The 576,716-nt window shown below is 40.8% G+C and overlaps 2 protein-coding genes across 3 annotated transcripts; both read left to right on the top strand.

The window, feature by feature from the left end:
- Positions 1–220,546: 220,546 nt before the first annotated feature.
- On the top strand, positions 220,547–485,965 carry L3MBTL4 (L3MBTL histone methyl-lysine binding protein 4; the record flags this gene model as incomplete). Of its 2 annotated transcripts, none has more annotated exons than XM_079784360.1 (17): positions 220,547–220,618; positions 236,489–236,540; positions 256,553–256,644; positions 271,204–271,308; positions 272,363–272,498; positions 275,673–275,764; positions 277,254–277,408; positions 278,445–278,521; positions 289,694–289,779; positions 292,673–292,783; positions 328,371–328,485; positions 348,791–348,893; positions 385,333–385,506; positions 398,405–398,475; positions 473,839–474,008; positions 482,971–483,033; positions 485,798–485,965. In XM_079784360.1, 17 exons carry the CDS (start codon positions 220,547–220,549, stop codon positions 485,963–485,965), a joined length of 1,842 nt encoding a protein of 613 aa, XP_079640486.1. The 2 variants fall into 2 exon arrangements, with proteins under 2 accessions (XP_079640486.1, XP_079640485.1); XM_079784359.1 differs by having other exon boundaries at positions 473,797–474,008.
- Positions 485,966–536,485: 50,520 nt separating this feature from the next.
- On the top strand, positions 536,486–542,415 carry TMEM200C (transmembrane protein 200C). The gene is made up of 2 exons (XM_079784951.1): positions 536,486–537,022; positions 539,786–542,415. The coding sequence occupies exon 2, from the start codon at positions 539,880–539,882 to the stop codon at positions 541,680–541,682; it is 1,803 nt and encodes a 600-aa protein (XP_079641077.1). The 5' UTR covers positions 536,486–537,022; positions 539,786–539,879; the 3' UTR covers positions 541,683–542,415.
- The last annotated feature ends 34,301 nt before the right edge of the window (positions 542,416–576,716 follow it).

Here is a 576,716-nt window from a genome sequence, read left to right as displayed (position 1 = left end):
AACTTCAATAAGAACGTTAAACATGTTGATTTCCAGCACATATCCACCAAGTATATTTCAGACCCATTGGCTCAAGTTTGAGGAGACAGAACAGAGAACAACAAAAGGAGGTCACTGCAAAGGCCTGGCCTATTAAACAGCTCACTGAATACCAGGGTGAAGTTTAATGATCTGTGACTCCACCAGGCACAGACCACCTAGTTAGTAGCATTGACTGCCTTTGATTAGCTCCGCCAGGGAAATAACCCACAGGACCCTGAGTAGATGTGGCAGACAGAAATCTAAACATCACCCAAAGCAGCAAAGTCACAGGCATTAACCTTCCACAAATATTTATTGAATAGTTGGCAGCCTAGATGCTCTTATCCCAAGAGGATCGGACACACCAAAGGAGGGAGAGAGGCATGCATGTGACCAACCGCAATTTATTTTTACAAGTGGTGCGCTGAGGAACAAAGGAGGAGAACACATAAGAAAGGCAATATATTCTAACTGGGGACCTGGAGTCTTGTGGTGGGACTCACAGAAGTGGTGATGGTCAAGGAAGTCCTTAGGAAGTAAAGAAATTCACCAGACAGAGCAAGTGGGGAAAGACATTTTATACAGGGATGGGAACAGCATGTGGAAATTATGGTGGCAAATAACACATGGCATTTTAATGGATGGAGTATAAAATGTGGAGGTAGGAAGGTGGTAAAGGGGATTAAAAAGTGATATTGCAGTAAAAAATGAAGGAGTCTGAATGCCATGTTAAAAAATTTGGGCTTTGCCCTGGTTGGGTGGCTCAATTCATTGGAAAGTCATCCTGTACACCAGAAAGCTTACAGGTTCCATTTTGGTCAGGGCACATACCTAGGTTGCAAGCTCAATACCCTGCCTGAGCTCAAAGGGAGGCAATTGATAGATGTTTCACTCTCACATCTATGTCCCCTCTCTCTCTCTCCCCCCTTCCCCTTTCTCTCCTTTCTCTAAAAAACAAATAAAGATATCATCAGGTAAGGATTAAAGAAATTGGGACTTTATATGTATTATGAAATCATTGAAGCATTCATTCATTTTTTCATTTGTCCTTTCCTTTTCTCCCTCTCCTTCCCTTTTTCCTCTCCTTTCCTCTAAATCCCAAACTAGATTCCTCCAAATCTCAGGATTCTTAGGGGTGTATGTGTGTGTGTATGTGTTTGTGTGTATATAAGTGTGTGTGTGTGTGTGTGTGTGTGTGTGTGTGTGTGTGTGTGTTTAAGGGGAGGACCAAGGCAGCTGGGGAGCCACAGAGCCCAGGAAAGTCACTTCTGCTCTTTGATCCTCGCTTCCTGGTTTATAAAATCAGGATGGAGAGAGGATCAAAAGATGACCTCTAAGAATCCTTATGCAATTCTCTGATCAGAACACATACTCCATAATGAAATAAAGCTGCTTCCAAGTAATGATGAGGGAACACTAAGCTCTCAAAGAACAAAAATAAATGGTCATCTGCGGAATGTGAGACTCGGAGGCAGTGATTAGTAATCAGCAGAGCCTTCCAAAGAACAGCTCTGAAGTACAAAATGGGAGGACCCAAACACACGGTGAAATACACAAAATGGCACCATCTGCCTCTCTCAAGATCCATCCTACGTCCTACTCTTAAAGGGTTTCTCCTGACTAGCTCTCAGCTAATCCCTGATCATGTGCTAAGTTATAATAGCAGGGAGATTTACTCTAATGAGGAACTCTTAAACATTAAAAAAAATCCTTGAAGATCAGAAGAAATAATGTGCTAATGAAGTGAATCCAGGCATGGTGACAGCATGAGAGAGGAGTTTTCATAGCACCATTAAATTTACCTCCTGTAGAGGCCTCCTAATCTGTCTACTTGTAATAAGCCCTCCACAGCCACTGTCAGTTCTCGGCATGATGAGGTGAGATATCAGAAAACAAATAATTTAATGAGCCTATACCTGCACTTACCCACAAAAACCTCCAGAATTTCATGGAAGACAAACAGATTTCAAAATCCAACTTTGAAGCTTAAAAATAAAAGCAGTCTGAGGTTTTTCTACATTGGGAGTGAGCCCACAACTGAGCCCACGGCAGTTAAAGGGGCGGCTGGAGATAATCAGTTTCCAGAGGGTGGTGATGGGGGATAATGAATGATTTACTCGGAGGCCTCATAGCCGAGGTGCCTAAAGCACTGGCAGTTCACTTCAGATTAGTGTGCTCATGGCAGAGCCTACCATGGCATTAAAAAACAATAAAACTTCAATTATAAAGAGAAGAGAAATATAGTGATAGTCAGGCATTTGCTTCAGCACAATAAAATAAAAATGCCATTAGTCTGATGGCCTTAAGGTGAAGACAGAAGACACCCTTCATCCCTACCACTGTTTTGTTGCCCCAGACATGATACTTTAGTGGGAAGAAATTTTGTACTGCAAAGACTCCTTCTTATTTTTTTTTCTTTCCTATTTAGGGAAGGAAAAAGGGCACATAGGAAATTTGATTTCAAATATTCACAGGAATAAGTATCAGTTAGCTTTGCTGAATAACAACCCCAATATTAGTGGCTTAAAACAATCATCATTTATGTAGATGAAGATTCTGTAAATCCGCAATTTGGGCTCATCTGGATGGTTCTTCTGGTCTTGACTGGGTTCACTTGTGTGTCTGAAGTCAGCTGCAGGGTAGCAGCTAGCTTCCAGAGGCCGGCTGGCTGCCAGTGGGACCACAGAGGCAACAACAGGATAGCCAGGCATGCATGCAAGGAGAGGTGAAGAGTTGCGCCTATTTTTACAGTCTAATGCAGGTAGAAGGCTATGTCCACATAAGACACAAAAAATAGTGAAGGTAGAAAAGAAGACAGAAAGCTTGGCTACTCACCACTCTTGTATTAGAACAGAATCAATTCCAAAATAAGCTTATTTGTATTTTCTTTCACTAGCCTCTAGTTATCTTAACAAATAATACTATATCAAATTGTATATGATAGGCATAGGATATTATATAAAACTAGTAGCCCTGCACACGAATCCGTGCGCCAGTAGGTCACTGCCACCCTCCTGTAGCTCCCCCACCCCTCCTAATAGCTTGCTGCCCTGCCCCTTCCTGTAGCTCTCTGCTGCTCACTTGTAGCTCGCTGCCCCACCCTCCTGCAGATCCGTGATCCGATTGGTTGTTATGCAGTCGGTCTTTATGCCTCTCGGCATAATGGATAATTAGCATATTCCTCTCTTATTATATAGGATAGTACTTTTAACTTGTTTTTCCATCTTCCTGTGATTTGACCTTACTTTACCTCACCACTATATTTCCATTCACCTGCACCTACAGTGACAATTAGATTATCACTAGAGAAAAAAGAAGGATCCAATCAAGACTAAGATGTCAAATTCCTCCTAGCAGTGGAATGATTCACTTAACGTCAGAAAACATATACAATTTTCCCAAAGTTAGTTATATATGGAAACAGTACTAGAACCCTCATTTCTCGATATTTGGTTCAATACTCTATACCACACTGATTGCATGGCATAATTTTTATGAAATAAGTCTATGATTTATTTTTTTTTCAGATGACCAGAATGCTCATGAACATGTTGCCTGAAAAGGAGCTCTCTGCTAGAATAAATTAGATCCGCCAATAGGTCAGGACCCACTTACTATGCTCCAAGTGGATATTGCTACTTGCTGCTTTCAGCTGCTCTGTCTGGCTTTCGTCCCTCCCCCTTTACCACTGGCTATACTTCTTGGGGAGGTATAGGGACATTGTAGCTTGCAGCAGTGCTTATGCCTCTACTCTGCTGGCAGTAGCACTTAGGATTAGTTCAGGCTGAAGAAAAGAGGAAATCCTAAATAGTAGCATATAAGCATTATTCTATCACAAAAATCTGTCCTCACATCATGGATGTTGAGTTAGGCAAATTGGGTCAGGAAGGCAGCTCCACAGGTTTCTTCTTGCTGCTTCTATCGGCATCTTTACCTTATCACTTCTGTCCTCAAGAGCATCACGAGGCTTCTGAAGCTTAGCCATCATCTCCACCAGCCACGCATCATGAGGCTTCTGAAGCTTAGCCATCACCTCCACCAGACATACATGAGAAGGTGGAAGGCAGAAAGGCAAAAAGAGGAACAGCTTCCTTTCGGCAGCCTTCTGGACATCCCATTCAACATTTCATCTTACTTCTGTGGGCCAGAGCCAACCACAAGACTACCCCTTGCCACAAGGAAGTTAGCTCTTCATTGGACACATCCCCACACTGAATAAAAGCAGAATTCTCTTATAAAGTAAGAAGAGACTGAATATTGGGCAGGCAGTTGTCAATCTCCCAGACTTGTTCACTGGAGACAGCCAGGCTTTGGTAAAATTAAATATTATCTCTCCTCAAAACAGCACTTCTCTCCTCCTCATTGGGGAGGGGCCCTGCACTTCAGAACAAGAGGCTAGAAATCTATCTGGTGACAAGGCCAAAATATCTGACAAAAGATGACAGTTGAGTTTTAATATAATTCTATATATTTAAGGGGGGCTTACTTTTTAAACTAAAATACTTTGAGGTCATGAGATTTGCCTCCATAAAAATTCTTTAGTACTGAACATTTAAAAGTAAATTTTGGTCATCAACATAAAATAAAAGTAATGTTAAAACAATGAAAAATGCTAAATTAGCCATCCGGAAATACAGACTTAAATAAAAAATATTGACAATAGCAAGTATTAGTAAAGGTTATTTATTAATACTTATTAATAAAGATTATTTATTAATACTTGCTCCAGAGGAGCAATATATATTTGCTAATGGGAATATAAAGAGGTATGGTCATCTTGGAAAAATGGCAATTGTTTTAAAAGGTTAAATTCACTCTTAACCATACAATCCTATAATTCCGCCATTGCTATACATTCATTCCAAAGAAGTGAAAACACAGGGCAACACAAAGATTTGAACTCTATTGTTCATAGCAGCATCTATATATATAAAAGGCTAATATGCTAAGTGTCCGACCATCCGGGTAATGACATCACATAGCAACACCCAGTTTCCTTTCTCTAGCGACTAGCCTCCTTGCAGTTTCTTCAGCCCAGGAACATGACTTGCTTTATAGCCAGGTGCAAACACTTTACACTGTAACCAAATGTCTGTGAAGAGTTTTCCCATGCCTCATCTCATCTGATCCTCACAGAAGTCCTAGAGTAGGTAGATAGGAGACTCAATGGAATCCTATTTTCTTTTCATTAGCCAGAAAATGGAGATTTAGAGAGCTTAGAAACTTGACCCAACTGAAAAGAAGTAAGAAATGGTGGACCTTGAAAATGACTTCAGGTTTTCTCACTGCGCAGAATATAGTCAAACACTGCTGCAGTTAAATATTTTACCTTTTGTTCTCCCTGTGTGATCTACAATAATAATCTGCTTCATGTTGCTATTTACTGCTGTGTTGCTGACAATTACCTGAAAGAGAAGTTGGGGTGCTTCACTGGGCTGGAAAAAGTTTTGCTAAATCAGAAAGCAGGTCTAATTAAGCAAGTTTATTCTATATCTATAAAAGGCTAAGTTGAATCACACATGTGCAATACATAGAAAGATTATAATCTGTTGTGCACAGAGGTGGCTTGAATCAAGGTATGTAAATGGGTTCAACTCCGTAGCCATGGTGGCTCCATGAGGCCCACCTCATAAAACCTGATCACTCCTAGATCCTGAGGGGTGTGTCCAAATCGGGGTCATATCAACTTTCAGACAAGTCTCTGGAAAGTTAGCTGTCTGGGATAACCAGAGACTGTCTTTGCATATATACTTAGGAGATAAGTAAAATCTGTATCCCTATTGGAATGCAGGCAAGCTGTGGTAAAAGTTAAAAGTAATAATTATGATAACATGGAGATGGGAATGAAAGTTATCTAAATAAATGTGTAGTTTGATACACAAATCAGCATTTTTTGTAGGTCCTACATGGCCAAATACATTTGGGAAATTACGTACTTTGATGCCCTCTTGGAAATTCACGAAGAATATTGACCCATCAAATGAATTAAAAACCACTGTATTTTAAAACTCCAAGACAATATTTCCCAACTTTCATGGCCAGGTCCTCCTTTCTCCCTTACCTTTTGTTTTCTACGTAGGGTATTTTAAAATCCCATGAAACACACTTCAGGAAATGTAACATAAAATGAAAAGTTGATTTAATTGCTACAGATGCACCCTTCAAAGGCCACTGGTATATTGGTGTCAATCTGTGTGAAATTATGGTATGTTGAGATAGGATTTATGTACACATTTTGTCTTAATTCAGTAATTTTATATCCAAGAAAGTAAAATATGGATGCACTTCCAAATAAAAAATGTAGTTTTACAGTTAGGGTTATTTTTACACAGTATAATTTTCTAATTTATATTCATAATTTGTCCATTGGCAAATGCAAAATTTGGTAGCAAAATGTGTAGAAAAGCAGTCTGATGCTGACACAATAAACTACTGTGGGTACAATTAGCCACCTGGCATTCAATAGATACAGTGGGCTAACTGGCATGCGTACAAGTGGAGGCTGGAATTAGTTTACTGTTTTTTTTTCCTGATAACATTTTAGAGGAAATTTTTTAGGCATAATTTTAAGAGAAAAATTAGGAAGAGTAGAAGGACATCTAAACCCTACTAAAGGTTACTTACTATTTTAGAATAATTTCTTAATGACTGCAGAAACTTGTTTTGACATAAACCATTTTAAAAACTTACAAAAGTACAAATAACACATTCAGTGTACATGCTTACTCTATAATTTTCCACTCTTCTCAATCAGAAGAATATACAATTTCTCCTTATTTATGTGAAAGGGCTAGATACTTAATCTTGTTAAGAGATACTCAAATCTAACTTCATGATTTCTTTTTATCTGGGTGTTTTTAATTTGAGGATCAGTTCATTACAATTATCAGTTGACTCATACCAGTGGCTTTGTAACGTACATGTATATCAAGTCAATAAAGGAACTGTGTTGTGATCACCTGAATTGAGTATTTAATATAAGTGCAAGAGTAATAAACCTTAGTGCCTTTTCCTTTATTATATCTAGATACATTGATATTTATATAACCAAAATAAAAATGGTTAAACTTTGCTTTCCAGAGTTACGGGCAATTGGATATGTGCCCTGGTGTCACATGGGACTCCCAGCTGTCCTGAGACTGAGCTAGGTATAAACTGGTATTTGATAGAGTTTATTAACTAGTAATTACAAACATTAATATTGAAAAAATTATGAAATACTATGTGATTGTGATAACACAAGACATTACCACAGACCACTGTAATCAGAAAGAGTCAATTTAAACCCAGCCAGTATGGGTCAGGTTGAGCGTCGACCTATGAACCAGGAGGTTGTGGTTCGATTCCTGGTCAGGGCATATGCCTGGGGGGTTGCAGGCTCAATCCCCAGTGTGGGGAACGCAGGAGGCATTCTCTCTCATCATTGATGTTTCTATCTCTCTCTCCATTTCCCTTCCTCTCTGAAATCAATAAAATTTATATATCTATATATATAAACGCCTAGTGACCAGAACAATGGAACGACCAAAATGACTGGTGGCTATGACTCACACTGTGGCTGCCAACCAGCCTGATCCAGCCCTGATTGCCTCCCCCGCAGCCGTCCCAGCCCATGATTGACCCCCAACACCCTTATTGGGGGTGTGGCCTGCCAGACCCCACCCATGCACGAATTTATGTACCGGGCCTCTAGTATATATATAAAAGGCTAAGCGACCATTGCATCCAAAACAACTGAACCGATGACCAAACAGGCTGTGTGGGGTGACCAGGCTGGCAGGGGGGTTAGTGAGGGACGACCAAATGACTGAGCAGCAGGCTGCATGGGGCTACAGGCCCACAGGGTGGGTAGTTGGAGGTGACCAGACTGGTAGGGGAGGCAGTGAGGGGCTACCAGGCCAGCAGAGGGGGGCAGTAAGGGGCAACCAGGTTGGCAGGGGGGGCAGTTGGGGGTGACCACACTAGCAGGGGGTGCAGTAAGGGACGACCAGGCTGGCAGGGGGCACTAAGGGGTGACCAGGCCAGTGGGGGGGGGGAGTTGGGGGTAACTACACCTGCAGGAGGGACAGTTGGGGGCAACCAGGCCAGCGGGGGGGGGGGGGGGCAGTTAGGTGCAATCAAGCAGGCAGGCAGATGAGCAGTTAGGAGCCAGTGGTCCTGGATTGTGAGAGGGATGTCCGACTGGTAGTCAGACATCCCATGAGGGGTCCTGGCTGGGCTCAGGCTGGGCTGAAGGGACCCTCCCATGCATGAATTTTGTGCACCAGTCCTCTAGTATTATATATAAAAGAGTCAATTTAATGAGAAAAATGATGAAAAGACACAAATTTAGAAATATTTTAGCATTCCAGGGTTTGCTAAACACTAAGCTTGACACTAAGGATTATACACTTTATGCTCTGTGTATAGAAATAACATTGCACCCATTTAATATAAGTGAAACTGTAGAAGGATTTACTTAGACTTTGCAAAAAGACATAACAGATATAAAAACAATATTAACAATTATGAACATTTCTTCTTAATCACCTAGGATAGCTAGGAATACTACATCATTTTGAATGCTACCAAAAGATGACAGAAAGGAAGAGAGGGAGGGAAGAAGATTAATTTTGGATTTCATCTTAGTTATAATAAGGATTTTCCAAGGGGATCATTAATTTTAAAGAAAAATTACAATATTTCCCTGGCTGAAATTTATTTATAATAATTCACTTACTATTTTGTAGTTGCATGGTTTCTGAAATGTGGTATGTGCCACATCAGTGCCCTATTATTGAGTCCACCTAATGGCACAGTGGATTGATGCAGGAGGCTTTGAAAGAACTCCCCACTCTAAAACAACTAAACCCTAAGGTTGGAGGGCAGGCCCAGGCCTCTGTGTTTCCTAAAGATTCCGGTGATTCTCTGCCCAGACAAATGTAAAACCACTGGACTACAATTCTCATTGTTAAATAATTATTCCATGTAGTCTCATGAGTGCTAAATAACAGTATTTATGTCTTTCTGAGATACTTCTCATTAGAACAAGTGTATATACACATTTTGAAAATAAATGATACGCTTGGATTGATCACAAGAGAAAAATTCTAAAATACCCCAATAATTACCCTCATCAGTTTGCACTAGATCAAGTTTCAAGAAATTGAAATGCCTATGTAAATCTATGTAAATTATATAACCTTATAATTAGCACCTTGAGGTGCTTCTGCTAAATTTCTCCTAAGCCACAGCTATGAAACTATAAATTCTAAAATTGGCTGCAGAAAGAACATGCTTTCCAATTAGGGAGTTTTCTCTTAACTAAATAATGAAGTAGCTGGGTTGATTTTAGCAACCTTTAGGAAAGAAAAGAGAAAAATGGTAATGTCCTTATTAGAAAATAAAACGTTGATGCAAAAAAAGAATTCACAAAGATGAAAGAGAATTGGAAACGACTTCTTAAGTCTGATAACTCTGCAGTGGAATTCTGTCCTCTGCTGTCACTTAGTTACGAAGCAGTTTTGGCGTCTCCACATATTTAATAGTAATCCAAAGTGGTTCATTCTAACTCAGAATGTACCATCTCATTAAGGCCTATAGAGATTTAAACAACAACACAAAATCAACAAACATATGCATTAGAAATAAAATGTATTCTTTAACATTTATTCTTTAAATAACTGTCTAAATATATTCAGAGAGTGAGTTCATTTAACATTGCCTTTGAATCACTTAACAGAGTATAGAGTTATTCCTAATATTGTTTCTCAAGCTTGAGGCTTTTCTCCAGTTGCTGCCTTCCTTTTGGATTGTATTTGGGAGACTATAAAGGCTCAGATAACCAACTGCAGATTTAACTATTTTGGAATGTTATTTATCAACTGAAAATAGTTTTAGGCAAAAAAATCCCAATACCAAAAATCTATTTTAATTTGACATGTTAACTCTGGGATGATTTATTCATTCAAAATGTTCTATACAGGATTGTGGGTTAATTAAATAGCTCATCTGGTAGAAATCCCAAAGTTCAGAGGACACAGTTAATCCAGCTTCAAAGAACATCAAAATAAGATAAATACAAGGAAATCGAAAATAAATGAACATAAAATGATGCTATACATTCCTCCTATGAACTGGTCATGGTTTTCTTCACGTGTCACTTGGTGTTTTTCTCATATTAAGGATGAAAAGATGAGACAAAAGCAGAAAACACACTCAAGTAGTTAAAATTAAAAAGTTTTGACTATGTTTAAAAGTGCAAGATGCACTCACAGAATGCTGATGTGACAGTTTAAAAACGTGCTTTAAGACACAAAGACAAATGTTCAATTAACAAAAGTTTTTTCTTTGTTGTTTGTTTTTGATGGTTCTGGTTCATTCTGAAATCTCAGGAAAGGAGACATGAATACTTATGAAGAGAAGCAGATTCTATTAACAACATTTATTACATTAAGGTATTCTTAAATAGAGAGCCAAGTGGACAAATCAGAGGCACTGAAAATAAAGTATCAACTTTGAGAATGACAGCAGAGGCTTCCCATTACAGACAGCAGACACAGTGCTTATACCTATGCCCACCCAATGTCCCTCTGAAATTACTAATAAGATATTTTTAAAACTGTGCAACCATAAATTTACCAACAGTGGCCCAAAAATATTAAGGAATATGTGGAAGATATAAATGAATGGGATAAAATTAAATAGAGAAGGAAGAAGAGGAAAATGTAGCTGAAGAAGAACACACTATGAAGAAAAATCAGAACTCTGAGTACAACTGAGAACAGGTAATAGACTAAAGTGAAGAATGTTAGTAACTGATCTCAGAGAAAATAGAGTTGGATTAATTAACAGAATAGAATCTTAAAATTGTCATCATGTCTCAGAGAAGTTTAAATCTAGAGGATATTAGGGTAAAAATGTGAGAAGAGGTTATTCACTAATTTATTTGCTTATTTGACAAATACGTATTAGTGTCTACCGTGTTCCACACATTCTTCTAAGTGCTGGGGATAAAGCAGTATTCACAACAGACAAAATACCCTGCCCTCGTGCAAATTATACAAGTGTACACAGCAAATCAATCAATCAATCAAAAAAAAAAATAGCCCTAGGTGGTGATTAGGCTCAGTGGATAGAGCCTCAGCCTTCGGACTGAAAGGTCCTGAGTTCAGTTTTGATCAAGGGCATGTACCTTGGTTGCAGGCTCCTTCCCGGCCCGGGGCCCTGGTCTGGGCTCGTGCAGGAGGTAACCAATTGATCTGTCTCACATCGATGCTTCTCTCTGCCTTTCCCTCTCTCTTCTACGCTCCCTAAAAATCAATGGAAAAAATATCCTCGGGTGAGGATTAACAACAATAACAACAACAACAGAAAGTGTCATAAGTAAATGACATAATATAGAGAAACAGCAGAGAATTGAGTAAGGGAGTGAACTCTACAGTTGGGATTTTAAATAGAAGGCACCTTAGTTTGTTCAAGTTGTTATAACAAAATACCTTAGACTGGGTAGCTTATCAACAACAAATATTTCTCATAGTTCTGGAAGCTGAGAAGGCCAAGATCAAGGCTCTGGAAGATGTAGTTATATTTTAAAGAAATCATTCTGACTTGAGGGGAGAACCTAATCTGGAGAGAGGGAGAGCAGGGAATACAAGTTAGGAGGTTATTTTAATAGTCTATAGTTAAGGGATGATAGTAGCTTCAATCTGGACATTACAAATAAAGTTGATCCGAAGTAATTAGATTCTGATTAAGTGGAAGTTTGAATAAAGTGTGATTGGAAATAAAAAAAATACGATTGCCTAAAATACATACATATGAGGATGTGCTGGATTTTTAAATTGGACAAAACTGAAGATTAAATTATTAATCTGAAAGGCAAAGTTAAGGAGATATTTTATAATATTGACCAAAAAACAAAGAGATTAAAAAATTAAAGTTGAAAGCCAGGAGATATATATGGAATCCAAAATGTATCCAATAAGAGTTCCAGCTAGGAAGACTAAAGAAAATTGAGAAGAAATTTTAAAAAGTAGCAGAAGGAATAAAAGGACAAGAATCTTCAGACTGGCATCACCACATACCAAGCAAGGCTAATGAAAGCAATAACTAAAAGCTTTGTGGATAGAGAACTCCAAGAGAGAAAGTCAATTCTCCAAAAAGAAATGAGAACAATCTATCTTTTAATTAGAAACACTATGTTAGACATAAATGAAACAATCCACTCAAACTTCTGACAAAAAAAATATTTTGATTCCAGAATTCTTCACTCAACCAAAATAACAATCAAATGTGAAGACAAAACAAAATCTGTTCATGCATGAATCTTATCATCTTCATACTTGAAGAGAAAATTACTCAAAAGTACTTGTCAAGAACCCGGAAGAATCTAGGATCTTACTCTGCTTGCAAGCTAACAAGTTAGCCTGCCAGTTTCACAGATGCTCACAAAAGACACAAGAGTCCCAAGTGAAAGTGAGAGACAAATGACTTTATCACTCATGGCATAGCAGGTATATGTGCATTGGTACCTTTTGTCCCCACAGTCCTGAGGGAGTGATGTGGAGCCGCCCAGGTAGATGCTGTTTATACACTGTGTTTGCATCACAGTCAAGGGGCCCTGGTCTTAGGAAACCTCCAGTTGGATAAGGGGTTGCTAGTAAACCTGACCAAATTTCCCTTGAAAGAAGACCTCATGTTTAGCCCTGGTGGGTATAGCTCAGTGGTTAGAGTGCACAGAAGGATGGCAGGTTTGATTCCCAGTCAGAGCACATACCTAGTTTTCGGGTTCCATCCCTGAACAGGTGCATACAGGAGGCAACTGATCAATGTTTATCTCTCACATCGATGTTTCTCTTTCTCTCTCCCTCTCCCTCTCACTCTCCCTTCCTCTCTCTCTAGAGTCAATGAAAAAACAAACCAAAAAAACACATCCTCAGGTGAGGATTAAAAAGTAAATAAAGACATCATGTTTATTATCCAGTCAGGAAACACATCTGCCCTCTGCCTAAGAGGAAGGCACTAATGTTGCTTTATAAATGTATTTGAAAAGATAGTCTTGGTCAAAGGTTGTAACAAGGCATGCACAAATGTCAGGGAAGGCAGTCCCGCAATAGTATTCAAGCAAGATAAAGGATGAATCCAAGAAAGAGGACAATATAGGATATATTCCTATAAAAATTGTCATAGATGACTATGACCAGGAGAAATGTATAATGCCAGAAATAAATTCAAATGTAACTTCTATGAGGTGCTTGGAAGATTCTCCTTTGTCTTTCTGAGTTTAAGTTGCATAGCATTGCATTTATATTTCATTCTATATGACATGTAATAGGACCACATTTTAATTCTATAGTGAATGAAGTTTATATAACTTTTTAATATGATAAATAATATGTATTTGGTTTATTTGCTTCTTAGATTCAATCTTAAGACAAAGTGTGAAAGACCTAATTATGACTACAAATTGAAATCTCAACATTATAAAGATATCTTAAACTTTCACAGTCAGGCAAGACAAAATAACAAGGACCAAATATAATTTCCCTCCACTAACAATTAAAAGCTGCACAAAGTATGCGAAATAATTGTTTTCAGGCATTGGGCAACAGCCAGCTCAGGACTATGATCCCTAAGGGTAGGAAAACAAACAAAGTAAGCCCTACAATTGCCCCATATTTCTGCCTAGAATCAATTTCCCAGACACAGGTGTAAGTAGGGGAACTCTAAACACGGTCCACAATGCCTACTGAGATGATGAAATGGAAGTCAGAGTCATGGGAGGCTGAGACAGGTGGAGATTGAAGGGCAGAGCCCCCTAAAAGGATGGAATTACACAGAAACAATTGCACAAATCTACACAGATGTGCTCCAGAGTCTGCTGAATACTGGTCCGTGCCTGCATAGAGTGATTCTCTACAACAGCGGGCAAGAAAGACTAGGTAAATTGAACAATTTCAGATCTCAATCTGAATAGCCAGAGTGGAGAATATGCAGTGATCACTCAAGACATTCAAGAAAGACTCCCAAAGGGGTCACCCCTTGTTAGTAATATTAAGGCTGAACCATTTTGGAGAGAATGTAGAGAAAAAAGAACGCTTATAAATTCTTGGTGGGAATGTCAATGGTGCAGTCACTATGGAAAACAGTATGGAGGTGCCTCAAAAAATTAAAAATAAAACCACCATATGATCCAGCACTTCACTTATGGGCATTTATATTAAAAATAATAAATAAGAACACAAATTCAAAAATATTTATCACCCTCATGTTCATTGCAGCATTATTTACAGTAGCCAAGACAAAGAAACAATCTAAGTAAATATCAATAAAGACATGGTGGTATACGTATACACAATGGAACATTATTCTGCCATAAGAAAAAAGAATGAAATCTTGCCATTCGCAACAACTTGGATGGGCCTCCAGGGCACTATGCTAAGTGAAACCTCAGACAGAGAAAGGAAAATAACATTCGATCTCACATATATGTGAAATCTAACACACGCACAATACCAAGCTCACTGATACAGAGAACAGGTTGTGGTTGCCAAAGGCAGGGGTTAGGGGGTGGGGAGAACTAGTGAAGGAAGTCAAAAGGTATAAACTTCCAGTTATAAAATAAATGTCATGGAGATAAAATGTATATCATGATGACTATAGTAAATAATGCTATGTGGCACATTTGAAAGTTGCTAAGAGAGTAAACCTTAAAAGTTTTCACACACACAAAAATTTTGTAACTGAGTAATGTGACATATTTAAACAGACTTATCCTGGTGATCATTTCACAATGTACACAAATATCAAGTCATTATACTGCACACCTGAAACTAATATGATGTCATATGTCAATTATATCGCAATTTAAAAAAAAGGAATTTCCAATGAAGCATCCATCTGTAGCATTTTCAACATTGTCACATAGTGGTTCAATTCTTTGGAAGTCTCTGAACTAGTGTTTGTATTTGTGATAGAAACCTTGCCACATCACGATGCCAGACTGAATGGGAATCCTGCATGCTTTTATCCTGTCTGAGCCTGCAGAACACACATCTTCTTTTTATAATATATAATTAAATCAAATTTTATCTTAAAATATGTATGATTCTACATTCAAATGGATTCACGTAAATAATGGTAATCACCAAAATACCATATTTCACCACGTAAAAAGGATAATATGCCAGAAAACAGGATTACAAAGAGCTCGCATGTAACTTTTTCTCATTTTCAAAATGCGTACATCATAGTCTTTGTGGGAAGATTACAGAGATGATGAAAATAAATTTGGTGCATAGAAAGCACTCAAATGTATTTCTATTTTTTTTTAAGGAAGATGAAGACATTTTACAGGGAAAAACTGAAGGTTCTGTAAAACAAAACTGGGATTTTGGTCTCACTGGATGAATACCTTGACTGAGTGTTCAGAGTTCCTGTTGGAAAGGATGCTCTTTAGCAGGGCCTTGTCAGCTCCTTTAGGGGAATTTCTTCAGCCATGAGCAGTATCAGAACTCCCCAAACAGAGAAAATGAAAGCAACTTAGGTGGGAATTCAGTGGCCCTAAAGATAGAAGGAGCTCACTTTTCATCATGGCTTTACATAATCAGAGTGATTTTAAAAAATGTATCTTTATTAATTTCAGAGAGGAAGGGAGATGGAGAGAGAGATAGAAACATCAATAATGAGAGAGAATCATTGATTGGCTGCCTCCTGCACACCCCATGCTGGGGACCCATCCTGCAACCCAGGCATGTGCCCTGACCAGGAATCAAACTGTGACCTTCTGGTTCATAGGCTGATGCTCAACTACTGAGCCATACCGGTTGGGCAATCAGAGTAATTTTGATGACAGGGGCCATCCTACTAAAGCAAAGTCTAAGTAGGCTAACTTTTTTGAAGGATTTTGAGAACATTTGATGTATGAGCACTATTCTTAGTATCTTATTTATTAGGAATCCCAACGTTTAAGACAACTTTAATGCACAGCTCACAGTCTGCTGCAGGACAGAGTTTCAAGCATTTTATTGAAAGAAACAATACAGCCCATGGAATTAGACTGTAAGACCCAAGAAGTTTCCAAAATTAGCTCACTTGAATTACCATAGCTAGAAGCCTGCTCTCACATGGAGACCCCTCAGCCCTATTTTACATTCCACAACAGGACAGAACAGCCAAGCCGGCCAGATGACAACACTTCCTGTGTTCTTCCCAGCACGCGAGGGATGAACACTCTTCTCAAGGTCAGTTCTCAATGCTAATTAAATATGTAAAAAATGTTTTAAAGAAAGGATTTTCTTCACACAAATTTTACTAAAATGGCACTCCAGCAATCAAACCAGAGCATCCTAACCACCGAGAAAGCCATAGGGCACAGCCTAGAATCCCCAAAAGGACCGACTTCATCAGGGCACTTGGATGGAATGTTCACAGCTCAAGGATGTTTCCCTTCAAACTGCTGCACTGAGGCAGATGGAGTTCAGAATAGACACTATGGAAGACCCTGGTCACAGAGCAGCTCTAACAGGGTTTCAAATGTCTTACCCTGATACCTTCCGATTTACTCTTGTCCAGCTGCATTCATGTTAACTATGATTCTAAAAACACCTGATATCCTCAGCCAGCTCTGTCATGAATTTCTCCTGGCAGTTGGAAGCTTCCAGAAAGGATATGTTGAGATCGGATGGAATATCTGCTGACAATATGTCTCTTGTTACTAGTTTCCCAACCCTCCAATCAATGAGTCAGGCAGAAATCTTAGGGCAGTGTGCCTCTAAATCCTCATGTCATTACTTAGCCCACCTAATGCTCCACATGGAGCTCTACATGAATTGGGGGGACTAATAGAAGATATGTCCCTGAAGCTATGAATAAATTAAGTCCTCATTTACATCATAGATAGATTCTGCAATTCTAAGTGAAACAACATAGAATAAAAGCAATTTTACCATAATAAGCTAAGTGTAACTGATATAAAAAGAGTTAAGTTCTTGCACAATTCATCAACTTGATAACAAAACAACATTGAACGAAACGGCATTATTCGAGGACCTGCTGTATTTGATATTTTGGCAAGGGGGATCTGTAAATAAATCCCACTTGATTACAAATTTATTTTCCCTTTCTTTTCAAAATTTTCTTCTTCTTTTCTTTCATTTGTCTGCTTGTCTGGTTGGTTGGTGAAGACTGCTTATCTCTTTTGTGCTACAGAGTTTCAGGGCAAAGTCATAATAGTTTTCTTTTCTTTTTCAGGTAGAAAATTATAATAGAAGCTCTGGCTGGGTAACTCAGTTGATTAGAGCATTGCCCCAATATGCCAAGATTGTGGGTTCGATCCCTGGTCATGGCACATACAAGAATCAACCAATGAATGCATAAATCAGTGGAACAACAAACTGATGTTTCTCTCTCTCTCAAATCAATCAACAACAAAAAAGAGAAAGTTATAATATTGCATTTGCTTTACATTGAATATATATTTTTTTCTTTTTTGGTGTTGGATGCAAATTTGATGTTATAGTATTTATTATATTATCATACCTAATAAAATGGTAATATGCAAATTACCATCACTCCGCTACGCCCACGATTGGGCCGGCTGGAGGCGCGGGGGGCGGTCGATTGGCTGGTGGTAGGAGCGGGGGGCGGGGACTCGCTGCTTAGGCCGGCACTGCGGAAGACGCTGATGGCGGAACTCGGGGTGGCTGATTGCGTGGCTGCTGGCACCAGTTTTCCGCCAGCAGCAGTTTTCCTCTGGCCACCCGCCCGATCGGAGCGCCTCCCGATCGGAGTTCCTCTCGGGGTGGCCGATCCTGCTGGCAGGAGGTGCTCTGATTGGCGGGTGACCAGAGGAAAACTGCTGCTGGCGGATAACTGGTGCCGGCAGCCAGGTGAAGGAAAAGTCTATTGCACGAAACTTCGTGCAATGGGCTCCTAGTTTTCATATAAATGTCAGAAAATGTAGCTTAACAAATTTTCTTGATAAATAAATGGGAGATATGTTGAAGATAGTGAAATTTTTACATTAAAAAAGTTTTTTACAAATGAAAACCTTGATGTAATTCACGTCCTTGAAGTAGTCCATATCCTCACAGAGCATGTTACCTGAGAGGCAGGGTTCCCAGGGCCCAGCATTGACTTGGGAAACGAACTGGAATTTGGACCCCACAATGATGGTGCCTGTTTACAGAGTTATTTGGGAGTGCTAACTGAGACGGCAGCTGTGAAAATGCCCTGTGCACGGCCTGGCATCTGTGGGTAAATAGAGGTGAGCAAGAATTAAAACCAGTACCAACATAGAAGACCTGGAAGATGACCTGAATGTTTTCCAAGCCTGAGAAGTGAACTACAAATAGTCTTTTGAGTAAAATATCAAATTCTTGTGTTTTCTTGCCCTTGGCTTTTCACTCTGTACACAGAAAAATGTTCAGCTATTTGCACTTACTTAGACTCTAGATAATTAAAGTTTTATGTACCTGTCTATCCGTCTGGAAAGACAGACATAAGGTCCACTGTTGCATGATTTTTTTGTTTGATGGCTACATGTTTAGGAACTTCAAAAGCATGTTTTGGAAGCATGCTACAGACTGGATGGATGTTGTGGTCAGACAAAGCTGTTCCTAGCTCTTCGGAAGGGTGTGGTAGTCTCGAGCTCAGAAAATCACTGGAATTTGGAGACTCCTCAAATTAAAATAATAAGCATGTTGGGATTCAGGTTTAAACTAGAGAGAGAGATTTGTCTGAGGATATTTACCACCCTATGATATCTTTAATCCTGTTCCTTGGTATCATTTCATTTTTCAGTTTAATGAGGAATGGATGAACATTCAGTCTCAAGTCAAATAAAAAGATATTAAAAACAAGACTATATCCTGAAACTGTCTGTGAACTTTACCAGAACTGCTGGTTCCAGTTCCGTCAGTTTCTGTCATTAACTTCCATTGTTAGATTTACGATTTTATTCTAGAAACTAGCTGTGGCCAAAACCTGACAAACAGGTTCTGACTTCTGTGCAAATGGAAAATTTGAAGGGGAAACAGCCAGCTGTGATTTTGTACACACTTTGCAGCTTCTTTGATTATATCTAGGAATACTGGCATATATGTATTTGCATATAGGCAAGCAGACAGGTGACTCATAGATTTTCACTCCCCACCTCCATACAGAGAAATTGTGAAGATTATCCCATAAACCAGACATTAAGGAATTTAGGCTGATGTGCCTCTCAGAGCCCTTTGCTGACTTAGATATTGGTACGTCTTCTATTCTTCAGTTCAGAATTCAGACAGATGAGGTTTTTGATATCATCCCAGTACTCAGTATCCTGTTCACTCTATTGCTAAGGATGGTGTCTCCATAGCATGAAGCCCTCCCACAATCCCTCTGATTAACATCCATAGGGCTTTTGATTTAAAACAGATAATTTCTGATCAAATTATTTTTCATTTTTCTTTGCTTGCTCCTTCCCACTTGGTTAAAATGAAAAAGGAAATGTGCTTGGAATGCGTATTATTTTTTATTTCAGTCTCTGCCCCACTTATGCAAACTGGCCCTTCTCAACCTTTTCTTTTTTTCTAATTTTTCCCTAAGAAAAATGAAGTGCATGATGCCAAGAAAAATATTATCTTTACCAAGCTTCTTCCAAGAAAATGAGTTTTTGCTCCAAGTTTCTAAATTATGCTTCAAATTCTCAAAAAGTCTTCATATTTTATCTCAATCTTACATTTGAGAAACCTTAATACCTTTATTTTTTGCCAGAGCAGCAGTTTCCAAATGTCATGTATGATTTATTCCATTTTAAGTAAAGGATTTGAAGCTAATACACTTTTTCAAATCTTTCTATCTTTTGGCCAAAACCATAGCTCTCTCTTGAATGATTCCTAGATGCGAGCAAGGCTCTTAGGCTTATCATGTAATTATTGACCCAAAAACTCTTCCTAACTCGAACTTCCCCCACTTTTTAACTGATTTAGTTGAAATATCACAATCAATAGAATTCCATTTAGTTGTTAACATTCGATAGTGGTGTGCATTTACCACATGACAATCAAATATTATGTTTGCCAATAGAAAACTTCACAATCTTGGAAAGATTTGCAAGTCCAGCTGCAGTTTTTAAAATGCAAAAGGAGGTTAAATTCATGGATGCTTCTAGAGGAACATAACCCTTTCCACCTCCACCTCCTGTAGCCATGTGTATGGCTGGTCAAGGCATGAACTCCCCACAGAGAAGGGGCAGATTAGGGAGAAAAGATTGAAAAACAATCCAAAATAAGAGATGGAGGCCAAACAGGCAACTATCCAAGAAATGAGATAACTGTTAGAAAAAGGCAGAACTCTAACTTTTAAAATTAATCATTCCTTGTCCTCATTTATATAGTGCTCCTTTTTTTCATTTTGAGCACTGGGAAGGTTAAAACAGAGATGAAACGAAATAGCTTCTTCAGCAATTCTATACTCCTAATGACAATCGCCAGTGTTCTCTCAGGGGACACGGACCCTGCTCTCTCCCTCTGCCATCACTGTCACAGAACACCTAGGCAATATTCAGGACCTTTACGTCTATACCAATGTCATGGCAGGGCCCATATCTACAGGACGTGATTTTAAATGTATCCCTTTTAAAACAAGTTTGCACATTTAAATCATCTGCTACATAGCAGCAGAAGGGCAGACTTCTCTGATGGTTGACATTCCTGGGGCTGAGATCACTGCCTATTGTCTTGTTTTGGTTTCCTTTAGTGTGTGCTTCTCAAATGGAGTTACATGCACCCATGGGATATGAAGCAATCCACAGGATAAATGGCATCAATTTTCCTCAAAAAATGTGAGAGGGCGGAGGAGAAATTAAGGCAATATAACTTAAAGTGTTTTTATAATTAAAAACACAATAGTTATATTTTCAAGTGGAATGCAAAATCTCCACTTTAATAGAACACAAGGCTACAACATTTTTAACATTTAGAGGGCTTGCAAACCTCAGAAGCATTGATTCTCTTCTGTTTGATAGCTGGCTTCAATAAAAATATGCCCAGTAGTGTAGAAGGAGCTGCTTGGATCATATGCTCATCTTTAGACAGGAAGGGAAAGACCTGTTCTATGCAAACCACAATCGACTGTGGGACATGCGAGTGTGTATGGGTGGGGGCATAGGGGAGGTCATGATGGGTTTAGAAAAAGTGGGAATAGATGCTATCAGGCAAAAATCTGTTAGTCCACTAAGATTATTTTTCAAAAGCATGTTTCCCCTAAGAGCTCTGAGTACCTCCCATGTGATGAAAGTAATTCCTTGGCTTGACAACACAGGGCTTATTGCAGAATGGAACTAACATTTATCTACCGCCTACTCTGGTAGACAATGTTAAACTTCATTTTACAGATGAAGAAACTAAAGCTCAGGGAGATGACAGGTGCTGTTTACAAAACAATGGCCATAATAGCAACTGTACCCATGGCCACTTACCAGCAGAAACAGGTTGGGAACAACCTGGAGTTGGGGAAGAAACTGCAGACTCAACAGTGGAGGCAGGAAGAAAGAACACCGAACAGGTCGGAGGTATTTCCGGTCGGAGCAGGCCTGCCGTCCAGTTAGCTTCCTGGTGACACTTTTCCTCTCTCCCTCCATACCAAAAAGGTTTCAGGGCTCAGTAATCAAACCGTCCAAAAAATGCATGTAGTCTTTGAAGAGTAAAGTAGCTGTCAATCATTCTTATATTTGGATAGACTGAGTTAACCCACTGGTTTTCTTCAAACACCTGGATGAAATTAGTGGACTCAAGGGAGGGGGTAGCACAGCCCATCCTGGGGCAGCGTGGTTCTGGGGGAGGGGCTGTTCTGTGGGACTCAGACTCTGCAGACCGTGGGCAAAAATGGAGGCAGGTGAAAATCAACTCAGAAATAGAGGCGGATGGATCCCAGTGAGGAACTTCAGTATTTTTCACATTTTTATCAGAGTTGGCCCTGATTCAGGAAACTGCACATGAGTGGAAGGGTTTGAATATTCTGTGATGTCCCATGTACTGAAATTTCTTTTCCTATCCTTTATTCACAGGTCCACAAATTTGAGTATTAAGATCTAGTTCCCAGAACTAAGGGTTAAATGGTGCAGCCAGGCCTTAACTACCATTTATAGCAAAATGCTTGGAAATCACATTGAAGTTTTGGAATGCAACCTCTTCATTCAATACCACCTTCTAGGTTCCTTAACTCTCCCCCTTCTCAGAAAGCATTACCCTCTCCAGCATGACCTGTCCAAATTGGTGGACACAGGCTCTATCTAATGTGAGGTACCATTCAAGGTGAGAGGACAGGTGGGGGAGAAACAGAAGGCCTCAGGCTCGGTTCCACTGCCCCCCAGCTGACCTCCCCGTCGTTAAATACCTCTTACTAGTAGATGCCATACTGAGCAGAAAAGCTCCATCCTGTCTACCTATTTTACTAAAACATATAACTACCAAAGGCTTACTTTTCTGTGCTCATGTTTACTAGGTCTGAGCCCCAGGGAGCATCCGGGAGGCTGGGATGGAGCTCCAGGCTGGAGGAGATGTGTGTTTTCAAAGAGGCCAGTAAGTGAAAGGACCACCGAGAACCCCCAGGGGAGAAGAGTTGTTGGAAGAATAGACCTTTGAGGGTCATTCTGGTGTAAGAAGAAAAAATATACACCGGCAAATCCCAAGTGCTGTTCCAATGAAGTGAGTCTTTTTCCTCTTTATACAGGGTCTGGTGACCTCTGCTCTATTTTTATCACGTTATTTTACCGAATTGGATGTGTTAAACATTTTATAATACTTTTCGTCTAAATGACGATTGTAAATGGTTACTGTATTCTTTCGTGGTCTTAGGACTGATTTCTTTTCTCTTTGTGGAACAAGTTGCTGAAATTAAATGGAAAATAGAATACAATTCACAATGATTTATAGTCAGTTTCTTAATAAATTTCCTTTGCAGAAGAGCCAGAGAGGACTCTCTGCCCCCATCCTGCTCTCACACAGGAAGTGTGGGTGCTCCTTGCCCCAGGAGGTGTGGAGCTGCACGGAGGACAAAGGACAAGGAGCCTCTGCCCTGGGCAGCCGCAGAGGTCTCTCAGGTGGTGACTGACTGAGAGGCACTGGGGTTCAGGGGCAGCTGGTGTGACTCTCAGCCCTCCCTTACTGAAACCCAATTCATTCTTTGGCACATCCGTCAATCCGCTTAAAAAAAAAAGGAAAGAGAAAATAAATATATATGTTTGAGATATATTGGACTTGGGTTTGTTGAACAGTATGGTTTGTCTTTCAGACCCACCACTTGTTGCAGAGATTTGGGCAGGTTGCCTAGTTCCCCTGGGTCTCACAGGATGGAAATGGAGACTAGAGCTTAGATGGGACCCAATGGTGGCTCTCCTGAGGCTCTGTGGGTAGGTGGCTGTGCCCTTCTCTAGGTATGCAAGTACTGAAGTTTACCAGGCCCTCTTTTTCCTGACTTTATAGAAGAATGTCTAGTGGAAGTGGCGGGAAAGAGAGAGGTGGGAGGGGAGGAAGGGCTGCAACTGGCTTAAGGCTAAAAAGGGGATTCAGAAAAGGGTTACTGAGGCCAGTATCTCAGGAGTAGAACTGGAGGTGAAACTTTCATTGAAAAGTAGTAATTGTAGCTCATTTTCATTGAGTACTGACCACAACACTTTCTATAGTCGTCTGTTGGTTCCTCACAGGAAGGCGCTAAGACAGATGTCATTATCTCCCCAGCTTTCCAGACAGGAAGCTGAGTTTTAATGAGTTGAACGGACATGCCTAAATCAACCAGAAGCTGTGAATTCAAATGAGACAACCAGATGCCAGAGCTCCTGCATGACCGCCATGCTGGACAACGCCTGGCCACCACCAAACGCCTTGTTTCTCTGTGCCTGGTTGGCCCAGCAATAGCAGTAGATATTTTTGCCAGTTTCCAGTAACAACCATAAACGGACCCACTAATGTCAGGAAAGGGGAGAAGGGAGAGAAGGAGAAGGGAGGGGAGAAGAGGTTAAGGCAAGAGCTGTAGAAGTGAGTGCCTGCCCAGATCTTGGAACCAGCTGGGGCACAGCTGAAGTACAAGGGACACATACAGACAGAGGGACCCCACTATGGGGAAAGAGTGGGGTGAGGAGTCACATGAACACAGTGGCTCCTACAGGCTTGAAAGGGGGAAGGAGAGGAAGCCTCCATCTGTCAGAAATACTTCCTGAGTGGAAATGCAAGCAGCCTCAGATTTCCTCCTGGCTCCTCTAGTGTTTTCTTAGCACAGACAGGCAATTTGAGCCATTAAGGACAATTTTTAATTTTTTTCTATGAAAGACTTAGATTCCTATTCTTCTAAAAGGTTTTGTTCATTTATGTGATGTTCCTAAACATGCTTGATTTTTTTTTATTTCATACAAAACTCACCTTTTCAAGTACATGTGAAATTAAAATTATTATAGCAGGTTATACATGGATGTTTTTTATAGTTTTTATGTATATTTTGGAAAGCATTGGAATGGTGCATTATTTTTTTACAATGTATAAAGTAATCAAATTATATGACAAAAATGTAAGAAAAAAGAGAAAAAACACTTAAATTCAGGTAAATAATATAGAGACTGTTATATTGTTGGTCTCTTCCTTCCTGTCTGTTTTTTTCTTAGGCATGTCATCATAATTTGCATAATTTTCTACTCCTCCTTTTTTCACTTTTTATTTTAAAGGCATGTCTTTATTTGGGTATGTAGTCCTTTTTTAAAATATATTTTTCATTGATTTCAGAGAGGAAAGGAGAGGGAGATAGAAACATCAGTGATGATAGAGTATCATTGATTGACTGCCTCCACACACCTCCCACTGGGGATCAAGCCAGCAATCTGGGCATGTGCCCTGACCAGGAATCAAACCATGATCTCCTGGTTCATAGGTCGATGCCCAACCACTGAGCCACACTGGTCGTGTGGGCATGCAGTCCTTTTGCCATCATTTAAAATTGCTTAATATACCACTAAGTGACTATAGCATATTTTTCTTAACTACTCTTTTATATTGAGAATTAAGTGGTGAAGCAAATTTTGATTAATAAGAATTTTGGCATGAAATAAATACATGATGACCTTAAGTCAGAAGGCAAAAAATTAGCTATCATAGATAGTTAATTTAGAAATGCTTTTGAAAATAAAACAGTCACCACTGTTTTCATTAATGTGCTACTAAAAATTATAGCAGTTGATGTTTATTCATGATCTCCTATGCACCAGGCAGTGGTCTAAGGGTTTTACAATATTATCTTATTTATCTTACCCACAGCCTATGTGGGAAAGGCACTATTTGCAACCCCATTTTATAGATAGTACCACTGAGACACAGAAGGTTGAAGTTACTTGTCCAGGTTTATACAGCTCACAAATGGCAGGGTGGGGACTTAAACCCATGCTGTCTAGGCCCACCATGTGTGTTCTTAACCACCACCATGTTTTGAAATTAGCAGAAAACTCCTGTGCAATTGGTGGGAAAAGCTTGGCTTGGTGGGTTAGGAAGATCTGGGTCCAGTTTTCACTCTTCTCCTTTTCAGCTGTCCATGCTTAGGTAAGTTACTTAGCCCTCTGAACTTGAGTTTCTCTATCTATAAAATAAAATTAATAGAGTTGTTATAAGACACAAATGAAATATTATAAGTAAAATGCTTGGCACAGTGGGAGATGCTGAATTAATGTTAGTCTTTGCTTCTTCTTTGTAAGGAAAAACAAGTCATCTTTTCTGTCAAAAAACAGTTTAGACAGCCGCCTTTTTGGACTTCATGACTTGGCAGCCGCTATGTTGGCCACATGGCTTGCAGCTCCCCTGGAGGCCGCCATCTTGAAATGGCTAAGGTCAAACCCTCCCTTTGAATTAGCCAATCGTGAAAGACTGTGCGCCTGAGCTCCAATCAAGAGTGAGGGACAGGTCATGTGTGTCAGGATTATAAAGCCAAGCAGAACACCTGCTCGGCGTGCACGTGCTTCCAGACCATGTGTGTGCACACCCTTCTACGTAGAAGTAAAGATATTTGCCTTGCTGCCTGGCTCCCGAGTATGTTTTGTGTTCTACCAGGACCCCTGAATTGGGGGGCTTGCCTTATTTATTACATTCCTGATCACCATTCTGATAAGCAGCACAAGAAAAGCAAGGGGTCAATTCCCCATCATGTAAACTAGATGAAGAAGGTGATAATAGATGCTAAATAAATCCAAGCTTTTAATATCATGTTTTGTTTTCAAATCAACCCTCAAAAAGTATTGAAACACCAAAACAGGATCATACAACGTAGAAAGCAGGAGTTAGCTAAGTGAATGGAAACCAGAATGGTACGAGATAAGGCATATTGAAGGATGGTCTAAATTAACCAGGTACATTCAAAAGTGTAGGTCAAGACATGGTAATATCCTCAGCATTTGATGGTGCCTTGCACACAGTGGACACTCATAAATACATGTGGAATAATGGAGGAGCAATGCATTGATGCAAACAAGACAACATCTCAGACATCAAAAGAGGTTGCACTTCTAGCAGGCTGGCCTTAGGAAAAACTGTGAAGTGGATGAGGTTTGTCTTAACTCTGTAAAAAGTTACTGACTTCTGGCTCTGTTTTTGGCAACTTGCCTTAGATTCTCACAGTCTTTACTTCCTAAATACCCCATTCTGTATTCTTCACAGGCCTGCCCCACCCCCCTGGTTCTGTTGGAAGCCTTGCATCCTCTCTTAGCATTCCCTTTTCTTCCTTTACCCCTCTCCCCCATCTTCCCTTATGAAAACTTACCTGTCCTTTTAGCTCACTATCCCCACCTTCTGGAGTCCTGCTGGGTAATCTGATTGACTGAATCAAACTTAAATCCTATACTTGATCATAGCCTAATGTATATTTCATCCTAAGAGGCATTTTAGTGCCTAGGAGGTGACAGGGGCTATTTTGAATGCACATACCTTTTGTGTTGTTCAGTAGTGAAGTCAGTCCGCCTTTCAGTGATTTGTCTCTGTTGATGGGAATTTCCAGCAACTTGTTCTGCTCTCCACGGCTGAAGAAGTAAAGGAGAACATAAAGACAATTGGACAATTCCACAGAGAGTTGTAAGAAGGGCTTAAAAAAAAGAGAGAAAATGTGAACATTTCTCTAAAGAAAGTGAGAGTCACAGTATGCATTTCCACTGGTTCCACTGAGAACAAGCACAGAGGCTTTCACTGCGGCCCTTTGTGCCTGCCCACTCCTGTACCCCTTTAAAGCACCTACTCTGCCTTCAGATCACTCAGTAGTGCTGCTAAACTCAGATGGAAGGGTGCGTTTCCTGGAAAAGGCTTCAACTACTAGAAGCCATTATTCAAAGAAATTGTGAGATTTTTTTCTCTAGAGGGTAAGACAACTCATTTCTCTGAAATGACTTCATTGTGGTTGTTCCTAATGATAAGTGACTGCCCTAGAAATTTGGCTACAGCCTTTCCTGGTCCTGAAATGAGAGGATTCTAGACTAATAGGAGCAAAGATCAAGGGGAGTGCTTTCCCAGGTATTACTTCCCTGGTGTTTTAATCCAGTGCTCAATAATGGGGTTCTCATAGGGAGAGGGGGCATGCCCCAATATAGCACCATAGGACTTATGGTCAGCCCATTTATGTTCAGATCCTTCATGCCTTTAAGGATAGCTTTAGCCTTGGACTGGGTCAGACTCTCCTTTCTCCTTTGGAATCCCCCAGGGCCTTGTGCGATTGTCCTGCTCTTCCTAATCAGACCTCACACTTCCATCAAGGCATAACTATTTCCTATTTTCAGCAGAATAATGAACAATGCATGAAACAGAATCCTTGTCTCTAACATGTGGACAAGCCTAGGAGAAAACACCAGCGCTCCCCATCACTTCACTCCAGCCATGTTGTTCTTTTTCTGGTTCTTTCCCAAAGGTCCTTGGTTCAGGCTAGAATACTTTCCCCTGGATGGTTCTTCAGATGACGATTTTCTTCTCCTTCAGGTTGGGGCTTAGCTGTTGTATCCTTGGGGCAGTGATCCAAGACTTCATGATCTAAATAAAGGAACACCTACCCTGCTTGTTCATTGGTGTCTAACAGCACCCTGCTCATTTCCTTTTCAGTACCACCCTCAATTCAAAACTAATTTTGTATATGTGGACACATATATGCACACATTTGTGTGTGTATATATATGTATATACTAGAGGCCCAGTGCACAAATTTTGTGCACTGGGGGAGGGAGGGAGGAGTGGGTTCCTCAGCCTGGCCTATGCCCTCTTGCAGTCCAGGACCCCTCGGGGGATGTCCAACTGCTGGCTTGTGGCTGGATGGCCTTCTGCTGCTACACAGCCTGCTGCTTTAGCTTCAGCAGTGCTGCACGTGCACGGGCTGGGCCACCACGGTCTGTCCTGTGAACACCATCGAGTGGGTGAGTCAAACACAGAGGCAGGATCACTCTCAGTTCCCTGTGTTTCCCTGAGTCACTGAGTTGTTCAGACTGACTGCCTTCTACAGAGAATGGCACCGGGATCAGGCCTAAGCAGGCAGCTGGACATCCCTCTCACAGTCTGGGACCCCTCGGGGGATGTAGCAGTGCTGAGTGTTGCTCCCCCATGAGAGCGCATTGACCACCAGGGGGAAGCTCCTGCATTGAGCGTCTGCTCCCTGGTGGTCAGTGCACATCATAGTGACTGGTCATTCCACTGTAATGGTCATTTAGGCTTTTATATATATAGATATATAACTTATTGTTGGGTTCCTGAACTGAATACTCAGGTTCCTGAAAACAAGAAATGTGTGTTTGTTTCATATCTGGAGAGAAGCACAAGTAGGAGCCCTATATTCAGTGAATAAATTAATAGATATCTCTAAACCTCTCACAGGGAACAGCTGAAATTACATTGTCTCTACCTGTGCTGTCCATGGTCGCTAGTGGGCAGTTGAGATGTAGCTCATCCAAACTGAAATGTGCCATATGTGTAACATACCCTTGACTTCAAAGACTTAGCACAAAAAAGTGTGTAAAATATCTCATTGTTAATTTTAGATTGATTATATATTTAAGTGACATCTTAGACATATTGAGGTACTGAAGTGTAGAATATAATACTAAAATTAATTTTACCTGTTCTTTTTCCTTTTTTCATTGTGGCTTCCTGAAAACAAAATCACCTAAGTGGCTCGCAATATTTTCCAATTGCCTGGGCTGGTCTATACCTTTGTGAGAACAATCATGAAGTCAGTGTGTTACCTCTCAGTGTTGTTTAATCAAGTTAAAGAGCAACTTCTTCCCCATATTTACCAACCAGGCTCTAGTCCTGGATCTGCCAATAGCTGCTGCGAGATGGGAGCTGAGTTGCTTCCCTCAGGGCCCCAGTTCCCCCATGTGACAATGCAGGAACTGAATTAGACCACGTCAAAGGATCCTTTCAGCTGGAATAGAGCAGTATATAATTCTACCATTATTGCTTATTTTAGCTTCGGACAGCAGAGAAACCTTCCTGTGGGATTAACATATTTTATAAACCCCTGCTCCCTGTATCTCATCTTGTCCTTCAAATGTCCCCTGCAAGCTGTGCTATGCAAAGTTAAATTTCAGCAAAACTTTTATTTTCCTGGACTTCATGTATCCAAAGTTGGTGCAAACAATAATTTGTTAATCAGACTCAAAGGGGTCGGTTTAGCTGGCTTCCTAGAGCTGCCGTAGTGGAAGCTGCTGACTTTTCTCCACGTTTGCAGACAAATGGCAGCTGGAGTCCTAGCTCTCAGGTGGCATTTTGCCCCATCTGGCTGCATGAGCTCCATGCTGTGATGGGCCTCCCAGAGGTGCTGGGTCCAGAGTGGCTCCCAGCGTGTCTGAGATACTGTGGATGGCTGCCCGTGTTTCTGCTGCATGAATTCACACTGGGCCAAGTCACTCAGGACATTTGAGTTGGAATGTTTTTATTTTACATTCAATGCTTATTTGGTAAACCTAGAGAGAAAGGGGTGAGGCAATTTTATAGCAATTCATATATAGTTATGGATTCTTTTGTCAGAGTATATTTAAAAAATACAGTTTTGATCATGTTCATTGCTTGGCACACAAAGAAAGTGTGACATGCTCTACTCCCTCTGCGTGGCTGTCAGTGGTAACTGCTCCCTCGACTCCCTGCCTCCCTCCTCTGCCCTCTGCAGTGGCTTTCTTTTGCCTGGAGGAGCTTTCTTCCCCTTTCCGTTGGTGAAATCCCATTCAGCCAGCAGTGACCAGTTCAAGTACCAGCTCCTTGTTCAAGTCTTCCCAACTCTCTAGAGTAGGAAATGCAATACTCCTCATCTGTGCTTTCATAGGAGCAGCAGAGTGAACACGTATTGATAATGCATCAAACACTATTCTGATTTTACAGGTATGACTGGATGCAGCTTCTGAAACAATCCTTGAGGTAGGTAGCAATGGGGATACCAAGGCATAAAGACATTAAATAAATGCCTCCCCCAGGTGGTAAGTGTCAGGCTCACGACGAAGGCCCAGAGGTTCTGTGCTCTTACCTACCAGCTCTCTCGGGCTGTCCGCATAGGAGGGGTATCACCCCTTCCCTGGGTTATGGAACTTTTGAGGGCCTGTACTATATACTTCATTCATTCTTTTATTTTCCAAAGAGCATATAACACATATTTGAAGGAACTTCTTAAATAACGGCATTATTTAATATTCAATAGGAGAAATGTAGGTTTAAACTTTTAGAAATCACATAAAATATTCAATCTTCATCTAAAATTTGCCATTACTCAAGCTAATTCATTTTCTTTCTCCCTCAGGTGAGTTTTCCCACTTCTGCCCAGACATAATAGCAAAAGCCCAGATAATGTCAGAAAACCCAATAAAAGTAATACTGATACTAAGAAGAACGTGTGGGCTTTCTGAGGACAGCAGGAACTTTGATTTGAGGTGGGGAGTAGGGGCGGGTTCTTTCAACAGAGTCCTGATTCCCTTCCCCTTTGGCATTTTCATTTTTTGGTGGCCCTTAGGGGACTTGATTCTGCTCACCACTTTCAGAAGCAATTACAGGATTCAGGTCAACAAACACCAGGCAAGATAACACCAGTCTTTGTCCAACTCCCTCCAGTCAGACATCTCTGGTTGACCACAGGTTCTCTCTCCTGCTGACCTTTAACACAGCCTCAGAATCTTTCTCAACAAAGCCGCTAGTCATTGATTTAACACTCCAAATGAAATACATTTGCCACCACTAGCTAGTCAAGTAAGCAGTACAGTGGCTGCAGCAGACCCTGCCATGCCTGTCCTTACAATTTCAGTGTGGATTTGCTGGACCTCCAGCTGCAAGCATCTGGATTTCATTGCCTGGAGGTCCTCTATAGCTAATGGAATCCACTTCCCACCTCCACAAAAAAGGCTGGAAATGGTGGGAATTAACATTAAATGGCTACATAGCTGGTGAGAATTATTGTATAAATACCTCACCCCTCAGATATAATTCCTTTGGGGGTACTCTGGGAGCCACATACATAGTTATCATATCTGCGAGTGTGTACTTACAATGACTATTTGCTTGATAATGAACCTTTACTTGCTTCTTTTTCTTTTCGACTCCATTTCTCTATGGAATTTCCTGGAATCATCTCCCAGATGAACTACTTGTACTCTAATGATGGGCTTCTGGGGGCCCCCAAACTTAAACAATAGATAATCAAAGTCTGAGGAATGAAGTCACTGTCGTAGCCTGAATTATGCTTAGTGTTTATTGAGAGATTAAGTGCTTCTGATGGGAGTTCGTGAGTAGGGTTAGAAGGCATGGAAAGATGAGAACAGGGTGAGGCTGAAGTAAAGGACAAGAAGGAAAAAAGGTTCAAGAAATTAGTTCTGCTGGAGGCTCAGGAACGTGGAGAAGCAGTTTGAGCTGGGCACAGGAGAAATGCATGGAAGGCCAGTAGCCTGCCACTACATCATTGCCTCCTGGGAAATCATGAAATCTGACATAAAGAAACATACGGATGGGTTCTTTCTGTGCTATGCCCTATTTTGGGGGGTGGGAGGGATTTTCATATTCCCTCCCTAAAAAGATAGAGATAAAGTGATTTGAAAAGTATTAAGAAGTACGATGCCTTTGTTTTTGTACGATGCCTTTAGTTTTGAATACTAAGAATGCCATTTGCTCATTTCCTTTGGAAATGTAATTGAATATTCCTTGTGAAAAATTGCTTGAGGATAAGCACTTAAAATTATTGCCACCAGCTATGCTCCTAATGTTTTCTTATCATTATTTACCTACATGGAAAGCACATAGATCATGACGATGGCCCTGTAGCTGCCAAGTGAAGAGCATTAAGATTATTTTGATTCACTATATTGAATGTTATTGTCTTTACCGTAAAAGAAATTACCCAGACCCAAGTAATTAACCCAAACTCACTTAATCTTTTGACATAAAATGGCAAAATCTTTTAAGAATAGATGATATAGTAAGACCAAGGATAAAGTGAGTTCAACAAAAATCAAGTACTCTGTTTAATTTATCTAGATTGACTTTCTTGTCTTTTCTGCTGTGGGGAGGAGCAGATACTCTACCAGAACTAAGGGTAGGGAAACCACTGAGAAGTTGTTCTTTTGTCTTCTTCTATGCCGGCCTTCCTCGACCTCTTCCCTCTCATGGCGAAGGAAGGAGCTTGAGCACACCCGGGCCCTCGGGAAGGACAGTTATGGTGTTTCTGTCAGGAGGGGAGGGAGCATGAAGAGGGAGGGGGAAGGAGAGTATATAAAGAGATAATGTTCATGCCAGTTAGTGAAGGTGAGTGGGGAAAGGGCAAGATCTGAGAAAGGAGGGAGCTCTTAGAAAAAGTAGAGAGAATAAAATGGGATGATTTGCTTCAGATCAGAATCATGAGAGCACATGCAGCTCAATAAGAACACATGCTCCCAGGGAGGCACATTTCAGTTGAAGGACTTTAAAGAATGTAGGGGGAGCATTGTGTTGAGGAGAAGGGGCCCATTTGGAGGCCACTGAGGCTGCAGTGCCCAGCGTGAACGTCAGTGGGAATTCTAAGGTGAAGTATGGAGAAACTAGACCCGGGAGGCTTTACTTGCACAGTAACAGGGCATCTTAGAATGGGCGCTGGCCTGAGAGAAGCAAAGGGAAGGGAATGGAGGGCGGGCTCCGAGTTAGAGTGCCCTCCCGAGCGCTCTGCTCAGGGCCACCCTCACGCTGCCTTGGAAGAGTCAGAGGACCAGGCCGCCCAGCTGACAGGTGGTGTAGGAGGAACTCAAACCTGGGACTGTCTGGCCTCAATTTTGCCCTTTCTACTCCACAGCAGAAAAGATAAAGAGAAGAATGCTGTAAAAATCCCACTCAAGATGGACTTGGTGACAGCGTGCTAATTCTGAAGTACTGACGAGAGTGTATTTTGTGTCCCCGGAGCGAGCCATGGGGTGTGCAGCTCTCCCAGCATGGAGGAGAAGGAAAGGGTGCACCCCAGGGGTGCCGTCCATGGAGGATGGAGGAGTCGGTGGGGAATAGTGAGAAGAGGGAGCCCGTGGCTACCAACCTTGGTCCTAAAGTCTCTGGCCTTTACTCTGCACACAAGTGGTGATCCAGCAGTAACATGTGCATGGCAGAACTGGAGAACCTGTTAGGACTTCTGAAAACATCTGGCAGATCTTTCTCGACTCCACGTCTGCCCTGTTCCCGCTGTCCCACAGCTCCAGCGTTTCCTTCGCACTCCTCCTGGCTAACTCCTCCCCTGACCTAGCTCCGGCACCTGCTCATTGGGAAGCCTTTCACACACCAGCCTGGAGCACTTGAAGCACTAGGTGGGCATTGTGTGTGTCGCTGTCCGTCACCTCTCCTAAACCAGGAGCCCCTTCAAACAGAGGCAGTGTCCTTCCGAAGCTTCTTCTCGGTGCTTTAGCTTAGTGCGTAGCAAGTGCTCAGCCAATGTCCCCCTCCAGCTCTGTCTCACTACACACCGTCCTTTGCACTTTCCATCTATCTTTGCTCCCTAGCCTCGGAGAAAACTGCTCTTTAAAATGCTGCTCTGTCCATTGCTTGCTAATGGCTATTGATGGAAAGGATGGAGGCAGCACATCTCCCTCAGAGACCGCTCAGTTCACCTGCCTGGCAGACTGGCAGATCACGCCCGTTTCGCCCCCAAGTTTGACAGGCACTGTGACTTCCCAGCTGCGCAGTGACAGGTGCGACTTCAGTCAAACAAGGCAGATAACGGAGGCCATCGGAATGAAAGTCAGGCATCCGTGCTTTTTAAATCTCAGGTTATGATGATGTGCAGCCAAGGCTGAGCATCTCTACTTCAATCTAGTCCCCTTGGTCTGTGCAGTACTGTCTGTCAGACTGCGAAGTGAGATTGCTCTTCTTTACAGAGGGATTGGGACCATTTCTGGAGGGAACCGCATTGTTCCAATGTTCCCCATGCCTAGATGGTGAATATTCTTCCTCAGTTCCCACCAAATACAACCGCTTTCAGCTCCTGAGACTACGTGGTGATGAGCCTCATTCCAATGCTGGTGAGCAGACGCCTCAGGATTTCTTTGTTGGGGAGGATGGTGTGTGTGGTGTAGTTTGTTCCTCTGCTGTTTAGGAGACAGAGGCCACCTCAGTGTCCTGGAGCTTAATGCTAGGTTCGAATTCAGACAATATGAAACAATGACTTACAGACTTTCCTCCTTGATTTTGTTCTCTGCTTCTTGGGTAGCATTACTGGACCAAGTGCTGCCCAAATAGCTGAATTTAGTTTTCTGTCTCTGATTTTAAGAAAATCTCAAGCTAGACTGAGATTCAGTCTCCTTTAGGCTCACTGTCAGCTCCCAGGACTGTTCCTCTCCTAAGCAGTCCCAACTACGGGTCTTGTTACACACACAACAAATACCCGCAACCATCCCTGTGACTTCTAAAGTGAATGCAGTCTGCCCATGGAAGAGCTTGTCAGATATCTATATATATAAAAGCCTAAGTGACTGTTACGACCTAACAACCAGTTGACCAGTCGCTATGATGTTCATTGACCACCAGGGGATAGACTTTCAATGCAGGAGCTGCCCTCTGGTGGTCAGTGTGCTCCCATAGTCAACCTCCCATGTTCCCTCTCCCCCCTCCCCCCCCGGCCAGCTGGCCCACCTCCTGCAGTCCCTCCTCCCAGCTGGCTGGTCCCCCGATAGGCCTTGATTGCCTGCCAGGCCGAGGGACCCCACCCATGCACCAATTCGTGCACCAGGCCTCTAGTTTGAAAATAAATTCTGTAAGCCTGCAGGTTCCATGCTGCATACTCTCAGGTGGTCACATCCCAATACTCAGATAGACTAACACTGACCAAACTCTGCTTCCCTTGGGGCTCTGAAAGGGAGTGTGGGCTTTCAAATGGCACAGACCCAAGGGTCAGGCTGGGTTTTGCCATTTATGATAGGCAAAAGCTTTCTTTAGTACTTGTAAATGTAGAAAATGTGATCTCCCTAGTACCCTTAGGTTTGCCCTTTTAGGTGCCCACCTTAGCATGAGGGGTCTCATTTCCTGCCTCAGCCTGGGGCAGACCACAACTTCACCTGATCACTGCCTATGTCCTGGAACTGGGCTGAGTCAGCTCCATGGACAGCCACCTCTCACCCCTGGGGGCCGAGAAGAGGTGGACTAGAATAAGCCCTAATGCTTTCTGCGCCATGGTTCTCAAACAGCTGCAATTGGCACCACCTGCAATTGGCACCAGCAAAGCAGCAAGAGTATTAAAATCCTGCTGCCCTGGCCTCATTCCAGATGAATTGCATTCTGGAGGTGAACCTCAGGCATCAGTGCTTTTTGTAAAGCTTCTTAGGTCATTCTGACAGGCAGCCCAGGCTAAGCACCTCCACTTAGATTAAGTCCCTTTGGTTTTCCCAATATTGTTTATCAGATTGTGCAGGTTATTCCACTGTGTAGACATACCACAGTTTATTTACCCATTCACCCATTGAAGGACATCTTAGTTTTTCCCAATTTTTAGTGCAGGTTTTTGTGTGATATGTTTTTTTCAACTCAATTGAATAAATACCTATAAGCACAACAGCTGGATTTTATGGTAAGACTGTTTAGCTTTGTAAGACACTGCCAAACTGTCTCCCAAAATGGCTGTACCATTTTCCATTCCCACCAGCAATGAATGAGAATTCCTGTTACTCCCCATCCTCACCAGCATTTGGTGTTGTTAGTGTTTTGTATATTCAGCATTCTAATAGGTGAGTAGCAATGTCTCATTGTTGTTTTAATTTGCAGTTCCCTAACGACATATGATGTTGAGTGTCCTTCATATCACTACCAAGGTGGCTCTTCCAAATTGAGATCTGAAGCCACATTACAGTTCCAGGACTGCTTCACTGATTTATGCTCCTGGTAATAAAGACTTCACGCCCTTCAGCAATCTTCTGATCTCTGATTCTGTCTTCTTTAGTTCCTTATTCCAGCTCCTATAAATTGTTTGAGGCACCTTATAGCTAACTTACTTCATACTTTCTCTTCTTATTATGCAGGGAATTAGCATCCATCGGTGGCTGCTTATGGTTAACCCCGGGGAAGCCATAGGAAGTGATGGGCAAGAACAGAGTCTCCGGGCTCTGACCACCTCCATCTCCACTCCAGCTCTGCCACTCAATGGCTGTGTGACCTTGGGCAAGTGAGCTGATCTATCCAGGGCTCTGTGCCTTCATTTGCAAATTGAAGATTATAGTCACAGAGCCTTTCCTATAGTCCCATCGGAGGATCAAATGTGTTCATGGGAGTGAGTACTAGTGTAGTCCCTATCCCACTGGAAGGTTTCAGTAGCCATTACTATCACTAAGGAAAAGGTGAGGAAAGGACCTCTAAGTGACACTGTGACCCTTTTCAGACTATACTCACACCCTTACTGGCCACACAAATGTCAGCATTATTTGTACATACCACACAGATAAAAATGTTTTATGAAAACATAACATTTCTAGCTGAAATGAATTACAAGATTACAACAGCTTCCATTTTGTAAGAGAGTGGAGACCAAATTGTTGAGTGTCATGCAAGATCGCACAGTGGCTAAGACAGAAACTTAATCTTTCCCATCATTCACATTAAGGCACAGCTGGCCTACCTCCCACCCCAGGACAGCCTTGGTTCCATGCCCTGCTGGCAGCGGCCTTCCCTTTATTACTCAAACCCCATGAAGTCCAAGGCACAAGTATTCCCATTCTCTCCTCTGATTCTAAGCACTTCGTACATGCCTCAATTGCCATTACAGTATATGGTTTACTTGCTTCTGGTGTTGACTTCATCTACCTGGATACTCTTTGGGACAAGGACTATTTCTTATTTATTCCTTTAGTCACTAGCCCAGTATAGGCACAAGGGAAAAGTCAGCACATAGTTGTTAATCAAATAGCATTATACCCACAAGTTGTTTGAAATATGACAGGTGGGGTAAGACAACTCTCTGACCCCAACAAGTAACTCAAATAACCAACAGCCAGGGCCCTTCAGGAGGTGTGGACAGTTCTGGAGTTCCAGGGAGGCCTTAGCTGTCTCACAAATTGTGACTCATTCTCTCTTCTTTCTACTTTGGCACTTGGCCCTCAGGAATTTTTGTCCTTGTCACCTCTGGATGTAACGGAAACAAGTAGCTGCTGGTTAAGCCCTCAGCTGCCAGGTGGCTGAGCAGCTGTTGTCCAGGAGGCTTGCCAGGAAGTGCCTGTGCCAGGTGGGGGCCCGAGAGGGAGCGAACTTAGGCCCCGCAAGAATGCTGTGTATATAAGTGGCCTTCTTCCTGGCATTTCTCATTGTTTACAAAAAAATATATAACACTGCTTGTTGCTGATTCCCTGGCTGATCATTTGGCGGGGGGGGGGGGGGGGGGGGCGGGGGGGGGAGTAAGTGACATCTCAGTTAACCAACCAGGCTAAGGAGTGGGGGGTCCTCCCTCTGGTATGACATTCTTCAGCTAACAGAATACTCCTCTGGGCATTGGCTCTGGCCCAGCAGGGCTGCCTAGACACAACTGTTTTATGGTTCAGCCTTATATTTACTTCACTTTCCCAGCCACATCTCCTCTTTCTTTTGATCAGAGGAAACCATTACAATGTCATCAAAATACTTTTAAGACCTCATAAAAGAACAGCTTTGGTTTGTCCTTGGTGACTTTGAGGTAACAGAATCTTCTTGAGAGAAACCAATATCGTTTCTCAGTAGATAGGAAGAGAAAACAGTCCTGGAGGAAAAACATTGATTAGAAACGGAGCAGTTGCAGTAATTCTGGAAAACAATGGGGGAATTGTTAGCACAATGAGCAGTTAAAATGTAAATGTCAAGTTGCCTAGTAATCCCCTGGTTGAATAAACAAAATTGGAAAGGTGAAATGACTTTTCCCTTTGAAATCAGAGCAGAAACCCAGAAATGGTTGAGAAATGTGTTGAAAATATCAGGCATCAGCTAAATCAGCTGTCCAAAACAGAGATTGGGCCATATCTGCCGTAACTTCAGAAGCTGTTTTCTTTCCTCTGTGCTATGTAGACAAAAAGCTTTCAACGGGGCCACTTTTGGGGCTGTGGCTTTCCCAAGCTTCCACACCGGGCAGGAAGTGAGGTCCTGGTGGTGTAGACTAAGGAGAATGTTCGTATGCTGTATATTCAGGTGGGAGAAGATATACCAAACTGTTTTTGCTATAGTGTAGCAAATTCCAAAGATTATGGTTCAATCTTTGGATATATTTGTTCTTTCACAGTCTTATTTCTTTTGGATTCTCTGAAGAACCTAACAATACTTGACACAAATTAGACTCACTGTACGGCAGCTGTCTCTCTAGGATGCTTCAATGACTTTGGACATGGTTATAGTTATAGGAAGAACGCTGAGGCTTGCTCAGAGGTTCCTGGCTGCGATGAGAGTTGTGTAATCTCTTGTCCTCTTCAGGGACTGAGCCTTCCCTGTTGTGTAGACTTGATGCCTAACAATACCTGGCACTGAGGAGGTGCTCACTGACCCCACATACGCAGAGTTTTCTTCCCTGCTAACATGGGGTGGCCGAATGGACTACCTTCTTGAGTACTTGATAACAGGTGAACCCTCAGACTAGCTGCTCACCGAGCTGCAGGAGTAACTTTTCCTGGCGAAGTTTCCCAATCTGGAAATTGAGAATAATGAAACCTAGCACATGGAGTTATTATGAGAGATAAATGAGACAAAGATAGATAAGGCCCCTGGCACACAGTAAGAGCTCAATAAATGTTCGCTCTCTTCTCTTCTGTCCTATCTGGTGATCCACGTGCATCTTCAGTTTCACTTGCCCCCTGGTGGGAGATTGGGTTTTGGTGATGGTTGTTTTTCCTGTTAGAGCTTTAAAACGCCAGCTGCCCCAAATAACCAGAGCACAGGGACACAGAGGCACTGGATGCTCCGAGGGCAGTCTCTGTGCTCTGCAGGCAGTCAGGAGGTCCCGTTTACCAGATTGCAGTATGCCGCATTTTCCAAGCATTATCCATTTTTATGTTAGTTTGTATTTCAGAAATGATTTTTTAATAGGAAAACAAGAGTCTGCCCAACCCAAACTGCCGTATGATACATCCCAAATCCATTTTCTAGCTGCATTTCTGATATTGGAGAAACAAATCATGCTTCCAGGAAATGCTTGGCCCCTTTGGAGATGGCAGGGAGTAGAGCATGCGGCTGCGGTGTGGGCGAGGATCCCAGCCAGCCACTCTGCCCCGCCCTCTCCATGCTGCCCGGGCGTCGGTGTGGTGTCCACCATCTGACTGTCACGCTGCTGCTCTCCAGGGTCAGCCCATTCCAAGGAAGCTGCTTTAATTTCCAACCTTTGGCTGGAAAAATATTACAAGCAGTTTCTGGTGGCTCCTCATTATGTTTTATAAATCACACTATTATTCAGTGATTCCAAATTCCTCAGTAACCGCAACCATATGATAGCAACCACCTAATTATTTTTTCATAATGCAGAACAGAACATTTGATGGGTTGGAAAAAATAACTAAGGGATGGTTTTTTGCCTAAAGGGCATGTTGGGCTGGGGCTGCAGACAGGTGAGAGCATTGGTGCCACCCTCCTTGTTAGTGCCTCTCCAGCATGCCAGCCAAGGCGCTGTCCGTGGGGAGAAGAAAGCTGCTAGCACGGCATACATTTCTAACAGCAGAGGCAGGAAAGTAGCCTGTTTCTCAGTGTGATCCGAAGATGCATGTCATTTGTTCATATGTCTGTATAGATATTATTCTATTTTATAGTACTTGCTTGACATCTACAAGTATACAGTATATTTTGTTTGGCTTTTTTTTTCTTTACAGGACTATCAGTACTCTCATACTGTATCTGTTGACTGTCAGCTCTCTAAACACATGTAAATCCTCAGAGATTCTTTCTTAAGTGCTATTGACAAACTGGTATTTGAAGTTTTTAGGATTGTCCCAGGATTTCAGCTGCAGGGTACTCCACAGCTGGAATGTAAAATCTATTTACTTTCAACTGCCACACAGAATACATTACAGTATATGTTGCTAGCATATCAGATGTGGATAAAAAGATGGAGTTCTCAGAGTGCTTGACAAGTTTTATGTGTTGTGCAGAAGGGTATTACATTATCATTTTAATTGTGAATGTTAAATGCTTAATGCAAGTCCAATAGGACTTGTTTTATGGGATATGTCTCCAGCTCATCTGTTTTGGGAGTTTAATAGCACACATCATAAAATATTCCCTAGCAGGTACTAATGTCAATCTAATGGTACTTACGGTACACAAGGTGGTATTGTTCATGGAGCAATATTAGGATAATGTTCAATGAACAGCTAGATACATAAAGTTTAATTAGTAAAGGAACAAGTTTTTCAAGCTCTAAACAACTTAATTATTTGCTGGCTATCAGTGTAATAACTGTATTGTCAGCAATCCCACTCTGAGAGAAAATGTGCAAGTAATGAAAGTGACAGTAAGCAGCCTGTCAGAATTTCTGGAACCTTACACTTCCCACCCTGAGCGGTAGTCCCCTGACCTTCTGCCCCACACCTCACACTCCTTCCTTCTACGGTGTCATGTGGAGGTTCAGGCCTTCTATTTAGCGGACATTTGTCATTCACTGAAGCCACCATTCATTTACTTACCCATTCACTCAACAGACATTTATTGAGCACCTACTGTGTGCCAACTCCCTGGTCCCTGACCTCACAAAATTTATAGTGCGATGCTGGCCCTCTGAAGTCATCCTTCCTGGTGGCTGCTCAGCACCCTCTCTCTGTGTCCATTACCAGGTCTGAAGGATACTGCACAGTCTTCACTGGTCAAGTGGGGAAGGATGATCTGGCCTTGCTGCTTTGAGCCTGAAACACCGCGTACTGCAGGCTGGGGTCCCTTGCTAGCTCACATCTCCCCATCCTGCAGACCAGGCAGGAACCGAGAGAGGGTGGCATGGCCTTCAGTCCCAAGACAGCCAGGCTGCCTTCCCATTTCCAACTCAAGACCTTGCTTCCCCCTGTTTTAAACCCTGAGCTGCTGTGGAGGCAGAGCCCCAGCCCAAGGTTCGGTAGGCTTAAGACCTTGGCTACCCAGATTAAACGAGTTTAGTATGTTGCTTGTTTTATACGGTATTCAGTAAAACTGTTTGCAGCTCTTAGAGGAAGTACTCTGAAGTACAATGAAGAGCTAATGACATGCAGCTGGGTTTTCCCGGCTTATGAGGCAACTACAGGCCAATTAGAAAAAGCAAAAGGCTCCCCTCTGAAATGGACAAATTAAAAACATGCGCCCCATTGGGGACAAATGCAGCCTCATGGACACAGAGCCAGGCTGACATCCATGTGCTGGCCTTCTGCCCCTACAACCCCCCTCTGTGGGTGCCTTTTGCAGCACAAGAATGCAGCCCCATGGAGACAGCCCTGGTTTCTCTCACTTTTAGTGGGAACATGACTTTGGTGGACCAGCTGGGTTCCAGAAGTGCCGAGCTTGCTCAGCCTCAGCAGGTCCCCCTTCCTGGAACTCCATGCCCTCACTCAGCCCCAAACACAGCCCACTGAGTTCAATGTCATTGTTGCTGGGGGGCTTTCCCCCACGTGCCCTGGTTTTAGAGGGCCTCCACGCAATCCCGTGGTATCCAGTGCTTCTCTTCTGCAGCCTTAGCATCCTATTGCAATAGTCTGTTTGCAAATTTGCCTCACATATGCAATGGCAATCCTACAGGAACAGTGACCTTATTTTACTGAACTTTGGTCCCATTTCCTGACCATAGTTCACTCTCAACTTCTTATTAAAAAAAACACACAGAAAGAGTTAGAACAGAACTTCTACATGCTCCCATGACCAAATTTATCATGCACTGCATTTGTAGGGATGCCCTTTGCCTCTCTTCTGATACTATGACAGAAGAGCACATGTGCTCATCTATGGCCCTGCCCTCTCATCTAATTCAGGACGTCATTTCCAAAATCACCTCATCTTATGAAGTATACTGGTTTTCTCTTTATCCTCCCCCAAATCTCTCCCCAACTGCTGCCCAATTTCTTGGTTCCATTTTACAGCCAAATTGCTTTAAAGAATTATCTATAGTCTCCCTATACTCCTAGCCTTCCCATTCTCTCCTGAACCAGTGATGGTCAGGCTCTTTCCCCTACCACTCCACTGACACGCTCTCATCAAGGCCAAGGCTGGTTTCCATGTTGCCAAATCCAATGGGCTGTCCTCAGTCCTTATTTCTTGGTCTACCAGCAGCACTGGTTGGAGGTGATGAGCCTCCTTCTTGAAACGCTTTGTTCACTTGACTTCCAGAATGCTGTCATCTCCTGATGTCTCTCACTGAATGTTAGTTCTCAGACACCTGTTGGAGCCTCCCCATCTTCCCAAATTCCAAACACTGGAGCTCCCCACGGCTCGGTCCTCAATGTTCTCTTCTATCTACATTCATGCCCTCTGAGACCTTTTCCAGCCCCGGGGTTTTAAATATAAACTACAAGCTGGCGATTCTTTTTAAAAAAAATCTATCGATTCTTAGAAAGTGAGGGTAAGGGAGAGAGACAGAAACATTGACTTGTTGTTTCACTTATTTATATATTCATTGGTTATTTCTTGTATGTACCCTAACCAGGGATCAAACCTGCAACCTAGGCAAACCAGGATGATGCACTACCAACTGGGCTATCTGGCCAGGGCCCTGATGAATCTTAACTTTTTTATCTCAAGTCCAGACTTTGCCTCTGAATTCTGGAATTATGTTCCCAAATGGTTACTCAAGATCTTCACTGAGATTTCTAACAGACATCTCTAACTTAACACATCCAAAATGAAACTCTTGGTTTTTTATTTTTACCCTAAACTGATTCTTCTTGGCTTCTCCCATCTCCATAACTGATAGCTCTGTGTTTTCAGTGTTTGGTCTAAAGACAGCATTGACTCCTCTCACGCCTTACCTCCAATTCATCAACAATACTTTGGCTCTTCTATCAAAGTGTATCCAGAATCCAAAGATGTCTCATCAATTTCACCCCTACCTATTGCAAGCCACTAGCCTATAGCACTCAGGCCCTTGCCTTTCAAAGTGTGGTGTGTGGAGCAGCAGCACCAGCTCACCTGTGTGCTTGTTGCAAAAGCAAGATCTCAGTCTCACCCGAGACAATGAACTGGAGTTGCATTTTATCTGATCCCTAGGTAGTCATTTACATATTCATGTTTGTGATGCTCTGACCTAGACTACTGCAATAGCCTACTAATTTTCTCTCTTCTACTATCTTTGCTCCCCTCTTAATTCTATTTTTTCACACAGCAAAGGATCTTTATTAGTAAAAATGTAAGTCAGAGGATGTCTCCCCTTTGTCCCATACCCTCCAATGGCTTTTCCCCTCACTCAGGGGGTAAACTAACATCCTCGTTTCCTCCTACTCTCTGCTTGATCACTTCCTTCCAGCTATAGTTCTCTTCAGGCTGTTTCACCACCTGCTAGCATGCATAGCCTCAGGGTCTTTGCACTGTCTGCCTGGAAACTCTTCCCCAGTTATGGACAATTTGTTCTTTTACTTCACTGAGATCTTTTCTGAAATGTCACCTAATCAGAGAGGCCTTCCACAACATCCTATGTTAAAGACCATTCTTCTATCACCCTTTATCCCTTTTCCTTTCCCTGCTTTATTGTTCTGCATATTTCTTCACATCAGATACTTATGCAAGTTCCAGGAGCCCAGGGACTTTGGCTTTTGCATTACCTGTGATTGAAATAGTGATGGCACACAGTTGGTGCTCCTTAAATATTTACGGAGTGAACAAAACAACCTCCAGTTTCTTGTTGGATATTGTGTTCACTTTATATGACTAATAACATTTGGCAATTGCTGGGGATTCTTAGATAAAAATCCCCTGAGTATGCCATGGTTTAGAAGAAGGCTTTAGATTTCTTTGGAGCTTCGGGGTAATCAATTGATACATTTACTGCCTATCCTGCCTCAATGTGCTAAGCACTAGAGTCAGAGAATGGAGACCCAGTGTTGATTAAGGAGGGGAGCGTGGGTGGGGGGGGGGGGGCGCGTGGCTGGAACATACATGCTGTGGCATTGGCCTGGCCTGGCTGGAGGGTTTACTGCTGAAAATGTGGTAATTACCCAGCCCAGATCCAGTCCTGGGTTTCTCAAGTGCTTACCTCATCTGCTGGCTGACTTTCCTTTCATTTTATGCTCAGCTGCAGGTTTGCATTCAGCAGCCTCCAGCTGAGTTTTGTAATCAACAGTGAAGGTGAAAAGTCTGAGCAAACCTGCAGTGACAGCGAAGGCAGGCTAGTGACACCAGGGCTGCCCACAGGTCAGAGAGGAGACAGCTGGCAGTTAATAACTCCAGGTTGGTGGCATCCAGAGAGCAGGGGCACAACCTCTTTACCTCCGTCATACAAAGGAGCAATGTCAAAAATGCCCTTAAATAGCTTTACTACAAATTACAACCTAAAATCATAATAATATTAGATGTTTATTAATCAGAGCGGGGAGTCCATGCAAGAGGATTGCTTTGAATCAGGCAGAGATACTTGGCAAACTTACCTACATATGACTTCAGTTTCTCTTGGGATGGAACTTGCTTTTATCTTACATTAAAAAAGGAAAATGTTCCTCCGTGCTTGTAACGAGCGGGTCTCACTTGCACACGACCGTTCTAAATACCTTCCGAGTTTCTTAGAGTCACACAGCACCATTGTGGAGAAAGACCTGGGGAGTATTCTTGCCCAAACCCGCAGTCCGTGGATAAGGAAGCCGAAGTGAGGCAACTTGCCCTGCAGCTGGAAGCAGCAACCTAGTTCTTGGGCCTTCAGAGTGACCCATGGGCCCCTCTGCACCCCAGTGATGAAGTCACACTTAGACGTGAGCCACCCAGTGTCCTGGCCCCGAAGCCACGGCCAGAGGAGGGTCTTCAGCACCTGCCACCTTTCCTCATCATGCCCCAGCTTCAGTGCCAACACCCAAAGCCTTCCTCGGCCTTGGCCCGAGGCCCAAACAGCCCTCCTATCCTGGCTCCTTGCCTGAGTACAAAACCCAGAGTTCAATCTCTGCCTCTCCAAAAAGAACTTCATATCTCAGTTTCTTCCTCTGAAATGGGGATTAAGGCTGCTAACCTTGTAGGGTGGCTGTGACATCCACAAGAAACGAAGTGAGAGAATTTCCTATAACCTTGTAGATAAATACTAAGCAGCTGTTCCCCTCCCCCGTCAAACCCTACTTCATTGTCTTGCCTTCAGCTTTTATTAAGTAGGAAATGACTCCGATAAAAGGACTCACAGGCCTGTTTGACCTTGAGCAAGGTGCAAATAAGTGATAAAGCTTAATGTGTTCAAACCAGAGGCTGTTTGGACCCGTTAGCAGAAAGAGCTGGCTCTCACACCCTAAAGCCCTAAAGCAGAGGCCCGGAGCTGCCCACTGTCTAAAAGGGAAGTCCAGGCAACGGCAGCCATCTACACCTCTGAATCTCCCTCTCCCTCAGTGCCCATGGTGATGTCATAGGTGCCTCTCCTCCCTCCCTCCCCGCCCATCCATTAGTGCACAGGGGTCGGGAAAAAATGTCAGGCTTTAAAATGGGTAAAAAAAGATTACGGGGTGTATTAGTCAGGGTTCTTCAGAAAAACATAACCGGTACACTTGGTATACAAATACAGTAAGGAACTGAATCATGAAATTATGAACTTGAGAAGATCCCAGAGATGCAGTCAGCAGGCAGCCTGGGGACACAGGACAGCCCAAGGTGAAGCTCCAGTTCAAAGCCAGCAAGCTGGAGGCCAACGAGCTGACGTTTCAGTTGGCAAATGGAGGCAGGAAGAGTGATGACTCAGCTCAGTGCAGTCAGGCAACAACCTAAAATCATAGGTTGTTTTATCTGACTCAGGCTCTTTGTTCTATGTAGGTCTTCAATTGATGAGATGAGGCCCACCCACCTCAGAGGGGGCAATCTGCTTTACCCAGTCTTCCTATTCAAATGCTAATCGCATCCAGAAGCACCTGTACAGATGCATCCAACAAAATAATGCTTGACCACATGCCTGGGAGCCTGGTGGCCCACTCAACTTGCCACATAAAATTAATCATCACAACTGGGTAATCTTTCAATGGAAGGCGAGGCACATTCCTCAGGGTTATCTGATTCTACAGGGCCTGTGCCTTTCATGGTCTTTGAGCTGATGTATAACTCTATAAATTATACAAAAACTAATCGTAATTCCAGTGAATTTCTTTCCCATAGAGATGATTCAAAGGAATTTTGCCCAGATGGCGATGCAATTTATTTCCCACCTGAGAAAGAGACCAGTTTTGCATTGACTGGCAGATTTAGTTCAGCATTCTTAATTGCATGTAGATGTTCTTTGGATCCTCTCTGGGAACTTTTTTTTTTTTTTTTTTTTTTACATTTTAATGATTCCCTCATTAATAGTTGAAATAAAATATTGGAATTGTGTTCACAAAATATTTTAAAGAGAGTTATGATTTTACCTTTTAAAAAATATTATCCTTTGATATTAGGAACCTCCTAACCCATAGACAAGGATTCTCTTCCCAAACCCCCAAAGAGGTCCTACTTGGCTTCTTTCATCTGATCTCCTATAAGCACTCATTGTCCACACATCACCTTTGACTCTGTCATCTTCCTAGTACTTGTTGCTTCCACATAGACTAGACTTCCCTTGAGAGCAAGGACCATATCATGTTACCTTGGATATCCAACAGCACTTGTCACTCTGCTTTGCGCAGGATAGATACTTTGTCAACATTTTGCCTTACAAAGCCTCAGACATCTTGAAATCCTTCAACTAGCTCCAGATGGCTAAATATTGACTAGGCATCCAAGTGTTCATTTTGGTTGAAAATAATAAAAAATAATAAATGAAAAAACACTCAAATCTAACCCATGTATATCATTTGCTGTATTGCAGGAACTATTGCAAGCATTCTTCATGTGTTGACTTACTTAATTATCTCAATAATCGTACAAGGTTGTTCTACTCCACTGCATGTTATAAGTGAGGACCTGAGGCAGGCAGAATTGCAGTAACACTTCTGTGTATAAATACAACTATGAGCTCTCTGGAATTTCTGGCATCCTCCCTGCCTTCATTCAGAACTGCAGCTCCAGTGAATACACCTCACCTGTCTGCCTTATGGCTCCACCCCTCCATTATACTTCCATACCTGTGACTGTTGCTGGTGCTTATCGATTCTGGTAACCTTCCCACCTGTCACTGGAACCAGGGTCTTGTGGTCTTTGGGGGCCTCATGGGTCTGAAGAAGCCAAGACCAAAAACGTACCTGGGTCACAGTCTGCGTCACAGTGTGTCCCTTGGGGGCTCCCCAGTTCTCTTAGTGCTCTTATTCTTTTAAAGTGACCCATGCAACAGTCCATCCATGCATTCACTCATTGACTCCTCCATTCACGGCGGGCTGTGTGATGGGCCCGTGGGAAAGGCAGATGGACTTCCTTACCACGAGGCTCACAGCTTGTGTGTTCAGTGGCTGGAGGTGGGAATCCAGCAGCCAGTGGGCTCAGGAGCTTTGCAAGGCAAGGCCACCAGTTACCTGGGAATCTGAACTCACCCTGGGAATGTCCCCACACCATGAGGGAGCATATTCAATGCAAACAAAATCTTCCATCACAGGTCAAGAGAGGCTGAGAAAGAAAGGAAGAAAATAATTTGATATCTTATATTTTAACAGCACTTTGCTCTTTCTGTTCTAACAAGGGCCCCATATTTTTATCCTTCATGGGGCTCTATAAATCTTGCAGCTGGTGCTGGCTACAGAATTAGACTTATTACCAGAAGAAGATCTTTTCTGGCTGATACCTTTAATCTCAAACAATTCAACTCTTATGCCCCATACAAGCACACAAGATTTCCAGGTGTTTCTGAAGCTGAACTAGGTAAAGTTTGGGCTGTACTGGGATCCCAGTTTTCATATGAGCACCACATAAAGGGAAGAAAAGGTTGCCACTGGCTATTCATTATATGGTGAAAGTGGAGCCAGTCCCTGAGTTTGTAACCCAGATTCTTCCATTTACCATCTGGGAGACCATTGGCAATCTTTTTAGACTCTCTCTGTACTTGGATTGGAGGTAAAATAGTACTTACTCCATAGGCTGAGCCTGCAACCTAGTGAGCTTTCAATAAATGTTAGCTAGTTTTCTGCTTTTATTGAGGATTTATCAGTGTTGAGGCCAGTGAATTAGATATATGAGCAAATCTACAAGGATTAAATTGATTGTGAATGGAGGGACCCTTGTAGGAATGGAAGAAACTTGACCAGCTTAACTGCATTTATAAAAGGAAACAATGAGAGGCCAAAAAACAAATGTTACAGGATGTCATGGGCCATATTTATTGCATAGACCACCATATAAGGGAACATGATTATTTTTTGGAGAGGTTGGTTTCCTGTTAGTGTTTCTTAGGCAGTTACATCAAAATGAGAATAAACTAAGGTACAGCCTCTGAATGTATAATTCTGAACAATAGAAAAAGCCATATACACAATGGCATGCTGAGAAATTTTTTCCAGGTCTTGAGATGAAAATTAATCTATAATATTTAAAGTCCTCAATAATGCATAGTACAGATTTTTTTTTAAATTTTAAGCCTGGATACATTTTTTAAAGTTTGTTACTTATTTTAAACTAGTGGCCTCTATTAAATGATACTGTTTAGCTAAAGGTGATGTCAGCAGGAACAAATAAATTTGGACTGTCTGTCTGTCTCTCTGGTATCCCACCCAAACCTGACCCACGCCAGGTTTATACCCACAAACTGCACAGATTTTTCTGCTCTGATTAGTCTAGATTCTCTCTGCTCTTTACACCAGACTCCAATTCCTTCTGCTGACTTCCCAGCCATATATGACCATAGTATATGGGCTCCCCCCTTTCTCTGTCTATTGTTCATCAACTCTTGGCTCATTAACATTTGCAATCTCCATAAGCCACACTTTTAACACACATATAAGATCTGTCTTGTCAATGCAAAAGAACACAACTCAGATGTACACATGATTGGGGGCGTTCCAATCGTCACTGTGAAATGTATTAAATCAGATACACTGGCGTTAGGTTCTACAACCAGCCATGTAGCAATCACATACTTAACATTTATGAGAAGTCCAAGTAGATGCTGTGAAACCTTGGGGGGGGGTTTCTGGCTATAAATATTTCAAGGGAGAGGGTTTGCCAACTGATACCAAATTGTTGATTTCCAGACAATATAGTTTTAAATAAATAAAAGATCTCTTCCTTGATATAAGCATATGCATAAAGAATGCATGCTAGATAAGACAGAGGATAAAACATGTGGCAGATTATCTTTGAAGGATGTTTCAATTAGGACAGGATATAATGGACATTCCTGAAACTTCTAGGGAAAGCGATAAAACAATGTGTTCCCTACTTTGATGGATAGGATGCTAATGTTTTTTCTTCCAGAACACACATCCCTTAGGAAACAGAAGCACATGGTAGCTGGTTGAATTTTTCATTAGGTTGCTGGCTCCCACTTCAGGCATATGCAGCTTTGGAAGTCAGATTTGTTTTGCCGTTTGTAGAGGAAACCCACTTTCCTACAGATAGGAGTTTAGTGGCCTTGAGCACTCTCTTCAGCTGCGCCAAAGCTGTATTAGCACCCCCTGTATCTGTGTGTACACCACATACACATCTCTGCACACGCACGCACACACACACACACACACACACACACACACACACACACGTGTGGAGAAACATGGGCTACCTTGGACTTACACTGGGAGGTTATAGGTGGTATACAACATCAGGTTCCCAGCACCTGTTTGTCAAATAAATAAAGGAAAGTGTGGTCCAATTTTGTAAACTGTTCAGCATGGGAACTCAAGAATGGAAGCAAGCAAAACACAGCATGAGCGACTATGGAGACCTCATAGATAGCAGGGATTGGATTTATTTAATTTCTGTTTGTAAGGCACCTACCAGACAGAGTACCACAGTGAGCAAGTCATCCATGCATAATTCCACCCATGTAGTGAATCGTCCTTCTCCATCCCTGGGCTCCGTCCTTGGCTCTGGTGGCCTCTACTTGCACTGGCCATGAGCAACTAGAGGCTGTCTTGTTATTCGCACATCATGCTGTGGAGCATTCAGTGCTGAGCAGCAGTGAGAGCCCGGAATTGGGCACACTGCTGGCATTTAGAAAATGTAAGCAAAGAAATGTGGAGAACCTCCTCGTAACTCACCTGTGAGTCTCGACTTCTCCTTTAACATAGGGCAGAAAGAGAGATCCGTGTGAGCTTAGCAATATTAGAGTAAACAAAAGAGTGTCACAGTAAGCATCCAGTTATGCTTTGATAATATTCTCCATTTATAAAGCTACATACCAAACAAATGATCCTTTTCCATAAAGCTATTAGTCTTTAGTATTCTGCTTCAACTGGATCCATTTGAATTCTTCAGCTTTAAAAATCAGACTCCAATTAAAATTAAAGAATAAGATAGAGTAAAGCTTTGTACAACCCTAACATGAAATTACATAAGTAGCCAATAGAAACGTGTAGAAAATACAGTAGAATCCCATTCTGTTTTGAATACTTTTTGTGCATTGAACAATAATGACCATTTTCCTTTTTCTTCTGGCTCAAGAGTGTTTTCCTTGTATGAAACAACATCTACTTTACAGTGACAATGAGTCTTGACAGTTCCAAGAACCTTTCTGTGTTACTGCACCATTACCTCTCCTCTGTGTGTTCAGGGCCAAAACTGCTTTTATGGATTCAGTCCACATCTGTGGAGAAGTGGATTCTGGAATGATAGCATTTCCAGGAGTAGCTATGTACTTAGAAAGTGACTAATGGACCATTAATGTTTTCTCAATTTGAGATTTATTCTTGTTGATTTCTTAGCAAATACTCATAGATAATAAGCAGTTGGGGCTGAGAGTCCTAGGGCAGATAAAAATTCCAATCACCAAAGAGTGATTAAAATATCAACCCTATGAAATAACGCTGTTTTATTTCTTTAAAAAAATAGAAAAGAAAAATATTAAATAATAGAAAATGGTAGTAAAGGAAAAAAATTGTGATAGAATCCTAAATTGTTGGGTTTTTTAAACTAAGAAATTGAAAGTAGTCAATAATCCTATATAATAAAAGGCTAATATGCAAATTGACCAAACGGTGGAACAACCAGTTGCTATGACATGCACTGATCACCAGGGGGCAGACGCTCAGTGCAGGAAATCCCACAGGGGGAGCACCACTAAGCCAGAAGCCAGGCTCATGACTGGGGAGCACAGCGGCGGTGGCAGGAGCCTCTCCCACCTCCGAGGCAGCGCTAAGGATGTCCGAGTGATGGCTTAGGCCCGCTCCCTGGGGAGTGGGCCTAAACCGTCAGTTGGACATCCCCTGAGGGCTCCCGGACTGCAAAAGGGTGCAGGATGGGCTGAGGGACTCCCCACTCCCCCGAGTGCATGAATTTCATGCACCTGGCCTCTAGTATTATAATAACTATGTATGGTACCAGGTGGGTACTAGTCTTTGTGAGGATTACATCATAAATTATATAAATGTCTAATCACTATACTGTGCACCTGAAACTAATAAAAATCATATCAAATTTAAATTATAATTGAAAAATAAAAATTTTAAAATAAATTAATAAATCTGAAAGATATTATTTTTAAAAATGAAATTGAATGTGGACTCTATGCAAGGTGTACACTAAGAGAAATGCATCCTTTGGCTGGTAATCAGGTAAAAACCAAACAAAATTGGTGGCAAATGGAAGTGCACAGGTGCTCTATTCCAGAGATCTAAGTCTCGGTGCAGCCAGGTACTAGCTTTTGGCCTTAAGCAAACTCCTTAATCCACTCTCATCTTAGCTCTCTCCACAGTAAAAGGGGATTATTGAGAGGTTTAGGTGAGACAACATAGCAAAATGCCTAGTGTGGGGCCTGGAACACAGTAGGCTCTGAGGTTCCCGGAACAAGGCAGGTGTTGGTGGTGATGGGGGTGGAATCTGTAATTAGGTGCTTGACCGCAGTCAAGGGGAAGACAGGACAGGAGCAGTTGGAGCTCAGTGATTGCAAAGTCCGAGGACAGACGAAGGACACAGACTGCCAATCTTCAAAGATGGATGAAAATGTCAGTACCTCAGGTTGACTGTAAGGCTTAACTTACATAAAAGGAAAAACCTGTTTAGTTAGGAGATTAGTGTTTTCTCTATAGAGGTTTCTTAGCGGAGGTGATTTTCTGTCCTTTTCCATAAGGAGACACAGCCTCTGTTCTTCTGCAGAGCCCACTGGGCCCTGCAGCTGTCTGCTGCCTTAGCGTTTCCTCAGTGACTGCTGCAAAGGCATGAGCACATTCCTAATAGTTGTGTCTGTTCCTCTCCAACAATGCAAATGGACTCTTCACACTTTATTTGCTGTGCTTTTCATTAGGCAGTTTCTGAGTTTTGATGGTCTCTTCCAGACCCAAATTAATGAAGCGTATTTTACATAACACAGGAATAGCTCAAGTTCAGCCAACTTACATTTCTGCTGTAGCTAATAAATAGTCTTGGGTATCTTCAATCCCAGACAAAGATAAGATATAGACCTTTAGTGTCTATTGATGAGAGCATATGGTTTAAAACCCTTAAAGCCCTTACTCGGTTGGTTCAGTAGATAGAGTGTCAGCCTGCGGACTGAAGGGTCCCGGGTTTGATTCTGGTCAAGGGCATATGCCTAGGTTGCAGGCTGGATTCCTAGCCCTGGGATTCCTGGCCCTGGTCGGTGTGCATGTGGGAGGCTACCCATCAATGTGTCTCTCTCACACTGATTGTTCTGTCTCTGTGTCTCTCCTTCTCCCTTCCACTCCCTCTAAAAATCAATGGAAAAATAACTTGGGTAAGGTTTAAAAACAAAAAATGCTTTTAAAGTTTTGCTCACTGTTCATTGGCCACTTAGTCACTTGTTAGATCATTAATGAGCTATTGATAATTCTATCTATACTAATAAAGAGCTAATATGCTAATGGTTGGCTAATATGCTAATGGTTGGGATGCCATAATGAGTAATGACCAGGTCATTAGCATATTAGCTGGGGCGTTGCTCCAGAGATGGGGCAGAATCGAGAAGCAGGAAGGTGCCCAGAGGAGGCAGGACCATCCTGTGCCGGGGAGGGCGGGGGTGAGAGCCCATAGAGCCCCCCTCACCAGTCCTTCACCACCCTCTGCTCGCACTCTGAGTGCCCTGCGACCCACCTGCCAGGGGCAGGAGCAGAGCGCAGCAGGCAGGAGGCTTCCACGCTCTCCTTTGGGTGCTATGACGGGGCAGAGCCGCCGCGTTGCTCCAGAGATGGGGCGGAAGTGGGGAGGCACCCAGAGACCAGCCTGAGGCGACTTGAGGGACCGAGGGCAGGGCTTGAAGAGGCCAGAGAAGGCCAGAGGGTTTGGGGGCTGGGCCAGGCCCGCTGGAGCTTTGTGGGGAGAGGTTTGGGTGTCAAGGCAGGGCGCAGGTGGGTGGGTGGTGCCACACGAATTCGTGCACTGGGGTCCTAGTCTGTAATAAAATCTAGGTGACAAACTGAAACTAAGTGGAAAATATTATGATAGAAGATTTTAGTGTTAAAGTTGTAGTTAACTGAATGAATATAATGTTAAGCATATTTCAGAAATATTTAGTTAAACATAGTTATAAATAGAGACTTCATAGAATGGAGAAGACATGAGCCAAGGCTGTGGAAGCAAATTCATCTTGGTCCTGATCTCATGTTCAACTTCTAAACTTCCCACAAGTTTTGTGACTTAGAGTAAATTACTTAACCTCTGTGTGCCTCAGTGTCCTCAGCTATAGATTGGGAGGAATGATACCTATCTCACAGAGTTGTTTTAAACATTAAATTTGATAACATATAAACTGCTATGCACTAAGAAAATAGTGGTTTATTTTTAACATTATTATTATAAATTCATCATCAGAATCTGTACTTTGTTACATGCCACTTGGTCTTAAATTCAGCCTTAGGGACAATTTCCTATTTTATCTTAGATTAGATGTTAAAATTGGAAAAATATAATAACAAACAAGAATTATTTTATTAAAAATGATCATCTTTCTATTTTTTACAAAGTGCTTAGAGTACACCTGAAAACCAAGTGAAAATGTGAACTAAGACAACACAAAGTCTGCAACTGACCAGCCCCTAGACCCATGGAGGTAAAGATGAAGAATGAGGCAAAGAGATCAAAGGACCAGACTGATAAACAGGAACTGTGGTCTGTAGAAGCCAGAGGGACAGGCCAGGAAATTGGCAAGTGACACTAACACCAAAACAAAGCACCTGAATCCCAAGGAAACAGCCCTCCTCAGCTACAGCTGAGAACAAAGACTAGTATTGTCATCATTGCCAATATCAGCTGATATTTGCTAAGTGCTCACTATGTGCCAGATGCTACTTAAAGCCCTTTGCATGTAGTATGATTTCTCCAACAACCCTATAGGTTGTTACTAGTGTTACCAGTCTCATTAGCAGGTGAGGAGACTGATGTTTACAAAGTTCAAGCTACATGGCCGGTACCGAACCTCTATGGCAGAGGTTGGTCTGACACTAAACTCCATCTTCTTAACCAAAACAAACAAACAAACAAACAAACAAAACAAAACAACAACACTGAGAAAGGAATTCTGGGCATTTTTATTGGCCTCCTCTGAGTGCCTCCCAATCCATACACTACTGGCCGGGGCTGGAGTAGGCGCTCAGCCCAACTCTGTTTTCAGTGACTTCACATTTGTAGTTTGAAGTTGACTCTGGTGGGAGCATTGACACCATGAAACTGGCAAATACTACAAAGTGGGGCTCCTTTATTTCTGGAGAGCTGGTCATCACCACTGCCTGGACACTTCTGATGTTGATAGCCACAAACAGCTTAACTGTCTGGCCAATGAATTCACTTCTGCTCTGTTCATTAGTTCGCTTCCATTTGGAGAAAGTAAATATTTCAAGCAATTAAATTTCCATACTGCCATTTGTCCTTTTTTTTCTAACAACTTTTTATTATTGATTAAAGATAAACTTACTAAGCCAAAATCCAAGTGATATTTACAGTCTAAGTATTAAAATGGATAACTACCTTTTTAGGAAATATGCCATTGATTTTCTGTACTACATACCACACTTCCCCTCGGTTATTATGAAAGGGTAAACCTATGAAAAGAAATAGTCTCCTTTAAAACACTCATTGTTACAAAAACAGCAAACTCTGTTTTGACTTGGCAGTTAGCACGTTGGGAGATTTCTTTACCAGGTCAACATCCACTGAATATCTACCACTCTTATACCATGGGCTCTGTCATGGGCTGGTGATAGAAAGTTCTTTATATTAGGGATCTCACAGTGTACTGGTAGGGAGATAGGAACATGAGTGAGCAACAGTTACAATTCAATGTGGTAAGTACTGCCCTGGAGCTCTGCACAAAGGACTCTGGGAGACCAGAGGTTACACATTAACTCAGAGTAGGCAGGATTTTCTGAAGACGTGAGGTGAAATTTTCAGGATAAAGATCAGAATGAAGAATGACATGGAAAAGGGAAAAAACAGAATGTGATTAAAGATTGACTAGGCAGCATGGTGAACCTCAGATGGTAGTCATGGCTACTGGAATGATAAATTGGGCCCTAGGAAGGGGAAACTAGGGAACCAGAAAGGAAATGCCTTCTCAGTGCTGATGGAAGGTTGCTTTAGGAGCAGTGTGCAAGGAGGTGGAGGAAAGGAGAGGGAAGAGACCAGCATCAGATGTTGAAATATTCCATGAAGTCAGACTGAAGACTGGCAGGAGGGAGAGAATGGACTTGAAGGAGACTTAGGTTGTATGAAGAGACAACCTCTGATGCGTGACTTGATGGGAGGTGGGGAGAGAGTAGGAAGTGTGTGTAGAAAGAGCCTAAGCTTCAGGGCTCTTACTACTCCATGACTTCAGTCATACAGCTGTGACTGTGTCTTATGGGACAAGGACATGGTGATCTCACCTGATGATCCAGAGCATCAGATGGCAATAGGATGAGCTGTAATATGGTCCCATTAATTTGGTATTAGAGTGCTGGGGTGGCTGACCAGCAGACCCTGAGCAACTGATGAATGATTACTCTGACACGTTTCTGTGAAAGAGAGGGCTAAGGGACTGCCTGGCTAGAGAAACCAAACAGCCCCATTCGCCTGCCTCCTTAGGCTTTTATTGCAACAGCAGCTTGAACTAAAATTAACTATTAGATACTATCAGCGTATGCATCCTTGAGAAGACATGTGTCTGCAGTGTCCTTTAAGTAAGGACATCTAAAGACTAAACATAAAGATTCCAGTAAACACCTGGTTGCTCACAGGTACACAGATTTGCTTCCCCACATTAGGACATGTGACCTTCCCTGCTACTAGTACATTGCTTCCTACATGCTACAGGATGGGCCAAAAGGTGGTTTACAGTTGTGAGTATGCAAGACAGAGTTTATTTTTGTATTATTATTTGTTAATTATTGTATTGTTTTCCATACAAACAGCTGTAAACCTACTCCTCCCCCCCCCCCCCCCCCCCCGTATACTCTCAATAAATCTTTGTTTAGTGAAGAAGAAAGAGGAAAGAATGATGGCTGGGAGGTTTTGAACAGAGAAGTTAAGACACACAGTTAAATTTCTTAACTTGTCAGCAGGAAAATCACATTTCTATAAAGGTTTAATGTAGAAGAAATGTGGACATGGTTCCTGGGATGTGGCTCCAACAGGTGTTTGCTTCTGTTCTACACCATCATAATACATAGAGGTGTTTACCCCAATAGAAGCTGGCTCATTTATAGTTGTGAGGGACAACAAAACACCTATTTCTAGATGTGGCCAAATAATGGGACTTCTAACCATTGATGTAGAAAGAAGCTTAGAAGTGTCTAATGTAGTTGATGGCTGTAAAATCACCCACACATTATGGAACAGGGTGAGTAAAAACTTCTCCTGCCTCTAGACTTGTCCTCGCATGGACAGTACCTTCTCATTCATGTGGTCCATGGTGAGCTCAGAAAGCACAGAGGCATTTCTGCGAGGAGCTATTATCATCACTCTGCCCTTTGGCCAGTCTGTTTTTGTAGCTGTATGTCCAAAGAAGGTGGATCTCCTAATAATCATTTATGATCAATTCTCCATGTTGCCTCCCAGTTGTGAATGCCATGAAACATTCCCTAAACTCTTAAAGGCATACCAGCCTGAAAGTTTAAACAGAGTTAGTCTCCTTCTCATCATGTCATAACAAGCCACAGCATTTGAGTTTTTGTTTTTGAATTATATTCTTTTTCCAGTATAAGAAAATAAACAAATAAAAAAGTGGTTTTCCTAGTGCATTTTAAAGGCTTTTATCGGATCCTCAATAATAGATCTTCTTTTACTTGAAGTGGTATCAACTGATCATCATCCTTCCCAAACAAAGAGTGTCTTGATGAGCAGAAAGCTCAGCGAATCCACACAGTGAATTTATAGCCATGGCCTTTTCTGTATTAACATTTTCTTCTTTGTCCATTCATAGGATGTAAATTTAATGGTCTGGAAATGCTGGCAAGCTCTCTAAATTTTTCTTTGCATGGTGTTATACCAAGATTCATTTATCCATGTCTTAAACTGTAATACAAGCTTCCTAGCAGTGAATGGCTGTAATTACGGTCAGGTGTCTGGCCATTTCTTGTTAAGCAGCTTTGATAGTCCAACAGATTGGGAGGAAATTGTTCTTCAGTCTATTCTATCCCCTGTCTCTCTCTTCTTCTCTTGGGATGTTCCCCTGACAATTGAAGTAAGTGTTTCTATAGTTTATAATTTGTATTATTTTAGTCCTGATCCCAATTCAAAACTTCTGAGACTGTATAACCTTCCTCTTGCTTGGGGTTAAACTGCAGATTTCCTTTCTGCCTCATACCGGAAATGAGGTTCAAAATATCTGGCCTTGGGACACAGAACCAACCTTTAAAAAAAAAAAAAGCCAGATTCATATACCTTGGATTATTCCACTTTAGACAGAAATCTTTTATTTTTAAATGTTTTCCATTTTTAATTGAAAAATGAAGGTTAAACAAGGATTTTTATTTGATAATTTTTTGTTGTGGGTAATCAAATTTCAGGCAAGGTAAGTGACTAAATAGAAGGAAGGGATTGCATAAGTGGCTAATAGGTTGTGTCTTGGGGGAGAATAATGGATATGCCAATTAACTACTTTTCCAACCATTTTTAACGGTATGGAGAAACCAGTTCATCAAAGGGCATCCTGTGCTAGCTCACTCTATCCCATTCTACATTGCCACATGAAGTCGTCCCAGGCTCCCTCCCCCACATATACAGGTGTCATTAGAGGAGGGCGTCTTCAGGTAAGATTAGCAGAAGTGAACCTGAAAACAACCGGTGGGATCTTAACTCCCTAGGTCTTCCCTGGAGGTAGTCTCTGCCCCTCTCCTTAGTATCAAATACGTAGTGAAAAAGAGCTCCAAAATATTATTACAACAGGATTAGGTCCTTCAAGTTCCTTCATTGCCCTCACAGGCGTGTTGTACAGTGTGATGATAATATGGGAGACTTTCTGGAAACATTAAGCTTGGGAATTTGAACCCGTTTCAGAATTTTTATAAAAACAATGGTACTAAGATGGAGATTTGCTCTGAGGACATCATCCTACTTCTTTTTTAGGAAATTAAATTGAAGCAGATGTATATCATAGAAAGACAAAAAACTGGGTGGATTGCCATTTTTCTTGCCTAAAGTCTTCTCACTTCTTAAAGTGCCCAAACCTTGCTTCTGCTAGTCACACCATCCCTTCACCACATCTCAGTGTTTCCACTTGCAAAGGTCTGCACTCTGCCAGAGCCAGGGGTAAGGAGGAGTAGGGGGGGGGGAACCCATACACATGATACTCCTCCAATTAAAATCATCTGGCTTTCCCTAGATGACCACTAGCTTCTCATACATCTTCTATTGCTTAAAGCCTGTTTTGTTTTGTTCTTAAATTGGGCATGCACCCTCCTGATAAAACTGTTTGGGGCATCTTCAATACATGTACATTTATTTCTATGCTCTAAATATATTTTACTCCCAAAATACATTATATACATTGTTAAATATACACAAAAGTGAAACTGTGAAAGTATTAAGGTTACCATAAATAGAAGTTCTAAATTATTTTTTCTTGCGCTCCAACTGGGATCTGAGCAGCTGATTTTGAGGACCCCAGAGCCTGGAGATGATGGAGGTGATGGAGGGCACATGGTGAATGCCTTCAGACTGAAAGGAGGCAAAAGTGCTCTAATTGAGACCGGTGTTTGCGACTTGACTGCATCCATATTTATTCTGAGTCATTTTTGATAATCCCAACTCCTAGGAAGCTCGGCGGAGTCATGCATCAGAATGACTAATAGCTGAGCTAATAATAAATCTATCAAGTTATGCATACCTCTGAATTATTTCAACAAAACTGAAAGAAGTGGGGAGGATATGACAGTACTCAACTCTGCCTGCTAGTGACACAGTTCCCCCGGCTCTTTCTAAGATGGGGTAGGAAGTAAGACAATTAGAACAAGGGAGTGTCATTCCTGGAAACTGCAAAACACCTAACACAAGTTACCCTAAGCTCATTGGAGAGGATCCTGACCCTGCATAGATAAAGATTGGGAACTTTCAGAAACGTGTTCATCTGCATTTTAGATAAAATATTTGAAGAGATCGATTTTGTTTTCATTAACATGAAAAAGCTATTGAAATATCAGTTTGGTGTTTTTTTTTTTTTTAATGAAATTAACTTACAGTGCTTTACTAGTTAAATGTTGGGGAGTTTGTAGTTGGTTAGAAGAAAATACAACCACAGCTCTGCAGTGTCTCTGTTACCTCTCACATCACCACTGATCTCTATAAGGCCATGGAGAGACACGCTCAGGCAGAGGCTTACTTCAAAGAGAAATGTGGAGAAAACTGCTGCTACAGAGAAAGATCAAAGCTCTTCATTTCCCCAGACCTTCCTGTGCTCCCTCTTCATCAGGCTCCAGAATCCCTGGGCAATCAGGGCGCAGAGCAGAGAGATACCCTCCTGCTCCCAATGAACAAAGCGGCCAGAGGCAGCGGCAGGAGAGCTAGCAGTTAGCTCCCCACAGTTAGCTGGGCCAGGGTGCCGCCGGGGCCCAGATAGTGGCCTGGAACAGCCTGCAGCATTTAGGTGGCCCTCCATGCTTGCTGCGTAGACAGAATTCTAAAAAATGGGCTAAAGTTATGAAAGAAGGTAAATCACAAGCATGTATTGAACAAGTGATATGTACACTACTCTGCTACAAATGTAATGGATGTAGTGTCATGATAGGAATGTAATGATTATGAGGGAAGGCCTGAGAGGCAGATTTCTTGAATTCATATCTCAGCATCTCCTACCTGCGTGTACTGGGGGTAAGCTAGCTCACTGCTCTAAATGTCTGTTTTCCCCATGTGTTAAGTGGGTAATAATCGCTTTTATTTCAGAGGTAAATGCTATAGTTATGAGGAACAAACTCGTTGATCTAGGTAAAGCACTTAGGGCTATGCCTGCCACAGTAGATGTTCCATAAATGTGAGCTCTACTGTGTCTGTTAATCCTAATAAGCCATGAAGTAGCTGTTATCATTATCGTTATTATCTCCATTTTTATAGATGAGGGAACTAAGGCCTAGAGAGCTTTGGTAACTCGCACTGGTGTGGACCCAGGCTGCCTGGGGACTGGCAGGCAGAGGTACTGGCTCAGGAAAGGGAGCCCAAGTGAGATAAACATGGTGATTCAGGGAAGAAAGGCAAGAGAGGATGCTTGCAAAGAAAGGACTACCGTGATTATTTCAGAATGAGAAGGCTGAAATTTATTAAAAAGAAGTAGATTAGAGGTATTTTTCATTGTGTGGATGTTAATAGATTATATGAGTAGATAGTCTTCATGAGTAAATAAGAATTTCAGAATTTTGGCCTTTTTACACAAATCAACTACACTTAAGATATAGCTGAGCAAGCTGGGAGAGGACAAAGCAAAGTTGCAAGATTTTAGGATTAAAAGTTAATACTTAACATATACTGAAGTTTCCTTTTGTTTTTCCCAATGGTTCCATATTTTGTTGTTATATAACATTTGATTTTAATTATTATTTTAATTATTTATATTATACTAGAGGCCCAGTGCATGAAAATTCATGCACTGGAGGGGGTGGTCCCCCAGCCTGGCCTGCCCACTCTTACAGTTCGGGAGCCCTCAGGGGCGGGAGGTGATCTGGTGATCAGGGGAAGGCAATGCTCCCATCACACCTCTACTGCTGCCACTGACAGTAGCGCATGCCTCGGCTGGCCCTGGTTACCTGAGCCTCGGCTGGCCCTGGTTACCTGAGCCTCGCGTGGCCCTGGGCGGCTGGGCTGCTGCCATCCAAGGCTTGCCTGTGCCTTGTGCATCGGCTGGGCAGCTGCCATCGGAGGCTTGCCTGCGCCTCAGGGGGGCTGAGGGTGGGTCCAGCCGCACCATGTGCCTGCCACACCCTCCCCTCCCCATCCCCCTTGGCGGGGCTGAAAGGACTGGGGGACTCAGGCAGGGCTGAGGGGACCGGGCGCTGCCATCTTGTGGCTATGGGCACCACTATCTTTGTGATGGTTGATGGTCAATTTGCATATTCCCTCTTTATTAGATAGGATATTATTATTATTATTATTATTATTATTATTATTATTATTTGTCACACCAAACATTTTTCTTTTTAGTTTGTAAAACATTGGCCCCTAGAATTTCTTTCTGTCCACTCCTAAGGCTTAATTTTCTACATGCATATACTATACCAGAAGTTGCCATTCCAACTTAGTACTAGTGATAGTGACCAGGGAAAGAACATAACCTGAGAGGACAAGTTGCCACTAACCCAATGAGACTATCCGCTGAGTCTCCTAGAATTGCTTCTGAAGTGAGTACCACCTTCCCTTTAAAGGCCCCTTCCCATCATTACTAGAAGATCTTTTGTCTCCATGGAGACACTCCTGATTATGGTTTCATTCCCATGAATTCATTTATCAAACAGGAAAATAAATAAAAATACCTAATGAAACACTGTTAGTAGTTTTCTGTTTTGAATGATGGAAATAGCAACAATGAATCATTACTTCCCTCCTTGTATTTACTAACTCACATTTCCTAAGACTCAAGAGTGAGAAATACCAAGGTCTGACTAACAAGGCTGAAGTTTTGCCATCATTATGGCTCATGACTGTTTGCTCTAATAAAGCGGACTTTAGGTACTGTTTTGATTCCATTAATGACCACTCAAGATAAGGAGCTTTCCCCCCATGTGCCTAGATGCTTTCTTTACTCACTCAAAATGTTAAAATTGACAGAGGCTTTGAAAACAAATTGAGTTGCTTCTAAGGCCCCTCAGGAATAACCAAAAATGAATTATAAATAAAGGAAAATTCTGCTCACAAGTTTTCCATACAGATGAAACAGAATGGGTCTTTCTTGGACCTGTAATTGCAGCAGCTCAAACTTTGCTAATATTTTGTGCCAGATTTCAAAGGTGTTCAGGAAATAGTTTATTACAACATATAAAAAGAAACCATGCATCATTTACTTTTATAAATACTGTAAATAAAATCACTAAACAATCAGTTGAACAAACAAAAATACACGCAAGCTTACTGGAAGATAAGCTAATGAATAACCTTTCTCTGTTAAGAATACAGGGTGGGGCAAAAGTGGGTTCACAGCTGTATGTGGAACAGAGTTTATTCTTGTATTATTATTGATTAATTACTGTATTCTTTTCCATGAGAATAACTGTAAACCCACTCTTCTCCCACATGTATATTTATGGAAATTATTTCCTTATTTATTGCTATTGAGTTTTAGGGTCCCCAGGGAGCATACGTGAGGGGCAGGGCAGTGAAAGTGGGAAGGAGGGGAAGTGATACAGGACACCTATAGGGCTTAACCCCTCCAACTTTTTGAGGATCCTCATGAAATGTGCTCTGAACTGTCTGCCCAGAGGACAAATAAGGTAGTAATGGTGCTCAGCTGCCAACCCCATTGGTCAACTGTGGCCCATGGGAGTGGACTCCCCTGCACTACCCAGCAGGTTCCCATTGGCATCCATAGAGAAACCCCAAGGAGGAAGCAAGAGGCATGGACAGTGGGCCTTCAGGAAGGAGCTGGCAGTTCCGCCTGCTCCAAGCTAGTCAGTGCCGATGGGGAGTAGGTCACTTCAGCAGTGGCTGCAGAGGGAGGAAGGGCGGGAAGGATGGGAGGACCCAGAGGGTTTGCAGGGCACACAGGAGTGGCCCACAGGGATGGAGAGGGGCTTGTCACAGCACAGGAATAAAAAGGTAGCACAGGAGAAGCAGAACACTCACATTCTTAGTTACACTTAACGCCTAAAGTTGCTGATAATCATGCTGGCTTTACTCTTCCTGGAGTCAGTTTCTATGAAAAGCCTTTCAAATAAAAAACTATATATACATAATATTCTGGGGACTGGATGAAAGAAGGAGAAGGTTTAGCCTAATAACATATATATGTAATCCATGGACACAGACAACAGTGTGGTGATGGCCAGAGGGAAGGAGGGACAAGGTCTGGATGGAGGGGAACAAAGGAGGGTGGGAAACAGGGATATCTACAATAGTGTCAACAATAAAAAAATAAAGAAAAATATACACATGTAATGTTCTTAGGTATTTGTTGTGATATGCACAATTTTGACTAAAATTTCATGAATATATGTGGGCTTTGAGATGCTCTCCCCAATATCGTTTGGCCATTGTGTAGGACATGGGTAGAGGGGCAATTGACTCCATCCTTCATACCAGAGGTGGGGCTCTGGTTATTTTAGTTCAGTCAAGGTCATCGTAGGCTCCTTTTTGCAAAGATTGGTTCAAGAAATTCAGGCTGAAGCCAGTGTGTGCATGACAGTCCCACTGTGTGTGAGTAATTGGTACTTAGGTTCCAGAAGCCTCTTGCCCAGAAGGTTGTAATATACACTGAGTGGCCAGATTATTATGACCACCCCATCAGTACTTCGTTGGGCCACCTTTTGCCTTCAATACTGTGATGATTCTTCTTGGCATTGACTCCATGAGATGTTGAAAGGTGATGCGAGGAATATGACACCATGCCTGATGAATAGCACTGTCCAGTTTTGTGAGATTTGATGGTTGTGGAACCAGCTGCCTGATGGCTCTTTTAACTTCGTCCCACAAATTCTCAATTGAATTAAGATCTGGTGATTGTGGGGGCCACCTAAGCAAGGTAAAGTCTCCCTCACATTCTTGAAATCACTCCTGCACAATACGAGCACCGTGGCATGATGCATTGTCTTGTTGGAAGAAGCCATCTCCATTGGGATATGCCATCAACATGATAGGATGAACTTGATCAGCAATGATACTTAGGTATGTTGTGCTATTCAGACATTGTTCCACACGAATTAAAGGGCCCAAATCATGCCAGGAAAACATGCCCCAAACCATAACACTGCCCCCACCAGCTTGAAGGGTTGTACTCATGCATGTGGGGTGCATGCTTTCATGCTGTTTCCACGAAATTCTCACTCTGCCATCTGCATCATGCAACTGGAAACGTGATTCATCAGACCACGTGACTTTTTTCCAATGCTCGACTGTCCAATCCTTGTGTTCCTTTGCAAATTGGAGACGTTTTATCTTGGTAACTGCAGACAGCAAAGCTGTTCGAACAGTCCTTCGACTTCCATATCCCATATGATGCAGTGTATGGCTAATTTGCCTACAAACATCAGGTGGTCATAATAATCTGGCCACTCAGTATATATGGATATGAGGCCTGGTACTATTACAGCCATTTCTGCCCCCAATGAGCGAAGCCAGCTGAGGGCTACACCAGAGGGAGGGAACAGCTAAAAAGACATAGACCTCGGATGAAGCGACCTGGAAGCCATCCCATCCTGGACTTACAGTTGAGTAGACACCTTTACTTATTTAAGCCATTTTAAGCCAGATTTGCCATCAACATAATCTTAACTGACACTCTGACAGTCTCAGTCTCCCCAATTTTGAATCGATGATTTAATCCCACTGGAAATTTTTCATTCTGGAGGAGGAAAATGTGTCCCTCTCTTAGGCAAGGTCGATGTCTTCCTTTTGGTAGACATATTGATTTGATGGAGCTGCATTGTTTAATAAATAACTGCTTGGTGGTACCCCAGGCAGAACTCTTTCAAATCACGATTTTTTTCCTTCTTCTGAAGCAGTTTGTTCAACTAATCTGCAACTTGCCTTAAAAATATTTTTCACCCATGACCTGCGCAATTAAGCCTGAGTTGATAGGAAAGAATTCAGGGTATTTTTCCAACATGGGGATGGGGATGGGAAAAGGAGGCCTGGGACTCAGAGTTATTTTTATAAAAAATGTAGCTTATATACAAGGAACATTACATTGTTTATTATTACAGAAATTCCTGTACATTAATATCTCATACCTCTAAGGATTTAGTTTTTTGGCCTTATTTTGGAGTAGTTTCCTAAGATTCTGTCCTCAATCTATGAGGTCTTTTCTAGAACAGCGATAATAGATAGTGGAGGGCAGATGAAGTAAAACTTTATAGGCAGGTCCCTGGGGATGCACAGCTTTCTCTGCTTCAGAAGACGGTGCTGTGGAAAACCGTCTGTGGCACCGTGTCCCTGAGTATGACTCCTTTGCAGCCTTGGCAACATAACTGTTATGAGCAGAGCGAGGGACCTTTCTGTGTGACAGATACTGGGACGATGAACCTATTGCGTGTTTTAATGTCCACGGCGAGAACAATTCCCAGTCTGTCAAACATTTAGACAAGGTTGTTGTCTGGCCCTCCTGCTTCGGCCAGTTTGGCTTAGTCAGGTATGACACCTGACTTCACATCGTTGTATGAGCATTTGCTGGTAATTCAAGGTGCCTTTGCCTTCTGACTCAGAAAAGCTAGTGAATTAGGAGGCATTGCTGCCAAGTTTCTGAAACTGACAAAAGAGGGGTTACAAATACTCACTTTCCACCAATTTATATGCAATGTCTTATGGAAATTAAAACCAATTTACTATGAGGACCTAAAAACTTTTAAAAATTATGATTTCTGAATCTAATTTTCTTATGGAGTGCTGCATGAATAAATTTTGACCATCACAAATACATATTTTGCTGTTTAAAGAAAATCTTAAACTTTTTAGATGCCACAGCAAAGGCACGATCCATGGAAGAAATAATTGACAAGTTAGACTATTAAAATTTAAAACTTCTGCGCTGTAAAAGACACTGAAAGGAGAATGAGATGACATGCCACAGACTGGGAGAAAATATTCTCAAAAGATAATCTGATGAAGGATTATGATGCAACATATACAAAGACTGGCAAAACTCAACAATAAGAAAATAAACAACCTGATTGGAAAAATGGGCAAAAGACTTGAACAGTCACCTCACCGAAAAAGATAGACAATTGACAAATAGTATATGTAAAGATGCTCCACATCATATGCCCTCGGGGAAATGCATAAGAAAGCTGCGGTACATTTACACAATGGGATACTCCTTTGCCACGAAAAAGAAGGAACTCTTGCTCTGGCCACTGCGCCTCAATTGGTTAAGTATCATCCCATGCACCCAAAGGTCACTGGTTTGATTCCCTGTCAGGGCACATGACTGGATTTCAGGCTCAATCCCCAGTGGGGGTTGTGCAGGAGGTAGCTTTCTCTCACATCGATGTTTCACTCTCTCCCTCTCCTACTCTCTAAAATTAATAAAAACATGTGGGTTTTTTTCTCTTTTCTTTTTTAAAAGAAGAAAATCTTACTTTTTGCAACAGTATGGATGAACCTGGAACACATTACGCTAAGTGCACTAAGCTGGTCAGAGAAAGACATTCCTCACCACAGTGGTACATTTGTTACAATAAATGAACTTACATTGACACATTATCATCACTCAAAGTCCATATTTTACATTAGTGGATATTGATAATGAAGGAGGCTGCGCTTGTGTGCATGAAGGGGTTATATGAAACTCTCTGTACCTTCTGCTAAATTATGCTGTGAACCTAAAAGTGCTCTAAGAAAATGCATGTTGGCCCTGGCTAGTGTAACTCAGTTGGTTGGAAGGTCGTCCCGTACACCCAAAGGGCCCAGTTAGGGCACATACCCTGATTGCGGGTTCTATTCCCAGTTGGGGCACAAATGGGAGGCAACCGATTGATGTTTCTCTCTGACATTAAGGTTTCTCTCTCTCTCTCTCTCTCTCTCCACTTCCCCCCTTTCCACTCTATAAAATCAATAAAAAGCATATCCTCTGGTGAGGATTAAAATATATATATATATATATATATATATATATATATATATATATATATATATTATATATATATATATATATATATATATATAGTATGGCAAGAGTAGGTTTACATTATTCATATGGAAAAACAATAAACTAATAATACAAGAATAAACTCTTTGCCATACTCACAACTGTAAACCCACTTTTGCTACACCCTTTATATATGGTGATGGAAGATTACTTTAAATGGATATTTTAAGATGTCCAACAAACATGAGTTTTAAAGAACATTTTGTTTTCCTGTGTCTCTGTGATGTGGGAGAACCAGCCCTGGGGAGTCTCAGCCTGCACCCCAGAATCACAGTGACGAGGGCAAGTGACTCTTGTTCCCTGGGCCTCTGAACCTTTTTCATCCTTGGGGGAATGGAGATAATAATACTCTTAAGATTGTTGAAGAATTAAATGAGATAATAGTCAATGTTATCTTCCATTTCTATTTTTCATCTTTTAGAAAAACTTAAAAAGAAAACAAAATTGAGTTTTTTTGCTCTTCATAGTATGCCTCACAGACAGCATATCCCCCTGGCAAGTTGCGATCCACAAACACGGTTCTTGCAGAATTATAAACAAGCAGCTGGGACAGCTCAGCTTGGAATGTTTTCTAAGTCTGGCTGCCCAAATTAGGTGTGTGCAGACTGAAGCTTGTTTTGCAAACAAGTATGCTAGAAACTAAACAGGACGTGGAAGGTTTGCCTTCTTAGTCTTGAATACATTTCTTTTCAAGTTTTCTCATTACAAAGATTAAAAAAATGTTTTGCCACCAAACAACTAAGGAATTTGCAAATAGAAAAGTGTTTTGAAAAAGATGATTTTTTTAAGCAAAAGGCCAGAACATGTTGTTTGTAATGATGATCAGATATCTTTCGGGAATCCTTTCTTCTACTTTCCTTCCTTTTTTTTTTTTGCTCAGCTTGAGTTCCAACTTGGGTGTGCTGTGACTTTGTCTGGGAACTGCGTGACAGAAGCACCAGCAGAGGATCCAAGGCCTTCTTCTAAGGTAAACGCGTTAAGATCCTCTTAACCAGTCAATCCTCAATACAAATGACCATGTGCCAAATAGTAAAGCATACAGCATCTGTAACAAGGGGCAAATGCTCTTGGGGTCTTGGGCAAGTTACCTAAACTTTCTGGAAAATGAAGATGACAGTATCACCTAATTCACCATGTTGCTATGGAAACTAAGCAATGAAATTTACATGAGATGCCTGATACAATGGCCAGAACATGAAGAGGCCTCAATACATGTCATTCTAGGACTGTAGGTAAATGTAGATGCTGCCTGTCTGTCTGGACATGTAGGATGGATTGATTACAGTCTGGCTTGGACTGTAGCTATAGAAAATTCCAAGCAGAGTTATTTGATGCCCTGTTACTCTTAGAGTCAATACCCTATAGAGATAGATACTTCAGAAACTTGTTAAAGAAATATTCTTTCTGGCTATTTTGGGCTGTGCTCTGGGATCACTTGGGAATCTTGGAAACTGGGCGGAATCTTCCTAAAGCAAAAAAGATTAAAAACAATCTAGGGCAATATAGAAGAGAAAGGGTGTGGGCTTCCCCTGAGTGGGTGAAAAAAGACAGTTATGACTAATGTTGGATTTACTTGTTCTTGGCTGAGAGCACAGTGTTTATTCAAAGTTGAGTCTAGAGTGAAAGAGACTATAGATGTACATAAAATGTAAGAGAGAGTTTTCTTGAAAGAGATTGGCTTTTCATCTCAAATTTATTACCAGATGTATACCTACCCAAGAATACACGGAACTTTGTGCTCCATCTAATTTTAAATATTAAAAAGGAAATGAAAACTGATCACTTCTATCTTAGCAAAGTCCTTTTCCTCATTACTTTCATTGCTTGGATTATGAATTTCAATAGATGCAAAGGCATTTCTAAATCTAGGAATAAAAAAGTATGCTTATCTAGAGTCCACAAAAATAATATAATTTTAGAACTCAATTTATTCTACTTTTAGTTTTGCAAATAAGTAAACTGTGAACCATAGAGAGGAAGTTGATGAGTAGGGAAAGAGTCTAAAACTAGCAAGTGGCACTAGTGAAATTAAATCTTGCCTCACTTGATCCCCAATTCAATCCTTTTTCTTTATCTCATCCTACCATTCAGAAAAATGATAGGTCAGTAAAACCTCATTTTGTGAAGACAGTTTTGCATGTGAAATGGCTGCTGTATGAAGTCGGACAGTTTATTTCATTTGGGTGTCAAAGGCTGGTTTTCTTTAGACACAGGAAAACCATCCAAAGGTAAGCAACTTAAAAATACTTTTTCTGGATCAGGTAAGGCCTAATGCTGCCCTCAACACATTCTACCAGGTTCCCATGATGTCACTGAAGGCAACGTCAGTCTTTACAGACTGTGATTTCATCACTTTGCTATCTCTGGTAAGAAGAAAGAAACTGAATTTCCCAATAGCTAAGAAAGAAAATGGAAGTCACCTTTTCCTTAATCCACAGAAGTGTGAATTATCTGTATTGCAACAGTTCTATCTGTCAAGAGTGAAAAAAAACAACAATACCCAAAACACTGTATCTCAATGGTTTCCTCTGCCTACACAGTTAGAACAATGGAACTTGCACTAACCTGCTTCAGAAAGAGGCAGCTTTTCAGATTTTCTCATGTGATTTAGTCTTATCTCATTTGAGATCTCTATTGTTTCTGAATGGTAATGATAGACACTGAGGGAAAGGCCCATCAGTGGTGGAAGAACTAGGCTCATTCCTTAACCCATGATATTCTTTTCCAAATTTCAGTATTAGAATGTATCATAAAAATGTCAAATTCTGGTAGACAAGAAAATGAATTTAAATCTGATCAATGACTATCTTATTTAATGCTCGCCTAGGGAAGAAGCCTTTCTCCTTCATTTCGCCCTATTTTGTGTTTAGCCTTTCTGCTTTAGAGAAATTCTGCTCAGCTTCTAAGACTCCCCACTGATCCCTGAGCACAACCCAGAACAGCCAGATAAAAATACTTATTTAATAAGTTTCTAAAGTATATATCTGTGAAGGCTATTGACTTCAAGAGCAATCAAGTATATAATAACTCTGCTTAGAATTTTCTATAGCTGCAATCCAAGCCCGATTGTAATCAATCCATTCTAGGCAGCAAGACAGACAGGAAATATCTCCATCTATAGTCTTGGACTGACAGGTATTGAGGCCTCTTCATGGTCCGGCCACTGAAGTCTTAGGTTTCATTAAGAGTCCTTGATCATACACACACACACACACACACACACACACACACACACACACACACACACACACAACTTTACCTATAAGTTTAGAATGCTGATCTCAAAATAGCCCCCTCTTTTTATATTTACCACCTGAACTTCAGTTGGCTAACTTTCTGTCTCTGTTCCCTTTGCTAGAAATTTGTTGAGCAATGATGATGATTTTAGGTAAAGAGCTTTGTATATCTCTCATTTCAAAAACAGTAAAGAGCTTTGTATATCTCTCATTTCAAAAACATTGAAGCTTTTTATTTCATTAGGGCACATGATTTCCTAACAATATATTTCTAAAATTTCTGTTTAATGTCACCTTAAGCATCTCTGGGGATGGAACTTCTGTTTCCTCCACACAAACTTTCTCATTCCATTATCTCACTTTTCGTCTAATGACTGGAAAGTAAGATATCACGAATATGAAGCAATATATTGGCCGTTTAGATTATAATGCAGTTCTATTGATTGTACATAACTTTAATAAGCTATGCAAGGGTTTAAGCCAAACACTTCCCTATATTTGTATTAACAGTACTTAGTATCTCTGGAACTTCTTTCTCAATTTAAAGGTTGTTGTAGAAGATTTGCTCTAACCACGTTAAATTTTCTGTACACTTTGAAGCATTTTGCTTGCCTCGTTTGTTTGCATGACTGAGTTAAGTATTAGCCTTTGTATAACATTCTCTTGATACTCTGTAATTCAACTGGTTGCATTACAAAGATGAAATTTATAAACACAAAGCACTTATTTATGAGAAACATGAATTTTTCATGTAGAACTTTAAAAAAGTAAAGCTTTAAAATAGTTTAGTGTGGATTTTTCTTTTATGCAAATCATAAATAGTCTGCTCTTTAACACGTTTGAAAATTAAACCTTTCTCAACAGGATAGAAACCTGATTTGCTCATCAAAATGTACAAAACTTATTTTGCAGGGTGAGGGGTATACTTATTACATCACTTAGTTTGAGATCAGAAGCATTCAACAACCATGCTAGAGCTTTAACCCTCAGGAAATTCATGCTCTAGTTCTAGATATGGTGTTTGTACAACCTTGAGAAGATGGGAGAAAGCTAATGACATCACTAGACAAAAGGTTGGGTTCTGTGACATTAATGACATGACATGGGCCTGATGCTGCCCTACCTGACCTTCATTCTCACTGGCCTTTCCCGCACTGGTTTATTATTCTCAAGTCAGAAGCTAGGAGATTGTTTCAGTGCATTAATTATCATTTTCCTTCTCCAAATCCATTCTTGAGAGGTTGCACAAATCCCTGACTCTTCTATTCTAACAAAGCATATAGACTTTTTGCCTCTCTCTATACTAGTAGAAAAGGAAGTTAACATATCTTTCTTGGACACATTAAATGGTGACTTGCAAATGCTTCTCGTGGTGACATTTACATATTCTATAGACCATTTGAGTATTTGTATATCAAGGGAAAGCAGAAATTCAATTATACCAAAATTTCCATCAGGGCATTACCCAATAAGCTAATGATTTTCCTATTGCTTTTCATTTATTAGTAGGATAATGTATAAGAAAATGCAAGTCAGTGAAGATAGAATAAAATTGTCACAATTGTAATGCTTAAAAATATAATTTCTTATATTTAATGTAATTTGGATGAACAATGCTATTTTGATGAGCTTATATGTGACATTTTAACTGACTTCCCTAAACCTAGAGATGCCAAAAATTGTAACATAAAATACACAAAATCTTTGGGAGCACATTTTTATATGACATTATGGTTCATATCCTGACTTTATAAGAGAACTGCTCCAGGTCTGTTTCCCAGGAAAGTCTCTACAGTTTGTGTGCTGAGATTGTGTGCTGGAAATGTATTGAGAAGAGTCTCAAGATAAACACTGTGGGGGAGTGAAGGAAGGTTTGAGCAGAGGAAGAAGTTGAACTGTGATGTCAGTGTGAAAAAGGCAGAATATTTGAGTCTCTCCCACAGGAAGCTCTGGAGTGAAGCGCAGAGCCGTCCTACCTTAAATCAAAGGCACCAGAACATTATATGCTCCCACCCCTGCCCTCCCCTCCATCCCAGCCCCACACCATAGACTATAGAAGAGGACGTGACCTGGGGTAAGGCAGCAATCTTCAGCCTGATAGTTTATGGAGAGAGGTTCAATGACGGCCTTTAGCTGCCAAAACGTCCAGTTCTGAAGTTAAGATCTGGGTGGAGCGCCCCAGTATTCATTACAAAACCCAAAAGAAAACAGCTGGCTTGACAAGTTGTTTGGGCGATAAGCCCAGGGGGTTACTGATTTACATTAAACCTTTCTTTGCTTTTCTCTGGGAGCCATGAGATCACCTTCATAGAGTCCATCAGCTATTTTCCTCCCCCTTTTCTGGTGTGGCCCCTTTCTGCTATTCATGAAATAGTGGGCACGGGTGCACGCATTGGATGAAGGCAGACATGAGTTTAAATTCCACCTCTTCCCTTTACTGGATGTATGTGGCCTCTCTGAACTTAATGGAGGTGATAGTACCCATCAAAAATCTTGAGGAGGCCTATTTTTACCCTCCTTTCAGGCTAAGTTAGTGTGCTACTTTCATGGCTGCTGGTAGAAGACAAGAGACTTCTGGGTCAGAGACAAAGGAGAATTTATTTTTCACAGCAATACACTAGCTGGAGTATTAGTATTTGCTTTGGTTCTCCAAGGCCCAGTTCCTACATGGCACTTGCAAAGAGGGCCGGATGACACCTTCAGATGTAGCAGGTTGGGATATAGCAGTGGAACCTTGAACATAGGAACTCAAGTCTTTTTTCTAGGCACTAAGCAAAGCCTGCCCTTTTCTCTGGACAGAGACACTATCTCAATCTTACAACATCCTATACTAACATCCTTGCTATGCTATACTAACATCCTTGAAAATAGTCTGAAACAAAGGCAGTTAATGACTCTGCTAGAAAGATGTGCAGAAATGCTAGAGACCTAAGAATAATTGTCATCCAGCAGTGCCTACCTCCTTAGGTGACATATACAGAGGGTGGTATACCACACTAGTAGTTATGAGCATGAGGTCTAAGACTACTTGAGTTTAAATACTAGTTCTACCACTTAAAAGAATGTGACTTGAGGCAAGTTCCTTAACCTCTGTAAGCCTCAGCTTTTATTTATCTGTGAAATGGAAATAATAATAATACCTACAGCATAGGATTCTTCTAAAGATAAATTGAGATAAGACATAAAATGGCTGACATGTGGTAAGCAGATGCTCAGTAAATGATAATATTGTCATTATAGTAGCTTGGACACTGATCAACTGCCTGGATATTTTCCCCAAGAAGTGACAGAAATAGGAAAAAAAGATATTCCTCAAGTCTTAAGGTAAGAGAAGTGGTTGATCATTCATAATATTCTCTGCACGTCCTCCCTTATCTTGCATGTGATTCTTTTCCTTGATAGAAAATAAACACTTTCTTAACTTCCTTATTTCAAATTTGACCTACAACCCACTCCAATCTGATTTCTCTTCTTCCTGTGCTACACCACCAGTGAGTTCCATTTGGCTGAGGGGGCACTCAAACTCAATATGTTCAATGCTGAACTCTTATTTTTTTCCACCAAAATAAGTCCCTCCTTTTACCTTCTTTTCAATAAATGCTATCTCCTTTTTCTATCCCATTAAATGGCACTTAAATCAAACTGGTTATTCACACCAGAAATCCAAAGACATTTTTCAGCATCTCCTTCTGTCAATCTATCACCAAATCTAATAGATTTGACCACCTAACTTTATTCCAAATTTGTACACTTTTCCCCCCCACCTCCATTGGTGTCACTTCAACCCAGCCACCATCTATGACCTGGACAGAGAAATTATGGTCAGGATGACCTCCTTGCTTAGTCTCCTGCCCCCTTCATTCATTGCAGCCATAATCCAGATCATTTCATCATCTGCTGCTTAAAACCCTTCAAGGTGTACCATTGCAATAGAATAAAAGGAGTCCTTCTTAGCTCTCCAAGCCTGTCACTTTCCCTCCTGTAGGTGTTCTTTCTACCCAACAGTGTAAAGCGCCAAGTCCTTCCCTGTGGAGGAGCCATTCTGTCCTATGGGCAGCTGCCACGCCTGGAACAGCTCCTCAGAGACCAATCTGGATTGGATATAAATGAGACTAAAGCTCGTGCTGCAGACCATTTTTCTTAAGGAATGTATTTTAAAGGAAAATCTCTATTCTTTCAACATCATCACTTTCTTCAAACCTTACAAAATAACACATCAGAATCCAATCTCAACTTCAGGCTGTCTGTATAGCTTTGTTGGGTTTTAGCAGGGATTTGATAAATCTCAAAGGCTTTGACAGGCTGTTAGGTAGTAAAGTAACTTTCACAGGGGATTTAATTATTTTATTTCCATGAAGTCTGGTCTCTGATATGTTGCTACAAATAATCTGGCTCTAAGCTTTATAATGACATAAATGTTTGTCAGAAAATATCTAAAGCAATTTGTTTTTATCATGATGCCCTGTGATCTTTTTTTTTTAAAGAGTACATAGGTGAAAGGTAGGAAGAAAAGGAATAAGGGAAGAAAAGTCCTCTGAGCCTGTAAAATGAGTAGTAAATTTTAAAAATAGTTATTTGTAGTGGGTAGGGTATATTTTGTTTAGAAAGTATGCTAATAGTTAATCAGCTGTTGTTTTGATAAATTTAAAGCTATAGCTTTGTTAGCTTTATAAAGCATCTGCTGTCCTAAATAAGGTTGGTGAGTTGTACCAATAATAATTTCCTGATTATGATATTGTGTATATTGTGCAAGATGCTACCATTAGGGGAGGGAAAGGTACATGGGATCTCTCTGTATTATTTTGTTCAGTAAGATATATTATTATTACATAAGATGCAGAATATTAATACATGTGTACAGACATTACATTAAGATGAAGTTTTGATACATATCTGCATATATATACACACTAGAGGCCTGGTGCACAAAAATGGTGCACTGGCTGGGGGTCCCTCAGCCTGGTCTGTGCCCTCTCACAGTCCAGAACTCCTCAGGGGATATCCACCTGTCGGCTTAGGCCCGGGGGATTGGGCCTAACTAATAAAGGTCTGAGGAATAAAAATAAAGAACTCATGCCCTATAAACAGTTGAGCTGATTTCTTACCTCTCTGATAATGTCTTGACCTTAAATTAATACACATGCACACAACACACACATATATAAATACACACGCACACAACACAGACATATATCCACACACATGCACACAACACACACATATATTCATACACACGCACATCTCTTGAACACACAGCATCCAAGGCAAAATAAAACAAATGCTGCAGCTGGGCTAGTGCTTTTTCCAAACTGTGGATACTGTGGCTCCTATAATAAACGGGACAAAAAGATTTGTTGGCAAAACATGGAGGATGCTGATTATTTTCTTAGGAATAAAAGGGTTAGATGTCATTTCCCCCCCCCCTCTTTTAACACAAATGAAAAAGCATTTAGAAAAACAAGATGCTTAAATCTTGTTAGGATAGGAAATCTAATGTTAGTTTAACAGTAAAACCCCAAATCTGCTTGCCCCAGAATTTTTCCCATCAGGACATGTCATTATCACTTGATACAATTTTCCCACCAGGCTCTTTTCTCTCCCTGCTTCCTGAAGTAGATATGCTTGAGAGGAAAAAAATAGAAAGAAATACTGAAAAAAAAAAAAAAAAGAAGTGATCCAGAATGAACTAGTCACATAAGGCAGCCCACTTTTCATTCATCATTGCACAATCTGAGAATTCATGCCGCATAGTCTATGAGCACGAAGCACAGAACACGGACCCACTACCAAATGGGCTGTGAAAGACCTGCTGAGTGACGGAGTGTCAGGAGGGATTCCTGGTGCGGAGTGCCAGGTCCCGCTCTCTCCCTGGGAGCCTTTGTTCTTTTGTGCTTGAGCTTTCTGTGGAAAGTGGGATGAGAGCGGTCCTCAGACTTGATGAGTCCCAGGTACCTGTGAAGTGGGACTGGGAACTTTTCTCCCCGCACTGTGAAAGGGTTTTCTAGCCAGAAAAGGTATTCTGAACCTGCTCTGTTCAGACCCAGGTATTCTGAAACCTACAGAGAGACTCACAGGTGGAAGCAAATGATGGCCTGGATCCTCTCTGCACTCAGAGGACACCGTTGGCAGCTGGGTCACGAAGGGCCCGCCGTAGGGATGCCCGCTGCACTCCAGCATGGATGGCAGGGAAGGGCTGCGTCAGCACAGAGCGCTCCTAAAAGTCGGAATTTGTCAGCAGGAAGGCATTCCGCATTAATAATGAGATGAGCCTTTCAAAACCATCCGTTCCTCTTCATTCAGCAACACGGTACAGAGGCAGCGATGTGTGAGCCAGCAACATCTTTTCCAGTTACGCTAATACGGAGGCCTTCCCTGGCCAGGGCCAAGCCAAGCAGGACCTGGCGGCCGCCAGGCGGCATGTGGAAGCCCAAGGTCAGGGCTCTCCTTGCCTTGGATTTTTTCTGAGATTTTTTTCCTTTTCGATGGGCCTGTTTCCGATTAGCCAGTTCACCCAGGCCCTGAGTGGAGCCTGGCTCGCGCTCAGTCCGGCAGCACAGTTCATTAGAAGCAGACTTTGGACAGCATCCCGGGCGGCACTGGGCAGAAAGGTCTCCAACGCTGAGGTCTGCCTCCAGGGAGGCCAGAGGAGGGAGAGCACCTCCTGGGGATGACTCAGCCTCTGGCCTGAAAGTCCAGGATTAGGGGTTCACCGCTCAGAAAGTTCCCTCCATCATTTACACTCACTCACCTGGACATGTAAATCACACTGATCTGATGAATGAATCGAAGCAAGCGTTTCCCGTGTCCCTCGTCATTGCAGCTGAAAATGACCCGTCTCTTCAGCTGATGGGAGCCTTCGCCAGTGTCTGGAATCAAAGGCTTGAGTTCCTCTTATCTCTGCCCGGCAGGCAGAGTGGCTGACGGGATGCCAGGCCAGGAGTGGCATTCCCAGGGACGGGATGTTTAATGTCAGTGCGGGGTCACTGGCAGGATTCAGAGGCCCTGGCACTTGGACAGCAAAGCCACTGGTCTCATCTCCTCGGGCGTCCTTTACCTTCCTGAACAGTCACACCTCTAGCCTCGCCAGAGAGCCCGTCCTATCTTTTTGAAGGCCGCCGAGTGAAGGCACCCACACCTCTACACATACATATACACAAACCTTTGGTGACTCTATAAGCTTCAAAGCTGCTATCTGATCCTTCCTTGCAGTGATTTAATTAATAGATTCTTTTTTTTCCACAAAAATGTTTATTTTTCACTGATTATTCACAAATAAACATTTAATTTGCAATGATACTTAATGCTCCGGGAAACTTTATAAGTGCTCAGACATGTTAATATAAACTTCTGATTTTTGCCTTCATTAAACAGGGAGTATAGGATTAGTGGTTAAGCATTCAGGCACAAGAAACAGACTTTTTGAGTTCAAACCTATTCTTCCACTTATTAGAGGATTTGAATTACTTGTTGCCAAGTTGCCCTGTACCTTGACTTTCTCATTTGTTAAATGGGATGATGTGAACAGTCCTTCCCTCCTAGGGCTATTTGGAAGACTAAGTGAGTTCATGTAGGCAAAGGGTTGAGAACCATACCTGGAGTATAGTAAGTAGCAACGAATGCTGCTATTTATTGATTGTTGCTGACTGGTGCTCTGCAAGCAGGCTCCTGTGGTAACACTTCAACAATTCACTGTTTGTAGCATTCCCTGCTTTCAAACTATAACCACATCCATCACGCTATTATCCAGTCCTCATCACAGGCCTCAGCTGGATGTGCTGCTCATTGTACTCTTCACTTACCAGCTGCAGAGAATGAACCCCGGAGGAGCTGTTTGTCCAAGGATGCAAAGAAAGTTCCAGGGTCAGAATTCACCCTGGCTTGCTAACCTTTGGCCCAGACTCTTTCAATACTTTGCTGGTAGTATACATTATAATTATGAATTTTATTTGCCGTAAATTTTATTTGATTCTAGTACTCACAAAAGAAAATTATTCCTATTTTTCATGTAAACACAAAAAGTATTCCTAGAAAAATTTGTGCATCTAGCAGTGCAATGATTTTCATCAGTGGACCATGACCCTGCGATGGATAATAAAGTCAGTTTAGTGAGTTGCAACCAACATTTTGAAAGAAAAATGAAATAGGATAGATTATACCAGGACAGAATAGAAAATATCAGAATGTTTACTGTTTTGTGAAACTCTTATTGCAGCTATTTTTCATTTTTATGTGTTTATAGTAGGTTGCATGTGAAATGTAAATACATTTTAAAATCTATTTTTTCATACCCACTAAGATGGCTATATTAAAAAATTAAAAATTGTAAGTGTTGGCAAGGATGTGAAGAAATTTGAACCCTCATACATATCTGATGGGAATGTAAAATGGTACAGCTACTGTAGAAAACATTTTGGCAGTTTCTCCAGAAGTAAAACAGCAATTCCACTCAGAAGAACTGAAAATAGGTATTCAAATAAATACTTGTACACAGATGTTTATAGCACCACTATTCACAACAGCCAAAAGGTGAAATAAAGTAATCAATGAAAATATATCATAAAAAGGAATGAAGTAATGATATATGCTACGACCTAGATGAACCTGAGAAACATTACCCTAAGAGAAAGAAGCCAGGCATAAAGCTCACATATTGCATGATTTCATTTATATGGAGTATTTAAAATACATAAATCCATATAGACAAGAAGCAGAGTATTAGGGTCTAGAGGTTATGGGGGATGAAGAGTGACTGTTAAATTGGTATTTAGAAGTAGAGAGAAGTGGTAGTTGCACAACTGTGTCCATGTACTAAATACCACTGAATTTTACACTTTTAAATGGTTAACTTTTATGAATGTTATATGAATCCAACCTCAATTTTTTAAAGTGAAAAAAATCTCTACTTTTGGGTCATAATCAAAAGAATTTGAAAGTCACTGAAATGTGAAGGTCATGTTGGGTTAGGTGTACCCATCCTCCTGGCACTGTGACCTCTCAATCTGTTTTGACCCTATGTGGGAGAAGCCAAGCACCTTTCTTCTTCAGCTTCAATACCTGTCCTGCTTCTCCCTGCTCAAGGAAGGGAAATGGGATTTTGAGAAAGAGGCTCCTGCCTATCTTGGATTTTCTCAAGAGCTGAGAAAAATTATGGACTCCTTCCATCTTGAGAGCAACATGGAAAGAGAGGCAGCAGCTTCACCTAGAGAAATGAGTGTGGGATTTAAAGTAAATCTAGATTCAAATTCCAATTCTACCACATACTTGATTCAGGATCTTTGGAGAATATTGTATCCTCTATGTCTTTATGTGCTGATTTTGCATTTTTGTTGTGAGGATCAAGTGGGATGATAGATGTAAGGCTCATAGAACCTAGCAGATGCTTAAGAAACAGAAATTGCTATTATTATAATTGATATCATTCCAATATCTCACCGAGTCTAAGCCCCACATGTTTTCATGTTTTAACATCTCCAAAATTAGGATGTATCTTGCAATTGAGAACAATTCATAGTTTCATTGGCCTCATTTAAAAATCTTTCTTAGTGGCACATCTTATAATCGAAAGCATCTTGGACTCAATGAAATACAGGTTCTGTAGAACAGTATGTCTCAACACTATAAGACCTAATGCCCACTTTTAATAAACATATTTTATAATTCTCTTTTTTTACCTGAAATTATATTTATAGTTAATATAACCAACCTGTACACATAAGTCTAAAACAATTAATATACTGCTCTGATAGTCATATGAATAAGAAATTAAAAAGTGATTTATACTTATGTCAACATGTAAAAGATTAGGAATAATCACACCAGAAGATAAAGTGGATAAATATTGTACCTAAATATAAAATCACTTCAAATGCAACTTCAAAAATCTGAGTATTGTATTGATGACTCATGGACTTAAACACATAAGTGATGTTGTTTGATGTCATTTCCTGAAATAGTAAATAACTCAGTAAATTCTGAAAAAAAAGTTGTTCCTTGATTGTTGTGGTAGTTGTATTCCTGAAATGTTTAGTGTACATTAACATGGTACAAAGTACTTTGTGATAAAACATAACATGAAATTAAGTTCTAGGTTCAGATATTTAAACACAGGTTTTTCACCTACACATGAATGTCCAGTACTATATCCACTACATGGGAAAATTCACAGCACATGTGATTTTCTCATGCATTGTCATTCTATCCCACAAATGCCAGATGAGTCCCCCAACTATGACAACTAAAAATGACCCCTTTCATATTTCCAAAAGGCTACTGAGGGCAGTACAGCTTCCCCTGGGCGGTACTGTTCTCAGGCTGGCACCTTGCCTGGATGGCACTCTTCAGTCCTTTAAATATGAAGGGGGATCTTCTGTGCTGACCCCTGAAAAAGCAGATTAAATTGCTATGCATGAAATTACAAGACCTCTCCAACCCACAAACGTACACTCCACTCCCCTGCACTGCCCCCTACATGTCTGGACACTGGAAAGCTGTGTCCAAATAGGGACTCACTATCCATACCTGACTCATGGGATAACAAAGCCTTCTTTATTTACCCCAGTTACCTCATAAAGCTAAGGTGTTGTGAAAGATAAAATTGTGAAAGCATCAGGAAAACTTACAACACTCTACAAATGTTAGACAGTGTGGTTGTTGTTTTATCACTGGTCAAAAATGTGAGTATGGAAGAAATTTTAAATAGGACTAAAAGATTGTATAGCATGCATCAAACTGATGCTACATCAGTGAAACTCCTGTCAATCTTATGCTCAAATAGTTGTGGTACTAAGACAGTACATCTGTGATCTGCTAAAAACCTCATGAAGTTGCCTATGTGTAACCAACATTACAAATTAAAAAATTAACTCTGGTTTGCAAATTGCCAAAGTGGAAGTTATGAAAATAAGATGGACTAGGAAAACAGCATCCCAAAGATTCCTGCAAATGGTACATTTTTCAGTTATTAGTAGAAAAATATGTCCATAGCTAGCATGATAGAAAACACAAGTTAAGAGCTTTTCTCTAAAGCTAGTAGCTTTTCCTTTAAGTCTAGTAACTTTTATTTAATACTCAATAATATACAGATGCCAATACCATATGTTTCTTTTTAAAATATTTGTAAAGCAAATTTATTTATTATTTTGAATATTTTTTTCCCATCACCATTTATCCCCTATGCCATCTTCTACTTCCCAACCCCAAAATCTCCACACTGTTGTTCATGCCCTTCTCTGGATCCTAATTCAAAATCTCCACACTGTTGTTCACTGAGTTCTCTTTCTTTTTCTTTTTTGCTCAATCTCTCCACTCCCAACCCCCCTTCTCCCCACCACCAGAGCTGTCTGATGTTTCTATTGGTTTCATTTTTGCGGTAAACAAACAATTGTCCCATCTGAAGTGAACAATCTTAATAGGATGGATACATTATTTCAGAAAAGCATATAAAAGTCTTACAATAATTAACAACTACTAATAAATTTGTCATGAGAAGTATAGGAAAATCATTTTGTTCAGAATTTACCCACAGTCAAAAGAAAGATTCAAGATATGAGATAGCCATTTTAAAAAATATACAACTTTCTAAATATAAAAAGATACACTAAAGAGTGAATGTGAATAAAACATGAAGGATATATATTTACATTTGACATATATTAAAAATGTAGTGTTTGCTTATATTTTAGAAGCAATGAATATACAAATACAACACAAACAGTTGAAATTATTACCTATAGAAAGGGGGTAGCATAGGATGGAAGGGACAGAGGTTGATACTAGATTTCTCTAAATATACCTAGGAAACATATAGATATTTTATAACTGTGTTTAAACAAAATTTAGCTCATAGCAATACATGTAAATCTTAAAAGCATATATAACATTAAACAATGAGCTTAGGTATCTAGTTTAGGAGAGAATGGATGGGTGGAGAAGATTTGGAGAGCCTCTGAAATTATAGTGGCATAACTACTTTGAGCAACTCTAGTGGGCTATACCTTAAGTGAAAGAAGAATAGCTAATAATAATGATGATGATAAAATAATATAATTTTAAACCTTTTTCTAGCAATCAAAACATTAATGGGTGTATTAGTATTGTTATTCTGAGATGACTGTGTGTAATGTGAGTTAAAGTAAATGAGTAATTATATTTCTATCTTTGAATACTGAGATTTTGTGTGCAGAAGAAAGGAGAGAAAGACAAAGGGTTGGTTCATTACTGAACTTAAAGTGGAAATATCAGTATGAACCCCTGATGTATTTTATCTTTAAAAAGCAATACAGACCTGGCAGGGTTGTTGAGTTGGTCGGAGCTTCATCTTATGCACCAAAAGGTTGCAGTTTGATTCCCAGTCAGGGCAAGTACCTGGCTTGCGGGTTCATTCCCGGTCATCAGGGTGAGTACGAGAGGCAAATGATCATGTTTCTCTCTCACATTGATGTTTCCCTCTCTCTCTTCCTCTCTCTAAAACATATTCTCGGGTGAGGATTAAAAGAAAAAAAAAAGCAATACATATTTCCTAGTTCTGTTTACAGAAAAGCATAGAAACAATGACTAACCCAGTAGCAATGAGTACACACAGAGCCTATATTGTGGTCTCTAAATACCATAGCTCACTAAAAAGAATCAGGGCTTCCAACATCTTTTCAAACCAGATATAAAAGAACCTATCAACTATAACTAGCATCATATCAAAAGGACTCAGGACCCTCATTAAATAAGCTCCCATATTGGCTAAGAATAGGGCACCAATGAGAATAATAATGCAGAGGATTGAAACATATCAACTATGGTTATATTTGGTTGGTGTTTAGAGGACATGCACTAAAAATCAAAACAAAGAATCAAGCATTTATCCTATCTTTCCAAGTATCCAGGCAATGATCATCAATGTGGTTAACATTATAGAAAGTCAACCAGACAGTATCTATCTCCTAATGGAAGTTCTATCTATGATGAATTATTGGGGCTAAAACAAAGGAAATAAAAGACTCTAATCAAGCTTCTAGATATAATTACCATTTTAAAGAAGTACATGTGATCCAGGAACAAACATGTCAAATGACAACACAGAGATGTAATCAGCAAATCCACATTGTGAGAAACTAACTGTAGAGGATAAACAACTCTGTTTAGGAGAGGATGGTGGGTGGAGAAGAATCGAAGAGCCTCTAAATAAACAGAGACTTCAATAACTGATTAATCAACTGCTATGTATGAACCTTCTCTGGATCCTAATTCAAAGAAACAAAATATAAAAACAATTTATGGTACAATTATGTAAATGTGAAAACTGGATATTTGACAATATTATGGAATTACTCTTTGGTGGGGGTAGGGAGAGGTGGTGGTTATTGATATTATGTTTATGTTTAAAAAAGGGAAGTTCTTTTTTTTAAGATACATAGAGAAATATTCACAGATGATATGATATGACATCTGAATTTTGCTTTAAAATAATCCAGAGGGGCTGATACTGGGGAGGAATACAGAGGTCAAAAGATTGGCCATGAGTTGATAATATTTGAAGCTAGATGTTGAGTACATGATGGCTTATTGTCTCTATTATTAACATACTTGAAATTTCCCATAATAAAAATGTTAACTGGGTAAAAACAAAAATATTGTAAATAAAGCATTTTTAAAAAAACTTTTAGTTGTTAACTAAAGGATAAAAGCCTTTAGAATAACCATAGGAAAATACTATGGATTTTCAGGATAATATATTGTTTTAAGAAAGACAAACCATTGGTGAACAAAATTTATCCATCTAAGAAGGACAATGAAATCTTTGTTTGTTAACTATATGCCTGTTGGCTGACATTTTTTTTTAAAAAAAAAGTCATTTAGAAAAATCCTCACAAAATAACTAGAGGATTGAATATGGCAAAATTGTGATAAACTATGAGGTTGGAATTTTACCAAGTTAGACCCAAGACATAATCTTCACTGCAGCCAAGCTCCTGCTGGAAAATTAACCCAGTCACTCAAATGGATGAGAAATGTGACATTTGGTGGTATATTTGCACAATCAAAAATTTTTTGAACAGACATATTTATTTTTACAGTTTAATTTGAAATTAATGCTGAAAAAAAAAACCACAGACAAACTTAAATCAGAACCCCTAACATAAATGTGCTGTCACAGTCCAGGGACGTTCCTGTGTGTCTGCAGATACAAGGCGTTCATTGATTCCCCCGTCCCCCGTCAGCCAATCTCTTGAAAAGTGGCCGCTAGAATTGCATGAAGCATATAAAGCAAAACTTCTGAAACAGCCCGTCCCCACTGAGATTTAGCAAACTAAACTTCCTTTAATAATTCTTCCATATGCCTAACTAATTCCCTCTGGCATATTAACTTACCCAGTTGAGAGAAAGAAGAAACAAAAGCATACCATATTTTACATTCTTTACAGACTCACTTGGAAAACCATTAAGTGGTACCACATGGGGAGGCTGACAGGCTAGAGTGAAGTGGTCTTTGTGCCTTTTCATTTGCAGGAGGCAGAGCCGTGGAAAGCACACTGGGTTGGCAGTTGGACACTTGATACGGGGCCAAGACGTTAGTACGGATTAGCTGCGTAACCTCGAGCTGGTCCCACTTTGCTCATCTGAAAATTGAGTAGAAGAGGGTAACAAAGGGACAGTCTTGTGCTTCTCTTTCAACATTCACCACAGGTTTTATGCTAGGGAGTTGGGCCATGCTTGACTCAACTTTTTATCAGAAATAGCAAACTTATTAAATGTCCATGAATTTCCAAGTCCTGTGTTCTGTACTAGGATGGAAAGATAAGTTAAAAAGTACTCCTCCCCTCAAACCCATTATGGTTCACAAATGAACAGATAGAAAACACACGACAATTAGAATGTTTTTAAGTGCAATGTGCTAAAAATAAACAAATACAATGTGCTACACATACATATACACATACGTACATACATCATACATACATACATACATACAATGTACTAGTACTATGGCAGCCCAGAAAGTGTCCTAAGGTAGTGTTTACTTGTCCAATCTGGAAAAATGAGGAGACTTTTCTAGCGGAAAAATGGAGAGAAGCATGAGGAGGAGAAAGGACATTCAGGGCAAAGTGAAGGTGCAGAGAATCCAAGGACATTGAGCAAATATCCCAAAGTGCCTTTTAAGTAGGGAGATGAGGCTGGGGAAGGGTAGGCTGAGAAGGCCCATGACCGCCCTCATAAGGAATGCAGGCTTTATCCTATAGGCTTGGCACCATCTGAGACTTTTCACCCAGGGAAGCTCATCATCAGTTTATTGTCTGTTCACCATTGTCAGTCTCCACCCATGGAGGTCTTCTCTCCCCAGCCACAGTGCCAACATGGCCCAATTTTGTTTATTCAGAAACATCATGGGCAGCTTTACACACAGTATTGCAGGCATGGTTTCCCCCCTATTTACTGATTTTGATAAAACATAGATGAAATGATTCCTAATTTATGCTACTACCATTTGGGACTAGTTTTCATTTTAAATCATATGTACACAACATGCAAGAGAAATCTTACTCCAGACTATGTTTAGGCAGAGTTGCTCATTTTATAAGCTGTGCCTCCAGCTCTTTCAAACCATTGCGAAAAATTTCTTATCCTGGGCTGTACTTGATATATTTGCATTCTGAAAGAGTTAATGTAACTCCCAAATGTGTCTAACTTATTTCCTGAGAATATCTGAACTATGACGGAGGAATCTTTGTTATTTAGAGCTAAGAAAGCCAGCATGTATTTAACATCTTCTTTAAACACAGTTCTGTACAAGTTAAAAGCCTCCTAGAGATGACAAAGAAAGAAAAATGGGAGGAAGGCTGGTTTCTGTCCTGGAGGGTTGACAATGCCCGGAGAGGCTGCATTAGAAAAAATAAAATGATTGATTGAAAAGGTTTTGTTTAAAATATATGAAGGAGAAATGTAAATGTGACATACTTCAAACAATTTCCCCCAAACAAGATTTCAATATCTTTTAGGTGATATCCCTCCAGAACATGTCACTATACGTCTATCAATTCTTTTAAAATAAAGCTTGCCAGGAAGAAAAAATTTAAATATAACTTTATTTGATAAATATTATTGTTCTAATTTTGAACTCTTAATGCCTGCTCCAATATAAGCCTTTTTCTTCATCACGAGTTCTCATACATGGGTACAGAAAATGATGCATTTCCCCAGCTTTGTATGCAGCCATTTTGTCAAGTATAAGTTCTGAAAGCAAAATCTTGTAGAGAAAGTAGTTGGCATCATAGTTGATCCAGAATGATGGGGACTAATTGGAAACAAAAGGGATCAAGTCAACATTCCCGCCACACCTCATTCAGGGAGTTCATGCTAATAAATTCTGTAGCAAGCACATAGGACCATGAAAAATGGTTTTTAAATGAATAGTTCAGACCCAGACTCCCTTATCTACAATACCCCAACTCTCAAAAGCTCTGAAAATCAAGCATTTTTATAAATCACTAGTGGTAAAAACTGGCCTTTACTGATAATTAGATATGCTATTTATTTCATTTAGTATAAACATATTTTTCTACAGAAATATATGTTTGATAATAGAATCTTGCCCCACCCCCACGGAGAACTAATATATAATTTATGCTTTATTTTATTATTTAAAAATGTTAAAATTCTTAATTCTGAAACAAATCTTGCCCCAAGAGTTTCAGGTAACAAACCACGGCCCTATAACAGCAGCCGTTTATGAAGCACTTTTCACATATAAGGTGCTGTACATTTATTATCTCAAATGATCCTAACTGTGCCCTATGAGTAAGGTGTTAATATTACTGTTTTAATGATGGGGAACTGAGGCCCAGCAGAGTTAAGCAATTCCTCCAAGATCCTGCACCTAGCAAGTGATAGAGCAAAAGATTCAAACTCAGGTCTTTCAGATTCCAAAGCTCTTGTTGATTTCTTCTCTGCTGCTCCCTTCTCACCGGGTCCCTACCCACCTGCTCCATGTGGTGAGCCATGGTGTCTAGGGTCCTTCTGACTATGTAGATGCTGAGGGAGAGGAGGATGTTAAGCATCTATGAACCAGATGTTTCTTTCTCACTTCTTTGAACTATTAATGGGTATCTTCTTGCAAGACCTACATTTTTATGCTGATTCATTGCCACCTAGTGGTTATTTTTAAGATCAGTTTTACATAAAATATGAAGATGATGTAGCATCATTTCTAACAGGCAGGTGATTTGGTCCTTGGATGTTGTTAAAAACAACAAGATTTACAGTAAGAAACAAACAAACACAGAAACTAAACTAACCTGAATGAATATTTATAAAATGCAATAATTTTTAATTTTCACATTCTTTAGGTAAAGGATTAGCAAGATGGACGGGTTTTGCTAAGGCTTTATATAATCTCATCTGTAAGAACTGACCTAAATAATCAGATTAAATATCTATGTGGGCTGCTTAGGAAAATAAAAGCCTTCTCTAAAACCATCTCATCAGCCTTCCTCTAAATTGCCAGAGATTGTCTCTGTTCTAATTACAGTATTTACAATAAAAATGGATGATTGCAATATACATTTCCTTCATGGAATTAAAAATAGTCATTCATATCCTCATTTACATATGTCCCTCTTCCCAACAGAAAAAATTCTAGCTTATCTTTGGTAACAATGATATAATTTATAAATTTGAAGGTGGGTCAAAAGAAATCATAATATTGCCCTTTAAAAGAAAACTTTTTAGGCATTGTAAATACTTACTTAGTGTACTTAAGTTTAATAATATTTATTGAGCTTCTGGAAAGTCCTGAAATAGATTCAAATATTGGTTCAGCAGTTTCTTGGCCTCAACTTACTTAGAATCTAGGGAAGGGAGATTGGCAAGTACACAGTTAAGGGAAAATACAGATGCAAGCGAATCTCTTCTATATACTTGAAAATTGAAACAGTACAGGATTAAAATCCTGGAGACACTCATTAGCTTGCTAATTTCAGAGCCAGGGCCTGGGAATTTCATAGCACTACATTGTTCTCAGATAAATTGAGATGGACCTTAACGTTTTAATTAATGGACCAACAAGGGAGTTGAAGTTGCTTTGGGGTACAAAAATGTATACTGTTGGTGACCAATGCACAACCTTCTACTTGTTCTTCCAGCCCAATCCTGTCAGAAGGAAAGTCATGTGAAGGTCAGAATCAAGTGAGTCTTCCATTACACGTTGTCTGCATATTAAATGGTGAATTTTGTGAGGAGGGAACATGCTAGAATGAAGCATATCTCAAAATTCACTTTTTCTTTTTCTTTAGATGGCTTAGAAGAAAGGAAAATGAAGGTTTCTACTTGAGGTAAGTGCAAGGATATAATGAGGAGCCACCAGCCAGAGGACAGTAAGGTAGTTTCTTTTCTAAAACCTAAAAATCCTATCACAGCTAAATAGTAGCCCGGTGCCATTGGTCTCTGCCTTTTCCCCTTTGTCATGTCTCTCTCGGGTTCCTTAGTCTCTAGATTCTGAATTGGGACAGTGCCTTGCTTTGTTACAAATGTTTATTTATGGAGTCCTGTTCACAGATTTCATCCCAACCAAGTAAAAATGCAGTAGTAATGTGCTTTTCATATTTTTGTCTCTGGGTTTGTGATGGCTCAATAAGATCAAAGGCAATAAAGGGCAAGAAGAACTCAATTTGCAACAGGGAAGATGGAAGGCACACATCACACCGGCGAGGGGGGTCTGAAACCCTGCTGTGAGGCAGCCTATGTGGCTGAGAGCAGAGAGGAAGGGACAAGGGACTCCTTGCAGCACTTGACTGTTCTGCTTTTAACAATGACTCAGTACACCCCCCATTTATTCCTGAAATCGATCCAAATCCTTAGAGAATCAGAGAATTAGGAGGTAGGCTAGCATGGAATGCACCATTTTGTCCATTTGGAAAATGAAAGTAATAAAATTACCAAAATGATTTCCAGAGTTTCTAATATATGTATAAACTTCATCTGAGTCTTTAAAAATGTGAGGCTTTGGATGAGGTGTACAACTCCACAATGTGTTTATTGGCGCTGCTACCCTATTGGACGGCAATAATAGAATCTTGTACAAGGGCCCCCACCAACTCCAAACCCAGACTGCTTGGGATCAAACCTGGCCAGCTACCAGGTACTTAGCTTAGTGCCTGGAACAGAAAAATCTCTCAAAAAACGTTAGCTGCTTTTATTCCTTGTTTATAATAAAATTTTGAGTTAGATTTAAATAATTTAGTTTATTTTACTATTTGTTGCATGTAATAGCCACTTATTACATGCAACAAATAGTAGAATACATTTTATAGAAAAAGAAAAGATTGATGTTATCTATATGGAAAGAGAAATTAACAATAATTAGTAAAGTACTATGAGAAATACTTTACGTATTTTAACTAATTTGATAGTCCCTGGGGGAGATAATATATTCCCATTTTACAGGTAAGAAAACAAAGACTTAGAAAAGTTAAATACAATAAGCACTGGATTGGAATTCAAAACCAGGAATTCAAAAGCCAGGAGCCCTGGGGAGACATAAGAGACACTTATGATTCCAAAGCATCGGTTCTTTCTACTATATCTCAAAGTCACGTTCAATTGTTAAAACACAGCTGGGCATTAACTTTCCTCTTAGCTTCTTGGAATCCAAGATAAAAATAGAATCAGGATTGATGGATTTCTTTTTTAAAAGGAATTAGACTATTCTATCAGAAAAACAATAACAACTAGGGAGTCAAAATCTAAAAGGAATTCATAAGTACATCTTGAAAATTTTAATAAGCAGTATTCTCAAATGCATTATTGTATTATGAAAAAACAAACACAAAGGTTATTTGAATAATTGTTTTTTGTGTTTTTTTTTTTTGTAAATGTCCCTTGCTGAAGTCCACCTTACTTAAGATATTTCCAGAGGCAGTGCTATAAAATGACATAGATATTCATAGGCTCTAACTTGTTTCAAGGAGACATTTTTTAAAAACTTAAAGGACCAAATGTTAAGCACATACTTTGGAAAATTACTCCTCATATATCAAATTCTTGACTGGGATTGCTTCAGGAGCTAGTCAGTAATCAATTTAGCATTGAGCTCTCAGAAAATTGTGAAAGTCCCAGAGAACTGGGGCCTGACCCTGTTCGAGATTCAGTGTAACTTTTTCAAATTCTTTTATTAAAATATTTTTAAATGCCAGTACACACCCACTGTGCAAAGAAAAAGTCATAAAAATAAAACTCCCAATCTCCATTGTGTATAGGAAATGGAGAGACAAACAAACAAACAAAAACTACAATACAATTTTAGGTTCTGGCTTCCATGGAGTTCCAAACACCATATGTATATGGAAATATTTTAAGATGATGAATCAGCAATGTGTGAGATATTTCCAATTGTACACTGGTTTAGTGGAAAGTAGAGGCAGTACAAAGTGGACTAATTGTCACATGGAGAATATGGCGAACGAGTTAATGTTTGTAAAATGTTTAGAACGTTGATGAGCACTAGAGAAATGACAGAAACTAAAATTAGTGTTCTGACCAGTTGTTCTTATTTTTGTTGTTTTAGCCCCTCTCCAACCTTGGAAAAAAGTGTTCCCATGCAAATATTTCTGTTGCTGGAGAAATCAGTGGGTCCAATTTCCCTGACACTAGTGGGAGTGAGATGGCTCTTGTGGTATCTTGAGAAAATGAATTTTCTAAGACTCATACCAGAGAATGAATGGTTTTTATTGGTGTGGAATTATATTTCTCAGGTTTAAAGTCCCATTGTCCTTAAATCAGCCCTGGAAAATATGTAGCTGGGGTCTAATAGAGCCAAAATAAAGCCCGTTCATCAGTTTATGTTGTTCATATAAGCCTAACCAATGGACACAGACAACAGCGGGGTGAGGGCATGAGTGGGGGGAGAGGATGGGGGGGTAATGGGGGAATAAGGACACATATGTAACACTTTAATCAATAAAGAAATTAAAAAAAAAGTAGGGCCCGTGTCCAGAGTGTCTGTTCCATAGAGGAACTGAGTCCTGTACAGCATTAGGCTATTTACAGTCCATTACTCCATTGTGTGGAGTCTACATGGCTGTGGGCCACGTGGGTGAATGTAGGGGAGCGCCCCACTACAACAGGAGAGCTGGGAGCCCTGGGGAGAAGCAAGAGAGAGAGCAGCTCCTTCGATCAGAAGCTTAAATATCAAATCTTCCCATGCTTGCAGTGGCCACTGACTTATTCCCAGGTGTGACTGACAGTTAAGCACCTTCCCATGTCACCCAGACCTTACTGGGCCTGCATCTATTGTCTAGTCCCTTCCCCTAACGATCTTTGATCTTCAGAGAACAGACTTGGAGAATGTTAACTGCAGCTTCCTGGCAAAGCTGTATAAATGGCATACCTGTATTACTTAGTCTTTCCTTTATTTCTTTCCTGTTATTTAATATCCAGGCTATTATAATGTTATCACTTCCACTCACGTAGAAAGCTCCCTTTAATATCTCCAGTCTACATGGCTCTACTGAACTTATATTTTCAACTACCTACTTGACATCACGTCAAAATTTACAGAAGAGGAAATGAGCAAACTACTTTTGTCATAATCTTACCCATTGCAATAAATGGCAATGTCATGCTTCCAATTGCTCAGACAAAAAATGCAGGAATGGTCCTTCGTTTCTTTCTCTCAAATCCCCTGCTATTATGTAAGCAAACTCCATCAGCTCTGTCTTCAAAAGCTATCTGGAATCCAGTCATCTCTGTCCAGCTTCACAGCCACACTGGTTCGTGCCATCATCTCTCCCCATCTAGGCCATTGCAATAGCTTCCAATGGGTCTTCTAGCTTGTTCACTTGTTGCCTTTGATCTATTTTCAAAACAGCAGGTAGAATGATTCTGTTAACATTTTATGACAGACAGATTATGTCAAACTATTGTCTAAAACCTTTTAATGATTTCCTTTCTACTAAGTAATAGTCAACATCCCTATAATGGCCAAAGGACTTGCCCTCTCTGTGGGTCTCTGCTCCTTGGCTCTGTGAAATAATTTCTCTAGTCTCTCTCTCTCTCTCTCTCTCTCTCTCTCTCTCTCTCTCTCTCTCTCTCTCTCTCCTTCCCTTCTTCTCTCCCTCCCTCCCTCCCTCCCTCCCTCCCTCCCTCCCTCCCTCCCTTCCTCCCTCCCTCCCTCTATTTTCCAGATACTCTGAAGTATAATATACACACCAGTTCACTTTTCAGAATCTATCCTGGCCCTTTCCTCTGCCTTGACACCCACTTTCTCTGACAGCTCCTCCCCTCACACCTCCTTTCTTGGTGGTATTTGGCTTCTTAACAAGTGTTTCCTCCTGGTATCTAAAAATTGCAAAACTCACCTTCCATATTCCTTCATTCTCTTTCCTTATTTTTCTTTTCTCTTAAGCATTTATCATCATCTTACTGTGTGTTTTATTTTACTTAGTTGTCTTAACAGTAGACCCTGTAAGAATGCAGTTCCAGAAAGTAGGGGGGAGGTAATTTTTGTATTCTCAGTTTCTGTCACTGGTGGTTGTAGTGAGGGATCAACAGGGTTAGACACAGGTCTATGAGGTCTAAAGCTTATATATACATTCTGAAGGATCTTCTTTTAAAAAAATACAAAAGTAGGTATAAAATGAATATTTAATTAGAATTAGGAATCACAATAAATTATTTTTTAAATAATCAAAAATAGCATAAAATTAGTCCAGAAAAATGACATAATATATTTATTAACTATCTACTCATATCCATAATACATTTTCTTTACATTTTTTGCTATATCCTGTTTAATATCTCTTTTTATGACAATAATTTTATGATATTTTCTATAGAGAAAATTGAAAGTTAATTCAATCTTTTCTTTGGTATAGTTGATTCAAGTTTTATTTTGTTTTTCCTCTTATTGATTGTGTGATTAATTTATTGTTTCATTTGTATTGATAGTTCAGCTTTATAAGACATTAATGGTAATGTCACATAAGTTACTAGGATTATTGTCAATTTGGAAAAGCATCAATCAGGTTTTTTTCATATATAGTTAATCAAGTTCTTATGCTGTATCCAAGAGGCAGGGGACATTTGTAATACTCTCAACAATAAAAAAAAATTTTAAAATACAATTATGTCCTCATCATAATGGTCTAATAGAGTTTCTATCTTTTAAAATGTCAGTATTTAATGGGCATAAAACTTGCAACTTCACACATAAATTCACTGTTTTTAGTGTAGTGGTTTGCATGCTACAAAACTAGGAATTCTGATAAAATAATATATTGGCTGCTATATTTATAATTTTATCTGCCACATTTTAAAAATATTCCTGACCAAGGAGAACTTCTGTTTTGACCAGAAGTCAATGAGAACTGAATTTTTTACTTTCAACTTTACATATCTCCAAAGGCTAGCTAGCTTTGGCTAGTTTCTTCTCTATTAGCCACATGCTTATGGTATTAAGCACTGTAGGACAAGTTCAAGATGACCTCTAGCCTTGTACTTTTATACCCAAACATTGGGCAGATTGATGAAGCAGGCAGTAGGGGTATTCCTAAAAACCCTTCCTACCACAGATGGTTAGCAGTAGCCTGACCACAAACAGAAGTGACTGTGGGTTACATACAGTCATGAAACTCAACCTAAATGCATCCTCAATCAGTTTTCCCTTAGCCACCCCCCAAAAAATGCATTCCCAGAAAATACATGGAGAAATCTGAGTGGAAAGTGACAGTGATCTTAATTGAGAATGGTGAAAATATTTTGTTATTGAAAATTTTACAAAAATAAATGACAGAGCCTCTCCTAATACTTTGAAAAACTTGTACAAATGAGGAGCCCTAAAGCTTAAGTTTTCATTAGCTTTATAATAAATTAGCTTTTGACACTCAACAAATATCTGTTGAATAAAGTAAAGAAGGAATAAGCAATATCCAACACTCAAATCCAGGTATCCAAAATCCCAATATCATGATATTTCTATAACAATGCTGAATGTGCTACAATCTTATGTGATGAAGAATTCAAGCTACACACCCACTAAGCCATTAGGAGTGCTCTCAATGTCCCTCTAGGTTAAGGGGCCAGGCCGTGAGGATATGTGGTGGTAAAGAGGACAGCAAGAAGAAACACTGAAGAAATGGTAGGGGTAGTATTTTAAAACTGGTTAACATTCTATTCATGCCCCTGACACTGGCATGAAGTCAGTGAGCCCAGGAGGAAAATGACACTGACTTTGAACAAGTTACTTTACCTCTAAAAGCCTGAGTTTCCCTATCTAGAAATGTCTGGCCCTAGCTGGTTTGGCTCAGTGGCTAGAGTGTCAGCCTGTAGACTAAAGGGTCCCAGGTTCGATTTCGGTCAAGGGCATGCACCTTGGTAGCCGGCACATCCCCAAGTAGGGAGTGTGTAGGAGGCAGCTGAATGGATGTTTTTCTCCCATTGATGTTTCTAACTCTCTACCCCTCTCCCTCTCCATTCCTCTCTGTAAAAAATCAATAAAATATATTTAAAATAAATAAATAAAAATGTCTGGCCCATAGTGGATGGTCACTAAGTATTTGCCACCATTATCATTGTTATTGTTGTAATGAGAAGACTGCTCTGACACATATTTGGTTATTCACCTTAACTTTCTCTGGTCACCCTTCTAGATCCTACCATCACCTCCTTTATAAACCATGCTACCAAGCAAATGAGATGGAGTGCCACATTTGGTTGTCCCTTGTGTCTGGTACACCTAAAACCCCTCACAAATCAGAAAATCAGTTACTACAGTCATAGTCCTGCAGTAATATTTTGTTTTTGCCATTCAGCTAAGAGCTTTTTCTGAAGTCAATCTCCCAGCTGGCTGCCTTAGATTGGTCCCATATTGCCCTTTCCAAGAAGTTAGACAGGTACTAGAGGATGAAGAAAATACCTAGCCCAAAATATTTTTTTCTGCCTACTCTGTTGGAGAGAAGTTTAAAACCTCAAGATCACTGAAACTGGTTTGGCTCAGTGGATAGAGCGTCGGTCAGCGGACTGAAAGGTCCCGGGTTCGATTCCGGTTAAGGGAATGTATATTGGTTGCGGGCACATCCCCGGTAGGGGTGTGCAGGAGGCAGCTGGTCGATGTTTCTCTCTCATCGATGTTTCTAGCTCTCTGTCCCTCTCCCTTCCTCTCTGTAAAAAATCAATAAAATATATTTAAAAACAAAAAAAACAAAAAAACAAAAAAACCTCAAGATCAATGAGGTTTGACTAGATGTGGCATGCTCAGTGGGCCTCTAGTTGACCAGTCCCTGCTAGCTCACCATTAGCGTTACATTTTCAAAAAGAAAATAAGTTAAAGACTCATATGACCTAAAAAATAAATACAATTACTGTCAAAATATTATAGAAATGAACAAAAATAGATACCCCTCTTGAAGTAAATGATATTCTTTGTGAATTACATTTCAAAGCTGAAAGCTTGTTTTAAACTAATTGCATTTGAAGTTTTTTATTCATTTGTTTCTTACAGTGAAAAAAAGAATCCTAGATTTAAGTAGCTGGGGTTTATCAGTGGCCACGATAATGAGAAAAAAGGGCAAATGACCCTTCAGTAGGCAGACGTGGCCAGCTGCAATGACAGATGGACTGGCCCCTCTGTCACTATTAAGTTGAGGCTTTTCCAAGCACAGATAAAGCGATTATTGTCACAGGGCATAAATGTACACAAATCCATTGATGATGAGATTTGGGGGTGTCCTATCTTGGTGATAAAGGTAAATACCATTATAGAATACATCAGTGGGCAAGTAGACATGTGTACTCTTGAAATCATCTCTCGAATTTATATGGCCCTTGAAGCAGATATGTAAGTCTAATCCAATCAGTGTCAATTTTGTGGCCCCACCTGCACATTACATTTCTAGTTTCCTTATCCAATTTTGCACCCACTTCATGACCTATACCTGCAATGACTCGACATTGACAGTTGCCCATGTTCATTTTCAAGGCAAGTGCTTTTTCCCTGGTGCATTTTACACAAATTTCTAGCCAAATTCATGATCAACAGGCCTCAATTATATACTTCCTAAAATCAATGAGAAGGATTTATTGCTCCCTTCTCCTGCTGTAGCACACGAATTAGTGAGACAATACTCTTGTCTCATTTTATATATATATATATATATATATATATATATATATATATTTTTTTTTTTTTTTTTTTTCTTTCCAGGAATATTGATTGTCCCATTTTTCTTACTTCTCTCCATGAAAGCCCAGAACAGAGAGGGGGAGACAGCTGATTTGTTAAATGAGCCCCACGGCAGGTGAAATTAGCTCATACTTCTTCCCAGGAGCTTTCTCTGCCAGGGTCAAAGCTATTCTTTAGTAGCAAAGCACCACAAATGCCAATAATGTATTTTAGAAATAATGAGTCCCCAAGACCATGGATGACAACAATTACAATAGGCTTGCCTGAAATTCTGTACAATTATTTACCCCGAAGGTTGGCCTTTAATTCCCAGTAGGAGATTTTAAAGATGTTGCAAAATTAGAACAGATTAATTATAATGGTCTATTCTGAGAGCCTTTAGCACCCACACACTAGGCTCACAGTCTAGAAACCCATAAACTTTAATCTTCTACCACAGCCTGAGAATATTTAAATAGTATGGGTGAACAGATCATATTTCTTATGGAATGAACTTTCTCAAACAGCCTGCAGAGTGTCTCTCAAAGGACAGGACTAATGTTTAAAAGGCATATCTCTGAATTCTAAACATTTCTGTTAAAGGGATTAGTTTTTCTCTCTTCCGATCTAAGCACAGACCTCATACAGGCTACAATTAATGTTAACAACTTTAAAGCTTATCTTTACAATGATAGGTATAATCAATAATCCCACCTCTGAGGAGTTAGTGCCTGGCAGAATGCTCTGGTCCAGAGGAGAGGTTTCTGCCAAGGGTTGCCAGATAAATACAAGATCTTCTTGTTAAATTTGAATTTCAGATTCACAATGAATAATTGCTTAGTACAAATATTCAACATGTAGCATTTGGGACATATTTATACTAAAAAAATTTACTGATCATTTATTTGAAATTTAAATTTAATTGGGTGTCTTATATTTTACTTGTAAATCTTCAACCCAATTGGTACCCCTTAATCTGAAGACTCAAAACATGTATCATCAATATTCAGAAAATATTACACCACTATCCATCATCAATGCAAGAGAGTCAAACCCAAATAGCGTTGATATGTAGAAGGGAGAGGTCTAGTCAGGTTCCAGCATGTCATTTGGTCAATTCCTAAAAGATCTGGGTGTTGGGCCAATATTCAGTTCTCCCTTTTAACAATTACAGCTGTCAGTAAGGATTGACCACCCACAGGCCATTCACAATTGCTTGCATCCTTGCCTTCCTCTGTTACTGGGGCTGGGAAGATAAAATTTTTACTTTCCCAGGCCATCTATAGAAAGGGATGGCCATATGATCCAGCTCTAGCAGATGAAATGCAAGATGGAGTCACTGGGCAGGACTTCTAGGAATTAAGGCATAAGCCCTGTTTGCTTGCTTCCTTTGGACTTCTTGCTCCCTGCCCATTCATTCTTCCTGCCTGGGACATGGGTATGTTGCCTAGAGGTACAGCAAACAGCATGCACTAATGAGGCCACACAGCCTGAAGATGAAAATCTTTGCACTCTGTCAGGGAAGAAAGAACAAAAGAGGAGGAATTCTTATTACCTGAGCTATATAATGGGTTGATGGTGGCCTCCGAAAAGTTATGTTCACATCCTGACTCCCCGAACCTGTGAATGTGACCTTATTTGAAAAGAGGGTCTTTGCAAAAAGGGTCTTTTTGTAAAACAACTTTGTAATAAAGTTAAGCATCTCAAGATGAGGTCATCATGGGTTATCCAGGTGGACCCTAAATCCAATGACAAGTGTCCTTATAAGGACAGAAGAGAAGACACAGGGATAAGAGGAAAGGATCATGTGAAGACAAAGGCAAATACTGAAGTGACGCAGCCACAGCCAAAGACACCTGGAACCACCAGAAGCTGGAAGAAACAAGTAAGGACTTCTCCCCCGCCCCCCCCCCCCCCCCCCCCACCCCCAGCCCTGCCGGTACCCATCTCACAAGTGCCTTCAGGGGGAGCAGCCAACAACTTGGTTTCAGACTCTGGCCTCCAGAAATGTGAGAGAATACATTTCTGTTGTTTTAAGCCACAAAGTAATTTGTCATGGCAGCCCTTGGAAATAGATATACTTGATTATGCCACTCTTTCTCATATCGTCTGTGATATGCTTCCACCACAATCCTGATACCATTGTCCTTATCATTTTTCCTTTTTTCTCCTTCTAAAATCAAATGATAAGAATATATTATATACTATATAGACCTGGATGAGCCAAAGAGAAAGAATACACAATATAGTGTAGCACTATTTATCATTTGGTGAAAGTATATAGATTGATATCTATTTCTAATTATATGTTTTCCAATAAATCTCCTTTCCCTATACTCCCTAATATGTATGGGTGCATGGGTCTGTTACTTGCTATACCACCATTAATATATATATATATATATATATATATATATATATATATATATATATAAATTCTTTAAAATAGCTCACCTTTTATGGTCATATATAAATATAAATATAGTCATAAGAAAAAATCCATTTAAAAATCACATGAATAGAAAAACTGCCTTTTAGGAGGAGAGATCAACCAAAGGACTTGTATGCATGAATATAAGCCTAACCAATGGACACGAACACCGGGTGGGGGGGGGGGGGGTGAGGGCATGAGTGGGGAAGGATTGGGAGGTTAATGGAGGGATGAGGACACATATGTAATACCTTAATCAACAAAAAAATTAAAAAAAAGAAAAGAAGATGGGGATCGTTCTTCACCCAAATTCCCATAGAAAGAGAAACCATACCACTCTTTTTTTTGGGGGGGGGGGGTGGGTGGTGGGGAAGAGCATTTTTAAAAAATAAATCTTTATTGTTTAGATTTTTAAAAAAAGAAAAAGAAAAACTGCCTTTTAAATGTAAATAATAAATTTTAGCTTCAGCTATAATTTTAGATTTTCAGCAGTATACTAGTAGGTATTTTAAAATGAAATTTAATTGTTAAAATTCACACCTGTATTGATTTGCAATGAAGAGGGGAAAGAAATGATAACTCAAGGTTTTCAAGTTGTACTTTTCCCTCCTTCTTAGAGAATTCTAGAAACCAATATTGCAAAGAAAAGAAAGACCACTGCAACAGTGAAGAGTGCTTTTAGAGCTAGGGATATCCAGGCTGTAGGTCCAGGCAATGGACATGGGAAGGTGGGATGTAGGTGGCTGATTAATCTGGGTCTTAATGTTGACTATCCATGAGAATCACTTGAGGAAACTTTACAAAATATGGGCCCTACCCAGAAAGATTCAGATCCTATTAGTCTGGTGTGGGAGCTTTTCATGGGTATTTTTTAAAGCTCCTGAGCAATTATCTGATACAGCCAAGGCTAAAAACCATGATCCAGTTTGGAGAGTCCCAAAGTCTCACTCTGAAGAAAGTGTGCTCAAAACACAGAGGTAAGGAGAACAGTCATACCATTGTCAAGCACCCACCACAAGCCATGTGGTATTCCAGTGATCCCATGGTTTACTTGCTCCTCACAGCAATCACACATGGCAGATACTGTCTGCATTTTACATCTGAGAAAAGTGAGGATCAAGAATTTTAAATAATTTGATCAAGAACACACCCGGAAAAGCAGTAGAGATGGGTGTGGATAATGCACCACCTTCCTCCAAAGTTGAAGCCATTCTCACTGTGTTAGTATGTTCCCTACTATTGCTGGTGCTGAGAAAAAGGTGTAAATATATGTCTTATGGGTCATTGCTCACCCTTTTGAAATATGTAGAGCTGCTAGCTATAGATTGCTTGTAGAAAATAAAAATATATTTTTTATTCCAAATGTAATGTTCATCCTTAAAAGCCAAACTGACTGATTGATACAGGTATGTGATGATTGTGGGCTATAGTCCCAGTTTTCAATGAAGCACTTAATCTAGTGGCTGCTGTGATCATATTTTACAAATATGATTAAGATTCCTAAACAGCTGACTTTAAATTAGTCAAAAGGGATATTATCCTTCAGGGGCCTGACCTAATCAGGTGTGCCCTGTAAAAAAAGATCTGAGGTCTTCTCTAGGCTTACAGACTCCAAACAGCTTGTTCCTTGTTTGGCTCCAATCTGCTTATGATATTCTTTTCCTGACCATCTGCACTATAGACTTCAGACTTGCTTAACTAGCCCCCACATTACATTACATTTAAAACCTGGTTCTGCTTTTCTCTTTGAACCCTAACTAATACAAGTTCAGTTTTTAAAAAATATATATTTATGTGTACATATTCTTACCTCTAAAGAATTGCTTATAGAAGTTCACTTAAGCAAACCACAAATTGCTCTAAGATAATTTGTCAGCTAGACAAGTTATTTTTGCTTTAGACCAGTGGTCCTCAAAGTGTGCCCGCATTCCACCTCACCCCACCATAGCATCCACAACAATGAAGAACATGCCATTAACAGAAATCTCTCTGGCCTCACCCCAGGCCTACTGAACCAGAAACTCTGGGTCTGGGTTTCTAACCATCTGTGTCCTAACAAGCTCTCCATGCAATTCTGATGCACACTGGAGTTGAGAACTAACCAGTTTAGATAATTATGTAAGTTACAGTTATTTGTAAAAGTTTCTCAAGTCATGTCATGTAAGGTTTCATGCTGAAGGATTCCTAAGTTTATAAGCTTATGTCTTATTGGGTCATGTGAGAGCCTGCTGCATCTCTGCTTTGGAAAGGACTCTCATGAATGGAATAGTCAAGCTTTGCCTACAGGACAGTGACCAATGCAGACCAGCAGTCTCCCATTCCATAGAACTGGCATCAACATCATGGTGGCTTTATGACTTCATGTGTCATCATTACTCACTATCCAACTCTTGGTAAGGCAAGTTGTCACTTGGTCCTATTAAAGTCAGAGAATGCTTATCTCCAACCAGAATCCTTCCTATTCCCTGCTTCCCATCCTTGTGTTCCAAGCTGCAAGGCTTAGCCTTCACCCAGCTATGGCCCTAGGAGTGATTCTATTAGTGTCTCCTAAGTTAGCTTAGCTGATGACAGGTTGGTGCTTCTGGAGCTGATTTAGTGTAGTTGATGCCTGCTTTGGTCCTTTTGTTTTACTTGACTCGTGTTCATAGAGTAGCCTGGATCCGTTAGCCCAGCTGGCCATCTCATATAGGCATGTTTTTTGTCCCAAGTCAAGCCATGGTAAATACATCACTCCTTGGAAAATTAACTCAAGGTACTCAACCAATGAGAGACCAGTGGCATCAACCTAAACCTTTTGAAACATCAGAAGCAAGTTCACTCTGCACATCTCATCAGCCCTTAGCTAGCAACTTTGAATTCTCATAGGAATTCAATCCTTATTTTTGTACTTTGTTTTCTGTTCTGAAGCAATGCCATCTTGATGTCTGTCTCAGGCGGAGAGAGGAATGAGAACGAGAATGACAGTGTTGATGCAAATTTGAATAACCTAGTTTACTCAAGTTTAACATCTTGGCATTTCCAAATTTAACTCCATTTAAATAAGAGTGTTTTATTTCTTCTCTAAGATAAGAATTCATGTGCAATGTTCTTATCACAAGGCAAGTTTACAGGATGATTTGGAGCCAAGCAGAAAGGTAGCTAAGTAGCATTATCATTCTAAACACACCTTATTCTCTTTTAAAGTTTATGCTAATTTTTATCATATATATTCATATCACATCCCCATTTGAAAATAATAAAAACTATATTCTCTAAATAGATTCAGGGGGAGAAAAGGAAGAAAACCTAAGCTAAAAGAGTTAAGTCAAACCTCATACCTTATTAAGTGAGGTTGGCTTCATTGATTCATTCAGACATTTATTTTTTTATTCATTTATTTCTTCATTTGCTCATTAGGTGAATATTTGTTAAATGCCTCCAATATATGTGCCAGGCTCCAGTTGTGAATAATTTGGTGTGTGTATGTTTGTGTGTGTGCATGTGTGAGGAAAATGTACTCTAAAAATGCTTGCAACTTTTAATATACCAGTCATTTAATAGTCTCATGTGTGCATAATTCCTTTACCACTAGGAATAATTAACTTAACATTCCCACACATATGAAATTAAGAAAATCTCATACTCCTGGGAAAGAAGCTTCACCCAACTGCTCATTTTAAAAAAAATATGTTTTTATTGATTCAGGGAGGAAGGGAGAGGGAGAGAGACATCAATGATGAGAAAGAATCATTGATTGGCTGCCTCCTGCATGCCCCTCACTGGGGATCCAGCCTGCAACTGAGGGTATATGCCCTTACCTGGAATCAAACCATGACCTCTTGGTTCATAGATCAATGCTCATCCACTGAGCCACACCAGCTGGGCCAAATCCCTCAATTTTAAATGCCACTTTAGTGTGTTAAAATGTCAAAGATTCATATTAGGAGGGTGAAATCAAACATCAAGGTTGCACAGCACAAACAGTTTTACCAGAAAATGAATATTTCATAAATGCTTATTGTGTTCTTGTTCTTTTAGACCAGCCTGCACCTGTGTATGTGGCTGACTTTGGCGGAATGGATTCAGTGGAGGGGATGTTCACATTTTTTGAAAAGTCCTGCTTGAGTAACACAGGCTATGGAGTTTCAGGTGTAAACACAGTCGGTCTGTAAAGCAAAATACTCTTGAGTTTCTCAAGTGTCTGTAAATTGTCCTCACCTGACTTTGCTGAGAAAAGGTTCCTTCATGGTACATATTGCCACAAATAAGGATGGAGGGAACCTAAATTAGGCAGCATGGTGGGATACAATGCTTTTTAAAAAAAACCTTGAGTTGTGAAACCAATTATATATGGCATGACCAGTGTAGACTGGAATAGAACAGAACAAATTGGAGAGGAGTGGGAAGTATCAGAATGAATTGCATGGCATGTCACAAGGGTAAGTATTGTTTTGGGAAAGCCTTTTTCTTAATATTAAATATCCTGCATCATCAGTTTTTCTCTCTCTCTCTACTGAATCTTCCCATTATTACAAACATGCAATTATTTCATATTAAAACAAAGCCTCTCCTGATCCCAGTAATTACCCTGGTTACTGCCCCAATTCTTCCCTTCCCTTTACAACAAATTTCCTGAAAGTAGTATCTAGCCTTTCTTATTTCTCTCCTTCCAGTCTATCCTGACTGACCTTTCCCACCTCTCCAGAGAAACTACTATAGTTAAAGTCACCAAAGATGACCATAGTTCCACTTCAATAGTAAGTTCTCAGTCCTCATATTGCTTAGCTGACCAGAGGCTCTGGGTGTGGTGGTTCACTCTCTTCGCTGGCCCTCCACTGCTGTCACTAGTCCAAGTCACCTTACCTTTCCTCATTGTGTCATTGTGCTTTCCTAACTGATCTCCTGCTTCTGCCCTCACCTACTACCCCAAATCGTCTCTCCCCCCCCCCCCACACCCCCCGCTTGTGATCATGCCAGAGGGGATTTTCTTTTCTTGGCTCTTAGCTCTCTCACAGGGTGAGCCAGAGTGGGGGAAAGATAAACTCCGAAAATGACTCTCAACCAATGATGATGAGCCGCTGGTGGATACATACCCTGTCTTGCTCCTCAGCTGGGTTAACTCCAAGGCCTGCTCTATGCTGCCCCCTAGTGCTTGAGAACTTTATGGGCTTCCTTCCCTTCCCTGTTTCATTTCTCCATCCCTCACCAGTGTTTCCTGGCTTCACCTCTCAAAGAACTGTGTTCAAATCCTTGTCTCAGGGCCTGCCTCTAAAGGAATCTAAACCAAAGAACCAAATTACTTAGATTTTCCCACGTAGTTTCAGTTTTGTAAATTCTACCTCCCACTTTGTGTCACATCTTCTGGTTTAGAAAACCTGTTTATATGGGCCACATACAAAATCTACCAAAAGATGATGTTTGTGTTTTTGGAAGCAATAAAAGTTCCCCCACCCCCACCATTCCATCTCCATCCATAGATGCTAAAAATGAAACCAGAGTAAAGAGAGAAGATTTTTTTTCACTTTTTTTTTTATTTAGGTATTATATGTGTACATATCTTACCATTGTCCCCCCCCACCCCACACTCATACATGCCCTCACCCCCCAGAGTTTTGTGTCCATTGGTTATGCTTATATGCATGCATACAAGTCCTTCGGTTGATCTCTTATCTCCCCCGAGAAGATTGTTTTAAATTTTCTTTTTAAGACATTTACTTTATATTTTAATTTCTAAAGACGAAGTCTGATTTATTTTTTTTCTACACCTGGGATTGTAGGAAGTGTTCTGTTATGAACACTTTCAGCCACATTGAAGGCTGCTAGGCTAATAAGGTCCATCAGGCTGGCTCTGTGCAGCCCTGGCTCCTCTCAATGTGCCCCTTGCTCTCTGGGGTGGCCGTGCCAGCGAGCACCGTGCTCACAGAATATCCTTGAAGGCAAAAAAAATCATCAACTTGATTCAGAACAGTCTAGAAAAAAGTACACACATGGGATCCAAAATGGAAAAAAATATAAACAGTGAGCTTCAAAATTTGTTTAGTGTCTTGTTACTTGTCTCCCGAGTCTTGATTTTAGCCAGACTTCCCTCAGGCCAGTTTGAAATAAGGACATTTTGAACTCTTGACTCATAACCAAGCTGCCTAAAAAGGCTGTCGATATGCTATTTCTATTTTTTTATGCAAGGGATAATGAAAAAATGCATTTCTTAGTGGCTCTCTGTAGTGGCTCTCTGTGATTTCTTTGGACTGTAGTTCAAAGAAATCACAAAACTTTAGAAAAATTTGCTCAAGTTATTTGGCCAGTTGCCTTGTCCTGTAAGAATTTTATTCACCTGAGAAAAAACATAATGGCAGAGACAAACACACACATGTGTACATACTCAACACCCCACATAGCTTAACATTTTCTCAGACACATATATCACCGTTGTAGCACATAGCGTATTTATCTCACAAAGATGAATCAACCTACAGCAGCCACCTACTTGGCCTCCCCAAATTTGCTGCAGCATTCAACGTGGCTTTCACCTTCAAGGTGATGTGTGGCCCCATAACATGGGGTTACACTGGGAAGTGACAGAAGCAGACAGTTTTAGAAACAGTGACTTACTCTCAGCCCCTGGGAAAAAGAAAAGAAAGAAGAGATTATGAAAAAAAGACTAAGGGTTTTTGTTAAAATACAATTGCCATCTAACACAAGATGGAATATGCTTAGAATATGGAAAAGCAAAAGTGAAGTTACGTCATTAAATTATGATAAACCAAAGCTAGTAAGGTGCTAACACATTAGAAATAGTTAAATATGCAGCACAAGAGTTTTATTTCATATTCTTTTGAAATCATCACATGTCAGCCTGAAACCAGTAAAATTAATATAGAAATATATGTTTACATGTGTCAAAATCAGATAAAGACCCATATAGCAGCCTATTTCAAAAGGGTAAAACTTAATTCAATCTAGCAAATATTTACCAAAAACTTACCAGGAGCCAGATATTGTATTTAAGCCCTTCATGCTTTAGCTTCCTTCTCTGTAAAATGGGAATGGTTATAGTGCCCTCCTTGGGTTGAACAGATGATGGAATGAGTTAATAAACGTAAAACACTTAGAACAATTCCTGGTAAACAGTGAGCACTATGTATGTTGGCTTTCACCACCACCACCATCATCACCATTATTAGTGTATTGAGCTCTACAGGAGATGGGAAGTTGAAGTAGACCTGCCCACATGGGGTTTGGCACATTTGCAGGGAAATATGCTAAACACACAAGTAACTATAACACAAAACTCCATGTGGGAAACCCCCTTGAAAGTGACCACAACACTCAGATATGGAACCCTAGACAAACTTATGTGAGGGTGACCGCTCACCTTGTAACCTCACTCCGCGTATCAGAACTTTCACTCTTAACAGTCAAAGGGTCCACCCAGTTCAGGTGTTTAACACCCAGAAGTGTTCTTTAAACTTGGGACTTACTGCAAATGGAAAGGGGGTTGTTTAGAATGAATAAACCTATACTCTGTAATGAGAACCACACACCCTGATGTACAATGTTATATAGGATAATGGTGGTGTTGGTCTTCAGGCCACTGTCACTAGAGCTGATGCGAGCCCTTCTGGGGTGCTAATCATCTACTTGCATCCTCTTCTGTGATGTCCAGACATTGGGATGTCTGCATCTTACTTCAGGGAACTCAGGTTTGACTACAGCTGGTTTTCAGTTCTTGCTTTTTAATCCAGAAATGGCTGCCTATTGAATGCTGCAGCTCTGTCTCTGCCCAGAGCACGTGTGGAGAACTTTCGGCCCGCTCCACTCTTCCATCTGTGGGATGTGCAGTCAGTTGTGCTACTGGCTGTGCTCCCTGCCTGCAGTGGCCGTGGGAATGCCTTTACGTCCTTAGAGGAAGCTTTGCTTCTACCTGGGATCAGAGCTGAACATCTATTCCTCATTTGTGCGGTGCCACAGAACGTCCTAGGCAGCAGGACCTCAGGGCACTGCTGTGAAACATTTTGGGCTGATATCATGTGGGTTGTGATATGGACTGTCTAGTAGATAGGAGTGGAGGTTGGAACATATGTCAGGAAAGTTACTTGATAAGGTCTTGGGAAAATGGGTCTGAGAATAGTGAAAAGGTAAAAGAGGAAGGAGAGAAACATTCTAGACATTGGGCTGCTCCATGAGAGCAACACCTTTTCCACTCTACACCTAGTGCCTTGCACAGTACCTGGCACATAGTAGGCACTCAATAAATATTTAGTGAATGGGTGGATGATGGATGGGTGAGTCAAGAGAAGAGCTTATGCAAGGTGCAATAGTGAATAATGATGAGATGGGCTTTTCACAACACTATAATTATTCTATTTTGACTCTACTATGAAATTCAAGTTGGAGACCAATGGGAAGCAAAAGGTATCTCTGTGTTGCTTAATAGTAATGCATCAGTAAGCAAAAATTATTTAGTAGTTTAAATATGTTTTCATTGATTTAAGAGAAAAAGGGAGAGGGAGAAAGAGATAGAAACATCAATAATAAAAGAGTATCATTGATTGGCTGCCTCCTGCATGCCCCCTGCTGGGGATCAAGCCCACAACCTGAGTATGTACCCTGATTGGGAATCGAACCGTGATCTCCTGATTCAACTACTGAATCACACTGGCCGTGCTTTATTTACTATTTTAAAGTCTGGGCTTCAGTTTTAAATTTAATTAGAATGTTTGCTTTCCACCTCATTTTCCATCTTTTTTTCTTTTCCTTCCCTTTCTGGTCCCTCCCCTCCCCCCTTTCTTTCTTAAAATGACTACTATATATTACTTAATTCACAAAGCACACATAATTTGACTTATGAAAAATAGAAAACAGAACCCATGCAGTGATGTATTAGTTGTCATAATTGCATAACAGATGTGACTGTTCCAAAGAATGAGACCAAGATGACTCTTTGCTGGCCTCCCAATCACTGTCTTAAAGTCAGCCAAATGGAACAAGGCTCCTAGTGTATATGATCGTCAAGGTTAGAAACGCACACGGTATTGTGGTTACAAATCTGCATGCCATAAATAATACTGCATTTACAAATACACTTGAAAAAGGTCAGTGCATTTTCTCTGCTCTTTTAAAGCTGTTCTCTTTATTTATGGAAGTGTTTGGAGAACAGATAAAGGATTTGCTTTCTGCCTTTATTAATGTCTCTCCTGTCTTGAAACCAAAACTGTACTTTCATTGCATTTTTAAGTACCTTTAAAAATTGTTTCATTTGTGAATTTGATTACTGCCTTAGGGGGAAACATTTGCCAGCCAAGGAGAAGAATCAAGAAGAGACAGAACCTAACGTTCAACAAGAAGTGAAGGCCTGTCACAGGAAAATCTATAACAATAAAAGCGTAATATGCTAATTAGACCAGAGGTCCTTCCGGAAATCCTTCTGGAGGACCTTCCGGACAAAGCTGGGGCTGGGACGGAAGCCCGGGTCCTGGGTGCCAGAGGGAAGCTGGTGCCTGCAGCCTGGGGAAGGAAGGCCTACTTTTGCATGAATTTCATGCATCGGGCCTCCAGTATTAGATAAAACTTTTACCTTGCCTCTTAGAAAAATAGGACTCTGTGTTCTGGGAAAAGCTTTCATTATGAGTAATTAATAATAGAATGTGAAGTTTCCACTTTTTTTGCTGTAGCAGTTTATTAGCATACTTTTTGAAGAAACACCTTGAAAGCAAAAAAGGTGACTCCACTGAGAACATAGACACAGGTTTCTTTCCTTTCCTGGGACCAGCTGACGCACCCAGCTTCTGAGTATTCAAATCCTGCCCCATCGCAGGGGGTGGCTGAACACATCCTCCCTGGGGAGTCTCAGCAGCTGAGCTGTGACTCTAGGCAACTCTCTAGTTCTCCAGGCCTGCCCAGTGTGGGGCAGCTTCACCTTCAGATTCTCCTCCACTAGCCCTGTCTTGTGAACACACGCAGACTGCTTTTTGTTTTTGCTTGTCTTCCTCCCTCTCTCCTTCCCTTTCTCCCCTCCCTCCCTCCCTCCCTCCCTCCCTCCCTCCCTCCCTCCCTCCCTCCCTTCCTTCCTTCCTTCCTTCCTTCCTTCCTTCCTTCCTTCCTTCCTTCCTTCCTATTTTTTCTTTTTCTTTTAAATTCTCTTCAAATGTATAAAATTTATTTTAATTATATATAGTACAAAAATATTTTTTTCATTGTAGAAAATTAAAAAACAAAACTATATGCAAATTTGGTTTGACTCCTATCCACAAGGGCAGCCTCTCTTCTTAGAAGTGGGGCTCTGTTGCCAGTGTGTGGACAGTCTTCCAGACCGTTTACTATGCAACAACCTATGGAGTTTGGTCTGTGTGAATGCGTTCACTTAAAGGATGTCATACTGCATGTAATATTCTGCAATTTGATTTTTTTAAAAAATATTTCAATATTTTATTAAATCTCAATTGATATAAATTACTCTGTAATATGTGTGAGGTATACAGAATGATAGTACAACAAACATTGATGCATCTAACACCCAGTTTAAGAAATAGAATCTTATCTTTGATTTAGAAGCTCCTGTAGTCTCATCTCCTATCTTCCTCCTTCAGAGGTAACCACTCAAATGAATTTTGTGTTTATCATTGTTTTACCTTTCTTTATAGTTTTTTCACACTTATCATCCGTAAACAAATCTGTTATATAATTTTACATGGCATAGCACTTTATGTAAATAAGGTCAAATCCAAGTGTAGTGTGTGTGTATGCCTATAGCTGTAACTCATTCATTTTCACTGCTTTATGATAACCCCTTGGATGATTAGACCACCATTCTATCATTGTCTGTCATTTAGATTACTGTGAATATTTTTACTATACATTACCTTGATGTATACTAGTATGTACAAAAGTGAACAAGGGCATATACCTAGGACTGGACTAGCCAATGTGTATGCATATTTTTTTACTTAGTGGATAAATTGTTTTCTAGATTGGTTGTGCCAAATCATACTCTTACTTATACAAGTAAGCGGTCTAGTTGCTCCATGTCCTGCCCAAGACGTGGACATTATTGGATTTTTAAATTTGTGGCAATCAGGTGGCTGTGAAATAGCACCGATTGTTTTCATTTTTATTTCCCTGACTGATAATGTGATTGATCAGATTTTCCTCTTCTGTGAACAGCTGACTCACGTTTATTTTACTAGATGGTTATTTGTCTTTTGGTGGCAGGGTAATAGGAGTTCTTTCTATGATCACCATGCTAACCCTTTGTTGGTTATATGTATTGCGCCATCTTTTCCCTTCGGCTCTCTTCTCCTCTGGTTTATCTCTTTACTTTCTTTGATGTCTTGTGATAAACAGAAATTCTTAATTTTAATGTAGTCAAATGCATCAACATTTTCATTTAAAATGTATCATATTTTGTCTATTTTTAAAACTCCTTCCCCTGAGATTACAAAAGGAGACTCCTTTTTGTCTTTCATGAATTCATGGTTTTGCCTTTCACATTTAAGTTTTTAATCTACCTAGAGTTGTTTTTTGCCTGATGAAAAATAACATTCAGTTTTCATTGTTTCCATGTGGATAATCACTTGACATTGCTTCATTTATTAAAAAGTCCATTCTTGTCAGATTGATTTGCAAAGCCAGCTCTGCTGTAACTCAAGTTTTTATACACATGTGGGTATGTCCCTGGGCTTGATATTTTGTTTCATTTGGTGATTTTTTCTGTGCAAATACCACTGTTTTAGATTTAAAGTACAGGCTGATATTGGAGGACAAATTCCCCATTTTATTCTTCTCTCTTGGGAGTGTTTTGTAATTGTTTATTCTCTACTTTAGAACCTCATCAAGTTCCATCAAAGAACTCCTTCCCTGCCAAACAACAACAACAACCCCAAACCCATTGGGATTTGACTGGAGTACATTGAATCTGTAGGTTATATTAGAGAGAACTGATATGCTTATGTGTACCAATTTATGGACATGGAATATAGCTCATTTATTCTGGTCTGCTTTTACATCTCTCAATAAAGTTTTATACAGTTTTCATAAAATTATTTCACATCTTTTGTTAGGTTTATTTCTAGATAGATTAAATTTTAATAGTTTTGAAATGATATTTTTATTATATTTTATATTTGTCACCAAAGTACAGACAAATCATTGTTTTCTAAAATTAAGGTATAATTGACATGTAACATTATATTACTTTTAGGTATACAACATAATGATTCAATATTTGTACATATTACAAAATAATCATCATAAAAAATCTAGTTAGCATTTGTCTAGACATTTTATTTTTTGCCAATAATTCTATTAAACTTTTATTAATTGTAAAAATATATCTATAGATTATTTTAAGTTCTCTATGTAGATGATAATATCATTTAAAAGCAATGAGCATTTTTTTCTCTTTTAAAATAATCCTTATACACTCTCTTTTTCTGATCTTGTTATATCAGCTAAAACCTCTAGTACAATGTTGAATTAAATGGTGATAAATGTCAATTTTGCCTTGTTTGTGGTTTTAACAAAATTTGTTCATGGTAATGTTTCACATAGCTCCAAAATAAATAAGGAATTGAAATCTATCAGGCTGTGGAAGAACTCAAATGAATATAAACTGACAACTGAGCCTAATAGTAATACAAATGACTAGGAACCATACTGAGAGATGATGATGAGGAGAACTAAATCACTTTGGAAAAGTATCATGATCATATAAGTTTAGCTTTGCTGAAAAATTGTACACAAATCTTATACTCAAGACTAGAGGCCCGGTGTACGAAATTCATGCACTGGTAGGGTCCCTAGGCCTGGCTGGCGATCAAGGCCCATCAGGTTCCCCGCCTCGCCGCCTCCTCCTTCCCTTGCTGCCTGTGCCACCAGCGTGTGGTTCCCCCCAGCTCCTCCTTCCCCCTTGCCACCCTCACCCCACCCCTGCTGCTAGTCACCCGCCATGTTCCGTGCCACTCCCTGGTTGTCAGCACATGTCATAGTGAGCAGTTGAACTTCCATTCTCCCGGTCGAACTCCCGAGGGGACACTTTGCATATTAGCCTTTTGTATATATATAGATAGTAAACTTGTTTTTTACTGGGATATGAATTAGAAATTCTAAAGCTAACTTAGGGGTGTACTATAATTGAGAAAATAAGTAAATAGAATGTGGATTATGGGAGCCAGTTTTCAAATAAAGGAAATGGGGAGAAAGTTAGAATGAACCTGGGGTGTTGGATTGGAATCTGAAGCAAAGACTTATGTGTTTTTTTAATTATATACAGATAAACAGATATAGAAAGATTGATGTACCCCTTGCACATTTTAAACCTTTGTTTAATATTTTATCATATTAAACACATTTAATACTCTATATCTATCTTCTCTAATAAAATGGTAATATGCAAATTAACCATCACTCCGCTACATAAGCCATGCCCACCAGCCAAGCCACACCCACCAGCCAATCAGGGCGAGTATGCAAATTAACCCCAATCCAAGATGGCTACAGCCACAGTGAGCAAGGTTTCCCAGGTAACAGAGGAAGCCAAGCTTTCCATAGCCGTTGCAGGCCTAAGCCTCCACTCAAGCTACAAAGTTTCAATTATAGAAGGTAAACAAATTCAAACAAATGGCAGCAGAATGGAGCTTGAGAGAGCAGGCCAGGGTTGCTGGAGGCAACAGGGGAAGCAAAGCTTTCCGCACACCCTGGTCGGGCCCACCCGCTTAAGGCTACAAAGTTTCAATTGTAGAAGGTGAATTAACTGCCACAGAAATGGCTGCCGGAGCCCCAGGCTTGGCTCTGCTCCAGGCTACAAAGTTTCAATTGTAGAAGGAAAATAAATCCCAGATACCAGGGCCTCTGCTTGGGTTGCCAGGGGGCGTGGCCGGCCTGCAAACCACCACAGGCCTCTCTCTCAGGCCGCCCCACGCCCCAAGGGAACCCCACCCTGATCCGGGACACCCTTCAGGGCAAACCAGCTGGCCCCCACCCGTGCACCAGGCCTCTATATTATCTAATAAAAGAGTAATATACAGATTGATCATCACTGCGACACACAATATAGCTGCCCCCATGTGGTCAAATATCCTGCCCCCATGTGGACACAAGATGGCCACTACAAGATGGCCAGCAGGGGAGGGCAGTTGGGAGGCACCCGGCCTGCAAGGGAGGGCAGTTGAGAGGGACCAGGCTTGCAAGGGAGGGCAGTTGGAGGTGATCAACCCTGCAGGAGAGGGCAGTTAGGGGTGACCAGACTGGCAGAGGAGGGAAGTTGGGGGCAAACAGGCTGGCAGGGGAGCAGTTAAGCATCAACCAGGCTGGCAGCGGAGTGGTTAAGGGGTGATCAGGCTGGCAGGCAGAAGCAGTTAGGGGCAATCAGGAAGGTAGGCAGGCAAGCAGTTGGGAGCCAGCAGTCCTGGATTGTGAGAGGGATGTCCGACTGCCCGTTTAGACCCGATCCCACCAGGATCGGGCCTAAACGGGCAGTCGGACATCCCTCCAGGAGTCCCAGATTGGAGAGGGTACAGGCTGGGTTGAGGGACAACCCCCCGCCGTGCACGAATTTCGTGCACCGGGCTTCTAGTCAATTATAATATTTGAAATCTTTGCAGATGTGATTGTATTTATTCCTGTGATTCTTCCTCAATGTCTTTGTTTTTAGTTAGATAGATGATAGATGATAGATGATAGATGATAGATGATAGATGATAGATGATAGCTAGAGCTCATGTTTTTCAGGTCCTTATGTGTCAAAGTTCTTTGGAGACTGAGTTGAAGATGAACTCCTCTGGAAGGTTTATATGTATCTGCTGGTTATCAGGGTTCCTTCCCAATTCTGAGTCACTTGAATTTAAGTTGCTAGTTTGAGATTTTTTGATCCAACCCAATAGTATGAATTCAGACTGGAAATGTGGGAGGTCCAATTTGTGGCTATAAAATATGGGGGTGGGGTGGAAAGAGTTTTTTCTTCCCAGTAACTACCAAGACTTGAGATAGGCAAATTTCTTACTGGGTGCTGGGGAAGAAAGGGAAGCTATATTTCTGACTCAACTTCACATTGAAGAGTTAACCCTTTAGGGTGCCAGATTTAGGCAGGGAGGTTGTTTATTTATTTATTTTAATACAGAATCTCTGAAAAGCCTGCAAGAGAAAACACAAATATAGTGGTTAAGAACAGGAAGCTGTGTAGGTTTAAATTCCACATGGGGTACTTCCCAGCTATGTAACCACGCTCAAATTTTTAAATCTCTAGGCTTCAATGTCCTCATCTATAAAATTAGGATAATAAGAGTGTATGCTTTATATAGGTCTAGTGGGGACTAAATGAGATAATATATAATGAGCTAGCCCAATTTCTTGGCACCGAGTAAGTGCTCAATAATTTTTAGTTCAATAGATATAACCTTTACAGTAATAAAGTTGGGTATGCAAAAAAAAAAAAAAAAAAGCACTGTTCTTCATTTCAAATTGAAGTCATTCTAGTCCCTAACTCTGAACTCTCAGTGCTGCGTGGTGGTAAGAAGTGCCTTCTCCTTTGGGGTTGGCCTTATGGAGGGATCTGCAGCAGACTTACTTGTTCTGTGCTTAGTTCTTTCCTTTTGCAAAACTCTATCCCCTACGTGGCTGCTGCAAAGGCCGATCTCTGACCTCCTGAGCCCCCGCTGTACCTGTTGTTCCATTTTGAGAATCATCCTGTAAGGACGATGGTCCTTAGCTGACCTTCAGGCCTCGGCCAGAACCAAGAAAAATCCCCTTGTCATCTGTTACACCACATAGGAGCAGGAGGTGTATTCTTATATCCTCCATCTATCCCCAAGGATAGGGCCTGGTTTTGACTTCTGTATCCATAAGCCTCCACAAAAACAAAAACAAAGCACACAAAGAAAAACTAAGCACATGTGGTGCCCTCAACACAAAAGCCTAATTCCCTGTTCTGCTTACCTCTCGAGGTCTCACTTTCATTGAGTGTTTAGCCCAGGATTCCTTCCCTCGTGGTGGCTCATCAATACAATTTAAGACATTGATCTGTGTGTTTTATGCAGAATGTGTAGTTGTTCTGGTCAGAAGGATTGGTGCTGTGCTGTCTCCAATAATACTTACAAAAGCCAGTACGTGTTGAAGATTTATCTCATGCCAGGAATGTGCTCCTTGGATAATCTCACATAATTCTCACACCAACCCCAGGAGACAGAGATGGTGGTTTTTGCTATTTTATAACTAGTTTTTAAGTAGTCATATTTAAGGGTCCCATCATAATGGAATTCAACTCTAAAGCAAGTGTAGATACTGGGATTCTTGGACAATTCTCTGTTCAGAATCATCTTCCAAATCAGCACAGAAACAGCAGTTTAAAGATGAGTTAAAATCCTGGCTGAATATTACCTAGGAGTGATTTCATATTTTGTATGACTTGTAAGAATTATTTGACTGGAGGGGGGGAAAAGCTTTCCCTGAGTGAGTAACAAGATGCATACATATCTTAGAAGGAGGCATTCCAGGCCCTTTTCCAGTCGTCATTATTCAAGGCCTTTAAAGGATTATTGCATACATGGAGAAAGGGTCTAATAATCTGTGTTCTCAGAAAAGTAAAATATTTAGCCCCAAAATTATCTGTTATTAAGTTTTTGTTTAAAATATCATACCTAGACAATGCCTGGCATGTAGTAGGCACTCAATGATGATAGCAGTAATTATCTAAATTGGTCTTCAGCTGTTATACTGTAGTATACATCTATTGCTTGTTTAACTTAGCTTTAAACCCTCCTTCTTCTGATAAATTCAATTTTCCTTTGAGTTATTCTTGCTCTCAGCCTATGTGATTCTTCCAGAACTAAACAGAGTCCTTTTCCAGAAATGAGCACATGACCCAAAATTAATCAAGCAGTGAAAGGTTGAAAGATGGGCAGTTAGGAAGTTACACACACACACACACACAAACACACACACACACACACACAGGACTTCAAGGAATGGAACTAATTCCATTTGAAAACCAAAGTGGAGATATTTCAGTGTGACTGACCAAGCTCCATGCAGAAATTGCTGCCATTAGAAATTTGACTTCTAGCATTGCATTGGCTCCCAGGTTTTTAAGATTTGTTACAACATGAATAACCATAAACTTCACACATATGATTGACTCATTTCTCCATTATTTATAACTAGAGGCCCGGTGCACAAAATTCGTGCACCGGGGTGTGTGTCGCTCAGCCCAGCCTGCACCCTCTCCAATCTGGGACCCCTCAAGGGATGTCTGACTGCCCGTGTAGGCCCGATCCAGGTAGGATCGGGCCTACACGGGCAGTCGGACATCCCTCTCATGATCCAGGACTGCTGTCTCCCAACTGCTCACCTGCCTGCCTTCCTGATTGCCCCTAACTGCTTCTGCCTGCCAGCCTGATCACCCCCTAACCACTACCCTGCCAGCCTGATTGATACCTAACTGCTCCCCTGCCAGCCTGTTTGCCCCTAACTGCCCTCCCCTGCTGGCCTGGTCACCCCTAACTTCCCTCCCCTGCAGGCCTGGTCCCCCTAATTGCTCTCCCCTGTAAGCCTGGGTCCCCCCCAACTGTCCTTTTCTGCAGGCCCGGTCGCCCCCAACTTCCCTCCTCTGCCAGCCTGGTCACCCCTAACTGCCCTCCCCTGCAGGCTTGATCACCCCCAACTGCCCTCCCTTGCAGGCCTGGTCCCTCCCAACTGCCCTACCCTGCTGGCCATCTTGTGGCAGCCATTTTGTGTCCACATGGGGGCAGTCATCTTTGACCACATGGGGGTAGCCATCTTGTGTGTTGGAGTGATGGTCAATTTGCATATTATTCTTTTATTAGATAGGATGGAGAAGCTCTTTCCTCACTGGAGGAGAAGAAAAATTTCATATCATCTCCAGGATACCAAAACGCAGGAAAAGAGCCTGTGTTTTCAGAAGGAATGACAACTTTGTCATTATTTATTGGCCATTGGCTTTCAGCTTACGTACTATAATAGGCTAAAATTAATCACTATAGGAATGACCCTAATTCTATTAGGAGGATGATATAAAAACCTACATTTAGAAAGCCCTGCTAAAAAGATTATTTATTTGTTTTCATGAGATGAGATCCAGGCTTTCTCAGAAAACTCTTTGGGGGAACTTTAAGCCAGGGCAATTTCAAAAATTGCAGGTGCTGTATAGCTGTTGCTATGGAGATGCAAAGGGAGGTCTTGACAGTCCAGTCTTCAATAAGTGGCTGCAAGTGAGTTCTCTTAAAAGGTGAGGGATAAAGTAAGGCAGGAATGCAAATTCTGTCTGGGGAAAGAGAAGAGATAGAAATGCTTTTAGCACAGAGACTGCTTTAGTGGTTGTAATCTGCTTCACATTTGAGACTAGGGGTCTAGAATGAGCAGAGAGCCAAGAAGTTAACAATGCAAATCAAAGCTGTTTTTCCAGATTAGCTCAGTAGTCATTAAAAAGAGAATGGAGAGAGGGTTGTAGGCAAGAAGAGAGAGTGGGGGGGGGGGGGGGGATCGTGATCTTTTAGAAAAGAAGTCAACCCCCTCCTCAAGCATAGGGAGATAGGGGTTTCGATGTTACATTAAATCACAGGGCCTGGAGCTATGGAGAAATGTAGGGGTTGTTGCTAAGGCCTGGAAGACGTTGCTAAGAATTTCTCTTTTTGAAGCCATGAAGGAGAAAAGAAATGGAATCATAATACTTAAGGATTAGTGAGCTGGGTACCAAGTATTGGCTTAGACCAGAGATTTTTCAAGTGGCAATGTGCATATTTCCCCTGGAGGGAAAATCAAAATGTGACTTAAAAGTCCTTCAGGGATTTTGTATTGCTTTAGAAAGAAAATCCAACCTCTGGATCATGGCCTCCAGGGCTAAGCATGAGCTGGTTCTAACCTTCCTTCAGGCCTCACATCTTACCCTTCTCCTTTGACTGACCATCTGAAATGAACCTCACTGTTCACCTTCCTCCTGGACAACATCCCAACATATTCTCCCTGGAACACATATTGTTGCACTCTATGGCATACTCATCTTTGTGATACCATTGTAATTAACCTAGTTATTAATAACAGGAAAAAAGCAAAGGGAAGACCAAATATTATAGGCATATCATTTGTGCAACTTTACCAGGAAGCTGAAGTTTAACACCCCCAGGGAGCCACCCATCTATTCCCCCAAAGACCTCTGGGGGAAGGGACTGGACCAGGGGAGAACAGATACATGCCCAGTAAAGTCTGGGTGCATAGGTACCACAACCTTTTGCAGTGAGGATTCAGGATCTGGAAAAGGGGCTGACGCACAAATGGACACACTAGACAAGAAATATAAATTTAGAAATTATTGGGGGGAGCCAGGTGGAGACCTACTCTCTAGTGGAGTGGCTCTCTGAATCTCAAGACACATAGTTTTTTATTTACTAGAATATACATTTGCCCTTTAGCAAAGCAAACAGTCATTTCAATGATAAGGTTTGGTAAACAATAAAGGGTTATCAGGTTAGGGCAGTGGTCGGCAAACTCATTAGTCAACAGAGCCAAATATCAACAGTACAATGATTGAAATTTCTTTTGAGAGCCAAATTTTTTAAACTTAAACTTAAACTTCTTCTAACACCACTTCTTCAAAATAGACTCGCCCAGGCCATGGTGTTTTGTGGAAGAGCCACACTCAAGGGGCCAAAGAGCCGCATGTGGCTCGAGAGCCGCAGTTTGCCGACCACTGTGTTAGAGGATTGTCTTTAGCCATTCAGCCAGCAGCAGGGTAATACAATGCTGATTCTCAGCCCTTGCTGAATATCAAAGTCCATCAGCCTTCTGACGGATTTCCTGCATTTATACGTTAACTACTTGTTGGTCTTTGCCTCCAGCACATAGGAAAAGTACTTGCCTGTCAGTCACACCTGGGAACAGGTCATTGGCCAGAGTAGGTGTGGCCACTACAAGGGCATGAAATTTGAGATATTTAATCCCCTAAAAAAAGGAACTCCTCTCTTGGCTCCTAGCTCTCTTGTTGCAGGGGGTGCAGTCTCTTGGCTCCCCTACATTCACCCACATAGTCTACAGCCATATGGACCCCACACACAATGGAATAGTGGACTGCAACTAGCCTGATGCTGTACCAGACCCAATTCTAACATGTAACTGGAAACTCTGGACTCTGGTTTTGCTTTTAGCTCTACTGAATCCATAACTGCACATCTTCCAGGACTGGATTAAGGAAAACAGGACTTTGGAAACCCAGGAATGTAATTTCACATAAATAAAAATCACTTATCCTCCTGTCTGAGTCTCAGAAAATTCTTTTCTCGAGATATGATAAGGACCCCACACCCAGCACCCAGTGGGAAAGGGGATACCCCACTTCCACCAATAACACTTGAGTCTCTACTTGTTACCTCTCCCAGAAGATTCCCCTTCCCCCAGGGACTTCCCTAATTACTTATTTTCTCATTACTCAACATTTGTCACAACCTATAATTATTTGGTTCATTCATTCATTTATTCAATCTTCCTCATTAGAATAGTTATACATTCAAATGGTTATTTGTTCACACAATATTTACTGAGCCTACTGTGTGCCTAGACCACAATATTTACTGAGCCTATTGTGTGCAATTTTAACAGACTGGAATGTTTAAGACCCCATGTACAGCACAACGTATTTGTTAAACAAATGTGGGAGAGAGGGAGGAGAAAAAGCAAATACCCAACCTAGGAGACTTAAAATTTCCACCACTTCTATAGTCTTAGTTACATCCTACAGGTGTGTTGGAGGGGAAAAAACATTGAGAAGCAGTACTATAAATGTCATTTTTAAAAAACTCCCTCTATACACCCTTCCAGAATACAAGAATCTTTCTGCTGTTGCTCTACTCTGGTATAGCCTTTTCTTGATTATATAATAGAATTAATTGCAAAGCTTGCCAGACAATATGATATTAAATTTTCATGTCAAATCTAAGATGCATCTTGATTTAAGAGACATTAAAATGAACTATAAAATGTAAGTTATAGCTTTATAGGTGATTTGTAGAGAAACCATAATTTTAATTTGAATTTTAGCCAAAGCACTTGACTTGTAATTCAATGCACCAGGAACTCTTGTTGCCTACAGGCAGTAAACAGTCATTATAGGAAAACTGCCTGAGGAGAGAGAGACAACCTTGGTGCTTTATATGAAAACTCAAAGAGTGCTAATAGCAGATGTTGAAGTCCCAAGGAGCAGTTGAATGGCTATGCAGGATCCCACTATATCTATGGTAGGCAATTAGACAGACATGAGCAAATCAAGGACAATGGGCCAGGTACAAAAGATCACTAAGGCAGAAGGCCCCAGATACCTACCAATGGGCACAACTTGGAAAACAATGACCTCACCCTCAGGGTAACATTACCTCCCCTATCATATCACTGGTCACTCGGTTTAGACCCCCTGACCTTTCATATTGCTGGTCATGTGATTTGGACTTTCCCCTTTTCTTTCTTCCCCTGGCATGTTGCTAGTCATGTGGATTAGACCCCCTTAGAAGGGGGGAATGAACAAAGGGGCCAGAGAATAGCCCTTAAACATTAAGCCCCCAGGGACAATGAGGTTCTGACCCCACATCAAATACATCTAGGCTTCAGTTGTGTTTAAGCTTCAGGCTCAGAAAAGAAGCAAAACCAGACAAGCAACGCCATGGCTGACCTCAGGACCAGCTGCATTGGCTAATGACCCCTGCCCTGTGCCAACCACTCAGTAGAAACCACCACCCTGAAAGGACACACCTGTAAAGCTAATGAATATCTATTGGCATCCTCCCCTAAGACCTCTAAATAAATATCCCAAGATGGAGGACCCAGGGTAACTCTCTCTCTATGGAGCACCCCTGTACCTTTCTCCACCCTCTCCCCGCAGGCATGTTTTCCTTGCCTCTCTCCTTCTCCTAATCTCCAAGAGCCCTTCTTTTGTGTCTGTAACTTGTTTCCTAAACCCATTTTTTCAACGGCTCACTTCTTCTACCTCTGTGACTTTCTAAAGAATGTTTTGCTTGTATTTGAGTCTTGCCTCTTGAATTCTTTCTTAGCCAGAACTCAAGTACCAAGGTTGCTGAACCAAGGTCCAATTGCTGGTAACATTCTGGTGCTGTTTCATTGCCAGCATAACATAGAGTGATGATTTCCTGTAGAAGGGGCTTTTAGATACTAACTTACACAGAAGAACTTCTATAGGGAATGATGCTCATTATCGAAAAATCTCAGTGTATTTTGCATTTATAATGTCTTATTTGCATTTAAAACCAGTGTGATAATCTCCAAAAAGGAGTAAGATAAATAGGCCAATAAGTTTTCATTTCCCTCCTCACCACATGCCACACTAACAATTAAGTGATTGATTTGCTCCTGGAATAACACATCTTGTCCACCAGGACAAGAAATGAATAGACCACCAAATGTACCCTTCGATGGCAGTGTTGAAAAATCCAGTGATTTTTGCACAGGGTTAAAACATTATCACAAGTTCTCAAAGAATGGTCACATTGTTTGCATGCCCTGCAATTTGGTTGTATTGAATATTGCTTTTGATATTCTATGGGTTTGGCTTAGAATTCTTTCATTGTAATGGAATTCAGCCTATACTTCCTTTGGATTTCTTAATTATTCATGCTAAAGGGAGAAGGCTATTAATTATTCAATTAATCCCTCTTTGTCGTAAAATGCTCTTCAGATCCTTAGACACAATTAGCCAAATAAGTGATAAATCTCTGTTTTTTAGGAACCATTCATGCATACCCTTTGTTTTTAGAATGGATTATAAATATAAATATAATACTATTATTCTCAGCAAGACTGCTAAAGTCAGAATCTGGTAGAACACCAATCATGAGAAGTGACTAGAGATCATCTTTACTATGCAGGTTGAAATGTGGCGCACCCTTATTTCCAGGCCCAGCAAAGCGTCTACATAGTTTCACCTCCTCGATCAATCAATAATGTTTTCATAAGTTAGGTGGTGGTTATCAATCATCTATGACATGTCCAAAATATCTTATCGCTGAGCTAAAACAGCATCATACTTGAACTGTGCACTTCTTGCATGCATTTCATGATCCTTAAGAACCACCTCTGAGAATCCTGAGTGCTTCCTGCAGGTGCAATCTCACCCCTGTGCGCACCTCATCTTACTTGCCCTGGAGCCCGCCAGAGGCTGCGGTACAGGATGGAGGTAGGGGCCCACTCTGTGTCTGTACCTGCACAATACAGATGGAGGGAGATGTAATAGTAAGATGGTGTCTAACCTCAATTCCTTGCAGAAGATGGTTCTGAGACGCATTTCATAATGCTTTTAGAAGATCTGGGCTGGACAGAGCATCAGCGGCAGTTGTAGAAGCCCTTGGGGAGCATGTCTTTGTATTAGCTTTCCCTCCATCCCTGCTTTATGTGCCTTGTACCACACCCCACTCCCATGAACCACCCACACATAAGCCTTTGTCTCAGGCTCTGTTTCGTGGAGGAACCCAGGCAGCACAGCACTATTTAGTTTATGTCTTTGTACAGGAATACATCTTTCATTTTCTCTTCAAAGCCAAACCAGATACAATTCTGGTAGGAAATCACTAAGTGAATATATAGCCTGGTAAAGTGCTAAGAAAGGCCTTAGGAATCAGAAAAGAGGGGCCCTCATTTATCTGGTAATTATGTACTCATTGGGCACCTGCCAAACACTGGCTATCTGCCATGGCGGGTACACAGGGGAGTCAGGGGAGTGAGAGCTGGTGCCCGCCTCAGCCACCCTCTACCAGGCATCTCCTTACAGGAAACATGTATAGGATGGGGAGTCACAGGCCTGGACTGGAGTTTCACATCTAGGTTATGTGATCTTATCGTTACCCACATTATATGCACAACAAAGTAATGATTATTCTTTTTTTTTTTTATTAAGGTATTATATGTGTACATATCTTACCATTGCCCCCCTCCCCCACTCCCATATATGCCAATCATATTGTTTTGTATGTGTGAGGCCCTGTCAGGCTGGAACACGGTATTAACCCTTCATGTTCCTCCCAGCTTTCCACACCACAATGGCCCTACCTTCCAGCACCATTTCCACCAGGTCCTCTGATGAAGAGGCTCCGCCAGTGAGGTGAAGCTGCCAGGCTGGCTGGGGTGGACGGGCCATTCCCCTGGGCGCCAGTAGGTGGTGCTGAGGCAGCATGGACCCCAGGCTAAATCAAGCTTTCCATGCATGAGAAATGCAATGTGATTCTTCCATAGACATTAAGCAGTGAGCAAATTTTGTAATCCTTAGCGTTTTGCAACTAAAATCTGCAGGTCATTTGTCTTGAACTCATTTTTGGCAAAATGTTCTAAACAATTCCAAGGTTCTTTTAACACCTATTAAGCTAGAGACCTTATCTTAGCTTTTCGTGGTAGAGACCTAGTATCTCTCAAAAAGATTCTTAAATGAACAAAGTATCCACCTAGGTGAATCGTTCATGAGTGAGTAAGCCAGGATTCTGAGGGGCAGAGTGGCTTCTTCAAAGCCACAGCAACAGCCTTTGACTAGCTCTGAACTTGATCCAAAGCCCCTAACGTTCTTTCTGTTGTTCCATGCCACCTGGCTGCCAATTCTGAAGCACTTGATTATTCTATTTATTTTATTATTATTTATGAAACATTTAAAAACATTTTTAAGAATACAAACCCAATGTCTAAATCAATGAGAATTTTGATTCCATGTGCAGAGAAATTGACCGAGGAGGCATAATCTGTTTATTAATACATATATGCCATATTTAATTTAAAAAGAAATTTTCATGGCAAGGTTCAAAAACTTCAATTTTCATCTATTTCAAATTACCCAGTGTGACATCATTATAAACAGCAGGGGGGATTGTATAATAATAAAACTTCATTTATCCAATATTAGTGGTGGTACAATAAGCTAATTAAAAATGTAGGCACCAAATTCTACTTAATTATGCCTCAAAATATTTTTGGAAAATGCTAATGATTTTGGATGGATAGCTTTCTTAAATACAGTATATTTTGTCAGGAAAAATATGGCATATAATTTAAGTGACTCTTTAAAGCAGAGGGTTCCTGCTGAACTTTAGTCTTGCCCTCTGCAGTAATACCTCCCAGGGCAGCAGAGGTCCTGTTTGGTAACCCACCTGGTTTGTCCGACAATAAAGGACTCTGGCTGCCTCACTCATTTTAGTTCTTGTTTCTCATCTTCTTTGCACTATCGCATTGTGCTCTGATTTTCCCTGCCTACCTGTCTTCTTCCTGCCTCTGTCTCTAATGGCCTTCTCCACCCTGCCCACAGTCACCCAAAGTCACACACACACAAGCAATTACTTCCAATTTATCATTTGTTGGAAAATAATTGTCTCTAAAAGTAGAACAAGAATAAAACCCAAAACTGTGTACCTTGCTTTAGAGCACAGCGCAAGAAATAGTGGTAGGATTGTTGACTGGTGTGGCCCTTGAGACGTGGACTTTGAGTAGGAGTTCTGCACACAGTTCCAATGTGTGTGTTGGGGGGTTGGTCCCATACTGCCAAGCAATGCTCAGATACCAACTGGGTGTTCTACAATTCAATTCGATTCTGACACTATCTACCCAGAGACAGAGTCCGATCCCTCAGATTAAGGGCTCTGTCCTACAAGACGGCCAAATCCCCCTTCCACCTTCAGACACCAATTAGAAACCTACCAACTGGCTATAAATCAGGGGTCCCAACCACACCCTCCTTAATTTGTTAGAGTGGCTTACAAAATTCAGAGAAACATATCACCTACTCAGTCACCAGCTTCTTATAAAAGGATGCAACTCAGATGGAAGAGATGCATAACACCAGGCATGGGGAAAGGGCGTGGAGCTACCATGCCCTCCCTCAGCCATCACTCTTGCTGGATCTCCATGTGCTCACCGACCCAGAAGCTCTCTGAAACCCATCCTTTTGAATTTGTGTAGAGGCTTCATTACACAGGCATGCTTGGTTACATTATTGGTCATTGGCTGCAGCCTCCAGCTCCACTTGCTTCCCTCCCCTAAGGTCAGGAGCTGGGACTATAGTTCCAACCCACCCATCACATTAGTTCCCCTGGCAACCAGCCCCCATCCTTACGGGGCTTCCAAAAGTCACCTCATTGACAGACTCAAGTGTGGTTAAAGGCGCTTGTTGTGAATATTAAGACACCTTTATTGCTCTCCTCACTTAGGAAATTCCAAGGTTTTAGGAACCCTGCCAGGAATGGGGACAAAGACCAAACATATATTCTTATTCTAAGTCACGATATCACGGAGTGCCTGCTCTTGCAGCACAGACACTTTTTGGCTGACCATGCTCAGTGCAATTAACTTGCTCAATGAACAATTTCCAGTCCTGTGACGTTTTCATTTTTCTTATTTATTATGTTTAATGCGCTTGGCACATCCATAAAGCTGCTTTTTAACTCCGGTGAGCTCTTGCCTAAACATTCATAAAGTACAACATGGGTAGAGACAACTGAAACACTAGCAAGGATGGTGTGAGTTTTAAGACCTTAAAAGAAAGAAAATCCTATAATTTTCAAAGAGAAGAAACCAAGTGATGTTTACTTGCCACAGTCCTGGAGTAAAGCCAATATTTCAGAGGCAGCTATCACCAGAGCTGCAATTTCAGACAAGGGGGTGGGAGTCAAGGCTGCTGGCCGAGGACAGGATGTTCTAAAAGTATCCATACGTTCAGGAATGATGAGGAAATGCATGGCTGGATTCCAAACACCTTTCTTCGGAGCAGGACTTCCCTTTTTTCGGAAGACCCATTTGGCTGTTCTATAATTACTGGCCTTTTTATCTTAATTGCAGAACTACATGGAGACTTTCTTTTTGTGTGACATGTCACACCCCTAGCTCAATTGCAAAAATTTCCATTTAAAAAGTCCCATATGTAACAATAAAAGTGTAATATGGGGGGGCTTCCAGGGAAGCCCCGGTCCCGGGTGCCAGAGGGAAGCCGGTTCCCACAGCAGAGGAAGGAAGGCCTACTCTTGCATGAATTTCATGCATCGGGCCTCTAGTTATTAATGATATTATTCAGCCAAACATACTAAATTGAATATTGCCCATGCCATCCTCAATTTCAAATCCTAAAAGCTTCAGCCCCACTCTTAGCTTCTGGGTCCTTCACTGACTGTCTCCTCCCTGTTGGCTCTTTGTGCTGCTTTGGCATCTCAGCTCTTCCTCTCTCTGCCCTCTGAATGAGGAGGGTCCCCAAAGTGTGGCCACTGGCTCTCTGCCTTCTCCTCCCACAGCCTCTTCCGAAGCACTCTTCCACGTTCATGACTCCTCTAACAACCCGTGCGTTTTATGCCAGCCATTCCCTCTCACCGTCCTTTCTAGGTCAACCCAACCCAGTTCTTCCAGTCACCCAGCCTTAAAATCTGGAATCATTGTTGGATCTGTTAGCTCTTTCAATAGCCTTGGTATGTCAGGCAAAAAACTTTACGTCAATTTCCCCTCCCACATCCTGCCCCTTTCTTTTTGTTCTCTGCTACACCTGCTCCCATATGAGCCTCCAGATAATTATGCTTGCCTTCTCAATGATGTCTCTGACTTCTGTTCTCCCCTCCTTTAATTCCACCTGCATTATACCATCAGACTAATTCTAAAAATATACGACTTTAATTACATTAGTTCCCTATTTAAAAATCCCCATTGGTTTCTTTTTTACTTACAATATTTAGTATAAATTCCCCTGCTTGCCTTGCCAGCCTGTCTCTATTAGCTGGGTATGGGCTCCAGGGTCAGTAGACACAGTTTCATATCCAGTTCTCGCAATTACTATCTGTGTAGGAGGGATAATCACACCTGCCTCAGAGGATTTTGTAAAAATTAAATAAGATTTTCAATATCAAAACTGGAACCTAAAAGATGGTTAATGCTAAAGAAACATGCACCTTTTTCCACCCAAGTTATTTCTGGATGAAATAGAAAACAGTTACATTATTGACACTGGAGCAAAGCAGGCAGAATCCTTGTGAAATGTGCTTGATAAATGGATACATGATGCTGGGAATGATCATTTGAGTAAGTGTTTTGAAGATGGCACAGTTTCAGAAATGACAGATTTCATGTTAAGATGGTTGTCATGGGTGGCTGAGATGGTGAGGGTGGGAGGTCACTGGTGAGAAAGATTGTGATCAAGGATGACAGTACTTCAGTGATGAAACTGTTACTGCCTGAACACAAGAGTCAGTATGACATCACTAATTGCAGCTATATCAGATCTCATGAGCCTTCAAAACTAATGGAATATCAGTTCCACATTTCCAATGACCCATTCTAGACCAAAATCTTAAATTCAATCTATTAAGTCTTTAGATATAATTTCCATTTAGATACAATTTAGATTAATTTCCAGGAAACACAGATTTGGCTACTGGGCAATGTGAGGCTCGGATCTGCTATGGGGGTGTGGTTGACTGAGGACTTTTGGATCCACAGCTGCATGGCTGCCTTCCCCTTCCCACACCCCACCTGGCAATAGCATACTCTGGGTTCTAGTGCAGGCCAGTCCTGTGAAATGCAGGATTTCTCTGGCATGCAGCTTTTGCCTGAGGGCTCTCCATCATTAGCCCAGCTGGAACTTCCTTTTTTTTTTTTTTTTCCCAAATATATTTTTATTGCTTTTTTACAGAGAGGAAGGGAGAGGGATAGAGAGTTAGAAACATCGATGAGAGAGAAACATCGATCAGCTGCCTCCTGCACACCTCCTACTGGGGATGTGCCCACAACCAAGGTACATGCACTCGACCGGAATCGAACCTGGGACCTTTCAGTCCACAGGCCAACGCTCTATCCACTGAGCCAAACCAGTTAGGGCCCAGCTGGAACTTTCTTAGAAATTCACTGTAGTGTGTGTTATATTTTCCAACTCCTTCCCTTTCTCTGTCACAGGGCTCAGACTGGCATCATGGTTGGACAGCTGTTCACCCTGTCCTGGTGATTCCTTGTGACCCAGTGGTATATCTGTACAATGGAATATTATTTGGACATAAAAAGGAATAAAATATTAATATATATTTTACAATGTGAATGAATCTTAAAAATATAATGCTAAACAAAAGAAGCCAGATGTAATAGGCCTCATATTGTATTATCCCATTTATATGAATATTCAGAAAAGGTAAACCTATTGGGACAGAAAGCCAATTAGTGGTTGCCAGGGACTAGGGGGAGGGGACAATAAAGAGGAACTCCTTAAAGGGTATGTTTTTTGTTTGTTTTGTTGTATGTTTTTTTTAGTGATGAAAGAGTTTGGAACTAGATAGAGTAGGGGTGGCAGTTGCACAATACTGTGAATGTACCAAATGCTATTTAATTGTTCACTTTAAAATGGTTAATGTTATGTTATGTAAATTTAACTTCCATAAAATAAAGAAGAGAGAGAATAGGGTGAAAAAAATTGGAGGCAGTGAATGTAGACACTTATAAAGAGTTATGCTGTAGATGGGAGTAAAGAAGTGGAACTGTAGGTGGTCTACAAAGTTGGGGTCACTGGAAGGTTTTATTTCTTTTGTTTTAAGATGAAAAAAAATTTAAGTATATTTCTTTGTTAGTAAGAATTATCCATCACAGAGTGGATGACTTTGGAGAGGAAAGTAAGAATTGCTATAAAAGACATCTTTGATTAAATGAAAAGGATGCTTTACATCCTACATAAATTCACCCTTAATAATATCTGAAAGGGCATCCTCTGAAGTGAGACAGCCTTGGGCAAACTAAAGGATTAATTGAACTTAATTAACAATGTATAACAAAAACATAGAGTCAAATACCATAACGGATATAAAATGTGTAAGCATGGCAGTGTTGTTCTGGAGTTACCCACACCATCTGATTAGGGCACTGTTAAAGCTTCAGGCCAGCATGGGCAGGGAAATGCCTGTTCAGGGCTTCTTTTTCCCTGCCTGGATTGTCGAGTCTATTGCTCTCCTTCCCTGTCTCTTACTGGTTGGCATCCATCTCAATCTGGTCCACATTGAATGGCTACCGCTTCTTAGTACAAACTGTGTTTATCCCCTGACTTTAGTTATTTCAATTTAAGTCATCAAAGTTCTGAGAAGTTTGGTCCAGCTCCAGTGGTCGGCAAACTCATTAGTCAACAGAGCCAAATATCAACAGTAAAACGATTGAAATTTCTTTTGAGAGCCAAACTTTTTAAACTTAAACTTCTTCTAACGCCACTTCTTCAAAATAAACTTGCCCAAGCCGTGGTATTTTGTGGAAGAGCCACACTCAAGGGGCCAAAGAGCCGCATGTGACTGGCGAGCCACAGTTTGCCGACCACGGAGCTATACAATTTTTATCCCAGAGTTTCTATAACTGTCGTTTTTCAGTTCCCATGGCATTTTACACATCATGTGATAGATACTGCTCAAGAGATGTGACTTTATCTAAATATGAATGCCCTCTGCAGATGCCTTCAGCAAAATGCCTGCTGTCACCAAATTATTTTTACAAAACTGCTTCCTTAGCCAGATTGGGGAGTGGGAGTGGGGGGGGGGTTAGGGTTCTCTCTGGAGTTAAGAGGGCATCACCCTCAAGTTTCAGTGCCATCTTGAAGATTTCCCCTGCCTTCCATTTCTCAGATGTCCTTTCACTATGTCTTCTTCCTACATCTGTCTAATGCACACCTCTTGACTGTAGAAATTAATATTTAAAATTATTTGTTTATGGTTTCATGGGGATTTTCTGGGTTTATGTCTTTACATGACAGGTTTTACCTGTAGATGCTCTGAAGATACTACAGTTTGCCCTAAGCAGATACTACACTTTGTCATTATCCAGGGATAGCTCTGCACACACTGTCTCCTCAGGATCCAAAAGGATGCTTAGTTACTGCCTTCTTATACATTAAAGATATTGGAATTCAATCAGAGATTAATGATTTCAAACCACTTGTTGTCATGGTGCCCATTTGAAACCAAAAGTGCTATCAGGTTTCTTCTCCATCATATGGGTTAACTACATAACAATAGAACTAGCACACTGAAGTATTTTTCAATTGGGGGAAGGGACATTTTTATAGAGAGAAAAAGCTAAAACTGGAGTACATCTATATATATAAAAAGCCAGAGACCGTAATGCCCATCAAGACCATAACAACCTAACGACCAGTCACTATGACACCCACTGCGGCCAGCGAACTGTCCTGGTCCAGGCCGGATCACCCCCAAAACCCTGGTCACGGTGGGGCCAGCCAGCCAACTGCCTTGGCTGGCAGAAATTTGGGGTCCGGGGACCTTGGAGTTGCTCGGTCTCAGTCTCAGGCAGCTGCACGGGTAAGGCTCTCCTTTGGCGGAAGTGGACCCGGGATCATGGCACTGGAGTTGGGGATGGGGTGGGGAGGCTTTCCTGGTGGCCACAGCAGTCCCTGCAGGCCGTGCACAGCACCTGGGCATCTGGTCCCTGTTGGAACAGAGGTAGGAATAGGGGCTGTGGGGTGCAGGGGGCAGTGGCACATAGGAGCCAGGAGGTGTGAGGCCCGACGTGGGCTCTTACCCCACCTGCTGGGCCCAGCAGCACCAGCAGGTGGGCCATGATGTGCAGCAAGGCACTGGGCCACAGATGGGAGGGGAAGCCAGCCAGGAGGGCAAGGCCCCATGCCAGACAGAGCCCCGAGCAGTGTGGGTAGGGCTGGAACTGAAAACCCTGGTGGGCCCACGTCGGGCCTCCCACCTCCTAGCTCCTATGTGCCACTGCCCCCTGCACCACCTGGTGGAGTGGGTGGGGCTACAACCCCATGCCTTTTCAGCCTTGGCCTTGGAATTCAGAGGTCAGCCCCACTTCAAGAGAGAGGACATGGCGGAAAGTGGCAAGGCCACAGGAGGGATAGGAAATGTTGTGGCCATCTTCAGGAAACACAGCTTCCACGGTCTTCAGTAACTATGAACAGATAATATTTGGTCTCGGTTCTACAGAAGAGGAAGCTGAGACTCAAAGAAGGGAGCCTTCTGCAACACCTCACCCACTTCTCAGACCTGACCCTGTGCTGGGCCCCTAGGAAAAACTCCCTGGCCAGCGGGAAGAGCTGCCCCCTCAGACACAACTGAATTCTAGGATATTCTGACACAGCTGTGACCGGGGGATCAGGAAACTGCTGCCCCCCCCAAGTGCCCTCCAGTTATCACAAAACAGGTCACTGGACAATGCCTCTGCCACAACTGCCTGTACACAGCCTGGATTCTGCTGGAAAAAACCTCCACATCTCTGCAAACATGATCACCAGTAGCAAACAGCCCAAACTGCGGGAAGATTCCTCTGTTCCACTTCTGCCTTCAAAATATTGTGCAAGCACATCCAATCAGCAGAAATGAATTCATATCCAGAAACCTAGCTGCAAAGGAGTTTGGGCAATTTCAGACTTTTGTCTAGGAGTGAGATCTTGCCAATGTACCTCATGTGTCTGGTATTGATAAAAATGGGGCCCGGCTGGTGGGGCTCAGTGGTTGAGCATCGATCTATGAACCAGGAGGTCATGATTTACGTCCTGATAAAATTTCAGGCTTGACCCTCAGTAAGGGCGTGCAGGAGGCAGCTGATCAATGATTCTCATCATTGATGTTTCTAGCTATCTCTCCTTCTCCCTTCCTCTGAAATCAATAATTTTTTTTAAATGGGGTCATGCTGTATATATGTGTTATAATGAGTTTTTCACTTCACAGATCACTAATGTCTTTCCTGTTAAAACCATATTTAGAGAACATTATTTATTTATCATTAATTTTAATTGATCTCAAAGAGAATAAAGGAGAGAGAGAACCATTGTTCAATTGTTTACTGCACTCACTGGACTGGATATTGAATCTGCAACCCGGGCATGTGCCCTGACTGGCAATCGATCCATCACTTTCTGGTGTATGGGACGATGCTATGCTGGTACCCTAACCCCAAATTACAGCCTCCAGAACTGTGAGAAAAATACATTTCTGTTGTTTAAGCCACAAAAATTCATGATATTTTGTTATGGCTGTCTGAGCAGATTAATCTATACTAATAAAAGGGTAATATGCTAATTAGACCAAGTCAACTGGATATCTTCCGTTCGTCCTTCTGAACAAAGGCATAGTGGCGGGGGCTGAGGCAGCGGTAGTTAGGGACGATCAGGCAGGCAGGCAGGTGAGCGGTTAGGAGCCAGCAGTCCCAGATTGCGAGGGGTTCTGGATTGGAGAGGGTGCAGGCTGGGCTGAGGTACTCCCCCTCACCCCCCATGCATGAATTTCATGCACCGGGCCTTTAGTATTTTAATAATATAGTGTATGCTCAGAAGTCAGTCTTTTTATTGTATGAAAGATATTTCAAGAGAATATACCTTATGTTCCTAATTTTCACAAAGGTTAGTATAGTGACTCAATTCTGATAAGAATCTGGATATCAAGCAGAGATTCCTTTTTTCTGGTTTCACTAATATCTATTCTTTGGGAACAGTTTCTAGATGGATGGATATTTCTAATTTAAGCTCCCTTTTGGGCCCAACCCTGGAGATTTTCTACATCTGAGTACTGCCCTCACATATAGTCTGCAACAGGTATAACCAGGCCCAACAGATCTGATCTGGACAAAGAATGTAATAGTCGATCTCTGATATGAGGGCATGGTCTAATCATGCAGAATAGCCTCACATATGCTGTGACATTTCTGTCTTGGACATTTAGATGTTGCTTTAGTATTAAAGTGTGATAGCTTCACTGGTGGGAATGCAGCCAAACAAACATCTCTTGACAAGCTTGCTTTGCCAGATAATCACATCATGAGCTCTATGGGGTGAAGAGAACACAGAAAGGAGTCAAGACCTCACAAAATGGCCTTAATGGGGCTTGTTTAGGCCACTGAATGGAAATGTGCAAACAATAGTCCAGGAATTGACTACTACAAGAGCTTCCTGTCACTTGAACTTTGCTTAGAGGGAGAGGGCAGCTGCCAATGTAATGCTTGGTTGAGTGGGAATGTTTGGTGTTTCTGAATGCTTAAGAAACCCTTTCATGAAGGCTGTGAGATCACCTAATTCCAAAAGTGCTTGGGCTTTGCCTAGTAGTAAATTGTAAACAATTCCAGAAAATGTAGAAAGGAGAATACATGGACATTTTAGTAAAATTAAATGTAGCTATAATGTAAATGTTTATTCCCAGGCCATAATCACAAAGTTATAAGAAAAACATAATTAGACTCTGTAGGGTCTTTCTTGGGAACCACACTGGGGTCAATATTAGCCTTCTTAGAGATGCCTTGATATATATTGAGGAAGAAGGATGGCTAGAAATAGACCTCAAGTCTCTTTTCATGGGAATAACTATAAGGGTAAGAGTCCTCACATTAAAAAAGGGATCCCAGCGTATGGCATAAATATTAAGACTTCCTCTAAGCATCTAGGTGACTAGATTCCAAACTGACCCTCATATACACAAAGACAAGATCTTTTCCTTCAGGAATTACTAGTGACCATCATCAACTGTCTCACCTGATCTAAACTCCAAAGGTTTCTTAAAACTACCACATAATAAGTAATTTTAATAACTCAATTTTAAAAATATAATAGTCCAAAATGTGTGTAAGTGCTAAGAGTGAGTCAGCTTTATAAAGCAATAGGTCATATAGCCGTGATAAAATTAAAACAGAAAATTCACTGAGCATTAATAGCATACATTTGAGAACATTTTGATGAAATGCAATTAATCTTATTAACTAATTTTAGTGTGATATTAGCTGGAGGTGTTCAATTTAGATAGAAAAAGTTTGATCCATTTGAAAAAATAATGGTAATTAAAAGTTGAAGATAAAAATATGGTCTCAAGACACAGATAACAGCTATAGTTAAGAACATGTAATTTGATTTTAGGCAATGAAATAAAAAGGAGGCCTAATGAAAATAGATTGTATGCTTGTTTTTGTTGTTAACTGCATAATGAGCCTGCATAGCTCTTTTCCCTAGCAAACAACTTGGGAAATGAGCCAGCTAGGCAGAACAATAATCCTTTTAATATAAATTAAAATTTGTTTTAGTAAATAAAGGTAATAATCTAAACTACAACAGGTTTGGAAAGTTAAAAAAAATCACTCAAAACATCATGTCCATTGCATACTTAATGTTTTATTTTAGTGTTTTCCTTTCTGTCTTTTAAATGTATGCATATTTTGATTCATTCATGCAGCAATGAACAATATGGACTAAAAAATCCCTGCCCTCATGGAGCTTACATTGGTAAGGGGAGATAGCAAACAAATGAACACATTGTGTAAATATGCTTGTAGGAGATAAGTACAATGTTGGAAATAAAAAGGGGGTACTGTGTAATTTAATGGCATGACCAGAGGGAGGCTCAGGGAGAAGGTGACTTCTGCACCAAGGCAGGAAGCCAGTGGGGTGTGAGCAGTGAGCAGCGAGGATATGTGTGGATTGACCAAAGGCCCAATCAGAGAAAGCCAAGCTTGCCAGGCCCTGGGAGAAGCTTACATGGAATGTTTGATGGCCCCAACACCACCTGAGCAGGCTTGGCAATTCCCACTGTCCTGTCTCCCAGGCTGCTTCAGGGTCCCAGGAGCCCCATCCTCACTTACTAGTACATTGCTTCATTTATTCTAATCTCTCTAAAGCTCCATGTTAGGACACAATAATTTTTGTTAAGACTGTGTACTCAGGCATACTGTCACTCTAGTCAGTTTCTAGTATAAATGGAAACTTTTTAAAATTACAATTTCTTTAAAATTGGTCATTGCTGATATATATGGACACTGTTAATTTTAGTACATTATTTCATTGGATTTGTGAAATTCTCATAATTTTTTCAGTTGATTCTTTAGATACTTCTAGGCTTAAAATTATGCCATCTATAAGGTGTAATAGTTTTATATTTTTCCTTTCTATTCTTATGCAACTAATTTTTGTTTCATGACCTCTTGTTATTGACAGAACTACCTAAAATAGTAAATAGTAATCATTATATTGGGCTCCCTCATTTTATTCTGGATATGCATGGGACTGTTTCTAGTAGTTAGCCTAAAATGCCGTCTAAACTACGTAGTCTCCATCATCCATGAATTTATTAGGAATAGGTACTGATGTTGATCAAATTCCTTTTCCAGTATCTATTTAGATTACTAGAGGCCCGGTGCATGACATTCATGCCCTGGAGGGGGGTGGGGAGGTGGGGGTGGGGCCCGGGGAGGGTCCCTCAGCTGGGCCTGCTGTATGGAAAAGTCGGTAGAGGGATGACCTGAGTGTTTTCAAGTCTACAAAGAGCTGTAGAAAAGGTTTGTGGCTAGTGATTAGCCTTTTCTAGGAGGCATATTCAAAGAAACAGACACCTTTAAGTAGGAGAGTTAGATAAGCTCTGAGATAATACTTACTGACAGTTAAGAGAGAACCACTGGAAAATCTGCAAAGGGACATAGGGGAATTCATGAGATTTGGAGAGAGAGCATGAATTCCAGATGGTTAAAGTGTCATTCTAGCAAAGATTTGGATAAACAAGTGGTTTAAGTGATCTCTGTGCTGCTCTCGCAGTTAATTTATTCTCTCAATCTTTATTGAGTATCTACCGCTTACCGGTTACTGTGCACGCTGCCTGGTTACAATGTCCAGGGAAAATGAATGTGGGTTCAGCCTTCATGAAAATACAGTCTCATGGGACAGATGGATAAAAAAAATCAAATCACCTCCTAATAAATAGAAAACAGCTTGACTAGATATCTTGATGGTATTCTCCTCCTTCTTTGACCTCCATTTTCACCTTCTATTTGTGCAGCCAAACTAGAAGGCCAACGCATGGACTCAGAGGAGGCGGGGCAGGGAAGAAAACCCAGAAGGTTCCAAAGACGGCTGCTTTTGTAAAACAAAAATACACAAACCCTCAAAGGATAAAGATTCCTTAGAGTAGAGGAAGTACCGTGGACTCTTGAACAACAGGGGTTTGAGCTGCATAGTCTATTTATACACACATTTTTTTCAATAAACATGAAAATGTATTTACTCTTCCTTATGATTTTCTTTTCTCTAGCTTCCTCTATTGTAAGAATACAGTATATAGTACCAAAAACATACAAAATACATGTTAAACAACTGTTTATGTTATTGGTAAGGCTTATTGGTAAGTTTTAAAGCATCAAAAGTTATATGTGGATTTTTGACTGTGTAGGGGTTGGCACCCTAACCCTCAAATTATTCAAGGGTCAACTGTAGTTAGAGCAGATAATTCTGAAACTAGGCTTGATGGGAAGAGAGAGAAAGATGGAGAAAGATGAGTAGTTCCTAGAGAGAATACTATCGAGGCAATAAGACGCCTAAAAGTGTATGGGATCCAAAGAGCAGAGAGGATCTATGATCCCTACCCCACTGAAGAATGGTGAGATCGTAGGGAGAGAAATATCTTCAGGCAGAACAGCTCCAGTTTTTTATAGAGTCAGGTATTCTTATCCCCACTCTCCAGAGAGGAAAATTCAGACATAGAGATGTTAGGTAATTTGCCCAAGTTCACACAACTAATAACAGCAGAGTTGAGATTTCAACCCAAGCAATTTGACTCCAGAATCCAAAAATCTTAACCATTTCTCTGTCCTACCTCCAAGTAAATATTCACTTATTCAGTCATATTGGAGGACTTCCTTACATGAGTACAGCACTGTTCCTGACTGGCCATATCAACATTGTGTAATCATTGTTATCTTTCTATAAACCGGGTTCTCTAGTAAATCCTTGCACTTTCTAAAAAATACACATAAGGTATTAGATGCTTATTCACATCTTTCCTAAAAAGAAAAGTGGCTTTGGAGAATTTAAATAGTCTTGATATATAAGTTTATATTACATATAATATAATAATCTATACATAATAAGCTACAAGTATGCAAAATATTTAATTTACAAATTTTTAGTCCCAGATTTTATATGCTTATTATTTAGTACTAGAGGCCCAGTGCATGATTGAATCATGCACGTGTAGGGTCCCCTACACGCTTTCGCTTTTCGCGGTGGAGCTGGGTGCCTGTCCGCTGGTGCACCAGGCACCCAGCTCCCACGCTTTCGATGGTCCGCGGCCGCTAAGGGGGGTTACCCTGTTGTTGAGAGGTGCTGAGGGGGGCTGCCGCGGACACCTGGCTACCCTGCCGTTGAGAGGCGCAGCTGGGTGTCCGCGGCAGGCCCCCTCAGCGGCCACGGATCTGGCAGTTGAGAGGCACAGGGGGTGGGAGTCCTGCCCCCTGCGCCTCTCAACAGCAGGGTAGCACCCCTCAGTGGCAGCGGATCCGTGCCTCTCAATGGCCGGATAGGCCACCCCGAGTCCCGCCCCCCAGCCTCCGGCCGCCCAATCGTGGGCGTAGGGGAGTGATGGTAATTTACATGTTACTCTATTATTAGATAGGATAATTTATAACCATTAATAAGCAATAAGTACATTTTGTTATATTCATCAAGATATTGGTTTTAATCTGTGAATTCTTTCTTCCTTTTTATTTTCCTTTGAGAATCTTTGAAACTGGGGCCTGCTTTTGACATTTGGTGAATCCTAGCCTTAGTAATATTTGTGAATTGATGTGTATGTATATGAGTGTTTACACAGAAAGACAAACTCCATGTGTATCAGAGAATGAATTAGGGTATGTTAGAGTTACCCATAAATTTCAATGCATTTCTAATATGTGGGATTGCCACTGAAACAACAGATAAAAAATAAAGTGGAAAACTGGTTCAATTTCCTGTTCAAATCAAACCCAAAACACTTATTTTATATCATATATGTACCTAATTCAGAAAAAAATATTTTTGAAATAGACAATACATGTACATTTATTGGACTGAATTTTTCACGTTACCTTAACAGACACCTCATTTGTTCCTTTGCTTCTCAGAAGCAGGACATGTTTATGTCTCTTCTTGGTAATGAAGCTAGAACACAGTTAAATACAGTGCAAGGTTGTATTAGGCTTTACAATTCACAAAACCTTTCACACACCTGACTTTGTTTAGGCATAAAAACAGGGCTAAGTGGTCAGCATAAGGGCTGTAGAGCTGAGCCTCATTTTAAAACTGTTTTGTTCCTCTAAATCCAGTGCTCTTTCTAATGTAATGGCAGCTATTCAGTGTGTTGGGCACAGCTTTCAAAAAAATAGTTTTGTTTTGTAGATACAAATTTTGTTGAAAATGTCCCTTTATCTGCAGAACCAGAAGACCAAAGGTTCTTACTGTGGTGTTCATGGGACTACAGGGGATCCATGCAGGGAGGGATTGAGGGCTCTGTGGCCCTCTTAATATCAAATGCGAATTGTTTGTGTACCTGCAGGCAAGCATTCAATTGAGGAAACAGCTATTGGTTTTCAAACGTTTTTTTAATCAGTGTACCCCTGCTTCCAAAAGGATGAAACCACCGAGTTAGATATTCCCAACTCAGTTTCTACTTTTCTAATTTTATGATTCGTTTCATAATTAAGGATTACGTGTGACATGGTCACTTTGTAAAAATAATATCTTCTGAATGGACATATGAAACCACATAGCCTAAGTCCCATTGCTTTGTTTCCTGAATTGTTAGGTGGCTGGGAGGTTGCATTTTGGTTCTTACCACTATTTGGAGGAGGAGAATCTAAGCACCAGTTCTGAAATTCCACTACTCAGTATTGCTCAGAAGTGAAATTTAAAAGGTAAAATTTTTCCTCGTGATCTGGCTCAAAACCGCAACATAGAAATTAAGAGCACAAATCCTAAAATCAGTAAACTTGGTTTCTAATTTGGCTCTAGAATTTATTAATTGTGTAAAGAATTGCAGCTCCATATACCCAGCTATCTTTTTTTAAAAAAAAATTGTGGTGCAGTTCAGTGGTAATAAGTACATTCACAATGTTGTGCAACCATCACCACCATCCATCTCCACAACTGTTTTTATATTCCCAAGTGTACCCATTAAACAAGTCCCCATTCCACACTCCCCTGGCCCCTGGTAACCACCATTCATTTCATGTCTCTGTGAATTGGATCACTTTACCTTACTTGTGGCATTGTTTAGTATAGCAAGTCCTCGAATAATGTCATTTGGTTCAACGTTGTTTCATTGTGACATTGCTGAGATGTCTTAGGAACTTAACTCTTGCTTATGTCAATTAGCCTATGATAAAATTGGTTTCTTTATATGTGGTTTTGCTGCAGTTCCAAGAACCTATTGATGACATTAAGTAAGGACTTACTGGAAAACCTTTTGTGACTGGTTTATTTCACTTAACATAATGTCTTCAAGGTTCATGCATGTTGTAGCGTGTGTCAGAATTTCTTTTCTTCTGAAGGCTGCATAATATTCCAATGCATATACCACATCTTGCTTATTCATTCATCTGTCAAGTGCACACTTGGGTTGCTTCTATCTTTTGTTTTTGTTTTGTTTTTGTGAATAATGCTGCAATGAACATGGGTGTACAAACCCCTGTTCGACACTCTGCTTTTAGTTCTTTTGTACACATACCAAGAGGTAAAGTTACCGGATCAGGTAGTAATTCTATTTTTAATGTTTTGAGGAAATGCCACACTGTTTTCCACAATGGCTGCACCAATTTACAGCCCCACCAGTAATGTACAGGGCTCTAATTTCTCCACATCCTTGACAATATTTAGTGTTTTCTGTTTTTTATTTTTTTATTTTCTATGAAACCATTCTAATAGGTCTGAAGTGGTATTTCATTGTAGTGTTAATTTGCATTTTCCTAATAACTAATGATACTGAACATCTATCTATTCATGTGTATTTTGGCCATTTGTATATTTTCTTTGGAGTAATGTATATTTCAGTTCTTTGCCCATTTGTTAATTGTGTTGTTTTATTATTGTTGTTGAATTGTAGGAATTATTTGTGTATTCTGGATACTAATAACTTATTAAATATGTGAATTACAAATACTTTCTCCTACTCTGTGGGCAGGTTATCCTTTTAAAATGAAGATCTGTTAGTCTTCACTTAATAGGACTAACAGAATTATTTAATACTAGTTTGCATGGCTGTTGTAACAGATTATCACAGACTTGGTGGCTGACATAACAGAAATTTATTTTTTCACAGTTCTGCGTGCCTGAAGCCTGAAATCACTATCACTAGCTCTAAATCAAGGTGGTGACAGAGTCACACTCCCTCCAGAGGCTTCAGGGAAGGATCCATTCCTTGTCTCTTTCAGTTTTGGTGGCTGCTGGCATGCCTTTCTCTGCCTCCAGGGTCACATTGCCCCAGATCTTCTGCCTGTTGTCTAATTTCCTTCTGTCTCCCCCTCATCAGGACACTTGTGATGGCATTTAAAGCCCACCCTGATAATCCCGGATAACCTCCCTACCTCAAGACCCTTGATTCAATCACACCTGCAAAAAACCCTTTCCAAAAGTAGGTAACATTTAAGGTGCCAGGCATCAGGACTTGATCTCTTTAGGTGGTCATTATCCAGCCTGTAGAGGATGGCTCTGAGGAATCATGAGAAGACCTATGTTAACACTTTAGTATAGTGCCGGGGCTGCAGTAAGCATGCCATGACATGTGAGTTGTTGTTATTATTATTATTATTATTATTATTATTATTATTATTATGTATTCAACAACAGTGGTGTTGATTTCCTTTTGAAATCACTAATGGGACTCTTTCTTTACATTTATTTTATATATCCTTTTTAAAAATTGATTTCAGAGAGAAAAGGAGAGGGAGAGGATAGGAACATCAATGATGAGAGAGAATCATTGATTGGCTGCCTCCTGCAGGCCCCAAACTGAGGATCGAGCCCACAACCTGGGCATGTGCCCTGACCAGGAATCAAACCGTGATATCCTGGTTCATAGGTCGACACTCAACCACTGAACCACTGACAGCCAGGCTACATTTCTTTTAAACTTTTCTCAGAATTATCAGTGAATCCAAATGGAGCATCCTCAAGAGAGCAGGCTGGGGCCAATCACATGACCTGTCCCCTCCTCCCATCCATTTCTGTAGAGACTGGTCAAGACTGCTTCAGATCTTGAAGGAGAAACTAGCTCTGGAAAGCACAATATGAGGGCCAAATGAAGGCTTGTAGCCCTGATGATTAGGTGGGGCCAGGCTGGGGTTGGAAATGCACAGGAACATCTAGTCTCTTATCTCTCCCTGGAACAGTGGACAGTGATGTATCTCAAGGGCAAAGAAGTGGGAGAGAAAGTACAGTTTGTATCTGGTTTAATCAATGAAATTCACTCTCCTCTAGAGATAGGCCTAATATCAAGTGAGCAAAGAAATATGATTGTTTGGTGATTTTGCTCAACTTGAATTTCCCAAAGAAAAGTAGTAAGTCTATCTAAATGAAAAACCATATAAACATACATACTGATTTATGTACATAATTCAATTCATAGTGTACATAAAATGTGCATATAATAAATGTATGTATACATATACACATACATGTACTTCTATTTGAGATATAAAATTCATAAAATTTATTTTAAAATCCAGAAAATAATTATTAAATGCCTATTATGTGTCAGGCCTTCTTCCAAGACTGGTGTACAAAATTGACAAAGTCCTTGCTCTTCTGTAACCTACATTCTAGTGGAGAGAGAAAAAGAGTGAACAAATGAGTAAACATGCTATCTATCTCATGGGGGAGTGGAAAGGAGGGTGCTGTTTTCTATAGGATGGTGATTTGACCAAAAAAACATGTTCCTTATGTCATGGATGCTGTGACCATCGGTCAAAAGTCTGTTCTTAAGATAGTCAACCAGATTCTGAAATTTTGGCTCCACAGATGTGTAGAGAACATACAGTGTCTTTGTACATTGAACACAATGTTTACATTCCACATTTGCAGGTATGTACACATGTATAACTTTCATTATTTTTCTAATAATGGTCCTTAATCTACATTTACAGACATCATTCTTTCTAATGATATAAATTGTGGTTATTTCTCTGGTATTTCAGATTTAATCTGTAGTTAGCTTGTGCTTTTGCCTTCCTCCTGAGGGGGTGTATTCCATTTGAGGTTGGCTATGGAGTCATGAGTCTGGGACTACAGGAGTGGGGTGGCACAAGGCCTCTGCTGTGCTCAGCCTATTCTTTCTTGTGTTTGCATCTGCTGAGCCATCACCCATACCTCCAAGGGTCCGCTGGGACCATTCCTCCCATTGGCACCTACAACTGTTGACACCTGCATAGTGGTTTGCAGCCCTGCTGTTAATGCCAGAGTTCCATGGGTACAGTCTTCCTCCACCTGACCCCAAGGGTCCTTTGGGTGCCTCAGCCTTCTCTTACGTCACTCATTCCCCTTTGGGGTGGTGGTGGGAAGCTTTAAGATCTCTTCAATGTGACTGTCCCCAGCTTGTATTAGCCTACACCTGCCAACAACACTCTGGCTGGTTTTTGTGACATTTCTGAGCCATACAAGTCATATCTACCTTGAGCTCTCCAAATTTTCTGGGGACTCTCTTGTTGCACCCGCCCAACACAGTTTCTGGAGCTGAACTGGATTCAGAGGCGGGCAGTGGGGCACAGGACTCCCTTCTAAGATTCACCATGCAGCCAGCCTCAGGAGCACTTCTCTCCTTCATGCACAAAAACTGCGCTTCAAGTGATCTGTCAGCTGACACCTGGACCAAGCATTTTGTTTGTCTTGCACTTCCTAAAACCAAGAACTTGAAAAAAAATCTTTATTGTTGAGATTATTATAGATGTCCCTCTTTTTCCCCCCCATTGCCCCCTCCACCCGGTTCCTGCCTCACCAAGGCCTTTGCCACTCTATTATCTGTGTCCATAGGTAATGCATATCTATAATAATAAAAGCGTAGTATGTGAATTAGACCAGACAGCCGAATGACCTTCTGGACGTCATTCCAGATGTACTTCCGGACGAAGCCACAGTGGTGGGGGCCGAGGCAGAGGCAGTTAGGGGCAATCAGACAGTCAGACAGAGGTGGTTAGGGGCGATCAGGCAGGCAGGCGAGTGGTTAGGGACGATGAGGCAGGCAGGCAGCATGGTTAGAAGCCAGCGGTTCCAGATTGTGAGAAGGATGTCCAACTATATTCCCTGAGGGGTCCAGGATTGCAAGAGGGTGCAGGCTGGGCTGAGGGACCCCCCTACCCCATGCATAAATTTCATGCACTGGACCTCTAGTATACATATAAGATCTTTGTTTAATCTCCTCCCACTCCCCCACCCCCCTTCTCTCTGAGAATGATCAGTCTGTTCCATTTCCATGCCACTGGTTCTATTTTATTCAACAGTTTATTCTGTTCATTAGATTTCTTATTTGTTTACTTTGATTTTTAGATTCAATTGTTGATAGGTATGTATTTATTGCCATTTTGTTCATATTTTTTATCCTTTTCTTTTTCTTCTTCCTCTTCTTAAATAATACCCTTCAACATTTCATATAATACTGTTTTGGAGGTGATGAATTCCTTTAGCTTTTTCTTGTCTGTGAAACTCTTTATCTGATATTCAATTCTGAATGATAGCTTTGCTGGTTAGAGTAATCTTCATTGTTGGTCCTTGCTATTCATCAGTTTGAATATTTCTTGCCACTCCCTTCTGGCCTGTATAGTTTCTGTTGAGAAATCACCTGACAGTTGTATGGACATTCCCTTGTAGGTAACTAACTGCTTTTCTCTTGCTGCTTTTAAGATTCTCTCTTTGTCTTTAGCCCTTGGCATTTTAATTATGTTGTGTCTTGGTGTGGTCCTCTTTGGGTTCCTCATGTTTGGAACTCTCTGTGCTTCCTGGACTTGTAAGTCTATTTCTTTCACTAGGTAGGGGAAGTTTTCTGTCATTATTTCTTCAAATAAGTTTTCAATATCTTGCTCTCTCTCTTCCTCTGGCACCCCTGTAATATGCATGTTGGTATGCTTGAAATTGTCCCAGAGGCTCCTTACACCAGCTTCATATTTTTGGATCCTTTTTTTTTTTTTTTGCTCTTCTGATTGGGTGTTTTTTGCTTCCTCATATTTCAAATCATTGATTTGATTCTCAGAATCCTCTACTCTACTGTTGAAACCCTGTAAATTATTATTTGTTTCAGTTAGTGTATGCTTAATTTCTGACTGGTTCTTTTCCATGTGTTTGACATTCTCACTAAGATTCTTGAAAGTCTCACTAAGTCTTTTGGAGGTTTCTAGAAGATTCTTGAGTAACCTTATAACTGTGGTTTTGAACTCTATTCCAGTAGTTTGCTTTCTTCAATTTCTTTCATTTGTAACATGTATCTTTGTCCCTGAATTTTGGCTGCTTCCCTGTGTTTCTTTCTATGTATTTGGTAGAGTTGCTTTGTCTCCTTGAGTTGGTAGAGTGGCCTTGTGTAGTAGGTGTTCTATAGAACCCAGTGGCTCAGCTTCCCCAGTTACCTGAGCTGGGCACTCTAGGTGCACCCCTTTGTGGACTGTGAGCACAGTCTTGTTGTAGTTGAGACTTGATTGCTGTTGGTGTCCCTGGGATGAATTGACCTCCAGGCCAATTGGCTATGAGGACCAGCTGCAAATACAGAGGGAGAGCTGCTGTCCAGGAGACACCCTATGGAGCAGGACTTGCTTCAGTGGGGCTTTGGTGCTTACTGAGTCTGCCCCATGAGTGTGTCACTTATGGATGTGTAGAGTTATAATTTGATATGGTCTGACACTAACCACTGGGTACACTGACTCTTGGGTCTCCAGGTAGGTGCAAAGTCAGCCACTGCCTGGAGCCACCCAACAGGAGCGCCAGAGAGATCTGCAGATTCCTCCTCTTTGTATCAGGTTTGGAAGTGCCAAGACAAGGCCCAGCTGTGAAGCCAGGTGCTGGTGCCAGGTATTGGGCCTTTTATTGATAGGTTTGGGGCTCCCTGACCCAGCTGAAGCTTGTTTGACAGATTTTTAGCCTGAGCAAGGACAGGCCATTCATATGCAAAAGTTGCTGCACACAGGTTGGGTGAGGCTGCAAATTGGATGGGGCAGGGTCTCAGGGAATTACCAGGGTAGAGCAAACAGAAATGGCTCCCCAGTCAGCCCTGGACCAAGAAGGTCCCAGCATAGGAACAATGATCTATTAGAGCAACTCCATCTGGGAGAAAGCCACCCCCAAGTTCCTGCCCTGATGCCAAATAATCCAGTTCCTCCTCATATGTGTCTGTGTTCCCCAGAACCTCACCTTGACACTGGAGCTCAGAGGAAGTGGGAGCTTATAAGTTCAGTTCATGGTACCAGCCTTTTAAGAGGAGCAGCTGGGTCTCTAGCAACCTCTGTGTCATTGAGCCCCAATCTGCACTGTTTTTTACAGCCTGTAGTTCTTACTGCCCATTGAGACTTCTTTTCCCAGCTGGGGGACTGGTGTGGGGCTGGGACCCCTTGCTCCTCCAGGAGGCCTCCACAGAGGTGATCTCCCTCTTGATTAAAAAAGTGGCACATGTGGGTGCTGGACTAGCCTGTTCCTTGCCTCTGTGTTTCCTACCAGTCTCTGTGCTTTCTTCTTTATTTCTCTAGTTGTAGCACTTCCATTTAGCCAGCTTTCAGGTGGTTCTCGATGATGATTTTTCTGTATTTTACTTGTAATTTTGATGTGGTTGTAGGAGGCAGTGAGTACAGGACACTAGCTTAGTCTCCTAAAATTAAGAATTTTGATGTTTCTAGTCTCTGTAGCACAAAAGACCTTCATCCAGCAGTCTATAAAGGAGATCCTGGGAACACAAGAACAGAAATGCAGTGATGCCCTAAAAGGAGTTAATATGTCAAATATTATTCTGCCACATATGTTTTCATTTTGATATGGTGCATTCCCAGTTCTCTTTTCTAGCAGAAATAGGTTTACTTCTTTTATAATGTTTTTATTGTTGATAACAGCCTTTGTTCTCCCAATGTTCACATCATATCATGTTAGCTAGCTGAGTGCTTGAGAAAGCATGTTCATTTACATGTTTAGAAAAATTAGTCATTACAATGTGCCTGCTTTCATATTATTGAGGGATATATTAAGAAAAAAAACATACCATACAATTAATGATTAGTTATTAAGTGTGCATGTTAAGTTGAATATTTTCTCTAAAGAAAAGGTACCATTTTAACTCTTATAATGTGTGCCTTAAAATGCAGTAGAGCGACCAATAAAAATGATTACCAAGTAATCTTTATTTTCTTCCTATAGTGGCTCATTTAAAATTTTTGTTTGTTTATACCAAATCAACTGTAGAGTTAGAAAAGCCTTTAAAATTTCAGTTATAATTTTGTAAATTTATAGGATAACTTGAGGGTCAGATAATTTAAATGTCTTGCCCAAGGTCATTCAGGAATCAAGATATTCTGTTTCCCTGGGCTAAATGACTTTTTACTATACTGTGCTGCCTCTTATATCAGATTTAGAGTTGTTATTTATGAGGGTTATTTATGAGGAAATGCTGCTTAAGGTATGTCTGAATATATCTGCCAACGTAGTAGTGGAGTGAAAAAACTTAAAATAGGGACAGAATCCATTTTATTAGCATGCTTTGCCAGTCACATATTGTTCTATTGACATAAAATTCCTCAGAAATGTAGTTCACAGCCCTCTGAGACACATTCTAGGTGCGTATAAGTTATAAAAGATATGGTCAACATTTAATGGTATTTTTCAAAACAAAGTTTATAGTAAAATAAAATTGAGTCATTTTTACCATACATAAAAGTAAACTAGATTGAGCTATTTGATATTTTTGTCCACTTTCAAAAATAATAAGTGATATGATACAGCGCTGAAGACAGAGGAGGGATTATGTATTATAGTATCATTATTTCTGGAATAATTGTTAGCAAATCAGATAATGTAATTCAGGGAGCATAAATTAACTTGCAAAAGAAGGAGGGGGTGAGGATTATATACAAATGTATGAAAAGAGGAGGTGCTGTAAGGAGCCAAGAATGGTGATGAATATGTTTTCTGAGATGGTAATTATACTTCCAAAAGATTGTTAATTTTGAATAACGCTAACCAGTATGTAGCAGGAGAGAAGAGAGTTCAAGGATTTCAAATGTTGTAAAGGATGTTTCCTGCCAAGGAAACAACAGTTTGAATGCAAGATGCATCTTTTAAAAAATAACAAAGCTCATTTCCCCCTGTCCAGCAGGTAAAAGAAAATCTTTGTGAAAGAAGGAACAGAGAAGGAACATTGAAGAGAGCAAGTAGGATAGCCAGTGTAAAGGCATGCACAGTGTGAAGACATGTCAACTCTGCAACAGAGGAGGAGGCAGAGTCAGTAAAGCCCTGTGCTCACCAATGAGACTCCCCTGGGCCCTCCCAAAATGAGCCCAGGTGGGGATGGGCAGCATAGCATAGACGTAGTACAGTCAGCCTGTATGGCTTCAAATCTTGTTCTATACTTCCTAGCTGAGGAACTTTGGACAGATCATTTTACTTGCAGATTTATGTGGAGTATTTAATGAAATCATATATGTAAAGTGCTTAGCTGTGTGTATGAAACACAGTAAGTTCTCATTAAATGGTAACTCATTAGTATCTACCATAGAATAAGCATTTTATGAATGTTTATTCTATTCCTAACTTTCTTAGAGGGAGTTTTCTTCAAACCACTACAAGAAAACTTGGAGGCCCCAGAAGAAAGAGCTGGACCCTAGGGAAAGAGAATTTACCAACCTCTAGCAGTGGGATTGAAAAGTTATGTATGAGTTTCCAGGATAACTATAACAAAACTAGAGGCCCGATGCACAAAATTTATGCAAGAGTAGTACTTCTCAGCCGTGGCTGCCTGGATCCCTCCCTCACAACAGTGGCGGCTGCCTTGATCCAGCGGATGCAGCCCTGGCTTCATCCCGGAATGTTGTCCGGAAGGACATCTGGTCTAATTAGCATATTACACTTTTATTATTATAGATACCACTGACTGAGTGCCTTAAATAACAAAAATTTATTTTGTCACAGTCTGGAGGCTGGAAATCCATCAAATAATGTAATTGAGGGAATATAAAATAGGTAGAGAAGGTATCATCAGGGTTGGTTTCTCCTGAGGACTCTCTTCTTGGCTTGCAAATTGGCTCATTGGGTCCTCACAGGGTCTCCAGTTGGTCTACAAGTTTGTTTCCTAAAGTCAAACAATCAAATTACATTAGGGCCTACCCACGTGAACTCATTTTACCTTAATTATCTCTTTAAAGGCTCTGTCTTCAATACCGTCACATTCTGAAGTACTCGGGGTTAGGACTTCAACATACTAATTTTATGCAGAAACCATTCAGTATATAACAAGTAAACATACAAGGCTATGTCAACAGTTAAGTAGTAAACTTACATAAATAGTCACCTGTAGTATTTTTTTAATTACTTTAAATTAATTTCTTTGTTTCCAAGCCTTTATTGCGACCCCATCCTATTGTTTATGAGGTAACCATGTATAAGAATACATTTTAAAAGTTCAAGTGCTCTCACCTTGACTCACAAGGACTGGCTTGAATCCTGTATCAACCACATGAGAGTTTTGTGATTCTGGATCTCTTAAATTCTACTTCTTTGTCTGTAAGATGGGAATAATAATCTCTACCTGAAATGGCTGCTGTAAAGATGAGATGAGGCATGTACATGAGACGATGTAGGAGTTCAGAGAACGTTCTCTTTGTTTAAGTATACAATCAAACTGGAGCACAATCTATTGATGTTTAGTCATGAACTTGTGCTTAGGCAGGGAATACTATTAACTACTTGGGCCATCAGTTACAAAGGCATCAGCTATAAAATAATTTCCTAACAAGGATTTTGAAGGGATGGCTGGCCCCTGCTCCTAGTACCTCCTTGAACCATGAGGTAGAAACCGTGTGTCGAGGATGGCAGACGGATGTGACCGAAGAAGCCTCACCCCTAAAAACTCAGGAGCTGCCATGCAATCTCAGATGCCCAGCTCTGGTCTTCAGTTACATGGGAAATAAATTAATTTCTATCTTATTTAGGCCACTATTCTTTTGAAATTTTGGCCTTTACAGTTAAACATAATCCTAACTGACAGAGAAATGTTATTATCTGAATAACAGAGTTTACTATGTAATCCTATTACAGTGTCTATTCATAGAGTGTAATAAATCGCACCTATCATTATCATGATATGAATATAGATTTTTAAATTCCCCCAAAATAGTAAAAATATTAGAATAAACATGTTCAACAAGATTATATTCATTTATATAAGTAACACAAAGCCAGAAAATAAGAGATTCTCTTTATAGCAAACTATTTGATTCCTAAAAATGTTTTCAACTTAAACATCAGATTTCATTTTTAAAAATTAAATCTTCATGGGAAAGAAGATAAATATAAGGACAAAAATGAGACAAATAAGATATCTCTGCCTTAAAAGAATAAATTAAGAGAACTAAAAGAGTTAGCAACAATAACAAACATGTACAGAAATTACAAGGTGTCTAGCTCTGTTCATTGTACTTAATGTGAGTAACTCATTTATTTACCTTAACTCAATAACTCTGTGAAGAAGACATTATTATAATACATATTTTATAGAAAGGAAACTGAAGTACAGAGAAATAAAGCAATAATTCCAAGGTCACATGCACACTAGAACTATCTCTTTATTATAACACACACACACACACACACACACACACACACACACACTCAAAAATACAACTAAATACCTACTAAAAGAGACAAAAAAATCCAGTTATTAATAATTCAGTTTCTGAGATGGATATAAACATGAGTATTTAAAAATAGAGCTTAATGCCTGGCTGGCATGGCTTAGTGGTTGAGCTTCGACTTATGAAATAGGAGTTCACATTTGATTCCAGGTAAGGACACATGTTCGAGTTGTGGGCTCCATCCCAAGTGTGGGGCGTGCAGTGGCAGCTGATCAATGATTCTCTCTCATCATTGATGTTTCTATCTCTCTCTCTCTTCCTTCATCTCTGAAATCAATAAAAATAAATTTTTTAAAAACGAAAAGAAAATAGCTTAATAGAAAAAATGAATAAACCTGTTGGTAAATTAAATTATGAAGTAAAATGTAGCAAAATAAGAAGTAAATTAATATTTTTATATCCCAATTAAAACAAAAATTTTACCCTTCACCAAATGGCACACTGAGTTCATACTTTGAATTATTCCTTGAGTTTCAAATACTTAGCAACAAGTGGATAAAGAAAAAACATTTTAAAAAAATGCCAAAGAAAATCCAGGTTCATAAGCAAGTAAAACGCTTTATAAGAGCAACTCAGAGCAGCAAATAGGAATGAAGACAACCAGTAAATTTGCTCCAGGTAGGGGATGAGGGGGTAGAGCCAAGGAGTTCAGTTTCTGAGCATAGTAGGAGGGCTGAAGAGTTCTCACATAATATTGCCAGAGCAGGCTGGGGTGAGGCTCCCACATTCCAAAAGGAGGCTGAAGGAAAGGGTTGCTGCCCACCCTCTCAATTTGTGAATTTTAGTAAGCTAAAGACCTAGACACATAGGAGGACAGACAGCCCAGCAGCTGAGAACTGAACCATGCCAACCACCAGCTTTAGGGTATGTGCTATTCCCCAAGTTTCCAAGACGTTCTAAGAACTCAAACTAGAAAAAGTGGCTAATGGATGCATGAAATAAAAACAATTTTTTAAAAAACTTGATAGATTTATTCTAAAATATGTGTGTGTGTATCTACACACAGAGAGAAGAGCCAAGAGCCAAGAATTGACATTAAACTTTTGAAGAACAAAGGGGATAATCATATCAAATATCAAACTTATAATAAAGCTAAAGTTTGGTGAAAGAGTGTTACACTAATGAACCAGAAGAAAGAGTCCCAAAGTACAACCATATATGTGGAAGTCAGATAGATGACAGAAATAGCATACTAGTGATAAAGGAAGAGTTCTGACAAATGTTAGAAATATGGTCAGCATCACTTGCAATTGTGGAAATTAAAATTCACAGATTGATAAAAATTATGACTATTTTTCAGAGCAATTGGTTAATAAAAACTTAACCATGTTACTTATAAGTATGTACATATACATTTAAATGTTAGGTATATACATAGTATATGGGTATGTGTATGTGTATATATATATTTGTATATATATAAACATGTATGAAAAATGCAAGAAAATTTTCATTGAATTATAGTTTGTAGACTATAAAGATTAGAAGTTGACATAATCTTCAATTAGATACAACTAAATAATTTAGAATAATATACAACTACTAAAATAATACATGTTTCAAAACGAATAACATTTAAATATCATATTTTAACATTAAACAAAGCAAAATTAAAGTATGCTATATTAACAAATGCCACCTAAATTTTTAAAACGTGCAAAATATAACTTACATGTTTTATGTTTACATACACATATAGGAATAGCATAAAAATGCGTACAATTATATTAAACACTACATTTGAAGTGATAGTTGCCTCTTTTTAATCCTCATCTGAGGACATGCTTTTATTGATTGTAGAGAGAAAGGAAGGGAGAGGGAGGAGAGGAAGGGGGAAAGAGAGAGAGAGAGGTTAATGTGAGAGCGAAACATGAATGGGTTGCCTCCCACACGTGTCTAATTAGGAATCAAATCCATGACCTTTTGGTTTTCGGGATAATGCTCAACCAACTGAGCTGCACCAGTCACGGCTACATCAATTGCATTTTATTTCTCCCCCTATGTGGTGTTTCAAGGGTGTGTTTTATATATTTTTAATACATGTCTGTGTGTTTAATATATATTTTTTAAAAGCTTGCTTTCTAAAATATGTGAATAATTGAGAGAAATTAGTAACAGCTAACACTAAAATTCCATTTGATAATTGGTTAAAGGAAAGAATTGAGCATTCAGTGACAGGGAATGACAAATAAGAAATAATCACACAGATTAACCCATAGCTCTATAATTGTGTACTAAATATAAATTTTAGCAACATTAAAATACCATTATATACCTATTTTAGTAAATAAATAAAAATTATAAAATGTCAATTTTTGGATCTGTTAGATCTGAGAATGATATATATTTTAAATGTTTAAATGACATAAATTTTAAGTGTTTCTGGGTATATCTTCAATTGTTTTAATGTTTCTGGGCAAAAGAACATGATGAGCTATGAGACTGTTGGATATGATTTGGCATAATAATCCTGCTATATAAAACATTCTCCAAGGAAATAAGCATACTAAAAAGTTATTTACTTAGAAATATTTATAGTAATGCTATTTATGTTTGCAAAAACAAAACTTAACAGAGAAAACCCAAATGTCTAAGAATCGGAGCTAGCTAAGCAAAACAAGTAATATTATGAAAGAAGATTACTGCAGAACTATAAAAAATGTCAACTGTGTGGCTCATCCTGATTCAGGAAAATATGAAATAAAATTAATTTTGTAAAGCAGCACTATAGAAATGTCAACTGTGAAAACCATGCTGACACATGGAAATATAAGTTAAAATTAATTTGAAAGAGCAGAACACATCATTTCTTGATTTCATGATTTCCACTATGAAAAAAACAAACAATATTTGACAAAGATAAGAAGAGAATTTGGAGGGAAATAATAAATTGAGTTGGGGTTATTAGATTATTATTCTTTCCTTTAAAATTGCCCAAGTTGACCTGTATTCATTAATAAAACAAGGCCACAGGGGTTTTTATCAGCAGTGTAATGATTTTATACATAAACAAACATGTCTGTGCCCAGGTGATGTGATTAGAAAGCATCTTTCTTTTCTGACTTTATATGTCTCATCCGAATGAACCATGTTACAATTTTATAATGGCAATAGTTGTTGATTCGTTTCTTATTTTGAAAAGAATATAGCTGCTACAAAATCCATTTGTATAACATTGACTAGAATAGTTTATAACAATCATGTCACTGTGAGCTACAAACCTGTATTTCATGTAGAACTCCACAGGTCCTTCTATGCCATAGCTAAGGTTAGTCTTCCACTTGGATCAAAAAAAACAAATAACCCGAGTGAAAGGAACAAATATCCCACAAACAATCTAGCTTAGTACCCTTGCTAAAAATATTTTGTTATAAATGAATGCGTAAATGAAATTATAAAGGAGATAAAATTCTCAAAAAAGATAATATTAGATAAATAAAGTTAGCTCTCCAGGATAGAGAAGATGTAAATAATTTTTTCTCAAAGAACAAAATTATTTTTGAAGACTGTTTTATCTTAAAAATTCAGGCACATTTTGCCTCTATAATATATCCATGTTTGTTTTAATATTAAAAGAATGTTTTAAGTCATCAGCTAAATAATTTACTTCTCCTCCCTGCCAAAGCTAGAGAAAAACTGATGTTCCAGAAAGATGCCCATATATCTTTGTGTACTTTTGGGACGTGGTTGCCCACTCCTGGACAAGGAGCACAAACTCTCATTTTGAAGTGGAGCTCAACTGTACACCCTGAGTGGGAGGATATGAATGAGAGCATTAGCCCTGAAAGCAGGGAGAAGAATTAACATTTACTTTGCTCATAAGCTTTTTACATTTAAACTTTATTTCAAAAAGAAAATAAAATCAGTAAATTTTTCCAAGGTATAGGACATTTATACTTACTATTAGAAAAAGAGTTTTATATAATTTTATAAATCATCTTCTAAAGATGAGACATTTGATGAAAAATAACATATAGTATTAACCATTGCTTTATAATGTGTTTATTTGTTGATCTACCAAAAAATGCCTCTGAATGTTTAGCTATCAGATAGCTGGCTATTTAAGATAGGATATTCTCTCAAGGCTGGATTGTCAGAAATCTGTGAAACTCAGTTAATGACATTGTAGAAATAAAGGAAACCCACAGAAATAATAATTATTTTTCCATTTGTAAAATAAGAAAAATTATGCTAATAACTCAATGTGGTGACAGATGATATTAAGATGGAGTGAAATACTTAGAAAGAAAGCAACAAAGAGACCTTAGGAAAAAGCCAGTATTGTACCAACTGTGATTTGCTATTTAATCACAGGGCTTAAAGTAAAATACAACTATATTGAAAAAGAAACACCTCAATAAATTTTGACCAAAGCCTCTATGAAGAAGATTAGTGCACAAATATTTTGAAAATACTATTGGAATGTAATAAATATAGTATCTACATGCTGAGTAAACAGTGAAACAAATTAACAAAAATCAATGCATGGTACTTTGGCTTATTGGTACCTGCACACAAGGTATCAATATTATTAAGACTGTTGCTGACAAAGTAGGAGTCCCACCTTTTGACTCATGTTCCTAATTTATTTATTTTGGTGGTAGTTCATTCCAGGTTGAAAGTAGAGCCTGTGTAAAAAAGATGAGAGAAGAAGACTAGCCTATAGATTGGAACTCTATAATAGGAACCAGTGTGAGTATCAAGATTAATGTGTTGAGTTGGAGCCTCAGGTAAGATAATTTAAGATTCAAAAAAAAGCAACCAGATTTTGGTTTTGGAAGATGGAGGTTATCAAGTTGTATGTCGAGAGCTCTATTTAATAGCTTCTGGGTCATTCTAAGTCTCAAGTCCAAAAAGTTGGCAAGAAACAGAGATAAGAACTAAAGGGAAAGAAAATAAGAGGTAGAAGAGAGGTGGAATTAATTTAGCTTGGGAGATGAGATCGTGATTAAAGATTATAACCCCAGACAAATAGGCTAGTTACTTGCAGACATTTCACCATAACAATGATTAGTGGAGGCAGACAGGAAGAAAAAGTCTGAAGATATAATAATGAAGACATACATAAGAAATATCAAATAGGTACCTTAGGGTTGAATTGTAGATGTTGCAACTATTCTTATATCATCCTCTTATCTTCAAGTACTTAGTTATTGTCTGTTCTGGCAATTGTTTGAATGTGCCTTTCTCTTTAGAGCCATTCTGATCATTTATACCAGGATGGAATCTTAAAATCCTCAACACATAAATATTTAAAGTTCATCCAAATCAAGCCTGTATTGATGAATGAATTTCCTCCACAGTATATTTCTGATTAGCATTCACTGAGCCTCCCCTTGAACATGATGAAGTGGTTTGTGTTCCAGAAACTTTTTTGGAGCACTTATTATATACAATGCACTGTGCAAGACTCAACAAAACTCATAGACACAGATAACAGTATGATGGTTACCAGAGGGAAGTGGGGTGGAAGGGGCAGTAAGGGTAAAGGCAATCAAATATATGGTGAAGGAAAATGATTTGGCTTTGGGTGGTGGGCACACAAATGCAATATTCAGATCATGTATAATAAAAATGTAAACTTGAAACATATATAATTTCATTAACCAATTTCACCCTAAAAATCTAATTAAAAAATTAGAAATGCAAACTTGGAAAAGTCACTGCGTTCATCTTTGAGGTATACATCCAGATGCAAACAAAGTTGTTAAAACAAAATTAAAATGATAAGGCAGTCATTTCCATATTCCAGACACACAAATACAGACACACAGTGGAGTGCAGGGGTTATCACAAGGAGTTTGTAGGCCTGAAATATCAGAGATGAATGTCATTGCCATTCCTTTCAACAGCATTTTATGCATGATGGAGAACCAGGGCCAGACTCAATATCTAAAACTGGGGTTTGCTCAGAGGGAAGGTAGAGGAGGGTGGGAGTAAGGGGGGAGAGATCAAACAAAGGACTTGTATACATGCATATAAGCATAAGTGATGGATTCAGACAACAGGTGGTGAGGGTTAGGGCAGAACTGGGAGGGTGGGGGGATAATGGGGGAATAAAGACACCTTTGTAATACCTTAATCAATAAAGAAAAAATAATAAAAAATAAAACTGGGGTTTGGATGCTCTCTCTTAGCCCTAAGGGAGCCAGAAAACTGCTCCTTTTGCTGCATTCTTGCAGTGCAGCCAGAAAGAGGAAGGTATAGGACCTGGGCCAGCTTCCTCCCTGTCTTGGTGACTATGTCTGCAGTACCCACAATATTGGAATGGAAGACCAGGGCTGCCAAGAAAAGACCGGAATATGGACAAGAAGGGGAGGGCCAGGTGGAGGCCAAAGAGGAGGCAGAGGAAAGAGGGAGAGGAAAAAGCCCAAAGACTCCGAGGATAATTAACATGGAAAACAGCCAACCAATCAAAATTGGAAGAGAAATTAACCAGCAATAAAGTACAAATAAGAATACATCATCGAAATGACTTCAAAATAAGATGTTTAAGATGCTCCCATAAATAAAGGAATAAAATCTACAAAACACATAATGATGAAAGGGAAAAAAGTGACTATATCAATAGAATTGAATGGGCACCTGATAATATGCAAACTTGTTCATGTAAAAACAAACAAATGCATAGTAACAAAACATAATAGAACTTCTTGAACCTGCAAAGGCATTTTTATATGAGCTTACAGTACATATAGTAACTTTAGAAGCATCCCCATTAGAATGAGGAGTAAAATAGGGCTGCTCATAATCCCCTACTGGTCCATAAATGCTAGAAGTCCTAACTAATACACGACAATAAAAAATACTTGAAAATAACATTATCTTTTATAATCTTGAGTAAAGAAAGGAGGGTTTTCTTTAAAAGGTACAAAATTCAGAAATCATGTAGATAAAGGCTTATAGTAAAAAGACATGTACCACGTTCATCATAGTGGTTGCCTCTGAGAAAGGAGGCAGAGAGAGACACATAAAAGGACGATAAAGGAATTTAACTTTATATATAATGTTTTGTTTCTTAAAAATGGCAACTATAAAGTATTTACAAATGTTCCTTCTGATTGTTGGACACATGGGCATTAATTGCAATACCTCCTGCATTTTTCTGGGAAAAACTTTTTTTAAAAGGACAAATATTAAAAGCAAAACCCCACAGATAATTAAAAATGTAAACATAACTTTAATTATATGATCCTCCTCTTTAGAAAACCATAATATCTATGTATTATATATAACTTAGCAAGTCATTATAGTAAAAATAACAATAATATAAAGATAATATAAATACATAAACAAAATGCTATGGGTATGTAGAAGAAAAACTAAAGCAACAAAATTAATAAATGCTTCAGGGAAGATATTTAATTAGTGTTGATCCTCAGTGATATGTTGTATTTCAATATTTGTTTAAAAAGTGCTCCATGGGCAAGTTGATAAAACTTGCAGCCATTCTGAGAACAAGGAGTATCTTGTCCATTACAATGAGAGGAGAGATGGAGCAGGTTGTGTTGTATGGGATGAAGCATGGTGGCCTTGAAAGGTTTAGGGTGACATTTAGACTTGGATCTGTAGGCTAAGAACAGCCATAGAAGGTTTTGTTTTGTTTTTTAAATCCTCACCTGAGGATATTTTTCCAATGAGTTTTAGAGAGAGTGGGAGGGGGAGAAACAGAGAGAGAGAGAAACATCAATGTGAGAGAGACACATCGATTGGTTGCCTCCTGTACGCACCCTGACCAGGCCCCAGGCCGAAGAGGAGCCTGCAACCGAGGTACTGGCCCTTGACCTGAACCAAACCCGGGACCCTTCAGTCTGCCCGACGCTCTACCCATTGAGCAAAACTGGCTGGGGCCACAGAAGGTTTTTGAGGAGGTTTTTGGGGGAGACAGTTTTGGGGATATAGTATCTGCCCATCTTATTCTACACCTATGCCACATGTGAGCATTATAGCATCTTGAATATGTATCCCTGCTCACTTCTGGCTTAAGACACATTAGTCAAACTGGGCCAATTCATCTTCTCTCCCAAGAATGATAAACGGAAATCTGGCAAAGCAAATCAGTCTATTAATGCTTGAATTGGAAGGGATATGAAGTTGGGCCTGGAGTGGTGTGGGCCTGGAACTGGCCATGTGTATCTGCTGATGCAGAGAAAGATTATGTCCCAACAGAGAGCAGAAAGGACTTGAGAGATAGGACCTGGAATGATAAGTCCCAGGGCCTTGTGAGGTCAGGCCGTGCTTCTAGACTTTGAATTTGTTGTTTTTTAAATATATTTTATTGATTTTTTTACAGAGAGGAAGAGAGAGGGATAGAGAGTTAGAAACATCGATGAGAGAGAAACATCGATCAGCTGCCTCTTGCACACCCTCTACTGGGGATGTGCCCGCAACCAAGGTACATGCCCTTGACCGGAATCGAACCTGGGACCCTTGAGTCCGCAGGCCGACGCTCTATCCACTGAGCCAAACCGGTTTCGGCTAGACTTTGAATTTGAATAGACCCCTGGTTCTACCAGATAAAGCTGCCTTTTTTTCTAAGCCACTTCAGAGTAGTTTTGTCCCAGACCAAGGCCAAGGAATAGGATTTGGAGGAGATCAGGTTTAGTATCCTCAAAGTTACAGCGGAGTATAGTAAGTGGATAACCAGATGGTGAAATAAATCTGGACAAGTCAAGGGCCATTTGTAAGAACTATTTAAGTAGCACACTGGCAGCAGATGTCCAGGTATAAATTATATACTAGTATTATAGGAGTTAAAGCCCAAGTATAAATTAAAGCTAGATTTTTATAGGAGTTCGGTAAATAAAGGAAGAAGAGGAATAAGGCTGCCTAAGAGACAAGAAATGTCAAAGGAAGGCTTCTGTGCTGTCACTCAGGATAAAACACTTGAAAATCTGTGTAGACTAAGGGAAGAGTATTAATACACAGGAGAGAATGGCTATATAAGGGAGAGTGATGATTCTACATACTGCCCACATTTGTGCAAAACATAAACAGCTGCATTTGCTCCCTATGATTTTTTCCCTGAAATCAGAAATGCTAAACTTATAGAACATTGAAGTTTTAGAGAAAAGGAACACCTAGCTAGTTAGTGATTTTCTCCAAGAGAAAAGAAATAAAATTAATGTTATAATAAATAAAACTTTTGCATCACATAGCTATTGTTGCATAAAAAAACAGTAACTCCGCAACACTTGGGGATTTAACACCATAATAATTTCTCATTTCTCATGAGTATATAGGTTGGCTGGATGATACTGCCTATCTGGGCTCAGCAGATTTTGCTGGGCACATTCACTCATGCCTCTGTGGTCAGCTCAGAGATTGGTTGGGCAATATGTGTGTGTTCTTTCACACATATAGGGACTCTGATGGAACAACTGGGCTGTGTCCCATTCTCCAGCAGGCAGGTTATTCTCAGGGAGATCACATACTAGTAGGTGCAAGACAGAAATAGGAGTGCACAGGCCATTGAGGTCTAAGCTTGGAACTGGCACATCATCACTTCACCCCCTTCTATCGGCCAAAGCAAGTCACAAGGGCATTCCTGGTTCAGGAAGTGCGGAAATCGGCTCCACAGCCTGATGGGAACAGTGCCAAGTTACATTGTAAGAATATGGATAAAGAGAGGCCACTAATTGAGGCCATCCATTTAATTAATCCATCCCACTTACAAAGACATGGGTGTTTTTCCTGTTTAGTTAGAGTGATGGTATCAGAGCTGTCAGTGAGTGGTTTTTCAAGGAGCTCAGAAGGAGCTCAGAAGTTTAGTGTTAAAATAGAAGGCTTAAACACTTCTTAGGGCCAACTGTCTTATTCTTATATTTTATGTTATTGGCTCATCTAGACTAAGTTGATGAGCTTTGCTCCATACAAATGTGTGTGTGTGTGTGTGTGTGTGTGTGTGTGTGTGTGTTGTACACTTAGCAATCTACAAATCTAAAGAAATATGCAACTTCTTTTCCTATGAAATTGTTGATTTACTTTTTCATTCAAATGTCACTTTAGTAGGTTTAGATGAAATCATTTCTAAAATTAGAAATGAATTTTGTAAGAATTTGTATTTTTCTGTGCATATCCAATCCAGAAAAAGTGGACTCTTTTAAAATGATTTTAAGATAACATACTAAATAAAAAACTGGTCTTTTAATTTTTATTAAAAGTTTAATTAATATAGGGATATTAAATCTAAAATGGAAATAATTCAAACAGGTTTGAAGTTAGTACATAAAGACAACAGTTAAGGTACTTTCAGATTTTTGAGATTGGGTCAAGAAAAAGTCATCTTCTGAGAGAGCCAAAAATAAATAAATAAGTAAACAAACAGGTTTATCATTCTGTAGAAGCAGCCCGCCCCAAAAGGTTGTTTGTAAGTATATTGCTAACGAGTTTTTTAAAGCACCCAAATCCCATCAAAGTGACCAGGGAATAAATATCCCAAGGACTGTATTGCAAAAGGAAACAGGACCTTAGTGAGGAGTGTCATAGCACATCCAGGTGACACAGCCTTTGGTGTCTTGGCTAGAGACATCCTTCTGTGAGGATGGCTTTTTCAGACAGTTGTCACTTGTCCACACTACACATTAAGAGGAGCCAACTCTCTTGTCCAGATTTCATGGTCACTTGGCAATCTTCTAACATAATTAGCCTTCCTTTGTAGACTATAAGTGGTGGGAATGTGCTGACCAGAAAACATTGATATTTTTGGCATTTATGTCTGTCAGTATAATTGGCATTCTTGTTTTTGGCTGGTTGCCTTAGCCTGATTACATCTGCTAGCATTAACAAAATCAAGTTTTTGGACCTACAATGCCGAGAACTAGACCTAGACCCTGAAGTTGCTGATCTCTAAAGCAAGTGCTATTCTGTAAGACACATCCTGTGGAACTAGCTGGCTTCTCCCATGATGGGTCAATGGGAGAGGTAGGAATAAACATCACATTTCCTGATATCTACGTGCTCTACATATTATGCTGCTGCTAATTTTTATAGAATGCATGCCTAACTACACAGCTATTTTGGACATGTTGCTATTTAAGAAAATATAAATTGCCTGCATCGAAGATTTTCTTTTTCTTTTCCTAGATCTCCCATCTTGGAGATGGTATAGTTGTGTCACCAGTATCTATGAAAATGAAATTAAAGGGATTGCTCACTTTTCTTCTGCAGTTTTCATGCTCTTCTCTAAATCATATTAGTTTATTCAGTAGTGTTAAAATAGTGGGAAGTGAAGTTTGCCTATTGATATGAGGATCCTTTTTATGTTCAGTTTGTACAGACTAAGCATAATCAGAAATATAGTTAGCCATTGAATACATGGGGCTTATAAGAGCCTCCCAGTCAAAAATTCCTATATAACTTAAGTCAGCCTTTCGAATGCTCAGATTCCTAACCGCCAGTTGACCCTCGAAAAGTGAAGGTTTGTACTGTCAATTGAACTGCAAAAGTCAACTGAAAAAATTCGCATATAAGTGAACCAACACAGTTCAAATCTGCTTTGTTCAAAGGAACATTATCTGTGTTAACAGTTAATCCTGTTATGCATCAAATAATAAATCAATGTAATTTAATTCTTAGAAAAAATTACATAGTATAGTGTGTAAGTTGGATTTTTAAAAGTTCAAGGGAGTATACCTGAAACCAGTGTTTTTATGCCTCTTTATGATAGCTTTGTTTCTATACATATTTAAGTCATTAATTCAAGATATCATAATGTACATATTATCTTTGTTTATTAAATTTTTAAAAAATATATTTTATTGATTTTTTACAGAGGGGAAGGGAGAGGGATAGTTAGAAACATCGAAGAGAGAGAAACATAGATCAGCTGCTTCCTGCATACCCCCTACCCGCAACCAAGGTACATGCCCTTGACCAGAATCAAACCTTGGACCCTTTAGTCCATAGGCCGACACTCTATCCACTGAGCCAAACCAGTCAGGGCTGAAATTTTTTGGTATCTTTTTAAAAAATTAGTTTTAATTCTTCAACATTATTTACACAACTTTTTTTTTTTCTGAACCAATATTTACATATAAGTAGAACTTTATAAGTAGTTACTCATATTTAAAGCCAATAAAGAAAGTTTAACATTGAGTAATCCACCATTCAATATAATGTGTAACAGAACATATAGTGTGGTGTGGGTAAAATTACTAACAATGGCATTAATATGAAAATAAAATTTTGATAATAATACTTGGTGAAGATAGTGACCAATCATATAATTTTAGCTGCAATGGATAATCTGTTTATGATGCAAGCAGAGAATGATGTTAAGATAACTTTTTTTATTATTTAAAGTATTACAAATAGTAGTACATATGTCTCCTTTTTCCCCCCATTAACTTCTTAAACACACTTCAGTGTGTAAAGGAACTTGCTCTGTTCTTAACTCTCACAAATGGTCCTAAGTATATGCTAGAAAACAATTATGAATCTTAAATACTCATCTGTGTTAACAGTTAATCTTCTTATGCATCAAATAATAAATCAATGTAATTTAATTCTTAGAAAATATTACATAGACATATAAAAATAACATATATAAAACATAAAAATAAAATAAAAGACCCAACCAGAAAAAAGTAAGTAAATTTAGCAAATTTAAAAATGGAGTGTTCCTTATATAAAGTCAACCACTATCTTAGCAAATGGACAGGTCTCATTTCCACCCACACAGACAGACATGGATACTGTATATTGCTAGATATGTTATAGAACTGCTTTGACTCTGTTATGTTTTGATGACCTTCAGAAAGGGGTTCTTCTGTGTTTACTATGTCACTGGGCTTCCTATCTCAAGGATAAACCATTCTTATCTATCTGGTCAAAGTCAACTTTGCTACTTAGAATATGTCTGATTCCATTGAAGTATAAAAATAAAATGCCTAGTAGCCATAGGTGTTGTAAACCCCATTAGTAACATTACAATAATCAATAAACAATGTGGCTATTTCATTTTAATCTGTAGTTGTTCAAATAAAAGGGATTTACTGCAAAAGCTTAAAAAATTCTGTAATAAGTGTACAAATGTGTACCTGTTTATATTTCCATATAATTTGAATAACAGTGTAGTTTAAAACAGATGTCAGCTTCTTTGAATATAATCATATTTTGTTGTTAGTACTGGGCACCCATGCATTTCTAACCCTGGATGAGGTTCTCTGCCTGTGTCATCTGTTTTATTGGTGCATCCTTTTCTTTATTTAAACCTAACCCATGAAAATAGTGTTTCTGTTTTCCTAAAGGTAAGCCAAATATATTCATATATTATAACTAGAGGCCCGATGCAGAAAATTCATGCAAGAGGCTCGGCCCCCCTGCCACAACAGCGGCCAGTGGGCCTCTGCCTCGGACCCGGCTGCCGGGGCTTCGTCCAGAAGGATGTCTGGTCTAATTAGCATATTATGCTTCTATTATTATAGATGGTAATTCTGTTTCCCCAAAAAAGTGAAGGAAAGGTAAAATAAATTCACTCTATTTGGATTTTAATCCCGCTTTCTTTGATTTTGTATATTTATATTGATTTTTCTAAGGAGCAGGTAGAACTATAAGTGCCCTTAACTCTTTCTTTGCTGGGGACATTTTGATGTTAATATCACTTAGTTTTTAAAGGTAAACAAACACTGCTTGGTAGGACTGGATTACTCTGCAATAATTGAAGTGTATGTCCTTCATCATAAACAACAGTAATTAATGCACTATTTGTGCTCATGTATATATCAGGGAGGATGTTTTCTCATCCACCTACTGAGTCCCACTGTAATTTCATGCAGTTTTCAGGTAAGTAAGCATGCATAAGCAGTACCTTGAAGTGTGGCTGTGTTCACAGAATTACAACTCTCTGCTCAGGCATGCTCTGGCCTGGATTCTGTTTTGGCAAGACATCTTTATGCTTCAGCTCAGCCATGAGATTCTCAGTCTTCAGTCTTCTGTGAAAAGGGAAAGTGTGTGCCTATAGCTGAGGGAAGCTGACTTATGTAGATGAAAGTCCCTGCCCCTGGTCCCTGATTGTCCATCCTCATACAAATGAGGACTTCAAATCCTCAAAGTTTGATTGGTCCACAAGGCTCTGTCCTGATTGGTCAGAATGGAATCATTCTGATTGGTGGGTGAAGAAGCTGATGGGGATAAAGACCTGTGCAGCTCCTAATTCCATGGGGAAAGTCCCAGTCCTATGGGTTGAAATAGGATCCCAGAAACTCCCTTGTAATGGCTGGCTCAGATGGCAGGAGCACAGTGCAGGCAGGCAGTTCAGTGCAGGCTTCTCCCTGAAGTGCAGTTTGCATGACAGTTACCTGTGCAGAAATGGCTGCAAGGCTCTGTTTTTTGTTTTTGTTTTTGTTTTCTCTCTCTCTTTAAATTTGAGCCCAGTTAACCACTGGGAGTTTTTTTTTTAGTTTTTTTTTTTTTTTTTTTTTTTTTTTAGTAGATATCTTCTTTCTCAGGGTCCACACTACCCATGGACCAGTTTCACCTGAAAAACAGTTTTAGTTCTTGGGTAAAGGTAGTCAACAAGCAACTAAAAAGATCACTTTGGATATTATTGTGAATCCTGTGAAATGATTGAATTTCTTGCCAAAAGCAACAAACTAATATTTACTTTGAACCTACCAGCTACTATTTGTGCCCTGGAGTTTATACACAAGGCACCTCCATGGAAAAAAATTCCACTTAAAAATCACACCCTGGCTGGTGTGTCTCGGTTGGGTGGGAGTCCTCCAGTGCACGGGCACTGGGCACTGAAAGGTTGCTGGTTTGATTCCTATGTGGGCTCCATCCCAGTATCTCTCTCTCTCTCTCTCTCTCTCTCTCTCTCTCTCTCTCTCTCTCTCTCTCTCCATTCCTTCCTAAAAGTCAATAAAAAAATCTTAAAAACATCATAAAGCCACAAAATACAGTCTTCAATTACCATCTACTTTGAATTATAAACTAAATAAATTATTCAATAAGTTCCTCTCTAAATCTACCACCATGGTTTGTAAAAGTCTGAAGTTAATCAGTTAAGTGTGTAAGTTACCTGAGGGCAGGAACTCAGTGCTCCTGGTTCCTGCTCAATCCCAGCAGCTAGCGCTGGGTCAGTAAACTTTTGTTCTCTCACTAGGAAAGAGTCTTCTTTTATTTTGAAATGATACTCGTGTCGGCGAATGTAGCAAAGTCAAGACTGGGAAAGGGGCTTTGAGAGGAGGTTGCAAAATCAGAAGGAGCAGCAGGACAGCCAGGAATCCAGATGAGAGAGGTGAACACTGGAAGGTGAACCCTCAGAGCTAGGATGAAGAAGGGGTGAGGGCCCTGGGACAGCGTTGTAGGAGGGGGTGGGGGGGAGGAGGTCAGCCAGGAAGTCGCCAAGATCTGGGGGACTCCTTCTCAGGGAACAAATAAGGAGAAAAAGGCACTTGAAAATAAAGCCGCAATCACCTTCCTCCCACGTGAGACCCGAGTCCTAAGGGCCCCAGGACCCCTCCGGAGCGGAACCCTGAGCGAGGCAGGTGCGGCGGGAGCATGCGCGCGGGGCGGGCCGGGGGAGGCTCGCGCCCCCACCCGCGCGTGCACCCTCGCTCCCCCCGCGGCACCACCGGGCAGCGGCGCCACAGCCGGACCGGCCAACCTGGGCGCTGCGGCTCGCACCCCGCCTGTCGCCGAGTGGGCGCTGCGGACCGGCTCCGCTGGGGTAAGGAGGGCGCCCCGCCCCCGGGGTCTGGTCGGACGGAGATCGCGCGGGCGCCCGCGGCCGCCTCGCCCGGACTGGCCCGGCCCCGCACCGGGCCGAGGGGCGTGAGCGCCGCCCGCGACGGGGCCAGGCCGGGGGTTGGTGGCGGTTAGGAGTCGCCCCCGCCCGTCCCCGCTCTTTCTCTTTCTCTCTCGCCGCCGGGCTCGCGCCGGGCTCCCCTCGAGGCGCTGCCCCACGCGTCGCCTACTTCGGACGGGCGCTGCCCGCTGTCCCGCTCGCCGGGCCGGGCTGCCGGGCGCCGTCACTGGGGCGGAGGGATCGGCCCCGCGGGCCGGGCCGGGGCCGGGGCGGGACTCTTCGGGGGTTCCCAGTTGGCCCACCGGCCGCGGGGCACCCGGGTGGGTGTTCGGCTTTTGTTCCCTCTGGGGACGGACGTCCTGTTCGTCTCCCCGCTTCTTTCCCTCGGCCAACTGTCGTGGGTGCCGGGGTTTGGGCTCCCGCGGTGACCCCGCGAGCGCATCCTCCTCCTCCTCCTGCTCCCCAAGTTCTGCCCTGCCCCCGGGTAGGAGCCTTGGAAGTGAGCTCAGGGCGGACGCGTGGCCGGCATCTGGGCACCTGGGCATCTGGCGGTTGGAACTAGCGCTCCCCTCGCCCCCAAACTGCGAGGGGAAGCGCCCGTGGAAGGTTCTTTCGCCTTCCTCCAGAGATGGGCTGAGGTCCGGGCGAACCAGCTGGGCGTAACCCGGGGCCAGTGGCAGTTACCTACGTGACTGGGGTAAACGTTTCCCCCAATTCCGGGACTTTGGTGGTTTTGATTGAAGTCCACAGAGTGCGCTTTATTTTATAGATGCCTTTATCCACTGCGAGGGACATTGTTGATCGGTCCATGGCCCGAAGTGAAGATTAAATGAAAAGGACTACTGGGGGGTGGGGGCATGTGTGGGGAGAGGTGTGGGATGGGAATAGGGGCATGAGGACAAATATGTGATACCTTAATCAATAAAGAAATTAAAAAAAGAAAAAGAAAAGAAAAGGACTGGTCTTCCTGTGCAGAGGAAGGCAGCCTGGTTACCGGGCCCTGCTCTTCTGGCCCAGTGCCACGGGGACCAGGACCAGGACGGCTCACTCTCACTTCAGAGTTACTTGGTCAAGGACGCCTTCTGGATCCCGCTGGTGCAGCGGTTCTGGAAGATGCTCGTGGCAGGCTCCAGAGTCCGTCCTCAGCTGCAATAAGTGCAGTGAGGTCTCCTGGTGTTTTCCAGCCCACTTAACTCAAAAAATGGTTCAAGTGGCAAACGGGGGTGGGGTGGGGTTAGAGTTTGTTATAGACCCTCAATAATACAAAGACGTTGAATACATTTAGCTCTTAGCAAGGTTATTCCTCAAGGTTCCATAGAATCTGGAGGAATGGTTGAAAGAGGAGAGATTTTTGAAGCATATAAATTGATTGGACTCTGCTATGTGCACTTGGTGTGTAATTGTTGATTTGGAAGTAAGATAAGCTTAACACTGCTATTATGTTCTCAGGTCGTGAGGCACATTGATGAGTTTGTATGGCAGGTTGTTTACTTAGCACTTTGCTGGACTATGTTGGGGTCAAAAGAAATAGTATTAAGCTTGGTCTACCTCTACAGTAAGCTCACAATTTGTTTTCTAAGAAAGCACATTGGTGGAAAGCTGAGCTGGTGAAGACAGAATTAATGAAAGTTAGGAGCTGCCTAAGAATCTTAGATGAGCTCTACATCTATGTATTTCATCACAGTAACTGTGTGATTGGTATCTTAAATTACACTTCTAATTCATCTTTATTTTTCTTAAAGTTTCAGTTGTTTGTACAGTAAACCATCTACTCCATATGTTCAAACATTCATATGACAAGCCACTAAAAGTGTTGGGGAGATAAAACATGCCAACCAAACCACTTGTGAACAAAATATGACAAGGAACTAAATAGGATTTGAGACTAAAACAATCAATAATAATAAAAAGAGTAATATGCTAATTAGACCAGATGTCCTTCCAGATGACCTTCCGGATGAAGCCGGGGCTGGGAGGGAAGCCTGGGTCCCGGGTGCCTGCAGGCGGCTGGAGGGAAGCCCGGGTCCTGGGTGCCGAGGGAAGCCGGTGCCAGCAGCTGGGGGAAGGAAGGCCTACTCTTGCACGAATTTTGTGCATCCCACCTCTAGTCTAAAATTAAATGCCAGTGATGTGAAACGACAGTGGCCAGAGGGTTTGGCAACCAGAGCGTCTTTGGGGTCTGGAGTGATCAGAACAGGATGCAAAGAGAATGTTGGGCCTTGGGCTGAGTCTTGAAACGTGGATGCGGTGTAGATTGACAGGGAGAAGGAAGAGGAGTGTGGGGGCCTTGGAGGTAGAAAGGTGTTTCATGCCTCAAAAGAGGTGATTATGATTTGAAAGATTATTTTGTAGTGTCCAGGTTGGACAGTGCTGATACTCATGCTCTTCCCACCAGTGCCTAACCCTCCCAAACTAGAAAACTTGTATGCATTCTTTGTGATCTAGTGTAATTCCTCCTCTATGAAGCCTTCTTTGGTTCTGAGGCCAGAGTTCCTTCCTTTGGCTTTCACTTTTTCTGGTTAACTTACAAATTTATATATAAATACACGTTTTTAAAAATGATCCAGACCTTAGAATTTGCCATTTTCTGCTTGTTTGTTTATTTATATTGAGGTTAAATTGACATATAACATTATAGTAGTTTCAGTTAACATAATTTGATATATGTATATCATAGTGTTTAGTTTCTATGTGGAAGATTAAATTCATGCTTATAGCTAAATGTGGTATCTGCCAACTAAATTGAAGATATAGCATTTTATTTATTTACTAGAGGCCCGGTGCACGAAATTTGTGCATGGGGGGGGGGGCGGCGTGTCCTTCAGCCCAGCCTGCACCCTCTCCAATCTGGACTGCTGGCTCCCAACTGCTCGCCTGCCTGCCTTCCTGATTGCCCCTAACTTCTGCCTGCCAGCCTAATTACCCCTTAACCACTCCCCTGCCAGCCTGATTGATGCCTAACTGCTCCCCTGCCAGCCTGTTTGCCCCTAACTGCCCTCCCCTGCAGGCCTGAGTCCCTCCCAACTGCCCTTCCCTGCAGGCCTGGTCATCCCCCAACTTCCCTCCTCTGCCGGCCTAGTCACCCCTAACTGCCCCCCCCTGCAGGCTTGATCACCCCCAACTGCCCTCCCTTGCAGGCCTGGTCCCTCCCAACTGCCCTCCCCTGCTGGCCAACTTGTGGTGGCCATCTTATGTCCACATGGGGGCAGGATCTTTGACCACATGGGGGCAATCATCTTGTGTGTTGGAGTGGTGGTCAATTTGCATATTACTCTTTTATTAGATAGGATAGAGGCCTGGTGCATGGTTGGGGGCCAGCTGGTTTGCCCTGAAGGGTGTCCCGGATCAGGGTGGGGGTTCCCTTGGGGCGTGGGGCAGCCTGGACGAGGGGCCTGTTGTGGTTTGCAGGCCGGCCACACCCCTCGGCGACCCAAGGGGAGGACCTGGTATTTGGGATTAATTTATCTTCTACAATTGAAACTTTGTAGCCTGGAGTGGAGCCAAGCCTTCATAAGTTTTATCTTATGGCTTTATGCTCTTTACCTACCTCTTTACATAGCTCCGTGGCGACCGACATTTCTGTTGGGATTTATTTATCTTCTCTAATTGAAACTTTGTAGTCTTGATCAGAGGCCAAGGCAGGCCAGGGTGTGCGGAAAGCTTGGCTTCCTCCATAGCTGGGGGCAACCCTAGCCTCCTGCTCTCTCCAGCTCCGTAGCTGCTGACATTTTTGTTGGGATTTATTTATTTTCTATAATTGAAAGTTTGTAGCCTGGAGTGGAGGCCTGGGCCCGCCAGGGTGTGCAGAAAGCTTGGCTTCCTCCATCGCCAGGGAAACCAAAGCCTCCCTCCTGCTCTCTCTGTGGCCGCAGTCATCTTGGCTGGGTTAATTTGCATACTCACTCCTGATTGGCTGGTGGGCGTGGTTTGTGGGTGTAGCCGAGGTACAGTCAATTTGCATATTACTCTTTTATTAGATAAGATTTATTTTTTTACAGCTTTATTGATATAATTTACAAACCACACAATTCACCCATTTAAAGTGTATAATTGCCTTAATTAGTTTGGCTCAGCATCCGCCTGGGGACCAAAGGGTCCGGGTTTGATTCTGGTCAAGGGCAAGTACCTCTGTTGCAGGCTCCTTCCTGGCTGGAACCAGGCTCTAGTCTGGGCTTGTGCAGGAGGCAACCTATCAATATGTTTCTCTCACATCGATGTTTCTCTCTGTCTTTCCCTCTCTCCTCCACTCTCTCTAAAAATCAATAGAAAAATATCCTTAGGTGAGGATTAAAAAAATAAAGTGTATAATTCACAGAGTTGTACAGCCCTCATCATAATCAATTTTATGTTATGGAAGTCAATGGATCCTCATCCTAATGGTTTTAAGGGTAGAGATTTTAGGGGAGTTCCCAGGGGAAGTTCTTAATAGAATATTCATCAGCTTTCCAGGTGCGACCATTCGGGGTTGTGGTCTCTACTGATTGGTCAGCACCAGAGCAGGGGGTTATTATTCAATGCAGCTGGTTCTGAGGGCATCCATGGGTCGTTGGTCTGGTTTTGTTGCTTTTCTGAGTCTGGAGCTTCTGTTAATGAATGCAGAGTTGAACCATCTTGAACCTCAATTGGAAGCCCAACACAAGAAATAAGCCAGTCAGAGAAGGATAAGTATCACATGATCTCACTCATTTGTGGAATATAATGAACAACATAAACTGATGAACAAAAATAGATTCCGAGACATAGAAACATGGAACAGACCTTCAAACCTCAGAGGGAAAGCAGGGGAGGGTGGGGTAAGAGATCAACCAAAGGACTTGTAAGCATGCATGTAAGCATAACCAATGGACACAGACAGTAAGGGGGTGGGGGGTTGAGGGCATGTGCTGGGGGTGGGAGCGGCCAGGGAGAGGTCAATGGGGAAAAAAGGAGACATATGTAATACTTTCAACAATAAAGAATTTAAATTTGAAAAATAGATAGGAGACTGAGGGAAGCTAGATAGATAGGGAATGGGACCATGGCATGGGGGAATAAACTGGGGAACCCAGCTAGGTGGAGTTACTAAGGCACCCCAACTGGGTGGGGAAGGAAGTACACATGGGAGAGGCATGAACTTTTAAAGACATAAATTAATAGCACTTTGAAAGCTAAACAAGGTGTAAAGTAATTGAAATTTTACCATATTGATAAGAAAAGTATTTAAAATTACTTAATTTTGAGTTTTATCTTATGGCTTTATGCTCTTTACCTACCTCTTAAATTTCTAATACGATAAAAAAATCTTGTCACATGTGTTTCTAATGCAGACCCCTTGTTGCAGAGATGCCAAAATGAAAGCCCAGTGAAAGAACTGATTTGCCCACATTTATCTACCTGAGTAATGACAGAGTTGGAACTATGACCCGACCTTCCTGAACCCCAAGCCAGGCAGTTTCTATTACAGTATGTTTACCTTTGTTTTGCAGTAAAGTTGTGTTCAGTAGCTTGGTGATTTTTTTCTAGAGTAATAATAATTTGTGTGATTGCATAGTTGGAAATTATGAAGATAGTAATACAAATATCTGCTAGGTAAAAATACATTTATTCATCCCATATGCATTTATTTAGTGTCTATTTTGGCCAAGGATTTGCTAGGGTATGGGAGATGAGGAGGCAAACAGACACTGGGGTGCTAGTCTGGCCCCCAGGAAATTCACAACTAGGAATGGAGATTCCAATTTGAGGCTTCTCTGTATCACATTAGAAAAGATGCACTTTATTCTTGTATTTATTCATTCAGCAGCATTTTTAAGTACTTGTTGTGTGCCAGGCACTGACACTGGGTACTCTGTCCTTTTGTCCAGGAAATAAAGTTGGGAAGGGAATGGGATTAGTGAGTGGGCCTCAGACTCTACAAGGGATGTGTGGAAAATATCAGTGCATATGCTGACGAGAGGGTGACCATGCTTTCTATGAGTTATTGAGAGTGAGACTACCTCCGTCAAGTCCGTAATTGACAAACTTTATGCTGCTGCTGCTCAGGTGGCACATGAGAAGCTGGGTGAGGAAGGTCGCACAGTGAAGGGTGGAGTTTCCTTTATGCCAGTTCTGGGCTTTGTCAGCTCAGTCATATAGCACTCACCTCAGAGACCACATGTCCCAGACAAAGAAACAGCCACGGTTTTAATGAACCCTAAGTAATGTCTTCAGGGTTGTGTTATATCTGCATTGTTTATGTGGCCACTGTTAGCATATGGCAGAAAGGAAGAAAGATAAGTTTACTTTTTGAAAATTGAAAAATCTGTTCTCATCTTTGAATGTTCTCACTATTATATTGCAAGTGAAGATAAATTCTCTAAAATATCTAGGCCCTTCTGTGTGAGCATTAAAAAAGTTTTCCAACTTTTCCTCGGGCTGAATAACTAAAAATGTAAGTCAGGACTGAAAAAAATAGTTTATAAATTATTTTAAGGTATTATTTGATTCCCTCACGTTTTAAAAATTATTCTGAATTTCATCTAGTCCACTTCAAACTTTCTATAATGAAGGTTCCTCTAATTAACTAAAAGCACAGGTCCCTTTTATGTCCCTCCTCAAGATCACACTTTCCTACAATCAATGACGGACTTTCTTCTGGGACTAAAAATGAGCAAATCTTTTAAACAGGGGACAAAAATTTTTATTTTTTCCCAGAGTTTGAACTTCCTTCCACTTCCTTCAAGGCATAAAATAAAAGCTTAAATGAATGGCCTGGTATGTATGTTAAACCTAATATAGGAAGAACCAAAGTAGAAGAATGTTCATGATGTGATAGATCAGGAGTTTCAACTTTGTCAACCCTTTGATAACATATTTGGAATATCCTCATTAGTAACTTGAAATGAAATTAATAGGTAAATAACTTATCTATCCATACTTTAAAAAAATGTCAGTATAATACCCATATATAATAAAATAGAGATATAAATGGAAGGTAATTTATAATAAAATTATATATATTTCAAAGTGTTTGGACATGATTAGTCTAGAAAATAAAATGAAGTAGTTGGATGCCTGTATCCATATTTATGTTCACCTATCTGTGAAAGTGACCAGTTAAATGCTGGCATAGGTGGATTGTATCATAGAAGGGGAATCTGAGCAGCGTTGTGCTTAATGGTATCATTTTCTGAAATGTGGACAATATTTGCTAAAGTTTCACACGAAACAAATTAAGATCTTTCCTCACATAGTTGCATCCTGGGAAAGACACTAAATATTTTTTTGTTATAAATAAAATAGAGTTATGCTCAAGACTTAGAGGAGCATAAATAAGTTTTCCATATATCTAAATGTCAAGTGAGACTAACTCTCACTTTTGCAGGATCCTATTCCATTTTTTAAATTTTAAAATAAAAATTAAGAAAGAAAATTAGTTTTAGTACATGGGGTTCACCGAAATATGGTTCAGCTAGAATATACTTGTCCTTATATGCAAACTATTTTTCCTCCTCATTTGTACTTTATACTAGTATGCATCTTATAGGCTGTATTCTTGCCCAGTTTAATTGTTACTCTTGGATAGGTTTTGAGATTTGCGGTAAGAATGGGGATGGGGTTGGATTCCAGTACATTCTTAAGGCTTGAATATAATGTAAGAAGCAATCAGAATTCAAATTTCCACAAAGTACTATTTTAATGATGTTGGACAACTAGTCAATTCAGAGAATTATATTTAATATATAAGATGAATATATAGTGATGTCTATAAATGTACTTATAAGGACTAAAAACTAATATGAGCCAGGTACTGATACATCTACACACCTACACATTCACACTTGTATATGACAGTTTTTGGTTCATTATTGATTTGGTGACCATTACTGTCTATGAGAAATATAAAGGTATATTCCTCTTTCAGTTCAATTTGCTTGCCGCTGTATCATGAGAATCAAATATAGTTTAAGATGGTGTTAAAAGAGTAGGGCTTGTGGTGTTATGAACTGTTTTTCGAATGATACAAATGAGGTGAGAGTAGGCTAACCCATCAGGAACTTAAAACTGTCTCTGAGTCCAGGTGTGCAAAGGGGGCGCATTATAATAAGCCTTAGCTTTAATGTTCAAGTGTGAGGATGAGGAATACATGGGAATGTAAGAGGGTGGCTTAGTGGGTTTAGCCTCTGTTAGTGTCTGCATTGAGGCGGAAGTTCACAGCCCAGTGCCTCTCTGAACCCATCTGTAGATTACAGTTCTCAGGAGGTGTGTATTGATTTTGGGGGTGGGCATTAAGCCATTTTCTTGATCATAGCCTCTGTGTGCTGAGCTTTTGGTAAGCTTTCTGAGTAATTTACAAGAATCAGACCCACAGATTTTTATAGTAATTCCTTTTTTTATATCATCTCTGGCCTTTCTTTCACTTTTTTTTGTCTCTTATTTTGTTTCACTCTATATCTATAGGCTAATTGTGGAAATACCTGCACAGAATGCATTTGATGGTTTATCAACTAATATGGGTTTATACCCAAACAGAAGTAAAGGAAGCAGGGAAAATTGGCATATAAAATTGTTTAAGGCTCACTCTTTGTATTCTGGAAGGCTTATTGATAGCCTAATTTTTGATAGACTTACATAAAATAACTTTCAAGATTGTAATGCAGAACATTCTAACTTAGGATAACCTTACTTCACATTTCTTTGTAGTACTATATAAGGTGTATTGTTAAAGTTTGCTATTTCTATAGTACTTTATACTTTTAGAACACATTCCTGTGGATTTACTACTTTTTATTTTTTTCCATTGATTTTTAGAGAGAGTGGAAGATAGGGAGAGAGAGAGAGTGGAAGGTAGGGAGAGAGAGAAAGAAAGAGAGAGAGAGAGATATCAGTGTGAGAGAGACACACATCAATTGGTGGCTTCTCACATGGGGCCCCGGTGGGATCAGACGTGCAACTCAGGTACTTGACTGGGAATTGAACCCAAGACCCTTCAGTCCATAGACTAATGCTCTAACCTCTGTGCCAAACTGACCAGGGCCAATTACTACTTTTTTAAAACATGTGCTTTTTAAAAATCATTGCTACATAGTGATTTCTCAAGATCAGAGGTATAGTGGCCATTGACTCGTAGCCAGAGTGTCTAAGAAATCCTTGTTTATATTTAAAAATATCTTTAATCAAATGAAAACATTGTTTTGCATGTCATCAGCTACTCAGAATTTTGTAATAGAAAAATAATTTTATGATGGAACTAAAATGATTACTATTCTGAATATTTCAGTGTACCATACAAAGAAAATTCATATGAAGTCTTCTTAAGATTAGCTGAATAAGCCCTGACCGGTTTGGCTCAGTGGATAGAGCGTCGGCCTGCGGACTGAAGGGTCCTGGGTTCGATTCCAGTCAAGAGCATGTACCTTGGTTGTGGGCACATCCCCATTAGGAGGTGTGCAGGAGGCAGGTGATCGATGTTTCTCTCTCATCGATGTTTCTAACTCTCTATCCCTCTCCCTTCTTCTCTGTAAAAAATCAATAAGATATATTTAAAAAAGAAAAAGAAAAAAGGTTAGCTGAATAAAATTTATCCTATTAATTCCCTATTAGCTCTCTTACCTAAAAGAGTTTGAATTTGTTATTTTCTAAGATATAAATATAGTGAAACTTAACATTTTGTTAGCTTTTGAGATGGCAACTGCTGAGCTTTCTTTGCTAAATTATATCCAGGCACTTGAGATGAAAATTATTTGGAAGTAAATGGTTATGACTGACAATTGCTATGCAGTAAAAAACCCCTTAAGAACAAAGCTATTTATACAGTTAGGTGGCACTGTTTCCTTTTTCTTTTCAAAGAAAAGGAAAGGTTTAACTAAGTGGAATTAAAACATAAAGAGGTTTCACGTGGCCTTATTTCGGTCTAGCCAGATTAAAAACAAATAGGAAAAGTGAATTAGACACCAGTTTGCGGTAAAGATCCAGCACCCATCTGTAACTGATGTGTCTTTCATAAGCAGAAAGTAAATGGCTGCTGAACAAACGTTGGGGTGCTCTCTAGAGTTGCTGAAGACAAGCTTCAAGGGTCAGGGACATCCGTGTCTTCTGGGGCCCTGGGAAGGTAACTTGGGTAGGTGAAGTGGCCTGGGTTTGGGATGGGTGGGAGTCCTGGGCTTGTGGTGCCCAGCGACACATGCAGGGTCTGTGGATTGGTGCCTTTGGGAGTTTAAGTCTTTTGTTGACAGGCCTAATTTGCATGTGTGTGTGTGGTTTTTTTTTTCTCCCCAGTTGAAGTCAGAAATTGAATTATTTAAAATGTGTGTGCAATTTCCTGGGTTTTAAATAGTGTGAGGCACAAACAAAACATCTGCAGGACTGAAGTGGGTCCAGATTGGCAGTCTGAGACTTCTGGCACATGCTCCAAGAGCAGGGAGGCAAGAAGGCGGGAGAGAAAGGGCTGTTTCAGCGCTTTCAGAGAACCTTGGCTTTTCTTTGCCTATGTGATGTTTAAGGAATTGATAATGGGGCTCAGTTCTGTGAAGAGGCTCTAAGCCTGACATAATGCCCAGGTAGGGAGTTAAATTTCACTCAACACGTGCTTGCAGGATATTAAACAGTAGTTGTCCACCTGCAGAGAAGGAAAGATATCTGCTTTCCACTCAGCACTGTGGTGTCTTAACCAGTCTCAGTCCATTCCATTGCAGAGGCATCGCTCCCCTTTTTGTGCTATGGACTTATAACACTTAGAATCTGAAGTGAGGGTCCCAGATTTGGGGGCTGTTTTACCATATACCAATACAACTCTATATGAGCTTCTGGGGAGTTTCAAGCCTTTTATTTTCCATGAACAGATAAGAAACCAGCTCTCATATCTAACCTTCTCTTAAGAAGATCACCTAAACCACACAAATGTAGGAGGGAAATCACCTCAGAACAATGGATTTTTTTGTTCCAAGAAAAGATAGGTGGCAATCTTTAGGAAGCAGAAAAAGAAGAAGAAGAAAGGGAACTATGATGAAACTTCTCAGATGTGAAAAGTTTTAGTATAATTTTAAAAATTATTTTTATGATATCACATTGTAACATCAGTGTTTCACATAAATTGTTTTCTTGATATAGATCTCTTAATTTGGGGCTTTTTGGATGATACTTGAAATAAAGATGGATGTCCAGTTGTTCTAGTACTTTGATGTTTTTTATAATAATTTAAAAAAAAACAGTTACATATAGATATTGAGAAAAAGGGGCAAGTAGTTGCTCAGCTGGTACTTTGCATGATATAGGCTGCTTGTAAGTCTCCGCAGATTTTAAAATGAAATATTGTGTGTTTGCTGTTTATATAGTGGTTGCCCCAGTATCTTGCACTGTGGCACTCGGGGGAAGTGCTCTGTGTTGTGGCCTTGTCTGCTGGTTAGTCTGTGGATGCTGAAGTCCTTTTTGGATTGGTCCTGCCTCCTGCTGCACTTCTTTCCTTGCTGTCTTTGGTGCCTTTGTTCATCTGAGTTTCATCTCAGTACAGTTTGTTTTTCTGCTCATTATTGATCAGCAGTTTTTGTTTAATTTCTCAAAATTCATAAACATCCATTTTTACACTTAAAATGTTTACATCTTTAATTAAATGTTCAGAAATGCCCCACTTGGCTCTGACTCCTTGCTCAACAAGGTTTTGTAGCTGTGTAAACAGAGGCAGCTTATTTAATGCACCTCTGCTTCCTAAGCTAGTAAGGTGGGGATGGCAAAAGGATTTCTGTGAAGATTAAATGACTTTCTAAGCATAAAAACTTTAGAACATAGTCCGTAAATAGCTATTGTTCCTACCTGTTAGAATCTCATTATCTGTTTTTACAGGAATGTACTTTAATATTGCCCCAAGTGGGCCATATATTTAGTTACATACTTGCAGCATTATATGCTTACTAGAAGCCCAGTGCATGAATTTGTGCACATTGAAAGGAAATTAATTAAAAGAAATATTTTAGAGGCCAGGCAGGGATCACAGGAGGTTGGCTCCAGGGTGTGTCCAGTCCATCTCACCCAGTCCCCATTGGGGCTGATCAGGGCTGGCTGGCCGGGGAAAGACTACAGGAGGGTTCCAGGGTGTGTCGGGCCGGTCTCATTCAGTCCAAATCAGTCAGACCCAAGCAGCAAGCTAACCTACTGGTCAGAGCATCTGCCCCCTGGTGGCTAGTGTGCATCATAGTGACTGGTCAAGCGGTTAACCAAATAGTCGACAATAGGTCGGACACTTAGTATATTAGGCTTTTATATATAGAGAGATTCCCCAAAAGAATAAGTAAATACATTCTGAGAAACAAGATTATTTTCTTAAGGAAGGAGACTGCCTTTGCCTGTCAGTCACAGGAGTGGTTTTCACCTGGTAGATCACAGGGTGCTTCCTCATTAGTTGCAGCATGCTCACAAAATCCTTTACTCCTTAACCCTATTGTGTAGATCAATTTGGAGACTTCTGGGTGGAGTGAGAGGTGCCAACCAGGGCTTACCATGTGAGTGGTGGCAGAAAGGCACCTGGGTGTCCAGGCTGCAGAAGGGACTTCCCATTCCCTCTCTGGGCAAAACCTGGCACTCAGGGCCACACGGTGAAGTTCCAGGCCCCCAGTGATCATTCAACACCATGCAGTCAAGGTGTTGACTTGTGGCAGGCCCAACTGGTCTACATGATGGGTTCCTTGAGACTTTGTATTAACCGTGCAGTTACACAGCAACTGTTTACAAATTGTGTAAATGATATTAAAAGAATTGTGAAATTTAAAAAAGTGCTCTGTTCAAATCTGCATTTGGGAGATACTTTCTCATGACTCATTTCTTAAATACTAATAATTCAGTTTCAGAATGTGATCCATCTTTATTTACTACTAGTGGCCTGGTGCATGGATTCGTGCACATTGAAAAGAAATTAATTAGAAGAAATATTTTAATATCTCTATTTGCCCTTTCTCTATAATAGAAGTGTCAACCAAATTCACGACTGACAATGACAGATAGAAACACACATGTGCGATTGGCGCCAGCGAGAGCTTAATATGTATTGTGCATGCATGTGTCAACTTTAGCCTTTTGTATATATAGAATAAACTTGCTTAATTAGACCTCCTTTCTGCTTTAGCTAAACTTTTTCCAGCCCAGTGAAGCACCCCAACTTCTCTTTCAGGTAATTTTCAGCAACACAATAGTAAATATCAACACGAAGCAGATTATTATTGTAGATCACACAGGGAGAACAAAGGGTAAAATATTTAACTGCAGCAGTGTTTGACTGTATTCTGCACAGTGAGAAAACCTGAAGTCATTTTCAAAGTCCACCATTTCTTACTTCTTTTCAGTTGGGTCAAGTTACTAAGCTTTCTAAATCTCCATTTTCTGGCTAATGAAAAGAAAATAGGATTCTACCAAGTTTCCTATCTACCTACTCCAGGACTTCTGTGAGGATCAAATGGCATGAGGCACGGTAAAATGCTTCACAGACATTTGGTTAAAGTGTAAAATGTTTACACCTGGCTATAAAGCAAGTCGGGTTCTGGGCTGAAGAAAATTAAAGGAGGCTAGTCGCTAGGGAGAGGAAGCCAGGCGTTACTACGTGACATCATTCCCCGGCACCCACAGCGACTCTTTCCGGGCTGGGATGGGCTGTGGGCCGCATTTTGCGCCATGGGGGTCTTGGCAGCGTTGGCTGTGATTTAGTGGGCTGTCACTTTGGGGTGGTGGCGGGGTCTGTGTCCCACTTGGGGGAAGCTGAGTGTTGCTTTGTGGGTGCCAGGTCTGTGGTACCATTTCTCTGAAATGGCCAGTGCGCGTCACAGTAGCACCTGCATTGAGCGTCTGCCCCCTGGTGGTCAGTGCATGTCATAGCAACCGTTTGGAGGGTTGGACACTTAGCATATTAGCCTCTTATATAGATAGATAATAAGATCAAAATTATATATTTTTTTCTTAATTCAGATAGGTTTTTTTTAAAAAATCCCAAACAGAGAAGAAAACATTGATTAATATGCATTGAGGATATGCCAGTGTTAGTACTAGATGTACTTGGGTTCAAATCTTGGTCTTGTGCAATGCTAATTATGGGACTTTGGGAAATAAATAATATTACAATGCTGTGCTCTTTTCTGCTCCCTTATTGCAGATAATATCCCTGGGGTTAAATTATAAAATCAGTCAAAAGGAAAACTGAATATAGAATACCCATGTGATATGGTAATGTACTTAGCTGTCTGGAGCAAAAAGGGTTTATAGTGTTTAAATATGATTTTAAGTGTCCAACAGTGAAAGTTATGTCAGCTTTTCAAATGCTGCTACTACTAATGGTATTTTTGAGATCTGTGATGAAAATTAATACACCAAACATATTGCAGTGCATATTTTAGTCCTGAGAACAGTAGATTGGGCATAGGTGCACTTGTCACAAGTTTTGTGTCAGACATATAACTTTATTAATAATACAGTTCTTAAAATTAAGACAAATCTTCCAGACTCTGGACTGAATTGACCTTTTTGCTTTAGGTATATATTCACAATGCATACATATTTCCTCTTTTCCCCACTTTATATGTTAATAAGGGTGGGTCAACTGTTTTTGTCATCTTTTCCATAAGAACCCAGAAAAAGTATTTGATGAAATATGTGGAAAGTGGAATATAATGAATAGAAATGAGGCAAATGGTCAGCTAACCTAGTATAATATGATGGAAGAAACAAGTTTGTTGGTCCATGAATAATAATCATTTATCAATATCAGAGGTGATTCTGTAAATATCAGCCTCATGTAGTATTTTAGAGAAAGAAATCTGCATGTATATCAAGGTATTGAGAACAATCAGTTTTGTAAAGAATGGGCTACATTCTTTTGTGTTTTGAGAGGGTATGAATTTATTTTCTTGAGATTACATTTGAAAAATCTAAGCAAATGATCTTTATCTGTATTTTGTCCCATATATGTGCACTAAGCAATCTTAAAAATAGTATAACTAGCACAGCTGGTGTGGCTTAGTGGTTGAGTATTGACCTATGAACTAGGAGGTCACGGGTTCGATTCCCAGAAGAGGGACATGCCTGGGTTGTGGTCTTGATCCCCAATGTGGGGCATGCAGGAGGCAGCCAATCACTGAATATCTCATCATTGGTGTTCCTATCACTCCATTTCTCTCCCTTCCTCTCTGAAATCAATAAAAATCTATATTAAAAAATAGTATAACTATGGGAGAATTGGACTAATCTATTCTTGGTGGTAACGTGGGAGCTCTCCCTGTCTCTTTTGGGGGATGTTGGTTTTTGCTTAAAGTAGATTTAAAAAGTTGATGAATTAAGTAATTATAGTAGCACTATTTCAAATTGAATTATTTAATATCTGGTATATCAGAGAGTCTAGTGTATGTCAGGCACTGTTGTAGGCCTTTAGGTACATCAGTAAACAAAATATGTCAAAATTCTTTTGTTTTATTCCAGTGGGGGAGAGGCAGTCAACAACTGATGGAAATACTAAATAGGTAACTTATTTAGTATTTAAAATATGATAAAAGAGAAGTACTGGGAGTGCTGGGCATCAGATATAGGCCTCCATGAGATGAGATTCCAGCGAAGAGAATGATATCTGGGCAAGAGTTCCAGTGAGACAGAGCAGCTAGAAGAATGCCCCTAAGGCCTGAGGGTGCTGGCATGCAGGAGGGCCAGTATTAGACTGTTGTGGATAGGTACAGAGCTGCAGGTGCTAGCTGCAGGCATGTGTGGGTGGTCCAGGCCAGTGACAGAGTTGGGGCCAGATATGGGCCCATGAGCTGCTGTGGGGATCTTGGCTATTGGTGTGCACTTGTACCTCTGTAGGGATTAGGCTTGAGTATGTGCTCAGCAGTGAGGCCAGTGATGGGAATCTGGGCCCAGGGTGTGCAGGTGCATGGCTGCAGGGTCCAGCTGCAGGTGCACTAGTGTAATTAAGTGGTGACAGTAGTTAGGCTGGATCCGGGGGCACGAGTAGCTGTGAGGACCTGGGCTGTCGGTGTGCACTCCTGTATCTTCAGGGGCTAGCTGTGACATGCATGTGGAGGTGAGGGTTGGCTGTGGAAAAGCCGCAGAGGCTGGGGCTGGCTGCCGGTATGGATCTGGGGTCTGGGCCTGGGGCATCTGTGGTGTTACAGCTGGGCTGGCTGAAGAGTGGGGTATGGGGAGTACTTCACACAACTGGGTGTCTTTAACACAAAAACCTATGGAGTCCTTAGCAGCAAACATTCTCGGGGGTCTGTGGTGGCTATGCTGACACTTGCTTTTCTCAGTGGCAAAAGCTGCTGGGGTCCTCTGCAGAGCTAAAGTCTGTGACTAAGTCCTCAGTGATGAAAGCTGGGATCCTCTGCAGAGAAGGACTCTGAGGACCACAGCTGTTCTAACCACATGGCTGATACAGGTGGCCTCTGTCCTTCCTTTTTCCTAGCTATCTCTAGATTCTCAGTTATGCCAGTCTCTGGGAGGGTGAAACCAAAACAGATCCTTTGTGCATATGTCCCAAAAGGCTGAGGAAGCTGGTGGCTCACCTCTTCTCCTTTTTCCATGGTGGGGAGTGCTGTTGGGCCTGGGAGTTTTCTCTTGGTGCTGAGCAGATGGGATGATGCAGGCCAAGGGAAACGTCTCCTTACTCTTTTTGTGTGGTTATTCTCAGGCTTTTGCTCCATTGTGTTGATGAAACTCCCTAAGTGGACTTCTGAGATCTCCCAGAGCTATTAACATAGTTCCTGGATAGCTAATTGCTGTTCTTGGAGGGATGAGGGCTCAGGTCCTCTACTCTGTTGTCTTGATGATGTCACAAATCTCAGACTGCTTTCTAAAATTACATCTGTATCCAGTCCCAAGCAAGAGGGTACTTTTTCTTCCACATGTCTCTAGTGAGAGCCCTTTTAAATTTAGTGCCCTAAACAGTGCTTGAGTACTCATATGGGCTTCCTACTTTGAGGAGCAGTTTTCTACTTTGCTTTATTTTATAGACAAGGGAGTGGTAGCAAGAGAGATGCCATGATTTTCCCAAGTTCTCATATCACACTCTCTCATCATGACTAATTTGATATTTAGTATTTAAAAGATGATAAAAGAGAAGTACTTTTTTTGTGGTCATTTCCAAGCTGTATTTCCACCCTTACTTTCTCTTGTGTATGCTCAGGCCATAACCTTGAGGCCTTTCTTTTTCTCCATAATCCAATCTGTCACCAGATCCTGGTGACTCTACCTTTAAAATATATCCTGAATCTGGCCCTTTCTTATGACCTCTGTTGTTGCCACCTGTACCCCACCAAACCTGGACCATTGCTGCCATTAGATTCCTAATTGGCCTCCTTGTTTAAAGCCTTGTCCCCATAGGGTCACATAAGGGCTTTTCTGTGTCCAGACCACTTAATCTCATTTACATGTTATTAATAATAAAATGAAAACTCTTTCTATTATCTACAGAGTCTTTCATGATCTGATTCTCACTACCTCCATGGTCCCATCTTCTACCTTCTCCCCCTTGCTTACTCTGCTCTACTGCATTGGTTTTCTTGCTATCCTTTGAGCAGATTAATAAGTAACCATCACAGAACTTTTGTACTTTTTTTTGCAGGGGACACTGCTCACATAGATATGTCAAATTTTTACTAAATCAATTATTCAGATTTGAGTTCAAATTCTACTTTATCAGAGAGCTGTTTTACCTTAGCTCTTATTACTACCTGATATATATGTTATATATTTATCTGTTTGTGGTTTAGTCCCTGATTATAAGCTCATGAAGACAAGAGACTATTTTTTGTTCACTGTTATATATGTAGTGCCCTGAACAGTGCTTATTAGTACTTTGTAAGTGCTCAATAAAATACCTGTTGAATAAACAAATGAATATTTCTATATTGTTCCTGGCCCTTGATATTTGACTCCAGTTGAGCTAAACTGTTTCTGGTCAGATATGACATTGCAAACATTGATTACATGACAGCAGTGCTAAGGCGTTATGCTCTCCTTATTATGCCTTTGTTCACAATGTTCACATTTTCTCTTTCCCATTCTTCAAGCTCAACTCATATGCATTTCTTCAATGAAACCATCGCTTCCCAAGTTGCAGTTAAGCAGTCTTCTCTGTGTGCCTGGTGTGCTATTTGTAGTTCTGTTTATTACCATCTGTCTTGTATTATAGCTATTTATATACATGACTTATCTCTCCCCTGGATTGAAATAGCCTTTAGGAAATCCTTCTATTCCCTTAGAGCTTGTTCTGGTGTTTTGGCATGCCAGGTACTTGTGAAGTGATCATTGAGATGAATTATGAATGATACTTAAGCCTTTACTCATGGCATTGGCTCAAATTTAGAGACAGGTTCAAATTCTAATTGATGTAAGGAAGACAAGCTTTTGTAATTTCCTAAAGATAATATTAGAAATTAAAGGACTGGCAAATGGACCATATGGGAATTGAATTCATCTGGCCTTTTGGAAAGTGATTTAGGAATAGGAAAGAGTTTTCTGAAAGTAATGTTGAACAATCATTCTTCCCTTCAAAAGGATAAAGAATTTATATAATAACTAAGAATTGAGCTTTAATATTTGGAAGAACCATGAACTAATAAATTTAAAGCTCATGAAATATTTTCTTGGATATCTCTAAAAGTGATTAAACCACTGTTTCTTTGAATAAGGTGGTAGTAGTAATTTTAAAGTGCTGAATTCTATAACTTGGTTGAAGATGGTGCTTCTGAATGGTAACCTATTCATCTATTTTTCCCCCTATATTTTAGTGACTTTTGGAAATCTTTACTTTTTCTTTTTCACTTTTATCTCACTCTAGCTCCACAGAAAAAGTGAGATCTGTTGCTTTGAACTTATCAAATCCCCTCCCTTCTACATCAGCATCTCTGTTTGTATCTCTTACTTCTGTTCTACTTCAGAAGATTTGTCCTTCCATCTTCCCCAGGCTGAGGCTCCATCAGAGCTGTTACCCACCCCTCTCTGCGTCTTCAGGTAGGTCTGTACAGTTCCTTTTCTTTCAAAAAGTACTTCCTCTTGGTCCCCCTCCATATGTGCACAGACTGCTGAGTGTCCTCACAGCATGGTGGCTGGCTTTCCCCAGAGGGGGTTATCTAAGGGTTAGCAGACCAGGTGGAAACTCCTTTATGACCCAGGCTTAGAAGGCACAAAGCATCACATCTTCCACAGTCTCTTTGGTGGAAGTGGCCTGCATTCAAGGCTGTGGAATTAGATTCTATCTCTTGATGTGGGAGTGTTTTGTGTACATAATTTAAAATGATTACAGCATGGTTGGGTATGATGTCTCAGATCAGTGCAAGAAGAGGGAGCTTTATAATTTTATTGATTTTAATAGGTTATAATATATGCATGCAGTACACAATTCAAAGGGGAAGTAAGTCTCCCTTCACCCTGACTACTCACTTGCACTCCTGAAGATAGCCATGTAACCATTTTGTATCTTTCTTTTCAGAGAGATTCCAATTCCATGTGAATACAGGAATATGTATATGCATGTGTATGTATACCTAAACACACGTGTGTGTGTGTGTGTGTGTGTGTGTGTGTGTGTGTGTATTTGTGATATAGAGGTTAAGGGCTCCAGCTCCCCTAGTAAACATGCCCTGCTCAGTAGGGCAGCAGTGGCTTCCTCCCTCTGATTGGTGAAGACCACTCCTCTCTGTGGGAGGACAGCAGTTCCCAAATATGACTGATCTTCACAGTGATAAGAACCTGTTTTATTTAAATCCAATTTTCCCCTCTACTCTTAGAGTTTCTGATCTGATAGGCTTGGAGTGGGTCTGGGAATTTTTATTTTTATTATTTCCCAAGGATAAAATGGCATACTCTGTATGGAGATAATTTGGTAATATCTTTTAAAATGTATGTTATCCTAAAGTCTAACTTCAAGGTTCTTATTCCACAGTTATGGCAGCCAGTGACTGAAATACGTGCACAGGTCACATAAGAGACTTATCAAAGCAAAAACCTTAGAAAACTTCCCATTGTAGCCTTTATGGACAATGGAGTGAACAGGTAATGAGAGGAAGTGAGATTTCTCCATATGAACCTGTTTATAGTTTCAGCCTTTGAACCAGAATATGTCACTTATTCAATAAAAGAATGAATAAATATTTAACAAAATGAGTAAACAAAACAAAATAAACACAGTACTCCTGGTGGTCAGCCTTTTGGAGGCCTGTGGAGGCAGTAGAAATCCATTACCCCTCTTCTCCCTCGCCCCTTTGTTGCTCCTCTCAAGAGCTTTTATTTTGTATTTAGTTAGTAGAAGTCTTCCTGGAATTTATGAGATGACTAGTCAGCATTTTCAGTTTCCTTGTATAGTTGACACTTTCTATTACCTTTTGTATTTTCACAACTATTCCAATGCTAAGGCAGGAGGAGGGCAACGCCTGTCTTGCTATCTTTATCCATCTGTTCACTTATTCATTCAATGAACTTGTTGAACTATTAGCAAGGGCCAGATGCTATTCTAAATGCTGGGAGTGGGGGTAGAGGGTAATGCTGGCAAAGAACATGGATGAGGGACCTGACTTTGTAGAATGTAGACAGGATAGACAGACAGTAAATGTGTAAAACAAGCAAATAAAGTAAGTTTATCAAGTATTTAGTTGTGAAACTAGAACAGTCTGGCAGGGAGGACTGCTTTGGATGACTGTTATGATTGACAGGGAGGGCCTCCCCGAGGAAGTAGTATCTAAAATGAGACCTGTGTGATGAGAAGCAGGAAGCCATGTGAGGATCTAGGCAAAGTGTTCCAGGTGGAGGGCACAGTGAGTGCGGAGATGCTGAGGAGCACCTTGCTTATCACTTCTCAGGGACAGTGAGATCCAGAGGGAGGTGGACAATAGGAAAACAGATGGTAGAAAATGAGGTCAGAGAGTTAGAGAGGGCTGGTACTTGCAGGCTCTGGAGCACACAATGATGAGCTTGGAGTTTAAGTGCATTGGGAAGCTGTTCATGTCTTCAGCAGACGAATGACATGTTTTTTGCCAAGACCTCTCAGACAGATGTTTTGAGGGACCTCAAATTCAACATGTCTAAAACTAAACTCATTACTTCATCCCCTGAGCTTGCACCTCTGCCTATCTCTTAGTGAATGACACTATTCATTTTGTTACCCAAGGTGGAAATTTGACATTGTAGACCCTTCTTTAATTTATTATTGCCTGTGTTCTGTTCTGTCACCAGGTCCTTCTTGATTCTACCATTTCTGTGTGCATTTTTCTCTATTTCTTCATCTTAACTGTTGTGGTTAATCCATCATCATCTCACCCATTAAATGAATATTTATTTCCTACTGCCTCTGTGCCAGTCATTTTTCAGGTGCTGGAGAAACATCAATAAAGAAGCCCTCTTGGAGCTTATAATCTGTTAAGAAAGGCAGATGAATTAAAAAAAAAAAGTGATGCAGTATGGTGCCATGTTAAGGAAAAAGCTGTCTATAGAAGCCTGTAGCAAGTGTCCTTCACCTGGGAGGTACCTTAGGAAATGATACCAAAGGGCAGATAGAGGTGGGAAGGATGTTCCAGGTAGGAGGTGGGAAGAGAGCAAGGTATGTTTGCAGCATGGTCTAGCAGGATTAGAGGTCAGCGAGCTGGTAGGGAGTTAGCAAGGGAGTCTGGACTTTACCTTGGGACAACAGGAGCCCAAGGAAGGGTAATCAACAGGGCTGAGGTGAGTTCATAAGGGCAAATTAGGGCTGCATACAGACAGTGGATTTAGAGGGCAGAAAGACTAGAGTTAAGTGATGGTTGGGGTTGATGCAGTGATCTGGGAGGCTACCAGTGAAAAGCGCCAGTGAGTCAGAATTTGAGTTTTCTGAACGGATATCTAAATTAATTTATCAGATCAAATTTGAATTATGATATAGTAGCAGCCCAGATTTCCCAAACACACGAAAGCAGAATTTTTTTGGAAACGAACACTTTTTCGTATTATGGGAATGTCTTCAGAATATTAAAGCTTTATTGAATTGGGTCTGAAATGAATTCCATTTAAATATGAAATTGAAATCCTTGCTCTGAATATTTTTTCATAGATTTCATGCTCCTTTAGAAATTTGATTTTGCCTCGTGTTTTAGTATTGGTGATAAATACTGGCAGTAGCAGATGTGGTGTTGAGGGCAATGACAGTGGGAAGTGTGGGTGATGGTGTAAGTGGGAAACTGTCCACCTTTATTATGGGAAGGGAGTGGTGTGGCAGAGGCAGGCAGATGAATGGATTTATGGTGCTTCCATTGGAACCAGGACTGGCTGTGGAAAGGAAGTACCTGTTAGTGGTGAAGATATCATTCAGTCCCCAAGTTACCACCTTGGCTATTTGAACTTAATACGCTCTTTGGAATTTTAAATGTAATAGAAGAGGTGATTGTTTATTCCTTTCTTCAGCTTTTTGTATTCATCTGTCCCACACATATTTGTTGACACTGTTAGGCATTACCTTACCAAAAAATGTGGCTTTTGCAACTGAAGTAAGTGCCATTCCTGCCTTTTGTGTAAAAGGGGAAATAGGAAGGGTTTTATCTTGTAGCTCTCTTCATAAAAAAACTCAGGAAAGGAACTACAAAACCTGTGTGCCAGGCCTTGTTCTAAACACTTTACCAATATTAACACACTTAATCCTCATGACAGCTCTGTGAGGTAGGCACTATTATTATTAGTATTTTATACAGAAGGAAACTTGGGCACAGAAGATGAATAACTTGCCTAAGTCACACAGCTCTTAGGTGGCAGAGCTGGATTTTAATCCAGAGACTCAAGTCCCAGAGTCGGCTGTTGGGGAAGATGACGCAGGAGGATGTGCAAGTAGGGCGTGTACAGCTGACTGTGTGTGTTCATGGGCTAAATGTGGGTGACCCAGAAGGGCTTTTAGTCTACTTTCACTTGTTAGAAGACCACTGGAACATGTGGAAAAGATTAGAATAATTTTTAAAAATATGCTTTTTAAATACATAGTTTTATTGCTGCTATGAATTTTAAAGAACCAGCCTTTAAAAAAAATCCAATAGTTTAGCTTTGTCTTCTAGATTAAAACAAACAATTTTTATTTTTAGTTTATTACTTTCAAGTTTTCTGAACTTCCCCGCCAGAATATTGTGGGTGCAAGGACCCATGTTTACATTTCAACATAAACTACAATCTAATGTACAGTTGACCTTGAACAACGGGGCTTAGGGTACCCACCCCTGCCCAGTTGAAAATCTAAGTATAACTTTTGACTCCCCCAAAACTTAATGCAATTGTCCCTCAATATCCACAGAGGATTGGTTCCAGGACCTCTACAGATACCAAAATCTATGAGGCTCAAGTCCCTTGCATAAAAAGCCATAGATCAATGCATACATTTGGCCCTCTGCACCCATGGATTCCCAACTGTGGATTGAGAATACTGTTGTTGATCCCTTTTGGTTGAATCTGTGGATTTGAAATCTGGGGATATAGATGGCTTACTGTTTAACTATTGAAAAAAATCTACATATAAATGGACCCATACAGTTCAAACTGGTGTTGTTCAAATGTCATCTGTATATGATTTTTACATCATTCCCAGTTTTAGATGATTTTCTAGATGGCAAAATAGTGCATGTCTGAATGTGCTTTGCAACAATAAAGCATTTAACAAGCATTCATTGTCAGCCTGTGTCAGAAGGATACTGAATTTAAATCTTTCTCTCCATTACTTGCCAAATATAATTATAGAGGGCTAAATTCTTGGTATAAAAAGGTATTTTTGGTATTTATATTTTATTAAAATTTAAAATAATTTCAATTATAGTTGACATACAATATTATATTAGTTTCAGATGTACAACATAGTGATTAGACATATATATATAACTTACAAAGTGATCACCCTGATAAGTCTATTATCCGTCGTTTAATACTATACATAGTTATCACAGTGTTATTGACTATGCTCCCCATGGTAAATGTGTTTTAAGGGAAAGAATTTAAGTCAGACCATGTTCCATTTTTTTTAAAGAAAAGTGATCACAAATAATTGAAGTAATTATATATTTTCAAAAATATATGTCTGTCCATTAGATTATAAGTGAGTGGCGGTATAATTTAATGTATGTCAGAACACTTGCCATAATACTTTCCAGGCCCATCCATGCTGTTGCAAGCAGTAAGGTTTCCTTCTTTTTTATGGCCGAGTAGTGTTCCATTGTGTACATGTACCCACAGATTTTTTATCCATTCATCTACTGATGGACACTTGGGCTGCTTCCAAATCTTGGCCATTGTAAATAATGCTGCGATGACCATAGGAGTGCATATATTTTTTTGAATTAGTTTTTTGGGTTTCTTTGGACAAATTCACAGAAGTCTCTGGGTCATAAGACAGTTCCATTTTTAATTTTTTGAGATAACTCACACTGCTTTGACAATGGCTGCACCAATCTGTATTCCCACCAACAGTGCATGAGGGTTCCCTTTTCTCTATATCCTTGCCAACACTTGTTTATTGATTTTTTGATGATAGCCATTCTGAGAGATGCAATTATGCACCTGAAACCTGTATAATTTTGTTACTCAGTGTCACCCCAATAAATTCAATAAGAAGGAATAAAAAAATCAGGACACTTTTGAGAATGAAAGGGGGACCTTACTGGATGATAAATAGTAGGTCAGCAGATGTGAACTGGACTATCCTGTGTAAACCAGGATCTTTGATCACCCTTAATATAAGAAAGCTTGCTAGAGAATGAATATTTTTAAAAAGGAAAAGAAAATAGTTGAAAATTTCTATTCAATATTGAAGAGAATTATTGTTGGTTATGAGATTTTATTTTGCCCTACTTACAAACTGATAAGTTCCCCTGTTACTGTTTCAACAAATGCTGGCAGAAGACACAAGACTGCTGGGTCAGAGATAAAGGGATTACAACTTTTGGCACAGAAGTTAGCATCAGCATTTTTATGTTGGTTTCCCTTGCTCCTCAAACTCCACAGGGGCAACTTGATATGGCCCAGATGGAGCTGTGCACACAGTGTGCTCACATCACAGCTGAGTTACACACTGAGAGACATCTGCCACGTCTATACCAAGCAGCAAGTACGTCTGGTCTTCCTGGGGTGACAGGGCAGAGGAGGAGGTGGAGAAAGGGGCAGAGAGGTTGATTCATCTGTCAAGGTTACTAGCTGACTAAACCAGCGGTCGCTACCCGGTGGTCCCTGGACCACTGGTGGTCCATGAGTTCTGAAAGGTTGGTGACCGCTGGTTTACAGAAACCTTTGGAGCAGTGGTTGCCAACTAGTGGTCCGTGGACCACTGGTGGTCCATGAGGTCTGAAAGGTTGGTGACCACTGGACTAAACAACCCTAAGAAATGGCCCAGGTCAGGCCTTGCTTGCATCAAGGTAGAAGGTGAAGAAACACTATTGAGAAGGGCTCATGGGATTCAAAAGGGCTTATTTATGGTGATTTGGGTAAGTTTCTTGAGAAACTGAGCCAAGCATTTTTAAAAAGGTGTTTCCTTATAGCGATCTGAAAAGGAACTCAAGGTTTCAGGATCAAATTAGTCATTTTGCTTCATTGTCGGTTGGCATCTATTTTCTTAATCTCAGTTAACACGTTAAGCGCCCAGCCTGTTTTGTCTTCCGGACAGCAAGTATAGTGTCAGTCACCGGTGACTGACTGGGCGCTTAACGTGTTAAGTGATATATGAATTCATAGCTGACTTAGGAAGGTGCTCTAAGTACTCTTACCAAGCACTAGTTGTCCTGCCTTATCAAGTCCTGTGGACCAGTTTTGAAAGATAAAATCTGCTCGTGTAGGGATTTGGGTGAAATTTCTGATGATTATTTTCCAGGCAGGGTTAGCTTTCCTTAGGATTGAGGAGTGTTTTATGCTTGCATATTTTGGAATTGGGACTAAGCTGCCCTGAGCTCTGAGCATCCTCAAATCCCCAAGAGGCTCTCTGCAGGGTCTGATGCACATGGCAGCAGGTGTGGTGCTCTTCCTCTCCTATCACAGTGTGCTTTTCACCTACATTTTCAGAACTCTGCTCTTGAGCTTCTGCTAATCCTGGACATCTATATTATTTACTCAGCTCACAGAAATGGTGTAAGCCACAGTTGGCAAACTATGGCTTACTGGTCAAATCGGGCCCACTGCCTGTTTTTGTAAACATTTGTGTTGGCACAAAGCCATGCCCACCATTTACATGATGTCTCTGGCTCCTTTCCCACTGTAGCAGTAGAGATACATAGTTGCAACAAAGACTTACGGCCCTCAAAACCTAAATATTTACTGTCTGGCCTTGTAAAGAAAAAGGTTGCTGATCTCTGGTCTAAATTAATAAATCGACTAGACAGTACTCCTTGGTGTGTCTGGGTCTTGCTCAATGCTTTGTGCACAGAGAGTACTTTACCCATTTTGACAAATGAAGAACGTTAAACATCTTCATACTGATGAAATGTTAATGAGAGAGGGCTGCTTCACAGTCACCTATCTTGAGAAGACAGAATAAAAACTTGGCCATATTCTTATGGTCAGGGGCAATGTTTTAACCCAAATATGACTCAACTGGGGAGAGTCAGTGGTAGGCCTGTGGGAAAGGCTCTGTCAGAAGCACCATCTACCTCCCTTTCTCAAGCTTCCCCACTCTTCTCTTCCGTACATAGACCCTTGGTATGGAATGTTGATTTAATTTAGGTGCCTTCATCTCTTTTGGCCAATAGTGGTTGTGACCCCCTTCCCCCCAGAACCTGGGGTGGGAGATGGAAATGTGCTTCTCTCCACTTGTGCTCAGTTCCTGCAGGCCTCTGAGCCTGTCACACTGCTGAACACCATGCATGGTTTTCTCACAGTAGCCCCTAAACACAGGCCAGCTGGTTCAGCTGGCCTTCAGCTGAAGAACCAGCAGTGTCTCCCTCTGACTGTGCATTATTTTTTCCTTCACATGAGGACATCCTGTGAGATGTGAATCCACTGAGTTGATGATTCATGCATCATAAATTTATTCATGTTCTCCGCTAAGCACTGTCCTGGGCATGACGATGGGGTGCACAAGTAAGAAAGTAGACAGAATAAACCTGACCTTATCCTTTCCTTCAGCCCTGTATCGAGTGCTGAGGCAGGTCCATTCTTTCTTTATAATGTATTTTGCTACTTTCTTTCCTCTCCACTAGGTACTTTTTGTTACTTACACTTGGGCTATTATAATAAATCCTCTAGCTGGGCTCTGGAACTCCCGGACTATTGGTTGTCATCCTGTGAGTGTCATCACAAATCTATTATGTATCCTCATTTCCAGCCAAATCCAGCTGTAATTTCTCTGCTTGGCTTTCAGAGCCCTCCACTAAACCTTCCTAAGCAACAACATTTCCTCTTATTCCCCATAATAAATCATCTCCTGTGTATCTGAGCTTTTGTCTGTGGTGTCTGAGCCAGCACTTATGTTATTTTGTTGTCTGGAATGACCCTGTCTAAATACTCTTCATTCCTCTAGCTTAGGGTATCTTAACCTCAGAGTTATTAACATTTTTGGGCCAGATAACTGTTGTGAGGGTTTGCCCTGTGCTATGCAAGATGTTTAGCAGAATCCCTGGCCTCTACCCACCCCCATCCCCCAGTCCCCTGGAGGACAGAATCGTCCCTGTTGACAACTACTGTCCTTGCTATGTATTAGCCCTACTTCACCTGAACACCTCTGACAAATGAAGAACGTTAAACATCTTCATACTGATGAAATGTTAATGAGAGAGGGCTGCTCCACAGTCACCTATCTTGAGAAGTCAGAAACTTACTTACCTTCTCTCATTTGAATTACTATAGGTCTTGCCCATATCATGTATAGAACTTTAATTAAAGTTTTATTTGTTAGTTGTTTTAAATGAATTAACCCTGTTTCCATAATTGGGTTGTAAGCTTTGAAAGTCAGGGATCATGTAGCATACTACTTTTGTGTAATTTTAGTTTCTTAAATTCTCTATGCTTTAGTTTTCTCATCTGAAAAATGGGGATAATAATAATAATAATAATAATATCTATACCTCAGGGTTGTTTGAAGTCAAATGAGTAAACTGCTTAAAAGAGTCCTTGGTGGATGGTCTTCACACAATTAACAGTTGTGCAGCTGTTGTTATTCTTTTAAACCCCACTGTCTCTAGCAAAGTAGTTAACCCAATGGATTTTGCTTTTCCTTCTTTGGGGAAGTACCTGGGATGGGAGTACGTGGGCTATGGCTTCAACAAAAATGGGCTGGTGTTTTTCCTTCCTCTATTTGTACCTCACACATTTTTATGCTGTTGACATCAGGTAAATATAAGTAAAAAGGGTACTTCACTCCTACTCATGAAAGAGCACTGTGAAGCAGATTATTAGTGGACGTAGGTGACTGAGGCGAGCTTAGAAGGCGGAAGGGAAATAACACTACTGCGCCTTTGATGGAGTTAGGCCTGTATGGTTGCTCTCCTTGTGATTTCCCTGTGAGCTCCAAGGGCATTTTACTGATGTGGCATCTTTGGGCAATTCAAGTGGAAGTTTTCCCAATGAAATCTTTCTTCTACATTTCTCTCAGAACTTGGTTTTGAATTCTAGTTTCACCACTTATTAGCTGTGTGACTAATTGTGGAGCCTCCATTTCTTTATACTATGGGGCTATCTACACTAATAAAAGAGTAAGATGCAAATTGACCATCCCTTCGTGACACCCACCAGCCAATCAGGAGTGAGTATGCAAATTAACCCAACAAAGATGGCAGGTTAATTTGCATACACAGGCCCCGAGCTGAGGGCGGGAAGCCTAGGCGACCACGCAGGCATTCCACACTGCCCCAGCCACTCTGGGCCTCTGGGCAGCGTGGGAAGGTGGAAAGGTGGTTCCAGGCCAGAGCGAAAAGGCAGTTCCAGCCGGAGCGAAGGCTGTGCTGGCAGCCAGGGGAAGGAAGGCCCATTATTGCACAAATCTTTGTGCACTGGGCCTCTAGTGTTATTAATATCTGCTCCACAGGGTTGTGGTGAAGACTAAATGAGGTAATGTTGCATCCGCATTTTGTGAGCAAAGCTCCTGGCAATTGTTAAAAGGCAAATCACAGCCCTTTGTGACCATTAACACTGGACAGTCTGAGAATGGGGTGGCAAATGGCAAAGGTCTTGTACTCAAAGTGCTTTATGAACAGTTTGCCCTTAGGCTTGGTAGCTTTTGGAGATTTCTGATGAACATACACAAGCTGCTACAGCCACTTGGTGAAGGGCTGTGATAAGAGACCACCAGCTGCCTGTCCTGCCCCCAGCTTTCAAGAGAAGGCTCAGCATATTTGTTTAACTGAGAGGGGATAGGCCAAGAAAAGAAACACCCTCTGAGCGTGGGACCAGGACTGAGAGTGAACTGGAGGAGGCAGCACCCTGACAGCTAATCCTTCAGCCTCCTAGACTCATTTCCCAGGAAGGGCACATTTGCCAAGTATCTTAGGCTTCTTCCTCAAGAGAGTTAATTTGAATTAAGCTAAATTGGTAATGGCAGCAGGATGTCTTTGTGCTTGTTTCTTTGGCCTTTCCAGTGATTATTTCTAGGTAAATTGAAATTAGAACACTCTCTTCTATATTTTACTGGCAATTGGGGAGTACATATATGGTGACTAAGTTTTCTGACTACTCAAAAGAGAAGGCGTTTTGAGCCTCTGTATGACCTTTAGAGAAAAGGTGAGCTCCAGGGCCTGGCGTCCAGGTTCTGGATCTCAGCTACTGTTGGGGGAGCCTCCCTCCTGCTTGCCTTCTGGTGCTTGTGGCCCAGAACTCTATTAGGGAATTGTGCTTCATACCTTATTTGGGGGTTTGGTTAGAAACCTCCCAGTTACTGCTGTTTGTTCTCTTTGTAAGGCAGAGATCTGTTCCATAGATAGTGGTTTCTTTGGCTAGAGTAAAATGAGATACTCCTGTGGTTGTGCGGATACAATTAATTCATACTTTTCCATTAAAAGCAAAAGTTTACCACCTTGAAACTTTTAGAAAAAAGCAGGCTAATAATGAGGAAATCTAGCATTTTGATGGTTTCCCAGTATTTATGGACATAAAACAAACATCTGTATTCAGCAAAATATTACTGACATAGCATAGTTTATTCAGTGAGATTTTCTTTCTATGAGTATTTGTTTTGGGACATATGAAATTGGACCATTTAAAGTTATACTCACAGCTTTGCTTTGCAACATTAATGGAGATATTTAGAATTTCTGAGTATCAAGTCATGAGCTTGCTAGCTATATGTTTTATATAGAAAGTAATAAATCTTCCCCAATCTCCATGTTATGCACTTCTCCTTTCATTCTCAAAGAGCTATTCCCAGATAATGTCATTATTTAAAAACATTAACACTTCTGCCTTAAGAATTTAGTGATACAGTGAACACTTTCAGATGTTGGAAGATGACCTTAAAACAGACACTTATCATACTCTGATACCTTTGTTTAGACACAGTTAATTCCCTATATGAGAGTGTTTATCTGTATCCTCTGTATGGCTGCATTTGGGGGGGGGGGTCATCTATTTCAGAGATGTTTAATGAGGGATGAGCTGATCATTTATAGACAAGAAATTTCATGTTAATACTTTGTCAGAAACTATATGTTAAATTACTTATCTGTTCTATATGGAGAAATTATTAAGTTTAGTTATTGACTTTATGAAACTTATACATAAATACATTTATATAGTTAGAGAAGGAAAAGGCTGGAAGTTGCTTTCCTCAGTCTAGCCCGTGCACTTACATCATTGAATTCACAAAAGCAGGCCAGCACTGCCTCCCTACCAGCATCCTAACAGCACTGGCCCTGCAGGCTGAGCCTCCCTTGGTGCATTTGACCACAGCTATGTACACACCTGCAGTCTCCATTTAATATGAGAACATCACCTTGACTCAGTTAATTCAGCCTAGTAACTATAAAAAATAAGTGACGAGGGAAGAATCTAATGTTCCTGGAAGAACTAGTAATAATTTGAAGATCTTTTCATTGACAAACAATGCAGTGTTTCAAGTAACATTTTAAAAGCTGGCATTTTTGCAAAAGATGGAAGGGGCTGAGTAGCTAATTTATATTAGGAGATAGTGGCCTGGATTTTGTTCTTTCCTTGACTTACAAGCTTTTCTTGCTCTGTGGACATTGTTTTCTTTATCTGAAATGAGGGATCTGTTGATTCAAACTATTGTTGCTGCCTTATCTTTGTAAGAAATGTCAGAACAATTTGTTTAGGTGGCTCAAAGGTCTGTTTTCACATAGGAAGGCAATGGTAGAAGAAATCCCCCATTTTTTTCTTCTTCTGAAGAGGATACAGATAATAATTTAGAGCCATTCTAAATTAGCCTAAATAAATCTCAATGTGTATATATGATTAACTTATGTATATTTCTTTTTGACTTTATAATGTATATCTTTATTTCTTAGACATTCCATTGGATGGTATATTTCTTTGATCTCTGTCTCTGTTTATCATATCTCTCTATCTCTGTCTCCCTTTTTTACCTATTAAAAATCATATTTATGCATTTTATTTTTATAAAACGTTTTGTCTGGAAGGAAGCATGTCTGTTGCATAAAACATTTATAAATGCTTTACATCATGATATGATCATCTTAGTCTTTAAAGGGGGTTTTTGGCAATGATTATTGTCATTGTAACTGCATTTATTATAAATATTCAAACTTAAGTTTAGAATACTTATAAGCATATGTTAGTAATTGCAGCATGAACTAATGTTTTATATAATTTGAGAACTTACATTATAGTTACGATTTTTCTTGCCATAATATATTTAAAAAAAAAAACAAAAAACAACTGCCCTCACACTTGGTTAGTAGTCTTTTTTATTGGACTGAAAGTCAACAGTGACTCTTATGTAGCTGCTTTTGAAACATGCTTTAAATTTTGTTTCTAACTATCTGCCACCAATCTGAATTACTTAGATGTTAAAGAATTAGCTACTAAAGTCTGAGATTAAAGTTTTGCAGTTACTAAGTGTTATATAGGAGGTACATATGCTAGACAAAACTTTTCAGTGTTTAATTAATCCTAATTAATTTTAAATATGATTAGCCAGCCACAGAAAAATATTCTTTTGATTACATTTGAGAAATGTATTCTTTTGACTAAATACAGTATATGTTTAAATTTAAGTGTAAGTTTATGGAGTCATTTAAGTTTGTCAGTTTTTTAAAATTATTATTATTTTTGTTAATCCTCACCTGAGGATGTTTTTTTTCCCATTGATCTTCAATGAGAGAAGAAGGGAGGGCAAGAGACAGAGAGAGAGAGATCAATGTGAGACACATCGATTGGTTACCTCCTGCATGCACTCTGACCAGGGCTGGGGATCAAGCCTGCAACCAAAGTACGTGCCCTTGACTGGAATCGAACTGAGACACTCTAACCACTTAGCAAACTGGCTAGGGCTAATTTTGTCAGTTTTGAAGTTTAGCAGCATGCTTCATCATGAAGATTTGATTAAAAAAAGTTCCCAGTGACTCTTATTCTTACATGCAACACATGACTATTTAATCAGGGGGCACTGACCTTTTTTCTCTTAGGTTGTCAAACAGAAAAATGACAACAGCCAAACCAACAATAGCCATTGGTGGAAATGAATCAATATTATATCTATTGCTTTGTCAGATCAGCAAAAAATACATATTTTTGGTGTGCCACAGAATTTTTTAATTCGTTCATGTGTGCCATGAGATGAAAAAGGTTGAAAATTGCTGATCTACAATGTGGGAATAGTAAGGGTACCTGGTACCTAGAATTATGGTGAAGCCTCAGTAAGAGAATTCATGTAAAGTATTGGAAAGTCTGGCATATAGTAATGAAAGAAACTATTTGTCTCTTGTTTTTTACTGTTGACAGTATTATAGATGTCTCTCACCTCCCTTCCTCCCCCTCCATCCAACCCCTGCCATACCCCAGGCCTTCACCACACTATTGTCTGGGTCCATGGGCTATGAATATATGCATATATGTTCTTTGTTAGTCTCTTCCCATACCCCCCCCACCTCCCTTATGACATCTATCAGTATATTCCATACTTCCATGTTTTTGGACCTATTTTATGTTCATTCAATTCTACATATAAGTGAAATCATATGATATTTGTCTTTCACTGACTGGCTTATTTCACTTAGCATAGTAACCTCCAGGTCCATCCATGCTATCATAGATATTTCTTTTTTACAGACGCATAGTATTCCATTGTGTAAATGTACCACAGCTTTTTTATCCATAGCTATTACTATTTTATTGTTACATCTGGGTTTTCAAAAATAATTTAATGTTTATGCTAGATAGTAAAAACCATCTTCTTTGTAACATTTAGCATCATGCTTTCACTTTGCTTTGTAATACATGTACTTGAGTATACTTTACCTGATTGTCAACTTTCATAATATTGCAGTATGGAGGTGTTCTAAGAAGATGCAGGGGTTCCTGGATGTATGAGGCTTGGGTGTATGTGTGGGCAGGGTCTGCTTTTAGACGTTTTATTCCTGAGTTTTCCATATAACAGTTTGTTTAAAGAAAGGCTTGCAAGGTTAAACAAGGTCTGAAATCCACTTATTGTTAACTGTCACGGTTTACTAGCTAAAAAATGGCACCGTGAACATATTGGTTGATTTTTCTCTTTAAATTAATTTTTTTCTATTAGAGATAAAATGTCTGTGTGTAGCATTTAACTGTGTCCCTAGACAATTATCTGTAAGATTTTGTAGAAAATTACTTTTTTATTTTCGCAGGAATCATGGGAAAGTGTTTTAGAACTGAGGTTACTCTTCATGGGTCACAGTAGATGAGTGCTTTCATTGGGCATCAGTATATAATACACACACACACCTACATACCTGTCTTTCCCACTTCGCCTACCCCCCAAAATCCAAAATAACTTGGAAAATCTGACATTTATAATAAAAAATTACATTTGCCCCCCCCATTCTATTGCATTTCTTTTCCCATTACTTTGTAATACCAAGTAAAAAAAGTGGCCAGTAAATATTGTTCATAAATTAAGATGTTATAATCACAAGGGAGGGAAAGGGGCATATTGAAAACAATATAGATTTTTAAAGTCAGGGATATTTTGGTTCAAATCCTGGCAGTATTATTTATTTGTTTTGTAATTTGGAGCAAGATATTGAATTTCTTTAAGCCACATTTAAAAAATAGTTATAATGATAGTTCACAGGGAAGTTGTAGAGTCTGTAGCCAGGGCTTGGGGAGCATCCCCCCCTGGAACCACATGGCCAGCAAGGTGGAAGGAACAGTTTCCCAATAGAGAGGGCAGTGCTACAGAAGGAGAGAAGGGTACTGCTTGAGTAGACAAAATATAAAGACAGTGTTTGTGAGGTCTCCTAGTGCAGGGCTTGGTACCTGTTCATACCATTTATTTTCTACAACTTAGGACCTTTGTTTGCTTGAAACAAGGACCCAAGTAGAGGTAGCCTAAAGTAGGGGAGGATATACATTAGAAGGCTCCTGAAGTATTCATGGAATCCAGGGACAGGTTTGCCCCTGTCTCAGGAACAGAATGCGGGACTGGTTCACTGGTGAACACTTTACTTACACATCTCTTTACATTTCTCCCTCATTTTCCCTTCTTACCACAGTCTGTTTTTTTCCATTTCCACACAATGAAAATAGTTTCTGCCAACAATTCCTAGTCTACAATCCCCTATCCAGAGAAAGATTAATTAATCTGACCTGCCCTAGCGCCCGTTACACATTTTTAGGGAGGAATCTGATTTGTCTAGCTTGGGTATAGAGACCACCCCTGCACCCATCAGCTGTCACCAAGCTAAAGTTATGTGGTGCACACAAGGCAAATCCCAGTATAAAAATATGGATGGTGAGGGTCGGGGAGAGAGGATAATTAAAAAAAAAAAAAAAAGAATGTTGGAAGGAGTGTCTGGCACACTGTCATTACAATTTATACTGGAATTTAGTGTGAGAAAAATCTGTGCTTGGGTCTTTGCTGCCTTGAGCTATAATGGGCCCAAGTATTTCTCTTAATGGGGGTGTGAATTTCACTGTCTTCATAGGTGTCATATGCTTTGCATAGTGCAGGACATAGTTAAAAGAGCAATAAGGGTGGTTGTGATTGCTGCTGCTGTTTTTATTACTACTGGCTATTGTTATAATCTTCATTTTCTTATCTACCTACCCAGTGTCACTCTTGAGAGCATCAGATCAGTTCCTGCATGTGAACGCAGATTAACCAAACACAGACAATTAAGGTGTTATTATTTAACTAGAGGCCCGGTGCACAAAATTTGTGCATGGGGGGGGCGTCCCTCAGCCCAGCCTGCACCCCTCCAATCTGGGACCCCTTGAGGGATGTCCGACCATCCGTATTGGGATGTCCGACCGCCCATAGGGATCGGGCCAAAACGGGCGGTCGGACATTCCTCTCACAATCCAGGACTGCTGGCTCCCAACCGCTCGCCTGCCTCTGCCTGATTGCCCCTAACCGCTTCTGCCTGCCAGCCTGATCACCCCCTAACCACTCCACTGCCAGCCTGATCACCCCCTAACCACTCCACTGCCAGCCTGATCGACGCCTAACTGCTCCCTGGCTGGCCTGATTGCCCCTAACTGCCCTCCCCTGCAGGCTTGATCACCCCCAACTACCCTCCCTTGCAGGCCTGGTCCCTCTCAACTGCCCTCCCCTGCTGGCCATCTTGTGGTAGCCATCTTGTGTCCACATTGGTGCAGCCATCTTTGGCCATGGGGGTGGCCATCTTGTGTCTTGGAGTGATGGTCAATTTGCATATTACTCTTTTATTAGATAGGATCATTTACTCATAGTCTAATGTTATTCTTTCCCCCCAACTTGGATTTCTCAGTTTCTCTCTCTGTAATAAAATAAATACCCTTTCAGAATTTATTAGCTTTTGTAAAGTGTTTGAAAGTTTGATATATAAGATTCTAGAGAAGTGAAAACCTCTAGAATAGAGGAGTGATTTAATGTCTCATCTGGCTTTCTAACATTATTCTTAGTTTTATTTCTATATTAAGTCCCATATTTTTGTGACAGAGAATTACCTTTTACCTGCCAACTTGTTATTCGTATGTTATGAGGTGGTTGATAATTATCAACTCATTTTCCAGTATTTTTCAAACACAAATAGAAAAAGGAAAGACCATGATTTCCCAATTCATTTACCCCTTTGAGCCATTGTGTTTACTGCCTTCTAATTGCCACAGACATGGAGGGTGGATGAACATGGAGGGTAGGATACAGAGAAGGCCCAATCTCTATGGTTGAAATATAAATCTGTAAAACACTTTCTTTTTCTTTTTTTTTAAATATATTTTATTGATTTTTTACAGAGAGGAAGAGAGAGGGATAGAGAGTTAGAAACATCGATGAGAGAGAAACATCGATCAGCTGCCTCTTGCACAACCCCTACTGGGGATGTGCCCGCAACCAAGGTACATGCCCTTGACCGGAATCGAACCTGGGACCCTTCAGTCCGCAGGCCGACGCTCTATCCACTGAGCCAAACCAGTTTTGGCTAAATCTGTAAAACACTTTCAAGCTCTCTTTTTAAATAGGTATCTGCTTTGGTCATCTAGTTCTTCAACATAGTGTCAAGTCTCATTCTCTCCCACTCCCTGGGAATGTTTTCCAAGATTAAAATGGATTCATTGTAAAATTCTCTTGGATTTCTCGAGAAAAATTCACTTAGAATTCTTGTAAAAGTAATTTCCTTTTCCCCCAAATATGTCATGGCTTAACCCTTTTCTTTTAAAGGGTTATATACATACAAATGAAAAAAAAATGTTCAGTGAAAATTTATTTCAGAAATTGCTCAGGAATATACTGTTAAGATTATGCTTTATCATCACATGTTGACATTAGAATTAAGGAAATTACACAATTTTATATTTTAAACCATTTGAGAATGTCTTAAATGACTGAGTAAATAAGCTGCTTATGTTGTAGGACTTGGCTCTGAAGCTAACTGGCATAAAATGGAAATGTTAGATTTTTATCAATAAATACAGAAACATCAAAATGCTTTTCATTTGCAAGGCATTTTCATCACCTGAAATCCTATCAGGACTGCCAAATTGAATATTTAACAGCCTACAAATGAACTTGCAATTTAACCCCTTCAGTTTAATATCATTCTGCTCTTGTACTTTGTACAAACTCTCTTAATAGAAAGTGGGAGCCACCAGGGACGCACTACAGTGTACCCCGTTTCCCCCTTGCCTCTGCCTTCCCTGGGGACTGTCCTTTCATTTGCTTTTTATGAAACAAGGGCAGTTTGAATATTTGAAAAAAATCAAGTTTGGTGAGTATAGAAATTGTGAGCTTACATTACAGAAAGGCTTTTTCATGTTTGAGGCAGCTAAGATCTATAAGGTCTTAGATTTGCCTTGAAGAGAACAGGCTTAGATTTGCCTTGAAGAGAACAGGCTATGTGGTGAGGAAACTACAGTAGTTGCTATGATGTTGGAGCTGGTTACTTTTTTATCTATAAAACCTTGGCTTTTACTACAGCTTTCTTCCTGTTTGGGTATATCTTTTGGTTCTCTTTTCTAAAACTTTGATGGTTTAGGAGGAATCTGCTTTGCACATGTGGTAATGTTAACGATGCCTTATCTTTTTAGAGGGTACTTGTAACTCGGCAGTGGGCATGGTGCAGGAACCCCAGGAGTGGACTTGGGTACAGTGTTCCAGATCCGACTCTGTGGTCAGCTCCCTATGTGAACTTGTCTCTGAATTTTTGAACTTCAATTTTTTTTCTGTAAAGTAAGAAGGATTGAGTTGGATCAGTATTTCATAAACTGTTTCCATCAAACACAAGTTTATTTCATAGGCATTCTGAGGAAAAAGGATCTATTTTAAAGTTTGGATATTAAAAAATTTGGATGAAATTACAACTTTTTTTCAATTGCAGATATCATTACTTTTACTTTGTTAAAACTCATCAAGAAGAAAGGTTTATTGTTCACGGTTTCTTATTTTATGAACTCTAAGGTCATAGCGTAAGGGTTAAGAACTTGGGCTTTGAATCCTGGCTCTGCCCTTTACTAGCTATGTAACTATGGGCAAGTTACTTAACACTCAGTTTCACCCTCTGTAAAATAGGACACTGAAGATTATGTAATGCCTGTAAAACATTTAGTAAAATTCCTTTCAGTTAAATAAAGGTTTAATAATTTCAAGTCTTAGAAATAACAGATAATGATTCCATGATTGATATTTCACTTAATTCTTACCTTTTCCAAGATTGTGGTAGATAAAGATTCATTTCCATTTTGTAGGAAACAAGATTAAAATTTAGAGCATTTCATTGTCTTGCTGAAGGTGATTATATTAATAAGTGGTAGAGCTAAGACTTGAATTCTGTATGCAGCGTTCTCTCCTCTTCATAGGATTGCTTTCTGTAACACACATGGAAGTAAGTCAAACATTTCTTGAGTTGGGATGCTACTTCTGGAGTATTCTCAGCGTGTAGACCTTCTTTTACACTTTTAGCTGAGTTAGAAGATTAAAAATATTGTCCAAAATAGACTTACAACAGTGTAAATTAGACCTGGAAGAGATCTTAAAGATTATCTTCTGGGGTCGTCTAGCCCATCCTATATAATAAAAGGCTAATATGCAAATCAACCAAATGGTGGAACAACCGGTTGCTATGATGCACACTGACCACCAGGGGGCAGATGCTCAATGCAGGAGCCCTGAGCCAGGCTCATGGCTGGTGAACACAGAAGTGGTGGCGGGAGCCTCTCCCGCTTCCATGGCAGCTATACGATACGGATGTCTGCCAGCTTGCTGCCAGCTTAGGCCCGCTCCCCACAGGGAACGGGCCTAAGCCCTCAGTCAGACATCCCCTGAGGGCTCCCGGACTGCAAGAAGGCGCAGGCCAGGCTGAGGGACCCCCCTGAGTGTACGAATTTCGTGCACCAGGACTCTAGTTCATTTTATAAATGAAGTCACTAATTACCAGAGCAGGGAAGTAAGTACCTGGCTTAAAGCTGCATCATTTATATGTAGCGAGATTAGTTTCTCTACATTGGTAGAGGGGAAAGGTAGGTGAGCTTGTGAAATATACTTTACCTTTTGTGAAGTTTTCCCTGCTTTATCTTTATCTATCCACTAGAGGCCCAGTGCATGATTGAATCATGTACGTGTAGGGTCCCCTACACGCTTTCGCTTTTCGTGGTGGAGCTAGGTGCCTGGTGCTGGAGCAGAGAGGCACCCAGCTCCCCCACTTTTGATGGACCACGGCCGCTGAGGGGGGCTACCCTGCTGTTGAGAGGCGCAGGGGGCGGGACTCCCACCCCTTGCGCCTCTCAATGGCCAGATCCTTGGCCGCTGAGGGGGGCTGCCGCGGACACCTGGCTACTCTGCCATTGAGAGGCGCAGCTGGGTGTCCGCGGCAGGCCCCCTCAGCGGCCACAGATCTGGTCGTTGAGAGGCGCAGGGGGTGCCTGCGCCTCTCAACAGCAGGGTAGCCCCCCTCAGTGGCATCAGATCCGTGCCTCTCAATGGCCAGATAGGCCACCCCGAGTCCCGCCCCCCAGCCTCCCGCCGCCCAATTGTGGGCGTAGCGGAGTGATGGTAATTTACATATTACTCTATTATTAGATAGGATAGTTTAGTTGAGGGAGTTTTTCAGTGGCTGCAGTTCATGTCTTCACATGAATTTCAAGAGGACAGTGAGGTAATGCGATTATATTCTGAACTCTGAAGCACTAAATGAAGTCAGCCTAAAGATACAGTTTAATGGATGAATCTATGAGTAATTTTGTTTTGATGATTGTATGACAATTTATGTATCTTACACAACCTGTAATGGTTAGGCAATTGATTTATCCATCAAGTGACCAGAAAATCCTGCCATTCTCTGTCATTTATGTATTGTGTGACATTCTCAAAAGTCCTGATTGTGATAATTGGGGCCCAGTAGTTGAAGGAAGTTTCCACAGTTGCATTTGTGTAGGTAGCATTTTGGTAAGGGTAATTTAAAGTCAGGCAATCAGCACTTGGAGGACTTCTGCATTCATATTGAGAGCAATCTCTTTTTTCTCTCAAATCTTCACTACTTGGAATTTGAATAGATCATTTGTTAAGGGTGATGGGGTTGGATGGTAAAGATACCAAAATTAAATGAACTGCATAATGGAAAGAATGTACTAGTTATCTAACTGTTCAAGATTTTTATTTATGCTTTTACATGTTTCTAAATATTCTCTTATGAAATTCCACTCAACAAATTCCTAGAAATTTCATATAATGTTCCAAGAATTGATGAGAAATTAACATAATATACACTAGTATCAAAGACTCTAGCATGTCATCACCCTGGGCAGTGTCCCCCGGGCAGAGGCCAAGACCAGGGAGGGAGGCGCCAAGGGCTTCGGGCTGGTCGCTCGTGGGGGTGGCCATGCCCACGCTGGCTTTCCCACTCCCCACTCCGCTGTTCTGAGAAGCGTGCAGAAAATCACAATCACACTCGCTTTCTGTTTAAGATACATGGGGTTTCTTCATTACAATTTTTGGGATAAACTTAAGCAGGCAAAATGAAGTTTCAAGTGGGAACTACTTTTATAAGTTATCAGTGCCTTAAAGGAGGTACAGCAAAAATTGAGTATGTTTAGATTGATCTAGAAAATCAGAAAAAAGCACACCCATATATGATAAGGATGTGCATACAAGTTTGTGGTTTTTTTAAGTTGTAGAATATATAAAGTTCAGAAGAATTCTGGTCTTTATTATGTTGATTTCCTTCTACTCTTTGAGGTTGGCCTGTGGTTTCCTCATGAGTAGAAGCAATATCCTCTGCTTCCCAAGGCATTCTTTGGAGCATAAATGCCATCTTGCACTAGGTCCTGTGCAAGCACAGATCTATTTTTTATTTAAAATGTATAGACACAGGAAGTCCAGATGATTCTGTGGCTTTTATCAGTAACTGAAAAGAGAGTTGGAACAACTAGCATAAGGGTGAGGTGAAAAGAATGGACGTTTCTTGAGGGCTGTGATTCAGTGACAGAACAGTGGAGAAGGCCCAGAAGTCCCAACCCTGCTGCTGTCTAAGGTGGCCTTTGATGGTAGTCCTATGAAAATGTGAGTGGCCAGCCCTATTGGGAATGATTCAGACAAATACTGGCAAATCACTTCGCATGCACATAGTGCTAGCAGTGATGGGGCAACCTTTTGAGCTTGGTGTGTCAAACTTTGCCAAAAAACTGAGCATAACTCGGGTAGTGTGTCACTTTGAGGAAAAAACATTATTTCGCAAATGTTTCATCCTCGGCATGCGGCTGCCTCAGCAGCCGTGTGTCATCAGAAATGGCTACGTGTGTCAGTGCTGACACGCATGTCATAGGTTCGCCATCACTGTTAGAGTAAGATCTCACTATTTTGGATTGAGAAAAAGAATTCAAATTAGAGTAATATGGGGTTGATAAAATTTATCTTTATGCAGGTCACTGTTTAATCATAGGTTGTGTAAGTTAATGAATCTTTAATATTGCAGGAGATTGACTTGCATTCAGTTAATAGATTTTAAGTCATTAGGATTAATTTATTGAAGCCAGCCTTATGTTCTTCAACATAATAAAATTAAATTTTTTTTAGAATTATAGTATTCCATTTTCCAGAACTTTTACATGCAGATAGTATTTCTAGCTAGATTGTTTCTTTGGGTAAGTTTCTTGGAAACAGTCATCTGGCCTGGCTGGCGTGGCTCAGTGGTTTAGTGTCAGTCTACAGACCGAAGGGTCCCGGGTTCAATTCCGGTCAAGGGCATGTATCTTGGTTGCAGGCTCCTCCCTGGCCTGGGCCCTGGTCAGGGTATGTGCAGGAGGCAACCAGTCCATGTGTTTTCTCATATTTCTCTGTCTTTTCTTCTCTCTTTCATTCTCCCTAAAAATCAATGGAAAAATATCCTTGGGTGAGGATTAACAACAATAACAAAATAAAAAAAAAAATAGCCATCTGCTTTTGAGTTCTGAGGTGCTCTATGGACAAAATGGAGGGAGGTTACCAATATCTAGCACTTTGGCTCTCAGACTTAAAAGACACCCCCGACTCCCAAATATTCCTGTCTTATTTAGTGCTATTGCAAACATTTCAAGTGAACAAAGAGTTACTTATTAAAAACCTTTTGAGAAACTTGAGTGTTCTTGACAAAATTAATTTAAAAAATCTAGAGTGTTCTTGACAAAATTAATTTAAAAAATCTCACTCATAGTTTTATACCTTTTATTTCTTCACATCTGCTTAAGTCCATAGAATTCTTGCCTCATGTTGCATAATATTAAAATTCTGTAGTAAGGATGCTTATTGAAAATAATGAGTAGAATACACATGTGATTTGCAGCAAAGACATTTTTCTTGTCTGTAATCATGTTCTTTTCAAAGCTGAGGTTTTAGAGCTTCTTCATGAACAGTGAGTTTTGTTGAATTGTATTATGCTGTGAGTTATGTCAATGTCAGCCAGTTAGTATATTTTCCATCATAATTTTTCAAGTATGTGTTTATTAGAGGTGAAATATGTGGAAAGTTTATGAAATAATGTGTATGTTTAAAAAGATACTGCATTAAGTTGTATTTGTGATAAGTCATAATTTACATTATGTTTTAATTAAGTTTACTAATAAACTATGATTTTATTTAGTTTATGCTAAAGTAGGTATTTTGATTTTGAAATAAGAACTTATATAAACTTTGCATGATATTTAACTATTCTTTAGGAAGATGTGAAGAACAATTTAGAAGAAAAATGAAACCTAAGGAGAAAAATATTTTTGATAGTTTGAAATGCCAAAAATAGTCTGTTTTCAATTTCTTCCAGCTTTGAGGCTAGCAACTATATCTTCTTTTAAAAAAATCTTCAGCATGTAGGAAAGGAAGTGAACAGATGGAGAGATTTTATCATCCATGGTATAGTTGCCCTGTGCATTTCATTAGCAGAAGCAAGGTAACTGCCTGTATCCTACTTTCAATGGAGTCTGTGGAGAGAGAAAGGTAAAACATTAGTGGTTCAAGGAGACGTATTAATACATGACATGCTTTTTGGTGTTGTTGGGGTTCCATAGTCCTTTCAGTGATTTTTATTATATAGAAAAGGAGTATTCAGAAATTAATGAAATATCTTATTTAACCTCAAGCACAGATTTGACAGAGTAAAGATGCAAAGACATGTCAATAGAGAGTTAAAATTATATAAGCAATATTTTAAGGAAATAAGCTCATATATTTTTGGTAATCACAAGTAAATATCCTTACCCCAGAACAAACTGTACCTTCTACAAGCTAGAAGGTAGATTTGCTATGTATGACTTCTCTATAGAAAATACATTTCACCTAATGTAGGATACTATTTATTGTAACCTCCTTCATTATTTTAAGGGCCAGAGCAAGAAAAAGCAATTATATCATATTTTATTATCACTAAGAATTTATATTTTATTGAAAGAGGTCTCCTATGCTTAAACATATATTTGTATTTATTTGTTTTTACTTTTTTATTAATCTCACCGGAGGATATTTTTCCATTGATTTTTAGAGAATGTGGAAGAGAGAGGGAAAGATAGAGAAAAGCATTGATGTGAGAGAAACACATTGATTGGTTGCCTCCTGCATGAGCCCCAATCAGGGCCTGGGCCAGGGAGGAGCCTGCAACCAAGGTATGTGTCCTTGACCGGAATCGACCCAGGGACCCTTTGGTACACAGGCTAATATGCTCTATCTACTGAGCCAAACCAGCTAAGCCCATTTTAAATTATTTATAGCATATATATTTAAAAAAGAAAATATTAGGTTTAAGTGGGATAGGCTTTCTAAAATATAATCACTACAGTGTCCAAGTCTACTGAATCATTTTTCAACTCACTTATCATCATCTGTGTTTTCCCACACAGTATCACCCTGTGTGCCTTCAGGAGAGTTAATGTTGAATCATTTCTTAAAATAGTGTTTGAATTATGTCTCTGGGATTTTCTTTTAAGCTGTTGGCATACATTCTGCACATTTTGATTGTATTATCAAATGGTTTATCTGACAACAACTAGGTCTCCTATTCCTTCTTCAAATAATCTGCAAATGGTTTGTTGACCAAAGTATCAAAGTGTTACAGTTCTATCCATCTGCCAGGAGGCAAGTCACCTCTGTACATGGGCAGGCAGTGATAATTACATAAGAATTGCTACCTGGCTGGCAGTGTTTCAAACCATACTGATTTTAGTGGTGTTAAAATGTAAAAATGTATTTTGTTAGCAATCAAATATGGCATACATTGGCATGTATTATGGCCACTCAGTAATGCTTACTATGTGCATTTATGTGTCCTGTATTTCTGGCCACAGATATATGTGTCTTTTGGCAGACATAATTGAGAGAAAGGATGAGTTTAGTGCACTGTTTGACATTAATATTTGATATTTAGGCATTATGGGAAAGATCATTTTAACATTATTGAGTGGCTCGAACATAAAGAGGCACAGGAGACTCTGAAAGTGGCTGACTGAAAAAAATATGACTTGTTTCCATTGATTTGCCTGGGAGATTTTTGTAGCCTCTTGTCATATAGCTGGAGTTATGTTCAAAGTTATGTAAATGCGTATGTAAGTGTCTCTTCCCACCCCAACCTTATCCTCCCCTTACGTTCTAGTTTCTTATAAACAATTAGGAGTTTTGTTTGCATCAAAATCTCACCTACTATTGCCTCTACATTTTTCAAAAAGCATTTATTATCATTAGTATTGATTCCTACTCTTTTAAAGCTTTAACTAAAACTTTTATTTTGTGCCATTTCTTAATTTCCCTAAAATTCTAAATGTCATATTTTCTTAAATTTCAAGTAATTAATAATCATTTTGTTTTGAAATTTTTCATAATCTTGTGGTCTTTTAAGATGATTGGAAGAATGCTAAAACATTTTGAAGTCCTGATGGAATTTACAGAGTATGACCTGATTAATGAGTTAAGGAAGTGTGGGATTACAGTCCAAATCTTTCTCGGTGTTTTACATTGTGGAAATATTTAGAGAGCAGCTATCCTCTTGCTGTTGCTGCTGTCACTGTTGTTTGCTTCTAAAGTTTTTATTGGTCTAGACTCTTTTAGTTGCAGGTGACAGAAATCCAACTCAAACTGTCTTAAGCAGAAAAGATGCATTATTAGCTCATACATCTAAGTCCTGATGTGGTGTTGGATCAGATACGGCTGGATCTAGGGGCTTGTCACTCTCAACACTCAGTCCTGCCTTATTCTGTGTTGGCTTTGGTCTCAGTGAAGCTCTCTTTTACTTGGTGCCCGTTGAAGCTCCAGATCCCTACTAATTTAACCTTCTGGGAACAGAGATTCTTTTACACAGTATTTCCAACCAGAGTCCTAGAATTGAATCTTTTTGTTTTTCTTTTTTAAGGTTGCATTTCTATTCCTGAAGCAATTACCATGTACACAGTAAACATCCCTTTTGCACATGTTACAGTTTTTCTATATATCTAGAAGTAACTGGATCCAACTAGTAGTTATGCCATTTATATTTAGCAATGTGAGAGTTACTGCTGCTTCATTCTGTCTAACACTTGATAAGACACCTTTGCCAGTCACATTCGTGGGTGTAAGAAGATATTTATTTTTATACACATTTTTTTGTTTCTGCCTGATCCTGCCATAGATGTTAAGTCTCTGAGCCCTGGATGTTAAATCTCAGAGGACTCTGAGCCCTCAATCTCTGAGCCCTCAATTTGTGATTGATCTGATCTAGGATGAACTTGCCTGGATAGTTTTAAAAGGCTTCAGGCTGTTGGTTCAGTCACAGCCTCCTCCTTCCTTGAGAATAGTGTGGTCCTAATGAAGATGAGGAGGAGAAACACATACTCCTGACAATATGCCTCTTGCTAACTGCACATAGTACATGCTCAGAAAGGGTCTAGTGAGACTTTTATTAAGTATAAGAGAAAAGCAACAAGTCTTAATGAGAAAGGGATTTAGAAATAGGAAAAATGGATTGTTCAGTTAATAGAGAAAGTTCTATGTCCATTCTTTTACCTCTGTCAGCTTTTATATTGAGTGACGAGGGTACACCATTTAAAATGACTTAAAAATTCTATAATATTTTTATATACAAAACAACATATTTTATATGCCAGTTATGAGATATAATAGAAAAAGTATACACTTATGAAGCCAACATCCATCTGAAGAATGAAAACATCACGATAATGTTAATTTTCCTCTCCAACTGCTATGTTGAATTTTAGTCTATGTGCTACCAAAGTGAGCACAATGCTGAATTTTATGCTGATCATTTCCTTGCTTCTTCAAAAATAACTTTCCCCATAAGAATATATATCTAAGGTACATAATGAGTGCTTTTGCTTGGTTTTGTGTAGGAATGAGCAGGGAGAGGTCAATGGGGGGAAAATGATTCATATATAATAATTTAAACAATAAGAGGGAGAGATCAACCAAAGGACTTGTATGCATGCATATAAGCCTAACCAATGGACATGGACACCAGGGGGGTGAGGGCGTGAGTGGAGGGGTGCGGGGACAATGGGGGGATAAGAACAGTCCTGGGGTCATGGGATTTGTTGTATCATCTTCAACTTTCATATTTATGCCCAATTGTTGTTTTCCATTAGTTCATCCAGTTTATCTTCTGCCAGCAGAATATGAGAGCTCCCCTACTCCTCAACCTTGCCAACATCTAATATTGTCAGAGTTCTTAATTTTTGCTATTTTAGTGACCACAAATTGGTATCAATTATGATTTTATTCTTTATTTCCCTGATTACTAACAAGGTTGAGCAACTTTTCATAAATTTCTGTGTGAAATACTTATTTGTAGTTTGCTGTTTTTCCCCCTGTATGCATTTTTACATCTGACTGCTGTACCTACCAAAAATATTGCATCACAAGCCATCCCCAAACACAGTGTTTTAAAACAACACATGTTTATTTACACATGAATAAATCTTTAGGTGATTTGTGATTGAGCTGATCTAGGCTGGGCTTGCCTAGATAGTTTTAAGCCTTTGCACTCGCTTGCTTTTTTCTCGATTCCTTTATTCTAATGCTAACCATGTCGAGTCACACTCGACATCCGAGTGCAAAAGGTTAAAAGGCTACAGGCTATTAATATGCTGGGGTTGGCTGCAGGATGTGAGTAATGGTCAGATGTGCTCTACTTGTTTTCATTCTGGGACCCACTCTGAAGGAGCAAAGAATAACTAAAGTATGCTCTTTTAATGGAGGATAGTTGCAGTGCAACGAGGTCAAGACTAGCTGTACAAGCACATTTCAAGTCTCAGCTCACATTGCATCTGCTATTGGCCAAAGCAAGTCTAGACCAAGCTCAAGTTAAATGCGTTCAATCCAAATGGAGACATGACAAGACTAAGGATGTCTCATTTTGTCATAAGATAGTCAAGAATTCTTACTGAGATAAGTAAAGGAATGGAAAAATATATTTTATGTAAATGGTAACCCAAAGAGAACAGGGTGGCTATCCTATATAATAAAAGGCTAATATGCAAATAGGCTGAAATGCAGAATGACCAGTCACTATGACGTGCACTGACCACCAGGGGGCAGATGCCGGGCTCACCACTGGCGAGCACAGCGGCAGTGGCAGGAGCCTTTCCTGCCTCCACAGCAGCGTTAAAGATGTCCAGGGGTGAGCAGGCCTAAGCCATCAGTCGGACATCCTCTGAGGGCTCCCAGACTGTGAGAGGGCACAGGCTGGGCTGAGAGACCCCCACCTTCATGCCGAGTGCACGATTTTTGTGCACTAGGCCTCTAGTACTTATATCAGACAAAATAGACTTTAAATAAAAAACCCTGTTATAAGAGACAAAGAATGATAAAAGTGTTACTCTACCAGGATAATGTCAACAAGGATACAGAGGACTTCAGCAACACTGTAGATCAAATGGACCTAATAGATAGTATATAAAGAACATTCCACCCAACAGCAGCAGAGTATACATTCTTCTTAAGAGCACATGGAACTTTCTCCAGGATAGGCCAAATGATGGTCACAAGTCTTAACAAATTAAAAAACATTATACCAAGTATCTTTATTAATCACAATGGAGTGCAAGGAGAAATCATCAGTATAAAGAAAACTGGAAAACATGTGGAAATTAGATAACACATTCTGGAACAACCATTGGGACAAAGAGAAATAAAAAAGGAAGTTAGAAAATACCTTGAGACAAATGAAAATACATATCAGAACTTATGGGACATAGCAAAGCAATACTAAGATGGAAGTTTATTGTGATAAATGCCTACATTAAAATGAAGAAAGATCTCAAATAAATAAGCAAAATTTGTACCTTAAGGATATAAAAAAGAACAAACTAAGCCCAAAGTTAGTAGAAGAAAGAAAATATCAAAGATCAGGGCAGAAACACACAAAATGGAAGAAAATGGAAAAATCATAGAAAAACCCCTCATAAAACTAAGAGTTGATTTTTGAAATGATAAAATAACAATATAATTGACAAACCCTTAGCTAAACTAATTAAGAAACAGAGAAAATTCAAATAAATAAAATCAGAAATGACAGAGAAAATATTGCAATTATACCATAGAAATAAAAAGTATCATAAGAGACTATCATGAACAATTAACATCAACAAACTATATAACCTAGAAGAAATGGATACATTCCTGGAAATATACAACCTACCAAGACTAACTTATGAAGAAAAAAATATCTGAACAGATTTATAACTACTATGGAGATAGGTTCAGTAATCAAAAAACCCCCAACAAGAAAGCCCAAGACTAGATGGCTACATTGGAGAATTATATCAAACATTTTAAGCAAGAATAAATGCCATTTTTTTCTCAAAATCTTCCCAAAAAAACTGAGAGAAGAATACTTCCAAACTCACTCGTAGAGGTCACATTACCCCAGTACCAAAGCCAACTAAAGAAGCCATAAGATCACAGGCCAATACCCCTGATAGAAAAATCTTCAACAAAATACAAGCAAACTGAATCAAACAGCACATTAAAAGGATCATACACCATGACCAAATGGGATTTATTCCTGATATAGAAGGATGGTTCAATATACAAAATCAATTAATGTGATACACTATATTAATAGACTAGAAGGTAAACATCACATAATCACCTCAATAAATGCAGAAAAGCATTTGGTGGAATTCAAAACCTTTTCATGATAAAAACTATCAACAAACTAGGAATAGAGGGAATTAACTCAACAAAATAAAGGCCATATATGAAAAGCCCACAGTTGACATTGTAACTCCTCTAATAATAAAGTTTTCATATATACCTTTCTATTACAGGGCTTTCTCATCTGTTTCATTGGTCTATTAGCCTATCTCTGTACAAGTACCACACTGCCTTAATAATAAGACAATATTAGGATATTGATTACAATTACATTGACTTATAAATTAATTTCAGAATTATTGCTATTTTCACAATACTGGGCCAATTTATCTCTTTTGTCTCATTTTTTAAAAAATTAACTTTTTTTCCATGTTCTCTTTAGTGGCATTTTCCAATTTATTTGTAATCTTCTTGACTATATTTAGTTTCTCCGTGTCTCCAGTTTTCTTTTCTTGGTATCAATGATTATATTTTTAAAATATCTTTATTGAGATATAATTTGAGTACTACATGATTCACACATCTAAAGTGTACAGAATTGTAAAACCATAATTGCAATCTAATTTTAGAATATTTTGTCCTCTCTAAAATGCCCATTAACAGTCACTTCCATTTCTTCTCCCCTACCTCTAGGCCTAAGGAATCAATAAATTTACTTTCTATCTCTATAGATTTGCTTAATCTGGACATTGCACATAAACAGAATCACATAATATGTGGTCTTTTGTGACTGGCTTTTTTAACTTACAGTGTTTTCAAAGTTCATCTATGTATGCATTATTTCTTTTTATTTCTGAATAGTATATATGGATACTAACCATACTATATGGTTATATAGTATATATATATATATATATATATATATATATATATATATATATATAACCATATAGTATGGTTAGTATCCATATATACCATATATATATATATATATATATCCACATTTTGTTTATTCATTCATCAATTGATGAACTTTGAGTTACTTTCACTTTTTGACTGATGAATAATGCTACAATGAACATTTCTGTACAAGATTTTATGTAGACATATGTTTTCATTTCTCTTGGGTATATGGGTAGGAGTGGAATTCCTGGTTCATTTTGTTTTAACTGTCAAATTCTTTTCCAAAGTGGCTTCACCCATTTTGTATTCCACCAGCAATGTGTGAGGGCTCCAATTTCTCCACAGTCTTGTTACTTTTTTTTTGATCATAGCTATCTTACTGGATATGAAGTGGTATCTTGTGTTTTTTTAATTTACATTTTTGAATTATCAGTGATGTTAAGTATCTTTTCATGTGCTTATTGGCAACTCAGCATACATCTTTTTTTTTGGGGGAAATGTCTGTTCTAATCCTTTGCCTATTTTGGGGGGTTATCATTTTATTATTGAGTTGTAAGAATTATTTTTATAATTTGAATACAGGTCTTTTGCAAATGTTTTCACCCATTCTGTAGGTTGTCCTTTCACTTATTTGATGGTATCTTTTCTAGAACAGAAGGTTTTAATTTTGTTTTACTTCACTTTACTTATTTTCTTTTTATTGCTTGTACCTTGGGGTTATAGCCAACCAACCATTACTTAACCTAAGGACACAAAGATTTGCTTCTGTATTTCTTTTAAGAGTTTTATCATTTTAGTTCTTATATATTTAAGTCTATGATCCATTTTGAATTAATATTTGTATATTGGTATGAGATAGTAGTTCAACTTTATTCTTTTGTATGTGAATATCTAGTTGTCCCAGCACCATTTGTAGGAAAAACTGTTCTTTGCTCACCAAATTGTCTTGACAACCTTGTTGAACATTATTTAACCATAGATGTATGAACTTATTTATAGAACATCAATCTATTCAATTGGACTGTATATATATCCTCATGCCAGTACCATATTTTCTTGATTACTGTAGCTTTGTAGGAAGTTTTGAAATCAGGAAGTGTGAATCCTCTAACTTCGTTTTTTCCTTGATTGCTGGGTTCTTTGCATTTTCGTATAAATTTTAAGATTAATTTTTCAATTTCTGAAAAAAAGCCAGCTGGAATTTTGATAGAGATTTCATTGAATCTGAGATCAGTTTGGGGAATACTGACATTGTTTAAGTTTTCAAACCCATGAATAGGAATATCTTCACATTTATTTTCTTCTTCATTAATGTCTTTTCCAATATTTTGTAGTTTTCAGTTTATAAGTCTTGCACTCTTTTGTTAAATTTATACTTATTTTATGATCCTATTATAAGTGGAATTGTTTTAATTTATTCTTGGCTTATTGCTTGTGTATAGAAATACAACTAATTGTTGTATGTTGATCTTATAACCTGCAACCTTGCTAAACTCACTTATTAGTTCTAATAGGTTTTTTTTGGGGGTAGCTCTACTAGTTTTTAGTTGGTTCCTTAGGGCTTTTTACATACAGTCATGTATCACATACCAAAGTTTTGGTCAGTGATGGACCTCATAAGATTATAGTGGATTATAAGCAAAAATTTGTTAGCGATGTTGAAAGAAAAGACTAGATCTGACTGTGAGTTGAATTTACTACTAACTTGATTGTTTAAATAGGTGAAGAAGTTCAACATATAGTTTTTCCTTATAATCCTTTTGATTTATGTAAGATCATTATTGATGTAACCTCTCTCATTCTGATTTAGTGATTTAAATCTTATCTCTCATTTTGTTTGTTGGTCTAGCTAGAAGTGTATCAGGCTTGTTTATCTTACTGGCTGCACTTTAAATTGCAAAGGTTTTTAATTTTTTCATATCCAACTTTGTCAAGCCCTGGGGTATTATTAGTTATGAAATGCAAGCCAGCCTTGGCAGTGCTTATGTCTTGTGCAATCATATTTTGCTAAAGGCATCAAGTCTAAGCTGTTCATTTGCATAGATGTTCAGAGTATTACTGGAAGCTAGGCATGATAAATTGTATTTACATTCTACAAAATTAATGCAATGTTATTGAATTTAGTAGGTAAGTACCTGTTTTAAGGATAAAAATATCATCTGACTAGAAGCAAATCAATATGAGGAAGTGTTTTTTTTTTGTTTGTTTGTTGTATATGAAAGAAAAAGGGAAAGGAGTTGTTAAGTTTGAGACTTACGCTCACTTCAGTCATACAGCATTCTAAAGAGTAATGTATGGATCAAAAACTAATATCCAATGTACCTAAGGCGTTTGAGGCTCTGCAATTCCGACATACTTATGTAGTTGGAACAAACACATTGAGAGTCTGCTATGAGCCAAGTACTATCTAGAGCAGTGATTTTCAACCTTTTCATCTCATGGCACACATAAACTAATTACTAAAATTCTGTGGTACACCAAAAAATACATTGCATTTTTGCCAATCTGACCAAAAAAAAAAGTAGATATAATTTTGATTCATTCATGCTGGGCAGCCATTGCTGTGTTGGCTGTTGTCTTTTTAAAATTTTATTTAAATAATCTAAGGCAAAAGAGGTCAGTGCCCCTCTCTAAATAGTCAGGTATTGCATGTTTTAAAAATTCTTGCGGTTGAAAATTGCTGATCTAGACAATGGAAAATAAAGATCAGTAGTTCACAATGTTTGTCTTAAGTCGAGGCATATCTGAAAGTTAAAATGTAGTATAAGGAATTGAATGCTGTGGCAAAGGTAAGTATGGGTACAATGAATTTTAAGTAAGACACACTTGGTCCATTGGATGTAGGAGGTAAGCAAGGAAGGCTTTTCTCAAGGATATGAATTATCTTAGTTGAGTCATAAAAGATGAGTAGGAGAGAGGTTGAAGTGATGCTGGGTGAGTAGTAGGGAAGTTATTCCAAGGTTGAGAGACCAGCAAAGTGTGGTTCTGGGAAGAGAAGGCATGTCAGTGTTCCAGAGGACTGTAAGGCTTGAGCATTGACTAGAGTATAAGATTGGAGGTGGTCAGGGAGTTATTAGGAATACAGTAAGGAAAGGAATTCAAGAAATATTTAACAGATAAAATCAGCAGAACCTGGTGACCTAGTGTGAGGTGTGATGTACAGGAAGAAATGATGTTAACTCCTAGGTCTCTAGTTCAGGCAAAGTCAGGGCCTCCATTAGCCCAAAAGTTGTCTTTGTTTGAATTAGAAAAAAGCTGCAGTTTCTTCCTGGCAAATATAATAACCTTGTAGCAGGGGAAATGGCATGTGTGCAGAGCTCAGGATAGATTTCAGCTTCCATTGCCCCTTAGCTTGGTTTATGGACAATTGTAAGGGGCAGATATGGGTAAATGAGTGGCCAATGGTGTCATTAGTGCAACTAGGAAGAGAGAGTAGAACTGGGAGGCAGTAAGAGGGGGAATGATGAGTTCAGTTGTGAAAATGTTCAGTTTGTAGTATTTAGAGTCATTTGTTCAGATGGAAATATCAGGGATGAAGTAGGATATATGATTCTAAAATATCGGGGACCATAGATGATTTAGTTATATTAAACCTTTAAAAAATTACATGTAAATTATAGTTAAAATTGTAGTTAAAATTATTCAAAGTGAATGACTTTTTGAATTATAGCTCAAATTGTACTTATGCAGTACTAGTGATTGGTTCTCCAAAATGGTTCACCTGCTCTATCAAAAAAACTCATTCAAAATAATTTTTCAAAGAATGTCTACTATTATTTATTAATGTACTAAAGAATGGTCATGACAAATTGGAATCACAATTTTTTAAAAATTTCTTTGTTCCAGATTGCTGTGCTATGCTTTGTATGACTAAGACCTCTTATCAAGAATACCTTTGCTTTGATACTTGAGGACAATCAGACCATGTAAGTACAGAGCTGTATATGCAGATGGTAGTGAAATCTAATTGATTAGATCAGCTAAGTAAAAATCAAAACACAAAAAATTCATGATAGATAAGACCAAAAGAAATAACACCTATTTTCTCTTTAATATAAATTCTAGATGAGATGGAAAATTCATCTCTTTTTCCCATTAACTTATTATTACACTAAGGGGTTATAAAACCAACAGTTTTTCTGTCAGCTCATTTATCAGAGTATTTATGGCAACCAATTATAAAAAGTATAATTGATAGAATGTTGTTTTGTTTTTGTTTCTGTACCTCTAAGGCAGTGGTTCTCAACCTTTCTAATGCCGCGACCCTTTAATACAGTTCCTCATGTTGTGGTGACCCCCAACCATAAAATTATTTTCGTTGCTACTTCATAACTGTAATTTTGCTACTGTTAATGAATTGTAATGTAATGTAAATATCTGTGTTTTCTGATGGTCTTAGGCTCTACATCAGTGGTTCTCAATCTGTGGGTTGCCTAAGACCATCAGAAAGCACAGATATTTACATAACGATTCATAACAGTAGCAAAATTACAGTTATGAAGTAGCAACGAAAATAATTTTATGGTTGGGGGTCACCACAACATGAGGAACTGTATTAAAGGGTTGCAACATTAGAAATGTTGAGAACCACTGCTCTAAGGGAACAAAACCCACTGAACTTTTTATATGGCACTATTTTGCAGAAAGACACTAACTACTAAGGAGTGCTAAAGTGGCAATGAAACAGCCCAATAGGAAGAGGAAGCTTAGTATGGATTCCAAAGAGAATGTGAATCAGGATGGAAGCTTGGTAAGATGTCAGTTTCTGGACTCTTCCTCTGAGTTTGTGCTCAATGTGGAAATTCACACTGTAATTGTAGAGTTTGTATAACCACATGGAAGTGCTTTTTTTCAATCACTGAAAATTGGTTCGTTCTGATTGACTTTTATGTACAGTGGGATAGAATATAAGTTTCATTACAGTCTAGTATATTTTAAAAGGTAGTCTTAATTTTAAAAAGATGGAGATAATTGATCACTGTCAAGTAAGGGAAAGAGCTTGTAAATTGCAGAGGGTTGTATTTATTAGAGAAATAGAACTGGTAGGAGTAGTTGGAAGTCCTGTGACAAGTGCAGTTCACAATTTCTGTTCCTACTTGATAATGATGTGTGTGTGTGTGTGTGTGTGTGTGTGTGTGTGTGTGTGTGTGTATTGAGGGAGAGAGAGAGAGAGAGAGAGAGAGAGAGAGAGAGAGAGAGAGAGATTTGTTTTAAAGATTTTACTCATGAAACTGAAACTTTGGAGGCTGCCAAGTCTGAAGGCAGGGTGTAGACCCAGAAAAAAGTTGGCATTGCAGTCTTGATTACAAGGCAGTCTGGAGACAGAATCCCCTCTTCCTCAAGTGAAGTCAATCTTTTTTTCTAATAAAGCCTTTAACTGATTGGATGAGGCTCATCCATGTTGTGGAGAGCAATCTGCTTCACTCAGAGTCTAGTGTTTAAATGTTAATTGTATCTAAAAACAACTCACAGTGACATCTCAACAACTAGAGGGTATAATATGCATCAATGCCTCTAGTTACGAGTGCTGTTTCCTTATGATAACTTTTTGTATCCCTACAAATTTCAAGGTGGGCAGAAGTGACCAGGAGACCTCTGTTGTAACTGTTTTGGGGTTAGTGGCCCATTAGAACTTTCTCAATGTTCCTTGGGCTCTCATTATTTACTTGCATGTGGGTTTGAGGGTCTTCATGTGGGTTGTGGTTACACATTTATACATTACAGTTGGTGAAGTGACACAGTGTTGTACATTCTTTGGTTCAATGCCAGGTTAGGTGTGGTGTGATGAACTCCATGCATTAAATAGACCTGTCAAGCAATGATGTGGTCTGTGTTTGGTTTTAAAATGTTAAATATAGGTCTGTGTCAAACTACAGAGCTATTTTTTTTCAGGATCAGCTTCACTGGGAGTTGAGGTAGTTAACTTGCGGCTGAGGTCCAGTGCCCCTTAAGGTCCAGATTGGTTTCATCTCATAGACCAGGTCCATAAGAGTTGAGTGCTCTAAATGTATCCTGGAGAGATTACTGTCTAAGAGGTTGCTTGGACCAAACTTGGAAAGGCCGACACCTGTCTCAAGCTTGTGAGGATGCCATTCTTCTCAGTATTTTTGGTTTGCTGTGTCATACACTCTGAGAAGACAAGGTATTTGATGTGTTCCAAGTTATTTTTAGATAGTGATTCTCCAGCATCACTGTGGTCTCCAAACTGGGAGCAACAGCATCACCTGAGGAGTTGTTAGAAATGCAAATCCCCGGCCCTCACTCCAGACCCAATGAATCAAATACTCCGGGGATGGGGCTTAGCAGTTTATAGTTTACCAAGCGCTTCAAGTAATTCTGATACATGCTCATGTTTGAGAAACACTGTCCTAGGGAAATAGCTAGATATATCTTACCTACCAATAGTGCTGTAGTTACAATTGATAATGGCTACTGCATGTTTATTTACTTTTTAAATTTAATATTTGAAGCCTCCTCTCCTATCCAACATATTTTCTACTTTTTCTTAGTATAATTTCTCTTTAAATTACTACTGCCCCTTCTCAGCACTTCAGTTATCTTGCCATACAATATGAATATTTAACCTTCTGTCTCTTCAGTATTGGCACAAATTCCAGTTTTCTCTTAGAGCCCAACTCAGTTCTGAGTTAATGCTTTTACCATTGTTTCCATCCCACTTTGGGATTTTCCCTTTTTTAAACTCCAAAACTGCCTACCATTTAAATAGGTGCTGTTTTTGTGTGGTGCTTTGTGTAGCTAGATTTCTAAAACTATCTGTTGATTGATGTTCCTGGCATTTAATGGCATATTCATGCAAATGGACTTCTTGGATCAATAGCAAGGAAATGACATTTCAAAGGATCAAGTTACTAATTTGAGTTTTGAGGTGTTGGGAACATATAATTATTTTATAGGATCATTGAAAAGACACACATTTAGGATGTATTCTGCATTGTACTGTTAGTTTGGGGCCCATTGCCAGTTACTGTGTCACTTTTCTTTAGGTAAATTTAATAGTTTAATACAGTAAGCAGGTTCACATCTGTAGCTGCATTCACTATGGAGGGAAAGGGGTTCAATCCTGTTTGAGTTATATCACTATAACCATGTTTGACTTTTGATTGAAATGTCTGTAACATCCTTTACTTTCTCTGTTAACCTTATAATTTTACAACTGACATTTTCAGTCAACCAAGCAAAATAGCAGATGAAATAAAACATCAAACTAATGAAAAGAGGGATGCTTTCTAGACATGTTTTTGAGACAATAACTTAATATCTTAGATATAAAATAATTTTTAGATGCTGATAGTAATATCTATCAATGATGTCTTCCTAAACTAAATATTTTCTCTGTATTTCTTAATAGAATTTCAAAAATATTTATTTACTAGAGGCCCGGTGCATGAAATTTGTGCACGGGGTGGAGGGGGCGGTGAAGAGGGAGGGTGTCCCTCAGCCCAGCCTGCACCCTCTCCAATCTGGGACCCCTAGAGGGATGATCCTAAATGGGCAGTTGGACATCCCTCTCACAATCCAGGACTGCTGGCTCCCAACTGCTCGTCTGCCTGCCTTCCTGATTGCCCCTAACTGCTTCTGCCTGCCAGCCTGATCACCCCCTAACCACTCCCATGCCAGCCTGATTGATGTCTAACTGCTCCCCTGCCAGCCTGTTTGCCCCCATCTTCCCTCCTCTGCCAGCCTGATCACCCCTAACTGCCCTCCCCTGCAGGGTTGATCACCTCCAACTGCCCTCCCTTGCAGGCCTGGCCCTTCCCAACTGCCCTCCCCTGCTGGCCATCTTGTGGTGGCCATTTTGTGTCCACATAGGGGCAGGATCTTTGACCACATGGGGGAAGCCATATTGTGTGTTGGAGTGATGGTCAATCTGCATATCACTCTTTTATTAGATAGGATAGAGGCCTGATGCATGGTTGGGGGCCAGCTGGTTTGCCCTGAAGGGTGTCCCGGATCAGAGTGGGGGTTCCCTTGGGGCGTGGGGCAGCCTGAGTGAGGAGCATGTGGTGGTTTGCAGGCCAGCCACGACCCCTGGTGACCCAAGCAGAGGCCTTGGTATATAGAATTTATTTACCTTCTACAATTGAAACTATGTAGCCTGGAGCGGAGCCAAGCCTCCTGCTCGCTCCGTGGCTGGCAGCCATTTCTTTAGGGGTTTATGTATCTTCTATAATTGAAACTTTGTAGCCTTAAGCGGAGGCCTGGGCCGGCCAGGGTGTGTGGAAAGCTTTGCTTCTTCCATTGCCAGGGGCAACCCTAGCCTCCTCCTCTTCCCTGCTCCGTGGCTGCCGCCATTTCTGTTTGGATTTGTTTACCTTCTATAATTGAAACTTTGTAGCCTTGAGTGGAGGCTTAGGCAGGCAAGGGCAGGCGGAAAGCTTGGCTTCCTCCATTGCCTGGGAAACGCAAGCCTCCCTCCTGCTCTCTGTGGCTGTAGCCATATTGGTTGGGTTTATTTGCATACTCGCTGTGATTGGCTGGTGGGCGTGGCTGGTGGGTGTGGCTGGTGGGCGTGGCTGGTGGGCATGGCTTGTAGGTGTAGCAGAGTGATGGTTAATTTGCATATTACTCTTTTATTAGGTAGGATATCTTTCAATATATAGGCACATAGTTAAAAAAATCAAATAGTACAGACAAGGATTAAAATAAGAATGTAAAGTCTTTGTACCTACTAACACACATACTAACCCCCATGTCTTTCCTTAAAGGTGTGACCACTGTTTATATTTTCTTGTGCATCTATAAAGGAATCAAAAACAAAAAAAGAAAGATAAAAACCTTCTAAACCCTTTATGTACATATTTTATACATACATAATACATACATGCATACACATATCCAAATGGGTTCACACTCTACTTCTTGTTCTGTATCTTGCTTTTTTTCACTTAAGCATTTGTATCTTGTCATTGTTTTCAATGGTGCACAATATTTCATTCTGTGAATGTATCATAATTTATTAAAGAGTGCCCTACTGTAAATATTTAGGTTATTTTCATTTTTGTTGTTACATACAATGTTACAACCAATGTTCCTTCATATATATCTGGCATATTTTTGTAGTTGATTCACAGATAAAATCTTATCATTAGAATTGTACTGAAGAGTATGTGCATTTAACATTTTGATAAGCCTTTCAAATCATCCTTCAAAGATGTAACCCCAATTTATAGTTTCTGTGACAGCATCTGTGAGGATGCCTCTTTTCCTGAAGATTTCTTACATCTTTGTTATCTAAAATCTCCCGCGTGGATAAACTTCTGTTTACCGCACTGGTCTCCATGGCGCTGCCGCAGTGTTGAAGAGAAGTGTTTCCCTGCTCCTTGTAGACTCTGTAACATATGTTTTTTCACAACACCCACCCAAACACAGGTGTTATTTTGGTGCCATTTGCTCGATTTTTCCACCTTCCACCTTTAAAATTGACCGGGGAAGTGTAGACATGTGATAATAGGGAAACTAAGCTTTTTGTTGTTTTTTTCCAAGGAGATTTCATAGATATTTTCTGTGTATGTGAGTGTTCTGGTCATAAAACCCCAAAGTAAATTCAGGCCATAAAATTTCAAATTTTCTAAAATGCAAGTTTCCCAAATAAAAAAGGAAATTTTATTTGACTGTATAAGTATAAAATATGTGGTCTTTAATTGTATATATATGTTAGCAAGCATTCTTCTTCTCCATCTGAACCTCTTAGAATCTATACCTAATTAGTGAATTATGAGCTTTGAAAAATAGAAATATAAGACATTATATTTTGCCTAAAGGATTTAGCATTGCTGAATAAAAGAACAGGAACTTACCTATAGTAATGCAATACAACTAAGTACTTATGCACATAGTGCTCTTAAGGCACATTCAGCCTTCAGGAAAAGGTGGGCTTATTGGGGCTTGTGTCTGACCTGGAAGGATGAAGAGTATGTAAGATGTCCACGTTTAATGCCTTACTTAATTTATTTAATAAATAAAAATGTTTATCTAACACATACTTAATTCTGTTGTAAAATATGGCCCTTAAATCTAACTTGCTAAAAATGTAATATGAGAGAATACAACTTATTTGCATTTTAACATCCAGGTGCTCTTTGTAGGCAATTTAGTAACCTTGAGAGCTAAGAAAGTTGAAGGGTTATAGTAGGGATCATCTGGGCCAAGGAGGCAGCATGAGCAAAGGTATGGGGTTGAAAGCAAATGTCACACATGTGATGTATGATGAGATTATAATGACTTGTCCTACTGAACAGATGTTGCTCTTGCAAGTTTTTAAACTGATGGTTGGGTTAGAGGCATCAGAATATTTACATTTTAGTCTTTGGCTCTGGTGATAATTCCTTCTGTGACCAAGGGCAAGTCCTTCACCAGACTGGGGCTCGGCTTTTTTGTCTGTAGAACAAAAGTCTTATTCTAGAATATTTTTAAAAATATGTATTTTAAAATTGATTTCAGAGAGAAAGGGAGAGGAAGAGAGCGATAGAAACTTCAATCATGAGAGAGAATCATAGATTAATCGGCTGCCTCCTGCATGCCCCCTAAATGGGGATAAGCCATAACTCAGCCATGTGCCTTGACCAGAAATCGAATCATGACCTCCTGGTTCATAGGTTGACACTCAACCACTGTGCAACACCGGCCAGGCTAGAAGATCTTTAAGGTCTTTCTATTTTAATAAGTCTAAGTGGTGGTACATAAAAGATAGTAAGATGACTAGAGTGGATTTGGGTGGCTGAGCTTAGATGGGTCTTGAAGGCAGAACACATGAAATTATACTTGATATTGTGACTGTTGGACTTGGTGTGCTGACAAGATGGGCCATGGTTGCCTTCAACTTGGGCATAGTGTAATGAAATATATTTTGTAATATCCTCAAATAGATACTGAGAACATGTTTAGGGTGGGGTTATTTTTGTTTCTTATTTTCAGTAGTTCTAAATTTTTTATCATCTTGTTGCCCTACACACGACTGATAATAGTTTGCATCAGCCAATGTAATTCTTTTATATATGGAGTAAACATGGAAATATGTTTATAAAACTATTTTAGAAATCTTTCCCTTTGTTATTTTGTATAATTAGCAAACATTATTTTGAAATATATCTGTTTTTATTCAGATATAGTGAGGCTAGCAGATCAAGAGACAGCTGCTATTGAAAAGAGTTTGTTACTCACGTTTCCCAATAGGAGGGGCACATCACACCTTGCAGGACCATATAGGGAAGGACCAACATTGGTCAGGAGGCAGGAGGAGTGAGAGGAAAATGTAGGCAAAAAGCCTTTATTGTGTTTTTTAAAGGAAGGAATGGGTGAGGCAGGGTAACAGGTTTAGGATTGTCTGGTTTGAATATTTTCCTTGGTCTTTAGCTATAGGAGCTGTCTCTGCTGGGGGTGATTTAGGAGGATAGCGTCCCAGACTGCAAGGGCCTGATAAAAAGAGCAAGTCCCTTATGGACTCAGGAGTTATTGATTTTCATATCAAGGGGAAGAAACACAGGCAAGTTGTTTGCTATCTCTAGGAATTAGCTCTCTCTGGGAGGAACAATCTCTCCCCTGTCCAAAAGCTCCCAAAATGTCTGAGCACCAAAAAATATAGAAAATAAATGAAAAACATGATTAATACAAACACTATGGAGAGATTTCATTCAGAGATAGTAGCTATGCTATTGAGTGTTTGAACAAAATGAGAACATTTCCTTCTCCTTGTCCTCATCTGAATTCTAGTAGGGCAATGGAAAGTAATCCTCTCCTCAATTTTTTTCTGAATGGTTAATTTCCTTTACCTTCAGTTTGTATCTCACATTGGATCACACCAAAAGAGAATTTGAAAAGTGGACTTGAAACAGCAGGTGAAATTCAAAAGTAGTTTATTACTGGAATTATTACATAGGATTTCAGTGTTTTCTATAGTTCATGAAACCATAGATATCACTCTCTGTTCTTACAGAAGAGGAACAGCAAGGTGCTTCCAAGTCCTTCTTTGCCAGGGACTCTGTCCGACAGTGTGGGAACGGAAGAGGCATGATCTCATGATCTGACATTCCAAGGCGGTGACTTGAAACTGCCAAACACAAATCAGTGGGTGAAATGTTGTGTTTTGCTTCCTTGATTGGAATTCATACTCAGGGAAATGTAGATACTGATTAATTAGAAAGATCGCTGTAACTTTTAGTAAAAGCATACGATGCCTCCAGGGCCATCTTCATGATTTTCTCATCTCATAATCCTCTCTTCCAATATGATGGATTTAAAATTGACAAATGGAAATATACCACAGCAGAGACTTATTTTATGTTCCTCAAATCTTTATCTCCTGTTTTTCCGAGTACTATTTATTTATCCCCCTAAAACTTTATTTTCAGTTTTCAGAACTAAAGTTTGAATCCTGGGAAATCATAGTAATGATTTTATTTTTCTCAATTCATATTGATTTTCTTAAGTGTTCTGTCTGGGAGGATTAGGTAAACTGCCAGTTTTTTCTTTTGTTTTTAAAAAATTAGCTCTCTATTAATAGTAGTGTTAATTTATTACATTTATGAAATAATTAGCTCAGACAGAAGCAAAGAATGTTAAAGATAGCAGGAGCTTTGAAGAACATTTATTTTACAGTCAAGATAAATCAGGTCCAGAGAACATATGTCATTTGTTCATCAGATCCAGAGAATATATAGCACATTATGGGTGGAGTGGGGATTTGGCCTTAGGTTACCCCACCCAAATTCAGCATTTTTCTGCTTTGTTGTATGATATTAAATTCTTCCTTATTTGCAAAATTGTTCAAAAGTTAGGTTAGTATATCATAAGAGAAATGTAAATTTATTCTGAAATATAAAATTATGATATCTGTTGTATATATCTTTAACCTTGATACATCTAAAAAATATATGGACAGAAAGAACTTGGGTAATTTAACTCTGAAGTGAGCGGTAATTTATTTTTGTGAGGGATATATATTTTTTCTATCTAGGCAGAATTTCAATAGCAAATAAAGAAGTGTGAGCCAAACATCCTAATCTACTAACTGAGTGACAGACAGCATATTATATGTTTCTTTTCATATTTGAATGATATAGTGATTATAAAAATGCTTCAGTAGCTGTGGTGCTCACATAATCAACTCTTGAATACTATTTTGTTACCATTTCAGTTTTTTTCAATAGAACCTTTATGAGAAGAGACTCACATTGTTTTGAATTATGTAAATTTCCCATGTATTTCATGGGTAAAGAGGGATGAAATTGGGGTATAGAGCTATCATAGAAAATTAGATCTGATTCAGTTCATCATTTTGCATGCATAGTGCCAGGACTTTCCAGTGATATCTTCGAGCAGGGCCCTCATTGTTAATTGAGGGGAGAGTGAATGCAAATTTCTCCCGATCTTGGGTAGTCAAAGGAATGGTATAGAAACAATTTTTTAAATCTATTATAAAAATAGGCCATTTTTGTGGGATTATGGCCAGGGAGGAAAGTCCAGGCTGGAGAGGCCCATGGGCTGAATATTAGTATTAATGGCTCTTAAATCATGTAAAAGCCTCCACTTTTTAAATTTTTTGGGAATTGCAAAAATAGGAGAATTCCAGGGGTTATTAGAAGGTTCTATGTGTCCCAACTCTAATTGTTCTTTCACCAGTAGATGGGCCTGATTTCTTTTTAAATTTTTGCCCACTTGTTCCCAGAAATTAAGGTCTAGCGTTCCAACATCAGAGAACCAAGGATTATAAATTATAACAATTTTTAATAAGCTTTTTAGTTGTTCTTCTGTAACATAGGCACCATTTGCTTTTAATAACTGTTTCAGCACTCTAATATACTGTTGCTGTTCTATGGACAACTGTTGTCCCATTATGAAACCTTAGCTGAGAAAGAATTCCCTCGAACTTGGAAATCCTAAGCGGGCTCCAGTTACTTACTTTTGTTCTTTTCCTCTTCGTTTTCAAGGGTTCTGCCACATTTTTTGCATTCCTGGGTCCTCACACAGAGAACCACTTTGCTGGGACTGACCAGACCCTGAAAATCGGATGAATGATTACTCTGACACATGTTTCTATGAAGGAAAGACTAAGGGACTACTTGGCTATAGCCACCAAGTAGCCTTGTTTGCCTGCCTTCTTAGGCTTTTATTATAACAACAACTTGAACTAAAATTAACTATTAAATACTATCAACAGAATAAATATCCTTGAGAAAACACATGCTTCTACAAGGTCGGGTCTTAGAGATTAAACATAAAAATTCCAACAAAACAGCCAGGGACTCAAACTTGTTTGGAAAAGGTTCCCCCAGAGACCCCCGACCTTTCAAAGAGTCCTTCTTACAGACTTTCCAACCAAGTCCCATGCTTCCCCACACATTAGAAGAGAGGTGGATAGGATTGGGTTATTGCTTTCTGATGTCTAACCCCCTGCCTGGTAAATGATGGTCATGGAGCTCATCCTGTGGCCCACAGACCTTCAGTAGTATCATCAGCTGGGGGCTTGTTGGAAACTCATAATCTTAAGCCTCCCCTCCAGACCTACTGAATAAAGATCTGCATTTTAACAAGATTCCCAGGTGGTTCGCATGCATGCTGAATTATGTCTTATCAGGATGCTACCTTGCTAATTGCACAAAGATATCCACAGTAATTTTGAATGTGAAATCTGTCAGGCAGAACATACTATTCTGGATCTTACATTCATGACTTCATTCAGCAGATATTTGTTAAGCTAGAGTAGGTGTTAGGCTGTGTTTTAGGGATAAAACATTAAGACACTGCCTTCAGTAAGCTCATCAAAGCAGGAGACTGCAGAAGACAGATGATGGTAGTGCAATGTAATAGACTCAATAATAGACATTTGTGTAGGATGTTTCCAGGCTTCAGAAGGTTACCCAACTTAGCTTTGGGGGAAGAAGTGGGATTAAATAAAGCTTTCTGAGCTGACTCCTAAAGGCTCAATAGGTGTGTAGTAGTTTTGTATTGCCGTATAACACATTACTACAAACTTAGCAGCTTCAAACACTTATTATTACCTCACATTATGTAGGCTAGATGTCCATGCATGGCTTAAATAGATTCTCTGCTCTGGGTCTCAAGGGGTCTAGTCAAAGTATTGGCCTGGCTGACTTACTTTTGGAGCTCAGGAGCCACTTCCAAGCTCATGTGGTTGTTGGCAAAGTTCTGTTCCTTACAATTGTAGGACTGACGTTTCTGCTTTCTTGCTGGTGTCAAGCAGGGAACACTCTTGGCTCCGAGAGGCCCTGCAGTTCCTCTCCACGTGGTCCTCTCACACATGGCAGCCAACTTTTTCAAGACCAGCAGGAGACCCTCTTGTTCTAGTCAGCTGAGGTGGAGTCATACAATATAATGCAATCGAGGGAGTGACTATGCCATTCCCTTTGCCATATTCTGTGCTCTAGAAGCAAGTGTTAGGTTTCACCCCCCCCTCAGGGGAGGAGGAGGTTCTGCAAAGGCATGATTCATTAGGGGTCATCTGAGAAGCCAGCCCACCACAAGGGGATTGAGCTAGTGGGGGAGGAAATGTGGGTGAAAGAAGCTGCAGAGTGACCTCAGGGTACTTTGAATGGGAATGAGAAGAGGCTTTGGTATAAAAGGATGAATTAATTTTGCAATTATTGAGATTCAGGAGCTTGTAGGGCATTCAGATGAAGCTGCACCATGGGACTTCGGTTGTGCATATTTGCAACTTGTGGAGGGAGGTAGCGATCCCCTGATTGTCATGTTTGTGAAGCTGAGAGTGGACTGGATGGTGGAAAGGAGTGACTGAAACAGACAGTGACAGTGGGTGAGATGGAACCTCAGAAGAGCAGCAGTGAAGGCTGTGCTCAGGGAGAGGCAGGAAGGCAAAGGTGAGCCCAGAGCAGGACAGGGAGAACCGGAAGCTCACTGTTGCCACCCTCAGGGGGTGAGAATGTGATAAGGAGCTGGGAATAGCAGAGTAAACCCAGTCTTCATTTTGCCCTCTATTAGCCATTCAGCATATGCTAACCTCCTGCCAAATGGTGGCTAGTCAGTGCACATACACTGGAAATTGCATTTTATGTGTACCCTTAAGACCCAGCACAGATCCTGGCCTATTAAAACCTTTAACAAATGTTTTAAAATAGGTAATTAATTCAGATAGGATTTAAAGATTTTTCTTGACTTTTCTCTCAGAATTCTTCTCTCATCAGTGATTTTGTTCATTTGAGATATGTTTCTTCAGGCGGTAAATACAAGTAGGCAGACTAACTTAATACTTAAAACAGTGTACATTCTTAGCAATTTGAATTTGGCAAAATAACTGTAATAGCTACTGCTGAGAGTCTGCCATGTGCCATGTGCTATAATAAGGCTTTGTCTGTGGATCTCTAAATCTTAAAATGATCCAGTGAAGAAGTTATTATCTCTAAGACAGACCAGGAAACTGAGGCTCACAGAAGTAAAGGCACTGATACTGGAATAAACGAACTAAACAAGTGAAGAGACAAGGCAGAAGTAGGAGCAAATGCACATGGAGCTTAGTGTGTAATCCACACATCTAGACTGATGGGAGGAGAAGGACTATTCAGCAAGTGGTCTTGGGACAACTGAATGGTCACCTGGGCAAAAATATTGTGGCTTTACACCACATCCTAGTATAAAGTTAGATTTATCAAAGATTTAACTGTAAGAAATAAGCTGTAAGTATAATAGACATAAGCAAAGGAGGTCTATTATCTGGGAATTGAGAAGGGTTTTCTAACTATTACCCAAATCTAGAAGCCATAAAAGAGAAGTTCTATAGTTTCATTGCTTAAAAAACAACAACAAAAATCTCTGCATATTAAAAAATACCATAACTTAAGTGAAACAGAGAAATGACAAACTGGAAAAAATAAATAATGCATCTCATAATGTAGAGAAAGGAATAATCTTTCTGATTTATTAAGAGCAAAAGATAAGTAATTATTCCAATAGAAAAATGGACCAAATATAGAAAGAGCTATTTCACAAAAAGGGAAATACAAATGGTTTTTAAATATACAAAGTGATCTTCAACTTCCTCCTAGTGAAACAAGTACAAATTGAAACTATAGTGAGATATCATTTTTCACTTGTCATCTTGGCAAAAATCCAAACATTTAATAACACCCCCTCTTGGACAGACAGTGGGAAAACAGGCCCTGATCTGAGGCTGTGGGACTGTCCACAGACCAGCTCGTGTGGAGCTAGACTTGGTGGCACTTATCAGCAGGACAACACAAGTCTCCGCTTCTGAGAGACCACTCCCTAGACATCCTTGCACATATGCACACTGACATCTGTGCTAGTTTCTCACTGCAGCTTTATATGACTGGAAAAAAGATAGGAAACTATCTGAGCATCTGTAAACATGGAGCCAGCTAAATAAATCATGAAATATCCAATCAGGACAATGCTGTACAGTGATGAAAAAAGAATGCTCTTCATAACAGGATAATGATGTCCAAGGCATTCTAAGTGAAAAGAGAAAACAATATTATGATGTGATACCTTTTGTGCAAAAGAATAAGAAAATAAGAATTTATATTAATGTTTATTTGTATTTTCATAAATAAAATTTCTCAAGGATATGTTAGAATCTAATAACAGTGATTACTGGGTGGAGGTATTATGAGTTGGTCAGATCGGGGAGGACAGGTAGGCAAGTTTTCACTGTACTATTTTTTTCTATATACATTTTTACCTTGAACTATATGAGCTCAAAAATAAAATAAATTATATGTATGGAAAGATAGTAAGCTAAGGCACCTCAAGAATTCATCACACTCAGTTATATGTGGCTATATGGGCAAATGACAGCCTGATGCAGTCAGTTTCAAAGTTGTTGGTTTGCTTTACCTATCAATAAAGAAACTTTAATCACATATCTTGATATATGTGGTTTATTTGCTTATTTGGAAATTATATAATTTACTACTAAACAAATTGCATTTTATACCTTAAAGCCATAGGCTAAAAAAGAAACTAAAAAAGCATAATATAAAAATGAAATTAATAGTACTTATTTCAACATTTTATTTTTTAAAATATATTTTTATTGATTTCAGAGAGGAAGGGAGAGGGAGAGAGAGATAGAAACACCACTGATGAGAGAGAATCATTGATTGGCTTCCTCCTGCAAGCTTCCTACTGGGGATCGAGCGTTCAACCTGGACATATGCCCTTGACCAGAACTGAACCCGAGACCCTTCAGTTTGCAGGCCAATGCTCTATCCATTAAGCCAAACCAGCTAGGGCTTATTTCAACATTTAAAAATGAGTTTACTCTCACCAAAATATTAATATTCGTGATTCTTTTTAAAAAACCTGATTCAGAACTTTGTGTTACTATTATCAGAGGTTTAGTTTTTTAGGTTTGGTTTTAATGTCATAGCTAAGATGACTAACCATCCTGGTTTGTCTAGAATTGAGGGTTCCCTAGGTGTGGGACTTCAGAATTGTCACCAGGATAGTTCTGAGAAAACTGGGATGGTCAGTCCACTCTAGTGATAGTTTAAAAAGACATCTCCCAGCCCTAGCTGGTTTGGCTCAGTGGAAAGAGCAGTCGGCTGTGGAGTGAACGGTGGGTCTCAGGTTCGATCCCAGCCAAAGGGCACATGCTTGATCCCAAAATTGCAGGCTTGATCCCCAGTAAGGGTGTGCAGGAGGCAGCCAATCAATGATTCTCTCTCATCATTGATGTTTCTGTCTCTCCCTCTCCCTTCCTCTCTGAAATCAATAAAATATGTATTTAAAAAAAAAAAAGAAAAAGTCATGTCCCAAAGATAGAGGAATAAACTGAAGAGATGATTATTGGCCAAAATTATTAAATTGTGACACTCATTTTTCAGTGTCAGCCATCAATAATACAAAGGTGCTTTTTTGTTTTTTGTGTGTTTTTTTTTAGATTTCAGCTACTGAATTTTTACCTTCTCTGTTAACAATTAGTTTTTCCTGGGAACTAAAGAAAAGTATTGCATATTCATGTTACCAAAAGTGAGTTCAAAGCCCATCAAAACCCTTCATTTGGAAGATTTTTAAATTAGAAACTGTTCCCTAATTGGAAGTGTACAATTGTTATGAATTTTTATAAGGGGCATACATTGTTTATGGCAACAAAATCCTATATAATAAAAGCCTAATATGCTGTGTCCAACTGATCGGTCGACAGTTCGACAATTTGGCCAGTCGCTGTGATGCACACTGACTACCAGGGGGTAGACACTCCAACTGGTAGGTTAGCTTGCTGCTGGGGTCTGGCCAATTGGGACTAGGTGAGATGGGCTGGACACACCCTGGAGCCCTCCCACGATCCCTCCCCGGACCCATGCACCAGTGGGGTCCCTCGGCCTGGCCTGTGACCTCTTGGAATCTGGGACCCCTCAGGGATGTTGGAGAGCTGGTTTCAGCCCAATTACCGCAGGCCAGGCTGAGGGACCCCACAGGTGCATGGATCTATGCACCGGGACTCAAGTTATGTAAATAAAACACCTGTCAGATACCCAGTAACACATGCTCTTTGCTGCTGTATCTTTCAGAGTAGAAATGATTCCCTCAGTCTTTGCTAAATGATCAGCTTTCCTTTAGATTTCTGAGTGTGCCTAATGAGTGCTTCTCCATGGAGAGAAGGCCTGCTGTCTTTTGATTGATTGCTTCTATTCTTCATCTTTGGTCTGTAGTTTCTTCACAGAAATCTTTGAAGTCATTTGTCCATTTGTAAAGGTCAGTTTGGCTAAAATTAGGTAATGTTTTCTTAACTGAGCCTAGGCTGAAATCAAATGTAGGAAGGAGAACTTGGCTCTAGTGTGGGACATCCCTCTCCTGTCTGCTGCCTCTTGTGTGACTATCAGATCCAGGGATCTCATTAGGGAGTTGCTCTGGTCAATGTGAACTGTCAGGTAACAGAGTTTTCCACCCCAAAATATACCTGGTTATTTTCAAGAAACAAGAAGATTCAGGAAAAACCTTTGACCTTCCCTTTAACTGTCCTCCAATATTTAGATAGAGGGTCTGCTCCGGGAAGGGAGCTATTTTCATAGATAACTATAGTTTAATATAAACTGGTGCGATAGGGAGGAATCTAGCAAGGCCCCTTTGAACAAAGTCCTCTCTATGTTCATTGTTAAAGATGGTCCAGCAAACATCTATTTACCAAACATCTTCTTTTCCACCTCCCTATGAATTGCCTTCCTGTCCTTTGAAGTGCCAAACCATAACCCTTAGACCCCTTTCTCCTTAGCTCAAGATGGCATATAAGCCTTCCCTAGCCTATCTGTCCTTGAGTCTCCTATTTTTATGTACATACGTAATAAATTTGCTCATTTTCTCCTATTAATCTATCTCATATTAATTTGATTATTAGTCCACCCAGAAGAACTTAGAAGGGCAGGAGGAAACATTATTTTTCCTCCCCATAACAGTAATAAAGGATTCCTCTTGTGTCTGAATGGATTGTGGTATATGCCTTTCCTAGGGTTTGTACACCCACCTGGAGGGCACTGACTCCTGATATATTGTCCCCTTCATTACAGTGCTTTCCGTGGCTTGGCTTCCTGCAAACGGAAAAGTTAGTTTTCAGTGTTTCAAACAGTTATCCAAAAATATGGTCTAAACCACATTTCCTGTGTTCTAGGAGCCAGCTGAAGAAGGAAAGCCCAGTGATGGGGCAGATCCTCTGAGTCACGGTAATTATCACCATTTCCAGCTTTAGTTCACAAGGAACAACTTTTAAATGAAACTTTTATTAGGTGGCTTTAGTTGGCTTAGTTTTACTAATTTTAGTCTATAATAGTAGTATTATTTATTAACAGTGTGCTGCATATTCTGTTGACTTTATCAGTGAAATCAACGATTTTCAAATACAAGGTGGGGCAAAAGTAGGTTTACAGTTGTGAGAATCCAAAACAGTTTATTCTTGTATTATTTTCCGTATGAATAACTAACTATAAACCTACTTTTGCCCCACGCTATATATTCATTAAGAAAAAGTATGAAGTTCTTATCTCATTTAGTTGCTTTTTAAAAAGCTTTAAGTAAAACAACTTTTGATTTGTAAACTTTTCCTGTGAACAAGAAAACAATAAATCCCACTTAGTTAATTTATAATTCTTCCCTTAAGCTTTGCTCAGATTGGTTTACTCTTGTAATGATAGCACTTGCACTCTTCTATTAAAGTCATGTTTTAAAGGAGATTATACATTTGCTCTAAGATGAATAGCACTTATCATGTTTACTAATACAGCTTTAGAATATTCAACGAATACTCTGATGCTTTAAATTTAAATAAAAAATGCAGATGCTGGTTGCCTGGAACATATATTCCATATATTTTGTCATTATTGCTACACAAGAAAATAATTGTTTTTAAACTTTCTATAAAATATAGCTGAATGTTCAACATTTGTGCTGTTCTCCATGGGAAGAAAGCATATAAATTTGATAATTTTTCTTTAATGATCTTTTAAGGTACCTTAAGTGTTTGTTGAGTAAGATTTAAATTTTTAATAAAAGAAAAATCTAAAAATACCTTGAAAAAATTACAAAAAAAGAATTTAGGTTTTTATTTTATTTTTATTATTATTTTAAAATATGTTTTCATTGATTTTTAGAGAGAGAGGAAGGGAGATCAATGAGGAGATAGAAACATTGATGAGAGAGAAACATCCATTGGCTGCCTCCTGCCTGGCCCCTACTAGGAATTGAGCCCACAATCCAAGCTTGTTGATCTGGCAACCTCTTGGTTCCTGGGTTGACACTCAACTACTGAGCAACACCAGCCAGGCAGAATTTAGGTTTTTAAAGATCATTTTATATTGCTTAGTCTTGGGGCAAAATATTGAAAATTTGTGGCTTTTCACCTAAATGATTTTTAAAATAAAAATTGTTTTCAACTATAAGAAAAATATGCTACTTTAAATTTATTTTCTTCTCTTACTGTCACCCCAGTCGCATCTTGTTCTTTGCTTAAAAAGCAAAAAACAAAACAAAACAAAAAAACCCACCAAAATAGAATATGGTAATTGATAATTATATAACTTGATGTTCAGCTCCATTGAAATATACTTCAGTTATGCAACACTGCAATTCCAGAAATAAATTTGGACTGTACCTGGCCCTAACAGCAGGTTGTTGTTGTTGTTTTTTTAAACAACACATTTGTTTCCTTCTGAGAGGAAGGTTGTGATTTATTATGTGTTGTTTCTTCCTTGCAGCTATATTTTCCCACTAATGTAAATTGTTTTAGATTCTCTTATCCCATGGTTGAAACATTGACTCCACAAAAAAAAAAAAAAAAAGCAGAGTTAGACCAATCATTTAAAAATATTCAGTCTCCAAAAGATTCTTTTTAGCAATTTATTATTGTTTCATTATAGCCAACTACATGTTTTTTAAAAATAGTTTTTCAGTTTAATGGAAAGTAACTTTTTGCTACTGTCCTTGCATTGCCAGACTTGTTTTATAGTTAGTGGTTCATTTTCAAATGTTTCATCCTCTGGTTTATTCTTCTCCAAATCTGATATTGTTGTTATTTTCCCAGGTGTAGAACATAGATAGCTCAATGTTTAGAAGACGGATGAGCTTTGACTTGTGTATACAGATGCTACAAGCCTCTAGTTGAAATGCAAATTGAATTATTGGGGGGGGGGGGGAGTTGAGGTAATTTACATTTTTACCACATTTAGTGGAATAAAGGAAACTATTCTCTAAATTGCCTGTTGTCCTAGTATTAAAGTGGGGATTTTCTTCTTATAGTTCCTGGGAATTTTTTAATCTTTTCTGTGGGCTACTTGCAAAACAAAAAAGATCTAATAATTTATCTTATATATTGAAAATAATAAAACAAAAATTATGTACACATACACATATTTATATGTGAACAGAAATTATACTGAAAAACACTCAATTCTTGGTAGTGATTTTACAACAAGCAAGGTCTTTCTTCGAAAATTAAATTCTTTGGAAATTCTATTAAAACTAATTTATTGAATGATCAATCTGTGTCATTAACATTGACCCATGTGTTATCGATCATAAAGCCTTGAGAGACCATTCAATTTATTTAGGGTGAACTTTACTAGTTAGTGGTGAATCCAGGATTTGAACTCCCAAATTTAGCAAATTCTAAAGTCTATGCACTTTCTATTTATTTATGAACTTTCTACTTTAATATTCTCCCTTCTTTGTAGTTATTAAAATAAAGGTAGAAAAAACTGGAATCCTGCTTGGAAATGGCATGGGTGAAGTAACTGCTAATAATGAAGATATTAATGGTGTCTAATATAGCCTCTGTTTCCTTGGGGACTGAACTAGATTTTTCTTGATATAGTCATGCCATGAGATTGATTCTTTTTGGTTCTTTTGGAAACTCTCTGAGCTAACCTGGTAATTCAAAAAATTTAACAACTGTCATAGATATCCCTAAAATGAGGCTTGTTTCAGTAAGTATTGTTTATTAATAAATATATATGTTTAAAGTTTATAGAATTAGTATTGCCAATCACTAGGTAATTCCAGACCTCTGCTTTTGAAGTCTACCAAAAACAACAACTGATTTCTTCAATTGGGCAAGTGATCTGGCTTTCCCCCTTCTAAATGTTAAAAAAACAGAACGGTAAATGATTTAGCCAGGAAAATTGAGTTTATTTGGGTATAGTAGAAGAAATGCCATTTGGGACAAGCAAACTATAGTTAACCATAGGCAAGTCTGGAGAACAGGGGAGGAGCGTGCTTTGATAGAGGAGGGGAAGGTGATGAAATGGGTGATACTGAACAAAAGTTTATTGGAGAAGAGTGAGAGTTTGGGCTTGTGGCAGCTTCTCATTGGCTGAGTTGCTATGGGGCAAGGAGAAAAATCTTCCTTCTTCCTGCTGGAATATGTAAAGTTAGGATGAGTGCTGTGTGCATGAGAGATCTTTCTTCGTGGCTCCTGACTCCATTTTAAATGAGATTTTCCTTTATTTTTACAATCTCTTCAAAAAATTTTAGGATTAAATGAGAAAATGTTTATGATTTATTTAGTTCTTGGTAAATACTCAACAAATGGTATTTTTCTTAAACAGTTAAATAGAGAATTTATGTATTATTTTTTAATATTTAGAATCTTTTTGGTATCAGCTGTCATATTTTATTTGAGATTCCTAAAGAACTGTTGTAAAATTATTTACTCTAGAGAATTAGCATTGGCTGAAGCATTTTTTAAAAAGTGTTTTATCCTACTTAAGGAAGATCTTGTTTTCCTTTAAGGAAAAGGTAGCTATGAAGTTAAACCTCTAAAAAGCCATTTAGAGGCTTTTGTTCTTATCGTACATAACTGCAAGTGAGTGGCACAATATGTTTTTGACAGCCTTTCCTGAAAAGCCTCTTTGGGATGTAGCTTACTACAGAAAATATTTTTTTTATAAAACATTTTAAGTGAAAATAGAAGATTATTGCCAATATTTTGTGACTGTTCTGATGAAAATGAAGAGCATGAGAAAATGATAGTGGCAAAGGTTTGGTCTTTAGTAAGTTGAGCAGATTTAAAAGATATAGATTTATAAAAATGTTTGGAAGGTTGAGAAATATATCAGTTATTTGGGGATAAAAATCTTATATTTGATTTAAAATCAATCTCATCTTAGAAATGCTCAGACCCAATGGTCCTAGGATATGGAGATATCCCTAGTAGGCCACTTGGCCCAACCATCATATGCCCAGCCAAGACTTGGGTGGCATCTAGACACCTTAGTTTTTCACTTCCCATTAGTAGTCTGTCCTCAGTGCAATTGCTTCTGCTTCTGGAGTATTTTTCTCGTCTTTCTACTCTTTTCATCTTTCCTGCCACCTCTGAGTTCAAGCTGTCATCCCCGTCACCCCTTGCCTGGCTGTTCCAGCTGATGTCCTAAGACCTACTCTTGAGATGACCTAATCCAGACTCCACAATACAGCCACATTGCCCTTTTCAAAGCACAAGCTGGATCCTGTCAACCCTATATTTTCTTTGCTTAAAATCTTTCAAATGCTCCCTATTGCCAGTAGGATAGTATATGAGCAAATTCTTACTAAGGCATCTAAAACCTGCAGAATCTGGCCCTTTCTTGTCTTCTCAGCATCACCTTCAGCTACGTGCTCATTCATCTCTTGTGCTCTGACAATTGCTGGCCTTATTTAAGGTCCTGCTGCAGGACACCTGTAACTGCTGTGCTTCCTGTCTGGAGTGTTTCTCCTCTTTCGTTAGGAAAGCTTTCCCTGATCTCCCAGGCTAGGCTGGTCTGTCTGTTCTATGCTCTCATGGTGCTATATTCCGTGAAATTAGTTAATATAGTTTATAATTATATTCTGGATTATTTGATTATTCTCCACTAGAATTTAAAGCTTGTGAGTGAGGGGTCATGTTTATTTTTGTCCACTGTGTGAATAGAGCCTAGCACATAGTAGGTCCTTTATAAGTATTTGTTGAGTAAGTGAAGAGAGAAACCAGTTGATAAGGGTGGAAGTTGGTATAGGTAAGTGGAGAAACACCTTGTTACTGTACTAAGCTGGTTGTACATTGTACTACAGTTACTAAAGATATGGGAAGCTTTGGGAAGGAGAGGATAGCCTTTCTTGTGGAGAGAGAACTCCAGAGATATCTCTTGAGTAGGATGGGGGAGCGGGTGTAGACAGAAGATGAGCCAAGAGATCAGTGTACTACCAAGAACTGATGAGATGGGCTGCCCATGTACTACAGAGCAGGGGTGGCTGAGAGGAGGAGACAGATTCCAAAACTATAGGAGGTAGGAGCCATAGGATCTGTTAAGTGGCCCACGACAGGGGCTGGAGGAGGGATCACTGGATCTATTATAGATACTGTTCACTGACTTAAGGAACATATGGACCACATTTGAGGGACAGTGCTAGGTTTTTATGTGGAGATTGAGGGCCTATGGCACATTTGAAGGGTCTGGGTCAGAAGCTGGTGAGAAGAGTTTGAGGAGCAGGTTTGGATTTGGTGATCCTCAAGCGTGAGTCATAGATGAACCTGAGAGTGCAGAGAGCCCTCTCTAGGGGAGCAGTTAGCAGAGGCTGAGGATAATCTCTCAGGTGAGAGAGGAAGAGAAGCCCATGCAAAACCAAGATGGAATTCTCAGAAGCATGGAAAGAGCACTGGTGGGCGGTACCTTGGGAGGGGCATGGTGTGCTGTTCTCCACATGCCCAAGGACCTGGCACAACACTCTCTGTGAAGTTGGTACCTTGAATGAATCTGTCTATGTGACAGATTTTGGACTAGAAAGATTTCTCCACCTACATAAGGCTGAAGTTATATAAAGGCAGATTTTAGGAGTTTATGACACTGCTATTTTAATTTTGCTATATGTCAAAAAGTATTCTACCAAATATAAGTCATGGTTTGCCTTATTTCGGGGGGAGATTTTTTAAGTATCTGTAGTTGTCTTCACCGTGCTTAGGATTCTAGGAGAAATTATTTTTTTCTCATATAGTTGTCATAATTAACATTTTATAATAGCAAATCTGAATTCAGTAATTCCAAATTTAACTTGACAAGGAAGCTGTGTTTTATTGATGGTTTTTTAAAACATAGAAAGGTTGCTTGGGAATTGAAACCAGTTATTTAAATTAGTGTACATTTATGGCTTATCAAGGTAATGGCTCCATGAAATAAGACATTTATGCCAAAACTAAACCTTGGGGAAATCACTTCCTTCATCTTTAAAAGGATTAGGTGATTTATTAGATGTCTTCCAGCCCTGAAGCTTTATGACTATATTTGAAACTATTTTGGAGAGTTAACATCATAAGCTTTTTTTCTGTATTAAAAAATGCTAAGCTAGTGAAGAGTTTTGGATGCTGTCTACATGTGCTATTAGAAATTAATTCCTGGAACATTGGCTTAAAGACACAGGAAAATAGTAGCTATGGATGAATTCTTTTAATTGCTCTTTTATAATTTCTGTATTATCTACAGTGAATCCCAGTTTAAATCAGAGAGATAATACAGTACCTACGATGTGGTAACTATTGTCCTAACTGAATTTATTTATTTGTGGATTCCTTTTTATTTTTAAGGCAAATGAAAAATGATTATTTGGTCCATTTTCAGTTATTACGCATTTAGTAAATTTCAACAGTTTACTAAATATCATTACTTATTATTTACTAGTGCCCCAGTGCACGGATTCGTGCACATTGAAAGGCAATTAATTAGAAGGTGGCTGATGGGGGCAGGACTGGGAGAGACGGACACACCCTGGAGCCAACCTCCTGAGGTCCTTCCCTGGCCACTGCTCAAAGGGTATCTGTGGAATGAGCAGGGTCCCTCCAGCAGGTGGGTTCCCCTTGGCCTGGCTATGGGGATTGGGCCAAAACCGGCTCTCTAACATCCCCCGAGGGGTCCCGGATTGCGAGAGGGCAGTTCTTGGGTGATGCACTCTAGAATTGGGCTCCTTCCTCTCTGGTTCCAGGGTGCATCACCCGAGAACTGCCGCTGTCAAGTCACAGCAGCTCAGCAGCTCCTGCATTGAGCGTCTGCCCCCTGGTGGTCAGTGTGTATCATTCCTACCAGCTAGTTGGACGGTCAGATGGTCGCTTAGCCTTTTATATATATATAGATGATGTACAGTTCTGTATTAGTTTCCTATAGTCATGACTTAACCACTCTAATAGCAGAAATGTGTTACCTTACAATTCAGTAAGTTAGAAGTATGACATGAGTTGCACTGGGCTAAAGGTAACATGTGGGCAGGGCAGCATTCCTTCTTGAGGCTCTAGGGGAGGACCTGTTTCCTTGCCTTTTCCTACTTCTAGAAGACACTTTCACTCCTTGGCTCATGGCCCCTTCCTCCATCTTCAAAGTCAGTAACGTAGCATCTCTCTGACCCTTCTGTTGGAGTCAAACTTTCTGTTCACAGCTGTGAAAGCTTCTCTACTTTTAAGGATCCCTGTGATTATATTGGGCCCTCCTGGATAATCCAAGGTAACATCCCCATCTCAAGGAGTTAAATATATCACAACTGCAAAATCTCTTTTAATATATGATGTAACATAATCAGAGTTTCTAGGGATTAGAATATGGATATCTTTGGGAAGCCATTTTTCTGCCATCCACAAGTTATAACTTGCAGAATTACTTTGAGCTTTCTTGCAGGAAATGGAAATTATTTTGTACCTATTAGGGAACAATGCCATTATTCACCTCCTTTAGCACATAGTTTAGGGTTTGTTAGTTATTAGATCTACAGTTTTTGCACTTTCTTGTTGTGTTTATACAACATTATAATTCAAGTCAGGACTAGGGCTGTCATTGTAAAAGAGTTCTAAAGAGCTCAATAGAGAAGAGACCAGTGGTGACTATTGGAATCTCCATTGATGCCTTTGAGTGTACTTCCTAGGAATTTTTATGAAACTATTTTAGATGTTTGTATATTATAGCTATCATTTAAACAGTGTTATCTTTCAACTAATGAAATTATCTTCATTGCCTCAAATGGTCTACTAGTGAATGGAAACAGTCTTTTTTATGGATTTAAAATTTACATTCACTAAGAATGGTTGCTATTTTAAAAGGTTCAAAAGTTAAGAGGTTAAGATATGATTTTGGAAAATAATTTATTTAAAAAACTTTTAGTGTGAAGAATAAAACAACAATTTGAATAATATTTTAAGTATTCCAATTAATTACAGCCTAGCAGGGAATATCTTGAATAGAGGACAGTCTAAATCCTGATAGAACTATTTAAATTAATGAAAGTAGCAATAACAACTGCAGCTAAATTATATTTAACAGATTTTATTAGATGTCTCCAGGATACATAGATGAAAAAGGTCAAGGGAAACATGTAGTTAATCACTTTCCAAAGAGAATATTGCCATCTTATATGGATGTATGTTAATTTGATGATTTACAGGGTGGTATTCATAGGAGAGTATTTTAATATCAACCCATAATTACATGGGTCTTCTTTAAGGAATCTCAGTGATGAAAATTATCTTCATAGACCTGTCTGCCCCACATCAAGGGGGAAATCAGATAACTGTAAAATCTGAATATAAATGTGCTCTTTCCTGTGACCTTCACCGTCACCTGAATATTTTAATATTCAGATTCTTTTGAGAGTCCTTAGTTCTTTACTCTCTTCTAGTGACAGAACAAGGCCCACTCAGGAATCCTGATCCTCATTCTGCCCTGTTGTTAAAGTGCTCCCTTTATGTATTTGGCAATTTCTTCTTGGCTTCTTTCTTCTGTTCTACGTTCACCCATCTGAACTGCCCTCTCAATTGAGGTGTTGACTATTTCTTCCTCTTTTCCACCTTCTTCTCCTTCTCCATCTACTCTTCCTTCACTTCTTCTTCCTCCCCTCCTATCCCTTCTCCTCCTCCTTCTTCATTTGCTCTTTCCTTGTATTCTGATAGATCATTCTGTTCTGGTTTGTATATCTTAATGCTTACTCTTTTATCAGTTATTTATTCTCTACCTTCCATTTCAGTGTGGAGATTCCCCTGTGTTTCAACTTGCTTCTCTTTTCATTTTACACTTTTTCTCTTGGTGACTTCTGTTATTGCCTTTTTTTGTTGTTGTTGCTAATCCTCACCCTTGAATATTTTGCCATTGATTCTTAGAGAGAGTGTAAGGGAGAGGGAGACACAGAGAGAGAAACATGGATGTGAGAGAGACACGTCTATTGATTGCCTCCTGTATGTGCCACAACTGGGACAGTATGTGCCTTTGATTGGAATAGAACCACTGACGCCCCAATGTTCTATCCACTGAGCCAAATCATCTAGCACTTGTTATTGTCTTGATGCTACCCCAGTTATTTCTACCTAGCTGCAGATTTATATCTCAGCTCCACACTGGAAGTGTACTCCACCTGGTTTTCCTTCATTATATCAGTTTACACCTTCCCATTCTCATTCTCTTTGTTCTTGCTCTCTTTTAATGCTGTCACCATTTACCCATCTCCTAAGCCAGGAATCTTCCAAATGCATGTTCCATATGCATCTTAACCTTAATTACTAATTGAGAAGGGATAATTAACTAATGATGTAGAAGTGTTTTTTTTTAAAGTAGCAGTGAGAGGGAGCAAAGGAAGGAAATGGAAGACTTCTGTAATACTGTCAACAATAAAATAAATTAAATTAAGATAAAAATAGATGTTACTAGTGTAACGAGTTTGTTATTTGTATTTTAAGTGAATAAATAAATAAATTTTGGGGAAGTAAGTAAAAGTGAGAGAGAGAGTAATATATGTAACACATTTGAAACTCTGGAGGAACTAGATAATTTCCTACCAAATTAATGATTATCAAGATGCACTGACAAAAAAGTTGAACATTTGAATAGGTCGTACAGTAGAAGAAACGGGAAGATGAGGTCCAGCCAGGGGCACAGATGAACTGTCCTTCACCTTTGAAAGAACAAATGTTTATGCCCTAGCTGGTTTTGCTCAGTGGATAGAGCATCAGCCTGCAGACAGAAGGATCCCAGGTTTGATTCTGGTCAAGGACACATGCCTGGGTTGGGGGCTCAATCCTCAGTAGGGGCATGCAGGAGGCAGCTGATCAATGATTCTCTCTGATCATTGATGTTTCTATCTCTCTCTCCCTGTCCCATACTCTCTGAAATCAATAAAAATATATTTAAAAAATAAAACAAAAATATTGCACCCATAACAGCAATAAAGTATAAAAATATTTTGAATAAAATGAATAAGAAAAGTGGACATCATATGAATAGAACTAGAAAGTCCTATCGGTACATGTAAATATCTGAACAAATGAAAAAGCATAACACAAAGATGTTAATTCTTCCCAAATTAATATTTAATTCAGTTCCAAAAGAGAATCCCAACTGGTTTTAATTTAAAATAGATAAAGATATTTTATACTGAAATTCCCAACATTCTGGTTATATAGTATTAGTCCAAGAATCTGTGGAACAGAATGGAAAAACTAAAAGGAGATGTGAGAATGTAATATATAAGAATGATCTAAATAAATTCAGGTGGGCAAAGACTAGATTATGCTTGCCAATCTACCTGTCTTTCTATATAAAAAGGAATTCAAAGTAGCTTAAAGTCTTAAATGTTTAAAGGGGAAAATGGTCTTATAAGAGTATTTTTAGGAGACTAAATGAACTATCTAGATATGAGGAAATAGTCAAGAGTAGAAACTACATCATTCTATAAAAGAAATTATAAACATATCAAAACTAATTTTTATTAAATCTAAAAATGTTTTTCACTCATTTTTGGAGGATGTTTTCATTTGGTGTATAATTCTTTTACTTAACAGTTGTATGGCTTTCTGTATTTTAAAGATATCATTTAATTGTCTTTTTGCATCCATTGTTTGTGATGAGAAATCAACATATATAAAAATTGCAGATCCTCTGCTGCTCATATTTCCTAACCCATTTCTCTGCTTTATTTTCTTTGTAATGCCATATGACATGCTATGTATTTTACTTATTTATGTTGTTTATTGTCTGTCCTTGCACATTAGGATTTATTGTGGATAAAGGTAGGGATTTTTGTTTGTTTCATGCTGTATTATAATCCTCTAGCACATAGTAAGTATTCAATTAATATTTGTTGAATAAAAAGTGAAAACTGAATGAATAGTGTCTTCAAGACAATCTTGATTGTTCCGTCCACTTTGTTCTCATAGCCCTTGGCTCATGTCTGTGAGGTTGGATTTTCCTTGTTTTAGAATAGTTATCTGATTCTCCAGTAAGCTGCAAACTCCTTAAGGGCAAAACTATCTCTTATACTTCTGTAAATCATTAGTACTTAACACAGAGTCTGTGTCATTAGCAGAAGATAGTGAGTTTGTTGAGTCCCTGGCTCCCATCGGTTTTCTTTGTCTTTCTTAATGGCACACACAATTACAAAGTCAGTCTCCTAAGCTATAAAAGTCCTCTTTTTCCCATCTCATTGTCCAAGTTTGTCACATCTCATTCAAATATCTCTCTGAATTCTTTTGGCCCCTCTCAATCCTCATAGCGGCTGTCTCAAATCAAGACCTCATCAACTCATGCCTACTTGCTGAGACAGCTGCCTTTCTGATATCTCTATTACTAGTCTTCCCTTCTTAGTCTGTCACTTCTAAGCCTCTAACAGTCTTTAAAAGAAATGTAAACCACAAAGCCAACAATGGGAAGGACAGAAGATAATCTTGTCCAAAGCTCATTAGGGCACTTGTTTGCTCAAAAACATCCAGTGGCTTCACAGCACATAGAGGCTCAAGACTAAAATTCTTTACATGGGGTTTTATTACAGTCCTTCTTTTGAAAGGAAAAGAGATCACTTAAGCTTCGTCAAGTAAAGGGCTATACTGTCAAAATACATTTTGGGAGGAGGATGGAGACTCCTAGAAATTCAAGAACAAATTGTGGTCAGAGACCTCTCATCCTGCCCCTGTTTTAGGGCCATCTGCAATAGGAGTCTGGCCCTGACTCTAGGGCAGTGGTTTTCTTCTTTTAAAAATATTTTTAAAAATGAATTTATTGGGGTTATATTGCTTAATAAAATTACTATATAGGTTTCAGGTGTACAATTCTATAATACATCATCTGTATATTATATTGTGTTCACCATCCCAAGGCTGCTTCCATCACCATTTATCCCCTCTTTACATTCTCCTGTCTCCCTCCACCCTCCTTCCCTCTGGTAATTACCATACTGTTGTCTGTCTGTGAGGTTTCCAACCATTAGCTGCTTTAGAGTCACCTGGTGGGCTTGTGAAAAGAGATTGCTAGTCCCATGCTAGGAGTTTCTGTCTGGGAATGGCCTCCAAAATTTGCATTTCTAACAAGTTCCTAGAAGATGACCACACTTGGAAACCACCATATTAGAATACCTTGCTTACATACACATCTCTTCTCTGCTAAACTTAGATTTCCAATGTTATTTTTTTGTGTTGTTCTGTCAACTTGTTGCAACATCTGAGCATAGTGCCCGACATAGATGTATGCTGAATAAACTGTTGATTCACCAAATCCTGAAATCCTCTTCTTGATCACACCTGCATAACCCTCAGTTGTTTTCACTTCTTCAAATCTGTGGAAGCTTTTAAATATATAGGATTCTGTATTTTAGATTTTCTGTTGCTTTTTGTTCCCTCTCAGTTGTTTTCAGACTTCATATGCCTCCCAGGCCAGTTGGGGCCCCTTAAACATTTTATCTTCTGTTCTCCTGGCTTAGAGTCTCTCATCCACTTGGCCATCTCCTCATCAGTTCCCAGCTGTCCACAAACTTCACCATCTGCTTCCATTCGCAGATGCCAAGAGCTGATGGAGAAAGTCCCTCAGTGCCAGTCGCCCCTCTGCAGAATCTCCAGCTTAACTCAGTGGGGCTCTCAGGACTGCTTTGTATTTCTTTTTCAGTCCTTGTTGAATTCCCATAACTCTCCCTTTCCTAGGGCTCCCAACATAACCGCTATAACCCTGACTCTGCAGATACCCTCCCACATCATGAAGGAGATGAAGGCTACTCATTGTAACGTTTTCTGTCTTCTTCCCTGGCACCCAAAAAGTCCCGTTTTTAATCTTGTTCATCTCTTGCCTTTTCATCTCAGAGTCCTTCCTCTACCTATGTTCTTAAAACATTCTCTCTGTTCTGCTTCTCTTCCCCATTCTCTAAGAGCCTCATTCCTCTCTGTAGGTTTATTTCCCTTAGCTGTTGAACCAAAATGCCCTCTTCTTCCTATATTCCTTTAAAAAAGGTAAAAAGGAAAAGAAAATTATTTTCCTTTGACACTGTTTTCCCTCCTCAGGCTTTCATGCTACTTGTCTCTTCCTCTTCATTTGTAAACACTCTGACATAAATAATGTCTCCAAGTGAAGTCCACACGTGCTGCTTTCTCCATTCTTCTTTTTTATAATTTGGCCTCCTGCAGTCTGACTTCTAATCTTTTATGTCCACTGAACCCTTTCTCTGAGGCCACAGTGACAGGAAGTTTTCTCTGTTCAGAATTAATCTTTCTTCATTTGTTCTCAGACACATTGTTTGGGTTTATTAACTGGTGCATATTAGAACTCTTGCCTGCTTGTTTATTCACCTACACATTGAATCCTGCCATATGTTAGGTTGGGGGTGACTTTGTCTGCGCTGTGTGTCTATCCCCTAAAGTAAATGCCAGATGAGGACAAGGGTGAAATTCTCTGTTTATATCCCAATTCTCAGTACCTGGTTTGACTAGGGAGATGAGCAAGGCATGATTTTTAAGTTCAGTTGTACTGAAATGAGAAGCAGCCTGAATGTGGAAATGAAAAATGTTTTCGAAAAAGTCCTTGTTACAGTGATGTGGCAGAGTTATTAAAATGTGAGAGCATGGAAAGTGAGTTCTATTTAAGGAGCTACTGCTGCAGGGGGTTAATACCCAGCAGTGATAAGTTGCTAAGATTAGGAGAATTGTATCATCTAGTTGGAACCACAATAGAAAGCATTATTTATATCAGAATGTTGTAAAATTCGTTTGTTGATACCTGCAATTGATTTTCTCACATATTCTAAGATGTTACCTGAAGGAGCCATGTGCATTGTAACTTTTGAAATGAAGTTGAAATATTGGTGTGAAGGGTTGTTTTTGCAGCTAATGGAATTGGAAAGGTATTGCTCTGAGGCATGAGTCTTAAGATTACGTGGTTCTCTCCTTAAGAATGATAATTTATTCATTTTTCACCCTCTGCCATTTTTAATTTTAGTTCAGGAAGTTTCTAATAAATATTGTGCAGTTTCCTAGAACTGGATGTTCTTTTTTGCCAAAGGGAGGCATTTGTCACAGCAATCTTTAAATCTGTGCTCTCTGAAGGGGACAAATAGGAGACTGAGTGGGCAGAGTGGGCAGTGGCCAGAGTAGTTCCACATTGGGGCTGCTAATATCAGGGATCCTCATAGGATACCTTTGTAAGTAAAAATGAGGTCATGCACAGAGAAATTTAAGGTTTGAAAAAAAATCATAGAATTGGATGACAACTAGATCTCTTTACACATTTAACAGCATGCTATGCTTTTATGTTTTAGATTTTTTTATAAGAAGGATTGTAAACAAAAATGCTAGTGCACACAAATGGAAGAGTATTTATATCACAAATTGAAATACAAAGTAAAGGTTTTTTTAAATTAATTCAAGTAAACTCAGTTATTCATAACGCCAGATCTGAAATGATAAAGTGGGATACAGCTTGGTTTACATAATCTAAAATATTCCTTCAGGATTAAGGGGTATCTGGTCTGGTATGTGTCATACTGAAAGTGCGAACTCCTTTTATAAGGAGATGATGCTACCCAGTCCCATTAGATATTGTGTATCTCAGTGTTCTTCTTTCTATAAATGCATGGTCTGGCTCAGGAAGTGCAGCTATACATTCATAAAGTAATGCCATATGCACACACCTTTAAGAAAATCAGTCAGTGCACAGCCTTCAACCCATCCCAGCATGGAACTTGCCTTTTATTGATTGGTGTTTTTGCTTAGCTACTTTGTTTTGCCACACTGGTAGATTTGTTTTTCTCAGCAAAGGACACTTCTCCTTTATTGCCAAATCTCTCTTTTCACATTTCACAGCTTGGTCCATTATTACTTCTGTAGTTGATTCCCACTGTGAATGGTCTGGTGGCAGCTCTGGCTGGGTCTGCTGCAGTTCTTCTCATCTACTCCCTCTGGTTTTATTTTATTTTATTTATTTATTTTAGAGAGAGGAAGGGAAAGGGAGAGTGAGATAGAAGCATCGATGAGAAAGAAACATCCATCGGCTGGGAATCAAACTGTGACCTTCTGGTTCATGGGATGACATTCAACCAACTGAGCAACACCGGCCGGGCTACTCCCTTTGTTCATAGTTTCTGTAGGCCTAACCTGGGATTGTAGACAAGAAAAATAATCATCGTCAATGGAGAACATTGGTTCATGGCCATGTTTTGTTTTGTTTTAAAGGCGTGCTGCAGAAATGTGACATGTCCATGGTGCCATGAACTCCTGATAGTAGTAACAGCATAACAAGAAGCTAAGCACTTAGAAGCAATTCTCATAATGCTGCTTTGGTCAATGAACTTGGCTTCTACCATCCTGCTTTCTTGACATTTAACTTTGGCTGTCTTCAGCACATTTTCTTCTGTGTTCTTTGCTTTCAATTTCCAGCCTTTGCTCTTGTTAGTCTGATGACTAGGCTAACAAATCTCAAGGTGTGTGTAGAAGAACAAAGCAAAATTCAGTGAATGGTAAAATACAAATGTGTCAGCTTGTCATTTCACCAGGCACAAATTGCTACTTTTTGTGAAAGAAGTTACAGTATTTGCTGATCTGCAAATTTGGCTAAGGCTAAGTAAACCAAACACCTCAGGCCTGCAGATCAGTGGAGGGATTCTTTCTTGCTTTTAGAAGAAAGGAAACACACACACACACACACACACACACACACACACACACACACACTACCTCATACTGCTCAGAGAAAAAAAGACATGACCCTGCCTATTTCCACATGGGGAGGGTGTTGCATCTCTCTTTATTTTGTAAAAGCCAAATCCATCCTTTTTTAAAAAAATTTTTTTTGTAGGGGAATGGCTCTAGCATGGTTCCTGTAACGTTGCACATATCTAATTAGGCCAGGTAGAAAAGGCCTACCTGCAGGTGATCTAAGTCTTAACAGAATGCCCTGTGATCCTCCTGGAACATGGCAACTTGGAGGCTCCTGAGGAGCCAGCTGCTACAGGTCATTTTTCATTTGCCTACCGGCCTCCCCCAGGAGTTTATCCCGAGACAGTTTCTCAATACTTCCTGGCAATGAGATTGAGGCATTAAACTTCACCCTCTTTCTCCACCCCCTTGGAGGGCAACTGTAGGTTGTAAAACAACATTGCTACAGCTTGAAATTGGCTCCTCAGGAACAGGGTAACTGAGCTCACATCCACATTGCAGTAGCTGGTCCCCTTTGTTTCAGTGTCACCTTGTGCAAGGGACACAGGGAGCTGGCCCCTTTAACTGCCTTTGTCTTTTGCTATCTATGAAAGTAATGAACTGAATTTTAAAAGGGCTGGGTTCATTTTTTTTTTTACAAATATTTATTGTTGAAAATATTACATATGTTTGGCAGAAGAGTAATAATTGTAACATTTTACTGTGGCCATAGAAACTTAGGATTTACAAAACAGTATGTATATCCAATCTATAATAATAAAAGCATAATGTCATTCTGGACGTCCTTCCGGATGAAGCCGCGGTGGCAGGGGCCGAGGCAGAGGTGGTTAGGGGCTATCAGGCAGGCAGGTGAGCAGTTGGGGGCAATCAGGCAGGCAGGCAGGCAGAGTTAGGGTGATCAGGCAGGCAGGCAGAGTGGTTAAGGACATCAGGCAGGCATGCAGAGTGGTTAGGGGCAATCAGGCAAGCAGGCAGAGTGGGTAGGGGCAATCAGGCAGGCAGGCAGGCAGAGTGGTTAGGGGTGATCAGGTAGGCAGGCAGGTAAGTGGTTAGGAGACAGCGGTCCCGGATTGTGAGAGGGTTCAGGCCAGGCTAAGGGGAGCCCCTGCCCTGCCGGTGCACAAATCTCATGCACCGGGCCTCTAGTATTTTATAAAATGAAGGTCATATTTTTAGTATGTCTGAGAATACTGGATAAAAATAAAGTAAGTTTGGTACCTGAAGCGGTGCTGTCTCACAATTGGTTTCTTCCCTCCAGAAAATTGAGAAATGAGTTACTCAAAATAAATATCTTTGAATTCATTTTATTTATTTATTTATAATTATTTAGTTAGTTGACACTATTACAGATGTCCCTCGTGAAAGCCAAAAGGACTATTCTGCCTGCCTTCCCTTTAATTCATAAGCAAATATTTATGCCAAGCATAATTATAGCTCCAGAGAAATAATGATGAAGAAGGCCAAAATCTCTTCTTTTTAGGATCTTACATTCTAATTCTAAATATGCAGACTGATTCATGTCAGCCAATGCTAGTTTCAGCTAATGTAATCCCTGTGAAAAAAGAATGAAACAAGGTGAAAAGAGACAAAAGGGATGACAGAACACTTTAGAGTCAGTGACAAGCGAAGGGTTGTCTCCAGGCTCCAGGTGCAGGCGCCTTAGTATTTGCAGGCACTATATTGCTGAGTAGTTCTCTTGCTTTACAAAAATACTTAATTCATTGAAAGTTGTTATTGTTTGACATTATGTTTTCTCTTCCTGATAAATTTTAAAAGGTTCATTGCATATTTATGTGATCATAAAAGAAGGTCTTAGATATGATTTACTTCTGGTGAAATGACAATATATGACAACTGAAAATATGATTAAATTGAGAAATTACACACAATCTTTTAAAGAACACAGCTGTGGTATAGAATGAGATATCTATATTTGCTTTAGAGCCATCACTGCTATAATGTTTTTGCAAAGCATATAATTGTAATGTAGTAAAATGTTTATGTGAAAATAGGAATGTTGAACAATCTTACCAGATCATCTTCAGAGTTTGTTAAATTACTTTCTCTGTTTAGGAAAATAAAATATCTCATGTTGTGGTAGAAGTAGCAGCAAAACCTTAAGTGGTGTAATGGCCAACAGACTGAGCTCTGATGGAAATCACACGATGATATTTCACTGTTTTCAAACAAAACAAGAAAAATCATTGATGACAATTCTGTCAGCCTACTTGATAATTAAAATGCTTTTAAAATTCTCATGCTTTATTAAGTGCAATTGCTTAGCAATAATAACAAGTTAGTGTGTTGATTGATATAGAGTAAATGTTATGTTAATGTGCATGCTCTGTTGTATCTATTTTAAATGTATACATTGAAGTTATTTTTTCTTTATTACCTGAGCATAAAATATTCTCTTTTTTGTCAGTGATATGTATGGATACCAAAGGAAAATTTATTTATTTTTCATCCATTAGACCAGGGACTAGGTTATATTTTTAATCAAGCAGGCAGGCAGCACATTTCTTGGCACATTAAGAGGAGCTCAGAAAATATTTTTGAATGATTAAAATGCTACATGATTTTTTTATGCACAACTTGGTAGATTTTTATGTTTGTTATTCCATCAGGTTGCTTTATTGTCTTGAGAGGTTTCAGGTGTTTGACTTAGAGGTGTATCTTAACACCTGTCACCACCAGTGCTCATGAAATTCTGACCCTTTACCATCTGTACCTTCTTCTGGAGCATTTTGCAGAAAGATAAATGTTAGAAATGTTTATCAGTCTTCTCCAAGGATGCGTGTATGTGTATGTGTGTGAGTACACAGTGTGGAGGGAAGGCTAATTAATAATACTTGTAGAGAATTTTAAAACTGTATAAGTAAAAATAAGAAAAGAATATTTACATTAATCTCACTACCAATGTATAGCCATTGTCAATATTTTGCTGTTTAAATTGCTTTCCTATGCATGTGCTTGTATGTGTGGACACACATATATGCATAGTACCTTGCACAAAGAAGGTTCTTTATAAATATGTTGGATAAGTGAATGTTTTAATATATGTAATTTTTATTTTAACATCTAAGATCATACTATATGTACTATTTTGTGTCCTTTGATTTTATTCATCACAAAAATTTCTCAAGATATTTCATTTGAAAATATGGATGTTTGTAACTTCATAATCATACATATATGTACCATAATTTATTTAACCTTTCTCCCATATTAATTTTATTTTGCATTTTTTCTATAATAATTTTATGTACATTTAACTATTACGTTTTACCATGACTACTTTCTTAGCATGTAAATATCCTAGAGGAGTAATTACTGGGGCATAGATTATAAACTTAAAACAATTATTAGTCCTTTTTGCCTGATTTTTATTATTTGAAGATATGTTATTGAATTACAAAGGATAAGTATTCACCTAGAAAATTTGGAAAGCAGTAAGATAAAAGTAGAAAGACATTTTTTATAATCCTGGTACCTAAATATGACTTCATTTAAGATTTAGATTTATATAATTATACTCTATTTCCACTACATATTTTGCACAAAAGGATCATTTTGTTTTCTAAAATTGCTCCCTGCCCCCACTTACATAGCCTTCCTCTGCCATTAACAGTGTGCTATAATGTAACTTTACAGCCAATTACTAAAATAACATGTCTATGCATGCATTTAATAACCCCCTCTTAGTGGGCCTTTAGTTTGTTTCTCATTATTATAAAGAGCTCTAGGATTAAACTTTTGTGTTTGTCCCTTGGACGCATCCACTGTAATTGTATTAAGACAAATACCTAGAAGAATTGCTGGTTCCAAGTTATGAATAATTTGTAAGGCTTTTGACATATATTCCACATTGCCTTCTGACAGCTCCCACTAATTGGCATTCACACCAAAAAAGAGGTAAAGTTAAAGGAGATGATAAAAAAAGTTCTCAAGTCATTCACCTTAAAATTAACCAAATCATCTTGTAGAGAACCTGTACCTGTTCACTCTTTCGTGAAGAGTAAGAGGGTCCCTGTTTAAAGTGTTCACCACCAGTCTCCTTGGGGTAGGGTATATTCATAAGCCTGTTCTAAAAGAGGAAAAGCTGAATATTGGATAGCTAGATGGCTTTACTCAATGCTCATAGAAAATAAGAGAGAAGGCTCTTTTTGGTTGCTGGGTCTTGTGATGACCAATTTAATTAATCTGCCTGCTTCTTGGGTTCATCTTCAAATTTTATTATTTTTAAGTCACTAATTGTTTCAAGAAAAGTCACTGTTTTTTGGTTTTGTTTTTCCCCAGTCCCTTCAGCGGCTGTACAGGACACGTGGTCTTGGGGGCAGTACTTGAAAGAACAGAAGGCTGTAGCAGCACCCGTTGAACTGTTTTCCCAGGTGAACTACTGAAGGTCTTATATTTTTACAAGGAATCAACACTTAAGCGAATTAATTAGAATTAAATTGTTTGCCTAGAGAGTACACCAACTTATTAGATTTGTAGTTGCTGGAAAGTGGCAAAACAAAGCTAATCATAGCCTTAGTGTTTCAGAGTGTGTGCTGCAGAGCTGGACTCCTGGGTTTGAAATCCAGTGCCCTTACCTACCAGCTCCCAGTCCTGGGACAAGCCAGTCAGTTTCTCCGTGCTCAGTTTCCTCATCCATAAAGTAGAGAAAGTGCCATACCCTCCTTTTTGGGTTGTTGAAGGATTAAATAAATTGTACATGTAAAGGACATAGGATGCAACATGCACAAGATAAACACTCAGTAAGTGTTAGTCTTTCTTTTTATTAGTTAATATTACTTGCATTGTTCACCCAAGAATCAGGCTCCAGGGATCTGTTTTGATATGTTGCTTGATGGTGGTAGGTCAGGCAACATGTTAGAGGAGACAGTGAGACACCTACATCATGTCCTACCTGACTGTGAAGATGCCCATAACTTGACAAAGTGACTGCTGGCCCAGGGGGCATGCAGCTTCAGGGGATCATCTTTACCTAGATACCAAGCCTTCCATTGTCCTATTCTTCACAGTTTGTGTTTTCAGTATTTCAGGGACAATTTAATTTATAGTATGTAAGTCTGTTACCTGATGAACAATACTAGCAATGTCCAGAATAAGCTTTCTTCTCTCACCACACAGCTTTCTAGTGCACTTGTAGCTTTCTCCTCTCTCCTATCCTCCTCTCTACTCCCAGTCCCTCTGATTACCATCTTCACTGGGCTAATCCTTTCTTATCATTCAAGATTTATCTGTCCTTCCTCTAAGAAGCTTTACTGAACAACTACTACCACCCCTCCCCCCCAAGATGTCAGGGAAGCATTTGCTGGCCTCAGAATTCTACATATAACTCTATTATTGCCTGGATGATAATTTTCTAACTCTAACTCTAGTCCTCCTCCATTAAGATGGAGAGACTTTGTCTAATATATCTCTGAATTTCCAAAGTTTTGCACAATGCCTAGTACATGGTAAAATATGTATTCAATACATATTTTAATGAATAATTTTTAAAATGAATAACACAGTCCACAACATAGTGACTTCTTCCACAAAGCCATGACACAGATATTTAATATATTATAACTAGTGACTTCTAAGACTCCTGAAAAAAGGCAAGGGAACTATAATTGATGGCAGACTTTTTTTCCCTTTCCCTTCCACCAAAACTCAGAGATTATTACATAATTTTGTTGAAAGTCTTTATTAAGAAATTTCCAATCCTATAGAAAAGTTTTGAATCCTTTAAAAAAAAAGACAAGTTGTATTCATAAATTATGTCAGATTTGCATCATTATATTATTGCATTTTAGCTAGCAACGAGAAGCTAATACTTTTTATTTGCTTTACTTTTCATGATACCTGTTGAGTTACATCTAGTACTTTTTATTATGTGAAAGGCCTAATAATTATAATCCTGGACATGTAATAGAATAGGGAGAAGAGGTGGCACAAACAGGGAAAGCGAAACCAAGTGCTGGCACCTCACATTTAAAAAATTCTAACTATCCTCTTCACATCACATACTTTTGTGGGACTTTGGAAAACACAGATGTGTGGGTATTGCTGAGACCTACCAGACTGTAACCTCAGGGGTAGAGCCTGGAAAATTGTAGCTTGAGAACCTCCTCAGGGCTTCTGTGTAGAGTAGAGGGCAGGGTAGAGGTTAACTGTGGTACAAGGTTTTAAGAACTGTAATTCCTGCTTGAGTCAGGTCCCTGCTACCCCACCTTGCTGTCACTTGATGAGACTTATGGTCAGCAAGGCTATCCTCCTTCTGCAGGCTGTAGGCAAGAATCTGTTTCCTTGCCTTTTCTCTCTTCTAGGGCCACCTATGTTCTTTGGCCCACATCACTCCAACCTCAGTTTTTATCATCTTGTCTTATTTTCTGATCCTTCTGCCTCCCATTTAGAGGAACCCTTGTGATGACATTGGGTACAGAAGTTAAGGTGGTCTCTCCATTTTGAGATTATTTACTTAGTCACATCTGCACAATTCTTTTTGCCATGAGAGAAAATATTCACAGGCTCAGGGATTAGGACATGGGCATTTTGGGGGCCACTATTCTGCTAACCCACGAGTGTCATCCCCTTTCCATTGGTGGTGCTTTTCTGTCCCTGCCCTTGGCCCGAGTGATGCTCATGGAACCTCTTCCTCCTGTTATTCTCCTGTGACTTCTGCAATCCCCATCCCATCTGGTCATTGATGCCCTTCACCCTGGGAAGGCAACAGTAGCTAAACAAATGCAGTGCCCGCAACAGCTCAACATATTGGTCCCTCCTTTCTCCAGCCAGAATGCACACCTGCTCTTCTTCACCCCCTTTGCTGTCTGAGAGCCCAGTGTCCCCTCTACCAGACCCGCTTCTCCATCCTCTAAGCAGGGGTGGGGAACTTTTTTTCTGCCAAGGGCCATTTGGATATTTATAACATCATTCGCAGGCCATACAAAATTATCAGCTTAAAAATTAGCCTGCTGTATTTGGTCAAACATTTAATTAGCTCACCCCAAATGCCTTGTCAGGGCCAGACCAAATGATTTCATGGGCCTTATATGGATTGCAGGTCTAGCATTCTAGTAGCTTTCCTTTCAAGGCCACACTCAGCATCCTCCCCACTGAGGTTTATGCCATCTCATCACAGTTTTTTTCCATTCTTGTTACTTACGTGTGCGCGCACGCGCACACCACTACCCTCCTTGTGCCTTCCCTCTTCCCTGCCACCTTCCTCATGCCCCCTATCCTGTTGTTCATCCTTGGACATTCTATTGGTCACATAGTGCCTTGACTCCCTAGTGCCTTGAGTGCCTCCAACAGGGACCTGAACTTCCTTTCAATTCAGTCCATCTGCTCCATGACCTCACTTGTATAAGTCAAAATTGAACCTCTTCTGTAATGTTGAACTTTAGATTTCATCATCTGATCTTGTCCACTGTCATTCCATGGCACCAGTTTTTCTTTTAAGACTTGTAGTTGTTAAATCCTTCCTTTTTCTCCCTTCTCACTTCACATCTGCCCTAGCCAGTCTAGGCCCCCTGGTTCTCTCATTTTAGCCATTCTTTTGTCAGGATTTTCAACTCCCTTGTGCTCCTGTCATCTTTTCCTAATATATGCCTGCCTAAATCTTAGCTCTGGGTGAATAATGTTTGCTTTAAACTTCTGTACTGAGGCCACCAAACACTTCTGGAGAAGAAACTCAAAGCCTTACAAATTGGTAGCCCTGCAAATCCATAGTTTCTGCCAAGCTGGGCAGTTCCTGGTCATCCTCTGGGTTGCCAGGCTGCGTGTTCCCTGTTTCCTAGGAGGGCAGTTCTCTAAGCCATTTCTTTCACTCCCAGCAGAAGGTAGTTTTTCATGGCCTGTCACTCCCTTAATGGATTAGGTGAGACCCTCTTCCACTTTCTCCTGCAAACCTCACTCACCACACTTACTCTCACCTGTCCCTGTTGTACTACAAGTAGTGCCCTCCTCCTGTCCTCTACTCTTTACCTGAGCTCTGGACTGTTCCCATTTCTGCTTGAGTAGAGATCTCAGTCATCAGTAATCTCATGTCCTGATTGTAAGTTAACCCTGCTTCTCTTCTGAGCCTTTCCCTTTAGAACACAAACATGCTTAAGTCTATTCCATCTTTAAGAAAAAAATACTGCCCCTTTATTTTGCATTTTCCTCTTTAACTCATCTTCTTAGTCCAGTCAGCATCTTGAAATTTTAGGCTGCATTTTATTTTTCTCTTTTCTTTATTTTTCTAACCTTTTCCTACTTCAGCTGCTACAACCTGGCCTTTATTCCCACCATTGCCTGAAACTGTGCCCATTGAAGTGACTCCATGATTTCAAAGCCTATTAAGGCTGCATCTTACTTGCACACCATTCCAGAACTCTGTCCACTGTCAGCTTCCTATTTTGCTTCTACCTAGCCACTCCTTGCCATGTTCTTCTGAAAGTCCTTTTCATTGGCTATGATTTAATCGTAGGGCCCTTTTCTGCATGGCTCCCTGGCTGTCGCCTCTACCTCCTTAACTTCCATTCCACCCAGACACAATGTTCCTAACCTCCTGATCTTTCTCTTGATCTTCCTCCTCACCTGGATGCCACATAGCTCTTACCACTCAGAGCGTCCAAACCGGACTCATCTTCGCAGCTGCCTCGTCCTGGGCTCCTTGTCCCTGGGAATGGCCTTCTTTACTAATCCCCTGTGGCCAGCTTCAGTCTTTTCTCTCTCTTTGCTCTATGTTTGACCATCTAGTCTGCTCCTTTACCTCTTAATTCTTCAGTTTCTACTCTCTGTCCTTACCACTGTGGCGTTAATTTAGGAATAATCCCTGGCTTTTTTTTCATATAAATTGTAGCAAGAGTTTCTACAGGTTTTCCAGGCTGGCTCAATCTTTAACCTTGTCTGCACACTATTGTCATAATGATCTTTGTCAATTGTAGGTCTGTTTACCATTTTGTACTTAACATTTATTATTATTAATTTTTAGGCCATTCTGTGTGATTACCTGTAGGTGCATTTTGTTTCTTGGTAGAATTATAATCTCCTTGAAGACTAACTGGGTTTCCTTTTTTTTTTGTTTTTAATTCCTTCCTACTCTGTGGTTCTCTGGGAGAGGTACATTCTTGAGCACTTATTATTGGCCTGGTGCTTTTACATATGCTGCCTCACTAAATCCTTCCAGCTACTTTCCCCTCACTTTATAGAAGAAGGATTCTATGATGCACTTCTCTGAGCCTTAGTTTATTTAACTGAAAATGGCAAACCTTCTCTCGGCCCTTCTTGGTGGCATTCATTCAGAACACTAGCCAGGCCCAGGTCTCACTAAACTTCATTGTTGTCAGAACTTGCCTTGGTTTGACCACAGTCATGCTCCTGCCTGTGACCTACCCACTGAAGGAATGTTGATCTTGGTTTCATGTTCTTCTGTACTTCAGAGGGCGTGCCCAGTTAGAAAGCCACCCATCATTGAGCTTCATCTGGTATCTTAATGTGGCAGACATTGGCATTCCAAATCTTTCATTGTCTCATTTTAATGTTATTCCTCCTGCCTTCAGAGTTTATAACTTACTTTCTTCATGATGAAAACAGAAACATTTTCCCATTTGACTCTCTTCCTCTCCTAAAACAAAGCAAAATTGTTATACAGACTTTGGTGTTTCTACTTCTCCTTCCCTGCTACCTTCAGTGATACCTTAGTCTAGGACATTCCTTATTTTATTCCATGTTCTTGTGTCTTACTCCTTCTTCCCTCATTAAAATCTATTATAATCTAGTATGATTTGGGAAAGAAATACTTTGTGTCCTGAAAAGGAAACCCCAGCCATCTGCAGGATGACAGGGGAGCATTATTTTTGGAAGGGGATAGGAATACTTGGGGAATAAATACACCTTCCTGGTTTTATCTTTTTAATTGACAGAGATGGAAGATAACCTTATTTGAACACATTCCTGTTCTCTTAATCTTCCTTACTTGAAATAAAAAAGAAAGTAATGGCTCACTCTCTCTTTCTAAATGTAACTTTGGCATCCAGACCTGAATTTTATTTTTAAAAATATAATATTTTCTAAATACACCAGTACATTAAATAGAATTTGGACACCACCCCCCCTCTGTTTTGTTTTTATGAAGTCTGGATTTGTACTTATCTCTGCAGGTATGAAAGATGCTGCTATGAAAATTCATGTTTGTTATAACCCCTGTAAAACTATGGGAGACATCTAGAATCTTTCCTACCAAAATAATTCAGTCAGATGCCAAGTAATTTGTGTTTTGAACATGCTTCCAAATTACTTAAGAATGGCTGAGAACATTATCTTAGTATTAATATAGATCCTTAGATAGTACTTTAAATATTAATCATGAGCCACATGATCATCATGCATGGCTTTCTTAGTGGTTGCATAAATGATATTCCTCATTGTATTATAAATTCTAATATGCTGAGAATCAAATATAGCTTCAGTCTGTATTCACTTTTTACTTTCTTGAGTGTTTGCTTCTTTGTTTACCTGTTGGCTTTTGTCCTCTCTATGTATTTTCTTGCCTCCACTTTTAAGATAACTTCATGCATGTTTAACGTTCTTCCTGTGTGTATTATATATATTTTAAAAATACTGTGTGTATTATATTTAGATGTTTGGCTGGGGGTTAAATTACAAGTTATATTGAGAGCAGAGAAGGAAGTGCGTGTTAAAACTAGAATGTGGCCCTACAATGTGCATTCATTCAGCTGATTAATTGCTGGGATCCTGAAGAACAGAGTGGATTCCCATTCATGTTTACTTCTCATATTCTCTAAAGCTGTAGGTTCAGGGGCAAAACTAAAGATACATCCTGATCTTATGGCTCAGATCCCCACTTCTCTGAAATGGTGTGACTCAAAGTACCAGGGGCTGTGAAATGGTTTAGCAGATTGAAGTAGTGGAGCCGGACAGCAGATCAGGGCGGCTCTTTTCTTCTCGGGAGGGCTTGCAGCCCCTGCAAAGGCTGCTTATCTGCAGTGCCAGCTGGAAGCTGAATGCCAGCTCAGAGCTGCTCAGGGAAGAGAAATTAAAAGAACAAAATAGTGAAATTCAGAATCAAGGAGAGACAGTTTCCACAGCCTTTCTTCTTTAGTTAAAGAAAACGTATTAGAAGTATCCTTGTCTTTTTTTCCTGAGAGGGTTTAGTCCTTTGGGAAAAAATATGTGGGTTCAGTGTTTTAGATGCTGGACTCAGAGGGTTTGTGAAATCCGCTCAGTGATGGCCAGTAATTTATCAGACAACATTTGAAGTTATTTTTAAAAAGTTCTTTCTTTGCAGTTTTTTATTTTATACTGCATGGGCTATTGCTCTTTGTTCATGAGATCTTTGTTGGTGTAAAGCTTCCTGAATTCAACAGTATTTCACCCAATCTAGTATGTGCTATTTTTGTTTTTGAGACTATAATTCAGTCAGTGGTTAGGTATATATAATTCAGTCAGTGTGTGTGTGTGTGTGTGTGTGTGTGTGTGTGTGTGTATATATATATATATATATATATATATATATATATATATATATATATTAGAGGCCTGGTGCATGAATATATATATATACACACACATACATACATATATATATATTTTTTTTTTTCTATCTATCATCAAATTCTTACTATCAATAGGTCAATAAGTTCTGGGGAAATAAGAATTTTGAATCTGAGGTTGTAGTAGAATAGATTTTGAAATAACAGGAGGGATTACATTCACTAACTTGCTAATGTATACTCTTGTGCCATGAATTCTTTGTTCTCTATTTGTAGAATGCTCCTTGGTATAATCTTGGAAGCAGTTTGGGATTCAGAATTACTTTATTAAAATTGTTCAAAATAACAAGGAAGTACTCCCTAAAATGAGCATTTAAAAATACAGAATCAGCCTTCCTTCGCTGCCATGTTAACTAAAGCTTTGCAGGGTTTTATATTTAATTATTTAGGTGCTTATTTCTCCCCATTAGCTTAACAAATGGCAAAAATAGGTGTCACTTGGCAAAAGCAGAATTTGGACATGCTTTGCTGCCTGGCTTGTGTGTCCATGGTGAACAGCTGCTGGGAACTGCTATATTCTGCTTATTGAAATCTCTCCTACATATGTTATGTAATCAGTAGGTTGATTGGTGACAGATTCCCTGAAGGAATGGCCACGTGGCTCTTAATCTTTTTCTAGGTCTTATCCCCTTTTGAACATCTAATGAAAGGTATCGCTAATCTCCTTAGAGAAGTGTTTATATCCATTTGCATGCAAATTGTATATAAAATTAATGAGGTTTCTGCAATCCCTGAAGAAATCATGGATCACAACCCTGCTTCATCATTAAAAACAGATACATTAAGGTATAGTTTAAACAGGAAACTTTGAAAAGTGTATACATGTGAATAATGTGTGCTCTGTGTGTGTGTGTGTGTGTGTGTGTGTGTGTATGTATATATAATATTTTTCAAGTCCTCCATTTTCTCTGTGATTACAATAAGGGAAAGCTAGAAGGGGTTCCAATATTCTTGATATATCCCACTGTTAGTTCAGGTGAAAATCATAAAGCATCTTATGGAAAAGCAAGGAAGGAGTTTCATAACCTCTCATAGTTTGCCAGTATTTCGCAGTGAATAGACATTTATGATGAAAGATTCATTGCAAGAGAACTGGGAAAACATTAAAGCTGTAGTAATGCATCAGAAAGATAGAACTGAAAAGTAGGTACAGAAATGTAGTTGTTAATGAGCTGTCCATAAAGCCCTTAGTATATATTAGTATATATTGATAACATGATAAAAGTAAAATGATCACATTATGGGAAATTTGGAAATTTTCCCCAAGCCTGACAGTGGGTGTCAGTTTAAACTCCCCGTCTTCTTCATCTTCTGCATCCAGCCAGTTATCAGCTATTGCCTATTTTACCTCCTAAACAGCTATTGAATCTCTTCCCTCCATTCTAGCTCTTCTTCTGCATTGATTGAGGTTCTTATTATTACTTACCCAGGCTATTGCAGCATTCTGGAATGTAATGTACATTTGAAATTAAGCAGGGTTTGAATTCAAATTCTAGGTTTTATTGACTAGTTGTGTAATGGGAACATTTGTGATCTCCTCTGAACCTGTTTCTTCATATATGAAATGGAGATTTTAATAGTTCAAATACAAGGGATTTTAAGGCTTAGTAAGCTGAGTTAGATGCTGTACATAGCACATGAGAAACTCTCAATTATTAGTAGACTAGAGGCCTGGTGCATGGATTCATGCACCGGTAGGATCCCTCAGCCTAGCCTACACCCTCTCGCAATTCGGGACCTCCTTGGGAGATCTAGCAGTGTGTGAAGTGGCAGGCAGCCAGGGAGGAGCCCAAGCCAGGGCTGAGAGCTGCACCACTGCTGCTCATTACGACCCCACTGTGCCTGCCGCCACCGTTGCTCAGTAATGCTGCTGCGGAGGCAGGAGACGCTTCTGCTGCTGCAGCTGTGCTGGCCAGCTGTGAGCCTGGCTTCTGGCTGAGCAGTGCTCCCGCTGTGGGAGTGCACTGACCACCAGGGGCAGCTCCTGTGTTGAGCATATGCTCCCTGGTGGTCAGTGCACATTATAGCAACGGGTCCTAATGGTTGCTTAGGCTTTTATATAGAGAGATATTAACCTTTTGCACTCGGATGTCGAGTGTGACTCGACACGGTTAGCATCGGTAGCAGCTCTTTTTATACTCTTTGAATGTATCAATAATTTGAAATATAAAAAAATCCAAATAAATAAGTTTGTATGAAAAGAAACTCCAGTTTTTTATTCTACTGCCACGCTTTGTAAAATCTGGGGTATTTAAAAAATTAAATCCCAAGTAGAATAAAGGAATCGAGAAAAAAGCAAGCGAGTGCAAAGTGTTAATAGCCTCTTTAACCATTTTTCCTATTTTTAATCTTGCTACTTTTCTAATTAATTCTCCACACAAGCCAGTAATACAATCTTTATAAAATACACAAATGTTTTTCTCTTCTGTGCTTAAAATCTTTTCCTAGAGTTTCATCAACTAAGAATAAACGGAAAGGCCCTTAAGACATATAAGGCTTCTTGTGACCTGTGTCCTGCCTACTTGCCTAGCATCATCATCACTTGATAGTGTGTTGATTTATATAAAAACTAGAGGCCCAGTGCACGAGATTTGTGCACGGGAGAAGGGGGTCTCTCAGCCCAGCCTGCACCCTCTCCAATCTGGGACCCCTCAAGGGATGTCCGACGGGCAGTCGAACATCCCTCTCACAATCCAGGACTGCTGGCTCCCAACCGCTTACCTGCCTGCCTGCCTGATTGCCCCTAACCGCTTCTGCCTGCCAGCCTGACCACCCCCTAACCACTCCTCTGCCAGCCTGATCGACACCTAACTGCCCTCCCCTGCTGACCTGGTCGCCCCCCACTGTCCTCCCCTGCAGGCCTGGTAACCCTCATCTGCCATTCCCTACTGGCCCAGTAACCCCTAACTGCCCTCCCTTGCCAGCGTGGTCACCCCTACCTGCCCTCCTCTGCCAGCCTGGTTGCCCCTAACTGCCTTCCCCTGCAGGCCTGTTCGCCCCCAACAGCCCTCCTCTGCCAGCCTGGTCACCCATAACTGTCCTCCCCTGCAGGTCTGATCATCCCCAACTGCCCTCCCTTGCAGGCCTGGTCCCTCCCAACTGCCCTCCCCTGCAGGCCTGGGTCCCCCCCCAACTGCCCAGCCCTGCAGGCCTTGTCCCTCCCAAGTGCCCTCCCCTGCAGGCCTGATCGCCCCCAACTGCCCTCCCTTGCAGGGCTGGTTCCTCCCAACTGCTGTCCCCTGCTGGCCATCTTGTGGTGGCCATCTTGTGTCCACATGGGGGCAGACATCTTTGAACACATGAGGGCAGCCATCTTGTGTGTTGGAGTGATGGTCAATTTGCATATTAGGCTTTTATTATATAAGACACAATGCCATTAAAATTTTTTAATGAGACAGAAGAGTATAAAAATAAAAAAACTTTTACTCTGCAGGTTCCCCTTTCTAGCTGAACTACTCAAAATAATTTGATGTGTATATTTCCAGATCTGTATAAATGCTGTTATGTAGATATGTGAGTAATGTTCAGATAAATAGTTGTGTTTTACTGGACTAACATTCGCTTTATATTTATATTTATCAGTATATCATGGCTATGATGCCACCTGAGCAGATCCAGGTCTGTGCCTTGCTTTTTAATAGCTGTATTGTATTCCATTGTATTGTGTCTATTTGCTTTCCATTTAAAATTATTTTTATATATGCCATTGCAATAGAAATAGTATTCAATTTTTCTCTCCAAGTGGATAGCCATATGTCCTAATGCCATTTATCTTTACTCTTCTGACTTACAATGCCACCTTCATTTTATATTAAATTCCAATATATGGGGGTATGAAACTCTCTGTAGTACTGTTTTCAAATTTTTGGCATGTGGGGATCATTTATGGTCACAGACTACCAATATTCAGACCTATATTTTAAAAAACTCTAAGTTGTTTTAAAATTTTACCTTTATTGTTCAAAGTATTATAGATGCCCCCCTTTTTTTTCCCATTGACCCTCTCTACCCAGCACCTGCCCCTCCCTTCATCACACTATTTCTGTGTCCATGGGCTATGCATATATGCATATAAATTCCCCAGTTAATCTGTCTCCCTAACTTCCACCCCTTCCCTCTGAACTTTGTGAGTCTATTCCATGCTTCTATATCTCTGGATCTATTTTGCTCATTAGTTTGTTCATTAGATGCCACATATGAGTGAGATCATGTGATAATTATTTCTCTGACTGGCTTATTTTTCTTATACACTCTAAGTTTTAATTATAGAATAAAAGCTTAAAATTTATGAAGTCTTTAGTAAGTGCGTGGGAGAGTGTTGCCCTTCACCTTTCATAATGATCTACCAGGGTGACTAAGAAGCTATATGCTAAAGCAAGACACATTGTGGTTTCAGGCACATTATATAACCTCTTGTGCCCCAGTTTCATTGTCTGTATAATGTACATAACACCTATTTCATAGAGTTTTTATGATGATTTAGTAAGTTGATACTTATTAAGTGCTTAGAACAGGATCTGGCCCAGATTTAAGTGCTTCATAAATGCTTGGTGGATAAAAGGCATCTTTTTATAAAGGATAGCTCAGACTCCATAACCATTACTTCTCATTCCTTATTCTTCATTTCTGTTTATGGAGAAAATTATATCAACTATAGGTTGTCAAATAGGAAAGTAAATGTTTGGTGGTTCTTCAGATAGAACTGGGCCTCTAGTTTTTAAATAATAGTATATAATTTGTACCTGCTTTTGCTGTGAGGTATGGCATTTTGGTGACCAATTTATCCATTTCATACTAGAAAGTATTATTTTGCAACTATTTTTTGGGGGGAGGGGGGGAAACAAGGCAAAATAGAACACCTGAACTTCTGTACCTGAGAGCACATGGCGCTTCCTTGGCAATGTCCTTTGGCCTTCCATGCCCTAGAGCCACGTTTTGTTTTGCCTGTTTTATAACCATGTCTGCCTGCTTGTGTGGAACAAAGGGTGGTCAGGCTTTAGGAAGACTTGGGTCCTTAGATATAGTCTGTTGCTAAACTGGTTGTGCGACCTTTAGAAAGTCTCTTGACCTCTCTGGGCTAGAGTCCCTTTATCTTAAAAGTTTTATTCAGGTCTACAAACCTTATGGTTTTTTATGACTAAATTTATTAAGCTTATTTTTGTGTTAAGTGTGTTATTTCAGTTTCCTTTCATCATAAAATATAATTTTTTAAGTACAACTCTCAATTATCTTTATAAAATATAAGCTGTAAGAAAGGAAAAAAACACACATTAAATTGCCTATGAATAAACCATTCAACACAAAAGAGATGGATGAAGGCCGTGATATTTCTCACTAAATGTTGCCTTTCAGATTGTTAAAAATGAATGTTTTCTTTTTTATTTGAAACCCCAAGAAAATGCTCTGTCCTAGCCATATAGTATTCCTTGCAACATTATTTAAGGGTCCCAAATGCTCAATTGAAAAACCATTTGGAAAGGCTGACAAGGCTAATGTTGATCATTCTAACTCCCGGCTATGAATTGTTGCCAGTGTTTTGAATTTATCATTCATATGTAATGAGAAGGTATACTCTGCTAATATAATACTGGCCCCAATTTTGCATCAGTTTTGTCAGAATATGAAAATGTTCTCTCAATTTCTACAGCTTCTTAAATTTTCTTTCATCATTATTAATATACTCCCCTTGAGGTTTCTCCTTCCCTTTTGCTTTCTTATCAGTGTTGTATGTACGTATACATATTTTGTGGTGCTCTTGAAGTTAACTGAGAAATTCAAAGCAGTGACAGGAGGTAGTCACACAAAACTTGTTAAGTACAATCTGCTGGAAAACATAGTAGATGTGAGAAGAAGGCTGGGAGAGTTAAACACACACATGACATTTATTTTTGTATAAATAAAATGTTCCCGAGAAATCATTCATTCTTGCCATTTCATTTTTGGGTTTTGTCATCCTTTAAGTTTTTTTCTTGGAAGCTTCTAAAATAATCTGTGAATGTAAGAAAGTTTTTAACGACATTTTACAAGCCAGTTCATAAATATTTTAAAACTATTTCATCTCCCTATGAAAATGCATACACCCAAGTATAGAAGAAGGGTGAATAAACTTGGTACCCACCCTCAGTGGAGTACAATGCAGCTGTAAAAAAAGAATGTGGACAATAGTTGTGGCCTGACATAGAGTGGTTTCGGGACATTCGGAAGAAAACAGCATGTATAGTATGCTATCTTTTATAGGACAGAAGAGAAAATGAAGAAAAAATAGCTGCTTATTTTTACTAGCAGAAACCCAGGAAATCAGCAAGACTGGTTATGCACAAGAGGTAGAATGGAGTGGATAGGATATGGGAGGGAGAGACACTTTTTGAGTGCCTTTTTCTATAGTTTTAAGTTTTAGAAGCATGTTAATATTCTGCATATTAAAGTGTAAAAATAATTCATTATGAACTGAAAGCAAATGGAAACAAATGAACTCCGTTTTATTTCAAATGAATATCATAACTGCATTGAAGAAAGAAAGAAAAAGAATAGACCTCATTTGTTATTTGTAAAAGAGCAGAGAGGGAAAATTGCAAACAAATCCTGAACTCTTTTTGTAGGTTTATTTATTGTAGTAGTGTGGGTAAAACAATTCTGAAACTATAATAGATATACTATAGGATTTAGAATAGGAGTAAGTGTGTTGACCTTGTTAGAGGGGAAATACAAATACGGATAGAAAAAGGCAGAGCAAGCCCTTTGGGGATGGATTGGAATTAGATGGATCTGTTTTTCTAAAAATGCATATGTGTACATAGATTTACATATATGTTTTCCATATGAAAATATAGACCCCTACCTCACACCATAGAAAAAGTCAATTCCAGTTGCATTGTAGATGTAAATATAAAGAACAAAATTTTAAAAGAGCACTAGGAGGATATCTGTGTCAGTTCAGGGTTGCTGGGTATTTCATAGGCTAAATGTATAAACAGTATAGGAAATAATTGATATATTTTACTACATTAAAATTTTAAAAATTTCTCCACAACAAAGTCATCATAAACAAAGTGAAGAGCCAAGTCACAGACTGGGAATAGCATATATTATAATCAACAAAGGATTATTTCCAGAGCACAGGAAGAGCTCATTCAAATCATTAATGAAAAATGAGCAAAAGGAATAAATGGGGAATTCACAGGGCATAAGCTTTGTAGATGAACTATTTCAAAGCACATAACTATGATCAACCTGTCCTTCAGGGTAAGTATGTAAGAGCATCTTTCTATCTTTAGCTCTAGTACTGCGCTTCCAGATAGTACAGTAAGTTCTTGATTGTATGTATAGCCACACCAAGTGTTTTAATATCAAATTGTGAATGTATTTCAGTGGCTAATGTTATATTATGAAATCTCACAGGACCAATCCTTTCCAGAATACGAAAATGGTTTTCAGGTTGGAATGAGATTAGAAGGCATTGACCCCCGACATCCATCTGTATTTTGTGTGCTTTCTGTAGCTGAGGTAAGAGATGGTGTTATCGTCTTGAGCTAAATGCACAGTGAAGTGACAGAAGAGAATTTTCTAGAGAATAATGAATTGGGTACTTTCTGTTCTAAACAAGTTCCAGTACATTATGGTTTTATTTTAGTCAATGATGGGTGAAATATGTTTCTTAATGATTTTTTCCCTCTGAAGATTAGTTTTTTAGTAAGTTCTTCATCCTTAGCAGGTACTCTTGATTTAATTGGTAAATAGTTTTCACCTGAGGTTGATAATAATCAGTGAATCCCACAATGTTGCTTTCGTCTATTAAAGGAGACAAAATTATTAAAGTTTTAGCTAAACTAATAAGAAATGCATATGAAAAATATTCATGCATATGAATTATGTATTTCCCATAAATATATGCATTTTGTGAAAATTATATAAAGAGCCATTGATGAAAGTAAATGGCTTATAAAATGTCATATTTACTAAACATTTTATATTACTAAGGTGATAAAAGAGTTGTATATTTTAATAGCATCAAACATAGAAAACACTGTTTACTTAATTTACTAATTAATTTTAACTATTAAACTTATACAGCATGTCTAGAGAATGTATTTCTCAGACTGTTTTATTATTTCCTTTATTGAGTATGCCGGATTTATATGTTAGAGTTTAAATAAGGCCACATTCATTTGGCTTTTGATTTGTACTGTAGCTTACTCTGTCTTGGGATATGACTCCAAGGCAGACAGTAGGAGATGGGGTTTCTGAAAGGAATATTTGACAGGTATTGAGTTAATAAATAAACTCATTGATGAATAGACATGTAAATTGACCTCATATTCCTAGATTGAGAATTTTTTTGCAGAAAAATATTCTAGGTACTTGAAAGACTGTATTTTGTCAGCATTTTGTCTTATTTAGATGTTGTCTATAAATTTGTTCTATAATACAAACACATTTAGAAGGAAGGATTGGTTCACATATGTTGATAGCAATGAAAGAATATATGAATATTTTGTTAATGTTTTATATACTTCAAATACATGACACAATGAATGATTGCAAACATTCCATTTTGCAGGTGTGTGGTTACCGTCTAAGGCTTCATTTTGATGGTTATTTAAGCTTCTATGACTTTTGGACCAATGCTGGTTCCCCTGACATTCATCCAATAGGGTGGTGTGGAAAGACCAAACATGAATTGCATATCCCTAAGGGTAAGCAAGGATGGAAAGAGAGTGAGTGGTTATTTCAGATTCATTTAAACAACATTTCATGAAAGAATGATGAGAGCCTGGTGTGATTTCGTTTCCAAAATGAAAGTTTGGTCATCAAAAAGGTGTAATTCTGTAAGGATATGATTCTTAGAAATAAATGTCTTTTTTTAAAAAAAGCATCAATAACTGCTTGAGTCAGAGATTCTGATAAAGCAACTAGGTAACAGAATTAAAATATTATGATAGCATTTTATTTTACATAAATTTTATTAAACCTTATGAGAAATGAAGAAACTAATGCTTAAATTGTGATTAAAATAAAATATCTAAAAAATGAAATCTCAGTCAATGATATTGTGCAGTGAGAAAGTTGACTCACTGACATTGTTTCCAACAGAAATCACAGGAAACGGGGAAATATGAAAGAGAAAATATTTCACTGATCCAAAAATATTTATTGAACCTGTTTTCTTTGGGCCAACAACCTGATTTTGTTGTTGTTTTATGCCAAAAAACGAAGACTGGCAAATGTGACTGAAGCCATTTTTATTTGCTATGTGCTAGTGAGGTGAAGATTTGACCAGTTGAGATGCCAATGGGCTCATTTTGTTGCATGCAAATTTCTGTATAAGGTCTCCTCCTTTGATATGAGATTACTTTATGACCCTGGAAACTTCTGGAGTTAGTATATAGTCATTTTATTCTTAGTAACCAACTCAGGGTCCCCTCTGGGATCTGTCCCTGAGACTAATGGCAGAATCCTTTAAGATTGCTGGATTTCGTGGAAGCTGGTATCAGGCCGCAGACTCATTCATTTGGTAGGTATTGATGGAGGCCTTACTTTGTGCAGGCACCGGGGATATAGCACTGCATAAGATACACAGTCTTTGCCTTCATGGGGTTTTCATTCTAGAGGGGAAGAATCATATAAACAAAGACAAAGATTCAGTGCCAGTCAGTGAAGGGGTGGGAGGTCAGAGAGCATCACAGGGATACTCTGACTTAGTGTGATGAGGAAACGCCTGAGAAGGTGGCATCTGACAGATACATGGGAGAAAGGAGAGGGAAAGCAATGTGGCTGCCTGGATAAGGGCACTTGTTGGAGACAGAAGAAAGAGTAAATGTCCTGGGGCCAGTGTGCTTAAGGAATGACAAGGAGATGAATGTGGCTAGAACAGAGCAGCAAAGGCGAGAAACCAGGAGAAATGGAGATGCAGCCTGGCCTTGAAGGCTGTGCAATGAGTTTGACTTTTATTCTAAGTACTAGAAGCCCGGTGCACGAAATTCGTGCACGGCGGGGGGTTGACCCTCAGCCCAGCCTGTACCCTCTCCAATCTGGGACTCCTGGAGGGATGTCCGACTGCCCGTTTAGGCCCGATCCTGGTGGGATCGGGCCTAAACGGGCAGTCGGACATCCATCTCACAATCCAGGACTGCTGGCTCCCAACTGCTTGCCTGCCTGCCTTCCTGATTGCCCCTAACCGCTTCTGCCTGCCAGCCTGATCACCCCCTAACCACTCCGCTGCCAGCCTGGTTGATGCTTAACTGCTCCCCTGCCAGCCTGTTTGCCCCCAACTTCCCTCCTCTGCCAGCCTGGTCACCCCTAACTGCCCTCTCCTGCAGGGTTGATCACCTCCAATTGCCCTCCCTTGAAAGCCTGGTCCCTCTCAACTGCCCTCCCTTGCAGGCCTGGTGCCTCCCAACTGCCCTCTCCTGCTAGCCATCTTGTAGTGGCCATCTTGTGTCCACATGGCGGCAGGATCTTTGACCACATGGGGGCAGCTATATTGTGTGTTGCAGTGATGATCAATCTGTATATTACTCTTTTATTAGATAGGGTAGAGGCCTGGTGCATGGGTGGGGCCAGCCGGTTTGCCCTGAAGGGTGTCATAGATAAGGGTGGGGGTTCCCTTGGGGTGTGGGGCGGCCTGAGCGAGGGGCCTGTGGTGGTTTGCAGGCCGGCCACGCCTCCTGGCAACCCAAGGGGAGGCCCTGGTATCTGGAATTTATTTTCCTTCTACAATTGAAACTTTGTAGCCTGGGGCGGCAGCCATTTCTGGGGCAGCAGCCATTTCTGTGGCAGTTACTTCACCTTCTACAATTGAAACTTTGTAGCCTTAAGCGGGTGTGCCCGGCCAGGGTGTGCGGAAAGCTTTGCTTCCCCTGTTGCCGGCGGCAACCCTGGCCTGCTCTCTCATGCTCCATTCTGCCGCCATTTGTTTGAATTTGTTTACCTTCTATAATTGAAACTTTGTAACTTGAGTGGAGGCTTAGGCCTGCAATGGCTATGGAAAGCTTGGCTTGCTCTGTTACCTGGGAAACCTTGCTCTCTGTGGCTGTAGCCATCTTGGATTGGGGTTAATTTGCATACTTGCCCTGATTGGCTGGTGGGTGTGGCTTGGCTGGTGGGCATGCCTTATGTAGCGGAGTGATGGTTAATTTGCATATTACCATTTTATTAGAGAGGATAATACTCATCTAGAACCCATTTTCTTTGGGCCAGCATCCTGTCAACCACTTTAGGGCACATGGATGGGAGGAGGATGCATTTTTTTTTAGGGGAAACCTACAAAGCTATGGATCAGAAAGCTGGATGGTCTTTGGATTATGAAGGTATTTCTGTAATTTACACCAAGTGTCTGGCACCTGGATTATTGCACCACCAGGACATCTGGTGGCCTCGATGACCTGGCTTCTTCTGGAGTGATGACGAACTCAGGAACTTTTGTCTCCTTCCTTTGCCCATTTTGGAAAGTCCTAATGGGATATGAGACATCAACCAAGCAACCAGGGTACCAATTCCATATCTTAATGAATTTAAAAAAATTTTAGATGGGAAATCACACTCAACAGTTTTGAAGTTTATACATGAAAAAACATTGGTAGATCTCTTACCCCCCAGGGGGATGAGGGCACGGCCATGGAGAGGTAAATGGGGGGAAAAGGAGACATATGCAATACTTTAAACAATAAAGAATTTAAATTTAAAAAGAAAGTTGTAGAAATTACAAACAAAAATCAACAATATTGAAAGAACCTAGAAATTTTAATTTAAATATTTTGTGTTCTGCTAAAGGACATTTAATTTCTGGAAGAAGACTGAATAAGATTTATATATTTAGTATGCACATGGTTACATTTGTGGGTATCTTGAATAATCCATACTTTATTTAGGTTATAGAAAAGATAAATTTGTTTGGATGAATTATTTGAAGGTCTGCAAATTCCAAAATGCTCCCAAGAAATTATTCAGAAACAGAAGTTCTGTAAGTATTTTCTCCCTCAGTATAAATTAGATTTTTCTTTGAGCTTAAATTTTTAAATATCCACTATACTGTTTTACTTTAATTTTTAAAGAATTCTTAGCTTCCTGTTGACCTTTTTCACTTAATATGTCAGTTTCTTATAGGCATATATTTTTACCCCCTTTAAAAATATAATTAAATACTTTGATTAGATGGGGAGAGTTGAAAACTTTATATTTAAAGCCTTCTAAAATTTAAAATGCCTTTTAGAAATGTCTTTGCTTTTTTCTGTGCTTTTTGTGAGTTAGTCATTTAAAGTTAGTTTTGATGTTTTGAGACCAGTAAATGCCCCAGATAGACATTGAATGTACCCACCCTAGTTGGATTTATGCGTAATGACAATGAGGGTGACATTTTATACAGATTCAAGGAATGTATGAGGATTTGAGTAGAGTATACTCATATCATCTGTGTCCCTAGCAACCTACAAAGTCTTAAGGAGAGAATGAGGATAAGTAGCAGCCCTACCTTCTCTGAGCCTATAGGCCCAGCAATGAGGCCACACATCAGGGAAAGAGGTGGGAAGCCTAGAGTCTTGCCACCTGTGGGCCGTGTCCCTGTGTAGGCACCTACCCAGCTTTTCCAAGCTGCAGTGTCCTGATCTTGAGATCAGTGTTATGCAGTTTCTCTATATGGTTCATAGAATGTATCAAGGAAAGAAATGTGAAATTGCTTTGAAAAATGTAATGTAAAAAAAAAAAAAAAAAGAATGATTTCTTAAAAAAAAAATGTAATGTGCTTAAGGAAAACAAAACTCAGGGGTCAGTATATATAGTAAAGAAGTAGGAAAACCCTTTTCTAGTTCCCAGATATAGTAGGTATACTTTCTAATTCCTAGGGTTGGCTAATTATAGTTTTATGAAAGTGGGGTCTGTCATTTTAATATTTTGTAAATCAGTCTTTAGTATTTTTTAATACTAAAAATATGTGCTGATAATAAAGAGCATTTGGATATTTCAACTATAATTTTATTTGTGGGTTACTACATGTGTTCCTTAAATATTGAAAAAGCCACTAATTTCAGATCTGATCAAAGTAAATAATTTTGGTGCTAAAGAGTGGTATTTGGAAACTATTCAAAAGCCTCTGGGAGCTGAGGAAATTTTTTGATACTACTATATTCAGTAAACATCATATTTTAAAATTCATACAAATTACTGTAAGAATTGAAGAAGAAAGAAAATGACCCTGATAAAGGAAATAAGCCTACCCAGACAAAGAAAGGAACAGCACAATGTAAAAGCTAATCTTTTGATCTTTCTTCTGAATGTAAACTTCCTAACAGTTTGTTGGGCTATTTTTACTGGCATTTGCTGGCTTTGTTCAGGAGAGTAAGTGTTGAGACCCTGTAGACTTTTCTGATGCTAAACATCATAGAAGTTTTGACCATGCTTTGTCCTGTTCGGTGTCCTGTTTCTTTTTGTGCCTCTTCTTTCTGGTGCTGTGTTAGAATGGGCCAATGCCTAAAGAATTTCAGGTGGGAATGAAGCTGGAGGCTGTCGACAGGAAGAACCCTTCACTGGTGTGTGTGGCAACCATAGCAGATATTGTTGAAGATCGCTTGCTAGTGCATTTTGACAATTGGGATGATAGTTACGACTATTGGTGAGACACCATTTGTGTGTTTTATTTTTGTGTGTTTGTGTTTTGTGTTAAGAATTTCTTTTCATTCCATTATTGTCGCTGTTCTTACTGTTATTGAAGTTATGAACAACAGGAATTCACTACCACACAAATAGTTGAATTTGAGCCTGAGAAACATTTCCTTCATTCTATGAGAAGTTGTCTAATGAGGCCCCATCCAAAATAATATGACCAGTTCAGGGCACTTCGCTGTATTTTGTCTAGTTTGTAAGGGAAGCATTTTCGTGAAGAGGAAGATAAGAACTTACAGTATTTGTTTCCTGGAAAATGTTGAACTCGGCCTGTCATATTTTTCAAAGGGAAGATTCAGGGAGGATGGAATGAATTATTTGAAAGCCTGTGGGAGCAGAGAAAATGCTACAGTGCCACTAAACTAACACTGCATGAGTTAGAAGGGTATTCCAGGCAAAAACCTGAGGTATGGAAGAGGGCATGGCAAAATACTTTTAGTAGCATTTCTTCATAGTATGTCCTGAATAACCAGCAAGTCCCTGCCTCAGGCTGTCATGCCCTGATTCCTTCCTTGAACTAAGAATCAGAGTAAAGATCAATTGTTGTCTGTGTCTTAGGGGGTGTAGTCTGAATTCTTTGAAAAGGAGACAAAAGAAATATGTAGTCATGTGGAGTCTGATTGGGCTGTCCATAAATTTGGACTGGCCTATTACTATTTTTCCTTGGTGCTAGCAAGAAGTAGTAGAAGAGTTTTATTAAAATGTTGACTCTTTGGGGATGATACTGGCAGTTCATGTCTTAGTCAAATACTTTTTATTTTATATTTTTAAATTTCAAGAAGGTTATGTAAAAGAGAAGTTTGGTCACTCAGCTTACAAAATATAGTACTAAAATTACTTCTAATTCTCTTTAGCTATAAACTAATGTTTTAGCTATGAAGTAATATTTTCCATGATATCTCTCAATATCCAGAATGTTCATTACTCTTGGATTATTTGTCTGGCTTTGAATAATATGGGATCTAAATAGAATCCTGTTTTTGCAGGTGTGATGTAAATAGTCCTTATGTCCAGCCTGTTGGTTGGTGTCAGGAGAATGGAAGAACTCTGATAGCACCCCAAGGTGAGTGGACATGCTGGGTGTTCTGTTAAGTCATTCTGTGTGAGTGGCAATGGTCATTAATGTTTTCATTTATATAAACTACATTTAAATAAAAAGTGTATGATGAAAATACTGTGCAAGGTTCTGTTAACCACCAAGTAACCCAAAAGTCTAAAATCTGCACATTCTTCCCCATAATGAAAATAGACTGTTTTATAAAGGCGAATTAGACATTTAAAAAAGTTGATAAATTTTTTTAATCCAACGAAATGAGTGCTATTGTTATAGATCGACATTTAAAACAAGCTGTTTCTAGCTACATAATTTATCTCATAAGTTATGTTAATTCATTAATTGAACCTTAGATTATTAAATATACATAGCTTTGGAGTTGAATATAAGAAATCTAGAAATCTAAGAAGTGATAATTAACAGTGACTTGCCAGACCCCTTTACCAAGCCAACTTAATAACAGCAAAATACTGAAGTAAGGACTCTCTAGTTATTATATTTTTTCTCATTACAGGAATATTAAGAAACATTCTTTAGAGATTTGCTGTTTCAAGTCCACCATTTTTAATTAAATTTATAGGGGTGATATTTATTAATAACATTATATAGGTTTCAAATGTTTAATTAATTCTAAGGCACATCATCTGTATATTGCATCGTGTTTACCACCCAAAGTCAAGTCTCCTTCCATTACTATATATTTGGCTCATTTGCCTTTTACTACCCACACTTTCCTCTGGGAACCACCACACTGCTGTCTGTGTCCATGCTTTTCCATTTGTCATTTTGTCCTGCTCATTCACCTGTTGCTTTCAGTTTTATATTCGACATCTTAGTGAAGTCATAGGACTTCTGACCTTCTCTGTCTGACCTACTTCGCTCAGGATGGTATTTCAAAGATGCATCTGTGTGTTTAATTTTAAAATGAAGTATATATAGTGGTTGTGTAATCTTAACATTTTTAAAACAAGTTTTCTAGGAGAAACCTATTTTCTTTCAATAAAAAATATAGAGTAAGGAATGTGTCAGAACGGAGCAGACGCTTACCTTTTAATTTGAATGATTCTGGATCTTGCTGTTTTTAAATCTACTCCCCCCTCTTAAATATAGGAAAATACTAGGATTTCTCAACAATTGTTTTAATTCAGTGAAGAGTTCAAGAATTAAAGACAATCAACAAGCCAAACAAAAACCACACCCTATTAAAATATTAAATTAGTCTTTAAAGGTTTTATAAAATAATATATAGTATCTTCTCAAACTCTGATTTTGAGGCACAGATAACTTTAGAGTTGCTTGTCCTATTTTTCTGTAAAACTGGCTAAGGCTAACTTTAGACGTTGTTCTTTAAGATGAAGTGAACTGTTGGTCAGATCTCAGAATGTGTGGTTGGAGTTGCCATGCCTGGCATGCCTGCAGATGCAGCACACACCCTTCCATTTTCCTCCAAAGAAATCACTTCCATGCTGCTTGCCACTTGCTCACACTAGACTTCACCATGGATTCAGTGTTTAAGTCCATAACCCATCTCTTGATGCTGTGTGAGTCTAGGAACAGTCTGTGCAGCACGTTAAGGATTAAAGGTTCAGATCCTTCCATTGTTAACATGCACTAAGGACTGAGGGGAACACACCTGCCATACCCCAGGTGAGGCCCAGGCTTAAGGCCCTGATTGGATGTGAATAGGAGACTATTTCCTCCCTAAAGGCAATAAAATAACAGCAGAACTCAATCCAGGCTCGTAGTTTTTACTGTAGAATTAATTGTTTATTTAAATATTGTCACCATCTACAATCTGAGTGATGGTTTAAACCACAGACTAATTTAGTAATGCGCATTTTTCACTCAAGGAGCAAATTATCTTCTCTAAGAGTTCTTAAAATTCTTAGGAGATTTTATCTGACATACAATGTTTAAATTAGAATCTCACAGTTAAGCTACCTCTAAACCTTACATACTTTTTAGTATTCTTTTTACTAACTAGAGTGTTTTTATACATTTGAGTACAATTTTTTGTGTAGACATGTCTTCATTTCTCTTGGGCATAAACCTAGGAGTGGAATTGCTGGGTCATGTGATAAGTCTGTGTTTACTATATTGAGGAGCTAACACACTGTTTTCCAAAGTACCTATGCCATTTTACATTCCCACTAGCAATGTATAACGGTTCTTATTTCTTAACATATTTGTCAATACTCATTATTTTCTGTTTTCTTGATTAAGAACATCCTACTGGGTGTGTAATAGTATATCTCTTTGCTTTTGATTTACTTTTCTCTAATGACCAGTGATGTTGAACATCTTTTCCTGTGGTTATTGGCCATTTGTACATCTTCTTTCTAGAATTATCTATTTAAATTCTTTGCCCATTTTTAAAATTTAGTGCTGTTTTTATAGTTTATTATTTAAGTATTATATTCATTTACTATTCTTAATTATTATTGTAAGAGTTTTTATATATTCTGGTTATTCAACCCATATTGTGTAAATGATTTTCAAATGTTTTCTCCCATGTAGATTGTCTTCTTTACATGTTTTAATTTTTTTATATTTTAAATACTTTAAATAATTATTTTTCAATTACAGTTAACATAAATATCATATTAGCTTCAGATGTCCAACATAGCAATTAGACATTTATATAACAAGGGATAACCCCAATAAGTCTACTACCCATCTGACACCATACATAGTTATTATAATATTACTAGAGGCCCGGTGCATGAAATTCATGCATGGGAGGGGGGTGTTCCTCAGCCCAGCCTGCACCCTCTCCAATCCGTGACCCCTTGGGAGATGTCCAGCTGCCTCTCACAGTCCAGGACCTCTGGCTCCTAACAACTCGCCTGCCTGCCTGCATGCATGATTGACCCTAAACCCTCTGCCTGCCTTCCTGATTGCCCCTAACTGCTCCCCTGCTGGCCTGATCGCCCCTAACTGCCTCTGCCTCACCCCACACTCAGAACCCAGGATTCCCTCCTCCGCCAGTCGCAGGAACTCGGGACCCAGACATCCCTCCCTCTGGCCAGCTGCAGGCACCTAGGACCCAGGGGACAATGGGTGGGCAGCTTCACCTGGGCTGCAGCCACAGGCACCCAGGACCATGAGGTGGGCGGCTTGTCCCTCTCCCGGGCCGCAGGTGCAGCTGCAGCCACTGGCGCCCTGGACCACAGGGCAGGTGGCTCTCCCAGGCTGCAGCTGCAGGCACTGGCTCCTGGGACTGCGGGGCGAGCGGCTTGTCCCTCTCCCAGGCCTCAGGTGCAGCCACTGGTGCCCGGGACCGTGGGGACCATGGGGCATGCGGCTTGTCCCTCTCCTGGGCTGCAGCCTGGCTGGTCCCCATTCCTCTCTCATGAACTCATTTGTACCTGGCTGGTCCCCATTCCTCTCTCCCCAGTGTTGAGTGTCTGAGCTGTCAGTCACAGTGTGGTGGTGTGAGGGCGTGACAACCACTTGCACATTATCTCTTTATTATATAGGATTAACCATATTTCCTATGCTATGCCTTACATCCTCCTGACCGTTTTTATAACTAATTTGCACATCTTAATCCCTTCTCTTTTTGCACCCATCCTATCAAACTTCCTCCCATCTAGTAGTGATCATAATTGTTCTCTGTATCTATGAATTTGTTTCTGTTTTTTAAATGTCCATTTATTTTGTTTTTTAGATTCTACATATAAGTGAAATCACATGGTACTTACCTTTCTCTGTCTGACTCATTTCACTTAGCATAATATCGTCTAGGTCCATCCAAGTTGTTGCAGATGGCAAGATTTCATTATTTTTATGAATGAGTAATACTTCATTGTATATATGTACCACCTCTTTTTTATCCATTTGTTTATTGATGCTTTTTATGAGATTGAGGAAGTTCCCTTCTATTCCTAGTTTGTTTTGTCATCAAGGTATGGTTCTTTATTCTGTAAATATTGTGTTAATATGTTGATTGCTTTTTCTATATTGAGCCAATCTTGTATTCCTGGGGAAAAATCTCGTGTGTGTGTGTGTGTGTGTGTGTGTGTGTGTGTGTGTTTCACAAATATTTTCAACATGTTGCTGGACTTGGCTTGCTAATATTTTGTTGAGGAATTTTGTGTCTATATTTATAATCTCATTCACTTTTGAAAAAATGTTATTATCCTAATAAAGTATCTAAAGCTGCTCTTAGTGCTAAGGAAAAACAGTATGAACACCATGTAAAAATTTTAGTTAGTTAAAATATTCATCCACAGTATGATTATTTGTCTTAATGAGGGACTCAACTCTGTCATAAAGGTGTTTCCTCTTATGATGTTGACATTGTTGACCCTTCCTGGTAGCCTTCTTTGAACCCCAGGACACTTCCCATTTGATAGGTGATATGTAAAATGAAAATACAAGTAGATCAACCACTTTATTGAGGTGTGAACAAGAGAGTAGAGTGCAATGAAAATATACAGAAAGAAACTGTGAGTAAAAATTGGGTGAAAGCAAAGTTTAGCAATAAATAAAATTGCTTAAAACTTGTGATAAGTTATGATTATTCTGGTCTATATGAGTGTACCAAAGATGATAGGTTCTTATTAACTGCAAAACAAAGGAAAGATATGAATGAAGTCATAAATAGTAGAAAGGTCTGTGAGGCAGGTTAATAGAATGCTGTTTACACAGGTAGTTCACAAACAGGAAATTAAACATGATATTTTAAAAGGGAAACCAACCAGCTCTCTCCCCTATTACAAGTCTGGAGCTAAGACTGCTTTATGTATATCTGTATCTCTATCTCTATCTCTATCTCTATATCTCTATCTATATCTCTATCTATATCTATATCTAATCTACCTATATCTATATATAGATCTGTGTCTGTGTTTGTATGTTTATTTATATGTTTATATTTATTTAGAGTTCATATGTAGTAAAAAACAAAAATATGTTAATATTGTCTTTTTCTGTTAATAACTTGGCTCCAAAATTTGTTAGCCACAGTTATTTTACTTAAAGTGAATTTATATTTTAAGCATCATTTATGCATATAGATTTTTGCATTACATCTTATGTTACAGTTTTATTGTCAGAAAAAATGTATTTACTACATCATAATGTGTGTGTGTGTGTGTGTAATTGCACTCCTGTGTGTGTGTGTGTAATTTAAGTCTCCTGAAAGTGGAACAGCATGTATCACTCTGTATAGGTGCCTCCAGTGTGTACTCAGATGCTCATAGATTCCAGATAAAAGAGCCTCTTCAGAGATAAAGAGGGGAAAAAAGGCCAGTTCTTAAAACATGTAAATTATAAAATGTAAAGGTGCTTTTCACTGATATAAATTTAATCCAAGCTGTTACATATTTTATTCAGTATACTAGAGGCCTGGTGCATGAAATTCATGCACAGGGGTGTGGGGGGGCAGGTTCCTCATCCCAACCTACACCCTCTCCAATCTGGGACATCCCTCTTGCAATCCGGGACTGCTGGCTCCTAACAGCTCACGTGCCTGCCTGCCTGCCTGATTACTCCTAACCCCTCTGCCTGCCTGCTTGATCGCCCCTAACTGCTTCTGCCTGCCAGCCTGATTGCCCCTACCTTGCCCCCCTGCCAGCCTGATCACCCCTACCTTGACCCCCTGCCGGCCTGGTCACTCCTACCTTGCCCCCCTGCAGGCCTCATCGGACCCTAACTTGCCCCCCTGCCAGCCTGATCACCCCTAACTTGCCCCCCCCCCCACCAGCCTGATTGACCCTAACTTGCTCCCCTGCCGGACTGATCACCTCTAACTGCCTCTGCCTCGAGCCCTGGCCTAAGCCATAGCCTGGCCTACCTCTGCGGGAGGAAACCTGGCGGATCAGGGGAAGGTGCCACCCCCATTACCCCACTGCTGCTGCTGCCACTGCCGACCTGAGCCTCGGCCCTTCGCAGCTGCGCCTCGGCCCTTCACAGCCACCCACGGATGCCTGAGCCTGGGCCCTTCACAGCCGCCTGTGGCTGCCTGCCCTCAGCCCTTCACAGCCTCACACCCGCCACCGCCCTCCGGCAGCCAGCCTGTGGCCACCGGGAAGGGCCCGAGAGGTGCTCCATGCACCTCATGGTGACTGGTTGTTTGGTCATTTTGGTCGTCCCTCACTGCCCCCCTGCCAGCCTGGTCTCTCCATGCAGCCTGCCTGTTCAGTCATCTGTCCGGTCATGACGGCCCCTGGCTCTTTATATATATAGAATGGATATCTAGAGAGGACTAACAAATATGGCAGGGGCTTCTGCTCCTTCAGAATCAATCTACTGGAATTTTAACTGAAGTTACAAAAGGAACCTTTGTGTACAAGTGTTTGCATGAAAATGTTTTCAGTTCTCTAGGGTAGAAACATAGGAGCAGTATTTTAGACTCTACCACAAGAAGTACCCCATTTTACATTCCCAACAGCAGTTGTGAGGGTTCCATTTTCTCTATATCCTTCCTAACACTTGTTTGTGCTTTTGTTTATAGCCATCATATTTAGTATATTTTGAACTTTTGTTTTGTACTTCATTTTTCTTAAGTGACCTATATGACTTCACACATTTAACTGTTTTTGGCAACTTTGTGAAGTTTTGTCAATTATTTCAATTTTCTAGTTGAAGAACTGAGGTCCAGAGAGATCAGGTAGCTGGCCCAGACATCTCATGTGGTGTGTTGGGGACTTGGAAGCAGGCCCTATTAGTGGACTTCAGGAACTCTTTGCCGTTACTCCTCATCATGCTGCTTTAAGTCCTGTTTCTGCCTGTGATGGAAGGAAACTTTTAGTAGAGGGCTGGGAACACAGGAGAGGGAGATGTAAATTTCAACTTGATATGTGGACATCTTGGCTTTGGAAGTGGTGTTTGTAGTAGTCTTTGAAGGATCTGCAAAATTTTAACTGAGATATGGGGTGGAAGAGGATATTAGGTAGAAGGGACAGTATATACAAAAGCAAGATGACAGTACCTATACACAAAACCAAAATGGGTTTCATTTTTGTTTTGGAGCATTGATAAGGAATTAGTAGGAAGGGGATTTTATTAAAGATCTTTAAAAGTGAGAATGAGGAGGAATAGTGAAATATCTGCTGTAACCATGGTTAGGGAGCATTTATTTGGCAGCAGTTGGCCAGATGAGAAAGGGGAGTAAGAGACCATTAGAGAGATTCATAATATGTGAAAATAGGAGTATAGGCCTTCACCAGGGCTGTGGGAATGGGGCTAAGAAGAGGTAAACTACTTGAAATTGCTGCTTACTTGATTTGGCAAGTGACTGAATAAGAAGACATGAATAAGCTCTTTAATCAGAATTTCTTGTGGTCCGGAGGGCTCTGCAAGTTGATGGGCCAGGGAAATAAATTTGGTTCTTGACCTTATAAGACTCTTTTCTTGTAAATATCATGTTCTACAATAAATGCATTTTAATGTGATAACAAAAAGCCACTCAAAGTGAAAAAACAAATTAAACTTGCATATTTTGCTAAGTGAGACAGTTTTTATAACCATTTGATACAATGTGCAATATTGTTTTATGTTATGTGTCTGTGCCTCAGGTAGACATTCTACTACCATAGTCCCCATAGGATATTACTGTGATTCCATCAGTGAGTGATCCTGCTGCTGCAGCATATCATTATTCGTTCTCTTGTTTAACTTGATTGCAAATCATATCACTGTTTCCCCAAGGCATCTCACACAGAGTGAATTCCCAACACATTTTATAGTCACACTGTAAAAGGATAGCGTTCTCTTTTGCTATAAAGAGTGTTCCATCAACTAAATTCTACACTTTGTGAATTAAATTTTGTTTTACCATTGAATTCTTATACATAATCACCAATGAAGTGAAGCAGTGCACATCTTATAATTAAACTTTAAAATAGAAATTGTGTATTTTTGTTATTATAAAACTGTAGGAAATGTGTAAAATATGAAATGTTATAATGAATAAATTAAAATGTTAATCCCACCATTAGATAAGAGTTTACCATTATTATTCTCATTTATTTTTCAATATTTTTGTCTCTTTACTTTATGTTTAAAAATTAGAATTGTTATCTTAGTGTTCATACTGCTTTGATAGCCTTTTCCCCTGTTTTACTTGAAAATATAATTTTCTTTAAATAGTCTTTGTGAACCTAGCTACCAATGACTGCGTAATTCTTTATATTATGAAGACAACACAGTTTATTTAGGGTTTTTCTTTGTATTTAACATTAACATTTTTCTAGTTTTTAAATAATGTTGGAAGACATCCTTTTAAAGAATGGTTACATATGTTTGCTATTTCTTTGTGGGTGTAAGTGGAATTATTGGATTAGAGAGTATAGAAAAAAATTTAAGCATTTGATAAGTATTTTCATATTACCCTCCACAAAGTTTATTTCTTCTTACAACAATATTAAAAAGCTTAAAAGTAAAAAAAATTAAAATTAAAATAAAAAAATACCAGATTTCTCAAATTATAGGCAAAATTTTCTGTGACTATTGTGTTACATGGACTGTGTTTATTTTGCTTACATTTTATCCACAAGTCTTAGTATATAAAACTATATAATAAATCACATTTCTTTTTAAAAATATTTCAAATAAAATACTTTTATATACATATTGAATTAGTAATCAAAAATCTTCTAACAAATAAAATCCTTGGACCTGGTGAATTCTTTCAAATATTAATTACCATGAGCTAATGAGCATATCAAATTGCTCCAAAATTTTAGTGCCTGAACACATTAAGAATCAATTTCTTGCTCCTGTAGTAGGGCAATCATGGTCGATAAGGGTTAGTTCTGCTCTATGCAATTATTCTGGGACTGAGTCTCTTTCAGGTCCTTGTGAATCTTTCAATGAAGTCTGAGGCTGCGAAAGAACTGTTGTTGGCACAGGAGAGGGCTTTAGGGGCCAAACTTGAAGGCTTATTGCATCATTTCTACTCTACGCATTTCATGGAATAACAGTCCAGGAAATGTAGCTCAGCTCTTTTCCCAAGAGAAAAAGGAAAACGTTTGAACCATTAGACATTCTATGCTATACATATTTTGCTAATTCCTATACAATTGCATGTACATGCACACATATACATTCATATATCCATATGTTGATGTATTTTTAAAATCTGTGCTATAAAAATGGGATTATATTATATACGTATTTTTCTATCTCATTTTTTCTTGCTCAACTATGTCTTATAACACATCTCTTTTAACTCACTTAGTATAGTTCTAATTCTTTCTTTATAAAGACTATATAATATTCCATGATGTGTTGTGTCACAATTCAGCATTTTCTCTATTGAAAAACAATTTATTAAAAATGCCTGTATTGATATTTCTGTGGAATTAAGAAGGGAACAGAGGTATATGCTTATTTCTACATTTTTAAATTGTAAGTCTACCAATCAGACTTGTGAATGAGTGTGAAATGCAAGTTTATTTTCACAGAATAAAGCTATAATAATTAATATTTTGGGACTAATGAAACATATTTTGTAATAATAACAGCAATTGGTTTATAGAATCATAAATTGGCTGGACTTGCTTATCAAACATTCTAGATGTTTGATGAGCACACAGAAATATTTTAGTGATTTAATGTTTTGACAATTTAACTTCATAATTATCTTGCAAAGCTAAAATTACATTAGCAAAATTTATAGTATAACTATTTTATTTAATTATAACATTAACCATTAAGGTTTTTTAGGAACACAAATAATTACTACATGTTAAATGGCATTGTGCTATTTCCTATAAATTCTATTGACATAAGCAATGTAGGAATTCAAAGAAAATTATAAATTACTAATGAATTAATTGAATAGATATTAGTAAGTGCCCACTAAGTGTGAGGCACAGCTAGGAGTTGAGGAAATAACAAAGAACAAAAAGGACAAAATGAGGATCAATTACTCAGTGGAATGTTATGAAATTAGTGAAATTGAGAGAAAATTAGAAGCAAAATAACCAGTGTATTTTTCTATAATGTTGGCTATTGAGAAAGAGAGAGAGAATGCCCCCAATGCAAATGCCTGCCAGTTACCAAATGTGGGGTTATATTAGGTAGTATAGGTACCATGGATTTTTCTGCTCAGAGCTCAGCCATGTAGCACAGGTTGGTTGTTTTTTGGTGATTTCACTAGACATAGAAGATACTCTGTTTCCTTAGTCTATTCTGAATATTCTTCATTTCGGCCTTATTTTAAAATAATCAGTTACAAAATGAGCTTTGACAAGTGCCTAAGATAATGATAGTCCATATTGTAGATCAAAGAGTTCTCCATGTGCTTTCAGACCTGAGTGCTGACCAAGTAACAAATATGACATCCTGTTGTAAATATAATTAGTTTTCAGAAGGTGAAAGAAAAATAAAGAATTTGTGAAAGTTTGTCTAGAGGTCTAAAGCTATATTCAAGGACAATGGTGACTAGTTCATAGTCTTCAATGTTCCTATTATTTTAAAAAAAGAAAAATTATTTTACAATTCAATATGGCAAGACAAGTATAAAACAAACCTAAGGGAAGTAAGAGGAAGGAAAGGGTAAGAATAAAAGCAGCAAATGAGATAATTAGAAGAAACAAAAGAAAATAATAGAGCTGATGAAAAAATCTAAGCACTTATTTCTTTAAAGGAAAAAAAACCCACACAAGTTTGACAGTCCTCTGGCAAATGTAATTAGGAATAAGATAACACAAACATAGAGAAACAAAAAACCCAATTAGATGGAAATTTTTAAAAACATAGAGTGCTTTATACCATCTTTTACCAATATATATTTTCAAATCAAAGTGATAATAGCAAACCTGGGGAATTATAATTACAAAACCTAATAGATGCAGCATTATTGGAGAGATTCTATTTTAAGTTCATGATTTGACATCAGACTGTGAGTTTTTTCAAATTTCTAAGGAGGCTATCTGGGTGTGAGCTGGCTCTGCCAAGTACTCATATCACCATTTGATCTTGGCCAACCTGCCTATCCTTGTTAAGTGAATGAATGAACCAGTAAGTGAATGCTCTTGTACCTTAGTGAGTCAAAAAAGCCCTCTCAGAGGTTCTCATAAGCTTAGTAATACATGTGATGTTCTTAGCATAGAGACTAAATTGTGAGCATTCAAATAGCAGTGGGTATAATTATTATCAAATGTCTTATCATATAAGGGAATCAAAATATCAATGAGTAACCTTTAGATATTTATATGTATTTTTCAGGTTATCCTGATCCAGAAAATTTTTCCTGGACAGAATATCTGGAAGCTACTCAAACTAGTGCAGTTCCTGCCAAAGTATTTAAAATGGTAAGTTTGTATCCATATACGTTCTCAACTTTAAATAATGTCCATGTTGAGTTATGCCTTTATTTGGCAGTTTTAAGTTATTCTAGTTTATCCCTTTTAAACTCAAGTGTTATTTTCATGACCAATCTGCCTTGCTTTTATTTAAAAATACAAGGGAGGCGACTCATTTACTGTTGTTCCTGTGCATAAATATAGGTGATAATTTCCCAGCTTGAAAAACGCATGAATCCCAGACTAGTGATACTGAAAGCTCCTCATCAACCCATGATGAACAAGTCCTTCATTTCCGGTTCTATAAGTCCACAACTTTCATGTCTTGGAGATGGTTTCAGTGTCAATGGTGCCTTAGTAAAATAGGGAATTGTTTGTAGCCTGAGCATTACAGTTTTATCCATTTTGAGGGAAATAGTGCTTTTAGCATTTGTTGAATACCAATTTTTTAAAGGTCAAATTTGAATTTATTTCAGGATTGACCAAACTATAAATTACTTCGTAAAAGATAGTGCTTTGATAGTACAGTTAGAAATATTTATGTTCTACACCAGTAGTTTTCAAATGTTGTTCCCTTTCATCCCTAATGGTGTGCTCCAGGCTCCCCAACTCGTCTTTAATCCGAATTTTATATAGTGAGTTTCTACATATGATTCCATTTACTGAAAGTTTTCTAGGGATCAAAAGGGGTTTAAAACAAAATGCTGTTTCTTTTATATATATATTTCAGAGAGGAAGGTAGAGAGAGAGTGAGATAGAAACATGGGGGTCGAGCCTGCAACCCAAGCATGTGCCCTTGACTGGAATTGAACCCGGGACCCTTCAGCTCGCAGGCTGACGCTCTATCTACTGAGCCAAACTGGCTAGGGTTGTTTTATTTTATTTTTTAATTTTATTAAAATAGGCTACATTTGGGTGAAAGAGGTATGATTAAATTAAGAAGGCTAGAAGTTCTGAACTTTTAGAGAGGATTTTAAGAATCCTAAAAATATGCTTAGAAAAAATACTAGTTGCTTTTAATCTTCCTCTCTCTTGCTTTCTGTCAAAAATTCATTTTAGTTTTCCAAAAGGAAAATTACAAGAAAATAAAATTATGAAAAAAATTAGCTAAGAAGGCAACTTGGGTTATTATGGACTAGAGGCCTGGTGCATTAAATTTGTGCACTGGGGGTGGGGGGTTGGTGTCTCTCAGCCCAGCCTGCACCCTCTCCAATCTGGGACCCCCTCGGGGGATGAACGACTGCCAGTTGAGGCCCGATCCCTGTGGGATTCCTCTCACAATCTGGGACTGCTGGCTCTCAACCACTCACCTGCCTGCCTGCCAGCCTGATCACCCTCTAACCACTCCCCTGCCAGCCTGATCACCCCCTAACCACTCTCCTGCCAGCCTGATTGGCACCTAACTGCTCCCCTACTGACCTGATTGCTCCCAAATGCCCTCCCCTGCCGGCCCGGTTGCCCCTAACTGCCCTCCCCTGCCGACCTGGTCACCCCCAACTGCCCTCCCCTGCAGGCCTGGTTGCCCCCAACTTCCCTCCCCTGCTGACCTGGCCCCCCCTACTGTCCTCCCTCCCCTGCAGGCCTGGTTGCCCCCAACTGCCCTCCCCTGCTAGCCTGGTCCCCCCTTACTGCCCTCTCTCCCCTTCAGGCCTGGTCACCCCTAACTGCCTTCCTCTGCTGGCCTGATTGCCCACAACTGCCCTCCCCTGCCGGACATCTTGTGGTGGCCATCTTGGACCACATGGGGGCGGCCATCTTGTGTGAGGGCATGAGGGTCAATTTGTATATTACCTCTTTATTATATAGGAGGATTCACCTCAAGCTTTAACATCTGCAGTACAAACAATCCCTGGGTTGTCAGGCCAGTGACCTTGGGGAAAACAGAACGATTTTCAGGGATCAGAGACTTAATCATAGTCAATATCCTCTGTTTACTAGATTTAATAATGCATTTTTAAAAGAAAATATGCTTCCATAAAAACTGGAGAGAAAGAAACCAGATCTTGCAAAAGATTTAACAGTTTATTACTCACAAATTGTGAGGATTTTATTTCCTATTGCCATTTCTAGGCTTAAGAAATTCAGTGCACTTTCATTTTCAATAAAGTCAATTGAACACTTTTATGTGTAGTAGCTTTCAAGTGAAACTTTTTGCCAACCTATAAGTACTGTCAGAGTTGTCTTTTGACTTTGATTTTGTTGAATTTCCTCACTTTCATTGTATGTCCTGGTATATTTTTCTGACTCCATTTTCTTTATTATTGCCTGGGTACCCATCATTATAGACTCCTGGTTCCTGGCATTTTATGTCTTGGGAGAAACTTAAATTAATACAGTTTAACATGCTTATGTTACAGATAAGGTAAAAAAAAAGTATAGGCTATATCTTTAAATTATATTGTGGCATGATTTTATAACAGTTTGCCAGTTTGAAATTATGAAGCTTTTATCTAAATATTATTTCAAAATTTAGATTTATAAAGGATTATGGCTATCCTTTCTAATTATTTATTAAATAATATTGCTTTCTGGGTCATACACTCAAAAAGTGGACAGTGAGAATAGTCAACAATTTCTTAATTTACAAGGTTAATTTCAGAAGAAAAAAAAGTAAACCAATAGATAAATTGTAATAAGATCCTTTTAGAACCTTGGTGTGATCATAAAGAATTATTTGTCTTTTTAGCTGTCTTGAAAATGACCAAAAATTATTTCTATTCTCACAGGTTTTTATGAAACTAGAAAAAATAATAGGCATAAAGTCCTATGTTCTCTTAAAACTAAATTACATCTGTACTAAAGAACTGAATATAAAACTAGACCAATAATATTTAAGGAAACATTTAATAGCATAACTGAATAGTTGAAATTTGCATGACTTACTGTACTTGTAATGTTACAGCGGTCGCCTCATGGTTTTCTGCCAAATATGAAACTTGAAGTTGTGGATAAACGAAACCCCAGGTTAATTCGAGTTGCTACGATTACAGCTGTTGATGACCAAAGACTAAAGGTACACATTTTGGATTATTGCATTATTACACTGGCATTTCCCCTCATGTATCCTGGCATGCAGGCTACAGAGGCTCTGATTTCTTAGCATAGTAGAAGAATAAAACTTTGACTGACTTCATTTTTAGTCAAATGGCTTTGGGTAGAGAGATTTCCAGCTGAGGTGTCCTGTGATATGGTAAATCCATAGATCAGACATGACTGACTTTGAGAGGGATTCTAATGCATTCCTATTTGGATTTGATGTTTAGACTTTCTGAGTTTTCTTTCTTTTTTAAGTTTCATAAAATGTGAAATGAATTGCTTCCACATACCATTTGGTCTGTCAGAATATATCAACCTTGAATGGACATAAATGCCTTAGAGCTTGTGGAATACAAGCAGCTTCTGGCCTCTCACAGCTCATCTCTAGGAGACCATGCCTTGAATTCTCCACGCTCCACCCTTCCCTAGTCAATCCTGCAGTTGGGTAAATGGTTGTCCTGCCCCACAAGGAAGAGGAGAAATGATTGTCTGTGGGACAGCAATTTTCTGAATAGAACAAACTGCAGAGAAGATTTAGCAGAATGGCTTAAACTTCCAAACATCAGTTTTCCCACAAAGAAAAAGGTGATGAAAATGAGCATCAGGTTTTTCTTCTCTGAAATCTTATTTAAGGAGGGTACAGGTAGTGGATGGGGCTATTGGGAAAGCAACTAATGTGTTTCTTGTCTCTTCTTTGCCAGTACATTCCTCTATTCCTTTATTAGTATGTTGGTCATATTTCATAATTTTCTCTTTTAAAGTTTTTAAATCCCTTTCAAATACTATTTCTATCACTGGCACATAATAGATGCTTAATATACTTGTGAATTAATGAATAAGTGAATGAAGGAGTAAATGGCATTGAATGTATTTTGGTGTCCTGCTATTTGATTGTGTGAATTGATCATGTTAGTAAAAAAGTACCCTTCCCTCATATTTAATTTCTTTCTTAATTACTCTTCCATTGGAAATCTAATTCAACATAGTGTACTGGCAAGTGCCACAGGATAAACTGATCTGGTTTTGAACTCCAGGTCTCACTCTTATTTAACTGTGATATTAACTTGGAGGTTACTCAACTTACTTGAATATTCCTTATCTATAAAGTGATGGGGTTAATAATGCCTGCCTCATAAGCTTATTGATAAAATTCAGTGAAGTGATGCATGTAAAATACCTGAAACTGTGCCTGACTCTTTAGAGGTACTTCAGTGTACCTAGCATAGCAGATCCAGTAAAGACTAACTTAATTCCTTTCTGCGATTCCCCAAATACATAGTTGCCCTTATGTGTTCGATTAGTTCTATTTCATAACAGCTTTTTTTTAAATAACTGCTATTATTAGTTAAGGCAAATGCCTTATGCTACGCTCCCTGGATGCCTTTATTTTATGTGTTCCTGCAAGAGTCTCATGTAGCTACATGTCATCAGTAGATGGCACAGGGGAAAAAAAACCACACAATCCTTTGTGAACAAGGCATCGAGTTTGGAATTTTCTTGGGGAATGCTAATCTGAGCATATGTGATTGCGCAGCATGGCGGTGTTTGTTGAGAGTAGAGTCAGTCTGTCCAACAATATTGTGTGACATAGGTACTATTATTATACCCATTTTGTAGATGAGGAAAGTGAAGCCCAGAGAAGTTAAGTAATTGGTTCAAGGTCAAAAGCTAATGTATGGGAGAACAACATTTTAAACCCTGGCTTTCAAACAGAGGTTTTCAATTCTAGAGCTTATAGTCTTCCTATTCCTTCTACCCTTGTACTCTTATGTTCTAATTTTTATTGTAAATATCCCACTTCAGAGTGAGACAGCAGGTGTGTAGGATGGGGAGTAGAGTTCATTCATAACTGCACCTACTTTGTCTTTTGTGCTGAACTGCATTGCTGATCCTGCCTGGAGGTTTGTGTATGGTATTGGCACTTCTGGCAGAGTTTAGCAATTCCAGTAAAGACTGCCTTAATTCCTTTCTGCCGTTCTCCAAATATGTAGTTGCCCTTATATGCTTGATTAATTCTGTTTTTATAACAGCTTATTTGGAATAGTTTGGAATAAAAGGATGGGTGTTAGTTCTTCTTTGAATGTTTAATAAAATTCTCCTGTAAAGCCATCTAGTTTGGGGCTTTTATTTGTTTTGAGGTGTTTTATTATTATTATTATTATTATTATTATTATTATTACTGCCTCAGTTTCTTAGTTGTAATCTGTCTGTCCAGATTCTCTAATTCTTCCTGGTTTAGTTTTAGAAGCTAAGATTTTAGGTTGTTGTGTTCTCATTTTCATTTGTTTTCAAGAAACTTTTGATTTCTTCCTTTATCTCATTGTTAACCCATTCATTGTTTAGTAACATGTTATTTAACCTCCATATCTTTGTGTGTTTTTCTGTTTCCTTCTTGTGATTGATTTCATAGCATCATGATCAGAGGAATTGCTTGAAATGATTTTAACCTTAAAAATTTATTGACACTTGTTTTGTGTCCTAACGTATGGTCTATTCTAGAAAACGTCCCATGCCACTTAAAAATAATGTATATTCTGCTGCTTTGGGGTGAAATGATGTGAAGATATCTAAAATCCATTTGATCTAGTATGTTATTTAAGGCTGCTGTCTCCTTGTTTATTTGCTGTCTGGAAGCTCTACTCATTGATGTCAATGGGGTGTTAAAATCCCCTACCATAACTGTATTACTATAAATCTCTCCTTTTATGTCTATTGATATTTGCTTTACACATCTAGGTGCTCTTATGTTGGGTGCATAAATGTTTACAAGTGTTATATCCTCTTGTTGAATTGATCCCCTTATTATTGTGTAGTGTCCTTCGTTGTTTCTTACTATAGCCTTTGTTTTGAAGTCTGTTTTGTCATATATAAGTATTGCTACCCCAACTTTTTTTTTTGCTTTCCACTTACATAAAATATCTTTTTCCATCCCTTTACTTTTAGTCTGTGTGTATCTTTCATTCTGAGGTGGGTCTCTTGAAGACAGTGTATACATGGGTCTTGTGTTCTTATCTAGTTAGTTACCTTATTTATTTTGATTGGAGCATTTACCCATTTACTTTTAAAGTTATTACTGATAGGTATGTATTTATTGCCTTTTTAGTTTTTAACTATCTTCCTCTGTTGTTGTTGTCTTCTCCTTCTTCTTGTTCTTCAAGAAAGCCGTTTAACATTTCTTGTAATACTGGTTTGGTGGTAACAAACTCCTTTAGCTTTTTCTTGTCTAAGAAGCTCTTTTTTTCTTCAATTTTAATGATAACCCTGTTGGGTAAAGTAGCCTCGGTGGTAGGTCCTTGCTTTTCATCACTTTGAGTATTTCATGCCAATCCCTTCTGGCCTGAAATGTTTCTATTAAGAAATCAGCTGACAGTCTTATGGAAGCTCCCTTGTAGGTTACTGATTGCCTTTCTCTTGTGGCTTTTATGATTCTTTATTTGTCTTTAACTTTTGTCATTTGAATTATGAACTGCTAGGAGTCCCAGTCTTTATAGGTGGCCTTATGTAGTAGGTAACCTGTGGGACCAAGTGGTGTAGTCTCTCTGCTCACCTGAGTTGAGTGCTGTAAGAATGACCTTTATACATGTTATGTGAGCCCTCTAGTTGTAATTGAGTCTTGATTGTTATTGGCCTGTTTTTGTATTGAATAAACCCTCAGGTTAGCTGACTGTGAGGTTCAACCCCCAACACAGAGTGCAACCTGCTGTGCAGGTGTGATCACATGAAGTGGAATTCGCCAAAACAGGGTTTGGTGTCTGCCGAGAATTCCTTGTGGATATGCTTATTGGATCCTGTGAAGCTTATTGGATCCTGTTCTATTGTTGTCTGAAGCTGGCCACTGGGTGTTTTGGATATGGGCCTTTTTGGAGGGACTCTAGTGAAGGCCAATGTCAGACACTATCTATCACTGGCCCTGGGTAACCTGTTTGGAGCTATAAGGGGTCCACAGCTTGGGGCTCCCTCTGCTGGGCCTGGGTGCTTGTGGCAAGAACCAAGTTGTGCATCAAGGCCAGCTTTTACTAGCATCAGGCCCAGGGGCAGCTCAGCAAAAGTTTAAATGCACCCATAGATCCTCCTCTGCATGCAGGCTGTTTGTTAGGCTCAGTCACTTAAAAAGGCTTGGGCTGTACTCCTCAGCAGGGCTTACTAAAGGATGGGGTAAGGGGGATTCCAATGGGTGGTGCTATTGCTCCCCTCCAGGCTGATACTCCATGGAAGGGAATGCTCTACCTGAGAAAAATGGCTTTTGCAGTATGGGGGAATGACTCAGAAACAGGGATCCAGGTGGCTTCAGCTCTCTCCCAAGAGCCACCAACCTCATTCAGCTCTAGCGTGTTCTGCCCTTCCTCCATTGGAGCCAAGGGTGAGTGGCCATGAATGAAATTTTGTGTGTTGGCCTTTTAAGAGGATACCTGCATTTCTAGCCATCTCTCCCTGGTGGACAGAAACCCCAATGCTTTTCACAGCCAGATGTTATGTGGGTGCCTTTCCCAGTTCTGGTGCTCTGGGCTGGAGAGCCCTGCTTGGGGTTCAGACCTCACACTTTTCAAGGGGAACCTATCACAGCTGATATATCCCTCTGGAACTTGAACTGCTGCCTATGAGTGCCTAGCCAGCCCTCTTGTGCCTCCTTATTTCCTAGTCTCAATGTGGCCTCCTCAGTAAGTGCTTGCTTATATGGCTTCTCTCCAACTAGTCTTCAGTTGGTTATTCAGTATAACAACTTTTTTGAGATATAATTCAGACATCATAAAATTCATTGGTTTTGAATATATTCCCAAAATTGTGCAACCATTATAACTATTTAAGTTTAGAATATTTTCTTCCTCTGCAAAAGAAAGATGATACCCATTAGCAATCACTCTTCATTGTACACCAACACCTAGCCCCTGGGAATCACTAATCTATTTTCTGTCTTTATGGATTTGCTCTTCTAAACATTTCATATTAATAAAATCATATAATATTGAACCTCTTGTATCTGATGTCTTTCATTTAGTAGGCTTTCAAGATCCATTCATGTTTTAACATATCAGTACTTCATTCCTTTTTATTTTGGGGTAGTATTTCATTGTAAGAATGTACCACAATTTGTTTATCTTTTTACTACTGATAGACATTTGGGTGAACATATGTTTTTGTGTGGACGTATATTTTCATTTCTCTTGTATATTTATCTAAGAGTGGAATTGGTGGGTTATATGGTGACTAAAATTTGAAGGAACTACCACAATATTTTCCAAAGTGACTGCATAATTGTACATTTCTACCAGCAGTATATGAAGGTTCCAATTTCTCCACATCCTCATGAACATTTGTTATTGTCTGTTTTTATTTCTTTTTTTATTTTAGTCAATCTAGTAGGCCTTATGAGTTTAGATCCAAAGAATCTGAATTATTACAATTAACATTTGATTCCTAATAATATCTTGGCCAACAGGAATGAGATGCAGTGACAGTGACTTAGAGGTTGCCGTGGTAGATGTAGTACCAGTAGTGGATATGGTGGTATAAGTCTCAAATCACAGAAGTAGTAATAGTAGAGTAAGAAGAACAAGTTACTGAATGTAACTTAGTTCCAGATATTTAACTAAGTATGCTATATATTGCAACCTTTCTTAACAAAATTTGTTTTTTAATTTTTTTGAGATGCAACTGACTTTTAACATTATATTAGTTTTAGGTGTACAATATAATTATTCAAATAATCACCACAATAAGTCTAGCTATACAACAACTCGTATAGGGAGGATTATTTCTTCTTTATAGGTGGCCTGGGTAATTTACGTAGTTTTACCAACGTTTCACAATGAGTAGTAGAATAGTTGCATTCAAACGGAGGTATTTTTAACTCCAAAGCCAGTGATCTCTCATTTTAGCAATTATCCTATACCTGTGATAAGCCATTGGAATTAGAGACTATGAATTACAGTGTTGGGGTGTGGAACAGAGATAGCTTGGTGCAAGATATTCTATACTCTTGCTCTTGTAAGTCCACTGGTACTAGTCAGGACAGATATTCTGATGTTCACATTGAAAATATTAATTTGGTCATGTATGTTTCATTGGTAAGTGACATGTGAAATTTTTCTTACCGTGGCAGATTTTTAAAATGCCATTTTCCCTTGTGTAGATTACAGTGTTTATTAATTGCCATGGTTACTCGCTAATAAATATTTATAATGACTCAGTGTGCATGTTGTTTAATTTACAGCCAGCTAGTACATTTAATACTTACTCTTTTGTTTGGCCGCACAGTGTGCTCTGTTATTTCTGAAAGCCCATTACTGTCATTTTATCAGAAAATGCACATTAAGTTACAATAGATGGATGAATGCTTTTAGGAAGTTTATCTTTTACTTGGAAAAAATGTATTCTTCTACACATAAATATAAAGGGAGGACTTAAAATAGTAATATTTGATAAATATTTTCCCTGTGGGAACTGCAGCTAAGCTGTGAAATGAATTATAAATGAATTTCAGATAGATGCTTTAGGAAGTTCTACTGAATCATTAATAAATTGAGTCTCTTTAGCAAGTCTTTTTATATTTAATGCATTAACTGAGTGTATTTGTGGAATTTCTAAATGAAATAAGAACATTATGACCAAGAAAAATTGTCATAATAATAAGTTGTCTACTAGTTATATGACTAGAAACTCTTTGGAATTTTAACTCAGAGTAAGAAGTATAAAGTTTTTGTTTGAAAAATAAAGTAAGTCCAAATACAAGTCATAAATGCTATGCTTTCACTGACTTGTGTCAGGTTGCAATACTTTGAGAAAGTCACTTGACCCTGTGAGTCTTAGTTTAATTATCTGTCAAAAATGGGGCAGAATCTGGAATATATCGTCATACTTGCAACTCTTTCTAATCAGCACGCAGTAGCCTTTGTGATGGTCCTACTAGTCAGTAGGCTCCTGTGTGGCCTGTGGGCTATAATAGGCCAACTCGTGTTTTTATAGATACACTACACTGTTAGGCTACAAGATGAACATATTGTTACCTTTAGCAGATATAGTTTTGTATCCTTGCTTTATTGTTTCTAATATTTGATTTTTTTAACTAAACTACATTTATATTTAATTTTAGTTTTGTTTTAGATATTCAAAGAAATGAGACTTACTATGTAATCAACAGCTTCTAAAATGTTTTAAAAAATACATTTTTCCTAGTATTTATCACAATTGGTTTGATTTTCTGTGTGAATTCACTCAGGCCCTGAAATGATGTACGTATAATCTTTCAGAGTAGGCTTCTCTGGCTTTGGGTTGTGTTCTCCAAGAAATGTTAAGTGGAGACTTACCTTTTCCGTTTTTATTAAAGTCAGTAGATCCAGTACAGAAACACAGGCCCAACAGCACAGCAGTGAACCACTGCCTTGGCGATGAGTCAGGTATCCATCCCCGTCTGGAGCCACTGCTGGCACTCCTTAGGTAATCCTCACCCAGCCCTCCTCTCCCGGCCTGATCTCATGAGATCCTGACATGATTATTTGACTGGAGGCATTGGTTTAGTCATGCACTAGCTAGAATAGAAATAGAACATTTCACAGTTTCCCATGCAGAACACTGTCTGTGTAGAAACTTCTTCAATAAAAGATGACGCTGTTGTAGCACCAGTTATTTGTAACCCTTATTTTAGGGTTACGTATTTCTTTCAGTGTCTGAGCAGTGCTACAGATTGCTCTGCTGCAAAATGCACAGACATGTGTATACAAGCACTAAATTACATTTTTGTTTCAAGGGTTAAAGGACTTTTGAGTGTGGATATGATCCCTTTGCTCTTGTCACTTCATTTGAAGCTTTATGTTTACTCAGAAAGTCAGGCCCTTGCTTGCTGTGATAAGGAAGCCTCTGGTCTTCAACACCTTCAGTCAGTGCAGTATGGACTCCCTGTCTTATTTCAGAGCCAACAAGAGAGTCTGTTGGATTTTTCTTAGCTTTGGAGAGACATGTACATTCTCTGCTGTTTTCCTGCACAGACGTGTACTGTTTCTGACCAGCTGCAGTTTTGACATTCCAAATGCCCTTACTAATACTGATACTTAGCTAATTATGTGGAACATCATCTCTTTTTCTCACATTCTGCTTTATAGGCACTCTATTTTTACCACTGGAAAAATAGCTATCAAAAATTAATAAGTGAATGAAAACACCCCAGAATAAACTGTTCCGAAGTCTATGCCATTTCTTGTGATATAAGAAAAGGTTGTAGACTCAGGGAGAGGAGATTCTTCAATGAGAAAGGAATGAGTAGGTCCTTACATCATATTAATTTATTGCTAAAATGTAGTTATATTATTTCCCTTTTGCTACTGTAACAAATCATCACACAATTAGTGGCTTAAAATAACATAAATTTGTTATGTTACAGTTCTTTAGCCCAGAAGTGTCAACTGGTCTAAAATAAAGGTGTCAGGAGGGCTGTGTTCCTTTTTAGAAGCTCTGGGGGAGAATTGGTTTCCTAGCCTTTTCCTGCTTCTAGAGGTCACCTCTATTCCTTGAGGCATGACCCCTTTCTCCAGACTCAGAGCCAGCAGTGTGGCATCTTCACACCTCTCTCTGACATGCCTGCCTCTCACTAATAAGGACCATTGTAATAACTGTGGACCCGCCAGGTAACCCAGGATAATCTCCCCTGTCTCAAGATCATTGACTTAATCACACCTATGAAACCCCTCCAGCCATATAAGGTAACATTTTCACAGGTGTCAAGGGTTAAGATATGGGCATCTTTGGGAACCATTATTCTGCCTATTGCAATAGTATTAGATAAAGTTGAGATACTTATTAAAAAGAGGTGGAAGTGGTGAGACCTCCTATGAAACAAAGAGCTGCTGTTTGCTGAATGAGGAGAAATCATTCCAACAACTGTCAGTTCTAGGATGAGATTAAGACTTGAAACTCTCAAATATGGTTGGGAAGATAGGTAAAATTACAGTTCAACATATAATGTATGGCACAAACATCAGGTGCTATAAATGCTCATTGAAAGTACAGTAAGCTTTGTGAGTAAGGAAGCTGAGGGGCAGATGGCATTCCAGGAAGAACAGTTTTTCTTCTGTTGAAAAAGTATATAACATGCTTTGTTTTATTTGCATTTCCAAACACCAAATGCCTTTATTTACTATTATGTAGAGACAAAGGAGACTTCAAATATAATGTTTTATTATGTGGATATGCATCATGTATGTGTGTGTGTGTGTGTGTGTGTGTGTGTGTGTGTGTGTGTGTGTATAGCTTTGGTTTATATTTGAAGCCTCTTGGGCAGTGGTCTCTACAAGATCTGTATTTGAACCTGTATGGAAAGGACTCTTGGGAAGTTGCATGTCTGTAGGAAATATCAGGGCTTAGCTGTGGGAAACAGGGAACAGCAAATTAGGGTCCACAGCTTAAGCTGGATCTACTGTTTTGTCCTGCTACTACTTCTTAGAGGTGTATTTCCTGCCCCTCCTACCCCAGGACTCCATGTGGAGTGTATGTGTCCTTGCTTCCATGACAGAACTAGCACTGGGCCTTAAAAACCATAGCAGCAGGCCATATTCATAGGGATTGTCTTCCCTCAACCTGAAAAGGCCTGCTGATGGAAAAAGAAGGGTTGTGTAGATTCTATACACTCAGAGGATGGATTAGTGTTTCAAGGTCGTAGGACCAAATGTGGGAAAAATCAGGTTGAACTGAAAATGGGGTCCAGAGATGCAGACTGGTCAGAGTGATTGCCCAGTTGATGATCTGGGAGGTGGTCCAGGCACAAACTTGAAACAGGGACATCTGAAATTATTCAGGTAAGATTGCACATCCTGGCTTCAGGGCAGACTGGGCGTGGCAGTTCAGGGTTTTAGTACAGGTGAGGGGTTTCTAGAGCAGCAGAATGTAGGTTCATTGTCACCTGGGAGAAATGGAGACTCTCAGGCCTCTCTCCAGACCTGCTGAGTCAGAATCTGCTTTTTAACAAAAGCCCCACCCAATTTGTTCCCAAACATGAACAAGGAATGCTTGTTTACAAGTAGGGAAAGGTGGTCTGCTTATCCTCTGCCCTGCTTTTTTTAAAATGTATTTCTATTCACTTCAGAGAGGAAGGGAGAGGGAGAGAGAGATAGAAACATCAGTGATGAGAGAGAATTATTGATGGACTGCTCCCTGCATGCCCCCTACTGGAGACTGAGCTCACAACCCAGGCATGTGCCCTGACCAGGAATTGAACTGTGACCTTCTGGCCCATAGGTCGATGCTCAAACACTGAGCCATGCCAGCCGGGCTACCCATGTACTCTTGTTATCCCAGTACCTATAGGCAGTACTTGGCATTTCGTAGGTGCCAAATATTATTGCTGAATGAATGAATGAATGTGAGCTGTCCATAAAAAATGTACAGATAGGTTATTTACTGCTAGTAATTTATTATTTACTATTAATTACTTATTACTTATGAAAATAAGTATGCATTAATCTTTGGTATTAATTAGATGCCCTCTACATATTTCTTGGAAAAATAATAGCTATTTATAACACCACATGGAAAATTGGTTTAATTGGTGCTTCTCTATTACTAATATACCTTTAATAAGCAATATGGTAGCTATATGCTTGGCTAAGAATGCTATAATATTGGAATAATTGAAATCATGCATTGTTTCAATATATGTAATGCTTTCTCTGTTGGAATATTGACATTGTGAATCATGGCAGTTATAACAGTGTCAGAGAAGCAAAGCCCATTATGGGGCTATTATGCTAATAACATATGACAAACAGTGGTACTGTGGAATAGTAATGGATACATAATGGATAATAAATGGTTGGAATTCTGAATAGTAATGGTTGCCAGTGATTTTCTAGTAATAATAATCTCCTCTTAAAATGAATGTAACTTTAATGTCAAAAACTGCCAGCAGCATGAAGGGTCCACATTGCTTTTTGAAGGTGACCCACCGCACTTAGCTTAAGCCTCTCTGTGCAGAAACCCAAGTTAATCTTTCTGCTTCTCAGCCTATAAGACAAGTTCCTCTGACAGTCTGGGTCCACAGTATTCACATGTCCCTCCACTGGTGTATTGGTATGGCCTATCTTAATAAATACAAACCCCCCACACCTCAAATTGATGTATACTGTAATATACAAAATATTGTTACATCTTCTCATTCACTGTGCACCACACTATTCCTCATTTGCATCAAGATTCCTGAAAGAACAAAGACCTTTACACCACTGGGCTCTGTGCTATCTTTAGGAAACTTGCAACGTTGACCTCTGCACATGCTCCCTGGTGCTCTGTTCACCACTCCTTACTGTTTCTGACATTCCACAGTGGCCTCTGAGGCAGCTTCTTCCTGCCAGGGGCGCTGTCCCCCCACTCTTTTGCCATTCCTGCCTGGTGTCTTGCTTTCACAAACTCTGAGCCTCTTTAGTTGCCTTGAGGCTCAAGTATTGCAACGAGAGTCCAGAGACACATGTTTGTGCTGCTCACCCTATATAATCCTGTATAATAAAGAGGTAATATGCAAATTGACCATCACTCCAACACACAAGATGGCCGCCCCCATGTGGATACAAGATGGCCGCTACAAGATGGCTGGCAGGGGAGGGCAGTTGTGGGCAATCAGGCCAGCAGGGGAGGGCAGTTGGGGGGACCAGGCCTGGAGGGGAGGGCAGTTGGGGGCAATGAGGCCAGCAGGGGAGGGCAGTTAGGGGTGACTGGGCCTTCAGAGGAGGGCAGTTGGGGGTGGCCAGGCCTGGAGGGGAGGGCCATTAGGAATGACCGGGCCAGCAAAGGAGGGCAGTTTGGGGTGACCAGGCCAGCAGGGGAGGGCAGTTGGGGACCAGGCCTGCAGGGGAGGGCAGTTAGGGGTGACCGGGCTGGCAGAGGAGGGCAGTTGGGGGCAACCAGGCCTGCAGGGGAGGGCAGTTGGGGGCAACCAGGCCTGCAGGGGAGGACAGTTGTGGGTAACCAGGCCAGCAGGGGAGGGCAGTTGGGGTGACCAGGCCTGGAGGGGAGAGCAGTTGGGGGTGACCAGGCCAGCAGGGGAGGGCCATTAGGGATGACCGGGTTTGCGGGGGAAGGCAGTTAGGGGTGACTGGGCCAGCAGAGGAGGGCAGTTGGGGGCAACCAAGCCTGCAGTGGAGGACAGTTGGGGACCAGGCCTGCAGGGGAGGGCATTTAGGGGCAACCAGGCCTGCAGGGGAGGGCAGTTGGGGGTGACCAGGCCGGCAGGGGAGGGCATTTAGGGGTGACTGGGCCAACAAGTGAGGCCAGTTAGGGGTGACAAGGCCGGCAGAGGAGGGCAGTTGGGGGCAACCAGGCCTTCAGGGGAGGACAGTTGGGGATCAAGCCTGCAGGGGAGGGCAGTTGGGGGCTCACAGGCCTGCAGGGAGGGCAGTTGGTGGGGACTAAGCCTAGAGGGGAGGGCAGTTGGGAGCAACCAGGCCAGCAGGGGAGGGCAGTTAGGGGTGACCAGGCTAGCAAGGGAAGGCATTTAGGGGTTGCCAGGCCAGCAGGGGAGGGCAGTTGGGGGCAACCAGACTTGAAATCTCAGATTAGAGTAAGTTAAGTATATTGAGAATAGTGCAGAATTTCTGGGTTTTGAAATAGTATATTATCTTTCCCTGATAAATATCAGAAGTCTTATAAACAGGGAATACATCTGATTAGCAGGTGGGGAGATGAAATAGCTAAGTAACTGCTTTATTCATGTCAAGTATGAGCGGTTGCAGCCATGAGGTGAACTTTGGTGCAAGGATTATGTTACATCCAAGTTGTATTTACAATGAATTGTATGATTTTTCATCAGCAATAAATTACCCAAAAAAATAGACTAAAGAAAGATGAAAGCACTACTTACATTAGCTTGAGAGATCACAGCAGCATCAAGAAAAAAGAGACCATCAAAGAAACAGGCTGAATTAATAGGCTCTGGAAGTATGTGAGTAGAGAAGGGAAAATAAGAGGAAATAGACCTGAGCTGCTCTGACCTGCACTTGGTATTAGATGCTCCTGAGGCAGGCTCATCAGCATTGAAGCTTTGTTTCTTGCCTTCCAATACTTCGGAGGGTCACAGTGATAGCAGATAAATTCATACCTGTAGAAAGTTGGGTCTGGCATTTACCCTAAATGGAAGTCCAGGTCACCAGCATGAGAGGACAACAGAAGTATCTGCATTCTAATGCTGCATAAGCAAAGGACACCTGAGAAAGGCCAGTGTCAGCCACTTGGGACCAAGAAAGAAGTATTGTTAATATTGTCAATAATGGTACTTTAAAGGACTTTCTGCACCAAAGTTAACCCTCAACAGCTGTTGTGAGGCCCAATTCCCTAGCATTATCTGTAAGTTACTCAGGGCCTTGCTTGGTTTGGGTGGAACTTTTAATTTTGCATGGATTGCTTAAGGCATATTTATTGAGGTTCCTCTTTTACAAGTGAGAGAAATTCAGGGCTAATCTAGCATAGGTAAAAATAAAGGATTTATGGGCTCATTGAAATAAGAGATGGTATGTAGATCTGGCGACAAGCATTGCTGAACTCAGGGTCTCAAATAGCATTGTCAGCCTTCCTCCTGCTTCCTCACTCCCTTTCCTTTCAGATCTTTTTCTCCAGAACTTTCTCTATCTTGTCTCCCACCTCTTTCCCAGTGCAGGTATTAACCTTTCCTCCTGAGAAATGGACTGTCTCCATTTAGAAGTGGCAAAGCTTCCAGCGGTTCCATCTTCACATCATTCCAGCAAGGTGACCCCCACATGGCAACAGTCTTCCCTGCTGCTCCATCAGAAATCAGAGAAGTCATGGGAGGGTTCTGATGCAGTTAGGAGTCAATCCCTAGACCCACGATTGTGGCCAGGATTTACAGTCCTTTGAGTGGCCCACTATCCCCTCGGGGGTGGGGGTGGGGGATTTGGAATGGAGCTGAATCTAGCTGCCTATAGTAGAGGTCTGGAATTCCCAAGGAAGTCAGCTCACTGGTCAGATAAATATTGTACAACACTACAGCACCACTCACCCTATTATTAGACATTGTCTCTGTCAGTCTTCAAATCTCCAGGATAAAAGTCTGAAGTCAGAGCCATTTCTTCATCCCCACTGGGACATACTTGGGCTTACTATTTTTTGTTGTTTTAATCTTAATCCTAACTCTAACCCTTAACCAAACCCTAATTTGGGATTATTATTGAGATAGAAAATTCAGACTTTGCATTTAAGTCCCTCATCTCCTCTTTGAGCATTTTTCACCTGGAGAAGATTTGTTACTTAAAAGGCTTTGAAAATTTTCTTTTGGACAGATAGTTCCATAGGAGCAAATATTTTTGTAAATTATTTGTCTTTCTTAGTGATTAATCTATTTAGGATTTCAGCCTAAGGCTCAAATTTTAAAAATAGGGATTATGTGTATTCAAAGTCAGGAGTCCAAGGTTTTATTTAAGAAGAGCTCTAGGTTAGGGACTAATTGGGGGTATTTCTTGAACTTGTGGGAGAAATGGGCAGCAACAAAGTCATCAGTAAAGTGGACATCATCAGTGTATGCTAGGTGCTGTAGCTAGTTACTGTGTAACTGTGGGATGGCGACTGGAGAGAAGTGTGTGAGCCAGGGAGAGGGAATGAAATACAGCATGGGTGGGGTGAATGAGGCATGGAATAAAGAACACCACAGGCAGTCCCCTAGAGAATGGAAGCTTGCAGACTCTGCTTCTTATCTGCTGAGCATTCATGTCTACCAAATATATTATTACATTGTTCAGGTTTGTTTGTGAAGTTATTTAAAATTCCATTTCATTTTTCTAGCACTGAAAAACCAGACTCTATGAAATAACTGATAAGGCCAATCAGATAAGCAATAGGCATCTGTAGAAATTAAACTGAGCAGGAGTATTTTATCCCTAAAATAATCCTATATAATAAAGAACTAATATGCTAATTAGACCGAACAGCAGAACGAGGGGCTGCGAGGGCCAAGCCCCTTGCACGAATTTCATGCATCGGGCCTCTAGTCTTTTCATAATAAAAATAAATGTCTTCCATTTTTAACTGCAAAAATTGAGGTGAGGCTTTTCTGAATTTGCTGTTTGTATACATTTGTATTTATGTTCCTCATATAGTCTGAGACTGGCAAGAGGTTGACTCATCCCAGTGTATGTGTGCCCCAAATGGAATTGTGTCACCTGACACACCGCAGCTGCTCTCAGCCAACACCGAAGAGAAAACCCTGACAAATTAATCAGCTCTTAGCTTTACCAAGCAATTATGCAGTTCCTAGTAGGGGGTGAGATATTTGATGCCCCATATCTGGAGTGCACAGGAACTGGAGGCTTGATTCCACACCAGCAGGTGAAGGGGAATTCTGAGGCCAAGTGAGAACCTGCCTCCCTTCCTGGGACCACCCACCACTGAGGGCCCAGATCTCCTAGCACAGCTCAGGAGGGTGTGCTGTCAGTGTCAGAACACACAATCATTGCTCATCAACTAGAACTTCAGACTGTGGTCTCCTGATGAATTGTATTGTTCCCATCCTACTGTTACTGTCACTCCCAAACATTTCTCTTTTTTTCATTATTACATTATAACATTATCATCCACAATCCCTACTTTCTGATACCTGATCTGCATTTGGCACTTTCATATGCTACCAGTAATAGTTAGGAAACCTTACACTTAGGCAACTTTGGCATCATTACCGCCTTTCCGTAGGTGAGGATGTCAAAGGTCAAGCTGCATAATTATCACACTCAAGGTCACTTGGTTGGCAAGAGGCGAGCTTGGCTTCCATGTGAGTCTGTTTTGAAAGGACCCAGGTGTTTCTACTGCCCTGCGCTGTGAGGAGCAGCCTGTCTGCAGGGAGAGCTCTCCCCTGCCCACCCTGCAGCAAGATGGAGATCAGGGCTTCTCTGTAGCTCTCTGCGTCTGCTGCATCTTCATTGCAGATTTCTTGTCCTCATCCAAGAAGGAAGGGATGCTGGGGGCCTGTGTTCTCACTGACCCTTAGGCAGTTTCAGTGACTTGCAATTCCAAGGTAAGGACTTCAGTTCATTTAGTGGGTAGATAGAGACCTTTCTGCTAGAAATTCTGGTTTTGCTGAAATAATTGTAAAGTCTAGGCTGCACAGCACATGGGCTATAATTCATTAAATGGGCTACTTCCCACTGTGCTTGCCTTTAAATAGCTAATAACTATCATACCATAGTTGTCACTTTCTGAAAAAAATATTTTTAAAAGAAATGGTAAAGATGACTATGATGGTGGCATTTAGCAGCCTACCTGTGACATTTGTTCCAAATATGTATGGCATGGAGGCCAGTCTTCAGAGGCAGGTGGGCTGCTGAGCCTGTCACCCACCCCCACAAGAGAGCAGGCTCATTCAGATTCCCTCACTGAGTCACTCTCTTTAGCTCAATTATGGAATGTTTACTTATTTCGGTGGCAGTGTGGGCAAGTGTGCCTCTGAATTTCATTAAAGCATGAAGCTGATCACTTTATATTGGGAATTTAACACTCACTGCCCTAACATTCTTAAAGTTAAAACTGCAGGATTTCTTTAAATTATTTTCCAGAAGGAAGGATTTAAATAGGCCCACATCTTTTTTCCTTTCCTGGACTTAACTTTGGAAAGCTTGACGGGAGGACATTCATTGGGGTACAGACCTTCTTCCCCTCAGCCCACAGCATGCTGCAGTGAGCACCAGGAGCTCCTGTGGGCTCTGCTGTCCGTCTGCAGGGTGGGAGGACTCCTTTGTCCTTGTTGTCCCTGCTGTGCTTTGGGCCAAATACTGGTAGCAGCAGTTAGGGCTGTACAGTGAATCTGTGCTGTGAAAGAGTAGAGTATTTAAGTACATCAGGAGTGGCCCACATGCTGGGCGTATGATCAGTCTCCACTCTGCTTCACTTTTATCCAAGAAGCCAGAAAGAATGCCCGGCACCCATTCCTCACCAACCCCCAAGCTCCCAGCCTTGCCTTTGCTCACCCCTGTGATTCCACCAGAAATTGTGTTCTTCACCCCTGTTTATGGTCAACTCTTCCCCACCCTTAATCCCAGTCATTGCCCTGTGCCCTCTGGAGTCTTTTTTCTGAACATTCCTTTCACTTTTCTACTTTAAACACAATCTGGCTCCCTCTTCTGCAGCCCTCTCCATCTGGGGGCCCTGCATGAGCTGGAGGTGAGAGAATGGTGCTCTTTGCTCCTCATTATTTCCAGCTTTGAATCTCAGGTCATCAAACTCTGTTTACCACTACCACTGATAGTTACAGTCACCTACCAAGGTCCCTCCCTTCCTGGGTTATTTTAGCAGCCACTTTATGACCACTCTCACCAACACTACCTCAGTCTTTATTCTTGGTGGTTTTTATAGGTATACATAGACCCTGCCTCAGTCAGTGAGCCCCATTGTCATACTTTAGTCCAAGCTTTAGTCCAGTGGTCGCCAACTGGTGGTCTGTGAGGTCCGAAAGGTTGGTGACCGCTGTTTAGTCCATGCTTTAGCACATTATTGTTAATGACAATAATTAGCATGATTACTGTAATGCTATTATATTTTATTGTAAGTAATTATGATAAACATTGTTAATGACCATAATGTAACCCTTTTATAATTATAATATAATTTGTATCCAACTCCCTGACCACATCATCATATTTCTAGGTAGTTACCTTAAATACCCAAACTATTTGCCACTGAATTCCCTATCACTCTTTCAACTCCTTCAGGACCTGTAATTCATTGATCCTACCACCTTTTCACTGTCTCTCACCTTCTTATTGCCTCCCCTCTTTCCACAGCATGAAGCCCATAGATTATGGACATAATCAGATCACTGCATGTATTTTCTGCTTCCTTGTCCTTCAGTTCATCTTACTTTCTTGTAAAAACCACAACTGTGGCAAAATCTAACCCTCTGCTCCTCTGTAGCTACCTCATGAAGCTAAACATGGCTGGAGAAACACACAATCTGCCAAGCGGACTTCCTGTACAACCACCAACTCACATGTTACCTGAATCTTAATGCTGACTGGGAACCATTGTTTCCCTAATCTGTTGACAGGTTCGCCCAGATAACTGTCACATCATTTCCCCACTCCCAAAATTTCCCCCTCCATTTGCCTCATTCTTATTCTCAGCCGATGATGTTTATTACTTTCTATTCCACCTAGAAAACTGAAGCAATCAGAATAGAACTTCTACACATTCCCAGCACCATATATGTCCACCCATCTGCTTCTGTCCCCATGTATCCCACTTGTCTTCCTGTAATTATAGATGAATTTTCCATGTTTCCATCAAAGGCATCCGCCTTCCTTGTGTCTAATTCCACCCCCTCCTGTTTCCTCAACCCTGACAATAACTTAACCCTTTTTCCTTTATCATCTGTTTTTTTCTTTACACAATATAATTTCCATCAGCAAACAAATATGGTAGTATTTCTGTCATCTTAAAAACATTATTTTCTAATTTCACTTCTCTGTTCATTTCCATGAAGAGGAAGCCTCTTTGACAGGGTTGTCTATACTTCTGTAACACTTTCTTTACCTCCACGGCACCACATTCTTTTAGTTTTTCTCCTGACTCATTGCCAGTTCTTTCTCAGACTCCTTTTATTTGATTCCTTTCATCATCCCAAACGCTTAACGTCAGTGTGCACCAGGACTTCTCATTGGATCTTGTCTCCTTTAACTATATTTACTTCCTTTATAATTTAATCAAATGTCATGAATTTAAATATTACCTCTATGTTGATGAACTTCAGATTCCTATATCAAACTACCTATTTGACATGTCCACTTGATAGCTAATAGAGTGTTCAGACTCGACATGTCCCAGCTTTCAATACCCAACCTTCTACTCTAACTCTTTTATACCCACTGTTTTTGCCATCTTATGTATTCTATTCTTCCCATTGCTCAAATAAAAAAACATGGCATTATCTTTTACTCCTTTGTCCTATAAAAATATTAAATTCTGACAGTAAATAGTTTAGCTCTATCTTTCGAATATAGATAGAACCAAGTTTTTTTCACCACTTAGACTAATACCATTCCAGTTCAGGCTACCATTATCTCTCTCCAGAATTATAACATGAGCCTCCTAACTGGTTTTCCACTTTTCAACCTGGCCATCTCCCATCTGCCCCAGTAGTATCATGCAGCAGTCACACTGATTCTTGTAAGACATCATCAGATATGTTACTCTTCTGTATAAAACCCTCTGGTGCCTCTCTATTTCTCCCAAGAGTAAAAGCCAAAGTTCATAAGGCCCTACCTGATATGGCAGCAATATTACCTCTCTGACTCCAATATGTTGTTGTTTTTTAATCCTCACCCATGGAGTGAGGATTTTTTTTTCCATTTATTTTTTATAGAGAGAGAGAGAATGGAAAGGAGAGAGAAGAACGGGGAGAGAGAGAAATGTCTATGTGAGAAAGACACATTCATTGGTTGCCTTCAACACTCACCCCGATCAGGGTGGGGATCAAATCTGCAACCCAGGTACTTGCCCTAGATTGGGAATTGAACCCAAGACCCTCCCCTCTAACACAGAGCAACGCCAGCCAAGGTGAACTCTTGTTACTTTCTACCTTGCTCTCCCTGCTTCACCTAAACCATACTTCCTGCTGTACCTAAACATGTCAGTCTGCTGCCTACAGATCTTTGCACTGGCTATTCTCTTCATAATATTCTTCCTCATATAGCTCTCCAAATCTCTAACACCTTTAACTCTTTTAAGCCTCCCTGTGCCTCTTGATTTAAAATTGCAATAACTCTTGACTGGCACAGTCCTAATCTCCTTAACTCTGGTCTATTTTTCCTAGCTTTTGCCACCTTTTAACTTGCTAAAAAAATCACTTATTTGATAGTATCTGATTATGCCCACTGGAATGCAAGCTTCAAAGGCAAGGGATTTTTCTCTTTCTTTTGTTTGCTGATATATTCCTAGTACCTCAAATAGCCCTGGGAATATAACAAGCACTTGGTTAGTATTGGTATATTGAATAAGTAACTGAATGATTATTTAAGAGCTCTATCAATTCTGAATCTGCCTTATTATCAGACTAGTAAGCATGCCACAATGGACTAAATATTTATGAACTCATGCCTGTTTTTTTTAACTAAAGGATAATTTATTGAGAGTATAATGTACACATCTTAAGTGTACAGCTCAATAAATTTTAACATATCTATCCATCCCTTCTCTCTCATCAGGACACTCTCAAGGTCAAAATAGAGAGCTTTCCCATCACTGAAAAACTTTCTGTTAAGCTCAATCAATACCAATACCCCTTCCATATCTCTCCAGAGGTAACCATTATTGTGACTTCTGTTTTACCAAGGTTAATTTCACCTGTTCTTTTGCTCTTATAAGTGGAATTATACACTGTGTACTCTTTTGTGTCAGACTTCTTTGATTCAACATTTTTATTTCAACCTATTTATCCTTACAGACTTAAGCAGATATATAACAGATATGAAAACAGATATAGTTGAGTCTTGCTTTTCATTTAGTCTGGTAATCTCTAGATCTTTCATTTTCATTTTGAGTTGATGTGTATTTTTTGCTTTGTATTTAAAATATAAACACTTTGTATTTTTCATGTTTGGAATTTATTCAGTTTCTTGAATATGTGTGTTGATGTTCACAAATTTTGGGAAAATGTAATACATTCTCTCTTCAAATACTGATTGTACTCACTTTCTGTCTCTTCTCCTTCTAGGATTATAGTTACTTGTGTTAGGCTGAGAGAATCCCAAATCTCTCCAGATCTGTTTTATTTTATTGTATCTTTTTGTTCTTGCATTTAAATAATTTCTATTGATCGATATTTCATATATCTTGTTATTTCTACTGCTGTTTTTAGTCTGCTGTTAAGCTCCATCAATGAATTTTTAATTTTAAATATGGAATTTTAAATGATAGAATATTCATTTTATTCTTTTTAGATAGTATACTTTTATGTTGAATTTCTCCATCTTTCTATCCATTTGATTATCTTTCTTCTTTTTTATTTAACATATTTAAAATAATTACTTCAATGTCCTTGACTGCTAATTTCAATTCCTGTTCTGTTAGATTGCTTTTATTGGCTGTATTTTCTTTTGATTACAATTATATTATCCTATTTCTTTCCATGTAAATTTTCATATATGCTGGATGTTATATATAGAATAAATGTAGAGACTAATATATATATTATTTTCTCTCAGAGAGGCCATGCCTTTTCTTCTATTAGGCAGCTAGTGTGAGGGACTTCAGAGGGTTGAGTGGTAGTCCCCAAAATGATATATCCACCTCCCAATCTTCAAAACCTGTGATTGTGACTTTATTTTGGAAAAGGGTGTTTGCAGGTATTATTATGTTAAAGATCTTGAAATGAGGTCATCCAAGATTGTCCCCATTGGCCTTAAATTTAAATATGAGTGTTCTTTTGAGAGAGAGAAGACAGAGGGGACAGTGGAGTGTTGCAGCCCCGAGGTGAGGAACACGTGGAGCCACAGGATGCTGGGAGAGGCAAGTGTTGGTTTTCTCCTGGAGCCCTGAGAAAGAGTGCAGCCTTGCCACAACTTCCATTCCAGACTTCTGGCCTCCGGGAATATGGCAGAAGGCATTTCTGTTGTTTTAAGCCACCAACTTTGTGGTAACTTGTTATGGCAGCTCTACGAAACTATACAGGGACTCATCACTTTAAATTGGTTAGGAATTGAACTGGGTTGAGGATAGGTTGAAGGTATAGTTTTAGTTCATCTCTGATTTCAAATGTATTGAAAAATGGGACTTTCTTGTAGGCATTACTGGCCCTCTCTCTAGTGATCTAGGCCCAGGAGATCTATCTGCTTTCCAGCCCCTCCCCAGAGGCTCCCGTGCACTGGCACTCAGCAACACCCAGGTCCCAGAGAACCAGATTCAGGTGTGAAGTTCCTCCAGATTCCAGTCCACCCAACTTGCCCACGCGCTTCTAACAGCCCCACTGGCTGCCTTTTCTCCAGCCAGATCCTGTCACCTTCTTCAGGGTTGTTCCTATTCTTCTCCATGAAATTCTGATGATCTCTGTCCACTTAGGAAGGGGCCCTGCCTTGTCTGGTATTTAGATCATTTAGACTTCTTTGCATCCACAATTGATTAAAAACATGTTTTATAATTTTGTAGTAATTAGTTTCTAGATATTTTCTAGTTGTAATACTTCTAATTGACCTGCCCTAATGTTCAACATCCTACCCAGAAGCAGAACTTCCTAATATTATATATTGCAGTTTTAAATTAAGTAGAGGCCCAGTGCACGAAATTCGTGCATGGGGGAGTGTCCCTCAGCCCAGCCTGCACCTCTCCAATTTGGGACCTCTTGGGGGATGTCCGACTGCAGGCAATACGGGACTACTGGCTCCTAACTGCTTGCCTGCCTGCCTGCCTGATTGCCCCTATCTGCTTCTGTCTGCCAGCCTGATCGCCCCCTAACTGCTCCCCTGCCAGCCCGATCACCCCAAACTGCCCTCCCCTGCTGGCCCGATGGCCCCCAACTGCCCTCCTCTGCCAGCCTGGTTGCCCCTAACTGCCCTCCCCTGCAGGCCTGGTTGCCCCCAACTGCCCTCTCCTACCAGCCTTATTGCCCACAACTGCTCTCCCCTGCCGGCCATCTTGTTATGGCCATCTTGTGATGATGTCAGGGAAGGGTGTAGTGCAAGGGCTTGATGCCACCTAGGCTTTTATTATATAGGATTAATAATTAAACTTTCATATTATTATATTATACATTATGTAAATATCATATGGTACATATACATATATGTATAATTATGTGAAATATGTTTTTTCATAATTATACATGTAATTTAAAATATAATTAATTATTAGTACTTTTGAGTATGATCTACATGGAAGTTAGTGGGACTAGTGTATCATTTGAATGAAGTCCAGAGGCTGCTGACTTCAGATTCTAGGCCCTAGTCTTTCAAGGTAGAAAAGTGGGGAAAAGGTATGGAATACATGGAAAGGCATAAATATTTAGGAACATAGGTACTGACACATTGGAAATGGTTTTTGCTGAATAATAATGATTTGGGGGGCTTTTATCTAAAATAAGTAGAAGACTAGCCCTAAATGATTAGATCTTTGTATGATGTGTGTGATGCTTTTAATTTACATTGTGTTTAGCTGGCATGGCATGCCAAGGTTTAGAGGGCAAAAGCCAGGTTGTGACTGTTTTTTCTGTACCAATTATTTCACCAGAAGTAATTTAGGCTTCTGATACTGAATTATGAACAAAAATATAAGAAAACATGAACAAGCACATTAATTACAAACATTCATTCTTCTTGGTTGCTTGAAAGTTATTCACTGGCTTAGACATTATTTATTTTGTTGAGAAATTTAATCCATTTCCAGAATGCATTGTTCTGGTTGAGATAATTAGTTATACATGAACAGAGATGGTCCCTGCAGTCAACTGGATAAATTACCTTTTCAGAGGGCACGATACCTGTAAACATGAGAAATTTATACAGAATTTTAAGTTTATAACATCATCTCCTTGTTCCTTAGAAGCAATTTATTTTATTTTATTTTATTTTAATGACTGGGTGTACTTCATAGAATATGAATATAATCAGTTTGTAAATGAAATCTACTAAACATAGATATTATTGAAATAGAGCCCAGATCTTCATCTATACACATGTATGTTTATATGTATATTTCCATTTTGCTGATGCCACCCATATAGTTACTACTGTGTTTTTCACTGTTGTCATTGTGTTTTTCACTGTTCCTATATAAATGTCTGCACAATTTATACCTATAAGTGAAAATTTTGGAACTTTAGATTAACTGGTGTGGTTTTTTCACATTATAATTGGATTTGTGTACTATTTCCCCTTTGCCATTGGTTTTCTGGAAATTTATTTACAGCAATCATCCTTAAGCTATCAGGAGTAATTATACATCATGTCCTGGATTATGTCTGTTGCAATTGTGTAATCATTAATAGTGCTCTCTTTTATCCTCAAAAATGTCCCATTTGGGTAATACATTTTGTGGTCCCTCAAGATATAATTAGCCTTTCTTCTTTTTCACATGCCTCATGACCTACTATTATTTAGAAATCCAATGTTCAATTATCATAAGCAGCTCACGTTCTTTTGAGTTGGTGGTTTATCAATAATGAGTATAAGTCATGTATGATTCAGTAGCAAAACCTTGATGGCTTGATGAAGGATCCAACCCAGAAATTCAGAATGTGAGGCTAAATGGAGAGAGCATGTTGAAACAATGTCCACTGCAAGAGGAAGAGCAGCAGCCTGGTGAATACCCAGAGAGGACATGGCCTTCCTAATAACAATGAATGTGTGGTGTGTGCTGCTCCCATGCTTAACACTATAAATCTTAGGGCAGAGCTTATGAAGATATTTGTTAGTTATAACTGTAAACTGATTTTGAGGTTGTTTGTCCTCATGGTGCTTATGAAGAAGGTTTTTCTTCCTAAGATATCACCCACAGACATGTGGCTGTGGAGCCGGGAATGTGGCTGTTATTATGCCTAACTCTGATGAAATATTTAAGGATTTCTTAACAAGAAGTAAAGCCCTGGGGATTCTGTTAGAAATGTGGAATTTATATTTCTTATGGGGATCTTTATGGGGGGGAAAACATCTTATGGGAAAACTAATTATATTAGTTATACCAATAACCATAGAAATAGAAACTTGTGGACATATTTATCACAAAAATGTGGACATATTTATCACAAGTGGAAACATTTGGAGTTGAATGTTCTCTGCATTAGGCTTTCAACCAGGTTTCTCCTTGGACTCATTGTCTTTCAAAATTAAAGAAGAGCTATGAAAAAAAAGTTAGGTTTTTCTTGATTGTTTTAGATAGAACTGTGAGTTTGATGGCAAGTTCAGTTAACAACGTTGTTGCCATGGCAGCACCCTAAAGAAACATTTTTAAAAGTTTTATCCAAAAAATCACCTTCAGCAGAATAATCTTAAGATGTGTGGCTAAAAAAAATGCGATTTCCAGACATCACTTCTGATCCTCCTCCCTAAAGAATTAGAATCCTGGTGGTAGCAAGGGATGGTTGATATTTCTTTCTGTTTACTAAAGTATGAAAACAACACCCAAGAAATTTGATTAATTTGAGCAGTGATGTTGAAAAAAGTGAAAAGAATTTTAAAATAGCTATAGTGAATACTATTAATTTTCCAATTTAGAGATTAAAAGATTTTTTTTTCTAAAATACTTATCATAGAGGTGGACTAGAAGGAAGAAACAATTGTACTTGTTGAAAGAGCAGATGGGTTTATGGGGAGGTTAGCAGGGAGAGAGAATTGAGATGATTGACCAAGAGTAGGTGTGGAAGCAGTGGGAGGGAATACAGGGGTCCTCAGTTCCACAACTACAGGCTCAGGGCCAGGAGAGTGAGAAAATTTGCCATTTTCAAATCACAATGATTTAGAAATGGCAGCACATTTCTTAACCCTTATGCAACTCAGTAGCTTCATATGTAAATGGAGATAACATATGAAAGTAAAATTTGAAAGCATATATACTTTTTTGTTGTAATTTCTTTCCATTGTGTTTTCTCCTCCTCTGTTCTTGCCTGGATAGACAAGTAAATGGATTGGCACAATGTGGAATTAATGTTTAATATGAAAAAGTAGAGGCAGTCTGGACTGCAGCCCTGTGTTATTCCAGGTTATTTTATTTCCATTATGGAAATGTCTTTTTATATTTAAAAATGCAATTTACCTCTGCTATATTAGATTCTTAGGTATAGCAGTCCCAAATATCCCCACAAATTAGATTTTTGTATCATTTTCTCAGTAAACTGTTTTCAGTTTAAATCTGATTTTGCCATTTACTGGCTGTGTGATCTCGGCAAACCTCCTCAAAAGTTACTTTCATCATCTATGAAAACAATATATTATGGACATTAAGTGAGAATACATCTATTTTACAACTATGCCTGGAATGTTAAGCACACAATAAAAGTGAGTCCCCTGCCATATGCAACACTTGCTCTTGGATCATAGTGGTAGTTTGTGAAGGCGTGACCTGTAGCGGAACAGATGTCTGGCTTTGGTGCTATTCCTGCATCCTTCCCAACACCATCCCACAGTAGAGCCCTGCATCATAGGAAGTAAGATTTTCTGTAGTCTTATAAGCACCAATGGTTATGAGTAAGTGGTATTGGAACAACATATAAAAGACTCAGTTCATCCTTTGAGAATGAAATTTAAGGCCACTTTTAGTTAACAGAAAATGTATTCAATTAAAGCTTGAAGAGTTCAGATACAATCAGCCCTCTTTCTAAATAAGTTAACATCATATGTTCTTATAATGCTTTCACCATAAGCCTTTAAAATAGATTAGAGGCCTGGGACATTAAAATACGGACATCCACTAACCTTGTTAAAATGGAAATTAAAAATTTAAAAATTATATAGGAGGAGCAAACAAGCATACTAATAACGTAAGCTAATAAAATTGTTGTTATTGAGCATTAAATTTAGCTCCAGTGTTCCTAGATAAATAACTGCTTATTTTCAAACTGCCCCAAAGAACAGCAAGATGTGATGATTATCATCATGCATCTTATTAAGCTCATGGTATTTTAGGTCTAGCAATGTGTAAGCCACAGTGCTAAGAATCATGGAGACAGCAAAGATGATTCGGGTAAAGTGGCAAAGCTCACAGGAAAGTTTCTGGTGTGGGTACTGGGCAGAAAATAATAAGACAAAGCAAGAAAGAGTCAATCCTGAGGATTGACAGCTTTGTATTTACACTAAGGAGCATGCCAGTGGCTTTCTACCATATATGCTGATCTAGTTCTTAAATGTCCAAGTTATTTTCCCAGTCATTAATAGCTCATGCATATAATATTAGTACCTTCAGGAAGCATCACTGCCGACTTAAGGATACTAACTTGAGACAGCAGTTGACTGTTAGCTGACTTTTGTGTTCCAGTTTGTCAAAATCTGAGCAAGAAGAATCTATATGTTTACTCAGCTTATTCAAACCCCAATATGTGAAAAAAAATATAAATATTATGAAATACAGCACTGGATATGATTTGGTTTTCAAAATGATTCTTTGCTTTAAAAAGAGACTCTGTAAATATTCTTAAAATGCCAATCTTCTTTAGTAATTTGACCATCTGGCTAGAATTCTTAAAATTGGATTTTCACTCCAGAGATATAAAAATTCAAAGATCGAAAAATATCTTTCATAAAGATGTATCTGGGTACAGATTTTCATTATACATTCCAAGTTTAGACTGCCTTTGTGGGAGAGGGGAGCATCTCATTGTTGGATTTACAGGGGGTAATTTTAATTCCCATGCTTTCACTGTAAGTAAATATATACAGCTTTGGAAAGGATAGATTAATATTTATTAATGAATATAAGGGAAAATGTGGAATAGAGTACTAAAAGCATTGTATCAGCTTTTGAGAAAGATTTTTCTATGGTATTATCTTTTTACTTTTCAGTTTTAGACTCAGTTTTACAGTAGGATTCCCAGGTGCAGGCCCAATACCTGAAATAGAAAGGCCTTACTCCTTGAAGAAGAATCTTGATGGATCATGTGGCCTGTCTAGTTTGTGCTTAGAGATTGCTTGCTGGCTTTTGAAACATAAATAAGTACTTGCACTACAAACTCAAAAGAAAAGGATATTGAAATTAGATAGGTTGACATTTTAAAGCTTGAGAATTTTATTTTTTTCACCCCATTCATTATACACACTTACATAAACTTCTTTCTATTGATAATTCCAAAGCAACCAACATCATTCTAGAAAGGAATGTCAGTTTTGCCTTTTCACAACTGGAATATTTCGTTGCCTGGTAGTATGATGCAGTTTGTCTATGTCTAGAATGCTGAAAAATCATAATAAATAAAAATTTAAAATTTAAAAACTATATAGAAAGAGCAAACAAGCATACTACAAGATCAGAAAAGCTCCATATGATAGCAGCTGTATGTAGAAATATTTTAAATAAGTTAACTTTAATGAATTATAAGTTGCAAATGGTAAAATGTACAGATTTTATGTGTGAATTTTGAACCACCACCCCAATTAAGATTTGGAATATATTCATCCTACAGAAGATACCTTTGTGTTCCTTTGCAGTCAGTTCTACTTCCCTTTCCCTCCCAGATAGCCATGGGTCTGATTTTTGTGCCTATTGTTAAACTTCATATAAATGGAGTCATAGAGTATACATTATTTTGTGTCTGCCTCTTCTGCTCAACATGGTGTGTTTGATGCATGCTAATGAGGCTATAAGCTATTTTTTAATTGATGACTAGCATTCATTTTATGCATATACTATACTTGTCTGTGAATGGATATTTATTCACCTGTTGTTGGGTATTTGGTTGTTTTGGGGGTTTAGCTATTATAAATGAAACTGCTAGGAACCCTTGCTTACATAGCTTTATTTTTTCATCTCTTTGGGGTGGAATTCTACAAGTTACAGAGTTAGCACATATTTAAATTTATAATGAAGTAGCAAAACATTTTCTATGGTGGTTGTGTAATTTTACAGCCTCTTTCCCAACATTCTATGAATGTCCCTGGAGCTCCACAGCCTCACCAGTAACTGATGCTGTCAGTCACTTACATCATTTGAATGAGTGTACAGTAGTGTCTCATCTTGGTTTTTCTGATGAATAATGATGTTGACAATTTTTTAAATGTGCTTATTGGTCATTTGTGAGCCTTCTGTTTTCAAAGATTCTATAAGTCTTTTGCCCATTATTTATTGACTAGAGGCCCAGTGCATGATTGAATCATGCACGTGTAGAGTCCCCTACACGCTTTCGCTTTTCGCGGTGGAGCTGGGTGCCTGACCGCTGGTGCACCAGGCACCCAGCTCCCCCACTTTTGATGGTCCGCGGCCGCTGAGGGGGGCTACCCTGCTGTTGAGAGGAGCTGAGGGGGGCTGCTGCGGACACCTGGCTACCCTGCCATTGAGAGGGGCAGCTGGGTGTCCGCGGCAGGCCCCCTCAGCTGCCACGGATCTGGCCGTTGAGAGGCGCAGGGGGCGGGACTCCCGCCCCCTGCGCCTCTCAACAGCAGGGTAGCCCCCCTCAGTGGCAGCGGATCCGTGCCTCTCAATGGCCGGATAGGCCACCCCGAGTCCCGCCCCCCAGCCTCCCGCTGCCCAATTGTGGGCGTAGCGGAGTGATGGTAATTTACATGTTACTCTATTATTAGATAGGATATTTATGTCAAGTTTTTGGTCAGATAAATGCATTATAAATGTCTGTGACTTTCTTTTCCTTTTTCATTAATGATAATTTGAAGAAAACAAGTTTTTTATTATGAAGACAATTGAATTTATCAGTTAATTTTTATATGGGCAGTGCTCTATATATGTTTTTCTGTTCTTCTTAAACTTGTAAATTGGAAAAATAGGGAAATTTTTTGACATTATTCCTTCAACTTTTGTTTAACCTCTATTCCTGCTTCATCTTTCTTCTCTCCTTCTGGACTCCAAATACATGGATATTAGACCAGTTACTATTAGCTCCCAATTTCCTGAGGCTCTGTCCATTTTTAAAATCTTTCATTGTGTGCACTTTACATTAATAATTTATTGAATCTGTTTTTATGTTCACCCACTTATTTCTCTACCATCTTTGATCTGTTCTTAAGCCCACATAGAAACTTTTTTTACTTCTCAGTTCTAGAATTTAATTTGTTTCTCTTTTATAGTTTCCATATTCCTGCTAAAATTCACTATCTTTTCAATCAAGACCATTTTTTCTTTTAAGTCCTTGAACATATTTTAATAGCTACTTCAATGTCCTTCCTGTGGATTACAACATCTGGGTCATCCCAGGATCTCTTTCTATTGACTGCATTTTTTATTTTTTGTGATTATTTTGTTTACTATAATATACTAATAATAAATCAGAATTTATTAACCTCTTTTTAAACATTTTCCACTGGATAAAATGGTGTTGAGTTGCTTACCTTTCCCCTTATATATTCTTTATAAAAATTTGTAACTTTCATGGCCACAAAAACCCTTTCATTGACTGGATATACCATAATCTATGTATATAAAAAGCCAGTGACCAGAACACTGTAACTACCAGAACGACCCTCCCTTGATTGCACCTCCAGCCCCAATAGGGGGCGGGGCAAGCTGGCCAACCTCCTGCAACCCCTACCCCTAGCCAGCTCTGCCCCCAATCAGCCCCCCTACCCCAGTTAGGGATGAGGCTGGCAGACCAACCTCCCATGGCCCATCCCCTGGCCGCTGACCCCTGATCGGCCCCCACCCCATTCTGGGGCAGAGCCAGCTGGTCCACCACCCACAGCCCCTCCCCATGGCCACCCCTACCCCCAATCACTCCCCCCACTCCAATTGGGAGTGTGGCCCGCCAGCCAATCACCCATGGCCCCTTCCCCCAGCCATCCTGGCCCTGATGGGGGCCGGCTGGCCAGCCAACCTCCTGCCATCTCCTCCTCCCAGAAGGCCCATACCTGATCTGCCGATTGGGGCCAGGCTGGCCAGACCCTACCCATGCATGAATTTGTGCACTGGGCCTCTAATCTATAAAAGGCTAAGTGTCCCTCCATCCAATCGGTAGCTATGATGCACACTGACCACCAGGGGGCAGATGCTCAACGCAGGAGCTGTCATGACGTGCACTGGCCATTTAAAAAGAAATGGCACTGTGGAACTGGCGCCGACAAGCCAGCACTCAGCTTCCCCAAGTGGGACACAGGCCCTGCCACTACCCCGGAGTGACACCCCACCAAATCGCAGCCATTGCTGCCAAGACCCCATGGCATAAAATGCAGCCCACAGCCCAGCCCAGCCTGGAAACGGTCACTGTGGGTGCTGGGTAATGACGTCATGTAGTAATGCCCAGCTTCCTGTCCCTAGCAACTAGCCTCCTTGGAGTTTCTTCAGCCCAGGATCCTGACTTGCTTTATAGCCAGGTGCAAACATTTTACATTTTAACCAAATGTTTGTGAAACGTTTTCCCATGCCTCATCTCATTTGATCCTCACAGAAGTCCTGGAGTAGGTAGACAGGAGACTCGGTAGAATCCTATTTTCTTTTCATTAACAAGACACAGATAGTGATATTAAAATATTTCTTCTATTTAATTTCCTTTCAATGTGCATGAATCCATGTACTGGGACACTAGTATAAGATAAAGAATGGTATTTATAATATTATAGCTTTTAAAGTTCTATTTTGCATAAATTAAATTTCATTTTGTTTAAACTTTAAAAGCTAAAAGTTATAAATATACATCACATTTTTGACAATTGATTCCTCTCAGAATGCAGCTCAACTGATACTTATCTCTTAATGTTTTCATAACTTCTCAAAGGCTGTGAAGAGTCAGGGAATTAGACACCGTACCAGGATACTACACTCTTGCATTTTAGGTTATATCTCAAGGGTCCATCTGAAAGTGACAGAGTCTGTACTGTCACATATGGATACCTGAAGGTCTGCTTGTGAAGCTTTACCTACGAGGTGTAAAACACAGTTGATGAGTTTGACTGCATTTTTAAAAATTCAGACCATCAATCCTCAGAGGGAAGGTAGGGAAGGGTGGGGGTAAGGGGGAGAGATCAACCAAAGGACTTGTATGCATGCATATAAGTCTAACCAATGGACATAGACACCAGGGGGGTGAGGGCATGAGTTGGGAGGGTGGGGAGATAAGGACACATATGCAATACCTTAATCAATAAATAAAATAAATTAACTATGGCTCACATTCACCTGCTGATATGCACGTCTAATAAATTACTGCTCTGTATTGGACATTATGAATGACATAGTACACATAGTTGGGAGTATTTGTCTTCCTTTAAAAAGGGAGAATTTGTTTTATTAGACATTAATTGCATTCTTAATCTTTTTGAAGCTTGATTTTAGCCTATTTAGGGCTGGTCTACAGTAGCTATTACAATGGCATGGTTCTTATTCCAAAAATATGACCTTTTTGGTGTCTCCGTCAAATTATCAGAGGATTCTTGAGATCTTTATACTCTGGTCTCTCTATCCTCCCAGGAATGTGTGACCTCTAGTATTTTCATTTTACTCTCAGCTATGCATTGACTGCTCTCTGCCTGGCTTCACAAACTGTAAAAGCCAGTGCGGATTGGGGCTGAGTGACACACAGGCTGCTGGAGACCCAGCTGCTCCTCTTAAAAGGCCTGCACCACAAACTGAATTTACAAGCTCCCACTTGTTCTGAGCTTCAGTGCCGGATGAGGCTCTGGGGGACCCAGACACATAAGAGGAGGAACTGGCTTATCTGGCATCTGGTCAGGAACTCAGGGGTGGCTTTCTTCCAGATGGAGGTGCTAGCAGTGGTCATTGTTCTCATGCTGTGACCTCCTTGGTGCAGGGCTGACCCTGCAGCTATTTCTGTTTACTCTGCCCTGGTGATTCCCTGAGACCCCGCCCTACCCAGTTTACAACCCCACCCAAGCTGTGTGCAGCAGCTTTTGCATATGAGTGGTCTGTCCTTTATCAGGTGAAAACTCTGTTAAACAAGCTGCAGCTAGATCAGGGAGCTGCAAACCTATCAATAAACAGCACCAGCCTGCCTTGCTTCACAGCTGGGCCTCATCTGGGCACTTCCAAACCGGATACAAAGAGGAGGAATCTGCAGCTCCTGCTGGGTGGCCCCATGCAGTGGCTGACTTTGCATCTCCTGGAGACCCAAGAACCAGTGTACCAGTGCTCAGTGTGAGACCATACCAGATTACAACTCTTCACATCCATAAGCGACACATTCAAGGGGCAGATTCAGTGAGCACCAAAGCCCCACTAAAGCAAGTCCTGCTCCATAGGGGTGTCTCCTGGACAGCAGCTGTCCCACTGTAGTTGCAGTTAGTCCCCGCAGCCATTTGACCTGGTGGTCAATTCCTCCCAGTGACACTAACAGCAATCAAGTCTCATCTACAACAAGATTGTGCACACAGTCCACAAAGGGGTGAACCAAGAGTGTCCACCTCAGTTGATTGGGGAGGCTGAACCACTGTGCCCTATAGGACACCTACTACACAAGGCCACTCTATCAACTCAAGGAGACTTAGCAGCTACCCAGTACATAGAAACAAACACATGGAAGCAGCCAAAATGCGGAGACAAAGAAACATGTCACAAATGAAAGAAATGGAAGAAAGCAAACTACTGGATATAGAGTTCAAAACCACAGTTATAAGGTTACTCAAGAATCTTCTAGAAACCTATGAAGAACTTAATGAGACTTTCAAGGATCTTAGTGAGAATGCCAAAAAAAAAAAAAAAGGAAAAAAAAAAGTTAAAAATTAAGCATACACTGACTGAAATAAAGAATAATATACAGCCGAAACCGGTTTGGCTTAATGGATAGAGCGTCGGCCTGTGGACTCAAGGGTCCCAGGTTCGATTCCGGTCAAGGGCATGTACCTTGGTTGCGGGCACATCCCCAGTAGGGGGTGTGCAAGAGGCAGCTGATCGATGTTTCTCTCTCATTGATGTTTCTAACTCTCTATCCCTCTCTCTTCCTCTCTGTAAAAAAATCAATAAAATATATATTTTTTTAAAAAAAGAATAATATACAGAGATTCAACAGTAGACTAGAGGATCCCAAAAATCAAATCAATGATTTGAAATACGAGAAAGCAAAAAAACACCCAACCAGAAGAGCAAAAAGAAAAAAGAATCCAAAAATATGAAGATAGTGTAAGGAGCCTCTGGGACAACTTCAAGCGTACCAACATTCGAATTATGGGGGTGCCAGAAAAGGAGAGAGAGCAAGATACTGAAAACCTATTTTTTTAACATTTATTTATTTTTTAAAATATATTTTATTGATTTTTTACAGAGAGGAAGGGAGAGGGATAGAGAGTTAGAAACATCAATGAGAGAGAAACATTATCAGCTGCCTCCTGCACACCTCCTACTGGGGATGTGTCTTCAACCAAGGTCCGTGCCCTTGACCAGAATCGAACCTGGGACCTTTCAGTCCGCAGGCTGACGCTCTATCCACTGAGCCAAACCGGTTTTGGCCTGAAAACCTATTTGAAGAAATAAGGACATAAAACTTCTCCTACCTGGTAAAAGAAATAGACTTACAAGTCCAGGAAGTACCGAGAACCCCATATAAGAGAAATCTAAAGAGGACCACACCAACACACATCATAATTAAAATGCCAAGGTCAAAAGACAAATAAAGAATCTTAAAAGCAGCAAGAGAAAAGCAGTTAGTTACCTACAAGGGAGTACCCATACTACTATCAGCTTATTTCTCAACAGAAACTATGCAGGCCAGAAGGGAGTAGCAAGAAATATTCAAAGTGATGAATAGCAAGAACCTACAACCAGAATATTCTACCCAGCAAAGCTATCATTTAGAATTGAAGGTCAGATAAAGAGCTTCACAGACAAGAAAAAGCTAAAGGAGTTCATCACCACCAAACCAGTATTATGAAATGCTGAAGGGTATTCTTTAAGAAGAGGAAGAAGAAAAAGGTAAAGATAAAAAATATGAACAACAAAGTAACAACAAATACATGTCTATCAACAAGTCAATCTAAAAATAAAATGAATAAAAAATGTGGTGAACAGAATAAACTGGTGAATTGAATAGAATCAGGGGCATGGAAATGGAACAAACTGACCATTCTCAGAGGGAAGAGGGTATGGGGCATGTGAGAAGAGATTAGAGAAAGATCTTATATCCATGTATGCATTACCTATGGACACAGACAATAGGGTGGTGAGGACCTGGGGTAGGGTGGGAACTGTGTGGAGGGGAGCTATGGGAGGAACAAAGAGGGGCATCTGTAATAATCTCAACAATAAAGATTTTTTAAAAAGTGAAAAAAAAGTATTTTTCACAAATTGGACTTTATTTTAATCTTATTATTCTCAGACTTGTTTGTATGTGTCGTGTGTGTGTGTGTGTGTGTGTGTGTGCGCGCGCGCCGCGTGCGCATGTGTATGTGTCATGTGTATTTTATAGGTAAGATGCATACATTGATAACCAAAAAGATCGGTGGACCTGGGCCCAATCTCTTCCTCGGGTTTTCTGAAAGCTTACACATTGTTTTATAATAGCTATTAGATAACTATCAATCCTTATACCTCAGTAGCACATTTTATCAGCTCTCTTTGCCTTCATTATTCCATTTTTTTAGGATTTTGAAATGCATTGCTTCCTTTTACTCTAATCTATTCACCTCCTATCTGCATATGGCTTGTACTGATGTCAGGTGGTGACTCTTATTGATGATGCTGACATGGTTCTTTCAGTGGCTACCAGGACAGAGAATATGCTTACAATATTTCTTAGTTGGTAAAATGGATTGGTCTTATTTCTTCAAGTTCTAATCAATCCTGATAGAATTTTTGTTTACCAATTTCTTTAAATTCTTGGGGGTTGGGGGGAAGGCACAATAGCCTTTGGTTGCTAGAGTAGAAGGCTATGTGATAGCACATTTTAAATGTAGTTTCAGCTATAATGTATGTTTAATAAAATTTCATTCTCAATTTTGGATATCTTTTTTCCAATATTTTGATATGGGGATAGTGAAACTAATTACTAAATACTAATTATTCAACAGGTTCATTTTGATGGCTGGGACCACAAATATGACTATTGGATGGATGTAGACAGCCCTGACATTCACCCAATTGGATGGTGTGACATAACAGGGCATCCACTAGAAGTGCCACATCGTGAGTATTTTCTCTTTGTTGTTGCTTTTAAAATACTTAGCCTGAATTCCTACCTTAATGCTGTGTTTTTTTTCATGTCATTATAAATACTTGAAAGCTAAATATAGATAGGTGAATTGATTAGTCATCACTAGAGCTACACTGAAAGCCATTTACTGGCAATTAAGCCTCATGCTTCATATAAATGAAAAGTTATAATCATTAAAAACTTATTTTGATGGTGTTATCTAAAAGAATCTTCAGCCCAACCGGCATGGCTCAGTGGTTGAATATTGACCTATAAAACAGGAGGTCACGGTTCCATTTATGGTCAGGGTACATTCCCGGGTTTGCAGGCTCAATCCCCCAGTGTGGCCTGTGCAGGAGGCAGCCCAATCAATGATTCTCTCATCATTGATGTTTCTATCTCTCTCTCTCTCTCTCTTTCCTCTCTAAATAAAAAATATATATGTATTGGAAAAATAAATAAATAAATAAATAAAATAATCTTCATTTTTCAGATTTCAGTTTAGAAAATGGAGCCAGGCTTAAATCCATCTAATTTTGACCATTGCTTTTAGCTGAAGTATGTTTTGTTTTTTAAAAATTCCATCTTAATTTCACTGATAGAATAAATTTCAAAATGTTTTAGAAAAAGCAAATATTTTAAATTTCAGCATTTAAAAATAGTTGTAAAAATTTTATATAACCTCTATTTTACTGCTCTGTTTACTATTTCTGTCTTTCAGGCTACTTAAAGTTAAGGAGGAAATTAACCACTCTAAATTCTAATGAACCTCAAACCAAAATATCTTATTCTTTTGTCTGAAGGATTCTTCTGATCAGAATAGGCTGCCATGGCTAACAACCAGTTTTAGGCACACATGCAAGCAGCTGCATTGTTGTGTGTTTTGTTCGCTCACTGCTTCTGTTGCTCTCCTTTTGGCTTCTTGGGATGAAACTAGCAAGTTTTTCTGTTAATGAAGATATCTTACATTGAGAGAACCCAATGATGCTTGAACCTTAAAGCCAAAAGGACTACATTTTTGAAAGAATTCCTTAACTTCTTGTAGAAATGAGAAGAGTCCCTGAAAATATGGCAAACATTTTTACATTTGCTAGATTCTTCCAAAGCCACAAAATCAACACGGTACAGGTCCTTGTGTAAGTTGCAGTGCTTTGTAAAGCACAGGATCTGTACACAGAGTATAGCGCAGGGAGTCATGCTCAGTACCACGCTGGGAGAAGAGTATAAGCATTTGTGCTTTGTGGTTTCTTTGACCATGCTTTATATTTTCCCAAATTTCACACCCCAGCATTCTGGGGAAATGGTCTCACTTTATGTTATCTCCCTCCCCCATACCCACATGCACACCTCAGTCTCTCATTCCAGTAACTTTCTTAAGTAGGAATGATTTCAACAGAGGTAGAGATGGATCAGCATTTCAGGTATAGGGACAGCTCTCTTCACTAATTGCCTCTTCCTTTGCCAAGCTGCTTAATGGACTTCTTGACCTGAATGTCTCATAAGCATCCTGAAGCCTACGGATGCTTATCTCAAACATGAACATCATCCCAAACCAAAAACTTGTTTTTGTTGTTGTTGTTGTTCCTACTTGCTTCCAAAGCTCCTACTTCTTATTCAAAGTCATTCTGGACTCCACTTCATCCTTACCCCTTCATCATCCCACACATACGACCAGTCATTACCTCTTGCTGATACTCTTTTTGTTATTTCTCTAGAATCCATCTTTGACCTGCACTCCTCCTTTCCAACACCATTGCACTATTTGCACTCTCATCATAGTTAGAAATGAGTGTATGGATGAGTTGCACAGATCATCCTGAATAGCCTAGAATGGATCTAAAAATTCAAGTTCTGGAGGCAACATAGCCTAGTTATTAAAAGTGTGAAATGTAGAATCTGAATGCTTGGGTTTGAATGGCAGTTTTACTGCTTGTTGAGCGTGTGCCTCTCTGTGCCTCACCTATAAAATGGAGGTGATATTAGTATGTCTAGTTCATATATTTATAATAATGAGATAGGGTAAATATATGCATAACATGTTAAAGACTACCTGACCCATAGTATGTGCTCAATTAATGCTAGCTGCTTTCAGCAAATTGCATAACATTCTATAGATTTTCATTTTTATATACAACTGTAAATTATTAAGGATTACAATATTCAAAATTGTGCTGAAATTAGTATCTGACAGAAGTTTCCAAAATATTTTACTTAAGTTTTTTTCTGAAGTTTCATGTGTTAGCAATATTATAAGATTTCTGTTTTGAGTACTCACACTCAGGGGATTGGAATCCCTATAAATTGTGGGGAAGATAACTTGTAATTGGCTGTCTTCAATTGGTCATGATAGTCTGTTAGTGCTGTGCTTGCTTTTTTGTTATAAATTTGTTTAGATTAATCATTATTAATATGGTTTATTATAGGTTGTTCAACTAACCCTATGGTTTATAACTATTCATATGTTCATCAGTAGTCTTATTAATTTTTAAATACCTAGACTTCAAGACATATATGGTTTAATATATACCATTCATGCAAAAATACACAAAACCACACACACAAACAGAGTTCTGCTCCAAAATTTATTTGTCACTGAAAATTTCTCCCACTGGAAAGTAGAAAAAAAATGGTTAGTCTAGGTTCTACAACAAAACCAAGTTTGAAAGTCTAGCATTGACTGTTGTAACAAGTTCCTGTTTTTGTCACTTCTTCCTTATAATAGTCTGTCTAAAACCGAAATTATACCTCATTTTCTTCATAATAATAATATTCAATAATTTATAATATTCGGTCACAAAGGCCTAATATAGAAGTTCTCAAAACAGTAACTGGTGATCATGAAAACCTTTTGAGCATAAAAATTTGAATGTTCTCATTCATCTGTGAAGAGCACCAGTTTGTATGGCCAAGTGATGACAATTACCCCTTAGCTGCCATTCCCAGCCACAGATGCTCACCTGCAGGTTGCCCTGTATTCCTCTGCCAGATGAAACTTTCCTTTTCTTGTACAATGAAGGCATAATTTGTTTCTCTAATGTATAGCCCTTCATGGTGGACTTTTTCTACACTTAGAATCCAAATTAAATACTTAAGATGTAGCACTATTAAGTTGTTAAGAGCTTTCTGTCATGCTTTGCATTCCATGAGTATCTTTACAAACATATAAAAATGTCCTAGCTGGTTTGGCTCAGTGGATAGAGCATCCGCCTGTGAAGTGAAGGTTCCCAGGATAGATTCTGGTCAAGGGCACATACCCGGGTTGCAGGCTCGATCCCCAGTAGGGGACATGCAGGAGGCAGCCTATCAGATTATCTCTCATCATTGATATTTCTATCTCTCTATCCTTCTCCCTTCCTCTCTGAAATCAATAAAAATATATTTTTTAAAAAAGATATAAAAACATCAAAAGCAAAAATGCCATGCTTACCTTGGTCATCTACTTGATTTTTTGGGGGCAATCTTTTTAGTCATGTTATTGGGAAACTGTAATCCCAGTCACATTTGATGATAAATTTCTTTAAATAGAGCTATTTACTGTGGGGCCACTGTGTCTCTAATAACCCAAAACAGCAATTAAGGCATTTAATGTCACAAGCCTGCAAGTCCCAAAGGTAAAGTGACTTGCACAAAGGCACGGAGTCAGTCAGAGCAGAACAGAATTTATATCCAAGTTTTTGTAACTCCAAAGTTGATCATATCCAAGCTTGGTTAATTTCCAAAACAAGAGCTACTGGCCATCCTCTGCTCAATGGAGTAGGTAATCTGTGGGAGTATAACTAACAATAAAGGAAAATAGGTGAAGGGCTCAGTCCCACAAGACTGTCCCCACTTCAGATGTCAGTCACAAGTTCAAATTGTTAACTTTGCTTATAAAAAACTGACTATACATCATAGGTTTCCATGACCCCCACCGTGAGTTCAATTAAGGTTCTTGAGCAGCACATAGAATTCAGGAAACTAGTTATGAAGTAATATACAGGGTGAGGTCCTGAACAAAGGAGGTTCTGTCCTCATGGCCCAGCATGGTGGCACATGGTTACATTCTGTTGTACTAACCCAGAAGGGCTCCTACCCTGTCCTCCTGGGTTTTTATGGAGCCTTTATTACATGGGTATGATTGATTAAATTGTTGTCCACTGGAGATTGAACTGTATCCAGCCCCTCTCCCCTCCGTAATGGTCTAGGGTGGGACTGAAGTTTCCAACCCTATAATTACATGGTTGGCTCCATAGGCAACCAGCCCTCACCCCTACGAGCTTTCCAAAAGTCATCATCTCATTAACATACAAAAGACACTTATTACTCTCAACACAGGAAATTCAAGAATTTTAGGAGTTCTGTGCCAGGATGGGTCTATATTTCTTATTATAGATAACAATATCACAATTGTAAATATACCACCAGCGAAATAAAATTATTCTCACTGAATTGTTTAGTAGCTTTCTAGTTGTCAAATCAAATGGATTTAACCGGTTCTAATAGGAGCCTTCTCTGTTAAGCACAATTCACCATTTCTTTGTCCCTGTTTTAGGCAGTCCACTTTCTTTGGGTCTCCTTTCGCCTTGCTTCTCAGACCATACAGAGGGCTGCTCTGCCTCTGGGGAGGATGTGTCTTCACTTCCTCTAGCCTTGGGCCAACAAGGTGAAGTCATTTCTAGTCAAGAGTCACCTGGTCTCCAAAAGTTTGTCTGATGTCTTTGAGGAGATGCATTTTCTCTTTGCCCTTATCATCCTATAGTATGTTGTCCTCTCCTTGTTTTGTTATTTATTTATTTATTTGTCACTCTTGTGCCCAGAACCCTCCAAATGCTTCTTGGCTCACAAAGAGTTTGTTCCAAAGCTCTTCCTCTCACTCACAGGCCCTCTGCAATCTGACCAGCGGGAGCTCCCTAGCAAGGGTTTGTATTCTTGTCCTTGCTCACTCAGGGCTCTTCCCAGCATACCAGCATGCTTCCACGTCTGCTCCTGCTGTGCCCTTAACTTGGAACCTGTGCCCCCTGTGCTCCCAAGGCTTGTTCGGAGGGTCCCTCCCAGAGATGCCTTCTCTGTTGAGCTGTTTATAAGACAACAGCCCTGCCATTCTTTAGCTCTGTTAGCTGCCTTTGTGTTTCTTAATGACAGTTCTCACAGGCTGATATGAGATGATAAGCTCATTTGTTTCTGTTTTCATCCTTCTTCCTTACTAGAATACTTCTCCTGGTGACAGGGACCTCATGTTGCTGGTGACCTACCACTTCCTGCCATGGGTTTCGTGGCTCAGACTGTGCTCTCCACACAGCATAGGCTCTCAGTGAATATTTGTCCAATTTGCTTGTTATTTTCCTAACTCCCTGCATTTTATAAATGTAATCTGTCTATATTATTTCCCCCTACCTACTCCTTCAGCCCTTGTCTTAAATACACTTTTAGAAATGATAGTTAAAAAGAGTAAAATACCTGACTGCATGGAAATGTTTTTTTAATGTTTTCAGGTAGGGATAGAATAATAAAATAAAATTATGACAGGTCCCAATGCTTCTAAGGGAGATATAGCTGGAGACAAAAAAGAAAACCAAACCAGGAAACGTTTTTGAATTAAGTGTAGACTTGGATGCGCCACTTGGTAACTGACTTTTCTCATCGGTATGTGTAAAGTGTTTGTTCTGAAATGACAAAGAGCAAACATAAAATGACAAGAACTGGTGGGGGTGTTGAGTGACATAATGGGCTGCTGAGCCCTCCAGGGAGAGCCCCCCTGAAGGTGACCAGTTGTTGTCAGACGAGGCTGGCCTCACCGTTTGTGCCATGAATACCAACCGCCACAAACTTGAGAGGAGCAGACTGCTCTCTCAGCTGAGGTATAAAAATAAGTAGATGTAGGAGAGAGGGTTTGATTCATATTCTCGAAAAGTGTGAACCAAACTAGAAAAAGTGCTTTATTTTTGGGAGACACCAAAGATGTGGATGTCAAACATAAAAGTGACACAATCCTCTGAGCTCATTAGGTCCCTGGAGACTTGGAGATTGCCCAGCTTGTTGGAAACAAAGGTGGTCCAGGGCATAGTTAGAATGTATTTCCTGGTTTGCCTGAACCCTACAGTGTGTATATCCTCTCTAATAAAATGGTAATATGCAAATTAACCATAACTCCGCTACATAAACCACGCCCGCCAGCCAAGCCACACCCACCAGCCAATCAGGGTGAGTATGCAAATTAACCCCAATCCAAGATGGCTACAGCCACAGAGAGCAAGGTTTCCCAGGTAACAGAGGAAGCCAAGCATTCCATAGCCATTGCAGGCCTAAGCCTCCACTCAAGCTACAAAGTTTCAATTATAGAAGGTAAACAAATTCAAACAAATGGCAACAGAATGGAGCTTGAGAGAGCAGGCCAGGGTTGCCGGCGGCAACAGGGGAAGCAAAGCTTTCTGCACACCCTGGCCGGGCTCACCTGCTTAAGGCTACAAAGTTTCAATTGTAGAAGGTGAATTAACTGCCACCAAAATGGCTGCCACCCTGGAGGGAGCAGCAGGCTTGGCTCCGCCCCAGGCTACAAAGTTTCAATTGTAGAAGGAAAATAAATTCCAGATACCAGGGCCTCCCCTTGGGTTGCCAGGGGGCATGACCGGCCTGCAAACCACCACAGGCCCCTCGCTCAGGCCGCCCCACACCCCAAGGGAACCCCCACCCTTATCTGTGACACCCTTCAGGGCAAACCAGCTGGCCCCCACCCATGCACCAGGCCTCTATCCTATCTAATAAAAGAGTAATATACAGATTGGTCATCACTGCAACACACAATATAGCTGCCCCCATGTGGTCAAAGATCCTGCGCCCATATGGACACAAGATGGCCACTACAAGATGGCCAGCAGGAGAGGGCAGTTGGGAGGCAACCGGCCTGCAAGGGAGGGCAGTTGTGAGGGACCAGGCTTGCAAGGGAGGGCAGTTGGAGGTGATCAACCCTGCAGGAGAGGGCAGTTAGGGGTGACCAGGCTGGCAGAGGAGGGAAGTTGGGGGCAAACAGGCTGGCAGGGGAGCAGTTAAGCATCAACCAGGCTGGCAGCAGAGTGGTTAGGGGGTGATCAGGCTGGCAGGCAGAAGCGGTTAGGGGCAATCAGGAAGGCAGGCAGGCAAGCAGTTGGGAGCCAGCAGTCCTGGATTGTGAGAGGGATGTCTGACTCGAGGATCGGGCCTAAACGGGCAGTCGGACATCCCTCCAGGAGTCCCAGATTGGAGAGGGTACAGGCTGGGCTGAGGGACAACCCCCCGCCGTGCACGAATTTCATGCACCGGGCTTCTAGTACTTTTATAATCATGTGAGGCTTCCCTCTCTGTCACCCCTTCTTTAGACGGGAAAGTGGGTGGCCCAGCTGGTGTGAGGTTCCAGCCTTGGATAAGCCTGTGGCAGTGCAAAGTCTGGGCTTCCAGAAAGGGTGGCACCTCTATCTTCTCTGTCCAGAATGGAGGACTTTCTCTCTCACCCTGTAGTGTGGGGGACTCTCACCTTGTAGAGTAGGGGACTCTTTCTCACCCTGTAGAGTGGGGGACTCTTTCTCACCCTATAGAGTGGGGGACTCTCTCTTACCCTGTTGAGTGAGGGACTCTCTCTCTCTCAGCCTGTAGAGTGGGGGACATTTTCTCATTCTGTAGAGTGGGGGACTCTCACCCTATAGATGGAGGACTCTTTCTCACCCTGTAGAGTGGGGGACTCTCTCTCACCCTATAGAATGGGGGATTCTCTCTCACTTTGTAGAATGGAGGACTTTTTCTCACCCTGTAGAATTCATCTCAAATGGTTTCTTCTAAGGAATGCTTTCCTGGGCCACATTATCTAAAAACAGCCACCACTATTATATTCTGTTTCACAACTTCCTTTTCTCACAATATGTATTACTTTAATCATCTGTTTCTCAGCTTTTTATCAGTAGTGCTTATGAGACTGTAGGCTTCATGAATGGAGGGTCGATGAGTATTGAATCTGTCATAATTTCTCTAGTGTTTGGCTTCCAATAAATATTTTTTTTATATTCATTTCTCTATCTAAGGATTGGTTGATCACTTATGCCAAAACATGCGTCTCTAGTGGCCGCATTGGGCTCTCACCTACAACCTTTATGAAGTGAATTATTGAGTTGTAGCTATGGAATTAGTCTAGTCAGGACTAGTGGTAAAGACATGGGCCAAACACTTCTCATTACTAACAAAGGAACCTTTCATCAATAAAAAGTTGACTGGCAGAAAAAGGAAGTTTTCTAGCTGGCTTGCATGTCTAAATAACATGGTCATTGTTCTTTCTTTAGTTTATTTTTGATTTGTATTTAGAACTAATTATGCTACTTGATTACAAAGTAAGTTAAATGAAGCATTATTATGAAGTTAAAGTACATATAAGTAAAATAGTAATATAAAGTATAATAATATGTATAGCCTTTCTAATTAAAGACCTTAAGAACAGGCTAATTTATTTAACTGTTAAACAAGCAAAATAGACCATAACTTGATAAAAAGATATAGTGAATTTTTATCTCATTTGTTTCATTACACAGCAGATGTATAACAGAATGACTTGTAAATGCACCATATGGCCTAATGCATTGTTTATCCTGTTAAGTGAGATGAAATTCATTAATCTACATTAAGAAATGAATAATGAATAAAGCCCTCTTTGATGAGCATTTGGGGTCCTGTTGAATTAGAAAAGTTTTATTTCATCAGAGATGGAAATTCACTTAGATTATAAAGTAAGAGTTAATGCAATTATAGCCTAGATGTGGAATGAAACTATGATGGATAGATGTCATTTAGAGGGGGAAAAATGGAGTTTGTTAACTTAAGTAACAACACATTTTCAATTTTACTCTGTTTTAAAGATGATTTCCTAAGGAATCTTAGTACTTGTTCTTCCAAAATACAGCAAGCAAGTAATCAGCAGTGTTTTAAGAGTCCCTAAGTAGTCATTGACTTAATAGACAATTACAGCGCATTGTGTTTTTTTAAAAAAGTTAGCTATTTTAGAAGTCCCTAATTACAGATTTGCATGCTAGAAATATCAAGGAAAAATAATACATTTCAAAATGTACTTACAGTCTAAATTATATTATGTTTTAAATGGTCCTTGTTGAAGTCTTATCCTGTGTGCTCTGCCTTCTGGAGGTGTGAAGGCAGAACTCATTTACTTGGTTCTAAAAGTTAGTCTTTGAAATCCTAGTGGCAGCTCAGAACGATTTTACAGGTTATGTTCCCATCATAGCTAGATGACTTTGCTCGCTACTGTTCAGTGGAGATGGAATGTAACAAGGTGGGTGAGTATTAGTCCTCCCATTACAGACATTGGTAGGTTGTATCTAAACAAGGTACAGCTCTGTGCAAAGTTACATACATTTAAAACAAATACACACTAACTTCTCAAAGTCATGGACTGACTCAATAGTTTGACAGTAAGCTGAAATAGATTATTATCCTGTCCCAGTCAATGAGTAACATCTGGCCAGATTGTGGACGGCAGCATACATGCTTTGCCATTTATTTCAAACCAAAAAGTAAAAATTAGAATTTCTTTCTGAGCAAAGCAATGAGTTTCACTTCAACACATAAGATAATGATGGCAGAATAATTTGCACAAGTCTTTGGGCTAACAGCTCTCTGCACCTGTGCATCCAGCACTGGTGAGTATAGATCTTTCTCATGATCTGCTCACAGGTTGACATATTTAAGAGCTCCTCACCCTTGCAGCTGCAGATGCAAAGCCAGAGCTACATGGACCAGCCAATAGCCTCCCCCTGCTATATTTGAACGTCTTCTGCTCCATCTCACCCTCCCTGGAGCATTATTTAGACTATTTTTAATTTTACTTGTATCGTTCCTTCAGAAATGTTATCTATATGTAATGTTATTTCTATAATCATCAAATAGTTGAAATCCATTCATTGTGAGAGGCACAGTGCTGATAGCATATCATACTGGCATTACATCCCAGTAATGCATACCTTCTGCATTACTGACCTTCCCTTTTAAGTCATCCTTCCCCTTTAATAATCATACATTCTTCATAATGCTCCTTTCCTCGACTATTTTCCTAACCATTAAAATCATTTATGATCTAAGGAATTGTAAAACAGAGTAAAAGAAATAGTTTTCACCCAGCCAGTGTGGCTCAATGGTTGAGCATTAACCTATTACCAGGAGGTCAGGGTTGGATTCCCCATCATGACACATGCCCGAGTTGCAGGCTCAATCCCTACTAGGGGGCATGCAGGAGGCAGCCGATCAGTGATTCTCTATCATTGATATTTCTCTCTTTCCCTCTCCCTTCCTCTCTGAAATCAATAAAAGTATATTTAAAAAAATAAATACAGTTTTTGCAAGTTTTCATTCTTTTTTTTAGTTAAATTTATTTGGATGACATTAGTTAATAAAATTATATAGGTTTCAAGCATACAGTTCTATAATACATCATCTGTATGTTGGATGTGTATTTACCACTCAAAAGTCAGTTCTCCTTCTGTCACCATATATTTTGCCTTCTTTTATTTAATTTATCTTTATTGTTGAAAGTATTAAAGATGTCTCCCCCATTGACCCCCTTTACCGCACTCCTGTCCCCCAGGCCTTCACTGCACTATTTTCTGTGTCCATGGGTTATGCATATATGCATACAAGGTCTTTGGTTAATCTTTTCCTGCCCCCTCTCCCCCCTTCTCTCTGAGATTCATCCGTCTTTCTCCCATGCTTTTACATCTCTGTATCTATTTTGTTCATCATTGTATTTTGTTCAGTAGATTCCGCATATGAGTGAGATCATGTGATACTTGTCTTTCTCTGACTAGCTTATTATTTTGCCTTCTTTATCTTTATTACCTTGCCCAATCACCTTTTTCTATTGGTGTCCACCAAACTACTGGCTGTGTCTATGAGGTTTTTCTTGTTTGCTTGTCTTGTTTGTTCATTAATGCTTTCAGTTTTATATACCACATATGAATGAAATTATATGGTTCTTGCCTTTTTTCCATCTGACTTATTTCACATAACATGATTTTCTATAGATCCATCCATCTCCCCTGGCTTCAGATTACACTACAAAGCAATAATACTCAAAATAGTATCATATTTTCAAAAAAGCAAGTTTTCATTCTTTAATGTGCAGCTTGTTTAATATCTCCAACCAAATGTTATACAATGCCAGGCAGCCATGGAAAATTCAGCAACAGTGGACTCACATCTTGTTCTAGGGTTAGCTTCTAAATTCAGCAAGTAAGGCAAAAAATGTTTTCAGTCACAGTTATTGCAAACTGTGTCTCAGTAATCCCAGTACATGGGGTTATCCACTGTTATTGAACTGAATAGTCAGCACCTGTTCAGCATTAGGTGACGTGTTGGTGAGCTGAAGGTCATGCTGTATGAAAACCATATCTCATTTTAAATACTAGGAACATTGTGAGCTCAGGGATCCGCTCCCATTGGGAGGAGCATGAGGACTAGGAGAGTAGTGATGGTCTCTGACTCCCACATGTGCTCCTTACCATATCCATTGCTGATAGCATGGTGGGATCAGCCAGACTATTCTGTTCATTGTGTGCAGTTGGCTACCTTGACATTCATATCTACCCTTGCTATCCTTTAGAGCTAGGAATTGTTGATTAATAAAATTGTGTATATGAACATATAAAAGTTCCTATTATAGCACTTGCTTATTGGGCAGCATAACAGAGTGAAAGAGTACAGATCTGTAAGTTAGGAACCTTAAGTTCTTGTCTAATCAACTGAAATATGGTTTTCTATCTGGCACAGATTATTTAACCTTCTAAAACTTTATTTCCTTATTTGCAAAATTAAGTGAATGGACTAGGTCAGTGGTTCCCAATCTGCATGGGGAATACTTAAGAAATAAAATGTGCAAGCTTACCTCCAGAATTCTGATTTTGTGGGACCTGAAAATTTATGTTTAAATATATCTGTCCTTCCTGCTTTGTATGCCAGTCATGGGACCTCTCTCCTTTCTCTAGTCGACTCTCAGACTCTCCTGATCCTGCTGTGTCCATGGCCTCTGACCTGGCAGAGCCTGGTCTGCTATTGCCTTGCTGCTCCATATTGGACTGAAATGGCAGTCCCTGGGGCCCATGCTACCCTTGCTACCACAGAGCCATAGGCAAGCTAGAATCTGGATGGTTGGATCTTATGATGGGAGCCTTCTCCGAGTGGTTGCCTTTATGTCTGTGATGAACATTGTTATGTGCTGTTTTGATCAGGCAACATGTAGGTCATCTAGTCTGTGGCATCTCTGTGCATGGAGCTCCCTCGAGGGCAGCACTGACATTTGCAGTCAGTGAGGCCTGTCTTTCTCACTAAATTCTATAATCCAGACTAATTCAAAGCCGCTGGTGAAGAAACTCCTGCACGGTCCTGCTTCTTTCATTTCATCCAAGCATCAGTTACAGACATCAGGGAGAGGGAGAGAGAGAACAATTGAGAAGGGGAGAAGGGTGGTTTTGCAGCATTTTCATTTAGATTAGGTGGGAATAATCCATTTACATAAATCCAGTACCCAATTAGTCATTTTAAAAAAAATCTGATCCTATATAATAAAAAGCTAATATGCTAATGAGACCAAACAGCAGAACAATCATCCGGACAACCATCTGGATGACCTTCCGGAAGAAGCCTGGGGTGCAAGGGCCTGGGCTAAGAGGGCCGAGACCCTTGCATGAATTTCATGCATTGGGCCTTTGGTTTTATATAAAAGACAAGCTAAAGGAGGTTCCGAACAAAGAAAGTAGTTTTAGGTTTTTTAAATGATCTTTGAGACAAAATTATTTAAAAGTTAAGGTTTAGAAGGAAGTCTATCTGTTTTGATTTCTTTCTTTAAAATAATGGAAAAAAAGAAGTAGGAAAGTCTAGTGAAATAGTGTTTATATTAATTACTTTTTGATGCCATATTACCCTCAGTTCCTCACAATAAATTTATCAGTTAAATGTAGGCTCAGTTTTATTTAGTTACATGTAAACTACATTTTTTAGTGAGCCAATAATTCCTAACTTAAGTTTTTTCTAGTCTTAAAATCCGGTGCTTCTGCCTTATCTACATGGACCTCTCCCAGTTTTTTCCTGCATAAATCAAGAGTGTAATTTTTCTGATTTTTTTCAAAGTTTATAAACTGGGCAACAAAACAGGTTGGCAATTTATGAAGGTCTATGCTATTTTGTAATATAAAAAGAGCCTAGTTTTGTCTATTTAAATAGTTATGATATAACTGATGGTATAAATTCCTAACTTTATAATGCTAGCATGACATGTTTGAATGAGAGATATCTCAAATTAAATCTATATTTCTTCCTTTCTGTTTTAATGTCATTACAGCCATGTATTGGTTAATACCATACACATAGTCCTCACTGTCTTGTCTCTAGGCCTTTACAGCAACCAGAGAGAGGATGTTTCATCCAGATACCTCAGGTTGAATCATCCCATTTTCCAGCAAACCTATGGTCTCCCTGAAACTGTACCCATATTACACATGAGATCCTCTTGTTCTAGGATCCTTGTGCAATTATCCAATTACCCGCCATATTATTCTTTCCCTATTTAAAGCTCAGCATGTGATAAATGCATTTTATCATATTTGCTAAGAAAATCTTTGCCAGCTGCTCTGCTGTCTTTTTTTAAATACTGAGCAAAGCCCAATATACCATGCTTCACTTTTTGTCCTCACTGCTCAGAAGCTCTGTCAGATCTGTGGAAGGAACCTCTAGAAAGCTGTCCATTGCTTTTGCCCTCTTTTCTTACCAGGCCTGTTCCTGTCTGTTCCAGGCACCCAGCCCTGCTCACAGCCACTGACTCCCTACCTTCACGTGCTTCCTCTGTGAACAATGCATTTTTCCTGGCTTTCCTCTTACTTCCCCAGCTGCTCCTTTTGGGCCCTTCTCATGCTTTCTTGTCTCTACATATTGTGCTTCCCAGGGCTCAGTCTTCAGGCTTCTTTTCTGTAGGAGTGGAATTAGTATTGTTTTCATATTCACTGGTCCTTCAGGCTCTAGCACACTTCTGAATGTTTTCCTGTGATAGGTGGATGGTTAATTTACCTTCCTCTACTAATATTGACATTGTTATCTTTAATGTTTTTTTCTGAATCACCAAGTAAGTATAACATCCATAGTTTTAGTAACCTTTTAAAAATTCTTTTGCACTTCCATTTCAGAAAATTATTGTTTTATTTTATTTATATATCATGAAACCTGACAGTCTGAAACCCAGTACAAGCAAACATGGTGTTTGGTTACACTATTTCTTCTCCTTTTTGATAAATTCATTGTTATATCACAATGGCTATTTATTGTCCCCAATTTTATTAGGAGACGGAGAATAAGTATGATTAACCTATAATATTAGTTTGAAAGATATGCTCATTATTTGCATTCTCCAACAGTCAAGTGTAATTATTTCATTAAATCTTCTTAGCAAACTATAATATAAATTTCCTGGGTATGGGGTGGAAAAGAAAACAAGCTACTAATACAAAAGTTTCCAATTGAAAAAAAGATCATGAAAGCTTAATTATTTGAAATGAAAACATGTGCATATTTGAACAGTTTATTTTTTTCTCTAGATTCAATACTGTTGCATCCCTTGCTCCATTCTTAGTCTCAGCTGAGATCTTGCTGCCTATTTTGCTGCGAAAATAAATGCTCTCAGGGAGAAATTGGTCACCCCCAACCCTGATCTCCCAGCACACCCTCCTCTGTACACGTGCCCCTGCCACTGAAGCTGGTGAGTCCCTGCTGTCAGCACTCAGTCCTCACTGGCCTCCAGCCTATCCCTGTGCGGCCACTCAAGAACCTTTCCCTATAATGACATCCTGTCTCTACGTTATCAAATTTTCCTTCAACTGAAATATCCCCGTTATCACTCAAACAAAAACAATAATAACAATATATGCTTGACCACAAACCCACTTTTATACCATCCTTCATATAAAAAACTCACCAAAATAGTTTAAGCTATCATTCCCTCTTACCTCTGCCATTCTCCCTTGAACTTCAGTCAGGCTTGTTCCTGTCTGTTCCAGGCACCCAGCCCTGCTCACAGCCACTGACTCCCTACCTTCACATGCTTCCTCTGTGAATGATGCGGCTTTTCCTGTCTTTCCTCTTACTCCCCCAGCTGCTCCTTTTGGGCCCCTTTCTCATGCTTTCTTGTCTCTACATATTGTGCTTCCCAGGGCTCAGTCCTCAGGCTTCTTCTCTCCTCCAGGACACTAACTCACTATGGGACCTCATCTAGTCCTTGGCTTTCAGTGCCAGTTGTGGATGTCATCGCTACATTGGCACCTCTAGTTCCACCACAATGCAGAGTTGCCCAAGACCTTTACTGGTTTCCAGTGGAAGCAAATGCTTCTCAAAGAACATGACCCCTGTATTTTCTCACTGATTCAGTCCCTCTCTATACTTTCCAGTGTCCTCACTCTAACCCAGAATACAAGGCAGACCCTTTCGCTCTGGCTCGTCTGATCTCTCGCACCTTGTTCATTGTCCATGTCGCTACAGCCACACCTGCCTTCCTGCTATTGTCCCAGAATGTCTCATGCTTCCCTTCATGTAGGATCCTGTTCAAATGTACAACTACTCTGCCTTAAATAGCGTCGCACTCCCACCCCGTCACTTTCTCTTCTTCACCCACTTTATATATATCTTCCTGCCACCATCACTGTTTAACATTACAGTCTGCTTCTCATTTGATTGTTGATTCTGTCTTTGGCAACAGAAGGTAAGCTCTAAGGGGTCAGGCCTTTCTGTTGGGAATGCTGCCTTATCCTAGCACCTGGAATACTGTCTGGCATATAGCAGGCACTTAATATCTCCTTAAATGAGTGAATAACCCTCAGTGGCTAATTTATTTAGATAATAATAGTAAATAAAATATTTTAACTTGTCTGTGATCAGTGACATTTAAATCTGTTCCACTTTTCTGTTACATCCTCTAGTGGATATTATCACTCTATGCATTTTTATTGCATGTTTTTCTTAACTCTTTTGTTATGTTCCCTTGTTGTAATTCTTAATATATTATTTCTTCTCCCAATAACTGAGGTCATTCTTTCCTTATGGATCTAACAAGGAGAGAATTATGACAGCCATGAGTGCTAAATATTTAAAAGATCCCTTTAAATCTTAATTTAATCAAGTACATTAAAATAGTCCTGAAAAATGCTAAGTAGCATTAATTGAGAATTTCCTGGAATATTGTCCACACAGAGTGACACCTGGGCTGGCTGCTGGAAGGTATATGGGTTAATATTCCAGGCCTTGTGACAGTGGCCTTGGTAGTATATTGTGAGGTGCAATTAGGAGAACAGTCTCCTCTATCCTGTGTCCCTTTATTTTGTCAGAGATCCTTTTATTTGCTGACTAACATAAGAATACTTCTTACTTAAGGGACTTGTTTACAATTTTTAAACTTCAGTTCCCTCGAGTTGTTTAAAAATTGTTGGATATTTTTTTAAGCTGTTTATTAAATTTGATAAATTTAATAAAATTTTATTTGAAGTATAAATATTTATTATAATATCACCACACATTGGGACCCAGCTTCAGTCAGTATTTTTGTGCAACATAATCAAACTGTAATGCAAATTTCTGGGTTATTGTTTTTTAATCCTCACCCTAGGGTATGTTTTGATTGATTGATTGAGAGAGAGAGAAAGAAAGAGAGAAAGAAACATCAATGTGAAAGAGAAACATCGATTGATTGCCTCCCACGAGTTGGGACCGAGGCTCAAACCCTCAACCTAGGTGTATGCCCTGATCAGGAATTGAACCTGCAACCTTCTGGTATAGAGGACGACACTCCAACCAACTGAGCTCTTCAGCCAGGGCCAAATTTCTGGGTTTTGTGTAAGATTCTTTTCTTACCCAAGAGCATCTTGAGGGGAGGACTGTGGGATACTCATCTGTTTATTCAAATAAGCGTTTATTGAGCACCAACTATGTGTCCACCAACTCTGTGTCAGACTAAGTACTGGTCACATAAGAATGAAATATACATAGGCATGCAGCTCATAGTCTAATAAAGAGATAAACATTAAACAAATAAACGTTCAATTTGTATTTTGGTAAATGTTATATGAAATGGGAACCTAACATACTCTAGGTAAGGCAGCCTGAGGACATGAAATGTAACTGTGATCGGAAATATAAATGGGAGTTATCTAGGCTTAGAAATAGGAGGTCATCCCAACATGCACATGCCCTCCATTGTGGAAGAACCTGGTAGGTTAAGAAGCAGGAAGAGACCAGTTTGGATGCTGAATATTGAATACAGAGGAAAATCAAATGAGATATAGCTAAAGAGGTATATGGGAATCAGATCAGGTAGATCAGGATGTGGATTTTGGATGTAATCCAAACATCAATAAGAAGCTATTGCTTAGATTAGACTTATGTTTTGAAAATGGCACTCTGGTTGCAAGTAGGAGAATAGGTTGGAATGAGTCAAGAATGGCTGCAGAAATCCTTCAAGGAGATGATGATGATGACTTGGATTAGGTCAGTCATGATAGTGATGAAGAAAAATTGGCAGGCTAAATAAATATTTAAGAGATTGAGAATCGATTGGAAGTTGAGGCAGAGTGAAATGAGAAAGAGGAGATGTCAAGAATCATTCCAGGTTTCTGGAATGGAGTGTGAAGTGATTTATTGGAATGAGCAACTCTAGCAGAAAAGAAGGTTGGGGGACAAGATGATGACTTCAGTTTTGAACATGTTGAGTTTTAAATGCCTTTGAGAGATCCCAGTGGAGATGTATTGGAGTTGAATGTGTGGAGTTAGAAGTATTGGTCTGGAACATAAAGAATGTTGGGGCTATAGTCTATGAGCATCTGTAACATACAGTTGATAAATGAAGTGTTGAAATGGATAGCCCAAGAACAAACTGTGAGGCTCTGTGACATTTTAAGGTTAACTAGAGGAGGAATAGCTGGCAAATGGAAATTGTCAGAGTATGATGTCACCAAAGCCAGTGGACAGTAACAATTCAAGAAGGAGACAGTGATTAATAGTACCAAGACATAGAGTGTGATGCATACTCTGCAGTGTATGTTGGGCTTAATGCATAAAGATCATTACTCACCTCAGAAGATAGACTGATGTGATTTGAGAAGCAAGATGCGAAGAAATAAAGATAACTTCTCTGAGAAGTTTGGCTATGAAGGGGGAAAGAATGAACAGCAATAAAGGGAAATATGGGTTCCAAGTGGAGTTTTAAGCTTTTATTTTCTGTTTTTGTCTTCATTTCTTTTTGTACTTGGAGAAACTGGAGTAGGTTTAAATGTTGGTAGAAAGGATTCAAAAGTCCAGGAGTGATTAGAATATCCAATCACCTAAAAGATCCTGGAGAATGAGGTAGCTATGCCTCAAACATAAATGGTGATTGGAGAGGGAATTCTCCCTGCATTGTGATGGGAAGGAAGGTGGAAATGATGGTGCACAGGGAGCGATCTCCTGGTGTCTCGGTGAAGTAGCAGGCAAACTCAGCTACTGAGAGCTGAAGGGTGGAGGTTGGTGGAAGGTTTGGGGAGTTTAGAGGAGTCCATGTGGTATTGAAGAGAGGAAGTAGTTTTGGTAACAGTCTGCACTGTTGTGTAATTTTTCCCAGGAGAACTTAGTTACACAAAACACAGAGCAGCAGGATAGTACATTTGGTCCATGGTTGGCTTCTCCCACCCCCCAGGCACTTGTGATAAGGTCAGAGAGGGAAGGGAATTTAAGTTATTTGCAATAGAGGTTGATAGAATCTAAAACAAGGGAAAAGAGTTATGATAAGTGGGGACTGATGAGTGATGGTGGGAAAAGAAGGGAAATGAGTGGCCTGGGAATTCCAGTGGTGTTGAAAACATCATCTGGAGTTGGGTTGGATACCCGAGCAAGCAATCTGGAAGGATAGGATTTTGTAGTTAGATGGACTGTTTGCTTAGTGATTTTAGATGCAATGTCATTTTAGTGCTGACAAGATCCAGAGGGTTTTCCTTGTGTTTGGCCCAGATGGATCCAGGGAAGAAGCCACTGGAGATGAGTTGGTTAATGATCTGTGAGGGCAGCATATGGGATGCTATGACTATGCATATTGAGATGCCTCGGGTATTGCTGGACCTGGGACAGAACAGAACCCAGTGAGTGAGGGCTGCAGTCTTCTCTGAGTGGCGTGGCTGACAGGCAGATGGGTGTGAGCAATGAGAGGGCCAGTGATGAGGGAGCCCCACGGAGTCAGCCTCGGAAGAACTGGAGTATTGAAGAATATGAAAGAAATGTGGTCCAGGAGAGATGCTGGGAGGAGAGGAGGGCACTGGTTTCCCTGCCAATCTGAGACACATGGGGCTGAGAAAGTGAACAATTTCTCCGGAAGAAACCTCCAAATGTACTCTCTTCAGGCAGCAGCCAGACAGTTAGAGTGAGAATAGAGAAACCGTGAAATGAGGACAGGAAATGGGGAGCTTGCACAGGAAGTGGAAGTACCAGAGCTGGGGAGAGAGAAGGAGAATGTGGGACTGTCAGGGAAGTGAGACCCAGTTGTCTGACAGTAGGGGGTAGAGCATTCTAGGAGCTGGTATCTCTGTTGGGGAGAGGGAAAATGAGGGAGAGCAGACTGAGGGAAGTCTCAGAACAGAGCAAGGGGGTTAAATCCTGATCATCTTTAGAGATGGATTGCTTCTTGACAGACTTCATCTCTGAAGTGGTTATATATAGTATAGTGTGGTGTGTGTGGTGTTGTGGGTGTGGTATGTTATGGGTGTGTGGTGTGTAGTGTGGTGTGTGTGGTATGGGTCGGGCAGTGCTTTCTTCAGATAGCTGTGATAACTGATTGAGGAAGCACGTGTAGGGCCCCGTTTCGTTCGCTGTCTTTGGCATGCACAATTGCTCACCCTGTTTCTGTCTAGCATTTGGGGGTGCCTTGCTGTGGTCAGTGGGAGTAGTATAATGGGAAACTACAAACCAGACTTCACCCCCTCACATTCTCACCTCATGGCTGTATTGCTTTTGCCAGTACTATTCTCTGAAAGAGATAAGTGAATGTTCTCACAACTGTTTTTTTTTAAATAATTTCTTCAATGTTTATTTATTTTGCTCTGCATCTGATATTAGCTGCTATTAGTGTTATCTGTTACAGCAATTTTATTTTCTGCTCAGTCATTTTATAAAACATCACAAGTACCCAATACATGGTTTTTGTGATAACTTATTTTGAATTTGTAAAGTCTCAATGAATATCATTTACATATTTTAGTCTTTCCAGTTCTTCTTTGCTAAGGGTGTTTCTTTTACTTCCTGAAGGAGCAAAGGATGTGAAAATCCTGCCAGGCCAAGCTGTCTGTCCTACTCCAGGCTGCCGAGGAATAGGCCATATCCGGGGCCCACGGTATTCAGCACATCACAGGTAAAATATTTTCTTCTTTAATTTTTTTCAGAGATGAATTAAAACATTATGCAGGCTATCGGCTATCGGTAGCATCATCAATGACTCTTGTGAAGTCAGACATCTCCCTATCATACTGCCTTCTCTGTGCCTAAACCCCTTCTTTGACATTTCTTACTGCTCACCTCTGCCTTCCCAGAGCCTCCTGGACTCCGGAGGCCTTGCCCAGACCCACATCATTTCCCAGTGCCTCTGCTCTCTGATTCCTTAAACACACCCTCCATAGGATATACTTACCATCTAGGTCCCACCCCAGTCCTGCATTTTCTTCAAACAGCTGCTGCATCTTGCTTTCTTTAGAGAAATTCCAGAACTTCTTGTCTTTTCCCCTCTTGTTCTCACCTTGTCCCTATTTCTTTTTCTCTATTTTTTTTTATTCATTTGGAGATGAGATAATTTTTTGCTAGAATAGAAAGTAATAAATGTGGAGTTATGTTGCAGAATATACCTGTGCTTTAAATATGTGATAACAGTATGGAAAAGATGGTTCTTATAATGAAAAATACATACAAATAAATGTATATAAGCTATTACTGCCTGTTTTGTCCCTGTCAATTGGTAAAATGATGGATAGATGAATTATTTATATTGTGATCCAATTACAAAATATATAAATTAAAACTGAACAGAGCTGACATCTAATTTGTCCAGCAAACAGATATCTTGCCTAACAAATTTTTAAAGAAAATATAGAGAAGTATAAAGAGAAAAGAACAAATCATATAATGTGTGAAGCAAGAAAACATGGTTGAATAACAGATATACAACAAGTAGACGTCCTTGTTTGATGAGGTGGTTGCAGTTCTGAAAACCTGTGTTTGAAACAGTTCTAAACAAATCAAAACAAGTGTTCATGTAAGAAATAACGGTAAACACTTCCAAAGAGCATACGTGAATGTTATATATGTAAATGTGATATTAGCACTTAAAAAGGAGAATATAATATAGTATCCATAACAAATAAACTGAAGATCTACAGACACCTGGGTTACTTGTTTACATTGTAGGAGTCATGGATAAGAGTGAGATAGACCTGGTGGAGATGCTGTAGTGTTTTATGAGGGAAGGAGGAGAGAGAGTAAAGGACATGTAGAGGATGGGAAAGAGGGAAGTGATCACATCATTGGAGGGTGGTCTATATTAGGTGAGGACCCTGTTGGACTTGATTGAACAACTTTCCTGACCACTAGGGGTTATGTGGCTACAAATAACATTCCTCAGGCTTTTAGTGTGTGTGTGTGTGTGTGTGTGTGTGTGTGTGTGTCTTTGTTTTGTTTTGAAATCTAGAACTGCAAAGTCCAATATGGTAGTCACTAGTCACATGTGTCTGTTTAAATTAAGCAATAATTAAAACTAAATAAAATTAAAGCTTAGTTCCTCACTTGGCACATTTCACGTGCTCAATAACCACATATGGCTAGTGGCTGCCATACTGGACGAAGTTCCCTAAGGGAGTTTACCACATTCTGCCTTCTCATGGTAGATTTTTGAGTGCATGTTTTTCCAGATGAAACAACTGGCCATCTTAGTGCCTCTTCACAACTTGAATCATTATCCTCAAAGTTAGCCAGACCATCATGTTGCAGTTGGCCTGTCCATTAGCACTCTCTGGAGTTTACTCTCCTGTAGCTCTGGGGCTGGAATAACAAATACCACCCTGGACAGCTCCTAAAGATTGCAAGAGTAGCTTACTCAAGGCCTCTTCTTCCACTTCATCATAGCTGATTTGTCTCCCACATTGTTCTCATGTGTAGCTCATTCTCCTTTCCCTACTTGGATTCTGAAAACATTGTGAACAAAGACTCACAATAGACATTTCCACTTCATTCCCGCAGCGTCCATGAACTTTTCTCATCTAGTGTGGGGCCTGACTATTCCTACTTGTAATATCTAATTATGAATAATACTAGTAGCCCATTTGCAGGAAGAATCCTGCAAGCGGCCGCCGCGCCTGCATCCACACGCTGCTGCCACCCGCCCCGCTCCACTCCGCCCCGCCCGGGCTTTCCCTCTGGCAGCCACCTTGCTTTCCGCTTTTCCTCCCTCTTCCTTCTAAGTTGTCTTCAGTCTTCACTCCTCTCTCCCTCAGCGTATGCAAATTAACCGCCATCTTTGTTGGGTAATTTGCATGCTTGCCCTGATTGGCTGGTGGGCGTGGCTTGGGCGTAGCGAAGGTGCGGTCAATTTGCATATTGCTATTTTATTAGGTAGGATTGAGAATATCTGACATTATTTTTTTGACTGAGTGGCTTTTAATGGTTGACCTCATAACTTCTGAAGAAACTAGAATGTAAAAAGAAAGAAGAGTTTAAACAAAGGCATTCTATGGCACTTAGAAAAGGATGAAATACTGAACAGATGTGATGGTGAAAAGAATGGGACATTTTAAGGGAACTAGAAGGCACAAGGTATTATATCTCCAGACCTCACGATTCACAGGGCTGCTCTAGGTGCCACCTCTGTGATTGGGTCTTGGCTCTTCTCCTGCCCTAGCCTTTGTTGTGATAAAACAGGGTTCCTGTTGGGTAAGTAAGAGGCCTGTGGAACTCCTGTGGGCTCTTGACTTCCTAGACCTAGCTCCTGTCATCCTTGGAAGTAGCCTTTCCTCAAGGATAACGTTTCCTCCTCCCTCCTCCTGCTTCTCGGGTGGGTTTTGAGAGAACACTCCCTGGTTGCATCACATTTTGTCCTTGGAACACAAACTCCTCCACCCGACCTCTGACCCATCTCAGCCCAGCTCTGGGGCAGGCTCAGACTCCTGCTTAGTTATCTCTCACCTCTAAAGCCCTTCTCAGCTGCACTCGGACATATCTGATGGTCCACTAATCAACATCACCCCAAAGTAGGTGATCCTCCTGGAGCCCTGTCCTTGCCCGCCCCCCTCCCCCCCCCCCCCCAGTTTCCCGTTCTGAATTGGTTTCTCTGCAGGTTTGATAAACAACCATCTTATTAGGATTTTCCTGCCTCCTGAAATTCCCTTTACCTCCCTTCTGTTAGATCCTTTATTTCTTGGATTCTGAGGCTTCTTTTCACTACTTTATTTTTTCCTAGCTTTTCGGGATAGGATTTGTGGAAGGTATGCATGTATAGCAAAATACTACATTTTTATCTCTCCTGATCCACAGTTGTTTAGTTGTGGATAGATAGAAACATTTTCATCAGAATATTTAAGGCATTTCAAATTTCAATTCACAAAAAAAGGATTATTCTTCCTCTACTGAATAGATAGAGAATCTCACCGGTTAGATATTTTCAGGACTTTCTTGTGTTCTGAAATGAGCCTTCATTCATCAGTTCAATGTGGAAACATGTCCTTTATTTCTGGGAAGTGTTTCTATATTATTTCTTAATTATGCTCTTTTCTATTTTTTTCTGTTGCTTTTTTGCACTGAGCAATAGAAAAAATAGAAAAGAGCATTGGATTTTCTCTCGTCACTTTAAATTCCTTGTCTTTTGTTCTCTTCTATGGAATATTTCCTCAACCTTATCTCCCAGTCCTTTGATTGGTAGTTTCAATGGTTCTATGATATTTTTTTTTTCAGTTTTTGAGAATGAATCCTTACTCTCTGATTTGATTTCCATTGCATCTTGTTCTTATTTGATAAATTGTGGGTCTTTTCTTAACTTGGACAATTTATGAGGCTCTTGTTTTCCTGCTTCCTGGATCGACTTTTTCTGCAGGTACTTGTGTTTTTGTTTTTTGGTTAGGTTGGCCAGCTTGCTTCTGCCATATGAAAGGCATTTCTAAATCTTGGCAGTGTTTGCTTGTGTTCACTCTTGAGAGTGAAGTGCCAGGAAGCTGGTACGTTAGGGCCTGACAGTCAGTGAGCTTCATGGATTGTAGTCAGGCAAGGGCCCGGCCAACACCAAAGAGCCCCTGGTCACCAATTGATGGGCCCCTTCTTCTGAGTAAGCTCCTTTCAGCAGAGATGACCTTCCAAATTTTTCCCGGTATGTCTTTATTATGGCATCCTCCCTCTCAGACTCTTGACTCACAGCTTACCCATTTTCCAGTTTCAAAACTGTGTTAAATTATTTTATCTGCTATCATTTCTTCTTTTCATGCCTTGTCTTTATGCATTTATGCACTTCCATTTGTTTATTCATTTTTTAGTAGTAAGACAATGGATCTATTATCAAGGAGAAAGGATGAGTTCACATTTCCAATCTGCTATGTTTTCTCTAACTTATTTTTAAAACTTTGTTTACCCCCAAATAATAATTCAGCTAAGAGCATATTACTTTATTTCTAATTCTCTGTAGTCCTTCTACCTCAGCATAATAGCACCTTGTTGGAGGAAAACCCAAAAGTCTAAATTTAGGGTCAATTCCAAGGAACTGACACATAGCCTTATTCAAATTCATAAGAGCTTTATTAGGAGCTTACATTTATGAACAAAACAGCTGCACTCCCAGTGATAGCAGCCTGGAATAAATCCACCCCACCCCCCCAGAACAGAGTATCTTTTTTATAGAGGGTTTATAGTAAAAACATATGGAGGGTAGTAGCTTAGACCACCGGAAAGAACAATGCATTTCTAAGTTAACAGATAACATCAGGCAGTTACCCACACTGTATACATTCATTAATCTCTTTCCTGGGGGCATGACCTTTATCTTTGGACTGAATTCTGGTTTTCTGGGTAGTCAGCCAAGCCTGAGGCCACAGAGAGTTAAAATTTCAAAAGGTTAAATAAGGAGTCCAACATTTCCCAGATGCCTTTGCTACTAGAGCCATATTGCATCTCTAAGTGAGTTCCCCTAAACACCTTCTTCTTGATATACATAGAAAATAAAAATTTTACGTAATGACTGTTTTGTTTAGTTTGGATCTGTAAATTTTATGAATTTATAATGACAGATTGAATACTATGTACAAAGGATTCGCAAAGGCAAGGTTTTCATTTTATATTCATGGTACTTCTTAATTTATTGTCACTTTCAGTTAAAACTTTTAGCATGCCAAGAGAGTTCCTTAATGACATGTGTTCACATTCATCTGATTCCTTTGTCACTTGGCCTGTCATTTTCTTTGACATTATGTTACCACATAGTGAAATTGAACTGGGTGGAAATTTAAAAATAAACTTGCAGATGTATTTTTACTTTAATAAGTAAAAGGAAAAAGAGTATATGACTTTAGATAATACGTTTAATTCTCTAAATGAAATGATTTATAACCAATTTAGTAAAAGCTTTGATGAAGTAACAGAGAAGATCAGCCATGGATCTTTAAATCACTTCTACCCATTACTATAAAATTCTTGAAGGTTAATGTATATGTCTGATTTACTGAACTGGGAAATAATAATGTGAGAATTCTCTGTTTTTTCCCCCCTAACTTTAAAGATTGCATATGGAATGTTTAGTTTTATAGCAACTGAAGTGTTCATTTTCAAAGATACTCTGTTCTTTGACACATTCTAAGGGTTTTCCTAAGTACAAAATTTCAAATTACAAGAATTTCCAAGACTGTATATGCTGTACCATATTATGATGGAAGCATATATGGCTTTGGTTTACTTTGATGTAAGAACAGTGTATAGCAATTAACGAAAGGTAATATCATGTAATTTTAAATCACCTTACAAAGCAAAATCGAAGTAAATTGTAAATGAAGAAAACTTATTCTCATAAAAAATAGAAATATTGCCATGTACATTATTTTAAAATTGATACTATTGTATTACAAGATTAGTCCATGATCAATAACATTTTGGGTAACATTTCAAGTATTCAAAAATAAATAAAAACCACTTGTACTCCAACTTACAAAATAATATGCTTTAGATCTGTTTCATTTTTCAGGCTTTATATATATATTTTTCCATGAGTAAAATCCTATATAATAAAAGCCTAATATGCCAAGTTTCCAGTTGTCCGTTCATCTGTTCAACCAATCAAAGTGTAATATGCTAATGATATGCTAAGGCAGCTCAACCAGTTGCTATGGCATGCACAGACCACTAGGGGGGCAGATGCTCGGACTGGTAGGCTAGCTTGCTGCTGGGGTCCAACCAATCAGGACTGAGTGAGACAGGTCGGACATGCCCTGGAGCCCTCCCACAGTCTCTCCCTGGCTGGCCAACTTCCCACACCCCTGGCCCCAATTGTGCATCAGCGGGGTCCCTCGGCCTGGCCTGTACCCTCTCACAATCCAGGACCCCTCAGGGGATGTCGGAGAACTGGTTTTGGCCTGATCCCACAGGCCAGGCCAAGGGACCCCACTGGTGCATGAACTCATGCACCAGGCCTCTAGTCAGACAATAAAATATCAATTAGTTCCTTGTGTTGTAATTGTTTTAGATAAATTAATGAGGTAATATTTGGTTGATAAGTTTCATGACCATTGTGTCTGTATGTTATGGATTCTATATAAGTTAGAAGTGACTTTTTGTATTTCAAATGTAAAGTCCATAGTTGCAAAACTGTTGCTAGTAGAAAGAACTGGGTTGGAATAACTCCTTTCTTGAAAATACCTCAAGAATAAATATTAACAATCCTCCCATTATCTGCTAGACACTGAAAAAATTTAACTTGCTGTGATTTCCTGGCACTACTCAAATTGTTGAAAAATTTGTGCTAGCTAATCTTAAAACCAGGGAAACTCAGTAATGTGAATTAAAATGGATATTTTCCCCAAAAGGTAACATTCCTAAGCCTGAGAAGTTTGTCACTCTCTCTATATTTTTTTCTTATTTATAATCTAAGCTTAGGTACATCATTATTATGGAGACTCTGTTTTTAAAATTTTTAAATAAACATCATTATTAAAAAGTGATGTCTAGCACAAGAACTGACATATAAATCAATGGAATAGAATAGAGAACCCAGAAATTGACCCAAACCACTATGCTCAATTAATATTTGACAAAGGAAGCAAGAACATAAAATGGAGTCAAGACAGTCTCTTCAATAAATGGTGTTGGGAAAATTGGACAGATACCTGGAAAAAAAAAATGAAAATAGACTACCAACTTACACCATGCACAAAAATAAACTCAAAATGGATAAAGGACTTAAACATAAGACGGGAAACCATAAAAATATTAGAGGAATCTACAGGCAGCAAAATCTCAGACATATGTCATAGCAGTTTCTTCACCGATACAGCTCCTGGACAATGGAAACTAAAGAGAAAGTAAACAAATGGGACTACATCAAAATAAAAAGCTTTTGCACAACACAAGAACCATCAACAAAACAACAAGAAAGCCCACTGTATGGGAGAATGTATTTGCCAATGTTATCACCGATAAGGGTTTAATCTCCAACATTTACAGGGAACTCATACAACTTAACAAAAGGAAGATAAACAATGCAATCAAAATATGGGCAATGGACCTAAATAGATACTTTTCGAAAGAGGACATAAGGAAGGCCAAGAGACATATGAAAAAATGCTCAAAGTCACTAATCATCCGAGAGATGCAAATCAAATGACAATGAGGTACCATCTCACATCTGTCAGAATGGCTATCATCATAAATCAACAAATGACAAGTGCTGGCGAAGATTCGGAGAAAAAGGAACCCTCGTGCACTGCTGGTGGGAATGCAGACTGGTGCAGCCACTGTGAACAGTATGGGGTTTCCTCAAAAAACTAAAAATGGAACTCACATTTGACCCAGTGATCCCACTCCTAGGATTATATCCTAAGAAACTAGAAACACCAATCAGAAAGGATATATGCACCCCTATGTTCATAGCAGCACAATTTACTATAGCTAAGATTTGGAAACAGCCTAAGTGCCCATCAGCAGATGAGTGGATTAAAAAACTGTGGTTCATCTACACAATGGAATACAACGCTGCGGTAAAAAAGAAGGAATTCTTACCGTTTGCAGCAGCATGGATGGAACTGGAGAGCATTATGCTAAGCGAAATAAGGCAGTCGGAGAAAGATAAATATCACATGATCTCACTCATTTGTGGAATATAATGAACAACATAAACTGATGAACAAAAACAGATCCAGAGACAGAGAAACATCGATCAGACTGTCAAACCTCAGAGGGAAGGTAGGGGAGGGTGGGGGTAAGGGGAGAGATCAACCAAAGGACTTGTATACATGCATATAAGCCTAACCAATGGACACAGACACCAGGCGGGTGAGGGTATGAGTGGGGTGGGGGGCAATGGGGAGGTAAGGACACATATGTAATACCTTAATCAATAAAGAAAAAAATTATATTTAAAAAAGTGATGTCTAAAACCAAGTAGATATGTAGTCAGGGCCAGTCTGCCTTTTGTGAATGAGAATAATGTTGATAATGCAACTTACAGTCATGTGTCACACAAAAATATTTCTGTCAGCAAAGGACCATATATAGGATAGTAGTCACATAAGGTTGTAATGGAGCTGAAAAATCCCTGTCACCAAGTGGCATCAAAGCAGTTGTAATGTTATAGCACAATGCCTAAGTTCATGCTGGTGTAAACAAAGCTGCTGCCCAGCCAGTGTGTAAAAGTATAGCGGGTCCCATTATATACAGTACAGAACACTTCACAATGATACTAAATAGCTATGTTACCAGTTTATGTATTCACTACGCTATACTTTTATCATTATTTTAGAGTGTACCCTTTCTACTTATAAAAATAAAGAGGTTTGCTGTTAAACAGTATGCTGCGTCACACAGGCAGCAACTTCATTCATCTCATGTTTACTATGTGTTTTCATTGCATCATTCCTTCTTATGCTTGGTTATATCTCGTGTTGTTTTGCAAAGTAATATCCTGTATAGTCTTGAGGCCTAGGATCAATAGGCTCTACCTATATAAGGTTGAACCTATATCATGTATTAGGCTATGTCATCTAGGTTTATATAGTACACTCTATGGTGTTCACCCAATGATGAAATCACCTAATGATGCATTTCTCAGAATATATCCCCATTGTTAAGTGGTGTGTGACAATTTTCAGAAATTACTTGCAGGCAGATAGTATGGTATACTAACTTTGATACCAAATTTTTATGGTATTTTTCCTTTGGAAAGAGTCTTTTTTACAAGATCATAATAACAATCATAATATGTTATATTTTCATATTATTTAACCACTTACAGAATGTTTTCACATGCATTATCTTAATTCTTACATAGAACAACCCTACAATGTAAGTTTTAAATTTTTTATTGTATGAATCAAAAAAAGTACATCTTGGGCAAATTGTATCTTCTCATCATGGCACAGCTAATAAGTGACTGCTTTTGAAGTAAATGTCTTGTAATTACTCCTCTGGTAGGTACATATGTCAGAAAGGGAAATTGATACTAAATGACATACAAACCTGTTACTCCTGGATAAGCAGGTGATTAGGAGACTATAAAGAACTCCAAAATAGAGAGACGGAGAGATGGAGAGATGGAGAGATGGAGAAATGGGAGATGGAGAGGGAGAGGGACTCTTAAAGACAGCTATAGTAGTTACTCATAATTTTTTATAGAAAATAGCAGAGATATAAGCTACCTAAATATCTGCTTCCACTTTGGTATGTAGAGCTGTTAAAGTACATCATATAAAACATGAATTATCAATAAGAAACTATCAAATAATGCTAAGTGAAATAAGTCAGACTGAGAAAGACAAAACCGTATAATTTCGGTTAGATGTGGAATCCAAAACACAAAACAAACAGATATAGAGAAGAAGCTTTGATCTCCAAAGGGGAGGGAGGTAGAGGAATGGGTGAAATTTAAAACATAAAGTAAAATAAAAACGATGTACAAATCAGAAATCTGAAATAAAAGCTTTAGTTATGAAAATATGAAGTTAGGTATGATGATTTTATTATCCCATGGCTTTGATTATTCTCATTTTGATGATATAATAAAGCATCATATTCCAACTTCTGCTGTTATAATCAGTATCCACATATGTCATATTTATTGTTTACCCGCCTGCCTTTATATGGAGCCAGATGGAAGCAGTGCATTGCCTGTTTATAAGAACTAGCTTGTTATTACTGAATTTTCCAAATTCCTCAGTTATAACCGTGCAGGATGGCTTAGAATTGCATTAGAAATTCCAGAGCAATAATGCGAAGTAAATAATGTGGTACCATGTATCTGCAAACGATCATGCTGATTACTAAAATAGACACAATGCCATTGACTTATTATAATAATACATGCTGCAAAAGGTTCAAGTATGAATGGAGAACCAATAATTCTGCAGGTAATGGATTTTAGTCTTGGAGGCCTTTTGTAGAATGTAGTAAGCATAAATTATGTAGTACACACCTAAATTAACTTAGAAAGATATAGCAATTCCATTCCAAGTTAAATGCCCAACAGAAATGTATGCAAAAGCCCACTAAAAGATATGTACCAGAATTTTTATAGCAGCACATTTATAATAACCCAAATGCCCATCAGCAGTGAGTTGATAAATTGTGTCATATTCATACAATGTATGCTAGCTATACAGCAAGAAGAAACAGGCTCTACATGCAACAATGGATGAAGTTCACAAAGTTAGCATTGACTGAAAGGTTTGAGCCAAACACAAATAATAAATACTTAATGATTTTTATTAATGTAAGTGCAAAAACAGGCAAAATTTACTACTGTATAAACTGTGGTTATCCTGTGAGAGTAACTGGGAGAGGGATTGGAGAGGCTGTGGGGTAATATTCTGTTTCTTGATTTAGTGCTTGTGACAAGAGTGTGTTCAGTTTGTGACAGCAAGTTATGATCTCCGCATTCTGTAAAGTCTACTTCAATAAAACATGTTGCAAAAGTTAAAAGAAATTGAAGTAGCCTTCCCAGCTAACATGACTCACAAGTTCCTACAAGTTGACCCTCTAAGCTTGGTAAACCCAACAGCAGTCTGACATGACACCAGGCGAGAAGGAAGCCCTCCAGTCACTTCCTCTCCATAGAAATTTGTTTCCAGGGGAAGCAAACTTATCTAGTGCAAAGGCTGCCAATGACCACACCCAGCGCCTGGGTATCTTGACCAGCTTCCAAGGCTTACCCTGAGTATAGTCTCAGAGCCACACAGTTTAGTGAGGTTCAAAACCCACCTATGCAATTTTAAGCCCATTGGGGTTTCATAGTCCACAGTATTCATCTCAGGTTTTAATCTGCTTTGCTGGTCTCTATCTTGGATTGAAAATTAGCAAACAGAACACAGTAAAATGATGCAACTTCCCTGCATTAGGAATGAGGAACCCTTGCTTTTAGGCCTTGTGTTCTGGAGTACATTTTCCAGCTCTTGGCCTGTTTTTGCTTACTTAATGCTTGATGTTGGGTGGGTAGAGAAATGGCTTTTCCTTCTATGAGACATTAGGTCTTTCAGACAGGCATATTAGGTTAATTAAACCTGACCTTAAATTCCTTGTAGTAAAGTTTACATTTCATAAAAAAAAAATGGCTTTATCCTGGAATTAATAAGCACATGCACCTCCCACATACATGAAAGAGGCACGCGGTCTTCTGTCAAGTGGTATTTGGCCAGGCTTCTGTGCTGTTTAAACTAGGTAGTAAAATCCTTTAAAGGCTAATTGTAATCACTAATCAACCAAATGGTGGAATGACCGGTCGCCATGATGTGCACTGACCACCAGGGGGCAGACACTCAACACAGGAGCTGCCTCTGGTGGTCAGTGCGCTCCCACAGGGGGAGTGCTGCTCAGCCAGAAGCCCTGAGCCGGGCTCACGACTGGCATGCAGCAGCGATGGTGAGAGCCTCTCCCCCCCTCCACGGCAGCACTATGGATGTCCAACTGACAACATCCCCCGAGTGCTCCTGGACTGCGAGAGGGCGCAGATCGGGCTGAGGGACGCTGCCCCACCGAGTGCATGAATTTCATGCACCAGGCCTCTAGTAGAAGATAAAAATTGAAAGAAGGATGAAATAGCCTATACCACTACTTTGAGTATTTCCTGAACAGTAAACCGCAGACTCACAAGCCTGTCTCTCTCATCCCTGCCACCCACATGTTATCTAAGAATTCTTTCCTGGTAATTCAAGCATGAAAAAAAATATTTTTAAAAGAACTAAGAACGATTTTTTTTTTTTGAGCAGCAAACTGGTGTTATATCCTGAGTATGAGGAGACTCTGCGTCTATGTGCCACCAGCATATGGTCAGCGTTTCCACGTTCCTACCCTTTCAGCACTGATGGTTTCTTTTGACAGTAGCTCCAAGAGGCCCTAATTTTTGTTCACAGATGTAAGTGCTAAGAATTTCAGCACAGTATCCCCAGCTATCATATTTCTAAAAAATCAAGCAAGCTGCTGGTGGCAAAAGAAACAATGTTCTCCTTTTCTGTGACTTCATATAACCAATATAACTAATATTGTTAGTAACTGGTAGGAATTCGGTGATGGGCTGACTGCATGTCACTCAGGATGGGTACAGAATTCAGGACAGTCACAGATCAGCCTTGTAAAGGAGGTGCTTTGAATGGAAGGACGCTGTTCTGATAACAAAACAAACTGCCAGACTCATTAGGAAATGCCAGATATACATTTTAATGTGTAAGTGTACCTTGATGGGAACATTTGTGCCAATGATTGAGTCCTGCTCTTCTATATAGGAAAGTGAGAGGAAAACCCCTAAAAAAATGAAGCACTTGGTATAATCAGTTACTTCTATTGTTACTTAACAATGTTTAAAAATAAGGCTACATAAGTGGCTAATGAGATTTTTGTGTGTCTTAGGGTTTCTTCTGAATGGGATAGGTAGGAGCTTCAAGAAAAGCACTAGAAATTTATGACTTAAAAATAGTTAAAATTTTTCATTTACATCTTCAATTAAAATAATTATTTATCATTAACAAAAATATATCACCTGGGATGGCTTATGTTTCTTTCTTTTTTCATACAGTTTTCATCCTTTTATGAACAAGCATTTATTGAAATGCCTTTTATATGCCCAGTGCTGTGCTCGGTATAAGATCTATTCCTGTTTCTAGAAGCTCACAGTCTAGGGAAGGAGATGAATACCTATAATATTAATCAAAGGGCATGAGAATGGTGTGTTTAGGAAGCTATGTATGAGTCCTATGTGGGTTCTTGATCCAGTCTAAGGGTTTCAAAGAGTTTCCTAGAAAAGGGATTGTCATCCCTGAGAGCAGAGGATGAGTAAGATTTAGCCAGGAAAAGGGGAAAGGAGGAGTACTCCAGTAAGAGAGAGTAGCCAGGACACAGAATAAGTGTGCATACGTGCATGCATGCCTGCATCCGTGTGTGTGATTGCACTTGATTTTAAATACCTGGAGCTTGGAGTTGGGTGGTGGTGATGGGGATGAAGGGTGACAGATGAGGCTGAGGAAGTGACCAGAGCCTCTCCCATTGTAGTCCTAAACCTTTCCAACCTTTCCTGGCATGTGCCCTCATAGCCTCTCGGATGGGAGGTTGAGAGGACAGATATTTCATCTGGCATTCAGGGCTGAGCCCGTGCACCCACCCCTGTGGTTGATTGTCTTTCTTAGCTGCCTCTGCTGGTGGCTGACTGATGCTCTTTGAAGTGCATCTGATATAGTAAATGTAAGGGCCAGCTTTCCCTTCTGATGTTCCTAATACAGCATACTAAGCGTTCTTCCCATGAGTATACTCAGCATTCTCCAGCTAGTACAGGATGTAGGCATGGAGAAGTTCTTTTGAACAATGCCATTGTGGTTTTATTGTTATTCCATTGAGAACATTTTTTAATGACACTTCAAAATTGGGTCTCTGTTGCGTGCCAAGATTTTGACATGATGTTGTATGTAATTATCACCACAAATGTTTTAAAATAAATATCATCTCTATTTTATAGATGAGGAAACTGTGGTTGGTTTGAAAGGATTAGCCATCTTACTGGCCACCAGACTTTTTATATAGGTTGTTTAAGCTCATCATTACACTAAGTATTGTCTCCCTCCCCTGCTGTTAAACTGAGGACGCCTGTGGCTGCAGAAGGAATTCTATTCTAGCTGGTGTATCCCCACTGCCCTTTATGCCCAGACATTCTGGGGGCTTACATTCAGGCCCTGCCCAGGCTCAACAATCTCTTGGAAGTCTGTGAAATTTCCTAACAGTAGCTATTTCACATAATTTCTGTGTCCCTTCCCTTCCTGAAACTATCTCTTCTGCTCTCTTCTCCAAGAAGAGAGCTCCTACTTCACTGAGAAAACATTAACCAACTGGTCATAATTCTTTCCCTCCCAGAAAACAGAGGAGCCCCTCTCCTGTTCACTGCTGGTCTCTGAGCCGCACCCCGACCCTTGTTACCCACTGTCTATTAGTCAGTATTTTCCTTTCTAAGTGCATCTTCCCCACAAGACCTAAACATACTCTTATAATACCTATATAAAGGAAAAATATAAGCAGAGAAAATGAAAAAAACTACAGTCAGACACAATGATTTACAAGAATCTCACAACATCATATTAACTGAAGAAGCCACACCAAAACAACACAGCATAATACAAATTATATTAAGTTCTGCAACTGGCCATCCCATCTGCTCACTATAATTTCTTTGCTTTTACTCAGTTCTGCCAGTTGTGCATGTGTCCCTATACAATGTGCTTGCTTTTGCCAGTTGCATTAATCCCATTCTTGAGGGTTCTACTCTTACAACCTAAGCATCTCCAAAATGTCTCACCTCCTAATACCATCATTCAGGGATTTAAGATTTCATCATATGAATGGGGTAGGGAGGAATACAAACATTTAGTCTATAGTATTGACTAATTATTTATTCCAGAACCATTGGTTGGAATATTGCTGTGTCCAAGACAACAACAGAAGCTATAAGATGTGATAAAAGGAGTACAGAGATTCTCAAGGAGCTTGTAGTCTAATAAGGTTGAGAGTATATAAAATATATGAATGAGTACCTAGGGTTTCAGTGGAGGGAGGGATTAATTTGCAGTGGAGCAGTTGCAGAAAGCTTCCCAGAGAAAGTGATGTTCACACTGTAAGGTGAGAGGAGTCAGTGAATGCACTGTGTGAAGGGCGAGAGGGATAGGAAGCTTATGGGCAGAGGGAAGGCTTGACTTGTTCCCTCACCTCTTTCAAAGTGACCTCAGTGAGGCCACACCCACAAACATGAGCATCATCTCTCTCCCCACTACTTTCTTTGCCATCATTGGAAATACATATTTATCTTTGTGTTTGCGTGTGTAGGTGTGCACGTGTGTGTGTGGTATTGTTCACTGCAGTATCTCCAATGCCTAGAACAGTTTCTGGTATATGGTAGGTGTTCAGTTAATACTTTTGGAAGGAAGAAGGGGAGGGCAGAAAGAAAGGGAGGAATTCACATTCAAATTTGGTTTTAATCTCCAAGCAGTTAGACTATGGATCTTGCAGAAGTGATGTCAATGTATTCCAGATTACATTGGATCCCCACACTTTGCTTAAGTGTACATTGGAGCCATTTAAAACACCCATTTCACATTTACTTTTATCCAGGCTTTAAATATCCAGTTTTTGAAAAAATAATTATGACAATAAACTCAAATTGTCTTTGCGTTGTCCATTATTAGTAGGACAGGAAAAGAAAATTGCCTAGGAATGGAACTGAGGAAGGCAGTGGCTTAGTGTTCTTGAACAAGTGAATCAATGAATATATTTGAGAGATCCTTTTATATTCCTATTGTCTGTATTTACCAAATAAAAAAGTAACAATCAGAGGACTCTAAGGAACCTATGAGAGCCACTATTAAATAGTTATTTGTAATTATTTCAGCACTTTGGAAGTGACGTGTTCTATAAATGAAGTTAATTATCCTTGCTTTTCATTTGCTCTTTCCCCACATATCCCTTCAGTCACATAGTTTTACTTTAAATGCAACAAAGCTTCATCGGGTTTTGTGGTTATACAATATAGCTTTTTGGAATCTTGAATATACTTTCTTTCTTTTTATTTTTTTTTGAGTCTTTGTTCTCTTCTCTCACAGTTTCAAAAACAGAGAAGGCAATTCCCATCTGCGTGCATGAATATGTTAACCTTCGATACGAATCAGATAATACTTAGACATGAACAAAACAGGAGAGTAATTTTTATTTCTCCAAAGACTCCTATCCATATCCTTTGTTTTGTTATCAGCACATCCAGTTCTGAAAAGTATTTTCTCATAATTTTATCTTTCCTGAAATTGCTTTTTGGGAAACACTGAGTAAAGGATGCAGTGTGCAAACAAACTGAATTAAATATGAAGGACAGATGATCTGCTGTGTTCTTCTGATGTGCTAGGGAGCTAACCAAGCCCAGAGCATAAACATTATGGAAAGATTCTTCACTTACCATGTGCATTCTCAGACAGCGGGAACAATTTCTCCCCTTAATTTGCTGCATAACTTGATTGCTTCTAAATGTACTAAAAATCAAAAAGAAGCTATTTTGTCAGTCATACATCTTAAAGATTACTTTTCATTAATTTATATTCAATTGAGAACATTCTTTCCCCAAACCATTGTTTATCATAAATACCTCTATAAAGTCCTAGACATTATATACTTATTTAAGTTTCCAAATAATGAGGGTACACGCCTGTCAGATTTTTGTTTTTAATCCTTACCCCAGGATATGTTTTCATTGATTTTTTTAGAGACAGAGGAAGGGGGTGGGGGAAGAAACATCAACGATGTGAGAGAAACGTTGATCGGTTTGCCTCCCGTGTGTGTCCTGAGCAGGGATTGGACCCGAAACCTAGTCTTGATCGGGAATTGAACCCACAACCTTTTGGTATAGGAGAAATGCTCCCACTAACTGAGCCACCCAGACAGGGCTACTTGCCATATTTTTAAACTAACTTAAATTTTACTGTACTTTAAGTACTGCTCAACATTCAGAAAAATGAATTGTTTTCTCAATTTCATTCAGAAATCTATAGGGCTTAGAGATTTCAAAAAGGACATTTCTGCATATATGGAGAGGAGTTATTCACTAGCTCTGTCTGCGTGGAACACGGCTGAGAAGAGGATGCAGCAGGGAGAGGCTTATGTGTAATAAGAGAATATGCACACCATCTGTGTACTTCACCAGGCTCCAAAATGCGATGCACTCAATCTAAATACTTCTGAAGCCATGAACATTCACTCTTCTAGCTTAGTAATGTGAAGTTTCCAACGCAGTAAACCTTTATAGGAAGGCATACTAACTGCAGTTAAAAAAAAAAAAAGAATAGGACCCTCAGGTTGGAAGGTGTGCCTTTTTAAAAACAGGTTTAAGTTCATATTATTATTTTAGAGACAAAAGAGGACTGTTTTGACAGTGACATGAGGCTCCATACTAGTGCTTAGGTGTGTGTGCCTGTGTGTGCATGCAATAGTCCAGAAATTTGAGTATTAATGTTGTTTAGCAAGTAGGCATCTCTACTAGTTACTGTCAATTTCCCCAAATTAAAAGTGTGTTCAGGAACCAGAAGAAAGGACTGATGCTCATTAGTTCAAACACTAGAAAATGGAATCAGCTGACCCTGGCAGCAGGCTGTTTCTTGTCCCCTATATATCTCTCCTTTGCATTTTCAGCCTCATCTTACAGATTCTTCATTTCTAGTGACAGTAAAAGCCATCTGCCCTGGATCCTCAACATGCAAGAGAGTCTGTGGCCTGAAGGAGGCCCTCAGCAGAGCAGCTCTGCTATGCATAAAGTTGGCCAAAAGGCTGATGTGCATTAAAATATTAATATATCAATTCTTAACATTTGCGTTTACTTTTTAAATATAACAGCTTCAGTGAGCTAGAATTCACGTCATGCAGTTCACCAATGATGTTCAGTAAATGCAGTTGTGTAACTATCACCACAATTGATTTTAGAGCATTTTCTTCAGCCCCCAAAGAAACCTTTAGCATTTGAATTTTCACCTTCTTTCACTCCTTTGCAGCACTTTCTCTTTTTTTTTGTTCTACTTCTCCAGCTCCATCTTTTTGTATATTCTCTTTTCCTGCTCCTCCTCTCCCTGCTTGTCCCTTTTCTTAGTTTCTCTTTATTTTCCTTGCAGCTGGAAAACACAACCTTTTTGTTTGGCTAACTTTTGGGTCTGGCTATTGTTCAATGCCAAGGAAGGGGGAGGAGGAGAAAGAAAGGTCATTGACCTGAAAGCCTGAGAGCACCTGGGGATTAACGTACACAAATACACTTAGGCATCTTTCTAGCACTTTCCTCTTCTCATTTCTGCACACATTACCCTATCCTTCTGTAGTTCTGTACTAAAGGCTCGTATGCTGCAACAACACTGCATTTTCTCACTCCCGAGCTTTCCTTATTCTCCAAAATGATAAGTGCAGACAGATGAGTGGTACAGATGTATTGTTATCAACTATGTCTCCTCTCTCTCTTCCCCACCCTCTCCCTCTCCCCCTTCCCCTCCCTCTCCCCCTCCCTCTCTCCCTCCCCCTCTGTCTCCCTCTCCCTCTTCCCAGGCCTGTTTAACTGTAAGGTTCCTTTGCTCTAGCACCAGGTTAAATTTGGATAAGGGTCTCTGATATAAATTGGATAAGCGTTTCCCCAGTGGAAGCAGAGACACTCCTTTCCAGGCTGCAGAGGACTAGCGAACACTGAGCAGTTATACTTCTCCACGTTAATTTCAATGATCTCTTCTGCCTGGCAGAAAAGTTCACGATGAGATGTGCTTGGCCCCTCCACCCAGTGCCTAGCAGGTCGCCTGCATTCACTGTGTGCAAGGCCACTGAGGACTTGTCCCAAATGCAGATCCTGTGGCCACAGTGCCTGTGGGGACAGGTGACTCAGGGCCAGGAAAGCCTCCTGGCCTCTGCTTTTCTTCTTTTTTTTTTTTTTTTATGAAAGAAGACTATATTCGAAAGGGGCCATAGGTCAGTCTGATGAAAATCTCTCTTGCTTTTAAAGACAATGGAAAGGTCAGGACAGCTGTGGTTGTTAGAGGCCTTCTGTGCGTGGAGGCCCCTGGCCAAGGGTTTCCTGGGCTTCCAGGAGGCTGTGGCTTCAGGGGAGGGAGGTGCCGCCTTTCATGTCCGGTGGCACATGTGCACTTGTCCACCAGGAAATCCACGCCATTTAACCGGCTCTCAGAAGGACTATGGCCCAGAACAGGCTGTGTAATAATGTTGCTTCACCATTCAGAAAGGGCTTACAGAGAGGAGAGTGCACCTGGGAGAGTGAGGCCAGCAGAGGGTGCTCCCGCGGAGAAGGCAGGTCAGCGCTGCGTCGCCCATGGGGCTGTCGTTGGTGCTGGAAATTTGGGAATTATCCTAGAAGTGAGTAGTTCAGGTCTCATGACAATGAGTGTGATAATGATTAAATCCATCTACATACATGGACACACTTGAATGAGGCCTGCACACATATGAAAAATAAAACCACAAGGAAATAGAGAAAAAGTTGATGGTTTGCAGTGGGAGTAGGACATTTTTCCTTTTACTAACATTCTATACTAGAAATTTTATAATTTAAAAACTATATATAACTTTTATAACTGCCCTCTAACTGTAAACTTCAGTATGTAGTTTGAAAGCTAAAACAAGGACAAGTAAAATCGTATTTTACTAGCTTAGATTCTAAGCTAGTAAAATTCCCAATACTTTTCATGGTCTAAACAGATAAGTAAACCTTTTAGAAGTGTGGGTAGAAAGCATAGAGCTGAAGTCTGCAAAAATCAGAACACTTTTTATAAAGATTTCACTGTCAAACTGATAAAATTTAATGAGTTAGTGGAGATTTGAACAATTTTTTAAGTCTAACAAAGTGGACAGGCAGAGTACTTTGAAGTCCCCAAAAAACTGTTAGAAAAAGCAGCCACTTCCAGAGTGGAGTCATAGGTTAATTTCCTATTTCATATCAAGTGTCACTTTAAAAAGTGGCCCATCACTGGTCTAAAAAGAAATTGAACGTTTATCAGAGAGGCCAGTGTATAATACTATTGAGAAGATTTCATGTTGTCAACTACAAAGAAACCCTGATTTACCTCCACTAAGTTTCCTTTCTCAAGTTTCTCCACGGACGCAGACTCAGTCCCTTGAAAGCCTCACTATACCATAAATAAGGAGGCTCAGAAGGTGCAGAGGGAGGGAAGGGAAGCAGCCAGCACTGCACACTCCCACGTTCTAGAAAAACCCATCTGCCCTGAGACTCAGCTTCAACTAATTCTCAAGAATGGACTCCCAGTCGGTGACTCCAGCTGAGAAATCCAGTTCCATAAATCACACCAGGAGCCATTTATGGACCTGAATAATCCACGCTCCTGCAAATTAGACTCGTTCAGCTTTCTTAGACTGCAAAACTAACACATCTAGAAGCTTAAAATGCCAGCTTATCTAGATGGATTTGCCAACAAAAAATGTATAACTGGAACATTTATATTGAAACTATTTTTGAACAAGCAACTTTTTTTTAATGGTAATTGATAAAATTCAAGACAAAAGCAACTTTTTCTACCTTTTTGAATATTAGTTACCCTCAGTGCCACACCCAAGTCCTCCCTCCTTCCTGGAATCTCCCCCAACCAGGCCAGTGATGTCTTCCTTGTACAAAGAGTGTTCTTTATTACTAAAGCACAGACCCTTGTGCCGTTTTAACCTAAAGGAAATACGTCCCCATCCTGTTACAACGGAGGCCAGGGACCGCCACACATGGTACTCCTGTTGTGCACGGCAGAGCAAGTGGCCTTGCAGGGGGGCTGTGTCTTCCTGCTCAGACCAGAAGTCCACGAGTGTCCGATGGGTGGGAAGCCTGTCACACCGTGTCCTTTCCTTGGTCGGGTCCTGAGATTATTTACAGGGGGAAGGTTGGCGTGGGGGTCAGTGGTTAAATAGTGACTCAAAAGAATTTGTTACTGGGTGAAGTAAACACAGTGAAGTGGGCAGTGTAGGCAAAACCTCTGGAGATTTCCAGGCAACATTAAGATTTTCAGAGAACATTAACAGATGCACGAAATGTAAGCAGCAGCAGTGTGCGTGCAGGCTGAGACTCGGAGAATGCATCCGTCCTCAGCTTCAGCCACAGGGGTCTGCTGGTGGCTCCCTAAAGGTCATCTTCCTTCCGACTTCTCACTCCGTGGTGGCTGTTTCCGCTCACCTGCGGAATGCATCCAGAGGTGTACTGCTAGGCCTGCGGTTTACAATGTTAGAAACAAACTACTTTCTTACCCCTTCATCAGCAACCCTACCTTACCCACCTTTATCACTACACTTACAAGTTTAGATTTCAGTGTTTTCCTTAACAATTCCTGAGTTTAGTGAGTCTTTAAGTCCCACTGATTACTTTTCTACAACATAGAAAAGTATAGGAAGGAACTCCTCTGTTGCTGCTACTCTTATCCAGACCCTCATGCCTGCTGTCCAGATGCTGCCCCTGCCGGCCCTCAGGCCTGAGGTGCTACAGTGACCTTCCAGACCTTTCTCTACTGCATTTCTGAGTAGTTGAAATTCTTAGCCAGACATTTGGACCCCTCCCTGCACACACACACACACAGCCCAATCATGAGCAAGTGTTGCCCACAGTCTTGCCTTCCAGCTGATTGGTTTTCTCCTACGATCTTTTGTCTCTGTCCACACCCCTGGGACTGATTGAGGCCAGTCCTCTTTCAAGAACCTGCCTCTGTACCGTCCTGAGTCCTAATTTAATAAATAATAATAGCAACAGCAAAAACAGTTTCCTGAAAACATTCCCTTCCCAGATTTTATTTACATTTTGAAATAATACATATAATGTGATATGCACTTATCATAATGCCTGGTTATATATTAATGTTTAATAAGTTAATGTTCCAATTGTTATGATTACATCATTATTAACCATATACATAATAACAATAAACCACAACATTCACTGTTTTTGCCTTTTAGATTTTTAATTTGTTTGGGTTTTGATCTTTGAGATAAAGACTATTGAGGTGGTGTCTTTGCTGTACTTTGGGTTGTCATAGTGCCCATATAGCTGTGTGTAGTCACATTCTGTAAATATCTGTGAATGGAATTAAAAGACAGTAGTCTTTTCCTCCTACTCCTGGCCTCCACTAAAACAGGACACTATTTGGATGCTTGTGGAGCAGGGTTAGGTGGAATGGTGCATTTGACCATGCCGATACCACCCTAGTGTGTGTATGTGTGGGTATCAAATGTTTAAATTCTCATTTAAAAACATGATAGGATGGAGCTTTGAAATATTTTTCTGGTACAAAGTCAAGACTATCCTCTATTTTCTTGTTCTTTCTCAGGGTTTTATAAATTACAGCTTGTCCCAATAAAAAAATTATCCAGATGGCCAGTTCTTCATATTACATTTCATTCCATGCAGAGAATGTGCCTTTGTTTCTAAAGAATTCCTCTTTACCTTGTTCTATTTTTGTAGCAACTTGGTAAATTTCAGAATGAAATTCAAAAACATTAAGCGGCTTAAATTATTTCAAAGTATTCTAATTTCCCTGCTTGTTCTTTCTATGCAATCAATGCCAAAGGGGTTATATAAATATACCAATATCTTCAGTATCCATTTGGCAAAGTACCTAGTGTGTGCAAGGCATTATGCCAAGTGTTTCATTGTTTTTATTTTCTCTAATGTATTCAAAGAAAATGCAGAGGCAGTTTGGCATAGTACTTAAAAGCCTGGACCCCAATGTCAGGCTACCTGGATTTCATTTCCATCTTTACATCTTCTTAACTATGTGACCCTGATTGACTTATTTAACCTCTCTGTGCCTCAGTCAAATGCAAATTATAATAATCCCTATTTCATAAGGATATTGTGACAACTGAATGATTTAACATAAAAAAGACCTTAAATTAGGGTTACAAGAGTAAAAACTATAGAAGCATAACGTGTTATTAGTAATATCTACCTATCTATCTATCTATCTATCTATCTATCTATCTATCTATCTATCTATGTGTGCATATATATATATATGGCTAATATGCAAAGTGTCCCCTCTGGAGTTCAACCAGGAGATGGGGAGTTTGATCACTCACTATGAGATGTGCTGACCACCAGGGGGTGGCACGGAATGAAGGAAGGCCCCAGCCGGCAGCTGGCAGCTGGGGAAGGGAGGCCCAGGCCGGCAGCCAGAAGGCCCCAATCGGCCCTGATCGCCAGCCAGGCCTAGGGACCCTACCCGTGCATGTATTTTCTGCACAGGGCCTCTAGTCATGAATATTAGACTAATTAAATTGTGTTTTGATGACATCTCTCTTTAATTTTAAAAATAATTTTACTACCTAAATTTAGCAGAATAAACATTTTCATGTGTATATTTTAGATAACCCAATCAACTTTTATAAAGTATTTTACCTGTTGATTCTCAACAATTATTTAAAGCAAATGACTTGAATAATGTTCTAGAAGAGTTTATGGTAAGAAAAATAGTTTGATGATATTTTCTTGAAAGAGATATTTGTTTTTATCCACAATTACCCTGATGCCGCCATCTTTAATATTTCAGGGTTATTTATTTAAAAAACAAAACAAAGGAAAACCTGTTTTTAAACAGCTCCCTTCAAAATATAATGATGGATTCCTATTGTTGGTTATTTTTTCTAATTAGGACAAAATTGCTTTACACACACTAAATTGCAGTACATAGCCTTTGGTTTGTTAACTAAGTTAGAGGGTAGATAATTAACAATCAACTTCTTTAACAGGAAGTCTGCCTATACATATTTGAGCCTGCAGATGAATTTTTATTTGAGTACTGTAAAATTATAAAAGGCCACCTCTTATCTAAATGTATATTTTTATAGTATTGCCAAAAAACAAAACAAAAAACCCTCCCTAGCATATCACTTGGTGGGGAAGAAGGGACTGTAGGATGTCTTAAGATCTCTTTTGTCTATTAGTGTTTGGGACTACTTAGCTCAGGCAGCTGAAGGATGCTTTATTGTCTGACCTGGGCTGGTTTGATTTTGCTTTTTCCATCACAAGACTGTACTCCTAATCTGAGCCCATAGGTTCCTTGAGTTGACTATGAATTTATCACTTTAAGAAAGAACATCCCAAACAACATCTAAATGCCCTGTTGACATTAAGTCAACATTAGCATTTAACACAAAAGTTAGATGTTTGTGGGGATATATTAATATATAAATATCTAAACATATATTCATGCATATCCAGATAAATTTTGCAATTTTATTGAAATTAAGTATATTGAATTTAAAGCCATCCAAAAGATGGATTTATTTCATTATGATCTATAGCCAAAATGTATACCTTTAGCCTATGGATGATTTTAAAAATTATGCTTGGAGCATTTTTTACTTCAGTTACTCTCCAGGTGCCCTATGGATAACTGTCCAGAAAAAATACTTCTCAGTAAAATTTTATCTTAAAACAATGCTGATTTATAAAAAGAGGAAAATGTACTGTAAAGGCCTTTGCAGAAATTAAGTGTATTTCACACTAGAATATTCCAAATGAAAATGCACTTGCCAATTTAAGCTATAAAATCATCTCTGACATGTTCATACCACTTAACCAAAATATTAAAATGAAAATGGTGAAAACAGTTTGTACATAGTTGCAAAAATGTTCATTGTCATAATAGAAATACAGACTTATTGCTGTAATTTTGTTTTCATTGTATTAATAATATAGCATGTTAATTACTTTGTTTAATTTACTGCTTAATGTTAACTATGTAGGTAGTACTCTATTTGAAAATTTTAAACTGCAGATTCTATTCATCAGTTCCTCTCCATGCATAGGTTACATAAATTACTTACTTAGTACACTAAGCTTGTTTCAGCATAAAATTTTAAAGGCCATTAGTTTGCTACTCAGTATACTATATATAACATTCCTTCAGAATAATTTATACCTTCGAAGTTTCTAGTAACCATGCACTAAAATACTTTAGAGGAAAGAGTACACACACACACACACACACACACACACACACACATACACACAGAACACACAAACTTCAACCTTTACTCATGATGCATTTTTTCTTCCCTGCACAGTTTACTGAAAATATTACCTATTACAGAAAAGTTCAGATAACATTTTGTACACACTCAATTAAGAGGTATTTCCTAATGCCTACCAAGTAAATGCCGTACGTTGGACTTGACTTTTTGGTATTAGAACAGACAGTAATGAAATGACTCCAATGAAATAAAAATAAATAGAAAATGCATTTAATTCTTTACTATTTCTGTGCCAACAGCATTCATATTCTTGGCATGCACTCTAGTCTTTATCAGTTTCAAATTTATGAATATTTTGAAAACCACATCAGGAGCTAGTAGACTAAATTGTGATCAGAGCTAAATCTTCTCCAGGAAGGGGCAGGTTCTCCACCTCTGCAGTTGGGTCTTTGTTGTTTTATCTGGACAATGGGTAGAGATGGCAAAAAGTGGAAAAGGCTAAACTAATCTTTCTGCAAGGACAGAGGCAGCTTCTAGGAGGAAGGATTCAATCTGGGATAGTGAAAAGGAGGCCCTGGAAAGAGAAAATCCCACTAGGCTGAGTTTGGGGACATTGATTAAGGTAGTGAGATAAGAGATTGAGAGAAACTTTTGTGCTGATTGCGATATTCAAGTCTTTTTTTCTGGGTTATATGCCTGAGACCCCAGGCTGGGGTGGGGGCCCAGTCACCATGTGGGTCCGCACGCTGCTGCCAGCCTGAGACCCCAGGCTGGGGGCGTGGACCCAAACCGCCGCTTGGTGCTGGAGCATTTGCAAGCGGCTGCAGGTGGGGCGGGAACGTCCCCACATCACTATGGTGACACAGTGACATTCCCGCCCCACCCCCAGCCGCTTGGCACCTGCACTCATAGGCTCTGAGTGGCCAGAGGGCGTTCTGGGACCCCCGCCGCTCAGGGCCTAAACACGGGCCTACAGGCTAGGAGCAGCATGGGTCCGGAGGATGTTCCCGGGACCAAGGCCGCTCAGCGCCTGTGTATGCAAATTAACCGCTGTATTTGTTGGGCTAATTTGCATACTTGCTCTGATTGGCTGTGGGCGTAGCGAAGGAATGGTCAATTAGCATTTTTCTCTTTTATTAGTGTAGATGACTGTTATTTCTTTAGAAACTGATATGCTACTGAAGTGCTGGGATATAAGGTAGCCCCAATTTTTTTTCAGTTCACACTGATATGAACAATTATGGCCTCTGATTTCAGGAAACATAGTATACAAGATGGGTATATACAAACTAGTGTCCTGGTGCACTGATTTGTGCACATTGAAAGGAAATTAATTAGAAGAAAATATTTTAATATCACTATTTGCCTTTTATATATAATAGATGTGTCAACCAAATTCACTATCAACAATGACAGATCGAAACACACGCATGAAATTGGCGCGAGCAAGAGCTTTATATGTATTGTGCATGTGAGAGTCAACTTAGCCTTTTACATACTAGTATACAGAATAAACTTGCTTAATTAGACCTGCTTTCTGATTTAGCCAAACTTTTTCCAGCCCAGTGAAGCACCCCAACTTCTCTTTCAGGTAATTGTCAGCAACACAGCAGTAAATATCAACATGAAGCAGATTATTATTGTAGATCACGCAGGGAGAACAAAGGGTAAAATATTTAACTCCAGCAGTGTTTGATTATATTCTGCACAGTGAGAAAACTTGAAATCACTTTCAAGTTCCAGCATTTCTTACTTCTTTTCAGTTGGGTCAAGTTTCTAAACTTTCTAAATCTGTTTTCCGGCTAATGAAAAGAAAAATAGGATTCTACTGAGTCTCCTATCTACCTACTCTAGGACTTCTGTGAGGATCAAATGAGATGAGGCATGGGAAAATGCTTCACAAACATTTGGTTAAAGTGTAAAATGTTCACCCCTGGCTATAAAGCAAGTTGGGTTCCTGAGCTAAAGAAATTCCAAGAAGGCTAGTCGCTAGGGAGAGGAAGCCAGGAGTTGCTACATGACGTCATTACCCGGTGCCCACAGCGACTGTTTCCGGGCTGGGTTGGGCTGTGGGCCGTATTTTGAGCCATGGGGTCTCAGCAGTATTGGCTGCGATTTGGTAGGGTGTTGCTCAGGGGTGGTGGCGGGACCTGTGTCCCACATGGGGGAAGCTGAGTGTTGGTTTGATGGTGCCAGGTCCGTGGTGCTGTTTCTTTTTAAATGGCCAGTGCACTTCACAGCAGCTCCTCCTGTGTTCAGCATTTGCCCCCTGGTGGTCAGTGCATGTCATAGCTACCGGTCGTATGGTCAGATGGACACTTAGGCTTTTAGATAGATAGATAGATAGATAGATAGATAGATAGATAGATAACAGTATGATGAGGTAAATAATCATAAAATTTGGAAAGTGTGTTTCAAATCTAAGGAGCATTGATTATTCTGATGTAACCAGAGCTTAGGTCATGAAGATGGAGATGGCTTAGAAAGGTGGCTAGGTCAGATCAAGAGGGTCTGTCTTTGAATGCCATGCAAAAGAATTTCAACTTGGTTCTAAGAACATACATTTATAACAAGTAGAAGAGGGGGTGGGAATAATGCCTCCTTTTTCTGAAATGCATCTACAGTGTGAAAATTGAATTCCTGTAACTAACAGTATTATGAATTATAGAGGGATAAATTAGGGTTGGAAAGAAATAGCCTTTATTGGATGCACATAAGCCAGGTATTGTATTCGCATTCTGCATTCAATGCAATTTTTACATTGACCCAGTGAATGGAATGCTATTCTTCATGTTACCTATGAGAAAGCCAAGATCTGCAGAGGTGAGGCTTGGTGGTAGAAGGGGGACTGAAACTCAGTTTGCCCTGTTGAAAGTATCGTTTACTACTTCAGGATTCCCTTGGTGCTTTAGTTGAGTAGAAAAATTTCTTCCTTTAAAAGAGGAGTAAAGAAAGGTTTATTGTCCTGGAGGAGCTTTTAAAAGGATCTTTAGGGCCTTCTACTTCCAGAACAATGGAGTATAATATTTTTATTCATTTATTTCCACTAATACCTAGACATTATATATAAAATAAATATATGAAGGCTCTGAAAAGTAGAGAGGAGGAAGTAGACAAGCTAGAGACTTCAAGACCCGAGTAACAACACAGTGGTGCATTCCCTATGTTTTCTTCCTCCTTGTATATCTTGGGCTGGTTGTTGTTTCCATTTTTTATTGTTTCAAGGAAGGGGGAGAGAGAGAGAGAGAGAGAGAAACAGCAATGATGAGAGAGAATCATTGATCAGCTGCCTCCTGCACACCCCACAGTGAGGACCTGGTCCACAACCCAGGCATGTGCACTGACCAGGAATCGAACCATAACCTCATTGTTCATAGGTTGATGCTCAGCCATTGAGCCACACTGGCCGGTCATGAAGCATTTTTATTATGGCAGCTTTCCAATTCTTGTAAGATATTTTTAGCACCTATGTCATCTTGATATTGGCATTAGCAGCATGAAAACATGAAAGTATAAAATTCACTGCTAATAAAAAGTATATATTCAAATTCAGAATACTCTAATACTGTAATGGTAATTTATCAGTCACTTCAGCAAAAAAGTTAAAAGTTAAAATGTTTAAAAATGGCTATAGCCACAATAACTTGTTATGGATACACAATCTTCAGCAAGAATAACAAAGCTGGAGACATCACACTTCCTGATGTCAAATTATATTGCAGAGGTATAGTAATCAAAACAATATGCCATTGGCATAAAAATAGACATGTAGACCAATGGAACAGAACAAATTCTAAAAATAGATCCTTGTATATACAGTTAATTGATCTTTGACAAGGGTGCCAAGAATAAACAAGGTAGAAAAGATAGTGTCATCAATAAATGGTACTGTGAAAAGTGGATATCCATATGCAAATGAAACTGGACTCTTATCTTACACCATACCAAAAAATCAACTCAAAATGAATTAAAGACTGCCCTGGCTGGGTCACTCAGTTGGTTGGGGTGTCATCCTTTAAGCCCAAAAAGGTGTGAGTTTGATTCCCGATCAGAGCACATACCTAGGTTGCAGGTTCAATCCCTGGTCAGGGAGTGTACACAAAGCAACTGATCAAAGTTTCTCTCTCATAGTGATGTTCCTCTCTACTTTCCTCCCTTTAAAATCAATAAACATATCTTTGGATGAGGATTTTTAAAATGAATTAAAAACTTAAATGTAAGATCTTAAATTATAAAACCCCTAGAAGAAAGCTTATGGGAAAAAACTCCTTGACAATGACTTTTTTGACTATGATACTAAAAACAAAGGCAACAAAAGCAAAAATAAGTAAGTAGGACTACATCAAACTAAAAACCTTCTGCACAGCAAAGGAAACCATCAAGATGAAAAGACACCCTACTAAATGGGAGAAAACATATACAAACCATACATCTGATAATGGCTTAATATCCAAAATATATAAAGAGCTTACACAACCCAATAGTTAAAAACAACCTGATTTAAAAAACAGGCAAAAGACCTAAATAGTCATTTCTCCAAAAAATACATACAAAAGGCCATCAGGTAGTTTAAAAGGTGCTCAACATCACTAATTATCAGGGAAATGCAAATTAAAACCAAAATGAGATACCACCTAACACCTGTTAGGATGGCTATTATCCTATATAATAAAGAGCTAATATGCTAATTAGACCGGACAGCAGAATGACTGTCCGGACAACATTCCGGATGACCTTCTGGATGAAGCTGGGGCTGCGAGGGCCGAGGCAGCCGTGGCTGAGAGGGCTGAGCCCCTTGCACGAATTTCATGTATCAGTCCTCTAGTTAAAAAATAAGTAAATAAGGGTTGGCAAAAGTATGGATAAAAGGAAACCTTGGGTAATCTCATTTTAAACTCACAGGAATTAGTGGTTGACCCTGAAACTTATAATCTTACTAGAGGCCCGGTGCATGAAATTCATGCACTCAGGGGAGTCCCTCAGCCTGGCCTGCGCCCCCTTGCAGTCTGGGAGCCCTCAGGGAATTTCTGACTGAAGGTTTAGGCCCACTCCCCAGGCCTAAGCTGGCAGTCGGACATCCTTAGCACTTCCACGGAGGGGGGAGAGGCTCCCGCCACTGCCACTGTGCTCACCAGCCCTGAGCCTGACTGGCTGAGTGGCACTCCCCCTGTGGGAGCGCACTGACCACGAGGGGGCAGCTCCTGCATTGAGCATCTGCCCCTTGGTGGTCAGTGTGCGTCATAGCAACGGGTCTTTCTGCTGTTTGGTCAATTTGCATATTAGCCTTTTATTATATAGGATATATAACATTTGGATTGTGCCCATATCTATGAAAAATATGATAAAATTGTGTTACATCCTCAATAGATATTAAAATGCTATGATGCTTCTTCCTTCCTGGTCTATATTCCAACATGGACCATGCATATTTTCTCTTAATCATTTAAAATCAGCAACAACTTAAGTCACATGTGAAAAGTACTATAGGTATTCTATAATTGCAATAATCTGTATTTCAGTATTTATCATGCCGTTTAATACTATTTGGCCAAGAAATCAGTATTTCCTAAGAATAAAAAGTGTTTAACATTCTCATACTGTGTGAGTTTAGAACACCACATATTGACTGAAATGAAGTGACTTATATTTATACATTTAAATGGCAGTGAGAATAAACAGTATTCAGTCCACTTGGAACCAACATGAGGTAGGATGGAGGCGAGTTGCTTTCCTTATGGAACAGGTATGATGTGGGCAGTTGCTAGCAGGATGGGGCTCTTGCCATCATCAGGGTCCAAAGCCAAAGTGCAAGGCAGGCAGTATTTATTTATCTTGTTTCCTCCCATTTTTTTGCCGAACCCCTTTCTTTATGAAGTTTCAGCACCCTCTTTTATGATCTGAAGGAGCCAGCCATTCAGTGCTTCCTCGCTGCCATTATTTCTGGGAGGTTAAGATATGAGCCTTCTCTTCTATGTCATCTTGTGTAGGTCTTATAAGGAAAAAAGAATTAGGAGAAATGACTATTTAGGTCTTTTGCCTGTTTTTTAAATCAGGTTGTTTTTAGCTATTTTTAAAATATATATTTTATTGATTTTTTACAGAGAGGAAGGGAGAGGGATAGAGAGTTAGAAACATCGATGAGAGAGAAACATCGACCAGCTGCCTCTTGCACACCCCCTACTGAGGATGTGCCCGCAACCAAGGTACATGCCCTTGACCGGAATCGAACCTGGGACCTTTCAGTCCGCAGGCCAACACTCTATCCACTGAGCCAAACCGGTTTCGGCTGTTTTTAGCTATTTAGTTGTATTTTATATTTTAGTCATAAAAAATTTGTGACTAAAATATAAAATACAATAGGCTTCATCAAGGGTGAGTTAGTTGCATCAGAGAAGAACTCAGAGTCTAAATACACTCCCAATTTCAGGCTGTATGAGGACCTATTCTAGATCAGGGCTCCTTCTGGGGGCCAGTTGCCTATTTTGGGCGATTTCACTTTTCAGGATAAAGAGAAAGGTTGTCAACGACTTGACATTCTTCCTGAAATCCCACCAACCTCTGTGTTTGTATTTTTATTTATTTATATTATGAAGCACTCAAGGGACTATTTATATTTTGAAGCACTCAAGGGACTATTTCATTGTTGCCATTCTGATTAAATTTGTAAGGCTTCCTAAACTTCTGAAGTCATGTCACAGAAAGAAAAATGATAATCAGTACTTGGGAACAAGAAAGGATTTGACCCTGGAGGGGCTGCTCAGGCCGGAAGGATTGGCCTGGGACTTGGTGCCCAGGTCCCTCCTGATCACCCTGAAGGTAACTGCAAACTGATTGGGAAGTTAGCATTAGGTATGTTGTGACAACTGAGTTATAACCTCTGGGTCCAAACTGTCCATCTCTTAGGATTTGACAGACATAGCCCATTATTTTCAGTAGAGTGGGGCATTTAGAGGGAAGTAGGAACCAAACTTGTTGCTTGGGTATCAGAAAATGGACACATTATTGATACAAGATGATACTATAGTTGTATGTGCAGAATCCTGTGTCAAGGGGGTTTGGCCAGATTAGAAGAATCCAAGAAGAAGGAAGGGCTCCCAATTAGTGGGGAAAGCACAGTAATAGAGAATAATTCAGGGTGAGAAGCACATGGCAGACTGACCAGGTAATATCTGGGAAATGGACCCCTGCTTCCTAGGTTGGGGTTGATTAGGAGGTCTCATCATGGGCAGGGGCTGGTGAGAATAAAGTAGGAACACAAATAAGTCCTAACAAGGCCCCAAATTCTAGTCATGGCAGCAAGCGAGGCATTTAGGAACAAGGACCAAGGCAGATGCCAAGCTAGGGGACCTGGAGCCAATAATGATGAGTAGGTCCCATGAAAAAGGCATGAGCACAGGTATCAAAACCGGGTCCTGCTTCAAATTTGGACCTTCGGACTTTAGAATCAACAAGTGGGTTTAGCAACTTACCTCCAGCCTCAGATCAGGATTGATCCTGAGAATATGGGGAAACTGCACCAACCTGTAGAGCCAGAAACCCCTGCCCTGAAAGGAAGAAATGGGAAATCAGAGGCTGGGCCTGCCACAAAAAGTGGGGATTCAGCATTGCCTGTTCATGCCACTGCCTCCCCCAACCTCATTATAACTCAAATGTGGAGCATTAGTCAGGAACGCTGAGCTTCAAAGGAGTACAGGGCAGTTTTTTAAGGAAACGAATATACTGATAGTTTACTTTTACTTTTTCATTTATCCTCAGATGTTAAAAATTAACCTATCTAATAAAAGGGTAATATGCAAATTAATCGTCACTCCGTCACGAAGATGGAGGCTCCCATAGCCACAAGATGGCAGCGCCCAGTCCTCTCAGCCCCACCGGAGTCCCCCAGTCCTGGGGGGGCAGCCGCTGAGAGCGGGCAGCGTGAGTGGCCTGGCGGAATGCTTGCTTCCTCGCCCCAGCGACAAGGCAAGCGTTCCGCGCCCGGCCGCAAATGAGCCTCTGTGCAGCAGGCATGGAGCGGCCAAGCCCTGCAGAGAGCTACTGGCAGATGGATTCGTGCACAAGGCTACTAGTACTTAAATATTCTGAAAAGCAAAACCAGTATTTTCATTGCAGTCATTTTTATGTTTCCTCATACTTATGAAGTAAGAGGATGCCTGGATCTCAGTTTTAGATCCATCAAAAAACCTCTGTTAAAAGTTTGCAACTGTCTAGCAGCTTTTTGCTTGTTTAGCATTTACCCTCTGTTCCTCTGCCTTGCTATTGATGAGCGTGGAGCTGACATTTTTTAATAAATTACTCAGTTGAACCATATGAAATTCCTGATATTTTACTATCTGACTTTTTAAGACTGCAGTTTCCTGTGGGTCAACTTAACAGTTCCTGCTGTCTTTCTCTCCCCAAAAACTACAAAGAAAGGAACTGAGGAGAGAGGAGAAATGGTCTGCTCAGTCTGAAGAACCATGTTTCCCACAGGACCTTGCTGCTCAGGACTTCAGCCTGCAGTGTTTACACATGCTTGTCTCCATCTATAATGAGTGGAATTTGAATATACAGTTTCCTTCTCAGTCAGAAACTGACATTTTACCTTGACCAACAGAGCTTTTAGTCATAGACATTTCAGCTTATGTCAATAATTTTCTAAAGACAGTATATCTTAAGAACCATTTCCCTCAATATTTGACTAAATTAAAAGTAAATTTTAAATGGTTTTATCATACCTAGGAATATCACTTCACTTGTTTTTTTTCTTTATCTGTGTGTAGATTTACACAGATCATTCACGCTCTCCCATGCATGGGCATATGCACATACACATGAGTAAAGGTCAGCATTTGCACAGTCAGGCCAGCGTTTGCAATGCTCTCTTTAACACAACTGTCCCTCTGCAAAGAATGCAGGCAAGCCCAGGGTTGCCTACAGGAACTGTTCGCAGCGACCAGCTGGAAAATTGCCCTTATCTGAAAGCCCCTCATCCCCGCTTCTTTTGTACATTCGTTGGTATCCCATCATTATCTTCTTTTAAGGTCCCCAGAATTTCTTCTGAAAAGTATATTTTTGTCATTTAATATGTTCTTTTGAATTTTATGCTTTATTCTGATTCATATAATCTGGAGATATGTTCTCACACACATTGCCTCCCAGAGTTAGGAAATATTCTGTTCTAATGACACTCGGGAGTTCCATATAGTTTTCATACCTTAGTGCCCAAGTGACGAAGAGGGTCTAGAAGGAAATTAGGAAATAGGTGTATGATTAAATGACCAAAGGAGCTGATTTATGAATAAAGATCAAGGGAAACAAAAGTTCTTTCAACCTAAGCAAGTAGTGAGCAAGAGGGTCTATGGTAGCACTCTACACTATGGACAAATAAGTCTTAGGAAGAGATAGCATTAATACCATGCAGCACGAATCATGGAGGAGTGATGCTCTGAAATTTTAAAAATTCACAATAATGGTCATTAAAAAAATCTCAAATTGAGAGAATATGTTACATGAACAGCAAAGCTTCTGAGTAATAGTATCTTAATGAAAGCTCAGCTGTGACTGAAATAAACATTTCCCAATCTCCCTTAGGTTAGTCTTTCACCTTTCACTGCAGAAAGTTCTCTCTAAAATCTCCTTAAGTCTTGTATGCTGCAGCTTAAAGAGATCACGCCTGCCCTGCTGTCACTGGAAATAGTACTTTATCATATCTCCACTCCTCACAAGGACAGCATATGCTAGCATTTGTCCCCCTAGCCATGAGCTGTGGCAAACCAAGTACTTGCTTTTCCCTGAAAATACCTACCTCAGCTACTCTTTCTATGAGAATTATGGAAGTATCTTTCCTATGCCCTTTTCGTTTTTGGTGGTGCTCAAAGCCTTGTCCCACTTCTGCTCACCTGATTGGTGCTAATGATTAAGTGATCACTATTGGAGCTTCCCAAGAAAGGTCCAGGCATCATCTTTAGGAAAGTTGCTTATCCTATGTGAGCCTGTTTTCTCACCTGTAAAATAAATAATACTAATAATATATTTGGGTATTTAGTAATAAGTTTTTAAAATAATGTGTGTAAAACACCTTGAATTGTAATGGGTGTATAGTATACACTCAATAAGAGTAGCTATTTTGTTCTTATTATAAATTGTATTCATTGGTATATATGTCTTAGCTTTACTAGATTTATATTTTCTAAATTGCCTAGCATGTAGCAGATGCTCATTAATGGGTTGTTGAATCAATGAATGAATAAACTAAAAAATCAATGGCAATTATTAAAAAGTATAGAAAATGCATGTAAAGAGACAGTTCTTTCTGTAGCAAAGGCTGCTGATCCACCCTGATGTCAGTACAGCTTTCCCCAGACATGCTGGGCTCAGCTGGTGTCATCCTAACCATTCCATCACAAATTCTGGATGTAGGTTGGTACTACAAACCCTCTGAGGCTAGACTGATTATAGGCACCCCCTGGGAAACTCAGTCTAAAATAGAGGGAAAACTGCATTTGTTCTTGATTTTATCATGATCTTAAACTCACAAAAGAAAACTTTCACATATTCAGAAAGAATTTATTATGCAGCATGTATCAGCAAATTTACACTAAATAGGAAATGAATTTCTATAAAGGAACCAACTGCCTAAATATTAATGCATTTGACTGTGTGCTTTTCTAGATGTGGATAACACTGTGATAATGATAGCAGCTGCCATGTAATATGTGTGTGTGTGTGTGTGTGTGCGTGTATCTGTAAGAGAGAGAGAGAGAGAGAGATAGAGCGAGCGAGCTTGAGATTGATGGTCACAACAACCATAATGAGTTGGATTCTATTTCATTTTGCTGGAGAGAAACGAAGCCTGAAGCCCCAGCAGGGCATGTTTTCCCAGGGTTGTGTGCAGGTGACCTCTGTCGCACCTGTGCTTCCACTGACTGTGGCTGCCCCATTCCTAACAGCAGCAGAGGTTTGGGGCCTCTTTGGAGACAGGAGTGTGCACACAGAAGTCTAACAGCGACAGTCAGTCAGCCTATTGAAAGAGCCAGATCATTTGTCCTGACCAATCCTCCTGCCCACACCTGACATTAGGCTCCAGCCACATCCAGCATTCAGGGTTCAGCCTTAACTGCAGTCTCTCCTCTTGCACCTACAGGTGCCCCTTCCCATTCACACTCATAACTTCATAGCAAGTTTCAGGAGGATTAAGCCAAATCCAGATATAGTATTTCTGGATATGTAAATTTTAAGAAACAAAAGCATAATATTCTCTGATATTGGGAAATATTTTAGTTAACCATAGTATTGTCTATATAAATAGTCAAATCAGCTTATGTCTGATTTGGAGGAAACTTTGAGTCGTGTTTCTATAATATTTTCATCGCTCATATTTATGTAGTTCTTAGATTTTTAAGTTTCCCAAATTGTAAAAATCATATATTCTGATGAATCCACCTAGAATACTCAGCTGACTAGTGTCTAGAATCTGAAAATATTATCAAGGACAATATGAAAATAAACTTATTTCAGTATGTTTATTGAAAAGAGAATGTCTACTCAGTATTTAAATATTGGATGTATGTCTGTTCCAAAGACAATGGTCACTGATTTATCACTGCAAACTGTGCTCTCATTTTATTACAAACCAGTGCTTTTGGCTGCCCGTATTCGGACATGAACTTGAAAAAGGAGACAACACTCCATGATCGTGTGAGAGAAAAAACACAGGCAAATTTGGAATCAGACTCTTCACATTTAAAATTGAAAAATCTCTGTAATTTGAACTTCAACAGAAAACATGAAAAGGTGAACAGTCAGCCCAGGTAAGGAACCTTTTGATATGTGAAGCAGAAAGTAAACCATGTAGAATAGTAAAAGAACAATTTTGTTAATAGTAATAATTCATCACATTTCTTTGTAAAATTTCTTTTTCTTTCTGGGAATTATTATGATCACTGGCTCATAGAATTCATTTAAAATATTTCATTTTATCTTCATTTAAAAATATTTTATTTATCAAAATATGACTGTATCTCTTTGTAAATGTATATATTACATATAAGCAATAGAAAGCATATTTCCTTTACAAAATTCTGTAAGATTTCCTTTTACCTTGACAACTTTTTTATTCTTTGGATTCATTTTATAGAAATGATTCTTTTGGCACAAGGCCTAGTATTTGTACTCAGCAAGTTATATCAGGATTTCCTCTCCTACCTGCTAACTCGTCTCTGTCATCTTTAATCCAAATGTACCTCAGATATGATTTCTTCTGACTCTGAATAGTTTCCTTTTGATTTTTTGATAACATATCATCCTTTTGTTTTGAAATATAAATTTACATTTTAAGTATCAGGTTCCAATGTTTATTTACATATAATCATTTTCTAAAGAACCTTATTTGGCTTTTTTTAACCTAAATTAGTAAATATTCTAAATAACATCATCTCTGTAAAGGAGCTCGATTCTCCGTGCTGTGAAGAATAAACCCAGAAACATCCAGCACTGAGTAAATCATTGGAAACCAGGCAGAAATGGAGCCAAGAGAGGAGGAGCGGGAAGTGGGTGTTTTCAAACCCGTCTGCAGGCAGAAGGCAGTCATGTCCAAGCCCTTGTGTGACACTGGACCCTCCCTCTGCCAGCTCTGAGAGAGCTCTGCTGAGGGCTGCTGTGTCTCCACCCTCCAAAGCCTCGCTCCTTTCACTTGGCAGGTGGACAGGGAAGACATGCCTGCCTCTCTGTGGGAGCAGAGTTTGCACAGGAACAGCTTTCTGCCCATTTACACCTTCAGTCCCTACAAGGGAGGCCTGTTCATCGGGAGGGTACACTTTCACACCCTGGACTGTGGATTTTACACTCTGAACTGTGGGTTTTGTGTTTTGTGTTTTTTTCATGCAAATGTTATACAGAATTTGTGTGGCATTTCATTTTTGTTAAATGGCTTATTTTGATTTTTGACCCTTGTGCACACGACTGCAGATTAGCTCCCCTCTAAGGCATGATCTATGTGCTATGGATATGCGTGCCTCTCTATTTCTGTTGCTGTATCTTGCATTTTTATTTGTTACACGCCCACTCCTCTTGTTGAAACCTCACAGGTCTAGTTGTTCTTCACTGTGCTTCACACCCACACTGTTTACAACTCTAGCTGAGAGCTTGAACATCCTTCCCATTTTCTAGTTGAGGGAGAATTTTTTAAACTGTTTTCCAAGGAACAATGCTTATTTATTTCCATATATCTATTTGCCTTTACCCTTGCTATTCTATGCTGTTATCTTCTTCCCCACTAAAATCTTAGTCAGTCTCTCTTGTACATATTTTAGTCATTAATCCTCAATGTCAACAGCCATAGAGACTGAGCAGATCTTTGAACTATTCTAAAAAATAATTGCAAAGTTGTATTATCTCTGAAGTGAGCTAAACTTTACTTTCAGCACAGATATATATGGCTTCCCCTGTCTTGAACTCCCCTTGGGAAGTTGCTCTTTTCAATATATTATTATGCACTTTATCATTTTAAAGGGGCTTTGCACTGAAATAGCTCAGATAAGCATAATTACTACAGATAGAAGAAACAGGGGAGAAGGTTAGTTGATGTTTGAGCAAAAAGTCACATGATCCTTTTCTATCAAATCCTATTTCATGTATGCACAGAACTGTGCAAGCAGCTGGATGGGGAAGGGGAGTAGAGGCACACATCTTGAGTTCTTAAATATTATTTTGCTTTCAAATCTCAAGACCAAAGCTATCATTGCACTCCAATCTGTTCACTTTTACTTTTAACCAACCATCATAACAGTGTTTAAATAAACAGTATTGGCAGTTGTGCCCACTGTGACTACCCCCCAGATCCATGACACCCTGTTCATAGTCTAGAATTCCAGCAGGAGTTCAAGGACATCAACAAGGAATACTATGTATTCTAATTATAAGAAGATAAAGTATATTTTAGTCCCCCTCAGATTTCTTGTAGTAATTTCCTGAGATAACTTTTCCTCTAACCCAAGATATCAGGTGCAGGTCAGGGAGAATATTTAAATTCCATCTGTTCTACATGGCAAGAAATAATTTTTACTTGGTTCATGTCCAATCATAAGCATGAGAGCTAAATTAGTGTAAATTAGAGTTATAATTTCCACTGGCCTCTAATCCATCCATCCAGCTCTGGACAGGAATTCTATAATTTCTCATACAAGCAACACTTGTCACCTTAGAAATTCCAGACTTCATGTAATTCACATGCAAAATGTAAAATTAACTCTTGACATTCTTCCAAAATCAATTACATGCTGTCCAACAATTTAAGGGATTTTTCTTAACTGCATCCCAGTTTTGTGTTTCTTTTTAAAAAGTATGTTTGTTCTCATGTTAATCTTTGAAGAGAGCTATTAGTAAACATTTAGTCTCCATAATTTTGTAGTAGAAATAGTCTATTTATGTTCATATTTTCTTAGTAGAGAGTCAAGTTTTAAACTTGAATGGATTATATACTAATAGATGTTTACAAAATTAACCTTTATAGCATTAGGACTACATATTAATACAACTTTAAAGAGTAGATTCACAATAGGTCATCATTACTGAAAAACTATGTAGATATTCCTTTTCCCTTGTACTAACGGAGTAGTGGTGTATTCATGGTGCATTAAATAGAGGCATATGACTTTATGCTTGAGTGTCTTTTCTTTGGGTATGTACTCTAGAAGGAAAAAGCCTTTAATTTGTTTAACAGTCTATAGTTTGCACATACATTAACTTTGGAGCTCCTATAGTCTTGTGATTTAGTCAAAGCAGAAATTACTATCATCATAGGATTGCCATTTAGGTGAGGGAGTAAAAATCCTTAATTGTAGCTGATCTGGGACCCAAACATAGTTATTTTGATTAAACTCAGAGTATTCCTAGTTCAGTAAATTAATAATAGTAACACCAAAAATATGAACATCATTCACTTACTTTGGGCTACAAGCATTGTGCTAAACAATTTATATACATCATCCTGTTCATTTTATTTCATCGTCACAACCATCTTTTGTGTGGGTAAGTGTTCTAATTCTGATTTTACAATGTAGGCATCTTAAGATTAGAGAGGTTAATCAAAGTGTCCAAGATCGCACAGATAATCAGTAGAAAAGTTGGGACTAGAATCCAGAACTTCCTGACTCCAAATCCTATACATGTTTTAACTTAAGGCTGGCAAAGGAATGACAGTTTAAGACTTTGAAAATGCCTGGCTGGGTTTAAATGTAGACTACTCTCAGCTGCTAGCTAGGATTCTCAAGGTCATCTCATGATGCATTTATTTCTTATTTTGTAAAAACAGAATACTAAAGGGGAAGAATCTTAACTATGTTTTTCCCAAACTGTTTATTCACACACACACACACACACACACACACACACACACACACACACACAAACACTAGAGGCCCAGTGCACAAAATTAGTGCACGAGGGTGTGTGTCCCTCAGCCCAGCCTGCACCCCCTCCAATCTGGGATCGGTAGGATCAGGCCTAAATGGGCAGTCAGACATCCCTCTCAAAATCCAGTACTGCTGGCTCCCAACTGCTTGCCTGCCTGCCTTCCTCATTGCTCCTAACTGCTTCTTCCTGCCAGCCTGATCACCCTCTAACCACTCCCCTGCCAGCCTGATTGCTCCTAACTGCCCTCCCCTGCCGGCCTAGTCACCCCTAACTACCCTCCCCTTCAGGCCTGGGTCCCCCCCAACTGCCCTTCCCTGCAGGCCCGGTCGCCCCCAACTTCCCTCCTCTGCCAGCCTGGTCAACCCTAACTTCCCTCCCCTGCAGGCTTGATCACCCCCAACTACCCTCCCTTGCAGGCCTGGTCCCTCCCAACTGCCCTCCCCTGCTGGCCATATTGTGGTGGCCATCTTGTGTCCACATGTGGGCAGCCATCTTTGACCACATGGGGGAAGCCATCTTGTGTGTTGGAGTGACAGTCAATTTGCATATTACTCTTTTATTATATAGGATAGAGGCCTGGTGCATGGGTGGGGGCCGGCTGGTTTGCCCTGAAGGGTGTCCTGGATCTGGGTAGGGGTTCCCTTGGGGCGCGGGGTGGTCTGGGTGAGTGGCCTGTGGTGGTTTGCAGGCCAGCCACAGCCCCCGGCGACCCAAGCGGGAGGCCCTGGTATCTGGGATTTATTTATCTTCTATAATTGAAACTTTGTAGCCTTGAGTGGAGGCCAGGGCCCTCCAGGAAGCTTGGCTTCCTCCATCGCCAGGAGCAATCCAAGCCTCCTGCTCTCTCCAGCTTCATGGCCGCCGCCATTTTTGTTGGGATTTATTTATCTTCTATAATTGAAACTTTGTAGCCTTGAGCAGAGGCCAGGGCCGGCCAGAGCAGGTGGGAAGCTTGGCTTCCTCCATTGCCAGGGAAACCCAAGCCTCCTGCTCGCTCTGTGGCCGCAGCCATCTTGGTTGGGTTAATTTGCATACTCACTCCTGATTGGCTGGTGGGCGTGGCTTGTGGGTATAGAGGATGTACGGTCAATTTGCATGTTTCTCTTTTATTAGTGTACATAACCTTGAACACATTTCATTGTAATATACTAAAGGATTCTATCTACAACAATGGAATACAATTATACTTATTAAAACAGTTTTATCATAAAGAAAATTACTTTGAAATGCAACTCCCCCACCTCTCCCTCTATTCTGTTAGCTAGCTTCTCCAGGGCAGAGCAGGACATATTCTTTCTGGCATTTCCAACCCACCTAAGTATTCTTTAATAACTTCTTTTGCCTCCCCAGAGCAGTGTTTCATATGTTTTAATTCACACAATTGTTAGAACCACCATTAGTTAAAATACCTGTCATATTTAATCATTACTATTGAGAAGATCCAAGAAACTGCCTAATAAAGATCACTTTTTTTTCCTAATGTCTGCCATAAAATAAATTTTATGCACTTCCCTAAGGCCTGTATTGATGATGAAAATGGCTGGGGAAAGTTATGGTAATCACAGAATGGCATGTAGTGGAATAACTCCTAATGATCCTCATAATACATTGCACTGCCATGAGCCAACTAGTTTATTTCCACTACTCAAATTAACTACAACATAAATACCTTCTCTGAAGTCCATTCTCAGAATTAAAATAGTGTTAGTTGATTGTTCCCCATATTAACTTTCCAAGTTATTAAATAAATTTTATTTAATGCATCAGTCTTTTCTCTCACTCATTCCCACATAAATTCTCTGCTTTAGGGAATAAAGTCTACACAATGTCTCACTCACCACTTGTCATCATCTGCAATATTGTTTTTATTCCCATTCTTCTTACCTTGTTTATCCATGCCTGCATCTTCTCCCTTCTCCAAGGCTCATCTCTGTCTTTAAGTTTTCGATAGCAGTTCCAACCCATATGAGCTTTTTGGGGTTAGATATTGTGTTTTACATGTCTCTGTATTTCTGATGCTTCATATAATGCCAGACACTTAATAAGCACTCAGCAAATTAAGTAGATTTTGAGCAACACTATGTGCCAGGGACTGTCCTAGGCCCCAGGATATGGATCAAATAAGAGATGATCCCATTCCTTGTTCTTAGCTTATGCATGTGTGTCTGCATGTGCCTTTTTAATACTTGTGTTGTGTGTGCCTTATTTTTTCAAAAAGATTGGAGGCTGCTAAAGAGTTAGGAAACAGTTTTCATTATGTTTTTGGGTGGGGTTTTTTTTTCATTAATTTTTTCATTATAGGACTTAGCAAGTCTAAGTTGACTGATTCAGATACAAACATTACCTCTTAGAATCTCAATTTCTTTACCTGTAAAGTGAAGATAAAATATGAGGCTTAGATTTTGACTATAGATATATAGATAAACATAGATGTAAGATAGATGTAGTTATAGCTATATAATTGGACCTGGCACATAGTAGAGATTATTGAAATAGTAGTTCCATATCTTCTTTTCATTTTTATAAAAATTGTTGATTTTAAAGTCTTGCAATTCTACCAGTTCTAGTTGTGTATATATACCACACATCTTTACACCAAACATAGAAAGTTAGACCTTTAATTATCTGAAATATTACTCAGCGTCTGGAACTACATTAGACCCTAATCAGTTGAGCAGTGAGCAAAGCACCAAGACACCAGTTCCTTCTGGGCCTGTGGAGGACTGTGGCTGCACAAGGAAGCCTGCAGCCTTCCACACCAGCTCCCGCCCAGGCCACACTTCAGATGTGACAATCCTGGAGCTCACAATGGGGCAGGACTCAAATGATGATCTAATTCAACTTTTTCAACATAGAAATAAGGATATCAAAGCCAAGGAATTTATTTTCCTGTTGACACTGTCATTAATTGCAACATGCCAGGACTACTCCAAGCCCTAGTGATACAGCAGTGAACATAACAGACTAAAATCCTGGTCCATCCTCGTCCTTTTCAGCCTTTACTTAATGATAAGAAAGTCACACCAGCTAGGTAGTGGCAGAATGAGGATTTTTTCTCAAGCAAGATGACTCTAGTCCCTGCAGCCTTGTCAGTGGGCATGCAGATTCACTCATTGCACCAGCACTCATTCATTCAGCAAATATGTATGGAGCTTCTTCAGTTGCCAATTGGTGTGTTAGGGGCTGGGGATATGGAGCTGAACAAACAGTCCCATCTCAGCAGGGAGTATATTTCAGGTAGAGGAGTTGGAGGAGTAAAACAAAAGTAAACCATAAATGAAGAGAAAAGTCACAGATTGTGATGGGTGCCATGAAAGAAGTGAAAGGGTAACACTTGAAATGCTTTCAGCCGTTACCTATATTAGCATCCTGTGGACCATAAGCAGATCCAAGCCTTAAAGAAAAAAGGGAGTAGTATTCTGTTGAATATTTTGAAAATTGAAATGAAATGAGGTGTGTCAAGATCAGCGCAGGAGTGTAGACAGAAACTGTAATGACATGAAAGGACCTGGCCCTCATTTGCTCAACTCATCTTGGTTCCTTTGGCACTTCATTGTAGTCTTGTGTTTCCTCAACAAAGTTACTGTTTTGCTGAAATGTTATAAAATAATCAATGTATACCTTAAAAAGACCTTTACAAATACTTTTCTGAACTGGTTCTCTTAAGGCATTTTACAATTTATTGTGAATCTCTGGATTTCTGGAATCCTGTCTTGGCCCAGGCTCTTAGTAATTAAATCGCATCTTCTGCTGTAGAACAGTGTGTGCTAAAATGCTCATGGTTCTTTGCATAAAGCAAACATTGGTGCTCTTGCACCTCAAGAAATAAAAAGTTGTTGCCCAAGCACCAGTGGGTATTTTTTTCTTATCTACATACTTAATCTAGCTTTAAAATAATTATTTCCCATTCATTGTAAATAGTAAAATGAGGACATTAACATGTTTTCTCCATAAGTAAAGCAATGCCTGTGTATTATAGGAAAATGAGAAAATGTACATTAATAAAGGTAGAAAAATTAAACATTGAAAACATTAATAATACCCATACCTTTTCCTATCAAATAGTGTAAGTTAAAGGCTTATAAGAATATGGCAAAATTCCTAGCAATAATTCAGGCAATATAGAATTTTAAAAAAATAAATAAATTCTCATTCCCTACTCCTGAACTCTGATGCTGCATTCTGGTGTGGGTGTGTGAATAGATTGTCATATTGTCTTTTACACCTGTTCTGTGTTAATGTATGTATACAGATGTGCAGATACACACTCTTTTTTAATTACATTAATTTTTTGCTAAGGATTCTTTGAAAGTTAGCTTGTATCTACACTGGGTAGATTACTATATAATCATGGTAAATATTGGGAAAGGTGCTGCATTCCTGAAAGGTAAACACAGGGACACTAATTTCTGAGGCTTCCACAAAATACACTCATATTTTATCCCAAGTATATAATAGCAGACTGAACAAAGCACCTTGAATAAACCAACACTTATCATCAAAAGAAAAATAATCTGGTGTTGGACTTTAATTTTTATATGGAAATGTTGTCAAAACAGAGACAACTAAGTACCCACAAAGAAAAAATAAATTTGCCATGCAAAAGCATTGTTTGCTGCCTCAAAGAAAGTCTGAAGATAAAAGATATTAGCTAAAAAGTATGTTTTACTTATTTAACAATGCATCATGGATAATCTGCCATCTCAACACAAGTGGATTCAGTGCATTTTCTTTAATAGTTGTATCATATTCCACAGTGTGGACATGTCTTAACTATTTCACTCATTTCCTTACTGATAGGTATTCAGGTTATTTCCAGTATTTTTCCACTTATAAATAATGCTGCATAAATATTTTCATGTCTGTGTTATTAATTGATACTTTATAATGCAGTGTTTTTAAAGTTTAATTACTTTTATTTACAAACTAAACATATTATATGAATCCTTCTTTGGATTGATAACATCTTATAGGTCCTTGATTCATTTTGCTTGACTATAAATAAATTCACATATACAAATATACATACACAGAAGCATGCATACAGTATGTATGTCCATGGGAAGCTTTTGCAGTCCTCATAATTTACCCCAGCCTGCACATCCACCTCACACACCATGCCCCATGACTAAGTTTTCTCTCTCCCTACCCTCCACATGTCTATGCCTTTGCCGTGTCCCTCTTAGTACTTCCCTTAGTAAAATTTGTTTTGAGGTTTAACTCAAATTCATCTTCTCCTGAGAGGTTTTTCTGATCTCTCTGACCTTTAAGCAGAAAATCCCCCTCCTACTTTGTGATCCCATAGTGATTTCTTCATTTCTCTATTGTAGCCCTTTCTCAGTCTACTTCATGTGAGAGTTTGCAGCATGCACAGCTGCATCCTCTGTTAGATTATCAGTTTCTCGGCAGCAGGCACCATCTTGGTTGAATGCAACACCTGCATGTAGGAAAAGCTCAAAAAATGTCAATTGGACTTGGACAATTTGTCTAAAAATAAAAGACAGTCAGAGCCCAATATTTGCCATTCAAGCCCTACTATAACTAAATACAGTTATCGAGGCAATTTTGGGAAAAGATAACAGTGTAAAACAGTCCCATGTGGTGTGTATATTCTGGCCCTAGGGACCTTTTCCTTTCTAGAACAGTGGTCAGAAACATTTTCTGTAAAGGGCAGATAATAAGTATGTTAGACTCTGCTGGCAATAAGATCTCTGCTGCAGTTAGCAATTGAGAGCCTTCGTGGACAGTGAGTAAATGGATGAGCATGGCTGTGCTCTAGTCAAACTCTACTTACTAAGCAGGCAGTGGCCAGGATCTGACTGTGGGCTGTCGTTTGCCAACTCCTGCTCTAGAAGGTGTCTAGCTACAGTTAAACTGAGTTACATTCAAATTCTGGTTCTTCTGTTTGGACGCTTCTGCTTACTATGTGACTTTGGGCCAGCCACTTACTCTCTCTTCATTTTCAGCACATAAACTTAAGATCCATAGTACCTACTACAGGTTAGGCCTCTGGTTCAGGGCCTAGCATTTGAACACAGAAATGGTAGCCACTAACTGCTGTAAAAAAGAAGGAATTCTTACCATTTGCAACAACATGGATGGAGCTGGAGAGCATTATGCTAAGCGAAATAAGCTAGTCAGAGAAAGGTAAATATCACATGATCTCACTCAGTTGTGGAACATAATGAACAACATAAACTGATGAACAAAAAGAGATCCAGAGACAGAGAAGCATCGATCAGACCATCAAACCTCAGAGGGAAGGTAGGGGAGGGTGGGGGTAAGGAGGAGAGATCAACCAAAAGACTTGTATGCATGCATATAAGACTAACCAATGGACACAGACACCAGGGGGTGAGGGCATGAGAGGGGAGTGAGGGGGGCAATGCGGGGATAAGGACACATATGTAACACCTTAATCAATACAGAAAAAATTGCAAAATAATAAAATAAAAAATAAAAACTGGGGGAAAAAAGTAGTTGAAGCATAGAAAGAATGTCAGAGAACATGCAGTTCCATTTTTCAACTGAAAGTAGCAAAATCCTAAGGAAAAGGCAAGAGGAAAAACAGTGGATATCAGAGATTATTGGATGACGGTGGCAGGTCTCACAACAGAAGCAGTAATCCTCTAAGTCATATGCACTCCTTTATGAGAATGCATCAGGACAGGCAGACAAGTAGCTTGACTTGCTGCAGCAATGGCAGTACCATTAGTAAAGATTTTGAAGATTGTTTAGAGGGCCTGGAGCTCTGATAACTATATAAAATGTACAAGCCAGGCTTCAAGAATTATTGGTGAAATACTAATATGTGCAAATTTCAATGGTATTACCTTTTTAGCTAAAATACAAACAAATATGAATCTTTGGCACCTTACTGGCCTAATCATCTCCAAACATTTAAACTGGCGGTATGCACTAGGCTCTTTTATGATGCGACACTTCAGTGCCTTTCCCACTGCCATCAGGATGGAGTGCAAACACTTGAGAACAGCACGCAGGCCTCTCCACAGCTTGGCTCCAGCTTATTCTTTTGATCTTTCTTCCCTTGCACAGCACAGATGCTTCATCCAAGTAAGTTGATTAGCTTATTCCCGTCCCCAGAACACTTCTCCCTCCCATCCTGCTTATGCCCATTCTATTCCAGTCTAATTCCCTAGACCTTTACAAGCCCATCAGTCATCCACACCCCATTCGTTCAGGACCAGCCACAGCTGAGTCCTCTGCAGAACAATCCGACTAGCCCAGTGCCAAGTGGCATCCTCCCTCCAGCTGCCAGGGGCATTATTATTATTCTCCTTTTCTTTTGGGCCGCATGTGACATCTCAAAGTCTTTTGCAAATGCTCAGTACACCCTAGGTTAATGGTAGATGTGTTCCCTGAAGGAAACTGGATTTGGAGTTTGAAGACTTGAGTTTATGTCCTGGCTCCACCTTTATTTCACTGTGTGCCCCAGATGGGCAAGTGGTTTAATATCTCTGAGCCTCAATTTCTTTATTAATAGCAAAGGTCCTATACCTACCTATAGAGTTTTTGTGAGAATGAAATGAGGTTCAATGAAATCTAGAGTCCTTGGAAATACCTCTCTCCCTCAGGAAATGTAACTGAATCTCAACTGTTCACAGGGTTTGCCTTGGTGTATCTCCCTAGTGATGTAATAATTTTGAAAGGAAAACTATGACAAAACATATTTGTGATTAATTGTAGTACCTGCCAAGTTTATAAAAAGCCACTCAATAAATTTAGTGGATTTATTTTTACATTATTTTTAAAAGCCCCATCAAATTTATGTCTGGCATATGAGCTTCCCAGGAGAAGCTTACTACTCTGCACCTACGATGTACCTTCAGCATTCCATGTTGACTAGCTCTCTGCCAGATGCTCGCTGCTCACGTTCAGGCCCTCTTTCTATAGTTTTTATTCTCCCCTATAAGAATGCAAACAAACAAATCCTGGTGATATATATAGAGAAAATATGATGAAATTATAAACATTGAATTAATGAAAATATTCCACACATTTTATGCATGTCCACGATGCATAAGAGTTTATATACTTTTTTATAATATTTTTTCACTAATTGTTCAGGGCAGTTAGTGAAATTGTACTGTACCCATTTTGCAGATTGGGAAGTTGAGACCTTTAGAGTTTAAATATGCACCCGAGTCACAAACTAAGGACACAGGTGCTAAACCATGCAGCTAGGTTTTCCTACACTAAGGGTCTGGTCTCTGCATTGCACCACAGGTGGCTAACTACCTGGAGTTACTGTGATCCACAGTAGCTATGTAGGGCCTTCTTTCAAGGTCTGAAAATGGGATTTCAGTAGAAATTCTTTCTCAGTTTCTTGGTGTGTGTTTTTATGGGGGGCGGGGGAACAGCCTTAATTGTTTAAAAAAATCTCACTGATAAGTTGAATGTATTTTTACCATAATAAACACATTTATAGAAGCTATAGATAAAATTAACTAAATTATTGTACAAGTCACTTATCTTATATGTAAGGTTTGAGTAACTGAATGAGATTCCTCATTTAAATAAGAAATTGAAACAGTGTTTGCATGCTTACCTCAAAGGCTTATCCCTGAGGATAAAATGAGAGAGCTGCTATCCAAGTGCAATTACAAAATACTTTTGCAAAGCAAGCTATTATCATTTTCATTAAAATCACAAATATTACAGATGAATTGATCAACTACCTCAAGTTCTGTCTACCTAAAATTAATTATTAGGTAATTAGCAACACTGGAAAAGTTTCATTTTAGAAACTACCACATTCATTACAAACTCTGAGCCTCAAATTTTTATAAAGTTCCATTCGAGTTACAAAATTAGTCCTTACAGCATACTGGAACATTTAAAAGTTAATTCATTCTCTTACATTCAGCAATATGAGCAAATTACTTTATACAGTTATTCAGGCACAATGTATATAATCTTCTGATTAAAATAAGCGCTAAAATCATCTGTAGCAATTATTATTTACCCACCTACTCTCCCTAGTAGCTCCTTCTCAGAATCTGAAGAGGTTATTCTCCAGAGAGTTTTAAAAGCATTTGGCAATAATGGAGGAGGAGGACCTTTAAGTCTTGATGTCAAAGTTAGAGTTTCTGAACAAAAATATATTTTTAAATATTAAATTGAAAAAAAATTTCTAAGGAAGTTTCTGTGGAGCAAAATACCTACTAGTTCTCTATTGTTTACCCTGTGGCTTCTATTTAAATATGTGCTGCTGTCATGAGTTATTCCTGCCTCACAGGATAATGAATCCAGGTTTTATTTCTGTTCTTTGTACAGACATGTACAGCAGGCAAAGTGTTTGAAAATCAAAGAAAAAGAAGACAATGACTTGGATAATCTCTTCAGAGGTAAAAACACTAGCAAAACCACAGAATATATTTTTTGTTGTGAAGATGTCTTGCTTGTTTGGTTGGTTGGTTTTAATATTCCACTAGGGAATGGTGGGGAGAACCTGCCTGGAAGTCAAGAGACTTGTGATCTAGTCCCAACCGTATGAATAATAATTTCTGTTAGTCACTACGCTGAATCTTAATTTTCTCATTCTTAAAGTGAGAGGACTAGACTCTGATTTCTATGGCACTCACTCATGATAGGACAAATCTAAGCTTTTGGAGGTAAAAGTCTCAGTGGTAGAATCTTTTTCTGCCATCTGCAGAGGGCATGGAGGGAAACCAGAAGTGGCTCAGTGCACTTTTATAAGTTGGGGGAACCGGGAAGTGTACTTCATTAGTAACATAGGCAAGAAGGTTATGGGAAAAAAGTTTAATTACTTAAATCTGAGTATAGGAAAAAGAACTACATGTTTTCATTTAATTATGTTTCTTTCCAATTAAGGCAAAATCTGATCTATAATTTTGAAGTTCTGTTGTAGCAAGCTAAGGAATAAATTATATGGTGTTTGTGTTAATTTAGTGCAATAATTTTCACTTGGTCAGACTGAAGCATTTGTAATTAATTAGTGTCATTTTGTCTTTAGCCATAGTAGTTCCTTATGTTTGTATCTCCCAAAACATGTAGGAGATCTGTTTATCTTTTAGAAAAAGACAGTGAGTTTTCTTCTGACTTGGCCAAAAGTGCAACAAACTAGCCCAATTTGGTAACACCGCACTTCATCTCCAATGCAATCACCTGTTCTACTTTTCTTAGAGAAAAACAGGGTGCTTGGCAGTCATTGAACAAAAGGGCTGAGACTTCTATGAGCAGAGCTCACCTGCTCATTTCAGGGGGACCCAAGCTCAGCTTGTGGTGGGGAACTCAGCCACAAAGGAGGAAGGAATCTTCTCAGAAAATGGAGGGCAGTGAAGTTACTCGGGTTTCGTTGTGCACCTACACATTCTCCATAACCAGAGGGCTTTCTGTGTGACATAACTGGTTCGGAACAGCACTTTACAAAAAATAAAATCAATAACTGATACTTCAGAAACTGCCTCATACAAATGTTCTAATCCATTCTGTAAACATGTTTTAGAATGGCACATGGAGCCCTAAAAAAAGTGTCAGTGTGTTCATTATATTTTGACACTTTTGAAAACATCTCCACGGAGTAATTATGTATATGTTCCTGTTAAAACAGATACACAATTTTGTAGTTCACATAGTAAAAGTAGTAATGAGGAGCATCTTTGTAAAAATAGAAAAGATCACTAGCAAAATGCATTTGCATAATGGGAAAGATGTTTAGTATGCACTTGTTCTTTTCTGCATCATTTATAACCATATGCGTTTATTTATTCGTGCATCCACTGTGTTCTCTAAACATTTCAGTGTCCTCATGATGAAGGTCTATGATCACAGATTTGGGGCAATAATGGCATAGGAGGTGCACGAATGCACCCTGCCTGATGCAGAGCCCACAGCTAGCTACTGGGGTCCATAACCCTCTTTGTTGAGAAAATGCCTTCCGGGCTCCATTCTAGTCCATGAAAATGGACAGGATTCATTTAGCACCTGCTTTCTATTCTAGCCTTTTGTCACACAAACTGGTTCTTCCTTATAGTGGACTAATCCTCATTATTTTACAAGTTCATTTTCTCTGGTTCATACCTGCATGGGACAAAATAACGAGCATCTGTTACTGTTGTGATGTTAAATGATTATTTAATATTTTCCTTTTATTTTTTGTAATTCTATAAATCTAAGCATAATTTCTAAATATTTGCCTTTGTTTTGTGTGTGTTTGTTTTTTGATCTGGCCATCAATTTGAATATATTTTTGTTGTTATTATTGTTGTTGTTGTTTTAAGGAAAATGGGCTAAAATTTGTTCTCTATTTTTCACATGAGGGAAAATAGTATAACTTTGATTTTTAGAGATTGTGTACACATGTTTACACAACATAGGTAGCTTATGTTTTTCATATATTGGGTATGTTTTCAATTTTTACTTGGAAACATCTTTATTGTCTAAATAGTTTTATTCTGATATAATAAAAATGTTTTTTAAATGCTACCCATTTTTTAAGTATTTTAAAAATATACTTTGTAGAGATTCAACATTTTTTTCTCATAACATATTCATGTTAAAACTAGGTAACAGAAAGTTTTAATTAATCTATAAGTAAAACTAATCTAAAAAAAATAAAACTAGGTGACAGAAAGTTTTAATTAATCTATGTATATAAAAGCCTAAGCTACCGACCAAACGACGGGTCGACCCGTCACTATGACGCACACAGACAACCAGGGGGCAGACGCTCAATGCAGGAGCTGCCCCCTGATAGTCAGTGTGCTCCCACAGCCAACCTCCCATGGCCAGACAACCTCCCGTGATCTCTCCCCCTGGCTGGCCAACCTCCCACGGTCCCTCCCCCCACTAGACTACCTCCTGCGGCCCCTATCAACTCTGATTGCTGGCCAGGCCGAGGGATCCCACCTGTGCACAAATTTGTGCACCAAGCCTCTAGTTTATAATGTAAATTGGTTGAGAAAAATGATTATCTAAAAGGCCATTTAGTAGTGAAATTAACAGAAGTAAGTTGGGGTGTGTCTAAGTAAAGGTTTGCAGGCAAGCTTATTGAGTGTCACACCTAAGACATGGCAAATGGTAGTGATCCTTTGTGCCTTTTGTTAAGTAAATAGTGCATGAACAAGTGGATCCATTCTCTGGGATTGAGTTGGGCGAATGTGCAGTGGCCTTTGGGGTTTTTACCTTTGCTTGATGAGTGTTCCACAGGGACCTGCACAGAAGTTCCTTTGAACATAAGTTGAGTGAGGCTAATGAAGGTGCATTGACTTTACGTGTAGAGGACCTGTTCCCCTTCTGTCCCTGAGAGAACGCTAGAACCAGAGCAGCTAAGACTCAGCTCCTTGGTACCACAGACAATATGCTGTCAGGGGTGCCATACTGTGCCACTCCAGGGAGACACATGTGGAAGTGTGGAATGTTTAACTAGAAAACTATTTCTTTATTACTTCTGGACATTTTTTGACTCAAATATGTAACTAATTGCTAACTTCCTTGAAAATCCAAAAATTTCATAAAGCAAAAATGCAAGAGATAAGCATTGTTAATAAATGCTTTATAGATTTATTTTGGATATAATAACTTACCTGTTGGTTTTTTTCTACCAATATACAATTATATTATATTGGAGATCTATAATTCATTTTATTTTTCTACTTGCTGATATAGCATGTTATGATTACCTTTCTAAGTCGGTGCATATACACCGCTAGATTCTTTTAAGTGAAAATTGTAGTCAGGTACACAAGAGGTCACACCCATTTAATCACCACTTGGGTCATGAAATAGAAGCTAACTCGAGTCCCACCTTGTGCCATGCACTTTCCCGCTCCTGCCACGATAATCATTCTTCTGATTTCCGTCACTATCAGTTTTTACTTTGTCCTTGTTCTGAACATTTGATAAATGCAACCATACAGTATGTACCCTTTTGTGTCTGACTTATTTTGCTAACATTATGTATTATCCATCCTAATCATGGTTTGCTTATTTTCATTATTGCATTTCCAGTATTGTGAACCCTCCTACCTTATACTTCTTTCTCAAGATTGCTGTGGCTATTTGGGGTCTTTCTTGGTTCCATATAAATTTTTGGAGTATTTGTTCTAGTATTTGTGAAATGTGCCCTTGTTATTTAATAGGGATTGCATTGAGTCTATAGATTGCTTTGGGTCGATTTTCTTTCTGAGAGTTCATTATTGGCTCTGTGCAGGCTTCTTCCTGACATTGTTTGTTCGTGAGAATCATTACAGTTAAAAGCAGATTGTTGGTCAGGATTCTGACATGGGAAGAGTTTGTAAGTCATCACTCCTGTCCTCACAACAGGAAAAATGCTGAACAAACTGAGCAACAACTCTTCTTAGATACATCAGAGACCTGAGGTCCTGCCCTCAGGGAAACTGCTTTACCAGGGCCTTTACTAGGGGAAAGTCAGACAGCTCTAGTTCCCTCTAGCCATATGTCTTACACTAGGGAAGGAAGGAAAAAAGGCCAAGAAACTCTTCTGAAGGTCACAGTCCCAAGACTCCGGCTCATTAAAAAACTAACTGGTTTTAATAATAAAACTCGAGAACACTCCCCCTCACCAATACCTTGACCTCCACATCAGTAGGGCTCCAATATGATCATAGCATATTGCAACAGAAACATAGGCTGTATTTAAGAAGGAGTTTCTAAGGGATTTCTTTAAGAAGCCCCAAAACAACAGGGGAAAGTAAGAGTACCCTAGAGGAAACTGAAGCCCTGGCATTATACATTTGTCATAACCCCTAGGACAATATAACACAGAGACCAAACCCTAATGTCAACTATAGACTTTAGTTCATCATAATAATGTGTCAATAGTGGTTTATAATTTGTGACAAATGAACCACACTAATGCAAGATATTAATAAGGCAAACTGTTGGGGAGGTTGGGGAATAGAGTGAGGGGGTATGTGGGAACCCTTCACACTATCTGCTCAATCTACACTAATAAAAGAGTAAGATGCATATTGACCATACCTTTGCGACACCCACTACCCAATCAGGAGTGAGTATGCAAATTAACCCAACAAAGATGGAAGGTTAATTTGCATACACAGGCACCCAGCAGCTGGGGGCGTTCCGCACTGCCCCAGCCCCTCCAGGCCTCTGGACAGCGTGGGAAGGCAGAAAGGCAGCTCTGGCCAGAGCGAAGGCAGTGCTGGTAGCCAGGGGAAGGAAGGCCCGTTCTTACACGAATCTTCATGCATCAGGCCTCTAGTTCTTCTATAAACCTAAAAAAAAATACACAGTAATTTTTTAAAGCATCTTTGTAGTGACTCAGCAGTATTTGGTGTGGTAATGTGGGCCATGTAGAGGGACAGGGACAAACTGGAGTTCTTGGGAAGATGAAGGAAATTATTTGTATTGGGCTAAAAGATGACTCGAAGGGCAGGAGCTTGGTACCAACAATTAACTCAAGGAGGATATTCTGACAATTAAGCAAGAGGAGACTGATAACCTAATAAGAGTTCATAATGAATATCCTCAATTGTAGTCTAGAAAAATATCAACAGCTATGATAACATCTGTACTGCTGTAAGACAACTAAGTGACGTGCCGGTTCTTACTAATGATAGAGACGGCATCTATTCGTACCATACCTTTGTGCAGCCACTCTGCTGTTTTCTTTAGGGGTCAGTTAGAATATTAATAGTAAGAGTTTTCAGATTGAATAGAATATAACAAACATTTCTTATTAAAAAGGGGAGTTAACTTTATTTTGCTTTAAAAAAAAGTTAGGAACAGAGAACTGTATCCCAAGTTACAGACCAGCTGTGATCAGGGGTGTCGAGTTATAAATTATGGAGATGCTGAGATTTGAATGACTAGTTTGTTTCACCACCAGATGCTCGGAAACACCTACACCCCCAGGCCTGCTGGGAGCTGCCTCACAATGCGCACAAGGCTCTGGGCAAGTGGAGAGTTCTTGGGAGTGAGGGAAGGGTCTGGCTGCCTCTAACTGCCTTTCTAGGATATGGTGAGTGTTGTTTTCAGCTTAGTGTTTAATCTCTTCTATATTTTCTTCCCCAAAATTTCCTTTGCCCTTCTTTAAATGTAAACTCTTTTTTCTGCAAGTACCAGAGAACATGGAAGTGAGAAAGCCAGTTTTCTTGGAATCAAGGCATAGATTATAGCTTATGGACTTTGCAGAATTATAAGCGTTGTAGACAAAATATTTTGAAAAAATCAATTCTGAAGCGAAGTAATAGTACAAAAATACAAAAGTCTGAATAAAAATAAATCTGCTTTAATAAGTAGATACTTATTTTTAGTTATGAGGCTTGAGGGACTGACAACTCTGAAAACTATATCCCGCAGCACCAAGCCCTGGTGCAGTGTGGGCAGCCACGCCATCCGCTTCCTCAGAGTATTCCAAAAATAACCCTCTCGACCTGCAATCTGCCTCTGACACATCCTCCTGCCCACAGTGACCCCGTCTCTGGCTGTCTCAGAATGCAGCTTTACCCAACAAATCACTGCAGTCCACAAGCATAGCTGGTCCCTTCAGCATTGTCACGGGATAGTGACCAGACACCAGCGCTGCTGTGGGTCCTCAACCTGCTCACTGTTCAGAGCTGTGGGAGAGTGGGCCACCCAGACGCAAGCAGAGAAGCATCTTTTTTCAGGAATAGAATTACAGCTTTGGGTTCCAGCACTGCACAGCATTCATTCCCCAGGACCAAAACGGGATTCCTAGATTCTTAGATTCTAGGTTCATCATCCCAGGGAATGTCCTAAGAAATTCTAATAACTTCAGCTTCTTCCCAGTGTCAGATCTGAGGGATGTGGACATTTCCTTTCTTAGTTCTATGAACTCGTAAGAGCTGTGTGGGTGTAGGAGGGTGGAGGGCACCCCAAATAAAGCATTTCTCTCCTTTATACATTTCTCCCAGGGTGTTGCCAGGCCTCTCTTTCTTGTCTCCAACTTCAGTGCTAAAGGGAAATGTCTCTGACTATAGCAGAGAACCTCTACCTCTAAAATGTATCCAGGACCAAAGGGAGGGAGCCCCTGCTTCTCTCCAACAGGTCAGTGCTGTGAGGCACCTTTTTGCCTTGATGATAGGTACCGAGGACTTGGAAAAAACACACAGAAAAACTGCCCTGATACTCAGTCTCCTTGGAGGGAACATGCCTATTTTATGAGAAAAGTTTCCTGGACTTGGGATTTATACCCCATAAGGGTATAGTCAATGCAGAAGAGCTCAGGGATTGTTCTAAAGGATCCAGCAAAAGGGTTGGATAGGAGTGCAGGTTCAAAGGATTGGAATGAGTGATGGAATGAGGCAGTGGATTTTGCTTTCTTTAAGAGGCCTGTAGCCAAAGATTGCCTGGGTTTCTCTACCCAGACAGCACTGCTATTTTGACATTCCATTATTGAAGAGAGAGACTTTTAAATAGTAATATCAAACACTTTGTGTCTAAATAATTAGGATTTGATGTCTTAAATATATGTATATTATTCTTTGCTATATCATTGGACAGTTGTCCTGTTAGATTTCTGAACTAAAATTATTTGGACTTAAAAATCATTACTTGGAGATAGAAAATGAGAGTTGTTGCTGACCCTGGTTCATGGGTTGTGTGTTTAAAAGTTATTTTTATTTAGTATATTAGTTGGGAGACCCAGAAATTTTCATCTCTTTATAAATTAAAGGAGTAGCTATTAAAGTGAGTAATTTTACATCAATAAGGGGCATAAAATAATTCAGTCTCATATGAAAATATACATGAAATATACTTAGTATATTAATTAGGTATTGGATTGACTGACTGAGTGCTTTGCATCTCTTCTTGTTGCCATAGTTACCACTGCCTTGTGGGGGTACATCAAGTATCATTTTTGTTGTAGACTTTATTTATTAACAAGACAACAGTTTCTTCTATTATTTACATGGTTCTCCCTCACTTATGTTTTGTTATGCCTCACTCATGTTTTGTTTTGCTTTTCTTCTTTGATTTATTTTCCTTTTTAAAATAATTTTAGATGATGCCATTTTCCTTCAAATTTTGACTGCCAGTGATTTTGATATGCAGAAATTAGATTATAAAGTAATTATGAGGCAATAAATAATAAAATAACAAGTATTTAAGGAAACTAGAAACTAAACTAAAAAAAAATAGGGAAGAGTCCTGAGTTATTCTAGATGTAGCCACTCTGATGACACTTTTTCTTTTATTTGCCTTTAGAAAAATGAAGCTTTAAAACAGTGGTTCTCAACCTTTCTAATGCCGCGACCCTTTAATACAGTTCCTCATGTTGTGGTGACACCCAACCATAAAATTATTTTCATTGCTACTTCATAACTGTAATTTTGATACTGTTAATGAATCATAATGTAAATATCTGTGTTTTCCGATGGCCTTAGGCTCTATAGCAGGGGTTCTCAACCTGTGGGTCTCGACCCACAAGTTGAGAACCGCTAGCAGGGTCGCCTAAGACCATCGGAAAACACAGATATTTACATTATGATTCATTAACAGTAGCAAAATTATAGTTATGAAGTAGCAACGAAAATAATTTTATGGTTGGGTGTCACCACAACATGAGGAACTGTATTAAAGGGTCGCAGCATTAGAAAGGTTGAGAACCACTGCTTTAAAGAAATCTTCAGTGGTGGTAGGTTTTTATTTACATATGTTGCCTAGTTTTTATTCCGTAACTTTGAAAAGGACATTGTTTTTAAAAAACATTTCTTAGCAATAGCACCACATAATGCCTATTTTATTAATATGCTCCCTATGATAGTGATAATGATAATAACATATTCATCTAGCACTTTGCATATTATAAAGCAGATTTATGTTTATTGGCCCAATTTCCCTGCAAATGATTGTGGTTACCATTTTCTTGTTAAGGTGATTGAGTTGCAGGATAGGTGACTTGTCCAAGGTCACACAGCTGTTATAGCTTAGAGATACAGATTAGATTTTCCTCACAAATTCAAAACTCTTTCCCTTTAAAACACTATTTGGTCATGATACACTCACGGAACTGTGTTTTAATTGAGGTACCATTTGAAGGAGAGCTGACTTTAAGCCGAACCACAAACTCACTGCCTGATGGGGCTCAGCCATTTAGACTGTGAAATGGAGACCATTTCTCTACTTCTAAAAGTGAGAGTTGAGTGGATCAAAGGAGAGAATTAATATGAAAGGGCATTTTAAAGGCACATATAGGAAGGTATGACCAATACTCAAACATTTCCCTGTAACTTCATCAGAGATGGATTAATACACCTGAAATGTAACCTCCTGCCTGGGTGGGGTGCCTCAGCGCCCCTGGGCCCCTATGGTGGTGGGGGTGCTCGGGATGCTGTGTGACTTGCTTTCTCTCTGACCACTGCTGAGTTCTCATTTAAACATGAAAGCAAACTTGTGCAGAAATGTTGCTAATTTTGCTCTGTGTTGAATAGGAAGTCTGGAATCAGGAGCCATGTCAGTGTCTCTGACCTTATTCTGTGTGATGACAGGCTTCCTTTTATTAAGAAGAGTGCCTTTCTGCTTGGCCAGAAAGTTCTCCTTGCAGGTGACAGAATTGCTGTCTTACCATTAATGAATTTTACAGCTAGAATCTTTCTTATTTTAAAGAATTATGGACATATCTGCCCCAAACCATGCTTTAATACAAAAATAGAGGAAATTACTGCTTTCCTGAAATACCAAGGTGTTTTCAGCCTTGCTGATAAAAGCACCTTCAGATAATCTCCTCTGGACACTTGCAGAAGCAATTACTTTCACAGTTTATATTGGAATGTTTAAAAACGCCACCAAGTTGCTGTACACAGAGAAGAGGCCAAGAGTAACAGTTTAGTCATCTGTGTTGCACACATACATTCTGAAATGCAGTGGAAGGGACCTTCCCTGAGTGTCTGAGGATCTGGATGCGGCCACTATTCCTGTGATATGTCCCCTCAACATCTACCAGGTGATGGGCTGCATTTGGCTAAATCAGAGGCTATTTCTTCATTAGGTTACATTTTTTTTTGGGGGGGGGGGTGCTTCTGTGAACATAGGTGTTAAGGAATAAGAAGTTTTCAAAGCAATCTTTAAGTGTTGTTTACTGTTTAGTTTTAATATTAAGAATGTTTCCTGAAAAATCTTTCTAAATCACCTCCCCCCCAAAAAAAATTCTCCTTCTTGAACACCTTACTTATGAAAGAAACCTTACTTTCAAGTATACCTGCTCAAGTGATGGTCTTATAGGCCATGCAGAACATGAATTGAGCTGCTTCGAATCCTACATCTCTGTGCAGTGCTTAGCAAGTGTGAAGCCTAGTAATCTGAAGGTGTGGGTGAGAGGAGCATGATATTACCAGATGTCACTAATCAATAGAAATTAATCTTGGAATGAATGCCAAAATATTAGACATTTTCTTTGGGGGCTCCATTCCACCAAAGGTCAACACCTCTTTAACTACCTCTAGATAATTTCTTAGAAAAGTTGCAGTATTTAAAATTGTTTCTTTCATATACATACCAAGGTGAAGTAACTGTTCACTATAAATAGGAGAGATGTGTGATTTGAGTTGCTTCTTCAAAAACAGACAGTGTAGAAGTATCTGGTCCTATTGTCTCATAGATTCCTGAGGTAAAAGATGTAAGTCCTTGGAAGGAATGTTGAAAACAAGTAGTTTTTAAACTATATTTAAGTGTCTTCCAATGGAGTCCTGGGGGTAGAGGGGTGACCTAGAAGTACACATTTAAAAGCTGAGCTGCTGGGAGCGGAAAGAGGCTGAAGCCACCCACTTGGGGCTGCCTCCCTAAGCAGGGGCCTTGAGGCATTTCCACAGAACCATTCAGTGGTGCCACACCATTTGTTTGTTCATTTCGTCGTTGAACGCCATCTTTGTGCATGCCCAGCATTATTCTAGGCCTGCAGAGACCTCAGGGAACAGAGCAGAGCTGTCTTAGTTGTCATGGAGCTCACGGACCAGGGAGAGTGAGTGGCATAAACCCATGTAAGGTTGCAGCTGAGGTGAGTGCCAGGGAAGAGCAGTATGGGAGGCCAGAAGGCCAGCGAGGGCACCTCTGAAGGGCGAGGAGAAGCACATCAGGGGAAGGGCAGGGGCAGAGGGATATGGGCAAAAGAAGGCAGTTTGCTGACTGTTTGGATTAGCTTACAATATGAGTACTGCGTATGCTAAATCATTTACCGGGATTCTCAGGTATAATCGCCTTAATCCTGTGTTGGGGGTGGCTGGTTGTACAGATGAGTGAAAGCTAAGGTACAGGAATTGAATCATGTACCACTGGGCTCACAACTAACAATGATGGAGCTAAGGTTTGAACCCAGATCTTGCTTCAGAGCCCATACCCTGGGCCACCTCCCTGTACCGCCTCCTAATGTGAGGGAGCTGGAGCAACAGTGATGAATGAGGCAGTGTGTTCGCCAAAAAGACCATGAAGATGCAGGCTGAGTCAGGTGCCTCAGCCCATTACTTCTCACTCCAAGACACATGATGTTGTAAAGATGGAGTTCGAGAGGTTTTAGTGGGAAAGTTGGGCTAAGAATGGGCACACACAGGACAGCACTGAGAGCCTTTGTCTCCAAGGCGGGGAGAGAGTGGGGACTTTAAGAGCAGCATCAGAAAGGAGACAGTGTTGCCCTGGCCGGTATGGCTCAATGGCTGAGCGTTGTCCCATGCACCAAGGGATGTTCGGTTATTTCCCAGTTAGGGCACAGTCCCAGGAGGGGGCGTGCAGAAGGCAGCCAATTGCTGTTTCGCATTGATGTTTCTGTTTACCTCTCCCTTCCCCTCCCTCCCTCTCATAAAAAAAAAAATCAAAGAAAACATATTTTATACAAGAAATTAGGTGGTGCCTTGCCAGACTCCTGTCAGACAGGCAAGAGGTCTGTGAAGGACTGGCCTAGGTGGACCTAGTCAGACTTTGCAGGGGCATTTGCATGCCGTGCCTCCTCCGCCAGTCACTTTTCGCATAATACTGAGCTCATCTGCCCTTATTGTGCAGGGCGTTAACATGCCCGCTACACTTTGAACTTGTCAGAGGCTGGGAATTTTTGCTTATTTTTGCATTCTCTGGGCCTGGCTTGTGCCAGTTCTGCGTGGACACTCAGTACTGAATGAATTTTATAGCATTTGTGGAACCATGTTCCTTGCCCCTTTCTCTACAGTGTTATTGCCTTATCAAATTTATATTTCACCTATGCAAGCAGTTTTATATTAATACACATAAACAAATTATAGATCGTGTTAACTATCTCAGCATAGTATATTTTAAAGAACTAACACTAGCTGAAAATATATAAGAAATCACTTTATACCACTTAAAAATAGGAAGACATAATTAAAAAAGACAGGGTGATAATTACATGTTCAAACATTGGACTCATTCTTCCAGATATTAAATTTGTTGTAGGGAGTGTAAATGGACAGATTTTTTTCCCCTGGAATTGCAATGGTTTCTGCCTGGCCATTTAGTGTGCACCTCTGTGGCATCAAATTTGCATAGCCCAACTTCGGGCCATTGCGGTATGTTTTCCAGTTTGTTGAATTGTTCTTTCTCTAAAAACTAATGATGTCAGAATTCTTTATGCCCATTAGCCTACTTGCTCACTGAATCTTGAAACAGAAAATTCTCCTCTATTGGCAAAGTAAGGGAAGAGTCAGCTATTTGCAAAACTTAAATTGAGATTCTCTTTTATCTCAGAAGGTTAGATGTGAAAAAATATGTATGACTATTGTAAACCCAGGGCCCTTTCAGCTGCAAAGGTCAAATAAAGCTATTTGACCTTGTTTACTTTTGCCATTGCTTAAATGTGTGGAAATTGATGTTTGTTGTTCCACAAGAGGCATATAAAGTGCAGTACGCCCTATTGTTCATTGTGAACAGCATCTGGCAAGGTGGAGGCATGATTCATACTTATTGTAATCCAATATATTAATTAATTGAAAGTTAGCTATATGTCAACTGCCACATTTTGAATATTGAAATTAATTTGATACTGAAAATATGCTGAACATATTTTATTGCTTTATGATTCAGAAAGCACTCCAGAGACTTTCTACACTTCTGAGCCATCATTTAACATTATTTTCAATTCTATTGATTACGTGATAGTGCCAGTTAATAGGAATTTCTGATCAATACCATGTTCTCAGTATCTATCTATATTCATCATTTTTAAAAGAAAACATGTTTGTGAAACTGACTTAAAAAGCAATGTTTTAGTCATCACCAGGTGTTTCTCTAAGTTCTTAGTAAACTTTTGGAACTACTTACAATTGCTTTCCAAATAACTCCAAAATAGACATTGAATACTATGGTATTTGAGAAACCACAAAATAAGTCTATCTGTAATCAAGCACAGAGCTCAGTGGCCAAATATATGCCATCAAAGTTTAATGAGATAGAGTAGCCAACTTGTATTTCTGGGATATCTGTTCCCATAGCCCCAGCTGCCGCTTTTCATTGTCCACACTATTAACACTTATCCTGCAAAGCCAGGAATTTTTAATGTAATATAGTGAAAGCTATCGTGTGGCACCCCATGGGACACCTTTCATGAGCACAGGTACTGAGTCCTTCACTCCCAGCAAAATACAGTGTTGCCATCTTATCTGGGGGAATACTTTGCAAGACCTCCAGTGGACCCCTGAAATAACAGATAGTACAAATCTTATATATAACATGTTTTTTCTTATATATATACACTAGAGGCCCATTGCATGAAGATTCATGCAATAGGCCTTCCTTCCCCTGGCTGCCAGCACCGGTTTTCCTCCGGCACCCAGGACCCAGGCCTTCGCTCCGGCTGCAGCGGAGAAGCCAATCCTCTTCAGTCTTCAGTCATCTTCAGTCTTCAGTCTTCTCTCAGGCCAGAGCCTTCAGTCTTTGCTCTGCGCCTGTGTATGCAAATCAACCCACCATCTTTGTTAGGTTAATTTGCATACTCACTCCTGATTGGCTGGTGGGCGTCATGGAGGCATGATCAATTTGCATATTTCTCTTTTATTAGTGTAGATACCAATGATGAAGTTTATTTTATACATTAGGCACAGTGAGAGATTAATAACAAGCCTATCTAATAAAGGGGTAATATTCAAATTAACCATCACTCCATCACAAAGATGGCAGCGCCCATAGCCACAAGATGGCGGCACCCAGTCCTCTCAGCCTGCCAGAGTCCCCCAGTCTCAGGGGGTCGGTCGCTGAGAGCGGGCAGCGTGAGCAGCCTGGCAGAATGCTTGCTTCGTCGCCCTGGCGATGAGGCAAGTGTTCCACACCCAGCCATGGATGGGCCTCTGGCCAGGCTGGGGTGTGGAACTCTTGCGTTGTCTCCCCAGCGACAAGACAAGCATTCCGCGCCCAGCCACAGATCGGCCTCTGGGCCGCGGAGAGCCTCTGGGCAGCGGGCATGGAGAGGCTACTGGCACACGGATTCGTGTGCAGGGCTAGTAGTAACTAATAATAAAATAGAACAATCACAACAGTATACTGCAGCAAAAGATATAGGAATGTGTTCTTTTCAAAATTTCTTATTGAACTGTACTCACCTTTTCACTTAAAGGAAGCACTTTACGGCTTCTCTTTGGCATATCCAATTTGCTAGCATCACTGTTCTTTCACTTTGGGATCATTATTAAGTAAAATAAGGGTTACCTGAACATAAGCACTGCGATACTGAGACAGTGCTACTTAGTGACTAATGGTTGGGCAGCGTGCACAGCGAGGAGGAGCTGGACAAAGGGATGAGTCACATCCTGAGAGGGATGGAGTGGATGGTGTGAGATTTCATGCTAGTCAGAATGGCGTCCAATTTAAAACTTATGAATTGTTTATTTCTGGAATTTTTCATTTAATATTTTTGGACTGCTGTTGCCAGGAGTAACTGAAACCGCAGAAATTGAAACCCAGATAAGGGGTGACTACTGTACAGGAAGGTGTGCTGCTCCCCAGGATGAGAGTCAGTGTCTCCATCAAAGTTACAGAATAAATTCAATCCACTACCAGAATTTTCAAGAAACAGCTGCATTCATCTACTGAATCCATCCTACCAAGAAAATGCACCAGGATTTCTACACAATTCTTAAAAATGCAATGCAGGCACTGATGGCCTCAGTGGCATCTCACTGCTCCAGGGCCAGTAAGATTTTTATCAGAATTCTTCTACACTGACAACCAAATTAGAGTGGGGCCGTGCATTGTGCTGACTGGTATATATTGAAGATGCCACAGGAATAAGAGCACAAGGAGTTCCACAAAGGACACCTTCTCTCTGTGGCAGGCGAGAAAGAGTCCTCAGATCAAAAGCAGGGCTCCTGCCACCACCGCCTTCCACATCTCCTTCCCCGGGAGACCGACTGCAGGAGGAGAATAAGTATCACAGCATCGATGGAGACCAAATAGATTACCAACTGTGTTGACGTCACATAACCACTATTCTTTAATATGTAGCATATTGAGAATTTAAGAACAAATCAATACATATTCCACAACAAAATTTGTTTTGAAATTGTTCCTCCTTATGAGCAGATCGCCTACTGGGAGAAAAAAATCCTTCCCTTTCCTCTCTCTCCCTCTTTCCAAAGCTCATTTCAAACCCATTGCACCATGAGAAAAAGAAATCCATTAAAAAATGGAAGTTCTACACTGCACAGTATGAGCCCATGGAGCTACTGGGGACAACGTGGATCTTATTCAAATAACAAATATGAGAGCCAATGAGCACACTGGAGTCAGATTACATTTGCATTCTGGAAAATATTAGGCCTTCATTTTGTTGAATTGCTTGAAATTAGATATTTAGAAATTAATGTGCACAGATATTAATAATAGAGTGTCACCATTTATAATGACTGAGAAACTTTGCTCTTAAATTATAAAAATTGCAGTGACATTATTAATATTTTTATCATGTTGAAGATGCCAAGGTTAATTGCTTTTCAGAGTGGTGAGACTAGCTAGTTTTTGCAGTTTCTACCTAAAGGAAAAGGCTGCAACTAGGTTTTCCAGGATTTTATATGTTGCTAAAGAATTTCTCTGACATACTATGGGAAGTATTTGGGGAAAGTATGATTTGGTGAGAAGTTAGATTATGCAGAGTTCTTTATCTAGAGGAAAAGAATACAGAGAATTAATTTGAGCCCTTCTTTTGACCTCCAATTATTGTGTTACTTTCTATAGCATCTATACACTGAGTGGCCAGATTATTATGATCTCTGAACGCATAATAATCTGGCAACTCAGTATCCTCTCTAATAAAATGGTAATATGCAAATTAACCATCACTCTGCTACATAGACCATGCCCACCAGCCAAGCCACGCCCACCAGCCAATCAGGGCGAGCATGCAAATTAACCCCAATCCAAGATGGCTTCAGCCACAGAGAGAAAGGTTTCCCAGGTAACAGAGGAAGCCAAGCTTTCCATAGCCGTTGCAGGCCTAAGCCTCCACTCAAGCTACAAAGTTTCAATTATAGAAGGTAAGCAAATTCAAACAAATGGCGGCAGAATGGAGCTTGAGAGAGCAGGCCAGGGTTGCCGGTGGCAACAGGGGAAGCAAAGCTTTCCGCACACCCTGGCCGGGCTCACCTGCTTAAGGCTACAAAGTTTCAATTGTAGAAGGTGAATTAACTGCCACAGAAATGGCTGCCGCCCCAGTCTACAAAGTTTCAATTGTAGAAGGAAAATAAATTCCAGATACCAGGGCCTCCCCTTGGGTTGCCAGGGGGCGTGGCCGGCCTGCAAACCACCACAGGCCCCTCGCTCAGGCTGCCCCACACCCCAAGGGAACCCCCACCCTTATCTGTGACACCCTTCAGGGCAAACCAGCTGGCCCCCACCCATGCACCAGGCCTCTATCCTATTTAATAAAAGAGTAATATACAGATTGATCATCACTGCAACACACAATTAGCTGCCCCCATGTGGTCAAAGATCCTGCCGCCATGTGGACACAAGATGGCCACTACAAGATGGCCAGCAGGAGAGGGCAGTTGGGAGGCAACTGGCCTGCAAGGGAGGGAAGTTGTGAGGGACCAGGCCTGCAAGGGAGGGCAGTTGGAGGTGATCAACCCTGCAGGAGAGGGCAGTTAGGGGTGACCAGGCTGGCAGAGGAGGGAAGTTGGGGGCAAACAGGCTGGCAGGGGAGCAGTTAAGCATCAACCAGGCTGGCAGCGGAGTGGTTAGGGGGTGATCAGGCTGGCAGGCAGAAGCGGTTAGGGGCAATCAAGAAGGCAGGCAGGCAAGCAGTTGGGAGCCAACAGTCCTGGATTGTGAGAGGGATGTCCGACTGCCCGTTTAGGCCCAATCCCACCAGGTATCGGGCCTAAACGTGCAGTCGGACATCCCTCCAGGAATCCCAGATTGGAGAGGGTACAAGCTGGGCTGAGGGACAACCCCCCGCCATGCACGAATTTCGTGCACCAGGCTTCTAGTATATATATAAGAGGCCTGGTGCATGAATTCGTGCATGGGTGAGGTCTGGCCAGCCTGGCCAGAAGGAGGGAACATGGGCGGTTGGCCGGCCTGCCTGCTGGTCGAACTCCCGGTCAAGGAGACAATTTGCATATTAGCCTTTTATTATATAGGATATACACTGAGTGGCCAGATTATTATGCGTTCAGAGATCATAATAATCTGGCCACTCAGTGTATATACTGTATAATAGAGAAATATGTTAATTAACCAGGATGCCATAATGGGTAGACTGGACAGGAGGAGGTTGTGTGCGCAGCGTCAGGGGCCGGGTGGCAGGGGCCTCCGTGCGCCTGCGCTGGGGGAAGGCCTGATCAGCAGTGGCTGCAGCTGCTTCAAGGGCCGGAGAGGGAGGCAGGGCCAGACCAGCAGTAGCCGCGGCTGCCGCAGGGCCCAGGATGCAAGGCAGGGCCGGACTGGCGACTCAAGGGTGGGCAGCGCCACACAATTTCGAATCATGCGCTGGGCTCCTAGTTTATTAAATAATGTCCTGTCTATGTGCTTTGTAATGCACTCCTGTTCTCAAAATTTGGTCCCTTAAAAATTATTTTACCAAATTAAGTGACATGAGTGCTGTCATTAATTGTTTGTAGTACTAAAAATACTGTATTTACTGTGTTCCTGAACTCATGCCTATGTTTTTTGACAATGTTTTGCTAGCTAACATCTTGACCAATTAAAAAAATTTTATTAACAAATACAGAACATAAAATTACATTGGTGTTCTGTGCAATTACAAGTTAGGGTTATTGTGCAATATTATTTTTCTGAGACCACTTTCATAATACAAGATGAAAGTTTCTATTGTTTTTACTCCCTCCTTTTCCAAGAAATAATCAGGATAATGGATAAAGGAAAGAGGCAAAGCTTGCCAAGCTGCAGTGTGGCAGTCCACTGGCTGTGTTGTGGGCCAGCAGGTGCTCTGGGGACTTATTAAGACCCTAAGTGTGTCTTCTGGGGGATGTAAATTCAACGCACAGGCAAATCTGTTGTCAAGACAAACTGCAAAAAGAAAGTTAGGTAATTGGAAGCAAAGCCAATTCTGTGATCTTTCTGAGCAAAAGTTACTCTTCTGATGAACCACTTAAAAATGGAAAGAAGATTGGATGAAAGTGAGGAGTGATCACTATGTGCTAGGCAGGCTCCAGGTATTTCTCTCAATAATAATAATTATTATTATTAATTATGGAGAAAATGCAATACATAGAGTATAAGTACCTTCTCAGGGCCCCCCAGCTAACAAATGGTTAACAGGCAGCAACACTAACACTTGGTCATTCACATGAAGGCAGCATGGTGGGGTAACGTAGTTTGGCAGCAGAGGCTGGGATCTCCAACCTGCGTTAAATCTACAAGAGAAACACCTTTCTGAGTGCCAGTTTGAGACAAAATGAGAGATGGATTGGCTAGCTCCCACCACATTTATTTGTGGTCACGGACTCAAATGAAAGATGTGTGTATTTTCATCAAAGGGTAATGAACTGGCAAAGTGTTCTCACTCTGCTTTAGAGAAGTAGTGCCATATGTCAATATTAATGTTCTTTTACTGCATTCTTATAGGGATTTTTCTTAAAGCAATCATTGGAGCACTTGCATGCCAACATATATTCAAAATCTTGCCTATTCCAAGTGTCATCTAAAAAGAAAGGCAGTTATCCCTTACTAGTGCTCTTGAGAAAACATCCAACTTTGACTCAATGACAGTAATTTTTAGATGATGCTTATTCTGCTGAAGCTGACATATATATGACAGACAGTATGTATATTTTTTTATGTATTATACTAGTGGCCCAGTGCACAAAATTCATGCACGGGGTGGGAGGTGTCCCTTAGCCCAGCCTGCACCCTCTCCAATCTGGAACCCCCAATCGGGCCTAAACGGCAGTCAGATATCCCTCTCACAATCGGGATCACTGGCTCCTAACCACCTGCCTGCCTGCCTCATTGCCCCTAACCACTCTGCCTGCCAGTGTGATCGCCCCTAACTGCCCCCCCCTGCCAGCTTGCTCACCCCCAACTGTCCACGCCCCCCCCCCCCCCGCTGGACTGATCGCCCCTAACCACCTCTGCCTTGGCCCCGCCACCATGGCTTTGTCCAGAAGGACGTCCGGAAGGTCTCTCAGTCTAATTAGCATATTACCTTTTTATTAGTATAGATGTTTATATACTGTATATATTAAGTATAGTGAAAATAGACAATGGGAACTACCTGGTAAGTTCATGCTCATATTATCTCTAATGGCAGTATTTCTCCCTGGCAATGGTATCATTGTGTTATTTCTAGAATGGCCGATGCTGTGGAGCCCTGCTGCCTGGGCAGTGCCCTAGGAACAAGGTCACACGTTATTTTTAAGGTGTTTTACATGTGTTATGGTGTGGTTTATCAACCTGGGAGAGGCAGCCAACTAGCTGGCCCAAGAGACAGATGCAGTAAATAGATTCATTGTCCTTAGTCCTTCTCCTCTCTAAGTCACTGAACTGGAACATTGCACAGATACTTCCAACTCCTTCCTTATCTACTTACCCTAATTTGTTCCAAAGTATTATTTCTCCTGCCTGTGGATGTGTGAGTTACGTTATGTTAGCCCATTATGCTTTTTCCAAGTTCTCCTATCAACGCCTTTTTCCTCAGTGCCAACCACTCCTCAGGAGCCTACTCTTACTTCCCTTCTCTGTTCTGTATAAAACTAGCACTTTTATACACTAACTAAACTTTTGCTGTCCTCATCTGAGAGACTGGGAGATAGTTGGGGGTGGGGTTAAGTGCCACCCTTGGATCTGAGAGAACCACCATTCCCTAACTTTTATCATTAAGCCTCCCCACGTGACCTCAAATGTCATAATGCAGAGGCACAGCATAAAGTTTTCTAAACCAGAACCCTTCAAGCCTATCTTTTCAGAGCCTGCAGTCGGCTCTGCAGTTGCAAGGGCTGGAGTTACCGGTCTGTGTTCTACCAATTATCCATGTGCATATTGCAAGCAAAAATAACAACTTACTATTTAATATCAAACCAGTTAAACCTGGATTTGTAGAAATCATGTTTCCAGTCTTCATTACACCTCCAACAGCAGCATCCTGTACAGATTTTCATGTGGAGCATGGTAACTCTATCCCAACTAATTTTTCCCCTATGAGAATGAGATGCTTCATGGTCTCTATGAATTTCTCAAGAGGCAAAGGATGATCCCTCCAGCAACTTGTGAATGGCTCAGAAATTGATAGGCACAGAGAATAGAATTCCCTGTATATTCTACACCTACCTGAAATGAGGTGAAGGAAGGGATTAATCATCTCAAGAACACTGTTCATCATTCCAGTGTGCTCCTTGGCAGCCGGTGGGTCCATTTGGAAAAGCCCCTTTGACACAGAAACTAAAATAATGCTTAGTGATCATTCTACTCCCATGGAGGGCGGAGACATAAATTAGAAAAACAGCTGGGCTTAGAATTTGGGTCACGTGAAGCTTTTTCCAGTGAGCATAGGAGGTTCTCTGAGATTACAGAACTGTGTTGCCCACATGACCAAGAGGAACCCTGCGACTGCTTTCACTTAATGCTACCTTTGCTTTGTTTTTTTGTTTTTTTAATATATTTTTATTGATTTCAGAGAGGAAGGGAGAGAGAGAGAAACATCAATAATGAGAGAGAATCATTGATCGGTTGCCTCCTGCATGCCCCATACTGGAGATCGAGCTCACAACCCAGGCATGTGCCCTGACTGGGAATCGAACTGTGACCTCCTGGTTCATAGGTCGATGCTCAACCACTGAGCCATGCTGGCCAGGCAAAACTTCCTTTGCTTTTATTTTAGTTTTATTTCATTAGTCTCTTCCTTAAAGAAATTATAATAATTTACTTCTCATATTTGTATAGTACTAATGAATATTGGGTTGGAATGTGGCAACAGCTTTAGTGATTCAAACTTTTATTAGTTTCCCTCTAAATTCTGTTTAACATTCAGAGAAAAACATGCTAAAATTGCAGAAGTTTAAAATTACCCAGTTTAAAATCTATGGAGTATTACTGTAATGCTGAGCATGTTTTACTATAGTCTCTTTATCTGAAAATTGGTCATCTTGTGAGGAACCTGTAACTTCACTCAGCAGTCTTCAGTAATGTCGTGCTTCTTTGGTTCACCAGCAGGCACATTATTTACTGTGGGGCATGCAGGCAGTTAAGATTCAGGGGTGAGAGAGTATTAGTAATCTTACTTTTATCATAATTCAGTGTAACATAGGGTGAGGAAAATTAATGCAAGAAGTTATGGATTTAAACTTAGCTCAGAAATCAGTTTGTTTTACAACCCTTGGCAAATCATTTAATCTTTCTGCTTTGATATTTTCAGTTTTTGGATGTGAACATTAATAAATATTCAATTAATATTAAATATTAGTTCATATAAGATATTCAACCACTTAATATTTCTAATCATACCAGGCAGTCATTATTGTGAAGTCTCACTAAACAGCCCTTTGCGTTGATATTACTACTCACTGATGTTACTCTGATCTCAATATGGAATTTTAGATGAGGAAGCTGAACAGGTTTTCATGACTTCTCCCATGATCCTTCAGCAGATCAAAGGAGCAGCTGGGATAGGAACCCACAGATGTGGGTTTTTAGTCAGCTGCTGTAGCTTACCCTAAGTCCATCAGACTGCCCCCCTGCAATTTGTCTCCCGCCTTCTCAGAAAGTTGATAAGGATTAACTCTTGTCTCTTGCTAAAGTCATTGCAAATTTAGAATACCAAGGAATATAAATACAAATAAGCCTCCTCAGGATGAGACAATGGCATTGAGAAGCATAGTGAAGGTTTACAAAATAATGTGACTAATAAAAGTAAACCCTGTTTGAAATAATAGTCAAAAGGTGCACCAACCAAGTTTTCCTTTAAATTATTGATATCATCTTTTCCTTCCTCTAATCTAGCACATTAGTATCTGTCTCTTGTGCTAGCTATACTTTTTAATGCTGTCCTATTTCCTACCTTCACTTCTAAGACTAGAAAGAAGTCTGTTGCAGAAAGGTCAATGAAAGGAAAAGCTTGTGAAAGAAGTCAGTAATGTGTGATGAGTCTGTGAACTTACTGAATTTGTGCTTACCATCTGTAGCTGACATAATTTAAGTGATACTGGGTAACCAATCATTGTTGTCCTACCACATTGGATAGATGAAAGGCAAAATATCCACCAACACTTTAAAATACAGAGAAGTCCTGACAGTCCTAATGAGCACTATGAAACTACATATAGTAAAGGTGTGGGAGAGGGGGTGTTTTTAGAAATGGGAGAAACTGGAATGTATGCATACACAAATGGGCTAATCATACATTGACAGCATGAAAAGATTTAGGTTTGTTTTAAAATGATGATTTATTCTGAAAAGACCAGATGCAGCTTGGGTTTCATTAAATGGGTAAGGGCTGTGGGGGGCTGTGGGGAGGGGACTTGGGACCAGTGGATGCCAGTTCTGAATTTAGAGAACCCTCCAAGGAGATGCACAGCTACGCCGTTCTTTACTTAACCAAGGAGCAGTGTGGTACAGTGGATTTGTTTTTCACTTTTAACTGGGAGGCCAATGCTGCAGATATCCAGTGATGCTGAGCTGGATAGTCCAATTCTGAAATGTCATTGTTCCAGGATTTTGTGTTATTTTGTTTTTACCAGACTCAAGCCAGAATTTTTGTTTTCTGATGCCCTCCACAAAAATGTAACATTGCTGAGGCGTTTGGAGGGATCCTGTAAGTATGGCCACCCAGAGGAAGAGAGGTGCTATTGATGGGCGATCTTGAGTAAGCAGGGACAAGGAAAGAAGCTGCTTGGAATAGAGGAAAGGGAATTTTTTAAAAAAAAATTTTCTTTATTGATTAAGGTATTACATATGTGTCCTTAGCTCCCCATTACCCCCCACACCCCAACTCATGCCCTCACCCCCCCCACCCTGTTGTCTGTGTCCATTGGTTAGGCTTATATGGAATTATTTTTAAACACCTTCTGTGATTATTTGGCTAAAGGTGGGAGGCGTAACTGAACTTTATTTTCAAGTATGTGACCTTTTCACAATCATAAACTGTATGCTAGAATGTGCCACGATGTGCAGTAGTTTTAATTAGCCACCCTATCATGTAAAACCAACAACCAAACTGAATATGAGGGCTTTTTAAATACCTGATGATTTAAGTAATTAGAAAAAAAGAAAAAAAGAATTGTAAGCAACAGTCTTCCGCTGAGTTTATCCTGGCCTTTTTAATTTTAACTAGAGTAGCACCAAGAAATGCAAATTGCACTATTTGGTTTCATTTCTTAGTTTAGTAAAAACAACTATGGCCAGCACTAATTAATTAGCAGAAGTGCTATTTATGTACGGCACCTTTCAGCCAGTGTACCTGATAGGGGAAAGGTAGGCGGTTTGTGTTTTTTTGTCTCTGTGGACTTAGTGACTATAATTGAGCGAGGCAATATCCTGAAATATATTTGGAAATAACAATGCCAGATTTATTTCATATTTTGTGCCCTGAAAAGCCACTTACGTAAATGCTATATTTGTGATATAAAAATAGTAGGAAATTGCTAGGTCCTCAGTCAGGGTTTGTGAGATGATAGGAGAGGGAAAATTAGGACTCCCTAACTGCGTTGTGTTCAACTCTATATTAATAATGCATGATATACCCCATTGCAAGGAATTCCAATAGATAATCATCCAAACTTCAAAATCAATAAATCAGGGAAGTTTGCAAGAGTGCTGTCAAATAAGAAATCAGTAGGAACTTATAGAGAGTAATACCAGTTATTAATTTTATATAAGTGAGAAGTTAAGGAGTTAATTTCTGAAAAGTCTATAGTATGTAGCAACAAAAAATAGCACTCTATTAAGAAAATGTTGATTTATGGACAATTTATCCATGTGTTTATTTTTAAGCTTAATACAGCTTTTTCCAATGTGGATAATAGGATACAAATAAACCGCACTGATAAGTATTTAAAATGAGCCTAGCAGACTTCTTAGTAGTAGATATGTATTTGCATTGGCATTGTATAGCAACAGAAAGCACTTTGGGTGCAAATCATACATCTGCCACTTTTAAACAGCACAAACTTGGGCAAGTTTCTTGGATTCTCTGAGCCTCATTTTCCATGTGGTAAATAAGGGATAACACTCCTTAGTATGACCTATGACCAGGTGAGAAGCTATGTGAAGGTACAATCGAGCACTTGGCAAAGTTTATTGCTATTACCATCTTATATGAAAACTAGAGGCCTGGTGCATGAAATTTGTGCACTCAGGGAGGTCCCTCAGCCTGGTCTGCACCCTCTCGCAGCCCGGAAGCCCTCGGGGGGATGTCCGACTGACGGACATCCAGGAGAGGCTCCCGCCACCACTGCTGTGCTCGCCAGCCATGAGCCCCCTGGCTTCTGGCTGAGTGGTGCTCCCCCTGTGGGAACACACTGACCACCAGGGAGAAGCTGCTGCATTGAGTGTCTGCCCCCTGGTGGTCAGTGTGCGTCATAGCGACCGGTCATTCAGCCGTTTGGTAGATTTGCATATTAGCCTTTTATTAATAGGACTAGAGGCCCGATGCATGAAATTCATGCAAGAGTAGGCCTTTGTAGCCACGGCTGCCTGGATCCCTCCATTGCAGCAGTGGCAGCTGCCTCAATTCCACGGCTGGAGCCCCAGCTTCATCTTGGAAGGATGTCCAGTCTAATTAGCATATTACGCTTTTGTTATTATAGATTATTTTTAGTTAAAATCACTTTAAATATTTCTTCCAAGCAATTGTAGTAGATTATAACACCCTCCCCATTTTTAAGTATTTCCCACAATGTCCTGCATAGCACTTGGCAAAAAAATTGTACTTAATAAATGTTTGTAGCACATTGAATTATTTAATCCTAATTAATTTACTTCCCCATTTCTTAAAAAGCTAAATTATTTCACATACTATCAGCCATTTATTTCTACATTTTCCACTGGAATCTTCTCTATTCTATCATATCAAAAGGAAAGGAAAGCTAACACACTTTCTGTAGATTTTTACTGTCTTTTCCATTTGAGGCTTAAGGACTATTAAAAATAGAGCTTTCTTTTTCTATTTCTGCACATCTTGAATCACTGCACTCAGATGTGAAGACCATTTTCCACTTTAATCATCTTTTCCATTTTTATTGTCATCCCCAAAGCTAATAAGAGCAATTGCTTCGTGTATTCTCTCCCACAGAAGTCAGCATGGCTAGCCACATAAATGATTTCTTTTAAACTCTTAGTAGAGCCACACCTTTGCCAGCAACCCGGGAAGGAGCAGGACCAGGGTCCAGGAAGTGACCTTACCTCTATCAAGCCTTGACCACCTACCAGGCTTCCATCCTAAGGTTTTCACTTCTGTAATTTCTCTGAATCCTCAGAATATCCCACAGGATCTGGTTTTGCCAGAGAGTAACTGGAGGCCTAAGGGATTCAGAAATTTAGGCATGATCACCAGGCCAGAGTTGAGGGCAGCAATAGTCAAACCAAGCAAATGTCTCAGGAGTCACTGCTATGCGCAGCTGCCTCACAGTGACAGCTGTGCTGTCCCAACAGAAGGTCCATGTATGCTCAGTGATACTTGTTGACTTTAGAAAAGTTAAAAACAGTAAAATGTTGTGAAATGTGCATACTCTGGGATTGACTCCTGACTCACTGTAGCCCTGTGACCCTAAGCCAAATCACTTTCATCTCCTTGTTTCTTAACTTCTGCGAAACAATAAAAAGTTATGGTACATACCTTACCGAGGTGTCATTGGGATTAGATGTGACAATCCATACCAAGTACCTGGCACAGAGTGGATTCTGAGGCTGTAAAGATGGATTTTTAAAGATCTTTTGGGCAATGCTAAAGAGCTTCAACTCTAACCTATTGACAGTTCATAAACTTTCAAGAATCACTGAAAGTTTATAAACTTGTCCAGGAGATGCATGATCAGATTTATGGTTTTGAAGCATTGTGGAGGATTTATGGGTGGGAGCCAGACCAGAAACAATGACACATGGTTGGAGGTTTTATGGTGGTCCAGTCAAGAGGGGATGCAAGTTTGAAGTAGGACAGGGTGGCAGGAATTGGAGAGCAGAGCCCTGAATACTGTAGGGGATGACTTGAAGGGACTGCCAGTTTAATACTGGGGAAAGGAAGTATAGTAGTTGCATGTGACTTTGAGGACTCTTCCAACAGCTGTATGATGGTATTGTTCACTCAAAATAGGAAGTACTAAGTGAGAAAAAGGTTTTTGGTGGAAATAAAAAGGCTAGTTTGGGACATGCTGAATTTAGATTTCCTACCAAAAAAATATTTGAGAGAAAGACATCTATCATCTCAGGGGTTCAGAGCTACATCTGAGACATGGATCAACATTTGGGGTTTATGGAGAGGGTGGCATCTGGATGCCTGGGAGTAAAGGACCACCAGCTGGTCTTGAGTCAATAGAAAAATCACCTTCCCACAATAGGGCTCTTACTAGGTGCCCAGTAAATCTTTGTGGAAGGAAGGTCAGGAGGTAGGAAGGGGATGGCCAGAAAGAGAGTGCAGTGCCAGAAGAGAAAGGGCCCAGCGAGCAGCGAGAGGAGGGGCTGGGAGTGGGAGTCGGCCAGGGCCAGGCGGTGGAGAGGCCACTCTCACAGGAGAATGAAGAACCAAGCACCAAGGTGTGGCTTTGCTTCTCAACTTACATCCATTTGTCTCTGTTGAACGAGATTTTTCAGGTACCCTGAAGACCAATGTTTCCCCCCTTATTCACGCCTCAGAAATAGTCTGACTACTGCTTTTTAGTCACTTCAGTGCAGGGAATGTAGTGAAAGGCAGCATCTCCCCCACTGGAGAGTGGCTCCTGCCACAGGTAACAAAAGGGAACTGAACAAAAGGTATTATGCTTTCCAACAGATTGAGTCTTTGAAAATAAGTGACTCAGGATTCTAGCTCTTTGTTTCCATTAGTCCATTTTCCATTGTCCCTTTCTGAATGTGTTCACCAAGCATCCTTCTATCCTGCAGATACACCTGTTGGCAGTGTCTCCCTCCACTACATGGCTATACATTGAAAACAAAACAAAACAAAACTCTTCACCTCTGTATTTCAGTAGGACAGTTGGGTTCAAAGTGTGTCTTTGCCATTCACAAGCTCCTCCCACTAGATCATCAGCCTGCAGCAGTCCATGGCCCTGGCACTGTCTCCTTCAGGTGACCACTGACACCTCATGGTAAAGTCCATTGAACATTTCCAGAACTTCACTTGACAGTGGAAATGTGTTTGGGCCTGTGAGACCACTCCCACCTTGAAAAATTCCTGCTTTGGCTTCCAAGACCTATCCCTCTCCTGATTTTCTTCTCTGGCCTTGCCTTCTTTCCCAGGTCCTTTGCTGCCTCTTTTTCTCTGACTTTACGTTTCATTCCATGGAGCTCTTCCCTCCACCAATCTCTAACTAATCTTGCTCAGTCTTATGACAAATGACTTCCAAAGTTCTGTCTCCAGCTCATATGTATCCACTCTTGACCATCATCTGCTTAATGAACACACCCACTCACAGCATGAGACTAGTCCACGACTAAACTCACTATCTTCCCAGCTTACACCAGAAAATGGCTTCACTGTCTGTCCAATTACCCCACCAGGCACCTAGGATCATCCGTGGCTCCTCTCTTTTACTAACTACCTGTATCTAATTAGAAACCAAACTTATTGATTCTGCTTCTAAAGTCTTCTCTCCTTCTCTCCTCTCCTGCCACTACCCTGGTCCAGCCACCAGAATATCTCACCTCAACTTCAAGACTATCTCTTTTTATCTGGTCTGCCTGCCTCTCTGCTTCCTCCTCTACATTCATTCTCTCCTGTGTAGTTAAAATAACTTTTAAATCCAATCATATCATTCAATGCTCAAATCCCTTTTGTGGCCTTTTCAATAACCTTAGAATAATAAGCTTTCAAGGACTTTCATGGTCTGGTTCTTGCTCACGTCTCCAGCCTCTCTCTCCCCACCACCCTCCCTCTCATTTTTGCTCTTACCTCTTGCCTTTGCACATACTGTTTCTCTTCCCAGGACCATCTCCTTCTTCTCACCTCCACCCAAATACCTTGTTAAATTAGAATCAACCCTGTCACTTCAACCTATCCATCCTCACTCTTTAGTCACTACCACCACTAGCTCCCTTCTCTCCTTCCTTCACCCCAATAAAGTAGGGAGCCCTGCATTTTAATCTCATAAACCCTATAATTACTGTACCTTTCCTATTATAACATTATTATACTCTCATTTTTATTGCTTGTTTAACTGTCCATTTCTCCCCTAGAATGGTCCCTTCATTCCTATATGTTCAGTCCTAATTTAGTGTGTAGCACACAGTAGGCATTCAGGAATGAGTGAATAAATGGTGCTCCCTGGGGTTGCATAGCTAGACAAGGAGTTAAGCCTCTTGCCTTTAAGGAACTTATCATCTTATAAAGAGGAAAAGGTTATAAATAAATGTCACATAACAGCTACAGTAAAAGAAACTATACACCATCCAAATTATCACAGAAAAGGGAAAGACTAACTTTCTCTGGAAGACTTGAATTGGTTTTTAAAAACTGAGAGCTCTTGCCTGATATGCCAGAGAGTTGTCCGGGTATGCCAGGGGTGTGGGTTCGATCCCAAGTCAGGGCACATACAAGAATCAACTAATGAATGCATAAATAAGTGGAACAACAAATATCTCTCTGTCTCCCCTTTTACTTTCTCTAAAATCAAGCAATAAAATTGTTTTGAAAATAAAATAAAAACTGAAAGGAGCCAACATAAGATGCTTCAGCTTTGGACTTAGCTCTGCTACTAATCAGCCTTTTCATCTTGGATAAATTTATATTTTCTCTGAATCCAAATTTCCTCTGTAGGAAAATGAAAACAATAATACCTAATTTCAGCTCAGCCAGTGTGGCTCTGTGGTTGAGTATCAACCTATGAACCAGGAGGTCATGGTTGGATTCCCAGTCAGGGCACATGCTCGGGTTGTGGGCTCAATCCCCAGTAGGGGAGCATGCAGGAGGCAGCCAGTCAATGATTCTTTCTCATCATTGATGTTTCTATCTCTCCTTCTCCTTTCCTCTCTGAAATAAATAAAAATACATTAAAATAATATACCTAACTTCACAAAACTGTAGGGAGGATTAAATGGTAAGATTTAAATTACATATATAAAGCATGGCACCTAATTGGTGCTCAGTAGATAGCAGCTGTTTTGTTACTTGAATTAATTTAAATGTGTTTATTCAATGCTTCTTGAGTGACTATACCTGAAAATGAGTGAGGAGAAAGAATCTACTTATTGAATGTAACTAAAATTACAACTTCAGCCTGGGTCTACATAAGGAAAGTTGCTGAACTAAGGCCTAATATATAATTTATCATTTGCCTCCATTAAACTATAATAAACTATTAAGAACCAAAGGAGCAGCCTTTATACTAGAAAACAACTTTTAATACAACCTCAGGGAATCATTTGTGTGTGTGCTTTCATGCATAGAGTAATTTACTAGCACTGGGTCACCTTTATTCACCCACAATTTCAGTTCTGCATAATATTACATAAGTTCCTCTTCCCTGGACCTCAACCTCCCCAGCCTCATATATTTAGGGTTGCTTTAAAAGTATAGAGTCTGTGGCTGTCTGTGTAACAGTACAAATACATTTGAAGACATGTGTTATGAAATATAATTCTGAGCAAAAGCTATAGGTAGTATCCATGTATTACATTTTCTTTCATTGGGGAACGAGCTGTGTCCAAAAGTATATTCTTTATGTTGTTGACCTAAAATATCTAACTACTTTCTAAGAGAGAATATCATGAAATTGTGAAATCGACCAGCCACTTTCACATCACTTTAAGAAGCCAACACGTTGATTTCACTTCGTTTGGGGTCCCTGAGATAAGGTTAAATCATGATTTAACTTGCATAGGGTTAGTCAGTTTGCTAGAATCCTTGCAGTGATCTCTTTAGCTTTGCTAATCAGAACCTTTGCTCTCAAATTTTTTTTCTAAACCTTAACTCTTTTGGAGTACAGGCATGCCATTGGTTTGAAGTTCTCTAAAGAATTATCCCATTATCTAAGAATTCATTTTTCTAGTTAATGCTTAGAGGTGGTATGTTTACAGGAAGAACAAATTCCATTTTGCCCTCAGAATTCAGGGTGAAAGGCAATGGTAGAGCTTTTTCTTGTTTCAGCACTTATTAAGAATCACATTGCATGCTCATCACACATGAAATACCTATCACTTTTAGGTATAATAGATACCACTGAAATCTGTATAAATAGTCAGTGGTAATTGCCACTCTAGAATCTGCCAGTGTTCTGTGTCAAGACGTGGATTTGGCTGTCTGTGGAAAACAGAAGGGCCTGGGTTTGATCTTTACTTCAGAGCCTCCTGAGGCTCTACAGAGCCTGTGCAGTGCTACTCACCCCTGCTGTAAGCCAGAATAACCTTTGTAGCCTTTTTTAATGCACATGCAAAATTTGGAAATTCTAGAAAGGGAACCAGACATGTATATTTTTCACTCCAGCCAGCAATTTGGAAACGCAATTAAGGTTGGAATCACTCCACCATGCAAGGTAGTCAAGGGTCTTTAAAACCAGCTTTCAGTCCAACTTTCTATCTGCCTTTGCCTCTCTGAATCCAGGACTTAAACCATATCAGTCCCTTCCACATCTGCATCTTCTCTGAGTGAATATACCACAACTAGGGGCCCGGTGCACGAAATTCCCGTGCACTGGGGATCGGGGGTCCCTCAGCCCAACCTGCCCCCTCTCACATACTGGGAGCCCTCAGGGGATGTCCTACTGACGGCTTAGGCCCGCACCCCACAGGGAGCGTACCTAAGCCGCAGTCTGACCTCCCTTTGTGGGAGGCAACCAGGCTGGTCAGAGGAAGGCACCAGCCCCATCACCCCACTGCTGCAGCCACTGCCAGTCACCACAGCCACCAAGGTGTTTTCATCAACACGGACCCCAGTCCCTTCACCAAGAAAAAATGACAACTTTCTTTAGGCATTTTCAAGATGTGTCTTTCATAAGATATGGATTTCTTTATTTATTTTTTATCCTCACCTGAGGGTATGTTTCCATTGACTTTTAGAGAATGTGGAAGAGAAAGGGAAAGACAGAGAGAAACACTTTGATTGGTTGCCTCCTGCATGAGCCCTGATCTGGGCCCTGGCCAGGGAGGAGCCTGCAACCTAGGTACATGCCTTTGATCAGAATCAAACCCAGACCCTGCTGTCTGCAGGCTGAGGCTTTATCCACTGAGTCAAACTGGCTAGGGCAGGATATGACATTTCCTAGCCTTCCAGCAGCGGACCTTCATTTTTTTCTCCAGAAGTGTGGTGGAAAAACCTTAGATCACCTTTTTGGATTCTTATTACCCAAGTTACTAAGAATATTACCAGTGGCATACAGGAAGCTTAGCCAATGTGCAGTCAGAAAAGGTGTTTCCTCTATAGTTCACACCAATGGAGGGCTGGGCCCTGCCCAGGCCTAAAGCCTCTGGCCGAAGCTTTAGGCCTGGGCAGGCCTCTCCAGCTCCCTCTGATCACGGGCTCAGCCCCTGCCCAGGCCTGCCCAGACCAAAAGCCTCTTGGGCAGGAGCGGACCCCCAGTTCCCTACAATCAATCGCAGGGGGTCCGCTCCTGCCCAGGCTGAAAGCAGACCCCCAGCTCCCTGCCCAGGTGATCAATCGCAGGGGGTCCGCTGGTGTACCTGGCCGAAGAAATCCCCAGCGCCCTGAAATCAATGGCAGGGGGTCCGCTGGTGCACCCGGCCAAAAGTCTCCGCCGGCTTTCGATGGCAGGGGAGCTGGGTGTCCGCTCATGCACCAGGCCAAAAGCCTCCAGCGCCTCTCAACGGCCAGATAGGACACCCCGAGTCCTGGCCCCCAGCCTCCTGCTGGCCCAATCCTGGGCGTAGTGGAGTGATGGTTATTTGCATATTACCTTTTTATTAGGTAGGATTCCCTTTTCCCATCTACTGAAATCCTACTCAGCTCTTAAAATGGTGGCTCTTAAACCTGAATGTGCAAATAAAGACCCTGAAATGTCTGAAAAAGTCCTGTTCACAACACTCCCATCCCAGAGATTCACATTCATTGGGGCTGGAATGGAGTCCAAGAGGGATGGAGCATTTTTTGAAGCTCTTCAGTCAACTCTGAATCAGACTTTGGAAACCCTCTGCTTTAAGCTTTCTTCTGCACAGCCTTCCCCTGTTCCAGTGCTCAGCATTAACGACTCCTCCACTCCCACGGCCCTTTGCTCTTCGCATGTGTGTACCCTTCCGCCTGGTAGCAGGAGCTGTTGTGCAGGGGCAAGGACCAGGTTGTCTTCACCTTTGTGTCACTGCCCTAAATTCCACGCCTAACACAATTCAGAAAGTGTGTATTAATAGGCCCTAGTGTTGGCTGACATGACATGTATTTATCATTTTGTACTACAGTGTAAAATCTAGAAAAAGTAAACAAAATTTCGCAGCTGCTGCTCCGCATCTCTGTGTCAGGATCAAGAGTAGATTGTTTGCCCTCACCCTGGGGCTGTGTGTGGCCAGCATCGCTCACACTGTCACTTCCCCAGAAATGTTCCATCACCAGCCCACCCAGAGCTGTGTTTAAATTCACTGTACATGTTTCTTTCAAAACCAGTTTTTAAAATACTTTTCTGTTGGGGGAATGGGTGCAATCTTCTGATGACAACAGGTGCTTATAGTTGTTTGTTTCTTTTTGCCCAATTTCTAGGATGTGCAGGACTAGAATTCTCTTAAGAGTGTGTAGGCACCTGATACCATGTACCCCATGAAGTCTGTGGGCTTTATCCCCCCAGATACCAACTCAGATGGGCCCTTTGCCACCTGATTCATGTAGTGCCTCAGTGCTGCCTGGGGAAAATCGGAGTCCATGGAGATCCCCACTCAGCCCACCTCTCTAGCTCCACACCCTTTGCACACTAGCCGGCAGGTCTGCACTCTCCAGGGGCTGCACATCCCCTGAGGCTCCCTGCCCCTAAAGCAGAGTTGGGGGCCTCCCACTGCACTTAGCACAGGTATGATAGCTGTAGCACATCATAGTAAAATTGCCTGTTTACTTGTTGGCCACTCCCACTACACCCTAAAAGCAACTTGCGGACAGAAACTGTCATTCATAGCCACCATTTTCCCCATTACATCATACTGTTCCTGACCTTACTAAATATTCAGTCCATATTTGTTGGATGCTGATAGAGTACAAGAAGACCAATTCAAAAGCTGATAAGGATGTCAGCTCCTGAGACAGGGGGAGGCCCCAGACACCCCACTGGCCCTGACAAAACCCATTTCTGTGGCTCTTTGCCCAGAGGACGGTGGGTGTTACCACCCCGGTTCTAGCTGAGCTATGTGTCTTCATGCCTGGCCTTCATAGGCCACAAAATTATCTTTGAAATTTTATCCATATAGAAAATACTGGAGTTAGAGGCACTGAACAATGAAAGATTAAAAAGACAAGGCCCCTACCTGCAAAGTGCTTTAAAAGAAATTAGAGTCATAATCACTTGGATAACATTACACAGAAAAGAACTGAACGGTATCCAGAGAGTAGCAATTATAGTTGGCTTCCATTATCTGGGCAAGAAGTCCACAATCCCAGCTGTCTTTCAAAAACCACCTCCACCTGGATCCTTGAGATGCTCCAGCCATTTCTTCTGCTGTTCCCCTACGAGAGTCCTCTTTAACCACATGATCTTTTCCTTGCTCTTCAGATAAATTGTGCTTAATCCCATGTCCACACTATTGCATCCAGTGATAACCTTCCTCTATTCTTCTAAGCCAGGGGTGGAGAATGTCCAGCCCATGGGCCGTATAAGGCCCTTGAAATCATTTGGTCTGGACCTGCCAAAGCAACTGCAGGTGGGACTTGAAATTCAATAAATCCAAGAGCTTTTCTCATAGCAACATAAATTTATATTGAGTGGATCATAGATATCCAAATGGCCCTTGCAGAAAAGAGACTCACTGTCAAACCCTCCTTTCAGTGAGGCCTCTCCTGACATCCCCAGAGGAGCACTCATATAACATTCAGAGGACACGCAGTGTGGAATTATTTTTACGTAAATACTCTCTTATCAAGGACCATACTTTATGTGTTTTCTAATTTCCAATGTTCAAGGTAAACAGTAGCTTCTCGATAAATACAGGCTGGGGCAGAAGTAGGATTACAGTTGTGAGTACATGAAACAGTTTATTCTTGTATTATTATCATTCATTAATTATTGTATTACTTTCCATAAGAACCATTGTAAACCTATTTTTGCCCCACCCTGTATTTGGAGATGGTGATCACTTCTGGCTGGAGAGGTCAAGGAAGACTCCCAGAGGAAATAGCATAAAGGAAGGCATTGAGGGTATCCCATCTCTCCAGGGATATAGAAATCCAAGTCCCATGTTTTTGGCACAGTGTTTAGAAATTCATCTTGCATTAGATTTTAGCTCTGGGTGGCACTCAGCATGATTGATACTGCCCCCCACCCCCTGCTTGGCAGCTTCACCAGCACCTGGCTTCACCATATCACCATCACCAGCCACTCCTTGGACTTCCTTACATGTTCATTTCTTCTGCCTTTTATTAAAGTTGAAGTTACTCAGGGTCCTTTCTTTTCTTTCTAACATTCCCTCTGGGGAGTATCATCTACTCCATGGCTTCACTGAGCAGTCTATATGTTGAACACTTTGAAATCTACCTGCATCTCCAATCCACATCTCTCTCAGACCCAGAAACTTAACAGCTTGCTGGACATTCCGTTTGTATATGTGCAAGCCCCTCCACATTGTCACTGCTCCTCCTTTTCCAGACTCTGTGTTAGTCAGAAGTAGCCCTTCCACAAATTGAAGCCAGAAGTCAGAAAATATCAATTTTACCAATATCACCCTATTGTTTTTGAGTCCTATTGATTCTTACTCAATCATTTAGTATATCCGCCCACTTGTCTCCATTCCTACTGTGACTCCGGAATCCAAGCCTGATTACTGCAAGGGCCACCTAGTGTTCGTCCTGTTTCCTCCATTGCCCCCTGTAATCCAGTACTTACACTGCAAACCAAAGTCATATTTTGCAAGTCAAATGTAATCATGTAATGTTTCTTCTTGAAGCTCTTCAAAGTTCCCTCATTGCTTTTAGTATAAAGTCAAGTTGTCTTAACAAAACCCTTCATCATCTATTCTCTTCTAGCCTTTCCCTCTCCCCTTTGCCATGTCCTTTGCTCTCCTTCCCCTGCTCAATACTCTGGTCACAACAGCTCCTCTGTTGTCAGATGCCTCTCTACTTCTCTCACCACTAGGCCTCTGCCTTTACTGTGTCCACCCCACTACCACCTCTCTGCTGTCACATGCATGCACTCCCTTCACCTGCTAACACCTACTAATCTAGAGTTAGAGCTCAGTTCTGACTTTACTTGCCTGGCGGCCTTCTCTGACCTCGTGGTCTGGACAGGGCACCCTTTCCCGCTATCATGGCGGCCTCCACTTCTTCTCTTATGGACCGCATCAGACTGTATTGTAGTTGCTTGTGTCATTTGTGCTCACTAACAATTTTCCTGGAGGATGGGTGAATGGATGGATAATTTGCTTCCTGAAAAGGTAGCTTCTGTGGAAATTCCAGGGAATTCACTAACGGTATGTGCAATTGTAAAAGATGATAGAATCACCACAAAGCATTTTATTTTAAAAATGCATTATATATGTGTATCCATATTTTTATACAGCACATTTAAAAATCAGTTTTGTCACACTAACAGTCTCAGATGACTCAATACTCCCATATGAGACAAAATATTAAACTTCATTTACTAAAGAGAAAATTGAGGCCCAAAATAATGAAGACTGTGGCTTAAAGTCACACTGGATTTGCAACTGTGACTAAAAGAGAATCTACTCACAGGGGCCCACAGACCACTTCTCAGGCTGGTTGTTAGAAAACAGAGTAATCGTGTGTGTGTGTGTGTGTGTGTGTGTGTGTGTGTGTGTGTAAAATATGAATCCCTTTTATTCAATCAGTCATTTAGCAAATATTTACCGATGTGTACTATATCTGTCTAATATGTGCTCGATACTAGGAATCGAATGGTGGACAAACATGAAAGCTGTGACTGCCTCATGCGCTTAGAGTGGGAGAGGAAGACAATAAAAAACATGGGATGGAATGTGAAATTACAGTTGTGGGAAGACTTGTGGTATTTCAACTTCAGATGATGGGGAAATTTGACAGATCAGGAAGGTTTTAGGACCTAACATGGTGTTTGCCAGTGAGGGTGGGGCTGGGGCTGGAGCTGGGAAAGGCAGGAGTAGAGTGAAAAGCAGAGGAAGCCAGACCCCAAGCAGGAACCCATTCATTTCTTGGGAGGATAAGGGTCAGAAAAGGAACACAGATCTTTATCATCATGGAATAAGGAAGGAGATACAATATTTCACTTTAAGGTTTTAAACATTCTATTCTGAGTTAGCACAAGACTGGTGTTCCAGCCAATTGTAGCTGAGAAAGTAGATGAATAAGACAGTGTAAGAAGCTAGAAGGAGAGAAAGCTGGCACAGAAAAGGAGCAAATGAATTTTTCCTATTATGTTGAACGTTTAAAAAGCTGCCTCCTGTTGCCAAAGGGCAGGTGTTTGCCTGCCAGCGCCTACCTCTAGGTACTCATTGAAAGTCAGTCCAAACTAGGACATATGCTCCTAGCATCTGAATTGAACCTGCAGGGGCCCAGGCCCATGGGTAGTGGCTGCAGAAGGTTTGTGATCTGGTTTCCCTTAGAAGAGTGAGCATGTGTACGAGTGATCCACTGGGTCACTCTGACCTGTCAGGCCTGAGGGACTGGGCAGCCGTGACTGCTGTGGGATGGGCAGATGGGAGGGGAGGACTCCAGTGCTGGGAGAGTGGACTAGAGGTGGGACAAGAGGGACGAGCCTGCATGGAGAGTGTGCTGCGGCATGACTAACAAAGTGCATAGATCCCTGAAAGACTACACATATTCTCAGGGATTTTTACAGAGAGTTTAAGGTGGAAAAAGCCAGGGCTTTTCGTGTTTGCCCATTTGCAAACTATTTTCATGTCATTGCCACTAGCAAAAGAGAAAAATGGTTACTTCTGTTGATTTCTGGCAAAACTGACTTCAAAAATCATATGCTTGTGTATCTTTTTAAAACTTATTTTCTATATCAGGGGATTGAAACCTGCAATTCTTTTTTATTACCTTTCTGACAATTTGCCTTATTTTTTGAGGTTTTTTTTTCTCCTCCTTGGCCTTTCTTTCATTGAGAGGCAATAAATATTTGAAATTTTCCCATGCCCTTGCTATGTCCTTTCCAGACAGCTCTTCAGGATAGCTGTCCCTCAACCCTTCATCTTTATTCTTTTACTAGAGGCCCAGTGCACAAAATTTGTGTATGGGTAGGGTCCCCAAGCCTGGCCAGCAATCAGGGCTGATCAGGGCCACCTCCTTCCCAGCTGCCAGCCAGGGCCTTCCTTTGTTCCGATCCTCCCCCTGGTGGTTAGCACACCAAGTAGTGAGTGGCAGTGAGTGGTCGAACTCCTGATCAGTTGAACTCCAGAGGGGACAATTTGCATATTATTATATAGGATGATCTCAACATTGTGAGTTTGTCTTCCCTCTAACTTGTATCTAGTGTATAGATGTTAGTTATACAACACTGCTGAGCGGGTGCCTGAGCTAGCACCTGAAATGTCAGCCTGCACATATGGGTAGTGACCAAAATATTCTGTTTTTAAGGAAAACTTGATTTTAATGTACTTCAGGCCAAAGGACAAAAAAAGGAGGTTTCTATCCAGAAGCAAAGTTGGCCAGTAATGGGAATTGAAAAGCCGCCCAGGCCATTGTTTAAACAGGGAGCAATGGTCTTTCCTTGACTGAAAAAAAGAAAAAGTCCCTTTAACATTCACCTTCAGCCAAAAAGTCTCTTATTTTGTACTATGTATTTGTATATCAGGAGAAATTATGAGCATAGGGAGATAGGTTAGCCTCTGTTCTCTCTGTCTAAGAGCTCAGATGCCTTTCTAAAAGCTACTGTGTTTAAGTTGAGCCGTCAACAGTAGCTGATGAGCACTTGCTCATTGAAGATGGCGGAGTGTGGCAGGAGTATTGATATGTTGCCACCTTCACAAGGGAAAATAAAAATGGCCAGAGGAGAAGAGGGAATGGGAATGGATTAAAGAACAATTCAGATGTGGATCAGTCAGAACACACAACCAGATCAATGTCTTTACACACTGTCTTGTCACATGTACCTTCCTAATTTTCATTTGAAATTATAAGAACTATCTTTGTCAGGTATCAGTCTGCAGAAACTTTGACCTCATCAGTAAATACAGCAATTGTTTTGAAATGGCAAGAGAATCTACTTCTACCTCTTGTTTTTTATGTCTTTCTAAATATGCACTTATGGCTGACATACTAAATGAGGACTTGTCACATGCCACTTTCGCTTGTCTTCTAGCATATTTTCAACCAACATTAAAAACACATATAGTAGTAATTAAGTCTTCTTCAGAAATCATTTCTTACTGGTAATGTGCTTTTAGTTCCCTCAATGAGACACCATAGCTTGATAAATTCTCCTGTCAGCAGCAGTAACAACAACGGAGCCTGCATAATTGTCAACCCTTCCCATGCTGGTACTTAGCAAAGTAATTAACCAGCCTGCTCTCCTCACTTTGGAGTAAGGAGGCCACCATTAGCAGGTTTGCAGAAGTATTCCTTCCTTCTGTCCTCTGGGAGCAGTCACTAGTCACTGCCAGATGAGATTCTGAAGTGATGGAACCTTAGAGAAATGGTCTTGTTGCTTTCGTGCCTCACCTCAGACTAATTTTTATTGAATTTGTATGGGTTGTGAGGTCCTGTTGGGTATGAATCTAAAGAGAACATCTGAAGTTTCCTTTTGTGATGAAAATGTTTCCATTTACTTTACTTCCATTTTTTCTTAAAAAAAAACAACATAACAGAATTATTTAGGGGAAAATATTATACAGATAAAAAGACAGACGGGTTAACGGGGGAAAGAATATTTCCATTTTATCTCAGCTTTCAAAATCTAGGAAAACAGTGATAAAAATTAAAGATTGAAACGTGATTTGTCTTGCTAGGGAAATGGCGCAGTATTAAGACCTCACAACACATGTGACTTTGACTGCAGACACCATTTTCACTGGCTTCAGAGAGGTCGCTTTCCAATTAGACTTGTCCAGATTTGATTTCTTTTAAGAGATTTGAGTCATTACTGGTAAAAATGAATCACAAGCGATTTTATGTGAAATTTGGAGGACATTTCAAAGGCATAAAACAGATCATATCAGACACTCCACATTCATCCTCTATTTCTTATTAGATTAGCAACATTTGAACATCTAAACTCTCACTTGGTGACATTTTCATTGGCACATCTTATTCCATGATCTGGCTTTTAAGTTTTAATGCCTGTCTTATAAAGAAAGAAAAAGTAGAGGGTTCTTAATCAGAAATGTATTACCTTCAATTTACTATCTTTAAAAAATCTTGTTGAATAGCTAATCATAACTACAATTCAAAAGAGATGGAAAATATGTGGACAGGGAAGGCAAATACAGATTCTGAAGAGCTACACATAAGGATTATAAAAGGAGGCTGAAGTACGTTTTTAAATTCTTGAATAAGAAACTAACTAAAATATGATTCTTAGGCCCATGGCCAAGTCTTATAAGAGATAGTAGGCAACTTTGTTCTTATTTTTAGTTAAGAGCAGAAGTAAATTAAATAAGTTTAAACAATAAAGATGGAGGATGTGCTAAGAATCCTTGCGTACTTTGTACTTAAACTGACTTCTAGAACCTTGACTTCTCTATGTACTTTGGAAATACCAGAGTTACAGGGCAGTGAGTTAGAGACCTGGTGGATACAGGGAAATTCGGAGGCTCATGGGGAGCTCTATTTGGCCCTGACCCCAAGTTCTTTACCGAATCCATCCTCTTCCTCTTGGGAACTGGGGGCTGGCCTCATCCCGGGCTGGTTATTGCTCCTCTAAACACGCACTGTTACTGACAGCCCGAGGCTTCAATCCCTGAACCCACTCAGCCACCCTTCCTTTTAAGTCACCCTAGACCTCTACCAGTGATGGGCAACCTTTTGAGCTTGGTGTGTCAAACTTCGCCAAAAAACTGAGCATAACTCGGGTAGTGTGTCACTTTGAGGAAAAAACATTATTTCGCAAATGTTTCATCCTCAGGAGCAGCAAATGTTTCATCCTTGGCATGCGGCCGCATGTCATCAGAAATGGCTACGCGTGTCAGTGCTGACACGCGTGTCATAGGTTCGCCAGCACTGCTCTAGGCCCTGACTGCCCGATGGCCTTTCAGTAACCAGAGAATCTCTCCCAAGCTCTCCCAGGTCCCTGTGCCTGCCACACCTGTGTGCCATCCCAGGGTGCCATCCCTGCCCTAGGACAAGTGCTGAAAACAATCACTAATGTTTATGGCTGTGCAAGAAGGAATTCCAGGCCCCCTGAGAGCCATTAAACCCTGAAATAGATTCCTGAGGGAGGTCTGCAGAACTAGGAGAGCGTCTTGTTTGTCTGAATGGTTTCTGTCCGTCAGAGGATACACAGACTAACTGGTGCCTGCTCCTTAGAGTTAGCAAACGTCAGGTTTTATAAACGCTTTGGCAAAAAGAAAGGCCAAACTGTAACAAACAGTACCTAGTTGTGGAATTTATACAGAATTCCTTGGATAGAAATTTGCCCCATTTTGCATCCTTTCATTATCTGACATGTCTGTGCCAGATACAGATGGACCCTCCTCCAGGTGCCCCTGCCCTTGATATACCAGAAACAAACCTAGGGCAAAGCCACAGCCTGCCGGCAGGGAGAGGGGGTTACAGAGAGGAGCAGTGTCCCCAGAACATCAGGTGGGAAAACCTTTCCATCCTCCTGCTGCAAGATAGCTCCCGTGACCCTTCACCCACTGACAGAAAAGGATAGTGTTCCCTTGTGGTGTCTTTCTTTTTTTTTCTTTCTAAATCAAAAAATAAGACAAAGAAAGAACCATATTTTACAGATTTTATAGTAAAGCAAGACACAAAACATTTCTATGTTAGCATTTTTGTCTTTTTAATTTAATTTTTGAATAGGTAGTATATGTATAAAAAGGTGAACAGTGAAAAGTCTTCCACCCACTCCATCTACACAGTATTCTCCCACACACACACACAGACATCACTATTACTAGTCTACAGGGCATGTACCTTGGTTGCGGGCACATACCCAGTGGGGAGTGTGCAGGAGGCGGCTGATCGGTGTTTCTCTCTCATCGATGTTTCTAACTCTCTATCCCTCTCCCTTCCTCTCTGTAAAAAAATCAATAAAATATATTTTTAAAATATTTTTAATGATTTCAGAGAGGAAGGGAGAGAGAGAGAGAGAGAGAGAGAGAGAGAGAGAGAGATCAATGATGAGAGAGAATCATTGATCGGCTGCCTCCTGCATGCCTCAGACTGGGGATTGAACCCACAATTCAGGCATGTGCCCTGACCTAGAATCCAACCATGACCTTCTGGTTCCTAGGTTGGTGCTCAACCACTGAGCCACACTGACCAGGCTTTCCACTTCCTTTTTCTAACACAGTAACTAGTATTCCATATGCACGGTTCTCCCTGGAATTTTTTTTTTTACTTAATACTATATCCTAGGGATTGTCCCCATTTGTTTATAGAGAGCTGCTTCTTAGTATCTAGAGAGGAGATTTACAGCTGTTGGTAGTGTTCCTTTGAATGATGCACCATTACATAACCAGTGCTCTATTGTGGTCACTCAGCACATTTCCAGTCTTTTCTTGTTACAGTGCTGTCATGAATAACCATGCACATGTCATTTTCCGCATGCACTGGTATGTCTACAAGATAATTTCTCAAAAGTGGAATGGCTGAATGAAAGGGAATATACATTTGTCACTTTAATAACATATTGCCCAACATAAAAATATACTGGTTTGCACTCTTTCCAGCAATGTTTGGGATTGCCTGTTTCCTAATACCAATAAAGTGTGTTATCAGCATTTAGAGTTGTTTGCCAACATAATTGAAAAATGCTATCTCAGTATAATTTTAATTTGCATTTTTAGTTATGAGTTCACTAGGTTGAGCAACTTTTCATAGTTTAAGGGTCATTTGTGTTTTCCTTTCTGTGAACTTTGCCAATTCTGCTGTTGCCATGCTAGTCTTTTTCTTACCAGTTGCAATGAGCTCTTTGTGTCTTAGGGAATTAGCCCTTTCTCCATGATATAAATTGCAAATATTCCCATTTTGTGTTTTGGCTTTTGACTTTACTTATAGGTATTGTGATTATTTTTTTTGGATGGTTTTGGTTTGCCTTGCCCTTCTTTATAAATTGTTTTCTTTTCTTTTGGATTTTATAACATAGTTAGAAAGCTTTCTCCATTCCATGAGAAGACCCTGTTGTGTTTTCTTCTAGTACTTTCATGGGTTTTTATGTTTTACATTAAATCTTGTATTCATTTGGAATTTATCCCAATATGTCATGTTAAATAAGCAAAGCTAGCTATACATCCAGATTATATAAGAATGTGTTTCCTTTATCTTCACCTTGGCTGAATTCTGAGTTTCTATTTTTCTTAGTTTTAGAAATAAGAAAACTCATCCTGTAGATAACTTCAAAAATATCCTCTCTGTATTATGTGGAATTTTTAAAAAACCAAGTCCCAGGTTTGGCCTTCAGTATTCACTCCACATGGCTGTAGGGCTGGAGCCTGGGGGAACACACAAAGGTGAGACGCTGGATTTAATCAAATCCAGGAGCCTGCTGCTGTTTTATTTGAGAAGTCCTGATTGCTTCTTTGCCCTGCACATCCCTGTGTGGCGTGGTCACCCTGTAGGAAGTACAGATGGGTACTGTCAGCCGTGCATCAAACCCAAAGCCATCTGGATGCAACCATTTCTCTAGCTGGTGTTCTCCATGTAGCTATTTTCCTACCATTTTGAAAATTAGCCTTAAATATATTTTTGAAAAACCACATTTCTCAATGCAGCCTCTTCTAATAATAACAGTCTCACTAAATCAGGATGATGAAAAGGAGGCTTATCTCAGCTTAGGGGGAAAAACCTGAGTTGTGAGCTGTTTGTAAAGGCCTATAAAGCTGTGACATAGAAATATACAATAAGATCATGATTTTCTATGTGGAAGAGAAAATGCACTATTTCAAGGCAATTCCTGAGAGCAGAGCTGGGCCTAATGGATGGAAGTGTAAGGACACTATTTTACTTCAACCCGAGGAAAGCCCAGCTGGCAGACGTAGCCAGGCTTTGGCGGAGCAATTTACTCGTGGGGTGATGCTGTTGCTAGAGGTGGCCCACAGGAGTTGGCTCCCACATCAAGAGAAACTGCAGGTCCCTTTCCCTCCAAGAGGAATGGATGCCCACACTGAGTTTGGGTCCACACTGCCTGGCTCCTCCTCCTCACTAATTGTGTAACCTTGGACACATTACTTAACCCCTTCCTGCCTCCATTTTCTCCCCTGTAAATGGGGTTGATCATTTTGAGAAATTGATACTTGGAGGCGGGGGGGAGTTTAGCGCCATGTACTGTTAAATACAACTAAGAAAAACATTTTCTAAGGTGTCTTAGACTCCAGAGATCTTTTTTGAGCGCTTCCTTTATGCTAAGCAGTAAACCAGATGGACACAAGCCCAAACTCCATGCAGTTCACAGCTCTTGCTGGAAAGAGAAGTGGCCTAGCCATGGCCTAGAGAGGACTCCATGGCAGAGGAAACTTGGAACAGGGGGGTGTAGAACTCAGGAGAAGAATTGCTGTGGACCAGGGAGGGGAGGAGATGGTGGGAAATGTTCCTGGAAGAGGAAGAGGCATGAACCTGGGAGCTAGAGCCCAGTGATTCTCCTCCCAGTAGCCTAGGCTGCTGTGTGCCCTTAGAGGCTCTGCGAATGTCTTTTAGGTCCATTGTTTTTTTACAGCTCCTGGCTCATTGCTTTATTCACTCACTTAACTTCACTAATAGGTAAAAATCTAGAACTTATTATTACAAAAAGGTAATTTTTAATTACCAATAAGAATTTTATTTAGTTAGAAACATACATAAGTGTTTTTGAATTATTACAAATTCTATTCTTGTTCTATTTGAATAAAACTACTGGGGGAAAAAGAATTTATTCACATTGTGTCCTTGTAGGAAGAATGGCTATAATCACAATTCAACTTTTTAATTATTTTTACTGCAGAGCTTAAAATAACCAAAAGAATTGTATAATTATTATTGTAATGCATGATTTTGGAAAATGTTTGTTTGAAGACTCTCTCGGTGGAATTTTTTCTTTGGTGACCTACAAATGGAGAAACTCATTTGGTGTAATTTAACAACTCTGATTATGCCTAATCCTAAGAAAATTGATAAAAAAAACAAAAACACAAACATTAAATGCTCTCAAATAGCTTATCCAGGATAGCTTATCATTACACTATGGGGAAAATATGAAAAAAAAAAGTTTGGAAATAAAAGGTGAAATAGCAAAAGCTATTTCCCTACCTGTGACAGTGTGCATATTTTCTTTCAAATTCTGTGGAATGTCCTAAACTCTAGTTAGTTCAGTTCGCAGAGACCTGCCATGGGCTCTGTGAAGTCAGCATGTGATGCTCCCAAGTCCTTTTCCCTGGGCTGAGTTGTCCCCACATTTATGTAGAACATTCACTCGATTTGGAAAGACAAGGTCATTTCTTTAGAAATCATTGCTTGGAGACCTGGAAGTCTCTAGTGAGAGATTTATATGAACATGATGTAGTATGGGAAACAGAACAGTGGCATGGGATCTTCCTAACACATCACAAATGCTCTAAAACAACTTTGATGTGAAGCACAGTAAAGGGAACAAGGCCCTGCCCAGTCGGCATGGCTCAGTGATTGAGTGTTGACCTGTGAACCAAGAGGTCATGGTTCAATTCCCAGTCACTGCGTATGCCCAGGTTGTGGGCTTGATCCCCAGTGTGCGGCATGCAGGAGGCAACTTATCAAGGATTCTCATCATTGATGTTTCTGTCTCTCTCTCCCTCTCCCTTCCTCTCTGAAATCAATAAAACATATTTGAGAGAAAGAGAGAGAGAGAGAGAGAGAGAGAGAGAGAAACAAGGCCCAGAGGCTCCCAGAGCACCTTTCTCAGAACTTTTAGACACAAAGGGCTACCTAAAATGCTCATCTGCTTTGTTTCCCAGTCCATCTACCCATACCCTGTCCCAGAGTGACCTTTTCAGAACCTAAATCTGATGGAGTTCTCCATGCATAAAGCTCTGTCATGGCTTCCCAAGAGCTTCAGGGAAGTGTTCACAGTGCTCAGTGTGGCTTAGGGGAACTTGTGGTCTGCACATACCTTGCTCTCTAGCCTCGTGTCTCATGTCTTCCCCCACATCAGAGTTCACTCTTATCATACCAACTTATAGTGGCTCCTCAAATATACCATCCAGTTCCATATCTCCTCAATGAAGCACATGTTCCTCTGCCTGGAAGCCCCCTGCCCCTCCCACCTGGGAGCTTCTGTTCTCCTTAAGACAGAACTTGAGCATCTCCTTCCACGACCCACCATCATTTTATTTTTGCTCCATCCCTGAACTCAGCACATGACTCTGTCATTGCATTTATTGCATTTGTCTCAACTAATTATTTGCAGTCCTGCCTTTCCTGTTGGACCATTAATTTCAAGGGTGAAAAATTAGTCTTTTTTTTTTCTTAGCACCTGGCATAGCTTTGAATGAATGCATGCATTCTTGATAAAAGTCTAGATCCCAGGGGCCCCTGGATAAGAGGGAGGAAAAGAAATAGAAGTATGAGAAAGTGCCCCACCAATGCCATGGGAAAAAGGATGCCCACCTTCTGCTCTAGCTGGTTTAGCTCAATGGATAGAGTGTCAGCCTGCGGACTGGAAGGTCCCAGGTTTGATTCCGGCCAAGGGCACATGCCTGGGTTGTGGGCTTGATCCCCAGTAGGGGACATGCAAGAGGCAGCTAATCAATGATTCTCTCTCATCATTGATGTTTCTATCTCTCTCCCTCTCCCTTCCTCTCTAAAATCAATAATATATATATATTTTTTAATAAAAAGGATGCCCACCTTCCCATCTCTCAGGGTGGCCAGTCCCAGCTCAATCTGAGAGAGCTAGTCATGATTTTTTCAGAAGACATAATATTTTACAGCTAAGTAGGTCCAAAAAATTCTAATTTGCTAAAGTTGATATATTAATATTTTATTACAGAGATTTTAAAAGTAGGCTAGCTAAGAAAAGGGCATTTTTTTTTTTGTAATTCCTTGCTACTTTAAATTTGTTAGAACAATTTTTGACACTGCTGGCTGTGAATTTGTCCTCGTATTACCTCTATTATCTTCCTCTTTTCCCACTATAGTTATAGTAGTATAAGTATGACAATAACTAAGCAGGTAAAAAGAATGAGCAGCTCTAGTGTACACAAAAGATATAAATATCAAATGACTAATAGTGTGACTTGTGGGGAGTCATTTGAAGTCAACCAACAGAACTTTTAAATGTCTATTAACTAAAAAGTCCTGTACATCTTGGGAACCAAATAAGAAATAGACTTTACCCTAAAATATCTTAATATTCATTCACTCATTCAATATGTATTTGTTAAGCCCCTACTATGTGCAAGGCACTGGGCTAAGCAATGGTGTACAGTAATAGGGGATACAGACAAAAATATACATATTTAAGTATAAAGTATGAGTATAAGAATAAAAAGGGTAAAATATTATCAGAGAGAATGAAAGCAATGTAGAGTTGAGAGGAACCTAAATTATATTTGGGAGTCAAAAAGGGCCTGTCTGTGGAAATTCCATTGCATCTGGCCTCCTAAGAGTCAGTTCAACACTGAGAAGGGTAGGGAGCATTACAAGAGAAAAAAACAGTAAGACACATTCAAGGGATGGAAAGAAGGCCTTCTGTGGCTGGAACATGGGAACAAGGTGGACAGAGGTGTGAAATGAGGTCAGAATAGTAGGGACATATATAAATAGATTATGGAGAAAGAAAATACTATTCCATCCTAGGTACCATGTATTTTATACATGCATTTCATCCAATCTTCACTGTCACCCTTCATTGCTACTATCATGTAAAAGGGTACCACTGGTGGACACTGGAACAGAAAGGTAGTAGTCCATCTTCATTCATTGCAAAAAAAAAAAAAAAAAGTAAAGCATAGGAATTCTCAAGGGATCTACTGGATTTTCAGGACTCAGCTCTCTAGGTTGAGCTGATGACTATGTTTGGTGTCTCAGAGGAAATGGCATTTTATAGAGAAAGAAATGTGAGGTTCACAGAGGTTAGGTATCATGCCCAAGGTCACACAACTTGACTCTAGAATATCTGGAATTAGAACCCAGAGCTCTCTGACTCTAAAAGCTATTTCTGCTCTTTCTACCAGAATATGCTTCAGACAAAATAAAATAGTTGCTATCTCAGAAGTATTCATTGTTGTAGAAAAACAGGAAGGGGTACTTTATTTGAGCAAAGAAAAAATAGGAATAGTGTTATAAGGCTTTCATTACAGTGAAATGAGTGGGGCAGACTAAATAGTACATTAGCTTCTTCTACCTCCAAAAAGCTGTGGTTCTGTGAAAGTTGTATGTCCTGCTAAAGGCAAGGGCTCTAGTTTATATTGTTCTTAGTTCTACCTGAGCTCATTTACATTTAATAAATGTGATAAACTACTATATCTTATGCACATAAAGTTAATAATGATAGGATGTAAGGAGTAGGACACATTTATTTTCTTCACAGCAGCCCTTTTTTATAGATAAACAGCTAATTCTGACTTTGAGACTAAATTTCATTTGTAGATAAAGTTGCTCAAATTTACTAAAGATAAGATGCATTCTTTCTATAAGATAGTAGCAATGTATCTTGAAGTCTCATGTGAATTAATAGCAGCCAAACATTGCCTTCTTTTTGTACTATTGTTTTCTTCAGGTTTATTTCTTGTAAGGAGACATAGATTTCTTTGGATAAGAGATTCTCCGGAATCTATAACCAGGCATTTAAGCAATAGCAGTGTTACAAAGCAGTTGCCATTTTAAAAGATTTATTTTCTGTAGCAGGAATAGAAAATTGATGGCACAGCAACCAGCAGGATAAGTAACCTTTCTACCATAATAAACTTGGTTTCTAATCTAAGGGTCTCTTCCTAGTAACCCTCCATTGAATCACTATCAAAATAATCTTCTTAAGATCTTTCCTTGATCCTCTTACTTCCCATTTTAAAAGTCTTTCATGCCTCTGGCTGACATTCAGAAGCTTCAGCCTTGAGCTTCCTTTTATCTTTCAGGTGCTGTCTCTGATGGCTCCCATGTTAGAAACTGCAAGCTGAACTCCCTTCCATCTGTCTGAATGGTTGTAATTTCTCCCCAACTGGACTGTACAATCTTTACTTGCCTTGTCTCCTCATCCTACCCACCCCACACACACACACACACATACACACACACTTCCAGCAGCATCTGCCCAGCACTTTGCTTGCCCTGTAGTAGGAACTATCCAAATTGATTATTCACTCAGTCATGCAGCAAGAATTTATTGAGCTTCTTATATGTGCGGGCATAGTGAAAAAAGGGTGCTGCCCTCAGGGAACAACTAACCTTATTGTTTGATAAGTCATGTGATTATGGCTAGCCTATGTGATTTAAGGCTTCGCTTCTCAGAGTATGGTTCTTAGATCAGTCATGTTAGCATAATCTGAGAGTTTGTAATACCTGTAGAATCTCAGCTCCTAAGCATCGATTCTGCATTCACAAGATATCCACATGATCTGCATTGCACAGCAGAGTATGAGAAGCTGAGCTTTAAGGTTCACAGAGAAAGGAGTGGCAGTCCAAGTGGTTAAGTATGAAGATCCAGAGCTCACTTCCTCCCATGGACACACAAAACTACAGCTACATATAGAACGACTATGAGAATGACCTGAACTAACAGACTGTAAAAATAAACAAACAAAAACACACACCACAAATGTGGAGGCTAAACAACATGCTACTGAAAAACAAAAAGTAAACAAAGAAATCAAAGAAGAAATAAAAAATCTTTTGACAAATGAAAATGGAAATACAACTTTCCAAATGGAACACAGCAAAAGCAGATCCAAAAGGAAAGTTTATAATGACTCATGCCTACCTCAAGAAACTAGAAAAATCTTAAATAGACAATCTAAACTTGCACTGAAAAGAAGTAGGAAAAGAACAACAAACAAAGCTCAAAGTTAGAAAAAGGGAGGAAATCATAAAGATCAGAGGAAAATTAATTAAATAGAGACAAAACAAGATAAAAAAAATGAAGCTAAGAGCTGATTCTATGAAAAGATAAGCAAAAGTAATAAAACATTAGCCAGAATCATCAAGAAAAAAAAGAGATGTATATATGTGCATATACATACATGCATACACATACACACACAGTAGTGGGCAAAAGTAGGTATACAGTTGTTCCTGTGGAAAATAATACAATAATTAATAAATCATAAGAGAATCAATTCTGTGTTTTGCATACTCACAACTGTAAACCTACTTTTGCGAACCCCTACAAATACATACACACACACACATATATGTATACATATATATGTATATGCATATGCATACATACATAAATTGATAGGATTTACATTGAAGTTTCATTACTCTGGACATTGATGATTTAAGATGTATGATAGTTTTGTGTACTGGCCTAACATTTGCCTTTCTCATCTATAGAAAAATGAGTATTATAAGCAAGATTATATTAAAATGTTTTTTTAGAAACCAGGTTTGTTTTTTTTAAGGATTTAAATTCAAATGTTAACTTGAGCTAAATATAATTTACATTCCCTATTATGGAAACAAAAATTTGGAAGATACCAGCAAGCACTGTGAATATATCATACAGAGCCCCTCAAACAATTATAGAATTACTTTCATTACCTTGTCTATTATTACATCTACTAAAACTCTATTAATACTTGAATTACTTTACAAGAATGTTTATTACCATTGGAATTCAGCTGTTTATGCCACAGACTTGTTTTTACAAGGACATCATTAGCAGATAACTTCCTCTAATGCTCAGCTTTAATGGGGCCTTCCCACTCCCAGATCCGTAGATTTGCTGATGCACTATAGTAGCAATGCTCAGCCTTTCTCATCTCATGGCACACATAAACTACTTACTAACATTCTGCGGCACACCACCAAATAAAAAAAATAGTTTTTATTCATTCACACTGGACAGCTATTGTTGTGTTGGCTGCTGTCATTTTTAATGACAACCTAAGGGAAAAGAGGTCAGTGCCCCTGACTAAATAGTCAGGTATTGCATGTTTTACAGATTCTTGCCCTGTGCTGCAGTGTTCTGGCAAGTGAAATCCTGCTGTTTCGGGCAGATTCTCTTGATTAAGGGTCTGACAATCACCAGAGTAATTCATGTGATGACTTTATGCAAGAAATTTCATTATTTCTAATAGCTTACAGTGGTGTAATAGTTTAATGTAATAATGTTTAATTATATATTGTAATGTGCCTTGGCTGGGCTTTGAATTTGAGTCTGAGTAACATACAGCTAATGGAAAATTTTCCTCCAGTTTTTTTTTTTTAAACAACGAATTAAATCCTAAAATGAAACTGAATGCAAATCTAACAAGCAATCTCTTGCCAGAGAAAATATTGGCATAATTATATTTAAATGGCCTAGTTTATCAGTTCACTTGGCTAAATCCCCACATCCCAAACTCTTTTAGAATTATTTCTGAATTTCTGTTTCTCACCTTTCCACTCTCCTACTTTTAGTAATGTATTTTGTGTTGGGTGAAATTTTACCAAAAGGCAGTCTGAGTATTATCTATTATGTTATTTATTATGATCACCAAAAGGCAGTCTGAGTGTTATGTTATTTATTATGATCACCATTAAAAGTAGAGCGGAGGAGGGAGTTGAAAGTATGCCCAGGGTGAGGTTTGGGATTTCATTAATCGTGTTGCCCATTGTGGTTTGATGCTAAAGATAGACATAAATAGTAAGACCTAAAATATCACTTGCTTCTAGTTAGTAGGTCCACTTGCTGCTAAGCTGCATTGCAGGGCTTCTGATTACATTTCCGAACTCCTGGGGTTTGCCTGCAGTCAGGGCTTGAGGGAAGGAGGGCAGTGGAGAATTGTTAAGAATAATGTAAATTTGTTAAGGCTTAAATTTCATTCTACTTCTGAGAAATAAACCCATTTTAGAGTGCCCCCCCACCCCACCCCCCCACACACACACACACTCTCTCTTCCCCCTTCATTCTGCTTCTCACTTCTTAGCACCTTTTCTCTTCCCCAGGGAGGTCAAGAAAGATTGAAAAAGGGTTCAACATGAGGGCCACGCAGACCCTTCCCCACTGAGGCCTCTACTCTGCAAGGGCCCCCTCGAGGTGTGACTCCCTGGAGCCTGCCAGCCAGACTCATAGGCCTCAGCAAAGCCCAAGCTCTCAAAGGCATATAAACAGACAGTTCCAACCTTCCCACTTACGGGAGGAAACACTACTTGCTCATTCATTTGGGAGCTACCTACTTCCTGGCCTGGAAGGGAAGGTAGAAAACAAAAAAGGAGGAGATAATTCCTAACACATATATAGTGCTATCCCATACAAGTGATTTAATTCCCTTAACAATCCTTTGTTACCAACTCCATTTTCCAGTTGAAAAACTGAGGTTCTGAAAAGTTTGACATCTAGATGAAGTTTACATAGTGAAAGCACAGTGGAGTCTGACTGGATCAGCTGCCCAAGTCCAAGGTGCTCTCCACCACACCCTGCGAGTCACTGAGGCAGAAGCACACTTGGGCAGTTCCCCAGTCGGGGATAGGCTCTCTGGCACAGAACTTTTCGTTTGGCTTTTAGCAGAATTTAAAGATGCTTATTTTGAAATCTTTCTTAAGGGCACATATTCAAGTGGGCAAAGGAAAAAAACTTAGCTACCAGAGGCAATGCAGGGAGATGAAACTTCCCATTAGGTTTATTCGATGTTACCTCATGTTATGGCGTTGCATGTGGCCACTGACATAGACACCGTAGAGATGAGAAAACCACAGTAAGTTAATGGAAAGACAGTGAGATAGAAGTCGGTGCTGATTTGACCCCCACCTCTGCCATTTGCTAGCTCTGTGACTGACAAATCTGAGGGATCCTGGGCAACCTGTAGGTCGGGAACAATGGTATCTCACAAGATTGCTGTGGAGCTCAAATGCTATGGACTGTGAATTGCACTGAACCCATAAAAGACTTTACAGGTGAAAGGTTTCCTCATCCTATCTAATAAAAGAGTAATATGCAATTGACCATCACTCCAACACACAAAATGGCCGCCCCCATGTGGTCAAAGATGGCTGCCCCCATGTGGACACAAGATGGCCACCACAAGATGGGTGGTGGGAGGGCAGTTGTAGGTGATCAGACCAGCAGGAGGGGAGGGCAGTTAGGGGTGACCAGGACAGCAGAGGAGAGCAGTTGGGGGCAATCAGGCCAGCAGGGGAGGACAGCTGTGGGCAATCAGGCCAGCAGGAAAGTGCAGTTGGGAGGGACCAGGCCTGCAAGGGAGGACAGATGTGGGGGCATCCAGGCCTGCAGAGGAGGGCAGTTGGGGGGGACCAAGCCTGCAGGGGAGGACAGTTGTGGGTGATCAGACCAGCAGGGGCGGGGGGCAGTTAGGGGTGACCAGTCCAGCAGGGGAGGGCAGTTGGGAGGGACCAGGCCTGCAAGGGAGGACAGATGGGAGGGATCCAGGCCTGCAGGGGAGGGCAGTTGTGGGCGATCAGGCCAGCAGAGGAGGGCAGTTAGGGGTGACCGGGCTGGCAGAGGAGGGCAGTTGGGAGAGACCAGACCAGCAGGGGAGGGCAGTTGGGGGGGACCAGGCCTGCAGGAGAGGGCAGTTGGAGGGGATCAGACCTGCAGGGGAGAGCAGTTAGGGGCGACTGGGCCTGCAGGGGAGGGCAGTTGGGGGAGACCAGACCAGCAGGGGAAGGCATTTGGGGGGGATCAGGTCAGCAGGGGAGGGAAGTTGTGGGGAACCAGGCCTGCAGGGGAGGGCAGTTGGGGGTGACCAGGCCTGCAGGGGAGGCCAGTTAGGGGTGACCAGGCTGGCAGGGAGGGCAGTTAGGGGTTACTGGGCCAGCAGGGGAGGGCAGTTGGGGGCGACCAGGCTGGCCGGGGAGAGCAGTTAGGGGCAATCAGGCCAGCAGGGGAGCAGTTAGGCGTCGATCAGGCTGGCAGGGGAGTGATTAGGGGGTGATCAGGCTGTCAGACAGAAGCTATTAGGGGCAATCAGGAAGGCAGGCAGGCGAGCTGTTGGGAGCCAGCAGTCCTGGATTGTGAGAGGGATCCCAGATTGGAGAGGGTGCAGGCTGGGCTGAGGGACATCCCCCACCCCCCCACCCCCCGTGCATGAATTTCATGCACTGGGCCTCTAGTCCTATAATAAAAGCCTAGGTGGCGTCGCACAACGTCATCACAAGATGGCCGCCAAGACATCGTTACAAGATGACCATCACAAGATGGCCACCATAAGATGGCCATTACAAAATGACCCCCATAAGATGGTCACCACAAGATGGCTGGCAGGGGAGGGCAGTTGTGGGTGATAAGGCCTGCAGGTGAAGGCATTTAGGGGTGATCAAGCCATCAGGGGAGGACAGTTGGGGGTGATCAGGCCGGCAGGGGAGCAGTTAGGCATCAATAAAGCTGGCAGGGGAGCGGTTAGGGGGCGATCAGGCTGGCAGGCAATCAGGCAGAAAGGCAGGCGAGTGGTTAGGAGCCAGCAGTCCTGGATTGTGAGAGGGATGTCCGACTGCCGGTTTAGGCCACGATTCCACAGGGATCGGGACCCAAACTGGCAGTAAGACATCCACCAAGGGGTCCCAGATTGGAGAGGGTGCAGGCCGGGCTGTGAGACACCCCTCCATGCACAAATTTCGTGCACTAGGCCTCTAGTTTATATATATTCACCAGTCCATAGTCAGGGGAGCAGGCTATGGACTAGTAAAGACATGCCTCTCTTTCACCCTCTCTCAGCACCTTCTTCATTTATCCCCAGGTAACTCACCTGTACAGTCTTTGTAGGTTGGCTGCTCTCTTTGACCACAGGTCACTCTTAGTTGCAGACCTAAACCAAGACTACATTATTGTACCTCTTGTTTATTGAAGGTCCTAGTTATGCATGCTCAGAGTTAGTCCAACACTATGTTCCTCTCTGACCCTCACCATCCATCCCGAGGCCCTTACTGCAAAATTTGCCCACCAAATTAGCCTATCTCCTGCTGTGCATCTGTAGTGTCCTCCCACCCAAACCCCTTACTACATAGCCTTCTCTCTGTGTTCTGTGTCCTAATCTCCTTTGCTCTAACCTCCACCCCATAGATACCATACCTCAAGGCCTGACCCCTCCCTCCCAGTTAGGTAAATAACTCTGTCAGCATGTTATCTACCTAAACCTCATATCCAGAGCATTTTTTGCCTGTACATTGACTATATTCTTTATAACTTAAATACCTATAAGTTCCTTAATAAAAGCACTATAATGTAGTGATCAAGAGCACAGACCAGGAAGCCAGACAGCCTAACGTGAGTCCCTGCCACTTTCTATAAGATTTCTTAGGCAAATTCAATTCCCTTCTCTCTCTCTCTCTCTCTCTCTCTCTCTCTCTCTCTCTCTCTCTCTCTCTCCTCCTTCCTCCTTCCCTCCCTCCCTCATTTCTCTCACCTAAAATGCTCAAAACAGTGCCTGGCACATAGTAAGTACAGCATGAGTGCTGGGCCTCATAGGATGGACTCATCTTGGGAAAGAGGACTGCATTTCATAGTAATTGGGAACAGGAAAAGCAGAGCATTTTACCCAATGGCTAATAATATATTCTTCATGTTAGCTTTCCTCCAGTGCTATTTTAGGTCAGCCTTGACTAATATCTGTCTTGTGGTTTCCCGCTGATTCCCTAGTATCGTCTTTTACATTATTGCCTTTGGTTCACTCCATTGTGTACTTCCATCCCAGCTTGTGTTTCTCCTTTGTGTCTTCACTCATTTGTCTTGCTCTCTCATTTGAACTTTTAGTAGGTAAGAGTTTTTTACTTAAATTTCAGAGCAGTTTATAAATAGGCTGCTTAGTAGCAGCCAGCAGGTAAAAGCTTTCATTAAATTGTTCCTCCCTCCCAAAGTGCTATTATCTGAAGCTCCCAGTAAGGAAACGTTGAGAATGTTTCCCTAATCATTAAGGAAGCAGTTTTTGAGGCCCAAGCAGCATTTTTCTTTTTCCTGACCTAGACTTGACTGATACGATTTTGACCAAAAATCTACACCTATAATTCTTTCCCTCTTAGAAAACTTCTAAAGACACTTAGATCATCAGCCATGATTCAGGGAAGCCAAAATAAATTTAAAGAAAAAATTCAGAAAGAAGGTTAAGACTCACTCTGAAAGCAACTTATTATAGCTTATCAATTAATTTCTCACCAAGAAAGAAATGGGAATGTAAGCAGCAATAGGTACCTTTTATAGAATAATAAATTAAATGAGGGTTAAGGGACTACTCTGAAAGTCTCCCTTTTTCTCCCTTTTTTGCTCAAAATCTGATATAAAATTATCTGAGAAATATTTTGAAATGCATTTTTTGTTCCAAATATTCAATTATGTCAAGGATTTCTTGCATTGCTGTAGTCACATAATTATGTGTAACATTTTCTTTGGATGTATATTCATCTCTTATCATCTTCAATTTTGCATAACAGTGGAAACCTCTAAAAAGAGTAATCCATTAAAATGATTAAGAGAAACCAATTTTAGGTGGTATATAAAAGTTGTAACAATAGATGAATGGTGGCGAGGGTTCTAAAATCAGTTGTAGCTAAATAATGGGGTTTAGCAGTACCATCATACTTCAGAAATGTAGCCACAATCATTTTCCTTGCATTCCCCCCAAAGAAGTACACTGGTATCTACACTAATAAAAGAAAAACATGCAAATTGACCATCCCTCTGCTATGACCACCAGCCAATCAGGAGTGAGTATGCAAATTAACCCAACAAAGATGGCAGCAGCCATGGAGCAGGAGGCTTGGGTTGCCCCAGGCAACAGAGGAAGCCAAGCTTCCCGCCTGCCCTGGCCTCCGCTCAAGGAGGGGCTGGCAGCCTGAGTCACCGGGGGGCTTGACCAGCCTTAAAATGGCCCTCAGTCCCTTACCCAGGCTGGCCACACACCCATGGAGTAAGGATCCCCACTGGGGGCCATGGCCACCCTGAAAACAGCCATCAGCCCCTCACCCAGGCTGGACACTCACCCCGAGTGGGGACCCTCACCCCATTGGGGTGTGGCTGGCCTGCAAACCACCACAGGCCCCTCACCCAGGCTGCCCCATGCCCCAAGGGAACCCCCACCCTAATCCAGGACACCCTTCAGGGCAAACCAGCCAGCCCCCACTCTTGCACCAGGCCTCTATCTATATGAATAAAAGGGTAATATGTTAATTAGACTGGGAGACCTTCCAGGAGATCTTCTGGACATTCTTCTGGACAAAGCCGTTATGGCGGGGCTGAGGTAGAGGCAGTTAGAGGCCAAGAGGGAAGGGCAGTTGTGGGTGATCAGGCCAGTGGGGGGGCCATTGGGGGTGATCAGGTCGGCAAGGGGGGGGCAGTTGGGGGTGAGAAGACCAGCAGGGGGGCCAGTTGGGGGCAAGCAGTCAATCAGTAGGGGTCAGTTGGGGGTGATCAGGACAGTGGGAGGGCAGTTTGGGGTGAGCAGACCAGCAGGGGGGGCAGTTCCGGGTGATCAGGGCAGCAGGGGGGCAGTCGGGAGTGAGCACACTGTAATGGGGGGTGGCAGTTGGGGGTGATCAGGCTGGTGGGGGGGCAGTTGGGGGCGAGCAGGCCAGCAGGCAGAGTGGTTGGGGGAAATCAGGCAGGCAGGCAGGTGAGCTGTTAGGAGCCAGCAGTCCCCGATTGCGAGAGGGATTTCCGACTGCCAGTTTAGGCCTGATCCCTGTAAACCAGCAGTAGGACATCCTTTGAGGGGTCCCAGATTGGAGAGGGTGCAAACCGGGCTGAGGGACACAACCTGTGCATGAATTTTGTGCACCAGGCCATTAGTCCTATCAAATAAAGAGGGAATATGCTAATCGACCATCACACCCTCACAAAGGTGGTGGTGCCCACAGCCAATAAGGAGGGAATATGCTAATTGACTGCCACACCCTCAAAGATGGCAGTGCCCACAGCCACAAGATGGCGGCGCCCAGTCCACTCAGCCCCCCAGCCGCCCAGGGCTGGCCCGAGGTACAGGCAAGCCTCGGATATCAGCTGCCCAGCCACCCAGGGCCGGCCAGAGGCACAGGCAAGCCTCAAATATCAGCTGCCCAGCCTCCCAGGGCTGGCCCATGACACAGGCAAGCCTCAGATGGCAGCTGCCCAGCCACCCAGGGCCGCCTGAGGCTCAGGTAACCAGGGCCAGCCGAGGCTTGCGCTGCCGGCAGTGGCAGCAATAGAGGTGTGATGGGAGCGTCGCCTTCCCCTGACCTCTGGGTCACCTCCCACCCCTGAGGGCTCCCGGACTGTGAGAGGGGGCAGGCCATGCTGAGGGATCCCCCCTCCAGTCCATGAATTTTCATGTACCGGGCCTCTAGTGTCATAATAAATTTGTATGGCCTCTAAAGTGAGTTTCAGATGATCTTGCTATTTCCAGGGTAAAAGAAAATTTGATACAATGCAGCCTCACTGTGTATTGGGCATATTCAGTGTGAGGTTACCAGCCCTAAGGAAGACTGGAAAGTGAGGGAAGTCCCATTCTCTGAAAATTCACAGGTTATTGTGGAAATTGGAGGGGTCATCTGGCCTCAGACACGAGCTGCTTCTCGTTTATTTCAGACACATTTCCCATTACTGCCATTGTATTCCATCACCATTCAATCTTGTTCTCAGTGTTTTCTCTTTCAAATGGTTTGTTAGAAGCTCTGCAGAATGTTTCTAAACATTACCCATTACAGCAAACAGGATTTTGAGAGTGTGGTGACAGCTCACCTGAGGCAGACTTATTCAAACACTGGCTTCGTGGCAATCCTCTTCTAACAGGTTTTTTTTTTTTTTTTTAATTCCTACCCACCCACTCAAACACACTGATATTAGCAGCTTTCCTATAAAGTTGACAATCAAGAACAGGGTTTTGTTGTTGTGCTGAGTGTCAGTGTTGCCACCTTAGTTCTCTAACTCATAACCAGGGATCCAGCCATCCTGTGACTGAAAAATCCTTCAGCATCCAATCCCTAAAGATGACCTCATTTAGGGACACAACTTTCACAATTTCTTCTGGTGAAAGTAGGCTGCTTTTAGAGAAAATTACTGATTCCAAATGTGGTTATTTTCAGTGGAGGTGTAAAGCAGGGTTTTATATACAAGTGTCACTTACTTAAGAAAGAGGGTCACCAGGTCATTACAAGGAAGGCATTCCCTTCGTGTTTGGAATAAAGGCCTCAATTCACACAAGACTGTGTTTCCTTCTGACCTGAGAACCTTGAGGCTCAAAGAGCAAAGACCTGTGAGCTTGTCCTATTGTTATCCTGGTGCAGGAGGAAAAGATCCAAGAAAATTTTTTCTGCTGAGGTGATCCAGCCTTCAGCCTATTCCCTCCATTCCCCTTAATATTACTTGAATTTTTGATGTGATAGGATTGAAGCACTTAGTTGTAAGTTACCTGGAAATGTTTACTAGTTACATTTACTAATACTCATAAAAGTATAATTTCCAAATTTTGCATCTATTGATATAGTCACATGAATGAGAAATAATAGTCAATTTATTAATTCCCAGATAAATAATACCATCTCTTATACCACCAACTTCCTACCCCTCTATTCACACATGTGATAAATGTGACAGCTTTGATACAATCTCTCGCATTTTTAAAAAATGGAAATTGGACTGTCATTTTTGTAAGGTATCATGATTGTGTGAAATTAGCATCTGAACCAAATGTATTCTGTAAGTATGAGAGGATCATAAACTTAATTTTTCTGAGCTTTACTTTATCCTGGTTAGTTTCCAAAGTGGCACAGAGCCTATTTTTCAACCTGTGTTTTCGAAAAGCATACTGATGAATTGTGTGCTGGGCATTTTCCATGATGTAGGCAGTTGGTTCCTGAATTGTTCTGTTGGTGGTTCCTTCCGTCCCATGCTTCACAGAATTCTAATGGAAGGATGTGCATTTCAGGCTACGGGGATCCTACATCAGACTAATTCAATGTTCTTGGCTCCTTGGTAACACTTATCATCAATAACAACCTCTGACTATCCTCAGCTCAGCGGATCTGGGCAGTCAGCTCTGCACTGAGGAGAGAACCCACTGGCTAAATGAAAAGAATAGATTGCTCCAGGCAGGCTATCAAGGGCATGTGGGAAAATGTGAAAAAAGAGGACAAGGTGCAGGGGGCCTGGGTGGCCTGTTAGGGAGAGGGCTGCACAGGTGTGCTGAGGTGAGAGTTGATATTTCCGTCAGCCACACTCCCAATTTTCAAAAGAAGGCTGAAATGAGGAGTGGAGTGGCTGTGATTCCTTCATTATCTCTGCTTAGTAATTTGTTTTTAATTTGGACTGTGTACTTGTTCATGCCATTTAAAAGTTTGGAGTTTTTTTCTCAGCATACACACACACTGAGAACAACAAAAGCTTTGTTTTTCTTGAAAGCTAATAAACTGGACGAGGTCGGATACATTATCTGTGCATATTGGCATCAAGTGATGTCTGTTTTAGGAGAGAAAATAGATGATTCGAGAGAATAGCTCTGAAGGCTTCACCCTAGTTTCTGAGGAGACTTGAATCACGTAACCAAGAGTATGGTGTCATTGCATGTTTTATCTAGCCAATTGTCTTGCTAGTAAATGTTGGTGTAATTTAGCATTTTCAACAAAAGGAAGGACCACAAGTAAAGGATGTTATGGATGCCTAACAGGGGGGTGGGTCTCAGTTTGAATTCCTGATGGGCCAGGTAGCTTCCGCTCAGTCCAGCTTCTCCTGGAGTGGGATGGGGTGCCTGAGGGGCTGCCCTGGGCTAGAAGAGTCCCCAGCACCTCTCTCAAGTGGGAACAGCTCCGCTAGGGCTGAGGGAGTGCACGGCCCTGTGAAAACAGGCTGGCTTCCAGGACACGTACCTCAGAGCACCCCACGGTACAGGCTGATTTCTCTAATTCTGTGAGCACGTCAGCACCTCCATGAGGAGAGCCCTTGGCACTGCCTCAGTGCCAGTGTCTGTGCTGAGCTCCTTGCCAGGGAAGGAACAGCTTTCAGTACCAGAGACAGCAGCACCGCGCCCCTAGGCCCTGCTCACACACTGGGACTGCTGCTTGTTTACCCCTTATAGGCTGGGTGCAGGGGCCTTCTTCTTTCCAGGGCTCCAAGTGCTTCTTTGATCAGGTCCCTGTGGGTCCCAAGCAGAACCCCTGAAACATTATCTCACAATATTTATTATGAGATAAATCTGCCAATACTTCCGAGGACCTGTCTGGACCAGAGTGGTCTTAGTATTGCAATGTAGAGGCTTTTCTTATTAAAGAAGAGGCGGCTCCTACCCCCTGTAAAGGCAGTGACAGAGAGAAGCCACTCTCGAAGGATTAGAGGAAAGGGGTGTCCCCAGTGTGGTGGCCTCTGGGTCAGCTGCCAGCCCTTCCCCTTGCCCTTGCCGAGTAACATTGCCAAGGCACTTAGTGTCTCTGAGAGCACTGCATTATCTGGAAAGGGGGCAGACAGCACCACCCCTGCTGACGCCAGGTGGAGAAGGAAAAGAAACAGTAAGAGGGGTCTGGCACAGGTGTGTCCGCTTGGTTCCCAGCTGCTGGCGAGCTCTCGGGAGCCCCCGCGGTACTGGCCTCTGCGTGTGTATTCCGTCTGAGATTTTGCCACTGTGATTGAGTGCTCCAGGCGGCAGGCGCAGTGCTGTGGCCTGGGCGGGCTGGGCCGCACGGTGAGCCTAGGAAACTGGAGTCTCGGGTTTCTCTGGATGGATGGAGACCCACAGACTCTGCTCACAGAGTGTGCAGGGCAGTATAGAGAAAAAGAAGGCCGGTGCGGTGGGGCGGGTACTAATGGCACAGAGGGGAGCGTTAGGCCTTCCATCCGTCAGGATGGATACATTCTCTGTCTGCTTCCCACGATTTATACCTGCCCTGTTACTTGTCAGCAAACAGCTGTGAGCACTTCCTGTGTACCAGCTGCTGTGTGGGGAGTGAGGGCTTCGAAGATAAATAACATATGGTGTCTGTTCCCCCAGAGGTAGGCTGCATAAGGTTTTAAGGGTTATAACTTGTATTAGTTCATTTGCCACTCCTACTCTCCACATTAATGGCTGAGCGAGTCAAGACCGGCCTTGGCTCCCGCACCAGTCACACTGGGTGCCCACACACTGCCCACAACTCAAAGGGTTTGCTTCCAAATCCATTTTCTCAAAGATGTATTGCTCCTTTCAGTCCAGTACCACCATCCAGAAGCTGGAATTTATAGAGAATTAAACTGTTTCTTCATGCACTGTCGTGTGACACGTGCATAAAGATGGTAAGGCCTGTCAGCTTGTGAATGTCAATCAAACATGCTTGTCTTCATGTAACTGCACGTGGAGAGTCGGGAGAGGAAGTAACCAGAGAGGGTGCCACTTTGAGAAGAGCGACTCCATCCTCGGTCAAGTTGACTCTACTCTTCATGCAATTGTGGTTTCACTTTAACGAGTGAAGAAAATGGTCTTGCAGAGGATTAAAAATGCATGCTGGGTGATTGGTTGTGGTATTTAATCAAAAGAAGATAATTAATAATGTCTCAAGCTGTGTGAAGCAGATATTAAACTAGGTTACCTTTAGCCATCAGAAAACATTCTGCACTCGAAGTATTTTTTGGTTGACTAATATATAAAAAGTTAATATGGATTTTTATGCATTTTTGTTAAAATGAAACGAGGAGATATCTGCCTCTTGGGTATCAAATCAAGTAGATTCCATGTCACAAACAATCCCCAGCCTTTTCAGTAATAAATATATTTGGCAAACAGAGCCCACAGCTTGGGCACTCATTGTTTTCACTGGCACAGACCACTCCAGCATTTGCCGCCGCATTAGCTGTCTCTGCAGTCCAGTTCCTCAGATGGCTCAGCCATCGCATCAGGTAATGAGCGCCTGCACTGTGCCGTGCCAGTGGCAGGCCTGTGCTGCCCCACGGGACGGGATGTGAGGAGGACTTGGGAATGACTGCCCTTGAATGTATACTCCACTAAGAGAGACTGCAGAGTAGACAGACAGTGTCAATATAGGGTAGCAAGGGGACAGGTGGGGGGGGGGTGGTCCCACAGGAGCTGCCTTGAGGAGGCATGACTCACCCCAACAGCTGTGAGAAGGCTGTGGCCATGATGATGCCAGTGGGCCTCTGCGCCAGGGAACCCTGAGCTTCTGGGTTTGGGAACCTGATGGATAGGTGCCTGGGTTTAGGGACTCCTTAAAAAGGATATTTGCTGAAATAGGATCAAAAAAGGAAGAAAAACCCTGCTCTCAGGAGTAAACACTGAGGGCTAACCTGCTGCAGGGAGCAGGAGACTGAGTCCCATTGTAGGATGTGCATTTACCACTTCCCCTGATCACTAAATGACTCCACCCATCCTTATCCTGTTGTGTTTGGGACTTGGAAGCTCTTCTGTGGAGGCAGCAGGCAAGGGAAGCCAGGAAGGCTGTGCCCGGGGCCAGCAGGCTTGAGGCACGGAGAGGAGCGCCCTGAGGAGCAGAGGAGAGGGGCAGCCTGAGAAAGAGGAGCAGGCTTGGGTTCCTGGGTGGGCACAGGGATGCGGGGGGAGATGGAGCAGTCTGCTTCCTACAGGGGGGTTGCCCACTAAGTAGGAGCTGTGAGGAGAGGCTCCTGTGGCAGGAAGACCAGCAGCAGCTGTGGGGCCAGATGCTGCCTGTGAGGAGTGAGGAGCTGACTTCTCAGTCTTCAAACACAGGACTGCGGGCAGCAGGCAGGAGGAGAAAGGGAAAGGCGCCCAGGGCTGTGACAGGCACAGCGCCCAGAGGGGAGGCAGTCCTGGAGTCAGAGGAGGCCTGAGCTGGCTCAGTCATTCTTCACTGAGCGGGCACGGCTGAGAGGGAGGGCCGTGCCTGAGAAGAGGTAATGAATTATAAAGCTCAAAAGGAGGCTGGGCTTTTTCCTGATGATTGAAGAGGATTGCTTGGAAAATGGCAACAGGGAGTCTAGAAACTTTAAATCTCTCGTTCCCTAACTCCTCCCCCAGTACCCAAACCCTGGTGAAGAAAGAGAAGCTGAGTTGCCACAAACCCCTTTTTATTTAGGAATTTGAGGTTGTGAAGCGACACTTTTAGAGACAGTGGCTCTAAATCTGAATGGTTCCCCGTCTAATTTTGGAAGTCATTTTTGCTTTTGTAGCAATCAAAGACAGTTCCTACTCTCCTGATACATGCATTCATTCAGTCAGTCATGTTCATCACTTCACAGACATTCACAGAACAGCAAGTGTGTGCCAAACAAACTGCTCGGCTCTCCCGGCTAACAAGCTGTGGGGCTGAACCAAGGGCTCAGGTAGCCTGTCGTGAGCCGGACTCACTCTCCCCGAAGGACTGTCCATGGCATCAGGCCTCCTGGCTTCTCCCACTCGGGGGGAGGCCGGGGCTGTGCAGAATGCAGGCCACCGAAGCCACGTCGTCATCACTTGAATGAGTCCACCTAACCACCTACTGAGAGAGGCCAGGGCCCAGCACTCTTCTGGGCCCTGCTGCCCATTGGAAACAGAACACTAGCCACATATGGAACGTAAAATATTTTAGTAGCCACATTTAAAATAATAAAAACAAATAGGCAAAATTAAATGTAATGATATTTTATTTAATCTAATATATCCAAATTACCATTTTAACATATAATTCAAGATTTTTAAAACTATTGAAATATTTTACTTTTTTTTAAACTCATCAAAATTCAGGACATATTTTACACTTCCAGCCCATCTCAATTTGCACTATTTACACTGCAGGTGCTCCATAGGTATGCATGGCTTATGGCTACCGTGTTGGACTGTGTACAGATCTAGAACATTCAGTGTCCTTCATTCAACTTGTGATTCTCTTCATAGCCCCTGGGAAGACCCTGGGAAACATCTGTCCTTTCTGTGCTTCCATCTCCCACATTTACATAAAATCAGGAAGAACAGGCTTGTGATGAGAGGTGTTTAATAGCTACAATTGGAAAGTACTCTATAGATGTAAAATTTTGAATTCTGAACAATACAGCTATGATAAAACAGAACATAGTACAGCACACAAGTCACCCTACTTACGTGGTCTAGTGTGACTTAGCAAGTATGACTGGCAGTGCGTGAGAGCCGCTCTGCATTAACGGACTGTGTAGGCTGTTCACAGAGCCATACAGACTTGTCTTCCCATCTTGTTTGCACTACTTGCTATCTTTCACTTTGGTTTTGAGGAACATAGGAGGTAAAAAGGAAATGAGGATGGACTTGTCCAGACCCACCCAAATCAAGAGAAGATGATGCAGCATAGAAATGACACCAACCATGTTAGTGTGAAGACCTTGAAAACAGGTGGTCCTGGGAAGAAAAATATTTCCAAGTGCAAAGGCTGGCCTGAACGTTTCCTTGCTTCTCCAGCAGAAGTCATTACTGGATCGAGTATCCCCAACAGGTGACTTCCCAGTGCGTGCTGGGAAAGTGATGAAAGCCAGTCAGGGACTGTCACAGACTGCGCAGCAAGCAAGAAAAATCACACAACTGGACATCAGAACTGAGTGCACTCTTATTCTCTCCTTCGTTATTTTTGAGAACAAGTGGAATCACCACCCCTTTCATTGAAAGGAATGTTACTTGTGAAATGGGTCTCCATTTTTAGTTGAGCCCCAGCATGAAGTCTCTGGTTACTGTTTATGACTCACTTGCTTTAGTTTTGTTGTTTGAATTTTTGTGAAGAAACAGCCATATTTTAAAAGAACATTTCCTTAAAGGATTTGTAGAGCAGAAGTGGGAAAGGCAAGTGAAGGAAGCAGAGATGAAATCAGGGGACTACTTACATTTATTTTCAGGTGAATTAAAGACTTTTAGTAGCCAAATACTTTTTTTAAGTCTGTGGAATTGGGAAGCCGGCAGTCCTGTACACCATTTGTTTGGTCATTTCACCTGAGAGGCAGCCTCTGAGTCGCAGGCCACCCACAGTTGGCTGGTCTGGCTGTCCCGGGGACTTGGAGAAGGCGGTCTGTGCCTGGCTGGGTTTTTCCACATCCAATAGCAGGAGCAGAAAGCACATATCACTGAAACTGACATCAGGGAGTCAATTGGATTCCAGCAGGTTACTGCCCCTGCAAGAAAGGTAATGATATTTTTGGAGGTGAAACTATATATTTGCTCCTCTCTGAGTACTGCTGAATGGACTAAGTACCATAGCCAAGTCTCCTGGTGTGCCAGTTGAGGCTGCCTTAGATCCTGGAAGTAGGCACAGAGCTGAAGATCCTGGCCTCAGAAACTTGACTGAAATCATTCAACACTTCATTATAGTTTTTAAAGGGTATGAAAGCCAAAAGAAATACCCAATGAGAGAAAAATTGTAGCAAAAGAATTCTTCCAACGAAACTATTCGACAAATGGCAAACCACTGAGGTGACAAGGATTGTGTGTATTACTCTGTTTTATGGAAGGGTGAAGGGACAGTCTTGTACTGGTCACTCTCACATTGGTGTTAAGGCAAAGCCAGGATTATATGTTCATTTCATTTTCTGATGCAAAAAGCATTTTGATTAATTAAAATGTTAAAACCTCCAGTAGGAGGGCTGCTTTTATAGGCTGAATTTCCTTGGTTGCCTTTTCGAGGAGCAAAGTAAGAATCACTGCTACAGTGAGGCAGCATGTCTGAGAAGCATCCCATATCCCTCTGCTGTGTTGGGTGGACACAGGGCTGGGATGCTGGGCCTCGTGGAAGAAATGCAGAGTTACCCAGTTAAAAAGACCCTTTCTGGGCTCTGCTCATGATAGGCATCCTTTCCTCATCTAGGAAACTATGTATTTAAGCTGTCCCAAGGTAGAATAATCTGATTCTTTCGATTCACTGAGAATGGTTTCTGAGGACAGTATACCCCTCCATCAAAGGCTTATGCACTTGAATTCATTAACAACTATTTAGTGATAACTAATATGACATGAGCTGTGCTGGCTTGGTAAAAATTAAAATCAATATGTTCACATTAGATAATGTATGCAAAATTTTAATTAGATAATTTCAAAAGTCTAGTTTTATGCACTTCTGGGTTGTTTCTCAGCATCTAGAAGGATTCAGGAGCCTGGAGAAGGGCTGCAAGTAAAATAATAAAGAGACTAGACATTAAATATAAATTTGGAAGGCATTTTGGGGAGCCAGAGGAGACCTAGCTTCAGTAACCAAGTTCTCCAAATCTCTGGACCCCGAGCTTTTTATTAACACAAATTGCCCTAAGGCAAAGCAGATATACATATCAAAGGTAAGGTTCGGTATACAGTAGGCATTGTCAGGTTGGGGGAACTGACTTTGGCTGTTCCAGTAGCAGGCAATAATATATGCAGATGTTTAGGTTTGTGGAAATGCTTTCAGCTATTCCAGCAGACAATAATATGTATCTTCAGCCCTGCTGAAGCCTCACGGTCCACCAATCTTTTGATGAACTTCTTGCATTTATGACCTGCTGGGATTATTATCCCCAGCATATCCCCCTTCTTTGTTTTCATAATTTTAACAAGAATGTATGTCATTTAGAGCTCGGGTCCTTATAAGATTTTTAAATTCAATGGAAAAGATAGGGTTCTATCATGTTCCTTTAAATTGTTGCCAGGCATCAAAGGAATCAGTCTGTAGTAAGCTCCTTTCTGGGCCAACAGTTCTTTGAGTCCCCTTTCACTATCCCGTGTGACATGACAGCAATGATATTCTAGTTCTCTGGCTTGGTCTTGGTCAACCTGCAGTGACACACAGCTGCTGACTGCTAGCATGGCAAGCCGTCTTCACCATCTCCATCTCTGGACTGTTTCTATTCTCTCATCAGCATGTTGTTTGGGGCCACCACCATCTATGGCTGGAGTAGTCTGGTTAGCTCCTCTCTCAGATCCATTGTTACAGGAATCCACACTCGCTTGGAGGAGTTTTCTGGAAATATATAAGCATATTCTCAAACAAAGGTTAATAAAGGAATTTTTTTTTTATAAACTATACTTGGGATTCTTTTCATTTTGTCCAAACTATTATCCTTTGGCTTATTATGACACCATGTGTGTCTTGCCATCAGCATTACAAGTGAAAAAATAATTTTAAAGTAAAAATTTTAAGTAATTAAAGCTTGATGTACTTTACTTACAGGATATTTCTCCACTATCCCCCGTTTTTTGTTTGTTTGTTTATTTGTTTGTTTTAAAAAATATTAAGATGCTTTTGGAAATTTTGCAATGCAGCCTTGATAGCTTTAACTTAATTCTTTTCACAAAAATATGGCTGGTCTGGATTCGTTGTATTATAAGCAGCTTTACTATGAGATAAACCATCAGTAAAAAAAAAATTAGTTACTGCTTTAAGAATAGTTTCCTGCCCAGTACAACTAGGTTCCCATGAATATTCATTTATTCCAATATGTCAATTTAAATTAGTCTGAAATAAGGCTTATTTTTTAACTTTACTTATCCTTGGCTGTGGACAATAAATGATACTAATTGAATTTCTGCTATTAGTCTTTCAGTAATTTTACATAAGCTTTGATTAGGGAGGCAAAAACACAAATTACTTACCTTTCTTTTTGACACCTAATACATTGATTTTTAATTACAGTTTTCCAGACATTTGAAGGAAATCTCTCTTTATTTCTTTCCAGAGTAATTTCTAGGCCACCTTTAGAGAGTTTCTTTTAAAAACCTTTCTTTCTTCCTTTCTTTCTTTCTTCCTTCCTTTCTTTCTTTCTTTCTTTCTTTCTTTCTTTCTTTCTTTCTTTCTTTCTTTTTTTCTTTCTTTCTTTCTTTCTTTCTTTCTTTCTTTCTTTCTTTCTTTCTTTCTTTTTCTTTCTTTCTTTCCCAAGCAACCTACATGGCTGCTTTTCAGATGCTGGCTGATACGGCCATGCCTGTATATATATAAAAACACTTTTATTTTATTGATCTTTTACAGAAAGGAAGGGAGAGGGATAGAGAGTCAGAAACATCTATGAGAGAGAAACATCAATCAGCTGCCTTCTGCACACTCCCTACTGGGTATGTGCCCCCAACCAAGGTACATGCCCTTGACTGGAATTGAACCTGAGACCATTGAGTCTGCAGGTCAATGCTCTATCCACTGAACAAAACTGGTTAGGGCCATGCCTATATATTTTAAGTGACTCTTTAAATTTATGTTGACTTTATTTATTATGAGATTTAATGTTTGAATGATAACCTTTAGTTTACGCTATAAATACTAGCAAAAGAGATTGTAAAATTTTTAAATTTCTCCTTTTTATTAAGCTCAAAATTTACTTTAAAACAGCATTCTGTTTGGCTCATTTGCATATACAGAGGGATTATGAGAAGTCTCAGTAACTTTCAGAGGTCTTTATTAGAATTCAATTGCTTATAAAAATATTGGCTTTGCATATTACTGAAATTATATGAGACCTTGATTATATTTTTAAAAGCTAATTTATTAAGAAATTAAAGTAGGCATCTTTATTGAAAAAGCAAAGCGAGCAAATTTATATGTCTGATTCATGAGGCACAAACACTGCCCCACCCGCTGCCTGTGTGAAATGCAGGCTACTTGAGGGCTTTTGTCTTTTAAAGTTTCGTTGCTTTTGTTTTTTAAAATTCCACTGCTGAAAAATTCGGCTTTACTTAAGAAATATTTTAGCAACTTTGACTGCCCTCCTTTAGAGGTTTAAACCTTTATAACATTAAAATAGCCTATCTAATAAAAGAGTAATATGCAAATTAACCATCACTCTGCTTCAAGCCATGCCCACCAGCCAATCAGGAGCGAGTATGCAAATTAACCCCAACCAAGATGGCTGCAGCCACGGAGAGAGCAGGAGGCTTGGGTTTCCCCGGCAATGGAGGAAGCCAAGCTTTCTGGACACCCTGGCAGGCCCAGGCCTCCACTCAAGGCTACAAAGTTTCAATAGAAGATAAATAAATCCCAATAAAAATGGCAGCAGCCACTGAGCAAGCATGAGGTTTGGCTCCGCTCAAGGTTACAAAGTTTCAATTATAGAAGATAAATAAATCCCAACAAAAATGGCTGTGGCTATGGAGCGAGCATGAGGCTTAGCTCCGCTCCAGGCGACAAAGTTTCAATTATAGAAGATAAATAAATCCCAGATACCAGGCTCTACAGCAGTGGTTCTCAACCTGTAGGTTAAGACCCACAGGTTGAGAACCACTAGCAGGGTTGCCTAAGACCATCGGAAAACACAGGTATTTACATTACGATTCATAACAGTAGCAAAATTATAGTTATGAAGTAGCAACGAAAATAATTTTATGGGTGGGGGTCACCACAACATGAGGAACTGTATTAAAGGGTCGTGGCATTAGAAAGGTTGAGAACTACTTCCCTAACCACTCCCCTGCCAGCCTGATTGATGCCTAACTGCTCCCCTGCCAGACTGTTTGCCCCTGACTGCCCTCCCCTGCAGGGCTGGCCCCTCCAACTGCTCTCCCCTGCAGGCCTGGGTCCCCCGCAACTGCCCTTCCCTGCAGGACTGGTTGTCCCCACTTCCCTCCTCTGCCTGCCTGGTACCCCTAACTGCCCTCCCCTGCAGGCTTGATTGCCCCAACTGCCCTCTCTTGCAGGCCTTGTCCCTCCTAACAGCCCTCCCCTGCTGGTCTGATCACCCACAACTGCCCTCCCTTGCAGGCCTGGTCCCTCCCAACTTCCCTCCCCTGCTGGCCATCTTGTGGCAGCCATCTTGTGTTCACATGGGGGCAGGATCTTTGACTACATAGGGGTAGCTATCTTGTGTTTTGGAGTGACAGTCAATTTGCATATTACTCTTTTATTAGATAGGATAGAGGCCTGGTGCATGGGTGGGGGGCAGCTGGTTTGCCCTGATGGGTGTCCTGGATCAGGGTGGGGGTTCCCTTGGGGCATGGGGCGGCCTGGGCAAGGGGCCTGTGGTGGTTTTCAGGCCAGCTAGACACTCCGGCAACCCAAGCAGAGGCCCTGATATCTGGGATTTATTTATCTTCTATAATTGAAACTTTGTAACCTTGAGTGGCTGCTTGGGCCTGCCAGGGTGTGCAGAAAGCTTGGCTTCCTCCATTGCTGGGGGCAACTCAAGCCTCCTGCTCTCTCCAGCTCTGTGGCTGCCGCCATTTTTGTTGGGATTTATTTATCTTCTATAATTGAACCTTTGTAGCCTTAAGCAGAGGCCAAGGCAGGCCAGGGCAGGCATAAGCTTGTCTTCCTCCATTGCTGGGGAAACCCAAGCCTCCTGCTTGCTCCATGACTGTAGCCATCTTGGTTGGGTTAATTTGCATACTCTCTCCTGATTGGTTGATGGGCGTGGCTTGTGGGTGTAGCAGGGTGATGGTTAATTTGCATATTACTCTATTATTAGATAGGACATTATTTATCTACTAGAGGCCCGGTGCATGAAATTCGTGCATGGGGGCAAGGGGCGGGGTGTCCCTCAGCCCAGCCTGCACTCTCTCCAATCCAGGACTGCTGGCTCCCAACTGCTCACTTGCCTGGTTTCCTCATTGCCCCTAACCGCTTCTGTCTGCCTGCCTGATCACCCCCTCACCACTCCCCTGCCAGTGTGATTGATCCCTAACTGCTCCCCTGCCAGACTGTTTGTCCCTAACTACCCTTCCCTTCAGTCCTGGTCCCCCCCAACTGCTCTTCCCTGCAGGCCTGGGTCCCTCTCAACTGCCATTCCCTGCAGGCCTGGTCGCCCCCAACTTCCCTCATCTGCTGGCTTGGTCACCCCTAACTGCCCTCCTCTGCAGGCTTGATTGCCCCCAACTGCCCTCCCTCACAGGCCTGGTCCCTCCCAACGGCCCTTCCCTGCTGGCCATCTTGTGGCAGCAATCTTGTGTCCACATGGGGGCAGCCATCTTGTGTGTTGGAGTGATTGTCAAAAGGCATATTACTCTTTTATTAGATAGGATAGAGGCCTGGTGCACAGGGTGGGGGGTGAAAGGGGGGTGGCTAGTTTGCCCTGAAGGATGTCCCAGATCAGGGTGGGGATTTCCCTTGGGGTGTGGGGTGGCCTGAGCGATGGGCCTGTGGTGGTTTGCAGGTCGGCCACTTCCCCTGATGACCCAAGCAGAGGCCCTGGTATCTGGGGTTTATCTTCTACAATTGAAACTTTGTAGCCTGGAGCAGAGCCAAGCCTTCTGCTTGCTCTGTGGCAGTAGCCATTTCTGTTGGGATTCATGTATCTTCTATAATTGAAACTTTGTAGCCTTAAGCGGAGGCCTGGGCCAGCCAGGGTGTACAGAAAGCTTGGCTTCCTCCATTGCCGGGGGCAACCCTAGCTTCCTGCTCTTTTCAGCTCCGTGGCTGCCACCATTTCTGTTTGGATTTATGTATCTTCTATCATTGAAACTTTGTAGCCTTGAGTGGAAGCCTAGGCCAGCAAGGGCAGGCAGAAAGCTTGGCTTCCTCCATTGCCGGGGAAACCCAAAACTCCCTCCTGCTCTCTGTGGCCATACCCTTCTTAGTTGGGTTTATTTGCATATTTGCTCCTGATTGGCTGGTGGGTGTGGCTGGTGGGTGTAGCGGAGTGCTGGTTAATTTGCATATTATTATTTTATTAGATAGGATGTTTCAACAATTTTGAGATTCTAAAATTAATTGTTACTATCTAAAGCATTTACTTTGGCCAATTCTGTAACAGAGATAATTTACTGACTTTTTGGTAGTTTAATGTTACCTTTGGAACACGGTCTATTATTATTTTAAAAACTACTCTTTATTATAGAAACACTAATCTTATTGCTTAGAACCAGTCTGTATCTTTCTTTTGTGTCATCTCCGCCATCTTTCTTTTGCAGGAAAAACAGCTTTGAGTTTTATTCTGTAGCATCCATAAAGAGTGTCTTAAGCCAGCTTTCTCTTTTTATGAGTACAGAAATCCCACATGCATTCCTGAATTCTGTAAAATTTTTAAATTATGAACCGGGAAAGAAAAACATGGCAAAGATGAGATTTTTATAATAGTATTCTCAGAAGTGGACATCCATCTTACAGGATCACCACGTGTCTCTCCACCCCCCCACATCCTGTTTGTTTTGGGAAAATTTAGCAACTGACATGGCCCTCTTCTTCCTCTGGTGACACAGTCCTCAGAGGCAAGCCTGTCCTAGCATTCTTTCAGCTAAACCTGAAGATTTCACCCCAAAACCACCATCTTTGGAAGCAATTAGACCTAGTAAATGATACAAAGATGGCACAGTAACCACCCTGAAACACTATAAAATATATTCCCTCTCTTGTGTTACTATTGGAAAACCAGTCTTGCATTTGTGTTAATTTCTAATTATGCAACTTTCATTCATAGAACATCAGTCCTGACTTCTAGGAACCTACAGTCGGGTTTAGAGTAGCATCTGCCATTTGAGTGGTTGCAGTTTGCTGGCACCACACTAAGTAAGCCTTTCTGTACATTCTCCCTCCTCCCACCAGTCCTGCTGGTAGGTATTGTCAGCCCAGTCATGTCTTCGAGATGGCAGACTGGCATCCAGAGACCCTACTGAGGGACGCTCCCTAACCTAACCCAAGTCTTTCTGAGCAGGAAAACTCAACTTCCAGGCTCTTATCTCAAGATATAAAGTTGATATAGTAAAATTGATATTAATAAAAAACAGTTTTCATGTTCAGCATGCACCTGAGACTACAGGTGAACAGGCACAGAGAACTTGGCACCAGGCAGGGGACCAGCAGCCTAGCAGCCTAGCAGCCTAGCAGGTGGTTGCAGACCTTTCCCCACGGCCCGTGGCATAAAGGGCCTGTTCCCCACTAAGTTCTCTTCATCCTCTGAGATCTCACCTCTATTCAAAAAGATACTTTGATTTAATAAGGACACAGTGAACAGAATTCAAAAGCCATAGAAAGCACAGAGCCAGCCTGGGGTCAAGTGTGCAGCATAGAGCTAGAGCTCCCAATGCAGTTGTAACCTGGAGGTCATGGTGCTACTTGCACTGACTGAAGGCCCCGTCTTCCAGAGCTCAGTGTTTTTCCAGGTGACTGTCTCAGCAGCCAAGGCAGTTGACTTCCCAAATTATGGTGTGGAAATTTTTATTGCCTGGGAGCAGAATGGTCATGCCGCATACCTTCAGCATTTATTTGTGAATTATAGGAATCTGATGATCATCACTCCACTTCTCTGTACCTCCACAGCACAAGATTCATTAATCATGTCTTTTAAAAGGCCTATACATTTTGGAAACTATATGTAATTGTTTTACAAAGGGCATGAGTTAGAGATACATATGTGATTTGTTTTTCTTTTAAGTCCATGTTTTTCAGCAAAAACAACTGATTGATTGATGCAGTGATTCTTTTCCAGAATAAAGCCCGGCTTTGTTCAGGCCTTAATCCCTAAGAGTACATAGCTTTAACTCTTGGTTTTCCAGGAAAGCCCTCGGTGCCTCTGTGCAGGCTTGCTCTGTGACGCCCCACCCTAGGTTTTCAGGGCTTGTTTTGTACGTGCTCCTTGTCCAACCTGACAGCTTCATTAAAGAACATTCACATTTGTCAACAAATTGGCTTTTCGAAGAAGATGTGAAGTTTCCCTTTAGAACCTGCAGCCTTACTTTGTTGGCTGAACTACACTACAAGGAGGGAGATAACCTATTTACATACTAAAAAGGTCAGTGTTGGACAATCAGCATTTAGAAACAAATTTGCTGCTGCTTACAACTGGAGCATAAGAGTGTGGAAGGAAGCTGCAATTCTGCTGTCTCTATCTGTGTAGACAGCAAGCACTGGTAAATATGCAGGATGTCTGAGCCTGACACCAGTGAGGATGGGCGGGCTCCTCCATGGCTTAGAACCGCGCCGGTAACTGTCAGGTACCATGCAAAGTGCAGGTCAGCCTCACCTGCTAAAAACTGTTAATTAATTTGAGTTGGAAATATTTGCATAATAGCTTTTTCGACTCCTGTAATAAAACACAAATCATCATAATAGACTTTAAATTATGTGGCCACTGCCTACTTAACCTTCCATTTACATTAGGAAAGTCAGGCTTAGCAAGGGCTTACAGCATTTCCTCCTGTGGTCTCTCTCTTCAAAGTCTTAAAATATCAGCAACTTTATTTTGCTAATGTATATGGAGAGTATCTTAAAAGCTGTCATAAAGGCATCAGTTTTCTCTAAAATTGCTATAGAGTTTTTGCTCCTTACCTATTTGTACATAAAGGAAAATAATAAAGCCATTGAGATCCATGGCTCGGCCAACATGTTGGATATAACCTAAGAGTAAAGTCACCCTTGAAGGTGGAAAACGAGTTCAGAAAGGCTGGGGAGAAGTATGAGGCGAAGGGAAGTCTCTCTCCTCTGCGGCAGCAGCCAGTCTTGGGCAGGCGGCCGCCACTGCTCCTCATGCCATGGACCCATTCACAGCTTTGCTCCTAAAAGAGAGTTCCCGTGCGGCGGTCACAGCCAGCTGTGGCTGCTCTCCGCAAGTCCCTGTGAGGTCGTCGAGACTGGGAATCATGGCAGCAGCTGCCATCCAGGTTCTCAGGGAGACCCTGAGCTGCATTCCGTGTTCAGGGCCGAACAGGGGGCCTGTGGGGCCAGATGTGGAGCCGGCTCGTTCCTTTGGAGACGGGTGAAGCGGCTTCCAGGAAGCAGCCTCTCTCTGTGTGCGGGCACTTCGCGGAGTGCCCATCGGCTGGGTCACAGCAGCGAGGCGCTGTGCTTCCTGACTCCTCATTTGGGGAGAGAAGGACCAGTGGCGGTGACATGCTAGCCCTTCATTGGCATCAGCGTGTGTCATGGAGATGACGCGAACTTGCTTAACCACAGTCCTCAGGGCCTTGTAGAGCGGTGGCGTTGGCTGTGCCTGGCACCCCTGGCAGAGGTGCTGTGTGGCTAGAGACCAAGCTTGCCCCTGTGTCTACACTTCCTCTAACCTGACTCCAGGCCTCTGTGACTCTGTGACAAGAGGCTGACAAACCCCGTCTGCTTCCCCACCTGCCTCTCTTAGAGCCCTCGGCGGAGCACACGCAGCAGGCCCTGCACCAGTCCGTCTTCATGACGTCCGTGTCCACCCACCCTTTCCGGGACCTCCCCCTGGGCAGGGAGCAGCACCGCAAGCTGCTTCCGGGCGTGGCCGACATCCGGGCCAGCGAGGTGGCCCGCTGGACCGTGGACCAGGTGAGTGGAACTGCCCTGGGACCGGGGGATGGACATGCCCAGCTGCTGAGAGCTTCTCTTAGGCACTGGCTTCACTATTTCAAGTTTAAGACATACATTTGCAGGAGAAGGCAGGTGTGACTTTGAGGGAATTTGGGGAGCCCAGCAGGTGTTGCCCTCCTCTCCCCATCATCCATATCCTAGCACCACAGGCCCTGGACTCATTCCGCAGAGGGCCAAGCCCCCGGTCCCTCACTGAGGTGCAGTGTGAGGAAGGAAGCCCACTGTATAAGCATCGCAGCCGGGTGTGCTGCCAGCTCCTGTCCCGAGCAGCATGCTGAGAGCCCCCAGCCAGGGTGGCCTGTGCCCCGCGGGGCTGCCGCTGCTGGTGCCCACAGGCCCTGAGAACCCGAGTTCTCACTGCTGAGCAGCTAGCTCCCTGCTGCCCATGTGTCCATCGAAGTCACAGAGTTGAAAGTAAATTAGATCACAACATTGCATAAGATGCTGCAGCCGAGAGAAACACGGGCCTGATTTTAGCATAGACGTGCCTCACATTGCTGGTTTTTAATAAGGACCCGGGAAGTCCCATTGCTTACTGCAATGCTGTGGCGATGCTTTACATTTAAAAGCAGCCATCTTTTGAGGAAGACATCCTGGACTGGCATTGCTTTTGATAAAGGTATTGTTTTCATTAGTCAGGCCTTAATTACTTTTCTTAAATGAATGAAAACCCTTAAATGAAGGACAAGATTAGAGCAGGACTTACATTAGTCACAGAATGTTCACTGAGCACTTACTGCATCAATCTCACTAATCTTGGTTTAAGCCTTCCTTTCCAGCCTTGGACAAGCAGCGGGTGAAGGGCCACCCACAGGTAAAGGGATGGAGGAGCCCTGCCCCTCCTTTCCCAGGCACCTCACACCAGCCACCTGGTGGGTTTCCCCTGCCCAGCATCCCTGCCCAGCCTTCCTCCACCTGGAGCTGAGGGCTGGCATCTGTCCCCCCGCCCCCCCCCCCCCCCCCCCGCACACCCGCCTGCCCGCCTCTCCTCCCACTCCTGCCGAAGGGCCCCCATGGTCCTGGTAACAGCCAGTGTACTGAATCAGGAGCTGGCTGGGTGTTTGGGGGAATGACTAAACATGATCCTGCTGCTTCAAGAATATGCAAAGTCTGGCCCACTACCCCCTGTTTATGACTTTTTACCAGTTTACAAAGCATGCATCAGCTCCATGACCATGCCAACTGAATTAAAATCTGTTGTGTCTATAATCAAATCATGTGCGGTTTTGCCCTTGAAACACACTGAACAAAATGGGGAGGTCAACTGCGAATACAATGGCAAGTTATTCATTCCTGCCTTTCAGGCTATTCATCTGAAGTTTTACCTTTTTAAAGACTGAGAGTGGCTGAGCTCCTGGCCCCTCGCGCCCTCACTGTTCTGCTCCAAAAGAGGTGGGAGAGCAGCCACCCAGCCTGACCTGTGTGTACAGAGCCTCTGCATCCCGAGGATAGTGAAAGTGGTAGAGAAGGGAGAATTCTGGGTGTGTCTCCTCCCAACTTAAACCCTGGCTCCCCAACCACATCCTCAGCATGGGCTGTCCTTGCCTGCATTTTCAGTCTGACCTCCACCCTGCCCCACGTGGTCCCCCCAGTCTGGGCTACGGAATCTTGCTCCTCCCCAGCCCCTGCACTGTTGTTCTCATACTTGCACAGCTGCTACCCTGCCTCAGATTCCCCTCCCCCTCTGCCTGCTGCCACTGCAGCCAACAGCTCAGTGCTCACTTCCTGCAGAAGCCTCTGGGCTGGGCCAGACTTCCTCTCTGTGCTCCCATCTCATCTGAGCCTCTGTCTGCCCCTACAACATGCTTGTCTGACCCACGAGCACATGAGGAGAGACCTGATTTCCCTCACTCCACATATGTCTTGAGAACCTCTTGCTACACCTGGCACTTAGTAAATAATACTGTAAAAGTTTGTTGAATGAATGTTGCATGACAAAGGCATCCTGAGCTAGATTTTGAATCCAAAAGTGAGATACAGCTAAGCAGAAAAAGAAGGGAAACCATTCCAGTTCCCATTCCAAGAAGAAGGGAACAGCCTTAGCCACTTTGACTAAAAATGATCCTGCTGCTTCAAGAGTATGCAAAGTCTGGCCCTGTATCAGTGGATATAGTGTCGGCCCGGGAACTGAAGGGTCCTGGGTTCGATTCTGATCAAGGGCTTGTACCTCGGTTGCAGGCTCCTCCCCGACCTGGGCCCTGGTCTGGGTGCGTGCAGGAGGCAACCAATCAATGTGTTTCTCTCACATCGGTGTTTCCCTCTCTGTGTTTCTCCCCCTCATTTCCACTCTCTCTAAAAATCAATGGAAAAATATACTTGGGTGAGAATTAACCAAAAAAAGGGGTGGGGGACAACAGGATGTTGCATGGGAGAGAGCAGAGATATGCAAGGATGGCTGATACACAACACATCCTTTACTACCATTGGGAATGATAGCAAACAGGATTAATGTAATGATTAGGCAAGTGGTCTTATTTTGCCCATTTACAGATAGGGAAATCAAAGCACCAGAGACTGAGTAACTCCAGAGTCAGGTCTGGAGCTGATCACCAGGCACGCTGCGGACCTGGATACGGAAAGCAGTGGCCTGGGATGGGGTGGACAGGCCGGGCTTGAGGCCAGGCATGGACATGTGTGTGAGTCTGAGCTATCGTAGGTTCTTATGCAGAGAGTCACTTTGTAAAGATGATGCTTCAGGAAGATGAGAATGGCAAAGATCTGCAAAAAAGCATAAAAGTGAGATGAGGGCTAGGAGAGGGAGACGATCAGAAGTCACCAATGCTCTGGTGTGGACTAATAACCGGGGCCTGGTCTGGACACCGCATGAGAAGAACCACCCAAATCCAACAGACACTTTAAAGTCAAGTCAACAACACAGGGAAAGAGATACTGAGATGAAGAAATGAGTCAAATGTGATCCCAGCACTGCAGTTTAGAGTCCAGGGCCCTGGAGTTCATCTGAAAGAATGGGAAATAGTTGGTGGAAAGAAATGAAACTGTGAGGCAAGGATCCCGTTTGAAGGGAGGATAAGATGATGAATTCAATATGGGACACGTTGAGTTAGTGAGCTCTGCAGAACACGCCAGTGGGTATGGAACAAGGATTCCACTGGGCAGAAGTAGGAGATGACAGCAAGTGCTCACCCAGGAGGCGATCACAGAGAGAGCTGCAGGATGGGGGTCAACAGGACCAGGTTAGAAAGTGCAGGGGGCACTTTGAAGGGAAGGGGAGAGTTGTGAAAGAAAAGTGTTGGGTGGGGGGCTCCTGTGAGGGTTCAACAGCTGGGACTGTGGGATTGGGCTCAGGGGATTTGGAAAAATTGTGTACATGTGTATTTTTTTCCTTAAGATGAGGGCCAAAATTAATAAAAGTTTTATTAGCTTTTCAAAGGGAACCATCATCCAAAAAGAATAGGAATCACTGTTTTAGGAACATTGAACAGTGAGTAGGGAATTTGCAGGGGCCTCATCTATCAAGCTTCAAGTCTGGCCCTGAACTAAAGTGAGAGATGAGAGGGTGATTAAGGGGAAGTAGATGGTCCAAGGGCAAGTCTCCCTAGGTTAAAGGTCTCGAAAGGAAGAGACTCATGGAGGGTGCCACAGGGATAATGAGGGGGTGAGATCCCCACTCCTGTGTCCTTAGCGGTACACATGAAGCCCAGCCCATCTCTCTGGAAGAGCCCTTAGAGTTTTTCTAGATTAAAACAAAGCAGCCATAGGAGATCCTGTCTTCACAATGTGCTCTGGTGCTTCCTCGCCATGGCCTCCCTCGGGGATGCGTCCGGAGAAAACTGTTGGGGTAGTTTTCTACTTTATAGATCGCAGTCTTGATATCTTCCTAACGAGATGCTCTTTAGGACCACGTCCTAAATTTATTTCACCATCCTCACTCCATAGCATATTTCCTGGCACCAAACTAGGTCCTCAAGAAGAATCTTGGATAGGCTGAAAGTATGGGCTTTGTGATGGTTCTGTGTACATCATTGACAATAAAGCAGCCCTCACAAGGGAGTTCACTTAGGGGCCATTCCAGAGAGCACCAACAACCGAGTTTACGACTGTTACATACACCACATTAAAAAGGCATGCAGGGGCCCTGGCCAGGTGGCTAAGTTGGTGGGAGTGTCCTCCCGTACATCAGAAGGTTGCAGGTTTGATTCTCAGTCAGGGCACGTACCAAGGTTGTGGGTTCAATCCCTGGTCAGGGCACATGCAGGAAGCAAGGGATATCTCTCTCTCTCTCTCTCTCTCTCTCTCTCTCTCTCTCTCTCTCTCTCCCAGTCTCACTCTCCCTTCCTTTCTCTCTAAAATCAATAAAAACATATCCTTGGGTGAGGATTTAAAAATAAAAGGCATGCAGGGTAGTGAGGATTTGAAAAAGGCAGTTCGGGGCTAGGGAGCTTTGGGAGGAGGGGTGTTTGGGGGCTCTGTTCCCATTGCAGAGGAATCACATGGCGTGTTGAAAATGGACTTGTGCGTCTTTGTGTTAAGAGCCATTCAGTGAGACTTAGCGGGGGGGGGAGGGGGTGGCTGCCTACGCTAGCAGATGAAGCAAGAACGTTCCCTTTGTCTGCCTTCCTGGCTGGGGAGGAAGACCTCTGCTCTGCTCTGTGTCACCTGTGGAGAGAAGCCAGCCCAGGCAGGGCCTCCTCACATTTTCCAGAGCACGGGAGCTGGCTTTTCACTCCTTTGTCGCTGTGGCTGTTCTGCTGGAGCAGTTTTGTCAAAGCACAGGCGGGCTTTGAAGTCAACTTAGTGGTTCTAAATGAAAGACAGGGCTGGATGAAAGTGCATAATTGTAGGAAAGGCTGTTGTTCTGTGAAACCTTTATTAGAAACTGGTGGGTGTGTGCACACTCTCAGGTCAAGGTCAGTGTGAAGTATATTTATTAATCTGGGTCATGGAAATATCCTATAGAAGAGTATAGTGTTTAAGAGTAGGGACTAAACCATCTTTATAGCAAAATGTCTCGCTCTAAAGTAGGAGTCTGGCAAATGTGTGTGTGAGAGAGTGAGTGATGGGAAGTAAACGTTACTCAGTACCCTCCTGCCAGGGGTCCGTGGGCACACAAGGGCTGGATGCAACTTGTTATATGTACATTACAGCCACAAGTATGACTCAGGTATGTTTGGTTCACATATGGATACTTGTATTTCTTATTTTCAAAAATGCTTTTCAAAGCAGCACGCATAAATCATGCCAGCCTCTCAAGTAAGTGCTCCCTTAATGCCCATTAACTTTACAAGATGGCAGTCGCCTTAAAAGCAATCTTTACATAGGAGGGAGTGTTCTGAAAAATTCAGGGTATTGCTAACTAAGCATAGCAGCCTTATACCAACCAGCCCTAAAAAAAAAGGGGGGGGTGCAAATAACCAACTCCACTGTTAAAAAATGAGACCCAGACTGGAAACATGGTCCCTGGTGGACTTGGAGCCAGTACAGTCAGGCACACAGCTACAAGCTCAGCAAAATAGCAAACACCTCCATTAGGAAAGATTTAGGGGAGCCGCATCCCCAATAATGAAGAGAACAAGGCCTGCTGAGCTCCAGGCGGACGCCAGGGAAAGTAGGTCGCGGGAAGATGGCTGGGCGCAGTGATGGGCTCATCTAGGAGCCTGCAGAGTCATCCTTCTTAGTCTTCTCCAAACTGCTGGGTCATCCTGAGCGGGAACTCACTCAGTGTCCTTCCCAAACTGCCAGGCCTTTAGCTGTGGGGTGCATGCTCTCAGGAACTCAGGGAACCACCGTGTCAGCCTGCACACAGGTGTGCTTCCTGAAGCCAAGGCCGGGGTCGCCCACATCAGCGCCAACAGAGCGGCCCTTACCTGGGAAAGCGGCACGTCCACCCAGCCACCGTGGCCCGTGCAAACGGAGGGCCGTTTCCTCTTCCTCGGAGGTCGCTCCCCTCTGTCTGAGCCGTTGCCCACATTTACCACAAACTTGACGAAGAAAAGTTGAGGAGAGAATGAGAGGGAAACACTCTGATGCTACCCCAGGGTATATTAAAGTTCATCGGTTTACATTTAGAAATTTTAGCATAATGGGCTTTCTATTAAAAGTTAAGTATAATTTCTTAGGGCACTAAATACTAACAATACTGAATAATGATCCTGAATAATGATCCAGGCTTTTGGATATTTAAAAATTGTGGCCAGAAAAGTCTGCCTCCAAAGATTTCATAGAACTTGTTCTTCACTTTGGAAAAAGAAAAACAGATTGAATAAATCAATCTCTTTAGAAAAAGACAGAATTTCAGGCACATGGTAAAGCAAATAGATGTCACTGCCCCCGCTGTCTGAGGAAGACAGACCAAATGGTGCAGGAGGCGGGACAGAGAGGGGCGCCGACACCTACTCAGGGCCACCTTGCCCAGCTCAGGGCCACCTTGCCCAGCTCAGGGCCACCTTGCCCAGCTCAGGGCCACCTTGCCCAGCTCAGGGCCACCTTGCTCAGCTCAGAGCCACCTTACTCAGCAGCTCTGATGTGTTTGCTCTTTGGTTTAACACATTATTTATGCCCACTTAAAATCCAATCTGCCTTTGCCATGGACAGTGATTTCTTGGCTAATACTGAGAAGAGGGAATGTGATCCTGTTTTTCATTTGTTTGCTCCGAAAAGGGCATGTTAACCTATGCAAGCCATCAACAACATGCAGCCACGTGCTGGGAGCAGAAGTTCCTGGAGCATGTATTTAAAGAGGCCGTGTCTCCAAACTTCAGTTTGCCTGTGGCCAAGGTGTGGTCAGGGTGGAGCCCAGCCTCCTCTCTGCCTGTCCACCTCTCCCCTCTGCTCTCAGCTGTAGCCAAACGACTCTGCTTCCATGACATGCAGGCCATGTGCCTGCTGTGGCCCTGGTCCTGGGATGCTCAGTGCCAAGGTCCCCTCTCTGCCCCCAAGTCGCTCCTGTGGAAATACCGTGCAGCCAGCATTCCAGCTCAGCTACCACCTCCCTGTGCTGTGTTTGCTGAGTTCCCACCCGAGACACCATCTGTCCCTTCTAGAAGCCCATAGCTCACACCTCTCTTGCGGATTTTAGCACATTGGCCCATGCACATGGTGACTAGGAAGTTGTCCTTGACTAGCCATTTTCCCGCTACCTGCTACCACTAGTCAAACCTTACACTCATTGGAAGTTCAGGCTCGACCTGGCCTCCGCTCAGCCTTACCAGCACCCCGCAGAAGCCTCCCAGGAAGCCGGGGCCGGGGCGGACTTGGCCAGAAGAGCAGACTAGGGGGTGAAAGGACCGCCTCTCAGTGTCCCGAGCCCCAGAAACTGTAAGCCCTGCCGTCACCTGCCCCAGTGACCATCGGTGTTCCAGGGCTCCCCTCAGAACCCTGAAGATACCAAACACGCGCTCCATGCTTCCAGTCCACCTAGCAAACAGAAAACCGTACCCGCTCAGCGGCAGCCTGGGCGTGGTGCCTGGACTGCCAGAGCCTCGGCGCTCGGGTGCAGTAGCAGAGGCGGCCAGGTTGAGGCCACTGACATCTTCCTAGTGCCCTAAGGCTTGAAGATGCCATTGTGTGGCAGCATAATGACTGGTTGTGATGGATTTTTCTTTGTAATTATCATTCAACACTTTAGGATGATTGTACATGACTCACGATAAAATATACGTGCGGCACCAGAGGTGAGGAAAGCAGACGTCAACATGCTGATTGCCCCTAAAAAGATGTTCTGGAACATTCCTATTACACAGACGAAACGGAGCTGTGAGTGGATGGGACAGCTCTATGTGCAGACACAGGCATCAGGTGTCAGGTTCGCCCTGTGGGGTTGGCCCCAGCCACTCTGCAAGCTGGAGGCAATCCAACCCGGTGCTGCTGTTCTCTGCACAGTGTGGGAGGGGCCAACATCCACTCACACCTTCCGGGGCGCCAGCTGCGAGCAGGTGCTTCCAGAGTCTGACTGTAGAGCACATGGCATGGCCCTGCACACCCAGCCTTTCTCCCGGGCCTTCCCCACGAGACACGGGAGAGACGTGCGCATGCACACTGCTCATCCACACCAGGGGCAGGCAGCCAGAAAGAAAGACAAAGCAAAGACCAGCAAGACAGCTCCTCCTAGGAAGGTCTCCTCCCTGGATTCACTTGCCCTTGCTTTCCTGCTCGCCTCCGCCCCCTGCTCCAGCAGGTGCCAGGAGTGGCCACACCCAGTTGTCATTCTGGTTGTCAGGGGTCTATACTTCATTACATTTGCTCAATCACCACCCAAAAGTATCACGTGAGAACACTCAGTGGCTTCCTGAGCTTACAGCCAGGTCTTATTAAAAGGAATTCGGGCCATGTGGATGGAGAGGGAGGAGAGGTAAGGCTGGGAAATTGAACCAAAGAAACTGATTTTTCCAGAACTCTGGGTTAAGGATCAGAAAACTTGAGCTTCAAAACCGTCTTTGGCACTTACTGGCCATGAATGACCTTGAGTAAGTCACTGAGCCCTTTCCAGCTTCGGTGTCAGGTATTACATGGGAATTCACTTCACATAGATCCCGAGTCCCTGTTGTTGGCCCGGCACCTGGGGAGGAAGTGGGCACTAAGGTGGATGAGACGGGCCTGGGCCTCGGGTCTGCCGAGAGGTAGCCGGATGCATCCCCCTCTCTGAGGGTCACTGTGATAAGTGCCATGCCCAGGCTCCTCACCCCTGCCCTCTCTTACCCCACATGGTGGGTGGAAGGGGCAGGTGGGAGAAGGTTCTAGAATGCCAGATCTCCTCACAGGTGGAGACTGTCACTATCATCACTTAGGTCAGCCTGGAGGCCAGAAGAGATATGAGGAGCTAAGCTAATGTGGCTTGATAGTTATTACTTAAATCCCAAGTGTTTGAGGGATTTTAAGTATATTTTCGTCCAATGTTAAATTTCTACAACCCAAGAAATGACCTCAGGTGATGTTTTAAGTCCGGCTTTCATCCTGGCTGCAGGTGACTGAGTTCGTGCAGTCTCTGCTGGGCTGTGAAGAGCATGCAAAGTGCTTCAAGAAAGAGGTAGGAAATGTCCTATTATATGTCTGCTTTATGCTTCTAGACCCAGAGGGCCTTGTTTCCATTTCCTCCCGTGGAAAGGAGAGCAGTTTGGGAGGCTGGCCATGGGGGTCCCGGCGGGAAAGAGCCCGCGGCAGCCGGCGCGCAGGCAGCCTGTCTGGCTGGGGTGTCTGCTGTGGTGCTGGGCTCACGGCCTGCGGAGCCAGTGGGCTGCTTGAGCACGGGGTAAATTCTCACAGCATCCAGAAGCCTCTGCACTGCAGCTCTGGGCTACACAGGGGCACAGAGGGGTCCCACATGAGCCTGCCCCTGGAGGGAGGGGCTGGTCTGCTCCAGAGTGAAAGGGACCATCCTGTGTGTCTGGCGCTTGGCCTGCTTCAGGAGGGATGCAGAGAAGCCACGAAATCTTTCTGTGGGGAGGCTCTTCCTCCTCCTTCTCAGTCCGAATATACCAACTGCTCACCATTTGTCCTGGAATTGCTATCCATAGCTCCAGGGCCCCAGAAGAGACCGGGCCAGCTGCAGAGCAGTAGTGCAGGTAGCAATGCTAGCTTTTGTGCATCGGGGGCTTGTCTGTGTCTGGCCCTGTGCCATCCCTGTGCAGCTGTCCTCCTGGGGTCCTCACAGCTCTACCGGGCAGCTCACCAGTGCAGAGCCCAAGGCGCGGGGAGGAAAGCAGTCAGGGTGCAGCCCATATCCACCCGGTTCCAGAGCCTCCAGCATTGCTCTAGAACTCTCCAAAAACCCTATTCCTGGGGACTCTGGGGTGCAACACACACTCTCCCTCTCGAGACGTCAGAGCCCGCATGGCTCAGGGGAAGCACTCTTTGAGTTTGGGGTCCTGGACCCCTCAGAGCCCAGTGAGCCCTGTATTTTCAGGGAACTCAGCATCAAGGCCACTACAGTCTCAGTCTGGGCAGCTGCCAATGGACACCTGGTTCCGCCTCACCCCAGCACAGCGTGGGCATAGGTGGCCCAGCCTCATACTTACAGACCACTCTCTGCATTGAGCAACACCCAAGGCCCACCGTGTCCACAGGTCTCTGCAGGTCAGGTCACTTGGGCTTGGCGCTTTGACCAGCAGTGTCATCGTGGGCACATCACTTGCCCCCTCTGTAAACACAGAGTACTGAAGGGGCCCTTTAAGGATTAGGACTAGTATGTTTACATACCTAGCCCCACTCTCGCCCCAGAGTTGGGGCTTAATAAAGGGCAGTAATTAGACCAGCAGGTCTCCTCTGGAGGCCAAGGAGCCCTGCCTGGAAGCCCAACATACTCTCTCTCAGCTGTGTGACCTCAGGCAAATCATTAGGCTCATTAACTAGCTTTTCTCACCCACCTTATGGGGTTGTTAGAAGATCAAGCACATAGAAGAGATTAGGATATAGCTCCATAAACGTTAGCTGTTATTACTGTCACCATCACCATCATTACCTGATTCTTCGAACAAGTGACTATTTGGCCAGGAGCTGTTGCTTGGAAATGCTGGAGCCCAGCCCAGGTGAGGGCATGGAGAGAGCTTCTCTCCACTTCCTACCCTGTGGGACAGGTACTCCATTCTCCAAGTGGACAGTTCTCCATCAGGCAACATACTTTCCACAAACAGGAAGCTTTTCAAAGCTCTTAGAACTTTAACCCTCACCAGAGATCCCTGGGCGATCCCATCTTCCTCTGTGAGACATTAATACTTAGGGTTCGTATCATTAATTAAAAAGGGTTGGAACCATACAGCTGGGTTCATGGGAAGGTGTTACCATAGAAAACCTTTCAGTCTGTCCTTTTGTTTCTGGACCCAGGACTCATTCTGAGCAGCCCGTGTAACTGGGTTAGCTGGGTGTGGGCCCACCCACTGCCTCCGGGGCCAGCCTCTGAGGCCACACAGAGGAAGCTGAGGGAAGACAGCCTGCACGGAGGCTACTTTCCGTCACGTGAAAGCTATGACATCTCAGACCACAACATGCTTTAAAGTGAATGAATAGAACATTTATTTTATATGTATTTCTGTTTATTATAGCATTTATCATTGAAAAAATTAAAATACAGAATAGTTAAAAGGAGAAAATAAAAACCAAACCACTATTTCACCAGCCAAAGGCAACTTCCCTTAAATTTGGTACAAAGATTTTAAGTAGTTTAACTTTGGACATGTATACATGGCGGTCATGCACATTTAATCTTACAAGTGAAACTGAGATCTTTCTGTATCATTATATTGTGTTTTGTGCTTAATAATTCATGAAAAATTTCCCAAATCATTGTTTCTTTGAGACATGAATTTTGGTAACTGCCTAGTACCACATCCTAGGTGAGACCTGAATTTATTTACTTCTACTATTTTTGAGATGCTGGGTTGTTTTCAATAATTCACTATTATAAATAACACTAGGGTGCAGGCACTGCCCATTGTTCTCTCAGGGAATAATTCCTGGAGTTTTACGTGGTGGATGAAAGTGGGTTATTTTTAAGGCTCTTGATACAAATTCAGGCCAAGATATTTTATATGTAACAACAGAAATTTAGCTTGGGAGCAATTAGTGTATACTGAATTCATATTTAGCAGAGTGAACACCTTTTTCATTGGACTTCGCTTCAGAGGCCTGGGAGAAATGAGCTGAGCGATGGTTGGGACTAGGCTTGTGAGGGCTGCCATCCCTCTCCCCGGCTCTGAGCTCTGCAGGGAGGCCTCGGGTCAGCTGGAGCAGCTCAGCACCCGAGACACCAGGGTGACAGGCTTTCCTTTCATTCTTGTTTATGTATTCACATGCAGCAGATTGATGGCAAAGCCTTCCTGCTCCTGACGCAGGCAGACATCGTCAAGGTGATGAAGATCAAACTGGGCCCGGCGCTGAAGATTTATCATTCTGTCCTCATGTTCAGGAATTCCCAGGACCTCACTGAGGAAGATGCTGTCTCAGGCCCAGAAGTCAGGGGCTAAACGCACCACCTGGGCTGCCGCCGCACTGTGACCTGGATCTTTCAGCAATAAAGGTGGCCCACACTGATTGATGTTAATGTCCCCAGGGTCATATCCATATTTAATCTGGGCCTTTTAAATCGCTGTGGCTTATACGTGTAGAGGGTTTTGATGACTGGCCAGTGTGGTGACACAGAGGCCCAGGTCTGTGAATGTCTTTACCTTCAGCAGGTCCTTTCAGCTCTGATGTGTTGCCCCAAACAGACCAAAGAAACCCACACATACACCTTTATTCATCTCCCTTGCCATTAAAGAAGCCATTTCCCGTTTTGAAAGCAAAAAATTCTCAAATGGTAAAATGTTAGAAAGATGGAACTCATAAATACATTGTTGGTGTTTTCACCAGAACATCTGAGCTTGGCTCCGACTTGCCATCTGGGTGCAGTGAGTCTGAGAGACAGAGGCTGGTGCTTTAAACAGATTTCATGAGATTTTTGTGTACTTTGCTCAGGAATGTGTGTCTTAAAAAATAATAATAATAAGCACATGTTTTCATGATTTGTTAATTCTTTTTGTTCCATTAACTGTTTCTTGGTTGGGCTCCAAGGAGTAGCATGAAAGCAGCCCCAGCATTGAGCAGGAGCTGGGGAGGCCCTCCTGCGGATCCCCCACCCGCAGTGCCCTAAGGCTGCGTGTGAGGCCGCAGGGAGGCTCGTGCTGACACCGGCATTAGCTAGTGGGCCAGACGCCCGCCTGCACCGAAGGCCTCCCGGCTGTCACTCCGAGGGGCCTCAGGAGAACGGGTTTGCCCTGCAGTCTGGCTGGTGTGTGATAAGGAGTGTGGTACATGTGGGCCTTGTGTGCGCCTTTACAGGGACAGGCCACTAGAAGGGAGGGGGGATTTCTGAGGAGGGCGCTTGCTATCTATTATTTGTTTGGACACTTCTGATTTATCAGACTTTATTGGTTTTGTGTAAGTGTATCTGAGACTTAAGTTACCCACGGGGACCCAGTCCCACTGTTTTAAACACAGCAGCTCTTTGCTGACACACACCTACAGTCAGAGCTGCAGAAGCCCCTGGGAGTGGAGTGCCACTGGCTTTCTCAGTGGGCAGAGGAGAGAAGTGGCTAGACCATACCCATTTGCTTCATTTAGAGTCTTATCGTTTAAGAAAACTGATTCTGCTTGGAGAGTTTCTCCAATTGTAGGTCGCTGAAAAAATGTTTTCTAAGAGGCTTTGCAAATATTACATTTCTTTAGATCCTCACTCAAATGGAATTTTAATAAATTATTGGTTGATGTAAGTTTTTGTTTCTGTGGACCTTTGTTTTGTTTTGTTCTGTACACTGCCATGTACAATTAAGATTCTTGCTTCTCTATGTTCAAATTTTAATATATTTTAAATGATAATAAACGGATGAAATGAAACCTTCACCTCTCTGCCTGAATCTGTTGATATAACCTGTTCCAGGCCACACCTGGAGGCTGCTGTCTTACAGCCTTGGATGGATAAAGGTCTTGCCGCATGCTTTAGCCAGCCAAGGAGTCGCCATTTTTTAGTACTTGGGGTATGTTTCCTTAGGGACATATTTTTAGCTGTTAATAACTTGAGAGTTTAATTTTAAAAACTCAAAATTGCTCATTGCAGAGGCTCATGGAAAACATGAGGTTTGGGCTTGTATATTTAACTAAGGGCCCAGTGCACGAATCCGTGCACCTTGAAAGAAACTGTGGGCCACGAGGTTGTGGTAGGTACAGGGGCAGGTCTTGGCCCATCCTCCATGCCCCCACCCGGCCCCTCCTGTCACGGCCTCTGGTCCCCTCTCTGCCAACAGCCCCGCTCCCACCACCACCACTCCCACGCACTGACGCTACCAGCGCTGGCCTTACATCTGCTGATGGCACAGAGTGATAGGGGCCAGTGCCAGCAGTGGGTGCAAGTGGGGCCAGTGCCATCAACAGGTGCGAGCAGCGGCTACTGCCCCGATCGCCCATCAGGAGCAGGGGGAGGTGGATCGGGGCCGGCGCTAGGCACCAGCAGTGGGTGCAAGCAGGGCCAGTGCTTGCAGCAGGTGCAAGCACTGGGTGGAACGGTGGCACATGGGAGCAAAGAATTTTCAGTAACCACCAGAGACTTGCCCTGATGACAGCGACCAGAACCCCGCCTTGGTCTGGCGCCCCACTCACCTACTCCACCATCCTGCCACAGCCAACACCCACCATGTTTCGCACTCTGCCGCCTCCTGCCAAAGCCCGCCATGTTCTGTGCACACGCTCCCTGGTGGTGGTGCACATCATAGCAACCAGTTGTTTGGTTATTCTGTTGTTCTGCCATTCGGTCTATTTGCATATTAGGGTTTTATATATATAGATACCTGTCATTTCAATAGAAGGATCCAATACAGAACAGATAATATGTAGTCAAATTAAGGCTGAACTATTGTGTTCCTAGAAGATAGTGTGATCAGATAGAAAGAGCTTGACCAGGTGTATACCTGCTCCCTGGACTTCCTCATTTTGTCACCCAATACCTCAACCTGGACATACTCAAAAGGCAACTCAGATGGCCCCACCCGAGTATTCCTCACGTAAGTGGACAATACCATCATCACAATAGCTACTCAAGCCAGGAAACTGAAACTGTGTCAATTTCTGGCCTATACTAGTAAACTCTTCTCCCAACAGGACATCACTGAACATAGAGATAAGAGCTCCTTCTGTGGCCCCAGCACCTGAAGGCATTCACACCTGGCCACTCCCTGCCTCTACCTTTCTCTTGGGCCCCTCTCACCTTGGTATATGCTGATCCCTCTGAAGTGGTCTCTCCCATTCCCTCTCCCCTTCTTCAGTAGACTTTCTTACACCTTGACTGTAGGTTCCCACTCACGGCCCCACAGCAGCTGAGCCTCCCCATCACATTGCTCCTCACTCCTCATTGTTATTACTTGCTTCTCTCTCCCCACTAGTCCACAGGTCTGTGAGGACAAAGACCATGGCCTTCTTGTCATCACTTAAATATCTGGAATTTAATCGGCACATAATAAGTCATTTGTTGCATCAATGAATGAAACAAACCAATCAAACTCTGATCCAAATCTCAGTTCTGCAACTTCCTAAACAAGTGTAACTTCACTGTAAAAGAAAATAATTCCTACCCCAAGGGGTTTTTTAAATTGTATTTTGCCATGTACAATTAATGTATGTCAATGTAACTGAAAACACTGTGTAAGGTGCCTGACACCTAATGAAGCTATTAAACAAGTGTCAGGAAAAAACAGCAATCCTTTTCTTGAACGTTCTTCCAGGAAATTCCCACATGCAAACCCTGTGAGTTTTCATCAAACCTGACCCCAGGAGCCCACTCTTCTTAGTGTGGCTGTGTGTGAGGGGCCCAGGAGCATAAGGGGCAGACCCTCAGGGCCTTGGTTGCCCTGACTCAGCTCTCCCATCCCCAGAGTCCATGCCAACCAGGTCCCTTCTCTCTCCCCAGGCTCTCTAGAAAGGCAGAAACACCATGAGTTGAAATCTTTCGCTCTGCCAGGAGGACCCCTACCACCCTCAGGCAGCATCCTGAAATGCCCAGATGATGTGAAGGCCTCAGTAGCCTCTAGGTTCCAGCCTCAGCCTTTTGCTCTCCTCCTCTTTTCCTCTATGAACATGAGGGACAAAGCAAAACAAACTTCTAGGTTATTAGAAAGAGTTTCCCCAAAAGATCATTTGTACAACACATCAACTAGTTCATTTGCAAGAATCCTAATGGAGCATAGAACTTCTGAGACCACAGTCTTTAAATGCCTGTAATTTCAGATAATTTTTGCAAAACTAAACTTCTCTCACTTCCAACAAGTGCATTCCAAGAAAAATCTATCCTCCATCAGCTCTAAACATCTGTTTTCTCCCTCTGTGATTAGGTGCTGACCTTGTATAACCCACATCCTAAACAGATTCCAGGAATGACAGTGCAGGAGCCATCTCCTTGTTAACATAGGCTGTGGGTTGTGACATTTTTCCCTGGCTGAGTGCCAACTCCCAAACACCCCTGGGATCTCTTGGTCAAGTCACCTTTGTCTGTAGAATCTCCATCTGCTGAGTGAGGGTAGGAAGCTGGGAAGTGCAGGGGAAAGTACTTGGGCTTTGCAGCGGGGCCCAGAATCCCAAGGCCTGTGCCTACTTAGTGCCTAATCTAGAAGTATTTCTTCACCACCCAGCAAATAGACAACTTGCCACATTTACTCATTTCTTTTGAAGTATTGAGTTTTGATTATATTATGTTTTGCTTCATATCATTTTAAAGAATGTTCAGTTTGTCTCTACAACTCCCAGGACCAAAAAATATACTCTTGAATGTGAAGGCTCCTATGAATATATTCTTAATATTATCTCTTATAAATAAACTAGAGGCCTGGTGCATGAAATTTGTGCATGGGTAGGGTCCCTAGGCCTGGCTGGCAATCAGGGCCAATCTGTGGGGCGACCGGCAGGGTGATTGGGGGCCCCTGCTGGCACCCACCTTGGCCAGCCTGGCGCTACCCGCTCACCAGCCCCGCCCCCCCGCTGCCACTGTCAGTCGCCTCCCTCTGCAGGGCGACCGGTGGGATAATTGGGGGGGGTCTCTGCTGACACCCACCTTGGCTGGCCTGGAGCCTGCAGGCTGGGGGAAGCTCCTGCATTGAGCATCTGCCCCCTAGTGGTCAGTGCACATCATAGCAACCAGTAGTTCCAGCAGTTGTTCCGCCATTCCGTTGATTTGCATATTAGGCTTTTATTATATAGGATTCTTCTTAAACACTTATTATCCTAATAAATATATTTATAAGGAATTTATTTGTTAATAGATCCTTGAATAGTCAATATCCTTAAATATTCTTTCTATAAATAAAGATATAAAAGAGTATATAAATATTCACAAGAAATATGTCTTTTAAAATATGTTTTGTTGTACTTTCTCTGCCCTTCTGTTTCTAGCTGCAGCAGGGCGCTGGGGTGGCTGAACTCCTAAATGTGCTGCTGCGAAGACCAAAGGAAAACGGGTCAACTAACACGCGTGTTCAATGAGTAAACTTGCTAACTGGGCCATGAGGTGGACTGGAAATCACAACTTGGTTTCTCAGTGAGGTTGCCTGTTCCCAAGTCTTTACACCCTAACTCCTTTCAGGCAGATGATAGATTCTGAATTCAGTGATCAGTAAGACACAGCCCGGCTGCCACTACGGAATGCCGAGGTGCCCAAATGCCCAGGCTGGGATGCCCAGCAACTCCAGAGCACCTAACAGCAGCCATGAAGACTCAGCTCTTAAATGATGAGAGCAGAGGACCTGGGCACGGTGACCATGGCCTGATCCTTCCTTAGGGACCGCAGAGTATGAGGGACAAAGCTTTGCTATCCAAATCACTGTTTGCTGTTTGGTCATAGGAATTACATAGAGATGGAGAAAAGTGAGACAAAAGGATTTGGGGGGTTAAAAGAAAAAAAAAGAACCACCATTAAATATAGAATGGAAAGCAAAAGGTGCAGAAATGAGACTAAGTTTAAAATATTGAGAGATGTTCCTCCAAATAGTTCTATTTATTGGGATCAGACTAGCGTGCAGTTTTACCTGCAAGGCAACATCCATCAATTTCCCATTTACTTCAATTTGCAATTAGATTGTGTTCCCTTTGTTTGAGGAACCTAGACATCAAGGCAAATAGATGCAAGAAGAGCATGAAGTGCTGAGAAATCCCAGGTTATACCCAGATGTTCCCACAGTGCATTTTCACCATCCTTGAACTGCAACTGATAGCAATTGTATTAAATACCACGGGGACTGTTTGGAAACACAGGAGCCTGTATTTTACTGTGAAATGCTGGGTCTCGAAGGTCTCTTAGTAGAAAAAGTTTCATTTTTAAAAAATAAATAAATAAAAAGTGTTTACAGGATCGGTTCTCCAAGATGCCTGAGACCCTTTTTCAACTAGTTATGTGACTTGGAGGGTATGGGGCGTGCTCCCGCGGAGGCGGCTGCTTCTCTATAAACTGTCCCATGATTTGAGGTGAGGGTCCGCTCTGGCACTTCGCTTCGCAAGGCAATGAGGACTTGGTTTTGTTTAGTTTTGTTCTGACCAAGAAGAAGCAATTCGAATTTCATTTGGCCTGGCCTCTCCAACAAAAGAGAAAGTTGCGCCAGTCAGAAATCAGTTTATTAAAGGAAAACACAGACAGGTTACTTGGTGTTGGTGATGGATTCTTTTTTCTTTCATTTTTCAACCAATTTGTAAAGTTATCCTCCTGAACAAGTAGCTGACATTTTTTATTCTTTTAATTTATTTTTCTTTTTAGGAATTAGATCCCCCCTGTGCCTTTTAGGCTAGGAAAGTTAAGTCTATGAGTAGAAGGAAATATATCACAGATACGCATCCATATTGGTTTGGAAATTTTCTTCAGATGAATCAGCAAACTCACCAAGCAAATATCCTTATTGCTGTCCGTTGTGAAAATTATGAAATCTATTCATTCAACAAATATTTATTGAGAGCCCAGGATGTGCCAGGTATTTAGAATGCATCTGTGGCTAAAGAAATAAAAATATCTCTTTTTGTAGAGCTTACACTCAAGTGGTGGAGACAGAGAATAAACCGTAAGCATAAAAATAAGAAGATGCATAGGAGGGGATAAGGGGACAAAAGTCTAGGGTCTCGGGTAATGGAAACGTGACCTTGCTGGTTTACCGATCGCGTAGATTTGGTCCGGTGGTACCGTTGGAGGGAATCTCCTGGCATGTAGGTGTGATTCACAGGACACATACCTGCACAGGTGTTGCTGTGATTCTTTCTAGGGCTTGCTCTGCCATCGTAAGCTGCAGAGATGGTCTTCTACCGGGACCTAGGACAATCCTTTCCACAGAGGTCCTCTCAGTACATGTTGCAAACTGGCTGGCTCAAGACTGGGAATATTATTTTGAGAACCAGTTTGATGTTAGCAATTTAAAAGTCTGTTACCTGGGAATGTCTGGACTTTTTTTTTTTTTTTTTTTTTTTTTTTTTTTACCTCCAGATTCTAAGTAGCATTAGAAGATTCAAAGATACTTCTAATGTGATTAAGTAAAATTATCATCAGGCAGGTAATTGTAAATACTGTCAGGTGTGTTAATTTTAGCTCAGTCATTTTCTAATATTTATTACACATATGTAAGAATTTTAAATATGAATATTTTTTACATTGCTATGCTTGGTAATCCTGCCATGCAAAAAAAATTATTCAACTAATAATTCTCACAGCAAAAGGTTAATGATCTGATTTGGTAGTGCCATACTGAATGATGAAACATGTCTGATAAAAAGGTGGAAAGACTTAAAGGATGGACAGTTTTAAGAAAAGTGCTATTTATTCATTTCGCTCTGGGAAAGCTCTCTTAAACTGAAGAGTCTACAGCAGTTATTCAAAATCTGAATTTGAATGTCTGGGTGGCTGTCTGAAACTTGAAGAGTCATTTGAAATTTGTGCTCACTCTTAGGAAACTGGGACTGACAGAAACTTATTTCACAATTCAATCTATATTCTGTGGGGACGATTGTAATATCTTCCTTCAGAAGGAAATAAATAAATAAAGAACTCACTGATTAAAAAACCTTAAACTCAATATTACATACTCTATTTTTTAGTAGTATTGAGCTGGTCAAAAAAAAAATGTTCCCACAAATCCTTTTTGCCTTCATTTTCCATTTTCTGTAGACAAAAAGTCATTACACACACCCATCATCAGAAGCAACTTCATAGCTTTCTCAACTTTGAGAAAGATCTGAAAATAAAAATAGAACATGACTTGAATTGTTGGGTCATGTTTTTATTGCATCCCACAGAAAGAGATATGCCTTGGATCACAACTTGGTACATACATGCACGCGCCCGCATTTCATGCTGGTCCCAATCAAAGTGACTCTGAGCCCTGGCTACACATGAGGATCACTGGGAGCTTTTCAAAAAATACCAGAGCCTGGATCCTACCCCAGACCAAGTGCGTGGGAATTCAGAGGTGAAGTCTGAGCACTGTGTGCTATTAGAGCTTCCTGAGTGAGTCTACGGAGCCAGGAGAGTTAGCCATCACTACTTTACGTAACTGGAGATGTTTTTTTAAAATAAACAACTGCTATTTTAATCACATAAGTAATATGTGCACCTAGTGAAAATTTAAATAGTATAGTTGGTTATAAAATAAAAACTAAGTCACTGGCTCAACTCCTTATCCCTCACTTCTGTTGTCTAGAGGTAAGCATAGTAAACAGTTTCTTGAGTATCTTCCCCCAAAGTGTTGGGCAGGAATCAATATAGTTTATTTTTCCAGATAATATTAATATTATGTTGCCAAGTTATGAAACTTACTGTTGGTATTTTGAAGATGACATTGGATCTATGCATGAATTTATGGTAAACAGATGTGTTTACAAGATTGAATCTTCCTAAGAAGAATATGATAGGTCTTTTCATTTATCCAATTTTATGTCCTTCAAGAAAGTGTTAGTTTGAAAAAAATCTTGTATATACCTAGATGGTTTTTATTTTGTTTTGATTTTTGTTGTTGTTGTTTGTTTGTTTGTTTGTTTGTTGGGGATTTTTTGTTTTGTTTGTTTTGTTTGTTTGTTTTGTTTTAGAGAGAGAGAGGGAGAGAGAAACATCCATCGGCTGCATTCTGCATGCACTCTGACTAGGATCAAACCCGAAACCTGGGTACGTGCCTGACTGCCACCTTTCAGTGTACAGGACGATGCTCCAACCAACCCTGCCACACGGGCCAGGGAGTGTTCTAGTTTTTACTATTATAAATGAGAGAGTTTGCCTTATCATATTGAACTAGTGGCCCGGTGCATGACATTCGTGTACGGGGGCGGGGGGTGTCCTTAGCCTGGCCTGCACCCTCTCCAATCTGGGACCACTGGCTCCTAACTGCTCACCTGCCTGCCTGCCTGATCGCCCCTAACCACTGTGCATGCCGGCCTTCTCGCCCCCAACTACCCACCCCCCTGCTGGCCTGACCGCCCCAAACTGCCCCCCCTGCCAGCCTGCTCATCCCCAACTGCCCCCCCTGTTGACCTGATTGCCCCCAACTGCCCTGCCCTGCCGGCCTGATCACCCCCAACTGCCCCACCCTGCCAGCCTGCTCGCCCCCAACTGTCCCCCCCTGCTGGCTTGATCACCCCCAACTGCCCTCCACTGCCAGCCTGCTCACCTCCAACTGCCCCCCCGCCAGCCTGTTTGCCCCCAACTGGCCCCCCCTGCTGGCCTGATCACCCCCAACTGCCATCCCCTCCTGGCCTGATTGCCCCTAACTGCCTCTGCCTCAGCCCCGCCACCATGGTTTTGTCCAGAAGGACATTTGGAAGGTCTCCCGGTCTAATTAGCATATTACCCTTTTGTTAGTATAGATAGCTAAATACTGTTTGTTTATTGAAATGCTACTGAATGTGGATAAGAATTTTGAAACCAGTCCACTTAACTGAATTATCTGTTGCTAATGAAATTCCCTCACATTGATTCTTTTTCATTTTCTATGTAAACAAGTACATTGTCTAAAAATAGTCATAATTTTGTGTCCTCGGTTGAAGGATTGATGCCTCATATTTTTCTCTTATCTAATAGCATTACAAGTGCTTTCAAAATAATGAGTTTTAATTTCAGATTATTCCAGAAAGTAATATCTATTATATAAATGACTTACAACTTAGAATTATGTACATAATATAAATAAGCATGTTAAAACGGTAAAAATGCAGAAAACTTGGTAAAATCATTTTCGATAAACTTCTTCAGTTACTTTTTTCATTAAAAGTCAGTCAATTTTAAGGAAAATATCATTCCCCTATATCTGTTAATGTCACTGTTAAGGTTTGGTCATGGATATTCCTAACAGATGTGTCCACAGCTGTTGTTTTTTACTATCATCAGATTTTGCTTCAGTGTATTTCAACTTTATAAAAATAATTTAGGAGTGTTAATCTTTTATACTTTGGAATAGTTTAAGTAGAGCTTAAAATATCCTTTGAATTCGATTCTTACCATTCACCTGAAAACATCTTACCATGATGCTTTTTCGGCCTTTGACAAGTTCTTCACATGTCTCCAAGGTAATTTATTGGTTTTAGTAGAGCTGTCAGATAAAATGCAGGACATTTAAATTTTAAAACTTAATTTCATAAAATGCAAAACAAAACAAACAAACAAAAAAACAACTTAATTTCAGAAAAACAACCAGTGATTTTTTTAGTATAAGTATCCCAAATATTTCATGGGACATACTAAAAATAACTCTTATTTACCTGAAATTCAAATTTAAGTGAGGTCTTATTTTTCTATTTGCTAAGTCTGGTAACCCCAGTTATTATAGTCTCTTATAGTGAAAAATTTTATAATAAATATTTTCCTGACATTTTTATTTTTCATTTAGGTTTTCAGAAGGGCCGACATAGCTTTGAGCAAAGTGGCCTCTTAAAATATTTTCTTATTTTTAATTTTATGTTTTCTCCCATTTTCATTATTGGGCCAGTTAATTGTTTATCAGTTTTCTTGGTTAAATTAGAAGCAGTCCTATAAATCATTATCTGTTTTCCTGCCTTTCTAATTGAGAAATTAGAAATGTAATATTAATATCTGTGGATTCTCTCCTTGTCCATTCTTTTGGTTAAGGTTTCCATTCCTTAAATAGGAGAGATTCAGGCTGGAGAGGAAATTGTGAGGTCCCCAGAGAGTAGTTAACACTGTGCTGAGTGAGTAAAGGATGAAAAGAGAAGGGGACCCTGAATTCCAACATTTACAGACCTGGTAGAGAAAAGAGATTTCAAAAGGAAGCTCAAAAAGGAGTAGGCAGCTGAGTCAGGGGAATATTGTTTCCATCACTCTAAGTCTTAATTCTTCATTCATGAGATGAGAATAATATCATCTGCCTTATCCTATCTAATGAAAGAGTAATATGCAAATTGACTGTCACTCCAACACAAATATGGCTGCCCCCATGTGGTCAAAGATGGCTGCCCCCATGTGAACACAAGATGGCTGCCACAAGATGGCCTGCAAGGGATGGCAGTTGTGGGCAATCAGGCCCGCAGGGGAGGGCAGTTGGGAGGGACCAGGCCTGCAAGGAAGGGCAGTTGAGGGGGACCCAGGCCTGCAGGGGAGAGCAGTTGGGGGAGACTAGGCCTGCAGGGGAGGGCAGTGGGGAGGAACCAGGCCTGAAGGAGAGGGCAGTTAGGGGTGACCAGGCCTGCAGGGGAAGGCAGTTAGGGGTGACCAGGCCTATAGGGGAGGGCAGTTAGGGACAATCAGGCTGGCAGGGGAGTGGTTAGGGGCTGATCAGGCTGGCAGGCAGAAGCGGTTAGGGGCAATCAGGAAGGCAGGCAGGCAAGCATTTGGGAGCCAGCAGTCCTGGATTGTGAGAGTGATGTCCGACTTACATCCTTCGAGGGGTCCCCGATTGGAGAGTGTGCAGGCTGGGCTGAGGGACACACACACACACCCCGTGCACAAATTTCATGCACCAGGCCTCTAGTAGTCTTAATAATGCTTGCAACATCCCCCACACATAGTAGGTGTTCAAGTATGATTAACAGCCAGTCCCTCCACAATAGGGATGAGATCTTCTGGGCCCAAATCCAAGTGTGAGTCCTTGGTACTTGTCCTCACTGTCCTTGGGTTGACCCTATTCTTGCTTGTTGGTTTCAGGGGTTCTCTGACTACACTTTGCATCTGCTTCATGCTCCAGCATTATGTCATAAGGACCTGCTATCCTTGACCTGAGAGATGTCATTGCTGCAGTTGCTGCCCTGCTCTTGGCCATTTGCACATTTCCCTGGGGCTCACTGGCCACTGGCAGCAGCCTTATGACCACTCCAGTGTTCATTCCTAATGCTCTCACACACTGGAGGTCTGACCAAGTCCCGAGGTTGTCACTTCAGAACCCTAGAAAAATTAACCTACCCTGGAATTGGGACTTGAAGGAAGGGCTTCTAGGTAGAAATATTACTTATGCTAGGAGATAACATACTTTTGTGTTCTAATGTGGTCTCTGACCTCTTTCCTATTTAAGAAAATAGACCACTATTCTCATGGCAGAAAAATGAAGCAAAAATGGTCATCCCAAATATTAAAAAAAACATTAATTTTGAATATTTTCTTCCTCCAAGGCTTCTGTGGAAGACAAAAATTGCTGCTCAGGACTTTAAGACCTTTTCCCCTCTTGTGTGGATAATACGCATTCAACCAGCATTTGTGGGTGCCACTTGCAGTTGTTATGACATTGCTCCCAGCCCCATCCAGTACAGTGGCTATTGAAATTTAATTAGCTAAAATCTGAAAGTTTTACATTCATTTTAATTTAATGAGTTAGCTTTAAATTAAAATAACCCAGTTCCGCAGTAGCCCCACTTGCAGTGCCTGATAGCTACACATGCTAGCGGCTGCCATACACTCAGCACGTCTTATTCATCACTTCCACCCTTGCAGAAAATTCTGTTGGGCAGCAATGCCCTAAGCTATCACTCTGGACAGAGAGCCAAGAACTTGATAGTCAACCTTGGAAAGGCAAAGTCAGGCAGATTAACCCCCTAGATCCTGCTCTTCCCATTTTCAGGAATGACAACAGTTCACTGCTGCTAGAGATTAGAAAAATAGATCTTTTATTTAAAACTAGAGGCCCGATGCACAAAATTAGTGCAAGGGGCTCGGCCCTCACAGCCCCAGCTTCATCTAGAAGGTTGTCCGGGCAGTCGTTCTGCTGTGTGGTCTAATTAGCATATTAGCTCTTTATTACATAGGCTATTTTCATGTGGAAAGTAAGAAATCATGTGGTGTCTGTTGTCTGGATCAGCGGTCGCCAACCTTTCGGACCTCACGGACCACCAGTGGTCCGCGGATCACCGGTTGCCGGCCGCTGGTCTGGATCATAGTTTCAGGGTTGCTTTTATATTTTTAAAGAAAAACCAGAGGAGACAGTAATTTCTGTTTTCCTTTCCCTATTTTCCTTCTCTGTCTTAGAGCAGTGAAACAGGGTTAAGAACAATGCTCTTTTCTCTGCATCCTGCTCACCTCCCAGCTTGCAGGATGGAAGGGAAAGAATGGGTGGGGGGAAAGAAAAAGGCAAAGTCACCTTGTTCCTTGGGAAATACTTGTTTAAATACCAAATGTCCATAGCAGGGCTGCGCTGAAAGGCCACCGGGCCAGACCGGGTGTGGGTCAGTGAGGCCAGCTTCTCAAGGTGGAAGGAGAAACACTGAGTCCCTTCCGCTCCCCTCTTCCCTCCCTTCCCAGTTCCCTCTCATGCAAACAGAAAGCTGACAAAGCTTCCTCTCTCCTGAACACCAGCTCCTCTGCTCAGCCGCCAGTCTGTCCTCGTTGGAGCTGGACATCATCCCTGCACTGCAGCGAGGGCAACCTCTGTCCCTTCAGGAAAACAAAAATAGCAGAGTCCCTGTCTATGTATGAACAGAGCCACCATCTGCCTCAGGCCTGGGACCAAGAGACTTCTCCAGAAAGGTCGGGCTGCATGATGCAGAGACAGGAAAACAGAGATGTGACCTGGAGTTTCAGAGAGTCCTTGCCTTCTCATGGAGACCCCTCAGGAAGGAGCAGTGGACTTGGTAACGGCCACCACTGCTGCTGCTGGTAGTAATAATAATAATAATAATAATAATAATAATAATAATAAATGTAGCCCTTTCCACTCATTGAATTCCTTCATTCTCACAGCAGCTCTGCATAGTGGGTACTTTTACTATCCTCATTTCCCAGAGGGGAAAACTGGCACAGGAAGGTTATTTCATCTGCTCAAGGTCACACAGGTAGCAAGCCGCCTGCCTGTCCCACAGGTACACACTGCTCCAGCCGCGCCCAGGGTGCGGGCGGCGCAAAAGCCAAAGCCGGGATGGTTTGCAGTGGTGGGGCTCAGCGTGGCTTCCTTCCTGCCAGGAAAAGTTGGCTTGTCAAGCCAGCGAGGCACCGTCAACAGTGTCCTGTACACCCAGCATCAAGCGGTGACGCACTGCTCCCCAGGTGACCCCGTCTTGCCAGTTAGCTGCTCACTTTTCTGTTGAAATGCAAAACTCCACTGGGAAGTTTTATAAAAATAAAAAATTTTTATTTTTATAAAATAAAAATAAAAACAGTATTATATGTTAAAAGCAGTAATAAAATTAACCCTTGGGAAACATATTCACTCCAAATAGAACTGCAAAGAGGCTATAATATATAAATATGACATCAAAATGAATAACATAATAATGTTATTATCCTATCTAATAAGGAGGGAATATGCTAATTGACCATCACACCCTCACAAGATGGTGGCACTCACAGCTAATAAAGAGGGAATATGCTAATTGCCTGCCATGCCCTCAGAAGATGGCAGTGCCCATAGCCACAAAATGGCGGCGCCCAGTCCCCTCAGCCCTGCCTCATGCAGCCTCAGTCCCCCAGTCCCTCAGCCCCGCCTCATCCAGCCAGAGTCCCCCAGTCCCCTCAACCCTGCAGCGGAAGGCAGTTGGGGGCGATCATGCTGGCAGGGGAGCAGTTAGGGGGCTATCAGGCTGGCAGGCAAAGTGGTTAGGGGCAATCAGGCAGGCGAGTGGTTAGGAGCCAGCAGCCCCTGTGGGATCAGGCCTAAACAGGCAGTCAGACATCCTTCGAGGGGTCCCAGATTGGAGAGGGTGCAGGCTGGGCTGAGGGACAGCCCCCTCCACCATGCACCGGGCTTCTTGTGTTATTAATAATGAATAAGATATAAAAAATTGGACAAAGGGTATCAATAAAAGAAAAATGACATATCACCATAAGAGAAAATATTCAATATTACTAGTAATCAGATACATGTCAAAAAGTTCAAATAAGGCAACACCATAATTTGAGCTAAAAGGTCCTCTTCCTTCTCGCTGCCTGCCTTCTTCCTCAGGGTTCTCCCTGGTTCCTCAGACAGAGACCCTTAGCAGCTCTCCCTGCTCCAGCACTCCGGCCCCAGACAGGTCTAAATTCTGAACGCTTCAAGCAAGAACCCTTGCTGCTTTGTTATACCTGCGAGGAGTCAAAGTTCTGAGTGCATGAGTGTCCTCAGCATCCCCCCCTTCTAGTGAGGGTTGTGGCGTTCCCACCCAGGCTCACCCTGGCCACCTGCCCTCTAAGGAAAGTTCTGCTTTTGCCAGCTCTGTCCTTCACCTTGCGTGATACAGAACAAGTAGAAAGGGGGCAGAAAAAGAAGAGGCGCCCAGGTTGCAATTGGGAACTTACTGACGGCTGAGAAATGAGAAACAAGAAGGGTTGCTGCAGGACGAGTGATTTTAAAATCCGTTTGTTCCCATGGCGTGTTTCCTTTGGGTAGTCTTTCTCACACTGGGCCATGTGTGACCATGTGGACCATGGCTTCAACAGGGCTACTTTGGAAAAAAAGTACCAATGAATACAGGGAATGGTTTATCCCTGTTCTTTCCCAAAATGTATCTCTGTCCAAGAAAGCAAAATAATATGCCAAGTCTACAAAATTACCTGGATTTGGGGGCAACATATCAGAAACTAGGGTAAAAAGAATAACCTTCTTTTAAATACCCCTAACCATTTTGCATATTAGCGACCTTACAAATGCTACACAATATATCTGAGAATTGACCTTGGAGGGCAGCTCTTGGGACCAGCATGCAATTCAATGTGGTCTTATTCTCCTCAGCCAAGAGGATCTAAGTCATGAATATCTTGTATAAAGATTTCCAGTTTCCAAGTGATTTCATACGTACTGGCTAATCTGGATGCTCAGAACAGCCTGAGGAGACATGGACTATATAACCTTAACTCAACTAAAACCTGATAAAATGAGGTTCAGGAGGTAGTGAATAAATTCCTCAGGGTCACGTGGCCAGACAGAGCTCTGATGGATGATGGGAGAAGTTGTCAAGAACCCAGATGAGCCCAACATTCCTGGATCCCTGATGAGATTCGGTTGAATGATTCAGTGCCTTTGATACTGTCAGAGAGTGAGAGCACTTGCTGGCTGATTGTTAGCAGGAAAGAAGCCATTTAGATTATCAGAGATGTTCAGGCCTGAAAGTGAAGGAATCAGATTGCCGGTTAACTTAATGACTTCATACTGTGATTCCCTAATACTTTGGACTCCCTGTGTCCCAAGCTGACAGCTCTATCGCCACAGAGACACGGGCAAGTGTGAGAATCACTGAAGTGACTTTGGGTCTGGATAATTACTCACAATGGCAGAGCAAGACTCCTGTACTTATCAGCCAGGCTGGAGGAGGAGGAGGCTAAGGATTCTCAAGCCAGGAACTATGCAAAGTTGCCAACAATAGACTCTACTGCTGAATTGCCTCCTGCACCTGTCATTTGAGTCTGCATTGACAAGAAGAGGAAGAACTGTTCTAAAAATTCCTCTAGTTGGTTGGTACAAGAAATACAAACAATGGCAGTGGATGTGGCAGCTGACCTTTGGGACCTGACTGCCTGGCAATGCCACTCTCCCACCGGTTGTTAAGGTTCATGCATAAAACTGTGCGCAGCCAGGGAAACCCATGCTTATCTCTTCTCCAAATACATTGTCCTCCTAGAACTATTTGAAAAAACGCTTCCACTAAATGCAATGGCAGCTGGGTCCCTGCTTAGGATCCAAATATCTGAGTTATGACCCTACTTCTATACTAACTTGGGGATGTCTTTAAAGTCTGTATGTCCTTTACTAGGTCTACACGAAGCACAGGAGTCTCCTCCTCTTTGGGGAGAGGACATAGTGGTCATGGACTAAGGGTCAGTTTGATGATCATAAGTTAAGCAAGAGATGGTTATCTGCATACACCTGCAGCACTGGGTGACCATGAGCTCACCTGTGAGCCTTCCCAGATAATAAGTGAGAGAAGCGCCCCACTGGCCAGTCCGCTCCCGTCTCTCTGTCCTGAGACCTTCTCCTCCCTGCTCTGTCTCCTTAAAGCGCTCCCACCCCCAAATGTTCTTTGCATCTTTTCAATTCCCTCTGAATTTAAAGCTTCCAACTCTTTACCTCTGATTTCAAACATTCCTTATACTTTTTGAATAGTTTTCTTTTATTTGTGACCGGAGCACATGAAATCATGGGAATTTACAAACTCTTTCTCCTTTCCATTCTTTGTTTGGCCAAACTCAGGAGAACCAGGAGAGATGGGAGTGCACCATCAGCACGGAGCCTCAGAGAGGAGGATGCACGGAGGCAGAGAGGGAAAAGGAGGAGGAGAGGCATGGATGGATGCTATGGGAGTAATAAGTTGGCAAAAGACAAAAAAAAACCACTCTAAGAGGATTTTTATAAAATTTTAGTTTAGGATGTGAGATGTAATTCCCACTTGTGTTTTCTGGCATCCACCCTCAGAAGCCTTTAATAAGAATCTTCAACAGGGTCGTGTGTGTGTGTGTGTGTGTGTGATGTAACAATGTCCTCAGACTGACCTTAAGATGAAAACTTTCTAGATACATTCAAATTATACAGTGTTATGGAAATTTTCTTATATAACTTCTCAGGTGTACATGTCTGTGTCTCTCTCTAAATTATACACTTCTCAAAGATAATAATTTGAGGCTCTGCAATTATTCTCTGTATATAGCATATTGCTTATCACTGTGTCTTACATATGATAAATACTCATTAAATACTTTATTCTTTGATTGACAAGAAAGGCAAGAATTATTATAATTTGGTGCGGCAAGGAACCAATACTTTACAATATGAGAGAATTGAGAACTTCAGCAAAAGGACACATTTTTCTTAGGATTTTTTTTTAAAAAAATACATAACTATGTTCATATTAACCTTGAAAGAAAAAGCTCAGTACTCAGTGTTATGCTAAGAGAATCACAAATGCTTATAAGCCACCATGTGCAATTGGTGTCATTATTTTCCAGCCAAATTATTCTCAGAAATTGTCAGTACTTTCCATCAAATTTCCCAGCAGAACAGCCTCTCAGAGGACCCTGCCTTAGGCTTTGGAAGTGTGTCTGATAGGAAATGAACTGTGGGCTAGGAACTCTGAGCAGTTGAATGCTGGTAACCCTTTAACAACTGGCTTCAGGAAACAAAAAAACACCCAGGTCTAGAGTGTGTGCCAATTTCCGTGGTGTAAGTGCTCTCATCATGGTGCGTTTCAATCTACCAATGTGACGTAACTGACTGTGGAATTGGGAAGAAATGTGCAGAAGCAGCTCTTCCAAGCCAGTACAGGAAGCTACAGCACACCACGGAGTCTAAGGCTGTCTGTGCCCTGGTGGGCACCCAAAAGCAAAGTCTGCAAACTGCAGAGAAAGGTGGGGGCACTACGAATTATTTTTAAAGCATGCCAGAAAGGAACAAATAGAATTTAAGGGAAAGCTATTAAGAATCTAACAACTGCAAAATATATAATCAGATAGCAAAGCTGTAACAAAGATGAGCTTTTAAATATAAATATTAGGGCTCAGAGAAAAGCATGATTAGCACTTATAAAACTATGTCCATGGGCTTTAGTTTTATTCAATTCCATAAAATCAAAGAATGCTCCAGCCTTGAACTTAGCCATTAGATCTGTCAGTTTAACCACTGTTTATCTGAACTCTGGCATTCTAGGATAATTCGTCAGCACTATCCTCCAGTCCCTTATTCTCTCTTTGTGTCCAGTCTATGGTTCAAGTTACTTATTAAATGCTTAATTTTAATAACACCTTTTCTTTCCAAAGTTTTGAATTGATGTTTAGTCATATGTACACATGATTTTGTATTTCTGCCTGATTTTGTTTCACATTTTTAAGTTTCTTATTATAAACAATATTCCCCTACTTAACACTTTGAGCATTCTAAACATACCTAATGTTAGTGTGTTTCTCAGATTAATAGCCTACTTTAACTCCGGAACTAAATTCATATTACTTATTGATTTTGCTTTCTTTCTTAGCATCAAATAGCTTTGTGGGTTTTACAAACCGAAAAAGCTTTTGAAGCCAATAGATTTGCAGGATCATTTTGAAGTGTTTGTTTGTTTGTTCTGGTTTTATTTCTCCCTTCTTTTGTGTTCCAACTCCTTGTCCATAAGTTTGGGAGCTACCCTGGTCCACCTGCCTGAGCCCACTGCCCAGGGTCAGGTCTTACATGATCATTCAGCCTTCTTTTTCAGTGAGATGCTCTCAGCCTCACTCTCAATCAACAGGGAGTTTCAAGAGGCTCCTTGTTGCCCCGCTGTGTCTTACTCTCCCTTGGTTTAGAACTTCCTTTGGTGGCAGAAGTTTTTACAGCTGTTTCTTATAAAGGATGGCTTAGCTCTGCCTCAGCCCCAGGCTTCAAGCACCAAACCTGGTAGAGGCCCACCTCCAGTGGAAAGCTTTCATTGTCTTGCTCCTATAGAAGCCAAACTGCCCAGTCCCTGCCTGCTTCCAGTCCGGAGATCAGCAGGCCCACATCTCTAGCCTATTAACTGTTTTGTATTGTTCCATTTCTTGTCTAGGCGAAAGTTTACTAGTATATTGAGTGTTAGTTAAGCCAGCTGTGGTTGTTCACTTTTTTCTTTTTTCTTTTTTATCAATAATTGCTATATGCTTGGAGCATGTTATTACTTTAAAGTGTGAATTTACTGTACCTTCCTGCCCATCCTATATTATAAAAGGCCTGTGGTCATGACGCTCTAACAGCCAAACAACCGGTCAGAGCTGCGCGGCAAAGGCGGGTCCCGCGGCTCCTCATAGCGCGGCCTGGGGTCCCACAGCTCCAAGCGTGAGGCCTGGGGTCCCGCTGGTGCAGTGGGTCTGGGTCTCGCGTGATTTCGCATGCAGGGCCTCTAGCTTACAATAAAAATGAACATTCATCAAGTACTTATGCACAGGCATTTGGCTAAATATTTTCAGAACTTACTGCACTTAATTCTTAAAATACTTCCATGAGGCAGTTGCCATTCTGTATCTCCATTTTACAGAAGAAGGAATCAACATTCTCTAGAGTTTAAACAACCTGTTCTGTGACTAGAGTCTAGCAAATAGCAAAATGGGATTAGAATCTAGGTATGTCTGACTCCAACGCCAGAGCTCTTGACCTTAAAATGTGGTAAGGATAAGAAAATGTCTCCTGTTCCTGGCCTTATGACCCTGGACAAGAACACATAGGGGGGTGTGGGCTAGGGTTCTGTGGTACTGGTTTCTAGCTGCAATTATTTTACTACCAGAATAACATCGGGAAATCACTGAAGCAACCTAGGTCTCAATTTGCTCCATAAAAGGGGGTAATTAACAATTGATTTTTATCCCTGTTTCCTTATGAAGGTAAAAAAATAATGGATCAAAGACATCATTTTAAAAAAATAATAATTAAAAATAAAATAAAACATGAACAATTAAGTATTTATACTGTTTTATATTGATTTCAAGCTCCTTTTCTTGTATTGAAACCATGAGGTGTCATAAGCAAAGCTTATATTGTTTTCCCTAAGAATATTGCCTTACACTTGCCCACGCTAGAGCTCATTTGCTATTTCTCTACCCACACAAGAAACCTCATGAGATCTTACTACAATTTATCCCTGTCAGTTTGACATTTCACTTCCATCTTTAATTTTGTAGATCTCACTGGGTACTCTCCAATCCATTCACTTATAAGCTATTAAATAAACTCATAAAAATTTTCCATCTGGAGAAGCAACTATTTTTTTTTTACCTTTTATTTCCTATTAAGCCAGTTCTTTATCAACAGCAAAACAAATACTACTCCCACCTCATTCCCTGGGTGGTGGTGAATGTCTTGACTGTTCCACAATTTCTCATCAGCATTCCTTCTTTTATCAAGGGGGAAAGAAACATCATGGAATGGAAAGAGCAGATTATAAGGCAAACCCACCTGCTTGGATGTCTATGAGCAGCTTGGCTAGGGCCAGTTACTTAGCATCCTTAAGCTGCTATTGAAGGTAGCCTATAATCCTAAATAGAGGATGCAAGGATTTTATAACATCAAGTATACCAAACACAAGTACAGCATCTGACACATAATAGGATTTCAGTAAATGCAAATTATCTTTATCAATATCTGAAGCCCAAAAGCATTTATTAGCGACAATCTAATATATATACTCCAATGATGCAAATAACTTGCTTTTTCATTTTTTTAATCCTCACCCAAGGATATGTTTATTGATTTTAGAGACGGAGAGGAGAAGGAGAGAAAGCAGGGGGCGGGAGGGGGGGAGAAGGAGAGAAATAGAGAAATATTGATGTGAGAGAAAAATATCAATTGATTGCCTCCTATACGGGATCCAACCTGCAACCCAGGTATGTGCCCTGACCAGGAATTGAACCCGCAACCTTTTGGTATACAGGATAACCACTCTAACCAGCTGAGCCGCCCGTCCAGGGTTGCTTTTTCATTTTTATTGCACTGTCAGGTTCAATAAAGTAGCAACATGCCATAATTTTCGATGTTGATAGATAATAATGACTTATTTCAAACTCCAGCAAGCATGTGGGCTTCATTTTCCACAAAAGCCGTGGTCCCTTTTAAAGCCACTCAGAAGTCTTTGCAAGGAAAGAAATGCAGGGTCTTGAGTAATGATGGTGAGTATGAAGCCTGAAAACATGTTAATTCCAGCCCTGGGCCTGTCACAACCATCCTTTACAAACCAGGGACAGGCTGTTTGTGTGACACAGTGCAAGGTGCTTCCCAGCCAAACACAATTCTATCCCTGAGAAACCGATTACCTGCTCCACCCAAGAGTGACAAGCCATTAGAATGAGTTTCACATCCCTTTGCCACCATACTTTATTACCTGTGGCTCCATGGGAACTAGACAGAAAGTTTCAATGTGAATAAAACTTTTAAGAAATCTCTGGCTTGAGGTTTCCTAGGTTGTATAAATGCAGGTGTGTGTGTGTGTGTGTGTGTGTGTGTGTGTGTGTGTGTGTGTAATCAATTAGGGGTAATGGAAAGACATGAGGGAGGGAAGGGGAGTGTAGAGACGAGGGAGGGAGGGAGGGTGTTGGGGTGTGTAGAAGGTGCAGCAGGGAGTCTCATTGCTGTCTCCTTTTACTTCCCCCTAAAGCAGTGTACTCACCACCACATCTGTGCTACCTTCCTAACTGCATCCTTCCAGAAAGCTACACTGTCAGGTTCAATAACGCCACAGCATTCTCTAACTTTCAATGTTGGCAGAGAACGATGACTCATTTCAAACTCCAACAAATATGTAACCTTCCTTCTCCACATAAAGAGTGGTCCCTTTTAAAACTACCTTGCTGACTGCATATTTCTACATGTTTTCCAGACGTTGTACAGATTCATGTTACTGTCACTGCAAACGGCAGGAAGTAGAAGGATTTCTCCCTGGAGGAAAGGAGAAGCAACTGCAGCCTGCTCCTTCATACCCGTGTTTGTTTGCACAGATTTCTCTCCAAGTCACTGATTCATATCTTCCCAGACACAAAACTGAAACCTTCTTTTCTTTTATCAGGAGATTGGCATTCTAATATAACATTTGATGATGTGCTCACAGGGTACACTTAAAATATATGAAATGCATATGAAATAAAGTCCTTGAGAACTGGAGATAGTACAAGCCTCGAGCTAACAGTCTGGCTTCAACAAGAACCACAATAGCTTGCAGAGGAGAAACTCCGACGACGGCCCGGAACGGAGTCCCTCTCCCACTTCTTTACAGTGAGCTCGCATATTTTCTGGTGCTGCCCCAGGGAAGAATCCTTAAGCGGATTAATTCAAAATGATTTTATATTTTCAAAACTATAAAAGTGTGCTCTGTGAAATAAATAACATTAAATTTAAAATATGATGACTTCATATCCGTGATCGCTGCCTTGTAGGCGGCTTTGAGTTTAGCATAGTACGGAAAATTCCAATAACTTCTTGAAAGACTAACACCTCTCTGTTCAGCACTTACTGTCATTTCTCAACTGTTTATGAAACCTTTATCTTATCACACCGTAGGGGATTTTCTTCAGTGAAATTACATTTGTGTTTCTATTATCCAGAACAAGTGCACAGGTAGGAATTTTGTAAAGCTATAATGAAAATGGTTTCTGTACTGGTGTGCAGCATTAAAAAGTCTGTTCTCCAAGTAAAGACGTGTATAACAATAAGAGAAAACCATGCCTTCCCAGTGCATTGCTGTCAGCGAAGCACCAGCAACTTTTATTATGGGAACACACTAAAGTAAGTCCTTCACTAAAACCAGTTTTCCACCCACAAACCCCTGCGTGCTCCCAAGGAGTCATAACCCAGATGTCACCACCTCACGGTGTCTTTCCAGCCTCTCAGGAACTCCGTCAGATTAGGCTGAACTCCCTGTGGAGGGACAAGCCAAGAAACCTGTGAATCCCTGAAAGGCCTATGTTCTCCTGGGCACTTTTTCACTCGTCTTGCTAAACAGATGTGAGATTCAGCTTCTTCCTCAACACACATGCACACACACTCACGCACACACACACACACACACTCACACACTCTCACACACACTCTCAACACTCATGCACACACTCTCACACACACACTCACACACACACTCACACACTCTCACACACACTCTCAACACTCACGCACACACTCTCACACACACACTCACACACACACTCACGCACACCAATATACAAAGCTGGTTTTACTGAAGGTTGGGGGATCATGAAGAAAGATCACACATTCAGAGTATTTCAAAGGACATTGCATCTCCCAGTACACATTTCTGTCCTTAAATATTCTTTTGGTCATCTTTTGTTTACCCTCGCCTACGAAGGAGTTTTCACTGACCCTTTCGCCAGGCAGCCCCAGCCTCCTCTCCTCCTTCCAGCCCTGGCCTTCCTGGGCCGCCCGTGGGATTCTCCTCCCAGCTCTTGCTGCGGGCTCGCTGAGAAGTTCGGCCTCTGCAGGCCCTGCTCCCAAATGCACGGGTGTGCTGGGCAGACAGCAGCAGCGTGCGTCCCAGGGACCCTGGCCCTTAGAAAGGCAGGTGGTTATACACGTCCGTCTCCCATCACACAGTACATGTTTTTCCTACATTTTGGTTTGTCGAATCTTTTTCTTTTTTTGCATTCTACATCTTTTGCACTTTCTGTCAGAGATTATCAAATACTTTTGCAGTTTATAAGGCTTCAGCCTCACATTTTATTGATATAACAAACGTATTTGCTCACCAACTGGAAATTTTAGAGACGGATACGTTCTCTCTCATAAGTTGAGTGACAGTCGTTAACTTGCGGGCAGTAAGATTGATAATCATTTTCTCTTCTTAATCGGTCTTGGTTGTGTTGTCACGAAGCTTTCTTAAGTCTGGATGAGTAAATGCAGACTCATGTGACTGTGAGAAGCTTAGAAAAACAGCTTCTCTGGTATTTCAGGGGCAAAGAACTACCATTAATCAATGCCTAACTCCATACTAGGTGTTTACATCATTATAGCATTGAAGTCAGTATGTAGTTAGTTTTGAGAAATGTTCCAAATATATGTGTTTAATGACTATTTTAGGATATACTCATGGTATCATTTTTAGTGTGAAGTAGCTTTTTAAAAAATAAATCAAGTGCCCCCAAGTTAATGGCTATTTTTCCTTTCATGCTGAAATTCATCCTTTGTGCCACTTCAAGTATCAAATTCAAATGTTAATGTCAACCACTTTTATGAACCACTGTTAATTGGGAAAGAAATTCCAAATGACCGAAACCTAGTGTGCCCTTAGCACATTTTCAAATTAATATGCATTTTGTTACTCACAATGTTAGTTGTATTAGGACCCAGTCTCTGTAGACTGGATTGTTAAAAGAGGCCTCTCTGAGGAGGTGACAGCTGAGCTGAGACATGGAAAAAGCTCTCCTGGGAAGATCAGAGGAACAGCAAGTGTAAAGGTCTGGAGGTGCAAATGGGCCTGGGATGTTCAAAGGAGAGAAAGGCCAGTGCGGCTGGGGGTAATGAGCAAGGGTCAGTATTCAAGAGGCTCTCAGAGCCAGACACCACAGGCTTTGAAACCAAGCTTTGAAACCAAGGTAAGCAGCCTGGCCTTGATTGTAAATGCAGTCATGGAGGGAAGTGAGCAGGGAAATGGCATTGATCTTGTTTCAGCTTTTACAGGATTTCCTCAGCTGCGATGAAGAGAAAGATGGTAGGGGCAGAGAGAGAGCAGATCCACAGGAGGCTACTGCCGGAAGCCAGGGGAGAAATGTCGGGGCGTGGCTGAGAGCAGGAGCATCCCAGGAAAGAAGAGGGCAGAATGGGGACACATACCATACATATATGTACCACACAAACCCGGCACCAGATATGTACCAAAATGATACGACTTGCATGGCAACAGCCAGGATCTACTTGATGTTATGGGTTATATGTATGGAAACACAGGTCCCTTTCAATAACACCAGGTCCCTCTTGAGAGCCAGTGTTTTAAAATATTGCAGTAGAATACAGTGTCAGGTGGGGATCCCTTCATAAGTTATATAAATGTCTAACCCCTTTGCTGTATGCCTGAAACTGATATAATATTGAATGTCACCTGTAATTGAAAATATATATATATCACTGTAGGCATAGTGGGAGGCTCGTTTCCTCCTTTACTTCATTAGGTGAACTTTCTGAAGTATCACATGAACTATTTTCAGCTGCAGAGTTCTGGAGGTAATGCCTTTTCCATCGGTGCCTGATGAGACTTAATTAGTTAATGCTTACAGGAGGGTGAAAATAAAAGATAAAAAATGCTTAAATGTCAGCTATGGCTCTGTATAATTGTATTGTAAGCATTTAGCTCAGAAGCTTGCTGAGAATTCCTCTTTCAACCGACAGCTATTCTCCAGGGATGGTAAGAAGGCAGAAGCAGCTTTTTCTAACGGCAATCAAAAGTGCATCTATCACTTCACACATCTTCCAGGAAGGATATAGGAACCGAGTCCCATAGAGAGGTCCGTTGTTACCTTCTAGAAAGCGAAGACGTCGGAGGGTGATCGTTATGAGAGGAATAAGCACTCATAGAAATACCACACAACTTGACATCATTAGAGGAGAAACCTTTCCAGATAGCTGTCTACCTTGAAGCATCGCATCATTTTTCTTGAACTAATTTTGATGGCTCTCTCTCTCTTAAATGTTGAGCAGTCCTCCGTACATTAGGTATGATGATCTTTTCCCACATGCGGTGAGTACCATGTTGTGATGTAAATGAGCGATACCTCCAGGAGCCTTCACGTCCCTGAGCATCTGGTTACCACTAAATGGTAACCTGTGTGTGTGTGTGTGTGTTTATTTTTATTTTTTCTGACAGTAAGGCATTCATTATCACATATTGTAACTGTCATTATTTTTGCTCCAACAATTCGTCATTTGTTATTTTTAATCTACTTCAGGCTGGGTAGCCAGCTAACAAAGATGTGAGCATTGCACATGGAAGAAAGAGTGAGGGATTCTTGGTGAGGAAAGGAGGCAGCTCTGTTTTGAGTTGAAGTGCTCTGACTTTTATGACCTCTCTCAGGACCATGCAGATGAAGTTAGAACACTAGCTTTACTTTATAAATGAAAAAGCAAACTAAGAAGGGATATATCTTTACCACCACACTCACTGTATTAGTTTCCTATTGCTGCTGAAACTCATTGGCTTAGAACGACATACTACATTTATTACTCTGCAGTTCTGGGACCGGACGTGCAAAACCAGCCAGGCTGGTCCCTTCTGGAGGCTCCAGAGGAGGGTCGTTGCCTTGCCTTTTCTGGCTTCTGGAAGTTGCTGCTTTCCTTGGCTCAGAGCTTTCTTCCGTCTTTAAAAGTCAGCAGCAAAGCATCTTCGAATATCCCTCTGACTCCCACACTCTGCTTTTGTCATCACCTCTCCTTCTCTGACCTTTTCAAGGACCCTTGGGATGACATTGAGCCCATGCAGATAATCCAGGATAGTCTCCCCATCGCAATGTCCTTAATTTAACCACATCTGCTTTGTAAGGTAACATGACCACAGGTTCTGAAAGGGAGTAGGATAAAACATCTTGGGGGTGCATTGTTTGGCTCACTACACTTGCCAAATGTGACTCTCTTTAGTTTTGTGTTATGTAAGCAAAAAAAAAATAATAAAAAATGCAATTGAAGATTGCCATTAGGACCATGAAATAAACAGGGCTGAGGTTGCTGAGTAGTTGAACGTCAGGGAGAACCTGGAAGGTAGGGCGGTTACTCAGCTCTGAAAGGTCAGCAGGCAGCCATATGAAGCACTAGGCAGACTGTTCTAGGCACAGAGAACAACTGAAAAGATCCTGAAGTAGAAAGGAGCCAAGCACATTGAAATAATGATTCAAAGGTCAGTTTGGCTGGAGGATAGAGGGTGATGGGGTAAGGGCCTGTTGGTTTCAGTTTTATTTTAAAATAAATAGAAAATCATTAAAGCGTCAGGCAGAGGAATTATATGAAGAAATGACATTTTCCTATGACCACACTGCCTGCTGTATGGAGATTAGATGGACAAGAGCAAGAGTGGAAGCAGGAAGACCACTTAGGTAACCAGCATAGACACCACCCCCCCCTCCCAGCAAGACCAGGGCTGGTGCCCATGGAGATGAACTGCAGGAACATGGCCAAGATCCTGTTCTGAAGGAGGAGAGATGCTCATGGATTACATGTTGCGGGTAGGAACACTGGAGTTCAGAATGATTGTGCCTTCTTTTTGGCTTATAAACTGGATGGATGAGCATGCCATTTTTATCAAGAAGAGGACTATCAAAGGGAAAACAGGTTTGTGGGGGAAAATTAAGAATTCTCTTTTGGATGTTTATTATTAAGAAGCCTGTTAGACACACAAGTAGGCTGTTGGACATAGTGTTTAGCACAGGAGGAACCAAAGACAAACTTGTATTTGCTGTAGCACTATCTCGTGTTCGAGTTCCTCCTTCCAGGTACCATTCTTTGCTCGTGGGCCTTCCTAACAAACATATCCCACTTCTTGGGGTGACTCAGGTTGCTCCTTGATGAGGAAATAGCCCTGAGTGTTAATAATCTATCTGGTTTTGGGACCTCATAGTCTGTAAGTCACCAGTGTAAATGAATACCCCAAACCATCATTGGGTACCTATGTATAGAGTACTTAGAGTGTAACCCAAGAAACTACCAAGTGTTGAATGGTCTCCTTTCATTTCTTTATTTTCTACTAGAGGCCCAATGCATAAAGATTCATGCAAAATGGGCCTTCCTTCCCCTGGCTGCCGGCACCGCCTTCACTCTGGCCAGAGCTGCCTTTCCGCTCTGGCCTGGAGCCACCTTTCTGCCTTCCCATGCTGCCCAGAGGCCCGGAGCTGCTGGGATGGTGCAGAACGCCCTACCCCTGGCCGCTCAGTGCCTGTGTATGCAAATTAACCCGCCATATTTGTTGGGTTAATTTGCATACTCACTCCTGATTGGCTGGTGGGCATCACAGAGGTATGGTCAATTAGCATATTACTCTTTTATTAGTGTAGATTAGGAAGAGAATGGGATTAGCAAGCATGAGTCTAATTTTCCCTCAGGGGGGAAAAAAGCTACTTACCCGTTGCTAGACCAGTGCTTCTCAGCCCCAGACACTCTATGGACCACTGGGTCACGTTGAAATGCGATTCCGATTGAGTCAGTTTGGGGCGGTGCCGGAGATGCTGCATTAGTAACAAGCTCCCTGGTATTCCTGATGCAGCAGCTGTCTCTCAGATCACACTGTGAAGAGCAGGGGAATACAGTCAGCCTACGTCCTGCTGTCTAGCCAGGCTAACTTTCATGAAATGGACAAGAGAAAGTGGGCAAGGCTATCACAACCAAGTGTGATCATAGAGGCCTCTGTCTCCTGTGGCTTTCAACAGCAATTCTTTTCTATTTTATCATTTGACACCCACTATTTATTGCCTTATGTTGTTAGTTACCATGTTATGCTGTCTGTCTTATTTTCCAAACAAAACTAAAAGTGCCTAGAGATGAAGAACACAGCTGTATAACATTTTGTATAATAGCTCCGATACTCAATTTCCATTTGTTGACTGACTAAGGAATTTTCCTAGTAGGACCTATGGGCCCATCAGCATTAGTTAGACTCATACAGAGATGGCAATATGCCCTTTGCCGTGATGTTTAACATTGAAATCAGATAGGTTTACAGGTACACTCACATGCAACGCAGAATGGACATGTCTGTGGTAAAAATCTGGGTTAACTGCATAACAGGATTCTCCTAAAAGTTGGGTAATTGAATAAAGAAGTATTTCAAAGCACCTGAACATCTAACTGCTTCTCATTTACAAAAGGATTACATAAAACTGTACATCCTTATTAAAAACAAATTAAACAATAATCATGAATATTACCCCAAATAATAAAGTAACAGCAAGTAGCTGCTTGGAGTGAATTAGCAGGACTGTTTTCATGATTGCTCTTTAATTAATTGCTGTATAATCTGAAAGCTTCTCTGCCTCTCAGTCTGCACGGCAGCATCGTATTATGTCTCCTACCCCAGCACTCACTGGCAGCTGAAGTTTGTTCGGAAGAGCATGGCTGTGAGGGGAACATCGTTATGTAGGAAAACAAGCTTCCACCTGGCCTTCCGCACCAAATCACAGACTGAAGTGAAGTAGAAGATCACTGTCTGAATGACCGCCATCTCTCGGGGGCCATCACTTTCCTGTGCTCACGGGGAAGAGAGTTCAGAGCGCAGAAGCCAGCCCAGGCCACTCCAGAACTCCGGAGGCCAGCTCTGATCTCTGCCCCGCAGCATAGCTCAGAGATGCTGCTCGAAGCGGTGGCCCCGTCCCAGGAAGAGCAGGGAGGAAATGTAACCACAGCTGACTTTTCATTTTTCAGAAGTGCCCATTAGACAGTCACTTTTAATAAACACTTTTAAAGCATCGCTCTTGGTTAAGTGCTGTGGTTGGCTCTAGACAAAGATACAGGGACAGGATCCCTCTTTTCCGGAGCTCACAATCCACAAAAACGTAGCTCTGAGAGGGCTGGGCCTTCATCTGGCTTGTTCACACTGTATCCTCCAATCCAGGTGTGTGCTTGGCTTATAATAGGACTTCAGAAATATTTATTATGTGAATGGCTGGAAGGGTGGGTTTAGTGGGGAGCACAGATACATAAGGGATTAACTTCTGGTTAATAGAGTATTTTATATTAAATATAGCAAAGCTAAAATGTACAGAGTTCTCGCTAAGCCATGTGCCAGGCATATTCTATGAGCTCTGCACATTAACTGTTTTAATCCTTACAGTCACCTCTGCGTAGCTGTCAGGCATCACGGCATTGCACGTGTGAGGAGACGGTGTGAAGAGGGTTGCCCATTGTGCCAGAGCTCACACTGTGTTAGTGTTGAAGTGAGAACTCAGATTTAGGCCTGCTGACCCTAGAACTCTTCACCACAGCACTACACTGCTCTCTCCTCCAGCTTCCAAAACAGCCAGGAGTTTCCAAATTGTGGGTCCAAATATAAAAAGAAAAAAGGATGGTGTTGCTAAGTGGTTAGAGCATCAGCCCACACACCTCCTGGTCAAGGGCACGTACCTAGGTTGTAGGTTCAATCCCTGGCCCAGTGGTGGTGCATTCAGGAGGCAACCAATTGATGTGTCTCTCCTTACATCCATGTCTCTCTCTCTCTATCCCTTTCTCCCTCCCACTCTCTCTAAAAGTCAATGGAAAAAAAATATCCTTGGGTGAGGATTAAAAACAAAAAAAGAATCTGCTATTGAAAGCAAAATTAGAGAATGGTGGGGAAAAAACATAATATTTTTAAAGTGTCATTTCTCAGTGCAATAACTTCCAAATATTGCAACACACAATTCAATAGTAAGTGACAAAGGAAGCAAGCATGCATGCCATAAATACTTGAAATGAATCATAGACTTTACATTCTGAGGACTTACTCTTCAGATTACTTATCCACCACTTAGCTTGGGAGGTGATCATTGAGCTGCGGGTGTGTTGGGGAAGGTCTGTGTGGAGAGCACAACTTGGCAACACTGAACAGTCAGAGGCCCTCAGAGTGCTAAGCTCTTGGAGAGCAGGGTGACTAGAGCTTACACAGAGAGGTGGAACAACATCCAAAATGATTTTCAACTCTCTTAAAATTTTGCTAAAAAAAAATCGCCATATTTTTTAATCCCTTTTCCCTACACTTCTAAACACATGCTAAGCTATTTCCCACATTCTGTTCCACAACACAGATTCCCTTCCTGAAGTAGAACGATAAACAGTGAGGAGTGAGTCTCAACACTGTAATAGACCCGGACCAGCTGTGCCAGGGAGCAGAAAAAGAATGTAATAAAAACAGTTTAGAGCATTGGTTTTCAAAGCCATTCCCAGATCAGCAGCATCCACTAGCCCAGGGGTCTGCCAATGTTTTCTGTGAGGGGTGAGAGAGTAAATATTTTAAGCTTTATGGGCCAACAGGCAAGACTGAGGATATTCTGTGAGTATTTATATAACAAGAGAGTAAATCAAAATTCCACAGTCATACTGATGAAATTCAAACTATCCTATATAATAAAAGGCTAATATGCAAATTGACCCAATGGTGGAACAATTGGTCGCTATGATGCGCACTTACCACCAGGGGGACAGACGCTCAATGCAAGAGCTGCCTCCTGGTGGTCAGTGTGCTCCCACAGGGGGAGCACTGCTCAGCCAGAAGCCAGGCTCATGGCTGGTAAGCGCAGCAATAGTGGTGGGAGCCTCTCCCACCTCCGCAGCAGCGCTAAGGGTGTCCAACTATCAGCTTAGACATCCAGGGGGAGCGGGCCTAAGCCATCAGTCAGACATCTCCCAAGGGCTCTCGAACTGCGAGAGGGTGCAGGCCAGCCTGAGGGACCTCCTCCCCCCGCCCCCCCACCACAGTGCAAAAATTTCATGCACTGGGCCTCTAGTAAGAGGATACTTTTCTTTAATACAGATGTACTAATAAGAAAAATATAATTCTTTTTGCTAGGGATAGCATTTCACTTCATTGCAGCTCAAAGTTAGTGTTTCCTATCATGGAATCAATTGCAAAGGTTCTTCTGTTTAAACTATTATTAGCTGCTTCAGGCCTTACAAAAACAGGTGGTCACACAGATGTGGCCTTCCGGCTGGACCTGGGAACTTATTAGAAATGCAAATTATAAGGTTCCACTTCAGACCTAATGAATTACAAAATCTGGAGGTGGGGCAATAGCCTGTGAGTTAACAAGTCCGTTAGGTAATTGTGATGCACCTCACATTGGGCCAGAATTAGCCCCGCCCACACTGTTATTGCCATGGTAACAGTCATTTCTCAATCCTGGTCTTCAACCCTACTTTCCCATTACCATTATTTTAATCAGTTTGGCATATAATGAAAATAACCTTTTAGGTATTAACTCGTTTAAGAAACATGGCACATCTGTGAGCTCCCAGATTTCTAAGCAGAGAGGCTCCAAGTCAGTGAGGAGAAAGCATTTACACTCGACGCCAGAAGGATAAACTCTCAGACACTCTGTTCTCAGTCAGGAGCTCTAGAGATTGGAAATGAAAGTTGTGACTTTTCACCTTTTCAATTGCTATCTCAGAGCTACCTCTGCCCAATGAAAACTAAATGGAGATATAATATAGGAGCTGTTTCTTGATTGAATTGGTGCTCTTGGTGCTATAATCATTTCACACAATGCGTAAATAATATTTTTGTAACAAACTTAGAGGGAAGAAATATAGAGACTGTCCCCAGGGTTAATTCTCACTCTGATTAATCTTTTTCTCTCCAAAATACTGCCTCAATTTCTTCATGTGTACAATGGAAATAATAAATCAAACCCACTGACAGGATTGTCTTGAAAATAAACTTAATTTTGTACGTTTATTTGTCTGCATTAGACAAATGCTGAGAATTATTATTAGATATTATTGTCCTAATAAACAGACAAGGTGATGTTTACACTTACAAAAAGAGTATAGAGAACCCATTATTCATGCAATATCTCTCCTGTGGCTCAACAGACAGCTTCATTGTCATCTGGCACCTTTTAGGCATACTAGATTTTGTTTTGCTAAAAATTCAGATAGGTATTTAGACCCAGGAGGCCTCTGCAAACCTTTAAAATAAATTCCTAGCAGCCCAACCCCATCTGTACCCACCATTCGAAATTCAGACCAGTTGAATTGCATTGGGGGTTAGACGTGAAAAGAAGAAGGGGGCGCGGTGTTGTCTCCAGGAGGGCCCTGGTACACCTTCTAGGAGCAGTGGTTCCAGCGGTTTCCGCTTAATGTCAGTTAACTAATCATATTAGCCGGATGACACCTAGGAAGTCATAAAGAGCTGCACCCAAGTGAACAAGAGGTGGGATTTAAACTTTCCTGTTTGAGAGATATGGGATAAACCCAGGAAGGCTGTAGATGTGAGAGAGCCCTGAGATCTTCTACATTTAAGTTTTCTCCTAAGACAAGCAAGGAACTCAATGTACTCTGCCCCCGAATCTTACTCAGGCTTAGCTCCAGTGCGATGGATGCAAAGCAAGGGCACAGACACCCAAGTAAGCACGCAATGTTGGTGGACTGAGTGAAGGCACGTTTAAAAGAGAGCGAACGGAGGAGGTGAAGACTTTAGGAAATGTATCCTGAGGCAAATATTCAGCTCTGCATCGACTTTGAAAAACGAAGTCATAAGCGGATAGCTTGTTTTAATTTGCATTGGAGCACAGAAGGAAACTACAGGAAAAAGCATTGATGATGGGAACAAAGCAAATCTTGTAAAAAGAACTCCATAGCAGAGGACCATAAAAGACTTTTTAAAAATATACAGATAAAATGTATGTGGGGATGAATCCATAACTGTCTCAAAAACGTTTACCTTAATAGATGACACTGCTGAGTATTTCTAATCCCCACTTCGAGTTGTGCTTGGTACTTGGATTGTTTGTAGTGTTGTGTGTTTTTGATCTTTTATTCTTTCCTTATGAAGCCAATAATTTTAAAAGAAAAAAAAAACACCTCAGTTAGCCCTGGAAATACTCCAGGTAGCATTTAGATGTTAACTTATTGAGGCCAATTCTTTCAGGTGGTAAATGGTTCTGAGACTCTCCTAGCTGAGCCTCAGGTAAGCAAAGCATTGACCATTGACCAATAAGTGATGCGTTTGTCCTCATTTGCTTCATAACTTGCTTTCAAGTAGTGACAGAGGCACTTCTCAGAACTAACTTCTAGAACAGTGGTTCTCAACCTTTCTAATGCCGCAACCCTTTAATACAGTTCCTCATGTTGTGGTGACACCCAACCATAAAATGTTTGTTGCTACTTCATGACTGTAATTTTGCTACTGTTATGAATCGTAATGTAAATATCTGTGTTTTCAGATGGTCTTAGGCTCTACAGCAGCGATTCTCAACCTGTGGGTTGCGACCCACAGGTTGAGAACCGCTAGCAGGGTCGCAACCCACACAGATATTTACATTACGATTCATAACAGTAGCAAAATTACAGTCATGAAGTAGCAACGAAAATAATTGTATGGTTGGGGGTCACCACAACATGAGGAACTGTATCAAAGGGTCGTGGCATTAGAAAGGTTGAGAACCACTGTTCTAGAAGAATGCTTTTGCTAGAACTTACTTCTTCTCTAGAAATAAGTTCTAGACACAAGATAAGTAAGCTTGGCTTCTTTCTTAGTTTCAGAATCCTAAAAGGACTTTGGCTGTACAATAAAGTTTCATGTGCCTCCATTTCTTTTCTTTCTTTTTTTTCACATTTTAAATAAACTTTTCATTTTTAAATAAATACAAATTCACAGGAAGTTGTAAAGAAATGTATAGAGAAATTCTGTGAGCCCTTCCCCATCTTCTCCCAATGTTAACATCTTGTATCAGTGTATTATGACATCAAAACCAGGGGACTAACATTAGTACAACCACAGAGCTAATTTAAGTTCGCCAGTTATATATGTACTTGTGTGTGTGTGTGTGTGTGTGTGTGTAGCTGTATGCAATTTTTATCACATGTGTAACTTCATGTAACCACTGTCACAATCAAGATACTTAACTCCATCTACCAGAGCTTCCTCTATGCTGCTTTGTAGCCACACCCATCCCCACTCCCACCATCTCTAACCCCTGAAAAGTACCAATCTGATATGTGAAAAGGAAAAAAAAAAATCTGTCAGATTTTTATTGGAATTGCATTGTGCTAAGGGAATAATTGGCATCTTTACAATATTGAGTTTTTACATCCAGAAAAAATGGCATGTTCCTGCATTTATTCAAGAGTTAGAACCTCCTTCAAATTCTTCTACTTTTATGAGCTCTTTGGTTAATGGATACTGTCTAATATTTCTAATTCATTTTTGTGTACTTCCCTCTTGCCCATAATCCATTCACTGGATGGAACACGGAAGGTGTGTGATAGATCTTGCCAGGAACTTTAATTGGGGTTCAGGATGCTGCATTTCTAAAATTATGTCCATTTCATCACTTGTAAATGGGGTTGGCATTTCATACCTTATAGTTACTTCAAGAATTTCTTCATAGGGAATACATACACACACACACACACACACACACACACACACACACACACACACACAGGGGCAAAAGTAGGTTTACAATTGTATGGAAAATAATATAGTAATTAATAAATAATAATACAAGAATAAACTCTGTTTTGCATGCTCACAAGTGTAAATTACTTTTGCCCCATCCTGTGTGTGTATGTATGTATCCTATATAATAAAAGCCTAACATGTTAAGTGTCCAGTCATCCAGTTATCCGTTCAACCAATCAAAGTGTAATATGCTAATGATATGCTAAGGCCACTCAACCACTCGCTATGATGTGCACTGACCACCAGGGGGCAGACACTCCAACCAGTAGGTTAGCTTGCTGCTGGGGTCCAGCAGATTGGGACTGAGCAAGACATGCCGGACACACCCTGGAGTCCTCCTGCGGTCCCTCCCCAGCTGGCCAACCTCCTGCATCCCTCCCTGGGCCTGCTCATGCACCAGTGGGGTCCCTCGGCCTGGCCTGTGCACTCTTGCAATCCGGACCCCTTGGGGGATGCTGGATAGCTGATTTTGGCCCAATCCCACAGGCCAGGCCGAGGGACCCTACTGGTGCATGAATTCATTCACCGGGCCTCACGTGTGTGTGTGTGTGTGTGTGTGTGTATTTTTTTTTTAACTGTAATTACAAAAAATGTATCCATGGCAACTATGGAAATGTTTCACACAAAAGAAAAATATGCAAAGAAAATAAGTGGAAACACATTTCCTATGAAGTGCCACTACTGAAGATCTAAGTGCCATGCGTTTTTGCTATGTTTCTCTGCTCTCCTTGCTTGAGCCTCTGTCAAAGAGAAAACTGGAGTTCTGAGAAGTCAGCACTTCTCAAGGCAAAACTGTGAATGTAGAACTTCCTTTCCATTTTGTATGAATTTAGAAATGCTTTTGGATCACCCAACTAACAATGGCTTAATCATATCAGGAGATTTTTGTCTTTTGTTTTTCTCTGATACAGGCCATTGGCAGGGCAGGATGGGGGCATGGCTCAGGGGTGCACTGAGGACTCAGGCGCCTTTTTGTGCTCCACTCTCCTGAGCAGTTGCATGTGATCCCCAGGCATGTAGGTACCCTCTCATCAGTAACATAAAAGCTTTCTCAGAAACCATCCTTCACAGACCTCTCCTTAACTCCTGTGGCCAGAACTGGGTCCCAGAGCCACTCCATGCTGCAAAGTGGGATGGTAAACACTCGCTTCCCAACTTCCAGAGTATGATAGCAAAGGGAGTTTACAATGCCTTTGAAGAGGCAAACAGCAGTGTCTATTATACACCTCTATGGAGTTCCAAAGTCACTTGTATTTGAACTTTAAATACACATTTTTTTAAAAGTCCTCACCTGCCTTTTTCGCTTACTATATCATGGACAGTTCATATCAAACCTGTCATGTAGGCTCCTCAGCAGAAGTCAGTAAACTGTAACCTGCAGGGGAGGGCCAGCCCACCGCCTACTTCACAAGGAAAGTGTCACTGAAGCACAGCCACTTCCTTGGCTCACCCACTGTCTCCGAGGCTTTGCTCTCAGCAGAGGACCTGAGGGCTCCGACAGAGACCATGGCTGACATGACTTCAAATAGTTACTATCTGGCCTGGACAGAAAAGTCCGCCAGCCCTAACTCCACAGCAGCATTATGGATGGATGCTGATTTTCCACACGGTGATGGATAGCCCCTACATTATCAAAACAAGTCTCTACTTTCCAATGTTGAAGCTGGGCTAGTTTTCACCATTTTAAAGCAAACATTGATGAACATCCATGTACTTAATTTCTTTCCATCCTCACCTGAGGGTATATTTTTATTGCTTTAAAGATTTAAAGAGAGGGAGAGGAAGAGGGAGGAGAGAGAGAGAGAGAAACATTGATAAGCTACCTCCCCATACACACCCAACTGGGGATCAAACCCACAACCTTTTTGGTGTATGGGATGACACTCCAACCAACTGAGCCACCAGCCCAGGACATGCACTTTTTTGGCATGTATTTCTAATAATTTTTATAGGAAGAGAGGGAGTATACTTTAGTACTCAATAGCATGTTCTCTGGAGCTTGACTGCTGTGTTCAAATCCTGGCTTTAGCAATCATTGCTGTGTGACCTTGAGTAAATGATTTCACTTCTATGAACCTCAGTTTTCTCTGCAAAACCTACCTCGGGACTGTAATAAAAGGATTATATGAGGCAATACATGCACAGTGCCTAGAAAAATGCCTGGTACACTGTATATATGAGCTGTTATTGTTGCTGTTGTTGTTTTGGCATTATTATCATTAGTAAGTTAAATCTCTAAAAGTGGAATTGCTCAACCAAAGCGTACACAGATTTTAAAAGATATTACACTACATGCAAATACATTTTCCTAATTTCTGATTAACAGTGACTATTATCTTTTAGAAAAATTTGTTTTCTTTTGACATTTTGATAGGTGAATAATTGTATTGAAATACACATTTTGTTCTTACACTTGCTATTCTTTCATTATTAGTGGAATTAGCCATTTTTTGTCTGGAATTCATTCTGGAGTATAATGAAAAGCAGGGCCCTAACTTATTTATTTTGTTAACTAAATATCTAACCTAGCAAGATTTATTTTAAAAAAATATTTACCTGCTGACAAAAATGATCACCTTTGACATGTTGAAATCTTCTTCATTGATTTGTCCATCTATATATTTTAAAACTATTTGTAATTTTAAATTAGAACTTTAATAATTTACTCTAATTATTATATGAAATTTGTACCAGTAGACTCTTCTTCTTTATCAACTTTTAAACTTTTAATTTTTAAATACTTACAGTTTCACAGAAAGTTGCAAAGATAGTACAGGGAGGTTCCACGTACCTTTCACCCAGTGTTGCCCAATGGTTGCATCTTATACAACTGGAGTACCGTACCAAAATCAGGAACGTGACATTGCTACAATGTGTGCATGCCATTTTACCACGTGTGGATTTCTGTAACCACCATTGTAATCAAGTTGCAAAAATTATTCTATCACCACAAAGGTCTTCCTTGTTCTACCACTTTATAGTTAAACCTAGCTCCCTCCTCCCCACCATGCTGAACATAGACCATCCTCAGAACCCCTACCAATCACTCATCTGTTCTCCAGCTCTATAATTTTGGCATTTAGAGAGTGTTATATTGATGGAATTATACAATATGAACCTTTTGAGATTGGCTTTTTTTTTTTTCACCCAACCTAATGCCTTTGACCGATCCAATATGTTGTGTCTTTGAATAGTTTGTTCCTTTTATTGTTGAGGACAGGCATGTTTTATTGTGCTTTGCACTATGATGGGTAGAAGTGGAAGAGGGCATAGAGGGGATAAAATTAAAATGGTCTTAATTTGCATTTTCCTAATGACTAGTGATGTTGAACCATCTTTTCGTTGGCTTATTTGTCATCCATACATCCTCTTTGGTGAAATGTCTCTTCTTAACTATTGCCCATTTTTTAATTGGAATGTTTTTTAACTGTTGAGTTTTAATAGTTCTTTATGTATGCTAGCTATGAGTCCCTTGTCATATATGTGGTTTACAAGTATTTTCTCACAGCCTGTAGCTTTTATTTTCATCATCTTAACAGAATCATTTTTTTTCACAGAGCAAAAGTTTTCCATTTTGATGATGTCCAATTTATTGATTTTTTTCTTGTGTGGATTGTGCATTTATTTTTAAATATATTTTTATTGATTTCAGAGAGGAAGGGAGAGGGAGAAAAAGGGAAAAACATCAATGATGGGAGAGAATCATTGATCTGCTGCCTCATGCATGCCCCCCACTGGGGATGTGCCCTGACCAGGAATTGAACCATGACCTCCTAGTTCATAAGTTGATCCTCAACCATTGAGCCATGCCAGCTGGGCTAGATTGTGCATTTTTAAGAACTTTTCACCAAGACCAAATCTTTCCCACAGGAATTTTTCTATGTTTTCTTCTCTATATTTTATAATTTTACATTTTACTTTATTAGCAAATATATATTTTGGTTACTTTGTTTAAGGTGTGAAGTTGTGATCCAGGTCTGAGGACAGGACCATCTTTCTAATCTGCAATGTCTGGGAGATGCAAATGAGCCACCTTTTTGAGACTAGCATGCACCTGAGACTCTGCAGCCCCACATTGCTGGGAAGAGGAGTCATGACAAAGAACAGATCTGTATAGTCATTGCTAATTGTAGGGTAAGAGGGTGAGCCACATTCTCAGAAACAAAATAACCTGCAATAGATCCGATGAGACTCCCATTTACCATATCACCAGATTGTGAGATTCTGTAATCCCTGCAAATTCCTCAGGTATTGTATACAAATGATGCAGGCTATTGGCCCATATGATTGACGGCAAAATTCTGAAAACTTTTGGTGCATTTGTTGGAAGGGTATGAGAACAGTGATAGGCAAAAAGCGACATCCCACTCTGAGAATGAGATTGGGGAGAGAAAAACCCCTAGGAAGAGATGGTGGTGGTGGCTCCTAAGAGGAGAAGGCAAGTGGCATCCCTGGGGTCCCTGAGAAGAAGGGAAGGAAAGCCCAGAGAGGCTGTGTAGTGAGGGAGGAACTCTGGCTAAGGAAGAGCTTCCCTCCAGAGACACAAGGCTGCTGACCCTCCTACAGACAATGGGGTGGGGGAGCGGAGGGAGGGAGAGAGAGAAAGGAGCCCCTGAAAAGCCTTCTACAGAATTTTGCAACAACCAGTCCATCATTATCAACTTCATACAGAGATACTATGATGAAAAACTGTTCATCTATTGAATGAACACTTTTGATACAATGCCGATAAAAGTACAGAGGGGTGTTTGAATTTGACGTGAGCTTATTACCTGATTTATGTGGGAAAAAAAATAGTTCATGAAATGTTTCTTCAAAAATAAACTCAAAGTGGGTTGAACCCTTTTCTGACTTAAAACAAAACAGGCCGCGAGGTACTTATCCCTTTGAGGATAGTGAGGGCTTGAATACAAATAAGCAGAAGGGAATTCCCTTGTGACCCTGAACCTTCTGCAAGTTCACTAATGAGGAGGGGAAGGGAGTAAACAGAACCCTAACTAAGGGTGAGACAGAATGAGGAGGAGTCATAGACACCCATACGGATAGATAAATGAAAGCAAAGGATTTGCTTAGATAAAAGAAGTTGCACTGGGGAAAAAATGTGATTCTATTGGGACAAGAGGCACTAATACCTCTGGGGTATTGTCCAGAGAAACAAGGTGGCTAATGAGCTAGAGAAACCTGAAAAGCAGCAAAAGCAGCATTGCTGAAAGAGGCCAGACATAGAGAGCCAGAAAGCAGGCAGGTGTCTGCAGTGTGATCCTGGAGGCCAGTATGTTAAGTGGCAAAATAAAAAATAATGGGGGAAGACAGACATTCTTAGATACCTAACCACCAGATAGCTAAGACCATGTTTTAAAAATCATATTCTTTTTTTAAATGAACAAAATTATTTAGTGAAGCATTTTTAATAAGAAAAAATGGAAACATCTTGAATGCCTACAATAAAGATGTGATTAAGTAAATTATAGAATATTTATTTGGTGGAATATGTGCCTTATTAAAAATTATTTTAAAACTACATTATTAAAGAATACTGATGTTCCATAACTAGGCTCAAACAAACGATTGTGTTCTTTTCCAATTTGTAGGGAGAAACTTAGACAAAGATTCATAGTTTTAAGGTGTTCTTCCATAAGTATTCCTTAAATATTTGATACTATATTTCTATGTAAGAATCTAATGTTAGATGGGTTTGTGATTCAATCCAAACCATACACGAATTTAAGTTCGATATCTCAAAATGTTCCAAGAAGAGCTCTGAGATTTTCAAAGTGCCACCTCCTGAAGAAGTTTAAGAATCACTAATCCAAGTTAGGGCAAAGTTTAGAGCAGTTATAAGACCAAACCCAATAGCTTCTCTATACTTTGGGACATTGTTATTTTACTATGTTTTGTATAAACCAATGTTTCTAATCATATAAGAGAAGTAGAAAGCAAAGTGTTCTAATAAACATTACATGAATGACCTATCCCCAGTTCCTACAGTTTTAAGTGAGAACAGTAGGGCCCAAAAGACAGGAAGGAATCTTTAAATGTCATTTGGACTTTCTTCAAATCACATGATTCAATACCAACTATTCAACATTACGCATCATTTAAATAGGACATTAATATGTATTATGCCCAAGAGGTTATGCAATATGTCCTTGAAGTTTTTATGGCTGCATAAACAAAAAGGGAATCAGCTTATCTAGTGTGACTTTCCATATCCTTTAAACAAATAGGACATTTTCAGTCTTCACCTCACTTGGTGAAGCATCACCCGGGAAAAGAGTACCAAGGCTCTCATCTGACATGGTTTAGAGCCTGTCTTGCTTAGAGAAAGAGACACTAGCTGGCTTTTTGATGTCTCTACATGCCAGTAGAAATGGGCCAGAAAATCAGAGAGTGAGTTCCATTGATGGAGTCCTGGAGTCTCATAACTGCCTCCCATTTGAGAAACATGACTGCTTGCCCCACCAGACCAGCACTCCTCACCTGTGCCCTCAGCTGTAGCAGATGCCTGGAGAAATTCCTCTATAAAATAAAGCTGTAGATAGTCTCTGATTTCTAGCACTTCTAAAGTGAGCCATTAAATATACACCCTGATGTGTAAGCTCTTAAACCGACTGCTACAAATTTCATCTTTCCTAATTCTCCTCCCTTGGGTGTGGATTCTCAGCCTTGATCATAATATATTTATCTCTGTAAATGGGAAAAACATCATTTCCTTGGCAAAGAAAAAAAGAGTGGAGCTGTAACATTGATTGATATCCAATTTCCAGAAAGTATAATTTTTCTATCATTCCATTAATATTAATGTCATCAAAAGCCAGACATTATAAGTGATTGGGGGGAATTTGAAGGAACTGTGACACAGCTTCACTTTGTGAGGTGAATATGTTAAGCTCTTACACGATTTGCTGTAAAACTCCTAGCCCTTCAGATTTTTCTGTAGCCAAACCCTGATCTTTGGAGGTGTTTCAAAGAATAATAAAATCAGGAATATTTTGAAACATTATCCCTTCTTTTTCTGTATATCATTTTCTAATATGCCACACCAATATCTTACCTCTATAAGAAGCTCTGTAATCACTTTACCTGTCAAGAAGTGATGTTTGCATATTTCTCACTGGAAAAAGAAATCTGTAATGCTTTTCTGATGTAATGATATTTCAATCTGCTCCTGTATAAAGAAGCCGGCTGAGGTTGTTGTCAGTAAGATTTTATAGAAATTCAAAATTAAATTTAGTGAGGAAATGCTGTGTGCTTTTTCCCTTTAGGAAAATATTAGATTAATGTTACTTTGAGCCCATTGTAATCATTTAACATATCTTCTGTGGCTCTGAAACAATCAGAAGAGTTTCATGGGTGAAAATATGCTATCAGTGCTGATTTACGTATTAGACATTTCTATGCTTTGTGATGGTAATTTGGGGGAGGCAGTTTTCTCTTCTGCCATGACCATTTATACCCTCAAAGAATATAAATGTATTACAGATGTTACTAGGGGGTCATTTGAAAGGTATGTATAATAAAAATGATTGGGCAGCACCCCCTTCAAATGTGAAACTTAATTCCTCCTTGTGGTCCTTTGGCTCCTAACAACCTTGAGGCCCAGACATTAAGATTACGTAGTTATATAGCCAATAACTCAGCACTGGGGATTCCAGAACATTGTGAGGTTGTGTGAGCCCCCACCACCTGAATTCCTAAAGAGTGGAGCAAATTGTGGGACTGACATGATGGTCACAAGTGCATGAGACTGAGGAAACCCAAGCCTCCTTCAGAGCACAATTGCTCTGTAAGGGTCCAAACTCAGAAGATAAGGAGGTGAGGGAGTGGAGATCAGGAAGCCGCTGCCACCTAGCTGGGACTCATTCAGAACTACAAAACCATTCAAGGAAATCCCTTATCTCTTGGATCTGACCCAAACTTCACAGGTAGCTTTTGCCTTCCCTTGCATCTCCAATACCCAGCCCAGGGCACATAATGAGCGCTATATAAATATTCACCATCATCACCGCAACCACTAACATCTGAATAATGCTGTACAGGCCGAAATGCTTATACCCCAAGCAACACCTAGAGCAGGGGCTTCAAAAGTTATACAACAGGCTTAGGAACAGTGACAAGGGATGGGGAACATTGCAAGTACTCAGTCTTTATTTCTACATGTCCATTTCGGTGTGCTTTTTGGGTAGTGGTGGTGATGGGGTACCCACAACTATCCCATCAGCAGCCACTGATGATGATCTCATTTCCTCCTCACAACTACCTTGACAGAGAGGAATTACAAATCATCCTTTATAAACAGTACAACTGCATGCAGGCACATAACTTGCTCAGTATTACATGTCCAGAAGGGACCAAGTTACTTGAGTATAAATGATCTGAATCCAAAGAGTAACCCAGGAGTACAGTAAGTTTGATCTTTTAGAACACTGCTCTCAGACCTCAAATCCACCAAACCCAATTCCTGGACAGATGCATCAACCTGCAAAATGAACCACGTTTTTACCTTCCTCTTCTATTTGAACTTAAAACCCATGCTGCTGCCCTATGTAAAAAACAAGACACATTTGGCCGCAGATGTTATATACCTCTATGTTCACTATGTGAAACAAACAGTTACAAGCAGATTTCTCTCTCTTGTGCATGCACGTACAAACGATGGGCATCGGGTAAATTCTGTTCCCTCATCCCCAAAATGAGAGGACTGAATTGGAGCGTGGTTCTCAAAATTTAACATGCTCACAGATCATCTGGGCATCTTGTTAAAATGCAGACTCTGGTCCAACAGGTTTGGGGTGGAGCCCAAGATTCAGCGTTACTAACAGGCTCCCAGGTGCTGGTGGTGCCGCTGGTCCTCAGACCACACGCTGAAGGCCCTTCCCACTCGCAGCATCTTAACACCTCCGTGACTGGCATTCTTGGCTCACTACTCCCCGGGCCTCTTACACCCATCAGAGAGATTATGTCCACATCATTTTGGCTCACACGCCCAATTCTATGCCTGCACTCCACTTTCCAAATCTATTCCTGGTCAAGGCTGGGATCCATATCCACGAAGTATTCCATAACAGCTGACCTTAAACAACACGGATTTAAATTGTGCTGATCCACTTATACTCAGATTTTTTTTTCAATTGACCTTTGCAGTTCAAAGCTGGGTTGTTCAAGGTTGAACCAACTGGCCATTGGGAATCTGTGTATGTGGAGAGATGACTTAAATCATAGGAGAATTTCGACTCTGGTGGTGGTCAGCACCTCTCATCCCTTATTTGTTCAAGGGTCAACTGTAGTTTTTCTCCCCACTGGCCATTTTATTCTGAAGTCCTCTAGCACCTAGAGATTTATCCTTCTGCCTTGTATTGGCCACTAATCTAGTTAGACTTCGTTAAATCTAATTATAGGCTAATAAGCCCATGTCCCTTCATTCTTTTCTGTCCCCAGGAATACTTTCAAATGGTCAGCTCCTTTTCAGCTTTTAATTCTCAGTGCACATGTCACGCCTTGGTGACACCGTCCTTGAATACCCAATCTCAATTACCCCTTTTTGCTGCCCCCTCTGACCAGTGAAAGCACCCTCTTTTAATTTCTTCATATCACTTACCAAGTTTTGACGTTTTCTTGCTTATTATCTGCCCCCTCAAGAGAGAGGGACGTTGTTTACACTGTACACCACTCTATCTCCAGTGCCTAGAATGGTAACTATAACATAGTAGATGCTCAATAAATATTGGTTGAGTGAATAAATGCAAGAATCAAAGAGATGGGCATACAAGCAGTGCTTAAGAAAATGCTTATTAGATGAATCAGAGACCTGCCACCCAAGCACTCATTGTGGAATCTTTTGTTTCTATATTTTTGAAAACTAGTTCCTTGTCTGTGTGTTTCTTCTTTCCTGCTGGGTACTCACAGCGGCTCACAGCGCAATTAATTCTGAAAGGAGATCAGACATGTGAGTCTCTATTAGTTCTCAGTAGGACAAGTCATCTGTCTGCGGTGCCTGTAGACCGTAAGGAATAATAGGAGTGACCTAAGTGTGGGCATTTAGGATATGTTCTGGAAACACGGAGCAAATTTAGCTGTGTGTCTCTTCTTGGCTCTTCCATGGATGGAGCCCTCTCTGCAAAGCCCTGGCCAAGCTCAGCCAGATCTGCTTTCAGACCTGCCCGGGGACCCTAGTGTCTCCTCTCAGACCTCAATTATGTATGAGGCACACAATCCAGCTTTGATGGTGTGCATGGAAAATGGTGGAAAAATGAGGGCTATAAGGGAAAACTGGATGTACACAAACAAACCTGCTTATTAGAGAAAACAACCGCTGGTAGGTCTCTAATTGACAGCCCGGTGATTTGGAATATTAAGAAGGAGTGAGGCTGAAGGCAGAGGTGAAGGCTGTCATTGCTACACGCCACTTATCTGGAGCACAGGTAGAAGCCCCTCTCTGAGGAAGGCTCTTCAGACGTTTCGTCATTTCCTCTCCCCTGAGGTAGAAGCATTTGGCCTTGAACTCTTTGACACCTTTGAGAACTATAAGGAAAAGGCTTGATCATGACCATGACACTAGCGTGAGTTTACCGCTAATTTCCAAACTGAGGTTCTTGAAAAAGATGCTGAGTTCTACCTCTTCGAGGTTCATTTGTGGGGCCCCAGGGAGTGGAGCACAGCAAGCACCCACCCTCTGGCACGGCAGTGTTCCATGGGGAAGGGCTGGAAACACCAACCCTGTAACCTCTGACTATGAGAAACCCGCAGGCCAGCATGGCTCAGCTGTGGAAGTACCATGGTTGGACTCCTAAGTTCTATTGCTCCATCCAGACTCTGTTCAATGTTTTCTTTTCCTGCCCATTCTGTTCCAAAAGAAATGTAATGGGGCCTCAATTCACTAGTGCATTTCCTATTTTCTGTCTTATCAGGTTATTTTATCCTTTACATGGGCCGTGAAGGATTGTGAGACTACCAAGGTACAGTATTTTGTGGTGGGGATGCAGATAAAAGACAGGATGCCCAGGGAAATCTGAATTTCTGGTAGAGAACAATCATTTTTCAGTGTATGTCCCAATATTTTATTTGCTGTATCTAGTGCTTAGTTTTTGTTTTCTTTTGGCATGCTTTTGTTTGTCATATTGCTTTTTTTTTTTATTGGTAGGGGTACAAAGAAGGAACAAGGAAAGAGGAGAAGTGAGATATTTTGTGTCCTGTTTTCAACCTTGGGGTAATGGTTCCCTCCTTCTGTTGTAAAGATGCCATAAAAAGGCTTGAGAGTCTAATGCTGGAGGTCTTGATCCGGCATCTAGAAGGGTTCAGGATCCTGGAGAAGGTGCTGTGCATAAATTAATCAAGAGTCCAGTGACGAAACATAATTTTGGAAGGCATTATGGGGAGTCAGAGAAGACTTAGCTAAAGGAACTAAGTTCTCCTTGTCTCAGGACCCCTTGCTTTTTATTAACACAATTTGTCCTAAGGCAAGGTGGAGATATACACATCAAAGGGTAGGTTTTCCTATACACAATCCATTGTCAGATTAGAAGAATTTGCCTACGGCTGTTCAGTTGTTTGGCCAGTAATCTAACATGTAGGTTAATATGCCCTTAGCTGTCTGGCAGCAAGCAATCATTTTATGCATCCCTTTTCAGTTTGGGGAAATGCCCTCAGCCATCTCCAAATGATTCAGCCCTGCTGACATGCTGGAATTGGCTTCCAGCAAGAGTCCTTGCTATGAAATCCTCAAACTTCCAGTCTGAAGAAGGTCCTCTTGATTTTTATTTATTTTTTTTTGGGGGGGGGGTGTTTGTTTGTTTTTTGCAAACTTTTAATTTGACTGGAGAGTGATATGACTTTGAAATATGGGTTCTCCAGCAAACTGAAATGAAAGGGCTTTGGCCTAATTGCAAAATGTGTGAAGTAGCATGTGGCATGTGGACAGGCACAGTTCAATCCGAGCAGCTGACCCTGTAACCTCATTTCAGAGAGGACAAGTGCAGCTATGGTCCCACATAGATCCTGGAGAGTGTGAACAGAATGGGAGAGTGAGGGTAACAAGCTGGGAAACGATGTTAGGACTAAGGATGACAGCTACCTTTAATGAGCTACATCACATGAACTAAACTCTGTTATTCCTCACAGCAATGCTATGAGGTAGGTATTAGTGTCATTATTCCATTACAGATGGGGACACTAAGGCAGGTGAGCTTAAGTCATTTATTTACTTAAATTAAGTGAAGGGTACAAACTGGTTCCAGAACCCACTACGTTGAACTACTTCTGTTTCTGCAGCCCGGACCTTCTGAGAGCAGGGCACGTGGAGAGGGAGGAGTTGCAGGGCACGTGGAGAGGGAGGAGTTGTTGATCCCTTCCCCACTGCACGATCTTGGAGACCAAGAGGGGCCTGAGTGGGCCCGAGCAGCCACCGTCTCCTCCTGCGCAGCCCTGGGGCACACAGGCAGGAGAGCCAGTCAGGGTGATGAAATGATCAGGGCAAGTACATGGGTTGTGAATAAATTATGAAACTGATAAATTACATAAGGAAGAGCAAATGAAAGGTTTCAGGTCAGAGTTTAATCCAACTAAACTGGCTAATCTTTTGCCTCTTCCCCCCTCCTCCCCCACCCCCCTCCCCAAGGCCTTCATTATTCTCCTGCGACGACATGTTCGGAATGCTGTGCTGAGCTCCGAGTTCCTGAGACACTAGTGAATTATCATGACTAGGTAGCCTTAGCCCTTGGATCCTCAGCAGGATGAAAATGGGTGTCCCATAATCTCAGAAACCATCTAAACAGAACAGCCAGTGCAACTAGAAGGAAAATAACTCCAGGAAGGCCAAAAGCATCATTGTTCCTTTGAAAAGAACTGTGTATAACTTGGAACCCCCTGGGAATGTATGTTGATACTATGTTATTACAGAGGGCATAAAGGACTCCATCGGAAACACACGTGATCTGTCTGATTTTCTCTGATACCCTGAGCTGAAGACAAAGAAAATTACTGAAGGCACTAACACTTGGGTTAAATAGAACAGTTCAAAGTTCCAAAGAGCTCAGTTTGGAAGGAAGCCTTTGATTAATAAAGCATAAATCTTATTGTAGTCATCAACATAAGAGAAAAAATAGCTCTGTCCCAAAGCTTGTTTGTCTAGAAAAGAATTCTTCTCTTCTCCAAATCCCTCCAATGAGTTTCAGATGTGCAAATAATGGCTATCATTTATGCAGAAATGTTAAACCATCAGTGGCTTAACCTACCTAAAATCCTAATGAAGTTCTGCAGTATTATTCCAGTTTATACAGCTCAGCAAACGGAGGCCCACAAAGGACAGAAGTTGCCACCCACAGCCCCTGACAGCCAGCTGTGTGATGAGATGAACTCTCAGATCCCATCTTTGTACAAAACACCAGACTCTTATTGGGATTCAAGAAGTCTGGAAGCAGCTCTGGGCAAAAAAACGAACAAACAAACAAACAAAAAACACACAACACAAACAAATAAAAAACTTGAAGAATGACAATTAGACCCAGTTGTTTCTCCTTTGCAGTGATTTTTCTAAAAGGAAGCAGTCCAATGTGGGATTTAAAACTCCCTTCACTGCCCCTTGCTTTCTGGCCTGCATGCGAGTAGGAATAGACAGGTGGACGGAGGTGGGTCCTGAACCCCGTGATCCCCATCCAGATTCATGACTGCCTTGGGAAAGGTGGCAGAGATCACTTTCAAACAGGCAGGTACAGGGGTTCCTTTGGGGAAACCTTTCTCCTCCATCCCTCCTGTCTCCCCAACCCCTCTAGCACCACCTTCTGTATCATTGTCGGCTTTTATCTCTTTCAACCTGTAAATGTGCTTTTACTGTTCGTTTTGAAAAGTGTACGCTTTAGCCTTAAACACAGGTGAAATCTGTGTACTTGGAGGAAGTACCTTGTAACTGGAACTGTGGGCATAAAGGCCTCCTCCTGTGGGGGTTCTGTGGCCCCTTAAACAGCGAAACTCAGAACATACAACAGACAGCCCCACGCACACATACACCAGAATATTTATGTCTGGAACCCCAAGTTCAGAGAGCACTTGCTTCATCGGCCCTGCTGTCGCTTTCTTCCTGAATCCTGGCTGCCTCGTTTCAGTAGATGATTGAAATCTTTCTTACTTTCTCAATAACTACATGGGGAAATTCCACTTCGAAATTCTCTTTTCCGTCATTTTTTACTTTATAGTTGAGAGGCCAGGAGCCGGGAAAGCACCTCTCTCCTCCTCTCTCCAAACGACGTAGGGAGTGTGGATACCCTCCCCACCCCCACACCCCCTCTTTGATTCTCACCCTGATCCTTGCAGAATTAAGGTTTTCCTTTTAATGCTTGCTGACAGGAGCGGGTGGGGGAAGAGCCCGGAACAGATTCTAATCTCCGAGGCGCCCCAGCTGCTGGCTCCCGGGAGAAGCCGAGGTCGGGGGAGGGCGGTCACAAAGCCCGGCTTCCCTGAAGCGCGAGGACCGGAGACGGGCAGCCCCGAGTCCCGGGCTGCGCCCCGCTCGGCGGGGCCGGCGCCACTCCGGACCCGAGTTTTTGCCGGGGGACAACTTACTGCGTTCGCTGAGTGTCCACACCGCAAACTCCCAAGTGGGAGGGGGGAACAGCACAGGTCCGTCCGTCTCCTAGAGTAGACGCCACAAAAGAGAGAAGACGGGGGGAGGAGACGGGGAGCCACCCCCTCTGTCACCTAGCGCGTCCCTCGGATGCTGCTGGGAAGACCCTCCGCAGTGGCGGCCCTTCCTTCGGGCCCCCCGGCCCGCTGCTCAGACAGGTAGTTGGGAGAAAAGGAACAAAGCTCCGGGCGGAGACGGGCGGCGGTCCCCCGGCGCCACGGGGGCGGGGAAGGCGAGGCCAAGGCGCCCCGCGCCCGGTCCCCCGGACGCGCGTCCTCCGCCCCCCGGCGCGGGTGCCCAGCGCTGGACCCCTCCTCCGCGTGCCCTCGCGCCTCCAGGTCCTCGGGGAAGCGGTTTTCCGAAGGGACGCGCGGCGGGCCGGAGAGGAAGCGTGTGTGCGGGGGTGCGGAGGGAGGCCGGGGAAGTGGGGGGGCGCCCGGGAGGAGGCGGAGGGCGGGGCGGGGGGCGGGGGCGCCCCTGGCGAGCGGAGTTGGGCCGGTACCGACTGCCATCCTGCAGCAATTTCCCTGTGTCATGGCTCCGGTCTCTTAGCAACAGCTACCAGTCCGGCCGCCCCGAGCCGCGCACCGCCTCGGGCTCCACTCCACCCGGCGGAGCCCGGCGCGCCGCAGCCACACAAAGAGGCGCCGGGCGGCGGGGCGCGCGGCGGAGGGCGGCGGCGCGGCGGCGGGGAAGGCGGCTCGCCGGCGGGATGCGGCGGGAGGAGGACCTGACACTTCTTGGAAACTCTTGGAAATGGCTCCCGCCGGGGCACGCGACGGGGCTGCGAGCCCGGGGCGGGCGCTGGCCCCCGCGGGGCTGCTGAGCCGCGCTCGGAGGCAGGGCCCGCGGCGCTGTCCCCGCGCTCGGCGGCCGGCTCGGACGGAAAAAGTTTCTCCATGCTTCCTTTGTGTCGCCCGAGCGCTCGATCGCCGGCGCTGAGCCGCCCCGGGCTTCCTGGGTAAGTGAGCGATATTGTTTGCTTCTGGTGCTGCCATTTTGAGCCATCCTGTCTGCCCTCGGCCCCCGAGCTGCCCCTCCCCACCACTCACGCCGCGAGCCGGGCCCCCGGACGGGAGAGCCGTCTTCCCGGGCGGGCCGTGCGGGATGCGCTGCCCAGAAAAAGCCAGTGAAGGTCGCCCTCACTTCTCTCCCGCCTGTCCTCTCTCCAGAGGCGGACTCCCAGCTGCTGCTCTCCGTGACTCCAACTGAAATGAGCCGACGGAAGAGCGGGGCCAGGGGCGCGCTGCCCTGCCCATGAGGGGGCGGGGGTCCAGGACCGGGGGTGAGTCCGGGCCAGGGCCGGGCGCTCCCAGCCTGTGGGCTCTGAGCCTCTCACGCAGAGTGGGGCTCAATCCATCATGAGCCCAGAACTTGAATGTGTCTCCTGGAAGCAGTTGTATTTTTAGACTCCCCCCCATCCTCCATTCCTTAACCATAGAAAGACCAGCACCGGGCAGGAAATTTCACGGGTAGCCAACCTCGATTGCTAAGTTAGTTTTCCCTCGTTCTGTATGGGTGGGAAAAAAAGCCTCAGAGGTGGTCTTCCCTCACATCCGACCACCATGCTTAGTATTTCATGTCAGATGGTGATACGTTAGATAGACGCTCAGCTTTCAACAGAGCTGAGGAAAAATAAACCAGGGAGTTAATTACTAGCTATGAAACTAATCTTAAAGGTCTTCTGTCAAGGATGACTGAAACCCATCCCAGTCTTCCTTACATTCTACCCAGAGCCAACCCCGAGGACAAATACATTGTGGGGGCTTTCCTCCCCAAGGCACCCAGCAGCCTGGTGCACCTTATCAATGCCCAACAAAATGTTAGCCCTTCTCTCATCTGGGAGAGTCACCTGCCAACCCAGTCCGGTTTTGTTTCTAAAATGTCTGGCTCCTAAATCCTTAAAATAAGCACAGATCTCCAGATAAGATGCTAGAGTCTAGGGATCACTTAAAACAGCAGTCTCTGTGTTACAACCACATAACAAACGTGCTTATTTGGGGGGGGGGGGGTCAGATGGACAATAAGCTACTCTGGGATTTTGTGTGCGTGTGTGTGTGTGTGTGTGTGTGTGTGTGTTTTAACAATCTGTACTTGTGCAGTTTCTTAAAACAAAAATTATAATAGATGTATTCTCTCTACTGACGCCTCTCTAACCTACCTAGTATTTCTCCTTACTGAAAACCAACTAAATTCTAAGGAGATATTGACTTGCAAACGTTGTAAAGAGCTGGTTACCATTTGCTTTTCCTCTGGTGGAGAAAAGATCCTGCCTAGATTGATATAATGGAGGGAATGGAGGGCCAAAGCTCTTCACCCAGGCACCAATTAAAAGCGAAATCCTACCTAAGTCGTCCCACATTTTCAAAGGGTAATTTATTCTGACACATGAATTATTTTATAAAGGATAAAATGCCAAAAGGCTTGTGAGTGATCCCTAAGCCTTTCATTTTTGGAAGCTAACAGATAGCCACAAAGACACATCTGCATTTACAGAACCCCAGCTTTATTATAAACAACTAAACTTCCTATAGGATAGTTCACTCCCTGATGGTTGTCACCCTCCCTTCTTTAAAAAAAAAAAAAAAATGACCTCATGAGAAAAAGATGAAGAAAATTTGTTCTCACTTGGAGAAATGTCATTTTACAAATCATCATGATTATACTGTGCCCAGTTAATTGCCTACTCATTTGAATTTTGGGATTCTGAAAAGTGTTGACACGTTAATAAGGGGCCAGAAAGCGATTAGGGCAGACTTTTTGTAAGGGGGTGATTTTCCCACAGGAAAAAGAGATCTTTCTTTTGGAGAGTCTGGGGACCTCTCAGATCTCCTGAAGAGATCCAGCATCTGATACCTGCCTGGGAGCTCCTCCGAGGGAGGAGAGGAGGCCGGGGGAAGAGCTGCGTTACATAACCAGTTACCTAAAACTGGATATTCCCCTCCAAGAAGCTGTCCAGATGTTGCAGAAAAGAGATGATGAAAAGGCTCGGAAAGGGATCTGCTCGCCTTTAGCTGTGGGAACAGTCCTAGGTGGAAGACGTCTTTGTGCAGATATTTGTCAGAGTATTGGCCCCTCTCTCTGGTGTTCTGCCAGCAATGGGCTCTCTATTAATCACCTGAGGTGAATAAGCTGCCAGCATATGTATGACCTTTCATTTTCACCCAGTGAAATGAGTTCCCTTTGTATAACATAGTAACTTGGGGGACTGTTTTAGCGACTGTTGACTGAACCTTGACAGATTACTGGCTTAGGTGGAGAGTTGAAATTCCTGTGGCAAATCCCTTGGGAATCTTCTGATTCCAGTGGGACGGAGGGAATGCCTTTTGCCTGGAAAGTCCTCAACTGCTACTTTGAGTCCCCACATTTGGTGTCTCCTAATGGTCAGAGCTCTGTGGGCTGCCAGCCAGGAGAGTTTGAAATGAAGAAGCTGGAATGTTAGCCATAGAGTGTGTGTGAATGGAGGCATAGGGGGGGGGTGCGGGGGGGGGGGAGAAGGCTTCTCACAAGTGTTTGATCGCCTTCTATCAATTTTTGCAACAATGCTGCGTGTCCCTAGTCCATCTACCCCACCCCTGGTCTCTCTAGGCCGCACTCCCCTTGGTGTGCCTGGGGAGGAGGCACACCTGTGGAGGGCTGGGGGCTGGGGGAGCGGGACAGTTGCCGCGCGGGGCATGTTGCTGCAGCCAAGCCGATAGCCTGACTGTTTTCCTCTGCTTTGCAGCAGGAGGAGGCGGCGGAGCAGCTAGTGGGCAGCTGGCGCCCCTCCTGCACCAGCCTCCGCCCCAGGGGCTAGCCCCGCACGCCCCCAGCGCGCCATGATCGCCACCGGCGGCCTGCTGAGGATTTCCGCCAGGAAGCAGGACCCCCTCCGCCCTCCCAGCCAGGTGCCCAAGCGCAAGCGGAAAGTGCAGAAGAGGCGCAAGAACGACGTGGTGGTGGTGAAGGGCAAGCTGAAGCTGTGCTCCATCTCGGGGCTCATCGCCCTCTGCGGGATCCTGGTGCTGCTGGTGGGCATCGCCATGGCCGTGGTGGGTTACTGGCCCAAGGCCAACGGGGCCAGTCGCGAGGGGGGCAAACAGCTGCCGCCCGCCAGCAGCGGCCACCGCGTCCCCACCACGGCCAACAGCAGCAGCGGCGGCGGCAGGAGCCGGTCCCAGGGCGCCCTGGGGCCGGTGGGGGGCGTCAATGCCAGTTCCGCTGGCGCGCCCGGGAGCACGCCTCCCGTGCGCGCCGCCGCCCCTTCTCCGCCCTCCTCCACGTCGGTGGGGTTCTTTTTCCGCATCTTCTCCGGCTACCTGAACTCGGACAAGCTCAAGGTCTTCGGGCCCCTCATCATGGGCATCGGCATCTTCCTCTTCATCTGCGCCAACGCGGTGCTGCACGAGAACCGCGACAAGAAGACCAAAATCATCAACCTGCGGGACCTCTACTCCACGGTCATCGACGTGCACAGCCTGCGCGCCAAAGACCTGGCCGCCGCCGCCTCGGCGCCCCCCGGGGCCGCCCCCCTCAATGGTTTCCTCAGCTACGTGCAGGCGCGGGGCCTGGAGCTGAAGCCCGGGAGCTGCGGCGGCGCCGGGGACGCCTTCGGGGCGGCGGCGATGCTGGCCAGGGGCTCGTGGCCGCACCCCGCAGCGCTCAGCGGGGGCCGCCGGGCCGGGGACCCCGCGTCCCCGCCGGACCCGGCCTCGTCCTCCCGCTGCCCGCGGGAGCCCCCGAGCCTGGCGGAGGCCGTGTACAGCATCTACCGCGAGCGCTCGGGTGTGGCCGGCCGTCGCCGGGCCGCCGCCGCCGCCGTGGCCGCCAGCAGCAGCAGCACCCCCGGCCCCTGCAGCCCACGCAGGAGCTGGGGGCGCCAGAGCACGGCCAGCTCCCTCCTGGACTCCTCGCTGAGCGCCTTCGCGCTGCTGCCCTTGCAAGGGGACCGCGACGGGGACGGGGACTCCGAGGGCGCGAGCTGCAGCTGGCAGCGAGCCCCTGGGGAGCGCGGCTCCGGGGAGATCCCGCGGGGTGAACTTGACCTGAGCTTGACCGACCTCCGCGGCGACCCGGGTGGCGCGCGCTGGGCGCCCAGGCAGCGGCAGGAGCCCGGGGCGCAGGGCGGTCAGCTGCCCAGGACCGGCAGGCCCGCGGCCCCGCGGCGCTGCAGCACGAGCGGGCTCCCGGACCGCGGGGCGCCTCTGTCCCCGGAGCCCCCGCCCTCCCCGCACGGCGTGGACCTGGACTCCCACCTTCTGGCCGAAGCTGCCGCCCCTTCGCCCCCCTTGGAACTGGAGGACTCGCCCCCCGCCATTCTGGGCTCACCCAGCTCCCAGTCCGAGGACCTCTCCTGCAGCCATCAAGGCTACACCCCGCTGCGGGAGGCCGGCACCTCCTTGGAGTCCGTTGTGGACGCAGGAGCCAGCAAAAGTCCAGACTGTGAGGCCACCGCCGCCCCGGGCGCGGAGGAGCAGAGCCCTCCGGAGACCGTCCCGGGTGACGCCAGCCAAGGGCCGCCCAGGGCCCAGCCACCCCTGGCAGTGCAGAGGCAGCTTACCAACAAGGAGAAACTCTTCATGGTTTCCGGGTCTCACGCCGCGGGGGTAGAGGTCGGAGAACTGGAAAGTACTGGCGATTAGGGAAAGAGGGGGCCGGGGAAGGAGTGAGAAGATAGGCTCACCCCCTTTCCTTGTGGACCTATCGGAGGAAACCTCCCAAAGAGCTGCAGAATGTTATCCTTGAATGGTGTTCACAAGATTCCGTAGATAACTCCAAGCAATTTCTTTTTTTAAAAAAGCAAACTAGTCTTCTATGGCCGATGGTGATTGTATGTTCCATGAAAACCAAATGTATTAAAAGGTCAGCAATCTAGTTCATTAGATAAAATGCTCTTAATTTTCTTAGGATCAAAATAATATATTTTTTACAGTAACTGTGCACTTTAACTTCTTTTTTGAATCCCTGATTCCCCTAACCCTGTATTCTGCTGCTGGCTTTGTCCATAGCTGCTTGTGAATGACAAGTTTTTTTTCTCCTGCGCTTTTGCGGATCATAGGAGGGTTTGATTCAGTTCTCTGGGAACGGACATGACTAGATGAAGTCAAAGCCAAAAGCATGAGTATGTCAGGAAAGAGCACTTTCCTTACCCCACCCCACTCTGCTCACCCAACTGCCCAAAGGCCTCTCTATTTTTTAAAAGGATATTTACATTTTGCTACTAGGGTTGCTAATGGAGAGGGAGGGGGCCAGCATCTAGTTGGACTGTTACATTCCTAAATTCACTATATCAACTAGTACACGATACTTTATTGAGTACCATCACACCTGTATTGAAAATAGCATTACTATTAAAAAATCTTTTTTAATAAAAAAGTTTCCAAACAATTAAATACAATATCGCCTCATTTTGCCTTGGAACTAATGCTTCTAACACAAACATTTAACAGTTTGACTAATCTAAAATATTTTGGTAAGATACAGCTACTATGATTGTAGTTATTGTCCTCAAAGTGCTCAGCACCATCATCGCTCAAATAATTTCAATAGAGATAGTATTAACCATTTAGGAGTTTCTCTTTCAAATAGAATTAAGCATTAAATAAATAGTAATTATTAATAATGCTTCTAGTTTACCTCAAAGTATTAATTTACAGAGCACCAGGCTTAATATCCTGTTTCATCCTCTTGGAGTTGACTATTTTTAAGTTCATAATCTTCTTGTTGTTGTTAATCCTCACCTGAGGATATTTTTCCAATGATTTTTAGAGAGAATGGAAGTGAAGGAAGGAAGGGGTGAGGACAAAGAGAGAGAGAGAGAGAGAGAGAGAGAGAGAGAGAGAGAGAGACCAATGTGAGAGATACATCAATTGGTTGCCTCCCATACACACCCTGACCAAGGCAGGGATCCAACCAAAACCCAGGTATGTGCCCTTGACTGGGAATTGAACCTGAGACCCATCTGTTCAAGGGCTGATGCTCTAACCATTGAGTACACCAGCCAGGGCCAAGTTCATATTCTTGAATCCATGGTCTACATAGACTAAAAGATAATGTTTTAATAATGTGGTAGGTTTTTTACACTTGGTTTTATTAAAAGCCAGTGAGTTAATTTTTAAGAATATGAGCTATTATTGGGAATGGTGTCATTGTTTTTCAGCCCCTTGGATACAAGCTCTGCAGTTGCACACAACCAAAGCTCTCATTGCAAGAGACTAAAATACTGATTTTAAAGGAAAATTCAGTCAAAGATGTGGTCATGTTGGTCCCCATGGGTGAAGCAGTGAGTCCAGTGCAAAGAATGGAGATGCAAGAGTGAGACTGGCCCCCAGCTTTCAGCATTGGCTAGCTGCATCACTTTGAAAGTCTCAGTGCTGAGTCTCAGTCATTTATCTATAAAATGGAAGAAACTGGACATACCTCATAGAGCTATGAGGTGGGGGACAAAGAGTTGTAAGTACAGAGCTGAGCAGAATACTTGGCTCAGAGTATGTACTTAATAAGTGGTGGTTATTGTCATTATTATTATAATATGTTGTCTGAATGCATGCAGAAGAGTGGGACATCCCTCAAGTTGAGCTCAAGAAAGCCTCTGCAAAATCTAGACTATCCTCTTATTCTCCATAACCTTAGTCAAATCACTTAACCCCTCTGGGTCTCTGGTGGATGATGTAATCTCTATGAATGCCTTCGGCTCTGAAAGCTTTACCTAAATTCAGGGTGTTTGTCCAGGATATAATCCTATCATATTTGTACACACAACTTTGCAGTGAATATACTTAATAAACTATTATTTATTATAATATTCTGTAATCAATTTTAAAGGACCTAGTTTATTCCCAGGTTGAATCTGCATTAGGCTAATAGCTCACTTTAAAACCATGGATTAATTTATCTGGCACTTCTATATAGCAAAAGTGAGTTTCCACTAGTAAAAGTGACAACCAAGTGTAATCAGACCTCCAGGTAGTGTTAAATTTCAAGTCTCACATGTTTTCTCACACACAAAAAAATTCAAATTTCCTTAGGCTTTCTTCTCTATTACCTTGCATACTGGGTAACTTATATATTATATGATGAGTTGTTTAAATTGCTGGGTAATTAATATACTGAATTGGTGAGTTGTTTAAAAGGAAAAAAAAATTCTAGTACTGTAAAATATAGTCTTCAGTCCTCAGAAAATATACTGTAAGACATTTAGCAAATAATAAAACCACTACCTCTTCAACTAAAGAGGGGGAGACAGATTAAATCTATCCCTTACAAACTTTAGAAAATCCAGTCCAACTGACTAGACTTAATGATACTTATTGCCTAGTTAATTTAATCAGGTTAAATAAAAATGTCTAGTTCATATTGATCTTGTGTACACAGGCCCTCTGAAATTAAGTAACTTCACCAAACTAATATATAGTAGTTCAGTATCAAGTCACATCTATCTTAACCATTGAGCAATTTAAGTGGATTTTTTTTTTTTTTTTTTTTTTTTTTGCTCCTGAAGATAAAAAGGTTGAGCCCAATTTTCCAAATCTTGGAAGACTGGGCTTTCATCAGACCTCCGAAGGATCCTCTACAACTATGACAATAGGTAGGATTCACAACTTTCCCCTTCTTAGGAAAAAAAAGGTCTTCTGCAATAATAACACTAAATTTTTACTCACTACTTCCCATGGGCCAAGCTCTGTTGCACATTCTTTACACATATTATTTCGATTCCTTCTCACAGCAATTCTATTGGGGTAGGATTACTATTATCCCCATTGTGCAGAGAAAGATGCTCAGGTCAGAACAATGGAGTACTTGCCCAGGTTACACAGCTGGTGAGTGGTGGAGCCAGGAATTATAGTGTGGAGGATTATCTGGATCTATTGGCAGATGCGGAGCTGAAATTGGCACTTCTGGAGGTCAACAAAATATGGTCTACATTTTTAGCTTACTGCTAGATCCTTTTCCTGAAACCACTCTTGAAGATATGCAAAAAGTGTTAGAACGTACAGCAAGTTTAAAAGCTGTGATAAGTCTTCAGACTGGCATAAACAAGACTTTTTTCCATGCGACTTTGCAGGGTTTGTTGTACCAAATCGATAGTAAATATTGGAAGGGATTTTAGAGATCATAGAATCTTCCCACTGCCAACCATTACTTGTAAATGAGTTGGCTAAAAATTAGAAAGATGGAGTTATTTGTTTAAAAGCAAAAAGCAATGGCAGGACTATAATCTTAAAATAATTCCAGCTTGGCAGATACATTACCCACCACCACCAGCACCAAAAAATTTTCTATCATACTAGCTGGGTGACCATGGGCAAGTTACTCAACCTCTCAATGTCTTCATTTGCTTTCCCATACAATAGGAATAATAATGGTACCTACCTCACAGCACTGGAGCAAAGATTAAATGAATTAATACCTGTGTAGTATGCTTACAACAGGCTTGGTACATAGAGAGTGTTACAAAAAATATTTTTTTAGTTTTATTGAAAATAGAATCAATTGCTAAACCGAATCATTACATATGACCTTCTTTTTATTAACAGAATAATGTTAGGTTTAAAAATCTAAAGTGTAAAGCAACATAGTATAATGGCTCAAAGTGTAACTCAGATACCACTGTACATGCATTTCCACATTCGTTAAATGGATAATAGTAATAGCATCGGGCTCATGGAATCCGTGATTTAAATGAAGATTAAGTAAACTAATATACTCAACTTAGAACAACTCCTGGCACAAATAAGCCTTCAGTAAATGATAACTACTATTACTAAGGCAAAATACAGAAAAGTAATTAGTAGGCTAACTTTACTACTCAGTTGTTAGTAAAGACCATGGAACTAATGAGAGCTAGATGTACGCTCCTCAAGGCCCCATGATCAAAATATTATAAAACAACGAATGATTGCCTGAGCTGGCCTACTTGGGTGTATTTGGCCATGATTATTCCATTTCCACTGATACAGGCTGGTCACATCGGAAAGGCCAGGCTAAGCCCTGGGTCTCAGCCCCGTTCTGTCAGAGGAGCCGGCAGGGAGAAAGGCTTTGTTAGGACCTGAAGTGAGGAGCAAGTGCGTGTAGATTTATTTAAATTATCTGGACCAAACTTTTTCTACTAATGTTCTCTTTAGTCATTCTGGTTTCTTTTTAAAAATGCAGTTTTGAAAAAAATTTTGAGTTAGAAAACTTAGGAAAAACCCTCCACCAACATAGAATCAGGACAAACTAAATATATGCATTTGTATTTTGATCAGAAAAGTATTTTTGTCAAGATATAAAAATAATTTTATAGTCAAATAAAGAATAGAATTTATATTTGTGGAGTTTGTATTCTATAGACCCAGACTGTTCATTTGTTTATTTTTTAAATTTTTTTTTTTTTTTTTGGCTAAAAATTATTGGATGAATACGTAGACTGTTTTTGAATGACTAACTCTGGAGAGCATTCTAAGTATTCTTCAAAATGAATGACTTTAAATGGCTAGGGAAGTTATCTGTTTTTTGTATTAAAGTCACCACAAGTTGGGGAGTCCATTTGCACCAACAGCTTTAGTCAACAACTTCCTGCCACTTTCCAAACACCCCATGAGCAACTTACGTTGTGGGTGCCATCTATTTCTCTCTAATGCCAGAAAAGCACTGGGCTAGTAGTGTTAGTTCCTATGGGCATGAACCACAATAGGAGTGTAAATGGCTGCCATTCTGGGATTTCAGCCTTCACCCCGAGATAAAACACTTCAGGGTTTCTACCATCTGCAACTATATTTATTCAACTTTAAAATGGCTCCCAATCCTTACTCCATTAACAGTGCTTGCCTATGGTATGGCCCTGCCTGACAAACAGGATATTTGGCTGATCCATTACTAAGTTTTTTTCTGGTCATGGTGTATGGTTAACAGACTCAAAAAGCTTACACAGATTCACCAGGAGTATCACAAAGTATGTGTCTGTCTCAGTAACCTGTACTGCTTTAGCTGTTTTTCTGAGCCCACACTGTCACCGGTCCCACTGAAGGCAAGAAGGTTGACTGCCAATCACAAGGGAGAAACAGAGGCCACAGACCCACAGGTGGAAGAAACAGAAAATCCCTCAAAAAGAGATAAAAGGTAGTGAGGCTGGAGTACTTAGGAAAGCTTTAGTTTCACAGTCAGCATGAGGTTACTCCTGTTTGCAGTATGTAGACAAGTGTCATACAATGAAACATTATAGTAACTTTTATTCCTTAGAAAATATCCTTTCAGCAAGTGTATTGTTGGACATTAATTTGCAACTTTTTCAACATTTAAAAAATTTAGCCTAGTAGTATATTATTGACACAAATCCACTTGATACTAGGAATTGCTTAACCATCCAATAATGCTTAAATCATGTAAAAGAACCTTATGGGAAAATTTGTAAAGAATTGCTTTTAGATTGAGAAACTCAAGTATGTTTAAACTATGGCTATACTTTGAAAGGAAGAAAATACACAAGTGATTAGTCATAAATGTTGTATTAGGTCATTTGAATGAGAACAGGCCAAAAAAACTACTCTGTCTCAGTGTAGGACTTTGGCCATTGCTTTTTGTTGTTGTTGTTTTGAATAATTGCCTTATTACTCCATTTATTTATAGATAGAACTTAAAAGAAAATAATTTCACCTGTATGAGTAAACATTTTTGGTGAAGCTGCTGCCCTTTTGGTAAAATAGATCATTTATTTTTGGATCAGTTCAAGATATATTTTAACTGCCTATTGTGAGCCAGGTAGGCACTGTGCTAAGTGGGAGGGATTAAACTATGAACAAGACACAATTCCAGACTGCAGGATCTTGCAGTAGTATTGTTGTTGACACAATAATTTCAACAGTGTAAGAATTATGAAAGAGTTATGATATGGTCCCTGCAGCTGAAGCTTGAAAACTGAAGAAAATGTCAGCTATGTCCAAAAAAGTGGGAAAGGTGTGTCAGACAGAAAAACCAGCATAAGCAACTGCAAGGAGGCAAAACACAATTTAATAAGCTAGATCGTCATAAGACAACTTATATTTGTCTTTTCTCTAACATCCCCACAATTGCAGATAAAGTGAAGGGTTTATTTTGAAAAATTTAAAAAACAAAACAAAAATAGTTGTCATCTATTTGTCTATCAGTAGGTAGATATCTTCTTTTATTAGTAATAGATGCATATTTGGAATTAAGATTTAAATGATTTGGGCATTAAAATACTCAAAATATATATCCTCTACCATTAGATATTTAATAACACCCCTTTTATAACTCACCTCAACTAACAAAACGTCTTAATTGAGTAGTATCAGTACACTTCTAAGTAAAAATCTAGCTTTATGAGCGAGAATGATTTTTTTGCTGAATTATATATTGCTTTAAAATAAGCATTTCATCTCTATATGTGGTATGAAGGGATAAAACTAAGTAAGAAACCTGTCACTCAACAATACTGTGCCAGCATGTTGGATAATGTGATGATTCCCGTGCTGTGAGGATTGGCAACAGCATAAAATTGAGGGCTATTTTATCAGGATGCAGGGCATTTTTATGAAATATAGAATGTATTTCTACATCAATTTGTAACATCATTGATATCTGAGCAAAAATAATGTATCTTTGTTAATAAAGCATCCCATTCCTATTTTTTCTCACATCCATGTTCATAGCAAAAGGTTTACTTAGTTGCAAATATATGAGAAATGTATCAGTATTCTTCAAGGACTGACTATGCTTTTTAATTTTTAAATAGCCAGTCATTCAGGGATATTCAAAGAAACCAGATTCAGCTAGAATACTTGTTTGGCATTGTGTAAATGCAGGCTACACTTCCTTTACATACAAAGATGCAAAGTAAGAGATAGCCTACCCCCCAAGATCTACTCTTCAATATAAATATTCTATTAAAGTACAAAAATAGTAACATTCTGTTTCCTTGAATCCCTCACATTTTTATTTCCTCAAAATTGTTTTAATTCATATACACAGTCAAGGCAAAAATATAAAATGTGTTTATTCTTTTTTTAATCCATGAATGTGAGAATTTTGCAAAAGCACTTTTCTTTCAGATAAAGTTCAACATATTATCAATTGCAGTTTTATTACCACAGCCACTAAATAAATCTTCCTATAGAGATGTATTTATTGGTAAGCAGCTTAAAATTTGGAAATACTGGTAGATAAAGTGCTATGGGTAATATGACATGGTAAATGGTGTCAGGAAGCAAGTAGAATCCATGAGAGAGCAAGAAAATTCAAAAGTCTAATTTAGTGACCTAAATGCTAATCCTTCTGCATATATAATCACACATCCAAATGTGTTTGGAGCACAAAATATTACTTCAGTGTTTGTGCATTTGATTGTATAATTTCTTCCATTTGTGTTCCTAACTTCATTTCAGCCTCGTGCCTGAGAACACTTCTTGAGTTATTAGTCTTGCTCAGGATTACTTTAGAAAAAATGAATGTATTGATGATGATGATGATGATGATGATGATGATGATGATGATGATAGGGTTAATGGAGACCAAAAGTAATTTGAATACTTTGCTAATAATATAGTAATTGTTTGCCTCAAAATTTTAAATATCTTCTCAAGTAGAGAGTAAATTGAATATCTTCTTGAACATGTTTCAAGAGCCAAACACAATTAAAGTGCATGCTTGCAACTTCCTCAATCCTTAAATCTTTAAATATTAGACACTAAGAACTTGTTTGTATTTTTACAGTATATTCTAAGTTGAGATATGGGAATGAATGCTTTCCAAGGTTTATTTTGTGATAAAGTGAATGAAAAGGAAATTTAATGATGCTATAACTGCTTTAAAAAATGCCAACTTTGATTTTGTCAGTGGCAATTAAATATGACACTTACAAATAAACTAAACAGAGCATCTGGCCAGCCCGTAAGTATGAATCATCTTCAATGGAAGTACAAAATTATAGTAAAATAAATAAATAAGTAAAGTGACATGAAAAGAAAAAACTTATTTCAGGCATGATTAGGGCCCTGAGTAAAACTAATCCAAGTTGATATGTGGCAATTTCTAATGCAACATTATTTTAGAAAATTATTTAGCGATTGTATAAATGTGACATGCCTGAGAAATGCTCATTAAACTGGTTTACACAATAGTTGAGACGTATAATTATTTAGCCATGCTCCCACATTGAAGAAAATTGTAAGTTCCAATTCTAATAGGGTGTTTTGAATTATAACCCTCAGAGCTGGTGCTGAATGCAGAAACTTTTCTACCCCCTGAAAACTACAGGGTCCCAGAAGTGCCACAGTTCCGCCTCACTCTTCTCTGATTTCATTCATGCACGTTATGAAGACCAACTTCAACAGCAATAAAGATCTACACTTGAATGCTTCTTTCTCTTTTGTCCAACATCATTTAGCATACTTACTTCACGGAGGAAAGCGGTAAGATATTAGGTTGGGTCTCCGAATGAATAATCCAGCCATTGTGTCTTTAGATTTACAAGCACTCCATGCAATCTTAAAGGCAGAAGAAGGGGAGATTGCTGAGGTGAGCTGAAGGCCCTCTTAAAATCTGGAACATTTTCCCCATAATGTGCTGAAACTGATATGAGTGCCTTGAATTGAGTTCCCTATCTTAAACTGGAATTATAGATTTGGGAATCAGGCTGTTGAAATAAAAATTGGGATTGATGATAGAAGTATTAAGTGGAAGGGTACCTAGGATTTTGAGGTGAAAAGTTACTGACCAAAGATCTCAGAGGTGTGGTTAGTGTGTGTGCACACATGTGCATCAGTGAACCTGCTGAAACAGAAAGCAAGATCATCTTTGCAGCTTACTGCTTTAGTTTGAGGTTTGTGAACAAAAACAGCACAGTATTAGGAAAGCATAGCATAGTAAGGAAACTCTTGCGTCAAAGTAGATCATACGCTTATGACAGACTGCAACCTTAAGAAAATCAACAAATACCAAAACTTAGTTTCGGTATCATAAAATTTTATCATAGTCCAGGCTTAGGAATAAACTTGCTCATATTTATACTGACAAAGCAAATGAAGATTTTCATGGTCAGTTTTTGTATTGTAATTCGGTTTTCATATCAAATAGTTTATATTGCTGTTATGCCTACTATTATCAATATTATGAGCTTAAGTGAAGACCGGAATGTTTCAGAGCCCTGTGCCTTGCCAGGTGTGCTTACTGAGACTAGGAAAAAAGGAAAAGCTCTGAAAGTGAAATGAACCAAACAAATGTCAACTCTACAGGCACTGGAATTCATTTCAGACCAAATTTGCATAATTAAATTAAAATAAAATAGGAATAATTCATTATGCAACTAAGTTGCTCAGTTTGACAATGCAGACTATTTTCCCCCTCAACTCTAATTTAAAAATTCAGAGATGGTCAGAATAATTTTGAAAGCTTATGTTTGTTCTGATGCCAGTTACGGGTATTTTAAAGGAAATATTTGTGATGGAGAGTGTTATGGAGAGTATTCAAAGGACTCTTCTCAAAGGGCAATACCATCGACATTGGTCTGCCAAACACTTGAAGTGACCTTGATTTTCTCTAGTCTTCAAAGAACCAGCCTATGAATTTCTTCTTGAATTTCAAGGCAAAATATAGGCCTTGTTCACAAAACAAGCAAACACATAATCATAAGTACTGCAAATTTTACATTATTACACTATATTATACCTGGGAAATTATTTGAATAGTATCATTTAAACAAAATTTTCGCTTCAATTTTGGTTTTCCATAGACCACCAAAAAGGGTTCAAGCCTGGGTCTAATTAGCATGAATATGGTAGGAATTTTACCACTGTCAAAGGACAAATCAGTTAATGCAGGTTAAAAACAATCAACCATGATTTTTCCTCATTGATCATTGCCGAATCTTCCCTGAGCTGCGCGCCAGGATGTCACAGCTCTAGTAAGCAATTTCAAAATCATTTCAAATAGAAGTCAGTATTTAAAATATAGCAACACCCCATTTTCAGGCTGCTTTGTGTAAAATCACTTTCTTTAATGTTCTAAAATATGATTTCCCTACATCTTGCTCCCCCTACTGTTGAATAGATGTATGTACTCCTTAAAGTAAAAATAAATGCCGTGTTTCAAGGTATTATGTGCTTTTCTATAAGAGGGGCCTTCAGGCTGCCCCCTCCCTCTCTCCCAGTCAGCATGTGAGTGAATCTAGATGATAAACCTTACTTTCTATCACCATTATTCCTATCAATAGCATAAGCTCACTCTGTATTGCTTCTGAATTCTTTTATGTAGCTAGGCCTACGTCCTGGAAATGTGAACCAATGTCCATTGCAAGAGTCAATGCCAATTTTCTTGGCCAGAAGTCCTAATGCTGGCCACATGTCCTACCACTGTTCCTTCGCTTTGTCCATTTGTTCAGTAAACATTTATCATAAACCTTCTAATTTTCAGACTTTGGATTTAAGAATAAAGATATTAAAAGGATGTACTTTTTGACCTTGAAATATATTCTAGTGATGGACACTAATAAGTGAATAAATAATTTTAATGTGTGACAAGTGGAGGCATTTTATGTGTATACCATAGTTGTTAAGAACATGCATTTTCAGGTCTGAGCTAGCCCGAAACATATTCTCACTTGCCAAATAGTATGATATTTGTACCTACCTCAAAAGGTTTTTGTGAGGAGTAAGTGGTATAAGGTATGCAAGGCCCCATGCCTGGCATATAGTAGGTGCTCAATAAATGACAGTTATTATTATTACTAGCCATTAATGGCACTAAAATCATAGCAGTTATCTAGGTTTCCTGGAGAAGGCATTTTTCCTTCTATCACTCACTACTTAAAATTCCTTCATTTGGTTTGACATAGCATTTAAATAAGTCAAGATCCAATCAGATCTGGGGATATGGGATATGGGCTTTAGTACAGGAATGGGACCTTGCACTGCTGTAGGTGGAGCTGGGGAAAGTGAAGGTCCAGGAAGGAATCTGGAGTATCAGAGAAGGAGGCACCAATCCGAGAAGTCAAGCATGTCCAGCCACCAAGGGGGGACTACAGATTGCAGACTCCGGCTTCTGTGCACCACCACCTTGGTGGGTCTTACCACCAGGCTCTGGAGGTGGGCCTGGGCCGCTGCTTTTCCAAACGGTCGTCAGTCAGGAAGGAGAGCTGGACGTGGGGTGGAGGAGAGCAAAGGCAAGCTGTGCCCCCTGGCACTGCTGCATCGAACCCACCACGAGTAATCACTGCTGCTTTGCTTCCTCCTCCTTCCAATTGGGCTTTTGGCCAATTTTAACTCAGAGCCATACAGGGCACCGCATTCTGAGAAAAATAGATCCAACCTAACTAAAGTGACACAGCTAAAAAAACACCAGAGTCCATCTGCCGTCAACTTGGCATCTATAACTTTTAACCATATTTAACTTCCAGATAAAGACATAAGAAAATCGTGCCTCTACCTAACACGATCCAAGTATCTCTCACATAATGGAAAACACACTAATCCCCTCTCTCCAAAAGACAATATAGATTCAGTGTATTCACTTTTTAACGATGGTAATTCCTCTTATAGTTAAGTCACATTCAACCTTCTGCCATCCTGTAGCTTAAACATTGAGGTATAAGAAGTCAAGATATTAATATATCTTAATTTAGATTAAAGATTTGGAGTGGGGAACAAAGAAAGAAAAAGTTTTCATATTTCATATTCCCTTCACCTTCAGCCAATGTCTGGTTGTGATTTCCCTCCTGGTGGTGACCTAAACCTTCATTTCTGAAAAGTCTATGCCAAGAGCATTCCTGACTGTCATGTGGCTGCGATTTTTCATTATAGAACATGGGACAACAGGCACCATCAGGATCTCCTGTATTCTAGACCATCTCTTTCCCCCATTGTGTAGTAGCAAACTTATTTCCTTTGACAGTCAGAATTAATCACATCCGTGAACACAGTAACTCACCTTTGTCTGTAGGTTCACTGGCACAAATAGCCTTAGGAGACCACAAGGCAATCTCCACTTTCAGCTTGATGGAACGCTGTGTCCCTTGGTGGAAACATTCCTTCCTAGGGAGAATAAGATCTTTACATCAGCAGAGCCCAAAGTTGCAGCCTCTTGGAAATGAAAATTTCACTAGTAAGTCATCAGGGATAATAGTGAGAGAACTACTCCTCTTCTCATCCCTTGATTATTGGACACGTGAATCATGGCTATGGGAGAAACATTGACATGTGTTGTTTGCTGACTCTGAATATATCACATTCTAGAGAATATTGCTCCAGCTCTCCAAAGTGTTGCAGTGCTGTGTGGCCTTCAAAAGACCATTTCACTGTTTTATCAGGCCAGCTGTTCAGACAATTAAAACTGGGGTATTTGCAGTGCATGAGCCCATTGCTACATTACATTTACTGTAAACTTAGTTATACTAAATATTGTCAGACTCAAAACTATGGACTATCATAATGATAATAAAGGCATTCTGAAAGCCCACAGATGGTGGTTTTGGCAGAAGCAGTTCCAACAGGGAAGGCAATTCCATATCCCAGGTAAGTGTCTATTCCAATGAGAATAAAACATGGTGAAGTGGTCTAATTTAATCAACCCCCCACCCATTCGGGGGGCTCTTTGTTGTCTCCGCTGTCATAATTACTTTGTTCATAAGCCCACTGGATGACAATAGGGGTGGCAGGGGAAACAGTATGACTAACATTTACAAAATGAGTGATCTTGTCTACCTGCTTATTAAATTCTTCCTCTTTTGAGACTGTTCTTTGGTGAACATGAATATGGGACACAAATATCTTTACTTTCTGTACTCATTCAAATAGTGCTATCCATAAACCACTTTACCTTCCTGTATACCAGCCACCTGTGACCAGTTCTCTAACCATGTTCTAAGTCCTGACACTTATGCTCTGAATAAATGCGGAGACATACTTCTGAGCATTCCTCCTCCCAGGCAAAATAAACAGCCTCGTGTACTCTGCCCTCAAGAGGCTTTCCTTTCCACAGCAGTCTTCCAGGACACCCTGGAGTGGGGCTATACTAGTATTGCTGCCTTTCAGCAAAATTTTGTAGTTTTCATTTTATGAGTTCTCATCTCTTTTGTTAATTCCTAAGTACTTGATTCTATTTTTATGCTATTATAAATGGAATTGTTTCTGTCATTTTCTTTCCAGGTTGTTTGATTTTGGGGTACAGAAAGAAAATGTAACTGATATTTGTGTATTTTACTTCTTTGCTAATTTCATTTATTTGATCATCTTTATGGAGGTTTTAGGGTTTTCTACATGTAAGATCATATTATCTGCAATTTGAATTTTATTTTGTTTTCTTGCCTAATTGCTCTGGCTAGAACTTCCAATACTACATTAACTGGAAGTGGTAAAAGCTGGCATCCTTGCCTTGTTTCTGATCTGAGGGAAAACACTTTGCAGTCTTTCACCATTGAGTATGAGGTTCACTATGGGTTTTTCATATATGGCTTTCATTATGTTGAGCTATTTTCTTTCTATTCATAGTTTGTTCAGTGTTTTTATCATAAAAGGATGTTGAATTTTGTAAATTCTTTGTCTGCATAAATTTAGATAATCATATTGTTTTCTCCTTATCCCATTAGTCATGATAATTATTTTTATATGCTGTTGAGTTAGGTTTGCTAGTATTTTGTTGATTTTTTTTTCATTGGTATTCATAAAAATATATTGGTCTGTAGTTTTCTTTTCTTGTAGTGTCTGGTGCTACAGATGTTGGTGCTACAGAATGAGTTAGAAAGTGCACTTTTCTTCATTTTTTAAAAAAAAGTTTGTGAAAAAATGGTATTATTTTTCTTTAAAATTCACCCATAAAGCCATCAGGTCCAGGATTTTTTCTTTCTTGGGACATTTTTATTATTATTATCAATTCTATATTTTAGTAGTTATTGGTCCATTCAGATTTTCTATATCTTCATTATGTAGGCGTGGTAGGTTTTATGTTTATAGGAGACCCTGCAAAAATTTATATTCAATCTGTATTATAATTTAGCCTCCTGAGAGAGTAGACTTTGAGTTGTGTTTTTAAAAATGCCAATTCTGCAGTTACAGGAGATAAATTCATAGCTCTCTTAAAAGCTGGAAACTTAAAGTCCTGAGCTCAAGTTTCTTTCTCTAAACTTTCTAGCACCCTTAGAAGCAGCCAACAGACATTATTATACTCTTTATTTTTACTAAAATGTTTTATGGCAGTTGTTATTTGATCACCCAAAGCCTTGTCTATCAGAGGCCATTGATTACAGGGGATTACAAGTGATAAGTAACTGTTTGACACTGAATGCTGTGACTGCCAGTGCCCTCTCTACTTCTAGAAACATGTCACTAATTCCTTTAAATCAAATCAAGTCAGAGAACCTATTCCAGACTCCCATTCTGAGGTACTGGAGGTTAGAGCTTCAATTATGAAATTTGGGAAAACACAAATCTGCCCATAACACTCAAAGAGAAAGAAGTTCTGGTTGGGCAGCCTTCAGTAAAGTCTGTTCTTAACCAGCTTTGCTACTCCAGGCACTAAAATCTCCCTTGTCCATGTTACACATCTACACTAATAAAAGAGAAACATGCAAATTAACCATCACTCCGCTATGCCCACCAGCCAATCAGGAGGGAATATGAAAATTAGAAGGAGAAAGATGGTGGCTGCCCAGCTGCTCCAGGTGTGGAGTGGCCGGGCGGGGCAGGACACCTGCTATGAGAGGGAGGGCGGGGGGTGAAGGGATCTACAGGAGTGGCACTCTGGCTACAGTGAAGATGAAGACTACAGACTCTGGAATCTGCAGCGAAGACAAAGATGGCAGACTCTGGCCTGAGTCTGCAGTGAAGACGAAGGTGGCAGACTCTGGCCGAAGCCTGCAGCAAAGGCGGCAGACTCCAGCCAGAGCGAAGGCCTGGGTCCCAGGTGCCAGAGGAAAACTGGTGCTGGAAGCCAAGGGAAGGAAGGCCTATTGCACGAATCTCTTCATGCAACGGGCCTCTAGTTTATAATAACACCTGCAGGAGCTCTTTAACATGGAGCTTCATAAAGACAATTAAAAGTTAGAAAATGGCCCAGCTGGCATGGCTCAGTGGTTGAGTCTCGACCTATGAGCGAGGAGGTCACAGTTTTGATACCCGGTTAGGACATATGCCCAGGTTGTAGGCTCAATCCCCAGTGTGGGGTGTGCAGGAGGTAGCCAATCAATGATTCTCTCTCATCATTGATGTTTCTATTCTCCCTACCTTTCCCTTCCTCTCTGAAATCAATAAAAAAATATTTTTTAAAAGTTAGAAAATGATTGATCTCATTCAATTCAATGAGAATTAAATAGATTTCCCAATGTACATAATATACTTACATATACACATATTTACATATACACATGTAGAAGTGTTATGTGATAAAGTTCCAGTATAAATACAACCTAATAAAAGTAGATTCATCTTGAAACGTTTGTGGCTAAGTAACTGGTTGCTCTCTGGGTTCTTTTTTTCCATCATCCAGGTATAGCTTTCAGCTCTCATTGTTGGTTTTCTGGGCCTTTCGTTAGGGTCTCCACTACAAATTGGAAAAGCACCTTTGGGCATAGCATTGCTCTAAGCACAGAATGTATGTCCCCATACTGCTCACTGCTGGGAAGTATTGTTTTACCAGGAAACTGCTAATCCCAGTAAACAGAGTGCAAAATGCTTGTTGCTAGTTGTTTATTACCCAGGAAGTGTGCCTCTCTCTGTCTGAGTCCACCTAAATGCTTTCTCTACCTTTGCTATGTTGTGGGGGTGGGAGCGTTATATAGTCCAGAAGTTTTGGTTGTCAGGGTGAGTATCTTGGCCTCCGTAACCCCTTAAAAACAGAGGCAAGGATGTGCATACACAACCTTCAGTACCTTCTAATATAGCTGCTCTCTTGCCTCAATGTTGGGGGCTCCTAGGTGGTCTGAGCACCCTAATGTGCAGGTTCTGGTGAAATGGCCTCATCTGGTCAAATATTAGACTCCTTAACCATTCTTAGAGCAAGGAACCAAAAACTGAAGTCCATGCTTTGCTTAGAGACTTGGGCCCCAGCTCCGTCCGAATATCTTTAAATGTTAAATTATTTTCAATCAACATATTCCCATTTGTAGGTTCTCCAAGTGTTATAAGACACAAGTGGTTCTTAAAGAGACAGTCTTAACTCCCAGATCTAATGTGAGTCCTGACCTCAAGGGCTTACAGTTGGGGTAAATGGCATGTGGACATAGTGCACAACCCTTGAGAAGGTAAAGGGCACCTGTTTTGTGATTTCAATACAGTGCTCTTGTCTCATAGGACTTAAGGACTTACCCAACACGTTACTGAAAATGCAGTTCTAAATCAGATACTGTTTAAGCTAGTTAAGAACAGCCAGAACTTTGGAAACCAAGGGAAATTATACCATAGCCCCACATTGAAGAAAAACAGAAGTGAGCAAATCATGCATAGACAGAATGGCAAACCTAGTTTAGGGGGTCATTCTGGGTACAAGGAAGCTGGGCTATGAACAAACAAGAAGGGCTGATGAGGGGTACAGAGAAAAGAAGGAAAAGAAAAAAGACTTTGCAGCTTTCCCGAGGACGTTCTTATTTGCTGTAACTATTTCCATAGCTGCTACATTTCCGCTATGTTGTGATTATTTATAGACAGTCAAAAGAGTCTCTTTTTCATGTGTAGGTTCCAATTAAAATCTGGCTGCAATGCATCAAACCTGTGAAGGCAATGCTGGAACTGTTAGCGTGCCACCTGGCTCCACTTCCCCCAAATCAGATGCTTTTCCAAAGAAAAATAACTTTTTGGAGTCCTTTATCTGCAAGGTAAGCAGCGAAAGGGCTTAGCCATGGGACAAAACATTTCAGCAGAGTCTCCATGGCAGTTTTCACACTGACTCTCCACGTGATCAGTCCCATAAGCAGAACGTTCTAACCCAATATTATGTTCCTTCTTTATTGAGCAAAACTATTTTTTTTCTGTGAAATATGAATTTCCTGTCCGCTTCTCACAGTTCAGTGATTCTTGGCAACATCAAAGAACCGGGATGACAAAATGGGCTGCTTTCTGAACATAAAGATGCCGGGTCCTTCAGTCTCTTTCAAGAAATAATGGTGTCAGCAACACCTCTCAGCTGAGATTATCATCAGCACAAACAGCCCGAGGAGCTGGAAAAAGCCTCAGTTGCTAAAGCACAGGCATACACGCCACTTTCAAACCAAAAAGCATTTAGCATTTGGAGATATTAAGATTTCCTATTACTTTGTAATGATTCCGGCAGCTCTGATATGTGGGGCAAAGGAACAATAAAATATAGGAAAACCCTGAAAATTAATCATTGTTTAGGAAGAAATGACTGTTGAGGTAAGAGCAGCCATAAGAATATAACTCCACAAATATCACCCCCAGTGTGACGTGGGAATGTCGCAGGTGGTAGATGTTTCTATTATGTGTGTGAACAAAATTAAAGTAACCCAGGTCCCAATGAACTGTAGAATGCCTCTTCCATTCCCATCTGCACAATGAACTCATTTCCCTCGCCGTTTTTGTTTTTGTTTGTTTGTTAATCCTCATTCGAGGATATTTTTCCATTGATTTTCAGGGAGAGTGGAAGAGAGAGGGAAAGACGGAGAGAAATGATGTGAGAGAAGCACACTGATTGGTTACCTCCTGCACCAGCCCTGACCAGGGTCTGGGCTGGGGAGGAGCCTGCAACCAAGGTACGTGCCCTTGACCGGAATTGAACCCAGGACATCTTTGGTCTGCAGGTCAGTACTCTATCCACTGAGCCAAATCAGCTAGGGCTTTTTCCCTTATCTTTTGAGGTGGCCATCACTGGCTAGTCCTGGCTCATGGATCCCGACAAAGGTCAGTGCATGTAACTGTGGGGAACGAGAAGCAGCAATGCTGATTGCTTCCTAATGCTTATGAGTTTCACGTGGGATGATGTGCTTCATATTGCTCAGCAGAGCATCCCTGAACGCACTCAGACTGGCATGTGAGCTTGGCATTCCAGCCAAAGGAGTCATTCTGGATGGGGATGTTCATGTATATAAGCAGACCTGAGTCAGTGCTGTTCTCAAAAAGTAGGTACTGATACCAAGTGACAGAAAACCCATCTTTAAAATAATCAACTCTTGGAGCAGATCCCTGGCTCCCCATTGGTGGTGATTTTGTCCCCCTTCAGGGACATTTGGCAATGTGCAGAAACATTTTCAGTGGGAGTGTGCTTCTGGCTGCTAAACATCCTATAATGCACAGGACAGCCCTCTCCCCTCTCCCTGCCCCTTTCAACAAAGAATTAATTTCCCCAAAACCGTGGTCGGCAAACTGCGGCTCGCGAGCCACATGCGGCTCTTTGACCCCTTGAGTGTGGCTCTTCCACAAAATACCACGGCCTGGGCGAGTCTATTTTGAAGAAGTGGTGTTAGACGAAGTTTAAGTTTAAAAAATTTGGCTCTCAAAAGAAATTTCAATCGTTGTACTGTTGATATTTGGCTCTGTTGACTAATGAGTTTGCCGACCACTGCCCCAAAATATCAACTAGTGCCCTGGGTGAGAAATGCTATGATGTATTAAATATGGCCGCAAATGTTTTGCCACTTCTTCCATTAAGAGAGGGCGTCTATTTCCCCACGTGGGGCTTGCCTTGACTCATTAAGTAGAGGAAGTGATGTTCAGGCCCAGAGCTGAGGTCTCACAGCCTTTGGGTTCTGCCTGTGTTCCCTGAGACCATCTACCAGGTCATCTCAGGACGCTGCCCTCCGGCCATCCTGCCAGGAAGAAGCCCCAAAGGAAAGATCAAGCAGCTAGAAAGACCCAGCTGTCTCAGCTGCCGGGCAAGGTCAGCAGACGAACCCCAGCCACCGCACAGCATGGGGAGAAATAGTGCACAGCTGTCCTACGGGACTAAGCTTCAGGCCGGGGTGCCATGCAGCCTCAGGGAGCTGCAACGACTCGATGAGAACTAATTTGGGTCTGGATAGTCTTTACTTTCCCAAGTGTTCTCCACGTGATGGTCCGACAAACCTTTCCAACAGGCCTGCTCCCAGAAAATGCAGCATCTAAACCTATTGTTCCTTTTCTTCCTATGACACAACCCAAAGCACTGCTGGGATCTACTTCCCCTCTTACTCTTTGTCAGGTATGTTGAGGGGAGGAGAAGAGGCTAGGGGGAAATAATAGTACAGATATGAGCGTCCCTGTTAAACAATCACGTGGGGTTTGTTTTCGTTTTTGCACTCCGCATGTGGTTCTCTGGAAAACCCAGGAGAGGTTGTGATTCTACTCACCATCCCTAGGAGAAGGGAGGGTGCATTCCTTAGGACATTAGTCCTCTGTAGGTACTCACACCCAGCGAGATGCCAACACCCACCGAACCAGACAGGATGCAGCACGAGGGCGTTTGGGGCTGAAGAGGAGCTAAGCACAGTGGTCTTCTCTACTCTGTGGTGCAGGGGGTGACAGCCAGGGGAGCTGGTGACACTGGCTCTCTATCTTCAATCTGACTTCACCCCACTTCCTGCTTCCTGAGCAGCCAAGCCCTCTAAGCCCCCTGCCCGCCCCAAAGTGTGGAGCACAAGAACTCAGAGTGCAAGGTCGCGCACCCCAAGGTCCAGTCACTACTCTCTGTTGGGCGAAGCTGGGCTTGCTGGCCGCTGGCAGCCCAGGAATCTGTGGGTAAGGCGCTTGCTTCATCATTAACCGGACTAGCTTCCAGGGTGGGGAGTGCAGTATGGAATAAGGAAACCTCATGGGGTGGAACATCTCATAATAAACTCGTGTGAAACATCTGAAGGAATCAGATGGACTGTAGTCCGTGGGGAGCGTGGGTCCTCCAGGCCCCCTCCACTGGTGCCCCTCTCCCCCCACCACCACCACAGCACACACACACAGGCTCTGTGCTCCCATCTGATGGAAGAGACCAGGCAGCCTACTTCTTTACCAGAGAATGCCGAGGAGAGGGGCTGGGAAAGGAGGGAAGGAGGCTCACTGATGTGAGCAGAGACAGGCGAGGGCCCACTGCGGCAGCTGGACCGCATCTTTGAAGAAATGAGAGCAACAGGCATACCGCCCCTCAATATTCCCGGAGCGTCTAAATTGCTTTCAGTTTCCTTATGCATCCGAGATTCTCAACCCTGGCAGCACATTAGAATTAGCAAACTGAATTGAGCAGTGCATAAATAATAATTAATAATAATATATCATGATCTAGAGAGTCTGATAAAAATTGTCTGGGGTGGGATCCTGGCACCAATAGCTCCTAACGTGCAGGTATTTGTCTGTTTGGGGGCAGAAAATTATTTTTTCTATCTGCGACTGGGGCTCTTGCCTTCTTCAGCCCCTGGACAGCTCACTGTGGGTTCCATGGTCAGTTTTAGCTCCAGGAGGAACTCAGGAGCGTCAGCGCCCTCTGCTGTCCGCCAGGGCACTGCACGGTTCCTAAGGAAAACATTCCATTGGGCAGGGCAGAGCCATTGAAGAAAAATGGGAAGATAAATATACACAGGGGGAAAAAAAAAAAGACGTAAATAACCTGCACTCCTCAATGTTAACAACTTATGTATATATTCGCAGAATTTTTTGATAAATTTTGTTCTTTACAAAAATAGACGTAGGCTGTATATGCTGTCGTGTTAACTTTTTAATTCATATTCTATGAATGTATTTTTATGAAAATAAATTTAATTTAATATCATTTTAATTGCTTATACAATTAAATAGTATTTCATATGCAATAGTAATAAGATATGTAATATTTGCTAAGTACTTACTACATGCCAGAAACTGTATGTAAGTACTTCACATTAATAATCTCATTTTATATTCACAACATCCCTGTAAAGTAGGTATTATTCCCTTCTTATAGATAAGGATATTGATGTTATAGATATTTGGTAATTCCTCTATGTAGCGGAACCAGAATTAGACATCAACATTTTACTCTATATTTCTAGGTATAAAATATGTATTAAGTCCATTCCTTATTGTCATCATATTGTTGTTTCTTTTTTTCAATTAAGTTATATGGAAATATGTTATTTTACCTTTATTTTTTCAATATTACTTTGTATTTGTTTCAGGTGTCTAGCATGGTGGTCAGATAATCATATACTTTATAAAGTGTTCCCCCTGATATTTCCAACATTTATCTGGCACCATTCATATTAATCATGAGGAAGGGAGGAGAAGGAGAGAGAGAAACATTGATGTGAGGGAGACACGTCGATTGGTTACCTCTCAAATGCACCTCATCTGGGACCAGAACCTGAGATCTAACCTGCAACACAGGTATGTGTCCTGGACTGGGAATCAAACCTGAGACCAGGGCACTTTTGTAGAACTTTTTATCAAGGAAAGAGATGCCTTTTTTTTTTTTTTTCTGCCTTTTCTCTGTTGAGATGGTGATAGGATTTTTTTTCTTTTAAATTAAGAAGATTGCAATGAATTATTTTCTAAAGTTAAAATAACCTTTTATTCCTGAGATAAACCCATCTAGGTCATGATATATTATTATTATTATTTGTGCACTGCTCAATCAGTTTGCTAAGATTTGTTTAAGTATTTTAAAAATCTTTTTTTTTCCTCATTAGGTTTGAGTGTCAAGATTATACTAATTTTTGTTCTCCACAAGAGTTTGTGTGAACTTGGAATTAATGTCCCTTGTGTTTACCTGTAATGTCAAATGTGCTGAAAGTTTCATTTTAAGAAGATTCCTGTCTACTGATTACATTTCATTAGTGATTATGAGGATATTCAGATTTTCTATTTCTTCTAGTGTCAGTGTGGTTAGGTTGTATTTTTTAAATTACTCAATTCCATCTAAATTTTCAAATTAGAACTTAAAATTGGTCATAGTTTATTCTTACCTATTAAATCTTGGAAGCATCTATAGTTGAGTCCTCCTTTCATCCCAATATCTCTTGTCTTCTCTCTGTCTCCTTGATTAACTACCTCAGAGGCTTGTCTGTTTTATTCATATTTTTCAAAGAACCCATTTTTCACATTATTTCTCTTTTTTATGTTTGTTTTCTGTTTCATTAATGGTGGCTTTTATTTCTATCACTAGAAGCCCGGTGCATGAAATTCGTGCACGGCGGGGGATTGTCCCTCAGCCCAGCCTGTACCCTCTCCAATCTGGGACTCCTGGAGGGATGTCCGACTGCCCGTTTAGGCCTGATCCCGTTCGACTGCCCGTTTAGGCCCGATCCCAACAGGATTGGGCCTAAATGGGCAGTCGGACATCCCTCTCACAATCCAGGACTGCTGGCTCCTAACTGCTTGCCTGCCTGCCTTCCTGATTGCGCCTAACCGCTTCTGCCTGCCAGCCTGATCACCCCCTAACCACTCCGCTGCCAGCCTGGTTGATGCTTAACTGCTCCCCTGCCAGCCTGTTTGCCCCCAGCTTCTCTCCTCTGCTGGCCTGGTCACCCCTAACTGCCCTCCCCTGCAGGGTTGATCACCTCCAACTGCCCTCCCTTGCAGGCCGGGTGCCTCCTAACTGCCCTCTCCTGCTGGCCATCTTGTGTCCACATGAGGGCAGGATCTTTTACTACATGGGGGCAGCTATATTGTGTGTTGCAGTGATGATCAATATGTATATTACTCTTTTATTAGATAAGATAGAGGCCTGGTACAGGGGTGGGGGCCAGCTGGCTTGCCCTGAAGGTGTCCTGGATCAGGGTGGGGTTCCCTTGGGGCGTGGGGCAGCCTGAGCGAGGGGCCTGTGGTGGTTTTCAGGCCGGCCACGCCCCCTGGCGACCCAAGCAGAGGCCCTGGTATCTGGAATTTATTTTCCTTCTACAATTAAAACTTTGTAGCCTGGAGCGGAGCCAAGCCTGCTGCTCCCTCCGGGGCGGCAGCCATTTTCTGTGGCAGTTAATTCACCTTCTACAATTGAAACTTTGTAGCCTTAAGCGGGTGGGCCCGGCCAGGGTGTGCGGAAAGCTTTGCTTCCCCTGTTGCCGCCGGCAACCTGGCCTGCTCTCTCAAGCTCCAGTCTGCCGCCATTTGTTTCAATTTGTTTACCTTCTATTATTGAAACTTTGTAGCTTGAGTGGAGGCTTAGGCCTGCAACGGCTATGGAAAGCTTGGCTTGCTCTGTTACCTGGGAAACCTTGCTCTCTGTGGCTGTAGCCATCTTGGATTGGGGTTAATTTGCATACTCGCCCTGATTGGCTGGTGGGCGTGGCTTGGCTGGTGGGTGTGGCTTATGTAGCGGAGTGATGGTTAATTTGCATATTACCATTTTATTAGAGAGGATTACCTTCCTTCATTCTATTTCCTTTGGGATTAATTTGCTGGGGATTTTTATTTTTATTTTGTTTCTTATGTTGGATGCTTAGTGCCTTCGTTTTTATTCCTTTCCTTTTAAATGAAAGCATTAAAGGTTATACATTTCCATGTTAGTTTCACAGCATTTCACTCTTCTGGACACAGTATTTTTGGTTTTCCTTTGGCCTGTGAGTATTCTAGAAGTTTTAAAATTTCTAAACATGAACTAATGAACAAAATAAACGATGAACAAAATAGATCCAGAGACATGAAAGTATAGAACAGAATGTGCAATCTCAGAGGGAAGATGGGTTGTGTGGGTGGGTGGGAAGTGATCAACCAAAGAACTTGTATGTATATATGCATAATCCATGGACATAGGGTGGTGAAGGCCTGGGGTGGGGGGAAGGGGGGTTGGGCCAGAAGGGGTCAGTGGGGAGAAAAAGGGGATGTGTATAATATTTTCAACAATAAAGATTTTTTTTAAATAAAATAAAAATTTACAAACATGGAGTTCTTTTAGTTTTGTTTTTACTTTTAACTTAATTATATTTTGGTCAGAAAATATGGGTTCTGTGATAGCAGGCCTTTGTTTCTGTTGAGGTAGTTATGGCGTCTGGGTAATCAATTTTTGAAAATGTTCCCATGTGTTTGGAAAAATGTACATTCTTTAATTGTTGCATACAATATTGCAGGTATCTAGCCTTGTTAATTATGCTTTTTAAACCTTCTATCATTATTCAGTTTTGTCTGCTTGAACTATTAATTTCTAAGAGGGATGTGTTCAAATCTACATGTGTTTGTTTTCGCCCTGCAGTTCTATTTTTTTTTTTTTTAATATATTTTTTTATTGATTTTTCACAGAGAGGAAGGGAGAGGGACAGAGAGCTAGAAACATCAATGAGAGAGAGACATCGACCAGCTGCCTCCTGCACACCCCTCACCGGGGGGGATGTGCCCGCAACCAATGTACATGCCCTTGACCGGAATCGAACCCGGGACCTTCCAGTCCGCAGACCGACGCTCTATCCACTGAGCCAAACCGGTTTCGGCCAGTTCTATTTTTTAAATTAAATTATGCTGTTACAATTTTGACATTTCATATCTTCCTGATGAATTGAACTTTTTATCAGTTGGAAGTGAGCTTTTACCACTAGTAATGCTTTTTGCTTGAAGTCTTTTGTAGATATTCACTAGCTATGTCAACACTCTTGTGGTATATTTAATTAAAATGTGTATTTTTGGTTGATCAACATTTGGTATAATTCTTTCTATTATCTGTCAATCTTTGCATTCTTATGTTTTTGTTATAAGCAATGTATGGCCAGAATTTTTAAAATCTTCTTAATTGCATTGTTTTTTAGTATTTATTTTAGGGAGGGTTTTGGCTAGTGAATCTGGGAAACCATCAGTTTCGGTTTATGTAGACTTTTATTTTGCCTTTATCCTTGAAAAATGTTCTCTCTGCCTGTAGAATTCCAGAGGGTCAGTTTTCCCCACTCCTAAGCTATCACTTCACACTCTCTGGCTTCCATTGCTGTGCTTGAGAAGTCAGAATTCATCTAATAGCCAGTTCTTTGTGGGTCTTAGGTTTACATTTTCTCTCTGGCTTCTCTAAAGTCTTCTCTTTTTGCTATTCTGAAGTGTCCAGCTGTTTGTTTGTTTGTTTGTTTGTTTAATCAATTATCTTGTTTTTCACTGGATATCCTGGATCTGATATTCTCTCCCCAAAGAAACGGACAAATACAGTTGATTGTTGCTGAGTGACATAGGCTTCTGAGTCAGCATTTTTTAAATTGGAATTAGGTCTACATAATGCAAACTTGTCTTGACACAGCTGCCATTTCAGATTCGAATGACAGAATGTGGCAGGGAGGAAGCTGCACACGCTTTAAAGCTGTTCACAGCCGCAGAGCCGATGCTGCTCACACCACTGCACCTGGGGCCACAGCCTCTGCCAGGTCACTTCAACACTCCCACTTGGCGTGAAGGGAAGGGGGTCCTTAGGCTCTCCAGCTTCGTTTCCTTCTCTTTCTTCCCCTCCCTCTCTCCTCTTGCTAGCTGACAAAATTCTATCTAGATTTTAAGCTTAAATTCCAAAGGAGAACAAACCCTTAGGAATGGGAAGGGGTTCTGGTCCAAGATTCTTAGGCCCTCCAGTATCAGACATTTCTGAAATGGGGCCGGGGACGTGGGGGGGGGGGGGAGCGGGGAGAGAACGGGCCTTTTCAGTAGAAACGAGGCTGCTTTGGACTGTTTTCTAGGCGGCAGAATGAGTAATCTATTTGATGTCCGCATAATAAGGTGTGCCCCTCTATTTTCACTCCTCTCAGACATGAATTATTGAAGACTCTTATTGTTCCCCTGTAAGCCCTGTACATAATAGAGAACTCATCTTGAAAAAAAAAAGAAAAACTGGAAGTGGCAAAAAAATGATGTATCTCGAGCTTTTGATTCCTGCCAAGATAAAATCATTTCGTGTGCTTTTGTACAAAAAATGTTTATTTTCCCCATTTTATTTCCAGCCTGTGCACAAAGTAATTAAAATGAGGTGCTTTCAGAGACACCTTGAGGGAGAGTCATGAGAATGTCTGATCCTTCTGAATGCGTTTGCCTCTGCATTTTCTTTCTGACATTCTGCTGTGAAGCATTAGCAGAGGACTCCTTCGTTCAACAGTCCGCGCTGCTCCTGCCTTAGCAGGTGTGTGTCCCTCCAGTCGGGAAAGTGCACAGGAGGGAGCCAGACTCTGCGAGCCGCAAAAGGCAGCCTCTTGGTGTCTTCTGAGCAGTTAGCCACCTGCTGCGTCTCCTCTTTGAACGATTGCTACGAGAGGAGAGCATCTCTAAATAATCGTTGTCATGGTCGTGTGAGACAATATATTTTGGGCTAGAAACAATCTTCAAGATTTTCAAAACTCACTTGTTCAATACTCGATACTGATTCAAAGTTAGAGGGAAAGTAGGCTATATCATAGGCCTTATACTGCCTTTTCCAAAATCTGTCTCTTTGCTCTTACATATGTAATGGAACTATAGATTTTTCACCTATTTTTGCATTCACTTTGTAATTTTCCCCTTCTAGAGTTTAAAAAATCTCAGGGACTGTTGGTTTTCCTGTGAGTGCCATCTGCTGGTCTACATATCCTGACTGGTTTTAAGCTTCAATACTCTAAGGAAAACGTAGAACAGATTTTTAAAGCAATAAAAAATCTTCACTCAGAAATTTTGTTTGAACATTATTTCACAGGCACCTGATATTTGTCATATTTTAATTCACAGATCCTTTTACCCCCAAAGCTATAATTACCATGCCTTCAAGTCATTCATATGTACATTCATATTTATATAATTCTACTTTATACTGTATGTTATTATAATGTATGAATTTTCTATTTTCCCTGAAAGTTAAGAAATCTTGGAATGAAAACATTCATGTTTTATTATGTAATCTCTAAGAAGCAACTTTCAAAGCTACAAGAGAAAAAAAAAGATTATTTTAACATCTTATATGTGGATTAATTGAACTCTTGCCAACTTCTGAAAATAATATTTACATCTATCTCAAACACTTTAAGTGGGTAAATTGTGGATACTTTCTTAAAAGTATCTAGTTATATAGATACTAAATCTAGTATAGATATATTAATCATATCTAGTTATCAACTATTTTTTCCTTGTGGTTGTAGTTTATGATTAATGCCTTCCAATATTGCAAATGTTCATTAATTTTATTTATTATATTGTTTCAAATAGATTTCTACCCATGATTTGTAGTCTAGATGGCTTTCAGACAAAGAGGCATCTTCTACTTTTGTATGTGCATCCAACACTGAATGATACCCAGCGGCTGGCTGCTGTGCCTTGGCATGCTCGCAATCTCAGAGGTTAGCGGAGCATCAGAGCGCATCAGACTAGATCAGCCTCCTCCCCTTACTCTAGCAGCCCCACTCAAGGAGCAACGTGCCTTTTTATGGAGAAAATGACATTTGCTTCTGTCTCAACCATTCTTCTATTTAAAAGTATTCAAATAAAAGCCAATATTATAAAGCTCAAAATGGGGCAAAAATAATGTGACAAATGATCAAAAAATAGAAAAAAGTCAGTAGAAGCAGACCCAGGTGGCCCAGATGTTGAAATGGCCAGATAAGGGCTTTGAAATAACTCTGATAACAGTGCAAAGAATAAAGACACAAAGCACTGTACAAAAACACTGAACTCGATTTGCTTCTCCCGGAGTTAGCTATTCTTCCACTTCACATGGGGCTAGGTTTGAGAAAATAAAAAAAAAAAAATATTACAGATAATGAGAGTCGGGTTTCTCCCTGTCAGAGGAAAAAGTTACAAATTAGGAAAGGAAGAAGGCAAGAGTGAACCCTGAGGAGGTGTTTGATTAGAATGGGAGACATGGGTGTGTGTGTGTGTGTGTGTGTGTGTGTGTGTGTGTGTGTGTGTGTGTATTTGACAGACAGATTTGGAAATTAACAGAGAGAGGTGTGTATGCTTGGGTTAGTATATATACATCTATTTCCACACTCTCCACTGAGAAGACTGGAAACAATGGCACCGCAGCAGCAGTGAGCACACTCAGAGCCCAGAGCTTGGTTTTTCAATTCCAATCTCCAATAAAAGGGAGTGGGGTTTCTTGCAAAACAGATTGACTCTAGAGATGGACTCTAGAGATGGGGCAGGGAAATACCCAGTAAAACTGGAGCATCTTATGAAAAGAAGTACTCAAAAGTGGATGGGGATATGTCAAAAGGCATAGGCACCAACATGGAAAAGCTCCTGGTGGCCAAAGCAGGAATAATTTGAGCAAATAAATAATAATGATAGTATTAGATCCTCATAGAACAAAATAAATATTCATGAGTCCATACTGGCATAATAAATAATTGAATAAATAAATGGGGGAGGAGAGACAGCTCTTTCTTACAGAATTCCAATTAATAAGTGTAGAAAAAAAATAAGAGAAATGAAAAATTATCCTCAGAACACCAGTCAGAATTGTTGCAGGCAAGATCCACCAATGGTTGCTAAAATTAGTGCATAAGTGTTTGAGGAAAAAATAGGATATTTGCATAGTCTCAGTGTTTCTCCCCAAGGAATTGGTTAACTACAAAGAGAAAAAAATAAATAACTTCACAGTGGAGAAACCCAGAGGACACCACCTTTACCAAGTTATAATTATATGATCATAGCCAAGGTTGGGAACCAGTGGGCTAGCCTAATCAAATTAGCATTACAATATAAAGAAACGATATAGACGTGGCGGGGGTCTCTAAGGCCACCCCTATGTATGACAGTCACTAGAAAGACACAGGAGAATCAGCGTATAGCTTTACTGAGGGCTAAGATGACTTGCAGCAAAGAGATACGGCCTGATCATAAAAGAAAAGACAGCTCCCACCCTCTCCCTCCTATGAGGGGGCGCCCTTGAGCTTGCTCCTTTCTCCAGCAACAAGCCTGTGTTGTTTCTGCCCAGGGAAGTTAGAGAATGCAAAGAGCTCATTAGAAAGTCTAAGGTTTTTATTGGGAGCTGGTCCCGTAGGCACCCTCTGCTTAATACAACCCAAAATTCCAGTCTCCCAGAAAGGAAGCAGGTGACCCACACAAAATCACATTATTTGTACAAGCAGCTGAGGCCTAGTGAGCCACTCTTGTCAGTGAGGAAGTTTTATGTCGTTGTCAGGAGCTGTTTACCAATCAAGTTCCCAGGCCAAGGGCCAACCTTGCAAGCAAGCCTTCCTGAGGACAGCGGCCTGGGCCTGCACATCTAGTAACCACCCAGGGCTCAAGTTTACCGAGCACTAGGGGAGGCCCACCACTGTGCTAGATGCTTACACACATCATCTCGTGTATTCCTTGTGACAACTCGCAAGCTCAATTTTGTCTTCACTTTTCAGCTGAGAGAACTTGAAGCTTAGAGAATTCTTACCCAAGAGATAATTTACCACAGCATCACACGGCCAGATAACAGCTGTCATCAAACGCCCAGTTCAGTTGTGACACATTCTCTTCTGAATCTTCTTTCTCACTGAAATTAAAAATAAACAATAGCGCTCTCTCTCTCTCTCTCTCTCTCTCTCTCTCTCTCTCTCTCATTGCCATAGATCATTTTAATGTACATACTTTATTATTTTATTTTATTTTTCCCATCGCCATCTATCCCCCTGTACCCTCTCACCTCCACCCACTCCCCTCTACCATAGAACTTTTTTTTGAGGATAGATAATAATGCCTCTAAAAGTACCTAGAAAGAAATTATATAAATTCTGTTTTTCTATGCTGAGCTGGCACAGCCATGGTGAACCTGAGAGGGAGCAGTGAAGGATGGAGAAGACAGACAAGAGAATAAAGCTGGGGCTAGTGGGATGCTGCCTCTCTGATGGAGAGACAGTGCCACAGCCTGGAAGCTGAGTCTTTATTTTATAGCCAGACTAGGGGCCCGGTGCACAAAATTTATGCACTGGGGAGGGGTCCCTCATCCCAGCCTGCTCACATACTGGGAGCCCTCAGGGGATGTCTTACTGATAGCTTAGGCCCACTCCCTGGGGGGAGCGGACCTAAGGCGCAGTCTGGCCTTCCTTTGCGGGAGGCAACCAGGCTGATCAGGGGAAGGCACCAGCCTCATCACCCCGCTGCTACAGCCATCAAGGTATTTTCATCAACATGTACTCCAATCCCTTCACCATGAAAAAAATGACAACTTTCTTTAGGCATTTTCAAGATGTGTCTTTCATAGGATATGACATTTCTTTCTTTATTTTTCTTTTTATCCTCACCTGAGGATATGTTTCTATTGATTTTTTTCCCCTTCCCTCTGATCCCAGGCTTGGTCCCTGCCCAAGCCTAAAGCCACTGCCCCAGGCTTTAGGCTTGGGAAGGAGGATCTCCAGCACCTCCTATCGCAGGCTCGGCCCCTTCCCAAACCTAAAGCCTCCGCCTCAGGCTTTGGGCTTGGGAAGGGGCCCCCCCATTCCGATGGCTGGCTGGGAGTGACCTGGGTGCCGAGGAGGTTCCTGGGACCCAGGTATGTATGCAAATTAACCACCATCTTTGTTGGATTAATTTGCATACTCACTCTGATTGGCTGTGGGCGTAGTGGAGGTATGGTCAATTTACATTTTTCTCTATTATTTTGTAAGATTCCACAAGGTAAAGTAAGGGTGTGGTCAAGATGTTTACAATGTTCTTGTGGGTTTCAAATCTACTAAATTACATGCACCTGTTCAAGCTTTGTTTACTTGCTGCACCTCCCACAGCTCATATCACTCAGCCACATGGGACCACGGGTTCAGACCATAAGGTCAAGCTTACAACTATAGCCTTTGGCTATAATTGTACTGGGACTTGCATGTGGCTTTGCCATGAAAGGATCGTGCCCTCTCATTAGTCCCAGGCTTGAACCTGCCCAAACACTGTAGCCGCTCTCCACATTTTTCCATTGCTATCACCAACAAAGGTAATTTTAACAAAAAGAAGGGTCTCAGGTATATCAATAAATGTGGCATTTGAAAAATCACCTTTAGGGTTTTTCTCAATCTCTTGCCACAATACAATAATATATGAAAATATCATTTTCCCAAATTCTTTCAGTTGGCCTATTTTCCTTTCTTTTCTTTTACTCTTTCTTTTCTTTTTTTGAAGACAAGTGGGCTTTTGCTTTTCATATATTTCTGACTTTTTCCCTTCTTGGCTCCTCCTAGCCTTGGAGCATGTGAAGTTTTTTGTAAGTGGTCACACTATGCACCAATCAAAGCTGCTGACACCTCACCAACCTATTACAAAACATGTACCTCCAAAGCTTCTCTGGGAGTTCTAGTTCAATAAACATTACATTCAATTTCATTACCTCTCCTACATGTATTTCAGCAACTGAAATCCAAAAGGCGAAAGAGAAGGCCCCTCTGCTCTGATCAGGAACAAAGCTGCCTTGCTGTGCCCTAGAGAACACCGTGGGATTCACTGGGAGCCCAAGGGCAGGCCAGCCCGGCTGACCCAGCTGGAAGGCTGACTGTGCATCTGCTAAGAGAAGTGGCCCTTGTTGTCTCTCTTGGTGGAATGGTCTCTCACAGGCAAGCTCTGGCTGTTGCAAAGTTGATGCTGACTGAAGCAAAGATGCTGATCTAGAACTTTAAATAAAACACAGCCTTAAGGAAATAAAGAATCTAAGTTTCTAGAACAGGAGTAGGCATATGTTAGGTAAAAACCTAGTAGTAAATATTATAGGGTTTGGGGGCCATATGGCATCTGTCTCAATGACTCAGTTCTGCCTTGCAGTGCACGAGGAGCCTTTGGCAATGTACAAACAAATGGGCGTGGCTGTGTTCTAATCACATGTATTTATAGAAACACGACACAGGTTGGAGTTGGTTTGAAGGCTGTAATTTATCAAACTCTTGTCCTAAAACATTAGCAGAATTTGCTATATGGGTTTTCCCCTCGAATTTAAGAGACTCGGGAAACTTTAACTCTTTTATTCATAATGTACCTTATTATTCCTACCAAGAGCACAGGTATAGTCCTCATACTCCAAAGCTAGAATTTACAGATGTGAAGCGCATATATATTTGACTTTCTTTAGAATAGTTACCAGTACTAACCATTCTTAAATATAGAAATGCAGGCAGAGTTGGTGTGTGTTAGTCAATAGCACATGAGCCATTGTAGTTGGCCCATTGCCACAATCTATTTGGAGAACAGCTGGGATCTAACTGATTTTGCAAAATATACTAAGGTACCATAATAAAAAGAACTATATCCAGATGCCTGTACATGATAATACATCTACAAAGAAGCTAGATTACAGAATCCATAGCCATAGGATGGTCCAACCACACAGATACTCCTGGGAAACCAAAATTACAAATACAAATACATCTAAGCAAGCCTTTAAGTTCACAGCAGCTTTGTTCTAAATGCACTCTGAATTTCAAAATGTAGCTTTGCTTATCCAGTGAATGATTTACACAAAATAACCCTATGAAGGCCGTGTTACAGTATTTGAATTTTAGTGATAGGTATCCTGACCATTCTCTCTCTGCATTGAAAGGATAGCCAGTTGTGTCTAACAGTAATTACAACCAGTAGATGGCATCTAATAGCTGGAGGAATATTTTATACTTATTTTTAACATCAGACTTGCTGATTGATGGGGGTTCACCCTCTGATGTTATTTATATTAGATCCTTTAAATGTTTAGCCCTACTCATCACACTTAAATTTTTAAATTCCCATTGAATAAATGCATATAAAGGGCTAAAAAGACCCCCAATTGTGCCCCAATTTGAACCTGAGGGTTCTACTGCACTTCCACATAACAGGCAGGCTAAATGTTCTGAAATTTTTTAATTGATATATTTAAAGACATTAAACGTTGAACACTGGCATTTCCAATAGAGTTAGTTCTTTATGATTGAATAAAGCCAAGTTGCTAATTTCATCAGGACCAAAAGATGAAATGAATGTAACACCCCCCAGCCGGTGTGGCTCAGTGGTTGAGTATTGACCTATGAACCAGGAGGTCACAGTTTGATTCCCAGTCAGGATACATGCCCGCGTTGCAAGCTTGATCCCCGGAGGGGGTTGAGGGTGTGCAGGAGGAAGTATATCATTGATGTTTCTATCTCTTTCTCCCTCTCATTTCCTCTCTGAAATAAATATATATTTTTAAAATGAATGTAACCCTCAGATTGGATAAATTCCATGGGAGTCAATTGAGCTTAAAAGTTTCACAAATAATTAAATTACTGACTAGGATAGACCAGAAGGCAAAAAAACAATAGATTAAATTCTGTTCCTTAAAGTTCAATTTGCTTTTTAGCCAACTATATTTAGCTATGTGCAATAACAACAAACTAGTCATTAAAAACCCATCCATTTTCTTATGCAACCTCAACAGAATTTCAATGGATTTTACCAAATATAGATAATAACACTTTTTTAAAGAAGACAGAATTTGCAAGTCTCAATGCTTTCTTTTCCCTGCAGTGCTTATCAAAGTCAATATCTAAGATTATAAATAATTTGGGGTAAAAAATAAACAGAATGTTTCTTTTTATACATTTTATACATTTGATCCACATATTTTGGTGTTTGATTGCATAAATAAAATAGCATTCTTGGAAATGTGAAGGGCAGGGGTCTGTATGGGGAAAAGAGTAATCTAATCAGAGACTTGTTTCTAACTTTAATCTTGAGCCATAAAAACAGCCAAATCCCAGGTCATGCTGCAGTAAAGGTTACATCCACACTTCATACAATATTTATAGCGTAAACGAAAGAAGCCCTATAGTCCAACCCTAATATGACATTAATCTTCCTGCTCTCTTTATCCCTTATCCCACCCTCCCAACTACCCTCTCACCCCTCCCTTCAGCTAAATGTGTGCCCTGGAGCCATTCTGATAATGCAGGTAACTAACAATAGAATATTGATGTAATGAGAAATCCAGACCACAAAACAAAGACTCATAGTGGATCCCAGGGAAGTGCCTTTAAGGAGAAGGACCAACCATCCCAGTGTGTCCCAAGCTGAAGGGTTTCCAGGATCTAGTCCTGGACAAACCTGGACAAGTTGGTGAACCCATGGCTTTAAGAAGGCTTCATTAAAAAGTATTTATTACATTCTAGTCATATAAGAAATGATCATGGGCCAGGCATGACATTGAGCTCTGCTACTGAGCCGGCTGCTACTGAGACAAAAGTCAGGGTTTCATTCCCACAAGAGCCGGAGAGCTTTTTCTATGATTCCAGACTTCATCCTTAATGTCAGTCATCGAGGCTCACAGGTTTAGGGAGGGTGGGACAGGGCTTCAGAGAGTTAATAATTCCAGAAACTCAAAACTATTTGGAACAGCATCTCGCTCGAAGCATAGCTCCTACTGGCACGCTTTTTCTGTGGTACTGCCCATTCTGTAATTCTCAAAAGAATAAATCAAAGCAGCTGAAAAGGAGCTCAGTCATAATGATTCAATCAACGTGATTATCATTCCTGTGCACAAGCTGCTCTGCATAGCTTGAGGATTGTCAGGTGGGAAATGAAGCTTTGCTGCCTGCAACGTCTACACCGCTCCATGAAAAGCTCTCTCCTCCACTCCGGGTAAACAAGTCATTTACAAACGGTTACTGAAATGGGGTGCAGGACTGTGTGATCACCCCTATTCCAAACACGTAGGCAAAGGCAACATGATTAGCAATTGAATAGTCAAAGGTATTGAAAGGGCCCTTTGATTATTGTACACTGAAAAGTCAAAATTAGCATTGCTCTACTTAGTATCAATAGTGTCACATAGAGTGACTTTGTTATAACACATCCCCTCTGATAACATGTCTCCTCGCCTTATCATGTGGAAAAAGCAGATTATCCCTTTAAGTCCATAGCACATGCTGGGTACCTCATTTATGCATTCCTGCCTTACACTTCCTCACCTAT

Source organism: Cnephaeus nilssonii, assembly GCF_951640355.1.
Source record: "Cnephaeus nilssonii genome assembly, chromosome: 11".
Taxonomy (NCBI): domain Eukaryota; kingdom Metazoa; phylum Chordata; class Mammalia; order Chiroptera; family Vespertilionidae; genus Cnephaeus; species Cnephaeus nilssonii.
The sequence above is the reverse complement of the archived record's forward strand: the minus strand, read 5'-3'. Positions and strand labels throughout refer to the sequence as shown.

What these genes read in the sequence shown, in the direction of transcription:
- TMEM200C (XM_079784951.1), top strand. Translation starts at nt 539,880, where the DNA reads ATGATCGCCACCGGCGGCCTGCTGAGGATTTCCGCCAGGAAGCAGGAC.